Source organism: Clavelina lepadiformis, chromosome 3, assembly GCF_947623445.1.
Source record: "Clavelina lepadiformis chromosome 3, kaClaLepa1.1, whole genome shotgun sequence".
NCBI classification, from domain to species: Eukaryota; Metazoa; Chordata; class Ascidiacea; order Aplousobranchia; family Clavelinidae; genus Clavelina; species Clavelina lepadiformis.
Window position 1 is genome coordinate 341,241 of NC_135242.1, and position 556,327 is coordinate 897,567.

A 556,327-nucleotide genomic window follows, 5' to 3' on the forward strand; every position below is an offset into this window, starting at 1 on the left:
TGTTCCAGCCTCCATGTTGAATAGATACAGTGCGACACTTCCACTGCATTTTGAGTGTTGCATGACTTGTATCCGAGATATCGGCTTCTCTGTAGAAAATTTTAAGTTGTCAAATTTTTTGCTATTTCAGTCGCTTTCTAATGACAGCACCGATGATGACTCTGCAGAAGATGTCTATGGGATTGTCACTTGTTATTCGTTGACTCGTCCACAAGATGACGTCACAAAGTCATTGTTCGACTACCTCTTGTCGAAATGCAAAGGCAGCAAGATGGCTGATGAAAACAGACGATATTTTGAAAAGGTGCATACGACGTGCAATAGTCGATGTTGTTTGTCAGGTCGCTGATGTCATCATGACGTGTGTTTAGGTGCTTGATGCTGGTGCGGCAGGTGCCAGTGGCGCTTGCCTCGGCTTCATAATCAACGAGAGGTTCGTCAACGTCCCGCCCCAGGTACAACCTCGTATATACTCTGCTGATTGCGTCATGTTGGTCGTCTGCCAGATGGCGAGTGTGACGGGAATATTTTCTCCTGCTAACTTGCTTGTAACTTCGCTTTGTCAGGTATCGCGGCCGATGTTCGAGAAATTGACGGAGGAAATATTGACTGCCACCTCGCGCCGACACAAATCGAGCTTCGATTTCTCGCATTACGTTATGATATGCAAAGTGTATGCTGAGTCACCTTCCAAAAGTGGCCAGGTGAGTCAGCATATCCGCCACCATGAATCTTGTGAAGGAATCATTGATGAAGTGCTTGAGTTGACGCTTCATATTCAAACGTTGTTACCTTGTTGGCTTTTCACGTAATTGATGACGTAACATTGTGCTGACGTAATATTCCAGAGCGGCGGGGACTTGTACGTGAACGCGGAGGAGGAATTATTTTCCGAACAATCTCTTGTCTCCTTCGATTATAAGATATCTGTCGATGATGACGTCACTAAAACAAGACGCGTCCTCCTGCTTTCGCGGGAAGGTTTCCAGAAAGCGATTATAACAATCAATGAGTGCTTGTGACGTCATTATGCGTGTGGTTTCCCACTTTTCATGAGCATCTACTTTATCGTAGCTGGGTGAGGTTTCTTGTGCTTTTGGAGTTGGCCGCTGGGTGTCGCTTTTAAGCATAAATGGACTTTTTGAGTTTCAGCGCCAGGTTATATGACGTCATCGACAAATAAAGCAGTGATTGGACGGTTTTTGTGCGAAGTTTTGCAGCTTTCTAGAGACGCCAAATCTTTTTAAACTCGTCGCCCAACATCTCAAGACTCGTTTAATCCCAGCGTCGACTTGAAAAATAATTTCCTTCCTATTTGGGCCTCTTATTTTAAGCTGATGTCGCTCGCCCAGTCTGACTTTAAAGCTTGTAGCCGTCGGGGAATCTAATCAAATCGGACCAAATCTCTTGCTGGCCTAGCACGGGTCCCCTTCCTAAAGTTCCACCAGTGATTTTGTGCAATTTTATTCACAAGTCCAACCACGATAAAAGATATACATTGCAGATGACGTAATTAACGTTTTTCGAAATGGACGTCACGCATCGCCCGATCTCTTATGCCCGAGGTTGGGTTGAAACGTTGACGCATCGTGATCGTGCGTGCGCGTGCGTCAGATATGGTTGGTACGTCGACGTCAGTTGAACGGGAAAGTCTGCTTCCTTCCAGCATTCTAGAAAACAATTTTGCGATTGTGACGCATCGGTACATGAACGCCAATCAGGTTGACGCTCGATTTGGTGAATCTAATTCAACGATTCGGTCTCAACGCAATCAACAATTTCACATAATTTACCGACTTGACGTAAGATTTTGCAAAAACAAAAGTTGGTACGAAACAAGATGAGTGCAAAGCAAACTCTCATGCATGATAAGCCACAAATAATTCACAGCAAAACAAAACGAAAACACTCACTGCAAGGCAAATAGCTAACAAATTTATGACGTCACAAAAAGCATAATGATCACGTTTTCCCGATTATATCAGAGGGGAATTTCCCTCCCTGAAAAACATAGAAACTTGCTTCTGGGGGCCCACGATAGGTGGCGCGCGTGAGATCATCTGGTTGTGGGAACTTCCGGTTTGATTTCTTTTCAAATCAGAAAAATTAATAAAAACAGAAAATGCAAATCAAGCGGCAAACAACAGCGTCGCAAGCGGACTTACACTCCAGGCAACCCCGAGAATCTCTCCTCGGCCTTGACCGGGATCACGAAGAACTTTTCCCGCCCGACCAACCCCGTCTTGTCCCGGTACGAGTTCCTGTGCCCGCAACTCATCTAGCAATAACAATTACGTCATCTGTGATTTTTTTATGTATTATTGCGTCAGAGCGCACTTACGCCGTCGAAGCTTTGAAGTTCCTTTGTTCTGTCATAATCGACGTTGTAGCGACTCCAAGTGGGGGTAGTTCTGTACTTCTCGCGCGTCCGGGTTCGATTCCCGATCACGAGAGGCGGGTCGTGGGTGTAAATAGTTGGGAACTGCGCATCGTTACGTAATTGTTACATTCTGAAGTCTGTAAGTTCCTTTATGACATCTTTATTACGTCACTCTCAACTTACCTGGCCACCTTTGGCGCTGTAGGGTGACTTGCTGGTGTTCAGTGTTTCCGAGCGAAAATCTTGGAAATATTTGAGAGTAGCGTTGCCATAGGTGTCGCCATATTTGTACATTAGGTTGGGGATGTAGCCCTTGTACCTGCCACGAAAGTAACCTTATATTACATGGATTTATTGCACGGGTCGGCAATAATTGCGTCACAATGACGTACGTATTAGTTCATCATGAGGTTATTTATGTATGCTCACCCAGGCATGACGGCGGGCGGTATGTAAGTTGCATTGTGGGTAGTGACCAGAGTGCCAGCGCTCCTAGAAGCCATTTTTAACTCAAAACTTTTCTGGAATAAAACGGAATTAGAATCACAAACCTTTACCAGAACTTTGCACTGAAGTTATTACTCGGAGTGATCTGCTTTTGGCTGAGGGATGTCCGGCACGACCTCGAACAGATCGGCCGAACACCACCCTCAAACAATAGGGGTCCTAAAACTTTTAATTTTTCTACTGGAGACGTCACTGCAGACATCTGAGTAGCAACCAGGCGACCGATTCACATAATTGTCTGTGCTCGGCTGCAGACTTCTTCGGAACTTGACCTTGACCGACCACAAACATTAACACTGCTGCTGCCAAACCTACACTAGCGTCGTTGCCAACGCTACCGCCTACTCAACAGGTTATTGCCTTTGTCAAACATTAACCTATGACGTCACAATATCTTTAAAGCGCTGAAGCGTTAAGTTCAGGATAGCGCTAACAGCACTTATACTGGAGAGTTGGCTTGGAACGGCGCGAAATAAAATATTCTCGAATATTTTCACCCTGTAATAATATGCCTCTGTCCTTAACAATAGCATAAAGCGCAGTCACCCTGCTATTCATGGCAGAGGTGTCGCTTACATTTTGACAAATTAAACCAACACGAATCCGGCCCACCTAAGCATACGTAACAATGGGAACCAATTGTGACGTCACGGCACCTATTGTGCTCGTAATTCAAAGCTTTTGTTCGAGTTAATGCGCAATATTCACACCGGTTCAACGTAAAGGAAGGAAATTTATCATCAGTCTCGGTATAAAGGCATAAAAGGTCTCTAGTTCAATCTTGTACGTCTGTCACCTCAAAGTCGGGAGACCGCGATTAATAAAATTAGTTTTGAAAAATTCGATAAAAATTTAAGCAAAAATTATTCAAAAATTTTGAATTGTTTATTGAAGTTACCTTTAAATAAAAAATAATTCGAACACTAGTGTGCAGCAAAGAGATACTGGCGCTTACCTGTCCACGAATCTGCAACTGCTAAGTGGCGTCGGCCGTCAGTGGGGTGGCCTGGTTCCTGCTGAAATTTTACAATCAAATTTTAATGGCGGCAAACCCTTTGTCCACAATTTTCTTTTTATGCAAAGTATTTTCAAGAAATCCCCACATTCCACGAGCTTGAAATATCAAATTTACTATTTGTTTTCTCCGCTCTGTGAGTCCATAAATAACTATAATGACGTCACATACAAAGCATAATACTTTGAATATCGTTTGTTTGTTTTCTGTCATTCACTGCAGGAACGAAAATAAAATGCGAACCGACATGGTTCGGATTAAAAATGGCCTCAAGCAGCAGAACGACGGTACAGCCCTGGGGCAACCTGCGAGATATTGAAGCGGACGCTGATACCTCATTGACGGCGCGTCTCACAAACTCACAATAACATCATTTTTGTATGAAAATTTGAATCGGAACTTTAAGCTGCTTGGCACAAATTTCTTAATTTATGAAAACTTGGTTTTGTTTTAACGAAGTTTTCCTCGGAAAAGTAGCGATCGACCGTTTTCAGCCAAAGCACAAAAGCATCAAAGTTAGATTTTTTACAAGATGATGAAATTGTAGTTAACCCTTGACGCGTCAGCGCCTTTTGCTTTTATAATTTAATTCATTTCGCAGTTGAATTTAAACCAAGACAACAAACGACCGATTATTACGCAACAAAAGAAATAATCTTCTTAACTTAGAGTTGACTCAAGCGCAAGAAGCAGGTTTTGCAGCGTTTTTTTTTTATATAAAACGAGCTGATGTCAGCAAACAAATGAAATTATAAATTTCAGACGTTAAAACTGGAACGCTACAAGAACAGCGCTTGATCAACGATGTGAAATTAACACAGACTCAGGTGGTAAGTCACTGGCAGGCAAGTCACCATGGCTGCCGGAATGAATCATCGTTAACTTGATAAAGTCGCTTAATCAGTTCTTGCAACAAACTAAACCAATATCTCTGGTTAGACGAGTTTCCATCCAGTGATAAATTTGAGGAAATATCTACAACAACATGCATGGGAGATTTAATTTGGCTGGATGAAGAAGGAAACTAAAAATATTTAGATAAAACCAGAATAAATGCGGATGACCAATACTTCATATAACCGTTTATTCTCCTCCATGATGCAGTTTGTTCCCTTTGCCCCGCAACACACACACACGCACATGCGCTACCACGCATGGTTGCACACGCACACACCTTGCTGAATCACGTTAATAATTATCCTGCCATGTCGACACATTCTTCGAAACTTTCCTTGAAATGTTGAACTCGATTGAACCTAAACAAACCAGGTCGTGAATCAGGAATTTGAATGATTCGTTATTGACCAATGGTAAGCTTTGAAATTTTTCTCTTATGACGTAGTTGGATATGGGACCAATGAGGTCTTTGTGGTCTTTATTTTTAAGATAATGGTCGTAATGGTTAATAGGTAGAAGTCAGGTCAAAGACGAAATTGCCGCCGCGAAAGCGCAGGGTTTAAACCGATGCCGCAATTTTCAATCTTTTGCTTTTCAGAATCAAACCTGCGGCATCACCGCTCTGTAATTTTAACAGATAAAAATTTAATATGTTTTAATTTCGTTTCGTCGCCAGCACTTACCGTCGCACGCGAGCAGGTGAAAGAATCCTCCTCCCTGACCTCAAACTGACACCGACTCGTAATTAAAATCTTGACAAGGCTCTTTCTATTAACGGCAGCAGCCACACAATGCTGGTGGTTTCAAGAACGGAGCCAGGCACCAGCATGTGGCGGTTGTAAACATTCCAACTACGTTGTGTTATTCGCGGTCGCGGATCTAGCGCTTGGACATGACCGCGACATTTTTGCAAGTTTTTGCTTCGTAGGATAAGTCGCGCTTTTGCTAAAAGTTACAAAAATACACTGAAGCTGTTTACAGGAAAGTCTTCATGCCCTTGTGACATCACTCACACCTCGCGCTCACGATGTCGATATTGTGACGACACAATGCGAATTCTGAGGCTCGAATGCAGCATAGAATATTAAAGAACTAAGCCTGCACATTTGCGGGTCACCATTTCGTATTAAACGACGAGCAACATGAATGCCTCTTTGTGGTAGCGTCTCTCTCTCCAACTGCTTCTGGGCGCTCTTATAAAGAGTTCAACCTGACTCCTGTCATGTTCATCGTCGAAACCTGCCAGATCGCTACAAGGTGTAGCAGCTTTAATACGATTTAAATTGTCGCTTCAACGATCGAAGCGATCTGCCTCGCAGGTTGAACTTGTGCGATGGAACCGCGCGCGCCTCAAGAAGTTTTCTGTGAATATTCGCGGATCCATCTTTAATTTTGTCGGAAATATTTGCTTGAAGCGGCCTTGGCTGGTGGAGACGAAATTAAGTCGACAAAATCAAAGAACTTTTTAATTCTTGTTCAAAGTAAAACTTTACGCCAACTTATGACGTCAGACGTTGTGCGCCAATGATGGCTGCTTCCATGGATTTGTGCGCCAAACCAGTTCTACCGGTTCGCGTTGACATATTTCCTAGAATTCTTTATAAGTTACGAAGTTTGCAAATTCTCGCATTAACGCAAAGCGGCTTGTGCGGAAATATGCGGAACTCGCTGTCGGTCAAAATAAATAACGATCCATGTCAGGACAAATAAACGTGGTCGCCGCAAATAAGCGGAGACATCTCCGACGCACCCGCCTGCTCGTGTTATGTCCTGGGCAAGTTTGCGCATCGGTCCGACGTGCTCCTGTGATCACCGGGTGTTGGTTCTTGGCTGTTTACCAGGTTGTAATTTTATGATAAATCTCAGTCGGACCGACGTCGCCAATCAACGCTTTGCTCTTTGCTGCGAGAAGAGTTTTGTTTTGAAACTTGTTTGTTCTGGAATTCAAATATGAGATCATTACGACCAGTTATTACGTCATAAGAAGAGAAGAATTCTTTGTAGTTAAGGCGGTGGAAGTCCGAGGATTTAGATCGTTGTTGCAGAGAAATATTTGAAAGATTTTCTTCCTGAATCATTTCCTGTTGCTTTAGCGAGTGGAAGGCTTCAACCAATAAACTGATGATTTGAATAATCTTTGGAAGTGTTGCGAAACAACATCGCGCCATTGTTCGTTTCATCGCGAAAACATCGGACAGAGCTGCAATGCGAGGGAAGTGCTAGATTTATTTATTAAAAGATTTAAATAATCGGTTTTGTGGAAATTTTTTGCCAAAACCTGCTGTAAAAATAGATTATAGCGGGGAGTTCATCGCTGTTGCGAATAATCACAAATATGTTGTCTATTATTTAATTGCCTTTTTACAGTTTTTTGGTAATTAGGAATTATAATGCTTCTATGAATTAAAAGCCATAAAAAATTTCTTAGAAACAATTCCATATGTTTGTGACGTCGTAACCAGATCAATAACATTCGCGCGATTGCAACAAAGGTCAAAGGTCAAAGGTGAAGCTAAAACAGAAATTCTCGGTCGCTTTTGCAAATTACCTGGTCGACTTTGTTTCCACAAATATTTATCCATAGAAATCATAACATTCTGGGAACCGATGTCGATCTTTGTTTTCAAGGATCCGCTCTTCTGCGTTCGACAGCGCGCGCTATAGCGTGACTCTGATGATTCATCCGCCTCCTGCGGTTGCTTGTTCCGATGCTAATCGCGAGCTCATGTCTTTATTTTTAAACAAACTAAATAAAAAGACGCGAAATGGAGCGATATTTGCAGGAAAGATCGCTCATGGCCTCACAAGTGCGATTGTGACGTGAATTTTTTCTCGTCCTGTTTAGATAAACTCGCCTCGAGAAATAGCTGAGATTTTGAGATTTTGTGTCGGCTACTTCACCGCAAGTGCGTGTTGAGGTTTGAGTCGGAATTGGAAGTCGCTGTTTCATTCTTTCCATTTTCGCTCAGGCATAATCGGGTTTAAATATTTCTTCATCATTTTTGTCAGCTTGAAGTTTAGCATCGTAACTTTGACCTTGAACGCTTGTTTGCAAAATGACTTGTAAAATTGCAAACGCAAACGCAAGAATTGCTTTGTTGCGCGCGCGTGACCTCGTAATGGTTTATACGACACGATTTTAACCTGACCTTGTGATTTGTTTGTGAGCAAACAATGACAAATCTTTCTTCAACAAGACAGCTTATTGCGGACCACTTAATAAATTTCTTGAAGAATCGCAATTGTGATTCATAGTCACGCAACAGAATAGTGCAAATCAAAATCACTTGTTACGTAACATATGATGACGTTATAACTTCGAGGCTAAAACACCCTCTAGCTTGCAATCATGGAACGGTTGCAGTTGAAACGCTAGTAGATTGCTCTTATGGTGTTGTCGGACACCGCGTTTCTTTTCGAGTTTTAGTTTTTCCAGTTTTGCTGAATTTAGAACTTTTCAACCACCTAGAGTTCAACCAGTCGCCTTGTAATGGTTTTCTTGAACGTTCTTTGATTGGTTAGAATTTAGATTACTTGACGCTGTTTTTCTTGTGATCAAACGAACTATTGTGATTGGACAAACGCTGACTTCTTTCCTCTGGCGTTGCAGTGGTAAATAGTTCATTCATTATTTTATCATAATGTCATTGTTGTTGGTCGGTCGACTCGTGAAAGATCTTTATGACGTTTTGTTTTTGTTTCTTTGACCTAATAAAGACATCTAGGACGTGGCGGGCATCACAGATGCGACCAATTAACGCCCATTTCGCGACCCTGTGCGTCTGTGCACCCTCTGACGTAGTGTATCAGCTATCTGTGACGTAAACAATTGAGTTTATCGCAACCTTAGCTCGAAAATACGTCACAATAGATTCTATTTCTTGCTTTGTTATCAGCGTGGAGCTTCTTCAAGCTCGATCTCGTGGATCAAGATAAGATTCCGCGTGCGTAGTTTGCCAAAGTTTAAATCGCGCGCCAATGATTCGGTCGATTCGATAAAATCGGATTATTCCATTATAGCTGGACAGTGATCTAATTATGATCTCACAAAGTCAACAACTGGCCCCGGCTATTATTGGACTCTACATCGAAATATGTAATAAGTGACTCATTATGACGCTATTTGCAACATTTTAAGTTTAATCTGATAAAACAAAATTAACCAAAATATTTCAACATAGTTTCGTGCTTTTCTCTACAACTACGATATATTCCCGCTTCAGTGCGACCATTGTGACGAAATATTGGCTTATGTAAATATTAATTGACTTCGGCTGGCAAAGGCCGCCTATGTCGTCATCCACCGAGCCGACCAATCCCGGAATCTTGAAAATTGTGATGAAAAAAACTCGGTTGTTGTAAATATTTTTGCAAAATTTCCCGTGAAGTCCCGTACACTGGGAATGTTGTTCGTGACCCAAATACGTAACAATGTTGACCAATTGTTTTGCAACAATGGCCATAACTTTGTTGATGAGACTATTTATGTCATGAAAGCGACAATTTTAGAAAGTGACCTTCACTCCCCAAAATTAGAGGTTGATGTCGAGATGCAAGCATTGCCGACGTCATCAGCTGTAATTTCCACCGCCATTCCAGCTCTGTTGTTGTTTTCACTTGAACTTATTGTCGTCCTCGAAGTCGAATTGTTTTCGGTAAAGTCTCCTCCATTTTTCTCACCGGCGATGAATCACCAGAATCAACTTTTGTGCAAAAATAAAAACTGACATTTTTCCCTCAAACAAACAAATTACTCAGATCAAGCTTCGAATAAAAGCGAGATTGTTCCGTAAAAGAACGGCGGGTTATAAATAGCGGAGATTCAGAACGCGGATGAAGGTTTCCTCAACTCTTTCCCAGAGATGGTTCAAAGAAGATGCCGCGACGCTTGGAATGAAACTTGGGGGATCTCCCGTTTACGTCCCGAGATTTCCAGCACGATGATGATGACGCGGTGTCGCGACATATATTTTGTCTTCCATCTGAGCATTTTATGCAGAATGATGACGTCATTTTAACTCGTATAATATTTTCCGGACATTTGTGCCACGTGACCATTTTCAGGGGCACGTGACTTCTTCCTGACCCCGGTGACCTCTTTGCTACAAAGGTCGAGCACGGTTGGGCTCCTCCCCACTCCTTAAGTCCTCCTTCCGCGATTCTCAGTGATTCCGCGATTCCGCGATTCTCAGTGACTCATCCGATTTCTTGCAATGATGTCCCGCTCGATTTCAAAGAAGTGTGCATTGTGAGTCACAATGAGAATTTGCATTACAATTGTTCGCTCATTATGGGATTTTCACTCCATTGTTTGACCTGAGTAAGATATTAGACCTACTCTTATCTCCTAATCATCGGATGGTAAATCATCCCAACATCTTCTGTTTGTAGATAAAGCGCATTCAAGGAAGAAACTTTTTGGTTGACTTCGTTGCCGATGAGACTCGTCAAGTCCCGGCTGTGGAGAAACATCAGGATTGAGTCACGTGATCGAGTTAGTGAGTTTGTTAAATTTAAGTTTTGTAAAAATGTTCGATGTTGTTAAGTTGATCTGATCCTAATTTCTAACCCTGCTCAATTTATCACAAACGCCCAAATCGTTGTGCGCATGCGCGGTAGTACAGCCTCAATTTGAAACCACTGCAGCGATGTTTCGCTCAACTCAAGAACGAACTTGGCCCGGTTATTAAAAACTTCTGTGGTCACTTCTTTGGTTTCCGCGCGCGCCACGACGCGTTTTCCCGCTTTAAATTTCTCGTTTTTTTCTTTCAAAATTATTTTCAGTTTTGCAAAACTTTCCTTGCTTCCTTATATGGTATGATCAGTGCAGACCGCAGAGACATCTTATATGCCAAGAAATTATTTAAGAAGCTTGTTCGCCAACAATTAAGTCGCAGCAGAACATGACAGCAGGACCGGTGCAGACTCAATCCACGACATTCCCAGCCTGATTAGTTACAACTCCAGAAATAACATCTCGTTCCACGAGTGATAGAAGCAGTGATTCTGCCCCAAAGATAATAATCTCGTTCCAATAATATCAAAATGCACTCTCAGACAGGTACCTGTGTACGTGACGTCATCCTATCCAAAAATTTTTAATTAAAAACAGGTTTTATGGAATTTTATAAAGTTTTAGAAAACTACCGCTAACATTTTGCTAAGAGACGTGGAGGTTCATTGTCTTGCGCCGCCAATTTGTGTCAGCTCCGCCCGAACTAGTTAATTCTGACAAATTTGAATCCTGATGCGGACGAGATGAAACGATTTTACCAGAAATAGAACTTTAATTATTGACACGAGTTGGACTTTCGCCGCAGATGATAAATTTCCTTCTTCTCGCGGCTTTTGCTTCGTTCCAACCCCGTCCATAAGTCTGCTGCAAGCAAAGAAATGCAGCTGAGTTGTTTTCTAAACAGAGTTGCGAAGTCACGTGATCGCGTGTCGGTGATTGGACAGAGTGCAGCTCTTATGACGTCATGAACCTTCGCGCTGGAGTTCCAGATTTTGAAAATGGAAAATTTTGTTTCCGATGTAAAACTTCTCGATGATTGTGATGTCATAATTGTGAGAAACCTCGAGATTAATTTGAATTTCTTTGAACTTTCACAAACTTCGATCAGTGATGTTTTGTCTTTTCTTATTACGGAATAATACGCAATTGACACACACACACACACACACAATTCGCACTTTGTGAGGTCATAAAAAGAAACAACTGTACAAAAGGATGAACGAAGTGAAATTAATTGCGACGTCATACTGAGGTTCAGACTAAATTTAAAAGTTCCACCAATCACACGAGGTTGGTGTTTGCGAGGGCGATGACGTGCCCAAGGCGAGGCAAGCACCCGAGAGTAGAAAGAAATTGGGACGATAAGGCAACAATTTGTTTAATGAAGTGGTTGAGATTGTCTGGATTAGATCAGCCGAGAGCGTTCAACCCATTTGCAGCTTCCTTCCAACACAATGATCCAGGGTTTACGTCACTTGCACTGCTCTTACGGAAAAATCGCCGCCAAAAGCTTTGTTCGGTGAATTTCGCATGAAATGTCTTTGACATAAAAATGACAACCGAGAACTCAAGAAATGTTTTAACGCTGAATTCTGTCAATCTTATTTTATAATGACGCCATATTGGAAGCCATAATTAATCGAAGTATCTTGATTGGTCAGTGGTTTTGCTGTTGTGGTTGTTGATTGCATCGTCATCACATTTACTCAAACTTAAAATAACAACGCACATCATGACTCAGCATAACGTAGAATATTTCAAAATTTCATAAATAAAACGTCACAAAGGTCGTGATTGTTTCGACATTTCCTGCATGACTCCGGTGTGAAATGAAAAGTTGAGCAGTCGCCAGCGTCGACTTTACTCGAGGAATTGTTTTGTTGTTGAGATTCTTGAGCTATGACGGGATTCGCTTCGTTGGTCGAAGTTTCATATTTGGCCACAATTACTCCATGTTCGAGAATTACTTGACCGATCCTATCTTCTATATTTGGAATTTGTTGTTCCAATCTCAAGGAAACTAATGGAATCGGGCGCTCCTTGCTTACTGCGAATTCTTACTCACAGGTCTTAATATGTTTCGACCGACGACTGTAAATAGATCGCGCGATTGTGTATCATCGAATGCAACATTTGTGACGATATTTCCAAATTCAACCGCCGTCAATTTTATTTAAAATAAAACTCAACGTGGTTCGCATGGAATCGACTTCGCCGGATCTCTTTGAGTTTTAACTCAATTTTAAACAAACCAGTCTGAGCAGGGATTAAGCTCTAGATCAGTATCAGCCCACGCGCAACTGACTTTTAAGCTGAAACCGCGGTGTAAAATCTTGCACGAATTTCGATCCAGGACCGGTTTGGTTGGTCATGTATGATGTCTCCCGCACATAGCACTTCATTTTAGACGAAGATTCTGCGCTTAATTGTTCATTTATTCTGTCACAGTCACGTTTGCACGTGCCAGCTGGAACAACATTCACGGCGACGTCTTGAAGCTTCGATTCGCCGCAAAATCTTCCGTCTTGCCTCGATCGGTCACGAAAAGTTGAAAGATTAAATTACGCGACAATATCTCGGCGATTCCACTTACGAAAAATCGTGAGGAATGGCGCGCGTGCCGAAATCGTTCCTCACTTGTAACTACAACCGCCTTTGTGACGTCCAAAGCTATAATTAAACTCTTTGGACGATGCACCTGATACGAGCTTTCAATCAAATCAATTGCCATGGCGACAACAATGTGCGCGCGTGATTTTTCGACTCCGATTATTCGTGGTTTGGTAAAAAATGTTTTTGGTCTTTGGACTTGGCCATGAAACGGTTTTAAGTTGAAATTTTCTCCGAAGAATCTTCCCAAATATTTTCTTGGTTTTTCGCCTTGTGAGGAGACAAACCAACAATTATGACGTAATGTTTGTTCGAATTATTGCTTCGTTGTTCACTCGTAAGGATTTTTCGCGATGACCATATATGGTGGAAGCGATTGAACGAAATGGAGTTGAGGCCGGATCCGGATTAGACCTTCATAGAAATGTTGTTTGGGATCAATTAGTCGCCATATTTGTGTAGAAATGGCCCTAATTGAGCTAATTAAGGAATTGCGCGTTATTATTGTCGAACTCTTTTGAACTTTTGTGAACCCCATTAGGCGGAAGCTTTTAGCGCGAGATGGAATTAATGTTTTTACGATGTCTCTCTTCGACTTGTTTATATTAGACCCCCCTCCTCCCCAAACACACACACTTCCTTCAAGACATCATCAAATGATGGTTTCATGACGTCATGAAGCTAATTTCATTGTTTTGTCTCAAGTTCAACAAAGTCAGGTGAGTTGGTGCAAGTTCAAGTTCAAAGTTCTCATCCGCGCAACTCTTCACACGCCCCGGGCTCGATCGCTCGATGCATCATAATCTTCATTCTGTCTTCGATGCATTGAACAACCAAAAGATTTTCTGCAACTGTGACGTAACAACCACATACTTTGGAGATCTTCCTTTACACTCGATCACGTGAAGGGGAAGTCCATGGAACGGGAAACTTCGTTCAAATACTTTCTCATAGAAACAAAAGATTTGTCTCGTCGTTGCCATGGCAACAGGCATCTCTGTTTTGTTCGAGTCAAAATCTCACGTCGCGGCTTAAATCGGTTTCAAACGACAGCAACTATTTCCGATCCTTGAGAGGTTTCCATGAAACATTTTTGACACAATTCTTATTTTTAAGATTCGCAAAAGTTTCTTATTATTTAAACATTTTCGGGACTTTTCCGCGCAAGGTCTCAAGAAACGCGATTAAAATTTAAATTGATAAACAATGATCCCGCTTCGCCGGCTTAATCCAAGCTGTTGTTGTTTTCGCCTCATGGGATATCAACGACACCTTTGCTATGCAACAAACACTTAAATGACGTCACATAGGATTTCTTGTAGTATATATTGAAAGATGTCGATTTCATTGTAATACTTCTGTTCATTCTGCTATTTCTGTTGTGAATAATAGTCAGCAATTAATTGGTAATAATAAGAGGAGTTGATAAAACGCCGCAGATGTAGCGGACCCGATGCATAGTGTCACCTCCGACACATCGGTTGTTCTATTTCTGCTTTGAAGTTTTCAATTATTACGTCATTTTCTAAACAAACGAAATTCTCTGTTCGACTGATCTTGTTCTAAATTTGAGAATGAATCCGCGAACCTTTGTCGTTTTCTGCAAACGCGTGGGATGACGTCATACTTTGCTTAATGCCCATTGTCAAATATAGCGAAACCACCGGTCCAGCCAGTCATAACATTGTGATGTAATAGAGGCCGTTGTGTGACCGGTTGAGAAGTTGCCTCCATGAGCCCAGGGTGAGGTTCGAGTTTTCTCCTCAGGGATTAAGGTTTGGTTCATTCGAGAATATTTCTCAAAATAATCATTTGTCTGAGTCGATATCGCGCGACTGTGATCTACTCCCCATCCACGCCCAATCAACGTAATGACCATATATGGAAGATGTTAACACGGCGGCGATTCAATCAGTACAATTCACGTCATAAGTTCTAGGACTGTGCTGGACATTGTAGCGCAATTTTGTGAAAGTCATCATCAGACAGTTGTTGATTTGAATTTTTCTTAAAGCTTTCGCTTTCATCTGCTCAATCGCTTCAAGAACTTTCGAATTCTTTAGTCACAATACCGTTGATGACATAAAAATGACGCAAGAATGAGTCGAAATTTGAACTTGGAATGTGACTTTGAACCTCGGCGACATTAACGAAATAAGTAATTGAGTGTTGCCAAAGCAGCCCGGCCTAGTTTTTGTTAAAAGCTTTTATTTTTGTTTCGTCACAAACATGTCCAGGTCAAATAAGCTTCGAAATATTTCTTCAATTTAAAAGCTTCTCCCGATTTTATTTCTGTCAAATTCCAGAACATTCAAAACATCTCAACCGACCGAATATAGCGCGAGTTATATTAAAACTCTCCGCTTTTATTTAGAACCCGATGTGGATTGCGTCTCGTCGCGAAAATGCTCCAACGATAAAGAAGTTTTGAGCGCCCGCGGCCATCGCGGTGCGGATATAAACGCGAGCTGCTTCCGAGATCGCTCAGATCACAACAAGATTCGACAGAGGTTGAACGCGAAAAAAGTTCAAGTTTTTAGACATTTAAAAGTTTTTGAAGAATAAATTATGAAGATCATCATCGTTTGTGTCGTCATCTGCTTGGCATCGAACATCGAAGGTATTTCTTCTTTTATTTGAAAAACTTTTAATTTATTTGTAAGAAGTGAAAAATTCGGAAATTTTCATGTAAGATTTCATTTATTTATCCCGATGACTGCAGCAATTAATTAAACATTTGTAGAACGAGTAGTTGATAGATTGAGTGATAGCATTTTATTGCATTGGTTCGATTCCTTCCACGCTCCCCGTACTGTGCTACTACTTAAACATTGTTTATGTCGACATAATCATGTTTATTACGTCTTGTTATGCAATAATGCCGCAGTTATCATTTCTGTCCAATCATGGTAAATGTTTTGAAATTATCTTTAATTTTTTCACCTGATCACCAGCAAACCTGGTGCTTAGACGCGGGAAGTCGAAATCGCGCTCATCGCGAATTGTCACCGATTTTCTCTCGCGCGATTTTTGGCGAAAACAGAGGACGATTACAGCAGGGTGTCATTATAACGTAATAAACCTCTCATTGTGACGCGTAACATGATCTTCTTAACTGCAGGTGCTGCCATCTCGCGGATTCCATGTCTGTCTCGACTGCGAGAAGTTCGCGAAGAAAAACAATTGTACGGTGACATCGTCACAGAACCCCATTATTACCCGGAATGTGAGAACGACGGCGTTTATTGGAAGGTGAGGTCACGTGCAATTAATCGCGGATCGTCGCGCAGTGTCGCTGCGGGCGTTTACTTTGGCAACAAAATGTCGCTCGTCTGCTTTTGTTTGTTTTCGCCCAAACACGAGCGACCTTTTAAATAATGCGCATTGTGACGCAGCCAACGCAGTGCGATCATCACGACCAGGGATTCTGCTTCTGCGTTAACGTGGAGACGGGGGTTCCCCGCGAGGAGACGAAATCTCATTTCCACAGCAAAGAAATGCTCAATTGTGGTGAGTTCATTGTTTCATCAAAGTCAACCCGCTTTCGCTTTATCATCTGCTTGCAAACCATGACGTCATAATAGAGACCCGCTTGCTCCTAAAATTTCTTGCTTTTTGCAGTTTATATCTTTTTTGCATGGAATTGGTGTGTAAAGCTTTGCCAGATTCTCGAGCTTGCTTCATTATGATGTAACAATGCTTGGCGCTGCAAAATTTGCTAAAAAGGCAGAAGAGCTGAAGTAACATTTCAAGGAAAATCTTTGCAAAGTTTTGGCGCCTTTTCCGTGATTTAATCGAGTAATTATTTAACCGCAAGATGGCGCAGATGTTGCGGATGGTGAGGTGAAGTTGTGCGAGCGGCAGAAGAACAAGACGCTGGAGGAGCGAAGAGAGTGGGGGGTGAAGATCAACTTCCTCCCAGTTTGCACCCAGGATGGAGTCTCATTCAAAGTGGGTCAAGCTCCTCCCAATTCTATTGCTACGTCACTAATGATCAATTGTAACATGATTATTCGCTCACAGGCGCTGCAGGGTGATGACGTAGGTGTGTTCTGCGTGGACACGGCGAAGGGGGAGAAGATCCCGGGCACGATCGAGTACCACCACTCCCCGGTGAGGAGGCCCATCAGCGAGGCGGTCTGCCAGGCTTACTCCGACCAATGTAAGTTGCGTCACAATCGGCATAATGCGTCACGATGGGCTTGCTGCTGGATGGTTTTGATTGACGTCTGTGTCGTTGCAGGGCAAGCTTACATGGATTACATCAGAAGCACTTTGAAGGTGGAAGAAGATCACAACGAAGACGAAGAAGTCACCGAAGAATCGTGTTTGTAAGTCAAACTTCGATTATTACGTCATAAAAGTGACAAGAATTGCTGCAGATTTCGCGAGCAAGTGCAGCTGCAGTCGCGTCCATATTTCCTACGAAGTTAATTTTATTTCTTCTCATCCAGACCCGGGTTCGAGTTCCAAGAATGCGGCTGTTCCAGCTCTTGTGTGCCGGGCAACCACATGCAGCTGAACCCGATGGTTTGCAAGCACTGCAGGCCTGTGTGCGTGTGTCCTGGAGGAACTTACGAGTGGGAAGGGAGCTGCATCACCGTCGAGGAGTGCTTGGACCAGACACCAGCGGAGGAGAACCACGAAATCCTGGATATCAAAGGAGAATTATGTGAGTTCAAGTGCAAAATTATTTTCTGTGTTGTTATTGCGGATGTGACGTGTGTTATTACGGATGTGACGTTATGTTGTTGCGGACGGAAGTTCAATTGCGGTCACTTTGCAGGGAACGAATATCTAGAGCACAATCCTCATCCAATCATATCCCAGTACGCCAGTGGGGGATTCCAGGAGTTTTCTGCCTCAATCGAGTACGACCCCCACCAAAATGAAGAATCACCCCAAGAACCCCCCGTTGAAGGGTCTGACCCCATCGCTCTCGAGTATCAACCCCAGGTGATTCCCCATGAGCCCCACCATGAAATATTTGAAGGAAATTACGTCGATTCCTATGAATATCCGGAGCCGGAAGTGGAAGAATTTGCTCCGGAAGAGCCTTTCGAGTTCGTAGACGAGGAGATTCTGGAAGAAGAGTATAACTACGGCCCAGAGCTGGAAAACAGCTGGGAGACCGATCCGTTTGTTCCGGAAGAACCTCTTTTTCCGGAGGAGGAAATTGAAGTTGAAGAAGAACCTTTCATCGAAGAAGAGGAATTCCCGGCTGAACCTCAGGAAGAGATCATCCCAGAAGAAGAGGAAATGATTAATGAGGAAGAGAAACATCTTCCAATCGAGGAAGAGTCAATCTCAACATCCATCCCCATTGATGAAGAGGAAATCTCTCCTTCCACGCCCACAATCGATCCTTCTGAATCCGGACTCAACCTCGAAGCTCTCAGAGAATACATTGAAGCGGAATTATCGAATGTGGGACAAACCCCACTGAAGAAGTCGAACTCATGACTCCCCCAAACTTCTTTTGTTGCGCAATAATTTCCACTGTGACGTCGTTACTTTTATTATTTTATTCTTAATCATATTTCCAACATCACGTGATCAACAAAGTCTATTTAAACAAGTAATCACGTGACTTTATTGCTCGTTCTAAAGGAAATCAACCTCCTGTTCGATGACGTCATGTTCATGAGCTGTATCCTTTGTTGTCCTTCAATTCGTTCTTGTTGTCCCTGTTTGTATTATGACGAAATAAACCTTTTAAAAATCACAAACAAAAGTTGACTTCGTGTCAGCTTTCCATCCCAGCAGCCGCGATTGTAATATTCAGGCAAAATTCATTAAGATTTTGATAAGTTGGTTTCAGACTTGTCCCGTTGCTCAAAAGTATCCAAGTTGGACACGGCGCCACCTTGTGTGCCTCCAAGAGCTATCAGGCACAGGTCGGACATTTATTATCCATCTACTTGGAAAGCAGGAGAAGTAGAAAGTCTCGAGTTACTCCCGGAGCCACCGTGTTCTATTGGGAGCACAGTTCTTCAAGGATCCTCACAAGTGGTGTCTGCTATCTTCATCCGCTCACTGAGAAAAGTTTATGCGCAACTAATATTCCGACTTGTGCGTTTCTTGCTACGTTTGCCGGCATTTTGACTTAAAAATGATAATGTCGCTATTTCATCAAAAATATACGCTTCAACATTTGTTCAGGAAAATGTTTCAAGCTTTAGAACGAGATAAGGCCATAGTGCGTGTTGTGATCCAAGTAATCAGCTTCTTCAAATGTGTTCGTATTCTCCCGCCTGCCAGTTTCTCAGTCAATAAAACTTTTAAGATTCAGAAAATGACTTCTCGCAGCAGAATTGTCAGCTCTCCATCCTATTAGTCGGGCAGCGCTCTTCTTGCTTTATGAGATCTCTATGTACAGAATTTCCTTGAAGCCAAATATCCAACCATATAGTTCAACCCCGTTCAGCGAAGAAGCTCCACAGCTCGGAGTTCTCCTTAATTGAAAAAACAAAATATTTCTACGTCGTCGATCTCATGGAATGAACCGACAGAAGTGGTTTGACAAAGACATGATCTTGGAATCTCGTGTTTGTTTGGTCAAGTCGGCTTTAACTTTTGTGCACGTGATACCGGCAAAATTTTGGAGAATATTGTTTGGGACGCCCTATGTCTATATTGTTACGTCACAATGTTTCAAGCGTTTATTCTTTATTTGTGTAAAGCATTTAAGCTCGATAGAAAGCAGCAAAACAAACAAAGGGACGACTACAGTGGAAGGTTTTATTTTTCACACCGATCGAGGTTTCAGTTGAAAACATCATGAGTGCTGATGACGTCACTCATAAAAGCTAATTGTGACCATTTGCATTATCATCTTCTGTCAAATCGCGTCGCGCGTTTTACCATCCGGGTGTTAATTGTTTTGGAATCTTTAACAACCGCAGACGCCTTTCCTTGTCATTTGTTAAGTGTAACGTCAGGCAAAGCGTTGTGAAGTAACAAAGCTGCATTGTGATGTCAGAATAAGGTTTTGAAACTGTTTCTGAGAATATTTAGAATTATTACGAGAGCGTTCAAATGATTATGAGGGAAAAATTTGTTAAAACCACGTGGTTTGTTCTCCTGCTGCTTTCATCACTCACCTCCGCTTATGTAACAGGTGACCTTTATGACGTGACAAATATCATTCGAAGAATTCTAAAAGTTCCCTCTTTATTTGATTTTTAAATTCTTCAGATTCCATTAAAGGTGATTTCAGGTTCTCGCGCTGCAAATTGCAATTACAGGGTATAGTGACGTCAGACGTCTGGAATGAAATTGTAGGTTCCTGGCTCAGCAATTTATGTCAATGCAGAAGTGTGACGATCAAATATAGAACGCCAGCTTATTGCTAATAATAGTCTAATTATGTCATCACAATGGTAATGGCTGGAAGTGGAAAATCCCTTTCGACTGTGATGTGAAGATGACGGCTTCATAAAGGAGTGTTTGACCATTTATGGCGATGTGTTCATTTATCTTTTGAATTCTGTCAGCAATTAATTAGAATGTGGTTTGGCTGCTTTCATGCGCGGAAGGGATCGCTTAAAATCGCGGGAATAGCGCAGAAGATTACATCGTTTTCTATCGGCGCGATTCTAACCCAAACTTTAATGCAAATAAAAAAAGATTTCAAGCTAATCTTTAGTGAGGTCACAAAATGTCAACTTCCGTAAAGCTTAAATCTAATAAATTTGTTTTTTTTCAGACGAGTTTGTTCGATTCCTTCAAGAACAATCGGCTTTGAACAGGAATGAAACGTCACAATCACCCTATACTGGCACTCTACGTGTGACATCACAAGAAGTACCTAGGTACAAATAAAATTTAATTTTCACCTGAGGGAGTTTTCAATTTGAGCATAGATTGTTGCTAAACAATGTCATCCGATATTCTAGCAATAAACAATCCCTCTGTGCAGTAGACTATGTGTGACGTCATAATGTTGCTTATTGTAACTACTTCACATAAAATTGTTTAATGTACGAAACAATTTTGGCAAATAATTCGGCAAAGTCGCTCAAACCAGGATTGCTAAAAATCATATGTTAAAGCCCAAAATTTTATAACCGCGATATTTAAGATTTAAACCGATTATAATTCTTTAAGTTGTGTGACGTCACAAATAAAATTCAAAAGCTTCTTCAAAATTTTTGATATTTTTCAGTGAAGCTTCATCGTCTGGCTCAAGGTTAAATGGTGAGCTGCGTGTTCGTTTTTTATCTTGTAAACGTCATAAACACCATTGTTGCTTAATTTTTGAAAGCATTATGCCGTCATCAAAGACTCGACCTTTTATTTGTGCTGGACGGCTCAAAAAGTGTCAAGGCACAAAATTTTCAAAAAATGCTAGAATTTACCTCGGAAATGGCGGGAAGCTTCGCGATTGGACGAGATTCGACCCAGGTTTGTTCAAATCGCTTCTGTTTAAAACTATTTTCAATAAAATATCTCAACCCTCTCTCATCGTGACGTCAGGTAGCCGTGATGCAGTACAGCGGCTGCATTCGTCCGCACATCTACCTCAACGACCAAACTAGTGTCAGAGAGCTCCAAAGCGTTATCTTGGGGATAAAATATGAAGCGAAAGGAACCGCTACAGGGCGCGCTTTACGATTCGCATCTCACAAGATGTAGGTGTGATGTCGAATTAAGTTTAATCGTCAATTTTGAAGCAGGTTCCACGGAACTTCTTGGATGTTCTTTCCCAGGTTCTCCAGGAGGAAAGGAGCTCGAGATGTTGGAGGTGGAACCAGGAGGACCATGATCTTCATCACGGATGGAAAGTGGGCGGTCAAAGAAGAAATTTCTGACGCAGTGCGCCAGCTTGAGGACAAACACGTGGAAAGGTTTGCAATCGGGGTAGGTAGGTGTGGCCCATAAGTGCCAATGTGGCCCACACGAGCCCTTATTCCATTGTTGGATGTTGTTTAGATTGGTAAAACAGCACGAAGTGCAGATCTTTCATCGATTGCATCCAATCCAGTTGCGACACATCATCGTTACATCACTGATTACGTCAGTCTTACGCAAGTTCGTCAAGATTTCTTGCAAGAAATCTGTCGGGAGGAGCAGCCCTGTCAAGACGGCAACATCGACGTCATCAACGCAACAGGTGCCAGACCAATATACGTCACAGGAATTTCCCTGCTTTACAACCTAACGCATAATACGTTCAAGGATATGACGTGCTTAGAACGGTTGGCATGGAAACCAAAGTCGGTGTGAATCGGGCGCAAGGAAGTAACGACGACGCCACAGCCTATGGCGTCAGGCCACAGACAGGAGTGATTGTTTTACCGGCGAGGTTCGATTATTGTGAGCATATCTCTTGTATAAGTATTTGCAGTGACGTCAATAACAGCCACAGATCTCTGCAAACATTTGTTTGAAAACTTTATTCGTCTGAATGGCTTCGCAGATCGTTATTCAAGCAGCGGCTTCCGCGCAAATTCGCCATAATTTCAATTTTTCGAATGTTGGCGGCCACCCCCCATATAAGCTGGAACCTTCTCGAGTTCGTTCATCGCAATGGTAACGTCACAAGTGCATTGAAAATTGCTGGAGAGGAAGAGGAAGTTCATTACGTGATGCATGACATCATTGGAGGAAAACATACGGTTAAATTTCAAAGTATGTTGGTAAAGTATAGAGGTGTGCGAGCGTAGAACCCGCGCAACCACATTGTTTGGCAAAAACATTCGACTTGGAACCAGGAGGAAACTTCGAAGCAATCTTCTGGCAGCGGTATTCACCCGTTTTCTCTTTCCTATTATTTGTGAAAGATGCGGGGACGATAATACATAGAACCTACAGCACCGAAGTTATGTGTTCTTAGCTGCTGACGTAATAGATGCTGCTCTATGATTTGTCACAAATCTCCCAACTTGGTTAAAAGCATGACCAGATAGAGTTTGTTGCAACATAAAGAAAAGACAAGATACTGATTATTACGTTGATAATGAACGATCAATTCTTGACAATTTTTCAGCTATAGCGAGGTTTTCATCGCCACTTGCGCATCGTGCTCATGCGCATAACACATGATTAATAATAATTGGCCGATTGTCTGGTACTTGCATTTACAGAGTCCAATAATTTGACCCTTCGCGTAAAACTCTCGCAAACGTCAGAGCATAAAGTTTCAACTCAGCATCTCAGTTGTAATAACTTCGTCTGATTTCCTTTTAGAAGTTTCCAAACTCTTCCGCCCCGGCTACCACAAGGTGGCGCTCTACGTTTCCCATATCCAGGCTTCACTGTACATTGATTGTTCGAGCCCGGAACATCGCCCCCTTTCAGCCCTCCCTGACAGGAACCTGCCTGATGGAGACATTGCAGTAGCGAGAGACGTTGTGACAAGGGACTCTGTGGCGGTTGGTACTGGGGCACATTGGGGAGCGGCTGCATTTGGGGAAGTACCGGTGTGCTAAGCTTGGCTTTTTTTCACACAGGTTGATATTCAGCAATTGTGGATTGTGTGCAGCGCCACCTATCAAAGCCACTCTGACGTATTTGACTGCTGTGACGTGATAAGTCTTCCAGGAGGTCAAGTTCGCTTCCCTCAGCACCACGTGATTGCCTCTACGAGGAGCCAACCAATCGAAGAAACCCCAAGGCTAGGTGACGTCACTGGTGAATTTGATACGTGTGCTGGTACTGTAAAAAATTGAAGTCCCTACCGGGGAGTTACCCATTCATAAAATCAAAAGACATCTGTTGCCCCGTTTAGATAGAGACCGGACAGTACAAGGCTCGGTCGATCTCGACCTCAAACAATCTCCAGCACCAGCACGATTGGACCGGTCTAGACAGTGCTTGCCGGGGTGGCCTGGGTTAAGAGGACCCAAGGTGAGTGGACAGCAAATATATTTATCCTCATCCCTTTATAGTAGAACTTAACTCCAGCTGACGTCATTAGGGGCACCATGGCGACGGAGGAGAAGTGGGTAAAAGGGGAATGCCTGGTAGACCTGTGAGTATCCCAAGTAATTTTAGCCAATCTTGTTTGAAAAGAAAATCTTTTATGTTCCTAACCACTCGTCGTTTCAGGGCCAGCAAGGCAACCCTGGAGCATCCGGGCCCCGTGGATCGCAAGGAACAAGGGTCAGTATGATGAGGAGCCTAGAAGTACAAGGTGCTCATATTTGTTGCTTTTAAGTCTGTCGTTGTTTTGCATGCTAGGGACCTCCGGGCCAGCAAGGTTTCAAAGGAGAGAAGGGACCACCTGGAACAAAGGTACTTAAAGGTTTTCAGGGACATTTTTGGCAGATTTTAACTAACATATCATGTTTAGGGAGACATAGGACGAATCGGTGCACCTGGCATAACCGGACACATGGGACCACCAGGGACACCAGGGTACCCTGGGCGCATGGGAACACCTGGTGCGTCAGGACCTAAGGTATCTTAGCTGAGTAATATATTTCACTTTGTGCTTCACCTCCGCAACTTTAACGATAGATTCCTTAATTCAAGGGGGAGCGAGGTGCTTCGGGGAACGTCGGAAGACCAGGACCACCTGGAAAAGAGGTGGATTGAGCTGAACGTGAACTGGAGAGCGTTTGATTGGTTCAGTTCGTTTTATTTTTTTGTGTAGGGCTTAAGGGGCAGGGACGGGGCTGGTCGGGGACGTCCCGGGGAGAAGGGCAAAAAGGTAAGCCAGGTTGATTCGTTTCATACCCAACTGTCGCCATCTTTCAATGTTTTGGGTGTTATCAGGGGTCACACGGAATGCCGGGAGCTAGAGGAGCGAAAGGAGAAATCGGCTTCAGGGTGAGTTAACAGTTTGTGGGTTTCAAAACTTATACCTCACAATGCGTCACAATACTTATACATCACAATAGCTGTCATAATAATGATAGTCATGTAACAGGGGTTGCCTGGACTACGGGGTGAAGACGGGATGAAAGGAGTTGAGGTAATTTTATGGCTAAGGTTGTTCACAAAGTAGAAGCTATGACGTCATTATGCGATTTCAGGGAGCACCTGGTAATGATGGGAAATCCGGAAGGAAGGGGGAAGAAGGATTTCCGGTATGACGTAATTGTAGTGCAGTTATTGGCGGTGAAGTAACTTCAGTGACGTCTCGGTTTCTTTTCCAGGGAATCCCCGGTATCATGGGTCCGACCGGAGCGAAAGGAAACATGGGTCCAAGGGTGAGTTCATTGAACAAAATTTTCCTCCTATTCTTGTTGTCGACGATTGTTTTCCTTCTTAGGGGGAAAAAGGTTCATCCGGAGTATCAGGACCCCGTGGAGATCCTGGAAAACCGGTAAGTGCCCCAAATTAGTTTCTTTCGTTACCGAACCTCATTGTGACGTCGTTGCAGGGTCAGAAAGGCCAACGGGGAATCCCCGGAGTGGCAGGATTTCCCGGGGCACCGGGTTATGTTGGACCCAAGGTGAGGGTAGAGCTATGACATCATCATAGAGTCTGCGTGTGGTGTATTGTGACGTCGGTTATGTCTTGTTTAGGGACACAAAGGCATGGAAGGAGCTGTCGGGAAAATCGTAAGAGTTTGCGCTTTGTCATTATTCAACCCATTGCCTGATTATTTTGTCAACAATTACTTCCTTATGATGTATAATGACGTCAAGCATAGCGGTTGTAAGAAACCAAGAGCGTTATTAAGTTCTAGAATGTAACTTGTGACAAGATATTTGCAGGGAAAGATTGGCAGGCCTGGCTCCCCTGGTGTCGTTGGAAAGAAGGTTTGTCAGATTTTTCAGTTCATCTTAATGAGTATTCTTTTGAGTTTAGCAAAGAAATATTTTCTCATTCAGGGCGAGCCGGGACCTAGAGGACCACAGGGGAAGGTGAATCCAACTCCAGCTATTGTCTTTTTAGCTCTTTCCTGCAATGACGATTTTTATTGTTTAGGAGGGGCTTATGGGGCCACCTGGTGCTAGAGGCCCGCAAGGTCCACCAGGTGCAATAGGGCTTCCGGGATTTAAAAGTTCCACCGGAAGAACAGGTCCGCAAGGAAAAAATGGCTTGGCAGGCGAGAGAGGTCCACAAGGTCCTCAGGTGCAAATAGGTTCAATGATGTGTAATAAAAACTCTCAAAATGGATGATTAGCGCCTCCTGATGGTCGTTAAACTTTCATACATTCCCAGGGTCCTGCCAGGAGCCTTGAAGAGATCGAAGTTCTGATTCGAAGAACACTTTCCGAGATGATCCCGGTGTAAGTCGTCTGACATCATCACCGCAGCCATTTATCTGAAATAAACTGGATTGTTTGCAGCTACACAAACGTATTACGTCATCAGCGTCAACGGTGTCTTCCGCCCTCGAGCATAATCGCAAAACCGGGTCCCCCTGGTGAGAACGGACCACCTGGTCAACCGGGCCAGCCCGGTATAAAGGGGAATCAAGGACCAACTGGGGTGCCAGGGATTCAGGGGTCAAGAGGTCAAAATGGGGCCAGAGGTGAATTGAATTATTTTAAAACTCAACTTTTAGTTTAGCGAGTTGAAATGGGCCTGCTTGGTTTTCAGGAGCAAAGGGAGACAAAGGCGACATAGGAGCGCGTGGACGTTCACTGCAGGGACCGCAAGGACTTCCTGGACGTATAGGTCTGTTTTATTAAGAATAAGTGTTGGCTGTTGGATAACATCGATTTAAAGCGATTTATGCAACTGCAAATTTCCAAACACATTCGAAAGAGACAACAGGAGCCCAAGGTCATGTAGGACCAGTGAGTTAGATGAACGTGGACGTCATCACGACGCCTTTAGACAACTCGTTCATTGCCGGACATGGCCGGACATGGCCGGATATGGCCGGACATAGCCGGACATGGCCGGACATTGCGTACAAAGTGGTTCTCCATCCACCGCATTACGTCACAGCATGATGCGCTAAAACTGATCATATGTTCTTGCAACGCTAGGTCGCCCGGGTTCACCTGGGAGAAGTGACCGGGGAATGAACGGGGAGAAAGGTACGCAAGGTGTCGTCGGTCCCAGGGGTTATCCAGGTCGACAGGGTCTTGATGGTACGCCTGGTGTCTGTAATCCCTCCAGATGTGGGGCTTTCCCGGCTCACCAGCAGATTCAAGAAAGAGTGAGTCGGGTCGGGGTCAATCGTGTTCATGTATTGCTTTTAATGACATTTCTATTTTATCGAAGATTTACTCGAACAACAAAGGACCACCGAGTAGTCCGGCAAGCGTACCGCCCGGTGGCACTACACTCGTAACGAAAGGCAGACAAGAACCACCACCAGGTAGCGCTGCTCATGTTCCAGAGCACGTTCGAATCCAGGGCGTGGGGCCGCGCGTGCTGCAGCATTTGAAAGGTGACAACCCTCGCAACAGCAAGGAAGTGACTTCTGTTAAAATAGAAATCTTAAGTCATTTACTTATTGCAGGACCACGTGGCGTTCCTTCAGTGAACATAGGAAGGAATTGATTACATCGTCATAAAAGGCTTTATTTTCTAACAATGTGTGATGTGACGAAATGATCTCTTGTGCAACATTCTCAATAAAGTTTCAAGTCCAACAACTTTCAAAAGATAGTTGGTGATTTTTCCTTTAAAAACTAAACTGGTGCCTGAGCTGCCCGAGCTAAGATCTCAACCTAATTGTATTGTAACGACACACCCGGCCTATGGGCCCATGTCACGCTTTGGCCTTTGACTATACAATAAAGTAATTGCATCCACACCATGAAGTCTGTGTCTTTAACCTTCGCTTACTGTCGCGATGATTATAACAATGCATTTTGTTTTTGAACAAAAAGACACCTACAACGTAATCGCAGTCAATCGCAACACAATATTTGGCAAAATTGCCTGCTTGGTGAAAGACTTACCACTTATGTTTAGTCTTTTTATTACGCTGTTAAAGGAATTTGAACTGATCTATGCATTTGTTCACTATAATAAACATTCACATCATCTGCTTTATTTGCAAAGAATCACGACCACGATTGGCAAGTGCACTCATGCGGAAAGGTGAAAGCGCGATGGCGTAACCGCGATTGAGAAATGTCTCGATGCGTTGTTTATTTACGACGATTTATGGAAGAACGCGAGTGGGTAACATCGGCTAGATAATGATTTTATGTGGTCAGAGGAAAATTCATTCATTTCCTGTATGTTAAGAAAAAGGGTTTAAAACTACATTAAAATAAGCGGCTGTGGGAGTTCATTGAAATGGAGTCAACGCATTTCTTGGGTAGTTTCTTTTACATCCATCAGGACGCCAAAGTATTCCAGAACCTACGTGTTGAGTTACTTCAAACAGTTCATCCGGTAGTTTAATGATTAACCACACAGCGGGCCATTTAAAGCAAGTTAAAAAGTTACGAGATGTTAAACGCTCGCTGGCAAATGTTGAATTTTACGACTCAAGAGTTTTACGTGCGTTTGCGTGCGCTATGATATTCACAAAAAACTTGCAACGTATCTTAAGTAACTGTTTTGACGTAAAGTTAACTCGCACATAAACATCGGTATATTTTTCGTGTTAACTAGTTTGAGTTGACGGTTTGGGCGAACTTGCGTCCATCGAGACCTTCTGGATGGAAATTCATCTGCAATTTTTCATCGTTCGCAGTAGGACCGCTTGGTGCCAGCAGCGACTTGTTGTACGACCTGAAGATTGTAGAAAAGAGGAAGTGAAACTCAAATTGGGAACTGAAATTCAAATTGTTCAACCGCGGAAACCACTCAAGTAAGATTATGGCCTTTTTCTGGCAACACAACATTCGCAGCGATCAAACCTCATAATTGCTGCGGCGCCATACACCAGGCAAGCATTGTTAAGCGGAACATTGTTTCATTAATCATTAAGCGGAACAAGAGAATCTTTCTTTGTGTTTGAGAATAATAAATCTGCTCGTTCAAGAAGAAAGTGAATAAGTTTGAAAGGAACCAGCACGCGCAGGTTTAAACTCGAACTGTTGCATTCAAGTTAACTTAGGAAAGCAAAAGCAATGTTTTCATCATCAGCATTGAGCTCATCATCATCAGCATTGAGTTCATCATCATCAGCATTGAGCTCTTCTTCATCTGCATTGAGCTCCTCATCATCTGCATTGAGTTCCTTTTCATCAGCATTGAGATCTTTTTCATCCGCATTACTTTCTTTAACATTCGTGTTATTGTTATTATTGTTGGTTGGTTGTTGGCTGTTTATCCCCAAGTGGTTTGGCTTTGCAGTCATCGGCTTCACATTTGGCGTCTTAGTAACAATCGTGTATCAGCAACGAAGCAGCAGATTAGTAGAAAAGAAGAAATAATCAAGAGAGAAACCAGTCAAGAGATGGAAATTCTGTTCTTAACAAGTCCGATGAATGAAGTTGGTTTGAACGAACTCAGTGGCAAGAATAATGACGTCTATCTTCTTATTACCTGGAAACGCGATAAACGGTCGTGAAATTTTTACATTTTTCAACGATGTTGCTTTGACTTGTTTTTATTCCGAAAATAAACTTTTCTTGTCGAATTAACCGTGAAGGTGCTTCTTGCTGGAAAGAAATGTTTACCGTTGATTAGGGAAGAACACGAGTTGGTCACATCGACTAGATGATGATTTTATGCGGTTAGAGGAAAATGTTTTTAGGTAACATTTTATACTCGGCCTATAAGCCCACTGCTGATTATTGACATGATTTGGACACGCTAAAAAGTTGACATATACGGTTTATTCTATAATAAGAACTTTAATGGGCTTTTTGTTTATTGTAAAACTTAAACGTAAATTACAGTATTCATTTGCTGTATAATACGAAAAAGGATTTAAAACTACATTAAAATAAGCGAACTTGAACAACAGGAAAAAGATGGTGGCATTCGGTTGTGAGAGTTCCTCAAAAAGGAGTCGACGCATTTCTTGGGTAGTTTCTTTTACATCCATCAGGACCCCAAAGTATTCCAGTACCTACGTGTTGAGTTACTTCAAACAGTTCATCCGGTAGTTTAATGATTAACCACACAGCGGGCCATTTAAAGCAAGTTAAAAAGTTACGAGATGTTAAACGCTCGCTGGCAAATGTTGAATTTTACGACTCAAGAGTTTTACGTGCGTTTGCGTGCGCTATGATATTCACAAAAAACTTGCAACGTATCTTAAGTAACTGTTTTGACGTAAAGTTAACTCGCACATAAACATCGGTATATTTTTCGTGTTAACTAGTTTGAGTTGACGGTTTGGGCGAACTTGCGTCCATCGAGACCTTCTGGATGGAAATTCATCTGCAATTTTTCATCGTTCGCAGTAGGACCGCTTGGTGCCAGCAGCGACTTGTTGTACGACCTGAAGATTGTAGAAAAGAGGAAGTGAAACTCAAATTGGGAACTGAAATTCAAATTGTTCAACCGCAGAAACCACTCAAGCAAGATTATGACCTTTTTCTGGCAAGCACAACATTCGCAGCGATCGAAGCTCATAAATGCCGCGGCGCCATACACCAGGTAAGCATTGTTAAGCGGAACGTTGTTTCATTAATCATTAAGCGGAACAAGAGAATCTTTCTTTGTGTTTGAGAATAATAAATCTGCTCGTCCAAGACGAAAGTAAATGAGAATGTTCTTAACAAGTCCGATGAATGAAGTTGGTTTGAACGAGCTCAGCGGCAAGAATAATGACGTCTGTCTGAAACGTTCATGACATTTTTAGACTTTTCAACAATGCCGCTTTAGATTTCGAATTAAAGGCAGACAATATTTTGCTGAATAATAATGAAGTACCAACTGTAAATGTAACCAAACTTTCTTTTACCAGGTAAGCTCCCCGCTTAACGGCTAGTCGACTAGCCAGGCTGTCTCATTTTTACCAGTCCTTCTTAGATAAAAACAAACGTCTTCCTTTATTAAAACCAAACGTAGACTGATTTAACAATTCTCCTACAAACCACAGCGCAATCAATTAATCATCATTAGCATGCGAGGATGGAAACTGCGGGCAGCGTAACATACCTTGGGGGGAGTTGCGGGGCGTAAAACGTATGTGTGTGTAGAAAACTTACAAACAATAAAAGGAATCACAAGTGAAATATGGTTGAGTTACTAATACTAGGTAAAAACGCAGTCACACATTATGGCCACAACAATACGGGTGAAATACATCTTAATATAAATCTAAAAACACATCGTGGAATATACAACTAAAACGTATCAATGTGCGGTGCTACATAATAAAACAAGTGTGTAAAGATATTCTCGTGACATCCCCCCCAGACCAGTTCTTTTCCGGCCCCGGAAAAGTTGTTCAACATCCGGGTAAACGACCATCTCTAATCGTTTGGCGCTCCGTTGTTGATGAGCACCCCGCAACCCAAACCGACCGTCCAGCTTGGTGAACATCCGTACCCTGGTGTTGCTGACGACTCCACTGCACAAAAATCACTCGATTGGCTCACTTTGTGATCGTACGGAGACAAACTTACGCCCCATATGAGCTGCTTGCTGGCTGGAGCAGACTCAGCGGCCTGTTCTTCGGGAGCTGGAGTTTCAGCCTCTTGTTCTGCTGGAGCTGACTCAGCGGCCTGCTCTTCGGAAGCGGGAGTTTCGGTAGCTTCTTCAGCTGGAGCAGACTCACCGGCCTGCTCTTCGGGAGCTGGAGTTTCAGCAGCTTGTTCTGCTGGAGCTGACTCAGCGGCCTGTTCTTTGGGAGCTAGAGTTTCAGCAGCTTGTTCTGGTGGAGCGGACTCAGCGGCCTGCTCTTCGGGAGCGGGAGTTTCAGCAGCTTCTTCAGCTGGAGTGGACTGCTCTTCGGAAGTGGGAGTTTCAGCAGCTTCTACCGCACATATACGTTTTCGTACAGCGAAAGCCAACGAAGATATTGCTCTGTCGGCATCGAATTGAGTCCCCCTTAATACTCGACATTTGTTACTTTCCGTAGAACAAATGGGTGGCCTCGCTTCGGTACCTCTTTTCACCAACTCATCGTACTCCACAAGTCGAAAAGCGACAAGTCTCTGCCTCGTACATCCCAGCTTAAATCTTCATCCAAACTGTGAATTAGAAGATGTTTTTTTAGAGCGGGATTTGCTTCAACCATCGTACAAAAAGCGTCGAAGCGGTTGAAGAAGCTTAGGAAATCTTCGTTGGGCTCATATTTTGGCGGCGGAATAGCAAAGTAGATGCTGGACATCGTGAAACTTCCAAACGTTTATTGGAATACTTTCGTTGACTGCGGGATCCTGGCGTGCTCGCCAATTGTAACCAAACTTTCTTTTACCAGGTAAGCTCCCCGCTTAACGGCTAGTCGACTAGCCAGGCTGTCTCATTTTTACCAGTCCTTCTTAGATAAAAACAAACGTCTTCCTTTATTAAAACCAAACGTAGACTGATTTAACAATTCTCCTACAAACCACAGCGCAATCAATTAATCATCATTAGCATGCGAGGATGGAAACTGCGGGCAGCGTAACATACCTTGGGGGGAGTTGCGGGGCGTAAAACGTATGTGTGTGTAGAAAACTTACAAACAATAAAAGGAATCACAAGTGAAATATGGTTGAGTTACTAATACTAGGTAAAAACGCAGTCACACATTATGGCCACAACAATACGGGTGAAATACATCTTAATATAAATCTAAAAACACATCGTGGAATATACAACTAACACGTATCAATGTGCGGTGCTACATAATAAAACAAGTGTGTAAAGATATTCTGGTGACATAAATACTTCCGATATTCAATCGTCGATATCACACACCTGAGCCTACCGGAAGGCCGAAGATTTTCATCGATGAATGAGCATCAAAAAAGTTGAGCATTGTCGAATAGTTATCTTGATGCTTGTGAATATAAATGTTGTGTCTTTGCATAGGATTACTCGTTGGCTTTGGTGTCTTTCAATGTTGGTAATTTTCGTCAGTGAGTAATTTAAAAGTTTAAGAGAAATTCAGCAAATTTACAAATTGTGTTTTCTACAAACTCTGCGAAAGTCATTAGCTTAGGTATCAGCGGTCTGCAATGTTTTTAGGTTGTTGGCAGTCATGGCAAAACCAACATGATGACAGATGTATACAAGATGCATGATGACAGGCGATGACCCGCCAAAGGCCATAATATTACATCCGAGCATTCAATGTGTGTGTCCTCTTTTCGCTAATTTTAAACTAATTTTCTCAAAACTTTCAAGTTGACAGAGACAAAGACTTTGCTTTTTTTGCTTCGTTGCGAATATCAGCGACTTAACTTGAATCGAGTCATTTCCACCAAAAGACGAGACGTCGTAATTATGATTTGTTTGGCACTACTTCACCACCTAGCGGATATGTGCTTTAACAAAGATTATTGTCATCGACGTCAGAAATGTGTTTTTGTTGAATTTCAGCTAAAAGCAGTTGCGTTTTCACAATTTGAAAAAAATTTTACTGCTTCAACCATTTTTAAACATATTAAATGCATGGACGCATCGCCCGTGTGTTGTGACGTATTGACGTCGATGTAGTGGATGATAAATAATAATAATTATAGACAGTGACAAAAGTTCTGGTACTTCAACAACTGAATAATAAATCCGAAGGCCAATTACAATCTGCTTGAAAAACAATTTGCGTTTTCGTCTCATCCAGTGGCTTTGTAAAAAAAAATGAATTATTGTTGCCAATATTTACAATTTCGAACGAGATGTTACACTTACATGTTTTTACTTGGAATTCAACTTGGAGCAAATTCTGTGCTTCTCTAATCAGCTCTGGTATTGGCGCGCGATTCTCGAACCTTCGTTGCCAGTGTTCGTCCATTCATTCATAGGACTTGTGTAGTTAAAGTGGTTGGTTGGTAGTTAAGAGTAAGTGAAGAATAATGAAGGTGACTTACAATTTATTAAGCAGGGTGAACTTCAGTTTAGTGATGCGTTTACCAGGTATCTCGATGCAATATACTTAAATACAGTACAGTGGAGATTTTATTGGAAAATATATTGAAAAATAAGCCACGAAACACTATTACTTTAGGGTTAACTTACTGTATTGACAACTTTCATTCTACTTTATCAGGTCTAAATAAGCAGCCAAGAATATTTCAGGTCCGTTAATTGCTGGATGAATGTAAACCGTTATTTCCTCATTTATGTTTGATTAAAACTATTGTTACTTTGAAGTAAACTTTACAATTTAGTTTAAAGTGATTACTAATTATTATAATTACATTTCTTGCTTGTAGATTCTTCTGCGTATGTGTGGTGATAAAATAGTTAAAATTTTGTGGACTGATTATGCACATCAATTGATTTACTGAACACCTGAGGCATAATCTCAAGGCATATTGTTGAGTGACAGCTCGATTGAGAAGTTCTCTGCAGAAAAAATGATCTGGTTGCCTTGAGTGGGTAGTTTATTGATTCATTGAGTTATTATGAGACTCTTATCAGGTCTGAAAGTTATGGTTCATTTTATGTTGAAACATAGTACACTCGTCTCTTGAGGTTGGATTTAAGTTTGTATTAGTTGTGTGGTTATTGTTGGCGTCTTTTGCGCTTTGTATGACTTTGAATGTTTGTTGTTACTCCAACTTTGTTCCTATTGTATCGCTGTTGAGCTTCTGTATTGATTCTATGTCGTTGTTGCTTTTCGTTCTGCGCTTTGGCGTTTGTTGTGTTGTTGGAGTTGTTGTGCTGGTTTTATTTTGGTTGATTTGTCATTCCATTTATTTTGTTCTGGAGATAGGGACCTTCCTTCTGGTAATCATGGACGTTTTGTTTGAATCTGTTGCAGTCAGTTTTCTCTGGATCCTGTTTTCAGAACTTGCGTGATAGACCCTGCATCTGACAAATTTGTTTTCAGATAGATTTCTCCTGATCTGATATCTGCCAATCTGCAACCTCTCGCTGTGGACTGAATATGGCAAAGCTGCAGAGGCGTAAGAACCTGGTTCGTTTTTTTTTTGTTCATTGATATTGGCTTCAAAGAATTTAATTTCATATCACAAACTTTTTCGGATAAATTTACTTCTGTGACGACATAGATGGGAAGCACCAAGCAAGATGCGCAGCGGAAGACACAGCTGATGAAGAAAGAGAGTGTGATGAGGAAAAGGAGGTCGGAGTAATTCTGGGATTCTACCTAAAGTGCCGGAGGTTGGAAGATTGAGAAACCAAACACGAGTCGGGTGACGTCAGCTACGGTTCCATTTCATCCCATTCAATAGCGCTCCTGGTAAGTTGCAGTTTATTGGGATCCATTTGTCTTAATAAAATCTTTAACATTGGTCATTTTCCTGCTTCAGGTCCTTCCGTTTCCGCGATCAGTTTATATTAAAATTGCAAAGTCAACCCAATATGTCACATTGCATTTCCTACTTACCTACGACCTACCGCCAATATACAATACTAAGTACAGTGGTTAGCAGTGAAAGTTAAATACGACCATCTGATATAAATGGTAAACTTTTTGCAGATTGCTTTTGTTGTCTCAGGTTTAATGGAAACTTTGTTCTGCAGATTTCTGCCAAAACCAAATTAACGAATCGCCTTCGCTTCCAGCTTTATACCTTGTTACGGGCAGGTCGCAATTTAGGAACTAGTTTCCTGGTGTTCCATGCTAACATAGGACCACGTTGGATTCTGATCAATCCATTAATAAGCTGTGAGTAGTCCGCAGTATAATAGACTTAACTCTCTTGCTTTTCAGGATATCACGGGAGTCAAGCAACTACAATTCAAAACAAAGTCACAACATTAATTCAAAGCTGTAGCATGCTAAGTGGCAGATGATTAGAATGTTTGGAGCGCGCTGGTACCCAACGAGGGAGCGGCGATGAGATGTGATGACGACACAAAGGAGAAAGAAAGCTTCCGGCGCCATGTTGCTGGCGCGCCAGTTCATGCATCGTAGGTTTTCGGTTTTGGCGTCATTACCATCGCACATTGCGCCCCTGGTGTAGAAATGTTAAATCGCGTATAGAGCAGAAATATGCCACCATGTTGGCTTGTAGATGACTTGGTTTAAACCAAAGGGATATTTGATGTCGGAATAACACAGCTTCTGTAAGAGTATTGATTCCATCCTGCTAATTCTGTATGCTTGTGCGATTTTTTTCTTTTATAATACTTTCCTTTCTTCTTCTATATACTTTGTTGTCGGTAGAGGGCGTCAATATAAATGCGATAATATTGCGACATCGATAAATCGATATAATAATGCAGGTATCGATGGTATAAGTTTGGTTTAAAATTCTTTTTTGGAAAATTCGGCCACGTCCAAAAAGTATGTGGCGGCAAGAAATCGGGATTTTTAAGCCTCAAAACCATTTCGTATCGAAATGAAATATCACATTCATAGATATAATATAACATATCACATCATATTCATTTTTTTTCTTTTATACTTTTATATTCTTTCATACAATGACAATGTAGCAAATAATTTATTTCATTCCTCTCATCTGTTACATTTAAAAAAATATTTCTAATTAAATTTAAAACTGTAATTCATTAAGGATTTATATAAATACATTTTCATAATAATTCTTTGCAGTTTATCCAAAACCAGTAACAAATTTGCTGATATTACTTTATAAACAACAACATAGAATAGAAGGGGATGGAGTTAATGGCATAATGGCTTCCTCTAACTCTTGATATTGGCTGCGATTGTAATTTTTATTTTATCGCATGTTTTTTTCTCTCGTACAAGAGTTTGATCATAGTTGGGACAAATGTTTTCTTTTCTATGTTTTTCTTATTGTTGTGTTTTTGCTGTGTTTTCTCGTCGGGAGGGTGCAGGACCCGATGCAGCACAGGGTTCGCCAATCCCAAAGGGACGGAGTGTCCCCGGGCCAATAAACCAACTTTCTGCACCCTCATAACCCCTTCGTATGGGGGACAAAGTGTCATCTTAAGAGTAGGGATCTCCGACATTTCGCGCCACCCCTAGATGGCGGCAACCAATTAACCAATTAAGTCCGACGGGGCATTAGACCAGGCAAAAATTCGACCCTAGTGGAGTTTATTTTATTTAGTTTATAAAGAAAGCTATAGATTGACTGCATTTCGATCTTGTTGACTGGGTTTTCATTCAAATAAATCTGAACCAATTGAAAAGGCCACAACATCTGCCTTCTCTTGTATAAAATGCCCACAACACACCACAACACGCGATGCCGGCCAGTCCCCTCAACCTTATCATAGGTGAGGTAGGGTCACGAGTTGTCTTGTCGTTATCTTTTCTTTTAGATAAAGTTTTAAAACATATCTTTTTGGGTCCTCAAACGTTTGTCCGCCCAACCTCGTTGTTTCATTTTTGCGCGATTGCGACGGTTATTTACAGGTTACAGGTAATTATATGAAATGAAACGACGGTCAACGGTTGGGCAGAATCCCCCTGGCTTTAAGAGAAGGCGGTCGCATAGCAACCTACCAAGTCCTTTACTTGAATATAAATTGGAACCTACAAAGCGGTCTTTATCCTGCTTCTCTATGCATCAGTAGCGAAGTGGGGCATTCTCCCCGTTCCCAAAGAACCGTTCCAATGACTGCCACCTTGACGCGGTGGAACGGCTTCGAAAACGAAGAGCAGTCGATCACCATTATCACCAAATGCAAATTTTAAACGCTCGCTCGCAAATATTGAATTATACGACTCATAAGTTTTATGTGTGTTTCTGTGCGTCATAATTTTCACAAAAACTTGCAACATATCTTAAGTAATAGTTTTGACGTAAAGTCACCTTGGACACAAACATTTGTGGATTTTTCGTGTTAACTTGTTTGAGTTGAGGGTTTGGGCGAACTTGTGACCATCGAGACCTTCTGGATGGAAATTCATTTGCAAGTTTTCAGCGCTCGCAGTAGGACCGCTAGGTGTCAGCAGCGACTTGTTGTACGACTATGAAGATTGAGGAAAAGAGGAACTGAAAATAACAGACTTTAGGCATTGTTAAGCGAAACAAGAGAACCTGTCTTTGTGTTTGAGAACATTATATCTGCTCGTTCAAGACGAAAGTGAATAAGTTTGAAAGGAGCCAGCACGCTCAGGTTTAAGTTTGAGCTGTTGCATTCAATTTAACTTAAGAAAGCAAAAGCAATGTTCTGGTACAGATACTACATTGGCGGCATTAAGAAGAGAATCGCTCGCGCGGATCGGTTCCAAATCGGTTGGTACAAGAAAAGCGGTGTTATTGGCCACACAGGAATCTACATAAAGATTGATGATGACGTCAAAATATCAATAGACTATGGAGAAGCACCGAAGGAAAGGCCTCCCCATGCAGGCTCGTCTTCTGACGTAATAGAGCTGCCTGGTGCGATCAGCATCAACATCTATCTTGACGTTGACCAACAAAAGTCGATCGACAGCGAAGTTGAACAAATTTTGATCAAAATGGAGAGCAGCTTGGAGGGCGGTAGAGAGCCGATGTTTCCTTTCCAACTGATCAACGATATGTTGGAGGTTGGCAAAAATATGGGGGAATACCATGTCGTCGGCAACAACTGTCGCGATTATGTTGGACGCGCGATGGATAAGGTCAGCGCATATATGGAGCGGAAGGACTGGGATAAATTTTGCAAAAGCTTAAATAATACTCGAATCGATGACGCGGTGAAGCTGACTGCGGGTCAAACAACGGCAATTGCAGCGACGGCCACTGCGGGGTTGATCTGCCCCCAAGTTGGCCTTGGCCTTGGTGTTTACACGTTGGTGGGAACATCGTATATGTTGTGTGGACTCTCTAGCTCATCAAGATCGCCAGAAAGTTCTTTATCATCGTCAGCATTAAGCTCATCATCATGGAAATTCTGTTCTTAACAAGTCCGATGAATGAAGTTGGTTTGAACGAACTCATTGGGCAAGAATAATGACGTCTGTCTGAAACGATCATGACATTTTTAGACTTTTCAACAATGCTGCTTTAGATTTCGAATTAAAGGCAGACACTTTTTGCTGAAAAATAATCAAGTAGCAACTGTAGCCTACGTACTTCAATAAATTAATGGAGATTTTTGAGTTGACTTTGTGCTGATGGTGTATTCCTGGATTTGTAAAGCGGCGTGTTTTATTTCATGTACTTCCATTGATCGATGTTGTTGTGTTCATCCTGATTTGTAATATAATATTGTTTGTTGAGATGGCCATTGAGACAAATGGAGAGTAGTGCGATATTATTCCAACGCTGACATATCACTGAAAATGAAACATAAGATACTCTGCAAGCTCCTCCTGAAAATCATGAAAAATGGCGGACGGAGCTCAATTGATCATCTTCAGTAGAGAGCAGGAGACGCCACTGGCTCCCAGAGACGCCATTGACTCTCACTCCATATGCGGGTTTTTGTTATTGAAGTAAACACGAATAACCAAAACAGATATTCTGGTTGTTGTTTCATTTGCATTTTCGCGAGATTATAAAGGTAGCGAGCACAAGCTTTGGACATAAATTCTAAACTTGTTTTCTTTGCTTCAAACGACAAAGACATCTATCAGCGGTTCAACACAGTTTTTACGTAAGATTCGTCAAAATGTGAAGATCAACCGCCTGAACCTGCTATGATTGACATCCGTGACAGCGATAACCAATCGTCGATATCACCTGAACCTATGGAAGGGTTTGATCGATGAACGAACATCAAAAACTTGAGTAATATCGAGTAGTGGATGCTCGTGAATTTGTGCTCAACTTGTGCTTTCTACTAACTTTGGGAAATTCATTCAAATTTACTTAGGCATCAGCGGTCTGCAATGTTTTTGGGCTTCTGGCCGCGGAGTCAACATGATGACCGTCGGCGACCCGCCAAAGGCAATAATATAACATCCGAGCATGCGATGAATCCTCTTCTCGCTTTTTTTTCGCTAATTTTAAACTAATTTTATCAAAACTTTCAAGTTGACAGAGACAAAGACTTTGCTTTTTTTGCTTCGTTGCGAATATCAGCGACTTAACTTGAATCGAGTCATTTCCACCAAAAGACGAGACGTCGTAATTATGATTTGTTTGGCACTACTTCACCACCTAGCGGATATGTGCTTTAACAAAGATTATTGTCATCGGCGTCAGAAATGTGTTTTTGTTGAATTTCAGCTAAAAGCAGTTGCGTTTTCACAATTAAAAAAATTTGCTCCGCTTCAACCATTTTCAAACATATTCAATGCATGGACGCATCGCCCCTGTGCTGTGACGTATTGACGTCGATGTAATGGATGATAAATAATAATAATTATAGACAGTGACAAAAGTTCTGGTACTTCAACAACTGAATAATAAATCCGAAGGCCAATTACAATCTGCTTGAAAAACAATTTGCGTTTTCGTATCATCCAGTGGCATTGTAAAACAATGAATTATTGTTGCCAATATTTACAATTTTGAGCGAGATGTTGGCACTTACATGTTTTTACTTGGAATTCAACTTGGAGCAAATTCTGTGCTTCTCTAATCAGCTCTGGAATTTGCGCGCGATTCTCGAACCTTCGTTGCCAGTGTTCTTCCTTCTTTCATATGACTTGTGTAGTTAAAGTGGTTGATTGGTTGGTTAAGAGTAAGTGAAGAATAATTTAATTAAGGTGACTTACAATTTATAAAGCAAGGTTAACTTCAGTTTAGTGATTCATGTTATGGACCAGGTATATTCATGCAATATACTTAAAAATACTGTCCAGTTGAGATGTTATTGGAAAATATATTGAATATTAATAAGCCACGTGATATTATTACTTTAGGGTTAACTTACTGTATTGACAACTTTCATTCTACTTTATCAGGTCTAAATAAGCAGCCAAAAATATTTCAGGTCCGTTAATTGCTGGATGAGTGAAAACCGTTATTTCCTCATTTATGTTTGATTAAAACTATTGTTACTTTGAAGTAAACTTTACAATTCAGTTTAAAATAATTACTAATTATTATAATTATATTTCTTGCTTGTAGATTCTTCTGCATATGTGTGGTGATAAATTTGTTAAAATTTTGTGGACTGATTGTGCACATCAATTGATTTACTGAAGACATGTGGCCTAATCTCAAGGCATATTGAGTGACAGCTCGTTTGAGAAGTTCTCTGCAGAAAAAATAATCTGGTTGCCTTGAGTGGGTAGTTCACTGATTCATTGAGTTATTATGAGACTCTTATCAGGTCTGAAAGTTATGGTTCATTTTATGTTCAATCATAGTTCACGCGTCTCTTGAGGTTGGATTTAAGCTTGCGTTAGGTTTGTGGTTGTTGTTGGCGTCTTTTGCGCGTTTCCAGGTCTTTGAAAATGTGTTGTTACTCCAACTTTGTTCTTTACAGGTCTCATTTTAGGAACTAGTTTCCTGGCGTTCCATGCTAACATAGGACCACGTTTGATTCTGTTCATTGATCAAAGTCATGTAATAAGCTGTGAGTAGTCCGCAGTATAATAGACTTAACTCTTATAATAGACTTATCACGGGAGTCCAACAACTACAATTCAAAGACACAACAATAATTCAAGGCAGTAGCAGGCTAAGTGGCAGATAATTAAAATGTTTGGAGCGCGCTGGTACCCAACGAGGGAGCGGCGATGTGATGACGACACAAAGGAGAAAGAAAGCTTCTGACGACATGTTGCTGGCGCGCCAGTGCAGCGTAGGTTTTCGATTTTGGCGTCATTACCATCGCACATTGCGCCCCTGGTGTAAAAATGTTAAATCGCGTATAGAGCAGAAATATGCCACCATGTTGGCTTGTAGATGACTTGGTTTAAACCAAAGGGATATTTGATGTCGGGATAACACAGCTTCTGTAAGAGTATTCATTCCATCCTGCTAATTCTGTATGCTTGTGCGATTTTTTTCTTTTATAATACTTTCCTTTCTTCTTCTATATACTTTGTTGTCGGTAGAGGGCGTCAATATAAATGCGATAATATTGCGACATCGATAATGCGACATCGATAATGCGGCATAATAATGCGGGTATCGATGGTATAAGTTTGGTTTAAAATTCTTTTTTGGAAAATTCGGCCACGTCCAAAAAGTATGTAGCGGCAAGAAATTGGGATTTTTAAGCCTCAAAACCATTTCGTATCGAAATGAAATATCAGATTCATAGATATAATATAACATATCACATCATATCATCAATAACATATCTACACCTGCTTCATGAAGATATTTCGTATTTTTTCAGTGAAAAAGCAAACATCTGTTGACCTTCTACACAAGACACTCGATCAAGCTCACTCGGTCAGATGGAAATTATATTAGGTAACGTTTTATAGTCGGCCCAGTGCTCATTTTTGAGATGACTTGGACACTCTAAATAGTTGGCCTATACGCTGTCATATCCAGTAATTCTATCATAATATTTTTAATGGGCTTTTTGTTCATCTAGGAGTTTAAACTTAAGTTACAGTATTTGACCGACCACTTTATTTTATTGATATGCGATGTAAAATAATAAAAAGGGTTTAAAACTACGTTAAAATAAGCGAACTTAAGCAACAGGAAAAAGATGGTGGCATTCGGCTTTGAGAGTTCATTGAAATGGAGTCAACGCATTTTTTGGGTAGTTTCTGTTAAATCCATCAGGACGCCAAAGTATTCCAGTACCTACGTGTTGAGTTACTTCAAACAGTTCATCCGGTAGTTTAATGATTAACCACACAGCGGGCCATTTAAAAGCAAGTTAAAAAGTTACGAGATGTTAAACGCTCGCTGGAAAATGTTGAATTTTACGACTGATGAGTTTTACGTGTGTTTGTGTGCGCCAGGATATTCACAAAAAAACTTGCAAAGTATCTTAAGTAACTGTTTTGACGTAAAGTTAACTCGGACACAAACATTTGTATATTTTCGTGTTAACTTGTTTGAGTTGAGGGTTTGGGCGAACTTGCGACCATCGAGACCTTCTGGATGGAAATTCATTTGCAATTTTTCATCGTTCGCAGTAGAACCGCTTGGTGCCAGCTGCGACTTGTTCTACGACCTGAAGATTGTAGAAAAGAGGAAGTGAAACTCAACTTGTTCAACCGCAGAAACCACTCAAACAAGATTATGGCCTTTTTCTGGCAAGCACAACATTGGCAACGACCGAATCTCATAATTGTCGCGGCGTCATACACCAGGCAACCGTTGTTAAGCGGAACATTGTTTCATTAATCATCAGGCAAAACAAACGAATCTTTCTTTGTGTTTGAGAATAATAAATCTGCTCGTCCAACACGAAAGTGAGTGAGTTTGAAAGGAGCCAGCACGCGCAGGTTTAAACTCGAACTGTTGCATTCAAGTTAACTTAAGAAAGAAAAAGCAATGTTTTCATCATCAGCATTGAGTTCTTCATCTTCAGCATTGAGCTCATCTTCATCAGCATTGAGCTCCTCAGCATCCGCATTGAGTTCCTTTTCATCCGCACTGAGATCTTTTTCATCCGCAATACTTTCTTTAACACTCGTGTTATTGTTATTATTGTTGGTTGGTTGTTGGCTGTTTGTCCCCAAGTGGCTTGGCGTTGCAATCGTCGGCTTCACGTTTGGCGTCTTAGTAACAATCGTGTATTAGCAACGAAGCAGCAGATTAGTAGAAAAGAAGAAATAATCAAGAGAGAAACCAGTCAAGAGATGGAAATTCTGTTCTTAACAAGTCCGATGAATGAAGTTGGTTTGAACGAGCTCAGTGGACAAGAAAAATGACGTCTGTCTTCTTATTGCCTGAAAACACGATAAATGGACATGGAATTTTCACATTTTTTAACGATGTTGCTTTAACTTGTATATATTCCGAAAATAAATTTTTCTTGTCGAATTAACCGTGAAGGTGCTTCTTGCTGGAAAGAAATGTTTACCGTTGATTAGGGAAGAACACGAGTTGGTCACATCGACTAGATGATGATTTTATGCGGTTAGAGGAAAATGTTTTTAGGTAACATTTTATACTCGGCCTATAAGCCCACTGCTGATTATTGACATGATTTGGACACGCTAAGAAGTTGACATATACGGTTTATTCTATAATAACAACTTTAATGGGGGCTTTTTGTTTATTGTAAAACTTAAACGTAAATTACAGTACTCATTTGCTGTATGTTAAGAAAAAGGATTTAAAACTACATTAAAATAAGCGAACTTGAACAACAGGAAAAAGATGGTGGCATTCGGTTGTGAGAGTTCCTCAAAAAGGAGTCGACGCATTTCTTGGGTAGTTTCTGTTACATCCATCAGGACCCCAAAGTATTCCAGTACCTACGTGTTGAGTTACTTCAAACAGTTCATCCGGTAGTTTAATGATTAACCCCACAGCGGGCCATTTAAAGCAAGTTAAAAAGTTACGAGGTGTTAAACGCTCGCTGGCAAATGTTGAATTTTACGACTCAAGATTTTACGTGTGTTTGTGTGAGCCAAGATATTCACAAAAAAACTTGCAACGTGTCTAAAGTAATAGTTTTGACGTAAAGTTAACTCGCACATAAGCATCTGTATATTTCTCGTGTGAACTTGTATGAGTTGAGGGTTTGGGCGAACTTGCGTGTATCCAGACTTTCTGGATTGAAATTCATCTGCAAGTTTTCATCGTTCGCAGTAGGACCGCTTGGCGCCAGCTGCGACTTGTTCTACGACCTGAAGATTGTAGAAAAGAGGAAGTGAAACTCAAAGTGGGAACTGAAATTCAATTGGTTCAACCGCAGAAACCACTCAAGCAAGGTTTTGGCCTTTTTCTGGCACTGGCAAGTACAACATTGGCAGCGATCGAATCTCATAATTGTCGCGGCGTCATACACCAGGCAAGCATTGTTAAGCGCAACGTTGTTTGATTAATCATTAAGCGGAACAAGAGAATCTTTCTTTGTGTTTGAGAATAATAAATCTGCTCGTCCAACACGAAAGTGAATGAGTTTGAAAGGAGCCAGCACGCGCAGGTTTAAGCTTGAGCTGTTGCATTCAAGTTAACTTAAGAAAGCAAAAGCAATGTTCTGGTACAGATATGACATTGGCGGTCTTAGGGAGAGAATCGCTTGCGCGGATCGGTTCCACATTGGCTGGTACAAGAAAAGCGGTGTTATTGGCCACACAGGAATCTACATAAAGATTGATGATGACGTCAAAATATCAATAGACTATGGAGAAGCACCGAAGGAAATGCCTCCCCATCCAGGCTCGTCTTCTGACGTAATAAAGCTGCCTGGTACGATCGGCATCAACGTCTACGTTAACCAACAGACGTCGATCGACAGCGAAGTTGAACAAATGTTGATCAAAATGAAGAGCAGCTTGGAGGGCGGTAGAGAGCTGATGTTTCCTTTCCAACTGATCAACGATATGTTGGAGGTTGGCAGAAATATGGGGGAATACCATTTCGTCGGCAACAACTGTCGCGATTACGTTAGACGCGCGATGCATAAGGTCAGCACATATATTGAGCAGGAGCACTGGGATATATTTTGCAAAAAATTAAAGAATATTCGAATCGATGACGCGATGAAGATAACTGCGGGTCAAACTACGGCAATTGCAGCGACGGCCACTGCCGGGTTAGTCTGCCCCCCAGCTGGCCTTGTCCTTGGTCTTACCACGTTGGCGGGACAATTGTCTGTGTTGTCTGGCCTCTCCGGCTCATCAAGATCGTCAGGAAGTTCTTCTTCATCTAAATCGAAATGCCTTTCCTCATCATCAGCTGTATTGAGATCATCATCAGCTGTATTGAGATCATCATCTTCTGTATTGAGATCATCATCTTCTGTATTGAGATCATCATCAGTTGTATTGAGATCATCATCAGTTGTATTGAGATCATCATCAGTTGTATTGAGATCATCATCAGTTGTATTGAGATCATCATCTTCTGGAGTGGGACCCCCTTCAACAGCATCTAACTCTTTTCCATTAGCATTAGCTTCTTTATCATTCGTATTATTCTTGGCTGGTTTTTGGCTGCTTATCCCCAATGAGCTTGGGTTGATAATGGCGTCTGTCGTCGTGTTTGGCATCTTTGTGGCATTCGTGTGTCTGTTAGCAGAAGGAGAAGAGAGAAGACAGAAGACAGAAGAGAAACCAGTCAAGAGATGGAAATTCTGTTCTTAACAAGTCCGATGAATGAAGTTGGTTTGAACGAGCTCAGTGGCAAGAATAATGACGTCTGTCTGAAACGTTCATGACATTTTTAGACTTTTCAACAATGCTGCTTTAGATTTCGAATTAAAGGCAGACAATATTTTGCTGAATAATAATGAAGTACCAACTGTAAATACTTCCGATATTCAATCGTCGATATCACACACCTCAGCCTACCGGAAGGCCGAAGATTTTCATCGATGAATGAGCATCAAAAAAGTTGAGCATTGTCGAATAGTTATCTTGATGCTTGTGAATATAAATGTTGTGTCTTTGCATAGGATTGCTCGTTAGCTTTGGTGTCTTTCAATGTTGGTAATTTTCGTCAGTGAGTATTTTAAAAGTTTAAGAGAAATTCAGCAAATTTACAACTTGTGTTTTCTACAAACTCTGCGAAAGTCATTAGCTTAGGTATCAGCGGTCTGCAATGTTTTTAGGTTGTTGGCAGTCATGGCAAAACCAACATGATGACAGATGCATACAAGATGCATGATGACAGGCGATGACCCGCCAAAGGCTATAATATTACATCCGAGCATTCAATGTGTGTGTCCTCTTTTCGCTAATTTTAAACTAATTTTCTCAAAACTTTCAAGTTGACAGAGACAAAGAATTTTCTTTTTTTGCTTCGTTGCGAATATCAGCGACTTAACTTGACTCGAGTCATTTCCACCAAAAGACGAGACGTCGTAAGTATGATTTGTTTGGCACTACTTCACCACCTAGCGGATATGTGCTTTAACAAAGATTATTGTCATCAGCGTCAGAAATCTGTTTTTGTTGAATTTCAGCTAAAAGCAGTTACGTTTTCACCATTTGAAAAAAATTTTACTGCTTCAACCATTTTTAAACATATTAAATGCATGGACGCATCGCCCGTGTGTTGTGACGTCGATGTAATGGCATTAAAATAGACGGCCAGTAACAAAAGTGCTGGTACTTCAATAACTGAATAATAATTTCAAAGGTTAAATACGACCAGCTTGAAAAACAATGCGTTTTTGTATCGTCCAGTGGCTTTGTTAAACAATAAATTATTGTGGCCGATATTTACAATTTCGAGCGAGACGCTGGTACTTACACGTTTTTACTTGGAATTCAACTTGGAGCAAATTCTGTGCTTTTCTAATCAGCTCTGGAATTTGCGCGCGATTCTCGAAAATTCGTTGCCAGTGTTCGTCCTTCATTCATTTATTTGCCTTGTGTTTTAGTTAAAGTGGTTGGTTGGTTGTTAAGAGTAAGTGAAGAATAATGAAGGTGACTTACAATTTATAAAACAGGGTTAACTTCAGTTTAGTGATGCATGTATATTGACCAGGTATATTGATGCAATATTCTTAAAAATACTGTCAAGTTGAGATTTTATTGGAAAATATATTGAATAATAAGCCACGAGATACTATTACTTTAGGGTTAACTTTACTGTTCTTTTACCACGAACAAGTATTGACAACTTTCATTCTACTTGATCAGGTCTAAATAAGCAGCCAAGAATATTTCAGGTCCGTTAATTACTGGATGATTCATAGAAGTATTGTGAGAGTATTGTCAGGTCTGCAAGTTTCGGTTCATTTAATGTTGAAACATAGTTCACGCGTCTCTTGAGGTTGGATTTAAGTTTGTATTAGTTACGTGGTTGTTGTTGGCGTATTTTGCGCTTTACATGACTTTGAATGTTTGTTCTTATTATATCGCTGTTGAGCTTCTGCGTTGATTCTATGTCGTTGTTGCTTTTCTACGCTTTGGCGTTTGTTACGCTGTTGCGTTGTTGTGGTGCTGGTTTTATTTTGGTTGATTTCTCATTCCATTTATTTTGTTCTGGAGATAGCGACCTTCCTTCTGGTAATCAGGGACGTTTTGTTTGAATTTGTTGCTGTCAAGTTTTCTCTGGATCCTGTTTTCAGAACTTGCGTATAATGCATACGATACCCTGCATCTGACAGATTTGTTTTCAGAAAGATTTTTTCTGGTCTGATATCTGCCAATCAGCAACCTCTCGCTGTGGACTGAATATGGCAAAACCTGCTGAGGCGTAAGAGCCTGCTTTTGTTCATTAAAATTGGCTTCAAGGAATTTGAATTTCATATCACAAACTTTTTCGGTTAAATTAACTTTTGTGACGACAAGTAGATGGGAAGCACCACGTAATATGCGCAGCGGAAGACCCAGCTGATGAAGAGAAAGAGAGTGAGGAGGAATAGGTCGGAGTAATTCTGGGATTCTACGTAAAGTGCCGGAGGTTGGAAGATTGAGAAACCAAACACGAGTTTGGTGACGTCAGCTACGGTTCCAGTTTTCCTTTTCATCCCATTCAGTTGCGCTCCTGGTAAGTTGCAGTTAAGCGAGTAAAGTAACATTGTTAAGCGGAACAAGAGAATCTTTTATTGTGTTTGAGAATAATAAATCTGCTCGTCCAAGACGAAAGTGAATGAGTTTGAAAGGAGCCAGCACGCGCAGGTTTTAAGCTTGAACTGTTGCATTCGAGTTAACGTAAGAAAGCAAAAGCAATGTATTGGTACAGATACGACATTCGCGATCTTAAGGAGAGAATCGCTCGCGCGGATCGGTTCCAAATCGGTTGGTACAAGAACAGCGATTTTATTGGTCACACAGGAATCTACATAAAGATTGATAATGACGTCAAAATATCAATAGACTATGGGGAAGCACCGAAGCAAATGCCTCCCCAGCCAGACTCATCTTCTGACGTAATAATGCTGCCTGGTACGATCGGCATCAACATCTACCTTGGCCAGCAAACGTCGATCGACAGCAAAGTTCAACAAATCTTGATCAAAATGGAGAGCAGCTGGGAGGGCGGTAGAGAGCTGATGTTTCCTTTCCAACTGATCAACGATATGTTGGAGGAGGGCAGAAATATGGGGGAATACCATTTCGTCCGTAACAACTGTCGCGATTTTGTTAGACGCGCGATTGGAAAGGTCAGTGCATATATTGAGCAGGAGAACTGGGATAGATTTTGCAAAAGATTAAAGAATACTCGAAAAGATGATAGGGCCAAGCTGAATGTGGGTCAAGCTACGGCACTGCAGGGTTAATCTGCCCCCCAGTTGGCATTGGCCTGGGTCTTAGTACGTTGGTGGGACAATTGTATTTGTTGTCTGGCCTCTCTGGCTCATCAAGATCGTCAGGAAGTTCTTCTCCGTCTAAATCGAAATCCCTTTCCTCATCATCAGCATTAAGTTCCTCATCATCAGAATTGAGTCCTTCATCATCTGCATCCAGCTTCTCATCATCCACATTGAGCTCCTCATCATCAGCATTGAGTCCTTCATCATCTGCATCCAGCTCCTCATCATCAGCATTGAGTTCATCATCATCCGGTCTAGAAGAGAAAAAGAAGAAAGCAGAAATAGTAAAAAAGACAGAAGAGAAATCAGTCAAGAGATGGAAATTCTGTTCTTAAAGAGTCCAATGAATGAAGTTGGTTTGAACGAGCTCAGTGTGCAAGAATAATGACGTCTGTCTGAAACGATCATGAAATTTTTAGACTTTTCAACAATGCGGCTTTAGATTTCGAATTAAAGGCAGACACTCTTTGCTGGAAAATAATCAAACAGCAACTGTAGCCTACATAGGCCTACTTCAATAAATCGTTGGAGATTTTTGAGTGGTCTTTGTGCTAATGTTGTTTTCCTGGATTTGTAAAGTGTCGTGTTTTATTTCATGTACTTCCATTTATCGATGTTGTTGTGTTCATCCAGAATTGTAATATAATATTGCTTATTGAGATAGCCATTGAGACAAATGGAGAGTAGTGCGATATGCTTCCAACGTTGACATATCATTGAAAATGAAACATAAGATTCTCTGCAAGCTCCTTCTGAACACCATGAAAAATGGCGGACGGAGCTCAAATGATCAACTTCAGTAGCGAGCAGGAGACGCCACTGGCTCGGAGGAATCTCCTGCTCCAAATGCGGGTTCTTGTTCTTGAAGTAGATCTCATGGTTGTTATTTCATTTGCATTTTCGCGAGATTATAAACATAGCGAGGACAGCACGAAGAGCACAAGCTTTGGACATAAATTCTAAACTTTTTTGCTCTGCTTCAAACGACAAAGACATTTGTCAGCGGTTCAGTGCAGTTTCTACGTAAGATTCGTCAAAATGTGAAGATCAACCGCCTGAACCTGCTATGATTGACAACCGTGACAGCGATAACCAATCGTCGATATCACACACCTGAGCCTATTGAAGGTTTTCATCGATGAACGAGCATCAAAAACTTGAGTAATGTCGAGTAGTGGATGCTTGTGAATATAAATGTTGTGTCTTTGCATAGGATTGCTCGTTGGCTTTGGTGTCTTTCAATGTTGGTAATTTTCGTCAGTTAGTAATTTAAAAGTTTAAGAAAAATTCAGCAAATTTACAACTTGTGCTCTCTACTAACTTTGGGAAATTCATTAGCTTAGGCATCAACGGTCTACAATGTTTTTAGGTTGTTGGCGGCAAAGCCAACATGATGACAGGCGGCGAACCGCCAATGGAAATAATATTACATCCGAGCATGCAATGCGTCCTCTTTTCGCTTTTGTATATAAACTAATTTTCTCAAAACTTTCAGGTTGGCAGAGACAAAGTCTTTGCTTTTTGTTTTGCTTCGTTGCGAATATCAGCGACTTAACTTGACTCGAATCATTTCCACCAAAAGACGAGATGTAGCAAGTATGATTTGTTTGGCTCTACTTCACCACCTAGCGGATATGTTCTTTAACAAAGATGGTGCATATTGTCATCGGCGTCATAAATCTGTTTTTGTTGAATTTCAGCTAAAAGCAGTTACGTTTTCACAATTTAAAACAAAAATGTTCCGCTTCAACCATTTTTAAACACATTCAATGCGTGAACACATCGCCCCTGTGTTGTGACGTATTGACGTCGATGTAATGGATGATAAATAACAATAGACGGCCAGTAACAAAAGTGCTGGTGACGTAGTTCAATAACTGAATAATAATACCAAAGGCCAATTACGACCTTCTTGAAAAACAATGCGTTTTTGCATCGTGCAGCGGCATTGTTAAACAATGAATTATTGTGGCCAATCTTTACAATTGCGAGCGAGATGTTGGCACGTTTTCGCTTGGAATTCAACTTGGAGCAAATTCTGTGCTTCTCTAATCAGCTCTGGAATTTTCGCGCGATTCTTGAACCTTCGTTGCCAGTGTTCGTCCTTCATTCATTCATTTGCCTTTTGTAGTTAAAGTGGTTGGTTGGTTGTTAAGAGCAAGTGAAGAATAATGAAGGTAACTTACAATTTATAAAACTGGGTTAACTTTAGTTTAGTGATGCATTAACCAGGTACATCGATGCAATATACTTAAAAATACTGTCAAGTTAAGATTTTATTGGAAAATATATTGAATAATAAGCCACGAAATACTATTACTTTAGAATTAACTTACTGTTCTTTTACCGCGCGCGAGTATTGACAACCTTCATTTTACTTTATCAAGTCTAAATAAGCAGCCAAGAATATTTCAGGTCCGTTAATTGCTGGATGAGTTAAAACCGTTATGGCATCATTTATGTTTGATTAAAACTATTGTTAACTTGAAGTTAACTTTACAATTTAGTTTAAATTAATTACTAATTATCATAATTACATTTATACATAATTACATTTTTTGCTTGTAGATTCTTCTGCGTAGGTGTGGTGATAAATTTATTGAAATTTTGTGGACTGATTGTGTACATCAATTGATTTACTGAAGACATGTAGCCTAATCTCAAGGCATATTGTTGAGTGACAGCTGGTTTGAAAAGCTCTCTGCAGAAAAAATGATCTGGGTGCCTTGGCTGGCTAGTTCACTGATTCATTGAGTTATTATGGAAGTCTTGTCAGGTCTGCAAGTTATGGTTCATTTTATGCTAAACATAGTTCACGCGGCTCTTCTTGAGGTTGGATTTAAGTTTGTATTTGTTCTGTGGTTCTTGTTGGCGTCTTTTGCGCGTTTCCATGTCTTTGAATGTCTGTCGTTACTCGAACTTTATTCCTATTATATCGCTGTTGAGCTTCTGGGCGCGCTTCTGCGTTGATTCTATGTCGTTGTTGCTTTTCTGCGCTTTCGCGATTGTTGCGTTGTTGGAGTTGTTGTGGTGCTGGTTTTATTTTGGTATTTGATTTGTCATTCATTTATTTTGTCCTGGAGATAGTGACCTTCCTTCTGGAAATCAGGGACGTTTTGTTTGAATCTGTTGCAGTCAGTTTTCTCTGGATCCTGTTTTCAGAATTTGCATACGATTCCCTGCATCTGACAAATTTGTTTTCAGAAAGATTTTTTCTGACCTGATATCTTCCAATCTGCAACTACTCGCTGTGGACTGTGTCATAACCTTGAAACTCAAACACTAAATCCGAGCAACTTAGGCTTTATTAAAAACAGAATTGAACAGACCTAAAACAAATAGAATCAGTTAGGCGAAACGTGACAGCTATATAACATTTATATATGTGAACTCATACTATTAAGCAGCCGACCCACCGACACTGCGCTTGCTACTGAAATGAAGTTCTACAGTTCTATTTAAGGCGGCGAAGCAATTAAGGCGTGAGGCAAGGCGTAAACAATTAAGGCGTGAGGCAAGGCGTAAACAAAGGAATGTTAATACAATGGAATGTCACCACATTCACCCCCGGTTAAATAATTATTAAGTATTAATAATAATAAGTAATTACAATGTTTGAAAAAACTACAAGGTCCATTCGCCATATCTTTGTGGCGGTCTTCTCTCTCTCGTGGAGCGCCGCGGGGTTTGTGAATCAGTCTCCATGGAAGACGTTTCCTGGTCTCCATCGTTTCGAATGTCAGTTTCTGTCCGCACACCGTCACCAGTGCCTGTAGGCAAACGTAATTCCGGTTGACGTAACGGTGGAGTGACATCCGATGCTGTGGCTTCCTCAATGTCATCGTCAGCCGGGTTTGCTTGTGGGCAAGGTGCAAGGTCGGAAGTCGACACCGTACTCTCCCTTCCATTTGGATATTTAACTCGTGCGAAGGTGGGGTTCACCATCATTAATTCGACAGGATCGCAGACTGGATCGCCTTTGTTTCGCACAAATCGACGCAGCAGCACGGTTCCTTGATTCAGCAACCACGTAGGCATCGAGCTTCCTAGAGTCGCCCGTCTTGGAAAAGGAAACATTCTTTCATGTGGGGTTTCGTTAGTGGCCGTACACAACAACGACCTAATTCCGTGTAGAGCTTGAGGGAGAACACGTTCCCAATGTTCTTCTGAGGTTTTGTAGGAGGACAAGAGGAGTTTTATAGTTCTCCAAATCGTTTGATTTGCTCTTTCGCATTGCGAATTCCCTTGCGGATGATACGGAGTAGAATAACTTGTCGCAATTCCTCGAGCCATTAAGAAATCTTTGAGTTCCCGACTCATGAAGCTGGATCCTCGATCACTATGTATGTATGCCGGAAAACCAAACAAGCAGAAGAGGTCGGAGAGACAATCGATAACTGTGTCTGAAGACATATTCTTGCAAGGATAAACAAAAGGATAACGACTATATTCATCAAGAATTACTAATAGATATGGCTTCGTTCCTTTAACAGGTCCTTTGAAGTCCATACTCAAACGTTCCCACGGGTGAGTAGCTTTGATGAGTGTCTCAGGCGGTCTTTTAAAAAAGCGGGGTTTAACCTCGGCGCAAACACGACAGGACTTACAAGCGGTTCTTGCTTCCTCGCTCGTGTACGGAAGGTTTCGAACACGGATGAAATGATAGAGTCGAGCGTAGCCTGGATGTCCGAGGGAATCATGAAGCGATGACAAGTCTTTTAGGCAATCCACTGTGGCACAAACTCTTGAAAGGGCGTCGGGGACAACATTTTCCTTCCCTGGCCTGTGGCGAATTTCATAGTGAAAAGGACTCAGTTCTAGACGCCACATCAGTATTTTGTTGTTTTTGATTTTTCCTTTGTTGGTTTTACTGAACATAAAGGAAACCGATCGTTGGTCCGTTACCAATGTAAACGTTCTCCCTTTTAGGTAATGGGCCCATTTACGGACCGCTTCTATGATAGCAGTAGCTTCTTTCTCAATAGAAGGGTAACGTCGTTCACATTTACTGAGCGTCCGAGACATAAACGCCACTGGGCGCCCTCCTTGTGACAAAGTGGCTGCAACGGCGTAGTCGGATGCATCGCACTCAACCTCGAACGGCATATCTTCAGAGATACTACTGAGACTAGCTTTAACAATTTCTTGTTTTAACTCGGCAAAAGCATTTGACGCCTTAGCGTTCAAAGGGAAATCGGTAGCTTTAAAAAGGGGGCCAGCTTTTCCGGAAAAATTCTCGATCCATTTGGAATAGTATGCAAACATGCCACAAATTCTTTTAAGTTCCCGGGGGGATTTCGGTGGAGGCATGTCAAGTAGCGGGCGGAGTCTTTCGGGGTCCGGCTTCACTTGATTGTGGGATATCTGGTACCCAAGCAGGTTTATGGTTTGCTGACGCAGTTTTGACTTCTCTTCGTTGAAAGTTAATCCAGTAAGCTTCGCGGCATTTAGTAAAGCTTCTAAATTTTGATCATGTTCTTCTATTGTCGCGCCAGTAACTGTTACGTCGTCCAAATATGCAAATACCTTTTTTAGCTTATGACGTCGGATGAAATCGTCAATCACTCTTTGAAAGGCGGCCACACCGTTTGTAACACCAAAGGGAAGTCTTTTGTATTGATACAGGCGACCCATAGCTTCAAACGCAGTGAATGGGCGTTCCTCCGCTCGAATCGGTACCTGGTGGTAGGCCGACCGTAGATCGAGTGAGCTATAGTATCTGTCCTTTCCAACCTTGTTGACAATGTCCTCGATGCGTGGAAGCGGGTAAGCATCGAGCAAAGTGAAGCGATTGACAGTTTGCGAGTAGTCGACCACCAAACGACATTTTTCTCGATTTCGCACCACTAGTAATTGAGCTCTCCAAGGCGATTTCGACGGCTCAACGATGTCTTCGGAAATTAATCTTTTAATTTCGGCTTTTATGAAGGCGGAGTCTTCCCTTGAGTAGGAACGAGTGCGAGAAGCGACAGGGTAGTAATCCTTTTGCATAAATTCGAACAAGTTGGGTGGGTCAACATCGGCTGCCGCTACCGCGAAAACCTTTTCCGAAGCAGCGGACACTACAAGAGGATTTTCAGCTCCACCAAATTCGAAAGTAACAGCCTCATGTCTTTGTAGAAATTTTTGCCCCAAGATGATATCGTCACAAGAGTTATGCATTACGTCCAGCACAACGTTAGAGTAGCTCCGGCCGAGCAGTTGAATGGCTGTTTTAACATGACCTTGTGTTTCCAACTGCAGTTCAGTGGAAGCCAAGGTTATATCACTCACTTTTCCTTCCGGTTTTAAATTGATGTTTTCAGCTAAAGAGCTATCGATAAAATTTTCTGAAGCGCCGGAGTCTAACAAGGCTTTAACGAGTCGGCCTTCAATGACAGCGTTGACGACTGTACGCTGGAGGCAGCCGGGAGCACCTGCCAGAAATGAGGTCCCAGATGTTTTAGCGGCGATGGCAGAATACCGTTCTGATAGTTCACTTGATCCCTTGGATTGCTTAGCAGTTTGTAGAAAAGAGCGATTACTGCGGCAGACATTTGAGAAATGGCCTCTTTTTCCGCAATTGCGACATTCTCGATCACGGGCGGGACAATAATTACGACTATGTAGCGCACCGCCACAGTAGAAGCAAGTCTTTTGAGTCCTCAATTCACGTACTTTCGGAGCGACAGCTAGTGATCCTCCAGTTTGTAGTGTGCTTTCTCTCGGTGGCAAAGCGGGCAACGTTGGTTGGGCCGAAGCCACCAGGCGAGGGCCGGTACTGACAGAGCCCATTGAGCTCGATTGCAATTGAGCTCTCTCTAAGTTATCGGCTAAATCGGCTGCTCGCTGTAGGTTGATATCATCTATCTCCAACAGGCGTTGACGTACGAGCGAAGAACTCACCCCATTAATGAAAGCGTCCCGTATAAGTTCGTCGCGGTACTTACTCGCTGTGACTGCTTCAAAAGTACAATCCTTAGCAAGTATCTTAAGGGCACGAAGGTACTCCAGGACATTTTCCCCGTGGTTTTGCTGCCGACTGACCAGTAGATGTCGTGCGTAGACATTATTTCTTGGTCGGATGTACAACTCTTTCAGAAGAGTTACAATACCCTCGTAGCTATCAGCTTCCTCTACGTAGCAGAAAACTTCGGGCGAAAGACAGCTTCGAACAACTCTTGTTTTGTTTATATCGGGCGATTGCGTAGGGCGTAGCTCTTCCAGTGTAGCAATGTAGTCTTCGACCGTCTGTAACCAATACTTGAAGACTTTAGGAGCGTCGACGGTATCCGGGCTAATCGTGAGATCTTTCGGTCGAAGTAAGAGCTTGTCCATCACCTGTTCGTCTTATACTGTTTTTAATATGGCAAATCTGCAGAGGCCTAGGAGCATGCTTCGGTTTTCTGTTCATTAAAATTGGCTTCAAGGGATTTCAATTTCATATCACAAACTTTTTCGGATAAATTTATTTTTGTGGCGACATGTAGATGGGAAGCACCACGTAAGATGCGCAGCGGAAGACACATAGCTTGCTGATGAGAGTGATGAGGAAAAGGATTCCGAAGTAATTCTGGGATTCTATATAAAGTGCCGGAGGTTGGAAGATGTTGAAACAAACACGAGTCGGGTGACGTCAGCTACGATTCCAGTTTTCCTTTTCATCCCGTTCAGTTGCGCGCTCCTGGTAAGTTGCAGTTTGAAATCTATTTTATTGGGATCCATTTGTGTTATAAAATGTTTCGCATAGGACATTCTCCTGCTTCAGGTCCTTCAATTTCCGCAATCAATTTATCTAAGCCTTAAATTGCAAAGTCAACTTAATTTAAATTATCAAGACGATCATGTCAAGAACACTACGATGGAAGCCCAACATTTTAAATGCTCTTTCATTACAAGAACGACCTACAGCTGACATCATCTTCCTCCTGCAGCTTTCTTCAGAGTAGAATACTTGCCGCATTCAAAAGCAATCAACGTCACACAACAGGTGGATTTTGGTCGCATCTGTATTTGTTGGCATACGTCACACAGTTAATAAAGTCAAAGGCAAGCTTACAAGAGTGTTATAAGATGTTTTTATTTACTGTACATAACATTACATTTCCTACTTACCTACAACCTACCGTCAATATACAATACTAAGTACTGTGGTTAACAGTGAAAGTTAAATACGACCATCTAATATAAGTGGTATACTTTTTACAGATTGCTTTTGTTGACTCAGGTTTAATGGAAACTTTGTTGTGCAGATACCTGCCAAAATCAAATCAATGAATCGCCTTCGCTTCCAGCTTTCCAGCTTGTTACGGGCAGGTCTCATTTTAGGAACTCGTTTCCTGGCGTTCCATGCTAACATAGGACTACGTTGGATTCTGATCAAAGCCATGTAATACGCTGTAAGTAGTCCGCAGTATAATAGACTTAACACTCTCTTGCTTTTCAGGATCTCACGGGAGTCCGGCAACTACAATTCAAAACAAATACACAACAATAATTCAAGGAAGTAGCAGGCTGAGTGGCAGATGTTTAGAATGTTACGAGTGCGCTGGTACCCAACGAGGTAGCGGCGATGAGATGTGACGACACAAAAGAGAAAGAAAGCTTCCGATGACATGTTGCTTTCGCGCCAGTGCATCGTAGGTTTTCGGTTTTGGCACCATTGCCATCGCACATTGCGTCCCTGGTGTAGAAATGTTAAATCGTTTATAGAGCAGAAATATGCCACCATGATGGATTGTAGATGACTTGGTTTAAACCAAAGAGATATTTGGTGTCGGTCTAATATAGCTTCTGTAAGAGTATTAATTCCATCTTGCTAATTCTGTATTTTTCTGCGATTTTTTTTCTTTCATACTTCCTTCCTTTGCTCTTTTATATATTTTGTCGCCGGTAGCGAGCGTCAATGAAAATGCGATGGTAATTTTGTTTCAGATACCCCGGGTAAATATGACTTATACCTGATGAAGTAAAGTTTGGAAGATCCGATGTGAATTATCAAATAGCGGAAGTTTGTGTTCGAGTAAATAGTTCGTCCTATGATATTAATGACAATGTAGCAAATAATTTAGCTCGTGCGTCTCATCTGTTACATTTTAAGAAATATTTCTAATTAAATTTAGAAATTTAATCAATTAAGAATTTATATTATATTAATAGATTCTCACAATAATTCTTTGCAGTTTATCCAAAACCAGCAGCAAATTTGCTGCTATTACGTCACATACAGCTACATAGAATATAAGGTGATGGAGTTGATGGCATGATGGGTTCCTCTAACTCTTGAAGTGTGTTGATTGACTGTTGAACTGTTGATTGACTGTTGTTGAACTCGATTGTATTTTTATTGTATCGCATGTTTTTTTCTCTCTCTTACATAGTTTGGACAGAGGGGTTCTCTTTTCTATGTTATTCTTATTGTTGTGTTTTTACTGTGTTTTATCGTCGGGAGGGTGTAGGACCTGATGAACTAGCCTGCACCCTCATAACCCTATCATAAGGGACAAAGTGTCGGCTAAATTAGGGTAGGGACCTCATACATTTTGCGCCACCCCTAGATGGCGGCCTAGATAGTCCGACGGGGCATTAGACCAAAGACAACAATTCGACCCTTATGGACTTTAGTTTATTTAGTTTATAAACGAAGCTATAGGTTGACTGCATTTCGGTCTTGTTGACTGCATTTTCAATCAAATAAAATTGAAACAACGACAATTGACCACAACATCTAACCTCTAACGCGACCATCTGCCTTCCCTTGTATAAAATGCCTACAAGACACCACACCACGCGATATCGGCTCAAACGTTTCCTAGGTGAGGTAGGGTCATGAGTTGTCTTGTCGTTATCTTTTCTTTTAGATAAAGTTTTAAAACATATCTTTTTGGGTCCTCAAATGCTTGTCCACCCAACCTCGTTGTTTCATTTTGGCGAGATCGCAGCGGTTATTTACAGGTTACAGGTAATTTTATGAAATGAAACGACGATCAACGGTTGGCCCCTGGCTTTACGAGAAGGCGGTCGCATAGCAACCTACCAAGTCCTTTACTTGATTATAATTGAGAATAGAGTTTGGTTTGTTACCACGGTCTTTATCCTGCTTCTCTATGCGGGAGTAGCGAAGTGAGGGATTCTCCCCGTTCCCAAACAACCGTTCCAACGACTGCCACCTTGACGCAGCGGAACGGCTTCAAAAACAAAGATCAGTCGATCACCATTATCACCAAATGCAGTTTTTACCAGCAGTATAAGTTTAGATTTTTAAGTTTGGTTTAAAATTCCTGTTTGGAAAATTTGGCCACTCCCAAAAAGTCTGTAGCGGCAAGAAATCGGGATTTTTAAGCCTCAAAACCCTTTCGTATCGAAATGAAATCTCACATTCATACATATAATAGCACATCACATCATCAATAGCTTATCTACACCAGCTTCATGAAGATATTTCGTATTTTTTCAGTGAAAAGGCAAACACCTGTTGACCTTCTACACAAGGCACTTGATCAAGCTTCTTCAATGGACAGCAACATGCTTTTGTATAGGAGTGAACTAAATTGTCTTGATTTCTGATTCTATACCGCTGGTGTAGCTATCACATCATGTCACTGCATTGCACGTCATATTGCATGTTGCGTCACAAATCATTTATTTTAAATATAATTGTGACATGTAACAGAAATTATAGCGATGTGTGTTACATTAAGTGATGTTGTTGTAACCGATATAGATAAAATGCCACACAGTAACTTTTGCTACGAGCTCGATCAAATATGGTAATTATATCAATAATGAAACATGCAACTGTATGCAGTCACTAGTGGGCACATGCACCAGCTGGGAATCGAACCCACTATCAGTATGCCAGTAGGCAAATTTTATTCCATGCTGCTATGGTAGGATTTTCATATTCATTAATTTTCAAATATATATTCTTCAAAAAAGGAAACAAAAATTAAAATTATTTTCCTGCCAACGTCTCAGTTCCTTACTCAGACCTCAGTTCCAGGCTTTTTAGGGGATTCCCAGCTTCCTATGCTGCGTTCTACTCCGACAAGCCCGGGATCGAACCTGGAACCTATCGCACCGAGTGCAATGCCGCAGCAGACGAGCCACGAAGTGACACATGTACATGATGTGGTGTAACAAGTATAAGAAACGACGGTGCATCAGTTGTTAAATTTCGAAAAGTGAAAGAAGCTACGATATGGCTGCACGAGGAGCTGAACCCATACCTTTTGCTAGGAATTCCGTGAGACATAACACATGCTACATGAAGTCTAGCGCAATGATTATATATCCTTACACACATACCTTCACCGGGTAAAAAAATTTGAAGAAATTAAGTTGATATTTGTGAAGAATCGATGTCAATGAGACGCGATCGTTTCTGTGAGCTCAGCAAGCAACGAGCGAGCATGGCCTTGTATCTGCTGTGCACAACACTTTGTTCGACAGCGGTCAAGCCCGGATGAGTGAACTGTGTTTGAGCACGCCTAAGACAACTCAACCCAAGTACCCAAGATGCTGGTTAGTGCGTCCAAGGCCAGAATCAACTTGGATCAACACTGATGAAAAAGATAAAGTGACCAAGACGTGATCTGAACCCACAATCTTCTGCTCTGGAGTCAGAGGCGCTACCGTTGCGACACGGAGTCTACAAATTTACAAACGTTGTGCAACGATTAATCATGACGTTAAAAGTATACATGGAAGAAAAACATGTGATATTTCCTTGTCGTAGTTCATGCTAAGTACATTTCCAGATGTATTTATGTCGGCATAGACGACCAAAGTAAGGAAGCTGACCACTCTATAGACAGTATGACGATCATAGGCAGGCGGCGCTTTTGTACATTCACTGAAAAGTGTTTTACGATCGTGGACTAGATTTGATGTCGTTCTAGTCTCCTGATAGTCGGGAATCGAACCTGGAACTTGTCGCAACCGGTGCAGTGACGAAGGACACGAGCTATGAAGTGACACTTGTGGGCGCTGTGACGAATATGAGCAACGACGATGCATCACTTCTTAAGTTTTATAAAGAAAGCAGATGAATTCATATGGCTGCAGGGGGATCTGAACCCACAGCTCTTGTGATAAGTATCTCGAGCCACGACTTGTCCAACCTCACGGCCATCCATCATAATATGTTTAGCAGCCTTACAACACACATGTTAAATTATCAATAGATAAAGATAATTTCTTTCGACATAGGACGAGTGAAACTGAAAAGTCATCCTGGCTTGAATCGTCCAGATTGCCATGACACTTAAAATTGAGAAGAAGTGACCCCGACGAGATTTGAACACGCAACCTTCTGATCTATAAACCGACGCGCTACCGTTTCGCTACTGGGTCGCCGGGTTGTAGTCGTCGGTTAAAACGTTCAACAACGATAAATGATGACGTTAAAAAATACACGTAATAATCGTCGGAAACGTTAATGATAGGAATTGCGATAAAATGCGAAAAAAACAAACAATCATGGCGTACTTTGTACCAATGCGCAGTCGTATCATTACATTGACAGGAATTTGCGCCACGACTTTACTCGTTGATAATTCTTTTGCTATGATTGTCCACTAGTTTGTGTATCGCCCACTTGCGGTTTTTATTTTTATCTTAGATGTATTTAGTTTGCTATTCAACTCACGGCTGGAGCTGCATGTTGTGTGTCACGTGCACTTAGTCATTCAGGCATATCCTCCCCGAAGTGAGAGACGACGTTCGCATCAGCTGGATCGTAATCTCTGCAACTGGTTGTGTGATGCTGAGTGCGAAGATTATTCTGTGCTGGCGCTGGAGCAGAACTGTTCGTTGCATTTGAGACCGTGCCTAGAACCTGGATAATGTCATGCGTCAACTATTTCAAGCACGTTCAAGCAGTTTTATATTAAATTGTTTTCATTCACAATTTGTTTAGTAAGAGATGGAAAACCTGAACCTACAGGGGTTGAACGCGGCACTTCCCGTTAAGTTGCGCGGGAACAAATGAAGGCAACACTCGAGGATGGAAACGGCAACAAGTATCTGGAAATAACGACATAACAGCGCAGATCTGAGTGAAACGATCTCAGTTGCATTGATGACGCGTCCCCGGTGAAATTGGCCTGTTACACATCGATGATCATAATGTGTGGTGTGGTTACTTTTTTAACTGGTTCAGCAGTAAACGTTGTCTTATAAAACTGATTGCTTGTGTTTTATCAGAATTAAAAGTCGTCCAAGTGAGTAAACTTATGAATGAATGAGTGAGTAGTATGCAAATTATGGATGGACGCAGTTTCACACCGTTCAATCTGTTACATCATAAAGCAACCAGTCACGTGCCATTGTAATTGTGGCACAAAAACTTGGCATTATGACTTAATATTGTGCCATTCTTAACTTTGCCACACTTGCTTTTATAACATAACAATGGAGATCACGATAGATCGTGTTGACACAATCTGCTGTGTTTTGATGACCAACTACGTCATCAACCTCGCTGAAGAATTATTTCAATTATTCGATTTCCCACACGACAAAATAAAAACGCCCAGAAGCGAATCAAACAAAACTTGGAAGATGCGCGAGTTCAGTGGAACGCATGGACACAGCGGAGCTCATCGGTAACGACTTTATGACGTCATTTCGCCTAGAAACGCCCTGCATGCATCAAAGTCCGCCCACAACAGCACATTTTCTTGTGCCAGGACTTATTTTTCTATTTATTAAACATAGCAGCACCTTTCAGGTTTTGCTTCGTCTTTCCACGTAACTGGAATATGCCAGATGTTTAACAATGTCGGAGCCATTTGTAGAGGACGCGGGAGCGAACCATGCCGGTTGTGACGTCATAATTAACTGTGATACGCCATAATACGGGTCTAAGTGCAAGCAATGTTCGACCTATATCTCGATCAGCGACCTCAAGCGGTGCAGAAAGTAGACGATTGCTCCAACATTTGATAAATTTTATTGTTCATCAAAGCTCATGTAGAAATTATTCCATCTATTGCATCATAAAGGAACCAGACAAGTGCTCACGATTCAACATGAAACTTGAAACTAAAATTGCAAAACATAAAACACTGCAAATGGTCGTCTGTACCACGACAAATATCAGGTAAATGTCCAGCAGAGGGCGCACTTCAACTCGTAACAATAACAAAGTACAATATTTAAGTATGACGTCACAATGAAGCAGTAATCACAATTGCTCCTGATATAACGTAATTGCGGTTTAAAAAATCAAAGACAAGAAATGGTAGCAAGTGAAATGCACATGCAAAGTAGGTACAATCGCATAATAATATATAATAAATTAATAATAGCAGTATAGTAATAGTACATCATGCTGCGAACAGTCGTCAATATGTGTTCAAGTACGAAGCAGGTTGTGTAGAAACACCAGGAATATAATCTCCTGTTTAATTCATAGAAGTTGCTCACGTATGGCTTGGTACAAAAACACCGTGGCGTCTTGTGACGTCATTGGTATCTTCTGAATAGAGGTCACGCTTCACTGCATTTCGGAGATTTACAAAAACATCAACTTCAAAAGAATGGCGCCAACAGTGGTGAAAATACCTAAAAATAACAAAAGCATCGGTGAAATCACAGAATCCCCAAAGTTTGGCGTCAAACTACTCAACGGCGCCACGCCAGCAACACCACGTGACGACTCACATAGAAATAAGTTCGCTTTCACGCTGGCGGCCCCACCCCCCTGCTTTGTCGTAGCATCCGGGGATCTCCCATTAGGTTGGGTTGCAGACAGCGTACTTGTTGTCTTGTCTGTTGATGAAACCTGTCTCTTTGTTGAAGTTGGTGTTTCATCAACAGGCTGGGTGGAAGATGATGTCATCGATGACGTGGTTGTTGTTACCATGGCAGATGATGTCATTGTTGTTGTTGTTGTCATGGAAACACCTGAAAAAGACGTCACTGTAGTAACTAAACTTTTTGTTTTGATTCAAATGATGGAAATTAATAACTTACATGGGCTTTGATCAATTGTGATGTCATCAATTGCAATGTCCATGGCTGGTCCAGTGACTCGGATTGCGACTTGAATGTTGTTGACTGGCGGCAATGACTCTTCATGACTCTGCCAACCCGACTCACCCCCCAGTTCCAAGTCCATGTTGACTTCGCTGCAGCGCGAGTTAAAGTTTGATTTTTGTTCAACGACAACGATAATTAATTGATGAACATAGAAATCATAACTTACGTTCCGTTGGGAAAGTCAATTACAACTTGAAAATCCCCACTTGTCCCCGGTGGTATAAAACTGTAGTAGAAGCTCAAGCACGCCCCCGGTGGTTCGATGGTGAGTGCTGGTGACGTCAGAGTTGCGTCACCAGATGATCGATGAAGCACGTAACCTGAAGAATTAGGTCATCAATGACAGCATTGTGACTTAATAGGAACAAACAATCAAGTCATTTGAATTTACTTCTGCCACTCAAACCATCCCTCCGAAACTCTCTACTCCACCCAGTGTTCGAATAACCACAAGTTGGCTGGCGAAAGTCTTCAAAGTCACAGTCATAGTCAACTACAAACATGAAAATAATGTTAGTTGAAACGTGCATCCACACAAAGAATTAGTTCAGAGTTTCAGAAAACATTGAGACGCGGACAAGATTGAATACTTGTTAATTCGAACTTAAAATCACAAGAGTCAATCAATTATTTAAGAGCCGCAATTGCAATAAGAATTTGCACAACAGTGAACTTGATATTTTGCCAGAACTTGCTACCCAAAACACTGCCTTACCCAGGCACTGGGGGGGATCTCCCCAGGTCCCATTCTCATCGCAGGTTCTATGAATGGGTGATGCTTCGTTGGATTTGAACCCATTATCGCAGAAGTATTCAATCCTTGCCCCATATTCATATGCGACCCCGTTATCTTCAAATCTTCCATTGGCAATGTTGGGAGGATTGGGACATGGGACACCTGTCAATCACGAAAGTTTTGTCATTTCTTTAAAGTAACCAACAAAGTAAAAGCAAAGCGACTTATGTTGTCTATTGCTCGCACAATTATTATTGATGTGCAAATATGACGTTTGAAGCCTGAGCACACAAATATAAGAAAATTTGGCTTATTCACACAATGAGTCTGTTTAAGCAGAAATCAGAAATCTCAAAATGATAACAAATAAAATTCAATGAGAATTTCATATTGTGATGTCACAAAGTGCCTTATGGTGAGTTGATTGTGCAAATAAAGATCGAATTACGACAACACAAGTGGTCGCTGGATGACGAGGCAAAACCAACAACAAAGCAGACAATGAGCTACGAAGTTAAAAGCAAACACAAACCATACCACAGAGACAACAAAAGATTTTCTGTATGACTTTTCGTGAAAGATTTTACAAACAACAGAATTTTCTCCATTACTCTGTGTCACAACAATATCGGGCAATTGCCGTGAAATGGTGATTTGAAATGATTTAAACAAAATTGCGGATTTAAATAATTCCTTATTTATACCATTGAACAACAAACTTCTATTGCAAATGTACACAAACATATAGATAAAGAAGTTAATATCATACATATTAGGAACAAATTTACTTGATGTTTTCAAACACCAGTTCACATACAACAGCAAATGAGCAAAGAATTTGTTACGTACTTTAGTTGCATTTCTATGTAAAACTATTTTTTTTCCACTCACGACTGCAGGTCGGGGCGGTTGCTACTGACCACTCAACTGTCGGTGGATCGGAACCAATCACAGGTACGCAATTACTTCGAACGCTCGATGCTCCGGTGGATAATTCAAATCCTGTTGAAGAATGAATGTTGGTAAAATGATTTGAACACATCATCAGAAAAATGATTATTTTGTTAACATTTATACTCAGTTAACAAAGTTTGAACAAAGACATTACTCTCAATTCTTTAAACATCTAAACCTGAAAATTGACTGAAAATATCAAATCTAGTAAATCGATTTCAGCAATCAATGGTGCCACAACAATCACAACATATCAAGCAAAGGTTTGAAAAGGTGACAACAACTGCTAAAGCTCAACATACACAGAAATTATGCTAAAAAAATTTACCTGTGTTACAGAAGTATTCAATGGTGCTGCCAAAAGTGTAAGTATCGCCAAGAATGTGCCCATTGCTGGGTGTATCTGGGAACCCACAAGATTGTAGCTCACACACAAACCCTACAGATGACCAGGTTAGGTCAGCCTGGCATGTCCGATTTAAACTTGTGTAACCGCTCTGTAGTTGGTGGCCTGCAAGAAATATTGAAAATTTTCATGAAATTGCATAATGCTCATTTTAATTCCAGGAAACATTACTTGACCTATCCATGTAACTGACTCGGTTGTGTAATGTTGAGATGTTTGAATCACAATTATGTGATCAGTGATTACAAAAAAATTTCAAAGCATTGTCATTGTAGGCACAATGCTCTTGGGCAAGGCACTATCAATCTTTGCTTTTATTTTAACAGTGGTTACTTATATAATGATGACAGTGATACAATGTCAAAGTTGAGCAGCATCACGAAAAATGACACAACATATCAAAAACTGCTGCCATTGGAGAATGTACATTCCGTAACAAATCTGAGAAAAACTATTAATTTATTTTGGACTTTTCAAAAAATTAAGACCTCGCACAATCTGTAACGATAGAAAGTTCCTTTGTAGAGTCTTGCTAATTTAATCTGCTCACCGGTTCGACAACTATAAGTCACGGACTCTCCAACAGCAAATTCGTTTTGAAACGGTCTGTAAACTGCCTCATCCACAAGCGGCCTGCCACATGTGCCTGTAAAATATATGACATGTTGTCTAAGGTGGTAAAATTAATAACTGGCAAATGATAATAACTGAAATGTCAGGTTTCAAATTGCTGACCAATAAGCAACAACATATATATGGGAAGCTTGACATTTTTTCTAGTAAACAAGGCCATCGTCATCAGTGATGTCACTGCTGTTTAAACGAGGCTAAATCAATGCTGAGCAAGTTTACAAAATTCTTGACATTTTAAAACTTTAGTGAAATTTTGTAAGTACAGTAGATATGTTTACACCAAGCCCAGGTCTGTGGCAAGGTGTATGGGCCATGGAAAAGTGGTAAGTTTGCAAAATTCGCACGGAATATACGGTATTTAAAACAGATCTAGAAGCATAGAAGTTATAAACTAACATTACCACGATCAATAGATGTCAAAATACTCTGTAACTTAAGCTTTTTAGCTTTAACTGATTTCCGACGAAACTGATACTTGATACAACACGAACCATTCATACAACCATACAACTTTTTGCCCAACAACTTACCTTGGGCGGTCACGGTAGAAAGAAGAAAGACAGCGGTGATGGCGACAATAAGTTGTAAGCTTGACAGGAATGTTCGCATGCTTGGGACGGATTATTTAACAATTTCAACAAAAACACTTTTACCAACTTGGCTGCGTAATAAGCAAAAAATAATTCAATGGCTGCAGGTTATAGGCCCGGTCTAGGCTAACAAGCTTCAACCGGAACATGACAAAACAAAGCAGCCCTGCACCTAACTCAAACATCAAGCGACTTCTCAAAGAACTAAAGCACTGAGTGACACTGACGTCGCCAACTAATTTCGCAAATCGCGTCTCAACTTAGATATAAAGCTCATCTTGATATCTCGTGATAAACAAATCGCGTCATTGCCATTATGACGTATGTGTTTATGACACGCACAACTTGGGTTGAGCAAAACCCTCTGACCATAGAAATCTCATCATCAGGTACGAACAGTGTCCACTTCAATATGAACAGGGCGGAAGCTACAAACTATATCGAGATGTTATTTACTGACCTTCGCGAAGAATGTTCACGTCACAAAATCAGGATCATTTAAGAACTAAACGTTATTGTTACAAAACAATGTAATATAGTTCTTCAAAAATCACAATAGCTTCGTCAAATTTTATTTCTCCTGCTTTATTCGAAATTTTGATCAATAGATATCACGGTGTGATGATGACGTCATTATATGAAACACAACATAGATGGAACATTAAGCAATGAAATACTGTAAAGGAAGTACAAGGCAACAAGCGATGTGTAGAGCAAAAAGTAAAAAACAAAACAATACAAAATGACAGCAATTTGATTGCAGATATAGGTACAAGCCACACACATCGCCCAACTCTACTGCACCCGATGAATAGCAGCGCTGGTGGAACTTCCATGTGAGTTGTCGCTCCCTCTATTAAGGTCACATTGAAGTCCAAGTTCATAATTTCCCACAACCACAGGTGTGACGACATGAAATGCGTTGCTATAGCGACGACATTGGAACGCCGGGAATTCCCTTCTTCTCCCTCTGTTTCTTAGAGTGACAAAAGTAGACGACGAAACTGAGAATTAGAACGACGGCAACAGCACCAACCGCTATTCCAATAATTGCTGGGACGGCTGCACAAAAATAACAGGGAAGTTGAATTACTGCTGATGGTGCAAGAACAGCACAAACTGCATGGATAGAAATGACTTGGCACAAAAATACAAAAATAACAGGGAAGTTGAATTACTGCTGATGGTGCAAGAACAGCACAAACTGCACGGATAGAAATGACTTGGCACAAAAATACAAAAATAACAGGGAAGTCTGATTGCAGCATTTTGCATGTACAACAGATGTTAAGGCCAAGTCAAGTCAAGACGTGACCCTGCTGCGGGGACGTCATCGCCTGATAATATAATTGATGCTTTGCACAAAACCAAATTTACTTTCGTCTACCACTTACACAGAGGTGGGCTTGTAGGAGGTGCAACAGTGTCCGTATCCTCCGTGTCAGATTTTGGTCCTTCATCTACAGGTATGACGGGTGTTGTTTGAACACTAGGTGGCGCAGCGGTAGTAGGGACAGAACCTGACGACAAACACAACGTACCCTTATAAGTTGAAAGTATCGCACAAGAAAAGTTTATGAAAGATGGTCGATGTATCACAATCGTCAATAGACACAGCACTGGGGGGAGATTGCCGCTCAGTTACATGGAGACAGGGTCAATGTGAGGTCACTTACATGGAGACAGGGTCAATGTGAGGTCACTTACATGGAGACAGGGTCAATGTGAGGTCACTTACATGGAGATAGGTTCAATGTGAGGTCACTCACATGAAAACAGGGTCAACGTGAGGTCACTTACATGGAGACAGGGTCAATGTGAGGTCACTTACATGGAGATAGGGTCAACGTGAGGTCACTCACATGAAAACAGGGTCAACGTGAGGTCACTTACATGGAGATAGGGTCAATGTGAGGTCACTTACATGGGGACAGGGTCAAAGTGAGGTCACTTACATGGAGACAGGGTCAATGTGAGGTCACTTACATGGAGATAGGTTTAATGTGAGGTCACTCACATGGAGACAGGGTCAATGTGAGGTCACTCACATGAAAACAGGGTCAACGTGAGGTCACTTACATGGAGATAGGGTCAATGTGAGGTCACTTACATGGGGACAGGGTCAAAGTGAGGTCACTTACATGGAGATAGGGTCAATGTGAGGTCACTTACATGGAGATAGGGTCAACGTGAGGTCACTTACATGGAGATAGGGTCAACGTGAGGTCACTTACATGCAGATAGGGTCAACGTGAGGTCGTCGATTTCAACATCTGCCGGATCTCCTGACACTTTGACATTGAACTCGACGTTGTTCGATGGAGTCAGATCAATCTTCGCTTCCTGCCAATCCGACTCCGATTTTCCCCCAGACAGAGAAGTATCGCTGCAAACAGAGCAACCCCTCGCTTAAGTACAACTTCTGGACAAGTACCCAAGAATTTGGATTAAAAATAACTCTAATTCAGGGGTTCCCAACCAGTGGTACGCGTACCACTAGTGGTACGCGGGAGCTTTTCAGGTGGTACGCGAGCAGCTCTCCGTTGCATGCGATATACTGTATAGTAGTATAACAATTTAATTTTGAGTTGCTAAAATATGCGAACAACACTTTTATTTCTTTCCGTACTAAATTCTCTGCACTCAGTAAGCTACTTTTGTCGATCTTGCTCCCTGCTGTCATTGTTATTAATACAATGCTGCTGTGCGAATATTGGATCAAATTAGTTGTTTTGAAAATAGTGGTACGTGTTGACAATCCGTGGTGGCTAAGTGGTACGAGAACATAAAAAGGTTGGGAACCCCTGCTCTAATTACTGCAATGATCACAATAAGATTTCTATGACATTGTTTATTCACCTTGTTCCAGGAGTCGTCTGACTCACTTCGAGTCGAGTGCCACTCAAAGTCCCTCGATAATAGAAGCTCAAGCACGCCCCCGGTGGTTCGACGGTGAGTGCTGGTGATGTCAGAGTTGCATCATCAGATGATCGATGAAGCACGTAACCTGAAGAATTAGGTCATCAATGACAGCATTGTGACTTAATAGGAACAAACAATCAAGTCATTTGAATTTACTTCTGCCACTCAAACCATCCCTCCGAAACTCTCTACTCCACCCAGTGTTCGAATAACCACAAGTCGGCTGGCGAAAGTCTTCAAAGTCACAGTCATAGTCAACTACAAACATGAAAATAATGTTAGTTGAAACGTGCATCCACACAAAGAATTAGCTCAGAGTTTCAGAAAATATTGAGGCACATCCCAGATTGACTACTTGTTAAACCCAACTTAAAATACAATGGACATGACCACAACCACACATTTCTTTATAAAGTACACTGGGAAACACTTTTCATAGATGTGGATATGTGCTATGCCACTTGGAGCACCATTGCGTAATATTCCAGGAATGTGCCCATATGCTTCAAAGCATGTGACACACTGCAGCACCTCTACAGCAATTTCATTTTAGGTAAACAAATCAATCATTTTATTTTTCGGCGGTGGGGACGAAAATTCAAGCCAGTTGTTACTAACACGCGTCAATGAACAGGAGAAAGTGACAAAGCCGAAAAGGCTTAAAACGTGCTCAAGAACAAAAATGTAGATATTTGCTGGTAACAACCAGCCAGGCTCCTAAACCTATAATTAAATCTATAAAACATAAGTTGAAAAAGGGAAATTTACAAACGAGCAGGTGGTGTGTTCAAGCAACTGATGAATGAAAATTGCTTCAGTGCTGTACATCAATGGATGGGAAACCCACCGTAAAAGAAACCCCATCCTGGGCAAGAGTCGGGATTTTGGTGACCATAGCACTAAGGAAGGTCGTTGCTGATAAGCCCGAGTTTGTATGATGTAACATCAATGAAATGCGAGAAGTGTGCGAGTATAAAGAAACAACGTGTGGCTTCTTTTGACATGCAGCTGTTTTAAAACCTTCATCACCTTTGCACTGAAATGACTGAATTTTAATTTGTCAAATTTCAAAAATAGACAAATGTGCACTTTATCAAGGTGGGAACCTGCCAGGCAGAAAAAGTTAAAAAAGTTCAGCTGTTCGTGGCTACAAGCCAGCTAAATTTTTTCAGCCCTACACCACAACATCAAGAAAGCGCACAATCAAGTCATAGAAAACGACATCACCCTCTCAACAACCAGATTTTCTCATTTTGCAAATTCTATTGGCGAGGTGTTTTATTAAATTTACATAATGGTGAGATTTTCTTTCATTGAGTGACTGCACGCCTTTGAAGAACCACGTAGCTTTCAACTTTGAGCTTTGAGCTTTCAACTTCACCACAAGCTTTTTAACTACAATGTGATGTCGATGTAAAGCACTGTAGAACGATTCGAACATGGGGAAGGCTAACCCTGAGAATTAGAATAACTTATCTGCAGCTGCCACAGTTTCATGGCATTGTCAAGCACATAGGCCTCTGTATAGACATAAATCCAAGCTTTAATTAGACTCGCAAACTGTCCATTTTTTCTTAAAAGTAGCCATTACTGTGCTTATAAGCAGTCATTTAAAACAGAGGGTGTTCCAAAGACATGTGAAAAGAAAAATTTAAACAGGCTGACTAAACAACTGTTTATGTCTTGTTGCCTTTCAAAAGTGGTAGCTAATATAGTCAACCATTATACTATTAATGCGATAAGCACAGTAAATGTTTATGTTATGTATGCTGTGTATACTATATAACAAGTGTGCTCTTTCCTGCCATATCTTATCAGCAACTACATCGGCAATCTTACATTTCACTCCAACAGACAACTGAAAAAAGATAACTTGCTGCTTTCATTGACAACTCTTTTTGAATTGGTTGATAAAAGGAGCACAAAGGTTTTGTGTTTAACAGCATCAACATTTGTGAGAATCAAAATGTTGGAATTACTTTCTTTGATAGTTCTGATTGATTTTTGAAGTGAAATAAACCAGACATATTCACATCAAAGTACATGTTGACAGTGAAACAAAAATTTTGTTTTCTTCAAATCAAATTGTCGAATTATTATCAACATTTCCTAATTCAAGACATATCACAAAATGGTTGCCATTGTAAAGTCAATCGCAACGATCAAAACTAGTTGCAATCCATGAACAAGAACAACTGACCATGACCCCAGCTACTTACCCAGGCATTGGGGGGGATCTCCCCAGGTCCCATTCTCATCGCAGGTTCTATGAATGGGTGATGCTTCGTTGGATTTGAACCCATTATCGCAGAAGTATTCAATCCTTGCCCCATATTCATATGCGACCCCGCTGTCTTCAAATCTTCCGTTGGCAATGTTGGGAGGACTGGGACATGGGACACCTGTCAATCAAGTTTATGCATGATGAGTCTCACATTCATCAATACATCGTGATATGATGCTGATATGATGTTCTGTGTTGTGGTGCAAGGCAAAAGTAGTAACAGCTATGATTTACTTTCTAAGAAACCGAACAAAATCAAGTTGAACGGATCCTTTCTACTCACGACTGCAGGTCGGGGCGGTTGCTACTGACCACGCAACTGTCGGTGGATCGGAACCAACCACAGGTACGCAATTACTTCGAACGCTAGATGCTCCGGTGGATAATTCAAATCCTGCTCAATGTTTAACAAAGATGCATCCATTTGCCACAAACACTAACATTACAGCAGTTATATTGTGGGAGGTGTAAGTAAAATTCTTCCACCTTTGTTACAGATGTATTCAATGGTGCTGCCAAAAGTGTAAGTATCGCCAACAATGTGCCCATTGCTGGGTGCATCTGGGAACCCACAAGATTGTCGTTCACACACAAACCCTACAGATGACCAGGTTAGGTCAGCCTGGCATGTCCGATTTAAACTTGTGTAACCACTCTGTAGTTGGTGACCTGCAAGAAATATCGAAAAAAAAACAACATTAATGAGATCAAGATGATGCTGTTTAAATTAAAAGCTTGTTTAAATATATTTTGAACTTTTACACAAATTTAGAGCAATCTAAATCTATTGGAGCATAAATCCACAGTCACTGCCATTAAACATGACCAACGATCGTCATAATAGTCGTAAGCCATCAACATCTTACATTGTGCACGAGTCTTGCTATTTTAATCTGCTCACCGGTTCGACAACTATAAGTCACGGACTCTCCAACAGCAAATTCGTTTTGAAACGGTCTGTAAACTGCCTCATCCACAAGCGGCCTGCCACATGTGCCTGTAAAATATATGACATGTTGTCTAAGGTGGTAAAATTAATATTTTCATTAAGAAATAATAACTGGAATATCGTATTTGTAAACGGGCAGTTTTATTTTGCTTTCCAGTAGATAATGATGTCATCACTGCCTAACTAAGAGGTTCTTAACTGCGAGTAGATTTAACCCATCATAGGGTCTAGTTAGCCTGGGGCAGAATTTAAGACAAATTTCATCAATCAATATGTTTCACTGCTAAGTTTTCTTCAGACTTTCTCACCGATAATATTACCATTAACGCCAAAGTACTTGTGCATTGTTTTAGCTTCTATATGCATGCAACCTCGTAAAAATCTGCAACTGATGACGAACTTTTAGTTTTTAAAACTGATATAAAATGGATAAGAACAAAAAGAATTAAGTGCCTAGTAAGTTATATAATAACTAGTAAGTTATATAATAACTAGTAAGTTATATAATAGCTAAACCAACTCTGAAGGTTGCTGATCACGCCAAGAAAGAAAACTTTTATAAAACTTTACACAACAAACCTTGAGACAATGCTATTGGAGTTGACGCCAAGCAGATGAGGATAATGAAGAGAATTTTACTCTTCATCATCGAGAGGAAAGAAGATGAACGATTCCAGTAATTCCAAGCAGGTTGGCTTGCTTTAGTGAGAGATTGAAAAGTATTTCTTCCAAAGTATTTGCACAGATAACAGTATTTGCACACTTCTGCTTTCTTACTTACTTACAATTAACCTAGAATCAAATTTGATTCAAAGCACCTATGCAAATTATTCTTGTTGAAAATGAGCATCGATGGGGCAAAACAGATTACAAATGAGGAAACAAGTTGCGAATCAACTCACCCAATCAACTTGTAATCTGCAGATGCACGAAACTATCTAGTGCGCTATGTTACAATATCTTTTGGCATATTTATGTTACCTATTCCTTATTATTAGTTTACCAAGTGCACTTTTACCATATAATCTGTTAATACCCAAGCCTGGGCTACTGCAACTACCTAATACAAATAGAGCTATACATAGTGTGTTATAAGTGTAATCTGTGTTGCATTTTTAAATCAGCTTTTTTCACTAAACCTTTAAAAAATCAAATCAATAATATTGCGGATCGTTGCAAGAAAACATAAAAAAGACAACACAGCCTAGCATCAATACTATGCCAACACCCATCAGGCAGATCATGGGAGTAAGACTAACATACTGGCCTGTCAGAGTCTTAAGTGCTCTATGGTATGATATTCTTGCTTGGGTCTAGTGCAATAGTGCACAAACAAGTGACGTCACAATTTGAGTAGTTGGGGTCTGGTATGCAAAGGCATCCTATGGTTGTGCGCTTTTGCATCATACCCAAGAATACCACACAACTTCTGCACTAGGCCTACCCAAGAATACCACACAACTTCTGCACTAGGCCTAGCCAAGAATACCACACAACTTCTGCACTAGGCGTATAGTAAACTCTTAAACTTCTGACCCTTGGGTCTTCAACTTTTATTCCGGACAACTCAACTCAACTCAACTCAACTCACAAAGTGACTTCACAACAACAGCACCACCAGATACTCGTCCTTCTATCACATCATATCATGTACATAGTTGCTGAGTAGCCTGCAGACCAAAGCTTGTCAACCTGCCATTATCATTACTGCAATATGCCGTCTACATACGTCTCCTTGTAGTCATAGCAAAAATACTGCACTGTTTCTCTTGCCATGATGATCGATCCCCAAAATTAAACCACCATCAGCATCAGCAGTCAGTTATTGAAATCACATTAACAACCGCTTCACCATTCCATCAAATAGCAGTTCTTGGATAATTTTGTTGTTTATCAAAGCTGTTCACGCTTGATTAATCATACGGAACAAAGCTATCGTCAAGCATGTGACGTAATGTGCTTGGTTTCGGTTGCGTCATGAATTGACAAATATGGACAAACTGTCCCGTCAATTCCATATTGGTGGAAAATAGAAAGAAGTACTGTCATGTTTTTTACAGCTAACACACCGTTGTAGTAAAAAATCGCCTAGACACTTATTAGGCATCAAACCCTTCGTCGATATCAAGTGGTTAAACCAGCGGGAGTTTATCGCTATCCACGGGTCCTACCTTAATCCCAACGCCGTATAAGATGATTGCAGAATTTTAATTGAACATTATTGGCGAAATCCTAACTTTACCCAATACTATGTCTATAAGTTGCTCAAACTCTAAAATGACTTCAGACAGGCCATGACGTCAATATTGCATGCGAGACCTTGGGTATGGCACGGTTTTCGCGATTCTGTTGTTTATAAAGACTAAGCATTGTTACGCAACACCCTTAATGAATGGTGTACACATACAGTATACACGAATAATTGTTACATAGACGAAATAAATCTTTGACAAACGCTTCTTTAAATGCGGCGGTTAACATTTCACTTTGCCTGATAAGCGCAATTATTCCCCTGATTGAAATTTCATTTAAGTTTGCCTTTTATGACGCCATTATTGCACTGAGATCACAATGAGAACTGTTGAAAGATATAGAGTTGACACTGTAGGTTCATTCACAGCTAATGCCACGCACACGCACACACAAACAATGGTTAGACCGGTGTACCGCTGCCGCTGTGGCCTTGGTTGCATCCAATGTCGAGTAACTATGTAACCTGAACATACGATTTCTGTAATCATCGAAAAAAATTTCAAAATGTCGAAAGAACAATTACAAATGAATTTTATATCGTTTTCTGAACAAAGACAGATTTCTATGAAATGAATAATTCAAACGACTGTGGAAAATGAGACACAGCCATTGTAACTTGATATCTAGAGTTGATCTGGTTAAAATCGACAAAGAATACAACGTTGTCTGAAGAAACTTTATACTTTGTCTTGCCACGGTTGTACGATGGAGAGTTGATAAAATTTACAGTTTAACTTAATTTAAGTTTAACAAGACTCTACTGAATGATTTTCAGAAATTTTACATATCAAGTAAATGTGGCAAGTTTTCAGGACAGTCGTGTTGGGTTTAACAATTCTTAGGTAAAACGCGTGACGCTACTTGTGACCGGTACAATCACATTATTTAGGGAGGAACGAGTAGTTCCAGTTCCAGGTAGAGCCAAAGTTTTTACCAACTCATTTTCAATAAGATTCGGAGAAGTGCAGAAATGATGCAAGAGACGGGAGAACCCCTACAGGAGACGATGACATCACAGAACTAGAAAATTAACAAAAGTCTGAAAAATGAAAGAAATCTTTCGAGATAATGTTGTCTGTTTTACATCAGGTCGTTGCCAAGGTGATATAGGTAGAAATCTCTTGATTGGAAGATGGCGGAAGAGAAATTGAGTGAGGAGGAGCAGGTCGCCTTCCGCGAATCCTTCAAGAAGTTTGCAATCGACGGAGGTGACGTCATAAAGACTGATGACATGGCAGCCGTTCTGAGGGCGTCGGGACAGGCCCCGACTGAAACAGAGTTGGAAGATTTTAAAAAGGTGACGTTTCTATGACGTATAACAATTGTTGCTGTAGTATACTAAAGCATACTAAAGTATATATACATAGTATACTAAAGCAGTAAGTATACTTATCACGTAATCACGCATGACGTAACGTAAGTTTGAATTAAAGTGTGACGTCATAGGAGCTGGACGCTCGCGACACAGGAGAGGTTGAATATAAAGATATTCTGGAACTTTATTCAAGAATCATGAAGTCAACGTTGGAGATGGACGATGAACTCACCAACGCGTTCAGGTGAGTTTACTCGAATCAGAGAAGACAGTTTTTTATATGATGTCTTCAATTATGATACAAAAAACGTCATAAACAGCAACATCAAATAAAGCACGTGACGCCTAATTTCGTCGCCAGGGTCTTCGACAAGAACTTGGACGGGTTCATAACAGCGGCAGATCTGAGAAGACACATGACCACCCTCGGTGAGAAGCTGACTGATGAGGAAGTCGATGAGATGATTAAGGATGCGGACACAAACGGAGATGGGAAGATCAATTATAACGAGTTCAGCTTCGCTATCATACACGACAACACGTAGCGATCGGATTGTGACGTCATAGTTTATAAATGAGTGATTTGAATTATTTAACATGGTGTTTTACATGGTTCTGCTTATTTTTATTTATGAAGCATTTACGCAACTACACTGACACAGTAAATACAAACACAGCAAGACTTTAAATAACTTTACAATTTGCCATGAACCTAATCGCTGTCGACTTTCTTCGACGCGAACTTGAAGTCAATGACGTCATCCATTGTGATGCTGTCGTCAGAATCTGAGGAAGAGTAGACGACGGGGGTTTCCCCCTTGTCTTCAATGATGGTCTCCAGCGCCGGATCAATAGGGTGGGTGTAGCGGATAGAATCCTCGGAGTGGGTTAGATCTTCCCCAACATCTATGTCCTGATGAGGATGGGATGCCGCGTCATCCGGATGATCTTCCTCCTGAATTACATTTCTGTCTTGCTCCTGGATGTTGGCAATCTCTTCATCTTGCGGCTCATCGTCTTGAAATGCACAAGACAAATCCGCTCCATCATTATTGTGGGAAACCTCCACATGATCACTTTCCGTATCCTCTTCCCCCTGCGCCTCCAATTCTTTCTCTATTCTATTCTCCTGATCTATTATTTCGTCATCAGATGACAAGGACGATTCCGAGTGCAGGCTGCTATCTCTTTCAAGTATCTCTGTTACGTCACAGTGACCATTCAGCGAAGAGTTGGGAAGAATGGGTCGCGTGATTTTGATCTCAGTGGTGGATCTCCTGGTGGGGAGAGGGATCTGTTTGGGCAAGAAGAAAACAAAGAAATAAATCCTAAATCGGGAATTTTCAAGGATGCTTTCGCGGGAAGAAAAGTTCATTGAAAGCAGGAGGCGCGACAAATCAGGTCAGGTCGAACCAAAGCAACATCGTGTTGTTTATTTTTCTTCCTTAACTGCAGGAAAAATATGTCCCAACAAAAAAATGCTCACAAACAGCTAACGAGTAGGAAAAAATGGCAAAACCCGCTTAAAACACGCAAGATGGTAATTAATAGAATCGCGCTATAAGACGGTGGGTGCGTGGTCACCAAACCCCGACCAAGGCAAAGAAAAACTCTAAAACCCAGTGTTCCAAACAGTGTCAAAATAGCCAAAAATGCAAGTTTTTCAAAACCATTATTTTCCAACACATCTTCTGTTCAGCTCAGTTGCTTATGATGTAAGGATTACGTCATATATTGCAACCATCTCACCTTGTACGTCATCGGTTGTCCTTTCTCTTTATGCAACCGGAAGTGAAGGGAGGGAACCCCGTTTATCTGGCATCCCAGGTGACGTAGTGACTTCCACCGGTCCCCCCCTTCCACGCAGTAGCCTGAGAAGGTGGGGGGTTGGTTCGAGGTGGGTGATAGTGGGGTCAAGGGACCGGATTCACCCATCCATGGGGCCAGAAGCAGGGTGCCTGTGTTTCGCAAAAATGTTGGTTAAAGTGAAGACTGCGATGAATTTATGTCGAGACTCACCGGGCAAATCTACTTTGATGTCGAACTCGAAGTCATAAAGTTCAAAGTCGAATTCTGGAATGTCGTCACTCTCGCGCTCTCTGGGCCGGGATATTTTCACCTGGGTTCACACACAAATTCATGAATCTGTGTGATTACATCATTGAATATTTTCCATAGACATCGCTCACCTTAAGGCTGGTGCCCTGTGGCACCGCTTGTGGCGGAATGACAATGTCGGATTTATCCGGGAGGTGAATGACTCCGTCTCCTCCGTAACCCCGCCATTGCTGCAGGTCATCCGCCCTATATAAGAACCCCCGCGTGCATTAAATCACTTTAATAAACAGCAACAACATTTGGTCTTGATCTCACCAGAAATACGTTTCTGGATTATTCGGAGACATTCCCCCATTGTGAGAGTAGTAATTGTTGACGTTATTGTGAACGTCATAAATAGTGGAACGGCGCGGTGAATCCATTTGTGACGTACCGCGTGGGGAAATCGATTCTACGCGAACTGTTCTTTCTGAAAAAAAGGAACAAGATATTTTAATACGAGCAATCTGACGTCTTGGTAAGTCAGCGAGGTATCAGTACAAACTTACTTCAGTTTCAAAACCCGAAGCTATAGCGCCATTTCTGGCAAAGTTTCATGCTACTATACAGCCGGTAGATGACGGTAGTGCGTAAAAGTATGAGCAGACCAACCTAGCAGGCATTCCTCCTCATGAAGAAGGATCTCTCTGATGTCATCGGTGGCAGCCAATTCCGACGCTTTCTTCCCCTCTTTATCGCGCAGACGCACCTTCGAGTGTTACGACATAGTCGATATTATTAAGGCAGAGTAGTAACTACTTCGCATTGTGAGGTCATAAATACCTTTGCATGAAACTTAAGCAGAAGTAAGACGGCCTTGCTCCCGTGTTTTGCCGCCACATGAAGCGCTGTTTGCCCTGCAATTATAAATTATGGTGGAATGTGTCAAAGTTTCGCAAGAACTCCGACATGACGCTGACAGAGGAAAAATATCATTTGAACGGAGCATCGCCATGATTTGGTGTCAACTGCTTTGTCATAAACAAAGTTATGGGCAGCTTGAACCGGTATATAGCGACACCACGTGGTAGATTAAACTACGACCTCCTGTGCCACGCCCACCACACACCCACCTTCCTCGTTCTTTAGGTTGGGATTGGCCCCGAACCGGAGCAACATTCCGGTGATTATTGCGTCATAACCACGCATCGACGCACACACGTGCAGTGGGGTATTCCCCTTGTAATCCGGGACATTGGGATCGGAATCAGCCAATAAAAGAAGCTCAATCACCTTCCAATCGCTCCCATTGGACACCGCGCTATATGTCGAAAACATCGATGCATTGCTCTATACAAGTTCCTGTAAAGAGTCACATTTCCACGCATGAAATTTCTACCCAACCTGTGCAATGCCGTCTCCTCCTGGTTGTTCTGGATCTGACAATTCGGTTTGGCGTGAAGCAGAGTCTGAACCACGGCCGAGTTGTTGTAATAACCTGCCGCTAGATGGAGCGCCGTATTGCCATCGTCGTCGGTTGCATCTGACGTAATAAAGCATATGAAGATGATAACAATGACGATAGGCGTCTCCAAAACAAGCTGATTAGAAAGGTTAGAGGTTTATTTAAATCGAAGAAAATCAGCGATTGCGCGTTTAAATGGTTTCTAACGATTCTTGTAAAAATGTAAATTACTTCGGTTTCATTCTTTGAAATAAAATTCGAACCAAGATCATCTCACCGACATCTTTTATATAGTTGAGAAGTTTTGTCAAAACATCGACGTTATTTTTCGTCTTCGCCGCGCGATGCAGCGACGTTCTATGACGTCTTTCCCCGTCAGCCAACCTTTTGTTGGGATCAGCCCCCTTTTTAAGGAGTTCCCCCACCTCCTTGACCTGCCCCTTCTCGGCCGCGATGCTCAGATTTGTGTCGCGCTGTTCCGCTGTTACAGTGTTTCCCATTTCAATTTTCTAAATATCACTAAATATGATTTACCCTGCAACATAATCATAGCTCGGCAGAGGCATTTTAGCGTAAATAAAAGAACCACTTGCGTCATTCAAGCCTGAAGCTTTTGGGGGGGGGGGGGGGGCTATGACGTCAGATTCAAGAAACCTCCTTTGAAAGTTTGTATTGCGACCCTGAGAACATACGTGGACCAACAAACTTCATTTCAGGCTGAATGTTAATTGTTTGGGGGAAAGAAGAAAATAAATCGTTTTATCTCAATATTGAGTCTCATCAACAAATCTTTTCAAAAACTGACTCGAATCGTGACGACTCTGGTACATATCATAAATAGATTTTAAGACAAACTAGTTTCAACCCTTCCACGCGCATCTCATTCAACTCACTTCACCAAGTCCTAGTTGCACCTGCGACAACATTATCGAAAGCCACCCAACCTTGCTGTCACGGTTGATTTTCTAAGCATTGATGATTTTCTGAACCGAACCTGTTCGCATCAGCGTCACAATCTAGCGAGATTCGCCAACAACCACACAAGCTGACTGGTGGTATGATTGACGTTTCCCACTTTTAACAGGAAATCATCCGTCAAGTGAATGTGAAATCCATGTTTATGACGCAATAACAAAATCATTCACGGCGTGATTGTGACCATGACAACAGTTCAAACGTTATCTTTATTAAAAGATCTTATTATGAGACAAAGCCACCAATGAATTTGCTGCCCTGTCTTGTTGTCTGAAGTAATTTTCAGCCAATCACCAGTTAACACAAACAGTTGGCTGCTTTGGTTGTCGCTCTGCTAATGCCTTAGCCCTCGTCAACATTTGAAAAGCTTTCAGTCAAACTTGAAATCACAAAAAATCTTGAACAATGTTCAGCTTAAATCGAATGCAGTTCCGCTCAAATAGATTTGGCTGTAGTGCACAACCACGTGATGCAGTGGTATTCTAGATCTCTGCTACTCGTAGTATGACGTCATTAGGTTTGGCACTAAACCGACAACATCAACCAATGAACTTAACAATTTAGTTTAAATTGCTATGTGGTAATAATACACAGACATCTTATAATATCCTTCATAACATTCCAGTGGTCGTTTTGTTTACCAACTGGGCGACCTCAGCAAACACTGTGCTTTCGTTCAATCGCTTTCACTTGTAACTTAAGCTTCTATGAATTATCCGAGTCAGTTCTCGAAGATTCACCGATTTTAATTCATACAAATTTATGTTGCTAGAAGTAATGTTCCACGAAATAACAGCGTCGAATTTTCAAAAGCAAATTATTGAGCTGAACAAAATGTCCCCGACTTCAAATACTCGAGCAGGGGTTGGGCCAAATGCTAACAACACGATCTATCTACGCGCCCACAAAAGCGAAGAACTTTAAAACTTTATTTCCTTCCAACATCTGCGACTTGCCCATTTTGTAAATAAAATTCCGACCGCGAGCAAACACGGACCTTATTTGCTGGTTGGTTGTGATTAAGCTGTGATGGGAAAGACTCGATGGTTTGTGGGCGACCTTGTATAGATCAGGCGAATAACAAACATCTCTTCACTCGTAACCTACCTCGTAAATCAGAGACAAAGTTTTCCTCGTTAATTCGTGAACAGGAAGCATATTAGTCGCGCATTGTGACTTAATAATACAACAATAAGTTAGCACGCGCTACGTCACAAGACTCAAAACGACCAATCTATCATTAATTCAAAAAACCGGTTTATACCTCATCTAAGGAACTGACGTAAGACCTCGTCAACATGTGAAAAGCTCTAGCTGAAACTGGAATCTTCACTGCAGAATCAGACGAAAAGGCAGGTTCATGACATCACAAGCACAGCGGTGACAACAAACTTTCTATTTAGTTGAAAATCTTAAATGTCACATCCCAGCCCGCAATATTCTTCTTGCTACGTAAATCCGTGACAACTCGGCGGCACAACGAGACGCCACATCCGCGTGGTGGCAAAATTAAAAAGGATCTGACACGATTTGCGGCGAAAACATGCGACAGAACTTTGGCAAATTTGAACAATTTGTTGTAATTAGAGCGCTCCATCCAACACACTGATGGTCTACAAAGTGATTTGCAAAGTTCATTTCGTCATCATGCGCAATGACGTGGCAGTGTTGAAAAATGTAAAACGTCATAAAAAATGTGGCAACTATTCACACACACAACATGCGCCGTCAAACGTCTTTGTTACGCAGCAATGAGTCGGCGGATTCGGTCAAGTCATCCGTGACCTTTCCCTCTTCTTGGGAATCCCCGATTTGGGTCCATTCACGCTGGGAAGCATTGGCCAATAACTGTCTGGCGAGGTCGCATAGAATGATAGCTGGTGACCGGTTATCGGCTTGTTCGTCTCTCTCACGCTCTCTAGTGGTGGGGGATAACCCGTCCACTTCACCTCGTGAGGGCGTTTTCACATAAGGACTAGTTTTGCCGATTTCTGGGGTTTGAACAGGGGTTTCCCCATCAGATTCGGGGGTGATTTTATTGGCTTTGAAACCCGAACCCAGCAGCGGGGTGGAGATTCTCGGGGAGTTCTTCGAAGCATAAAGTGGGGTTTTAAACTCGCTAGAGTTGATGTCGCTAGAATTTCCTGATGACATCACAGTCAGTGCTGACATCACTCCTTTGGCAGCCAATACAGATCGAGCAAATCTGTGAACGAGAAATGTTTAACCATTGTTAAATCACAAACAGCAGGATTGCAAGTCAAGCATCGATGCTGGTTCACATAGATATCATAGAGCTAAGATTTGTGAATTCATGAACTTGAATTTCAAACAAATTTGAAACAATTTAATTGTTACTTAATAATCATCTCTCTGTCTTCATCGTCCACTTCATCGACTCTGTTGTCGTCGTCACGATTGCTTGTGACATCACAATCCAGAATATCTGATGCAATAGAGAGGAGACAGGACACAGACACCTCACTGGATGACATTGAACTTGCGTCGTTGTAGTCGACCTTGGGGTGCGACGTGGACCACTCATAGCAGAGCGATGAGAGTTGTGACATCACAGAACGACGAAGGTGGGCTGTAAAGAAGCAAGCGACAAGTTCAAGGTAAAGATACTTCTTTAATTTAACGTCGAGGGAAATGAGTCAGTTGTCATACGTTCAACACAATCTGCTCCATTCAATCCACAAAACAGAGAAATTTATAAACACGGCTAAAAGCAAAAAACTCACCAAACACGACTCTGCCTCCGGTGGACTGCGAGATTGTGTGGAGCGCGTGGAGGGTGTGGCTGAGGTCGTGCAAGCTCTCCGATCGTGAATCCTTCATCTGTTGTTCGACCGCCTCCAGCATAGCTCCTTCACACATTGCGAATATGTTGTGAGCGTTTGAGATGATAAGACGGGTTTGAACTCGCACCAAATCTCACCAACAAACTCTAGAGTGCATGAGGTGACTATGACATCACAATCTTCTTCATAGATAAGATCCAACATCTCCGAGAGCGATGAGAGAAGTTTTGCTGGAAAGGTGATAATTTGGTGAAAACTTCTCTTACATCTTTGCACCACGTTCAAACGCTTAAATTTGCAAGATATACCAAAGATTTGGAACAAAGGCTAGAAATTACTGATGAAGTGGACATAGCGAGCAACAAACAGGTCTTTCGTTGAATGGCGACATTGGTTAACTTCATTTTCACCATAAACAACCGGCACTACGTTTATAGAATAATAACTTTTGTGTTTCTTGTTCAGGTTCGTGGCCTGGGTATCTTACTGTGAGCCAATTAAAATTAAATTAAATACTTTTAAAAGGAAAGGTCTCCTGAACATGAAAATAGTAACAATAAATAATAATTCACCATTCGTGGAGCTGCTCAAGATAAACTGACAGTTTTGAATGAAATCTTCCAAGTCCTGCTTTATAGATTGAATCCAAAATTGACGACAGGATTCGTTGGAGAGCGACATCCGAAGCAAACGGACGCTCTCCGTCAGTGTCTGAAGATCTGAGGATGCCAACAACGCCAACACAACTGACCTGAGTATGCAACAGTACATATAAATCTTAAAAAATGCAACAGTAATAAGCAAAAAATATCACTTCACAACCAAATTGGTCTGTTACCTTAAATGTTTAAGTTTGCTTATTTCATCGCAAGCTTTCTCACTGCATGCCATGTTGCCCAGAATCCCAACCGAAATTTCCTGCAGACAAAATATTCCTAAACTTTATCCACTTGAAGATACACAAAATGGGACAGGTGTGGAAGCATAGTTGGTGTCAACTTCTATATCTGAATGAAATATATCGCATCAACACAAGATAGTTGCGTTTTACCGTCAGCCTCGGAGACTTGCTCTTAAGAATGACTCCGTACAGGATCTCGATGATGTCGAAATCGAGCAAAAACACGGCAACTTCCTAAACAACCAACATTATCGTTGAAAACCTGAACACAAAGAAAGCAAGTCGAAAGTTTTCCGATTTTTTACAACGTATGAATGCTATTGCTGACTTTGACTGATTACACTGGCCAACAAAAAAAACATTTTTTTTGAGTGCCAAAGATATTTTGATGGTTTCTGGGTAATTTTGGGCTGCTGAGTCCGAAAATAACATTCGTTTCTTTGAATTGGCTCTAGTTTTTGAGATATCGATGTTTTTTATTTTTGACAAGAGAAAAATCGTTAACTTTAGTATCTGCCAATTGTGAACACAAGCATCAGTAAAATGCATATTGGAAATGTCTCTTAGGCAGTATGCATTACTTATTTTGGACCAGATACTCCACTATGTCTATTTGTGATTGTAGCATCCCATTACTTCAGAAACAAGGCATTGAAAACACTCCATTTTCGGCATCATTCTGATAAGCTACAGTTTCTTTGTATTGTTCACCACATGTACAGTGTAGAGTACTCCCTTCAGTTATCACATCATATCAATATCTCATTTTATAGCTATATTGTTGTAGACTAAAGATGTTGTAATCAGAGTTTAATAGTTCGGTAGCCAGAGAAAGGAATACCACGAGTCAAGTTCAAGCTATTGCTCACATAACTAAGTTTGGAAAACGTGGAGGTTTTTTGTAATTCAAGTGAGAATTGAGTTCATTAGTGGAAGTTTGACAATATGCTTAGGCCTTGTCACTGGGAGGATGCATTTTCCTGTGACTGAATTGACAACCTGTCACATTTTCGTTCAGTATATATATGCTCTGCAAGTGAGAGCAGTGGAAGTGTGTTCGAAAGCAGTCCATTCATTCCAGAGCCATTCAAGCAGGAGCTGAGCGATCTTATCAGGGATCTCAACTTATCCAAAGAAGCAGCAGAAATTTTGGCATCCTGACTCAAAGACAAAAACTGCCTTGGAACCGGAGCTTCAATAACATTCTACCGTACAAGAGAGAAAGAATTACTTCCGTATTTTAGCCAACAAGATGAACTTGTTTACTGCAAAGACATCGAAGGGCTTCTGCTGAAAATGGGAGTGCCACAATATAGACCTCAAGAGTGGCGCTTATTCATAGACAGTTCGAAAAGGAGTTTGAAATGTGTATTGCTACATAATGGTAACAGATATGCATCTTTCCCAATTGGCCACTCAACAAAACTAAAAGAAGAGTACAACAACATTAAAACGGTATTACAGAAACTGGATTATGACTCTCACCAATGGTTAATCTGTGTAGACTTGAAGATGGTAAATTTTTTGCTTGGCCAGCAAAGCGGCTATACAAAATACCCATGTTTTATCTGCTTGTGGGATAGCCGAGCGCGCACTGATCACTGGGTGAAGAAAGGGTGGCCACTTAGAGATTCCATGAGAGTAGGTGAAGGTAACATCATAAATGAACCTTTAGTTGCTAGTGAGAAGATCATCATTCCACCGCTGCACATAAAACTTGGTTTGATGAAGCAATTTGTGAAAGCCTTGCCTGCAACTGGGGATTGCTTCAACTATATTTGCAGAACATTTCCTGCTTTGACCATCGAAAAGCTTAAAGCAGGCATTTTTGATGGCACTCAGATCCGCAAACTCATAAAGGATGTGTGTTTTGTGCAGTCCATGACAGACACAGAGTCTGCTGCTTGGCAATCGTTTGTTTTAGTCACACAGAACTTTCTTGGTAACCGAAAAGCTGAAAATTACCAAGAATTGGTGGAAGATATGCTTTCCAAGTTGAAAGATTTGGGTGTGAAGATGAGTATCAAGGTTCACTATCTCTTCAGCCACTTAGATCGTTTTCCTGCAAACCTTGGTGATCTAAGTGAAGAGCAGGGAGAAAGGTTCCACCAGGACATTAAGGTCATGGAAGAGAGGTATCAGGGCAGGTGGGATGCCCATATGATGGCCGACTACTGTTGGAGTCTCCAACGTGACTGCTTGGCTGCATCACATTCCAGAAAGTCGTACAAAAGAAAATTTACAAGCATCGACTAATTTTTTTGTATTACAGTACCGATATATGATTGATTACCGTGCTTTGACAGCTTACTAAATGTACTTTGAGCGTTTCTAAAAGTAGTGTTTGTGCTTTGACGTCGCCTGTTTTTGCGTTACAAAAATCTGTTGTTTACTGCTAACATCGCCTAAGTTTTATAATTTTTGCTTGATTTTCACATGAAACATGATTCGCGTAAAGAAGGCTCTCTGTGTTAACGATTGCGTCTTTAACAATATCGCATCAGAAATAGAAGAATACTGTATGCACATGATTGAAAAGACAGATGTAGACTCATCAAAGTTGTAGTATAAAGAGAATTTTACCTATGTCAAAATTTGCGTATTTTTAGCACTTTTTGAAACAAAAATATGGAATATCTCAAAAACTAGAGCCAATTCGGAAAAACTAATGCCATTTTTGGATTCAGCGACATAAAAATACCCTAAAACCGTTGAAACTTTCTTGGCACCAAAATGTGTGTTGACCAGTGTTATTATCAAATGAAACAATAAGATCCCGATCACTTTTCATAACCTTCAGGTTATTTATAAAGCCATCACCTAATCAAGAACCTACGTTGAAACCTTATTTTACCCCACTCCCACCTGATCAACACAGACATCCCATAATTTACAGGCTGCATCCTGCAGATCATCCGATACTTCCACGGGGTAATCCCCTGCTTTCTTGGAATGGTCGTCGACCTCCTGGGAAGGAAAAACAATGTTAAGATGCCGTATAAATTGTGGCAGATTTGTTCAATGGGAGATGAAACCGATCAAGTGAGGGATGAGCAAAGTGAAGTTTAGATGAGCTATTATTGGAATCATTTAAATCTCATACAAGTGGTTGAAACAACTTTTGTTTAAAATTGTTTATTGTGAAATTTTATTGACTCTTAAGCTCTGAGATTTACGATTCCTCTTAAGTAGAAAGTTGAAGAAATAAAAAGTTACATCTTACAAGCTCGTCCAGTTTCAGGTCACAAAGAACTGTCGCATGAATTTGCAGATCAAGCTTTTATACATGTCCATCAATTGTTATTATTGACGGATCTCTACAACTTCATATTTCAGGCAAATTTAGTTGTTTGACATGTAATGCTAAGTGTGGCATCCGCACAAATGGAACTCATTAACATTTATGCCCAGTGTTTTTTTAAGGTGTTTTGGGGGACCGAAACGGTCGCCCAAATTTCTCCAGCGGTTTCCCAAAATTTGGACTTGCTACTCTGGTCTTGCTAATTTGGTCTCTTAAAACTACTTAGCAGTCACCCAAACCAAACCTTAAAAAAAAACCTGTTTATGCCAAACTTTTTCATCTTCTGAAGTTGAAGCACTGAAGCCTTAGCCTAAGTCTTTGTTTGTTTGTTATAAACTGGCATTCAAACAACCCGCTTTTCTTTGTTTGTTTATTATAATTCGGCGGAAATATAAAAAATCGGCGTGCACGTAGATGAATCCCGTCTAGGTATACCTGTAGGCTAAGAGTTTATGAATGAAGCTGAAGCAATTATGCCATCACACTTACATTTATGATGTCCATCAGCGTAGTAAGCACCCATTGTTTGCTGATAGCGGTCCCTCCTACGATGTCTGGACGGTAAACGTCGCTTTCATCTTCAAACTCAGGCGGTGGTGATGGATTACGATCGTCCATGCAGAGATACTGACCTTCTTATTATTATTGCATCTTTTTATCAATTTTTCACTTTGTTTAAGAAGAAGCCGGCAGCCCTCCTGCGGGTAACGGGTTGTTTTATTTGAACGGTACCGGTACGCGGTACCTATAACTTAGAAGAGAAGCTAAACCAATACAAACAACGCCAAAACATGATTTCTGGAACAGAGTTTCCCTCTTAAAACACTTGAAATGGGGGAAATTTTTTCAAGAACTTCAAGAATGAATTTCGATAAGTGCCTCATGCAGGAAATAGCTTTGGCATAATTTGTGAGCAGCAGAATCTTGACTCATGGAAAAACTATTTTCGCTTTTCAGTGATCTGAGACAACTGCAATTTTAAGAAGTTTGTTAGAAGAAAAATTGAGTTAATAATATTTCATTTTTAATAATGATTATCCGCTTCACTGAGCTCTTAATAGTGTGCAAAATAATGTTTTAATTACTTGAAATTAAATTCAAAAAATTCTAGACTTGTTTTGAAATTTATGAAAATTGGCACAGAATACAGACCGTGAAAGGTAATACAATGACGGGCTATAGGCCTAAATATTTGACAAAATTTTAATGAACTGTAATTCAGTGACAGATAACCGCAATGTACAAAAATGAATCGATAAAAAATTTGTGCTACACACAGTATTTATGTCCCAAGTATTATCACTTGCTGCATGAAATACTAAGGGTTGTGTAAGAATGTTATGTGACTTTCACGTTGATTTGGACGTAGTAAAAATAGATGACCAGAAACGATAGTTTTCAAGCGAGGTCTGGCAAATTAATAAAAACTTTCCTTAAGCAGGGGAAACACCACTAGTGGAGCCGCATTCGCAAAAGAACAAGCTTAACTCTAGGTCTAGGAAGTTCGCAAATATAGCGAAGCACCCGAATATTACAGCAGGTAGTTCAGTGTCACAACGACTATGATTTCCTAAGTCACAGGAATTCCAAAACGGGAAGTCATTTGCAGCTATGTATTTGCAAAAGCGGAAAAACTATTCCAACAATAATACTTATCTATAGCAAAGTTTTATTTGATGAAAAACATCCAGTGTTATCATTTGTGCCCCTGCATCTGCCTATACCAAAACGAAATTTATCTTTTGCAGTCACACAGACAATTTCCATTTCAGAGATCTGGTCAAAAGCAATCTCTTTTATCATAATTACCCGGAATTATCAAACCTACATTAGAAGCAGAATGTTTTAACACTTTCACCAGACATTTTCAAAGATTATTACAATGAAACAAGTTTAATTGGAGGTTTCAGCTGCACACCAAACCTTTTCAAATATCCCATCGCACACAAAATAGATGTGTCGAGTATACTAGGGTTACCATATTTTCGTGGCCTAAAATCCGGACACTCTTTAGTGCCCACTAGCGGTTTTTAAAAATGAGGTATGAACACATTTTCTGTCAATATGACGTCAGAGTAGCAATGCTTTGCCTATCCATTGTATACCGGAGTGGATTTTTGAACATAGTGTCGTGAATTCACTAGGCTATTGGGCTATTTCTGATTTGACCTCTGGTGATCTCTAGGCTAGGGTTAGGCTATGGTGATCTCTAGGCTAGGGTCTAGGTCAGACACGTCGCGTGCCACGTGTTGGACACCTCTGATTTACAGGATTATTCCCGCAATTCTAATTCCCCCAAAACGCCCATCATAAAATTCCGGACATTTGAGCATTTTTTTAAATTCCTCCCGGACGCCAAATTTAACCCTACATTCCGGACATGTCCGGAATTTTCCGGACGGTATGGCAACCCTATAGTATAACCCTTTGCATGACAAAACTTACGTTTGTGGTATTTATCAGCTAAAACAAATATTTGGAATGCTGCTAATTAACACCCATTACACAAGATTGTTGCCGGGGCAACTTGAAGTGAATAATCCCACATCACCTTCTCAACCGCATAATCCAAACTCACGAAATTACCACAAAATGTGGAAATTAATGAGAGAAATTAATTGCTGCTGAAGTTCGTTTTGTGAGATTGTTGTGGTGGTGACGTTGACGCGTTTCTGTAATGTTATAGGCAGTCGCAACTCTTATCTCCTTAAAAATGTTTGAAACTTTCTACATTTTTGACTGGATTTTTTAAATATGCATTTGAAAAAAGGATTCGCACAATCGAAGCTTGTGTACTGTGTTTGTGTGGTATAGAATAGGTTATACCTAAGTTGATAAGAAATAGGGTTTCCTTCCTAAAAAACTTCTTATTGTGTCTGTTGTCTTGGTATTCTCCGGGAACAGGACGAGTGTTTCGTCATTATTTGAAGTAACTGCTTTGTGATGAGATGCGGTCAATGACGTTATTCATTAAAAGATTTGGTCCTAATTTATTAAATTTCTCGGCAATATCGAATTTAAATTCAGCGAATTTCTGGAACAAGTAGCTGTTATAGACACATTTCCATTTAAGTGATTTTGCAAAATACTTGATATGCGTCCATCATCCTCCTTTATTTCCATCTAATGTAAAACAGGTAACTTATACTACTTCTAACCCGCAAAAAAAAACAAGATTAGATTAACAAGCTACAAGAATATAAGCCACCGTGGCCAACATACTCACACACACATTCGTGGTGCGGATATAGTTCAACAGGAATTAAAGTTATGGCAGTTACTATAACTGTAAATGATACGTAAGCGAGTAATATCACTTAGGCCTACACCGAAGTAATAGTATAGATCTGTTCAGAAAGTTTAAACCTCAATATTACGTATGAATGTGAACCTGGTGATAAAACTGATATAAATTTCAAAATTTGAGTTGTATTGTAAGAGGTGTCATCTCAGACAGAACGCGACGCGATGTTTTATCCGTTGATGAAACCATTTTCGCGGTAGAATCGAGCTCTCGTCATCACGTCGTTGGAATAGTCGTTGCTGGTTGTTCCTATATCTAAGTTTTCCCACGTTCGGACGTTTCCGGGACCGTAGTTGTAAGCGGCGATCGAGACTTGCAGCTGTTGTTCGGGCGACCAATCTGTGTGCTTTGCTTTCACTCTTTCCAGATTGTCCGCTAGATTTTTGCGGCCTGCTTGATGTGCGCCAGTGAAAAAGAACCACCAATTGTCGGATGAGATCTTTTATCAATCTGATAAAATTATAAGTTCATGGCTTGAAATTCAACAGCAAGTGTTCACAAGGGTTTAACCCGGAAGCCGCCCTAAACTGACATCACATAAGTGATTGACAAGTACCTGTGATTGATAAGCCCAAAGCCGTTCCCTTGATGCCCTGCTCCAGTCGGACTCAAAGGCTTACCCCCTCAACTTTCCCTGCTCATCACAGCTGCAGAATCAAAATAAAACTTTTTACTTAAGTCGAGATACCACCAGTAAATAGCTTGAGTGTAATAAAATAACCCTTCCATAATAGTAACAAATATCAACATTTCAAACCGTACCGGCTAGTACAGCAGCATCCATTTCATATTCCTTAGCGGATATTTTTATGTCGGGATCATATTTTTTAATCCGGTTGAGGTCATTCTTTGCTATTTGACGAGACGCTCTCACACCTAACACGTCATGCAATGAACATAAACCTTGTAAATACGGAAGCGTTAGCAGACCTCAAGCCTTCATAGTACAGCAGACCATATATTTATGGTTTCCCGAGCAAGTCAAATCATCGGATTTGGCTGTGGATGCACTGGCTCCAGTCGGATTAACTTTTCCAATGTTGCCGAAATTGTTTGGCTTCATTCTTCGCGCTGAACTCGGTATCAAACGTCTAGGTGGGCTTGGAATAGGATTTGTAGCCGGCTAGCTTCTAACTGGTAACGGAATTCTTCGCGGCCTTATTCGAAAGGGTCTTCCAGAAACACGAAGCGAAAATGCAAAATTGAAACCCGTTGGTGTTGATCTCGAGTGAGAACAACAGCAACCTGCAAAAATATCTGAACTTAAACACATGCTCCGTGTCATTCTCGGTTAACCGGCAAAATCCTAGCTATCATTTTTGCAATTGTTGTAACATTGGACAAGTGGATGCTCGATGGTAACTTATTTTACCTTCTGCTTTCCAGGTCGACAAACTTAGTAGGACAAATACAAGAGCAACAACAGGCGGGCGGCGGCGGCGCGCGCGATTGTTTTTCATTCTTATCTCGTACAACATTCTTTAAGAATTCTAAATTCAAACTGCTAAGAATAATGTATAACTTATTAGGTTGTCGTCAAAAACGGAATAAAGACTGGCAAAACTTTGTTACTTTTAAACCCCATTCTATGATAGCAAATATTCGAGATTAAAACCCAAATCGATCCGATCTAAACTTAAAATAAAAAGAGTCAAAACCAAATTTTGTAATTTTCCGAATATTAAAAACGTTTTTTCTTGAGTAAAAGTTTTTATTGACATGAGCGATGAATTTTTTATTTTTTGTTTCACATAATATTGGAATTTTGAGTGCTTGTCATTGTTACGTATTGCACAGCGTTACGTCAATCAAACAATTTTCATTTCTACTTAAAAAAATGATGTGGTTGCCACGTTGAAAATTCATTCCGAACACCAAGACCAAGAGTGTTTTTTAACTATCACAACTATTTTGGATTAAGGTTTGAAACAAACTGGTTTAAACCAGTGCAGCTCATGCATAGCATTACAAGCTCGATGAACGGGCACCGCTTGAACGACTGCTTTTGAAAGGAATGGAAGGCTGCTGTAAATAGGTTGTTGTTGTTGTTGTCTTGATGGTTATTTTCAAATGATTAAGCATCACTATTTTCCTAAACTCAATCGATAATGGGATTTTAGATGTAGCAACAATGTAGCTCTTCATGACCACGAACTACATATTATTATTAACAAATGTTTGCAAAGTTCCTGAGCTGTCCGCACGTCATGTCTTATGCATTTATAAATACATTTTATAACATTATTAAAATTATTAACATTTTTTCCATGTAAAAACTTTTAAAAATCAAAATGATGACAACATCGTATAACAACAATCAACTTGTAATGAAATGGTTGTGTATTGTACCTTAACCTGTAAGGTTGATCACTTCACTACAATGTTTGTTAATAGAATTGTTTATTGCGCTCGATGATATATGAGTTTTAAAGGTCGTTGTATGCTTTTCTAAATCTTGGACTTAATTGTTCACCTTAACGCTAATTTTCTTGAAGATGATGACAAATTTGTCTATCTAGATACTGAAGTTCTTCAAGTTGTATGCAACATTTGGTTGCACAGAAATAACAACTGCATATTCTGATTATATTGAAGCTTCTTTAAACGATTACATTTAGCCGGAACATTGGCACATCAACAGCATAAGCTGCTGATTCAGCCATGTTGCAGCTATTAACTTAAAACACGAATTGATTGAATAATTGCGACTGACTCACGTAACATAGCCAGGCACAACAATTATGTCACGACTTTAAAACAATGAACACGAAGTAATGACTACACTAGGCGATACAATTTTCAATCAAAAACAAAAATAATGAGCAGGTTTGCAAAACCTGAAGCTCGTCAGCATTTTTATATCTCGTTTAATGAAAGCGATTTCCATAAACAACACAGTATAATATCTTCTTATCGTCACGAACTATATAAATCAGAACAAAATTTAATTTTTTGGTACATTATGAGATGTTCATGATGATTATACAGCTTGAAATACTTTTATTCGAAAGAATGCCATAGCAACTACAGGACTGGGCAACTTAAGCCTACCTTAACTCGCATCGCAGAGAAAATATAGGTATTGAAACCTTGTTACTGGAGATATACTAAAACATCGACGTTAAAACAATGTCGTACAGTGCAACCGCTATTTCAAAAGTGCAGTCTGTGCTTTCACAATGGGACAAGGGTACTGCTATTGTTCGAAGCGAAATTCTGCAAGATTTCTTGAGAAACAATGTTGGCAAAACAGGCCCAGACTTAGAACAGGAGTTTGGTCAAGCAGCCAGCCTATTTCTGACAAGACTGACCGCCTGGATTCGTCTCACTTATATGACGGGGACGTGCATTGGATTGCAGCTGAAAGCCATCCACGTGTTTCTTACTGCAACGAGCGGGCATCATTTCATGGCTGAGTTCTTGGAAGTTGGTGGGATCTTGACACTTTTGGAAATAATCGGCCTCAAACAGTCCAAGGAACTTGACAAAGCTGATTCCTTAAAACTTCTGATCGTGATCGCGAGTGCCGGTCGCCAATACAAAGAACTAATCTGTGAAAGTTACGGTATTCGAGCGGTGGCGGAATGTTTAGCAAAATCAAAGCACGAAGACACGCAGGAAAACGCGAGAATTTTGCTTCAACTGCTGGCCCAAGGCAACCCAAAATACGAGATGCAGGTTTACAAGGGTCTCATCGCTTTGCTGCCTTCATCGTCGCCTAAAGCCCAGCAGATGGCGCTGCAGAACTTGAGAGTTGTTCAAAAAATCGTGAAAGTCGCGAACCCGAGTCTCACCGAACCTTTGCTCAATCTTCTGTCCACCGCCCACCTGGAAGTCCAGTACGAAGCGATCGAGTTCGTCAGGGAGCTGATGACGTATGACATAAAAGACCAGATTCTGGAAGGTCTAGTGAGGTCGCTTCACCCCACTCGAGAAGAAATCCTGAAAACGCAACAGAGCCTCGCCAAAGCCCTGGCCAGTGCCCCCGAACTCGCCAAACCGCTGCCGTCGTTCGTCAAACAAGCGACCGCCGCAAAAACGATCGGCGTCTTATCACGTGACTCATCCGGCACTGCAGATCGGTTGCTAAGACTCGGGTGCGCCCAGCAGCTGTTGTACGCGATGGGAAACGTCGATTACGCGGACAGCCAAAGACAAGCAGCACTGTCGCTGGAGTATCTGGTTCGGGTATTCCCCCCAGTAAACGAGGCGGTGAAAGAAGCGATGGGCGAAGAACTTTACGATTTGTTCATGACGAGCCCTGAGAATCTTTACATAAACCTCAACGCGGTTCAAGCAGACGTTCTAGTCTCAAACAAAATCCCCTCAGTCGTGTCTGGATAGTTTGTGTTAAATCGTTTTTTTATTTTCCTGCAATAAACAAACAGACAAAGTCATTATTACGTCATTGATATCATAAGCAGCCAAGCAGACTTCCAGGAAGGTCCAATGCAGGCAACATTAAAAAATGGCAGCATAAGATTTGAAATTGTGCGCTGAAGCGAGACAACTCGGGCAGTGTAGGAAATGGCAATGGTGACGTCACGTGGCGCTGACATCATAAGTACGCAATCAGAGTCCAGCAATAACGTCATCAATCGGTTTCTTGTTTCTTCTTGTTCAAGAGCTCTTCGAGGGCGTCAGCGTCTTCTGAGGTTTTCACTCGAATCAGCATCGGCACCACCTAAAGCATGACGTCATTGATGACTTCACACGAGCAGGAAGAAGTCACAAATCGCTTAACCTTGAGACAAACCTCGTTGGGATTCTTCTCGTCGATGGGGGGGTTGGGAACGCAGGTGATCGCGACACTGTTCTTCCCTTGTTTCTTCATCGGCATCACGGGATCAAGGACGATGTTGAGGAGCAGGTTGCCCAGTGACGTGTCGGCTCGAACAATCAACTGAGTCTTGGAGCTGGAGGCGACCGGTTTGAGATGAAGGAATCCGACCCCCTTCTCCTTGAACGATCCGTCTTTCAAATAAAACAACTTGCACCTGGACACGCAAGGAAACAGGTGTTAGCGCGACTTATAACACTGCTACATGCGGATGCTCAACTCTAACATAATATCAAAATTATACGTCGCTTGTCAATCATTTATTAGTGCACAATGGAAGCATTATGAGGTCATAGATAACAAACGATTACTTCTTAGTGTAGAAAGCGTCTTCTTCCTCGACCATCTCGCTTTCTACTTTCGGGGGAACGTATTCCTCCTCTCCATCTCCCTGCATTATGACGTAAAACCATAGACACATTAATAAATATTACGGAAGCAAATGATTGTTTGCTTGACGCACAGTATGTGGAAGCTGAAGCTATATCTTAGGTTTTTGCACTTTCAACATTGTGCCGAGTCATGAACTATTTAAGTGCCATGAGCAACACAACCGCATATGAATTTATTAGACTAATTAGCTTCCGACATATTTTTGTTCTTCGCCAGAGCAATGTTTAACTAAGTATTGTAAAAAGAACGAAAACGCTTCCTTATAAAGCCATGAACTACCTCTTAAACCTGTACCAGCATTATGTGCAGTGTTCAGTGCAATGTTGGCAACGAGCAATGTCTCACCTTGACAGGTTGTTTGGCTTCGCTCTGTGCTGATGTGCTCGCCCCAGCCACCATGTTCGAGCTAAATTGAAAGCCAGTAAAGCCACTAGATGATGATGAGGAGCTCTGAAAAGATCCGAACCCTTTAAACGGGGACGCAGTTGTCGGTTTTGTCATTAAACTGGACAGGGGGTTCTTAGGGGGGGTGGATGGGGGCTTGGACACTTCACTCGTGGAAGATTGTCCAGGTTCTTTCTTCACTTGATCATCGCTTGCTTCTTCCTCTTCCTTTGGCAAAGAACTTTGTCTAAACACGTAGGATAAAAATCAAATTGACAAATTTAAAAACAATTTTTTCAAAATGATTTTTCTTGCTATGGTCGCAATTAACTACTTTTTCCACAAAATTTATCGAATGATTAAACATCTGGTTGAAATATTACTCAACTCCACTAACAAACAAACAAAGCTACTTTAAATAGTAGTTGCGATAAATAAAATTCACTTACGTGCCATCAGGGGATGTTTCCGCACCAAATTTTTCATCAAGATCTTCGAGGTGCTTCTGGTAATCTCTGAATATAGGTGAAAGGTCACACAATGGGTTTCTCTCCACGTGGTCCTGAAAGGACAAAGAAGTAATTATGATTTTAAATATTTTGAAACTTCATGACAATGAAAAGATTCACAATGACTCATAAAAAGGTCCTGTACCATGAAAGCATATGAGCTAGACCTATACATGAAAGGTGAAATGTCGGGTACTGACACATCGTGGTCCACCATCATGACAACTCAGTAATTTATCGGCCAACTCACAGTTATCCACTGACTAACGCTCCTGTTGAGAGCTGCAAGATGGCGATCGTATTCCAAACTCTTCTTCTCATCAGTTTCATCCTTAGCGGGTGCTGGTGTTTTGCTTGTCATAATTGCCTACAGTGATGTAACAATAGAGATGACATCATACATCTTGGTGAAGACAATTTGTCGTGAAATATTGTTTAAAATGCTTCCGTTAGATCAACAAGAAACTATCAAAAATTTAATAAGTTTCTCACTTTAATTCGCGCTGAAGAACTGGACTTTCCCGCTGTTGTATCTAAAAGTAATCAATCATGTGACTGGCAAGTTTATTCATGTGTTTGTTTGACTTCATAGTTATATATCATAAAAGAAAGAATTAAATAATAAATAAATTCAATAAAAAAATCACCAGTTTCGGGCTGAAATGAGAATGGCTTTGAACTACCAGCAGAGGGCGGCAGTGAGAACCCCTTGAATCCATTCGAAGTTGTAGCAGGTTTGCCCGATGAGGCCAAACCACCGAAACCAGCAAATGCCCCAGAGCCCTAATTAATGCAAGACGTAACCATCTGTCTTCAAGATAATCTGCAAATGATATGAGCACAATAACAATTTGCTCGAGCTTACGGCACTGGCTTGTGGAACCATTCGGCGCTTTGCTTTCTTAAAAGTTCTGTTCTTCAGGATGCCTTCATCAGCAGGTTGGAATCTTCCGGCATCTTCGGGTTCATCTTCCTCCTCCCAATTCTGATCCGTCAAATACTTCTCCGCTCCTCTCTTAGACATCGCAGCTCCTATGATCCTCCTCCTATAATCTGTTCATTCAGTTTACTACAAACTCAACGATTCAGGCAATTTCCTGAAACTCAACAAATGTTTTCAAAAATGAAGTTATTACCATGACTACGCAGATACAAAGGACAAACAAAAGCGATGTTTCGTGCAAGGGATTTAGGACAGAAAAGAAGAAGATTTAAGTGATCTGATGGCCAGTTCATGTGATGGGATTCATCTTCAGTTGAGTGCAACACTAATTTGCACAATGTTGGAAAGTTTATACTGAAATTTTTACATTTTACAGACCTTCTGAGTGATTGCGACGCATTCAAGACAAAAAATTTTCCACAAACACAAAAGACAAAAAATTCAACTTGGAATACGATAATCAAAGGATAGAAATAATAAGACCAAGATTGATTGAAGTACGGGAAGGAATCGAAAACTTATTGTTTTGATGGAATTTTAGCTCACAGGTCACCTTAAATTAATTCTGGGAATTAATAAAGTTACAACCCAGACCGGAAACCTTCCTGTTTCTGGGAGGGAAATTCCCCGTGGAACAATCTCAGAAAATACTGATTATTTATTCGTGCAAGTCGTTCAGTAAAAGCACGTCTGCAGAACTCCAGGGTTCGTTCAACTTGAGTTTCACCAAAGATCTTCGGAGTGAGCTATATAATCAAGCGGCGTAAACTCGGTTTAACCGCGGCGTGACACGAAACCAATTTATGTCTTGGCGCTACCATAGCAACTGACGTCTTTCTCAAATCATTTTCTCTTGTTTAGACGAAAAAAAGCAGTGTCTCTTTTTATAAAAATCCCAGTTGGAATATTCGTAACGTTACATGCCAAAATGACCGTTGATTTATACATCACTTGGAATGCACTCTGTGCGCAACTGAAGTTTATTTTGCAGAAAACGTCGTTCAAGTAGAACTTTTTAATGTCAGATGCTTTGAAAGCATTATGCCAGATTAATTTTGAAACTTTAGAGAAAAAATGTCCCGAATTTGGGAACATATTTCCAAGGAATCCACCCCAAATTTGGATTTATATGCGCAAAGCAATTTGCATGTTTTTCATCTTCCAGCAGCAAAATTTCCATCTAGGTGACAACAACATGCAGTTCTTGATCTAACCTGACCCCGGTACGGTAGGTTGGTAATTAGGTAGGCCACAGCGCTAGCCTACACCCATAGAGATTATAAGATGACAGGATCAATAGATGAGCAGGTTGCTTCTATCTCGTAGCAATTGGCCAGTAAACTTATACCGCTAAATTTTTAGGCGACAACTTTTTAATTTTTTAAACTTGTTTCAGTTTTTTTCGGGTAAACTGCAAAAGTCGGCAATCACCTGATCTATTTAGGTAGGTCTGTGACAGTGCATATAGGAGAGGACTGCTGCTCAATCCTGACGTCACGATGTCCTGCAAACACCTTCAGATTTCTATCTACGTGATTGCGCTCACGCAATTTAACTGAACAAACCACACAATTTCAGCACTTACCGCAATGACGCAATACTAGGCCTACTAGGTTCGAACGATTAGGAATCATCGCTAGGTTCACATCGTGCAAAGACTTTCCTCATTGTAAGGATAAAGAATACAATAACATGTAATACTTTACCCTGTACCTGTAGGCTGGGAAACAACATAGGCCTAGTATGTCGAAAATCCTAAGATACCTATCTGTAGCATGTTACAACCAGTGTTGCCAAGTAAACATTCAAGAAGCTTGGTGCTACAAAACTAATTCTTTGGAAGTTATCAGAAGCATATAGCCTACAAGTATTAATTTTACATTCGAAGCGCAACTAGGCTACATAATTTAACAAGTTCATGTAGCTTGTTGGACTTGGTGGCAAGTAACAAGTACTCGATTTGTAGGTAATCGATAACTTTAGTATATTTATGGATAATAAAATCTATGGAAAAAATTTATCAATTCCTTTTTAATAAATTGCGCATTACTACTTTATGACTAATGAAATTCTTTTACGTAGCATTAAAAATTGCAAAGGTATTAAAAACTTTGGTTAGGCGACTGTTCATGTATTGTAGTTTAAGCTTACTATTTGATAAACTTATCTGAAAAGATTAACATGTGATAAAAAATCACTATAAAACTAACAAAAAGTGACCAGCAAATGTAAGCACTTTCAAAACAATCAAGTAAACCTGAGTATTGAGAAATGATCGCTCAAGTATTTCTGAGATCCAAAAAAATTGTACTCAAGTAGTATTTGGGTAAAGCAGCTTTTGGGAACGATTAGTTTGTAGTCATGTTTGAACCAAGGAAGGAAACAAAACGATAGAAAAAATTTATTAGCATAAACTGCGTTCCTGATCATAACGCACGATCGTTTATTCATCAATGCGTAAAAAACGAATTATTTAACAACAAACAACGCCGCAAACGCGAATCCAAAAATCTTTCATAGTCGTCGTATATCAGGGGAACCACCTATCTACTGCTCAGGTTTCTTTGACAAGGTTTTTTAATGATTGAAATTAAAATTGTTTAATTTAAGCGCAATGTACAAGTCCAGTTATTTGGTAAGCTATTAGGAAAACCACTTGATATCAAAATATTATTCCATGGAGGCCCCAGATAACGTCACAGCTGTAAGCTAGCTTTTTATCTAAGATGAGAGCAATGTCTAGTTTTCAACAAATAAGTTATATGAAAATCAACAGGCTCCATTCCAGTAATGTTCCCGTCCATAAAACAAACATTGTTCTTAATAACTTTCCATTGACAAATGTGAAAGTCAATTTTCAATTTAACATTAGCATAGGGAGGAGGTGGACAAGGAGGGGCATCTGTCCCCGGGGACGCCAAATAAGGTCAGATGTCCCAGAGTTACCATTACGATAGAAAGTTAGCATAGTCAGTTAATATAGCTCGCATCTTTAGTGTTTGCACTTTCATTTATTTTGGAAAATGGGGGCACAAAAACTGTCCCTGCCCCTGCCCCCCGGGCACCAATGCGCGGGGCAACGTGGCCAAGCTATAAAGGCTTAAAACGTGCAAGAAAATAATAATGGTGATATAATTTGCTGATGACTTCCAGCATTGCCAGAAAACCAACTTAAGGCAACGCTCAATGTGGCGTCAGGAAAAGTTTTAAAGTTTAAAGCATTGACCAGGCATGACTCAAATCGCAATTTAAATTGACTCAACTTGAATCGACTCTTAAAAAGATGACTTGGTCATAACTCTGACTCTGACAAACTCATTGAAGAGCTGGTTGACTAAAAGTCAGGTGAATGGTTCAGCTTTTTACGCCGAATAAAATTATATTTAAGTAAGAAATGTCTGGACAGACTAGCCTTTTTCACTGCGGTCTAACACTGTCAGAGTTGCAATGAAGTATTAATAAGTCATAAATAATTTCGGTTGGCGGCAAGAACCGTGTTAACCTTATTAGTTAATTAATAAAAGCAGTCTTAAGGCTAACTTTAATTAAAATACGTTTTTTATAAATAATTTTGTTTTATGGTTAATTTTTTTTTTGTTCTGATGGTTTTGCTGTTTATTTGCTCCATATCTGTTTGTCATTATTGTTGTTATATCTGGGAAGTCAGTGTGGCCCAGTACAACTGAGCTAAATTTTTGAATCTTATTTTGCTGAATTAAGCGCAACTGCTTGAATACGGATAGAGGCAATATTCAACGAACTTTCTACGTCATCGTGTGTGTCTCACTTGAAATCACTCAAGCGAAACGAAGAAAACGCCTTTTTATGTCAGGTGGCTCGTGGTAGAAAAGGCGGTCATATGTTTTTCATAGAAATCCCTTCAACTCACCATTCCAACGACTATCCTGAAGTTGGTCTTGTTAGTGTGGTTGATTTTATTGGATGTTCGACGAATTTCTTCATAATTTGAAAGTCGTCTCGTTTCTGAATCCAATGTCCAGCAGCAGGAACTGCGCATTTATTGTACAATGATGAACTTATGCTCGCTGTTACAAAATGTTCTTATTTTATTTGCCTATGATCTACTTCTGAAATAACTTAACCACATATCATATGGAACACATCGCAATCACGAACGATTGAAACGTGACGTCAATTTGTACTTGCTTTTAGGTTTATTGTCTGTTATTTTATTGAAGGTATAAAAAATATTACAGGTTATGTCCCGTACACAGGCTACTGACATTAGGAAGGTTTATAGCCTAACATGTGTTTTTCTTTCTGTTCGTGATATAGTTTGTATTATAAAATTAAACAAAGCACTTCTCTTTTTGCGCCCTGGAAATACGGTGAGCTTACTAACATATGTTGACAAGAAATGTATTGCGGAAACTTGGATTGCGGCCTCTGTCTGGCTTGCCAGTTTTGAAGTAAATAAAGTGAAGGCGTACTTGTACGCAATAACCATGAAGTTTTGTTAGCCGTAAGTTCGTAACAATGGGTATAATGACGTTACAATCATAAAACCAATAACCTAAAATCAAACACGTCGCGAAAGCATATTACACTAATTTTGAACACAGTTCCATGTTGATTGGTAAAACTGTCTCAAAATTGAAGTTTGGTTTGATGATTTTTGCTGCATGACACGAAAAGAATTCTCAGCGTCGGAAAGCGCTGGCCACACACTGGGTAATCAAAAAAGTTTTGAAACTTTTGTTTTTTTGTCTTAAAACGTCGCCAACTTTAGGCCCAGCTGCCTTTTTTAGTAAACACACCTCTATTAGTATAGCTACGCGGAAAGTAAGTAAATCCTAATCAAAAAATATTTATTGTTTTAGTGAACTTTATTTTAATAATGTTTTACAATTTATGAGTAATAACAATAATTAGAATAAATTTTTGGTTTTAAAATTTTATTTTGGTTGTTTTTGAGCATCAAAAGAGGCGGCGGATGAATACCGACAACATAGAGTTTTATCTCATTCAGCACAGTCTGGCTTATTAGGGCCTATAGGTCAATTATTATTTTTCAGTTTACCGTACACTGCTGTCATTGAACTGGAGTTTAAAGCTTTCGTGGCCATGGATTATAAGGAATTACAGCAGAAATTGAAGGCTAGCATCGCCCAGCACCAGGTTAGCATTACTACCTTTTATTTAACTACTCGTGTTGTAGTCATCGTAAATAAAGTGGCAACCACACGTATTAGGTCTAGCAATTCCCAAAATAACTTTGCTGGGTTAGTTTGGTGCAAAATGTGCTGTATTTTATCGCCCAGACTTATGTTTTAGGCATTATTTCTATATTGTAGTCAAATCAAGTTTTTTAGAATTATTGGCGGCGTTATATGATACCATAACGCTTATTGCTGAAATAACGCAATATTATACTGTTTATACCGGCTGCCCTTCAATTTGTTGGTGAAAGCGGCGCTTTAATTTGTAAATGTGGCAAATTGTATTGTTTGACTTATTTTAGCTTGGAAAAAAGCATTATACCGCCGGATTTGTTTGTTGGCAGTTTGTAGGTAATTTTAACCATCTACTTTTCTGCTTAGCAATATAGACCACTCGGTCTCAACGCTTCATCAGTCACGATGACGTCACACCGAAAACCGTGTGCAAGTCTCTCTGTTTAGTCACGTGGTCTTGAATACTCTTGTGCGGCGTGTTCGCTTTTTTTCTTCGTGAACAAATGCGATTTAAAATTTATTCCGTTATATTTTGCGATTTGTAGAGTCGCGTGCATTCACCTAATCCATATAGCGGTCACATAAATTACCTTTGTGACAATTCCCTTCTTGTGGTAATATTGATAATCTACATATAACGAAGCAACACGTAGCCACCATATAACGACTGATAAAAACTTGATAATGGTGGGAATAAAATTTAGCAGGTCACTAAAGTTCTTACGATGGACGCGAAAACACCCTGTGCGTCGCCACCAAACCTCACATCCAACATTTCTGTCGACTTCTGTAAACAATTTTGAAAAATATTCAACCTTGGTCGGATATTAGTGAAGAATGACTAAAAGTTACCATTCTCCGGTGCTAATATTTTGCTGTAATCAGACTGTTTCACATTTCGTCAAATGCTTGCGCTGTGTGTTTTAACTTCGAAAGTAGATCGTTACAAAACATCGCCTTGCAATCTAAGTCAGCGGTTCTTTTCGTGCCTGCGTTAAAAATAAGAGAATGCTTTACGGGCCGGCAGCGTAAAATGTGCATATTGCCTCCGATACAACCACAACATAAAGCCGAGCGTTGCTGCCACTGCGTGGTTTAAAATTGGAAACTCTGAGCAGATTGCACTGAGTCGGATTTTGAATTTTCGTGCATTATTTCGTCATAATCCGAGAAATCCACAAACAGATAAACGACCGCATTTTATTGCGATTGATGCATCAGCAGCAGCGTGTTGTTGCGCGCCCGTGGTCGTACTCAAGCGACGTTACACCAGGATTCTCAACAAGTTAATCTTGTCTCCGCGCTAGGTCATAGCGATTTTTAACAGATGGAAAGCTTTGGGTTTTGCTTCCCATGTTTCCAGGAAAATACATTTGATGAAACTGTAACGTCATTACTTTGCATCGTATTTAACCTGGTGCAACCTTTTCAATCTCGGTCACAACGTCACAATAAAACAAGCTTAATATTTTAGATTCACGTCACTATAAATACATTGTGAAGTCATAATAGAAACCCAAGTAGCTTTGATACATTGGTGTTTGATTTTATGCTATTTGCAAGATGCCAGAACTTAAACCCATTGCATTGGAACGTTGACATTTGCTTTGTTACATCATAAGGCTGTGAAACCGAGAAAGAAAAAGTAGGCGCAATATTTTGGTGGTCTGGCTAAAAATAAACGCAGACCGATGGCGGAGAAGCACTAAACAGTGTTCACCATCCACCTATTGTTTGGTGCATTTCCTCCACAAGTCGTTTTGTGTCAAAAATTAGACTATTTGCATTTTTGCCTCTGCTGCAATCAACTAACAATGCCTTTGTTTTGCCGATGTTGAAAAGACAACGGTTGTCATTTATCTTCCAATTGGAGCTGGTATTTGTTTAAACACCTGGTTTATGGTGTTTTCTTACAAATGCACACAATCTGACCACCATGACATGCTGAAGTCTTGGAAATGACTTGCATATTTATATCAATTAAATTATTAATATTTTTACAGGTAATTATGGGAAATCTAAAGAACAATCCAAAGGTATTTTCTTAATTTACATCAATTTTAATTCTTTTAGAACTGTGACTAGCATCAAGCAGTTTTTTGTCAAATTGATATTTTAATGATTTGTGATGTCAATTGTGATTTTTTAATGATATTTAATTCAATGATGATATTTATTTAGGATGAAATTTTGCAAAGAAATCTAAAAGAAGTTGAGAGTCAAATTGCTCAGCTCGGATTTCGTCAGAAAAAAGTTGTAAAAAGTGGAAAACTTCGTTTAACTACACCGGAGTCCTCCCAACCTCCTCCGGAAAGTTCCGGGAAGAAAGAATTCCCTACCGGTAGGTTACCATGGTAATGGTCATACAAAGTGGAATACTTACAACGTACATAATGGGTAGATAGAGGTACAACAGGTAGATTTACATGTTTATTTGCTTGAGTTGCTGCATCCATTGCAGGAGATACTGGCATAGAAGTCGCCTCTTTCACAAGTATCAATCCCAGCTTTGTATTGTTTTGACATATTTGCAGGAAATTCCGTCACTGGTGACCAAAATGGAGATAAATTGAAAACAACATCAGGTTTTGTGAGGCTTGCCCCTCTTCATAATGACAGTGGAGCTTCCTTCACGATCCGGATATTGGAGAACGATAAAATTCCACCTGCTTCGAGTCAAACTGAAAACGGAAGCGATATCGAACAAAACAAAGTTGTGAAACATAACACCAAAAGTGTGTCTGTGACATCACAATCATCACAATTTTCTGCTGATGCAACAAAAGGGGAACCTGTGGCTGTGAAGGCATCAGAGGAGGTCAAGGAGAAGAAAGACGTCAAATCTGAGCCACTCAACCTCTCCCACATTGTGAATAAAAAAGTTATGATCAGCACAAATCAAGTGGTGACATCCGCAAAGATTCCGACCAGTTTTCAAGTCACAAACACTTCTGCTGTACCCACACTGGCGCCATCTGCTGGAAAGATTATAGTTAATTCTCCGATGAAGATCCGAGTAAGAAATTTACTCTGTTATAAATATTTTAGTCAATCTTTTGTCTTTTCACCGTTCGTCTTGAAAAGGTTCCCGTCAGCAGCAACGGCCACATCGTCCTTCTCCCCACTGCTAAAATGAAGCCAAGATTCACCACTCCAATTTTGAGGTAAAATTTTCAAAATTTGACCCAAGTCAGCATTGTTTTACATAATATCTGTTTGAAATCAATGACATCATATTGTCAACAGCTATCTGCCGAATATAAATAATTAACCTGATGCATCCTTTTATAAATATATGCAATACAGTCAAGGTTACATTTCCAGATTTGCTGCTTGTCAGCCGAGCTTACTAAAGTCATCAGAAAAAGGTTTGAAGTGATGACAAGTTCGTGACAATTTAAGCTTGTTATAAATTTTATAAAATAGTCGTTATCATGTCAATATTACAACGTGAAAATAGTTGATGTAATTATTTGGCTTTCGGAATTTTTTTTTATATTTTAGCGCATTTATGGCCAAACCTTGCTGGGGCCAACAACGCACAGAACCAACACAAGTTCATCCCCGCATCTCTGAGGGGTGGGCCACAAAATGAAACCATTGGCACTTTTCAAAAGTTTAGGATCATATGTGGGAAAACCCCTATCCTGAAACCGAGAATCCCCAACACCATAACTTCAGTTGTAGGTGGGGATGATGGCAAGCTACGTTGCAATTAAATTTTAAAATTGGAATTCTTTGTATATCAGATAACTATTTAATTTGGTTTGATAATGAAAATGAGAACACTCTGAAAGTTCTTAGAATGTAAAATATAGTGGAAGGTTTTCGGATTTATAAAAATCTGTGAAATGTCGGAGGATTTTGAAAATTCTTCTCATTCTTTCAGCAACGTCGAGCCCGCGTCCTTGCTCCACCCAGCTCCAAGCGGTCCTCCTCCAATCCCAGACTCCCGCCATTAAAGACCAAGGTAACCATCATATATAATCGAAGCTTGTTCAATTAGCGAAGGTCAATGTTAAATCTCAGAATCGGCGTCAACATCGACCGTGACACCGGTTCCTACCTCGCCTCATGACGTCAAACCCACGTCACTTTTACCGATAAAAGAAGAAGATTGTGACGTGCCATCGACGTCAGCAGAGATCAAGAAAGAACTTTCATCAGAAGGAGTTTGCCCAAGCCAGCCGAAAGTTGAAAGTGAAGCCACGAGTTTATCGAACGACGTAAGATTTCGATTTTGTTTCCGTCATGATTACCTGGTTGATGACGTAATCTCCTTTGCGCAGAAAATCAACTTCCTGGACAGACTTGAACTTGTTCCGCGCGAGAAAGCGGAGAAAATGCGGAATAGGAGGTATGGTCGCCGTCGTGTCTCGGCCCATCCCGTCTACAGCGGCGGCATGTACGTGTCGACCACCGCCGCCGACTCGACAAAGCGAGTCCTTCCGACCGAACTTATCGGATTTGAGGAAATCCCCATCAAGAGACCTCGGGGTAAGCCCCTTCCCCGATGTTGGGTTAATTTATAAAATGTCCCCGCCTTTAAATATTTTCTCCACGAAAGGGCGCCCTCGTAACTCGACCAAGCCAGGGGTGTTCCCTGCCATGCCACTAGGTGGCGAAGAAGACGAGGTGATAAAAATTTTGGAGAATACCAGACCAAATAAGATGACCTCGAATGAACCCTCTACGTCAGAACGACCTGGGGTTAAGACGAGAAAAAGCAAGAAACAGGTTCCTAGAAACTTTGAAACGGCGTATGATAGATGATGTGATGTAATACAGTGTTGTTATGACGTCATAGAACGCCCAAGACGAGGATTTATGCGCGGTATGCGGGAAAGCGGGTGAGGTGCTCATGTGCGACACCTGCTCCAGCGTCACCCACCTGACGTGTCTCCAACCCCAACTCAGTGAAATACCGACCGGCATGTGGTTCTGTGACGTATGTAAATCAAAGGTACTTTCCCTTATATTACGTGGAAAGACGCTATGAGGTCAATTTTGTAGATTTGTGATATTGGGACGCGTTTTTATGTCAGTTACAGAATAGTTTGATCATCGGGCTAAGTTCAAAATATTTCCAGTTTCTTTTCCAAACTCAACGTCTTGTTGTTTTATTCTTTTCATGAAATTAACATCGGTCCCCACCATGTTAGCACGTTCGCTCATAACCGCTTTCATCTACAGTTCAACGATCGTGCTACCGCCCCCGCCTGGCCAGGTTTGATGTCTATTGTCCACTCATACTTTGCATATGACGTCAAAAGGGACGAATCCCTCGCAAGAGCTCGCGTCAAGAATCGGATGGAAAAGGCGCGAAAAATTAGACTGGAACAACAGATGAAGTCATTGACCAGCATTCTGAAAGTAATTGTGACGTAACAATGTTGTATGTCTAATAAAAAGTCGTGTTCGCTTACATAAACATCTTATTTGCAGGAAAAAGTATCCTTGAAAAATAAACACAAGGTGTCGCTGCAAGAAAACATGAAAACGTGTGAACATTTGACCACTCTGCTGGAACGGATCCGATGCGCCATCAACAACAACTTGGACGCGTCATAATGACGTAACACTCATGAGCAATTACTGCCTTAGTGTCGTTTTTGCTTTCACCATCACTTTTTTCTCTCAACATTTTCAGTTGATGTTTTATGATGACGTCATTTGTTGAAAACGCTGCTGTCACGTGAATAAAATCATTTTTCGAAGTCCGTTACCTCATGACCTGATCCGTCTCAAGCAACAACATTATATTCTTGCCATTGTTTTCTGACGTCATGTCGCGATGCGTCAATTCGGGAAATTGAAGCCCAGATTCTCTCATGGGGTGAAATTATTGTGACGTCAAAATGATCGATTGGCTTGTTGTTTGTCCTGCCAAATTATATTCCAGAAGCCGATAATTTATTGTTGATTGTGGAAAGTTGAACAAATGACCTTGTTTGACCCGAGCGTCGGGTCATCAGGGTTCGACCAATTTCATCGAATTACATCAGAGTGTACAGTAACCAATGGCAACCCTCGTTGTGAAGTAGGTTTGCAGGAGAATTAACACCGCCTGTGAGGTAATTTCCAATTAATCAACAAAGTTTTGTGATAGATAATTACGCTTTAAATAAATCGTTCAAATAAACGATCTGTGCCAGAGAAGAGCGACGAATGCGCCCCTGCTGCGAATTGCGTCACAATTTCATCGCCATGTCCTTATATGGGAATGAACTCGGAATGACCGCAGATTTTTTCTTCAAAATTTCTGAAAACCTTCGAACTTCGTGGAGCAAACTAACATTGATGATATTTCCAGTTGCTCTAAACTTGGCTCAGGCGCAGTTGAGTGCGAGGTTCATTTTGGCAGAGACATAAATCTTTCGTTATTTTTAGCCAGAGCTGCAGTCTTATCGCAAAAATTCAAGTTTTGACATTTTTCTACTTTTTCAAAGCACAGTTTTTGACAAAAATTACATTAATATAAAAGTTTCCATGAAAATTCAGTTCCTTCTGCTCGCGATTCTATGGCGAATTAGGTGAGTTGCCGGTTTTAGTTGGCATTAGGCTGTTTTCCATCGATTGTTTTAGATATTTAATTTCTGTTTAATCAACAGCTGTGGTTACGCAACAAAGCGGTGGTGCCGACGTAATGAAACAACAATCAGTTCTATTGTGACGCAATCGCGCCAAGAAGAAGAAATTAATTGTCTTGATTTCTACAAGTATGCGCAGATAGGATGGAAGTATGATGACGTCCGGATGAAGGTTTGAACAAGCGTTTCATTTGGACCGGTGTTAAGCCAACTTCTTACTCCTCCTTATGAATCATTTGGCCGTGTTCTTAAACTTTGTGTTGAGACGATTGAGGCAAATGAAATCTCTGCATAATATGATAGCTACTTTCTTTATGGAGTTCATTTTCCTGAGACTTAAATATTTCTTTTAAGTTTAAGTTTCTGAATTTTTATTTTAAAGTCGCCCAATCCTTGAATTTTTGTTATAACGAATATTTGCATTTTCCGCATTTCACTGATTTCTGTTTCTTTTGAATAAAATATTTTTTGTAGGAGCAACACGGTCAGACAGGAGGTGTGACGTCATACTTTCAAACTCTTATAAACAAAGCTCTTTGTTACATATACAAACCAGAACAAAGAAAAGAAATGAACGTAACAAAGACGATTTTGGGATGTTGTGATGGTTGGAGCGGAAGTCATTGCCTTCATCGTATGTTTATTACGTCATAATATAACTTAGATATTAATTTACGAAATTGAACATCTTAAACATTAATTTTGTACAAGGAAAAGCGCTATTGGGGACTTGTTACTACGACAACCGCTGCAGATTACCTTCGTATATGACGTCAGCCGTGCCTTATGACGTCACAAATAGAAGTTCAACAGAACGCAAATTTTCCAGAGAGGTTTGTTGCGGTTTGCTGGGCAGTGTGGCGTGGATTTCAGAAAACAGCGACGACAGCGGAAAATGTGTGCAGTGCAAAACAACACAAGGTGTCAGTATGGAGCCATCAGGTAAGATATCTCTAATTGGGGGAATAACCACCGTAAAGCCAAGAACCGGCAATCAGTCTGTTGGCAAAAGTTGTTCTCAGCTCATCATCAACACCATCTCAGCTGTCTACAGCACCTGTTGTACTCACAGCTTAACTGGTGACAAAACATGAACCGATGTCGTCTGAGTAAATTAATGAACTCTCAACTTTCGAACACTATTCAATAATTGTTTTAAAACCCCATCCACTGTACTACTACTATTCATCTATTTGCACGATATCAATTCGTTAACAATAAGCTAACAACCACGATGATAGTTCCCTGGTCTCATGTCACTGCTGTGGTTATTCCCCTAACCTCGAACTCTTTCAACTTTCTGAGAATTTGAAATTTTGCTTCATAAAATTTTGTGACTTTTTTAACTTGCGAAGTGTTTTTCTGATCATCAGACAAAGCCACATGCGTCATTCTGAACGGAGATTACGTCATTAGCTTTAACAATCACGTCCTGAAAATGCGTAATGATTGCGCGTTTCAACTGCTTGGCGACCTCGACCAGGATTGGTTGGTTTCAATAACGTCGACGATTTTGTTGTGATGACGTAAATTTTTGAGTTATTACAATGTTAGCTTTTTTTCAGGACAATTGATGTCCAAAATGACGCATGCGATGACCCCACTCACTGCTCGAAAAAGCTTCGAATCTCGCTCCGTGATGACGTCATCCTTTCTTTATCATCGAATTCTAGTTTCATTAATGACGCAACAATAACGACACCTGATGAATTCTACAAGCACGGTGAGATTACGTTGTAAGAGTTTCAAATCCAACCAGCTTGCTTATTTGACGTCACGTCGCAGGGATCACATTCACTCGGACCGAGAAATTCTTTAGCATCGAAACTTCATTCGGTGTGAGGTTAAGCTGGGATGGGGGGTCCGTTATTTTCATAACGATTGATAAAGGTTTAGAAGGGAAAGTCATCGGTCTCTGTGGAGGTAAAGCATCCGCTAGATGGCGACGTGGAGGTGAGTGTTTTATTGTATCTGGATGCAGGGAAGAGAATTCAACATTGACTCCTCCTGCAGACATCAAGACTTCTTCCGACACAATTCAATCCAAGGTTGAAGCATCAATCGATTATGGATGTCATAATACTGTGATTAATGACATCACGTGTGACGACACGCATAGTGACGTGTATGCGAGAAATGTCTGCGGGTTTCTCTTCGAGGAGGAAGCGTTTGACGAATGCCGGCAAAGTCTTGACCCAACTCCCTTCTATGAGGTAATAATGGTCCATTATTCGGCAATTGTAATCAAAGATGGTTTTTATTTTTCACTACGTAATCAGGTTTGTCGGATGGCGGTGTGCGAGCGAATGTCGTCATTCAATAATCAGAGTGACGTCATACTATGTCAAAGTGCAATGACGTACATGCTCCAGTGCGCCGCAAGTGGAGTGGGGGTGGGCCAGTGGATGAAGAAGAGAGGTTGTCAGTGGGGTTGCCCGCAAGGGATGGAATTCACACAATGCGCCACCAAGTGTCCTGCCACCTGTAACTCGCCGCAAATTGACACGTCATTATATTGCCATGACAACTGCCTTCCAGGGTGCCAGGTGATTGGTCAGAAGCTTTCAAAGTTGAATAAAACGCTTCGAAAATTTTCTTTCTTTAAATTTTACAAAATTTTTTCCAGTGTCAAGAAGGTGCAGTTTTACAAGTAGGAGCTTCTACTGGATTTGATGGCGTGGTAGAGGTCAAATGTCACTCTCCTGACCTTTGCCCGTGCATTCATAGAGGTCAAACTTATAAACGTCACGAATCTTTGACAAAAGATTGTAACACGTGCGTGTGCGGAACCAATGGAGCGTGGAATTGTTCGACCAATCGCTGTCATGCTATTTGTCACGTGATTAGTGCAGTTAACGTCGTCACATTTGATGATTCGAGGTGGAATTTAAAACATTTTATTTAATTTGAATCAAAATTTTTATGTTGCCGTAAAGTCATTGAACTTAGACCAAATATTTCTTCTAGACTCCGCTTAAAAAGAAGCAATTGCTTACGTTATATCCTGGTTAAAAGCAACACAGATAGTGACGTATTCTTACAAGTCGAAGCAAACATTATTACGTCACAAATAGATGAGGTTTTGCCTGAAATCCGATTGGTCCGTATCAGTCATGGCGAGGACCTCATAAAAGTTGAAAGAAACCTGGATGTTTTTGTGAACGCATCAGAGGTCCATCTCCCATACCGGTGACTTGGTGCTCTTATTATTTTCCTGCAAACGTATTCTGGTTTAAGTCGTATTTTTGTTTTTTTCTAATACCGCAGTTTAGTCAAAAAAATTTCCCTTTCCAGAAACAATCGCTTCTCTATTCGCTACGCTTCAACGCATTCTCTTATTTTTACGTCACTGGGATTTTCCCTGATTTGGATTCCGATGGCTGACAGTTTAGATGTCGTATTGGAACCCATGTTTGCCAATAAAGTAAGATAAGTAGTCATGATTACGTCATAATGCATGTAAATATCAAATTCAAACGAGTTTTCGTCCGAGGTTCTTGGAATTTGTGGAACATTTTCCTGGAATTCAAAGGACGATTTTATGACACCAGAGGGCGATATTGAGGCAATACCCGAATTATTTGTGAAAAGTTTTCTTCTCAAAGGTAAACTCTTATCCCTGTGAAATATAAAACAAGATGGAGGCTGGCACTCTGAAGGTCAACGTCATTTTTCATTCTTCTGATCGTCTTATCACTGTCGAACCCATTTAAGAAGTCGACTTTGAATTAATAATTGTATCTGTTTTAAGACAAAAGCGATGAATGCTCGTCCAGTGACGTGACGTGGTTTGCGGCAGATCCTTGTTCCACGCACACCCAACGACGTGATTACGCAAAGAAGGTGTGCGACGTTCTTCATGACGTAATTTTTGAGGTGAGCAAGGTATATTGTGATGCAACTATTAGGTAAATTACGTCATCAATTACTTTTACATGCCCAAAGGAGTGTCATTCTGTGGTGGACGTCGCCGACTACGAAACGATTTGTATTCATGACGTATGCCGCGTGTATGACGTCCATCCCAAATTTGCTTGTCGCTCATTGACGTCATACGCTTTCAAGTGTCTTCAATCTGGAGCGAAATCGACGTCACAGTTGTTGTCATGGCGACAGCATCCAGAGTTGAACGGGGAATGCGGTGAGTAGATTGCTGAGATGACTTCTGAACTTTCGTCATAATCAGCCCATTGTAGACGTCACGTGCTCATCCGGACTTCAATTTGCCGAATGTCAACCAATCGCGTTTACCTCATGTGATGACGTCAGCAGGCCACTGCCAAGCTACAGTGACGTAGGCAACAAGTTGATTTGCGTTCCCGGATGCAGATGCCCGAACGATGGCAAAGTTACGCCGATGAGAGAATTGCTCGAGTATGACGACGAAGAGGGCATTGTTACACAAGGCACGTCACAATAGAGACGTATGACAGCATGGCATCAACATCATATGTTGACTATACTTGTGGACTAAGTTGAATAATTTCTCTATCTCAGGTTATGGCAGTTTGAAACATTTGCAAGATGGCTTACGCTGTGTTCGAGCAAACGAATGTCCTTGCTACAACCGGGGCCGCATCTTTCCTCCGGGACACCTCCTCAGGTCTGGATGCACTGACTGGTGAGATAATAATACCTGGCCCTTATTTAAAACATCGCTGGATTCAGCCTGTCTGTGTTAAGTTGGATACAACCTTTGCTGCACGTACCCCACCAAGATAGGTTGTCTCATTCCGACATATTCAGCCGCTTTCATCAAAAATTCTTTGTTTGTTCTCGAAATATTGCCTTCATGACGTCACTTTTTATCTTTTAGTGTCTGTTCTGTTGGAAGGTGGAATTGTTCGTCCGAAAAGTGCGGCGCCACCGTACGGTGTCCCAATAATATGATTTTTAGTCACAAGGTGACGCCGTGCGACTTGTTGACGTGCCACGATAAACAGTGGATTGCATTATTACATCATAAAGGAGATTGTGATGACGAAATAAGTTACGAAGGGTGCATGTGTCCAAGAGGGATGGTTCTCAAGGTAACGATATGTCATAATAATTTCTATTTATGAATAAAGCTGACCGGGGTGAGAAAAACTCTGCTTCATAGGCTGCATGACAGTGTAATGTGCATAAAAGCTCTATTACATAAAAGCGTTTATGGTGTTAAGCGATCAGCTGACTGGCGGAATTCCAATATATGAATACAAACATAATGACGTAAGAAGCACAAGTGTACAAAACTGGCGCTAAATGTAAGGTCGTGATAACGCAACAGAGCTCTGATTATGACGTAATAAGTGATTTCCTTTCGCAAATAAACAGAGCACACAATAAGATTTCTACGAGGCAAGTTGTGTCGAATATTTCTAAATGATTTATGACTTCACAGTTCCCGCCCAATCCGTCGCTATGGTAACATAACAACATTCCGTGAGATGACGTCAAAGACGTTCAAACAAAACTGCGGGGAACCAGCGACGGAAAGTATAATTTGTGGCTTCAATTATTTAAGAAAGTGAGACACAGAAGCAATTAGTCTTGCCAATCATTGTCCCCTCTTTGTTTTGTCGTAACAAACTTGTTTATGACGTCATCTCAAGTTCTATTGTGATTTCATTGCTGGTTAGATTGATGGGTTGCTCAGAACCGGTTGAATCCGGTTTAAACTTGATCCCGTCCATGCTTGCCAGGTCTTGCCAGTCTATGGTGAGCTTATGGTTGTTGCCATCTCTGCTCACTTTGAACTTGAACTCAAACGACTTGGTTTCGTCATCACGAGTGACGTCAATCAGGTAAATACCCTCAATGCTTCCATCTTGATTTTCCAACTTCACCAACTTGCTGTCCTGGGGCGCAACTTCAGATGGAAATATTGTTTCCCCCGCGCTTTGCAGTTTCCATGGAAACGACGTATTATTGCGTAACCGGAAGCATTTCGAAACTTTCTCAGGAGACTTGCTTTCATCTGCGCAAGAAAAAATAAACATGTCATATTCAATAAGCAATTGTGTCGTCATCACCTTATACATTACATCGCCTGGAGCTGTAGATGACGAAATAAATCGCTTCTTAGAGCGAGGACACAAGAGCAAAGCCATAGAAATCACATTTATTGTGATGACGTGTCGGTCGTAACATAGGTCAAGAGGTTGAATAATTAACATGTTTCTACAATCTTGAATACATCTTGCTGTGTTCTTTATACGTAATAATCGCTCTTTGATGTGTGCTCTAAGGATTATGACGTAGGCAATATGTGCGTCATACCGGATTGATCAACATCTCGAGCATAAAACCCGCACACTTTGTAGTTATGACGTCATAACCAAGGTGACTTACCTTTACTTTGGAGGGAGTAGCTTGGTGGGGGATCAGTTTTGTGAAAATGTTCCTTCGATTTTTCGCTTTTCTTCTCCTTCGAGCTTCCGCCCATTTTATACTTTGCAGATTTAAAGAAATTCATCTTTCAGCTTTTAACACAACAACCTACCATGGGTACAACAACGAATGACTTGAAACTCATGAAAATGGCGACCTTGACATGCGACGCGATTTAAAGCGTTCTCTCTTGTTTAAGTCTTGTTCGTTCTTTCAACTGCATTAAGTATGCTGTGCATAAACTGTCGTGTAAAACCTATCATTCGCTGCATCGCAATCTGACGCAAAAACATTCGAACAATCCAAAACCGACCTGACTAGAAAGCTTTTTCTTAAACCGCTGCGAACGCGATTGCGCTAGAATCAAACTGACTCCGCTGTTTGTTGCGTTTCAGCAGAATGCCTCAGGGCGCTGCGCGGTATAACCGGTCTCGATACATCGAACGCAATAATAAACTTATTATGACGCAATAAGGAGAATCGAACTCGGTCTCTGCGAAACGCTTTTTGTTTATTTCGGAGAAATCTGTTTTATTCTGTGCAGCGCGCTTTCCATGCTGGGCTTTGATTTACTTTTATGCTGCTGATGAACCTGCGCAAGATGGAAGTCCACTGGCAAAATTTAACTTTTCATGGTTTGAACATTATTTGCAGATTTATGAATCCTGTTCCCTCTCTGCCAGTTACGACGATTAACTTCTTTTAAACTTTCCAGCTGACTCACGTCCATATAAGGAGCTTTCTCATCTCACTATTCTCCTGGGACCCGCCCACAATCCCACGCAATAAAGCCATAAATACGTCACAATGACTTATTGTAATGCACTTCTCTGATTTGTGGTGTCCCATGAATTATACCGACGTCGTCCGCCGTAAAATTTCATCCCTGGCAGAAGGAGGCACGGTCTTACAGAAAGTGACGTTAACTACGTTGTGTTTGACATAAATAGAAGATCTTTACGTAGAAGGCGGCCGAGCCAAGTACACAAGACTCTGTTGACAGAGAGTTTGTCGAGAACGTCCAATGTTTGCCGTTGATTCTTTAATTTCCTCGCCACGGCTATAATCGCCTTTAATTTAATTGATTTCGCCGCCATACACGTTTAGAAACATGTCTCGGGCCTGAGCAAATAGCTCTGGAAAAGCTACCGAATAATGCCTCTATTATGAGGTCATAGAAACAAAATTTTAAATTATGAAATATTTGTCATGTCAAAATATTTCATGCTAACATAATAATGACTCTTTGTCAACTGTTATATCCAGGACAATCAATGCATTGATCGTGACGACTGCCCTTGTCACCACGCCGGAAAGTTCTATGATAGGGGAAGCACCTTGGCCAGGGAATGCAACACTTGGTAGAAATTTAGTCTTCAATGCAGTGTTTTATTCAAAGCAATCCACTGAATAATATCCTATATTCTGTTTATACTTATTACGTGATGTAGACGTCATAAAGTCGAACGTGAAAAGTAATGGAAAACTTATATCATAGACATCTTAATTATCCACAGCATCTGCGCGAAAGGGAAATGGAATTGTTCAAAACTCGAATGTTCTGCAAACTGCGTTGTCACGGGAGACGCCCATTACGTCACATTCGATGGCGCGTTTTATTCATTCCAAGTGAGTTATTACGCGATTTCAAACCATCACCCTGCATAGGTCTATGCCCTATGGCGTCATAATTGTCAATGTTGGTCATGAAATAAAGTGAGTAAGAACAGTAGTGACTATGATAAATAGGGCCGGTGTTCCTACGTCATCGTCCGTGAGAATTCCGGTTTGTTCCAAGTCACTGCTGAAAATATCCCATGCGGCACTTCCGGGGTCGTCTGCACCAAGTCCATCTACGTCACAATAGGTACAGAAGACGAATAATTCATCGCGTGTGGAAATTTTGAAAGACGATTAAACTAATTTGCAGGTCACGTGACCGTGCATCTTTTGCGCGGTAAGAGAGTAACAGTGAACGGGGCCAGGGTCGGCAAGCTGCCACGTCACTATGGAAGTGACGTCATAGGCGATGATACGACGTACATGGATCTGTACCAGGCGGGGTTGTTCCTGATCGTCAATTGGCCAAAGCTTGGATTTACCATTTACTGGGATGGAGGTGACGTCACGTTACATCGCAATTTTGTCGAAATTTTGCGACTTTTTTCAAACAAATATTTTTTCAAAGGGACCCGGGTTCAAATCCGGTTGACGCCACAATACATGGGCAAAGTGTCAGGACTTTGCGGAAATTATGACATGACAATAAGGAATGATTTCACGACCCGTCTCGGTTCTCTGGAGACCTCGATGGCCATCTTCACTCAAGCGTGGAAAACTTCGCCTGTCTGCTTCGAGACTACACATTTTCATCGTGGATTCAACATGAACCCGTGTGAGGTTGGTTGACGCGGCGGAAATCGCTCATTTTATGGCGACGTCATCGTCATTTAGCGATGTACATTTTAGTTTCATCATTAAAGTGGTATGACGTCATCAATGACATACACAGTTCTCATTTGCAGAGTAACGAGCATCGCGTGGCCTGGGCTCGACACAAATGTTCGATCATCACAAGCGGAGAAATATTTGAAGAATGCCGGAATGTTGTTCCGCCACCTATTTACTACAACTGGTGTGTGCACGACGCATGCGCATGTAATGCGGGCGGCGATTGTGAGTGTGCGTGCACGGCTGTAAGTAGCTTGACAAAGTTGTAAAAGATCTAAACTCTATAGAATCCGGATTATTCTAAGAGCTCTCACCGCTCTACGCAGATAGCTGCCTACGCGCGAGCCTGTAGCGATCAACATGTATACGTAAGGTGGCGCTCGCAAGCCCTGTGTCCAATACAATGCGAAGGGAACAAGGTGTACATGGAATGCGGACCGGCGTGCCAGGAGAGCTGTACCAGCAATGGTGTGTTGGTCCGACTATGGCTAATTTGTCACTTGCAGGTTAACCAAGGTTGTCATGGTTACAGATACGTCATCGCGGTGCAAAGAGCTTCCGTGCGTTGAAGGATGTTTTTGCGCACCTGGTTTTGTCACGCGTGGTCGGCGATGCGTGAAGCGCTCAGAATGTCCGTGCGCGTGGGAAAATGGCGAATACGAACCCGGAACTACAGTCTTGGCGGATTGTCAGAACTGTACATGTCACAATGGGGAATGGACGTGTCAGGTAGGGCCACGCGTGTGTGCGTACACTTATGCATGTATTTTCGCGTGTGTGTATTTTGCGCACTTTTTTAAATTTTTCTCAAGGGAGAGAAATGTGATTCTTTGCTGCCATCTTGCGACGACGATAAATTGCTCTGCGAAGACAAAATTTCTTGCGTGCCGTTGCTATGGAGATGCGATTTCGAAGCAGACTGCATGGACGGTTCTGACGAAAGCGACTGTGATTGGTCGGAAGAAGAATGTCGTCATGCCGGTGGTCACGTGTGCGGAAGTGGTCAATGCGTTCTTCCTGCAGCAAAGTGGGTAGTTTCCATAACAAACATTTAGCGACATTGTACTCTGTGACATCACAATGTTAATTTTAAGGTGCAACGGCGTTAGTGATTGCCTCGACGCATCTGATGAATTCGATTGTGACGTTACAAACTTCACCTGTGATGGGTTCTTGTGCAACAATGGGAAGTGCATCAAAGAATCATTGGTGTGTGACGGAAGATTAAGTTGCGGATTCGGGGATTTTTCAGATGAATTAAGTTGCAAAGAAGTACGTGGTCGCGCCTCATCCCGAATTGCGCACATTTTGTGGTTCAATGAGTTTAAGACAAAATAAAAATTTTTAACTTCTCTGTTGAAGACAGACATCGGTTTCTCTGCTCTGGAACAAAACCAACTTTAATAAAACCTTCCTTTGTAGAATTGCTCATTATTACGTCATTTTACTTGCAATAATGGGGATTGTATCAGTCGGAGAGCTTACTGTGACGGAAGACCTGATTGTGATGACGATAGTGATGAAATCAATTGCGTATGTCCTACGTCATACTTTACATGTGCTGACGAAGAATGTGTGGAAAGAGAAAAACTTTGTGACTCAATAGAAGACTGTGCTGAGGGTAGTGATGACGTTTGAGGGTAAACTTAAAAGATTGCCATAATTTCCAATTATTGCGTAATACAGGGGAAGACGAACTGGAATGCATTCACATGTTAATTACGCCAACTACGTCAACAACAACCACATTACCTACAACGTCATTAGAAGACAATACAACAGGTTTTTAGCTTAAATTTTGATTGACGTTTGACGTCTTCACAATGTTACGCGCATTAACTTCACCAGAATGCCCGGAGTTCCATTGCAATTATGACGTAAGCAAATGTGTACAATGGGGCAAAGTGTGCGACAACAATTTCGATTGTCTTGACCATTCTGACGAAACAGAGGAATGCTGGAGCGAGTGTGCTGAGGTGAGCGCACAAATACGAAGCTTTTTATAGAACCTTAACAGGAGAAATACATCAAGGATCACATGGAACAATTTTTCTTCACTGATGCTGTGACAAAAACTTTGTCACTTCTGTTAATCGCGTTCACGTTCACGTTAAGTGTCTCATTCAACTAGATTATTGGTCGTTGTAGGTTATAGAGCCGTCGTATTCATCCAGAGTTGTATTTTAACATTTAGGTTTTCCGGTGTATACGGCACATTGACCACACTTTTGACATATCGTACAAGTTAACAAACCACGTTTGCTTTCTTATCACTTTCTTTACCAATCCCTGGGTATTTTAGCGCGATTGTGTGCACGCGCGGTTGATTAAGAGCTGCGCCTCGCAAATTGAGTTTATTTCAACTTCGTTTAAACAATCAGTGTCAGTAAGTTAATAAGCGGTCTGGTCGTTATCCAAGGGAAAGTACATGGCAGTTAAAGTGGCAAATAAACGTCATCTCGGAAGAATACCCGACTTATGCTCATTGAGGTTTTTTGTCATCTAGAAAAAGTTGCTAAATCTCGTTACCTAACGTATCCTCGTATGATGTAACAGACGGAATTAAGTTGCGATGGAGGGCTACGATGCTTAGATGTCAGGTTCTTGTGTGACGGATTCAATCAGTGTGAAGATGCCTCTGACGAAGAGCATTGTGACGTCACAACAAGCTCGCCAAGCGCTGTTTGCATTGGGTGAGCACAACTTTTGTATGACGTATTAGTAACAGCAGATGATCTGTACAAGTATTCGTTGATCAGAGAGTTTCGCTGTAGCGACGGGGTCTGTATCAATGGATCGATGATCTGTGACGCAATAATTGATTGCGAGACTGGAGATGACGAAATCGGATGTAACCGCGCCGCTACCATGACAACAACGACATCGGGTATGACTGTTTCGGGCGGAAGCGACGAAAGTGATTAGAGCAACTTTCAATCAAGTTTTACTGCAAATAACATTATTATTACGCCATAGACGAGGAAATCGCACCAACAGTTGCGTCATGCAAGGGATACATGTGCAGGGACGGGAGGTGCATCCACCTGGAGCAGGTGAGCTTCATCTTAAACTTCCTTCTCTTCCTCCTCCACAATCTTCTCCTTGCAGGTCTGCGATGACGTCAGTGATTGCCAAGATCACTTGGACGATGAGTTGATGACGTCATCAGATAGCCCTAGCAACGTGACTTCCTCAGATGAAGTTGGATGTGCCATGTGGGGCGCTTGGGATCAGTGGGGTAAGAAATTGTTACGTCACGTTAACGTCAGAGAATATAACCAGAAATGAGTTTCCAGGTGACTGTAGCCATTCATGCGGATCGGGCGTGCAATTACGTAACAGAACATGCCCATCCATGCATGAAGAGGACAGGCACGTGACCAAGAAAGACCCCCTAAGGGGTGAATGCAAAGGAAAAGTCGCTTCAAGTCGACCTTGTTTCATCGACGATTGTCCAAGTATGATGACATAATCATTGCGACATTAATTATTATGACGTGTGCTAATGCGATTGTTACATAGGCAAAGGAAACGAACTCACTGATTGGTCTGACTGGTCACTCTGTAGCGCCACATGTGGCGGTGGTATTACTTCTAGGTGGCGTTCTTGTTCTGACGGGACGCAAAATTGCACTCTAGCGCTACATCGTGGCCGTTACAGACAAGGGGTTCCGCTTCTCGAAATGCAATCTTGCGCGGAAAAAATATGCCCAGACCAAGAATGCGTCGGTGAATGATATACCAAGTCATTGTAACGTAATAATACCCATTGTCACATAAGCTTATATTGACGAGCAGGTAACAAAGCTTATTATGACTGTGGAAGCGACAATAAAAGCGTGTCCAGTTATTGCCCTTTGACCTGTCGTGACCTCATAAGAGGAGGGAAGGCGACCTGCGTTACAAACAAAGCCAACAAAGGGTGCCAACAAGGGTGCCATTGTCCTCCTGGTTACGTCACAATCAATGAAAGCAGCACGCAATGTGTAACAATTGGGGATTGTCCCTGCTATGAGAATGGGAAGGTAAGTTGCCATGAAATGATGGAGCTGGCAGGCAAAGCAGTTGGACGTCCAAGTCACAAATAGTCAGTTGTCATATATTTATGGCAGACTTACGAACGTGGTGACGAAGTTAGAAGAAAAGACACTTGCCAAATTTGTCGATGTTCCGGCGGTGGTCGATTGCGTGATTGTAGGGATGATCCCTCTTGTGACGTTACAAAACTGTGCGGTTGGAGTGAGTGGTCGGACTGGGGCCCTTGTTTTGGGCCGTGTGGAGTAAACGGGGTACAATGGGCTTTCAGGTCCCCATTCCACCCCAGCAGGTAGCCGAGTTGTGCGGGAATAACCCCTAAATAGAGAAGCGACCTTAAATTTCCATGTGTGCCAGGTACGGTCAAAAACGTCAGTGCCAGGGAAGCTACCGGAAGTCCAGAAGATGCCCCTCAGCACAGTGTAAAACATGTGACGTCAATAATACATCACGCAAAGTTGGAGAACAATGGAAGATTTCGTCATGTAGGTTGTGCAAGTGCAAAGATGACCGATCAGTTGATTGTGTGAGGTAACAAAGCTCCACAAAGCTGCGATATGAAAACTTGAACTAGTTGTCATAAATTCAATTGTTAAATTTCTGCAACAACTTCAGGTTTTGCAAATTCGCTACAATTGGTTGCCCTGGAAACCAAACACTCGTCGAACCAATCGAAGAAGAGAATTGTTGCTATTGCCAGGATACAAGTAAGTGTGACGTCATGAACTATGACTAGATTATATCAGGTGACGATTACCTCATTAAATTTGAAAAGACCTCATACAGATAAAAGCGAGCTCTGGTATCCTCCGCAAAGCAACCGAGAGAAATCAGAAGAGTTTACGGTAAAAAGTGAAAATATTTTAATTATAAAATTTTATTTGTTTTATATTTGTTATGTCGTCTTGAGCAGAGGAATTCTTTGATTGCCGGCGATGGAGATAGTTTAAGATTCAAATCATCGTTTAGCCGCAGTTACACAGATTATAATTAACGAAATTAATAACTTTGGAAAGTACCAGTTAGTACATAGTTCTATTTCGTAGCAATTCTGTTGACTTATCGCGCCACCTGTAGTTACAATAAACTTCCTTCATTTTCAATCTGAACAGAATAAAACCGCATTCCCTGGTTCCACGTATACAGGAAGCGCAACACTGCCATCGTGCGGCGTGACTCAACACCGCTGCAAGCAATCACACGAATGTCTTCCCAGGTCTGATCTCGTGCACATTGCGTCATAATTTTATTTCCTTTGTGATAATCTTGTCTCTTTTGGCATTCAGGAGTTTCCTTTGTGATGACGTCACGCATTGCATCGATGGATCCGACGAAGACGAGGAACTATGTCGTCATCCAGCTGACATGAATGAAGATCACGACTGCAGATTTTCTGATTGGTCAAAATGGACGCCTTGCTCCCACACGTGCGGAATGGGGCAAGAGTTTCGTCACAGAGGATTTCGTTCTACGATGACGTCATCACTAGAGAACACATGCGTGGGGCCTGTCCAGGCCTTCAGGTAGATATTCGTGTGTCGTCATCACATGAAGATGTCATCGCGGTTTGATAAGTTCAAATATTCCACAGACCCTGCTTCTTAAAATCCTGTCCACGTCACGGAAGCTGGTCGCCATGGCAACGTTGGTCTCGGTGCAGCCGCACTTGCGGAGGGGGAATCCAAGCTCGGAAAAGATTTTGCGACTCACCGGCGCCACTAAACAGCGGTATAGAGTGTCCGGGGGTTAACTTGGAGACAAGGTTGTGCAACCCCGGCCCCTGTGTGCCCTGGTTATGCTCCGGGGGCAAGATACTCCTGAACGGTACCGAATGCCCCGGGTTCGAGCTCTGCTCCCAATCTTGTGCTGACTTAAGCTCTGACGTCAGATGTAAGTCAGAATGTTTGCTACGTAACAATGAGGGAGGATGTTTTTGTCCGACTGGAAAGTATTTTCAGGACGGAAATTGCGTCACTCAGGAAAAATGCAGGTAAGACATAGCTGATGACGTCATTACAACGTTGAAGTGCTACTACCTCCTTTTTACGACAGATGCTCGATAAATCGCGTCGAACATGATCCCGGATCGCGCGTTTTCATGAATGGGTGTGAATGTATCTGCACCAATGGGGTGGCGCAATGCTCCATGGAATGCAATCTTGACTGTGGTTGGTCGGCTTGGACCACGTGGTCTCATTGTGATCGGTGAGTGGAGCCGATTAGAACCAATCACCTTTCTTCATTTTCAACGATTATCTGATAATTCTAGAACATGCGGGGTCGCAGGGTGGCGCCATCGATTTCGATCCCCCAATAACCCCAGCACGGTGGGCACTAGAGGTAAAAAATGCTCCGGAGGAGGGCACGAGACGAAAACGTGCTCCTACACCCCGTGCCCCCCGACGTGGGGTGAATGGGGCTACTGGGGGCAGTGCTCAAGTTCATGCGGGGTCGGGCGACAAATCAGGAGGCGACAGTGCGAGGGTGGGTCCATAGACATCGAATAACAATGTTCAAGTGTGGATTTAGCGCAGGACAAGACTCAGCTGGTTAACCTTTGGCGCCATTTAGTGGTCGAGCTGGTTCATTGACTTCATTTCTACGAATCTTTTTTTCAGTTGACGGTCAAAAGGCATCCACGTCGTTCTGCACTCTCGGAGGAAATGATGTCACTTATCGACAGAGCAAGATATGCACCAACGTTGATGACGTCACTGAGTGCAAAACATGTCTATCCAACATGGTATACAAATGCGTCAAGTGTCCACGAACATGCGATGACGTAAGCACTAACGTCACAAAAAGATGTTTGCAGAAGTGCGCGTGGACGTGCGCCTGTGAGGAAGGAAAATATCTGCAGGTGGGTGAACGTCACAAAGCATGATTCGCACATAACAATGACATAACAATATGATCTGACCAGAGATTTCCGCTTGCAGGGGAAAGAATGTCTCCCCCTCTCCAACTGCTCTTGTCACGTCATCGATCACGTAAAAAGCTCGACAGCCAATGAGAAACTGCAGCCAGGAGAAAGCTTCCAATCAGATTGCAACACGTGTACTTGTGTCAATGGAAGTGTAATTTGCACCAATGAGAGTTGTTCTAGTCTCACAGTTGCATCTTGGGAATGGTCTCCATGGAGCCGGTGGTCTCGGTGCAGTCGTACTTGCGTCGACATGTGAGCATCCTGACTGTTTGTAAAGTTTAGTCTGTATATTTTTACTCTTTGAAACCCTAATTGAACAAATGGCTCCTTGAAAGAGCTTCAAAAAAGTGTCTTCATTCAGCTCCAACATAATCTCCACTTCTCTGGGCGTGAAAACAAGATACAGGCAGTGTCTACCGAAACATGACGTCAGTACACATGACGTCACTTCCGGATTATGCGCAGGACCTCGAGAACAGTCGAGCCAATGTGGGCTGACTCTTTGCCTGCCCCAGTCCTCGTGGATGCCGTGGTCCGCTTGGTCCGACTGCGACAGGTGAGTCATAATCGCCATTAACTTCGTCATAATGACACTCATTATCATGTACGCAGGACATGTGGGGGTGGGGTTCAAAGGTCAAGCAGGAAGTGCAGAGATAGGAGCGAGTTGGGCAGAGTTACATGTGAAGGGAGTGACGTCAAGGTGGGATGACGTCAAGAACCCGATCAGGCAGTAGATCAGTGAATTAATCGGCAAAATATTTTATCCAGGCGAGGGCGTGCAATCTGCGTCCTTGTAGGAATGAGAAGTGTCCTGCAGGATCAATCTTTGTAACGGAATGTCAGCCGCCGTGTGGTATCGGTGCGTTATCGATCACGGGGCATTACGTCACTTCTAATTTTAAAGTTGGATGTTATTACAGAAAACACTTGCCAACGAATGATAGAAGATACGTCATCAGAGAAGTATTGCAACCATGGTAACAGAAGCATTTGTGACGTGGGTTACTGTAAATGCATTAACGACCTCATGTGGCAGGACGGTGAATGCGTCCCACATTATCAATGCAATTGTAACGTCATGAAGAAAGTATATAAGTAGGTTGTGGTTAAACCAGAAGTTTCATTGTTTTCGTTTTAATGGCGCACAAGGCAACGTGACGTAATAATCCAATTCCAGGTCTAACTCCACATTCTCCATCGGCTCCTGCACCACGTGTCAATGCCGCAATGGCGCCCTCGTTTGTCGACCCAAAACTTCGTCGAACGGTTCTTCTGTTTGTGATGTCAACCAACCGTGCTATGATGACGCAAGCAGTGGCGTCACCTGGACGAGTTGGACGTCATGTAGCAAGTCGTGTGACGTAGGAGTGAGGAGACGTTTCAGGTTGGGCCCAGTAAGTGATGTCGATGTTTGATTATGACGTCACAACTGGCTTCTCTGTTTCCAGCGTCCCCCCCAACAATGGAATGACCAATCATATTGGGTCTTGGTGTCGTCATTCAAGTGAGCAACAAGAAGACTGTAATGTGATGTCATGCACACGTCATAATGCCGACTGCGGAGGTAGCTCATGGTTCATGGTTAACAAACTGTCTTATATTTTATTCAAGCCGCAGCGATATGTCTTTACATTTGATTGGTTTACTTGTCTAGGCGACTGTTACGTCCCTTCCGGCAACACCTCCGACCACAACTTTACCACTGGATGGGGCTGGTGGTCATCGTGGGGGGCTTGTAGTACAACGTGCGTGAGAAAATCAGAAGATTCGTGGCGTCATAGATACCGGAAGTGCTACACTGCCAACAACAGGTGATTTGTCTGCAAGAGCTTTGCTATTTTAAGCTATCTTTGTTCACGTAATAATATATTCTTCTGTGACGTCACAATTAGCTATGGTTGCGTCGGATCTGATTCACAAACTTCACTCTGTGATGTCTCTTTACTGCCATCATGTGACCATGATGAAATATGGAAGCAGTGGTCTGATTGGTCGGCGTGCTCAGTCACGTGTTCCGGGAAGGGCGCCTTATACCAGACACGGATAAGAGTGTGCAAAGGTACCCCTCCGATTCCGGCCCGGTCAAGTGCAATGGATGAAAATCTTTTATTTTTTTACTGACAGGGTCAGACTGTGTTGGATCTGGCTTGGAGCGAAAGTTGTGTCCCTGGCAGGGAAATTTAAACAACTGTTACAACGGCACTCTGCCGCCCACCAGTGACCAAGAATGCGCCAATCAGATTAATGGGAGTCGATTTGAACGTTGTGGGCCTGAATGCGCCACCACGTGTTCAGGAACACAGGTTGTGGCAAATATTCTGGATGGTAGAGACAGCATCAAAATATTTATGTGCTTGAAACATTCACAAACTGATTTCGATTTAGATTTGTTCCAAAACTTGTCAACCTGGATGTCACTGCCCCCCTGGGAAAGTTTTAAATTTTGGCGGGAAATCTTGCGTCGAACTGTCCCGGTGCAAGTGCTTTAGCGCCCTCACTCGAAAATACTACCAACCAAGAGAGGTGTGAGCATATATAAGATGTCGTTGTAGTAACCGATGACGTTTCAACAGCAATCGTCTTTGTGTCTTGTGCAGAGGTTCATTTTAGATGGATCCTTTCCACGTAACTGCAGCTGTGATGACGGCATAATACAGTGTGAGGACTATCGCACTACGTCACAATTATATCATTGGTCGCACTGGACTGCTTGTAGCAGGTTAGATTTCAACTTGAACTTGCGAATTACTTACAGCGACGTTCTAATCCGCCTCATATCCCTAGGTTATGTGGAAAGCAGGAGAGGTTCAGGTATCGCTCCTGTCCAATCAACGCCTCGCATTCCTATAACACAAGTGACGTCATCGGAAGAATATTAATTGGACCGCCATCTGCCGGCATCCAAGTGGAAAAGAGTCAGTGCCGAATCTATCCAAACTGCACCGAATTCTGGGCGAAACCATCACCGTGGGGGGAGTGGGGAGCATGGACGGAATGTACGTGCATGACGTCACACATGACAAGAAGAAGAGCCTGCAACAACATGACGTCATGCAAAGGACCGCGGATCCAGACGAAGCCGTGTCGGTAAGATCAAATGACGCAGTGGTCTGTTGCATTGTGGGATAATTCGCTACTTGTCATAGGTACCACGTGTCAAAGTGTGACGGCAGATGCCCTTCCGGGTTAACCCTTGACCCATGCCCTAGGTCAAACTGCGTCACATCCTGTTTTCAGCTGTCGTCAGAAGCACAATGCGTGGATTATAACGTCACAACAACAGGATCAGGTTTGTCAGACAGTGATAATCTTGCAGCTATGGTCAAAGTTAAACATCTGCATCACAGATGAATGTAAACAAGTGATTCTTACGTAACAATAAGATCGGCAGCGTCGTTGGGATAGATGTGTCCCACAGTGCACTTGTCCAGATGATCTTCTCATAAATCCAACCAACCAGGAAGGAGTATTTGAGTGCGTACCACCGGAACAATGTTCTTGTTTTCTTTTTGACGACATAATTACTCTCGGTAAGTTTCCAGTCTTTAAATGGGTCATTAATTTGCACCCCGAGAATGAAATTGTGAATTTGTTCAGATGGAACAAACAAAATGAATGACGTCGTTTTACGAATCGGTGTGAATAAAACATTCCAAAACTCCTGCAAGAACTGCACTTGTCATCACAATGCTGATCTAAATTGTGATGTCATCAAATCGTCATCAAATGGTATCTTTTTTTGCATTAGACATCCGACTAATATTGATATTTAAGAGAATTTACAAAAATTTATCACCATCTTTGCTGCAGATTCGGCTTGCACATTAAAAGAAGAAAACAGGAAATGGAAACCCTGGTCCGGATGGAGTGAATGCTCTCAGTCCTGTAATAGCGGCATCCAGTTTCGGGTTAGAGTCTGCGAACATCCACCGTGTGCTGGCGCTAACGAGCAGGTGGGCACAAGAATGAGCATTTTACGAAATAATTTAAAATCAAGAAGTAAAAATGATCTTCACTCCAGACCCAAAACTGCAACAATGACGTATCATGCAGTATGACGTCATGGGAAGCATGGAGCGCGTGTTCGAAGTCGTGCGGTTATGGGGTCAAATCCCGGTCAAGACAGTGCAGGGCAGGGCACCGGTGCGGGGAGGACAAGCTGCTGCAATTAAGCAAATGTTATGCTGAGTGGGTGACGTCAGGTTTATGTATTCACGGTGACAGTTAATATCCACGTCAAAAGATTAATGACGAAATAACTTTGCAGCAAATCGTGTCCACCATCATATACAAATTGGTCGCCGTGGTCCTCGTGTGACGTTTCATGCGGATTAGGTCATCAATTACGTCACAAGGAGTGCCGGAATTCAACCGACAGGCGAGACCTTGTGCAAATGATAATCCTTGAAGAAATATTATTGAAGGGATGACTAATTCTGGAATTTCTTTCAGCCTTCCGCAATATCTTTGTGAAGAAGGTTTACGTCATTCTGACGTCAACTCAACAAGTAGCAGGGAAATGAGACAATGCTTTGGGAAAGCGTGCAGTGATGTCAGAAATACGTCATACGGTTGGACGGAATGGTCTTCTTGGTCTCTGTGTGAAGGAGGTTGTGGGAAGGGAATTCAAAGAAAGTCACGCCGCTGTATTTCACACCGATCCGTGCCTAATAACACAGACGTGGAATCCAATCGCTGTACAGGTATTGACGTCAATAATTATTATTACATGGTGGTGACATCACATATCATGAGATGTTGTACATTTGTAATCATGTTGAAGAGTGCGATGATTTTATCAAGTCAATGTAACAATTATGAAAACGTGTCGTGGTAAATCTCTCAATGATAATTGGTTAATCTAATCAGGTGACCCAGTAACTCGCCGAAGATGTTCCTCACTGCCCTGTCCCGACCACTCAACTTCCGCCCTCTGCCCCCCCGGAATGACGTCAGAACGTTTATGTGACAATTGCTTACGTAACGATGATGGAATGTACTACCGCCAACCGTTGTCGTGCGTGGAAATGACCTCTGGTAAACCTCTTAACTGACCTTGACCTCGAGTTCAAACCACAAGTCGACAGTTAACGTCATAATTTCTTCGTTCAGGCTCAATTCTTCCTTGCAACGCCACCCAGTGTCGGGAGGTGTGTGTTTGTAGTGGGGGGAAGATCCTCCAGACGAACGCGGAGGAGTCGGCCCAGTGCGTCGCCCCCGCCCACTGCGAATGTCGCGATCAAGACCATCGGGCCTTTCCACCCGGCGCAAGGTGGATTGTGACGTCACCAAACCAAGCAGGAAACGTGTGCACGTGAGTAGTAATACGTCATAATTAGTGTATTACGTCAGAGGTTACATCGAAACTCAATGTTATTTCGTCATCAGCGCCAATTGCTCTTGCTCTGCGGGCCGAGTCATTTGCGTGCAAAACCATTGTACATCACGTGATCTGTGTTCTTGGAGCGAGTGGGGCGCATGGACATCTTGTAACTCAAGTTGCTATGGTAATCAATGATTTCATAGTAACAAATTTTGACGTGTCAAAATTTTACAAGCGAACCCTTTGTAGATCATACGTCACCGACGGCTCGATTCCGCTTCAGAGCCTCCAATGCGTCATCAAACGCTGATGGTGTTTGTGGTGATGACGCAATGCAAGCAGAACATTGTAACGACATAATTCCGTGCCCAATCGAAAACGCGACGTACAACGTCACGAATACGTCATGCAGTGAGGACTGCCCGGAAATTACGTGTAGAGATAGCGAGGTTAAAAGTAGGAAGGAAGGAGATTGTTGTATGACGTGTCAGGCAGAGATTGGTGAGTTTATTTCACACCAATTCAATAAGAAGCAAGTTAGATATTTTCATTCCATTTCATTCCTTTATAAAGATGAAGGAAGTTTCCACGCATGCGCAGCTCGCAGCGAAATTAAAAACTTCTCATTGGACGGATGTGAATCACGTGATATTAACATCACATATTGCGCTGGATATTGCCATTCCTCTGTCCACGTGATTCCTTACGTAAGTGCCTTTTTATCTATTATTACGTCATAATACATAAACGCACAGATAAAACATCGTCTTCTTCAGGCGCCATACTTTCACCAATCATGTGATTGTTGTTCATATCACGTGGACAATGAGCACCCTCATATCACGGTCACGCTTGAATGCGCCGATAAAGATGACGTGAAAATGAATCTCCCGAACATATCACGATGTTCTTGCGACTCATGCACTGGTGAGTGAAACCTCATGCTTTCTTCTCGTCATTATCACGTAATAAAAGATGGGATCACGAGAAGTGACCGTGAACAAACTCACCGGCGACAACTGGTAGTGGACAACTGACCGGCAACAAATTGGCCGGCGATCAAATTAACCGTGACGTAAATTGGCCGGCGATGAAATTAACCGTCGATAAATTGGCCGGCGATCAAATTAACCGGCGACAAATTGGCCGTCAAAAGGTCAAAATTCTAATTCACTATCTAGTCACTATCTAGTCACTATCCAATTTAGTATGTGTATTGCAGTCAAGGTTGCCACTCGTAGAGTTTTTTGGCCCTTTGTAGGGTGTAGGGTGACCCTACGGGTTTTTCACCTTTATTCATAGATTTCCTATTGTTACATGCATTTTCCCGGTCTAGACGAGTTGTTTGATGAGATTATGAAACAATGCGTTGTAGCCTATCTCATGTTGTAACAATGGACTCATTGCAATAACAATGGACACTTTAGTTAAGTAAATTGTCAGATTGAAGCTGTACGTCAGGACTCCCACGGTCAATTTACCTCCCGGTCAATTTTCATTCCGGTAAGTCTGTTCCCGGTTACTTTGTTCGCGGTCAATTTACATCACAGTCAGTTTGTTCGCGGTCAATTTACGTCACGTTCAGTTGTCCCCGGTGAGTTTGTTCGCGGTCATATGTCGTGGAACCATAAAAGATGACGTTTGTGCAGAAGCGAGTAACCTGATGAAGCTTTCCGAGCCTTAGACGTCTCCTTGTAATGTCGCGATCCTCTTCATGACCTGAGCGTTGCCTTACTGGAATCTTTTTTTTTTTATTTTATTATGACGTAGTAAATGTAATCGATTTGTGACGTCTTCAATAAACGGGTTTGTGAAATCTCCACTTTTTCCTCCAACAATGCTGACTTCCAGCAATGCAGTGCTCTTTGATTTAAGATCAATTAACTTGCTATTGGACTTCCAACTCAGCGGGTAAGCGACTCTGTGGCGCCACGTTGTGGGGAATGCAAATTAATGGCTCAGTAAGAAAAATATCAATACCACCAATCAGCCAATCACGGACAAGAAGGTAAAACTTTATTCTCAAAAAACGTCAAAACTTTCGCACAAACGCCTCAAACAGTGACTGTTTGACAACAATGCCAGGTGTTGCGTCACAATGGAGAGAAGGGTTCCATGGGTCACAACATATTGAGGAACTGGGTTGTATCTGGAAACAGAATCATCACGAACATCAGTTGTTGTAAACATTGCGAGCCCAAACCAAAATAAAAACGTAAGTTGTCGAACAATTCTATCGCAAAAGTCTCCTCACATCGAAATCCGAGCAACTCGGATGTTCTAGGATTCAGGTCAAGGGTCTTGAATATCAGAGCCGAGACAGAACCGCGCGATCCGCTTTCCATGTTCCGAGCGATCTGACGTAATAAACGAGGTTTATGTCAACCACGTTGCCATAGGCAACACTACTCACTATGCGAAGTCAGTGTTTTTTTAAGGTGTTTTGGGGGACCGAAACGGTCCCCCAAATTTCTCCAGCGGTTTCCCAAAATTTGGACTTGCAACTACAGGCTATTTTTTGGTATTTAAATGAAACACTTGCGGTCTCTTAAAACTACTTAGTGGTCACCCAAACCAAACCTTAAAAAAAAACCAGTGCGAAGTAATCATAGAAATCTCTTGCTACCAACCACAACATTCGCTTGGAAATCCCCGAACATCCGAAATGACATGCAGAGTCCTGCCTGGACTGGTTCAAAATATTCAGTAATTTTCACTTCATCCACTCTGAAGCCACTTTTGGTTACTGCGTCTAACATCTGGAAATGAAACTTTGAATGACAGCAAAAAAATCAGTGAACACGTCATCGTTGATAAGACGATAAAGAAATCAAAACGAACGAACCAAATCCTCGAAGGGCTTCGCAAGTTTTCTTGACTTCGCATGATCAGGGTCACGAAGATAATCTCCTCTGCACAAAATATTCACATCTGTCACAGTTGCATCGAAGGGTAATTTCAAATTAAGCAAAAATCAAATATAGCCACAGGAGATATCAATAAATCATGTGATTCCAAAATACTTCCACCAGATGCGTTCCGGAAAACTTGACTCGCTGGCACCAGGAAACTTAATATCTTCCAATCTGATGAAAATCACAAACATGCCCGCTTCTGCATAATTAGTGTCTCCCTCTCCAGAAGTGGATCCTCCTCCTGAAGTGGAGCCTCCTGCCGTTCCAGAAGTGGAGTTTCCTCCTCCTGAAGTGGAGCCTCCTCCCTCTCCAGAAGTGGAACCTCCTCCTCCAGAAGAGGAGCCTCCTCCCTCTCCAGAAGTGGAGTTTCCTCCTCCCGAAGATGATCCTCCTCCTTCTCCAGAAATGGAACCTCCTCCTCCAGAAGTGGAACCTCCTCCTCCAGAAGTGGAACCTCCTCCCTCTCCAGAAGTAGATCCTCCTCCTCCAGCCGAAGTAGGGGCTGATTCAGTCGGGGCAGCGGTTGTGGTGTTCAGTGGAGGCAGAGTGGGTTTCACAATTGGGCCGATAGCTGTAAAAGTTCATCAAATAGAACAACTCATGCCGCAGAATACGAAGAAAAAAACCATCGCCTACTTTTCACTTTATAGGCCAACTCCCTCCAAATGGCGGTGCGTGGAACAATCCCGTATTTGACCGATCCACCCAAGATTCTATCCAGCTTACCAATTTTGATCACTTCAAATTTACCACCATGTTCCTGTGGTTATTGCAAGTGTTAGCTGTTGACATGGTGAAAGTGGACCTCAGCAATGCTATGTATCGCATGCACTGTGTAGGGTTAAACATAAGGGAACCACTTACATCCATCACATCAGCGTAGTACGCCGACTTGCACAAGTTACTGAGCACCCCAAAAATGTTGTTCCTTCCACCAAATACATTGCCTTTACGAATCAGGCAACTTGATGAGCAGTCGCACACATATGAGGACGCCTCTTCGAAATGTCCGTTGAGTTCACAAGTACATTTGACTACAAGAAAATAATAAAGTGACATCTAGCCCACTTCATTTAAAACTACTTCACAGCACCTGCACTGAACTAATCGGTTAAATCTCTCCGGATACTTTGCTGGTGGTAAATCGTGTCAATTTGTTTAAACAGGTAAATTAACTGTATTCTTAACACGTTATAAAATTGTTAAAAGTTTCTTTCCCTATCTGCGAAAGCATATTCTAGTTTCTTAACACTGAGAAGAAAAACGAGAACCCTGGAGCAAAGTATTAGCGTGGAATTCTGAGCATGAATAAAACAGATGGAACATCACTGGTAGTAACCATAGCAACAGCTGACCTTCTGTTTGAGTCTTGAAATATTTTCAATGCCATAGAAAACAGAGTAATTAATGTGTCTTAATGATGAAATAGCTCTGACATCACAATTACACAAGGGCGGCTACAAACACGCACGAAAAATACTTGCTGTGGATATTCTTGAGCCGTATTAATTATTCAAGCTCAAACAAAGATTGGACTCGCACCTGTTTTAAGCTTTACTGGTTCAGGCTTTTTCACGGTCTCCGGCGCTTCTTCGATTTGCAGCGCAACGGCTTTCTCAAAGTTTGGATTCGCTGCAACGAGATCAATTTAATCAGAAAGTTTAACTTGTAGGAGTTGAACAAAAACCCGATTCTACGCTGGTCGTAAGCAAATAATTAATAGATGGTGACGGTGAACAAATAATAGATGGTCGTGAGCAAATAATAGATGGGGGTAAGAAAATAATAGATGGTCGTGAGCAAATAATAGATGGTCGTGAGCAAATAATAGATGGCGGTGAACTTGTGCAAAATCTCATCGTTCCATTGATTCAGAGGAAGTTTGTTGACTTCACTCACAATTTCATATTATTCAAGGTAAGTTCACTGCTTCAGGAAAATTGTCTACACATGTCTACATATATGTCAATACAAGCTCCAGTTGTAATTATTTCAACGTTTTCATTTATATTCATTGTTAACAAAGTCAACGTTCCCTCTTAATAAGCAACTCATCATGTCATAACAAAGCAAAGACGCAAACCTCGCATTTTTTTCATTGAAGCTTTCACACCCTTGGAAGCCATCCTACTTGACAGAGACCGAGCAACCTTTGGCCACTGGTTCGGTTGTATGCTGCCGAACACTGCTGCATTGTCAGAAGGTTTGGCCAAGGTCTCATAATCAGCTGTTATGGTTTGCACCCCAAGATACTGGAGAAGTTAAGTAGAGATAAACTGCCTTGCTATATCATAACATAGGACAAAGCACAGAGAGCAGTGAACATATTGGAAATTCACAAGTTTTATTGGCCACAGACGTTACTCAGCTCGAGTATTCTGCATCACAATCACAAACGTTGATCTGTAAATTCACCGTTTTCTCGACGTAAGCAACTTCTTCTGTTCTCCCTTCAACCACTGAACGGCCACTTGTTATCTTTTCATTTCTCCTGACAATCTTCGGCTCGCTTGGCGTCAACTTGTTGAACACAATCGCGTCTACGACGACTCCTTCTTCTCGAAAAGCCGATATTATCTGAGTTTTTAAACAAAAATTTGACCTCGCTGTGATAACATCATTAATGTTTTTACCTTTACCTGAATATCAAGCTGCATTGAATAACTAACTATCACAATCTCATGTCGTATTTACTTCAATATCTTTGCACATTAATGTCTACAGGAACTTAGTTGCGTCTCATATCAGCGTAGGCTGAGAAACGAATGAGATATGTCCAGAACATGTAAGTTTAAATGGAAAAATAATTTGTGTGTTTGCCCCCTTCGCAATATCTAGAAATAACTAAAACTCATCTCAACCCAACAATGGCGTCTCAACAATGCATTGAGCTCAGCATCTAGCTGACCTTTGGTTCCACTGAACTGATCAACTTCTGAGAATTTCCCGAATAAACACTGTTCATGTCTGAAGACCACTTCACAAATTCTCCATCTAACTCCTCAAACTGCACCTCCCCATTGAACTGACTTTGAACAACTTCATAATCAGGTAATTTTTCTAATCCAAACACTGAGTCACAAAAAAAATGTCAAGACACGAGTTAAGTCGTCACATCTGTCAGTGAGTTAGATGCAAATAAAGCATTTAAGCTTCTTTCACTTAAAGTATCACAAAAAATTAGTTTAACAAAGTTGTTTAAATGTAAGTTCAATGATTTTGTTACCAAGCTGCTCAACTTTATTGAAAAAAAGAAACAAGCATACTACACCTGCTTGTGATGTCATAAAACAACCTACCTATCACAAGAACAACTCCTATAAGGATTATGGCAGTAAGTCCACCAAAGAAAAATATAAGCCTGTCACGAGAACAGGAATTCTTTTGTCGAGCAGTTGCTACTTTTTGTGGTTGTTTCGCACTTGTACCTGTGATTGATCATATGTCGACCAATCAAATGATTGTTTCATAAACTTTGTTGTGATTTCTATAAATTGATGGCAGTTGCTCCCAATAGTGGTTGCATGTGATAAACATATTATGCACGTAATGAAGACAATAATTTAGAATTTGTACAAGTGAGCTGAAGCAAACACTTAAACCACGTCAAGGTAATTCATGAGCCGGTGATTAGTGAATTTCACAGAAATTCAAGAATCATCAGTTCATAACAAATTCACGACTATTTCTTACGTTCATTAAACTAAATAGTTCGACTACTTCCATATCAGGCACTTTCATACCAGCACTGACGATGTTCTTCTTCCTTAACTGTGGTGATTTTGCTGCATCCCGAAATCTTTTCTTAGCTGATGTTGATGGTTCATCTTGGGGCCCACTAGATGGCACAGGCGGTGCGTCATAGTCTGTGTCCATCTTCTATCAATAAAATGGACAAACCTACAAATCACTACCTTGCCTCTGCAAACAAGGTTGAAACATAAAAGCACCAAAAGACAAGCAGAAAGAAGATAATTTTGTTTCATTATTTTTCTTACTTGAAAGCAATGAATGTCAATTAAGCCAGTTTGGAAATTTTGCTGTTCTTGAGTGAGAAATCCTCGTGCAATCACGTTTAATCAATAGCCACTATAGGCACAATTAGCTTTTATCCTCCGTGCGCTTAGCAAGATTTTTAGTATATATTATTTACCATATATTTTAATAGAAACATATTTATTTTTAGATACTTTGTACACAGATCCTACCCAGGTCTAGTATACAACTACAACCAGATGACGTCACAATTTGAGTAGCTAAGGTGAAGTATACAAAAGCATCTTGTGGTTGTGCACTTGTATACTACACCCTGTCTAGACTTACTGCCTATGTCGCTTCACAAGTCAAAACAAAATGGCGACCTATCAGCCCTGACAACAATCTCAGGTTCTTCGCGCCAAACTGTACCAGTGCACCCCATAGATATCTTATCTATAACTACTACGGTATATAAAAATATAATACACCACAATATTACTGTAGGTACATATACGATATCTATGGTGCACCCATGCTCAAATCGGACGAAAGATTGATCTCATACAAAAGTCATGATCTTCATCCTCGAACTGAGCTAAATCTTTGTACCACTTAAACCCGGTGATGATTCCTCATCGCTCGAGTCCGGGCTACTGAGCTAGACTTTGTGCGAGCTTCGATTGTCAAATACTTTTTCATTTCAGAACAATTTTCATTTCATTGCATTAAGCTACCGGGCCTACAATTAAAGGGCGCTTTAAAACTAATAAATCCTTGACGTTTTATTTTCTTTATTTGATTTGAATAAATCGTAAAATTTTTTATCATTGAACAATTTTGAAAAAGCTAAACTTTAAGGGACAAAGTTATCGTGACAACAACTCGAATAAACTCGAAACTCAAGATTAACTTGCTACCACGGTTGAAATTTTGCTGTTTATTTTATTGTTACATTGGGGCCTACACTGCCAACAACAGGTGATTGGTCAGCAGGCGCCATACTTTCACCAATCATGTGATTGTTGTTCATATCACGTGGACAATGAGCACCCTCATATCACGGTCACGCTTGAATGCGCCGATAAAGATGACGTGAAATGAATCTCCCGAACATATCACGATGTTCTTGCGACTCATGCACTGGTGAGTGAAACCTCATGCTTTCTACTCGTCATTATCACGTAATAAAAGATGACGTTTGTGCAGAAGCGAGTAACCTGATGAAGCTTTCCGAGCCTTAGACGTCTCATTGTGACGTCGCGATCCTCTTCATGACCTGAGCGTTGCCTTACTGGGATCTTTTCTTTTTTATTTTATTATGACGTAGTAAATGTAATCGATTTGTGACGTGTTCAATAAACGGGTTTGTGAAATCTCCACTTTTTCCTCCAACAATGCTGACTTCCAGCAATGCAGTGCTCTTTGATTTAAGATCAATTAACTTGCTATTGGACTTCCAACTCAGCGGGTAAGCGACTCTGTGGCGCCACGTTGTGGGGAATGCAAATTAATGGCTCAGTAAGAAAAATATCAATACCACCAATCAGCCAATCACGGACAAGAAGGTAAAACTTTATTCTCAAAAAACGTCAAAACTTTCGCACAAACGCCTCAAACAGTGACTGTTTGACAACAATGCCAGGTGTTGCGTCACAATGGAGAGAAGGGTTCCATGGGTCACAACATATTGAGGAACTGGGTTGTATCTGGAAACAGAATCATCACGAACATCAGTTGTTGTAAACATTGCGAGCCCAAACCAAAATAAAAACGTAAGTTGTCGAACAATTCTATCGCAAAAGTCTCCTCACATCGAAATCCGAGCAACTCGGATGTTCTAGGATTCAGGTCAAGGGTCTTGAATATCAGAGCCGAGACAGAACCGCGCGATCCGCTTTCCATGTTCCGAGCGATCTGACGTAATAAACGAGGTTTATGTCAACCACGTTGCCATAGGCAACACTACTCACTATGCGAAGTCAGTGTTTTTTTAAGGTGTTTTGGGGGACCGAAACGGTCCCCCAAATTTCTCCAGCGGTTTCCCAAAATTTGGACTTGCAACTACAGGCTATTTTTTGGTATTTAAATGAAACACTTGCGGTCTCTTAAAACTACTTAGTGGTCACCCAAACCAAACCTTAAAAAAAAACCAGTGCGAAGTAATCATAGAAATCTCTTGCTACCAACCACAACATTCGCTTGGAAATCCCCGAACATCCGAAATGACATGCAGAGTCCTGCCTGGACTGGTTCAAAATATTCAGTAATTTTCACTTCATCCACTCTGAAGCCACTTTTGGTTACTGCGTCTAACATCTGGAAATGAAACTTTGAATGACAGCAAAAAAATCAGTGAACACGTCATCGTTGATAAGACGATAAAGAAATCAAAACGAACGAACCAAATCCTCGAAGGGCTTCGCAAGTTTTCTTGACTTCGCATGATCAGGGTCACGAAGATAATCTCCTCTGCACAAAATATTCACATCTGTCACAGTTGCATCGAAGGGTAATTTCAAATTAAGCAAAAATCAAATATAGCCACAGGAGATATCAATAAATCATGTGATTCCAAAATACTTCCACCAGATGCGTTCCGGAAAACTTGACTCGCTGGCACCAGGAAACTTAATATCTTCCAATCTGATGAAAATCACAAACATGCCCGCTTCTGCATAATTAGTGTCTCCCTCTCCAGAAGTGGATCCTCCTCCTGAAGTGGAGCCTCCTGCCGTTCCAGAAGTGGAGTTTCCTCCTCCTGAAGTGGAGCCTCCTCCCTCTCCAGAAGTGGAACCTCCTCCTCCAGAAGAGGAGCCTCCTCCCTCTCCAGAAGTGGAGTTTCCTCCTCCCGAAGATGATCCTCCTCCTTCTCCAGAAATGGAACCTCCTCCTCCAGAAGTGGAACCTCCTCCTCCAGAAGTGGAACCTCCTCCCTCTCCAGAAGTAGATCCTCCTCCTCCAGCCGAAGTAGGGGCTGATTCAGTCGGGGCAGCGGTTGTGGTGTTCAGTGGAGGCAGAGTGGGTTTCACAATTGGGCCGATAGCTGTAAAAGTTCATCAAATAGAACAACTCATGCCGCAGAATACGAAGAAAAAAACCATCGCCTACTTTTCACTTTATAGGCCAACTCCCTCCAAATGGCGGTGCGTGGAACAATCCCGTATTTGACCGATCCACCCAAGATTCTATCCAGCTTACCAATTTTGATCACTTCAAATTTACCACCATGTTCCTGTGGTTATTGCAAGTGTTAGCTGTTGACATGGTGAAAGTGGACCTCAGCAATGCTATGTATCGCATGCACTGTGTAGGGTTAAACATAAGGGAACCACTTACATCCATCACATCAGCGTAGTACGCCGACTTGCACAAGTTACTGAGCACCCCAAAAATGTTGTTCCTTCCACCAAATACATTGCCTTTACGAATCAGGCAACTTGATGAGCAGTCGCACACATATGAGGACGCCTCTTCGAAATGTCCGTTGAGTTCACAAGTACATTTGACTACAAGAAAATAATAAAGTGACATCTAGCCCACTTCATTTAAAACTACTTCACAGCACCTGCACTGAACTAATCGGTTAAATCTCTCCGGATACTTTGCTGGTGGTAAATCGTGTCAATTTGTTTAAACAGGTAAATTAACTGTATTCTTAACACGTTATAAAATTGTTAAAAGTTTCTTTCCCTATCTGCGAAAGCATATTCTAGTTTCTTAACACTGAGAAGAAAAACGAGAACCCTGGAGCAAAGTATTAGCGTGGAATTCTGAGCATGAATAAAACAGATGGAACATCACTGGTAGTAACCATAGCAACAGCTGACCTTCTGTTTGAGTCTTGAAATATTTTCAATGCCATAGAAAACAGAGTAATTAATGTGTCTTAATGATGAAATAGCTCTGACATCACAATTACACAAGGGCGGCTACAAACACGCACGAAAAATACTTGCTGTGGATATTCTTGAGCCGTATTAATTATTCAAGCTCAAACAAAGATTGGACTCGCACCTGTTTTAAGCTTTACTGGTTCAGGCTTTTTCACGGTCTCCGGCGCTTCTTCGATTTGCAGCGCAACGGCTTTCTCAAAGTTTGGATTCGCTGCAACGAGATCAATTTAATCAGAAAGTTTAACTTGTAGGAGTTGAACAAAAACCCGATTCTACGCTGGTCGTAAGCAAATAATTAATAGATGGTGACGGTGAACAAATAATAGATGGTCGTGAGCAAATAATAGATGGGGGTAAGAAAATAATAGATGGTCGTGAGCAAATAATAGATGGTCGTGAGCAAATAATAGATGGCGGTGAACTTGTGCAAAATCTCATCGTTCCATTGATTCAGAGGAAGTTTGTTGACTTCACTCACAATTTCATATTATTCAAGGTAAGTTCACTGCTTCAGGAAAATTGTCTACACATGTCTACATATATGTCAATACAAGCTCCAGTTGTAATTATTTCAACGTTTTCATTTATATTCATTGTTAACAAAGTCAACGTTCCCTCTTAATAAGCAACTCATCATGTCATAACAAAGCAAAGACGCAAACCTCGCATTTTTTTCATTGAAGCTTTCACACCCTTGGAAGCCATCCTACTTGACAGAGACCGAGCAACCTTTGGCCACTGGTTCGGTTGTATGCTGCCGAACACTGCTGCATTGTCAGAAGGTTTGGCCAAGGTCTCATAATCAGCTGTTATGGTTTGCACCCCAAGATACTGGAGAAGTTAAGTAGAGATAAACTGCCTTGCTATATCATAACATAGGACAAAGCACAGAGAGCAGTGAACATATTGGAAATTCACAAGTTTTATTGGCCACAGACGTTACTCAGCTCGAGTATTCTGCATCACAATCACAAACGTTGATCTGTAAATTCACCGTTTTCTCGACGTAAGCAACTTCTTCTGTTCTCCCTTCAACCACTGAACGGCCACTTGTTATCTTTTCATTTCTCCTGACAATCTTCGGCTCGCTTGGCGTCAACTTGTTGAACACAATCGCGTCTACGACGACTCCTTCTTCTCGAAAAGCCGATATTATCTGAGTTTTTAAACAAAAATTTGACCTCGCTGTGATAACATCATTAATGTTTTTACCTTTACCTGAATATCAAGCTGCATTGAATAACTAACTATCACAATCTCATGTCGTATTTACTTCAATATCTTTGCACATTAATGTCTACAGGAACTTAGTTGCGTCTCATATCAGCGTAGGCTGAGAAACGAATGAGATATGTCCAGAACATGTAAGTTTAAATGGAAAAATAATTTGTGTGTTTGCCCCCTTCGCAATATCTAGAAATAACTAAAACTCATCTCAACCCAACAATGGCGTCTCAACAATGCATTGAGCTCAGCATCTAGCTGACCTTTGGTTCCACTGAACTGATCAACTTCTGAGAATTTCCCGAATAAACACTGTTCATGTCTGAAGACCACTTCACAAATTCTCCATCTAACTCCTCAAACTGCACCTCCCCATTGAACTGACTTTGAACAACTTCATAATCAGGTAATTTTTCTAATCCAAACACTGAGTCACAAAAAAAAAGTCAAGACACGAGTTAAGTCGTCACATCTGTCAGTGAGTTGGATGCAAATAAAGCATTTAAGCTTCTTTCACTTAAAGTATCACAAAAAATTAGTTTAACAAAGTTGTTTAAATGTAAGTTCAATGATTTTGTTACCAAGCTGCTCAACTTTATTGAAAAAAAAACAAACAAACATACTACACCTGCTTGTGATGTCATAAAACAACCTACCTATCACAAGAACAACTCCTATAAGGATTATGGCAGTAAGTCCGCCAAAGAAAAATATAAGCCTGTCACGAGAACAGGAATTCTTTTGTCGAGCAGTTGCTGCTTTTTGTGGTTGTTTCGCACTTGTACCTGTGATTGATCATATGTCGACCAATCAAATGATTGTTTCATAAACTTTGTTGTGATTTCTATAAATTGATGGCAGTTGCTCCCAATAGTGGTTGCATGTGATAAACATATTATGCACGTGATGAAGATTTTAAGCACGTGATAAAGATTTTATGCACGTGATGAAGATAATAATTTAGAATTTGTACAAGTGATAAAGATTTTATGCACGTAATGAAGATAATAATTTAGAATTTGTACAAGTGAGCTGAAGCAAACACTTAAACCATGTCAAGGTAATTCATGTGCCGGTGATTAGTGAATTTCACGGAAATGCAAGAATCATCAGTTCATAACAAATTCAAGACTCTTTCTTACGTTCATTAAACTAAATACTTCGACTACTTCCGTATCAGGCACTTTCATACCAGCACTGACGATGTTCTTCTTCCTTAACTGTGGTGATTTTGCGGCATCCCGAAATCTTTTCTTAGCTGATGTTGATGGCTCATCTTGGAGCCCACTAGATGGCACAGGCGGTGCGTCACAGTCTGTGTCCATATTCTATCAATAAAATGGACAAACCTACAAATCACTACCTCGCCTCTGCAAACAAGATTGAAACATAAAAGTACCAAAAGACAAGCAGAGAGAAGATAATTTTGTTTCATTATTTTTCTTACTTGAAAGCAATGAATGTCAATTAAGCCAGTTTGGAAATTTTGCTGTTCTTGAGTGAGAAATCCTCGTGCAATCAAGTTTAATCAATAGCCACTACAGGCAAATTTAGTTTTTATCCTTCGTGCACTTAGCAAGATTTTTAGTACATATTATTTAGTACATATTTTAATAGAAACATGATTATTTTTAGATACTTTGTACACATATCCTGCTACAAGTGTAACTTTTGTTGATATTTTGGCCCCGCTAAAGGTTATTTCAGATCAAAAAATATCAAACTTACTCTATGCAACTTTATTGGATTCAGCCAATACTTTTAGAAAAAAGTACCCACGGTATCGAAACTGCAAAAGTACAGCGGTACAGTAATTCGGTGCTGTAGTACTGAGGTACGGTACTGCCCATCTAAGTGCGCACTTTCATTGCGTATGGACATTTCTGCACCTGTGGTATTTGGCGCACTAAAGATCTTGCTGGAAATTACTCTGCATCCGTCTCGATTTAGGTTACAATATTTTGTTTTGGTCAGGCCTAGCCTATAGCTTAGCCTATTTATCGTTAGCTGCTGCTGCTGCAAAAGATGGCTGGTAACAACTAGCACGGACACTAAGTTGAAAATAAGTTGAAAAAGCGAAAAATTAAGCAGACGAGCAGGTGGTGTGCTCAAGCATGTGATGATTCAAAATTGTTTCAATGCTGTATATCAGTATCGATAAACTGTATGTGACATGCCTGCCAAGATCTAGTATACAACTGCGCAACCAGATGACGTCACAATTTGAGTAGCTAGGGTCTACCATACAAAAGCATCCTGGGGTTGTGCGCTTGTATACTACACCCTGTCTACTCTAGACTTACTGCCTATGTCGTTCCACAAGTCAAATCAAAATGGCGACCTAACAGTGCTGACAACAATCTCCTGTTGTTTGCGCCAAACTGTACCAGTGTACCCCATAGATATCTTATATATAACTACAACAGTATATAATGCACTACAATATAACTGTAGTTATATATAATATATCTATGGTGCACCCATGCTCAAATCCGACGAAAGATTGATCGTATGCAAATCATGCAAAAATCATGATCTTCATCCTCGAACTGAGCAAAGTCTTTGCACCACTTAAACCAGGTGATGATTCCTCATCGCTCGAGTCCGGGCTACTGAGCTAGCCTTTGTGCGAGCTTCGATTGTCGCACACTTTTTCATTTCAGAATTCCACGGGACAGAGCAAGTTTCGTTAATGCTCATATAACAACGATATGGCGTCACTGGGTATCGAACACAGAACCTGAGCCGCATTTATTGCGAGGACAGCACTCGAAGCAATAAGCTACCGAGCCTAAAATTAAGGGCGCTTTAAAATGACTAAATCTTATTTTATTCTGACGTCTTATTTTGTTTATTTGATTTGAATAACTCGTAAAACTTTTATTCATTGAACAATTTTGAAAAAGCTAAACTTTAAGAGACAGATTTATCGTGACAACAACTCGAATAAACGGGAAATTCAAGATTAACTTGCTACCACGGTTGAAAATTTTGCTGTTTATTCTATTGTTACATTGGGGCCTAAGATCCATATTGAATAAACGGTAAAATTTTTTCCCAATGGACAAATTTCAAAAATGTTCAAAACTCAATTTCTGTTCAACTTCAAAACTTGCTAGATGGCAATAACGAGCGTTATTGGACATTCTCGCAACACCGAGACAAATAGCACAAACAAATTCCTGAAACGACTTTTATTGACAAACGTTATGATCCGCCTTAAAACTGGAGATTTCTTGCATGTGTGGGTTTTGCTTTTGTTTGACTGAGTCAGCTCGCCCTCACCGTTATGTTAAGCAAATGCAAAATCCTCTGATGAAATATCTCTGCGTGGAAACAACCCTAACAGTTGAAAAGTTTGCTGTTTGATTTTTTGCATTGGACAAATAAGCGTTTCTCTGCCTTTAACATTTTCTAACTCATTATCAAGTTTATTAATGTTTCATTTTTATGACCGTTTTATTCTTTTACTTTGTTTTGAAGAAATACGCTCATACGCTAGTGCAACAAGATTTTTACTTTGTTCTGTTTGATTTTATGAATAACGTACTAATTGGAAATAGTCCAAATAAACAAGTCTTATTAAAAGTTCTTTCTTAAGAAAAAGGATAACACAAAAACTCAATACAATGAGCTCATACAATTAACCTCGCCATAAACTTGTTATTAAATCCTTATTAGCTTTTAACTTTCTTCCCTGGCGAGTGGCAACTTCGCTGAATAACAACCTTTTGGGAGCATCCGCAGCGGCGTATTAATTTGACAAATGCACAAAGAAATGTTGTTACCTGATATGGAGTAGGTTTATGACAGGCGCGATAATGTATGTAGGTATCTATGGAACTTTTGTTTCGTCGCACTGGTAATGGAGAGTCCAATGAAAACAAACCAAATGGACTCACACCTAATGAGAAGCCGCTTTTTTATTAATATTTTCCTACTTGCTTGTACAAGGGATTGGCAAAAGTGAACTGAATGAAGGCAACAGGACAAGCGCCAGTCATTTTCACAGCAAAATACTGGGAAATGCGAGTTATGCAACATAATACGACTGAAGCCGATCTTACACGCAGTGAGATCGTTATAACAAGAAATCTTAAGTCTAACGCCTGCGCTCATAGAAACTTCAAAAGAACTGACAGAAGCGCCAGTAGAGCGTGAAAAGAAGGCGAACCTATAAATATCAGTATTTAAACGGGAGTTGCGCCGATATCGCGATAATCATGAGAAAATATCCAGCTCGTAGGAATGGCGCGAAGGTAGGAGGTAGGTGAGCGTTATGGGCGATACAAAGCAAATAAATCGAGAATGAATGCAAATTGTCAGCGTGTGCTCAGCAAGCCGGATACGCTTGGGAAGTTTTACGAAGAAAAATAAATTACTTGGCCAAGTTTTTGCGATGAACAGAAAGCAAGTCAAAGCTGTCAAGTCTATATTACAAGCTGACGCAATCCGCTCTGCTTAGTCTATTCATTAGTGACGTCATACCATCGATCCCCGGTCGCTATCGTCACGCTCTGAGCCGAGGTGTCGCGAGAATCCGAGCTTTCAACGTGTAAAATCTTTTAATTACTTAACCAAATATAAAGAATAGATACGCTTGTGACACAACAGAAGAAGCGCTTTTGAAACAAATTGTTAAATATTTTTAAGTCGTTCTCGAGAAACGTTTTTTTTTAAGCCTGGAAACTGCAACGAAAGAAAGTTATGTCTCAAATAGTTTGAAAAGTTAACAGGAGATCAAACACGATGAAGATGGAGATCAAACAAGCATTTTCATGAAAGTTAACTCAATTAAACAAAGTTAAATTGTTTTTGAACTGACGTCATCAACTTCAAACCTCTCTTTAAACATCATAAACGCTGTTGACCGAGATCGTTTGTTTAATCACAATCGGAAAAACGTAATCAACCAATTAACTGCGATTGTAACTTTCTGTCCTGATGTTAACCTTTAAAACGTTATCGTCGTTTTCGGGAATTAGTTATCGTCTACTCTAAACAAAAGCTTCTCGTCACCAACTTCATTTGTTTTCGCCCGACTATGTTCATTAATTCTCCCCCGCCTTTGCCGGAAGGGCTTTGTCACGTCACAATGAAATCTTCTATTGTCTTAACTGTTAACTTTTTGTGATTTCGTTGTGATTCAAACCAAGGGATCTCGATGAAAAATTTTTGCATCGACATCAAGTAATTACTTCTACCGACTTTAATCTTGAAAACTTTTTCCCCAAAGCGACAAAGTTTAAATAAACCTTGAAATCTCACGCGTTGTTATTTGCAATAAAATTATAATTGCTGACGTAACAAACAACAACGTTTTTAGAGCATGACAGCACAATGACCGAATAATAGAAGCTTACAATGGAAATTGAAGGATCGGTTTTTCTAAATAAGATTGTTATTTCGTCGCTTCCAGTCAAATAAAACCGTCTTCTCTCCATTCTAGAACGCGGCCGTCGATCGCTTCAAACGCGATAGGAAGGCGGTCGCTATTATGACGGGATCAAACGACAGCGCGACGTCGATTCTAGGCTGACAATCGTCGATAAACAAACATCGATATGTCAGCCCAATTCAGCATACGGCTCTATCGGGAGCGACAAGTGACGACACAATTGCTGTAGTGTTCGGTGTCTTTAAATGATTTGAGGGGGAGGGTTGTGACCAAATGGTGCATTGTGGGATCGTTGGAAGCAATAGCGATATGTTACGTTTAAAAAAATTATCATTGAATTAAAAAGACGTCTATCGTCCTGTGATGTTAAAATATGTTTGCAAAGAAAGTTTAATGCGAACAAGAGCTGACAACTACCGAGGAGGTCAAACAAAAGACTATGACGTAATAATGAGATTATGGGAGGCTTGTCGACAATATTCTAGAATGACGCGAAGGAATTCTGGCGGAGGCGACGTTAAAATTTCTCGAGTGTTCTCAAGCGCAAAAAAAGTCGCGGATTAAAATAAAGCGGTTTGAGGCGAAAGTAATTGGCGGCACCAACCTCGTGTTGCGTTGATGCGATAAAGATCTTGAAATACGGAGGCGTTCAAACTTCATTGTCATTGGAATTGTTCCAAATTTTATTTCGCATTCGACTTAATTTCTTCGCGATTTTAAATTTCTGAAACATTCTCATTTGACGAAACGTTCTGGAATTTATCCTCACCAAGTTTTGTAAACAAACCAGCCGCTGTTCAGGTCTCGACGCAACGTCGATTCTAAATCTTATCGCAGCAGTTTACGAAGCTAGTGAAGGTCAAGTTCACGCCGCGTGGTATGCGCTCAGCTTTCAAGTTCAACTTCAATGGAACATTCTCGTGCAAAGAAATTTTATTCGAGAAAATTTCAACCTAGTCATTGAAGGCCTTTGTGACGAAACAAGGCTGCTCGCTTGATGGTCGGATTACAAAAATTCAAAACCGCCTTTTACCGTCAAATTATACCCAAAAAGTTTAACATTAGCGCTTGAAATCGCGATTGAAAATTTTTCATTTTCATACCTGCGACTTATTTATTATTGCGTCATATACGTTTGCAAAATGTCTACAATTTATCGGCCTTGTAAGTTTAAGTCTTCTGCAAAATATTTCGGCCTCTGGCAAAATCGCGCTATGCTTCGCTCCATCGCGATTATCAGCGAGTTGCATGAAATTGATAAAACAACTCGCGCGTTTGTGGAATCTGGTCGTTGTTTCGCGTCTGAAGAGAAAATCTTTAAACTTTAAAAGTAGCCCGACAGGAAGCAGACCACGTGATGAATATCGAAGCGAAAAACATCGCGCTTTGATGACATCACAATTACATAATTTTCGCGCAAGACAAAGACGACACCAACTTGGACACAAACAACTTTCTCGATGACCCCTCCCCACTTCCCATCGACCCGTCCGAAAGCATTGTAACGTCATAATTGTAGGAATCGCGCGAAAGGCGATATTTCGGTCGTAATAGGAGAGGTGAACACGCGATACGAAATTAGCGGGTAGATTGTCAGAATGGGCATAATCTGAATCGCAAAACGCGTCGCGACAAAGACGAGAAGAAGAAGGTTGAGAGAATAAAAGAAACAAACGCAAAGAGAGCGATTCGTTTCCAGTTCTAGAATGGCGTGCTTGGGCTGTTCAAGCTTGGGTCGGCTTTCAGAGAACGTTTCACTTTTATTGACTGAAAGATGTTTTATTGCAAATCCGGCGTAGATCGTCTTATGACGTCATAAGGCTTACAAAGAGGTCCGCTTAATTGTTAGAGTGTGACTAAGCAAAGCATCATTATGCGTTGACGAGTTGTTTCTTAGTTTGAAGAAAGATAATTGGAACAGGTCACAAACAAGGAATTCAGCAAAGGCGAGTAAGTTGTCGCGTTTTTCAGCTGTTTTGAGTCGTTTAAAATGATTTTTTTGCTCTGATATAATTTGAGCTAAAACTTGCAATAATCATCGAAGTTTAGAAAGATGAAAAGAAAGTTTGAAAAGATTATACCTAGTTCTAATAAACGTCATACTTCGCAGTTAAAGTAGATCGAGACGATTTTCGAGCGTGGCCGATGTGAGCAACTTCTTTGTAAGGCAGGTTTTGTTTTTGAGTCGATGTGATTTGGTAGACGCGCACCATTACCTGGCGAGCACGTTTGTTCGATACAAGTCCCACAAATTGCATCATTACGATTGCAATAGCTTTATACTGTAATTGTAATATTATTTGCTTGGTCGACGTAACCGCTAACGTCACCTTTGTGTAACTTTGTGATTAAAGAAATTCGTTTTGAACACATTTGAAAAATTTGCCGGGTTCCTGTTTGCACGTTAATATGATATTTCGCAAAACCAATGTTAAATAATATATTAGCAGCTAATTTGTTATCAGTAACTGCTTTCTGTAATTGAACATCTGTCGTGCTATCGGGTGCGTTATCGCTGGTTGACCGGGATTCAGTGCTTAAAGTCAGGCGCATGTTGCAGTCTCGTCACGTTCCTTAATGAATATCGCTGGCTCATTGATATGTGAATTAGATTTTGTAAACGTTCCAGATTAGTTATCAAGCGTTACTAATTCCCAAAAACCAAACTTAGTTTCGAAAATATTGAAACCATGTTTTGATTGAAGACGACGTCACGTTGATTATCGCAGTATAATTGCATTGTGACGAATAAATGGGCTTTATCTGATTCATTAGAGCCTTTGTGTTGAGGGCTGATAACGGTAGAGATATGGAAGCTGATTACTGCCTTGGCAAGACAGAGATAGCCTATTTCGTGTGTGTTCAACTACCTGTACCCACTGTCACTATCAGCCTATGTGCTGATTAACGCCGGGAAATATCTCCTTGGTTATGCTTCAAGATATTTTACCCTATTAATTATTATTTTGTGTAGTTTGAAGGTTGGCTAGGTGCTTAGTATTGAAATAGACTGAAATATATCTTACAGGTTGTGCAAATTTAGATATTTTTCGTGGTCAGTTGCCATAATACAAGGAAATGGCATCGGACTCAGTTGTTTCGTCACAGCAGCAAGTAAGTTCTCCTTCGAATGCGCTGATTTTTGCGAACTCGTCTAATGAACAAAACACGTCTGGTGGCAATCACGTGGTTGATGCGAAAAGCGATTCCGGATCCGAAAAAATTTCGCGCAACTCAAGTTCAGGCGACGAAGATTGGTCCGGTGGAAAGTTGGTAATCGATCTCGACAACGATAATGACGTCGAAAAATCAAGCAAAGAAATGAAACCATTTGTTACGTCACAAAGCAACAACAATGATCGGGAAACATTTGTGAGAAATAACAACAACAATAACAGCAGCAATGCCGAGAGTCCTGGGTCGAGCAAACATACGCTTGGTGCTGATAAAGGCGCCAAAAATGCTTCTGCTGCTGTCTCCAAAGCACCGAGCAGCTGTGGCCACAACTCCAGCACGTCGCATTCAAGTAAGACTCTGAAATCAAAGTCGAAAAAATCGAGTAAGTCAAGCAAGCAACAACCGTCATCGAGTAGCTCAAATACTTCAGGAAGATTACCATCGCCGCGCTGCGTGTCGCCCGCGGTCACTTTTAACAGTTCGTCCGATCTCACTCCAATTTCGAGTAAACAAATCCAAGGCTATGACACTAAAACGTCGTTAGCACGCGCATCGAATTCCCCAGACGAAGTTTTTGGAAAGAAGAGCAAGAGCAAGTCGAAAAGTCACCATAAAAAACACGGTAAACACGGTGAAAAATCAAGCAACTCTCATAATTCTAGCTCAAAATCTGAATTTATGGGAGAAAAGACAAAAAGTAAATGGAAAAACAGCAACACAACACAAGGCGGCGCCGCAGACACCAATATCGCAACTTTTACGGTTTCAAGCGGAGCCCACAATCTGCCGGCGCATATCTCCAGCAGTTCGCCGTCGTTGGCAATTCCGAATAAAAACAATTCGGGCCATCGTCGAAGTGCGTCGCCAAGCCTAATGGCCCTTTCCGCTAACAACCAGCAGGCTCGAATACCTATGGCGGCTCAGCACCCTGCACGTACGGCTGCTCGCTCAGCCTTGGCGACTGGTAATGGGGCTAAAACCAGTCATGCGTGCAATGGAAGAGATTCGACCCTCCCTGACCTCAATCCTGCCATAAACCCAAACCATCATTCCATAGGTGGACATGGTCAACATAGTCGTAAAAAACAACGAAAAATACAAAGTAGTGTTCCGGTTTCCAGCACTTCATCGGCGGCTGGCCATTGTGATTCGGAAAGCGAGCAATTGTACGGGCACCAGGCTGCTGGGAAAAGAGAAGCGAACAAATGTCAAGGCTTCAACGTCAGTGCGAGTGAGCTGTTGTCTGGTCAAAAGAAGCTTAAACTTGAGGCGGTAAGGATTTTATTTGTGGCAGTTTATTGTGATAGTTAAGTGATAGTCTCATAAAGTTATAATGCTTGTGCTCAAGTACGTGTTATAGTTTACCTGATTAAAAGTATGCAACAGCTACAATGCGCTGAAATAACGCCAACATTGGTGTTGTAACAGCTAGCCAATGTTAAAGATTAAAATTGAAATTTTGGACATTTTCTTTTCGTGTTTATTCATCTATTTAGAGGCTAACAGTGGCCTCATTAAATGCAGTGCATGGCAGCGGATTGTACTAAGAAGCGCTTTCAGTTGTCGTCGGGTTAGATTATTGTGTAACATCGCCTAGTGCTGGTATAACCACGGCGTTGACAAAGGAAATCGCCGCGCAATCGCCTTGCCATGCGGTGTGCTTTAACTGAGCAGTCTAAAATATTCGCGCTGACTGCGGCTTCTCGTATACTCCACACAGCGCTTTTTCGAGCGAGCGCAATTGTGTAGGTGGCCGCTTTAATGCTTTTTTATCGTCTGCTCCTGTCGTCCGTGCTCTTTCGCGATCGATTGAATTGATTTTGTTTAAACGTTGTTCAGCGTCGCTGTGTTGCACAAAATATGCGCTAAATAACCACTTAGCGCTCGTGAACACCCATCGAAGGTTAAACTTGTCTCTTATTTTGCGACCTGTTTTTATTCTTGTCTGTGGAAGCTGTTATGGAATTTATTTTGCCCCCCGGTGTGTGGAAACACTTCGTAACAATTGTGCCTTGTTTTCAAGTCAAAAGCACAGGGTGTTGTGACCCTGAATGCATGCAAGCTTGCTTGAATTAATGAAGCAATCGTGTCTGTTTGCGCATTCAGTTGCGGTGTTTACCTATTTTAAGTGTTAGTTATTGTAACTGGTCACACGAAACAGCGTTGAGACCTCTCAGTCACGCAAGCGCTTCATAGCTGTATAAACTCGAGTTTAAAAGCTACAGCCTTGAAAACTGCTTCGTTTTCTTGGCTGTGGGAGACAGCAGGTTTATGTTTACGATTGTTGTCGTTATGTTGTAACACGAGATGATTCGAATTGGAAAATGTCGTTTGTGCTTTCCCGTCGCTCTCATCATGTCTTTTTGTCGGCTGTAATTACCTCTCTCGCCACTCCCCGATTTTCTTATTCTCCTCTTTTATCTTCTGTGCGTGTTTATTTTCCGTTCACTTTAATCCATTAGTCGGTGGACTTTATTTAACAACGGGTTTGCGTTGTGTATATAATGTAATTACCAACCCAGCCAAAACCACTGACGGTCGGGAAACGTGAAATTGCGGTAAGTGTCTGGTTCGTGTTTGCAACTCTGCATCGCTACATCGGCTAGATTGGTTATAAACTAGATGATTTACACGTAGTGGATTGTGACGTCGACTTGGACCCGTGTGCGTTTGTAACTAAAAATAAAATCCCCTATTCATCCGGAAACAGTTGCCAAATGAGGAAGTGACGACAGCGTCTACCGAGTGAATCACGATTGTTCGTTGCATTGACAACAGCACTATGCCTCGTGTCTTGGGTTACAACCGCTGCTACCAACCAGCAATTTCGCTTTAAGCACGTGACATTTCTTCACTTGCATGCGCGCTAGTTCATTGGCCTCTTTGTGACGTCATGCTGTGAAGCACCTCGCCAGTGATCAATGATCGGGAAATGTTGCAAGTCAGCGTTTTGACCGGCAACCACAGCTACCAGCGTTATACCGAGTTACCTTCGAGCTTAATTGTCGATCTGGCGGTCGTCGATAAGCTGAGTGTCGTGCCAAGCCGCGACAAATTTTCATGTCGTGCGGAAAATCTTCTAAACTTCATGATTTTAATTACTACCGACCATGCCGTGTTTGGTACTGGGTGAATTTGTTGTTGTGCGTGATCCTGTTTTGTTCCCTCAAAGAAGTTCAGATGCTTTCTTTCATCCTTTGCTGTTACTATTCGCTCATAATCTCTTTCTATTGGTTGAAGACCAGGTAGTAAAACGTAATTGTGGCGTCACAATTTCTTCGTAAAATATGTCGTCGCGAATAAATTGCACTGCGCGGTCACTTGAAGGGATTAATTATTATTAGATGTGGACGCATTTTGAAGAAGCCTTCTGCAGCGTCCCAGAATAGTTTGCTTCTTATTTATAACAAATGAATAAAAATCTTTTTCACGTGACATGTTCTTGTGCGTGCTCAGTTCTTGCCACTTCAAAATCCGTTTTCATGGCAGTTTATTTTGTCCTACCACGATAACGCGCTCCTCGATCTTTATTTCCTTTATTCTCCCACTCGTTGATCTGTTTCCAATTCAAACCTGACCCGTATTTCACAACGATTCACTCGAATTGAAGGAAATGCTATGGCCCTGGCGGCAACTTTACCAATTGGCCAGCACGTGTCTGTGTGAATGTTGTTTAAGTCATAGTAGCAATGTGTGACGACATAATCACTGAAAAGAGAGAAAGAATCCGGTTTGTTTGCTCGTAGCCGATGAGTACGGAGGTGGCGAGGATATTGGGGGGTTATTAATGGCCTGAAAACGTCGCTTGAAATATAGACTGTCGTAATTGCTTATGACGTGATAATTCCTTCCGACGATGCCATAATAGGAATTCTTTTCCACAATATTGCCAGATGCGGCTGTAAAGGAAATAAATATTCACTCGGCAAGTCACCTAAAACTGTAAAAATAATTATGTAACAATAATTGCCGACACATTCGAGACGTACTTCATTGCCATGGCAACGTTACGTCAACAATGGTTTCGATTCGCTTGTTTGATCACAATCGATGTCCGGCACGTTTGTTCAAACCTCGCCGCAGAATATTCCAGTTTTCTGGTCGTTGTCAAAGCTGGTTGAAGATCACTCAAGCATGACAGGAATTTGGCGCTAATTTTCTGCCCTTTACCGATCGCTCGATTATGGAGAAACGCTGCGTGATTCACGATCGTTCCTTGTGACATTATAATCGTGTTTTATCACCAAACATTTGAACTGTCAACACATTACTTATTAAACTTTGGTAGCTGTCGATGTAAGGTTGCTAACGTCTAAAAGAAGAATCTAAAGCAGAATAATCGCGTAAATGCACAGCCGCTGTTATCTCGCTTATCCGCTATTTCTGCGGTTTGTATCCGTGATTGTGAGGCAATAAAGCTCCCTCTATGAGAACATGAATCGATCGTTGTTACGTGCTCTTGCGATCGACCACCACGTGGAGAACCAGTTCAAACCGGTCGGTGCCACATACTTACCAAAATGTTGGTTGTAGCTTCTTGCTTGCAGATAAAGTTATGACGTTATAATAATGTTTTATTACGAGATAAAACGAGGTGGTAGTCGCTCATACGAACCTTATGCGATATGTTCATGTGAAGAAAAGTTTGAAATTTCGGCATTGGTTTGCTGTTGTGAAAAACTTTGTTTTAAATTTAAAGTGTGTCGTTGTTTTGACATCTTTGAATGTATTTAGTAGGATGTAAACGTAAAGATGCGGTTTTGACTATTTTTGGATTGTTTTTTAAGGATATGGAAGTAGAAGAAGTCATTTCTGGGACCGGAAAGCAAAGTACGCAACATCCGATTGATCTGAACCATAATCCTGTTCATTTGCGAACCGACACCGGGGAGTTGAGGCCCTCTCTGCCCGCACCCAAGCCTCTCGTTCCCGGCCAAACTACAGTTTCACCGCCGGTCTTCGCCCCTTCGAGTTATTTTGTGCAGAATATGCCACGATATACAGCTTCAGATGCCGCCGCCGTCAGCGAAACTACTCCACATACGTCGGCGGTCTGGTCGAGCGGGGTCCATTGTGGAGAGGAAAAGGTGCAAAGTAACCCCGATTTAGGACCCCCGATTGTAAATTCACACCGATCTGTGGGGACAGTGACATCGACATCAGATATTGGTGTTATGACGGAAACGGATGCGCTTGGACCGTGTGAACCCGGAACTAGCGTGCATCTGGATGGAATAGTTTGGCATGAGACCGACACAGGTTACTTACCTACATTGTGACGTAATTATCGTATAAATTATAATGAATGGATTTCCGTTAGTCTTATATATATATGATGACCCTTGACCTTTATATAACCTCACAGGTGTCCTTGTTGTTAATGTAACGTGGCGGAACCGAACCTACGTCGGGACCCTTCTAGACGCCACCAAGCACGACTGGGCCCCTCCCAGGTACCTATCATCCCTTGCTTTTGTGCCGTAATAAAGCTTGCTGTTACATTGACGAAGAACATTGTTTAAAGAACGTATCATGGAATAAGCGATAATTGATTATTACGTCACAATGAATTTCGTGTGAGCGTAGTCGCCTTATTCTGCTCTAACAAAGATTGACTTATTTCGTCATAATAGTCGTCACGATCCAAAGATCATTGCTTGATCAGTTGCTCTGATCATGATTTGGCTTGAACGCCGCTGACTTGCGGGAACATCACTCACTTCATCTGTTCGCAGGCTTTCTGATTCCGACCTCGATATGGATCTTCGTGGCAAGAACGGGAGGCCAAAGAGGGTACGTGGCGGCGCCAATGACAACGCCATGACGTCACGTAAAGGTCGTAGTCGTGGCAATCAGTCAGTTGGTGATGACATCAAAGGGAGTCCTTCTACTGCCGCAAAGCGACGTAACAAGGTATGGTGTGACGTCATAATATATGTGTTTTCTTCCATATACTTACATTTGAGTGAATATTGTGACATCAACAAAAGACGACCTTGCAGTGAGAAGACGCGAGTTTTGATTGATTTGGTTGTTGTTCGTTGAACGATGAGGTTCACTTGAAGTATTTAACCGAGCAAAGTTGTTTATTTTTCGCTGGCCGACCATTTCGTGTTATTGGAATGAGTAATTTATAATTTTAAGTCCAGCGATTTATGGAATTTCCCTTCCATACCTTCTGGCATATTTGACAATTATGTTGTAATCAGCCACTGCTCTGTTACGTCATTGTCACATGTTTGTTTTCAATTTCACATTAAATTTCGCGTCAAAATCGGTACTTCCCCTTCATTGTCAACTGAACTTTGCAGAATTCGGAATCAGAAGCCGGGACTGTTGAAAGTGATAGAGCGTCGTCGAAACGCGCTCGTATGGCGACATCTCGCGGATCGTCTCAGCTCATCCAGAGCGAGAGGAATGTCTGGAACGGCGGTGAGTGATATTTGCTCCACTGCGATTGTCAGCTTTGTCAGACCACGGTTTTAAACCACGACAACAATAATAACTTCACGCGCACTTAGTGAATATCCTCTGGTGCGCCTGTGGTGCAATGTTGTAGTGCGAGGAAATAGAAATGTAAGAACCACGTTGGTCATGCCCGGCTAGTTTCACTATCATTGTCATTGTTATTTGATATTTCCTCTCGTGGCAGGAAGCGAGTCCTCGACCTGTTCGTCCCCCGTCTTCATCGAATGCCCCCATCCCAACTGCAGCAAGAGATACAAGTAAGTCCGACGATGTGATCCCAGAGCGATGTATTTTCTTATTTTCCTCATCTTTGCAGACACATCAACGGGCTCAAGTACCATCAGGCTCATGCTCACCTCGACTTTGACGAGATCGATGCCAAGGAAGGTCCAGATGCTAAAGAGGAGGAGGAAACTGACCACATCAACTCTCCTCCGGATGGTGATGCGGATGCGAAGATGTCCGACCTGGAAGTGACTCCACTTGATGAGGGGAAGAAAGATTCTCGTGAAGTTGCAGTATCCACTGACGTTCCGGAAAAAGCTCCCGTCATCGGTGATGAAACAAAGCTTACTCCTGTTGCGTCACAAAGTGACCCCGAAAATGTTCCGTTATCACAACTGTCTTCATCTTATTCGATTGTGACACCACAAAGAGAGGTTCGCGATCCATCATTTGTTGCAATCCCTTCATATGTAACCCCGTCTGAACCCAATGTGGTCACACGTACCCATGACGTCATAAGTGCAGGTAAGTTTTTCCTGATTGTTATTGTTATGCAAATAATACCTGTGCGATTTGTCACCATGGCAACAAGTTATGTTTTGGTTGTTTCAGGATTGCCCGAAGCACCCCGAGTCACCACACCGGCACCACCTACTGTCTCAGAGGCAAGTGTGGCCGACAGCGAGAGTGCGATGGCGGTGCAGACGTTGCTGCAGCTGCAGGACAGCGAGAACTCCTCCCTGCCTGGCCTGTCCACTTCGTACCGGCGAGAATCGCCCCACCCCACCTTAACCCTGATGTCAAGGGGTGAGAAGAACCCATCCGCTGGCTCTACGTCTTCTACAACCCAGACGCACTCTACCGCCCCCTATCGAGCACCACCCATGTTGTCAGACCACACGAGGCACTCAAGGTCAGCTTCTGACGTCACCCCACGAACTTCAACAAGGCTTGGTGATGACGAACGTCAAACCTCAGTTGTGTCACAATTACCCACATCCACCCCTACCCACCCTCCTGTCAGTGTTGGGACGAATGTCGCGATGGTTGCCCCGATACCCCGCCTTGAATATGCCGGTCATATCCAGCATTATGGGATGCATGAAACCCCACCACCGGACAAATATATTGCATCTTTGGGTAATCCCCTAACCCAGGGTCCCAGTGGGGTGAAGACAGCAAAGGGCAAGATGGTTCCCATCCCAGTTGATCCCAACCATGGTTTGGCTCCGGGTTCAACTTATGCGGCGGCAGCGTCCCCGGCCAATTTATTGGGGGCCGTCAAGAAGCAGAAGAAGAAAAAAAAAGTGGAGGGTCAAGGGGGGAGTTTTGACGGGGAACAGACTCGGAGCGACGTTGTTTACCCAATGAAGCCTGAAGCTCCGCCACAGAATGAAAGCGGCCCACCCATGAGCTCACCCTTCTCAGTGAAACCAGGGGCAGCCCCTAATAGCACCCCCTTACCCTACCAGGGTCCGAGTAAGACCCAGAACATTGTGTTGAAGCACAACACCGACCACACGACAATAATCACGAGCAATGCTGTGCAGGTGAAAACCGAACCTGGCCTGAGGCTCCCCCCACAAAATTTAGGGGGCAGAAAAGTCCCAGGCATCGTCCTGCACGCATCGAGTACCCAGCCTCAACCCACAAACAATGTCACTGTAAAGGGAACTTTTCACCCACATCCAGACCCACATAAGCCCCAGACCGCCGTTTCTGCCCAGGCTCAAGACCGGTTGAAGGTGGGTCAAGGGACCCCCACCTCCCAGAGCAGTGTGAAAAATAAGAACAACAATAACAAACTGGTTGGCTCCCAGAATCCTCCCCGCCCTGCTCAGGACCATCCAAAACCTCGGACGTTGCTCCTGCAACCCAACCAATCACAACCCGCCATGCCAGCTCACCACGAGCAAACCCCAGAAAGCAGCCTTCAGCCTCGATCTCGTTACCCTGACCCCAAGCCCCGCCCGACAGGGATAATAAACCCCCACGAGTCGGTGTCAATGCATAAAATGCAGGAGGCTGTTGAGAGCACAATAGTGAGCACATATGCCCCGAAGCAACCCCGCTCCAAGGCCCCAACCCCACTGCCAGAGTTGCCACGGCAACTGGACCAAAGCAGAAGATCACCGGCAGTCGAAGCGAGACAGCTGAGGCAACCAGCCGAACTTCGAGAAGGTCGAAGTCGATCCCGAGATGAATCAAACGACCCGCCACGAACTGAAGCTGAATCTCGAGGAGAGAGTTCAATACCAACCACGAAAGACCCCATGGAACCCCCTTTTCCAAACCCTCAGATGGGATTTCCCCAGATGCAGCAATTGTTTGGGTACCAGCTCTCCCCATACGGGTACATTCCCATGGACCCAGCATACTCTCGCACTCTGCTGATGGACCCTAGAGTCAGGTACGTGACATCATCATCTTATATCGTACGATCCATGCATGTTACTTACATAGAAATCTCATCAGCAGGCAGTCGTACGAGCAATACATGCAAGATGTGCAGAAGCAGCAATTTTTACAGCAGCAGTCGGACAAGAAAGTTCGCAAACCTGACGTCCCCGGCAAAGAAACCTCCAAACCAGAACAACCCCCTAAGATACAATCGAGATCACCGGTTGACTCTGATAAGCCACCATGGCCCCAACAACAACACAAACGACTTTCGTCACCCTCCCCTTACCCAGCCATGGTGAGAGTGGGAAGTTAATTGTATCGCGGATTTAACAAATGCCTGGACCAGCATTGATGTCTATGTCCCGTAATTGTGTCGGCGTCGATTCTTTAATATTAAACAAGATTATAATTTTCAGAGCTCAAAGGACAAGAGTTCTTCGGGAATTCCCCCGCCTCATCACCCCTCCCCACTGGGTCACCCGAGTGCATACAAGTCCTCTCAGGTCGGCACCCCAGTGCTGACCCCGGTTCCTTCGAGAAACCACTTGGCTGTTGCCAGTAGGTCATCAGTGCCACCCAGTGGCTCTCCTCACCTGAGGCCGGAGACAACAGACCGAGGTCGCCCTCCTGTGATAGATGAGGTGCGCCCCCAAGTGAGGAAGGTAGCATCTCCAGCAGTGAGGAATGAGAGAAGTCCGGAGAAGGTACGACTCGGTTCCGATGAAACTTTTCATGAGGTGATTCCCCACAACACTCGTCACAAAGTATTTCTTCTTATTCTAGAACAAGGAGCAAGACGGACCGGGGTTCAAACCGTCCCCTGCCAGCCCCGGCAGCCTGCAGTATTACCCCGCTGGCTACGCCATGTATGACCCTGCCCACTCCACATACAGGGGGGTCCCCCAATATGTACCCGGATACTCAGGTAAATGGATTGGGCCGTCGCTGTATGTTATTTCATTCAAAGAATTTTCCATCAATTCTTGTTCTTTGTAGTTCTTCCATATCCACCGTCTGGCCCCACTTTGTACCCGGCCCATTGGCCCCCTAATTCGCAAGCCCCAGCAGCTGGAAAGCAGACCTCGACCCCCAAACCCACAAAAGATGAGACCACGACCAGACCACGGTAAGTTAAGATAAATCTTCATAACTTAAATCCCTAATATTCAAGGCCTTTGTTACGTCATTAGATCGCCGGTGAGGGAAGATCCTCCACGAGTTCGTCCAGAGGTCAAGGGTCAGGGCCAGGTTCATTACGTCACTTCAAAAGAGCGGATGTCAAGAGAAGGTGAGTGGGTTGAGACATTTGTCAAGACTCGAGTCCTTGTGAGTTAACGTTCTCTTATTGGTCGATAGTTCCACCAATGATGACTCGAAAGATAAGTCGAAGCCCTGACCCCAAGGCAGTGGTCCCCATTTCTGTGCCCCCGCGAAATCAGACCCCAGGAGCAGCCCCATCTGTGGACCACCGGGCACCGTCCCCCCCAACGCAACGACACCTGCACACCCATCACCACATCCACGAAGGGGTCCAGTTTCTAACCCCACAGCACTACGCCTACCCCGGTAAGTGACCCCGGTAAAACTGCAAGAAAATCGTGACGTTGAAGATGATTCTTCGATTGCAAAAATTTTATCAAATTGATTTCGTGCAATATTTTCTATTTTATTATCAAGTGATTTATGTATTTCAGCCACTGCTGTCATAGCAACCGGGTCAGACCCCGCAACAGGCTTCCCCGCCCCATTCCCTCCGAAAAGGTAAGACACTGTCAAGATACAAAATAATCTGATTTCTATGTGCTGCAAGTAATGTCTTTGGTTCATCATAGTTCCCATTCCAGGCTACTCACCTCCACCTCATGAAATTACCGCTTTTCTTTTTCAGGGACTAATTTTGCCGAGAACTTAAGATTTCTGTGGTTACACTTTTTGACGAATTATTCCTACGTCCATATCAATACTTACATCGTCAAGACAGAATCAACATTGTGCTGTTGAACTTGTATCTCGCCGTGACAAGCTGCTAACCAAAGATTATATCGATCTTTTTAATGTTTCTATGTGTATTACTACGACAATCGAATGTAGCAAATTTTCATTTTCTTGGTGTTCGTTCTTTCAATCACACTGTGTGTGCTTTTCAAGGCCAGTATCAAAAATAAAAGTAAAATTTTTAATTACGCTGAGTGCTTGTGGTAGGTCATCGCCATGACAACTTCCCCAATGTCTTTAGAAAGTCACCTCAGAGTAACTCCCATGTCAGATTAAAACACTCCCATGGTTTGCTAAGAAATCAAACCATTTAGCTGCTCTTTCAACTCTGTTTTAACTGGAAACAAGTCTCTGCAATATATTTTCTTTTATAAAAGCGTTGCGATTCAGTAAGAAATACAAAAAATTACAATATAGACAAAAATGGAAAGAAAATCAAAGGTCACTTTGAAATCTCAACACAAATTACGAGAATACATAATCACAATCTGTACAAATTTTCCTGGACATGATTGTACGCAGAGATAGCGGCAAAATTCTGTGAAACATGATTTTGATGGCATATTCTCAAAATTGCATTTTCCAACGAGTCCTGATTTGTGGAAATTTTAATCAATCCAATCATAAAAATAAACTTTCTGCCACTCCGGCAAGTATTTGCTGAACGGCTCAAGAATATATCGAGCAAGAGGAACGTTGTCGGAGAGGAAATTGAGAGTTTTGAGAAGTTTTGGTCTGAAGAGTAAAAAGATGACGATAAATCTCAACGAACAACATCTGACTAAAGACGGATGTTTTTGACAATATCATCAAATCTAAGAGTTAGAAGAATTCTATCCGAGGTGTTGGATTATGATAAAACTCACCCAGTGAATTTATCGTATACCGGGGATCTCAGCAAGTAAAGCATCAGGTTTGCATAACGTCGCTGCAACTCTCTTGTCTCTTCAGGATTATATGACAGCCTTTTTTTACTTGAAGTTGATTGGATTGTGCGCTGAAGCAGAACATGTGACGAACTGTCTGTCACAAGAGCACTCAACCATGGAATGAAAGATTTCGTTCCAAACACACCGACTGCCATAACTACAAATCAATATCATAAAGTTAGTGACGTTTGAATCATATTTCCGCAGTTCAACAGTGACAAGGTACGAAGAGGAAACCAACCATGCACAAGAGGTCGAATTGCATGGAGACATTCCCCGATCTTTTCACTGCCGGTCAGACGGGTGGTGTGGAGGGCTGATAACACGCTTGTCGAGCTGCCGGAACCTGGGACATCCCCTAAACGTGATGTGGATGACGCCAGGGTGCGCATCTTGTGGCCGCTGCGGCGTCCAACATAAATTATCTCGGACTCTTAATGAAAGCAAAAGTCCTTGTTTCAAACATTGAACAAATACGCAGAGCATCGAACCCGATCGCAAACCACCAGCAACCACCTTCCGCTGCTTGATCCGTGCTGGACAACTTTGCCATCAGCGTTGAAGTGTTCGTCAATGAACATAAGGAGCTTGTCTGGATCCCGGAGTCAAAGAGGAAGAGAAGAATACAACGAAGTAAAACCTGCAGGAAGGTGAGATATCATCGTGTTGAAATGTTTGACTTCGGACACAACAAAGACGATGATTTCCATTGTTATACAACACAGCCGTGACATGAAAAATTTACCTTTATCAAGCAAATGATTGTGATGACTGCCCACCTTGCCCCCGGACCACCGACTCGTGAAGCTGTAATCTCAACAAACGCCTGAAAAAAGTCTTTGTTAAGTAATAATGCACATTATGCTGTGATCAGACAAAATCTAGATATTCGACCTGTGAGAACTCCACAACCGTCAAGGTCTGCTTAATCTTTTCGGCCAAATTATTTGCTTCGGAATTTGAAAAGAATTTCTTTGTGTTTAATAAATGTGAATTGGCATACGCAAATAAATTGCAACTGAAAGAAACTGAAAGCACAAAAATAGAAATCTGTCATTTTCAGGAAACTTTTGCTGTTGTCTGTTAAAAAACTTGAAACTATTGAACTAAAGAAAATGAAAAGTTTCATGTTTTCACCGATCTCAGCGATGAAAATTGAGGTTTCATAATTTTTTGATAATGCTTCGAAGAGATATGATGAAGCCTTCAGTGATTTTTCAACCTAAAAAAAAGTTTTAAATAAATGCACAAATAATTCAACAACTTTGGTCACATGTCATAGTTGACAAACAAGTGGTTGGCTGAGCTGAATTTTTTCTAAGAACCGCGCGACAACAATAGAAACAACACGAGTTAATAAATTATATACAACACAAGAGAAAGTTTTAAGCTTTAGACCCAATTATATTTTACAATCTTAAATCTTCGAAGAGGTTGCTGTTTGTTGCAGGGCCATTCAACAAACCTGAGTTAAACTTGCAAACAGTCTATGCTGAACACCGTAGGAGCTTTACAGAAGTGAAGTGGGCGAACAAAAATTTTTAAAATACTCGAACTTTTTTTAATAAACCGAAAAACGCAAAACACAAAAATCAAAGGATTTAAAATGACAAAATAGTGCAGAAAATACTGTTCAGCCTTGCATGAATACTTATGAATAATAATTAATCATTGCACAATTTGTTTTATCAACTAACAATATATTCACTCTACATTGTATTCAGTCACATTCACCCAGACAACACAAGAAGTGACATAGTTAAGAACTAATTAACCACAAACCGGACTGGAAAGTACGACATATTATCATCAACGAGAAATTGTGTGTTTAAAGACACAAATTATGGTGTGATTGCGTGCACTGAAGGCTCAATTTTCTGCTTTTAATTGGAGTTTACACTGTGACGGTTATGTCACGAATCATGGGTTGTTTTATAAATGCTGAAATTTGATTTTGGGATCTTGTGATACAAATGTTGACCAAGCTTTGATTCTCGTTAATGACGTACAGATAAATTACGCAACCTTGAGCTGGTGTGACTGCTATATATATATACTGATGTAATGTTTACGATCCTTCTCTTCCACTGGTTACTACGGCGCAATGTAATGATAAGTAAGCTTTGCCGGAAGGCAAAAGCCTTCGTGTCTGATAACAAACAAAAATGGGAACTTAATCATTATGTAATTTGTATAGACAGAATTAAGCAAATAACAGCATACTCACGCTGATTGAGGAATGAGAACTCATATCATCGTAGCAGAAGCAAAACAAGTTATCAATTTTCAATTGTACCTCGCTTATTTTGTAACAATAACCAACCAGAAGATGGCGGATTTTTGTGACGAAGATGTTTGTTGTGTAATACTTCACAAGTAATACTTCACAAGTAATACAGCAACAAACTTTTTATTTGTCATAACACAACCAGCTTTACTTTGTTTGTTTGTTTATTATAAATCGGCGTGAAAAGGAAAAAGTTTGATGTACACGTTGATAAACTTCGTGCGTGCTTGTGCCGCACTTTCCACTATTGACTAAAATTATAATGAATAACAATTGTGTTTTGAGCAGTTTACCATTATATCATGCAAATTTAATCTGTTAAACTCTGTATAAACTGCACCTGTTCAATAAGCGCAGGATTTCCAGTCACAAAAGTAACGTAAGCCGATTTCAATTCTTCGAGTTTCCTTTGGAATTTGGCAGAACCAAGCTTAAAAAGATTTGACATTTTTCAATTTTTGCAGCATTTAGAGCAACAGCCTTAGCCAATAAGATGTCTTCTGGCCTGGCAGCCCGGAGCTGTAAAATTTTTTTACAATTAGAAATCAACTTTATAAATGTGTGATAAATATATCAATTAATGTAATATAAAATTGTGTACGACATAGAATTCTCGTCTATCGAATCAGCGAAGCATAACACTTTGTGACGTAATCGATGCTTCCCCTGTGCGTGCATTTTGATTTATTCAGTCCTTTTGGCTTTTACGCTCAACGCCGCAACATGTCTTCGTGCTGTTGCTGTCACAATGTTCTATCTTGATGTATTCGTTCAAGGAAGCTTCAAATATAATCAGATTATACAGTAGTCATTCCTGTGTTATTATTGCTGAAGTCTATCAAAGTTTACTGTTAAGATATACACAAGTGAACAGACTTTGTAGTGTAGTGGGTAAACCTTACAGGCTAAGGTACCATTATACCACTTTTCATTACAAATGATACTAGGCCTAACTATAAGGGGCATATACAGTAAGGGCAGCCCTGAGCTTATAATTATTTTCAAAGTTTTAAAAAGATATTGCAAAATGTAACTGTACAAAAATAATGACAACTTCACCATAACCATGCAAGATACATTATAGATAAGACAGTACGGCTATAGTGGTCCATTCAACACTTTCTGGCTAAAATCTAAAAAATACTGGGCTACTGAGCAGATGAAAAGACGATATAAGATTATGTAGGTTTCTATGTTATAATATTAAAGTTTGGTTAACAATGGCCTTGAAAAAATATATTGCAATATACAATTTTTTCCCGACATACATTACTGCCAGCCACAAAGCGTTTTAAAACGTCAAACGCAAATACAATTTTCCTGATTGCCGAACCCGCTCAAAGTGCAATGCGCAAACATTGCTATTAGCAAAGGCACCGCCTAAATGGCGGAGTCACGGACGTTTGAGGAAATGAAATGGATTCCTATGAAATGGTCTCACAATCTTTATGCTTGGGCTGAAAAAAAGTCTTTGCTCGGCTTAAAACCGGCGATGATTCCTCATCACTCGTACCCCGGTCACCGAAATTGTCGCTTGTGTAAGTTCCGTTAGATACACATCTTTTATTTGTTTATTTTTTGTTTACTTTTTTGTTATCTTTACCAAGTTAAAAACTGTTTATCCGATCACCGAACAGGAGCAAATGTTGTTCCTTCCTTGCTCGAGGGCATTAAAACGGTAACGAAATTGGGAATCGAACCCAGATTTGAATTTGTTTTATGCCAATGTCAACGCTGCATTTTTTCCACTTGATTTAAACTTCTCGTCAATTTCTATTTTCTCTGATTGTTTTAAACCAGTTTTTAACTTTCTAACGATTATAAATGGTTAATACGGGGATTAGTTGCCATCAGCCAGGCGCAAGCACTTCAAAGACTGTCGCAGTCTAAATGGGATTTGTTTTCAATTGTTTGTTGTTGTCAAAGATGTCACTGTTTCAAATGCAGTGAAAGTTTTCCAACTAAAATTACGGCAAGGTCAGAATAACTGAAGGACTCTTTGTAAGAAGCATATTTAAATACATTCAAAAATCTCACGCTAACCCGAAACTCGATATCTCTGTAATTCGATGTTTCAGCTGTCAGCAAACTTGAAACTAGAAATTAATTTGTTGGATGCCGTGTGCATAAACAATCTTCCATCGTTAAGTTTTTATATTGAACTTAGTCGAAAACATGCCCATAATGACAAAACAAAACGACTACAGCCGCCGTTACTTGCATACAAGGCGATTTCAGGTTTCGTAGATGCCATCGTGTTTAGAAAAGTCGGCATTTATTGCTCTATTTTGTTTCCTGGCTGTTTTCGCCAATTTCAGAAAACTCGATAATTTGAGAACTTCTTAGCAAAAAGATGTTTTCGTTCAGCAGAAGTTAACAAAGTTGAACTGTACAATTCAACTTTTGTTACCACACGCAACATACTAACTAATCAATCGAAGATTATGACTGAAAACATGTTTGTTTGTTACATGAGAATAACTTCCAAGTCTACACACGATACCAGCGTCATAACAACTTTTGTTACATCATTATTAAACATAATATGACGTCACATTGGCTTTTTAATGAACATGGATCCAATTATTTTTTGGAATAAATACAAATTGGAACAAGTTAATCTGTGGAAGCCTGGAAGTCCTGTGCATTATAAACCAACGTAGATGAGCAACTCAACGTAAAATACAACATGAGGTGAGTGTTGGATTGTGCCGCTGACATGCAAAGTTTTAAGTAAAACTACATCGATACTGGTGTTTTGTTTTTTGTTTTTGCTGCCTCGATACAGTCAAACCCGCTTAAATGCATTCTGGATAATCGCATAATCCGTTTTATCGCATAAAGAGCGCAAATCCCAAACCATAGTCTATCATTTGTAAAGATAATACTTCGGTTTATCGCATAATCCGCTTAATTGCATAATCCGCTTAATTTAATGAAAATGAAGGTGATTTATTCGATTATTCAAAAGTTTTTAAAAGATAAAATAGAAAACAACGCGCACTGAGAGCGCACACGCAATGCGTAAGCCTTGTGACTTGTACTGCGCTTTGTTACAAAACCATCAAACAGACAATGCCGAATCTAAGCATTAACAGGTGGCTGTCAATACGCAGACATTAACATTCGCACTGTTTTAGTTTCATTTAAGCGTTGCGTAAAGAAAGCGTTGCGTTAAGATGATACCGTAATATGTGAAGACGTTTTACGAAACAAACAAGTTGTAAAAGACGACAACAATAAAGAAAGCTCTGGTGACGCTGTGACAACACCGAAAAATAAAGAAGTACTGCATGCACTTCATACAATTCGCCGACGACTACACAGTTTGAAGGGGCGGACATGGCCACATTTGTTCGTTTAAACACACAAATGCAAGAAAGCATGTTTTCATCTTTTGCGTGCTTGAATGAATGAATGATCGCTATACACAATAAACGTTAGTGTTTTGCGTATTGACGCCTTTACACGTGACCAGCGTCACACATCAAGTAAGAAAATAAGTGGAATTTGCACTTTTGCATAAACGCATAATTCGTTTAATCGCATAAAAAGGCTTGGCAAATTACAATGCAATTAACCGGATTCGACTGTATATGATATTTTGCTGGTAATGAGCATTGCTGAACATTTTCGTATGAAAATCTCAACAAAAAATTGAATTTAAAAAATTCATTCTGTCCTGTCATGGTTGCGTTTATTTTTCTTAGTTGAAGGGGCCAATAATTTTATGAATTTTTTTATTTCAGTTTTCCCGGCCCTTCTATGGAAAAGATTCCCGACCCATTCTGCCTACCTGATAGCCCTGTAGTTGTAGGGTACGAAAAAGTTGCGGATGCGGAAAAAAGGATCAAAAGCGGAATTGTTAGGACTCCGTGCACAGTAAGTTCCTAGATTACTAGCAAGGTGTCTAATTTAATAAAACCCTTTATTACATGTGTGCTTGTGACGTCACTTTAAAATAGAAAACGAGGCTCTCCGACAAACTGGGCTTCGATTTGTATTTCAAGAAAGAATACACGCAATTTACAGGAAGGTTAGCTGATGTCTATTGCTCTTTCGATGCTAGGAAATTGTATTTCTCGCACTCAGTGTTACGGGTTCTAACAACACGCATTATTACGTCATAGCTTTAAGGATCGCGGCGCTTTGTACGCCCTTCTCAATCTGACCAATGAGGAACGAGCAAAAGGTGTCGTCACAACTTCGGCGGGAAACCACGCTCAATCCCTTTCTCACCAGGGAGCGCTATTGGGCGTACAGGTCACCGTGGTCATGCCTCGACATGCTCCACTGGTCAAGGTGAGGGAAGCTACTTGTGCGCTCATATATGATTGTTTATGACATCACAATATCGATTGATATTACAATAAAGGTAAACAGCTGCAAAGACTTGAAAGCGAACATTATCCTGCACGGAGAGAGATTTGACGAGGCCATGTTATTCGCAATGAACTATGGGAAACAGCACAAGCTGCTTTACATCAACGGGTCAGTGAAATTGGGTACATTGTGGCAAATTGTGGAAATTGGGTACATTTGGTACTGTATTGTACATCAGTTCGAGCGGACCTACAAACTACGTCAATCCCACGATAAAATGGATTGTATAAAATACATAAAATACTACAGCATTCACTTTTTGATTTGATACAAATGCCGTCAACTTTCGCTTAAATATTCGAAAATCTTCAAACCCAAATATTTTCTAAAACGTCACTTGCTGAATTGCGCAATATTTGCCGAAGCCAGGTTGAATTCAAAGCGGATTCGCCAACACGTTTAAATCCCTTAACTGGCTTTTCAGAGTTGTGACGTAAGTAAGTCTGTTTGTTTCCATCCGCGCAGAGTCATCACGTGACCTTTTTTATTTTCCAGCTATGACCATCCTGACGTCATTGCCGGGCAGGGAACAACCGGGATCGAAATAATCGAAGACGTCCCCGATGTTGATTACGTCATAGTACCAGTGGGGGGAGGTGGCCTGGCGGCGGGGGTGTGTGTCGCGGTCAAGCATCACAGACCGAACGTGAAAATCATCGTCAGTCGATCTTATGTGACGTCATTTTTAAAGAAAATTACAATATTTCTATTAATCTTATAAGTTATAACGTCATAATGCAGGCTGTTGAATCAGAAAGATGCCCATCGTGGACGACCGCGGTAAACAATGGCCGACCTATTCCTTGTGAAATATCGCGTCTAGGAGCGAAAGACTCCGTAGCTGACGGACTAAGTGTCATTGAGGTTATTTGGGTTCAAGATGTCAAATGTTTTTGAACTTGAACTTCTCAAAACTTTCGCCTTTGATCTCAGGTTGGACACAATGCTTTCGCTACAGCGAATTCACTTATCGACAAAGTTGTTCGCGTCAGCGAGGACTTCATCACGGTCGCCATCTTGAAATTACTCGAATCCGAGAAGGCCGTGGTTGAAGGGGCGGGCGCCGCCGGGTTTGCGGCCATTTTGTCCGGCCAATTGCCAGAGTTGAACGGGAAGAAGTAAGTTGTCTGTGCATAGCAGTGAGCGCTGTAGGAGGTGTGTAGCAGACCAGGCTTCACGCTTCCAGTCAGGTCACGATCATGATTGTTTTGCGTTTTCATTTTGTTTGCAGGGTCGCCTGTATTTTGTGTGGCGGAAATATCGACGTGAACGTTCTTGGTCGCGTCATAGATCGCGCGCTGATGATGGAAGGTCGATTATGTCGTTTCAATTGCGTCATAAGCGACAATATCGGGGGATTGTCTCAGCTGCTTTCTACATTGGCCGAGAGTGGAGCCAGGTGAGAAATTGATGCGATGAAGAAATCTCGTTTCTTACAAATCAAACATCAGTGTAGCGAAACGTTTTTAACTGTTTTACGACGTGACAGTGTGAAAGATATTGTGCACGATCGAATGTCGTTGCCGTCCTACGTCTACAAAACTTGCGTGCGCCTCACAGTGGAGACAAGGGACGCGACGCACGCCGTTGAGATGAGGAGAAGAATGCTGGAAATCTACGGAAAAGATCTTCACTGGAAAACCGACTAGCACCTTCGGTTCTGTTTCATTTATGTTCGAACTGGAATGCTCTAAACGCGCTTTTCGTGATTAGTTATGTGTAAAAATTCAAAGGCAATATTAAATATTATATTACATTGATCACACGATTGCTTGGGTTAATGCAATTTGAATAACTATAGGATGTCTTTCGCCTTTACCATGGTTACTAATAAGTGTGGAAGTCACTGGCGATACTTTATTAGTAATAACTTATTAAACACGTTGCAAGTTACGAATTGGGATGATCAACATGGTACCTGGCAAGTGCGTAATGTGATATATCGGATGTCTATGGTCTAGTCAGACTCTCAGTCCTGGTAGCGTCTACTTTTAGTCTTTTACACAAATCTCAAAAACATGTTTATTGTTTATGCTCGTGCCATTTTACTGGGCAAGCATGGAGGAGATTCACCCCATCTCGAACGAAAATACCCTCTCTGTCTCGTCCTGAATGGTTGGGTGCAAGGCTTGGGTCTCTTATACTTTTGCATTCCGACTTAAAGGCTTGAATGAAAAGGAGTTATGAGTTAATACAGAACAAATAATGACGTAATGATTCCTCGATACCTAATCGATCCGGATATGGCTGTGGCGGTGTGCAAAAGTAAAAGAGACCACAAGACTTTACCCTCCCCCCCAGGCAGTGTTTTTGGAAGCAGAAACAGTCTCTTAAAATTTGTTTTCCGACAACTAGCCTACAGCAGCAGTTGTAGTCTTTAAAAGTGGAAAATGCATTAGCGGTCGCCGAAATCACATCTTTCATAAGTGTCGTGTGTTCCATATTGTTGGTTCGTTGTGACTTGTTTCCATCACTGGTTGTTAAGGCACTTAAACCTTCATGGCTTTGTGACATCATAATCGCAAGGCTTTGTAACGGATGGCTGGTGTTGGCGAGCAAAGTGTTCGTTTGCTTGAACGTCCAGACTCATGCAAAGACTTCTCCTCAGTGTAATTAATATAAAAGATTTTGATGTTTTACTATTATTAAGGACTGATTGAGAATGAATTATGACATTGTAATTGCGCAATTTTATGTAGGTCTACTCAATTTTGATTCATGACTTTGAGTTGTGTAAGTGATGTAGATGAGCAGCATGTTATGATAACATGAACTCATTATGATGTCATAAATACAACACTGTAGTGATGGTGAAGTAAAAGGCTCGTCTTTGACTTAATTACTGGCGTCATTCATCATTGTTCCACTCAACAATGAAGAGCAAAATTTTCTTATTGTTCTTCATCTGTTCTTCATTAACTCCACGAGCATCTTCTCAAGGTATATCGTGTGAAGTATTATATAATGTTTTAAGGTTGTTCATTTCTCAGCAATTTGAAATCTGACATTCCATTTCTATTTGCTCATATTTATTTTAACAACTTAGACAACATGTCATATATTTTTCAGGCACATGTGGCAGGCCGCTTGTGGATGAGGCAGTTTACAGACCGTTTCAAAACGAATTTGCTGTTGGAGAGTCCGTGACTTATAGTTGTCGAACTGGTGAGCAGATTAAATTAGCAAGACTTGCGCCCAATGTAAGATGTTGATGGCTTACGATGTTTGTGATGATTGTTGGTCGAACTGGAGAGCAGATATTTTAGCACCAATACGTTGATGGTTAACCAGGAATCTTCTCAGTAATAATCTAGCGCTGTATGATCCTTGTCTGAGTCTTTAATAGTGGAAATCCACCAAACATCTTTAAAAAAATAATGGTATCTTTTTTGTATACATTTACATAAAAGCATTATGTTCATCAAACAAAAGTTTAAAAGTCATTTGTGTCATTTTCCGAAGCAATAATGAGAATAACTTCTCGTGTAAATCCTGAGTTCAATTAATTTCTAGACAGAAGCGAGAGTGGTGTGATTGCCCGAACAAAACATAAACAAGCATGAACAATGCAGCATCATGTGAATCTCATGAATACTAATGAAGTTGCTGATATGTTTTGCAGGTCACCAACTACAGAGTGGTTACACAAGTTTAAGTCGGACATGTCAGGCCGACCTAACCTGGTCATCTGTAGAGTTTGTGTGTGAACGACAATCTTGTGGGTTCCCAGATACACCCAGCAATGGGCACATTGTTGGCGATACTTACACTTTTGGCAACACCATTGAATACTTTTGTAACACAGGTGAAAGAATTTTACTTCCCCCTCCCACAATATAACTGCTGTAATGTTAGTGTTTGTGGCAAATGGATGCATCTTTGTTAAACATTGAACAGGATTTGAATTATCTACCGGAGCATCGAGCGTTCGAAGTAATTGCGTACCTGTGGTTGGTTCCGATCCACCGACAGTTGAGTGGTCAGTAGCAACCGCCCCGACCTGCAGTCGTGAGTAGAAAGGATCCGTTCAACTTGATTTTGTTCGGTTTCTTACAAAGTAAATCATAGCTGTTAATACTTTTGCCTTGCACCACACAACACATGACATCATATCAGCATCATATCACAATACCTTGATGAATATGAGACTCATCATGCATTAACTTGATTGACAGGTGTCCCATGTCCCAATCCTCCCAACATTGCCAACGGAAGATTTGAAGATAGCGGGGTCGCATATGAATATGGGGCAAGGATTGAATACTTCTGCGATAATGGGTTCAAATCCAACGAAGCATCACCCATTCATAGAACCTGCGATGAGAATGGGACCTGGGGAGATCCCCCCCAATGCCTGGGTAAGTAGCTGGAGTCATGGTCGGTTGTTCTTGTTCATGGATTGCAACTATTTTTGATGTTTGCAATTGACTTTACAATGGCAACCATTTTATGATATGTCTTGAATTAGGAAATGTTGATAATAATTTGGTTTGAAGAAAACAAAATTTCTGTTGTACTGTCAACATGTACTTTGATGTGAACTCGTGTCTGGATTATTTCACAAGCAGCAAAATGTTGACCAATAACCGATGAGATTTTGTGAAATCCATGAACTTTTTATCTCCACTAAACTTTCTTTGATGTACTTGTCTATTGACTTGAGTCAATTATTATATGATTGTTGATTCTTGAATTTAAGTTATCTTAAAAGGACAAACGTCTCCAAGACATATGATATTTTTCTTATATGTTTGGTCAATCAAGTAATCGGTGATCTGTGCAAGCTAAATTAAACCTAAATTAAATCTTAAGCTAAATATTAAAGTGATCGCTACTTTAACTTTTTCATGTTTGTAGCTGACTATGAAGAAATGTGTGGTTGTGGTCATGTCCATTGTATTTTGCTTTAAGTTGGGTTATGAAGTGGACAATCTTGGTCATGCCTCAATAATTCTGAAACTCTGAGCTAATTCTTTGTGTGGATGCACGTTTCAACTAATATTATTTTCATGTTTCTAGTTGACTATGACTGTGACTTTGAAAACTTTCACCAGCCGACTTGTGGTTATTCGAACACTCGATGGAGTAGAGAGTTTCGGAGGGATGGTTTGAGTGGCAGAAGTAAATTCAAATGGCTTGATTGTTTGTTCCTATTAAGTCACAATGCTGTCATTGATGACCTAATTCTTCAGGTTACGTGCTTCATCGATCATCTGATGACGCAACTCTGACATCAGCAGCACTCACCATCGAACCACCGGGGGCGTGCTTGAGCTTCTATTATCGAGGGACTTTGGGTGGCACTCGACTCGAAGTGAGTCAGACGACTCCTGGAACAAGGTGAATAAACAATGTCATAGAAATCTTATTGTGATCATTGCAGTAATTAGAGTTATTTTTAATCCAAATCCTTGCGTACTTGTCCAGAAGTTGTACTTAAGCGAGGGGTTGCTCTGTTTGCAGCGATACTTCTCTGTCTGGGGGAATATCAGAGTCGGATTGGCAGGAAGCGAAGATTGATCTGACTCCATCGAACAACGTCGAGTTCAATGTCAAAGTGTCAGGAGATCCAGCAGATGTTGAAATCGACGACCTCACCTTGAACCTATCTCCATGTAAGTGACCTCACCTTGACCCCAACTCCATGTAAGTGACCTCACGTTGACCCTATCTCCATGTAAGTGACCTCACCTTGACCCTATCTCCATGTAAGTGAGCGACTATCTTCCCTCAGTGCTGTATCTATTGACCATCATCATACATCGAGTCATCGACCATCTTTCATAACCTTTTCTTGTGCGATTCTTTCGACTTATAAGGACTCGTTGTGTTTGTCGTCAGGTCCTATCTCTGCTACCACTGGGCTCCCTAATGTTCAAACCACAACGACACCTAGTGTTCAAACTACAATGACACCTAGCGTTCAAGCCACAACGACACCTAGCGTTCAAGTCACAACGACACCTAGTATTCAAGCAACAACCATATTTAAAACTGTGCAACCCGCAGGTGGAGTGAGGACCTGAAATACATGCACGACATCATATCAGCATTTTGTACAATACCTTGATGTATGTGAGACTCATAATGTATTAACTTGATTGACAGGTGTCCCATGTCCCAATCCTCCCAACATTGCCAACGGGAGATTTGAAGATAGCGGGGTCGCATATGAATATGGGGCAAGGATTGAATACTTCTGCGATAATGGGTTCAAATCCAACGAAGCATCACCCATTCATAGAACCTGCGATGAGAATGGGACCTGGGGAGACCCCCCCCAATGCCTGGGTAAGTAGCTGGAGTCATGGTCGGTTGTTTATGAGCAGGTTTGTGATAACTTGAGTCATCGAATAAAATAATCCCACTTGAATCTTGTTGGTCTAATTTCTGGGTTTCGTTTATAATGTGGCAACTATTTGCTTATTTTGTTCGATAAGTGATGTAATTGTTGCATCATTTGTTCTTACTCCTGCCTCATAATGACAACTGTCAACTGTGAAAGATGCAGAGGTTTCAATAAAGTAAATTTTATCTCATATATGGGCTAGTACACTGAGCTTTTTGTTTTGGAAATAATTCGAGGTTCTGGTTATATTCGTGGCCAGAACCTTTCCCTATGACCACTGCACCACCTAGTGTTCAAACATCAACAACAAGAAGGATGTCGACCACAACGACAATGACAACAGTCCAACCCACAGGTGATGTGGCATCAAATACCACCGCCAGCCGACATTGTCAGCTAATAATTTGTTTGATTGCTGTCTTTTTTACTGTTGTACATTGTTTAAATTCATGTGTATCTTTCATAACTCCTTCTTATAATTTCTGTGTTTGAAATTTTTGTGGTATTTGTCATCAGGTGCTGTCCCCACCACTACTGCGCCACCTAGTGTTTCCACAACATTTGCAAGCATCCAACTCACGGTCGACGGACGTAGAGTGGTTGAGCCTAAAGTGATTCTGCCAAAAAGTGGCAACGAAGCGTCCACCGAGGATACGAACACTCTTGCTCCCCCTACAGGCCGACCTCTATGTGAGTGATCAGATCAACTATTATTGGATCCATCTTTAAAGTTTGCTTCTGTAGCTGTCCAAGTCATTTCTATCCATGCAGTTTGCGCTGCACATCACCATCAGCCGTAATTCAACTTACCTGTTATTTTGTGCAGCCGTCCCAGCAATTGTTGGAATAGCGGTTGGTGCTGTTGCCGTCGTTCTAATTCTCAGTTTCATCGTCTACTTTTGTCACGCCAAGAAGAAGGGGATTCCCGGTGTTCCAATGTCGCTATAGCAACGCCATTCATGTCGTTACAATTTTCTCGTCTGTGATTGTGGGAAATTATGAACTTAGACTTCAATGCGACGGTAATGGAGGGAGCGACAAATCACATGGAAGTTCCACCAGCCTTGCTATTCATAGGGAGTTGTAGAGTTGGGCGATGTGTTTGGCTTGCACCTATATCTGCAATCAAATTGCTGTCATTTTGTTTTGTTTTTTACTTTTTGTTCATTGCTTGTTTTTAGTTGGTTCTGCTGCTCAGTGTTACTTTTAAGAACGCCATGAACTTGCGCGTATCCATGCTATGATTCAGCATCGACTGAAACTTTCTTTACAAATGCTTCAGATTGCAAGAAATGCTTTGATCCTTGTCCTTATATTTTCTTCAACTGCCTGTCCATTAGAAACGAGCTTAACACGTAAAAAGAACTTGAGATTATTAATGATGCTTTTTTCATGAACTTGCCGCTGCTTAATGCTTGCTTGTCCTATAGAAATAAGGTCCACTGTGAAAACAGATTTTGTCGTTGAGATTAAATTAGATTTTCCATCAATATTGGCTTTATTATTCTAATTTTGTCATCGACTACAACAATCATTGCAACAACAAGAGAAAGGGTGTCGTCACAACTTCTTATGGAATTTGGCGCGAAAATCAGAAATGCACTGATGAGTGGAACTTGTCTAGAATTGACACGAACATATAAACAGGTGATGACGTATAAAAGGATTGATTTCATTGTTCCAAGGTTGCTGAATGATTGCATAATATCACTGAGCAATCTAAAAAACACTCCATAACATACGAATGAAAACGTGCAAGTGAATATAAATCAGGTAAGACATATGAATAAGTGCAACATAAATTTGCAGCAGTAAGAACATAATACTTCAGGGGGAATCGTAATTGCAACAATATAAAACTCAGTATAAAAGATATGATATTAAGAGTTTAATCAATAAAATTTACTGCAATACGTATTAAAAGCAGCCTTCATAATATAGTAAACAATGCGTTTAGAAACTTAAACCACGCGGATAATTTCATTCCGTTCAGGCATAGATGTCATGTGATGTGAACTGACCAATGGGAGCACATTTCTCCACAAACTCCCGACGATCTGGAATTTTAATCTTTATCCTCTTTGTGATGTCAGCAACATGCTGAGCGATGATTGATTGATCCTTCCTCAACAGAGCTCCGACGAACTTATCACGAACTTCCATGATGGATGGTCTGTCCTCCGGATGCTGACTCCAGCATCTCACCATCTCCTCCTGCATAAGACTGATGATGTTGACATCCTCTTCATCATTCAGACTCTGTTTGAGCTCCTCCACTCCTTCTAAGCTGGGTCGGTTGCCGAGATGAGCGACGTGACTTATCAGATCCTGGCGTGACATCCGGACATCGAATGGAGGCTTCCTGGTCACAACCTCGTGGATGATCATTGAGGTGCTGTACACATCCATCTTCTTGCTGGTGCGAAGTCCAGGATTCAACAAGCGCTCCGGCGAAGCATACACAGCCGTGAATTCACTTCTTTGGTTCCCAAGAGCTGGGTCAGCATTTGTGGATGTTGCAAAGCTGGCTCCACCAAAGTCACTCACCTTCAAAAAATGAGGAGAATGGAATAACAAAGCACTTCAAGTATTCTGGTGTTCACCTTCACCCACCTTGCATCTTAGGTCAGTTGTCAGCAAAACATTTTGACTCTTTAGATCACCGTGAGTCAATCTTTGATCAGAGAAGAATCCGAAATGAAGAAAAGTGATGCCACTTGTCACATCAGCGCAGAATCGAAGCCGGATGACAGCAGGGATGCTTGGGATCTCGTATCCATGCCTACCACGACCGGTCAGGAAAGTGTGCAAGTCACCACCGGGCATATACTCCACTACAATAGCTGCGGCACCAGGCCAGTGAGTGTATCCTTCCACACGAACCACGTTGATGTTGCTTGATAACTTGGTGTGTCTTATCTCCTCCATTATTCTGAGAGTTGAAACAATGACATCATCACAACTTCTAAATGTTTGTTCTTTTCTCGTATGAGCTGATAATCACATACTTACAATCACAGCAGAAGTATAAAAGTTTGTCACAATGAGCAATTCATCACTTTGCCGTGATCAACGACTGTTAGAATGTTTTCTCCACACATTTCTACACTAGCTGTTATACATAGACACTACTCACAATATATTGGTACAAACAATAATATCGTGAACTATATCTACAGCAACCAACCTGTCATGAGTTTGTTTGATTGAGTCTCTGGACCCAACTACTGTGATGCATTTGATGGCAACAGGACCATGAGGATCAGTGAATCCAAGACGGACACATCCAAATCCTCCTCTTCCAAGGAAGCCTTCCTCACCTTTGACTGCAAAGATCTTGTCACTCGGTATGAATGTCGAGATCTGTGGAAGTTTAGGTCATAAATAATGAAGCACATATCATGGTATAAGCCAATTGTCATAAGTAATCACATCTACAGCTGATGCTTTATTAATTGTGAGCACATTGTGCTATCTTAATACAGATTTCCCACACAATGACTTGGAAAAGTTGAAAAACATTTGCAAAACCACATTTTTGTAGAAAATAAATAAATTACCAAGATTTTATTTTTTTCATCCTGCTTCATTTGAGAAATTTCATCCTTTAAATTTTGATTTTCAGCTTTTGTCTGACTCAATTCCTGGAACAAACCAACGTCGAGTGTAAGAAAGAGACAGATAATTGTTAAGTTATTGCTATTGTTAAGATTATTGACAAATTATATTATTTTCAAAGAAAAAGAAAACTTTGAAAAACAAATGAAACATTTTATTCAAGAAATAGAACAATTTTCAGAAGCTGCAAAGTGACAATCACTTAAAGCTAGAATGGGACGATTGAAAAAACATAATTGAATGTCATAATCCTCACCTCAGTAATCTGCTGGTTTTCATCTTCAAGTTGTTTGATCTTTCTATTTCTTTGAATCACTTCTTCATTAAAATTGATCAATTGCTTTAAACATTCGAAGCTTTTATCAGTTGAATATAAGCGGATCATTAAACAATTATAAAAACATATGAAGAGTGAACAATTGGCTTGCCATAGACTTCAGAATACTGAAGTATCCGATGTAAAAAGTTGGCGATTACAAAACTCACCTCATCTTTTGCTTTGTTTTTGTCTTCCAAGTCTAGAACCTTCTTCGTACAATCTGCCAACTCCTTGTCAAGGGATTGGATTTTTGTCTGATAGATAATTAATAGATCATTCACTTGTAATACAAACACAGGTTATGTAAAACAATTTTGAATTTCAATTCAATTTCAATTTTGAAAATCCAAAACTTTGAATTCCATTTTACAACAACTTAAAATCCCATAATTTTAAAATTATGAGTGAGGTGTTAAAATGCAAAGTAAGCTCAACAAAATACTCCAAAAAGAAAAAAACTAAATGGTTTAAGGAGCCGTCAAACACCTAAAACTAAGATCTCTATGAATTTATTGTACTCCAACGTAGGGCTTTAAAAAACCTATTTAGACTAATCAGGAAGCAGTATGGTTGGTGTTGTTTTCAAGCCTGGGAATTACCCTAACAGTTGGCGTGCTTCACTGTTCCAGGTCGCGTGCAGAATTAGGCTAAACATTGGCATGAAAGTAGCTAAAATTGGGTTTTGTATCCCCAAAATTATAGTGTTTATTTTGCGTCTCTGTAAAAAAAGTTTGAATCATTGGTTTTTGATGGCATTTTATGGAATGGTAGTCCAAAGCATACTAAATTGCCATGCAAAATTTCAGAGAGCCCCATGGAGGATTTTTCGAGTAATCTGTCTTTTAGTAAATTCACTGTATAATAAAACAAAGAAAGATTTTATGGCATTTTTTGGTGTTTGACGGCTCCTTAAATCAGTTCAAGATCAACTGTGTCACAATCACTCATTGTTGACACAACACCACATTACAATGGCAAGTGGGTGCATTCATTGAGGGCTGGATGCTTTAATGCAAACTGAAGAAGTAAGTAGTTACACATGTCACGTGACAGCAAAGTAACAGCATTTATAACAGAACATCAGTTACTTGGAACATTCAACAAAAAAATTAACAAAATTTGTGTGTTGCTTCTCACCATCAATGCTTTCATTTGTTGTGCTTTGGACTCGTCAAATTTCTTCATTTTTGCTTCAAGTTTTCCGTTATATTCAGCAACAAGAGAAATATTTGCACCAATTTTTTTGAAATGTTCATTCGCATTGTTCCTTGCACACTCACTGTTCCTTGCACTCTCACTGTCTTCCTGTGAAAATAAATACTTTGACGAAAGATATCTAGTACATAAAAATTTTGATGATTGGGAATAAGAAAGCTGGAGAAATGAATATTTCTGAATCAACAAGAACAAAAAACTTAAACTTATGCTTAACCAGTCATCGCAAGTAGTTGTTATACTTGAAACATTCGATCCACATAGAAAGATGAGAAGAATAAAAATAATACAAAGCACATGACCATGCACATAACCCAACATAATTGCAGTTATAAAATATAATAAATCACTGATTCAACAAAGATTCAAGTTCTCAATTATTTACCTCCCAGTTTTGTTTGTAACTCTTGAAAGATTTTGAAACTTGATTTTCAAGATTTCTTCGAATTTCAATCTATAAAAAATATTTTCACTCAAATCTGCAGAAACATCACTAATTTGATCCCAAACACAACAATCTTCACAACACAACAATTGACAAAACAATCTTCACGGAGCACGAACCTCCAAACTAAACCTCTTCTGCTCAAGCTCCAGGTAATTTCTGTCAACTTCCACCTCCAATCCCTCCACCAACTCATCGGCTAATGCTGGACAATGAAGCAAAAGAATCTCGAGGGAAGTTGAAAATTTTTCTAAAATTCCCGACTTTTCCTGCTCGTGCTTTGACTTCAGTTCCGATGATGTCAAGTTTTGCTTCGTAGGATCCTTCAAAGAAAAAATAAAAGCTTTTTAAATTTGTTCAATTTCCTGAGAATTGAACTGAACTATGGACTCACAAGGAATATAAATGTGCTTTAATACATTTTCATTTAGTTCAGGACAAACTAAAAGTTTCAACAATTTAACATTATTGCCTTCTTTTGGCAATTCCTGCATTGCAAAAATCATATCACAGGAGTTAAACCATTGTGCTGTAGTGTGCTTTGGGGAAAGAATGAATGTTTGGAATAAACATCATATTATTAAACACTTACCATCTTGTCCATGTAGTTCTTTATTACTGTTGTATACTGCTGTTGACAAGATAGAATCTATGCAAGCAGATAACGAAACATCATGAATTTTGATTCTTAATTGTAAATGGCCGACGTTATCGGCATAAAACCACCAAAGTTACAAACCTTCTTTGCTGATCCAGAATGAAGTGTTTTCTTTCGAAGAAATTCAAAAAGGAATTTAGTTAATTCCATTAAATGTTTCCCCGTCAATATTTTGTTGCCAAGTTCCATGGCAGAACATTTCTCGAACAAATGATACCAGATATCTGACATAAGTAAACACTGACAGAAAATATTGCCATTAAATAATGGCAACGTTGTTGTTATGGTTACAATTCCATAAAAGATGTGAACGAGCCAAACACCAACCTTGGTCAAATCCCCTTCTAAGACCGTCCAAAGCTTGTTGAAAATTCTCCCAAAAAGTGTCATCGTCAGAATTGTCTTCCGGAGAGCCGAGATAATCCATTACTTGGCAGGAACATTCATAGATTGTGTATGTGCCTTCAGTCAACATATGGAACATCTGCAAACAACAGAGCAACTATGCATATGGCGTGTCACTGAAAAGCAACAATATTTAATATTGGCTCTTCTTAAATCATAATACTTAATATTGGACAAACATGAACAAGTAAACATGTTTGCTCAAAAGCACTTTGCATAGAAGAATGATTGGAAATTGTGAGGCCCGAAGATAATTAAGACAGAAGGATGCAGTTTGTCGCTTAGAATACAAATACAATATATTTGTTGTCTATGACATCATGCCATGGACAATTAACATTTTATGACTTAACCTACCTCTGACAATGAAACACTTTTGCTTGATTTCTCGTAAGCTTGCATCCATTTTCTTAATGCCTGGAAACAATATAAAACAAGTCACATGTTGCAAGTAAAAAGTGAAACAAGAGACACTAACATTTGTTGTCTGACTTTGTCCAACATGCCACTCTTCATAGACAAAGAGTTGAAGTGAAGTTAATGAGCAATTAAACACAGACAGGTCGAGGTCATTGCCAAAATCATCTTCTTCGGTTTCCATAACCAGAACAACCATCTAGATAATTGTGCAACCAAATTTCAAAATGCTTTCATGTTGTAACTAGAGCTACATTATTCTTGGATCTTGCAACAATAAATACCTTTCTTCCATCAGGTTCCTTAACGACACAAAATTTTTTCCAAAACCAAACAACTGGTTCTAGGCCGGTTCCATATTCAGGTGATTCTGAGAATGAGAACTCGTGCAATGAGCACTTCTCTTCTACTGGTCTCTTAATCTGTAGATCAAAGAAAAAAATTAAGTCTGCAAAGAACGGAAGAGCATCATCTAACAATGTGATATTTAAACGCTTTTAAGATTATTTAAGACTATTTGCGGGTGACCACAAACAAAACTAAAAAGGGCCCTGGTTACCAAGCTAACCTTTATGTATGTTTCGTTTGTCATACATTTTTAATTTTGTTTTTGTGTATTTTTTATACTACTGCCTGAATTTAGATTTGTCCAACAGGTACACTGAACAGTAGCAAGTGTCGGTATTGCCTTGCCCAAGGGCATTGCACACAGAAAACAAGTCACGTTTGTTGTGAGGTCAGCACTCGAACCACTCGGCTACAGAACGGACGACAGTTTTTATTTCTGGCTCACCTTTTCGGTAGAAGATTCAAAGTTAAAGAAATTATACAAAGTTTCAAATTCTCTCCGACTCCGATCAAATATTGAGATGATTGCGATTGAATTATCAGCCACATCTGGATGCTCTGTGATGATTTCAAGATTTTCTTCGTTTAGCTGAAAACTTTCATCTTTTCTCTTCTCTATAATCGCCAGCAGGCATTTAGAAATCCTCTCTTAAAACATAATAACAGAAATGATTAGATGCTCATTTTAATAACGGAATATATTTAACAACATTTCTCATATAATATCATTCAGTTTTAAAGCTCACTTGTACAACTGATAGCACTATGGCGAAGGCTAACGTCTAGTGAGTTGTTGTTGTTGTCACGATGCTGCGTTGTTGATCTGATGCTGACTCCTGTTTCAGAAGGCTGCTACTCAGTTGTTTGTTACCTTCGCTCATATATTAAAGGAAAAACAAGTACGACCTTCTTACTTCAAGTCTTTTATCGAACTGATGTCCTGCGCTCAGACAGTGCAAAACGGAAAAGAGGCAGTAAAACGAACTAACAGTGCTTAAATAAACATGTGCTGGGAGCACCGCGAGGGCGACAGCCAGCGACAAACAAACAAAACACCCAACGGCCGCTACATACATCTTTCCTTCCCGGCAAGAAAATAAGAGGGCGGAAAGCGATGAGGATAACACATAATGCGAACTAATAAAACAAAACTGAGATCTAACAAGCACAACTCACATTTTACAAATTTGGGATTATCTCAGCGCCACTGTGTCAACCTATCGTGCAAAAAGAACAATTGTGAGTATGGCAGTAGCGCCAGCAGCGGGAAGGACGTCACCTTCCCAAAAACAGCCACTATGTGTACAGTGTACACCATAACAAAAGAATGCAAAGGAATAATTCTCCACGACAGGAGTTCGCCGTCAGAGAGCATGGCAATTAATGCCGGTAAAATCATGGCAATTAGTGCCGTTAAAAGCATGGCAATTAGGGCCATTAAGATTAGTGTGATAACACAATCGGCAATAGAACGCTATTATACGTAACACCAGATCGTGTGGATTTTTATCAAAGGTTATAATAAGCCCTTGATAAGCACGACAAAATGACAGCTGGGCAATAATCTTTGGTGTAATATTCAAGTTACCCTTGGTAGGCGTAAAAAAAATACACAACAAATGGAAACGCTTATAAATAAACAAAACGCAAACACACATTCACCACTGAGTGTTGGAACACCGCGCAGGCCTCTCGAATGACCTTCCACGCGTCGTGCACTGTTCAGCATGCTGGTTCTCCGCCACCCTCGCATCCGGGGTCAAACAAAGTTTCAACAACACCATCGTTCCGCGGTGGCTTGCAATTAAAAGCTCGATGAACAAACCTTGCATGGGTTGTAGACATGTCTTCAGAGTTGTAGTCGGAGGTCACCAGAATATATGGCGAAGGTAGGGCTTGTACGTTGCTGTTGCGATGCTGCGTTGTTACGATGCTGACTCCTTTGCTCAAAAGGTTGCTACTCAGTTGTTTGTTACCTTCGCTCATATATTAAAGGAAAAACAAGTACGACCTTCTTACTTCAAGTCTTTTATCGAACTGATGTCCTGCGCTCAGACAGTGCAAAACGGAAAAGAGGCAGTAAAACGAACTAACAGTGCTTAAATAAACATGTGCTGGGAGCACCGCGAGGGCGACAGCCAGCGACAAACAAACAAAACACCCAACGGCCGCTACAGCACAACCCGGCATATTAGTATTCTAAGAGATCAATACAGCATTACTATCAAACTACATTAAAACAATGCATACACGATTATACACGCCCAGCCAGCAGCTGCTTGAAAGTGTTGTAACAACTCCTATGAACTGGTATACCTACGTAGTGAATGACCAGAATAGGCCTAAAATCAAGCGTACGGGTAAAGTTTTGATTTTCAAATCTCACCTGAACGATTTTGGCCTAACACAGTTGATTCTGAAGACAACAAATTCCCGCTTTCGGTAGTTGCAGAGCCAGAACTTTCAATAGACACACGAGGTGGAGGTGGAGGTAAAGGAAGGTCAGTCCCAAGTGATGATATATTTTTCGGACTAGTTATATGCCTGATACTTTCTCGTGTAATCACCGGTCTCTTGCTTTTCTTTTTAGATCTTGAAAACATTTTCTATCGTCCTGTGACATGGGCACCCGGTATCAAAAACTTTCCGAGGCTGCCCAAGCTAGCAGACACTTTCCGGTAAACAACTGTCTGCTGCCTTGACTAAGTGAAGTTTTATTTTTACACATTCATTTTAAATGTACATAGTAGCATACTCCCGAGGGAGTATGTTCTGGACTTGGCCTACCATATTACGTCAAAAGCCTTTTGCACAAATTGGAAATTCAATTTGTTTTACTATGACTTCATACATCCACACTACGTCGCCCATGGTTGTACTGACTTAGGCTATTGGAAGCTTAATACAAAACCTTGGCACAAAAACATTTGAAAACACTTATTAAGTGTGGCTGTTGGAGCCAAGTTACATTTAATTAAAGTCAAGAAATGATGACGTCACACAATTATCACTTCCCCCGTTTATGGTGTTGGCGGGAAGCTGCGAAGACAAGTGGCCACGTGGAAACGATTCATTCCTAATTTGACTGAGCTGCAGTGGGGACCAGATTTATGACACTCTGCTAAGTTAGGGTTATCAGGTTGTTTTTTTCTCAGCTTCGACTCGTGGGTCGAGGATACAACGAGATATTCGCGGGTGTTGACTGTTTAGCGAAGCATAGCCTGCTGCTTGCTACTTTTCATAAGATGCAGCTTGACTTTGTGTTGTCGGGAAAGTGGGAAGAACACGTGCTTTTTTGAAGTTCTGGATTCGGATTGTTTAGCACACAACCCAATTTGGATGACCCCGAAATTGTTGTCATGAATTGTTTTGTCAGTTTTTTTGAGATATATTGAATTGGTCTTTGGAACAAGTGACAATCAACCGCACATAGGTTGTGTCCAACTGGATAAGTCTTTTGTGAAACACTTGTCACTGAATATTTTTCTTTGATCAAGGTTTATTTTGTCAATTGTGACCAAACAGACATTGGAGTGTTTTGATCAACTTTATTTGCGCGCTCATTACAACACCGGCTTGCTGATGGAAGTGCTTGTTTCTTTCTTCCGTGGTCAAAAACAAATCAATTGAGTCAATCAGTGAAGGCAAACTGCCGCTGGAATGGTTTAGATGAGTAGGCTACTTTTTCAAAACCTTCCACAACACACCGTTGCCTAGGCATGACTGGAGAAAAGATCGCACAACAATCCCCTGTTAGGCTACCGCCGCTACCCGTATCATTTTTCTTGGTTGTTTTACTCCGTACATCACTGTCAATGTACCAGAGAAATTTGCAACGAGCAGTATTGTCATCACATCTTCCAAAGATTGTCATTGGTTTGCATTCTTGCTGTATAAACACGGGCTAACCAACAACGCCCTTCTTTAGTGTTATGGAAACCGGGTTCCTGACCGGGATGGGTTTACTTTTACCATCCATTGATGTACAGCACTGAAGCAATTTTCAATCATCAGTTGCTTGAACACAAAACCTGCTTTTCAACTTTAAGTTTAGTTGCCGTGCTGGTTGTTCCCAGCAATTATTAAGGTTTTTTTTCTAGAGCACGTTTTAAGCCTTTTCGGCTTTGTCCCTTCCTGTTCATTGGCGCATGTTATTAATAACTGGCTTGATTTTTCGTTCCCCCCCGCGCTTTTCACGAAAAATAAATAAATTACAACAAGTGGACAGTTTTTATCGTCACTGATTGTTTCGTAAGCTCTGAACTCTAATACAACCCGGTCCAGTCATAACCATTATCCGTTTCGGACCGAAGATAAAACAATGTCTCACGATCCGATGTGTTCGCTGACAAAATCATATGCAGACTTACAGTGATCAGGACATCTTCCTGCGATGTTGTATAGCAAGTGACTAATTTTTTAAGTCGACTTAGAGCATTCCAACGTTGTTCTTATTTCAACTGGTACATCTAGTTTTAAATTTTATGATTTGACTGCGATGGTTTTGCCGGTGTCGACTGTGCAGCTTCGCTGGGTGTTTGAAAAGTGGAAAGAACACATCTTTTATTGATGACCCCGAAAAATGCTCATTTTCATTCAATTAGTCTCATATGTATATCATTAAAATGACTGTTGGTATGCACAAGGGACACCTGACCGCACACAAGTTGTGTCCAACACTGCACATATTTGTAATCATGGCCTATTTTGTTTTTCGATCAAACGTGCATTGCATGACTACACAATTTGAGTCACAGGGTGACCAGGACATTTTTCTTACAGTAACTGGGTTCTCATTGTTGAGTAATATCTGATAACCCGCCGCTTTTAAAAGGCTAACCTACTTAATGTGCTGATGTTTTTACAATTGCCTCTCCTAAGACTTCAGTAGGCCGACAGTATTCCTGCAAAGCACAAAAAGGGATGTGGATCTCGCAACCTTAAAAAATGGAATTATAGTGAACTATGTATGAATGGAGTGAGTGCATGATAACAACAAAAGCGTAGCTTCTGGTAGACAACATATCATACAATTAGACCTAGTCAAATGCATACTTTATTACGTCAGAAGACAGATTCTTCATCACTGTAACTAAGCATCCGAGACCCTCAAATAGCTTAGTATTGCTTAAGATTAGAACATGTCCTGTTTATCTTATGCACTTTGTAAGCAATCATCCACTTAATTGTAAAACATCACACAAGGAATATGTGGAAATTTTTAATCTTTTGAGGTTCGAAAATTTATAAAAAAAAAAATCTTTTCCAAACCACCCTGTCATTATTTCCCTGTTCTCATAAGAAGTTTCTAGAGCTGCCCAAAATTAAGACAACGAGCGTAACATAAAATTGCTGTTAGCCATTTCTAGTAAGTAGTTAAGGAAGTAATGGATGCCTGGTGCCTACATGGTTGTAACTGACTTGCCTTTTTCTGATAACGAATGAAATTGAAATGATTTAGAAGCAACACTCCCCTCGGTGTCTGCATCTTTCAGTTTACACTCCACGTTTTCCAAAGTTATTTGTTCGTTGTCTTTAATCAAGGTAAACTGCCCAGTAATCAATGGCTTATCTTTGAAGATTTGAATGCTTCGAATTTTGTCTGGGCTGGTTCAGATTCTGCACCAGGACATATCATCTCCACGAAAAGGGATGTGGATCTCACAACCTTGAATGAGTGTGGAATAAGTGCATGATATTGTGATATTAGTGGCGGCTGTGCTGCTTGTTCATGCTGTTCCACACAAAATCTTAAATGGATGAAAAATACTGGTTTTCAATGAAATGTTTCGTCATTTCACTTTTGACAAATCATTATAGCCTATGGTTATCATTCAATCGGTTGAAGAAACACCAACACTAGTTGTGATGAGTCTCTTCGGTGAGGAGACACTTGTACTTTGCTTGCTACTTTCACAACAGTATCCTATTAGGCTGACCGGGACATTTTTCTTAGTTGTTTTGTGGTGACCGATTGTTTCGTAAAATCTGATGTCCGTACTTTTTAGAAGATGTATTCCTCCAATGCACAAAGGGATTAATTTAATGACTATTTGATTTAGCTATTAATTACGCAAATTGCTGACTTGGCTTATGTCATGTTTTTTATTTTCCATCTTAGCTCTCGGTAGTCTGCCCGCATTAGCATTAAACTAAGAATCAATCTCATTGGCACTGAGTCTTGAGAATATTTCATTTAAATAACTTGCACCTTTATCTACCTTGATTAACAGAAGAAAGTGTTCGCGCTCTGCATAGTCTATAAGGATTATACGTCATGCTTCAGCAAGACTGGGCATGCCCGAACCTCCATAAGACGGATGACCTGTGTAACTGGCATATTGAAGCCAGTAAGAAACTAAGCACTGTCACCAATAAAACTGTTATTTAGAAAAGCTGAAATTCAACTTAGTACACGTTCTTAAAAAAGAATGTTTTCTTGAAGTTTGTGGGATAACAAAATAAAATGTAGTGGTAGCCTGTACCTGCACTGGGAGGATTTTGCCAGCGTTGACGGTCTCCTGTTGCATGTTGTGTTTTAGTGCATAGATGCAGCTATGAAAAGAACACACGAAATCCTTGTTTTGTTCTCTCGGTTGGTTGGTGGCAAATGACACCTAACTACACGCAAGTTGTGTTCAAGTGGATGAGTATTGTCTTGTCACTTGTCAATACGCCTATATTTGTAATCATAGCCTACTTTGTTAATTAACTTTGGAGGACTGTTTTTCTGATTGTGTATCGTAAGATCTTAATGACATCTTTGAATGGAATGAGTGCATGATAGATAGGCCTATTAGTGGTTGGCTTACTTGAGCTTGCTGGTCTGGGGACAAATTTCCTTTTGTGTGGTAAATGAAAACTAAGAATCCAACTCAAAAACGAGACAATGATCGCTAAATGCTTTGTAGCTGCTTCATGGCCATTTATTTGTTTATTCCCTACTTTTTCTCCGAAAACTTGGCCATTATGCTTTCTGTGCTGAAATCGAGAAGCGCAATAATGGTGTCGTCGATGGTGGAAAACAGCGAACGCCACGAGCTTTGCTTGACTGCCTTGCACTTCCAGGATGTTCCCCCTGTTGGCTGTTTAGCCAAGTGCAGACAACAGGCCCCCTAAATTTGTGCAATTTCAGTCAACCAGTGAAAGCAAACTTCCGCTAAAGTGTATTGTTGGTAGATGAGTAGGCTACATATTCAAAAAACTTCCACAACACCGTAGGGTAGGAATGATATCATGATGATGTATGATTTTATATTTACATAAAATAAATAATCTTCATAATAAGTGAACACAATGATGTGCGAAAGAGCAGTTTTGGTTTGTTTGCCAGTGATTTGTGGTATCCTTCCGTGAAAAGCTTTATTACGTCTGAGACAAGAATCGCTCCTCCATCTACGGCAGTGATCAGTTTTTCTCCATTCGCTGGATCTACAATGACATCACCTCTGATTCAATGCGTGCAACAAGACCATTACAAACAGTGCCAGTGAGCCAGGGTTACTATACATTTTTACCTACAAGTGCTACAAACTATACTCGCCTGTTGCTCCGTGACTTTGGTGTGGTGAGTAGTTTTCTTCGAAAACTCTTCTAACTTAGACGACATTTCCTAAACAAAATCCGGTTTTTGTAGAAAATTGTTGGATAATTTTTCTACACTATCAACTGCATCGTATCACTTATAGCGATACGTATGGGCATAGGTTTTAGTCTGCTTAATGGCCACGTTGTACGGTGTGCTCATGTTTTGTTCTCACCACTCCATTAATATGTTATTAAGCAAACTTACTTCTAATGTTGTGTCAACTTCGCAGTACAAGTGATTTTGAAATAAGTTGTACTTGGTTGTTTGGTATCGTTCGTCCCATCATACATGGAATTGCTCAAGTTGAGAACCAAGTTTTCTTTGCTACGCACTGGACAAATCTTAACAAAAAAATAGCTTAGACATTGCCATAAAATAACACGAAAGTATCTTTGCGTGAAGTAGAACAGAAAGAACAAAAATTCTTTGTTTAAAAACGTTGACTTCATCTGCTGCGTTGCGGTGATTGCCGCCTGTCCCGTGATCACCTCCGTCGTGATTTGTGATCGGGTGCGACGGTCACTGCCCCCTCCATCAGCGGTTGTTTCTGTGGTGGAGTTGACGAAACAATAGCCGACGACTCTGGAGGAGGACTTTGAAGGCCTGTGCAATCTTGAGGAGGTCGTACTCCGTGACTAAAGAGGTCACGCCCAGGCCATCCTGCTTCGGGAATCGAACGGAAGATCTCCCGGCACGCGCGCTTTGGTAGTCGGACAGTGTTGTCAAAGTCCTGAAATGACTCGCGAGTGAACGACCGCAGTCTCAACTCAACAACCACGGAAGTACGATTCCGTCCGTCACCAATAAAACATAAGGCACCGGGTCCCGACGACATTTACTCGGAGCTCATATTTCCTTCTTGTTCTGTCAAAGTTTTAGCTGCGTAGCTTCCTGAAAAGAAATGGTCGGTAATCTGCCAGCTGCTGGATGTCTTTGTTACTTTCCTGTGTCGATCAGCTTGGCATTAACTTAACAATCAAGTTTCATGACCTGTGTAATGTCGACCCAGGCTTCATTTTTGACGCCTGTCTTTGCATTGTGGGTTGCAATAGTGGCCTGTTGATTATGTGACCTGTAAGTTGTGGGACCTATTGGAAGTGGGTTGGCTCCTATGGCACGTGACCTTGAAAAAGCCCTCACAAATTCATCTGGGTAACAAAGTAATGGGGGTTTGCTTCGTGATTACATTGTAGTTTGCCGTTGTATTTACCATATACTTAGCTTATAGCCAGTTATGCTGATTGATGTTCAAGCAATGTCGAAGCGATAATTATTGGCGGGGGAGAAGTGTTACGTTGTTTTCTGCTCGGTTTGACGTGCCTTTGTATTTTCTGCCTTCGGCCAGAAGCACCGATAATTTTGATTACCCCTTGCCCGTTATCGAACGAGTGACCATTCTACCGACACTGTGCAGACGTGCCGTTTTGAAATACAATCTTATTGCTAACTGCAGGTCTCGAGCTAGCGCCAGAAAAAGGCAGGTAACAACAGTACATCCAGGCTGGAGAAGGATTTTTCCTGGAGCCGTGAAGCTAGCAGTTCTGAAACCTGTTTAGAAAGATTTAAGTCACGGATTAAATCGTTCAGTTCCGACTGATTGAACAATAAGAACTGCTCAGAAGGAGCTCGAGGTTTGAAAATCTAACTCCGAAACTTCTTCATCAGCTTGTGGAGAATCAGAGAATAATCCAAGCTCTTAAGCTATTATCGGGCAGATCAGCAAAGTACGGCACTCATATTTTCTCACTGTGTACAATTGGACGCAAAGCAGAAGCAAGATTTGGATATTGCAGCTTGTTCCTCTTGTCATAACCTTTCACACTGACAAGAAAAAAGTAGCAATCATCGAGATGATTTTTTTTGTTCTCTACAGATCATTGGTATAATGATGTCTGTCCTTGCCCTGAGACCAATACCTCAAAATCTTTACACAAATTCTGCTTTATTTGAACTTTATGAGGAGCCCAACTTATCAACAACACGTCCTAGTATATGTATTTATTTTTACCTTCACGCACATTCATTACAAAAGCTCCAATCAATTTGAGTCAAACTGGATCGATTAGGCTGCGTATTCCTTAACTCCAAGTTTGGACTGCGAGTTGTTTTACTCATGACGATTGGATGGTTTTATGGTGACTGTTTAATTATTATTCAATGTTTTGACTTGGTGCACATTTTCACGTTGATGAAAAGTATTTGAAGAGCATTTGAAGCACAAATATAGACATCGCAATATGTTGTATATCATCTGAGTGACATAGAAATAAAAATTAAATACAAATATAGAAATAATTTCATCGAGTGCATTGTCAACTGAAAACGTTAATTGCATAGAAATAACATTACAAGCAAATTGGAAGGCAAAGAAGGTTTTTGTATTAAAGAGCAAGATTACAAGTTATTTTCTTAGTAAGTACAAAAGTGCAATTGAAATTTGAAACAATGTTAGCTTAACTTTTGCTTCTGACAATAATGCTGCACGGCCTACATATTTAATTTGTAATGGAATGATTGGTTATTGTAGTTGAACTTGACTGTACCAGTCATTCCAATACAATCTTTGATTGTCTAAATCAGGGGTGTGCAACCTTTTGTACAAGAGGGCCAGATCCCAACAACTGGCTGAAACCGCGGGCCACACCTTTAATCAATAACAGTTTCTTTCGTTATTGGTCTTGTGACTTTATTAGGGGTTATCTCCTTGCAGAAATATAAGTTAAGACGCAGGAATTTCTAAAGAAAACTGCAATTTATTAACAGCGTCTACATTTTCCTTGAAATGCTAACTGCTCAGCAATTGACATCTTTGTGAATTGCGTTCTTGCTTTGCACAAGCTAGCCGTTAGGCCCTAATCGTCTGTGTGTGACGCAACAATACCCTAAGTGTTAGGGTATTGTTGCGTCACACACATTCAGCCAAGGTTTGATTCAGCACTGCAAGGGGATTGGAATTGATTGCACATAGCAGACTAAACTAAATTAAAACTCGTTTCGCGGGCCGCATAATTTTCCTTTGCGGGCCGCATTTGGCCCGCGGGTTGCACACCCCTGGTCTAAATGTTTATTGTCTTCGATATAATGAGCCTCAAGGTCGTTGTTTGCTTATTCAATCCTAGACTCGTTTGTTCAGCTAAAAGCTGATTGTCTTGTAAAGCCGACAAGCAGAGTTGTCCGACCTGACACTGAGGTTGTCTTAAGTTGTACTGTTCAGTAGTTTGCACAAATTTGTTGATTGTATAAACTGGTTATATTATTTCTTCGTTATACGATTACAAATTGATAGAACATTGGTACATCAACAGTACTTCATTCAACAGTCAATGTGATAGCATTTTGGCTTAGCTATATTCAACTGCATTAAATTGCTGATTGCTGATTATTCCCAGACTTGTTACTTCGTACTGCTTTTCGCTAACAAACTTATTTTCGACAAACTGAACGCGTGCAAGAAAGGCACAAATATTACGTCACAACAATAATACAGGAAATGATTGTGGCTCGTGTTACTCCTTGCTAAAACAACACATAAGTATTAGAATTGTAAATCCTACATAATCTGTATATTAATTTTGGTTATTATCACAAATTCATGAAGAAAATTTTCAAAAATTAGAAAATTATATAAAATTAAGCAGATTTCCGTAGAGAGCAATCAATCAACATGAGATAACTAAAAAGTTAAAAGAAGAAATGCAAGATGAGAACTCAACGCAAACATCTACATTTAATGCAATTCGTCATGTAAAATTACTCACTACCCCTGCTTATGAATACCAAGCAATTACCATAATGCGACCATTCTGGTGGTCTTGGTGGGCAACTCTCGGTTCAAAAATATCAAACGAAAAACACTTAATAAAAATCTGTGAAGAAATTAAAAAGAACATGCATACGCATAAGTAAGTGCAAGAATGTGAAGAAAACAATTGTAAATTGTAATTGCAAACGATGATAAAATCCTGTTTTTAATGTGCATGATACGTTTTTAAAGACGATAAAATGAAAATAAAAATGAAAATGCTGGATGTCTTTGTTTCTTTCCTTTGTTTGATCAATCTTGATACTGAGCCATCAGCATACTTCCATTTTGTAACAATTTTGTATACAAGATTGTAATTCTATTGTTATTTGGGAGCGGCCGGTCTTTTATCGGAGTTCCCTCAGTGGTAGATCAATCTTCTCCCTAGTCTGTAAGTTCGGATTCGGATGAAAATACCAGGCGATATTGGGTGGATTCGTTGTTGGACGTCTCTGGTTTACTCAGTTTTAATTTCGCGTGTTCCTGGTTTGATTTTTTACAGGGCAGTGTCTTCCTTTGTGGTTCTGTTCTGAACAATACTCGCAAATAGATGGTTGTTTTTCCTAATTTTGAATGTCAAATGGTCACAAATCGAGGGATGGAATTGCTTTTAGATCGTCTGGATGGAAGAGAAAGAGTCCTTTCCCATTGCACATACCGTTTTCATCTTTGAAAATATTGTTGCCGAGTACGTTGCCTACTTTATCTTTTAAGGATTTTCCGCGCTTGATCGAAATTTGGCGGAACATGTTCGAACAATAGACTTTGGTGTATGGTTGTACGGAGAGTTTGATATTTCGTATTAAGGGTTGATCTTCTTTGTAGGCGTTGATTTATTTCTATGTCTATATTACATTAGGGGTCTTAGTCTAGCGGGCCGCTGTGGGGTTTGGAGCCGACCGAAGAAAACTCGACGAGTAGCAATGGTGCTTAAAACAGGGGGCGGCAATCCGTTATTCCCAGAGTAGCCATTGATTTGCCTAAAGGATCTGCTGTTTTTGCAACCGACTGTGGTTGGATGATAAAAGAGGCTTTTTATTACTGGCTCGAGAATGTGTTTATTTCGTCTTTACCCCCTGCAGCGGAAAGATGCTCGGTCGTTTTGCTTTTAGACGGCCATTCGTCTCAAAGATTATAAATCCAGTTTGCTTTGTGGAGACCAAAAAGACGTGCAATTTGCCTTTCCACCTCATACGTCACATGTCATGCAACCGCTGGATAAATGCTTCTTCGGCCCTTCCAAATCCAATTGGAAGATTGCATGCAATGAATTTGTTTACGTTTGGCAGAGTTTTTAAGCAAGCTTACGATAAAACCAGTTCACCCGAATTAGCCATAAAATGTTTTGATGCCTGCGGCTTGTGGCCAGTTCATGAAAATGCGGTTAATTATGCAAAAATGCAACCAGCTGCAATATTTTCCGCTTCCGATGATTCAACCGACACTTCGTCAAGTACGAAAGCTGATAACGTCCGAGATTGCTCTCCCAGTCATTCACAGTGCACAGATCCCGCAACTTTTGGTGATCCTTGTGACTTAAGTTTGCCCAATGTTGACGTCTCATTTCCATCAACGTCCATTGATGTGGATAATCATTTCTTCTCCAGTCTCAACAGCTGGATGATCTTGATTTATTTGTCAATGATAATAATCAATCATTTCCAATGAATTCATTTTTTTACAATCTCTACCAACATCAATCAACAAAATCTCCTCCACCACTGACACTATTATTGACACAAGTTCCAACCCTGTTTCCACGATAGCTGGCTCATCTCAATCGGCATCACAGGCTTTGAGCAAGCTTTCTCCTGTGAGATCAATAAAGGTGACTGTGTTAGAAGCGATTGAAAGCACACTTTCAGCAGATGAAAAAGCAGAAATTTGAAGAAAAATGTGAAGAAGGTGATGAGGTTTATCAAGCTTGGCTTTGTGTGAAGAAAGGAACAGTAAAAGACGAGAAAAAAAGGAGAGATAATATAAGAGAGTACTGCCAGGCACAAACATCTTCAAAAATGGCTCGTCGGGAGCTCTTTAAAGTTCCTTGCGTTAAAAAAATTTCAAAGTCAACCAACAAAACGCAAAAAAAGAACCTCCCTGTTAATTTATCGCCAGATGATGCTTTAGAACAGTTGGAACAGATAGTTCAAAAGAAAGGTAAAATAAAAAGGAAGAAAAAGACAAAAAAGCATCTGCAAACTTAGTAAAGAGAAAAAGAAATCTTCCAAACTACAAAAATAGCCAGATAAAAATACTTGCCAGAATTGTTTGCAAAAGTGGAAAGGAGGTCCGGCTGAGCCGTCATGGGTAGCCTGTGATGGCTGTGATTTCTGGTACCATACCAAATGCACGAACCTCAATCTCGAGGTGAATGAAATTGAAAACTTGCAGTGGTATTGTGATATGTGTGTGTGAAATGGTGCTGATACAATGTTTTTCTGTTCTTTTTTCATTAGCATCGTTTTTCAAGTGGTATTTTCTTTAATTGTTTCTTGTTGCATAATGTAAACAAATACATTAACGCAAGAAAACATGTTGTATCACGAATTGTTATAACATGCACGAGTATAAGATTGTAAGCTGCCCTATTCTTTTGAAATATACTTGTACTCGATACAGGCTAAGCGTAATGACTCCTTTTAGTTTTGCTTTTGTATTGGAATGTATTGGAATATTTTTTTAAATTTAGATAAACATAAAATCTGAATAAAGCTAAGCAATAATGCCAAAGAGGAACACTATGTTTTCTGATGAACTGCGGCAGAAGTATCCTTGTTTCAGAAAAGGATATAATGATTTTGAAGCCGAATGCATTACTTGTGCATATGCGTATAATTATCCAAAAACATGTGATAAATTTTTTAAACGTAAAACTTTATTTGCATTGTACTTGCTGGAGAAATCGTCCTCTTTTTTGGCGATGAAAATATGGTAGGCCTAATGTTACAGCGATCTTCTTAGCCCGCAAAAGAAAGAAACGTAATAAACTATAAACTCACGTAATATAAATATAGATAGACACGAAATTTTATAGCACAAGTTATAACGGGATATCATCACAAATCAATGAATAAAAAAAAATTATTTTGCATTGCTATCAAGTCCAATGTTCTTTTTCAGTCTTGCACACAACAAACCGATATACTGTAAAAGACTAAATTCTTGATAAAAATGCGTCCGCAAAAGCAGGGAAATGCGGACGCATTTATGGGGATGTGTGTCCGCAATAACCCGTAAAAAGTAGTCTTGGAAGAAATCGTTTTGCTTCATCTTTGCATCAGTTGAAAATAATATAAAATTACATTAAAAAAGTAGAATAAATTCTGCACAATATGGTGAAAATTTTTTTCTTTAGCACCAGGCAAACGTATTTAACATGAGCTTTAAATCGCAAAGAAAAAATGTGGCCGCAATACTTCCGATTGACCCGTGTTTATATTACTTCTATGCGTGAAACCATCTGTTAGGGCTAGGCTAAATATGTTTTCCTAAATGATTTAACTGTTATCTACGGTACGTCCGTATCGTATTTCCTTATGTAGTACAGTACTTGTTTCTTGCAGTTCCAAATTGCGTATGGGCGCAATGCCGCGGTCACCAATGCAGTAATGTGACAAAAATCTTACCAAACATATTTTTCCAAGACGTAGGTGTTGCAATATTGTATTGTGCATTTGTTTGTTTGTCTTGTTAAAGCAACTGGTTGTAAGTTTGTGGATGTGAAGTTGTTGCAGATGGATCTGTCAAAGAAAATTGGTTAGTTGAAATTTTTATTGCCAATTACCTTACAGTGTAGAGCTGCTAAACTCTGCACCAATTAACGGACACAACCCTACAAAATTTACTTTGATTAGTAAACGCAAAACGAGGTAATAGCTCCGCAATTTTTAGAAACTTTCCAATAACATGTTTGTTTGTGCGTCAACTTACAACAAGTTTGGCTGGAAGGTGGTCACTAACTACACGTTATAACAATCAGGGTTTTAAGTAACAACGACTACTTAGTATGTAATTTGCATCTGCGGATTATTTGACCTCAAAAAAAGATAGAAAAATCGGATCTCCCTAAAAGACTGAAGGCCTAAAAAATGCTGAAAATACACTATAGTTGGGAAAAACTGTTTTCAATTTCAGCCTTTTATTGTATCCTAAAACATCCACCGATGTGGGTAAAGTATCCGGGGTAAGTAGGCCTATGGCGTTGGCTAAGGAGATTAAAAAAATTCCGGAAATTAATTTCTCACTCAGACAAATCTGAAATTGTTCTTGTTTATTTCCATACAATGTTGCAGGGAATGCATTGGAACTTGGCCATGTCCTTTTCACATTTCGCTCGAGAATGCGTTGAATGACATATTTAATTATAGGCCTGCACACATGTGCATTGGCCATGACCTCTAATTATCTCGGTCAATAATGCAGTGCAGTGCTTGATTGACAAGTGATAATAAGTTTTTTTTAGAAGTATATGAACTGTATAAATTTCCATTGACTGATGAAATAAAATTGTATTAAACAAAATAAAATTAGTAATAAAATTGAAATAAATTGTATTGATTATGTCATTGCCATTCTAATTCATTGCTTAGTGTTGTTGTGTGTCCACTTGGATCGCTTTTTGCAAAAGTAAAACTAGATATGATACTAGATATACTACAAGGGTACGTAGTACTGGATCTTAAAAACATCCAAGGAAATAAGTAAAACTTTAGTTATGCGAAGAATCTGGAACCATGCTTTTCTTGGTATTATTGGACGACATTCACATTTTTTTGACCAGAAACCGGAAATTAGCTGAAAGTCATCCTCTGGCTATAGCTTCTTACGATACAGTTTAAGATTTAAAAAATTTGCATGAGGCCAAAGACTAAGATCTTCGTAGATGGCATAAAACTTGTTCAAATTTTTTGTAACCTGACCAAACTCTTTCGACAAAAAAGTGAGATTGCGTGCAATGAACTAATATTTTTGGTGTGGTTAGACCACGGGTGGGCAACGTATGGCCCTCGGGTCACATCCGGCCCGACAAACGATATTGTACAGCTCGCGCAGAGGTTCTGTAAAGCACGGCATAATGCTCAAGGTATAAATTTTTGAACACTATCAAAAATCAAACTAGTTCATTCAAAAAATACCGCTAAAATATTAGTAGTGCAGACTATAATAGACTATACTGACTATATGGCAGTGGTGCATACTATACTGCCGTATAGTAAACAATCAGTTTCTGTTTGGAGTTCACAAAGTGACTGAAAGAACGTGAAAGTGAAAGAAATGTGTAGACGAAATACCCCATTTGACTATTTATAAAAATTTTAATAGAATGATTTGATAATAAGGATTTTTAATATTTTTATGTGTTTACTTAAATTGTTTTTTATTTCTGTATCTTTTGTAGCATTATTCATACTTAATTAATACTATTTTAAGAGGATCAACATGCACCATAAATTTCTTTTCGTGTTTTATGTATTTGATCTGTGTAGACTCTGGTGTTTTGCAGGAATGTGTTTTGTTTCGAATTTTTGCGATAATTGGCAAACTGACAGTATACATTTCTGATTAGGATTTAAAACTGTATGCCAATATGTACACAACTCCAATATAATTGGTGTTATATTAATACAGCAATTGTGACCTTTGATTATGATGCTAAAGACGAGGATGAATTGACCCTTCGACTTGGTGATGTTTTGACAAACCTTAAACCTGATGAAGAAGGCTGGTGTATGGGATCACTAAATGAACGTACTGGAGTTTTTCCTGACAACTTTGTTAAGGTACTTCATTAGCTAAGTTTTGCCATTGTGTATGTTATTCAGACATGAATAGATGCTTCTCGTTGTTGGTTGATTATAAAATTACTGTAAAACCAACACCAAGTCCAAATTTGTGAATTACTGTAGCTGAGTAATGTCACAAGTTATTCCTTGATTTACAGTATCAAGTTCCAATATCAAAAAATTTGCATTTTTTTCGAAAGCAGTCAATAGATGTTTCCCAGAATCTTTTTTCACAAAACGCTTTTCCTTTTATTTGTATTTTATTTTATAAACACAAGTTAAAATGTATATATCTATAGGTTATTTACTATAATTGCTGTTAATTGGTCTTATTTCCTGACAAACATTCCCCCAAACTAAATTTGCTAATAAATAAGTAATAGCATAGTGTATAGTAATATCTTTATTGATATAGTGCACAACCTATTGGCTTTGTGCTTTAGCATTGAAAAAAATAGACTAACTATTGCTCGTTTTGAAAACTAGCATTTCTTATTTTGATTCTTATCCCCTTTGTTGTTCCCCAAACACAGCTGGTCTTAACTTTATTTTGTTTGGGTAACAACATAATTCGGCGGTTGGCTTTCTTGAAATCAAATTTCACCATTGTTTTATGTCACAAGGCATCCAATAATAAGCGATGATTCTACCTAAAGGTAACACTTTATAAAACATGACGAGATTGTGAAATTGCCAAAATGAAATACAACACTAAAAGTGGCAAAATTTTGATACCACATCATAGTGATGACTTAATCTCGTTTTATATAGTTAAAAATATTCGTGTGCCCAAACGTTATAAGCACAGAGCCAAGCGCTTTTCTGTCATCAACGAATAGAATTGAGTTTATTAAAAATATAAAGTTTGTTAACTTTTTTTTTGTTAAAACAGAGAATTTCCAAACACTATTCAGCATCGTTTCAAATAATGAGTTATCATAGTTTTTGATCTTATATTTCCAAACCCAAAGAAGCAAAAGAAAGCTTACTTTAATAAGTTATTATTTGAAGATGCCATCGTATTTTGCTTTTGTAATACCATTGAGGTTAATATTATTCTGCCACCTGCAACTTTTCATGTCTGTTTGAAATGACTTTTACATGATTCTGAGAAATGGTTTTATGCATTGTTTATATTCCATTAAACTTTGCTGCCAACTTTTAGCAGACGCTGTTATTTTGTGATGTCCAACTTGCTAATGAAGAATATACAGAGACCGATATTTCGTGTGCGACCATTTTGACTGGGAATAACGTGAAGTGTGGCGTGCTCGCAATGTTGCTATAACATAACTTTTCCTGCAACTGTTCCTCACCGGTTATGAATTTTTATTATGCATCAAAATAAAATTTTTGTCGTTCGATGTGACTCAACCGAACCAAACTTAATTAAGCACCTGCAAAAAACTGTAAATTTATGACTTGCTTTCACTTTACTGCAAGTGTGCATGGCTACAAGAATAAAAGCTTGTAACAAAAAGCAAAGAAGATTTTTCTCTTCCTATGAAGCAATAATATTGTAAGCATTCATTGATCAGCTTCATAGGGCCAATTAGCCAATTACTTATTATGACCACTTCTGGACGTCAGTTGATGAATTGAGAATACGGCACAATTGTCACTGTCGCCTAATTTACTCAGAAATCAAGAGAAAATTTTGAAAAACAGAAAAAGTGGTCGTAATATCCGATGACCAGTAATAGTAAACGGAGAGTTTCGTATGACGAAATTTGGGACCGTACCAAGATGATCATATCATGCGGGTGGTCATAATATTTGTGGCCATAATGAGCAGGTGTTTTGCTAATATTCACCGATAACGTTTGTGTTCATGATGATGCATCTCTACTTTGTACTTAATCGAGTTGTTGATTTAATACTGCTTTTTACAATTTATTTGACTAGGGCACTCCGAAGGTTTCAAACTGATTAATACAGTATTTGAGAACCACTGAGCTATAGATCTAATAACCTTTGTTTCCTCTAAGTTAAGCGATAGTGCTAAGCCCGGCCTACCTAATATTATTTTTTTGAATGAAGGTAGTTGATGATTTTCCAGCTTCTGTGAATCCAGTTGAAAGTACAAGGAAAAAAGGTTAGTTTCTTAAGTTGTATCTTGCGCTATTCTCTGTTAGGCCAAATTAGTTGTAACTGCATTGACCAAGTAGTTTATAGATGTAGAAAAGTGCATAGAGTCATGACAACTGAAATGACCATTGATATCTTTTCCGTTACTAGTTTTGAATTCTTTACGCTTCCCAGCAATTGTTATACATATTACATAGTTGGGTGTGTAATATGGCCAACCTGTCTACAGATGGAATTAACTTTGAAAATGTTTACCAACTTGTGATCGGCTGCTGCTAAAAATAGTTTCTGCTATTTAAAACCTTTGTTTGCACGTATATATAGTTAGGTATAACTTTTCACACAAGTATGACTCGTTGCAAGCATATGACTTTGGTGAACATAACAAGTTGTTTAGTCTTACAGTTTTCACTTCTGAGAGCCAATCTTTTTTCAGAAATGTTGCTGTAAAACTTTTACAAGTTGTTATTTCGGTGAACTTCTTTAATAATTGCATAAAAGTGGTCAATCTTCTAAACTACTCGCTATAAAATCTCTCTCTACACATATCTGTGTTTTTAATTAAAAACCTAATTTGCAAATCGCATGTAACGTGGGCCTATATACCTTGTCCTCGAAAAAGGTGCACAGTACTGTAATTTGGTTCCTTACAATATATGTAGTAATACTACAATCTATTGGTTGCTTTGGCATGAATTACTTAGCTAATGTTCTTCATAAATGTTATGGTAACTTTGACAGTTATGTAATGTGATGAAAATCTATGTTTTCTTTAACGGGATGTAGGAATAACACGTCGAATGAAAGTGACCTTTTCCTATAAACGGAAAGATGACGATGAATTGGACCTGGTAGTTGGAGATATCATCGACGTCTTGACAGATGTAAGTTATGCCACTTAAGTGTAGGAATTTACAAAATACTTAACTATTCTAGAATGTTTTAACACTCTAGAGCAGGGGTGTCAAACTCAATCGCAACAGGGGCCAAAAGTCAAAACTTATTTAACGCCGCTGGCCGTAAGGATAAAACTTGATTGAACGTTTTGTGACACAAGTACATGAATTGGAACAGGCAGCGAAACAAGACCAAATTTTTGATGTTTTTGACTGGGCTATTTTTGATTATTCTTCTCTTACATCATTATGTTTCATTCATCTCCTTGCAAAAGTATTAAAGAATTAACAAACAAAAAAAAGCAGCCCAAATTACAAGCGTTAGAATAAATCGATTTACTCTATCCGTCTATCGTATGATGGGGCAACTGCTGTGTTGCTGTATTGTGCGATTTGTTATAATCTTGTTTCTTGCTTGAAAAAGTTAAGTTGTACTGTACAATGATCTCGCGGGCCGGAAATAGTTCAATGTATAAAATAACATTGCGGGCCAAGTTTTATTGTAAAGCGGGACGGGAGTTTGACACGTATGCTCTAGAGCAGTGCTTTTCAACCTTTTTGAGAACCATCCGCACATTTTTTTTCGCAAAAATTTCATCCGCACTTTAAACCAACCGAAAATTATTACACAAAAGAAAATGAAGAGACTTAACACTTTTTCATTCAAATGAAGAGACTTAACAACTTTTATCAATGACTCGGTTGCTGCTGAATGTTTCTGGCAATTTCAGACCAGTTAGGCACAACTTCTTGCTCCAAAGCTCCCCGCATTAGGTCATCAAGCGTCTCATCATGAAGACAATTCCTTTTCTTCGTTTTGATGTCAACCAGTGCACTAAAGCCCTTTTCGGCCAAATAAGTTGTGGGGTTTTGTACAAGAACTTCTAGTGCTTGGATGGCCAGCTCTTTATAAGAACTATCCAGAACTCCTATCCAAAATGCAGCGTGTTTTCCGCGATTGAAAAAGGCTTGCTGGCAGAAATCGGTATTGAGAGTATGACCCAAAGGTCCTGGAGGCTCCTGTTCACCGAAGGGGTTCAAAACCCACAGCTTTGCTTTTAATGCTTCTGCCTGATGGCTTGGAAAATAAGATTCAAGACTATCAAGCAGAGTGGGCAAGTGAGAGCTCGCCACCTTCATGATACGCTGCTCCAACTTGTGCTCTGTTTTTTTCCCACTTACATGTGGACATGAAGGTCTGTAGAGTCTTCAAACTTTTAAGACTGTTACTGCAGATTTCGTCGTTCAAAATTTGAATTTTTTGATTGAATGAAGTGATTTTTGAGGTCGCTTCGAATATGTCAATACCCTTTCCTTGTAGAGTGGCGTTGAACTCATTAAGAAGACCGAATATGTCAACAATATAAGCTAGCCTGGCAAGCCAAAACAAGTCTTGAATCAAATGAGCTTTATGATCATCTCGCTCATTAAACCACACAACAAGTTCCCCTTGCAACTTCCAAACCTTCTCCATTACTTTTCCGCGAGAGAGCCACCTCACTTCGGAGTGATAAACAAGACGCTCACCATCTCCCATTTCTTTGACAAGTTCATGAAACGCACGATTTGACTTTGAGCTTTTCAGTATTTCAGTAACAATTTTAATGACGTCAGAAATCACGTCAGCGAGTTGGCAGTTGATTGCTTCATTGACATGTTTTTTGGCAATCAATGCTTCGCGGTGCAAAATGCAGTGAATACTTACAACCTCCGGTGAGGCTTGCTTTATGAGGGCAACAACCCCGTTACGAACTCCGACCATAGCCCTGGCACCGTCAGTGGACACAGTCTTACATTTCGACCACATCAATCTGCAGAGGATGCTGCTTGTCTTAACTTACACTATTCGGTCTTAGTTTACCTGCCGAATTAATGATCTGACTCCGTGGTTGCGTGCGGTTAGAAATCTCTAACCTTAACGTGTTACTACTGTTACTAGCCGAAAGCTATTACGATTAACAGATACAGTTTATCAGAAACAATCCTTTATTGTAGGAACTGTACAGGTTCCGATTATTATGACACAAGCACAAACTTAGCATTCACCAATTAAAACAAGTCTAACAAATCACATTCTAACACGACTGACGTAATACGTTCGTACGATTCGGTATCTCTCTGTCTGGGCGCTACACGCACAGAAGTTTAAGCTTATAACAGCGTAGAGCGCTTGTGAACGGAAATATTCAACACAAAATACACGCATATTTCAGAATGTGTGAACGATAAAAGCAAAGCGTTGGAAAATGGGAATTATTTACAGTTAAAACTCGGATGTTATGAATCACCTGGTAACGTACTAAACGGCGCTTTCACATAAAGTTATTTAGTGCAAGTTTCCAAATATTGCATAACGATTGCAGTTTGTAAAGTTGTGACTGCAGCCGAATTGCATCTGCATTGCAAATATTAAATGCTAGCTGTAGGTTTATCAATGAACAATGTTTAAATGGCGCATATGTTTCCACAATTGGTATAATGGTATTGGATGTGGCTCCCAAGCCACTACAAATCCATGTTGTGAAAAGTAATTGTGCACTTTCGTAAATATGCTCAATGCAGTGGTGTCTTTGCCAACGGGAAGACAAAACAGATAGTGATCTACAATTTCGTTACGTTCCGTGTCTGGAAAGCGAACATAAACAATCAATTGAGCTTTACTTGTGATATCAGTCGTTTCATCCAATTGAAGCCCAAAGCAAGGCGCATGACGAAGCTTGGCCAGAACAATGTCTTTTAGTGATGCAGCAATCATGGAAGATCTCCTCTGCATTGTATTGTCGGACAAGGCTAGCTTTTGCACTTTGGTCACAGCCATAGCTCCTCCGTGAATTTCTTTTGCTGCTATCTCCAGACACGGTTTTATGACACTTTCTGCCAAGGTAAATGGCTTTCTTTGAGACATAAGGATATGAGCTATTTTTAGTGATGCTATAACAAGAGGTTGATCGGAGCGTGGCATCATTAATTGTTCGAATTGTTGCTGTTGCTCAGCGAAATCTCGTGTTTGCTGTTTGAAGAACGATACCGACTTGTTTTTATGTTCAGAATGTTTAGTGTCTCTGTGTCTTTTTAGCTTATGCTTTTCCATTGATGAATTGTGGTATATGACATGGCAAAAGACACAGCGAGCCGAAGGGTAGTTTTCATCTGAAGAGTCTATGATAAATCCAAGCGCAGTAAAAGAATCGTTCCATTTCCGCTTTTTGATCGATTGCAGCTTTTTCGTTTTAACTTTTTCTTCTTGTGTCGACGGTTCATTGTTTTTCAATATTTCGTTTTGTACTGTTGCATCTTTCTTATTAGAGGCAAAGCCGTAATTCACAAGAGACATTATTTTAAATTCAGCCTAATCAAAATTGTAAATAATAGCCGTTGGCCTAGTACCAGTTATGCTGGAGCCTAATATGAACAATATAAATTTACAGGCACGAAACTGCCGACTCCGACTAAACAAGCTAAGCTCAAGTCCACAGTCCGTCTGCAAAAAAGCTTCAGTAAATTATCCAGTGCTAATTACAGTGCGCCAGCCCTGGTAGTGTATGTAGATTAAATTGCTGTATAACCTAGCATTTAAATTAATACTTCAATGTACGTTATTATTTTGGGAATACAACCCAGACAAGAGGTAAGAAAGTAAGTAGGCTAGATAAATTCGGCCAGATATATATTTTTTCACAACTAACGAGGTCTTCACGTAAAATTTAACAACTTTCAAAACCTTTTCTCAATCTGCTTAACCAGCCTTGCAAACCTATGCTGCCACCCACTGCCAGCATTAGGCTAAGGCTAGGCCTACCTCACCTTGGAGTAAATTTGTCCACTTCACTTCACACGCATATTTCTGAGTTAAGAAGAAAAAATTAAGCCGTGCAGCTATTAAAAATCAATGAACCTACCACATGTTATTAAAATTAGGCTAAGGCTAGGCCAGAGTAAATTTGTCCACTTCACACGCAAACTGCTACCTACCACATGTAACTTAAAAATCACTTGTCAAGGTTTGACATTCACAAAGGCTCAAAAACATTACTAAAAGAGCTGTTCTATACAAATCTGTAAGTATTTGCAACCTTGCTAGTAGCCTAGCCTGCAGCTTGTTCTACGTAGTGCAGATCAACATCAATCCTGTAATTGAAAAGTCGAGAACAAATTTTACCAATTGTTTTATTGTGACAGAACAATGAACCAAATTAACAATGCTTGGTTGTGACAAAAGCACAAGTCCCACAGAACAATACTTCATTAAGATAGATATAAATACTATAGCTTGTGTGTGCATTAGAACAACAAGATAGATTCTGCAAGAAAAAAATCACAATGAATAAGTTTGTTTGAATAATTCCAAGTCAGAAAAAGTAAAAAATATGCACAATTTTCATCCGCACTCATCCGCACCGCGTTTGTCATCCGCACTGCAATTTTTTTCAAACGCACAAGTGCGTACCGTCCCACAGGTTGAAAAGCACTGCTCTAGAGTTTAAAAGCAAAGTCTTGGAAACCGCAAGTTATTCAAAGAATAAATGCAAGAACCAGGAAACTGTTAGACAAGAATATTTATACTTACAGAGTAATATTGGAAAAAGCAAAAAAGACATGGTTTACGTAAAAGCACAGAGAAAATAGATAATGATAAGATATAAGTTTTCATGTCTTTGATAGAAACGTCCAGTCTTTGCTTCCATTATTTTAATCTTCATTTTGGGTTTTACTCTGCTTACTTTAGCAATACCGAATAAACAATACCTTAGCATACTGCTAATACCGGATACCGACCTCCATACTGAATGGACATAAGTCACTCCATTCAAATAAAAAAGGAGCTAAGTTAAAGTCAAGCTAAGCTAAAAAGTTTAGCTAAGTTAAGTTAACGTCTTTTATCGATTTCAATCCTATTTGAGATTAAATCAAATTTCTTCTTCCAGTTTGTATTTGGCATTTATGTTTTGCTGTTATATCTATGTAAGTTGTTTGGTTGTATATTTTGGTAGGATGTCATTGTTTTCACGTCATGGTTATCATACTTGTTTGGTTTACGTATTTCTTTTATCTTATGGCTTGTTTTATGACATGATTAATTTGAAACAATACCAACTGTTGTACTTCTACATATACTGTAGTGGGTGGCTACATATACTAGTAGTAAAAAAAAATCTTAAATTTTTTTTATTTCAATAGGTTGAAGAAGGCTGGGCCATAGGTTGTTTGAAAGGACGCAAGGGAGTATTTCCCATTAACTTTGCTGAACTCTATACTGAAGGCAAATCTTCTAACATTAATCATGACCGGACTGATATCCATGACCAAAATGAGGACCCTGCCAAGACAATTGAGCATAAAAAGTTAAACGTATGTCGTAAATCATACATTATTGTATATGTATGGATGATTGATGACTTGATTATTGTTTTAAATTGAATTTCCATAAATATTTACGGAGAAGGGGTTTGGTATACTTCCAGAGTTATGGGTGGTATGTATGTTGTTGCATTTGAGCTGTTATGATTGTATATTTATGTGTTGTATTAGTGATCGACCGATTACTGATTTGGGGGTTTCGTTAATTTTAGAACCAACTGTACTACTTACTTATGTACTGTAGAGTACATACGGTTTTATCACAAGCTTAATAATAATGTGAAAACAGCGTTAAGAAACATAATAGAAAAAATTCAAAGTTAGTGACCTGATCCGGCTTGACAGTAAGGTTTTTAGAATCAGATTAACGGAATAACAATAAATATATGTGATCTTTGGTTTCTTTGTTTTCATTATTGTCAGTCACTGAATGGAGGAAAGGAGGAAGATCTAGTTCTGTTCCAGATATTGAGAAAAAAAAACGCCGAGATCCAAAACTTGAAGGATGAAAGTTTAAAAATAAAGCCAGATAATAAAAGCAAGTTTGATGTTTTCTTGCAAAGATAAATGAAAATTTTGATTTTTTTTTTTCATTATTTTATTTTGATAAAAGGAAAAGTCAAATTATGGCATGTGCTGATATTCTAAAAGTGACTGATAAAAGTCATGAATGTTTAAAGAAATTGGATAATTTCACAAAAGAAGTAAATAAAGGAAAAAAATCAAACAATTAGAGGATAAAACCCAGACTATTACAGAATGTGAATCAAGCGTTTGAGAAATTACAGGATTTTGTTTGTCTTGGGTTTCTTAAATGTGGTTTGATTTCCTTTTCATATCATTATAGATGCCTGTCAGTTATTTACAGCCTTTGAAGCTCTTCTCTTTCAACTGGATTAAATGTTTAATTTTTTATTCCAAATTTTTCATGCTCTGCGGCAATTCTGATTTCAAAATATTATATGGATGCATTTTTTATTTTTTTTATCTGTTTTGCTTTTCATGATGTAATTTGTTAATCGTTGAGAACCAAAAATTACATCATGATGAAACTTTGCAAAATAAAACAGCATGAAAAAGATAAAATTTTGATAATAGTTGTGTTTTTTCTAAAATATAACCCGCTGTTGCACAATTATTCTCAGCTTTTCTTGGTGCTTCTGTGAAATCTGCTTTTTTAAAATAGAACAACATTTTTTTATTATTTATTAATGAAGTAACTATAACTGTAACAGATGTGATTCACTTAATGTGCCATGACATATAGGTTAGTTATATTATGCATTTGTTTACATGTTATTATAAAGCAACAGCAATAGATGTAATTACTTGATGACAATTGGCATATGCCATGATTTTCAAAAATAGTAATATTCTTAAACAATTAACCGTTTTGTAATGTACATCTCTAATTGTTTTACAGAACCTGTGTTTGTATTACAATTGAACGATCTCTTATTTTTCTATCAGATAAAAATCCAATCCCTTGACAGGGAGTTGGTAAATTATAAGAAGAAGATCAAAGACTTGGAAGACAAAAACAAAGCAAAAGATGAGGTGAGTTTTGCAATCATCATCTTTTTACCTCTGATTTTACATTGTAAATTGTTCTATTACTGGAATAAAATGTTTTATTTGTTTTTCAAGGCTTTCTTTCTATTTAATTTGCCAATAAAAGTAATTTTTTTCTAATCTATCAATGTTTTTCTTACACTGAACCTTGTTTTGTTCCAGGAATTGAGGCAGAAAAACACTGAAAATCAAAATTTAAAGAATGAAATTTCACAAATGAAGCAAGATGAAAAAAATAAAATTTTGGTAATTTATTTATTTTCTACAAAAATATTATAATTGTGCTTTTGCAAAAGTTTTTCAACTTTTCCCAGATATTGTTTGGGAAATCTTCATTAAGATAGCACAATGTGCTCAGAATTAATAAAGCATCAGCTATCGATGTGATTACTTATGACAATGGGCATATACCATGATATGTGCTTTAATATTTATGACTCAAACTTCCACAGATCTCGACATTTATACCAAGTCACAGGATCTTTGCAGTGAAAGGTGAGGAAGGCTTCCTTGGAAGAGGAAGATTTGGATGTGTTCGTCTTGGATTCACTGATCCTCATGGTCCTGTTGCCATCAAATGCATCCCAGTAGTTGGGTCCAGAGCCTCAATCAAACAAACTCATGACAGGTTGGTTGGTGTAGACATAGTTCACGATATTGTCGTTTGTACCAATATGTTGCGGGTAGTGTCTATGTATAACAGCTAGTGTAGAAATGTGTGGAGAAAAACATTCTAACAGTCGTTGATCACGGCAAAGTGATTAATTTCTCATTGTGACAAACTTTTATACTTCTGCTGTGATTGTAAGTATGTAATTGTCAGCTCATATAAGAAAAGAACAAACATTTAGAAGTTGTGATGATGTCATTGTTTCAATTCTCAGAATAATGGAGGAGATAAGACACACGAAGTTATCAAGCAACATCAACGTGGTTCGTGTGGAAGGATACACTCACTGGCCTGGTGCAGCAGCCATTGTAGTGGAGTATATGCCCGGTGGTGACTTGCACACTTTCCTGACCGGTCGTGGTACGCATGGATACGAGATTCCCAGCATCCCTGCTGTCATACGGCTTCGATTCTGCGCTGATGTGACAAGTGGCATCACTTTTCTTCATTTTGGATTCTTCTCCGATCAAAGATTGACTCACGGTGATCTAAAGAGTCAAAATGTTTTGCTGTCAACTGACCTAAGATGCAAGGTGGGTGAAGGTGAACACCAGAATACTTGAAGTGCTTCGTTATTCCATTTTCCTCATTTTTGAAGGTGAGTGACTTTGGTGGAGCCAGCTTTGCAACATCCACAAATGCTGACCCAGCTCCTGGGAAAGGAAAGGAATTCACGGCTGTGTATGCTTCGCCGGAGCGCTTGTTGAATCCTGGACTTCGCACCAGCAAGAAGATGGATGTGTACAGCACCTCCATGATCATCCACGAGGTTGTGACCAGGAAGCCTCCATTCGATGTCCGGATGTCACGCCAGGATCTGATAAGTCACGTCGCTCATCTCGGCAACCGACCCAGCTTAGGAGTGGAGGAGCTCAAACAGAGTCTGGATGATGAAGAGGATGTCAACATCATCAGTCTTATGCAGGAGGAGATGGTGAGATGCTGGAGTCAGCATCCGGAGGACAGACCATCCATCATGGAAGTTCGTGATAAGTTCGTCGGAGCTCTGTTGAGGAAGGATCAACCAATCATCGCTCAGCATGTTGCTGACATCACAAAGGAGATGGAGATCGAAATTCCAGATCGTCGAGAGTTTGAGGGGAAATGTGCTCCCATTGGTCTAATCACATCACATGATCTTATGCTAAGGTAATCTTTAGCATTTTAAGAAATAAGTTTTCAATTAATTTAGCATTTTTTTATTCCGTTTTAAACTGCAATAAAGATAATATGTGATTTGTTGCATCTGTAGCATTTTTTGCGGATTTGTTTTGCTTAAAGACTGGAAATTTAGCACTTTCACAAAATAAGTGTAAAACCTTTTGCTTTGTTTGTCAATTCCCATCACATTGCCCTAAATATAACAATATTGTTCGTAGCATTCCCCATTTTAAGCTTCTAAACAAATTGTTTAGGGTTTTGCAATAAATTAAATATCTTTTGTGTTGAATATTTTCCACTTTCATTTTTGTTTGTGATCAATCTTTTATATGGTTTCATTTATATACAAAGCATAATTTTGCTCAAAGTTTCTTTGAACTTTACTTGTTTTTTAAATTAAATTGCTTGCTCTTCGTATTATGCAGTAATTTATCCGCCGTAAATCAGCTATCAACTTTGTTTACTGTGTTGTATTCGTATTTAATCCTATCGCTACACGTTTTTCCTAATCTTTAGTGAAACCAACCCATGATTCTAGAATTTTAGTTTTTACGGAGGTTGGATGATATTGGTTGGTTCCACACCGGTAAGACTGCACACCACTTTGAATCGCGATTAGACAAACAGTGGAACGCTAATAAATTGCGATGGCGGCAACCAAATAGTGGATTGCTTTAAATTTTATTGTAAATGTGATGATGATCCTCGAATAGTTAAAGCTTTCCTAAAACGTGATTAAACGCGTCTCTCAAAATAAGTAGATGACGAAAATGGCGCGTTCCTCCGATTGAAAATTTAAATTTTCTAATCGTATTGTTTTAACCTAACACTTTGTCCGTATTGTTGCCACCCGGTGTATTATCGCTAAATCCATTGTATGTCAGCAATTAATTGTATGTCGTGTGTTTTATGTTTGCTGACATGCCATTGTTCTGCGAAGGTACCTGTTAATTCGAAGCCAATTACTGTAGTGTTTGTCTGTAATATGTTAAACATTTTACCCATCTATGTTTTCTTATAATTATGTGCTTGAATAGCTAAGCTAAGCTTTCGTACCAAGACCTTGTACCTTATTGGGCTATAACTACAACGGTTAGCAATTTTCGCTCTGAACAGTTTATGGCGAAAAATAAACAATACCATACGAGTTACATTAAAGTCAAAAGTTCTGGTTCTCACGAGCCCGACCTCTTTTCATACGTCTACATCCACACTACGTAGCCTATGGTTGTATTGATCCAGGCAATTACAAGCCTAATGTTACAACCTTTGCACAAAAACACTTATTACGTGTCTGTGTTCGAGCCAAGTTACATTAAAGTTAAGAACCGCAATAGTGACGTCAATCAATCAATCATTTTATTTTTTGTCAAAAGATTTTTAATTTTGGTTTCGTGTATTTTTTATACTACCTGAATTTAGATTTGTCCCACAGGTCCACTGAACAGTAGCAAAAGTCGGTATTGCCTTGCTCAAGGGCATTGCACACAGAAAACAAGTCACGTTTGTTGTGAGGTCAGCAAAGCACTCGAACCAGTCGGCTACAGATCCGACGACAGTTTTTACTTCTGGCTCACCTTTCCAGTAGAAGGTTCAAAGTTAAAAAATTTATACAAAGTTTCAAATTCTCTCTGACTCCGATCAAATATTGAGATGATTGCGATTGAATTATCAGCAACATCCGGATGTTCTGCGATGATTTCGAGATTTTTTTCATTTAGCTGAAAACTTCCATCTTTTCTCTTCTCTATAATCACCAGCAGGCATCCAGAAATCCTCTCTTAAAACATAATAACAGAAATGATTGGATGGTCATTTTAATAACGGAATATATTTGACAACAATTCTCATGTAATATTATTCAGCTTTAAAGCTCACATGTACAACTGATAGCCGGCATGTTAGTATTTTAAGGGGCCAATACAGCATCACTATCAACCAACATTAAAACAATGCACACACGATTATACACGCCCAGCTAGCAGCTCCCGAAAGTGTTGTAATGACTCCTATGAACTGGCATACCTGTGTGGTGAATGACCAGTATAGGTCTAAAATCATGTTTACGGGTAAAGTTTTGATTTTCAGAACTCACCTGAACGATTTTGACAAGACAAGAAACTCCCGGTAGTTGCAGAGTTAAAAAGTTCGTCATACACAGGAAGCGTTGGTGGAGGTAAAGGAAGGTCGGTCCCAAGTGATGATATATTTTTCGGACCAGTTATATGCCTGATACTTTCTCGTGATATCACCTGTCTCTTCTTTTTCTTTTTTGATCTTGAAAACATTTTCTATCGTCCTGTGACATCGGCACCCGGTATTACATACTTTCCTAGGCTGCCCAAGCTAGCAGACACTTTCTGGCAAACAACTGTCTGCTGCCTTGACTAGTTGAAGTTTTATTTTCAAACATTCATTTTAAATGTACATAAGCTGCCGGGGGCGTATGCTCTGGACTTGGCCTACAATGTAACGGCAAAAGCCTTTTGCACAAATTTAAAATTAAATTTGTTTTACAATGACGTCATACATCCACATTACGTAGCCTATGGTTGTACTGATTCAGGCAATTACAAGCCTAATGTAGCCTACAACCTTCGCAAGAAAAACATTTGAAAACACCTATTACGTGTCTGTGGCTGTTGGAACCAAGTTACATTAAAGTATGGTTGCCATTCGTCAGGATTTTCCCGGACATATCCGGGATTTTCGTGTTCAAATCTACGTCAGGAATAAATGTTAAAAAATGCTTAAATGTCCAATGGATGAAAATGGACAAAATGGATGCATATTTTGAAATTTAACGGGCAATATTTTCACAGTAAGAATTTGTTTAGTGTCAAAGATTAAACTTTGTTATTGTTTTACTGTTGAAAATGGCTAATCGAAAATTTAAATTTACTAACGAGATGCAGACAAGCTCTGAAGAGACCTCTTTGACTTATGAGGGTATCTTAACTTAATTTACCTGTGGAATTATCTGACCCTATTGTTGCGTGCGGTTAGAATACTCTGAGCTTTTGACTGCCAGAAGCTTTTGAAATAGTTTACAAGAAAAGGTTTTTTATTATAGATTCTGTACAATTTTTCAGTATTACGAATAACGAAAAATAAAGTAATAGTACTGCTTATAAGATGTCTATTAAACAGAAAGTTGTTGGACTAAGCAAATGTGGCAATTATGTCCTTTTTTTGCCTTCAGTGACAGTAATGCTGTCTTGCAGAAAACGTAAGCGTTTGGATTGGTAGAATGTAAGAACACTGTACAGTGCCGTGTAGCGCCCGTTTGGTGTCGCGAAAGTTGGTCATTGAGACCGTCAGAAATTTTGCTTTTTCTGATATGGCAACTCTACATTAAAGTCAAAATCCGCAATAGTGACGTCACACAATTGTCGCTTCCCGCGTTGGCGGGAAACCAACAAAACCACTGGCCACGAGGAAACAATTCATTCCTGATTTGACTGAGCTGTTGTGCCGACCACATTTATGGCACTTTGCTAAGTAGGGGTTATCCAGCTCGCTTTTTCTCAGCTTTGACTCATGGGTCGAGAATACAAGATATTCGCGGGTGTTGACTGTATAGCAAAGTATAGCCTGTTGCTTGCTATATTTCGTTATACAGTACAGTATAAGATGGAGCTTAACTTTGTGTTGTCGGGAAAGTGGAAAGAACACGTAATATTGGTGTTTTGGTCACACAAAGCCGACCTCAAAAAAAGCAGGGATTTTCATTGAATTGTTTGGAAGAATGCCATATTGGCACAAGTGACACCCAACCGCACACAAGTTGTGTCCAAACGGTTTTCAAACACTTCGACAACACACGGTAGCCTAGGCATGACTGGAGAAAAGATCGCACAACAATCTTCTGTTAGGCTACGTATCCGTATTATTTTTATTGGTTCTAACGTTTTACTCCGTACATCACTGTCCATGTAACAAAGAAGTTTCCATCTTGTTACGAGCAGTATTGTCATCACATCTTCCGAAGATTATTTGTCATTGGTGTGCTTTTCGGCTTTGTCGTCACTTTTTCCTGTTCAATGGCGCGTGTTAGTAACAACCGGCTTGATTTTTCGTCCCCACCGCGCTTTTGACTAAAAAAAATTGAATGAATTACAGCAAGTGGACAGTTTTAATGCTCACTGATTGTTTCGTAAGATCTGAACTCACACAACCCGGTCCAGCTATTTCCATTATTCGTTTCAGACTGAAGAACGTTTTTTCCTTAGCCTGAAGCATTAAGAAACCTAACAATGTCTCACGATGCACTGTGTTCACTGACAAAATCAGAAGTACACTTACCGTGACAATGACATCTTTAGGGTGACTGAATTTTTAAAACTCGACTTTGAGCATTCCAACGTTGTTCGTGTTTGTACTGGTACATCTAGTTTTCAATTTTATGATTTGATTGCGATGGTTTTGCCGGTGTCGACTCTGCAGCTTAATGCGTGCTGTGTTTTAGTGCATGGATGCAGCTTCACTGGGTGTTTGAAAAGTGGAAAGAACACACGAAATCCTAAATGGATGAACCCGAAAAATGCTGATTTTCTCATGCATGTATATCATTAAAATGACTGTTGGTAGCAATGGTAGGCAAAAGGCACCCGACCGCACACAAGTTGTGTCCAACACTACACATATTTCAAATCATAATCATAGCCTATTTTGTTTTTTTTGATCAAACATAGGCCTACATTGACTACACAATTTGAGTCACAGGCTGACCAGGACATTTTTTTGATGTTTTACTTACAGTAACTGGGCGCTCATGGTGACTGATTGTTGAATAAGATCTAATAACCCGCCCCATTTAAAAAGCTAACCTACTTCAAGCCAGAAGTTTTACAGCAAATATGATGATGTTTTACAATTGTCTCCCCTACGACTTGAGTAGGCCGACAGTAAAAGGGATCTGGATCTTACAACCTTAAAATGGAATTATAGTGAACTATAAATGGAATGAGTGAGTGCACGATAACAAAAACAGCGTAGCTTCTGGAAATAGAATCAACAACAGTTACTGGTAGGCCAGTAATATATCATACAATTATACCAAGTCAAGTGCATCGTTTATTACTTTATTACGTCAGCAGAAAGATTCTTCATCACTGTAACTGAGCATCCGAGACCCTCAAATAGTTTCTTCATCAGTTTGTGTTCTTTTTTCCCTTCTACACCTCTTGAAAGCGATTTGTGTTTCGCTTTGAAAGGGCCTTCCACTTCGGAAACTTGGTATTGCTTAAGATTAGAACGTGTCCTTTTGGCAAAACGTAAAATATCTTAAAGGATTACATTAAAACAATAACGTTGCACTTTGTAAGCTATTGCAAACAGCATACAAGGAATCTGTGTAAATTTTAAATCTTTTGAGGTTGAAAATTTATAAAAAAATATCTTTTTCAAACCACCCCCGTCATTAGTCTATTTCCTTTGTAGGACATACACATCATATTTAGCTTTGTTCTCAAAAGAAGTTTCTCGAGCTGCACAAAAATAAGACCACGAGCATAACATATAAAATTGATGTTAAAGACTTTTAATGAGAAAAGCTTTAAATTGAAGGATGTATTTAAGCTGTAGGCCTACATAGTAGAGGTGGATGCTTGGTGCCTACATGTTTGTAACTGACTTGCCTTTTTCTGATAACGAATGAAACTGAAATGATTTAGAAGCAACACTCCCCTCGGTATCTGCATCCTTCAGTTTACACTCCACGTTTTCCAAATCAATTTGACAAAGGCAAACTGCCCAGTAATCAATGGCTTATCTTTGAAGATTTGAATGCTTCGAATTTTTGTCTGGGCTGGTTAAGATTCTGCACCAGGGCATTTCATTTCCAGTATCACTAAGAGGATGTGGATCTCACAAACTTGAATGACTGTGGAATGAGTGCATGATATTGTGATGTTAGTGGCGGCTGTGCTGCTTGTTCACTAGCAGCTGGCATGTTCTTATTAACACACGAATGGATGACCCCGAAAAATACTGATTTTCAATCAACTGTTTCGTCATTTCACTTTTGACAAATCATCATGTATCTATTTATCATTAAATTGGTTGAAGAAACACCAACACTAGTTGTGATGCGACTATTCAGTGAGACACTTGTCGTTACTTTGCTTGCTACTTTCACAACAGTATCCTATTGTGACCGATTGTTTCGTAAAATCTGATGTCCGTACTTTTTAGAAGATGTATTCCTCCAATGCACAAAGGGATTAATTTAATGACTATTTGATTTAGCTATTAATTACACAAATTGCTGACTTGGCTTATGTCATGTTTTTTATTTTCCATCTTAGCTCTCGGTAGTCTGCCAGCATTAGCATTAAACTAAGAATCAGTCTCATTTTACTGAGTCATGAGAATATTTCATTTAAATAACTTGCATCTTTATCTACCTTGATTAACATATCCAGAAGATGTTCGCGCTCTGCATCGTCTATAAAGATTATACGTCATGCTTCAGCAAGACTGAGCATGCCCGAACCTCCATAAGACGGATGACCTGTGTAACTGGCATATTGAAGCCAGTAAGAAACTAAGCACTGTCACCAATAAAACGGTTATTTAGAAAAGCTGAAATTCAACTTAGTACACGTTCTTAAAAAAGAATGTTTTCTTGAAGTTTGTGGGATAACAAAATAAAATGTAGTAGTAGCCTGTACCTGCACTGGGAGGATTTTGCCAGCGTCGACTGTCTCCTGTTGCATGCTGTGTTTTAGTGCATAGATGCAGCTTTGAAAAGTGGAAAGAACACACGAAATCCTTGTTTTTTCTCTCGGTTGGTTGGTTGGCACAAATGACACCTAACTACACGCAAGTCATGTCCAAGTGGATGAGTATTGTCTTGTCACTGCACATATTTGTAATCATAGCCTACTTTGTTTTTAAGCTTTGGAGGGCTGTTTTTATGGTGACTGATTGTAAGATCTAAAACAAATTTTTGAGATGTTAATGACATCTCTGTGGAATGAGTGCATGACATTGTAATATTAGTTGATTGGCTTAGTGGCTGTGCTACTTTGGTCTGGGGACAAATTTCCTTTTGTGTGGTAGAGAAAAACTAAGAATCCAGCTGAAATACGAGACAATAATAGCTAAAAATGCTTTGCAGCTGCTTCATGGCCACTTGTTTATTCACTACTTTTTCTCGGAAAACTTGGCCATTCTTCATGCTGAAATCGAGAAGCGCAATAATGGTGTCGTCGATGGTTGGAAACAGCGATTGCACTTCCACGATTTTCCCCCTGTTGGCTGTTTAGCCAAGTGCAAACAACACGCCCGAAATCTGTGCTGCAATTTGAGTCAACCGGTGAAGGCAAACTTCCGCTGGAGTGTATTGTTAGATGAGTAGGCTACATATTCAAAAAACTTCCACAACACCGTAGCCATGATATAGATGCATGATTTTATATTTACATAAAATAAATGATCTTCATAATAAGTGAAAACAATGATGTGCGATGCCAGAATCTTATACGAGTTCTGCAGCAATCGATAAAGAGCAGTTTTGGTTTGTTTGCCAGAGATTCGTAGTATCCTTCGGTAAAAAGCTTTATCACGTCTCCTCCATCTACGGCAGTGATCAGTTCTTCTCCATTCGCTGGATCTACAATGACATCATCTTTGATACAATGCGTGCAACAAGAGCATTAGAAACAGTACCCACGAGCCAGGCTATACTTTTTACCTGCAAGTGCTACAACCCCTATACTTGCCTTTTGCTCCGTGACTTAAAATAAAAACAGCACAAAAGTCTTTTCTTCAAAAACTCTTCTAACTTAGACGACATTTGCTAAACAAAATCCGATTTTTGTAGAAAATTGTTGGATAATGTTTTTACATCAATTCATGTCAAAGTCAAACAAATATAATATACTCTATATACCAACCACTATAGGACCACGTAACGATTAATCTGCCTTTGCTAGCAACTGCATCGTATCACTTGTAGCGATACGTATGGGCATAAAGTTTAAATTTAGTCTGCTTAATACTTTAACCAAACTTACCTGTAATGTTGTGTTGGGGATAAGGTCAACTTTACAGTACAAGCGATTTTGAAATAAGTTGAATATGGTCGTTTGGTCTTTTTTGTGAGAATCCAGGTTTTTTTGTGAACTTTCCATCAAACATGGAATTGCTCAAGACGAGAACCAAGTTTTCTTTGCTACGCACTGGATAAATCTTAACAAAAAAATAGCTTAAACATTGCCATAAAATAACACGAAAGTATCTTTGCTTGAAGTAGAACAGAAAAATTCAAGGTACAAAAATTCTTTGATTAAAAATGCTGACTTCATCTGCTGCGTTGCGGTGATTGTTGCCTGTTTTGAGATTTTCGTCATCCCAGCTTTCATCTGGTCCAAGAATATCAGTTGCGATGAGAAACGTTCCAATTGGGTATGAAATTTTATGTTCATACATATTGTATTACCGTATATAACCTGTTTCTTAATATAATCTATCTAGGCCAATTTCCCTTCGATCCTTTGGTTGAAATAAAATTTTGGCTGCCCGACCCATCATGAAATAACATGGGTGTGTCATAACCAGTGGTAGTGTGGCACTTCGTGCACGTATTTTATTTAGATGGCTTGATGATGTTTTTGTGTTTAGCTATTCAAGCAAAAACCTTGAATTATATAGTTTTACGATCAACGCAGGATAACTTTGACTCATAATTGCTGCAAGGAACTGCTATCAGCACCCATTTTAATCAGTTGAAATCTATGTCGGCAACAATACGTCAGATTCAACAACAACGTCTTGGAAATGGTCGAGCAGCAAAGAATTGCCACTTTCTACACATCCACATAACGTAGCCTATGGTTGTACTGATTCAGGCAATTACCAGCCTAATACACAAAAACATCTGAAACACACTTACTACGTGTCTTTAATAACCGCAACATTGACGTCAATCAAACAATCATTTTATTTTTTGTCAAAAGCGCGGAGGGGAAGAAAAAGCAATCGTCACACAATTGCCGATTCCCACGTTTACAGTGTTGGCGGAAAGCCATTGGCCATGAGGAAACAATTCATTCCTGATTTGATTGAGCTGCAGTGCAGACCAGATTTATGGCACTTTGCTAAGTTAAGGTTATCAGGTCGTTTTTTTCTCAGCTTTGACTCGTGGGTCGAGAATAGAACGAGATATTCGCGGGTGTTGACCGTTCAGCTAATTAGGCTACAGCTTGCTGCTTACTATATTTCATTAAGTAAGATGCGGCTTAACTTTGTGTTGTCAAAGTGGGAAGAACACTGGTTTTTTTCTTTCTTCTTGGATTCAGATTTTTAAAACCAACAAAGATAACCATGGCAAGTTTTTTTTGAGATATATTGAATTGGTTGTTGGAACAACGTCATATTGGTACAAGTGACAATCAACCGCACATAAGTTGTGTCCAAATGGATGAGTCTTTCAAGGTTTATACTTTGTCAATTGTGACCAAACACACATTGGACTGTTTTGATTAACTTTATTTGCGCGCTTATTACAACACCGGCTTGCTGAAGGTAGTTATTGTTTCTTTCTTTGGTGGTCGAGAACAAATCAGTTGAATCAACCAGTGAAAGCAAATTACCGCTGGAATATATTGTTTAGATGAGAACGCAGTGACATCGGCCTAAAGGGGTCGGCTGTGATTGGCAATAATCTGCATTGAGATGGAGAGACTTGAAAATTGGGGCAAAATAAAAAACAAACAAAATCCTACGGAGGTATCTTGCAAGACTGAAAAGATGAATTTTGTTTGTAATTGAATCATTGCAAACATAACCCTGGAAAAATCAGTTCCTCACCAACCACGAACAGCAGGTCATTGGATGCAACAGGAAATGTATTGACAACAAGCTGATAGAAACAAACTGGTTAAGGACGGCAATTATGACAGTATTTTATAAATATAGTCAGTTTTAGATCTAATCGCAATTTTTTCAATTTATAATTTCCAAACACTTTGTAAAAGGATTCATTACCACCTGTCAATCAAGCACTACACTATGCTTTAGCAACTAAAATAATTGGAGGTCATGACTCTGCGCCAAAGCAGATGTGCGCTGGTACTTAAATTAGCCCCGCTCACACCGCAGTAGCTAGAAGGAGCTGAACTCTTACGCAATCATGATCTGGGTTTGTTACTCTATAGAGTTTAGCTTGTTATAATATTATCAATAAATGTAATATAAGATTGTATAAGACATAGAATTCTCATCTATCGAATCAGTGAAGCAAAACACTGCGTGACGTAATCGATTGCTTCCCTGTTACTGTGCGTGCAGTACGAGTTATCACTAGGGCAACCAGTTTTTTGACCTAAAAATTTTAAATTTTGACCTCATTTTGACCTAAAACGTTTAAATTTTGACCTCATTTTGACCTAAAACGTTTAAATTTTGACCTCATTTTGAAAAACGCTATACTGATAGTCTCTACAATGTCTACAGCAACTTTCTAATCTAAAGCTGCATTTAAAATTGACAAAATGCTTTTCTAGTGTTGACTTTTTTTTCGTTTCTGCGTATTAAGATTGACAACTTGCAGTTTCAAATGCAATGCCGTCACATCGTGACGTCACCAAACGCGCTGAAAAGCCTTCCCTCTCTTTGTGGCTTTGGTTCTAAGTAAAATTTGCGGGACTGGAATTGTTTGCGGTACAAGAAAAGAGAAAAACGGAAGAATAATATTACAAAATGGTTACAAAATTACAATTTTAATAGATTTTGACCTAAAAAAAAGACCTAACGAAACAATTTGACCGTATTTTGACCTAACGTAACATTTTGACTTTATCTGACCTAATAACTTCTATACCACACGTCGTACAAAGCTGAAATTTGTTTTGTGCTTGTTTCATAGCATTCTGAGCAGGTAAAAAAAAAATTGACCATATTGACTTTTGGTTGCCCTAGTTATCACTTATGAGTCTCTTCTTGTTATTACGTTCAACGCCGCAACATGTCTTTATGCTGTTGCTGTGACAATGTTTTATCTTGATGTATTCGTTCAAAGAAGCTTCAATATAATCAGAATATATAGTTGTCGAGGTGTACAATTAATTCTAAGATTAAGAAAAACAGACAACGACCTTGAGACTCATTTACATCGAGGACATTAAACAATTCAACAGAGAAACTTTGTAATTGAAGTGGTCGCCCTTACAGGATAAGGAACGATAAACAATCACTTCATTACAAGCTATTTCGTATATTCATCGAATTCAACGCATGTTCGGCCGAGGAGTGAAAAGGACATGGCCCAGTGCCAATGTTGTTCCTGCAACATCACATGGAAGTAAGCAAGAAAAGATTTAGCAGAGTGACAACGTAATTGCCTGAACTCATCAGTTGTCAGGTATAGCGATGAAGGAATTAAGTTGATCATATTTACTTGCGCACCGTGTATGCTGTTTATTAAGGGGCTGTAGGTCCATCCGAAGGCCTATCTTAAACAATGCGAAGTAACATTTTTCAATTTGCATTTGCTACTAAACAAGCCGGTCATCTAGCTGAGTTTTTGTATCCACCGAGATGTAGGATAAAAGGACTTAATGCAATAAATATTTTGAGCAAATTCTCGCATCTGAAATTCTCACACCAAATGCTTCAACTTCTTTCCTTGCATTTTTCCAAACGGCAGCCGAAAAGCCTTAATTTTGAATCAACAATAAATGTCAACTTTAGCCTGGACCTACACTCAGCAAAATCCATATCAACAACAAACCATCACAAATTAACCTCACATGCTCACTGGACCGGAACCATTTATACTTTTTCTATAGTGACGTCTTGGATAAGACCTTCGTCACAATCGCCGTGTTGCTGTTTTAAAACTGCTCAAAATGGTACTACAGGCCCTTAAGCACCTGCACAGTGAAGCGAATGGCTTTTGCTAGCAGCCTAGCCTAGCGGTTAGTCGATACTTGCCAATTATATCAGTCCAACACCAAAATCTCTTTCCAGTTTAATAAACTATTCACAAAACTACTCTCATAAATCACAGTGCACGGTTTGAGATGCGACACGTAAGATTGCATAAACACATACAGCGCATGAAACAATTACGTCAAGTGCTTATGGCCGTTATCGATGCTTGCATTTGGATAGAAAACGTCAATTGCAAATAAACCACATTACAGGTTGCAGGTATAATAATAATGTTTTTGTATTATATTATTAATGATTACAAGTTATTTTCTTAAGTGCAAGGAAAAATTGGACAGTAAACAATAATGTTAGCTCTAAAATCCTGCTTCTGACAAATAATACTGCACGGCTTACGTTTACTTCATTCATACAAACGCAGTGCAGCAAATCAATTTCAATAGAGAGCATTCAATCAACACAAGATAACTAAAAAATTCAAAAACAATCAAATCAATGTTAATAAAAAATATATCGCTTTTGAAAAGTGCATTTCAGCAACAAAAGCACAAAATTCTACAATATCAACAGGTTAACTACCACACTGGCTATTCAACCAATATTCAACATTGTTCAAACGATTGGCCTAAAACTGAATCTCTATCATTGAATGCACGGGTTCATTCCATGTGCAATATTCCAGGATACAAATATAACTTTTTCCTTAAGGAGAACCAAGTGTCTGTGAGTTGCATGCTGCCATCGGACCATCTTCTACTTTGATGCGAAACCTCATTATTGACCTGCAGTGGTCAGAGTAAAAATTTGCAAAGTTTTACGTTCAGTCCGAGATACGTTTACCAGTCGTTACAAGACAAAAAAATTATGCTGAAGTTTGCCGAATGTTGATAAACATCAACAATCATTGACTTACCTTTGTCATCAAGTCAAGCAGATGCTCGTCTTTAGCTTCTTTCGAAAATATACGAACAATGCTGCTCATGTATAATCCACGCTTCGACTTAAAACCTGACGAAAAACATTTCCTCATGTATAATTTATAAGTTTACAACTTATCGAACATGATCCTGCTCAGGAAACTGTAAGTTGCGATTTGAAAAGCGAATTTTATGGCTTGTATTTTTTTTCCTATTTTTCATAATTTGTGTTGATATAATAAACGCACCCTCTAACGTAGAGAATCCAACGAAGAGGTCAGGCTGGCTTACAATTTTGCTCTCAGTGCACAAGACGCTTTTAAAGTTCTGGAGAAGTTCTGCAAAGAGAGTAAAGTAATTAAGCATGCGAGGCATTGGTGAAAGCAGACCCATTTGCTTCGTTGTACGTGCTGTTGCAACTGCGTAAAGAAAAGTTCACACGCGTACCGTAAAATGGACGTTGCAACGTTTTATTTGCAACTGAATTTTATTAACTGAAAGCAAAATACAAAAAACTTAAGCAAAGTTTGAAAATCACGTGTTGGTGTTGAAGAATCTTGTGGAACATATTTGGATTCGTTTTCATCGGACTCGTTCCCTCCATCTACAATATTAGAAGACGGCGTTGGAGGCAGATCAACAAATGAAAAAGTGCGTTAAACTTCAATGAAATGTTTGGCACAAACATAGGTTATCAAACGGTCTCCAAATAAAAACAATCATCGTACATCCTCTGCAGCATTGAAAGAAAAATACTTTTGGTTTCCCATCCAAGCTTTGGCTATCCTCGCTTTTACAGAACTTTTCAACAATTTCTGGTACTGAGACTGGAACGCAGTCCGATCCAAATACCAATGTTCCCCGTTTGACATCTAAAACATATAAAGCATGAGACGATAAAGTCTACAAATGACATACAAGACCTTAACCACGAAAACATCACCACATTTTCCATGGCTCATCATGCATAGTATGGAGAAGTTTGTGTGATCGGACCATTGTGAAAATTTCTCAGCAGAACAACGTAGCTTCTGGAAATATAATCAACAGCAGTTACTGGTAGGCCAGTAACATATCATACAATTATACCAAGTCAAGTGCATCGTTTATTACGTCAGCAGACAGATTCTTCATCACTGTAACTGAGCATCCGAGACCCTCAAATAGTTTCTTCATTAGTATATGTTCTTTTTTCCCTTCTACACCTCTTGAAAGCGATTTGTGTTGAGTTTTCTTGAACTGCCTGCCACTTGAAAGGGCCTTCCATTTCGGAAACTTAGTATTGCTTAAAATTAGAACGTGTCCTTTTGGTTTTTCTTTAACCTGGTATACCTGGCACAACGTAAAATAACTTAATTACAGTAAAACAATAACGTTGCACATTTGCACTTCATGAGCAATAATCCACTTAGTAAGCTATTGCAAACAGCATACAAGGAATCTGTGTAAATTTTAAATCTTTTGAGGTTCGAAAATTTATAAGCTTACAAAAATATCTTCTCAAAACCACCTACATGCTTATTTCCTTTATGTTTGTTGAAAAATGCTGTCGTTGTGTGTAAGACATCCACATCATATTTAGCTTTGTTAGACGATTCTATCACATTTTCCTCAAAATTTTCTGGAGCTGCCCAAAATTAAGACCACGAGCATAACATATAACATTGCTGTTAAAGACTTTCAATGATAAACGCTTTAAATTGTTGTAGCCATTGCTAGTAAGTAGTTAAGGATGTATTTAAGGTATACACAGTAGAGATGGTTGCCTAGTGCCTGCATGGTTGTAACTGACTTGCCTTTTTCTGACAACGAATGAAACTGAAATGATTTAGAAGCAACACTCTCCTCGGTGTCTGCATCCTTCAGTTTACATTTCACGTTTTCCAAATCAATCTGTCCTTCATCTTTGATAAAAGCAAACTGCCCGGAAATCAATGGCTTGTCTTTGAAGATTTGAATGCTTCGAATTTTTGTCTGGGCTGGTTCAGATTCTGCACCAGGGCATATCATCTCCAGTATCAGGTTTTGTTTCTTTCTGAACACAGCAATGAGCTACTGGTTTGAAAACAACTTAACAACCAAATAAACAAACTGTTTCAAAACACTCACCGCACTTCCACAGAAAATGTCCACGCACTTTCAATATCATGAACATCTGGAAGATTTTCTACCATTTTCCACTTAATAACGGGATCACTCGATTCTTCCAAAGATTTTTCACAAATAAACATCATTTTTTTGACATTAAAGTTGGCTTTTGTGCCCTGGATTCTTTTTCTGTTAATTGATATCAAGTTAGTTTGACAGTGACACGGGAGCATTACATTCATACTCACTTACTTGCAAAATGAGGTCGTACTAAAAAAGATTGAATAATCATCCTGCACTTTCACTGGTTCCAGCTTTTTCCAGCCACATCCATCATTTGTTTCAGGCTGAAGATAAAACAAGTTTTTTGCTTAAAAATTACAATGTCAAAATTCAGTTAATTTCAGTTTGATAAAAAAATGCAAAATATTAGGGGCCAAGTTTGACACAAGAAAGATATTTCAGTAAGTGAGTAAGTAGTGAGTATGATATGTATGATGCGTCGTACTATGTACAAGATATGTTTTACTGAGCTTTAAAGACCTTAGAAAATTGGATGCACTGTTTCGCACTGATGACAAAATCAAGTGTAGCCTACACTTACATCACACTTACCGCGACCAGGACATCCTTCTGCGTTGTTCTATAGCAAGTGGGCATTTTTATGGAGACTGGTCTTTTAAATGTCTGACTTGGTGAGCATTTCAACGTTGGTGTTAAAACAATGTTTTCTGAGGTCTGTTGGATTAACAAAGTGTACATTGTTTTCTTGCAGCACATACCCCTAATTTTTTGAAATTTCGCCGTCCACTTTCCTTCAATCATAATTTTAAGGTCACTTTACCAATGCCAGTGCAGTGCAGGCAAAGCAACAAACGGATTCTTTTCTTAAGGTTAATCACATAAATTTACCTCTGCAATGGAGGGTTTGTGCTTCAGAGCAAATTTGAAGAAAATATACTCCTCCAATGCTCCAGGAGGAATGTTGATCTCACAACCTCCGAATTTAATGACATCTCCATCCTCGCCAACTATCTGTGGCAACATAATCTGTTAAACTATCTGTTTTGTAACATAAAATAAAGCACCAAAAACTTTTATGACGTAGTGATCCTCCACGTGACCGCTGCAATTGGATACTCACTGCCGATGTACAGAGTGTAATGTAAGTGCTTGAAGTTTCTTTGCTGCTCAAAATTTCACCGCCGGTACCTTCACCAACAAAACAAAACATTACGGTGTTAAATCAGTGTCTCTGCATCATTAGGTAGAAGTCTAACTCTAGCAGCTTTGTATTTGCGCTTTAACTTTTCTCGACTCAAAAGTTCTCTTACCTGCGTTCTTTGTTTCATGACAAGGGTCCTTTGGTGATTGTCGGTGCTGGTTCTGAGAACGTAAATAAAGCATAGAATTATAATACCGTCTAATTGTGAAATAAGCTATGCAATTTTTGATGATTATTTCCAGTGTAAATACAGTAATAGCCAAAATTAAGAATTAACTATACAGTATATTACAAAATTGCATAGTTGTTTTTAGCTCTTTCGTCTGTTCTGTCTGCATGAATCAACCTTTTAACTCTAAGCATCGAATTACCATCAATTTCATCCTTTTCTACTTTACCTCAGCCTCTCCTTCTAAGGATGTTGAGCAGACACTTAAAGCCATTTGAGAAGTTGTTTGCTGCTGTTCACTTTTAACAGGAACTTCTGTTAAGTGCTGGACCGTGGAAATGTCGCGTAAGGCCACAAATGCTTTAAAATGATACAAAGCTTCCCTCTCTTTTCCTGTCGCCATAGATTGTTTGCCAGAAACATACATAACTGTTGCCATGGCATTTGCTATGGACTGCCTTAATGTCATAAGAACAGGGTTTTTTTCAATGATGTTTTGACATGTAGGCATCAACTTTTCAATTTCAGAAAATCTTTTCTTTGCAAATAAGCTGTCAATCATATGTCCAGAAGTTGCTAAGACGTGAACATCATCGGAGTCTGTATCTTTAGATATTTTCTTTTGAATTTCCAAAGCACTGTTAAAACTTTCCAACGCCTCATCATGTCTATTTAACTTTTGCAAGCAAACACCGGCGTTGAAAAAATAGGCGGCAGCATTTTCATCTCTGGCCAAATCAATGGATGCTTCCTTTTGTATTTCTATCGCTGATAGATGTTTAGATAAAGCTTCGTCAAGTTTATCAAGGTGAAATAAGCACTTGCCAATCTGATTAAGAAAAAGTGCCACGTGTTCGTTCCTTTTTATTTCAGGGGATGTTTTTTCTCGAATTGCTAAACCGTTTTCGAAAAACGTGAGAGCTTCTTGAGGAGCATTTGTTTGCACAAGACATTCGCCAACTACATACGAATAGGTGGCAATATCTTCATCTACTTCAGGGTTTACTGAAATACGTTTCTGCACATCTAATGCTTCCTGAAATTTTTCTATTGCTTCGTTTTGTCTTCCTAGCCCAATTAAACACAAACCAACCTGAAGAAGTAAATTTGCATCACTTTTATCTTTACTTTCCATTAAGCATTGAAGCCGAGCTGTGATTTTGATCGTGTCATCATCAGCTATAGCTTTGCGTTGAAGTCCCAAAGCGGAACGAAATTGTTGCAAGGCTTGTTCATGACGTTTTAACTGTGCATAGCAAATTCCAATGTTGGTGTGATACTTGGCTGTGATGGAATGATGTTGATCATTCTGGGGAAGCTGTTGTTGGATCGAGAGACCTTCCTCCAGACATTTCAACGCTTTTTCTGGCAAGTGCATGTTTCCATAGCAAACCCCTAAAGTAAGCAGAGTACCTGCGATGTCTTCGTTAAGTTTTTCTTCGGTGTTTATTTCTCTTAGAACATCCAAACAAGATGTTAAGTAATTTGCAGCTTCTTTATAGTTGTTTTTGTCCATTAACATTGACCCAATTTGCTGGTAACGTCTGGCCAATGCGTTTTTGTCCGATACTGATTTCAGTAAAATATGTGAGGATTTTTCCCAAACTGTAAATGCATCATCCATTTTGTCAAGTTTTGCGAAGCAAATTCCTTTATTAAACAGGCAATCGCTGACAAATGTCTGCCTATCTTCATCTGATGGGGAGCTATCCATGAATTCCAATGCTAATGAAAAGTTATCTGAAGCTTTGTCGAACTGGTTCAGATGATAATAACACAAACCAATCTGATTGAAATAGTTGGCAATGAGTGGTTTATTCTGCTTATCCGAAGCAAGATTTTTTTGAATTACAAGACCGTCTTTGAAATATTTCACACTTTCTTGGTGGTTGTCCAGGTTTTTGTGACTTATTCCCATGTTAAAAAGTATGGCGGCAATTCCTTTATCTTTATTTTTGTCTTCAGTGATGGTTCGGCGAATTTTTAGCGATTCTTTTAAATATTCTAGAGCCTGTTTAGAGTTTTTTAATCGATCGAAGCAGATCCCGATTTGATTAAAAGTGTCTGCTATATCTTTATCCCTGCTTTCGCCTGATGACAACTCTTTTCTAATCTCTAATTCTTCTTGAAACAATTTGAGAGCAGCGTCATAGCTGCCCTCTACGCGAAGGGAAACTGCTCTGTTGAAAAGTGCATTTGCTTTATTTCTTCTTCTATCACTGACCATGAACGGAAACTTAATTTTTTCTGGCGTCAGGAACTGATCCTTGGCATCCTGCGAGAGTGGTCCACTAGAGAGGAGATAATCGAAAAGCGGATCCCATTCTGGTTGCAGAGTAGGCGGGAGCTGTTTCCCAGATTTTTCAGAAGACAAATAATTGTCTGACAAACGTTGCGAAAACTGGGTACTCATATCAGAATTGACGTAGCGTAAGCTTATTCAATTTAATTGCATATTTTTCATTTTTATATTTTTTTTCATATTTTTTTTCATATTTGTTCACATTCTTACTATATAGTCTTGTGTTTCTGACAAAAGAATGTTTGTTATTTTTGTGGATTATCAAAAAAAGTTACTGATAACCGACCCAAGAACAGTATATTAACCTGTATGTTACAATACAATTGCTTGAAATCTGTTTTCTCTTAGAAAAAAAAAGAATAAACGAAGATGAACAAAAGTCGTCCTTGTGAGCTGTGCAATGCTCATTGTTATACACTGTACATTGTTTTGTCGTAACTTGATCGTATTGTTTCGTTTGTCCTTTCAGCAAGCAACATATAATAGTACAGAGGTTGGTATAAGAATTTAAACCGAACATTTTAAGGTTTCAAAGAAAGTTTTAACCCTTCAAATTACAATCTATTTTAAGATTGCAATACACGAACTAACTTAAGGTTACAGGTTACGGTTACAAATACAAACATGTACAAACAAATACAAAATTATGAATAAAACATTAACATTATCATTTATTCAAAATATTCTACTATTTTAATGGTGACTTTTTGTTGTCAGCAATATATACAGCTTCTCGTTAGCATAAAAAGGCACATGCCATCTTATCAAACTTCCACAGCCTTGCTAACTTGTTTTTTGATAAATTCCTGAATTTTATTTAATACATTGCTAGCGCCCGTTATAAGCCGAACTTTTAAAGTCGTAACAAAAATCAAAGAACTGTTTAAATAAAATAATGACTTAAGTACAAAAATATGGAAGTGATAAAATGAAATACGATTAAACGCAAAATAAAAAGATTACTTTAAAGCACAATAAAATAACTGTTAATATAAGGTGAGTATACAACAGGTCATATAATAACAATACACACAGGCAACAGCGCAAAATTTTTAAAGTCAATTTTACAATTTACTGTTTTAATCGATTTAAAAAACTGACTGAAAATGACTAAAATTAATGACTTAAACGTTTCAATCAATTCTGTAGCAGGTGCAGTAATCGCTTTGAAATTCTGTCATCTACTCCAAAGAAAGAGGATTTTAGTTTCGTTTTTAAAACATAATTATAAACTAGTACAATGAAATATTCTCTCATTTACAAAAACAGAAAACTATACATACAAGCTAGATCTACTTGAATCTACACACTTCCACTCTTCAAGTATTATGCTAATTGTGAAGAACTCAGAACTAAGCAAACTCATGGTGGTAACTAACTAATTAGCCTAATCACTAAAAATATTAACTAACTAAAAATTACTAAACTAACAACAACAAGCTAAGAACATGAGAAGCTGATCCCACAGATATCAATCATATTAACTCCCAGCTTTAAAGTGTAATAAAAGTTCTAACTCTCCTTAAATTATTTCTTTATTCAGGAATTTGGAACCAATTAAGTTATTGTGCAACATAAAAATCCTACTAAAGACGTATTTTTACATCAAGAACAAAATAAACTCATCACTAAATTTAAAATGACCTGAACAATTCTATCAAAGCAATATGTTCTCGCATCGTTTCCATACTTGCATCAACTTCTCCTGTCTAACTCTCAATTGTCAATTTAACAGTTACATACTTTCAGTTACCAAATTTAATAAAAGTCTGTTTGATAACTTTTATGCGAGGTCGTCAAAGTATTATCAATAGTATCATAATATTAACTGAAAAAATATTTATTTAACTTAGAAACAATATTTTTTCCTTGGTTCCGTTTTGCGATATGATATTATATGATTGCTGGTAACAAAGAAAGTTTTAAGAAATATTGAAACTTTATATCTTTCATTGTTGTTGTTGTTGCACAAGGGACGCTATTGGGGGTCGGTATGGAAACTTTTCCACGTATCAGTTTACTTGACTCAGCACCAGTATATCAGGTTGAGTTGTAAGTTGTCCACGATAGAAACTTGGTGGAATTGCTACCGCGTCACTATAAAAAATATACAAAGAAATAGAAGAAATGTATCTCCTAAAAATACTAAAAAGCTATGACAACAATGTCTATTGTCTACAGGCGATTAAACACAATGATGTAGCAACCATGGGTCGGGACGGAAGCCAGGCGTGGGATGGACGGGCAGAGACGAATATCATGAGAAGCATAGCATAACAATAGCATGAGACGCTGTGTAAATCAAAAAGCTGTGGGAATGAGGAACACGAAATCGATCGAAAAACAATTAACCTGAGGTCCCGCTGACGATACAAGCCGATGATAAATGAAATGTGTTTCAGCAAATTTAAGAAAGTTTATTAACTCCGCTTATTATGACCATCTTGGGACCAGACTATTTTGATCATAATGACCACAATATCCGAATGATTCGAATGACCACAATAACCGGAACTGCTACAGCGCTTTTTAACCACGTCAGGATTGATACAGTTTGGCTCAAAATGACAAAAAACATCAAATTCATCATTTATTTCATTAACATCAAAGTGAACGTAATTAGATGAACTGAGAACACACGAGGCACAATTGTCACAGCCAAGTTGCATAACTGATATAAATAATTGATAAAAAAAAACCTATAAAAGTGGTCAAAATATCCGAAGACTGGTTATTGTAAACGGAGAATTTTATACGCCAAAATTCGGGACCGTACCAAAATGGTCATATAAAGCGGGTGGTCGTGTTATCCGCGGTTATATTAAGCGAATTTTACTGCATAAAGGCACAAGTAGTTTAACGGTGATACAGCGGCACAAAAGTTTTGTAGAAAACGTGACAACGACGTCCTGTAGAAGTCAAATGTATTTGTAAGATTTTTAATTCATCGCAATTCTGAGATTTCTATTTTCTTTTCCGTGAGTATTCTCAACAAGTATGACGTAGCACTATCCGTGAAGAACGTCGATGGTATTATGACGTAATAACCGGGATTTAGTTCCCCAAATAAACAAACTTCTCGTTGCTGTTTATAAACCGGTGTCTGTGACGTCACGTTTCTGGCCGCTCCCAAAAACCGAGTTTCGAGCGAACCCGAATATATGAAGGTCGACACGAACGAATCCCGAATCTATTCGTATTAGAACAAAAACAATAAATGAATTTCTTCCAAAAGTTGTCAAGTCTTGCTTCTAAAATAACGTATTCGATAAACAAATCGCTTTCTTTCGAAAAATAGTGATTAAAAAACGTTTTAAAAAGCAAAATCATTAAGAAAACAACCTTCATTGTAAGTACTGCTGACTCTAGTTTAGCATTGTCGGGAAACTAGATCATCATTTTTTGCGAAAGTCAGTAAATTTATAAGTAATATTGTATTCGGGTTCGCCATTGTTGGTATTCGTGTTCGCCCGATTCTTTCATAAAGGCGATATTCGGCGAATCTATTCGGATTTGGGTTCGTATCGGCCCATCCTTAGCATATAAACATTTCCAATCTTCAAGTATTATGCTAATTGTTAAGAACTTAAGAATTAAGCAAACTCATGGCGGTAACTAACTAATTAGCCTAATCAATAAAAATATAAAATAATAAGAACAAGCTAAAAACATGCGAAGCTGATCCCATATCAATCATATTAACTCCCAGCTTCGAAGTGTAACATTTTTGTTCCTGTTTCATTTAATCAAATTCCCTTTATGACGCAATACGTGTCAAAAGAGGTCAAGCGTCAATATAGACATTGCCCTATCGACAATGTCACAGTTTGGAGTCAGTCCAAAGAAAATTCCAAAGTGTTGCGTTTGTATTGTTCAAGAAATCACTTCGTTGTATTCCATTTGTTTGAAGTAGAAAAAACGAGAGAAATACACAGTATTCATTTCCAACAAGTACTGTTGTTTCATCGTTATTTTTGGTTCTTTAAAACTTAACAAAGAACAGAAGTTTCGTCATAAAGGACAAATTTTAATAGTAAGTGACATTGTAAAAATCCTTGATCAAAACAAGTCTACGAAAAAGGTGATATTGTTCATTGTTGTTTCGTTGAAAATACAATCGCTTACAAGGACGGCAGCACAAAGAACGGTTACGTAACATGTGCCGTAACATGTAAAAACACTGTAAAATTTACTAATAATGTTTTTAAATTATTTTTGAAAGATTATAAGCTATTTGCTTGAGATGGAGAATGTCGAATTGATTAATTATTAACAGAAGTCAAGTAACGACAAGTAATTCTTGACGTAAGCGTTTATATGAATATTAGAGTATTATATTATTTTTAGAGCAAAAATACGTTAATAAAAATTCCAAAAATCTAAGTTTGTAAAATACGAGCACTGCCATACTGTCAGTTTAACAGTTACATGTTTTCAGTTACCGAGTGTAATAAAAGTCTGTTTGACGATGACGTATGCGATGGTGTCAAATTACGCTCCATGGCGACACAAAAACATCCAGATTGTGTTAAATCAGATATTTTTGTCGTTTTAAAATGTCCATTTTGTGAAACTGAATCATAATATTGTCTAAAATAATATCTATTTAACTTAAAAACAATTTTTTTCCATGGTTCCAATTTGCGATATGATATGAAATCGTTGCTCTGTTAACAAAGAAAGTTATGTTAAATATTGGAATTGTATCGTGCACAAGGGACGCTATAGGCCATAAGGCATAGGGCGTCCATATCGATCCTTTTTAAGTATCAGTTTACTTCACTCCACACCAGCATATCAGGTTGAGTTGTAAGTTGTCCACGATAAAGACTTGGTGGGGTTGCTACCGCGTCACTGTAGAAAAAGAAACAAAGAAATAGAAGAAATGTATCTCCTAAAAGCTATGACAACAACGTCTATTGTCTACAGGCGACTACACACAATGATGCAGCGACCATGGGTCGAGTCGAAAGGCGTGGGATGGACGAGCAGAGACGAATGGCACGAGGGGCTGTGAAAATCAAAAAGCCGTCGAGAAACACGAAGTCGACCGCAAAACAATTAACCCGAGGTCACCGCTGACGAGGTTGGATACAAGCCCATGATAAATGAAATGTGTTTCAGCAAATTTAAGAAAGTTTATTAACTCCGCTTATTATGACCATCTTGGGACCAGACTATTTTGATCATAATGACCACAATATCCGAATGATTCGAATGACCACAATAACCGGAACTGCTACAGCGCTTTTTAACCACATCAGGATTGATACAGTTTGGCTCAAAATGACAAAAAACATCAAATTCTTATTTCATTAACATCAAAATGAACATAACTAAATGAACTGAGAACACACGAGGTACAATTGCCACAGCCAAGTTGCATAACTAACACAAATAATTGATAAAAAGCCTCAAAATATCCGAAGACTGGTAAACGGAAAATATTACATGGCAAAATTAGGGACCGTATCAAACTGGTCATATAAAGCGGGTGGTCTTGTTATCTGCGATTATATTAAGGTTTATTCTTATAAAGAACTATTTCTGAACAACGTAACAACGTGACAACGACGTCCTGTAGAAGTCAAATGTATTTGCAAGATTTTTAATTCATCGCAATTCTGAGATATCTATTTTCTTTTCCGTGAGTATTCTCAACAAGTATGACGTAGCATTGTCCGGGAAAAATGTCGATGGTATTATGACGTAATAACCGGGATTTAGTTCCGCAAATAAACAAACTTCTCGTTGCTGTTTATAAACCGGTGTGTGTGACGTCACGTTTCTGGCCGCTCCCAAAAATCGAATTTCCAGTTTCTTTGAAATTTTGTTTCTGATCTAAAAATAGAACAGAACAATTTCCAATTGTTGTGCAATAAAGGAAAAGTCGATTAAATCAATTTCTTCGATACAATTTAATACAAGGCTTACAAAATCCCATTTTGACCAGCAAGCCACAACATACCTTGTAAATCCTGATTCCAAGTCCATGAGTTTGCAGTTCCTTGCTCTCATCCAATTTTCTGTGCTCCTGCATCAGGGCGATTTGTATCGAGCATTTTCTCGCGGAGAATCGATTCAAAATCGGATCAAAGTCATCTTTACAAAGAGAAATTTTACGTGGTTTGCTCAGTGCGCTGTATACTCAAGTCGAGACATCTTGTGACTAGCTTAAACCTGTTTTACTGGCGCAAGATGGCGCACTAAGATCATTTAACCTCACCTGGCTCAATCAACCTTAACAAATATTGTGGGTTTGTTGCGTATTTGATGATGTCATTTCCGGATCCGCCCGCGTTGATTCCGAGTTCCCAGGAACCTTGAATGGTTGAAAGAAGCCAACTGTTGATGACGTCAAATTGATGAAGAAGATCAAAGAACAACAAATATATAATTATGTTGCATGATTCCAGAATTTAACTTCATTTGTTAATTTCGAAAGTTTATGATTAAAATAATCGTGATTATTCGTGAATCATCGTGAATAATTGTCGTGAATCACATGATTGGATAATTGTCTAACTTGTGCAAAACTTATACCAACATTATAAAATCCTTATGACATATTAATTATCTTATTTTGTCGTAATTAACCTTTGTTTGTTAAAAATCCCATTGTCTATATTTGAATGTAACCCCAAGGAGCATATCGTCAGTCGATTGAAGTGACGTAAAAGATCTTCATACGTCATCCACCACTCTCCGTCATCAGCGATCTTGTGACGTAACCGTTTTTGTGCCTTCATGCTTAATCTTTTCCAAATACCAGACCTACACACAAATTTCGCCGTGAAGATTCATTCATGATGTCACACACAAAACAATATGACATCACAGTGACCTGTCACTCCATCGATGTTTCCATTCTGTCGAGTTAGCCCAGGGGTTCCGAACCCGAACCAGATTCTCCGATTCTCCGGACTTCAACCGAATCTGGACATAATATCGTCGTCATGGTAACGTGTTAATTGGACTTTGCTTTGTAACTTACCTGTACGACGTCAGTGATTGTATACGCATGCGCAATCACCAGTCCCGTAATCTCATCAACCCCTTCGTAAGTTATTGGGTTTGGACTCTCTTCTATTCCGCAACAAACGAGGCTATTATGACGTATTGACCTGTCAAAAAAGGGTCAAAATAACACTGACATGACGATTCCAGGTTCAACAGTGAATAACCGCGCCAACTTTCTCAGTTGCTTGAAAATTTCGCGACTTTGTTTTGTCGTTATCCGCTGGAGGTCGCATTCATTCACCATACCGCCAGTGAGGTCAACCAAAACGTCAGACGTATATCCTCCAACCATTGCGTCATAAGAACCATGCAACCTGACAACATACTCCGTTATATAAGGACAACTCGTAATTGTGACGTAATAATACCAACTTGGCATAAGCTTTTTCAAACAAAGAAATCCAGAATTCGTTTGAGTCGCTGCTTCTGCTGTAATATGGGGATTCCCCGTCGATAGTGGGCAGCCAATCATCGACGATCACTTCCCGCCATTTTCCGAACCGCCAAAATCTGAATCTGACCAATCCGTCGTATGCAGGATCCCGCTTGTCCAATGTCTGCCCTGGAGGAATCACCTGACCGATCGTGATTGGTTAATAACGATGATGTAACAATATAAACCAGGGGTGGCCAAACTGCGGCTCTCGAGCCGCATGCGGCTCTTTAAGCCTTTAATTGCGGCTCTTTAATGAATTAGCATTGTTGAATTAGACATGCGTTTTCCCGGTCTAGACAAGTTGTAACAATGGACTCATAGTTAGTAATAATCAAATTACACTCCAAAAAGGACATTATTGTACAGAAGTGTGCTAACTTGTACACTGTAGTTAAGTAAACTGTCAGTTTGAAGCTGTACCTCAGGGCTGACCTAGTTTTAATTCTCAGTTACGGTTACACTAATAATTGCAAAAAGAGTTGGTGAAGCCCAGGTGGAGACTCATAGTATCACCACGCAGCACTAATGTTTATCAATAGCTACACTTCGTTGTGAGTGAATAAATTCGTGTTTTTTATTGTGTTTGTGTTGTGGCTCTTTTAAAGCTGGAATTTGTAATATGCGGCTCGAGCATGAAGCAGGTCTGGCCACCCCTGATATAACTAAACCTTTTCCATAAGTTTTGGTTGCCTAGCAACGGCAGCACACGACGAAAGAAAATAGCAATCGCCCACTTCCCCTTGTATGACGTCATTACTCGAGAAACCGTCTTGTACAAGCCTTGGATTTGAAGACATTTGCTGAATTCAAAGAAAATGCATTTGCATATACGGAAGGTTAACTCCCGCCAGTAATTAGCATAAAAGGCAAGCTGCTGCGTCATTCAATGTATTAGGTGTATTACGATACACCACATATCATAGGTTACTTGGTATGTGAGCTATGTGGCCTATATGTGTGTGGAACATGGAAATGATTTTACCGCACAAATAATTGAAACGGTACCAAACCTCTTCAAATTAAATTTATGTCGATACTTCCGACAAAGTCGAGTAATTTTGTGGATTTGAGAAGAAAAATAATAATTATCTTGAAACAAATGAAAACTTTTGCTGAATATTCAGCTTTTCACTAATTTTTAATTTCATGTTGACCGCCATTATATTCATAGCAGAGTGAGTAATATGGAGCTAACTAAGGAGGAAGATACGAACATGTGGACGCCGCCAGAAGATGTGGTTGTGGGGATGACTCTTCACAAGGATCCTGGAGTCAGGCGGGAAGGTGGGATCAGTGAAGATGTACTCCGGGATCATCTTCCGTCGATCTTCCACAAAACTCCTCATCTGCTGGTCGTTCTGCGCAGGAAGTGCCAATGAGTTAAGGAGTGGTCTGACACCTACATGAGCTATCAATACTCATGTGCTTATTACGTCAGAATCCCTCATTATTAAGTCACTTTAGTACAAAGCTACCAACTAATTTTGAATTAATGAACAACTGGATTAAGGCTACTGAGAAAAAATTTGCGGTTTAAACTAAAATCTACTTCACCGTTTCCAAGCCCAGTATGAATGCGTCATCGGTCAAAGGTCGAGACAGGTTTGTGACGATTTCGACAAAATTTGTGCCCTCTAGCGGACAAGGGGCTGCTGCGAGTCTATCTTCTATCCAAGACATTCTGAAGGGAAACTGCAATTTTCTGGAAAATTCCGATAAATTTAGTTGTAAATGCTTCCATTCAATGAAATTGTTACTCAATAAGCCTGGTTGTTATTGCTCTGTGAGGTCATAATCGTTGTGAGATAAAGTCTTCACAAACCTTTGAAAGGTGATATCCTAAACACATACGTCATAATAAAATAAATCGGATAAAAGCGATCAAACTACAGGAGACATTTTCACACAGGTTGATATTATACACAAAGGACCTTTATGCCGTAGCTTGTTTCAACAAAAGAATCTTCATGACACCGCATGAACCGATGTCGTCACAATGGAGTAATTCTCCAATAAACTCAAATCTTTTAAACAACATTCTTTGACAAACCGCAACCGCTTAAATTTACATGTATTTTGACGTCATAAACAAGTTATGTTAAAAAATTTGTGGAAGAAGACTGACCTGTTACGTCACAGTAACATCATTGTGTGACCAAATAATAGAATAACTTGCACAGTAATATAAAGCTGGATCTCTAGTTGTTATTACTTTTGCAGCAAATTAAATGTTTGAAATTGGACAAATAACCTTATTAGTTATACGAGTGAGGAGTGATGACGTCGTGACCACCGTTACGTCATTTTTGCTTAACGACGCTAATCACGTGACATTATTTTTCATGCTTAAGTTCAAAGTGACCATCTCACCGTATGTAGGTCACGCAGCCTGTTGTTTAAGATAGGCGATTAGGAGAATGGGTATGTAAAAAGTTGATTTTAGCTATATAAGGGTTTATTTGAATTATTTAACGTTTTATTGGAGTTAGATTAAGATTAGACGGTAGATTTATGTTAAGTTTATGTTAATATGTTATAATACTCAAGTTAGATTAACAAGAAACCGTGAAAAATAGCTTCGGACGCACAATTAATAGTGAAATAGTGGTGACCTACAGTATTTGAGCAGATAGAGCAGACATAGAAGCAGTTAATGGAACCAGCGACACAACTACAACAGAATAATCCCACCACGCGAGAGATGGCAGGTTGAAATAAGAACTTGGCAATAATTTAAAAATTTTCAGAGTTGGAGTTATTCTAAAAGTTAGTTATCAATAGGCCAAAATTTTTTATTAAGATTCTTGGATTGGATGAGTCTGAGTTTGAATCGTTCCAGCGCTTAATTAAGCTCGTTTACGAGATTTAGCTGGCATATTAAAATGCGTTCGCAAGCAAGGTAGGAAATGTTTAAAACTTGCAAAACTAAAGACATATTTTGAACGTATGGTTTCATAAGAATAGTAAAGGGTAGCAATGACGTAATAATTGACAGAAAAATAACAATTATTATCAACGTTAAGCTTTAAATTCAAATCCTTGCAATCAAGGTTTATAAGCTGTTGTCTCCAGTTTCCGCCAACTTATTTCTCTGTGACGTAATAATAACTTGTCTTACGTCACAGGGATCAGGTTTCAGAGTCAACTGCTGAGAAGCCGCAAATATTTCAACTCACCTTTAAATTGCCAGGGGAGTTCGAGCACTCATTGTGACGCAATAAAGCATGTTATCGCCGATGAACCGAATCATGCTGTTATTTGCCACCAACAGCAGAGGAAAGGATATTTTGCAGAAAATATTGGCTTGAAAACCATAAAAATGCATTTTTATTAGCATTTGAAAAAGCATTCTAAGAATTAATACAAACTGGTCACATTGTGACCAATGTTCCCTCTAAGCTGCGCGCGTGCGCAAATGCGCACTGCTGACACGGTCTCCGCGCACAGAAAATCTGTGCTGCGCACAAGAAAAAAATCCAACATGAATTGAAAATAGAATAAACGCATAATAATGGCCACAGTGCGCACGTCTGATGTTGCTCACAGTGATCCAAGGGACCGCTCAGGTAGTTAGTGTGTTTGCTCAGACTCGTGAAAAATTAGAGGGAACATTGATTGTGACGTGATAATGCAGTGAGGTAAAAGCATCTTTGAATTATTTTCCTTGAGGCTATTTTCAAAGTTGAGTTAAAATTGAATCCATCTGCTGGCAGACGAACGAAGCCACACGGCAACAGGTGTTATAGATATAATGTTTGTTATTTGAACAACAAAGCTTAGAGTTTCGCAGAAGACAATTCCTCATTTGTGACAGTTTCTGCCTTAAAACCAGGTGAATGACGTCATAGGCAGCTTTGAAAATAATTTGACCGAGAAACTGGAGCATTTGTTGAAAGGAGAGAAATGCTGAAGATGATTTGAAGTGTTTGGGCAACTTGACATGACATAATAATAGCGACTTGTACGGTCTTGAAATCATATTTTTCTTATCCTCCCACTTAATCTCATAAAGTTTTGTTCTACATTATATAACAACCGGGTCGCCAGTTCTTTAACGCGGCAAAGAATTATTACAAGTTTTCATTTAGAAATATTTTAGCTTCCAATAGAACACCTGCATAGCATGACCCCATTGTTCTGTTTAAACGTTAACTGATGTGGGTCGCTTATTGCATTATGACATCGATCGCACGTAATAATAAGCGCTGTCATGCATAATTCAAACTTGATACCTCAACTTGAAAAGAGTTTTCATAGAATCTAAATATGACGTAGGAATAGGATAATTACTTTGCATAGTGATGAGACGTCGACTGCCAATATACAGCGACATTTCCGCTATTTTTCGCGGAAATGAGTTGACCAATCACTTGTAAAGTAAGAAGCTAATGTAACAAGGCGACACGATTTCACTCAAACCAAATGCACCGATCGATGAAGACATTCGCAGCTGAGCAAAGCGCGCTCGAGGTTCGGTGATTAACCAGCAACTGCATCGCACGTAGCTTGCAACCACGTTGTAGCTTGACTTAGCGAGCTAGTTCATAGAACGTGGGATAATTTGCAGCAGCTGCGTTGATTAGACGGTAACTGCAGGTCGCGAGGTCAGAGCAAGGAAGAACTGTAGAGGCATAAATCACTGATTGGTTGAAGTTTGATTGAATTGGTTTATAAAGTTAAATGAAGCTGCAATATATTGTACAGTGAAGTGACAACAGCAATCAAGAATTTGAATGTAATATTCCAGAATTGAATTTCTACAGACTTCATCGAATCACTGCTCAGAAAAGATTGTTAAATCATTCTGTGGTTCTCCTTTTAATTAAACCTGGGCGCTTAGGAATCGATGTCATAGTTCGGCGGTTCTCAAACTTTTTTGAGCTTTCTATCAAGTACCTATGACCCTACGCTACAGACAGACACAGACAAGCAGTGGTAATCTGATTCACTCACTATGGAACAATGTATTTTATTACAAACATAGGTTTGCATCGTCTTGGTGCGACCCATTTTTTGGCTCTTCGCGACCCTTGTTGGGAGCCACTGCGGCGTAGTTATATAGGCGAAAAATTTTCAGGCAGATTAAATGACAAGCGGCAATTCATCAACAACCTGAGCTTTCATTATGAAAAACACAAATAAGATTTTGATGGGATCAAATGTAAATCGAGAACGCACGAAGTTTGTGACGTCACAAAGCATTAACTTTACGTAGCAACAAAGTGGAAATTTTAATGAAAACTTGAGCAAAAAGGCGATTAAAAAGTTGTGAAAATACGTCAATAATTTATATTGTTTGGGTGTGTTTAGACAAACACTAAATATTTTTGTTTTGGGTAAAATTTTCCGAATAATACAACTCACGATATCGTTACGTCTGTGAAAGCCACAGCAAAGCAGTTTATCCATATTTGTAGGTAAATATGTAAATACGTCATGTAGCAAGCACATTGAGCTTTTCTAGCAAATATTTAAATCGAATCGTTGTCAATTTTACCAGATCTCACGTTTGAAGACGTTTTCTTGCACCGTGACGTCACTAAACAATCCTGAGTATTCCTCGATAATTTCATCTCCAGCCTTTCAATGTTCACTTTCAAACTTCTGGTAGGGTACACACAGTTTATGGTGAGTTCGACTAATTTTTATTGAATTTTAACAATTTCAAAACCGCTCTTTTTAAGAAAAATGCATTTCCTTTATTACGTCATAAACGCCGTTGCAGGTCTTCGTCATAATAAGGTTGATTATAACTGGATCAATCGCGGGTAGATTGTTCGCTGATGACATAAACAAAATCAATTGTTCGTTCATAGAAGAAAGAAATGACAAGTAAGTGTTTAGATGGCATTGTGACGTCAAAGATGACGCTAAATATGGTTCGAATCGAAGTGAATATTCTGCACAAGCCAGGAAGAAACTTTCGCGACATTTTTCAATCTCCGTTTTTTTCACAGAAACTTCGCCAAACTTGAGATGAACGAAACGATTAGTAGCCCAGATGCTAATTCTTACGTCATAAAGAAAGATTGTCTCAGGTAAGTATTATCACGTGACAAAAAGTATAAAATAATATAAAAGGTTTACCGGATATTTGTTATGACGTAATAAACATGTTCCCAGAACCTTGTATTACGACACAATATCCCCTTTAACTGCGTGGGCGCTGACCATACTCAGCGCGGTGTTGCCATGGTTACTGACGTTGCCATGGATACCGTGCGAATGGAACCGGAAGTTGTCCAAATGCCCCAAGTTCAAGCGGAAGTGGCCCTGCCCCAGTTACTTACAAGTCTGCTTCTTGAGAGCGTCTATGAGGTAGGATGACGTCATAATAAGTGACGTACGTTATGAAATAAGCGATGAGAATAAAGAGGATGTTTCCACCTCACCAACCAGTTAGATGCATCGACAGGTTGTCCCTGGAGCTGGTCTTCTTCATCTGGGTCATCGCCACTTACAGGATGTACATACCTCCTCGTGTCACGTGCTATAAGGGAAGTGTGACGTGTGAAACGGAAGGGTCGGGGGAAAAAACGACCTTCCTATGGATTCTGACAGTCGTCAACTTGGTAAGTGATCTTGCACGACACGGCTGGTGCGTATATTGATTATGACGTCACAACAGGGTTGCGCGGGGCTGTCTGCGTGGGAGCTCGCCTTCATGTCCACGCATAAAAACTTCTACTACAAGAACGACTCCACTATGAGCAGGTAAATAAGCATAGGAACAGCGATATAGGCCAAATAACATGACGTCACACTTTCCAGGCGCAGCACTTTAAACGATGACGTCACAAATGATAAAGCGGCTTACCGTGATGACGAACAAACGAACCAATTTCAGGTCACCTTTACGTCTGACGTCAAAAAAATATCAGAGTCGACAGACGAAAACAACAAAACACTTCTGGTCAATGACGTCAACGATGACGTATTTGTATAAAAGTGACGCTTTGATGATGCCATTTTGTATTAAGGCAACGCGCAATAAATTTTCGCAACAAATTAAAAAAATATTTTCTCCACTTTCCATTCCCCCGGGAAAGCATCACGTGCCGACGTCATCAATCGGAGACCAGATAACAGTGTTGCTCCGCTGCGTCATCTAGCGGTTCATGTTGGGGGCCAGGATAAGAGCAGCTGCGGATGCAGGGAGGAAGGAATCCAGTCCATGACGGCATCCCTGAGGACTGATCACAAATAGAGAATCAACTTATCGTCTTGTTATTGTGTGACAGGGGTGGGCACTGGGCAGTCGGTCGCCAACGGAACTGGTGATTGGCAGAACATGTACCGGTAATTTTCGTGTAAAGGATCCTACCGCAATAGCAATTTGAACCTTGCTGCAGGTTACTATAGGTCAAAATAAAAGCGACCTCGTTTCTTACAGCTTTGATAGACATTTGCAGACAACAAACGCTAAGAGTTGGCATTTGAGGTTTCATTAAAATAAATGTTTGAAAAACAACCTTCTCAAAATAATTGCTTGAAAAGTATCAGGAACCCCTAAAATTTCTTGGGATAGGTACCGCGGTACCCCCCAACAATGCAGTTGACGAAATTATCAGGATTGAACTTACACGATGAATCCTCCCTCCAAGCTCCAAGCAGCTTCTCCCTGGAGTCCACCTGCCGCCTCATTAAGTCCTGGAGGAGTTTCTCAGTGCGAGGTTGTAAGCTAAACATACTGGCAGGTTACTTAAAATGATGACGTCAAACTGTTGATGTGTTCTAAATTTATTTCACCAGTCACTCACTTTGACCACGATTTCGTCATGACCGCCGGTCGAGATAATAGTGATGTCACAAAGCTTTTCAATGACATCATGATAAGACCTTCTAATAAGAAACGCCCGAACCACCGATACCTTATTTGGAAATGCATGAAAGCCACGGTTGAATAACTATGTCAGAATCCCGAAAAGTGTTTTATTACGTCACAAAGCTTACCTGTCGATTCCGGCCGGAAAATCGATTTCTACGGCACCAAGCGACCAAGAAAGTCGCCCGTACGACGCCGTGACGTGACACTTAACCTGGTCGGTTGTAACGTCATAACGAGGTTCTGGAAGGTCAAGGGGTTTGGAGAAGTGACAGTAATGGGGACAGAAGTGGGCAAGCCACTCAGGCTCGATTGAAGATATGTCTGTGGAAGTGGGAATAATAATTCGGGTTAAAGCTTCTCTTTATGTTGTTTAAAGTCCTGTAATCATCACAACGCCCTCCCCGTTCAATTTTCTTACTTGCGCTTAAAGGACAATCTAGTTTGCTCATTTAAGCTCGAGTGTGACATCTAGCGGTTTATAAATTGGTTCACTTTGTGACGTTTCAAGTGTAAATAGCTAAGTCAATTGTTATGTCATAATCAAGATACCGTACATCGCTTGTACTTCGGGGACTAATCGGGCTTAACGCAATTACCGCCCTCATGTGGCTGACTCACCTCTGATATAAGATTTCTTTCCACTCGATGCTTCCATCAGGTCCTGGAAGATGACGTAAGTTGGAAGCGGGTCACGTGACAGTACGGATTCAGGATGAATGAAGACGGGTTCATCGAGGAGCAAACTAGAACAAGATGCTTCGAGTATGAGTCGACAATTGGAAGCGATTTTGAAATTAAAAATGAAAAATACGTCATCGTTGCTGATACAATGTCGACAGTTCAGTGAAGATTTGTACATTCTAAGTCATATTTTAGCCAAGACGTGATGAGCTTTTAGTGATATTTGAACAGAACCCGGCAAAATGAGCACATTACTAGTCGTCATGGCAAACCTCTGATAAGCTCCTCTCCATTCCTTCCTCCGCTCGCTCGGGATCTCTTCCATAGAAATCTTCCTCGCTACGTGGTCACCCAACCCTGACAACACGATCTTTCGAAGAAGTCTCACCTGAGGAGAACATTTAAAATTATTTGATTTCTGTGATTGGTCGAAAATTCAACTTCACGACAAATTTATTTCAACCTGCGCTCATCCATTTTATAAAGACACGAAATTTTGAAACAAAAAATTTTTATCTAAAAGTTATTCCTGCGACGTCATAAAGCACGGACCTGTTCATCGGACGGAGGCTCCATCTTTGGATCAATTATGACATCATCAAGCCCAAGCGATGACCTCACAATGCCGGTGAGCTGAGCTCGCAGTTTACGGACTTCAATAATTGCTTTCGGCCTGCAAGGAACGCGATAACATTGATTATTACGTCATAAATATCTCCGAAGCCAAATATACCACAGTGTTAGTGGAGGCCACTGCTTGCAGGTCAGAGCCAAGTAACGAAGAAGCAACTTTCCCATAGAAATGTCAGGACATGCACCGCAAGTGCAATTGTACAAAGTCTTATGTCAGGTTCAAGCAAACGACGGTAGGACCATAGCTGCCGTTGCTAACTTTTACCACTGGGATAAGAATGAGTTACTCGTATAACCACATATTTGCAAAGTGACGAATCAAACATTAAGTCAACGGTAATGCTCAAATATCGACTATTTTAGTTATTGTCCCAAGATAATTGTGATCTCGCGAAACAAATCAACTTGTCATTGGGCAATAAAACAGAAAATCCAAACAAACGTCTGTTACTCCTTGTACGGTGCCCTGGATGTTACGCAATGAGGTGACTTATCTGGGCAATACCTGGGCTGGTACATTGCATAGTATTTGCTCATCGCTCACCTTAGACAGTTGCTGACGCAGAAACTAGGTGTCGCCCCAGAGTACTCGGCAGATCCAATTGCTCCGAGCAGCACCATGAGATCACCGAGGAGTTTTCGTTCCGGTCCACCGCCCACACTGCTCCATAGCGACTTTAAGTGGCTTAAACGAGCTCGAAGTTGGCGATTTTGCTCCTGGCAAAGAATTAAATGTAGCAGGTTCCAACACGACTTAATCACAGAAGTTTAAGTTCAAGTAAGTTCAAGTTTAAGTTCAAAGTTGAACTCTCACCTCATTTGCATCATTGTCAGGGTCATGTGATGGCGTGAAGAAAATTTCCTTCAAAATAAAGGTGATGTCATCAGATGATGATGTCATAGCAAACGTCATAATTGTGAAGTGACTAACTCACAAACTAGCTAAAGCACACACCCCAGTGCAAGATGTTACAGCCCCAGTCAGAGCAGATTGGCGTCATGAAACGAGACCATTTTGATTGGACGATAAACTGAACATTACATAACTAAAACCAATAAAACTCACCCGGACAGTTAAACCCGCAACAACTGTGATGACGTAAGGCATGATGTCAATATGCTTAGTTGCCATGGTGATCATCTTTCCAAACCTCGGGTGAATGGGGAAAGCCGAGATCATGTGACCAAGATCGGTGATTGTTCCGCTGAACTGAGCTGAAATAGACAAAAAGTGACAAAATCTGGTGTTTTTCGGAAAAAATTGTAGAAATGGGATTTTAAGTCATAATCTGCACAAAATGGGAAAAACGGGAAATCTAAAGTTAATTCCCCAAAAATCATAAAATTCAACTCAACCTTTAAACGCTACAAGCAAATTTAAAAGCAAGATTCACAAAATGCAAAGTTGTTCATCAACATATGGCACCAACCTTGCTTCATTTCCTTCAATGTGCCTCTGTTCAACAGGACCCTGATCGCGCCGAGTGAAATGAGGAGCTTCTCTGCGCTCTCTAGTGCCTCATGTGGTGGTGGTGTAGGGAACGGGAAGTTGATAACACGATCGATCTTCATCGATTTCATCTGAAAATAAAGTTAAATGAGAGATTGTGGCGAGAGTAAATTTATTGTTTATCTCTTTGTCGAGCAGCAAGGAGTGACGGAACCATGTAAACTACAAAACTTTGAGTTGATTGAGTTGGGCAATGATGAAACTCCTCACAACAAAATTTCATAGAAATCACATCGACACTAAAAAACACGAATCAGAAACGTTTCTTGAACCTGCAGTACGAGACCAGCCACTGGTTTAGTTTCAATCTCAGGTTTGTCAAATTCGTCAAAATCTTGAAAAACTGCTGAGGAATACAAACGATACGCATGACCGGGTTCCGTACGACCCGCTCTACCTGCCCTCTGATTGGCTGACGCTTTCGATATCCAGGTGACACGAAACGAAGAGACCCCGGTTATCTACAAATGCATTATTAGATCATAATATTAGAGCAACTGCCATATGAGTTATGACAAAGACACACAATCACAGAGGTGTGTTAATATTTGACGTGGGTTATGAATATATCATGTATCGTATTTATGGGGTTTGCTTTGTATCAAAAAATATCTCAACCGATAGAGCTGTGAATGACATCAGACCAAAGTATAAATAATATAAACATAAGCTTAAGAGTTGGAACAAAAACTTTTACCTTATCATAGAGTTTCCTTTTCACCTTCCCGGTATCAACAACGTATTTTATCCCGGGGATTGTCAACGATGTTTCGGCAACATTTGTGGCAACAACACACAACCTGTTGATAAATTACACACAAATAATATAAAACACAGCCAGTCAGACAACCCATCTCAAATTATATTAAAGTATAAAATACATATTAAATATACTTCAAAAGCATTTGTTCCCTTGGTATTGCACCACGTAAAATTGACATATTCACTTCTAACTTTGATTGATTTTAGAAATCATAACCAGCTTTGTGAGATCACAGAAAGTATTGTCACATTCTGACGGCGACATTAACATGTCAGCCAGGCTATGCACAAGGATTATGACATCACCAATTTACCTGGTCCCCTCCGGCACAGGAGCAAACACCTGTCGCTGTTTCTCGGATGACAGGAGCGAGTAGAGAGGCAGGACATGGAGAGGGATGGAGGAGTCCATCTCAGATGTCAATGCATCATCTTCCTGGAGGAGCAAGATAAAGACCACATCAGTTTGTATTGGAATGAAATAAAGAATGTATAATCATTACCAGATGTGGACATGAATAAATAAGATGCAGAGCAAAATGATAAAACTTCAATGACACGAAAGGTGGGAGTGAAAAATTATTGCCAAGTTGTGTAAATTGTGGCCAACACAACAGACCACTATGATTGTGTTTTTTACAACGCATGTTAAAGGTTGACGAAGGCGACAAACTTAACACAAAATCGGCCTGTTGTTGGTTGTGTCAACCACATCTGGTGAGAATTAGCATCCTTACCATCATCAACTCATCTCCTGAGCTTCCATCTTCATCTTCAGAGAGATCCAACCTCCGCGTCCTGTCATCCTTTTTAAGATCATCACGAGGCTTGGCTTCGTAATTATCCAGGCTTAACACCTGCATCTCTAAGAAAAACAAGTTACTGTGATGTAACAAACAGCTTTCGAACTTGTGCAAAGCAGGAAGTGAGCTCACTGGATTTCTCTTGATTTCTTGCCTCGTTGTTCTTCTTCGGAAACTTGGAGTTTAGTTTCCGCATCAGCGCATGCACTTCCTGTCGACCTGTCACAAATACGAGAATACCACCAGAGGGCAGTGTTCTATGGATCTTACAAATCTAAGAATAAAAAGGCAAATTACAACGGAGACTGATATCCAAAATCTACAAACAACATATAGCACCCGAGTGTGAATTTCCAGGCAAATTGATGTCTATGTACGACTCTACAACACTATGCATACTTTTCTGTACGCTTCGTCCAAATAAGGGCATGTGATGTCATCATCAGATATGGGAGTTTTTTTGTTGAAATGAACGGTGACAGGAAACTGACGAACGTCGATCTGGAAGTGTTTGGTTGTAATAAGATTTCTATTATGGTCAGTTCACAAAAAAGTAGACAGAACAGGTGAAGAGCAATTACGGCCATGTAAGTTTTCAAACAAACTTGTCACCGGGTGAGATAAAAAATGATTCAATATTTCCGTGCTCAGTTTCCTTACTAAGATTAAACCTGGAACTTAATCTGAAACAAAAAAGATTCTTTTTAACTCACCTTCACCACAGGAGGTGAAGTTTTAAAAAGTCGTTCGTTCTTCGTGAAATCTTCGATCCTCAACGTGGCAGACATGATGATGAGCTTCAGAGGTTTTCCTTTCTGTGGCAACAAAACTTGATAATTCTGCATTTAACTTGAATCTAATAGAATGTGGGTCTTCACCAAAAATAATTCAACAAACCAATAAAAGACATAAAAAGACAAACCTTGTAAAAGACAAACGGCATTGAATTAAACATACGCTACATTAGCAGAGACAGCTAATATACTGCTAATAGTGGACGCAGCCTGATCAATGCATACAATCTAGAAGAAGATGATGAGGATGCGATTTTACCTTCTTCCTGAGAGGGACAATCCTTGAAAGGAGCCCGATGAGAACGTCTGTGTTGGAAGTTCGCTCGTGAGCTTCATCCAGGATGATCACAGAGTACTTCGAGAGGAGAAAGTCCTCTTTAAGTTCGCGGGTGAGGACCCCGTCGGTCATGAACTTGATGCTGGTTTCACTCGTCACATTATTCTCATATCTATGTCGTCAAGGTTTCTCAATTTATTTTAAAATTTCTCCGATACGAAAATGCTGTGATATTCACCCAAGAAAAAAACCCTGACGTACTGGGTCTCATCCCCCCAGTATCGATGTCATAAATGAAGTAATCAAAACAAACCAATCACCTTATTTGGTATGAAACAATATTGGTGGATAAATTCATCTCCGTGGCAACTCGTTTTGACATGCTGACAGCAGCTACTCTTCGTGGTTCAGTGATTCCAATTATTCCGTCTCTGAAAAGAAATTTTTTGTCACATATCTCAACTCCGAGGAACAAGGAAAGATGAGAACGGAGCTACTTTGCAAATCCGGCTTCAAAGAGGAATTGTGGGACTTGAGTTGTTTTTCCTGATCCGGTCTGCCCACAGACGATGATGATCAGATGCTCTTTCACTGCCTCCATGATCTCCTGCTCCTCCGCGAGGATTGGGAGCAAGAGCCGAGATTCCTTCAAATGTGAATCAGTTATTATGACATCACATTAGACAATATTATTTTGTGGTAGAATAAATACAGTAAAAAAGTTTTCATGATATTTCCTTCAAGGTTCACTAAATCATAGCCACGAGATTATCTTGTGGCACATTATTGTTACATAACAATCATATCCCGTGAAACCTGAATTTCTGGAGTTCTCTCAACATGAACGTAGGTGGCCGGTTCAACTTCAAGTTTTTCCTTTGACGACGTACAATCTGCTTCAAAAAGCAGAAAGTTTTTAAAAGCAACAAGCAGCAGCAAAACAAGTTAAAGAGGAACTCACTTGTCTTCTTGCAATCGCTTTCAAGAGCAGGTTCCTCTGGTTTCTTATCTTCAGTAGAGTTTGCGTTCACTTCACAAGCTTTTGTGGTTTCACTTTCCTCTGCTCAATTTAAGAAGACATAAAAAACGAGGCTGAAAATTCCACACAATTTTGAAATTTCAACTCAGAAGCTTCTGCATCAAATTTCTGCCAACACACTCAATGCTACCAGTGCATGAATTGTCAGATTTTCAACTTCCTACATCGTATGTAGCCTCCAATTAAATCACCACGTTACGTACCGAGTTCCTTATCTTCTACATCTTCATCACAAGGAGAGATCTCATCTTCCTGATCATCAGAAGAATTTTCCTCCGAATCACTGCTGCTCGGAGGTGGAGACTTTTCTTTAAGTGGAGATTTCTCCCTCTAGAAAATTGTTTCACTGATGACATCATCAATTTTGTAGATATTACAACGCAATTTGAGCAAATACAATGAATGGGACTTTTGATAATAAATTTGACATTGTAACTGACAACTGAAAAAGAAACATACAAAGTAATCACTACCTTGGTCAATTTTCTTCTTTTCCTTCTCGCCTGCCAACCTTTCAGATCGACCGATTCATTACTTTGATTCTCGATCGCAATTTTCTGTTCTTCTGTTAACGGACGTTTCGACAATCGACTAAGTTTTGAGTTTTTTGTCCCCATGTGGGCAACGCTGTCCAACATGGCAAGCTCAGCCGAGTCAACTTGCACGTTTGACAACAATTCCAACAACTCAGCCCTCTATTGAGTATTCACAAAGTCAGGTTAATCACATAACTTCTAAACTGTCAATCATGAACTCTAGTCCTGAAAACCTTTTCTTTTTTCTTTTTCTGATCAATAACTTTTTCCAATTTTTTTCTTTGCTTCTTGCTGAGTTTTTTTGGAACATTTTGCTGCTGAGGAATCTTCCTCCTCGAATCATCCCTTCTACTCGGCAGCACGAGTGCATTGCTGGGGTCGATGCCTGCGTGGAAGTGAAATCTTAAATATGGCAGGTTTCGGTGTAACGCATTTAACAGAAATCCTTCGTGTAAAAAGAAATATTTTAATGTGTCTGTATCTAGGCTAGTGCACGTCGTCAGGTTAGAACTTGTGTCTTAGCACGCACTATTTTGTGTTTCTTACGCAAAAACAGCAAACTTTTTAATTTGAGTAACAAGAAACTGAAAAGTCCAGCTCGTTGATGTGTCTTTAACACGCGTGTGCCTTTCTACTGTTGTCTAGTTTGCATAAAAAAGCGACTGGACTTACCTTTCAAGTCTTCGCCATCAAAGTCTGTTTTCACTTTCTTCATTTCTTCAAGGTCAGGTCTTGCACCAACTCTTCCTGGCGCGTATTTTTGGCGAGCGCGTCCCATTTTTAATGAAACTCTCGATAAAATCAATCACAATCCCAGTCACAAGGATTTTAAGTCCACAAACTCACAGAATTCTAGGCTAATCCATTCACAAATTCACAACAACAACACACGTGAGTTGAGAAACCTAAGGAGGCCTGCTGTGTTATGCTAGGAACTTCAACTTTTAAGAACAGTGTACCGCTAGGCATCTTGGCTAAGAAATGAATTTTTAACAATAAACAAGTTTGTGTAGTCTTGATATTTTGTATTTTTTACTGCAACTTTGATTAAATGTGGAATGCTTAGTTGGATTGTGTTTGTTTACGTGAGTAAACGTGTGACTATCTGTAGGGCACGAGGTTTGGCATGTGTGTGGCATGGCATAAATCTGGCTCCAAATAAATGTGATGTTGCTCGTTCGTCTCTTTTCTCCCGCATAGCACACCACCAGCAGAACGAACAACAGGAAAATCCCTATTACTGTAGAACCCCTATCCCTATCATATCCGTCCATACATCTATATAAATCCATATCAGCAAAAACAATGAGTTAATATGGTCGTACTGATCATCATTGTACTGATCGTGCTTACCATGGATAGCAAGCAAGACTGTTGAAAAACTATTTGCTAATAACTTTACCCAAAGCACTTACCACCTTCTAATTAGACTACAGATGAAGCTCTTTAACTCGGCATTGAAAGGTTTTGATGAATTACTACGAGTTAAAAAATTTGAAATAACTGATTTTGCAACGTTTGTAGCCTATTTTGTTGAGATCTCACCACTAACCTTGAGTTAACTTATCCTTGTCCAAAATTAAACCCAATTTGAAAAATCAAATTGCCGCTATGAGGCGTAGCTGAAACGTCATATGCTTATATGACGTATAAGACGACAACGGTAAAATACGTCAAATTCAAGGTCAAAAGAAAAGTCAACCTTTTTAAAAATACGTTTTCCCGCTCGCCGTAACTTATAACAATGGAAGGTTGTCGAGCCAGGACTGGGCGAAGAAGCAAGTTGCTTGCATTCGTTATTGTCAATGTTGAAAGCGTTATAGATTCATAAAGCAGAGGATGTGACCTTTGCTTTGCTACGTTTTAAACATATATTCTCTTGTGTTAAGTTGAGCTGTCTCATATGTAGTAGGATGCATGGTGCGGGCTTTATATCTCATACATCCGCCTTAGACCAATAATTGGCACAGTAGCTATTTGTTTATTACGCACAAGACCGACTAATGCATGCGTCAATTATTACGTCAAAATCAATGTCAAAATAACGTAAATGAAATGCAACAAAACAATGAGAAAAGTCGGATCAACCCGCACGGCCACAAAATGGGAATTGAATGTATTTAATGGTTTAACGCCAGCAATAAAATTTATGTGGACAATTCCCTTTAATAGCTTTTGCGGATATTTCAGAGCTTGGCCCTTTAATAACCTTCATTCAATTCATGAGCAACGTAACGAAGCATTGTGCGGCAGGTTAATAATAAACCAAGCGACGTCCATAGAAATAAAAAATATTCAAATTCGTGTTCCTGGTTTATGGTGAAGTTCCTGGAATATGTAGAGGAGCAAGAATTGACGAGAAGGGAAACCAAGAACCAAACCAACTTCTCTTCATCTCTGTGTAGACACTGATGATATTATTGTTTAATTAATTATTTTAAATTACAAATGTTAATGACGTCATAGTAAGTAGAATCAATAAACACTTGAAATTAACACAAAGTTGTTGCGGGAGTTCTTGGAAAAAAAGTTGTTTATTCCGACTCTTGTTCCTTCACAATGCCCTTTGTCCTTCTACTTGTTTGATTTGCACTTGACGTTGTTGATCGACCCCAAACGTAAATGACAGGATGTGTTAGAAACATCCAGCATGTGCAAAAATATGTTCAACTTAGATCACGTAAAGTTACAATGGAAACTTATGACGTACTTGTTTGTGGCATTTTATACAATTTTTAAATTTTAATTAAATTTGGAAAGAATCTAACTTGTTCACGAGCCTAATGCGGACGATACCAGCTGTAGGTTGCCGGCAAACTTAATTTCTTCTTGCTCAGTTTGCCAGCACCGGTTTGCGGTCGAACCTGGTGACGTCATTTGTTCCTAGTATTTCCCAGCTTGATCGTTGCCACTTTAAACCCAATATAAATCTAAATATAGACAAGAGTAGCCGGAATAGAAAGTTATGACTACATAATAATGACTAAGTTTGGTGATTGCGTTCATGAGTCAACACAAAGTCTCAAAAGTCAAACATGGTGATAAAATTAATTCGGGTTTTGTATCTGGTATCAGAAAATGTAAATATATTCTATAAAATTAAATTAAATATAATCATATTCTTACGCCACAATGCACATTTTTATTACCTTTTTCTGGCAAAATTACTTTTGGATAACATGTCTATGTTAAACAACTGACGTATTTATCAAACAAAAACAACAGCATAACTGCACAAAAGATTTCTATCTTGCTTATCAAACTGTCAAAGCTTTATATTAATTCCCCTACCGACGCATTCTATTCATTTTACGGGGCTCTGGTTCCTCCAATGCTGTTTGCATTTAATTTCACAACGAGGCAAAATTCTATAGGAACGTATTTAGTATGTTGTCTATGGCTTCTTCACTCCTGTTGACAACGAAAAGCGACATTTCACAAGAAATTTGGCAAGTGACACATTCCAGGTTGAAGCATTGTGCATGCGACACTTTAGCTGATGACGTGCTTTTGCAATTGTTTACGTCATCAACCAATTTTACTAAACCAAATTCGATTGTTTTCAATTTTAACGTTCATTCATTTGTGGTTAACTTATTTGAATAAGGAGACTTTTGTCTACGAAGATCCAACAAACAGCGTTGCAATGAATCATATTCGAGAGTTGCGGGGTCTTAAAGCAGCTTTAAAGGAAACTAATTTTGAAGAAAATCTTTTGAAAGTTTGGGAAGTTAGATAGCTTTTGCCACTAGTTGGCGCAAAAGAAACATTTATTATGGTAGGGCCTTTTTATCAACGGTAAGAGCAAAAGAGAGAAAACGGTTATGCTCGAGTGATTTTGAACCTATCTGGCAAGCTGGGTGAAACTTTTTTCCACAATGCGGAAGAAGAGACTCTCCCTCTCTCTCTCTCTCTCTTATTCTAAACAAACTCTCTCTCTTATTCTAAATGCTGATAAAATAGCTTTAACATTTATTACCCTTTGTTAGGAAACAAATTATTTTATCAATGATTTCATGCTTGCCCATTGCGGGGCATTATGACGTGCCATAGGTCACGTTCACACAAAATCCACGATTAATTAACCAGGTCGTCTTTGTAAGTATAACTTGTTTGCCTTTACTTGGAAATATGTTGCGACATAGGTTTCGGTGCTTTTCAATTATTATTGGAAGCATAAACCAATTCCATATATGGTCATGTGCTCATTATCAAACTCACATTCGACATTGATAGCTTGAATATTTAAGACAGTTTCAGCGAATTTAAAATTTATTACTTTGTTATCCAATATCCGTATGGTCTGAACGTGACCTTGAGAAATCGCTTCACCGACGAGTGTAGTTCTTATTGTTTTGTAACAATCACTGCCCTTCCGCCCCCTTAAAATTATTTATCAAGCTACAATTTCAATTGTTTTGGAACAAACAGCATTAAAATGACAAAATGAAACATTCTTAAAGTATAAAATATTTAGACATCATCGCGTGGGCGACGGTGGGAGAAAATCTTCATAACTTTCAATGAATTAAAATTTTCCCTGAACGCTCGTAATCAGGGAAAATTGTTGCGAGTGTAGTTGTTGTCGTTCAACCTTTGTCTTAGCAACGAGACGTCCCGGTCACAACCGAGCAACCGGCGACGATCTTTTCAATTCTCATCAAAAACAACCTGATAGTTTCGTTCTATCGTTGACAATATTTATGAATATTTCAATCGAAAAGAAATCGTCAAAAAGCGAGTCTGCGTTTTGTGTCGAGCTTTGTGGCCAGGAATAGAATGTTAATGAGAACTCAACTATTTCGCTTCACGTGTTGCCGGCTGGGTCATATTTGATTATGACAAATAACCGCGTTTGTTTGACAAACAATGGCGGCTCAAGCGACCAGAGGGAAATTCAAAGTTTCAAAATGGCGATTTCGATTTTAGAATCTTTGTCAGTCAAAATGAAGTTAGCGACAGAAAATCACTCAACTCTTGTTTTATGACGACAAGTGAGCAAATAAATAAATAAACCAACTCATTGACGTGTTTATGACTCAACTGTGTTAAGTGTATCATGACGTAATATGCAGATGTCAGTTTTCTGAGACTGAAGTTTTGAATTTTGACAAAACACAATTACACAAACAAAGCAATATCCAACTGAAACAAAAGAAAATTAGTAACCAGAAATAGTTAATTATGTGTTGGTTAATCTTCAAGTTTTGATTTTCAAATCATTTTTACACAAAATATCTCCTGCTAACTTACCAGCTAATTTCTTGAACTTTGCTTTCTCCATTGTTAGCTGAAAGGTGCATTATGACGTTTGAAACCCTCCATTATAACACACAATGACAAGTTTTCAACAGAAAGCTCATTGTTCCAGTCATTCATGAAACGTCGTATCTAGAAATATTTTATTGTTGCGATGATTGATCGCTTCACAAAATTCGCACCCATCAATCATCGCTTTTTGCTATGATTGATGTATAATGCGCATCAGGGCCACCTAGCGGCCAGCTTTTTTGAAATTAAAAAGTTATTTGAAAGAATTCTTTTTTACCTGCGTCATACACTTGATACACTACTAACGGCCTTTTTGTTCTAGAAAGTTCAGGCTTGAGAGAAAAAGAACTTTCTTTCGGTTTAATTTGCGCAGTGAAAATATTCGAAATCTTTTTGTTGGAAAAACGTCATTAAATAAAAGCTGAAGTTTGCATTAAATTGTTAAGAACTACTGAAATTACCGCTGTGTGTTGGCGCGTTGGCGGCGATGACGAGATGATGACGACGATGCCGCCGTGTTATTCTGAGACGCAGTTGTCGGTCCAATTTCCGAAATAGAGCTCCAAGATTTGATGCTTTCAAACTTTCGACCTCTTACGCGCGCTTCAGCTTGTCTGCGGTCTGGTGTTTGCGTCATCCATTTGCACAACCACAAAATCTATGCAATAACTTTTATGAGAGGGAAACTTACTTTTATTCTTTGTATAATATTTCAGGAGTTATCGGTTATTCTATTTATGTATTACTATATATGGAAGCAATGTGTGACGGGTAAATAAAAAAACAAGCGATTTCTATGGATTTGAAAGACTGTTTGGTCGAATTCTGGTTCCCGCATTAGTTCGACGTTCCAGGAATATTGACATAGGGAGGCGTAAGAACTGATCGAACGTGCAAAGAAAATCAATCAAATTCGACTTTTTTGACTTTCTCTGTCGCCGCCAATGTTGGTGGTGACTTTAGTTTTTTTTGTAACTTGGAAACTTTTCAAAATCAAAAACATTTTTAAGGCCACAGCGAAGAGAATCAATAAACACTTGAAATTAACACAAAGTTGTTGCGGGAGTTCTTGGAAAAAAAGTTGTTTATTCCGACTTTTGTCACTTCACAATGCCCTTTGTCCAACTATTTGTTTGATTTGCACTTAACGCGGTTAAGCGGACGACCTAGAATGACGTAGTATAGTACGGCATGGCCGCTTACAACAACAATCATGCTAAACTCTTTTCAACATCGATCATGAATTTACACGTCACAATCGATGTTCAGTCGTTTTTCTCAATTTCTGACAAACTGAGCAGTAGGTGGCGCAGTATAAAGTGAATTATAAGAACAGTTCAATTAAAATGTATCCAAGAAAAATCTTTGTCTGTTTATCGAAAAGAAAGTCGTTTTGCAAAATTCTTTGTAAATGATAGTTGCCACAACGCTTCAGAAATAGCGATTAAACCGGATGAGCTTGCGGAATGTCAAGCTTTCCACCTTAATCTCAACCAATATTTCTAACTTAACATAATCGTGAAGTCAATTAGATTTTATTCAATAACATTCCCAGACTAAACATAAGATTTTAAATTTATGTTGTTGTCAAATTTTAGTGCTTCTCTCATTATCCCTGGCGTAGCGGTAAATGTTATTGATAAAATGACTGATCACACACGCGGACGGTACCAGCTGTAGGTTGCCGGCAAGTTTAATTTCTTCTTGCTCAGCTTGCCAACGCCGGTTTGCGGTCGAACCTGGTGACGTCAGGTGTTCCTAGTATTTTCTCGGCTTGATCGTTGCCACTTTAAACCCAATATAAATCTAAATATAGGCGGGAGTAGCCGCAATAAAAAGTTATGACGACAATTCTAACTAACTCGGTGATTGCGGACCTAAGTCAACAGCAGAAAAGCAAGGCTTGAAAAAAGCGAGCAGCTAATAAGATGAAGCCGGGTTTTGTAATTTGGTATCAGACAGGATAACAAAATATTAACTTAAATTTGCACAACACGTTATACTTACTACGCAAAACATTTTGAACAAATATTTTTGAATAACATGTCTCTGTTACACAACTGTCGTATTTATTAAGCAACAAAGGACAACACAAATATACAAAAAGATTTCGATCTTGCTTATCATGCTACTGTATTTATTCTAAGCAAACAAGCTTTTTAGCAATGCGCTTGCCGACCTATTCTATTTATTTTACAGGGTTCTAGCTTCTCCAATGTTGTTTGCATTCAATTTCACAACGAAGCAAATTTCTATAGGAACGTACTTAATATGTTGTCTATGGCTTCTATATGCTCCTGTTGGCAACAAATAGCCAGAGAAGAATACCAATGTTATATAAGATGTCAGCTACAACCAACTTAAGGCCGATGACAAGATTATTTTATCACACAAAAGACAAGTCACAACAACTCAACAATATCACAAACACCGTGGAACGTGGAATGGATGGATTTGATCAATTTTACATCTGCCGTGCTTTGTGGTTTGGTGGTTGCAAAAGAAATTTTGCAAAACATTACATTCCGAAACATTGACGTCATCATTTTGTTTTTTCAAAAAATGATGTCACCGATAATTTGTTGACGCAAAGTTGTTTCTTGACAATTTAAACAAAAACTTTTCATTTTTGTTATAACGAGGACATGAAATAATCACAACCTGTTCGCCCTTGCACTTACGACTTTCGTCAGCAAACTTTTTGTTAGTTCTCAGCTTGACTTGTTTGTTTTAAACCAACAACAAACTTTTAAACGGTCATAAACCAAAGGGTAAAATAATTTTGAAGAAAGGAATTTTAGAAGCAAGGAGGTCGGTCTTTTGTCACTAGCTAGCGCAAAAGAGACATTGATTATTATTTATCGCCTTTGTGATAAAACAAAATGTTTCAGCGAATAATTCTTTATTTATTCATCGTGGAGCATTATGACGTGTTTAAGTCACGTTTACGCCCTTACTTGGCAATATAGTTCCAATACTTATGATGGTCGCGACATCGGTTTCGGTGCTTTCCAATTATTGGCAGCATTAACCAGTTCCATATATGGTCATGTGCAGATAGCATGATTTATTTTTCACCATTGATTGTGGGAGCGAAAAACAGCGATGACCTTGTTACAGCAAATATAACAGATAATATGATCACAACAATGAAAGAGCGGACAACGCGAAAGCGACATAGCCTGGAAAATGTTAACTCTATACAGTGATGACCATGGAAGGTTACCATGACTACCAAACCCGGAATGCGTTTACGATGAAAGTTATCACAAGAGAAAAACAAATAATAATTAGAATAGCAAAAGGCGCAGAAAACACAAAAATATTTTATTGCTTAGGTCAAAAACTATTTGAAAAGGCGTAAAAAACGCATAAATAATTAAAATAAAATTCACCCAACCCAGTATCTGCGGTCAGGCTGAGAGCATTGTGTCGAGGTTCGCACAAAGTATTCCAACGAATGAGATGTTTTTAAACAGCTTAATATTTAAACGAACCCGAAAACAAATCATTTACAGGAATATTTTCAAAACAACAGAATGCGTTGTCTATATCCAGTACATGGATTAATTTTTAACCTAAACAAATTACTCTGTTAGTTTAATTGGACATTTCGTAAATTGTCCGAAATAAACAAATTTATCTCGAAATGTAAATAATAAACTTAAATTCGACGTTGATCTAACTCGAACGTTTATTACATTTCCACCGATTTTTATGTGGACGACTTTAGCGTCCAATCTCTGCACATAAATGAGCAACATGTCGTGATTTCAAGACACGAAGCGTCAAATCGCAGGTGACTTGTTCTGCAACGTCACAGGCGGTACTGAAGGTAAAGATTCAGCCATGCGGAACTTAACTGGAATTGGCCTGTTCAATTGTTGCGTAGGCGATGACGTGTCGATAACAGCTGACAAATAAAGATACATAAAGCCAAAGTCAAGTTCACATTTTCTCATGAAAACAACAAAACCAGGAGAATTAAATTTTTACCTGCGAGGAGAAAAGTCTCCTCTTGTTTATTTATTGTTCGAAAACAATCACCACCCGCTCTCCGCCATTGTTTGGCAGATAGCGATAAAATGAAATAAAACGAAACTTTTATGAAATTAAAAATAAGCAATTTTGTCAATTCTTTTTTAAAATTCATACAAACTTTATGCATGGTCGGTTGCTATTAACAACGAGACAAGTAATATAACTCTGACGTCAATGTAATGCTTTCGTATAGCAGCAGTGGACCTAAACATTGTGACGTCATGTTGTAACATAGGCAGTTTATTGCGATATGTTATGACGTCACAACAACCGTTTTTATTGAAACTAATTTCGTAATTTTCAACGTTGCTTAACATGTATACGCCAAAGTTTAATATATACGTCACAATAAACAATTATGATTCAACTGCCGATGCCGCTATCGAAATTTTACCTTTTTCTTTTCGTCCCGGCCCCGAATTCCCCTATGTCGATGGTCCCCGGCCCTGGTATATAAATCAGTGCCTGCCCCTTTGTTCGCAATCTTGGATCTTTTGGATTTACCTGAGAACGAAATCATGTTGAAAGGTTATTTTAGTGCGAGGTGGAACGTTTGTTAAATTGTGGCTTGAGTCGAAAATTGAAACTAAGTTTACGAAATAGAAGTTTTATGAAACCAAATTTATTTTAAAAATAGGATTTGTGTTACATTAAAATAAATATAATAAGATCGTATATCAAATTTTTTGTTATCAAATTCATTGTTTTGAATTTTTGTTTAGAATATAACTATGTAACAAATATACCCCAATTTTTAAAAAAATTGTAAAAATTTCTTGCAAAGTATTTGAAGAAATGGTAAAAAGTTTAATCAAACTTAAAACTTAGCATTCAAATGTCTCGTTTTTTTCAGAGGATTATGTTATTGAAGTTTATTTTGGAGAAATCGCGATCAATTAAAATTAAAGAAAAATGTTGAAATTTATTTTTGTTTTCATCCTGAATCTCTCCTTCGTCCAAAATGAAAGTGAGTTCTCTGATAGTTCTCTGAAATTTAAAATAAATTTTTTTGCATCATTTTCAATTATTTTTGAAAACCTTTGCTTTATTAAAAAAAGCAGCGGGTTATTGCGATACCAACTTGAGATTTTAAATCGAAATTATTTTTAACGCAGATGGCGGTAAGGAATATCCTCCATACGACGGTTGGTTCAACAACAGAGACAACCCTTCATCGGGAGTAATTGGTGAGTTAGATCAAATTTCGTTCTTTCGAAAAAACAAAATTTTTTAATACAATCAAAGTTTAAAACGACTTATGCAATTATGTCGTAACAATGTTTAAACGATTTAATCGTTTTTATTCCGACAATTAGGAAAGATGTCTTTCTGTAAACAAAGCGGATTTTATTTAACCAATAACCAGAAACGACGTCGCGTTTGGTCGAGTTGGTCTTGTCACAAAAGAGACAATTCACATTGTTTTCGTTCAAGCTTTGTCTTAGCAACGAGACATCCCGGTTACAACCGAGCAACCGGCGATGATTTTTCAATTCTCATCAAAAACAACCTGATAGTTTCGCTCTATCGTTGACAATATTTATGAATATTTTAATCGAAAAGAAATCGCCGGTTTGTTCATATTTGATTATGACAAATAACCGCGTTTGTTTGACAAACAATGGCGGCTCAAGCGACCAGAGGGAAATTCAAAGTTTCAAAATGGCGATTTCGATTTTAGAATGTTCGTCAATCAAAATGAACTTAACGACAGAAAATCACTCAACTCTTGTTTTATGACGACAAGTGAGCAAATAAACCGTTGAAACATTTATGACGCAACATTTTTGCTGTATAATGACGTAATAAGCAGTTATCAACCATGCAAGAGTGAAGTTTCAAATTTATTTGATTAAGATTGTTCCAATATAAACGACGACAGCGAATAGGTTCCACCGTAAGACGATATCGCGGTGAATGGAAGGATTTTACGAAACGGAGAGGTTCATGAACAGACAGGATTGCTGATCTAGACAAAGATTGGATTCAATCAACTCAGTAAATTTCAGTCAAATTTTCAACTTTAGCCTGAGTCGATTTTTTCCGTCGCTCAAATTCTAACTCAATGTTACATCACCACGAAGGCTGACTCTGATTGGTTGACACAAAATTTCGCAAACTTAAACTTGCCTTGCCAGGTCCCCTTATAATGAACTCATTAAATACAACTGCTGCAGGGTGGAATCTTTTAAAATGTATCTTTTACTTCATAAAGCTGTCTCCACGCCTTCAATTATTACGTAATAAATACTATTTATGACCGAAAGTCGTTTCCAGCTTGAGTCTCTCAAACCAATAAAACAATCCACTTCTCGCTCTGTCTGGAAACATCTCGCGTAGGAGCGACTCCCCTACCCTCTATTTGTTCGCTGATTATGACGTCATATATATTCTAGATTCGACGCTTTGCAGAAGACTTCCAACGCATTATGAGGATGGCGTGAGTGCGCCATCTGGTGCCAAGAGACCCAATCCTCGGCTTGTGAGCAACGTCATAATGGCGGGGGAGAGCGGCAAAGCTTCGTACAACAACAAGACAGCGCTCTTCGCTTTCTTTAGTGAGTTAACTTTTGATTTCGGGACTTTACAGTTAAAATTCCTGATGAAAAGTTGCAGCGAATATTCATTTGTAATCTAAAAGTTCATAAAGAAGAAAAAGAAATTCGAGCGAAAATATACTTTTAAGTGATCTCTGACCTTGATCCTTTTCAAACACTTTCACCATCATCAGGTCAACACGTTCTAAGCGAGATTGTGAACGTTCAAAGCAACCAATGTCCGCCCGAGCCCTTCAACATTCCTCTGCTGGAAAATGACTCTTTAAACCCGCAAAAAAAGAAATTTTTTCTGATGCCATACGAAAGATCGCGTTACGACACTTCCAACTACGGGTCTTCCCCCAACCATCCAAGGAACCAATTAAATGACGTCACATCTTTTTTGGACGGCGGAAGTATATATGGGTCACAGAAGTCCTGGGCCAATCAGCTTCGGCTTTTCAATTCGACCTGTCCAATGAGAACACGAACTTCGAACTTGTTTGCAAGTCAGGTATGACGTCATGTATGTCATAGTTATGATATCACTACAACTATTGTGAGCTCATGTGTCGTAAATTTACTCTAAGATCTGAACAAATACGTCATTAGGTTTCGGTTTTGACGTCAAACTTATTGCGTTTTAGAAAAATCCGACTGACTGCCGAGGAGAGTTGAAGTCGTTGAACGACGAAGGGAGATTCCCCGGTCAAAATGACGTAGGACTTTTTTACGAAAATCACTTTGATCCAAGAGACCACAAGATCAAGAAAACGGAAAGTTTTTACCGTAAGTTTGTTATTTCTTGATCGTTTTCTCACATTTAGATTTTTATAGTCGGCGACATTCTATTTAAACCCGTCGCGAGTTTACCGACTCCGTATTTGATCGAATTAATTATTACGTCATAGAGATACAAAGTAGGCGCCAGAATTTTGAATTCTGAGAATTGGAAAGAACTCGCAGCAAAGATTAAATAAGGAGCTAGTTTAGGTCGTTGACCTTGTCTCGAACACAATAATACTTCTATGGCGTAAAAGTTCAAACAACAACATTGCTGTTTTGAATTTAAAGGAAAACAAGTGAACATCTCGCACGTGCGAGTGCTCTGTTGGCTTGTTCAGGAATAAACTAAAACCCGACAAATAATTGTGACGCAAGACAAGGAGCCGGAACTATTATGAGCAAACAAACGATATTTACTCAACGTAACGATCAAACCGGCCCACGTGGTTTAATCTTTGATTGTTACGTGCTCACGTCTACCGGCTTTATTATGACGTCAAAAAAGCGTTTTCAGTGTTTAGTGCATAATTCTGTTTAATGACCCAAACAGCCGAGATTTTCAACCAAAAATAATTTCTTTTCAGTTCTTGGCAACAAACAAGGCGAGGAAAATCCCTTTCTCCTCAGTCTGGAGATAATGTGGTTTCGTCATCACAACTGGCTTGCCATGAAACTTCGTGATGACGTAGCTCACTCTGATTGGACGGACGAGCAAGTGTTCAATGAAGCGAGAATTCGAAATATCGCGGTGCACCAGGTAACAATGGCCGCCGTGTTCTTCCGCTCACCTGTGGTCCGATGTCTCTTCGTTTTTCTGAAGTGATTTCCAAGACATCACAAACAATCTGTCATCTGTAAAATTTGCTATAGTAAGACAATCTTGGACACAATTGGCAAAAAAAATTTATTCTAGGGCTCATCTGGCTTTCTCAGCGCTTTCGTTTGACTTTCACCCACTCAGACTCCAAAAACAACGTGTCATAGGTCACAAGTTTACGTCATAATTGAAACTCTCTTCCTCAGAGGCGCATCAAAATATTTATGCAAAAGTTTTAATTCAAGTTCAAGTTTTATCTTTTTTGTGCAGAAAATCGTCATGCACGAATGGCTTCCTATATTGTTGGGTCACAATTGTAACACAAGCAAACCAGTTGATTGTGACGTCATAACTCCTTATAAAGGTATTTGCTTAAACTTTTATTTTGACAAACAAGACGATTTTTCTGTCATAAATTTTCGAAAACGTTCGATTCTTACGTCATAAGATGCAGCCCAAAATCGCGTTACTTCTGCTCATGTATAAGGGATAAATCTTTTCGAAATGTAGCGATTCATCAAAAGCCCTTCTGTGCTGATTATTTACGTCAAACGTGTCAGTATGTCGCTTTCGGCGCTCGTTTAAGATTTACAGCCACAGGTGAACTTTGCCCTAGAAACGTGCAGAGCGGAAACCTGACCCACACAAAACACGGAGCTCATCTGCTGTCCAATTAGACTCAAACACGAAATGTCACCATAAAAGTAGTGTGACGTCAGGCTATTGTGGAGACCTGCACTTGGCACTGCCTGGCCTGTGATAGTTTTAGCCATAAAGTCGTCAAAACGCATTTAGCACAAACCCGCACTAAATTATCCACAATTAGCACATATTTGTATCATGGCAATGTTTTTTTCCCGCATTATTTAAACCAACATGAGTGTTATTTGAAACCAAACTTTTTTGCAGGATACAATCCAGGGAGTCCGGTAGGTGTCACTAATGTGTTCCAAAGCGCCGCCATGCGATATATTGACACTTTAACGCCACCTGGTGTGTTCGTTCGAGGAAATTACGACAGGTTTGCAACCACTTCGTTTTCATCGCGTGCAGCATAACTCAGTCTTGATTTATGACGCAATAATCAAATTGTCCGCACACCACAGCTCAACCAATGACTGCGTGTTCTACAACATGACGCGGGAAACAGCGGGAGATGACGAGAATTTCGAACAGCAGCACATCGGGAAACCGGCTCTTCGGCTCCTCAACACTTTCTGGAACTCTCACGTGAGTAACAAGATATTTGACTAAACCATTATAATGAAATATTACGTCACAGATTTTGATTGTTATGTCACAGGAGGCGATAAATGAATTCGACATCGACAAGTTGTTGATGGGGATGTCGAGCCAGATCGCCGAGAAAGAGGACAACGTCATCACTCCGGACATCCGGGAAGGTTACTACGGGTCCCGAAGATTCTCCAGAGTAGACGCGGTTGCCATGACGATACAGGTATCTCCATCCGGCGTGATTGTCGTATTGTGACACAGTAATGACGTATACTTTTGCGTACGTCAGCAAGGGAGAGATCACGGGCTTCCGGATTACAACACAGCACGCAGGGAGCTGGGAATGGCGGAGAAGCGGAATTTTGAGGAGATAAATCCGCAAATTTTCCAGGAGGATCAGGATGAAGGAGGAAAAGTGAGATTTGGAGAAAAATCTTCTTTTATTTAAAATGCGCCACCTGACGGGAGATGCAAAGTTACTAATGTTTAAAAACTTCGTAAACAAATTTTTTGTCATAAACTCCGTTACAAAATTATTAAAGTAAATTATTTTATTTTATTTTTTACCAGTTGCTCGAAAACTTGAAAAGTGTTCACCGCGGTTCAATTCAATTGCTCGATATTTTCACTGGAGGATTGTTGGAAACAAGAAATGGAAACCCTGGAGAACTTTTCCGTTTCCTGATCAAGGAACAGTTTGAAAAGATTCGAGATGGAGACAGATTCTGGTTCGAAAATGATAAGAACGGGTAAGATAGAAGTCCTGCATCCAACATCATCACTCTGAGATCGTATCAGGTCTTCATCATTCAACTTTTATCTTCATCTTGCAGGTTGTTCACGACGAACGAAATTGAAGAAATTCACAACGTTTCAATACGAGATGTGATCTTAAGAACAAACCCATCCATGAATCCGAGTGAAGATTTGCAAGAAAATCCATTTCTCTGGGACATGACAGGTATCCATCAACCGGATATGACATAAGGTCTTAAACAAGATCTTGCGGATATGACGTAAGAACAATATCTTTGAAAGCAAAATGATTTCGTTTCAGATGGAAAAGCGCCAGCGTGCGGTCAACCCTTCCAGCTTAAAGACTCAGACATGGAAGGTTGCACAGAGCTCGAAACTTACGACTACTTCGAAAATGACCAGGTCTCATTTGCGGTTGTATTCACCGGGCTTGGAGTCTTCGTGTTCGGTAAGCTTGAACGCTGCTTTGTTTTTGAAACATTCAGAGAAATCTTTTAAGACTTACGAGGCTTTGTGCAGTAAAAGTTACGTAACAAATGCTGTCTTATTACGCGCAGTCGCCATTGCATCAATGTATTTGGTTGGGGAAAGTACCAAGATGTTGCGGGAACGAAAAAGGAATAGAGCGACACCTGCCGACGAGGAAAACGTGGCGAGGAAAGCGATGGAAATTCTGGGAAGGAACAATAAATGCAAGGAAGTTCAGGTACATGGTTGACGTCACTTTGCACTCAGCACGTCTCCGACTGGATAACAATGTACCGATTATGAGGTGATAACAGTCTAAGTCGTTTTTCTAGATTCAGAAAACTGCAGATAACTCGATCGTTTTAAAATCTGGCAAAAACCGAAGACTTTTAGAATTTAAGGGACATGTCGAGATTTACGTCAGCAAAGACAAAGGCAGACGAAGCATGTTCGTGAGGACAAGTCGCGCAACATACGACCTGGTAAGTGGTTATCACTGATACACTGAAGCTCGCAAATTTAGACCTGATGAGTTTTCATGATTCTTTAGCGATGACATTTTTCTGTTTTTTATTGGATTGTGTGGTGACCTGGGCACCATGTTTGCTTTCATTGGTGGCCGAAGATATTGGCAGACTTTTTTGTCTGTTTTTGTTTTTACTTTCGACTTTCCCATCACAGCGCCTCTAGTGATCTCTGACAATTACTCTTCAATGTCGTCATCTTTGCCCAGGTTTTGAAATTTGAAACTTCGCGCGAATGCGAAGATTTCATCGAAGTTTTAAGAAATTCCTTCCACGCTTCCGGTGTCTCTTTTTCGACGTTGGCGCTGAGCGAGAAAGAGCTCTTCCGAGAAGCAAAGATGAAGGATGCACGAGATGAAGAGCTGAAGAATTTCTTCCGGACTGCCCTGGGAAAAGTAGGAGGAGTTTTGATGAAAATGTTTCCGTCTAATTAATAAGATATCTATATAAATGCGATATAAAATTGGGTAGAAACTTGGTAAAGCTGCAATATACAGGATTCGATTAAACCTAAAGTAATGAAAGTAAGAAGAAATGAACGAGATAGAAAGGAAAACAACCACCATAAAAATAAAATAAACATAAACTTGACGTAATTCTGAGAGAAATAACAGAAGTTTTAAAAGAGCATGATCCGGTGAAATGTTAAAGTAAGATGAATTTTTCTTCTTTAGTCGATGAATCTGGATTTGGATGAAAACAGGAACGTCCCGGATCCATCAAGATCTCATGAGCTCATCACCACCAGGTTGTCCCAGGATGAATTTGCCGAATACTTGAACTTGAAAGCAAACAGCGGTTTCGTTCGTCAGATGTTCCAAATTGCAGGCAGCGACGAGAACGACTTCATCACCATTCGAGAGTTCCTCAATATCATTGTGCTCTTTGAGAAAGGTGAGTTGTTACGTTGAAAGAATTCCTGGATTCCTGGTTTAAAAAACTTTTCATTCTTGGAAACCTTTTTTTACCTTGAATTATTCTTCCTCTCGCCAGCACTAACTTTCCTTTATTTCGAACGCAACAGGCAACACGCCGGAGGGCAAACTGAAGCTGATGTTTGACATGTACGACCTCGATAAAACCGGAAGATTGTCTGCGGATGACTTCAAGAACATGCTAAAGTGACTACAAATTTTACCACTTATTTATACGTCTAAATATTTGTAAGGTTGTTTTATGCTTTTCCTCATGTTCTCTACATGACCATTTAAAAAAAAATTGCTCAAACAATTTTGTGCAAACGATTTCTATGATTTAACATCAGGTCAATGTTGGAAGCCATCAACACAAAGATTGACCTCGACAATCTTGACCAGCATGTCAATGAAATTATGACATCTAGCGGCTGTTTTTCACGAACCGGACTGACGTTTGATGACTTCAAGAGCTTGGTAGAGGATCATGAAACCCACTTGTGCGCCTGCAAACTAAATATCCCAGGTTCATATTGTTGCGTAACTATACACGTGACCAACGAAGAATTCACTTTCATATATTTCTGTGGAAAGTTTCGTTCTGTATCGTACAAAAATTTATAGTTTTTCGATTAAAATTTTTCTGCTTATTTTTGAAGATGAATCAACCAAAACGAAGAGAAAAACAAAACTTGAAAGATTTCGAGAATCATTTAAAGGAGTCGAAGATATGTAAGCAGCTTTTAACAAAAGCGTGATAGTTAAAAATGCAGACAGGATGCAATGTTAGAAAACAAAAATTGAATAAAACGGCCTTAAAAGTATTCTTAATCTTCCAGCGGTTTCTCCTCAAAGAATAATCTTGACGATCGCATTTCCAGCGTCCGGATCCAGCAGCATCCAGGGAAGTTGAAGAAGATGAAAGTGGTGGTGGAGAAATACGTCGAACATTACAGATTATGCATCTTCTGGGTCGGTCTCTACACCTGGGTCACTATCGGAGTCTTCTTGTACGCATTCAGTGAGTTGATTATTTCGATACATCTAGTTCAGAGAACGCCAAAAAAATTTTAAGAAGAAAATTCGATTCTATAAATTTGATCATAGATTAGTGAAGATTATGTAATAGATTAGATTAACTTTAAAGAATTTGAAAGATTAGAATTAGGTAAGTTATTTTATCAAGCATTCTAGCAAGTATTCTAAATTAAATATTGATGCTGTGACTGCTGTTTTTTTGCTCTATATTTGAACAAACTGATTGGATTTTAGTGTCCATGGTTATGATGTCTATGAGATGTTGTTAAGTTGATGAAAATACTTTTCTTTACATCTTATTCCATTTCAGACGCAGCGTCATCAAATAAACAATCCGGTCTCGGTTTCATTACCGGCTATGCTGTGCCGCTCGCTAGAGGCGCTGCTGGTGCACTAATGTTCAATTTCTCGACAATCCTCCTCACAATGTGCCGGAATACGATCACATTTCTCCGCGAGACCTTTGTCCATAGATATGTCCCGTTCGATTATGCCGTCACAATGCATAAAATTATCGCCTGGATGGGAATGTTTTTTTCAGGTAAGTCGCACCACTGGGTACCGAGTTAAACAGTTAAAATCACTTGAAAATAACCGAATAAACCCAAAAAATGAACGATTGTTTCTCCTTAAACTTAGTTGTCCATGTGGTGGCGCACGGAATCAACTTTTACTCCATTGTGACGCAATCGCCTTCCGATCTTCTTTGCTACTTCCGCGATTATTGGTATTCGAGCGATTTCACGCCCAGCTTTTTGTTCTGGTGTTTGCAAACCATCACGGGGGTGGCCGGAGTCGCGCTCTCAATGACCCTGATCATCATGTAAGTGACCCTGACCCTGTAAGTGGCGATGACCATAATTGGTTTCACGTCTGACACATCTCAACTAATCTCAATAATTACGCTTCTTCCAATCTTCATGAATTTTTTGTCCCCTGAAGCGAAAAGTATCAAATTTTAACGCAATCTGGTCAGCGACCAATCGACCTATTAATTGATACCAGTTAACCGATTAAGTGTTAACTTGAAACCAATCCAACCTGTAACATACCCCAGGTACGTGTACGCTTGCGACTACGCGCGTCGATTCATCTACAACGTCTTCCATTGGACCCATTTCTTCGGCTACATCCTTGTCTATTTCTTCACTTTCATGCACGGCAGCGCTATGATGGTGCAGGTATTTGCATAGAAATCTTATATTATATTTTCAAACAGGTAATTTTCCCGAATTTGACTCAATTTCCATTCCTTCAATGCAGATGCCGAGTTTTTATTTGTACTTCCTTGGACCTGGTATCTTATATACACTGGACAAACTTTACAGCCTCAGTAGAAGGCACCAAGCGGTGCCAGTGGTGAACGCTAGGCATCTGCCTTCCGAGGTTTTGCACTTGGAGTTCATCAGACCTCCACATTTTCATTACAAGGCAGGACAATGGGTAGGTTTGCAACGTTTAAATAATTGATTGTGACGTAACTATATCAAGCGAGTGTTGATTCATTGTAAACAAACATTATTTTTGCGTCAGGTTCGAATCGCTTCCCTCGACCAATCACATAACGAGTACCACCCCTTCACTCTGACGTCAGCACCGTGTGAAGCGAACCTGAAGCTTCACATCCGGGCTGTCGGGCCCTGGACCCGGAACCTGAGGAGCTCATACGCCCCCGAGAACCTGGACGGGAAACCTTACCCCAAGGTAAGTCAGACTGTCGGTGCTTTGTGCTTATCTGGGCCCTGTTTTCTTTGTTCCTTGTCCAGTAACTGATGAGTAATTAAGCAATTAACCTTACTCAGCTCTACTTGGAGGGTCCCTTCGGGGAGGGGCACCAAGATTGGGACAAGTATGACGTATCTGTGCTGATAGGGGGCGGAATAGGGGTCACGCCTTTTGCTTCCATCTTAAAAGAACTTTCAGATCCCCATCACAAGCACGGGATCAGTTGCAAGAAGGTGAGCGCGCCATCTAACGGTGAGGTGAAATGACTTGATTTGAATGCAACGGATGTTGTATGGATGGATGTCGTTGGAAAAATTTCGGCACACTTAAGTTGAGCGCTTTCCTCACTTTTATCATTTAATCCGTCTCAGGTCTATTTCATATGGGTGGCACGTGACCAGCGTCAGTTCGAGTGGTTGTCGGAGATAATAGAGAAAGCGGAGCAAACAAGCGGCATGTTGTCGGCTCATGTCTTCATCACACAGATTCCTCATAAGTTCGACCTCAGAACCACAATGCTGGTGAGATTGTGACCGAATAATTGCCAGATTGTGGTCAAACAATTGACTTGTTGATGCTTACGCTGGTATAATCATCGGCTGACGTTTTGTGTAAGTTGCCGAAGCGCCGCCGTTTTAGATTTTAAGATAAACTTTTGCTTTCCCAGTATATTTGTGAGAAACACTTCCACAAGGTGGCGGGTCGCTCCATGTTCACTGGGTTGAAGGCGCAGACACATTTCGGGCGACCAAATTTTGAAGAGTTCTTTGAATTTCTCGCGATTGAACACTCTGTGGTAATTTTTTTCAGTTATTTGTTTGTTGACTTAAAGTTGTCGTCACAATGGCCGCTTATCACGTAGATTTATGTGAAGGACTTAAATTCATTTTTGTTGTTGTTTGTGTTCAAGAATCAATTAAATATCTTTCCTTGTCTGCTTAGTTGCCTGAACCTAGCCTAATCCTGACCTTAATGAAATCTTGTATTGGAAATTTACCTCAAACCATTCTTAGCATATATCTCTGCGTGGCCGACAACGCCCTATGCGTGGCTTAAATTTGTTTTCTCAGCATGTTTCATGATAAATTTGTGCAGATTAAACAAATGCTCAATATGACACAATATACGCGTCAGGCGTGCTAGCACACACACTGACCACACGCACCGTCAGTGCAATGGTCAATACCAGTGTAAACTTTATTGCAATGTTAAATACAATGTCACGTTCCAGGAGAAATCGCGGTTGAAACGATCCCAGTCCTTCGGTGTTTTCAGCTGCGGACCGCCTGGGATGACAAAGAGCATCGAAGAAAGTTGCGTGAAGTTGAACAGCAGGAAAGGGCCATTATTTTGTCACCATTTCGAGAACTTTTAAAGCCACATATTTTTTTTCGTTTCCTATTCTGCATTTTACTGACATTCGTGAGGAACTTTTTACACCTACTTTTTCTTACTTAACAGCATCTTTGTACTGTATGTAAAACTATGTGAGCAATATTGTCTATGTTTTAATATATTTTTGAAAAACTTTTACGTTTGCCTTTATTATAAATCGTTATAATAAAAACTTCTATGATGAAATTGACCACTTTTTTTCATCATAAAAAGTTACTTACGAAAACATATGAGCGTTGAGTGCGCCAGCTACTTCGAAGTGAGAGCAACCTATCATGAACGAGCGCCAGCACAGGTTGAGCTCACATTGAAGTAGGCGGCCGTCAGGTAGAACTAGAGAGTAGTTGCTGACCATATGCAAACGAACGCAGCTCATCCCGAATCCACAAGAGCAGTTGCAGAATTAGCTGTGATATGACAAATCTTTCAATACTTTGCAGCAATCATTATAAATGTGCCAGCAAACTAGTTAATTCTCGCAACATAAACCAGTCACGATGGTGCTGTGGAGTTTATGCAGCAAATTTACTCGTCAGCTTCTGTCTTTCTTGTTGCTGACGACCAACCACGCTTATATATGAGCTCCACCGGCCTCATTACGTCAAAAACTCACACAAACAAATCCTTTTCACGTCAACACTGGATGGTTATGACATAACAATACTTAAAATAAGCTTAAAAACATCTGGATTTGAAAGCGATGTGTCCTGATCGATTCATGAACTGAACTTCGCGCGAGAGATGTCCTCGATTTTTATTGGCTGGAAATGACAAGCTCCCATAGTTCCCACAAACCCAAATCAAGACACATCTGTCGCCAAGAATTGAAAACGACAATCTACGTCTGACTGAGACAGATAAACACATAATTAATTGGCCATTATGATGCCATTACGGCACATAGCAGGCTATAGCTTTCACAGAGCAATCACCATCCCAAGATTTTACCCTACTTTACGTCATGACATAATAATTGGTCCAAATTATTTTGAAATGACAGCGGAAATACTTTTTTTTTGTTTTTTCTAAAATTTATGAAATACCACATTTTCTGATACTGAACCTCATAAAGGAATTATTAGAATCATTGGTTGTAGGATGACTTTAAAATCCTTGTTTTTAACCGAAAATAAACTGTCGTCCAAGCTGAAAAAACCAAAAACAGCCCGTCGTCATGGATACATAATACTGTAGGTTGAAAGCAAACAAATATTTATTTGTGAATGGATTTGCATTTCCGTTTCGAAGTTTGAGTTAAATTTAAAGCCGCAAAGTAAAATTATAAATGATTATGAGCCGCACCCAACCATCAGACCCTCTATTGAAGAAAAAATTTAACCGCAAGCATCGGGTTAAATTCCAGACGATGTCCAAATAACCTTTTGCTAAATAATTGTGCAATAAAAACATCTGCTACTACAAAAAATGTGCAGTCATCATTTGAGATTGTTACGTCACAATACGCATTGATTATCGCATAAAACAACACAATAATGACCTTAAGCCGAAATTTTTCAGAAGTTATTGTACACGTAGAAACCAAATTTACAAGCATAAGCCTGGAGAGTTTGGCAATTTGCGACTTAGACGCGTCTCTCCATGTAAATTTTAGATAGATTTTAGAAACCATCGTTTTGATATTTGCCGATGAACTCCATCTAAATTTGATGGGTTTAATTTCTGACTTTCAATTTACCCAAAATCAGCAGCCCTACGTCAGAGGGTTTTCAAAATGGGAGATGTCTGGGAAAAACTGCTCAAAGAGCGAGGCTACAAAATCCAGCACACCCTCGGTGAAGGCGCTTACTCAAAGGTAGAGTCAGGAATTTATTTAAGAAAGCATCTTCCTCAGTGCTATGTCCTCCGATAGAAACGATGACCATCACATAAAATCAAGCTGTAAAAAATTAAGTGTATTAGCGTTGGTTTTAAGTTACTGCTGTACTTATAACTAACTAACTAACAATTTATGTAATATTATGAAAATAATAGCCTTGTGATTTGTGTTCGTTTCACCTGAAGGTAAAATCCGCTTTTTCGTCCCGACTGGGGAAGGACGTTGCGATAAAATGCATCAATTCCAGATTAGCGCCAACCGACTTCGTCGAAAAATTCCTCCCCAGGGAACTCGAAACCCTGCCATTGTTACGTCATCATAACATCGTGCGAGTTTACGAGATTTTGGAGGTAATTGATTGGATGATTGTGTTTGTGCGCTAGATTAAATTGTCTGACTATTGGGAGTGAAAATTTGACCGAACTTGCGACTGCTCAGGCAAGCGACGGGCTGGTTTACATCGTCATGGAGGCAGCTGAGAACGGTGACATGCTCAGATTCGTGCAGAAGAGAGGGGCTCTCCCCGAACCGGAACTGAAGCGTTACTTCTGGCAGCTGTGCCAGGCCATAAAGTACTGCCACTCACAAAATATATGCCACAGGTGGGGAATACTGCTGGTGATTTTCTGAAAGAGTGTTGAAGGGGTTGGCTGTTTGTTTTGAATGTGACGTTTTATGATATAAAATTTTATGGTTATAACTCAACCGATAACTTTGCAATAATCTCTAATCGTGTTGTTTTCCCAACTGTTTTGGAAAAACATTAGTTAAAAGCAAGTTCTTATCTTATCCCCTTATCCAAACTCATAACTCGCGGTAAACTACCATAAAAATGATGCGCTTATTTAAGAAACTAAACACCAGTTTACTAAAAACTCTAATAAAAATTACTTATGAACAACAAACTAATCTTTTTGAAGCTTGTTCATGCGTTGGCTCCTACCTTCAACAATTAACACCGTCACTAAAGCGTATGAGACAGATAAATGCTTTACATCAAGTCAAGTAATAAATAGTTCCATTTTAATATTCCCAGGGACCTCAAATGTGAGAATCTGCTCCTAGACAAAGATCACAAACTTCTATTGACTGACTTCGGATTCTCGAAGCCGATGCTATTCGACACTAGAGGTCACGTCTCTCTGAGTCAAACATTCTGTGGATCGGCCGCCTATGCAGCCCCCGAGATAATCCAAGGTAAATTTTGAGCTTGGCCACGAACTTAGATCTATAGGGAACTTACATGTGTTGACATGAAGGCAGACCGTACGATCCCCGCATGCACGACATGTGGAGCCTTGGAGTCATCCTTTACATCATGTCTTGCGGTCACATGCCCTTCGACGACTCCAACGTGAAGAAAATGCTCAAAGTGCAGCTCCGAAACCAGCTCAGGTTTCCATCCAGAGTTAGCGATCATCTGTCCGACCACTTGAAGGTGAGATCACAATGGGCATTGTTCTTAGAATTAGAACCCGCTTACGCAATTATGACTTGACAGAACCTGATTCGGTCCCTCATTCAACCGGACCTGACGAAACGAGCGACAATGGAAAAAGTGATGTCACATCCTTTCTTTGACGGATATCACCCATCAGCCGAGGCAAGGTAATGACGTCATTAAGCGTTTACGCAAAGATCGCGACTGTTTCTCAGTATTACATTTCAGACCCTCTAGCGCCCTCAACCCAACGACGAGCGTCGCCCAACAAATCTTTGAGTTTTTCACCGGTGGAGGGCGCCCGCACACGTCTAGGGGCACCGGAAATCGCGACGGCGATCAAAGCGACTCCAACAAACGACATTCTAGACACCACCACAGTGAGGCAACATCGCGTCCTTGCGATGAACGACGCCAGGAATGCTGTTCGAGGGACCCGTACGAATTACGAAATTCGTCGCCATGCGCGAAACGATGTCGTCACCACAGGAGAAAGCGAGAGACCGGAGAAAAGTGATTCTGGAGGAAATGTCCGCTTTTGAGGAACTTCTTTACATTTATTACGTTTTATAACAAAAATCTTACTACATAAATCATTGGGATAGAACTCGAGCGCCATCCACTTAACTGCATTAACACGTTCGAAAATCTTATATTTTATGAAACCGATCTGATCACTAATTGCCATCCACGGGGTGGTGATGTTGAGCACGTTTTCAACTGCATTCGCATAATTGTAAATTTGTAACAAACCAGCGCAACAGCAGAAACATGAAAAGTAACTTTGCTTAAATTGCAATACGCCAGGGGCAGTGATATACAAGGCAGCATGACACTAACATACACCAACTTCAACTGTATATACTGTAATTTTATAACCTTCAACAGACTACACTAGAAACTGACATGATTTGAAACTAAGGCCATATTCTGTGTATGCATTATAGCAGCGTTTTAATTGCAATCAGCTGAACTCTTAAGTTTGATTGACAAAAATTTCTGCACGTGTCAAGCCCCAGCATCAACTGATATTTTAAAGACAACAAGTTCGCTGGATGTCAGCACGTACATTCGTTCATTCGACGCAACAAAGCCTAGAATGTTGTCGTTGCTGTCCAGGGTTGCCACCTGTTGCACGGCCACTTTACCAATGACCTGTCCGGACGATCGATTCCGCAGAGATGTTGTCAGCGGCGATGGCTGTCGGTAGATGAAGATCCGGCGCTGACATTCGCACAACGCTACGTACGACACATCAGGGGCACAAGCACAGAATTTAAGGTTAGTCTTGGAGGCGTGCACGTACCCAAGTGCATTAAAGGTAGCGCGATGCTTCCACAAGCGCCTGTTTGTGCCATCGCTGGTTACCTGCGGCTGCCACACGAAAGCATCAACATCATGTCGAAATACAACACCAAGTGGTTCGTTAGCATCAAGAACGCAATTAAACAACCACCGTAAACTGCTGACATCAGCATGATGCGTGAAAGTTTCACTCACGCTATCGAATTTTGCGAATGAAGCTGAAGAGTCATAATACGAGTCACATTCCTCCAATTCTCCAGGTCGAAAGACTCCCTCGCCAGGATTCTCTGTACTCAATGTCTCGGATGTCAGATGCTCCAGCTGCTTGTGAACTCTGGCGACCTCTTCCGAGTCAAGTTCAAGTTCACCTCGGTCATCATCTTCGACAACAGAGAACCAGGTGTGACCTTCGACGGACTTCTGGATGGTCACCTCCAAGCGACCATCAATGATGGACCAGTTGCTCTCTTCTGGAACAGCATCATGACAAAGACAGCCGTCGAGGAGGATGTTTGGTTCTGCATCTTTGTCAGGACGAATTCCCACTTTGATCTTTCTTGAACTTAAACTGTAAACAACAGACTGTTTATTGGCTGCAGGAGGCAGATCAATAAATACCAACACATCTTCCTTTGTCTGCTTCCATTTATACGGTGCTGGAGGTTTTGTGTTTTTATCATTTTCATCAACGCCTGACTGAACAATGTCGTTTATTTCTGGATCTGCTTCGGAATTCCAACCTGGGCTATATTTAAATGGTGAGCTTGAAGCGATGTGCAGCTCTGTGGAGTCTTTGGCCAGCGCACAATAATTAGGAACATTTTTGCCGCGGAAGAGCTTTGACGCAGAAAGTTGGTAATCTTCATCGTTGGTTGATTTCTCCAAAGTTATCCATTCCAGTAAAACTTCGGTGACTGTTTCTGCTCCTTTCTCTGGCTCAGGTGAAGATATTTCCTCAAATTTAATAAAAAGGCATTCCAAAAAGTCTCTCTTTACATCGTCAGCTCCATCACTTCGTGCAGCAGAGTTAATAATCAGCGAAGGACTTTTCTTAACTTCATCGAAGTAAACAATCCTCCACACATCGGTCGTCCAGCTTGCTCTGCATCCCGTTTCGAGAACGTACATCGCTCCGAACCCATCGCATGACACGCACAGTGTCGGTGATGGAAAATAAACACTAGGTGGCAGTCTATCAGTATCAACTGCAATCTCTGAGCCAAAACTGAAGACAACCTTTGACGGTTCGATGTGAGTCTCTAGAGGAATGTGAAACCTCCGAAGGCAGAAAGTAGAATCCACAAAATAAACATTTTCCTTGTTCCAAGGATCAAGAATCAGATAATTGTGTAAAGTGAAGCATTTTATTTTTTCATAAGAAAATTCCTCATCGCCCGCATTGACTTGATATACACCGTCGGGAATTGCAGCTTTGTATGATGGCAGCGGGTTTAATGACAACTTGTAAGATTCAAATTTTGAATCGATTAATTTACGATCTGGTCGAAGTTCCACCAACGCCGGCTTCTTCACCTTATCAGCCATTTCCTAAATTTAGAATCAATCTGTAACACATTTGCTCAAATTTTAGTGAAAGCAACAAAATATTGCAGTGTAGGTCGTCTTTATTTTTGCATTCTGTCTTGAGAAATACCAAAAAACGGAATCATGAATTGAAAATGACAAATTATGGAATTACATGGACCCACTGAGCAAGAGCAGATGGAAGAAGCAATTGCGGCCAGCGGTGCCAAAACGACACTCGACAGACCCGCAGGTCAAGGTGGTTCTAAAATGATAAGATTTAGCGACATAAATATGGTTTTGGTTGCGTTTCTTCATGTCACCCCATCGTGTGGCAGGCATTCAAGTTTCGAATGAACCAGAAGGTCACACTGCAGGACTCTTGGTGGGTGGTTATTGACATCACATAACACAATTTCCCAACAAAAATACTTCTCATGCAATGCACTACACGTGCACTTATAAAGTACAAGTTAAGTTCCTGGCCCTTTTCAACCAAGGTAGATAAACCACACAAAAATAAAGAAATATGGTAATTCACATCGCTATTATTCATTCAGTTAAACTCAAACTTAGGTAAAGAGGCAACATTCTTAGATCAAGCAAGCATGTTAATGACGTCATTATTACTAATACAGGCGTATACTGATATTAGCATGGTATCTGCAGTTATAAATAAGTTATGTTAAATTGATAATTGCACACCACAACAGAAAGCATGGAACTGCCCTCAACGCTTTTCAAGACTCTGCTTGGTGCAGAAAAATGTCTCTTTTTTTACCACCAACAAGAGGTTTAGGTTAGTTCTCGTTGCAGACTGCAACATGCACATTTATGCAGTACATTTATTTTACACCCGGCACACCTCCAACAAGACATCTAATCAAATCGAGAAGTGCCTCCCATCAATCAATCAAACCATCCAGCCTGGGTGTAAAATCCGATATAATTTGCACACCTTATACCTGAAACTGTTGAAAGTAAAAGATCTTGAGAGAAGAAATTTTGTGTAAAGAAACAAAACTATTGGCATGCATTTTGCGACTGCACAGTCCAGACTGCAAAGTTTGGCATAAGGTGCACTCAATACCTGAATAACCTGCTTTTCATGAGTTTCAGTCAGTCAGTGCATTATTTCGCATCTAATGACTTGGACAGAATTTCTGTGAACTTAACTTTTAACTGATTTAAAGACTGAATTAGTCAACGTGTGTACATTTCTGTGTAACTGCGCACCTAAGTGTTCAATTTCATTGCATCTAAGCTTTTTTGGTTGTTTAGCGCACCTAAGATCTTGCTGATTATAAAACGATCATACTCCACAGTCCTTAGTGGAAAGATTGGCGCCTGCATGCCTGATTTCGAGAAGAAAACTGTCGCACTTTTAAAATTTCCAAATTCGGTAACAGTCGGTATAATAGACGCTGCCTATCAAATTTATTCAAATTAATCTCGTTCAGTCTTTCTAGTTTTAATATAAAAAGTTATTCAGTCTTTCTAGTTAGACTATTAACATCAAAATATGCTCAAGTAGACAAGCCTTAAGCACTTAAACTAGCCTTAGGCCTAAGCATAAAAAACTTATTTCACTTGTGATACCAAAATGTACCACATGTGCCATTGTGTGGAAACATTCCTATACCCACTATAGGCCTATACCTGCTTCGCAAAATAGTAACACAGTAAGAAAAGACTCTTCCAGTGTATACCGTAGTAATTACTGATGCTACTGTGACAACGTGAATAAATTTGCTGCATTTGACAGTAAATTATAAGATCAAAGTCAATAATTTTAAAAGCAATTAAAAATATAACAAACGCAATTTCTGACATAAAAAAACTTTTTTGTCTGAAAATAATTTCCAATGAAGTTATTCCTTCTATGAATGAGAACTACCTCAATAATTCATAGAAATCATATTCTTTCACAATTTAACAATTGCTTCCTTCCATGCAAACAATCAAAAGATGATGAAATATATTTATTGGAATAGTGCACCTTTAATTAAAATATGTGCGGATATTTTATGAAATGAAAATACAGCCGAAAACCATTTCATGAATCATGATGACACTTTACAAAAAATAACTAAGCAAAAATATTATTTAAGATTCCGTAATAGGCTTGAGAACATCACTGAGATGACAATTTATGGCACTTGCAACTTCCAACTAAAGATTTGCTGTTTACCATAAATGCAAAAGTTAAAGTTATCATTTCTTAGGTTTAGCAACAGTTGCTGGTTTTAGTTAGTTGAAGAGAAAAAATCACAGATACACAGCTATGGGAAAACGCCCAATAAAAATTTATGTTATATAATGAAATTACACATATGTCCTATTTACACCTCAAGAAACTTTAAATAATTGCAATATAATAACTGCATGTGCATAGCATGTAAAAAATTACAAAACTAGTATTGGAACAAAGCAAATTAAAAATTATCAGGCAGCATTTTATAGGGATTTAAGATTCCTTTTGGATCAAAGAGCTGCTTTATTTTCTTCATCATCATAATCTCTTCCTTGGACTTGGTATAAGCCATGTACTGCCTCTTTTTGAATCTGAAACATTGCAATGTGTCTGGATAACTTCAGTTTGTTTCATGCAAATTGACAACAAATTTCAGGATATGAATAAAGATTCCGGAAATAGAAAGAGCAAATACCCGAGCCCATGCTCAGCACTGACACTGCCTTTATGCCTGGACGTCCATTCATAGACAAACGGTTCAACGGCAGAGTGAATGTCACGGCTGTATTTCTCACAGGTTATGTTTAAATGCAGGTTGCCGTCGCCTGTTGTTGTTAAAACTTACATGAACACTAAGTTGTGTAAAATATCTTAAAGTGTAGCATGTGCAAGGCTGTTAGATGGAGAAATTAGACACATAGTTGAACATGTGATATGGTGAAATTATCCACTTTTGCAACAGAACTAAAAGTTCATAGATTTAGTTCTAAATCGATAAAGCCAGGTACTATGTCACCTAAATGTCCATAACCAACAACACTTTTGCAAATTCCTTTCAAGTGTTCCCTTGATGCTCGCACCAGATCGTACATTTTATCTGTTGGCAGCGAGAAATCATATTTAAAATTGTAACCGTCATGCAACATCGCTTCTGCCATCCTCTCTCGTAAGCCCCATATTGCCTACGACATTGACAATTGATATGAGTATGGTATACATGCAATTCTAAAAAATCCTATTACATCACTCCGTTGTTTTACATATGTTTGATCAAAGGCTCTAAACAAGAGGACAATGCTTCACACAGACACAATATAACCTCCATCTTCGTATAATCTGTGGCAAGTGTTCCATCATCAGCTATCCCTGCATCCATCACCTCCTCCAGGAACCGGCCCAACTTCTCCTCATCATGGGAAGCATTTGATCCTGGATGAAAGAAATTGTTGGAAAATAAACTCCCTGGTCGACACAAATGGCAAAAACACATTGTGGTGCATTTATTGGAAGGCATCAATCGACGAAAAAGATGTGTTGGTTTGATATAACAATCTTTATCCTCGGTCTATGCATGAATGAAACCAAGCGATGAATCCTCATTGCTTGAGCACTGGTTATCAAGTTAATCTTTGCGCAAGTTCCGATTGTCACATATTTTATTTTTGATTTTTTAAATTTATTTTATATTGTCCGAGCTGACCACCAGATCCACTGAACAGGAACAAGTGTCGTTAATAAGCTCAAGGGAATTACAATGACATAACGTCACTGGGTATCGAACTCAAAACACGAGCCACACATTTTGTGAGTCCAGCACTCTAAACACTCCAGTCGTGTTAATAGAAATGCAGGTACAAGTGGTTTACAACAATTATTGAGACAGATTATGACATCACTATTTACATTGTGGTGCTTAAAACTGAATTTACCTGATGTTTCGATGAGAATATAAAACGGACAATCAGCAATTGGGTTGGTCATGTTAAGGTGGTGAGTAACATTCCGCATACATTCCGAGTCCATGAACTCAACAGCCGATAAAATCTCACCTAAGTCTTTACGAGCACATTGCTGAATTTTTAAAACTTTCTCGAATGATTCCACCCCTATAAATTGCACAAAGTAGAATAACTTTGATGGTAAAGTTACATCTTAAGCTCTTTTTAAAATAAGAATAATTAAATGAACTTAAAATGCAATAAAGCACAAATCAAAGACCAGATGTGTTTATTTGTACCAGTGGTAACCAACCTTCCCTATGTGCAGACACCTAGCAGTACAAATCTTTCCTTTACAGACCCCAACATTAAAGTTGCTTATGGTGTTACATATTAAAGTAAAGTGAGAAATTAAAGTATAACTCGCAGACCCTATTTCCACCTTCGCAGACCCCCAGGCTGGAAACCACTGACGTATATATTAGCAGTCAAAGTGTACCGAGAAAAGCGACATTCACAGATGCAGGCTTCTGAGGGCAGAGGATGGAGAGAGCGGTGACCACCCCGAGTGTTCCTTCCGACCCGATCATCAACTGCTTCAGGTCATACCCGGTGTTGTCCTTGCGTAACGTCGACAGACAATCAAGCACCTTGCCGTCTGATAACACCTGAACAAATATTGAAATATAAAAAAAACCTTCAATTGTTTTGAATGTAACATTAATAGGATGGTTTAAGCCAGACACAAGAATCTTAATTCACTGGCGTACAATTCATTAGTAAAATAATTATAAATGCCCAAGTCAAATGGTTTAAGTTACCTTAGTTAAAAACTTAATACTTTTAGTAGAATTACATCACTATGAATGCTAAGTGGCATACTGTCAGCTTCTCAGATCACATTTGACAAAACAGTTTTTGAAAAAATAAATTACGATGCAATTGTGCGTATTTTTGTTGAAATGAATGAATGCAAATGTTGATGTAATTCGGAGCTTTCAAACAACTCACTACATGACCAAGAATGAAAACAAAACACAGAGTTGTGCATTCGGCAATATTTCATTCATTTTTCATCATTTTACAGCAAAAAAACATTTCAACAGGTGGCGCTATAGCTGTGTTTTATTACACAATCGCATTTAACAGAGGCCTACTAACAAAATGAAATGACAGCGTAACCGTGCACAAAAAGACATTTCCATGCAAATCGCTTGAAATATGCAGCTGGTTTAAAGCAAAAAAAAGATCAACAAAAGTAACATCACAAATAAACTAGTCATACGTAGGAATTACATAACTAGTAATATAAAGTGTTGGTAAGTAAGGAATTAATTAATTATTGATTAATTATATAAATATATATAATTCTAATATATAATCATAAAATAATCAATTAGTGACTCATATAATTACTGCTTCAACTCCTAGTACAGTGCCACGTAGCGATCCATATCTCAATAATCTGAGTCCCCCGGCATTGGTGGAAATATTTCCCCCCAGGTGGCAACTTCCTTTCGCACCAAGGTCCAGTGGAGCAATCAGACCATGACCTGCAAGCTCCTTATTGGCTGTTTCCAAAATGCAGCCGGCCTGGCACACCAATACACCTGACAGAATGAAGCTCAATGACAGAATGAACGGCAAAATCGAGAGATTACGTTTTTAAGCAGTTTGCAACGATATCTGTGGATTTTCACCTGAAATTGGATCAATTGAAATTATTTTGTTCATTCTTTGTGTCGAGAGAATCACTTCGTCAAACACAGGAACACTTCCACCCACAAGCCCAGTGTTTCCACCCTTAAAATGATTGAATTTAAAACAATACGGGCAACAATTACTGAAAAACTTGAAGTCTTAAAAAGTTGACGCAAGTGAAACTCCGACAAACCTGTGGACAGACAGCCAGGTTTCTTTCATTACAATGTTTCAATATTTCCGACACTTCTTTGGTGGACTTTGGCTTCACCATGAGCTTTATGGCCATGTTAATTTTTCAAGAACATAAATAATAACAAACAAATGGAAAAAATGCTTTCGCTGTATATAGATAATGATTTAAACACCAAAAAATCTGTATTTGAAGCAAAATTGCATTATTGGAGGTAAGCAGTTGTGTTCGTTGAAAAAATAAGATGCTTAAATAAAGTAAGGCGATAGATTATATAGTTACACATCGGTGTAGCAAATGGCTTTGACTGATGACTATGACTTCTGCAAAACTAAAATAATCTTGCATTTCTACATGAAAAATTGAATGCAAAAAATTTATGTTGGGATAAATCCTTAAAACTCAATTCTGATATGAAAATAAGAGACCCACGACTTTAAGATTAAGAAGAAAGAAGATGACTAATATTGCAAAACATATCTAAACATTTTACAAAATATTCCGTAAAATTTTGCTGTAAAATAATCGAAATCAAAATAATCGCTTGTATTAAATTAAGAGTTTTGTTTGCACAACTCATTGAAAGTTTAAGTGCCACTAAAAGTTAAATTAAATTCTGCAATCTACACAAGAAATCATTAATTCTTACCTTACTTTGCCCTCGAACAGTTTTCAACCAGTCAATATTATTTCCCTCCAAATCGCTTGGATCAGCAACAACGTGTGAACATCCGACGATGTCACTAAATATGCTGATGTCTTCCGAGGCAATTTCTCCATAGTTTCCCCTGGAATAGTCAAAAATAGTAAAAAACTTAAGAAAAAATTGCAATGCTGCGGCATCATATCTTATCATAGTTGACAGTTGCGGAAAAAATTAAAAATTTTAATTTGTTAAAATAATTGATTTTGTTTTTCCAAAAAACTTAATCAAGTTGATAAAGAAGAAAAAAAAACAAAAGTTTCCAATTTCCAAGCAAATCATAATCTACATGGCTGCAGGCCTATTACGGTACGAGCTTAGAAAATGACCTTTCAACTTTGTAAGTGTCCGACGTCAGTGGTGTTTGACTGAAGGCGGCTCGGACATTTCTGATTAAACTTTTACTTGCAGCAAACTTACTTAAAGCTTGAAGGAGACGCATTACTGGACGCACGCATAGAAGCCTCTGCAAAATCTAATTCTACTTGGAGTAAGCTTTACTCCGTCACAAACACCGGCACGCTTGTCCACTTTATGCGACTGCAGAACTCCGGTGCATTAAAATATAACAATTGATGACGGGAGTGTTTGCTTTGTGGGGAGTTACCCTGTGGCGATACAATCAAATAACACTTCAAAATTATTTTGTAGCTTTAAGGAGCGAAGTCCCAGTTTAATATCGACATGGGATGAAAGTTCATTCAGTGCCAGTGCCATTCTACAAGCTGAATGCGGGGGAAAAGGAAACAGTACGAGTCAACTGATGCTGAATATATCTATATTAACAGTATATTTGACAAGTTGTCCCCAGGTTTCTCAGCTGGAGGTCTCAATGTTATTCGATAACGTAACCTGCTCCATGGAACTGGACACGGGCTCTCAAGGAAGTTTTTTATCTGCGTCCATATGGGAGCAGTTGGCCAGTCCTAAACTGAGGAGACCAGACTTCAGCTACCACTTAGCTTCGTCTCACCCAATGCCTGTAAAAGGATGTTTAACTGCAACAACGGTGTCACCAACATCGGCTACGGAAGCAGATGTAACCTTCACGGTTTCAGCAATTCCCGGGCTCAACCTTCTCGACCGGGACGCAGCTAAAGAAATGGAATTTTCCTTAGCCCGCATGCTCTATCCCGTTGCAGTGTGATGCCGACTCAACATAGTCACCGGTATCGAGATGCCCGAACAAGGTGGACTGAGCGGATACGAGCTGGAAGTGCAGTTTTAGGCCGATACCAAACCTATGTTCTGCAAACCAACATCAGTTCTGATAGTTTAGCAAGAGAACATCAACAAAGCATGAAACGTCGGGATTGCAAAGGGCACCTGGACACGAGCTATGTTCAACTGTTGGGGCAGCCCGATAGTTCCTGTACGTAGAGCCTTGCTGCAAGGAGAATCCAAAGCTACAATTAAAGTTTTTGGAGGTTATTTCATCTCAGTCACTGGCCAGCTGGAAGCTCATCGCCATCTCCTACCACTTCCGGAAGAGTTACTGCGAAAGCTTGATAGATTCTGTTTTTCAAAGATTAACCTGGCTGACGTTCACCATCAGATTGGACAAATATCTGGAGAGTGACAAGCGACTGGCTTTCAATAATTATCGAAGAGTTCTGCTGCAGAACTGCTTAACGTTCAGCATTTCTTCAGCCCATGAAGATTTTCATGCACAATATAGATGGTGGGTGACTTTAGTTGAGGTAAGATACAAGGGTAGATAATTTTTAACAAAGAATTTGTAACCAGGTTTATTTCTGAGATATCTGGCAGAAATATCCAAAATCCCAATCCCAAAATTTATCTTCAATTTTTGTTCTCTCAATAATGAGAACTCAGATAAACATGTGTTGAGGTTAAACAAAAGAATGTTGCTTATTAAGAATTTTATGCTGATTTGTGTTACAGAAAACAAAAATGTTTGGTTGTAAACAAGAACTTGTATATGAAAACAGTAATTCGTTGCACTACTTGTTACGCTGATAAAAATCTAGAATTTTAAGATTGTAAACAAAAGCACTATCTGTCAGTTAAACATTCTGGCCAACATTACAGCGATCCGTCTTTTACTGTAGAAGTCTTTGTTCTGGTTCGTGCACTATCCTGGCACGTTGACCTTTGTGGCGTCATTAGAGGACTTGTGAGCTTAAACTGTGATTGTGACTTAAACGTGATGCTTGGATCACCAGGACAACCATAACCAGCAATTCAACCATTGCAGACTTATGGACTTAAAGTTATACGTGGCTCCAACCGCCACTGGGTCATGCGGGATATTGTCATTTATGAAAATTGGTTTTCGGGAAACCGTTGTGTAAACCCATCCAAATACTAGTGACGTTCTGCACACAGATTTCACATTGACACGTCATTAAAATGACTTGGATACAATTCTGTATGACACAGATTCTGCTCAGTAACTGTTGGTGATAAAAAGAAACAAAACTTCAGCTAATTTTTGTTGTTGTGTTGAGCGTTGATTTCAAGATAGGCTACATCGGTAGTTATCTAATAACATGATTCTCACAGTTTTTGTTGGCGATCGCAATAATAATGGATGGAATTTATATATTCATGGAGATTTCGCATTTTTGTCAATGACAAGGAAAAGACAAACAAATAAATGATCATCAATCAATCATTTTATTTTTTGTCAAAAGCGCGGGGGGACGAAAAAAATCAAACCGGTTGTTACTGGCATATGCCAATGAACGGGAAAAGAAACAAAGCTTAAAAAAATAAGGTAATAGTTGTTGATAAGAACTAGCACAGCCACTAAACCTATAAAGTATGTTTTTATTTTATTCCAATCTTCCTTGTGATTTTATTCATTAATTGTTCGTGATCATGTGTTTTATTGTGATATAACTACAACGGTGAGCATCCTAAGTTTCGCTCCGCACAGTCAATGGCGATAAATAAACGGTACGATAATCTTGGGCGACTCTACGCGACGCCATTTCGCTCAAAGTGTCTATTTTTACTTTCCGCTAATCGATTAGGCGCTGTTGGTTTTTGTGCAGTAGGTTGGAATTTCTCGATGATTCCGTGTCCAGTTTCAGGTGTGTCGCGTTTGCTTTAAGGTTCGCTTGGTTGTCTTAAAAATAGCCCATGCCTCGTCATCATATTTTTCTTACCGGTGTACCGGGTGTGGGGAAAACCACTTTAATTAAGAAAATTGTAAAAGCCCTCCAGGACAAAGGACGCATCTTGAACGGATTTTACACCGAAGAGTTGCGGGAAAACGGTTCCAGAACCGGGTTCGACGTTGTGAGCTTAGATGGATCGCGTTCCCCTCTGGCAAGAATACGGAAAGATGCAACTTATAAGAAACAACCCACGGTTGGAAAATATGCTGTTAAATTGGATGAATTTGAAAGAACAGCGATCCCATTGTTAAAACACGAAGTAAGAGCTGACCGAAATGTCGTGGTTGTTATTGATGAAGTTGGAAAAATGGAACTATTTAGTAAAGTTTTCCAGAGCAAAGTTTCCCAATTATTAAATTGCAGTGAAGTTGTTGTTCTGGGGACAATACCAGTCAAGAAAAGTTTTCCCATACAATTTGTTGAAGAAATAAGACAAAGGGCTGATGTTAGAGTTTTTGAAATAACTTTTCAGAATAGAAATAACATTTTTGAAGAAATAATAAATTCGCTTCTTGTTTAATGAAAATGACTCCATTTTTTGATGCTTTGGCGTCGCTCTCGTTTATGGTTGAATGCATTTCTAGGTCTATACAGGTCTATAGTTCAATACTTTCTACTCAGCCAATAAATCTTGTGCTAGCCTACAGTTTGTTGGCTTAGGTTTTACCTATAAATACAACTTAACTCCCCTGTAATATATTTTGCACATTTATATACATTTAGTGGTGAACTGTGCAATTAGATTACAGGTTAGGTCAACTGATTAGGCCTATTTAGGCTATTTAGTTTCGTGACTACTGGGATCACATGTTATATAAATATTTCTCTTTATAAAGTTATTAATGTTTATTAGTTGCTTTCAATTTTAGTGCTGATAGATTATGTGAGAATTTACTTTTCAAAATTATGACAACATTATCGAGCATGCTTCGGCGAACTCCAACACTCGATGCCGACAAAGAAGCATTCGAAAAGGTTCAGGTAAATGAAAATTTTTCGTGATAAATCAATTTTACAATTATAGTTTTCTAACTGGACAGAACGTTTTAAGAAATCCAATTAATTTTCAAAAGTAACTTCAAACTTTCACCAACTTCAAACTAACAACAATAATGTCAACTAAGCATTTGGTGATTTCATTTATACTTTTAGTATTTTATCTAAATATCAGAAACTACCATTTGGAAATTGTCATTTTGAAGTAATTTCTTCCGATAATATGTTGGTGTTTATGAGGTTATGTTCATCTCAACTCAGCATCCCATCTTTTAATAAAACAACAATTAGTCATACATGGCTCATAATTCAATCAGTCTGTTGTTAGAAACTTTCTACCTCCATATTTTAAACTTCAATTAACGTATTTCAGAGCTAGCTTTAACCATTTTCTAAGCAACTTCAGTATGTGTTACCACTTGCAATGTTTCCATAACAACGCGTCTGATGCAGCAATTAGCGTAATCGTCCCAAAAAGTGGTGACGCATTTCCTGGCAGCTTCCTGAGTCACGTCACTTGTATTGAGTTGATCATAGGCAGCTTGTGGTAAGAAAATGAACATCTTTCTTAGCTGTAGCTGATTGGCAGAACTAGCAAACATATAGATATTTACATATGTATCAAGTTTAAAGTTTGGCCATGAGACACAATCAGTCAATCATACATATTTAGATCATAAATGCAAGATTTAGGATAATTGAGTAATGTGTGTAGTATATCCATTTGTACATGCAATGATAGCATCGTGTGTATAGTAGGTGGATTACTGGCACTTCTGCTGTGCACAAAGTACCGAAATATTTCTTTGCAGTCAGATAATGAAGAATAAGACATTAAAATGGTGTTCAGTAAAGTTCAGTTTTAGGACTCCTTGTATATATGTAATTAATAATTTAGCACACAATCTCAGTTGCGTAGTCTGGTTACAGCTCTTGCTTATTTAGTTTTTTGATGTTATTTTTATCGAAGTTACTGTATCGGTGTAGCAACTAGTGCTGCTGCAGATCTCATAATGAAGAAAGCAGCATCTTTGGATGAGCTTCGTGATAGAAAGCCTGCAAATACCCTTCAAATAAGAAGAGAAGATGTTGTAAGAATTTATTGATCAATCTTTGAGCCTTCAATTGCTGATAAGCCACTCTTTGTCCTTTTCAATAAAATTGTTATATATAGGATAGTTTCACACAATATTTCTGCTACCAGTGAAAACATTTTATTCTGTGTCCAGCATGTTTATATGCTCCATTGTGAAATGATTAATTCTGCTCAATGACCAAATAATTAAACCTACTCATGTTTTATGGCCACATAGTAATTCTTTGTTAGTTCAAGCATTGTATTTATATCTATATGTATATATATATAGAGAGAGGGTATATAATTACCGATGTTTTAATATTTGCAGACGATAAGCATCCAAAAAGCGATAAATGCCGTTGAATGTGCTGCCAAAGAAAAACACGTGCGAAGTAAGATTGTCAAAATGCAGCATTATACATAATGTATGGGTTTGATCCTTTCATGCGTTACGTGCATAATGTGCTTCACTGCTTTTTTAGCTTGTAACTTCAACATTGGTTCACATGTGGTGAGATATTGGCGTGTCCCAATTATGACAAGATGATTAATTATCGTTCTCTCTTTTCATTATTTGTTCTACAAACTCTGTTTGCTTTTAATGGCTCTTGCTTTGAAAAAGCTACGTTCAGACAAACACACAACCACACACCAGCCCTGGTAATCAATATCTTATATGACCCTAAGGAGCCTCAAGAGCAATATTGAACCGAAAAACTCATAATCTTTGTGATGTTTGATATTGGTAGCATTTATTGATCAGCAACATAATGAGACAAAGACAACATTATGCTGTATTCTAAGCAATTAATACATATCTGATGACGACGGCTATCACATTCTACTTTCTCATTGCTCTCACTTGATTTTATTCAGATGCGATTCTGGGAACTTACCAGGACAAGGGAGCTCAGATGTTCTGGCATGTGGTCAGGCGGTTGCCGTTGTCCACCCAGTCCATCATTGCTTGGAAGTTCTGCCACGTGCTGCATAAAGTGCTGAGAGACGGACACGCGAACGTGAGCCTTTTTGCACTTTTGAAGCTGATTATATTCAACTTACTATGCTCGTTTTGTTGTACAGTTACGATATTTTTTGTTTTCAGGTTTTACGAGATTCCTTGAAATACAGACAGCAGCTGAAAGATTTGGGAAAGAATTGGGTGAATTATTTTGATGTTTTTACTTCTTTGTAGAGCTGTCAATTAGCACTAGAACAAGTTACAGGGATTTAAAATTCAAACAATGTTGTGTAGTAGTTGCCATAATCTGCATAAGCCATTTCAAAATGCACGAACGCAGACTGCAGTGTTCTGCATAATCTCACAATCGAACACTTTAAAGACTATCGTTGTTGTTCTATCTGCAGTCTCACATGCAGCGTGGATATGGAAGGTTGATTGGGTCTTACCTTTCGTGCCTCACGCAACGGATGGAATTTCATAAGAAAGTAAGACGCTGTTGACACATTGTCGTTGAAATGTTTAATTTCACACTCTGTCCAGTATATTACTGGGAGATATGCACTGTGTAAATTTCGTGATTATAATTAGTTAGAGACATTAATTAGTTAGTTAGAGGCATTAATAGTTAGAAATTAGTTTCCTTATTTGCATATCCTTGTTGTTGGGGCAGAGTGTGCTTTATAAACTATTTATAAATCAATGGTCAATTTCTTGCCTTATTTTTGTTGATTTAACTCAGTATTGTTCTTACTGTGATTTCATTTCAATGTGACCTAATGGTATTATGACATCATTGTTGTTATTGTGATGTAGTATGAGGAGTTCCCGGGCAACCTTTCAATTGCAGATGAGACCCTGGAGAAGATAGGACATAACGACATCAACGCATAGTAAGTTGTCTATGGCTGTCATAGCTTCAGACTACATCCTTGTAAAACAAACATACGCGACAAGGCCTCCATTTTACCTAACATGGAAACATCATGTGCACGGCAACCAAGCTCTTTGCGAAGCTTGTTGTCTGGTTTTTGATAGTTGACCCAGGATGTTTACTTTAATGGCCTCAATGCCGTACAACACTCTGTAACTACCAGTGTATAACTCTAGACTCTGCTTTTTCCAATGTTTTTGTTCTGCAGTATCCGACGTCCGATTTGCTGCCATAAAAAGTCGGTTAAACACACGCTTCCTCTGCAACACTTATGTCATAATCCATATTTAGTGATGCGCTAGTTATAACGATGATGTCATGGCTTAAAATAGATGAAATGAAATGAACAGGCTTCTCGTTGTAGAGTTTCATGCTAAGATTGAGTTAAAAACAGCTGAAATTAAGTTAACAAAAGGTGTGGCTGATGACAGCGTCCTTGTAACTTAAGTTTTATTCAAGCATCATTCAAAATGTCTTGCCCCATTCTTACTGTGTCATGATGGCTTGTTGGTATTGTGCTTGAAGCGATACTTGCTGTTTTGTAGAAAAACAACCGTATTTTATTTTATTTAATTGCTTTTAGTTGTTACTATTTGCTATTGCTACTACTTATACATACATATAGATATGATTATTATATTTTATTATGATTATTACTAACCGGTACTTTAGCTTTGTTGTGTGTCAAATTTGTAGTTTATAATATACCTTGGTGGTGATGATAACATTCAGTATTATTATGTCATTGCTATCACCATTAAAATTCCAGTTTTGAATTGTGCGTCGATATTCTCGATTGTCTTGATTGTCTCATGGACCTACAGCAGAAAGGTGACATCATCACTAACTGTACATTGCCTAAGAAAGTGTCCGTACAATTTGACGTACTTGATTCACAATATTGATATTATATTGCAAAGCTTATATTTATGTGTATCGGGAATGTACAATCATGTTTTTCAGTCTTCAGCACACTGGACATGTCTCGTGCTATTTCCTTGACCGGTCCCGGCCAGTGTCGACTCGCTCCGTTAATTCCAGTCATCCTCGACTCGAGTCAACTATACGACTATGCAGTGAAACTTTTATTTAAACTCCACGCTTGTACGTATCTTTTGCATGCACGTCTAGGTCCTCGTTTTAAAGTTAGTCTTGTATCTTGTTTTCCAACAATCGGCAATACTTAGTATGTTGCTTGTAGTTGCAATTATTAAACTGTGTTGTTGTGTCTATGGCAGCTCTACCTGCAGACACTCTTAGTGGCCATCGACAGCGATTCCAGGAAAATTATAAAAGATTGAAGAAGTTTTACAACGTTTGCAGCAATCTTCAATATTTCAAGCGACTGATACAAGTGCCGCAGATGCCAGATGTGAGTGAGATGTGTTGAGCTTGACCTTGACCTGACTAGATTAACTAATACCATATCTCATATTATTCTGGCTGGGATTTATCAAATTTTATTTCTTGGTAGAAGTGTTGAAAACTTAAATCTCATTATTTTTACGACTCTTGCTTTTGCGTCTAAACAAGTTCATTACAGTGTTTGACTCTTCTTTTTTCTCAGACTCCTCCAGACTTTTTGTTGAACTCGGATGGGAGTCATGAGCTGGGTCCAGTTCGAGTCATGCAAGAGGAAGATGCCCCAGATCACGATCGATCCCCATCTCCAGAACCGGAGGTGAGCTTCCTTCCTTCTTGTTATTGTCAATTCCGAAAGAGTTTTTGTACAAATTTTGTTTTTCATAATCCAGCCAACGGTTGGCCAGCTCGTCGACACGAACTTCGACGAGATGTTCGGTGGAATGGAGGAAAGCTTCCCATTTAACGGAGTCACAAATCAACCGGATCCGAGAGATGAAGAAATTGAGAGACTCCGAGCTGAGATTGCGAAGTTGAAGGCGGAAATTGAGATGATGCAGACAGAGGTGATGGCAAATCTCCCTACTCCCATCAAACATTACTCTCTTTGATTGTTATTAGCAGAAGATTTTAAACCTTGTTGTCCCCAGCTAGTTATTACATCATAATATCTCGTAACCTTTCTTCTATTTTGAAGATATTGAAATATTTTTCAAAATACTTTCATTATTTTATTTTGTTCCTCAGCATTCCGACGAAGTGAGGAGATTGCTTCAGGAGATTGACGAATTGAAGCGAGACATCGAAGCGAATCAGATCATTGCTCACGACTTGAACGATGAGAATATTAAGTTGAAGAAGGACTCGGAGCGACTCCAGGCACAAGCTGATGCTGCAGCAAAAGTCCAGAGTCTGCTCCCGGACATTGAAAGTATTTTGCACTTCTCCATTTTGTGACTTTCTTCAAAGCCTTCCTTCTTCATTGCCTTATACAGGGCTAGTGTCTAATTACTGCTTTGTCGTAATTTTGCACAGAGAGAGCTCACGGAAGCGAAGAGATGTATAAGAAGTTGAAGGAGAAGCATCTTGCCCTCGTTAAAGATCACGCCGACCTGCTGAGAAAAGTAGCTTCCTGTTTGGAATTTAGTAATTTCACGCTTGTTGTTTGCCTTCACCTTGCTCTGATTTATGCTCATGTAGAATGCCGATAACAAGAAAGTTGCAGAATCTCTCCACCAGAGTGCAGGCGAGAGTGAAAATGAAAGAAATAAACTTCGGGATGAAAACGCTGATTTACGGCGCCAACTTGAACTCGCAAAATCATCAGCAAATAAGAAAGATCGCTTACGAGACGAAGAACAACAGAGACTGCTAGGTATGGACTGACCATATATCATCAGGGTAGCTGGTGAACTTGAATAAAACTTGTTGTTGTGTCAATCGTACCTGTGGCACAAGTGACGTACCTTCCATGTGCCAGTTGCCGTGTTTATAGCGTTCACTGACTTTGGCAAGATTACTCTGAGTGTCAGTGATGGGCCGGACAAAATAATTTCAAATTTGTCTTCAGTTGCTGCCGTGGACGAGGCCCGGGACATGGTGAGATTTGCTCTTGCCTCGCTCGATGAGGAGAACCAGAGTCGGACGTGCAGTGCGCAATCTTTGATCCTCGTTGTGGAGCAAACCGCTGCATGCCTCGATAATCTCAACCAACAGTCATCTCAATACAAGGAAACTAAAGGTGACTTGGTTTTGAAATTTGTAACCAGTTACGCAAATGATGGTGAAATCATATTTGAAAGATGCGACATGTTCGCTTGATCTCAACCAAGAACTGATCTTGCAGAAATATCTGGATTAATTCAAACTATATCTTCATTTGGCCACTGGGTGGCAGAGACGATCGAAAACGGTGGTGCAACATGCAACATGGCTCCAGACAACCAGGGAGATCGTAAGTTTAAGAACATCAGTGTTAAGCATCAAGCATAAGCCAACATGTAGTTTGTATCATAAACCACATGTGTGCCTTCACCACACACACTGACATGTGATGCTTGCGTAGCGTTAAGTCCAACCAAGAGAAGTTGCTACGTGTCCGACCTGGTCATGGGTAAGTGAGCATCAGCCCATAACCTGCATGTCCGCATTGTTGATTAATATCCCATCTATCAAAAGTTTTGTTGGAATTAAACCTATTAAACTACTCACTGGTGTGAGAGAACGCCATCAAGTTTTCAATTTAATTTTCTTGTGAAATCTTACAAATTGTTTCTGAAGGCGATAAAAAAATGAAAGGAACAATTTTATTTGATTGCATTTCTGAAATATTTCTCGTGTTATCTTCTGACAATCCATGCATGACTTTATTACAGAAATAATATTTTGATGTTGCCATAACAACCTGCCGATGGTGTAACTGCTTGATGTCTTAATCGCCTGCAATGTTGCTGTTTGATTGGTTGCTATGTCACAATGTTTCTTAAATTAAAAATTAACGGTTTTATGAGAAGTTGTTGTTCAGCCTGCGTCGGATGAAATGCTTAAAGTTTTTATACATTCACTGATTGGTCAATGTTGGTTCTTAAACTATGTATTTTGAGACAATTTTCTCATTGATTCTTGAGGACATGTTGGACATGACACGTGCCATAACTCGTTGGCAATAATTCACCAAACTTCAGACTGTTTTGAGTCTATAGTTTTAACGCAAACAAATCTTACACTTGTTTTCTAAAACTTCTCATGATTTTACGCTCAACTGAAACATCTTCAAGGTTTGTGAAAAACTTCGAAATTTTGCCCAAATAATCTTATTTTTGGTTGCGCAGGGTTAGAAACAGCTTGTCGGGGTTGTGGGGAGGATTCCTTCGCACTCCTCGATCAATTGAAGGAGGAGAGAGGATCGACGTCATGTGATGGAGTCAAGAGAAGACTTGAGGAAATTCTAAACAACGCTAAAGTAAAAATTAAAAATATTTTGACTCGTTTGTGCAAAATAATTGATCTGCTGTAAAAGCGCCATCTGGTGTACCACAATGCACGCTTCATCCAAGCTGCTGTTTTCCTGCAGGATTTGCTTCCGAAGATATCGGATGAACGAGGCAGCGACCTCCACGATCTGGTCGAGCAGGAAATGGCTTCAACCACTCAAGCAGTCGAACAGGCGGCCGAGCGTATTGAAGCGTTACTCAATGAAGCGCGACAACGTGACAGCGGAGTAAACCTGGAAGTAAACGAAAGGTATGTCGCCTCGCTTACTCCCCCAGTGGCGATAGTTCAGGTTTACTCACATCATCACACGATTGTTCGTTTAGAATTCTAGATTCTTGCACGGAGCTGATGAAGTGCATCCGTGTCCTCATCGCGACATCCAAGGAGCTTCAGAGAGAGATCGTAGCACAGGGAAGGGTGAGAGCACTTCCTCCTCCCTGTTGGTGGCGTCAAGCTGCCTGGTAACTTGCATCTTTTTTTCATCCAGGGAGCTTCATCGTCGAAGGAGTTCTACATGAAGAACTCGAGATGGACCGAGGGCTTGATATCGGCCGCCAAGGCAGTGGGCTGGGGCGCCACCATGCTCACGTGAGCATTGAATTTATCGTTCATTCGATATCGTTAAGAATATCACAATCACTTGTTAATAATTTACTCATCAGGGACTCTGCGGACCTGGTTGTCCAGGGCAACGGGAAGTTCGAGGAGTTGATGGTCTGGTCTCACGAGATCTCGGCAAGTACAGCACAGCTTGTCGCTGCATCACGGGTTAGTTTGATGTCTATGTCTTGTTCAAAGTTACATGTAACGTAGAGATTTATAAGAACTCTACATTGAGTTTTTCAGAATTAAAATTATATGTTTTTGCTCGAATTTATTTTCAGGTGAAAGCATCAAAGGAAAGTGAAAAACTTGGCCGCTTGCAATCGGCATCACGTAACGTGAATGGCGCCACTGCTCGTGTAGTGGCATCGACAAATGCAGGAAGGCGACAGCTAGATGACGCTAGTGAGTCAATGGCAGACATAGCAGCAACTGTGACTCAGACGCAGGTTAAACGAAAAGAAATGGACTCACAGGTTTGTTTCAGAAATAATCCCCACAATCGACGAACACTGATAAAAATGGTCTTCTTTGTGACGTAGGACTTTATCTAAAATGTGTTATGTGATGTCAATGTTCAGGTTAGAGTGCTGGAATTGGAGCAGTCGCTACAGCAGGAGAGGATAAGGCTGGGAACTTTGAGGAAAAAGCGTTATGAGCTTGACGGAGTCAAAGATGAGGAAGAAAACGAAGCGGACTCTCCTCAGGAAGAGGTGAGATCAGTTCATTGTGAATATGAAGAATCCACAAATGTTTTGTGAAGTCTCAACCAATAGAGTTCATGTCATATTGCTTCATGGTCCGTTGCTTTTTTGAAAACGACAACTGCAACCAATTCATCGCTGAAATTTCATTAGTTTCGTCACAAACCACGTTTATGATGTGTCGTGTTTGTCTCAATCTTGTTCAAACAAAAAAACTTCTGCTTCTGATAAATTTCTTCCTCATTTAAATTTCATGAAACCTCAAACTCTGATCATTTATTGCAGGTCCAAGTGGCATCAAACGCCAGTGCTCCTGTGAAGCCAGCTGTTCCACAGAAGCCAGTTGTTCCACCGAAACCTGTAGAACAATGATGTGCCACTAGGAACAGGGTGGCGCCGTACTTTAACGGCTCTCACACGCCACATCACACACTTTTTGTCCGAACCACATGGTCCAGCTCTTAGAACTCGCGTGTGCTTCTCTGCTGTCTGCTTGCTATACACAACACTGTTCAGTCATTCCATTAGTTGTTCCTCTCTTTATAAACTGCACAGAACCGACCAGCTATTGGCAGGTCATCTTCATACACAACTGCTGTCGGTCATTCTTAACTGAATTCGTTTCGTGTGATCGTAGGCATTGTTGCCTTCATTAATCCATGATGGATGGCGACAACTTGTTTCCAACACAATCCATTGGTGTAATGCTTTCAATTTACCTGCAGTTGTTTACGTTGAAAGTTTCGCAGCCTCCGGTTGTATTATCCAGCCCGAGCTTTGATCATGGTCCTATAGTGTTGTAACTGCCTTCTCACGTGCCATAATGAAATCTCGCCGTGTAACATCGTCATTTATTACCATAACTTCACTTTTGTGAGAAATCATGTCTGAAAAAGATTTTTGTCTTTATTATAACGTCACAAATGTTGTGGTTCTCTGCACTTAAACTGTTATTGTGTACCTGTACAAAATAGAGTTGTTTGCATATAATCTCGACTTTTCAAGTTTATGACGTGGTTTGATTGACACCGGCCAGTGTTCGTGACATGAGACCGGATTATTCAGTTTGTCCGAAGTTGAGTTTCTTGACGTTCCTCAAGTCGCACCACCGCATGGTGTCGTTGGTGAGCTTCTCGCTTCTGTTGACGTCACGTTCTCCATGCCCGTGTTGGCAATTACTATGATCGGTACTGTTGCCTAATCAAGGTTAAACTTCTGTTAACACCAAGTTAACACACAAATTGAAATAAGAAAACGGCGATTTTGTTTACACTTTTAGCATAAATACCAGCTCTGAGCTATTCTATCAGCGACGTTGCATTTGCAAGTAGTTGCCTAGCAAGCCACATTGCACGGTCCAGTACCTTTTGACGAAGGGTTACGTCTGTATCCGCGCCAGATGTAACTTTCAATGACCTCTTTAGGAACTTCCCACAGGGTTTCAGATCAACTGAAGCAACCAGGTGTCGTACTCATTTCTGTAAAAGAAGGCCATTGTGTAACCAGTTGTAATGAGGTTATGCCAATCCATCGGCCCAGGTCAAAGTAAGACGAATTTTAGATGCCGTACTTCGCGAAACAATAACTTCTTGGCAACTCAGTTTAGCAGTTAGATAAATGCCTCTGTGTAAGAACTAAGAATAATATAGATTTTATTTGTACGGTGGAATCCTATATAAGCATTGTATTGTGACTTCACAAAATATTCCTTGGAGTAAGATTTCTATGTCGTTGATTAACTTGACCTGGGGTTAAAGAGAGTTGGAAGCCATTCACTCCTTTTTTCAGGTTGTTTCCATTTTCCACGCCTCCCCCTGTTGAACTTGGGAGTTTATGGCGTGTCATGTCATAATAGGTTGGCAGGCTTTCAAAGCCGCTGGTGGCTTGTATGGAAAGTTAACGTTGTCATCTGATGATCCGTCAGTTGCCCAGGACAAGTTTAGGCTACGTTTTCGTAGACACTGTAGCTCGACCAAGAGAATCAGTTGTCCTGGCTGTAACCATTAACTGACTAACGAAGTGAAGCATTAACTTATGAATGTAAAATGTTCAGATGTTCGTGGCTTGGCCTAGCTTAAACGCGTCTAATTGTTGAAAGCGTTAGACTCTTTAACCTTTGCACTCCCTCATAAACACCTGAATCGAAAGAAAAATAATCAGTCTATGAAACACAAAGTTATGATTATGACGTAGGCTTATAATTCCTCAACATGCGATCCTTATATGCTGAGAGGGCAGAAGTGTAGAGACCGTAATTCTTTCGGAAGGTGAAAACGAATACAGATTTTTGTCATGTTATTGAGAAGTTGTGTTTAGTTGTCAGTTAGTTTAACGCTGAAGATGGCTCTTTAGGCTACGGTACCTCACCTATTCCACAAAGCATAAGAAAGAAGCTTGTTTGAGGAACGTCACATGTTCAATGACCGTCGTCATCGCTCGAGGCCCAACTGGAGAGTTTGTATAATCACAGAGTTGGCGCCGATTTATCAGCGCGTAATTGTTGTTTTGCTGCATAGGCCTTTACTAACTATATTATCAAGAAAGCTACATATTAAATTTTGGCATTAGATTTATTAAAGAAGGCGCATGAAATACAAAGGGGGTTTCAACAGTCAATGCAAGTCGTTGAAAGACGTTTTCTGGTCCTTATAGTTAAGGATCAAGACAGCCATTATACTACCAGCCTATGGTAATACTTACAGCTGATGGATGTCCTGCAGTTGCTTGTGGATTGTGAGTTCATAATTGATGTCTTCCAATCAGCAAGTCCAGCTGTCTGTCCAACCTGCCATTGTTGCAGAGCACCTGAGATATACTCAGTAAAACTGAGAAAGTTAAAGTTTACTGTTGAGGATTTTTTTCTCATTGACAGAGAAGTCTTAGGTTGTATGATTAATTACAATTATGATATCACAAAGATTATCAATTACTTTATTGCGAGCTGTATTTTCTGTTTCAATTTTACATTTGATATGTTAGTGTTTGCCACTCTAAGCAAATGTAAAATTGTATTAACCTGATGTATTAGCACAGTAATATGTGTTTGGAATAACTTTATGTAAACTTAACCGAAAGATTGGTATCTGTAATTGTAACCGTCAAGCATTATCATGGGTACTGTTGCAGTTGGTAGACTTGAGAAAGCTTTGGTTTTTGAAGTGTGGAAGGTTTTACATTGTTTTGTCATATTCGAGTCTATTTTTAACTGTTAGCTTTATCCTGTTTATTGAGAAGGTTTCTTGGAAAAATTTTACTTGAGCCCCATCTACTGATTTGTATAATTTGTCTGACTGAAATACAGAAACATTGTCCGCACAAATTGGTAATGGGAAGCATAAAAACTTGGTTCTACATGCTACATATTACAAGGGACTTGTTTAGTGTTGAGTTTATCATTGTTTTTATTGTCCTTATTCGTGCAGTGTTATTATTCAATGCATGATTCAGTGATTCATTAAAATAAGCACCAGGCTTTTACTCATCACATTAAAATGCATCCACACTAAGTTGACAGTTTCCATTAAGTGAATGCTGTGTTAAGTATAGGTCTGAGTCTCTGTAGGTCTTAACTGTGTCTGGGATTGGACAGCAAGTTTTAAATCCGATCATATTAAGAATAAAATGCAACAATGTATCGACAATAACTTTAATATAGTCAGCAATTTTGCTTAAGAAGTATTAAGACAGTATTAAGTTTTACGATTAAATTGTGCTCTCAAATACTTTTTTATTTAATTACCAGCGAGTGATTGTTAGACAATGGAAATGAAATGAAATTATTCCTTTTCGAGAAAAGAATTTTTTTGGTGCAATTTATTGTTAAGTAAAACATCTTCGCACTGGCCATAGAGTCTCTGCAAGTTATTCCAGATCAGTTAAAATCCAGTGTATAGAATTTAAGTTGAATATCAAGCAGGTCTTCTTAGCGGGGACCTGTCTTGCTGGTAATAACAACATAACTGCATTGAAAGAATGTTATTAATTGCCATATAAGCACTTGATTGTGATGCATGGGCTGGATTCGGTGGGAAATATCAGCTGGTCTGTCCGCTTATTGGCTATTGTAGATACCTTGTGACCAGAGCAGCTGTACATATGCACCATAGTTAAAACTTAGTCAACTATTTTCCGCTCTGAATGTAATTTTGGAAACATAATGAATGCATCACCCGCTGAGTTGCGCCCATTTGGTAACGTCAGGCCGAAATTGGGCCATTCAACCATTACAAATTGCCTCTTCCAAGTAGATAAACAGCAGATTTCCCAGTTTATTTAAGTTCGCTGGGTTTCAGTTATGGCAGACAACGCGGAAGACACAACGAGTTGCAAAGCGATACTTTTAAGTTTTAACACAACAGATGTCGTTATTGTGACGTAACGAAAACGGCCGTTACCGTTATGAAGGAAATTGTTGAAAGGTTAGAAATGAAGCGAGCGCATTCTATATCACCCATACATCTTAAGTCATGTTCGATATAGAGGAATGACGCAATTAGTGACGTAGATAGTTCGTTATGTTAACCCGGAAATTTGTATCATCCGCTGCAGGTGAATACGAACGGTTCGTTTGTTTCTCGTTGTTCTCGTAGACTTCTGGTGAAGGGTGGTGATGACGTTGGCTGCTCGCAGGGTTCATGACTTTGTTCAGAAGCTTTGCTGCTTACGAGGTGGAAATCCAAGTGTCGCACAGACAACATTTTGTCTTTGTTTTGCTGGAACGCGCCGGTGTCTCTATTCTATTGGATGCCCGTTATTTATATAGGTCGCGGCATATGGTTGTCGGCGTTGTGACGTCACTATAGCAACTGCTGCGGTATGGGGCCAATATTTCGTTGTCTTTGCTGTGAGTGCTGGTTTTAAGAGGATTTTGCAGGCGCGCAAGTAAGTTGCTTTGTTTGATTAAATAGTGATCTTGGAGATTCTAGGCCAAAGATACAGCAGCCTAAATGTGCAGCGTTTATTATTGGAGCATAACTACAAGCGAATCGTGTATTAACAGTGTCATGACGCGATATGATGTAAGCCTATTGCAGCCATGCTGTCATCTGTTTGCTATGTGCGTTCGGTTTCCTTTTGAATTAATAATTCGCGGTCGTTTAAACCCATTCGCGTTTCCTGGTTTGTTGTTGCGCGTCTTTATTTCCGCGTTATTGTCTTACGATAACCTGGTTATCTAGTTCATTGGTTTGAGGCAATTTCTTTAACTGTCAAGTTGTGGACGGAAGTTGCAGCAGATTTTCTTTGGCAAGTTTGTACTTAATCCGCTAGAGGCAGTCATGCATGAAATACGTCTTCTCGCTTCCTTTTTTTTTAATCGAATTCCCCGCCAAGCAGCTTTTTATCGTGTTTATGTGGAGTTTTTTTGTCCAATTGAAATTGTCCTGCTATTTTGGGTGACTTTTGTTGTTGTTGAGCGAAAATGATTTTATTACTCGCCAATTTCGTGCATTGCTTTAATGTGCGTGATTTTTATTGGTGGTTTATTATCATCGTTTGAATTGTGTTATGAGGTCATAATGGTATCACACGTGTGAATTATGCTCGCGGCGTTCACGAAGTGATTCCAGTTTTGCATTATGTCGTCATCATTGAATTTCTAACGGCGATGTAAACATGACTGCCATGGAGGATCTATTGCTTTGGAGTGACGTCGATAATCGACGCCTTTGTTTTTGTAACAGTCGATCGATGAACTTGTATATAAACGTTAGATATTCTGCGATTGATTTCAAGGCTCCTAGTAAATTGTCAAAATAGGCGGCTTAGTTTATTTGAATGCTTAGCGTTAACGACGTCATAAATGTAATAATGGATTCTGCCTTACAAATTATAACATTTATGACGTCATAAATAGTGTGCACCAGAGGTCGAGGACATTCAGGCGAGTGGATGTGATGTCATAGTTTGCTGCAGATGAGGTTGATGACTTTAATAATTTCTATTCTAAGCAAAAAAGATCTCACCTTATTATGATTCTTTTCGATGGTTCTGATTTAATCTTTCGCGTGAACTTTTGTGATTATGACGTAACAATGGTCAGAAAAATCTTTTACAGTCAGGTGGTCGAAGTTGTCATAATCGTGTGGTCACGCTTGACTGCCTACGATATGCATATTATTTGCGATTGTTTTGTGACGTAGCGATTTAGGGCGGCGATATCTTCGCTTGTGACTTACGAAATAAGTTGTTAGGGCCGCACCCGGAAGTATTACTCTCAAACACAGATTATGCCGTACCATCACGTGACTAATTGGATCGGGTTCGTTGAACTTGTGAGGTATGACGTCACCCCGACCGCTTCAGGTTCGGAATTGTTTTGTCACTGTGACAAGTTGAGAGCATGAAACTTTATAGCCTAAGTTTCCACCAGATTGCAAATACTTGTTTTGTGATTTGTCAATTGTTTATGAAAGATGTTTGGCATTGTGACGAAACAATGTAACAACAGCGTAAGATCCCAGCGTGTATTTATATGAACTGGGGATTTTTTATGAATTTGCTGCCACAGTTTGAAGCCATTGGTCATCGTACCAGCGCGTCAATTGACATTTTCTAGAAAATCTTTCTAGAATGCTGCCAGCTTAAAGTAAACTCTCTCTCAAGGCTGTTTGCACTCCCGCCCCATATTATAACGATGCATGACGTCACTTGTTAGGTTTGACGAAATGTTTGCCGTCACGCTTCATCGATCGTCGGTTGTGAGTTCATAATTCTGTTTATGACAACAGGTCATGTGCAGACTGTCGAAGCTGGACCCTGGTCGTTGTACATTGCCGACATCGTTAAAATAGAAAGTGAGGCCTGCTGTAGGTTTATTTTGGGAAAACTGAAGCTTTTAAGCCGCCGGTGACGTCTTTGAAATATGAGGCGCAAGTCCTTATTGTTTGATCATTTGCCAAATATCGCTGTGTGGTGCTTAGCAGTGTACAAGGCGGTTTATGAGCGCTGGAATGCCAAAAGCATATGACAAGGTTTGACTGGTTCGTGGGATTGGGGCAAATATGATATCTACGTGTTTGGCTGAATGATGTATTTTGTTTTATTTATTTTTCGAAGCGATTAGATCATGTGACTTTGCTAATCAGGTGTCCACCGGAAACAAATTTTTTGCGACTTAAATAGTTGTCGTTCAAACAGCCAGTGCGTATTGAAGTTATGACCTCATAAGGCCCATCGTGTCGTGGGTGTTTATCCAATGACATACAGATTGGAAGTCCAATAAATTCCGCTTTGCCCACAACCTATCCGCGCATGTGTATGCATATGAAGCAATTTTACAACCCATGTCCATTTTTGATCAAGGGGTATTTAACAGTTAGCTTGATAGGCTCACGTCATTACTGTTTGTGTGAAGGCTTACCAGAGAGAGATATAGAGACATATGGACAGAGAGACCTAAGATATAGGAAATATAGAGACAGAGTGGAATACTGTACATTCTATAGCGCTCCACTGAACAATGCCACTTTGAAACAAAGGTAAAGAGCATACGTAAATTTCTGAGAGTTTTAACCAATCAGCTCTTATGGTCTGAGGTTATGTGAGGTATAGCTTGTCTTGTATCTACTTTGTTGTATGATCTACCTGTCATCTATGATCTACCTTGTTTAACAGAAGGTATTTTTTGCAGTTTAGCTGTTTTATAAAAATGACTAATCACACTGTGACTTTTTAACTCTTTAACATTCGGTGCTGATCATGGACGAGCAGAGGGAAGTTTTTCTCACTCAGTGGAAAGAAAAATTTCCTGGGGTACCCACTCCGAACACAACATTTAGTGGAACCGACGAAATCGAAGAAAGTTTAGGTTTGTGCAAAAATGCCATAAAAGGATTAGAAGACAGGTTAAGTCAAGAGAAGTTTCATCTCATATTTCTGCAGGTATTTTGCTACGAGCAATGCACTGTATCAACCTCTTGGCTTAAGTATAAAAATTTGTTTGTTTGTTTACTTAAACACGACATTAAACACTTTTTTGTGATGTGCTGCAGCTTAAACCTTGTATCATCTTACACATGAACAGCACTCAGCATAAAACATAAGAAGAATAATGATGTAACAATAATCACGATGATGAGGTAATAAAGTTGCAGGAATAACAAGTAATCACTTTCAGACTCACCTAGCTGCCAAGAAGAAGAGTTACTCACGGGAGAGGTGGGGCTACAACCGTGCAGGATCCTCATCCTTTGAATCGGACAAAGAACCTGCGACAGAGATTGATGAAAACGCAATTTTCCTCGCAGCAGGAAACGAGAATGATCATCTGGAACCTGATGGTGACGCGGTGCCTCCTTCGAATAAGCCCGTTGTTCTACTCCGAGAAAACAATGATGAAAGGGGTCAGAGTTCAAACAGAGTATCTAAAGTTCTGGAGAACGTTAAACTTTTCGAATCAAGAGCAGACAGTAAAGAAGGAGGAGGTGGCGAAAATGCAACAAACTCTGGATTAGTTCCTCGATCAAGTGTAAGGAAGAGAACCGCTTACCTGGAAGTAAGTCGATTGTCTTCTTTTTCATCATCCTTCCTCCACGAAGTGCAGTTTTGCCATTTGGGCTCTACTCACATAATGTCCCACCCCTGATGCTTTCACAGTGATGCTGTCTGTGTTTACTCTGACTATTTTGACAAATATTTTAGATGCAAGCAAATTATTATTTCGGTTAAACCTACAACTTGTGCATGATTAACTTATGGCCAGTATGGCCTATTGCAAAACATTGCTTCAGACCCACACAAAAATTATTTCCTGTCTTCGTTATGTGCTTTGCTTTCTTCCAGAGTGATTAGTTTATTAAATTAGATAGTAGGTTTAAATGTTATCGACGTTCCTGGTAAAAAGCGTGACTCACAAGAGCTGCATGCTACGTCTTATTTATAGTCAGTGTTCCTTTTATGAGTGTGTAGTTAACAGGAAGTGGCTTACTAAGAGATTTGTGTCGCAGTCGACAAAAATTAACCAGAACGTTTACACGGCATTAGCCAACGAGTGAGCCTCTTAATTAATGGCTGCTCCTCACTTTAAGGTCTGGGAATGCAAAACTGGCGCTGATAAAGACGAGAAAACTGCAGAAGTTATCGAGCAAACAGATGAAAATTTAGAAGCTGCAATTGCGATGGCAACCGGCCTAAAGTCACAACCGAGCCAAAGACGAGAAGATTATGTGGAAGTCTGGCGGTGTAACACCGGTGACCAGGTAGCCAGGATCAACTCGATTAATTCTTTGTGTTTGTTTTCTATTGGTGTACATATCATTAGGCTTACTTTTAAGTGCTGAGAGTGAGCATATTGTATGATTCTGATCTGGTAAACATCTGAGAATTATGTGTGTCAAATGTGAGCTAAAATTAATGAACAACATATACTTGGTATTGTATAGTTGGTGTAGTATCAAGTTTCTCTTTAATTTCATCGGACTTCACAACAAGATCGTAGAATTACAAAACATATAATTAAATTTAGGTGAGTGTTGGTGTGGTCTACGATGACCAAGATGAATTTGCACAACACCATCTCAAACCTCTTCAAGAGGAAGTTGACGGAAATGAGGTGAACTTTGACCTTTTGATGTTTTTATTTTGCTCCCAATCATTTGTTATATTGTCTGTGTCTGTGTCAGTATCTCAATCACATCGCTTTATGGCAAGTATAATAATATACAATACAATAGAAAAGTGAGCAACATGCATATGTTAGATGAATCATGTTGTGTTGTCTTTAGATGTCCATGACACACACGCTTCCGAAATAAAGTATCGTTTGCTTGTAGGAAAGAAAGATTATTTGCTTGTTAGAAAATGAATGTCCATGTCAAATATTTTCATACAGCTTAACCCTGCATACATTATCATATTAAATCTCATCACAGTGTTGTGAGCAGATGACTTTGAATATTCAAATGAATGTTATTGCAGGATTATGACATCACTGATATTGACATGAAGGACGGTTATGGGAAGCGACATTACACTATGGCAGGTTCCGATGTTAAACTTTTAAGAAACGAATCACGATCTGACCCTTCCAGGCTCACCTGGCCGGCTTCTGCTCGAGCGCAAGTAAGTCCCATAGACATCCCATAGACACTGTTACATACTGCACTCTCTACATTTAAACTAATGGCCTAAATGTTTTTAGTAATTTGTTGGTCGTAATATGCAATAATACACCATGTGCTATTCAAAGATTTTATTTCTGTTTTTCTGGCCTCTCTTTGGCACCTTGTCAATATAAACTTTCCCAACTGTTTGCCAATTTTCCAAGGCAATCTGCAAACTTTCCATCAACAAACAAAATTAGAAAAGCAGTATTTTATTTTTAGAAATTTTAATATTCCAGTGAATAATTTCTAAGAATCCATCTTCTGACGTCACAATGCATGCGTTGCAGTCAGAAAATGGATGACGCACAGTGGTTTTAATTTCCAGTAAATAACGGCTTTGTTATCTCAAGGTACTCATGCCGATAAAGCAAATTAAACCATTTTCCTCTTATCATTAATTATGTCTTCACACCACGCCTATAATATGCTTTGTTTTGAGAAGCTGTTATTATATTACTTGGTTAAGTCATAACAAGGCTTGAGTTGGATTGTTGTTGTCTGCATGCCATTATGAGGTAAAAATCAAGATATGAACTGCAAAGGTAGGAAAAGATTTAACAAAATAAAAATGGAACTCATATAAATTTATGAAGCAGAGTGGATTAAAGTTTGTATGAAGGACAGAATTAAACCGACAATATGTTTAACTGCAGGTTAAAGTGTCCTTTTTCTAGTTTAGCTAGCTGTCCATGAATAATGCATAGAGCACTTCAAAAATTGTGAAGTGTTTATTATCCAGTTCACGCCTTAAGCCTAGAACTGGCTTGTATGGAAAAGAATCAACGTAACTTAATATCGGAAATTTTGTACTTAAGTTGACTTTATACTTGACAAGTTAAATGTATTGAAGTGCACTGGGAAGGTTTCCTGCATCATCGTTTGCTTAACTATCATTGAATGGACCGGATGAGCTTAAAAAGTAGTCAGGGACAATTACTTATAAGCTAGAAATTAGTCCTTCATGTGATTATGACATGTTTTCTTGGTATGAATCACATTGTATTGTCATATCAAGCAGCTGATACAGTGATATGAGGGCATGGAAGCTTGTAAGACCTGCGATTGTGTTGTTCCTCTTATATCGTTCTCGACTCATCAGTTGGATTGCCTGATTGCGATGTAAGAAGGACTTTCCGCTTAAAATCGAAACGCATGATTTGTCTGTTGATTAATTTACTAGGAAATGTGCCATATATGGAACAGAACTCGATTTGTTTTCTTTCCTCGAAGTCGTGCTGAGAATTTCCGCTGCTACTGCTTCAAATGTCAGATTGGGACTTTATAGTAAAAACTTCTTTATTTCCGGGCTAAATATAAGCGCAAGAATAACTTTTTATTTAAGATAAGTGCAGGATTGTTTGTTACTCGTTCTCATACTGTCAAACTGACAAGTAGTGTTTGTATTTATTGACAGCATCAAGAACCAAGATAAAAGCAACTGTGTGTTTGTGTTTGTCCTCCTGCTAAATGGTTACCCTGTACTTTAGGTTGGAAGAAATAGTTGTAGTGATATGCAAGAACTAATGTGGAAGTGATACAGGATGTTCATCTTCATATTTGAACGTTGTTGGCTGCAGGCTCATGTTTAACTTCAGTTTCTGCGACGTAACGAATGTGTTGCCACATACTGTATTTAGTCTATTTTCTCACATAGTTGAGGTCTTAATGATGTGTTGTATCACATCCTTATAGACAAACTAGGTAAAGTTATTAAATTACACCGTAGTTGTGCGTCAAGCTACATTGCTTTTATAATTGTCAAGCGTTGCCTGAGGACTTTAATTCACACATACCCGCTAAGTTTGCGCAGAACCAACCCAATTTCCTGTGTAAACATTCAATTGTAAGTGTGGCCATTCAGGAAAGGTTGTGCCTAATCAGTCATGTATGAAGATAGACTATTCCAGTGGTTGCGTTATACAGGAATCTGGTCACTCAATCAGTTTGAGACAAGTGTAGTCATGTAGTGGAAGTGTGTAGGTGGGTGTATCTTTCAAAACATATAAGATTCAAAGCATTAGCTGCCTTTGTAGGCTATTTATACATGACACAGTGAGAGTAGGTAATCTTGCTTAAAATAACTGAAAGAAAAGCAATGAGTCAGAATTCTAAATCATATCTATTTTAAGTTTTTGTGTCTCTTATTTTTGCTCTCCCTTATATTGTTGCTTTGATGGTTTGTCTACATATAGCACAGTTTTATGTCACATTGTTTCATCAGGGGAAATTTTTGTTTGCAAAACTCGTGTCGTACTTGTGTGCCATGAACTATGGTTTATTGTTTAAAAATATTTATTATATACATAGGCTTTGTGTTGTTCACTTGTGACCCATTTTGTTGTGATTAGACTTTAATCTTCAATCATAAGATATAAGCTGAATATATGCCATTTATTACATCATAATGATTCCATTGTATCCCTCCCTGCCAGTGCCCATTATGATTGCAAACAGCATTGGTGTAGCTGCAGCAACTGCATCAGTTAGTAACTATGAAGTTTTCCGCTTCTAATTTTCTGTCGTAGTTTGTAGATGAGCTGGTTTGTGCTACGTTGTCATAACAATAACAAACTATATATTTGCATATTGTAGATGATATGATTGGGGTCTTGTTTTTATTTTAATAACAGATCGGTTTTATTAATAGAATTATTTAAGGTGGCCAATTGATTTCATCAAAAGCCTGAACCCACATTGTCTTCTCTATGATTAATTCAGTATTTTGTTTGTCTTCATTTCGTCACTAGCAGTTCTAAACATAAACATAAACATAAACAGTCCAACATAAACAATTCTGTCCCAGTGATTATGTTAAAGTGATCATGACCATTGTTAAAGTGGATCATGTTAATTTACATTGTTGACACCTAAATCAGTTAAAATGGATTCAACTTTTGCCCAGGATGGAGACGCGGATGAAAACTCTGACAATCTCGATGATAACGGGGATGCGTATTCGGGACTCGATCTCAGTGACCTTGACGACGATGACTCGCATCATTTCTCCGACTCTCCGCAGAGTGGAAGTAGTCGTCATGACAGTGTGGACTCTGCACCCGAGCCAACCGCCACGAGCAATGTAAGTGACGGAAAATATGCGGAAAAATTTCCAATTTTCAATGATGCCATGTCGTTTATAGTGAGACTGACTCACTGATGATGCCTGACTGTAGGCATCGGCGAAATATGTTTCTGTTTGAAATTGTGAAAACCGGCAATTGGCAAATTGTTTATTCATTTTTAAAATTTTTGTTTTCAGGGCAAAGCGAGCAACCACTTAGAAATATCGCCGCTGCACAAACTCCGTCGAGCTCGTACCACGAACGAGAGGATGAGTGTCGCATTTTCTGCGTTTCAGACCACCGAGTGGTCAGACGAGGACCACATTGATTCTTCCGGACCGGATAGATCTTCGTTGATCTCGGTCCAATCCACGGATGTCCAGTCATCCGATGAGGACGGTGAGTTCCAGAAATATGCTTGTTCCGACTCTTTGCTTGTTACAGGACTCATCTAGCTGCAGTCAAACTAGTTTGTTGCGGTTTTTGTAACTTCATGAGTTATAGGAATAGTTGCAAAAGTGTTAACAAGTTTTCCGATGTTTTTACAAACACAGGTCACATGACAAATGACACGTCGTTGTCGTCCTACCCGGCCACTGCCCCCATCAAGTCGGACAGCCCAACCCCGATATTTGTCTTTTCAAGGTGAACAAATTGTGTATTACTTTTTCAATGTGGTAGCGCGTTTTTTCTGACTTAGTATTTTCCATCCAGACCGAAAAGTGTTCACTCTGATGATAGTCTGATGACAGATGCCGGCAAACCGGTCATCTCAATGGTGGAAGGACAAGTCCCTGAATACGGCTCACCAAAGGTCACAAGCTCCCAGATAAACCTTTCAACCTTACTGTCTGTTTACAAGCATTTAAGCTTTGACCAAAGCCATAGCAGCACTACAGTATATTTGTATACTTGGTAATAGAAGTAGTTAGTGGTTTAGTGCTGCGTAATGGAGCCAAAAGGGTTGTAATTTGCAACAGTTGAACTTAAAACGGCCGCAACCCGTTCAGTCCAACACAATACAACCTGGTTAATAGCTCAGTGGTGTTACAGAGCGACGCGGTGTCAGACATGGTCGACTACCAGAAAGTTCGAAGCATCGCAGAGGCAGAAAAGTTGCGGATGAGGAGATGGGTCCTGTCATCTCTGCTTGAAACTGAACAAGCCTACCTTCAATACCTTAACACTTTATTGCTGGTGACTATGCTTTGCTTTTTTGTCCAATTTTTGTGTCACCTAAATATTCCCCAATAATAATGCTTACATAAATTACCACTACATTGAGTCAATGTATTGTCGCACTTATCAACATTCCTGTCAACCTCTCCTCATTAGTACATGAAGCCGCTGAAAGCAACGATCGGGACTTCCCAGCCTGTCATGTCTGCGCAGGACTTTGACACTTTGTTCTACCGCGTTCCCGAGCTCCACAACCTGCACGGGAGCTTCTATGACAAGCTGAAACCAAAACTTGATGACTGGAGCGCAGACACCAGCGTTGGAGACCTTTTTAGAAGACTGGTATCTATTTGATTGTCAAGTCATGTCTATTATTATGTCATAAGGATGTTAGTGTATCATAATTATCGCTTATTTGTTGGCATTTCTTGATTAAGAAAAGCACCTGTGTTTTTCATTACTAATGTTGAAATTACTTCAATTTCCTCACAAGCATTTTCTTGTCTTAGTTGAGCAAATTGAGCTTGTATGCTGACTATTTGAACAACTACAAGCGAGCTCAACACACTGTCGAGAAATGTGCCAAAGAGAATGCTCAGTTTGCCCAAATTATTGAGGTTGGTTTTCAAATTTTTGCTTCATTATAAGTTATGTGAGCCTCAGCGTCATCGTCAGCTTATTAACGAAACAGCGGAAACATTTTCTACTTTCTTCTGCAGAGCTTGAAAGTCCAGTCGAGAGGAAGCAAGGACGCAGAGTCTATAAGTCTCATCGGTTGGTGTTTCCTTAGATAGCTTCATAGTTGTAACGATGTCATAGAAACACATTTTAAGCTTCACTACGTTATACAGAGGTGCTTTACAAACCGGTGGAGCGTGTCATGCGAACAACCCTGGTACTACAAGATATACTCAAGCACACTCCACATAGACATCCGGATTATCAGATCTTAAGACAGGTTGGTGATTCATGCATCTTTATTCATTGTTGTGGTGACTAAGACCCATGCGCTAAAATGGCAACACCCATGTTTGTCATGTCAGTTTCCAACCCCACCATGTCATGCAGATGTACCTTGTTATTATAATGTTCTGTTGAATTTGTTGCCACTTCATGCCTTAATGTATGTAAGCATTGTTGCCAATGTTACAAAAACAACCATAACTCTTTGTGATCATGGTGATGACATAGAAATCACACGTTGAATGAGCCGACATTCTCAGAACAATAAGTTTTAACCCTGGTGTGGGTTTATCCGCTTCTCTGGTTCTCTGTACCCAACTTGTTAGGCAAGATAAGATGAATCTTCATCAATTCCATCCTGCAGGTCTTGAAGCAATCCCAGCAGTTCCTGGGGAGGATCAACTCCACATCTTCGTCTTCCTTTAAGCCGCGCCGTGTCCCATCATCTGCAGCAGCAGCCGCGCGATCCGCTGATCGTGAGCTCATAAAGGAAGGATTCTTGGTCGAGGTGAGTTGCTCTGATTCAACAATCACTACATTATGACCCTTGCTGATGTCATAAAGCAGAAAGATATCAAGGCATGTGACTACACCAGGGATAACTTGATTGGTTGAACACAATTCGAGTGAACTAAGTATTCAACGAAGCTGGATATTTTGAGATTTCTATATTAATATTTTAATATTAGATGTCACTCACGTGCTCAACACCACGTGACTTGTGGCGTCCTGAATCGATTTCAGTGCGATTAAGTCCCATAACAAGCACCTTCTATATATAGTCGTGGGGTGGTGAGTAAGCGCCAGGTTAAACATTGGGGTTTGGCTTAGAATCACACTTCACGCTTGAGCGCACGAGGACACACAGAAGTGCTTTTCTCCCAACCCCTGTCTTATCATTAAAGTTCTATTTTCGCAGGTTGCCAGCGATGGAAGTAGGAAGTTGCGACATTGCTTTCTCTTCAGCGACCTCCTGCTATGCGCCAAGCAAAAGAACGCGGCTGGGTTTGTTTATTCAGTCATTGCTTTAGTTGTTGGCTCGGGTTTGGCTTAAACTTGTTGACTTCAGAACTCTCAGCTTCAGTGTGTGTTTGTCTATAGCCTAGTTCGTTATTTGTTTGGATTCAAATAAAACACCTTCAGCTTGTTAATTTGTGACCTCAATTTTACTCTAATGATTACAATTCGTCTCCCTACAGCTCGGATGCGAAGCTCAATAATTTTTTTGTTGTCTCATAAACATCTGCATTATGACTTAAGAAAATCTCTTAGTGACATCACAACTTGCTTTTTTTCCAGAATGTTCCATTCGAAGGATAGCTACGAGTGCAAATGGTACATCCCCCTCGCCGACCTGTCTTTCCAGCCCAGGGAGGATTCTGAAGGTTTGTGACGTGTTGTTAAGAGTTTTATTGTGGCTCAACTTGTTACAACACGGTTTATAAAAATATTCTTTATTTTTAAATTATTTACCAGAATTTCATCGTGAACGTCAATTGATAAAATGTGAATTCAGGAGCAAAGTGCTTGTGGTTACGATTCATGTCGAAAACTAATATAAGACCCAACACAGTAGAAAACTAACAATATCGTCAAATAAATCTTCATTCTACAAGTGTTTATATTTCTTCTCATCATTCCACGTTCTTTTTCTTTTCAGCTGTTCCTGACGTGCCCCCGACCAGCGAGGACGAGCTCCGTACGTTGAGCAACAAGGCGCAGCAGCTCAAGCGCGACATCTCACGGGAGCACAAGCGACACACGAAGGAGCAAGGAAAAGCATCAGAAAGCTCCCCTGCGAAGAGCAGGAGGGAGGAGAGATTGAGGAAGAAGTTGGCGGAGATTGAAGCGAGGATCGTTCTCGCCGCCCCCGACCTCGCGCTCAGGATTTACCACATGCAGGGCAAGGTTTGTTCTCTCTTATCACGTCATTGTGACGTCATAATGTTTGTCCAGTTATAATCAAGTGGTAATATTTTTCTCTCGCTCTTTGCACGGTAGGAAGAACGTCGTAAGGTAGGAAAGGTGTTTGCCTACTCGGTGAATGCATGTTGCAGTAGACATCATATAACGTTCATCCATTTGATGCAAAAGTCGACAAGTGTTTATGTTGTTTCTGTGGATGCAGCATCACGTCGCATCATCATAGTTTGATGACGCGTTGAACTAACACGTTGTCGTTGCTTGTTGGTGGCTTCAATGCCCTCTATAACATATGTAATATGTCAATGCTTGCTGACTGATGTAACGACTGGTTAGCGATGGAACTAAATTACTTGGCACGAAATATGTGTTTGTGCAAGCATCAATATCATTTGACTGCTCGCTTAGAATAAAACATTCTAAACTCATTTAATATTGAGACAAATGATGTTCCAGTGCTACATGTTCCTCATGTCGTCCGACTACGAAAGAATCGAATGGACAGAGGCGATTATGAAGCAACAAGAGTCCTGTTTCAAGTCATTCTCCCTCACCTCGTTTGAAGTCAACCTTCTGCTTGCAACATGCGTCAGGCAACGCAAGGTACCCGCTGCATGTACCTAGTCGCACACATACAAAACCTCATAACAACTTGTTCCTTTGTGTAACATCTATACTTGGACCGGGCTTGAGTATATTTGTAGGTACTGATGGCCAGACTCTTTGACTGATGACTATATAATTATAATTAACTGATGCTCTTACAGCAGATCAGACATTTTTTTATCCCACAAATAACATGATCTGCTTCTTAATTGACATATTTGTATGAAGATGAACACAGCTGGGTCGATGTTCATGAAGGAGGAGGAAGATTTATTGTCTGGATACCTCAACGTCACAATACACTCAGGGCAAGGCTTTCTACGAGCATGCAGTAAGTTGAAGCTCGTTGCCTAATCGCGACATAGTTGACGTCATCGTTGATTTGCGCAGTTCACTTCCTTGTTTTAACGTCATTGCATCTGCTGCGTTCGTTTCAACTTTGACCTTCCTCGTGTCAGACCCCTACTGCACGCTCGAGGTCGACTCGTACGGTCAGTTCCAGACCAAAGCGAAAACACGTCCCTGCCACGACACAAAGGACCCGGTCTGGGACGAAGAATTCGAGATTGACGTCGATGGCGCCATGACCTTGAGAATCCTCTGCTACGACCGCGCGCGAGAGGCGTCAGCCGGTGCCTCCTATGACGACGATGTGCTTATCGCTAAAGGAAAAGTTGGAGTGAGTTGTTGCCGTGGAAAGTTAAGACGAGTGATTGAAGCAGATAGATTGCAACTATAAGTAGCTGTTTAAGTTTATTTCATACACTCGGTGGCGCTTCAGTGTTCTTCCGTTAGTTTGTTAGGTTTTAACTTTGACGACCGCTTAGAAATTTTTAGAGATTGTGACTTTTAAAGACCAACTGCTAATTTTCTACTGTAACTACAGAAGCTTTAAGCTTTAAGGGACCGTTTCGGTCGCGCAGAAAAATCTTCCAAAATCCACAGTTTCCATAAAACATGAAACCAATCCACGTAATAGCTCGGGTTAATTTCAAGACAGAGACATGATATAGTTATAGTAGAACTCATCAAATGCAATCAAGCATGGATTTGACACTTCATTCTCCCTATGCTTAGTTGATCCAAGAATCGCTCCGGGATAAAGGGGAGTGGAAGGAGGAGAGCGTCCTCATGAACGAACTTGCCATCCGTGTTTCGGTCAAGTTCACGCCGAGAGAGCACAGTCTTCAAAGGTTGCCCTCCAAGAAGCAAAATGGTGCCTTTGGAGTCAAGATTGAAACCGTGGCCAAGTATGTCTCCTATGCTGCCTAGTTCCACCAATATAAGGCTATAACTGAAAAATGTGTTTGATAAACGTGGGGTCGCCAAACTCTTGCAACTTCCATGCAAGCCATGGAGGAGGTGTTCCTCATTCTACTCCACTCGTCATCGTTAAAATCTTCTTTTTTGAAGGCGAGATAGCTCCGGGATCCCGAGCATAGTCCGGAAGTGCGTTGCGGAGGTTGAGAGGCGAGGGATGAACGAGGTTGGAATTTATCGCGTGTCCGGAGTAGCATCCGAGATCCAAGCTCTGAAAGCATCTTTCGACACGAGTAAGTATTGTATTGTTATAATATTATGAAGTCATAATTCAGGTCCTGTTTGTTTATTATGACGTCACTTTCCCGCAGACCGCAAGGACGTTGCAGTTCTACTCAACGAGGTTGACGTCAACGCTGTGGCCGGAGTTTTAAAACTTTACTTCCGCGAATTGCCGGAACCTTTGTTCACAGACGCCAGATACGGGTGATTATGGTTTATTAACTTTTATGCCAATCATATCGGGTCCACATTATTACGTCATAATGCGTTACGTTTATGTCGTTTCTTTTTTCACTATTTTCAGGGATTTTGTTGAAGCTTCTTCCCTAACAGACCCCGACACGAAGCAGCGCACAATCTCACGTCTCCTAGCGGACCTACCAGCACCCAATTACAAAACCCTGCACTTTCTACGCAAGCACCTCATCAAGTGCGTCATAATTCATATTTAATGATGTCATAAAGTGAATAATGATGTCACAACAGAGTCTTTATAACCCAGGGTGGCGAACAACGAGTCGATGAACAAAATGAGTCCTCACAACCTGGCCACTGTATTCGGACCGACCCTGCTGCGTCCTGCTGAGGACAAATCGTTGAGCGGGAAAACCTCGACCACACAGAGCGCGCTCGCTCTTAACGCGCTCAGACTCGACGTTCATTATCAGGTGACTCTTTTATTTCAAACTGAGTCACTTTAAATCCGCGCAATATGTTATCGTTGTCCTTTTGCCCCACCCACTTGTCGTTACAAATGATCGCCTATGACGTAATAAGGTAGTCATTGTTGAACGTGCTCCACAGATGGATGTGCTCCTCTACTGCCTGGAGCTGGATGAGATGTTGGACTACGACAGCATGAAGAGCAACAACAGTAGTCCGGAGAAAAGTCTCTCTAGGAGCTTCGAGAATCTTTCCACGAAGACGAGCGATGCTGGGGCGGAAAAAGCCCCAACTTTTTCGAGATCGGTGACTGATGGCAATTTAGGGGGCGGGGGGAAGCCCGTGATCATCCCTAAAAATGACGTTTCTTCAAACACTCTGGTGCCCCCGCCGCCATCCAGCCAACCCCGGTATCACCCCTATGAGGAGATTTTCATCCCCCCGCGCACCCAGCAACCCCCCAAACCCCCGGTAAGTCGAAAACCGAGTGTCGAGACCCGACCAAAACCCAAACCCGCCCCACGACGAAGCCAGGCCCCGAAGCAGACGATTGTGACCGATCTGTGATGATTATGACGTAACGTGACGTGCTAAACCGCCTCCTATTTATATACTTTCTGATTTCGCTTCTGTATTGAGTGTATTCATTCGATTGAATTCCACCTTTCTATTGTCTTTATTTCGTCATAATTGTTCTTAGTATTCATCGTTGCAGTTTATGTTTGTGACGTCATGGTTCGTGGTCGTTTGGAGATCACGATCATATGTGATATTGCGGTACCATCACGTGGTACCGTTCGTTCCCATGATAACTTTTCACGGCTTTCAAATCGCCGTGAGCGGCAGTATCTTTGTATTTGAAAAGAAATTTGTCATTTCATGCGCATGCAATAAGCGTGATGCTTCTGTGAACCTGCCATTGTATCTGCCCCTTTATTTCAAGGTCAACTTATTCTTTCATGATTCACAGCTTTGCCTAGTTTGGTTCCATTCCTCAAAATATTTCCAATTCGTTCAACTTTGTCGGACTTTTAATTCCGAAATTCCTTAAAGTTTTTATTCGGAATCTGATTTAGAAATATTTTCTCAACATTTTAAGTTGATCCAAGTTTGTTGATGACACTTTCACGACAAAAATGTCCAAAGAATTGATCTTTTCCCGCTGTAGTCGCTTTTATTCGCGTGCAATAGATGAAAGCTGCCATTGGTCGAGCCGCTGTACATAGACTGGTACGCTCCGTGTCGTCCACTTATATTTGCCACTGGTATTATTATGATGTAATAAATAATTTTCTCGAATTTATTTGCTCTCCATATATGGTCATAGCCATGTTTGTTTTTTCTGACGGAATTTGTTTCTGACAATTTACGATCGATGCCACGCCAACGTCATACATAAGTCATACATACGTCATTAGCACAGAACCGCGTGGGGTAAAAGTTTGAAATTTAAAACAACTCCACCTTTCCCGAATTTATTTTTCCCGGTTGTTTCCACCATGACGTAATATGCTAGTCATATACCTTCAAATGATGACGTCGTTTATGTTGACAGAAATTAATTGCTATGCAACGATCCCCGAGATTTCACGCGCATCAGTTACAGCGGTGATTGTGAAATTAAAACTGTATATTATATGAGCATCGGTGAAATTTTGGTTATTAACGTAGTTACAAAACAAAAACGAAACAAGGATATAACAAATTCGCAGCAACTGGAAACGTATATTGCACTGCCTAACACTGTTTATTATCACCTAGTTGTGATGTCACTTTCATACACTCCAATAATAAAACATTAACAAATAGTGACGTCATAATCATAACCTTAAAGCGGATATGACCTTCTCACTCAAAGTTGGCATTGTGGTGTCACGTGATAACGTGATTATCAATGTTGAAAGTTTAATTTTCCAGCTGTTCTCAATGCAAGGGTCAAGTTTAAATTCAAAAATCTGCTCAAACCTACCCACGCTTTGTGTGCCTTGGTGCAATTGCCTGTACAGGACACCACAGACACCCACTTTTGCCACGTCAGGTGCTTTCATAATGGCTTTGCGACCGCTAGGAGTGTCGTTTGTGTTGAAACAAAATTCATCTTGCTTGGTTATGTTTTCCAGAGCTTGGCGAGTCTCCTCAGGCCCTGAGCAGGTGGTCGTTGAGCTTTCTTCGTTTTCGTTGTTGCGGAAGACACAGGAAAATTTGCACCCCGGCAGGAAGATGTCGCTCTTCCATTCTCTCGAAGAAACTTCACTGTTAAGTGAGTTGAGCATCGGATAGAACCAACTAACGAATTCCGCTGAAATGTCTCGGCTCCCATCTGGCATTACGTCACTAACTAAAAACGCCGAATCTCTATCAGCTTCCCTCCCTTCTGTTGAAGTAGATGCCTGTACGTAACAAAGCCAGTAAGCATAGAGATCCTATATTATTCAAAGAAACATGGCGAACCACCAAAAACCACAAACACATTGCTCATCGCAACAAAGCACGCCGATGCATTTACTATACTAGAGAGACTAGAGAGTACATAAACGTAAACCGAGAAAGGAAACGATTGAACATGCTGAATTTTGTGATAAACGTTGGTTTAGTTTTGTCGTTAGTTTCAGGACATGAACGAAATCATCGCAAACGTAAAATTATATCTTTGTATAAGAAGATTGAAATGATAAAGATTGTTTCTTGATGCGATCAATCTGTTGGCGCAAGAGAAATGTTGCCGGATTCATTTAAGGATAAATTCTGGGAAAATGCTCAAATAAGATAAGGATATGGACAAAGATAAGATTATTACAAAACTAGCATTGATACGAATCAGAAATAAACGAAGGAAATCATAGCAGGCAGCTTACGTCATGATCATTTCCCGTTTCTTGCCGGCGTCTTATATAATCACTAAAACGCCGAATCAACTTCGCTTTCGTTTCTTGAAATGTAAAACTTCGATATCCCTAAAATTACAGGCATCGGAAGTTAACCCAACAAAAATAATTTCCCGAGGTAACAAAAAATTAGAAAATAATATAACAAAGACAAAGGTTAGATTTTGCCGAAGCACACATTTTGTTTTCTGGCTTGCTACCCTTTGGTATAAAAATTTGACAATGACATTTTTGTGGATTCTTTTCCTCTCCAACAAAGTCTTCACATTTTCTGCGTAATCCAAAATAATTGAAATAGATTCTGTAAAATATAAAGCGCAGGGTTCTCAAACTCATATTGCTCTGAAGGTCAAATGAAGACTTCTAATTTAACCGGAGAGTCGCAATACAACCATATACATATGCATATTTACAGCCACTAACATATGCAAAACACACACAAATTACACAATACACATTAAGAATAACATTATATATTCTAATTAAAGGTAACACAATAAGATCGCTTTAAAAATGTTTTATTGCAATTTTTTATTGTAAGACTTCTTAATTTTATAAACAACTTTGCGGCGCTTAAAGAGTAAATTGTTTATTATTTGAAAATTCCAAAATAAGCAACAACGCCGGTCGGGTGTTTGAGACCCTTGACGTCATAAAGCAAGTTACGTGTTTTACAACCTAAACTCAATGTAAAAATCAGCTCCTGGTATGATGGACCACCAATTGCGTAAAAGCAACATTATATTTAAAAAAACGGGCTACTCAGACCGTACCCTCTCTTGTTCCTGCAACGATGCTGTTGTTAGTTGTGGTCTCTACTAACAGATTTAAAACCGAGTCGTCAAGTTGGTTTAAAAGTCGCTCGCACACCAGCCTTGCAACGCCTTCAATCATGATTCACTTTCGTTATTACCTATTGTTGCGCCTTGACACCGGAAAATCAGATTATGAAGATTTAAATTTGTCTCTACATAACAATTTAAGCCAACACATGATTGGCTTGGGAAGGTCACCAACACACGAATTAATAAAAAACTCATTTAGATATCACAGTGACAAGAGTTTTGCTTTTTGATTCATAAGAACCAGATCGTAAACAAATCCTGTGATGAATTTTCCTTCACTTTCTGCCACTGCAACAATGTCTTTACATCTTTTGAGCTGTTCAAAACAATTCAAATGGCTTCTGATACCCAAAAAACAAAAATCCTTCCTTACAGGCTCTGAGACTCTCACTGTGAGAGTTGGGGCCACTATCAAGCTTATATAGTCTCTGATGGTGAGTGTTGTCGCGATAGCCTGAATACCTTTGTTACGACTCCTCTCTTTTGATTATTTCGTCGTTTGATGTCATCATTAGTTTGCCAGCTTGAGCAAATATACCCAGCCTGGGAATTGTGTTTACAGAGAGCTGATTCCTAAGTGGGATGCTGGTAGGTTATTTATTTACAAGTCATCGTAAATATGATAATAGGTGCAGCGAGGTTAGGTCACCTGTCATTTACTTGTATTGTTTTATCGCTTCTATGATGTGATAATTGTTTGTGCACGTCACACTCAGTACGTTTAAATGCTGATTGTTTCATTGTGTTTAATTCTAATTATTTGTCCGTTTAAATTATCTCATGTTTCTCACCTTTCGTTTTCTTATCTTCAACTTCATCCTTGTTGTGTAACTTGCGTGCTGTAGAAACCTTAATTGAAAGATTTGAGATGTTCAGTTGGGTTTGGTCGCATGAGAAGAAATAAAATTACTCTTTATATCCCGTTACTTTGATCATACCCGGTCTCGCTGCTACAACGATGCTGTTGTTAGTTGAGATACCGTAAAACCTCTATTTGAGCGCCACCTCTAATAGAACACCACTTTTAGCGGCGGAATTGTATTAGCAGGTCTCTTGATTTTAACCAGTGAATTTGTGATTACTTACCAGTAATCACCCTGTATTGGTATATTTTCTAATTACCTGTATATACCGGTAAATGTGTTTGGTGTTTTTTCTTTTCATTAATAAACTTTATTTCAAAATTCTGACCAGCTAGTCGAAAAATAGAGCGCCAACCTCTAATTGAAAGTCACCTCTAATAGAACGCCACTTTTAAACAAGAGTTGAAAAATAGAGCGCCATGGCGGTGAAATAGAGGTTTTACGGCATCTGCTAAGAGCCTTAAAACCGAGTCATCAAGTTGGTTTAAAAGTTGCTCGCACACCAGCCTTGCAACGCCTTCAATCATATCTCACTTTCGTTATTACCTATTGTTGCGCCTTGACACCGGAAAATCAGATTATGAAGATTTAAATTTGTTTCTTTCTTCTTTTCTTTTTCTTTTTACTTGCAGCAACAGAATCCTATCTACACTATGTGTCCCGACCCTGCACACAGTCATAGCAAAACGTGGCGTACAGTTGCACTGATTGCTGTAGAAACTTGAAATTTGGTGACTCTTTCTAAAAAATGTTTAGCTATCTGTCTATGTTTGTTTTATAAAGTTTGATTTTGTAATTTTTGAGATATTGTCATAATTTTCATAATTTTGCTCTCTATCCGCATTGAAGCGTATCGTTTTCGTTTACTCAATTACGCACCACTAACTCGACTAACTATTCTCTTGCGTTCTCTTCTCGCGGTCAGCTGGTTTTCCGCACAGCGGGGGCGCGGCGTAAAAAGAAAAACTTCTAGAAATGTATTACTTGTAGAAACACTTAATTTACACTAAATGCACTTTCTTTAGTTTTACAATTATGATGTATACAGGAAACCAGATGTTTTTGCTACTAACCTGTAAAAATCCGATCAGTTTACGACGTATAGTTTTCGAGTAATTAACGATTGAAAATTTGTGTGCAGTGTCGGCCACACCTAGTTAAAGTAGTAATGTCGCGCACCCGGTTTAGATAAGGTTAAATAAGTTATTGAAGATTAATTAAATATATTGAATAAGATACAGTGAGACCTCGTTAATCCGAACCCCGAACAACCGGATTCCCCGTTATCCGACACAAAACTGCCGGGAACGGATTTCTTCCTATGCATTTTACCCCTTTACTCCAGAAACCCCGCTGTCCGACTCCGACACAAAAGTTTTGGAACAATTTTGCAAATCAATAGCAATAAAATCCGATAAACCGGTCTATTAAGAGTGAAGCGAAAATGATTCACGATTGTCCTAGATACAGTAGTTTGTTGACGAAAACATTAGTCGATTATTTACGCATAATAATGTTGCAGTTTCATTCTTTAAACTCCTACGCATACTTTGAATTGGAGTAAGGTGCATACTGCTTTTTGAACACGGTGCTACATTTGCAAGATTGATTGATTTTTCACTTTCCAATAATCCAGATACCCCGCTAAACCTACATTTTATGACGAAACAAAGTGGTCCGGATTAACGAGGTCTGACTGTATATTAAATCGTGGAGTGTATTAGTTACTATTTAACCAACAGCCTCTAGCTTGTGTATGTTTGCTCAAGGACGCCAGCGACGAGGTTGGAATGCAAAACAATCAAAAGTGAAGTATCGTGTCAGGATCGCCCTTCGCCGTTTTTGATTCTTTCTCCCTGCAATGTCGGTTAGAAAAGACTTTTGTCTCCGAACAGTTTCATTCCCTGGAATGTTTGGCAATAATGTATAATAACTTGATAGTGATTTATATCGTTGTTCAGCTGCCGCGAGTAGAAAGGGAAGGAAAAGAAGAATGAGACCGGTTTAAAGCTTCATAAGTTGTTTTTCCAGTGTCAAGGCGCAACAATAGGTAATAACTAGGGCGATTATTTTTTGACTTGTCAAAAAAAGTCAAAAATTTGTCGAATTTACAGCGTTAGGTCAAAAATGGTCAAACTTGTTTAAAAAGTCAAAATTTTTTACCAAGTTAAAATTGTTTACAAACTGCATTGTCGTGGTGTCATAGAGGTTGCACTAGTAGGTGAACTTGTCATTTTACATTGTACACCTTGCAGCTTATTTTATACTGTTATATATGGCCCATTGTCTACTTATTGTGAATCAGCTCTTGCTTCGGTTTTGCTTTAGATACTTCATGTATCTTTAGTTTAGACAAATGTATTGAACAGTTTTTGTTGTGTCTTATTTGCAGTTTTTTTGGCAGTGATTCGTAATTAGCTCATTTCCCTTTTCAGAATAGGCTAGGTCTGTGTTCAGATTTTTGCTCTTCTTTACTACAATAAATTTTAACTTTTTGTATAATAATGCCTAATTTAACTACTTGATTTCTTCATAGGCTTACGTCAAAATTTGTCAAAAAAAAGTTTTTTTATCTCAAAATTTGTCGAAATTTTCAATTTTTAGGTCGAAAACTTTCGTTTTTTAGGTCAAAAAATAACCGCCCTAATAATAATAACCAAAGTGAATCATGATTGAAGGCGTTGCAAGGCTGGTGTGCGAGCAACTTTTAAACCAACTTGATGACTCGGTTTTAAGGATCTTGGCAGATATCTCAACTAACAACAGCATCGTTGTGGCATCAAGACCGGGTATGATCAAAGTAGCGAGATATTAACTTAATGTTGCTTTTATTCAATTGATGTTCTTTTATACCAAGAAGTGTTTCCATTTTTGGTTTTAGTGTTAAAGTGAGTCTTGCTTTGTGCTCTACAGAGGCCATTTCAATTATTTTGGACTATTCAGAGGAGGTGAAGACTTTGCTGGAACGACAGAAAATGCAGAGGAATTATCTCACACAATTTTTTCACACGCAGGTTGCGCATCAGAAAACAAATCCGTTTGTTTGTTTCTTTAAAATCTCAACGTGCTTCGTTGTCGATGTATTTTGTTTTGTGTTAGCTCCAAAGTAGCTCCTTGTGTAAAATTGTTGTGTAGCATTGCGTTGTGACGTAACCAAGTCCGATTGCTACAATTTTAGGGCGTTCGAAATTTGTCTAAAGAAACGAAACCGAAGTTGATTGAGCGTTTCCTGGATTACATCAGACGCCAGCAGGGAACTGTAAGTCATTATGACGTAGGTTGTGTCTGTGTTTGCTGCAATTTTCCCTTGACCTGGTTTTGAAATCTTAATCTCATTCATTTTTATTCATAATCATGATTTTTTTTACATCTTTTTCAGCATTCATCGACAAGTGAACCCAGAAATGTCCCCCTTGCACTACCAAATGCACCGGCCCCCATGGTAGGAAATAATCCTAATCTCATATTTACGTGCTAGTTACAATTTGTTTAATCGTTCGTAATATTAAGTTGAAGTTCAATCGTCAAGTTAATATTTAACTTAGAGCTTCGGTGCTACTTCCATGACATTCGCACAACCTGTCGAAGGATTTGAAGACAGTCATAAGGTGAATATTTTTTAAATTTAAATATTTCAACTTCAAATGACAACGACTGTAAACTATAGACTTCGTTCGTTATACGTGTAGTTCATGTGTAAACAATTTTCTGTTTATCGGTGCAACGATATGTTCTGTTATGAATAACAGTGTCGTTCTGATTTTGAGTGATTAAAGCCATGTTTATCTAATTACTAAGATGTTTATGTTTCGTCACGGGCAGGCGTCTACGTCAAAAAAGAAACATTCTCGGTCGACAAGTGAAAACAGATTTGCATTCTTTGCAAACGTTGCTGACGTAACACCAGAGAAGGATGACGTCATGTCAGGGGAATTCGTTAGTTGGTTCTATCCGATGCTTAACTCACTTAACGGGGGAGATGCCTCGAGAGAATGGAAGAGCGACATCTTCCTGCCGGGATGCAAGTTTTCCTGTGTCTTCCGTAACAATGGAAAGGAAGACGGAAGTTCAACGACGACCATCTGCTCAGGACCTGCCGCCACTCGAAAAGCTTTCGAAGACATAATGAGGCAAAATAACTTGTGTTTCAACGCAAATAACACTCCTAACGGTCGCAAAGCTATTATGAAAGCACATGATGTGGCAAAAGTGGGTGTGTGCGGTTTGTTGCGCCAGAGCTCGCAACTAGGCACACTAAGTGTTGGTGCATTTGAGCAGATTTTTCAACTTAAATTCAGCCCTCACATGCACACCTGGAAAATCAAGTTATCAGAACTGACAATGACGTCATCGAGTAAAAACAGCATGCCTACCTTGAGTGAAAACGCCCTGCTCGCTCTGAGATCATAATCATTACGTCATCATTTGGAAGGTTTTTTTTATTGCGTCATCGTAATATCCCACTAGCGGTTACAACCTTCAGTTGGCAGTGTAGTCAATCAACAAAATTTTAGAGTCTTATTTCGTACAGAAGTGCACCACCAAGTCAAAGTGGTATCACTCGTTGATAAGTCTGCTTTTAAGCCTACAACCGTGTTGTACAGTATACTCTTATTATGAATGTTGTCGCGATAGCCTGAATACCTTTGTTACGACTCCTCTCTTTTAATTATTTCGTCGTTTGATGTCATCATTGGTTTGCCAGCTTGAGCAAATATACCCAGCCTGGGAATTGTGTTTACAGAGAGCTGACTCCTGAGTGGGATGCTGGTAGGTTGATTATTTACAAGTCATCGTAAATATGATAATAGGTGCCGCTTAGTTACGTCACTTGTCATTTCCTTCCATTGTTTTACGCTTGTATGCCGTGATAATTGTTTGTGCATGTTACAGTCAGTACGTTTAAATGCTGATTGTTTCATTGTGTTTAATTTTAATTATTTGTCTATTTAAATTATCTCACGTCTGGCACTTTTTTCACCTTTTCACGTTTCACGTCTATCATTTCATCCTTGTTGTGTGCTGTAGAAACCTTAGTTGAATGATTCCGAATGATTAGTGTTCGGTCGGGTTCGGTCGCATGAGATGAAATAAAATTACTCTTTCAATGTTCACCGCGCATGTGGGAAAAGTATAACCAAGATTTAATGCTAGGATCTCTGAACTGTATAGACAAAGGTGGTTCGCGATTTCTATGCGGATATTCTTACAGAAAAATTCAATCAAGTTCACGAGACTTATCAGAAAGTTCTATTTTTCAAAAATAACTGCTTTGTCTTGAAAAGACACCGCCGGTTCCGTTGCGAGAAGCAATCTCGCGCACTTAGTCAGTGACTTACAAATAAAGTTGTAATGAAATGGTGGTTTAACGTTCCTTAGCCTGTAAGGACGACCACTTCAATTACAATGTTTGTCTGTAGAATTGCTTAATGTCCTCGAAGTGAAATGAGTCTCAGGTCGTTGTTTCGCTTTTCTAAATCTTAGAATTAATTGTACACCTCGACAACTGTATATTCTGATTATATTGAAGCTTCATTGAACGAATAAATCAAGATAAAACATTGTGACAGCAACAGCACAAAGACATGTGGCGGCGTTGAACGTAAAAGCCAAAAAAGGACTGAATAAATCAAAATGCACGCACAGGGGAAGCAGTTGATTACGTCACGCAGTGTTATGCTTCACTGATTCCATAGATGAGAATTCTATGTAGTACACAATTTTATATTACATTAATTGATATATTTATCACAAAGTATTTATCATGCAAAAAAATTGTTGCTGCCAAATGTGTCAATAAATCCAATAACAAAAAAATCTTAATTCAACACCACACTACACTAGCAGTATGTTGCTCTTCCATATTATTTCTCTCTTTAGTTTATCCTATGCGTACGCACTTTCTCTTTCCCTGGTCGGCCGCTAGTTTGTGGAAAAGTTTTTTCCGATCATTGAATGCATATTGTTTAAGCGTACAATGTTTGATAGTAAGCATCTTTATCGCCTCTCCAAATCAATGAAAAAAATGGCAATAATTAAAAACAATTTAAAAAATAAAGTAACTTTTCTGTCTTAGGTGGAAGTTTTCAGCATTTTATTGACGACTTTTTCCGGACAACATGAGCCACCTTGTGTCAGGTTTCAATCAAACTTAGATGCAAATTAGTCGTTGTCTTTGGCATCAGGCGACCGGTAGTTTTGTTTTTGCCTGCCCAGGTCGCTTGTCACGCAGCTTTAACATCCGTTTGCAGCAATGCTGCTTCACAAAGCTTTGTATAAATGTTGTATTTCAGAACTGTGGATTTCTGCAGCTTATTTGATTATCTACTTTTTATGGCAAAATTGGCGATATTGTAGTAACCTCAGGGGTTTTATCTGTTATATTGATAATTTGGCCGTGTTTGCTACATCACAGATTTGACCTTAGTCCATAGTTTACAGTCTTAAGCATAGTGTGGCGTACATCTGTAGGCCTATATATAAGCAGAGGTGGACAGTCGGTACCGGTACTTGGCGAAAAATGTACGGATGGTTCCGGTATTCGGTACTATTTCAAACAAGTAGTTCGGCACCTCGTCGGTACTCGGTATAGGTACTTTTTGTGTAAAAGATTCTGCTGCAAATGCAATGTTTGCTGCGCTATTATGCCCCCTGTAAAGGTTACTCCAGGTCATAATATATGTAACGTTAATCGCTTGCAAATTTGCTTGACATTTCTAGATTAATAAACATCAACACATGCTAAAATTGGTATAAAGGATTAATTAACATGTATTATTGAAAACATAATTGTCAAAATTTTGAAATTATCACGTGAAAAATGTGGAGTACCGGGACCAACCGAAATTTCTTGACAAATATAATTCAGTACAGTAATTCGGTACTATAGTGCCGTAGTACTGCCCACCTATGCATGTAAGTCATTGAATTTAATTTGTACCTTAATTGAGGTTTGTTCGCAATACGCACGAGGTAAATCAACGTGTACGCCAAATTTTTTTTATCTTCATGATGAATTATAATAAACAAACAAAGAATTAAAGCTTGAGTGCACGCCATCGTACCAAAATTATTGTTTTTGCACACACGAATTCAAATCGAAAACTGCCATACTTTCCAGTCAAGGCAACTAGAAATTGAATGTAATAGGTAAAGCAGCTTGTTTAATGTCAGAACCAGGAACAGAAACGCGTGATTATACGTGCAATTAGAAACATTCACAATCATAATGTGAGTTATATTAATTGGCACACCTGTCAATGACGGTGGCATAGCACAAAAGTACCTTTTATTGAAGATGACGTCTCATTTTTTAACGCCAGGCTTTTTAGGTTTTGCTTGAACACAAAGTTTGATTATATTAGCTGTTATGGCAAAATCAAGCAAACTCACTGATGCGGAAAGGCACAAACTTATTGAGAAACTTAACAAAGAAACTGAGGAATTTATCAAGGAAAGGCAGGAAAAAAATAAGGATTACGTCTACAAGGACGGATTCACAGATGAAAACATTGATGAAATATTAGCAACACATCCCGCGTTTATGAAATCGCAGCCAACTGCAGAAGAAATTGAAAATAATCCTCTCCTTAAAGGTCTCCAAATGATACAGTATGACCCGGATGACACCCCCTACGAGAAGGCAATGGCTCATAAGAAAGACGGCAATTTTCAGTTCAAATGCAAACAATACAAGAGAGCTTGCTTGGCTTATACAGAAGCTATTAAAGCGAAATGTGACGACAATGACTTGATGGCAGTCCTGTACACGAATCGCGCCGCGGCAAACTTTCGTCTTCAAAACTATCGATCGTCGTTGCTGGATGCAACTTATGCGGTGAAGCTCTCACCGGAACGAGTTAAGTCATTACTCCGTTGCGCTCATTGCTGTGAGGCGATGAAACGGTACGATGACGCGATGGACTGGTGCAAGATTGTTCTCAGCCTGGATGAGGAAAACAAGGAAGCGGCAGAAAGTTTAGAAAATTGCTCCAAGCTGAAGAAAGTATCTGATCGGGATAAACGTAAAGAAGAGTTATCAAAAGAGAAGACGAGAAAACAAAATGTTCTTTTGCTGGATACGATTAAATCCCACGGTGTGCAATTAGATGTCTGTGAAATTGCAGATGATGATGATGAAGTATCCACGGTGATTTCTATGTTTCAATCGCACGGAGAAAATAACGTCAAAGTTCACCTCAATGTGGACAATGAGCTTGTGTGGCCGGTGTTCTTTGCTTATCCTGAGTTTCAAATCACCGATTTTATTGAACAATTCAATGAAAGTTCCACTTTTTTCGACCATCTTTGGATGATGTTTGATAAACCAGCTGATTGGGATGTCAAAGGTCATTACACATCTGAGCATCTTGTTGCTTTCTATGAAAATGTAGGAAGTAAAACCTTGTGTAAAGCTCCTTTGTACTCCACCCTACGTGACGTTCTCTCTCGCAAAACTTATGTTGTGCATTATGGAACGCCTAATTTCTTCATATTGTCAACGAAATCAGAGTTTTACAAAAGTTTTGTATCCAAATGGAATTCTGTTGAATATGCATGAGCACTTATTGATTGTGCTGCCATTAAAATGCAGGCTATGTAATTTAAATGAAATCTTGCTGCCAAAGTTGCTATACATTGTATTTCCACTTTGTGCGCATGTTTGTGGTTAGTGTAGTGTTTAGGCCTTTGTGAGAGATGTTTTCGTGAAAATATGTATTTTAGATCGCTACGATTAGTAACGTTGTGGCACAAATTGTAGATTTTCCCAGAAATTTGTTGGCGGTGAACCACAGCTGAATTTTTAATCAAGACTTTTGTGTCTTTCTCTACAATTGCTGCTTCTGTTAACTTTATCTGTTTGTGCATGAACAGGCTTTTAAAATTAAAATATGGATGAATTGTCGTGTCCAAGATGTCGAATGACAAAATACAGGAACCCGTCACTGCGCTTGCTGATAAACGCGTGTGGACATGCACTGTGTGAGGCGTGCGTTGAACTCGTCTTTACGAGAGAGTCAGCACCTTGCCCCGACTGTGGTCGCTCTCTCAGGAGAAACGACTTCAGAATGCAGTTGTTCGAAGATACAAGTTGGTTTTCTGACGTATTTCTATCATAAAATCTTTGCATAAAGATGTGTTGATTGTGCTTTAAAAGCATTTTTTGTGTTGAATGCTATAATATAATTGTTCTATTATTAATCATTATTTCTGATACAAATGTAACTCAATTGATTTTATTGTGACTGGTTTCAGGAGTTGACAAAGAAGTTGACATAAGGAAAAGTGTTCTGAAGATTTACAACAAGCAAGAGACAGATTTCAACTCACTTAACGAATACAACGACTACCTAGAAGTAATTGAGGAAATTGTTTGGAATCTTGAGAGCGGGAAAAATGAAAAAGAAACCAAAGAGCGAATTGCTTTGTACAAGTAAGACTCGAAGAACTACGTATGTTGTTTCTATGGGACGGATAACAAAATTTAAATAAATAAATAAAATAATATAGAAAATAACAAAAATTTTAAGCCCCGTAGATAAGTAACGTGACAGCGAGGCTAATAAAATACATGGATCACGTTATGGCGAGCAAGGAACTCTAACTGCTCCGTCACCAAGACAACAAATTACTTTACTCATATTGCAAACCTGGTTTCATACCTAATACATGGTTTCATTCCAATCTAATCAGGCAATTATTTTATCTGGAAATATGTCTTCGCGCAAACCAATTGCTGTATTCAAATGATTTTTTAAAACTCTAAAGAGTATCGACAATATCCGCCTGGTTTCATCTTTCTATCAGGCAGTGGTATTCTTAAGCGTGGCCTTAGTACTGTCTAATGCTCTATAGCAGTTTCTCAAACTAATATTAACATAATTTCAATGAGCATGGCAGGTTGCTATTAGGACTGAATGGAAACCAGATGGAATTTTTTTTCTTTGTATAGTAGAAGGTGTAATTTGAGCTTTGAAATTGCTGGAGAGGAACTGATTAAAACTGTGTTAAAAATTGTAAAAACAAATTTTGTAAAAGAAGTAAAAATGAATTTACCACTTGTGACTTGTGCAATGAACCACAACATAGAAATAAGTTCAGTGCACAAATGCATCTTGCAAAATTGTGATAACACTTTATAGTTTTGACTTAAATTGCTGATAATTAATAAATCGTTGAAAATTTAAACATATTGCAGTTTTATGTGAAAACTGTGAACGCAATCATCATCGAACCAAGATCACAAACGTGAAATAAATTTTTTTATAGAATATGAGAGAGAATATCTTTTGTAATCTTTCCAGACAGGAGAACGAGCCTCAGATCCGTCGGAACCAGGTCCGCATCACCCAGGAGAGGAGCTACTTCAAGGAGCAGGTTGCTCAGGAGGCAAAGGAGCGGGAGTTGCGTGCTCAGATGCTCCGTCAGATTGATAAAGAGGCGGATGCTGCAAGGAGGTTGGGAGAAGAGAAGTTGTTGAATGACCTCGCAAAAAACTCTTCCTTGTCATCAGCTGAAGTGCTGGAACGACACCGCAAGTTAAAACTGGAGGAGGAAAAAACGAGGAATATTTCCTCCCTGGAAGAGCGCATGTCCATCGGAGGCTTCAACAATGAAGCGGACGACGTAATCCTTTCAAATCGCGCAATTCCAGAATCCGAGAAGACATTCAAGCACACACCCATGGTGGTGGACATAACAGGGCCCAGTATGCCGAACAGAAACGCCATATTTGAATCCGGTTATCTCCGGCACGTGCGTGAGGCCAGACTGCAAGACTTGGGCGGCGGATACACCAGTGTCCTGGCTTGTGAGAGAGCACTATATGACGCGTTCGGTGGATTATACTTCAGCCCTGCAAGCACAGCGCACGGGGTCATGTGATGTGAGTGATGTAGTCTGTGGAAGTCTTCAAGACAATGTTTTAGCGTGTTGAAATAAAACTTGAAATAAATATTGTGACTGATACTTGTATTGTCGTATTATTTCCAATCGTTTGACTGGAATTTGTTTTATTTTGAGGTGGAATTCTCACTGGAAAATCCCTAACACTCACTGCTAGGAGAAATCCAATTATGTTTATGAACTTTGAGGAATTTTTCCTTAGTCTGCGGATAAGGATTCCTTCCTGGTCACCGTCCATGTAAATATTACAGCTGATACATAGCCTAATATAGCTGGTAGACGTTTTGCTCACACTTCGTGGGTGTCTAGGGCGTGCGACAAATGTTAGGTTGACCTGGTCCCGGACGAAGAACGAAGCTTTCTTGGCCAGCGCTGTACAGGCTCATAACCAGCCTGCTTATACAGGTGGAGCTCAACAAATTCTAGGTTCACACTGAACTTAGAAAATCATTTTTTACAAGCAAAATTTTTGATAAGTTATTGACAATGATAAATTTTTATCATATTCGTATTATGACGTATTGACATGATATAACTGGTGCTAACTAGACGGCCAATAACAGAAGTACGGGAACCCGTGCTCTAATAAACAGATAATAATATCAGTGGCCTGTTAGGGAAACTCCCATCTGCCAGCTGCTATAGACAAGTTATATGATTTCAGATTGATCATTGAACTAAATGAAAAATAAAGCGCAAATTCCCATCACTGTTGACGCAATGGGCTGGGGTTTTTCCAGGAGGGATTGAGCCCCACCTGGCCCCCTGCTGGCTACGGGCCTGGAACTAATCGGCCAACAATTAATCGCACGAACGTAATGATATTCATGAAGATTCAAAAAGTAAGAGTTAATAAGAGAAAAGCAACTAAAGAAAAAATGTCAATTAAGCGAGAAAAAGAAAACTTCGAAAACATGTGGCGTGGCGCTTGCCGCCGCGTGTATGTTGTGCGATAGAACTACCTCGTCATGCACGTTTGAAATTGTTTATGTATGAAATAGTTCTTGCGGTTTCATCGGCAACACAAGTTACACAACGTGTGTTGAAACACGGTCGTACCTTGGTGCGGACAACGTCTCAATACATCGTCAAACGAACAATAAAACACAAAATAGCTGGAAACCTTTTCTCTGTCAGTAGGTTTGAAGTGCTCTATCGCTATCTAACGGTCAGAGTGGTGAGCGTTACATGCCACATGTGGCGTGGTTAGCACTTGCCCAGCAGTGGCCGAAACCGATCAACAGGGTGTCGTTCATTTTTCGCCATTTGCTGTGGAAGAAGAAAACGAAGTACAACTAACCGTCACAGGCATCTTACAAGCGGTAAACGGATAGCGAGCATGGTTTTGCTTGGAGGGCCACGCATGGACCGCATTGACGGTGATAATGAGATTTCAAAACATTTGTCATTTGCTAATTTAATTTGTGTGCTTGTCATCGTAAATATCCAACGCTGTGAGTTAAATTATCGCAGCAACACTACAAATTTCAGCAAAAACCTTTCAATTAGGCCTGGTCAATCTTATAGGCCTATTCGCATAAATTATTATGGTCGATGTTTTATATTTAGGCTGAAACACCCATCCCTGTAGCTTTGCTTCTGACAAACGTCACGCTTGTCAGAACAGATAAAAAGACATTCTAGAACCTAGCCCTGAAATTCTCGCTCAAATGCGTCGGCATTATTTAAAACGGGGCTTACCCGACGAATTCCGCCCCATGCCGCTAACTTCCCGAAGAGACCCGCGCTAAAGCAAAGTGATTCATTGAAATTGGGATATCTATGTAGTGGTAACGATCGTCGCAAGTGAAGAAATGCGAGCTTGAATATTTAATAGTAAGTGCAAATATTTTTGATTGATAGTTCACTGTGACGTAAGCTTGCTTAACTGAAGGTGGTACTGTATTTATGTGTTATAGCTGATTGTATTTCTTTGTGTAGTTGTGTATTAATTACATGCTGTGTTAGTGTGCAATACATTCAAGGATGTGTGATAAACAGAATTTAAATTTCTGGTTAAGTTTTTTTTCCACTTCGCTTTACCATAGACCACGCGAGCGATATTTAAATAATCTTCGTCATAACCTGGCTTTTGTTCAATCGTAACAACAGCATAAAGACCAGAGACACATGACTTGTTTTAAAAAGAACTAAACTTACTGAGGTGGAAAATAAATTCGACCTAGGCGTGACGACTTGTAGCAAAGATGGCAAGTCCTGGTCAAGTTGGAGAAACCTTGCCGACATATTACCTGATTACTTTTCCGTGTTGTTTAACCCGTCAGGACTTACTTAACCGTGAAAACTTTAACAGTAATTGTCGCGTTACTGTCTTCGCTGTACCCAGCTCTGCTACTTCGAACAAAACGTAACTTGAAACTGTCCTTTCCTTCTATTGAGCTTAACTGCTTTTGAAATGGAAGTAGGTTCACACGATTCTGTTCGTATAATGCCGCTCAACAGTTATTTGTAATGGTAGGGACACATTCTCATAGCTGTTGCCCAGTAGGCTTCTTAAACTATCAAGTTAGTTACTGTAAAGTTACTTTTAAATAAAATGGGTGTGATTAAAAAATGCTTGTAGTCGCCTTGTGCGTTTCTACCTCGTGTGTTTCATGAGTTAACTTGAGTGGTTCGTTTGACTTCAATGACTTCTTTGAAATATTTTATGGCCTTTGACCAGTCGCATTCTGCTCTTAATGTTTGCTTTCGCATCGATTTTGTCGAGGCCAAACATTACGTACTTGCCCACCACGACGATTGGATTTTACGGCCGTTAATCTGATCATCATGTTTTATAAGTTGTATGAAACTTTTCTTTGTTGCATAAATTCATTTATTAACGAAAGGTTCTTTGGTCTTTCATCGCTTGCTTTGTCCTGTTGGATGTTTGTGTATGCTGGTAGCATTAGTTCGTAAGAGGAAGATATGATAACGGGTTCGCTCTCTGTACTTTGGACATTGTGTTTGGTTTACCAAACCGCTTTTTCACGAACAAACACACTTCCGTCTAAATCGAACAATGTATGAATATTATTGTCTCGGAGCGTACCAACTGGTTAAGATGAACTAAATTTAGCCATCGGTTGAATGTAGCTTGCTTGATTGTTGTTTTATTTCCATCAAACAAAAAAAACATTCTTTTATTTGCTGTCGACCGTTAAAACAATTATGGGCTTTGTTACCTTCCACTCAACTTTCCTGGTTCTCTGGCATCAGATTTCGGTGAGTGACGCTTCTGACAATGGGCGCTGGCACAAAACCAGTTTGTGGTTTGTGGTTTTCTGTTGTACCTAAACACTTCCCAACCTCCCAGCCTGAACTCGCATCGAGTTTTATTGGTCCGGTTCAAGCCAGGTCGAGCTAAACCTCCGTCAATAGCAGGCTCTCTGCAACCATGTCTATAGCTCGTGTTGACTGCCTGGTGACCTTTGGCCTCAGTTTCGGGTGACGTGTTTAATCTTAAAATCGACAAAACGCGAAATATCGTCACCTGATCGAGAAATGTCAGCAAAGCAGGAAGCTTCGGGGCGACTTTGTTTGTCAAAATTACGCAACGGTTTAATTTTTATGACGCAGATCGCGAAAGACCGCTGAGTTGCTGCTGCTCACTTCAGGACATCAGTCATATTTGCAGTTGTGTCAAGTTCTTTTGTGACGTCACTTTAAGGAATTGTTGTGCACTTGTGACGTAATCGTGATGGGTACGTGTTGTTATAGACCTCATGAGGTCGCAATAGAGCCGAAACAGGAAACTTACCACGTTGAAATAGAAAAGAAAAAAATCTAAAATATGTCTAAAATATTCTGGAAGTTAACGCCAAAACAAAACCCTTTTATTCATAACTTTGCTATTTAAAAGAACAAGTTGATGTAATATCGGCAGAACGTTTCGTGGTAGAGCAATCAGGATGGAGTTAAGGCGCGTAGCAAAAGCGCAAGCATGCGTGACCGAATTTAAGCGGAGTCTGCGTCACCGTTGAAAACCAAGCAGGAAAGATTAGTTTTGAGGCAAAACTCTAGGAAAAATAGAGAATTTGAAACAAACGGTTGAGTTTATTTTGATCTTATTCTTTTTTATCTTTATAACAACGTGATATGATCGGGTTGCGCTACACAGGAAGTCACTAGCCTTACTGTTGCGTCACACACAAGGATCAATAACCCGATCACGTGATAGCTATGTTTAGATTGCAAAATGAATTTAGCTTGGCGGGTTAGGTCAATTCCTATCTCAGCTTAAATATTATGACACAATAAGTGGAATGTGACGTGGCGATAACCTTTGTTTATTGGCATCGTGATACTTATAACCACATAGGCCGCTAAAAACCATGTTGACTGCTGCTGCCGGACCTGGAGCGAGGTCGATTTGATTCAGCTTCACATTTTCGTTTCGTAAATTCTCGATTTTATTTCAGATTATTTTACTGGGTTCATTGGTGTGTGACGTAATCATGATTTATTATTTACAGGTGTGTTAAAACAATGACGTAATCTTATCTGCAAACGTCACAGTAGGAGTAGTGCATTATGGGAAGGAAGGGAGTGTTGATTGAGGAATCGCCTGTTCACTCCGGATTGGCCGACGCAATGGTACCTTGCACATACGTCAGAATAAAGGACAACTCGCGCGTTCCGTGCTTCAGTAAAGTGGGACGAGGATGGATGGTCCCGGTAGCGATGCTGCAGCAGGTAAGGCGCGTTCTCACTCGTCTTGACGCCCTCTACGTCATATCAATCCGCGAGCGTCATCGAAAATGCGCAGAGATTTGTTTCGCGCAAACCGCCGCCAACTTCCTATCACCTTGGTCAGTCTGCTCACTGGGACCGGAGTCGTTCTTTTCCTGTTCCAAGGAACCATCGCTTTAAAGTGTTTGTTTATTTTTCCTACAGCTGCTACTGTTTTTTTTGTGCATTTGTCTGTTTGGAAATAGAAAGAGTTGACAGCGATAAGAGAAAGTCATAAAAATACTTGACGCCTATTTAATTGAAACACGACTCTTCGGAAAACTTTTTAATTTTCATGCCATCACCGTCGAACCGTAAAACACTCGGCGATGTCTTGTGGTTTAATATTCACTTAACGTGCAGGGGGGCCTAAATGTGGGCGATAACTTCTGCAATTAAGACCATGCTGTCGGTTATCCAACGATATGAGCGCTTACTCTGGAAAGGTTTAGCGCTTGCCGTAGCAGTCGTTTCAAATGGGTGGCTGCTACTCCAGGAAATGCATAGTTCCATTATTCTGCGGGTGCCGTGTGCCAGAGGGTTGGTGTCGATGAATTGCGCTTAAAGATAGAACGACGTCAGTTTCCTTCCCTATATTGGTGTTCGCGTTTAATATCCGCTGCAGGCTAATAGCGGAAACACAGTGGATTTTACAATGGGAAGCATTAAGCATCAGCATGCATTAAAGTAGCAACAGCCAGCAACAGTCTGGCGTTTTCTGTTCTTTGACACTAATTTATTCTTAGCAGTACGACTGGCGGTCAGAATTAAAATATAATTTGAATGAGGCGGCTAGACACAGGCACGGCACTTTAGCTGTATCAGCAAGTTGCGTCGTTGCGTGTCACCAGGTCTCCTATTACATGCAAGCTTGGTGGTAATATGCAGGATGTCGGTTAATATGTAAATGTAAGCAGCTATTGTGTGGCTAAATTTGATTAACCAAAGTAGGGAAACGAACCGGTCCGCCTCCAGCACCAAGCCTGAAGCGCACATGAAATTTAAGCTGTTATTGTTCAGTTTCAGTCAGTCAGCTCGTGGCTTCGCTTGCTTTCAGTTGCTGGCGACTTCCGGAAACTTTGTGAGAAGCCGTTGGTTTGTTCTTGGTCATTGGTCTATTTTCAGAACCAATAACAGACATCCGGGGAAATTTGCGTCACGAAACGATTTCGTGTTCGGTTTAGACTCAATTTCAGAAAAATTTCACTTGAGACGCCCATCAGAGGTCTTTACCCATTCATCTGCATAAACTGATGTTAGACATTGAAGCAACGTCAGATTGATTCATATCTGCACGAGTGTGACAGCTTGCGATTTACCGCCGTGTGCCTCTGTGCGTCGTTGAATGGCTGAATGATTTTCGATATGAATGCTGTCAGACGAGGCGAAACTCTAGAATATTCTTATCTTAAATAGATATTGAGGAAATCAACGGCGCGGACGTTTTTCTTTCTACTTCAAGAACTCTCAGTTTTTAATGATATTTGCAATAAACATTGAGAATATTTTCAGCAGAAAACAAAAATTCTGCGATAATTTTCTCCCAAGTCTTCATTAACAATGAAATAATAAACGACAAACGATCCTCTCAATCGGAATCGGCGCAAACACGAGCTCGGTAACCGAGTCTCGAGCGATGAGGAATCATCGTCGTCTTTAAGCGGTGCAAAGACTTTCCTTGGTCCCAGTATAGAGATTATGTGCTAGCAGGTTCCACGACCGTTGTGTAGCGATGTCAATATTGGCTGAATTTAATATTTGATCTGTACTTCAATGTTATCTAATCGCGCGTGATAAAATATTGATAAGGTCCAGTGTAACAATGGTCTCCTTGTTTCTGTAGGTTCATTTTCCCAGACAAAAGCTAGCAAAGGTTGAGAGAGTGATCCATAGAGTTACCGACGGAGCTACTCGAATGACAAATCTAGAAATCCAAGTTATGAAACGTTGGGTGAAGAATTTCCCCGAAGTAAGAAATTTTGCCCCCCTCACGGAGAACGAGATGGCCTGCGCGCTCGAGAGCGTTGAGGTAGGTTTCGTTTTGTAGAATGAATCGAAAATTTATTTGACCTTAAAATTAAATATTGATAAGAATAGTCCGAAATATGATAGTTGTTGACATTATAGATAAATATAGAATATCCTTTCTGATACGTTGTTTTGTAAACAGTCTTCTTAACGTTAAGCTAATTATTAACCTTTCAATAAATTATTTTGAGTTATTTCTGTTGAATTAATTATTTAAACGCTTTGTGACCTATACCGTATTATATGAAATCACATTTTCCGATTTGTGGGTTGCTGTTTTATCTGTAGATAAATATTTCTAAAAATAATGATTAGGTTTTCATTGGTCGGAAATATTTCCTTCCCACGGTAGTAGTGCGTTATGTTGCTTGTTAGAGTTTAATCATTGCAACTGCGCAATGTTTGCTGACGTAAGCTAGCTTCTATTCTCAGCAATTAGAACAAACATTGCTGTAAGGCTACGATATATGTAATCTATTCTTCTGCAATTAGTTCCATGTTGGTAGAAATCACAATAATCATAAAAGTGAATTCTGATGGTTTCGCTATTTTACCTTTATTTAAACCGAGCTCTGACGAAAAGTTATATTCAAACTTTCTGAATGGATAAAAGACAATGTTTGTTTTAAATAATAATTTAGGAAGCCGTCACAGTGACGCAATAAACAAAAGCATAATTGGTTGGAGTAGTTCGAATGAGATTGAGATTGTATGGGAATAGGACGTCTAATAAGTAATAACCCGTTTTGGAATAAGTGAAAATTTCTTTTGAATGAATTGTTTGAGTGATTTGAACTTACTTAAGGCCACAATTAACGTACAAATATTCTTCATCCTTCTTTTCTTTTTGCATGACATGGATGTCTCAATTTCCTAATTTTCTTATTGGTTTTTCTCTATTTATTATTTTCAATCACTAAAAATGTTTTTAGAAATCATACAAATGACAACAAAATTTGAACACTTCGAGCTCGAGTAAAACCCTCCCGGTTTCAATTTGTTGAGAATGTTAAATATTAGCTGACGATTGTTTTGTTCCATTAAACGTTATTGGACACGATGATTGTGGTTATTCAGCTTGTTCTCATTGTTACCTTAATCCCAAACAACCCGAACAAAACATCTTTATCGAAATCCTCGATGTTATGCATCACCGACACCCAACTTTCAAAATGATGCAAAAATGTTGAAAACATTCACTAGTTTTTATTTAAACCAGAGTTGAAAATTATGGAATTAGCTTTGCTATTCAATCATAAATGGTACAAGATATTCCGTGATAACTTTTATTTCAGTTAAAGCGTTATGATATCTATGTGCTTGCATAGAACATTTGATGTTTATTGCAGGATGCTTTGTAGGTTACAAGCGATAATATGTTTCGAAAAAAAATTTCTTGGTCTTTAAAAATACTTAAAGTAAAATAAAATACGAAAAACAGCCCCTTACAGAGAAAACTTTCTACAAAAATATATTACATTCATTTGCATAACTATAAAAGTATTCTTTAGTCCCACATGTTCACGCGTCCTATACTTGGTAACTGTATGTTGTTAAGTTTCTTTAATAATAATTTATAAAATCATTATTAGTTGCAAAACCCCATAAAATAAATTAATAGGAAATTAAAAGTGCCTCAGGCCACATGTGCTGTCAAGTAGGTGAGATATAAACGCAAAATCCATTTGTTCATTTCCAAATTCCAGACCAGATAGAATCTAAAACCGATCGTATTTTGTAAAATCATTCGCTCAAGAACATTTTAGAACAGGTTTAAATTTCTAGGAACCAAGCAAAACTATTTTTGTTGGCCAGTGTTGTTGAAACGTTGATTTATAAAAACATGTTTTCCAATTCATGATTTTTCCTGGTTCTTTGTACGCGAAAAAAACACGTAAATTTTGCACAAAACTGGACGAGTTGTGGGTTACGAAAAACCGAAACTTCCTGCAAAGCGAACTTTATAAATTCAACATTTTTTTCGTTTAATGATTCTTGATGTTCAATGTTAATTTGTAGGATTTTGTAAAATGTAGAATTTGTGCAGCGCTAAACAACCCAACAGATAAATATTATTGCGTATATAGCGCTTGTAATAGTACAAAGGATGAGTGCTGACGTAATAATTGGAGGAAATTATGTCCATATCTGAATGAAATGGTTGAATCATCTTCATTGTGTACAACAATTTATGTGGCATTATAAATACCCATTATACGTGTCAGCAGGTATATGAATGGAGGTCTTTCTTCCATCATAGTGCTTAGATTATTTCAAACGTTTTCATAAAACAATGCAACAATCTGTTGTTAAAAAAATGTCGAAATTGTCTGATGAAATACCGTTTATTATTTTTTTTTATTATTTAGGTAATTTAAAATCTAAATCATTTTCATAGGGTTTACGTGAAAGATTTCTTGAAAATGCTTTATTTTTCATTTCAAGCTGATGCCCAAATGAGTTCATTGTTACGTAATAATGGACTTCTTATACATATTTATTTGTGCGAAAAACTTTGTTTTGTGAAAAATTCAACTTAGTTGTTTGGCAATCTTTCATACAATATCTGAGATCACCCAAATAAAGGTTCACATAGAATTTCATGTAAACAGTGTTTTTGCCAACGCGAATCTTTTGCGATAGAAAAAGGTTGCAAACAAATTTACATTGTTCAGTTGATTTCATTCACTCAGACCAAGAATTTAATTGCAGAAAAATTACGAGAAAATTCTTGAAATGTTGTTCAACACATCAAAGCTGTCGCAGCGTCATTCCGGAAGACCAAAGTCAAATCGAACGTCACAAAGGAAGACCAGGTCCCCCCAGCTTCGTGGCGCTGGTTCTTTTGAAAAATATCTGAGTCCTTACTTTAGAAAGAACCTTGGTTTGAAAGATGATACAATTGGGGTGAAAAACGATCCAACAGCGGTTCCATTATCGCCAGATAAAGTAGGCTGCACCACAGGATCTACCTTTGACAATCTGAGGCACGAATACAACTCTGATACTGAAGATAATATGACCGCGTCACCACTTCTTGATGACGCCACACCACAAGTAGCATGTGAATCAATTTCTTCGCCCAAGTCTACTTCATTCGGTTCTTCCACCAACATTCGACAAGATGACGACACCATCCCGACAACCAATAAGAATAAACCTAGTGATTCTACAACCATAATTCCGTCATCAAAGAATAAAGGTAAAGTCACAAAAGCATCAAGCAACGTCATTTCAAGTACTGATTGTGTCGTCACAAAGACTAAAAAGAACAAACGCAATAAGACTCGCTCGGAAAAAGTCTGCATAAAGAAAGACTGGGTTTCAACAAATTCTGTTGAATTGATCACAACTTGTCAGGAAACTACGTCTGAGGTCACCACTGAAACCGTCTCCTTGGCAACCAAACCAACCAGCAAGTCGTCCCCAGTTGAGCAAATCTCAGCTGCGAACAAAGGAATCAAAACAAGATCCAGCAGCAACGTTATAACAAAGAAACATTCAAGTACGTCAGTGTTCGATGCCAAAACGACATATTCACAAACTACTGTAAAGAAGAAAAGCCCAACTCTAAAAGCGCCCTCAAACGTGGGAAAATGCGGCGCAAAGCAGCGTGAGAAGTCACGTGATCATGACGTTGCGATACAAAGCCGACTACCTAACAAATCCTTCGATCTACCGCCCAAAGACATGTCTAATAATCAAGTTGCAAATGGATACAACCTCTATGCTGATCCGGGAAAGCAAAACGCATTGAGTACTTTTACCCCTAACATTGCGTTCTACAGCGCGCCCCCCAACGGACAAGTTAACCATGGCGGCAAGGATTCGCGGAACATATTTGACGCGCTGACAATGGCGCCTTTTTATAGCAATTATGACGCACACACTAGTCTCGTGCAGCCATACACTTTGAGCTGGTACTGGGCACCTCCTGTAGTGCAGGCGCCAGTTGTTCCTATGTTCCCGCTAAACTGTGACGACACCAAGCCTTCGAAGTCCCAGGTCACGTCAAATGGCCAAAAAGAATCCCACGTTGACGTCAATTCTTCCATTATTGTTACGTCACAAATAAAAAATACTAAAGAAAGAAAACGTCGACACCGGAGGTGTGATGATAAGAGGAGAAGCTCGTCTCATGAGAAGAAGAGCGGTCGCCATCATAAGCCTGACTCTCGCAGAACGTCGCGCGATCCCGAACCAGGTTCCTGTCACAAAACATCTTCAAAGCTCAAGAACTCATCGAAAGCGAAAAAGAGCGATCATCGCGAAACTACTCCGGTTGGAAAACGTTTCAATGACAAGAAAATCAACAAAAAATATGACTTTTATCCGCACTATCCACGCTATAGGACGCAGTGGAGCGATACTTACAACAGACGTCGCTCTCCCCGTGTCCCGTTGCGCGGAAGCTTTTATCGCGTCTCTCCCATACGTTGCTCCTCGAACGTTCCTGTTGAAAGCTCTCGTGAGAAGCCGAATTCGGAAGAATCTTTGGATGACCATGGACCTAATAAAACCCAACCTAGGGAGAAGAAATCTTCTGAGCAATCGTCGAACATGGAATTTACGGCCAGAAGCTCATCACTTGACGTTAAAAATTCTAAGCGGGTCGCCCAGTCGGTACGAAGCGAATTTCCACTCGCCAACGAGGTGTCGAAGTTGATCAACTTAATTCATAAAAATGCCAACAGACCAAACTCACTCGTGACAGAGTCGAAGAGACCGATTGCTCGAGCAGGATCCCCGCAAGTACAGAGGAAAAAGAAGCGACCAAATCATCCTCCAGATTCTATCACCAGTCAAGAGACAACAGTCCCCGGTCCTGAAGTAGAGCAAGGGGACATGTCAAAGGAAGTTGAAAAAATGAATTCTAGTCCTTCAGCCATGATAGCAAAGCGCGCCACCGATATTGATGGAAATGGTTCAACGAAGGATGAAGCACAGGCGGAATGGTTACTCGCAGCGCCCTCTGCTTTCTGGATGGACGACCCATTTGCCGATTTCGACGTTGCTGTCTCTTCTTTCGCTTCGGAGGAAGAAAGAAAGACGAAAGCTTTAGACGAGAAACCAAATCAAGTCTTTAACCCAAACGTGCAAGTGGAGAGCAGCGTTGATGCGAGAACGCGAAGAGAGAGATTGCAATCCTGCGATTTGAGCGGTCAATGCGACGCGGAGTTAGAATCAAGGAACACTTATCCCCGACAATGGAAGAAGTTGATGGTGGAGAAAGCGCAGCAGGAAAAATCGAAACCTAACGCGACAGAGGACCATCCGTCAACCGATCTGACCGTCCTTGCTCCGCTGGGTGCCTTGTCTGAGTCAACAAGCCTGAAAAAAACATCCAACGCCGAAGAAGAATCTGATGTTGAAAGTGAAGACATCCAACTTCGAATCTTTTCGGTTGTGAGTGAGAAAGCTGTCCAAGAAACTCCTGTAGCTGAAGAGCCATTCAGCATCACAAATATTCCCGTCCTTGTTCCAAAACTTGAGCCCTTTGTTACGCGTTTGATGAGCGAACAAGGTCCTCCACCAGTTCATTCACTCAAAACTTTTGACATACCAGCTCTCGACCTTTCCTCGTGCAACGAAAAATTTGATGACTCTGCTACAAATGTTTCATCTCCGGCTGTAGAGATAGTGTCCGGGATAGAAGTCAAGGACAAAAGTGTGCAGCAGGCAGACTTATCTCATTCTCGGGAAGACAAGACCGGTCTTGAGCAAAAACAAGATCCTACAATTGATGAAGAAGCTGGTGAGCCCTTACTGGCCCCCTCGGATGAAAGCTCCTGTCGATCTGGAGGGAGAGCAGCCAACCCCACATGTATAGTATCAGCTGCGCATGATGGGCGTCTGAATAGAGACAACATCTTGAAAGGCAATGCCGAACTGAAACAACCTGTTGTCGAAGAGATAAATACTTCCCTGAAGTCGCAAGGTTTGGTACCAGTGTTAGGAGATAAAGAATCTTTGCACCAAGATAAAACCGACCACAGTAATCCAACCAACCTCATAGATGACAAACCAACGAAAGCATTCATCGATATCGTGAACTCTGCTCAAACTGTTGCGACTGTTACCGTCAAACTGGTTGAAACCAAGTCAAGAAAGGTTGCACGAGGGAAGGAAACTTGCAGGGAGCCTGTATCAGCTCACCACGAGCAAATTCAACCAACCACGAGCGCTGAAGACGACGTAACCCAGTCCGCAAAGAATATGGCGTGTTTAGGAAGTGACTCTACGAAGCCTACAAGGGCTGTCACCAAGAAAAAGCCGCCTACAAAAAGAAGAACACGACGAAAGAAAAGAAACACTTTGCTGAGGACTAAACGACGACGCCGCCTTCCGTCGATTTCATCCGACGACGAAACGCTTGCCAACATCGCCAGAAGTCTTTCCGCTAGAGAGCGTGAAACGCGCGAAGCAAATGAGACAGATGACGACGATGACGCAGCTCTGATGTCATGCGAGGCATTTCTGTCAAATGTAGATAGATTGACAGACAAGATTGGCAGGAAGAATGAGAATAAACCGGACGACGGCATCGACATTTCTCCTGCATCGGCCGCGAGTTCTGTTAATCAACAGACGACTTCTACTCCTCTAAGCAGCCCACATAAGCAGCTCAAAACGCAAAGTCATCCATTTGGGAAGGAACTTCAATCTGAGCTATTGGTGACCCCGCAATTAAGTCAGTTTGATGAAGATTTACCGGAACTTGTTGTTGAGGTAATTGGTTATCCATATTATGATAATTTACTTGAATATATTTATGGTTTGTAGCAACTATTGTTTTACTTTGCAAGCAAGCAGTGTTTTAAGAATATCTTATTACTTTTTTGTAGTACGTCGGTGAAAGGTGCGGGCAGCAGTCAACAAGTGAACCAAATGAAAAGTTTATTCAGCCATTCGCTTCAGCAATATGCAGCACTTCTACCCTGCCTAAGGATACGTGCTCTTCTTCTCAGGAGGAAGTAGTTAATTCGTCTTCATCGTCGACTGTTACTGGAAGCTACAGAGAAGAAATCAGCACAGACACAGCTTCAGAAGACAACTCCAGATCATTTTCGACAAGTGCTGGGAATTGCCAAGTCGAGAACACAGACACCGCGTCGGAAAATAACTCGTCCTCATCGTCGACAGATACTGGAAGTTATCGGGAAGAAATCAGCACAGACACAGCTTCAGAAAATAACTCAAGATCACCATCAACAGGTGCTGGAAACTACACAATGGAGATCACGGACACTGTGACTGAAAACATCGAGTCTGTTGTAGAAACATCTGATGGTACTGAGCAAAATAAAAATAGTTTTTGTCGAGTAGTTGAACAATTCGAGAAGAATTCTGTGTCCTCAATTCCAGCCGAAATTCCAAGTCAACCTCATCCTGAAACGAACTTTCTATCGCTTTCGAACGATGACAACGTTGGAAAATCTACTGAGCAGAACTCTGATTGTTTCCTGACGTCAGCAGAAAAAACGTCACCATGCCATTTCAGTTCTGATCAAAACGCAGGAGAAACACCACAGGAGGCCACTCCTGGAAGCAGCACTGTCCATCAGGCAACGAATTATGATGATCGTTGCCGATCAAACCTAGTTCCAGTTGCTGTAAGTTCTTGCCAATTGGAATCCAAAGAAAATTTTACGACCAATCCAGGTACAGTAGATTAGACATAGATATATATAGACTAGATGGAGCAGATATAACCAACCTGGATGAGTTGATTAAATTGTTTTTTGTTGTTGTAGAAAAAAACCTCATAACTCCAACCACAGCGAACAACAACGAAACTCTTGATGATTCTTGTCACTTGACGCAAGAAGAAAGTAAAAGTAGAGAATTTACCATTAATCCAGGTACATGAAAATGTCCATTTGACCACTCAATTATTTTTGCAAGTTTAAATGTAAATGTTTGTTTCATTATATGTAAGATTTTATCTGGTGTTGGCTTTAAACGCCTTCAAAATCAGGACAGACACAGTGCGTGTTAAAAACAATGCTTCAAAAACAAATATATTTGTTATGCAATAGTTTTGTGACGTATAAACATTCCCAGACCAGAATAATTTCACGACACAAAAGATAGCAAGACGCAAAAATCAACATTTGTCAATAATTCCCACAATTTTAGATAATTTTGTGAATCTGGGGTAGTTTGGGTATTAAAGTATTCAATAAAATTAAAAACTGCTTAAAAAATGTTTACTTAGGGTTATTATTATTTAAGCAGGAAGCTAGTTTATGATCGCAACAAAAATCATGCCGACTGTCAATCGACTACACATTGTTTCCAACAATCAAAAGATGGAAATTTGCTGAAGTTTCCACAATCTCTTCGATTATTTATTTAAGCAGTTTTCTCTCTTTCTTATTCTCGGCCAATATATACAAACTCAATTTGTAGATGACAATCTACTTGAACAAATCCATATGTTAAGTAATATTTAAATTATCATATATATGACGTCAATTATATCTGACGGAAATAAAGTCGCCAGTTTACTGCTGTAGACCATTGCAGGAGACATTTTATTTTTTACTGGAAACCTCTTTCAATGATTATGCCATGTTTTGGTGGATTCTATTTCTGGCCCTCATCAGCCAAACTATAATTCACCAAAATATAGGTGGTGGTTTAACAGCGGAAAGCGCACCACAACACAAACAACTGACCTAAACTGAGACAAAGTCTTGTTCTTGCAGAACAAGATGCTTCTGATCGACCAGTTGAAAATATCAAGAATATGCAAGAACGCGCCAACAAAGGTAACAGATGGATATTCGCATCCCTGCTTGTTGGGCGCTTCAATCTCCAACTTTGAACGATCCAACTTTGAACTTTGAACTTCGTGCTCCGCTTTTTCAATATCTTGTTTTAATTTTTGTGTCATCGTTGTTATCATTATTGTTATTTCTTTAACAGACCAGCCAAGCTTAGTCCAACATCAACCCATTGCCAAGGATGCGTCTTTCGTTCAGTCGCCGAAGGCTCCCCAACATTTGCCGCACAATATCAGTCAGTTGCTGACCATTGCCAAAAGCTCTGAGCACTGCGCGGAACCTAAGCAATATCCTTCACCGACATTGAGCCAACTTTCTACTTCGGTATCGAGCGTACCACCAATAGCGCCACCGCCTGGGGTGGTTCTCTCTAATTCTCAGGATTCCCACAGTAGGCAACAGGTCAAATACGATAAAACTTCCGGTAATATCAGAGCTGGACAACTTAGACCGCAAGAGTTTGTTTTTCCCACGTTGGAAGTTCATCCTGACGCCAAGTCATCCAATCTTCGACTACTTGACCGGGTTAACGGGGCGCCTTTCATCCAAACATCGGGCACTGTGCCTCTCCTAGTACCAGGACCAGTTTCAAGTATCAGGCAGAAATCTCTAGCAAGGCTCGTCCAAGTAAGAGCAGACCCGACCCAACCTCTCCAGTATCAGCATGGCATTATGGAGATTGAGTTCAGAGCGCCCGTGTCCTTGCTCGAGTGCACCCGACCGTTACCTCAGAATACGTCTGCTACCCCCTTCCTTCGTCGCCGCGTGCCATACATTCAAGCCAGGTGGAGAACCAAACTCCTGGGAACCAAACCCCACGAATTGCCCACAGATACAGACTTTCTCCTCATCAGACTTCGCGACGTCGCTCTGATGTTACGCGCTCGTTCCTGTGACGTTATCAACAGCGTTTCACGTCACGATATTCGACTATTCCGACCAGGTTTCTACTCAGAGCGAGTGTTTAGGGAAATTTACTACAACAACAACGGTTTGTTTCATTCACTCGACCAGACGATGGCGCCAGAGCACGAGTTTCTACTCCGTCTTCAAGATTATTCCGAGATACTTCTGCCGGTAGATAGAGCACTTTTTTAAGTTACAGTTATAAAATTATGTCAAACAAACGTGAATTTATTTATAATATATTTTAAACCATTTCATTCAAGTTGTAAATTTTCAGGAGTATTATTTGAAAGCCTTCAAAATTCCCAAAGAAATCGTCGCCAAGTACGTCTCCATAGTAACATATCAACCAACTGACCGCATAAATCGAGACATTATAAAGGTATGACGAGCTTGTTCTTGTAATCTTATTAACTGCAATGTAAAGTCAAATTATCAGCTATTAATCGGCATCTTGTGGAAAGTGCAGCCCAACTGGCTTGCCCTCGAAAGAGATTGACTTAATCTGTTCCACGATCCTCAGGTAAATTACTATTTTGCTGATAGATGTTCTCCGAGTGTTGTTCGCATAATCTCGCCATGGCCAAGGATGATCTGAAGTTCGTTGATATAAACGAAAACACCCAAAGGAAAGAGAAAGGCCGATCCGCGCCGAAAAGAAGCAAACGCGGCTCACAGGAGAAGACGTTAATCGCTCCGAAACGAAAACGATCACGTGATAATTCTGCGTCCAGTACGCCGTGGAAAGCTTTGTCTTTCACGCCCGCTGCTCCTCGAAACGATGTCGCTAACTTTCCAGAATCTCATGCGGTCCAATCACAAGCTGACCACGGGACCGAATACAGCTCAACCGTGCCAGTGCAGCTGTTACATTCTGATCGATACACTCCCGGCCCCGCCCCGCTATTTCCGGCTATACCACACGCCCTTCAAAGTCCGCCCAATCCCGTCCCTCCGTGTTACCGCGCTTTTAACGTTCCCACACCCGTGATTAATCCCCTGAATCCTTGCTATCATTCTTTAAACCGGTTCCTAAATGCGCACGCCCCGAGTACCTCGATGGCAGCGAGCCTAGCGCACCTTACTCCTCACCCTAGCGTTCATTCGGATCATTTCAGACAATTAAGTCAGAGAAGACAGACACTGCCCGACATATCCGGCTTCTTAACCACCCCCTCCGGATCTCGAGGTTCTCACAAAGGTCACGTGAACCAACAGCAAACGAACTGCGAACAGGGTCAAATTAATTACGGAAATCCGCACTCTGTCGGATATTTCAGGGAAAATCCGCGGAACGAGATGATTACTCTCGGGGCGATGTTCGTCCGCGACGGAAAGGTTACGAAGCCGAACGTCGAGAAATCCCAAGTTGAAAGTCACCTGATGGAAATCCTTCGAAGTATTTCCAAGCAGGAGACGTCTGGGTCTTCGCAGACGTCACTCGCTTCAACTTTAAAAGCTGACAGCACCGGCAACGACGTCATCACGACCGATTACAAGTGCAAGATGGCGGTCAAAACAGACGGGAAGTCCCCCAAAGCGACGTCCTGTGTTGGACACTCTACCTCCAAACAAGTTTGCAAAGTTGCTGGTGAGTTATGATATTTCTATGCTTTGTTCTTTATTTTTCTTGGGGCTTCCCCTTCATAGCTTTACCTTCCATTTTAAAAAATATTTGTCTGGTAATTTATTTCGACTGTGGTTGTATAAATTTTTACCGCTCCACTGCGCGTATATATATAGATTATATATATATTATTATCGGTTGACAGTTGGAGAACATGTTAGATCAAGTATACATTAAACATAACTTGAGTATCAAAGTTGCAGAGTAATTAGCATAATCCAGCCTCTGTTTCCAAAGTTCACGTGACAAACGTGCTGTAGTTTTAGCCAAATTTAATGGCCCAGTACGTTGTCGATTCTTCTCTGTGGCATATTCCAACATCGTTATGTGTGGATATCTCTCTGGTCAGTGGAGTCCTGCTTTTTATAGAACCCACTTTTGTCGATTCCATTCTCTTTGGTAACAATGCTGTTGCTATTAATACCTGGCTTGACGTCATTAGCACAATGTCAAATAGGTTTTTTCTTGTCGTATATTTTTGCACGTTCACCGCAATAACCTCCTTTGACGTCATTCGGATGCTGTGGTTGAATTGTGTCACTATTTTAATATATTTTGATTTTGCTTTATATTTAGAGATGCACATACGTCTTCCTTTCAATATTTTTAGAAACGATTTACATAAAAGTCTAACGTTACACTAACAGTAACGATAGATAGTATTCATTCTATAGATAGTTAATTTACTTCAAGATCTTTCGCTCATCTTATCCCCATCTTTTATGATTTCTTACAGTTCCGTCGATGATGAACGTTGTTCTCTCAAAAGACAAGATGGCCGCCAGTACCGTCCAAGTTTTGTGAATCCGAACACGGCCAATTATTTGCTTTTATTATCGTACTAATTTGTGTTTTTACTCTTTTCGGTTTTACATTTCATTTAAAGCTTGTTTGTATTTAATTGCAGCGGTTATTGTTTTGATTTATGACGACAGTGCCGAGTTGTTTGTAAACTTTTTGTTACGTCATAGAAGTACTTACTGCGAATGAAGTAATTTTGTAATTATTCTTCAGTCTCACATCTTTTATAATTTAAATGTGCAGAAGTTTTTAGAATTTGGTGCAACTGTCGGTGCATCACTTTGACGATTTGTTCCATTGCATAAATTCATAATTCCATCGCGTGCCTTCAAGCGCAATCGCTTAAAAATAAAGTATGCGAGATTTTTTGTTATTGATGTAAAAACGCGTTTCTGTTGCAAATCTAAGCACGTATTCTGAACCAAGTTTTTTTTCACTTCTATACGAAGGAAATCTTCGTTTTAGACAACTTTCAATCAATCGCAACCGAACAACCTTCACTTTCTGTGAATTTCGGGCAACGACGATGATTCGCGGTGATATTTTTGCATTGAACGTTTTGGGCACTTTCTAATATTTTAGCGCTAAGGGCCGCTGATGATCAGTTCCAGATACTGTTATGTGGCTTAAGCTGTTTTACTTATGGGGTTGGGGTTAGAGGGGTGGGTGTAGAGTTTCAAGGGTTTAGACTGTGACCCAAGGCCGAGGGATAGAACACAGAGCGGCTGAAAGCCGTGGATTGTTTTAGAGCGGTTTATGGCCTTAATATGAGGTAGAGTGGCTTACGTCCGGGTATTAAGCTAATAAATGTGGCTTATGGCCGTGAACTGGAAGAGAGTGGCTTATAGCCGGGAATCGAACCTGCAACCTATCGCACCGAGTGCTGTATCGAGGGACTTCAGTTCTTGAAAAACGGAAAGGTAACATGTAAGGATTCGAACCCGGTACCCATTGCGCCAAATGAATTTTGGCTGTGCTCGAGCTACGTAATGATATCATCCAACGTCAGAATTACTTGCCGCTGACGTAGATAATGAACCCCGGTGCTTGGAGCGATCGAGACAAGATCATATGAAGGGAATCTATGACTGCAACTTATGGAGCTTTATTGTTGATGTTCGGGGATTGTGTTACAATAAGTATAATTCAAAAACCGGCTCTATGTAATGGTTGGCTTCTAATATATACCTTTTTTCTTGCAGAAAACTAACTTCTTCATGTGAGCAGGTTTTAATGTCTATGCAAATATATGCGCCTTATAACATGACGCCAATACTGATGACGATGTCTTCTATATTGTTTATTGTCATCTTAACAATGCACATTGGTTCAGATATAAACGCTAATTTTTCAAAAAAAACAAATTTCAGACACAAGAAGAACAGAAAGTGTAGTTGAAGGGCACGTGACTCTAGCAGTCTAGCAGGAATCGAATAAGTTCATGAAATAACACGATCTCAAACACGTGATTTGAAGTGCACGAAAAACACAAACAATGAAGCTCTCTGGGTGGTTGGATTCGTTTTATTTCTAAAGGCACCAGGGGATGTTCTCCTTCCCTCCCCCGGCGGCACGTCCATGCAGACCACCAACGGAAGTATAAATCATTTTCGGCTACGATGACGGCATGTGGTTGAAATACTGTATGTATGGAACGACAACGACTTGACGGTTTTGAGGAATTTTTTCACAAGATATTTTAGTTGAATAATGTCAAAAGAAAACTTTGCTGTAGATCCCTTAAAAGTTGAAAACATAAAATAAAAATCTAGAAATTTTGGAATCATGTTATACAGAGAATCATGTTATACACTTATTAAATTTCTTCCAACCATCTGTCCCATAAATAACATTGCCCAGATTTGTAAAGTGGATATTAATTTATAAGAAAGAATGTTAAGAGAATTAACATTTCATTTGCGGACAATAGACGAATAAGGAAGTATGACGACAGCACCACAACAATTCAATATCATTCATTACGTAACTTGTCCATCAAAGCACTTTTCCACTGTTTTAACTACACAAAACACGGAACAAAGTATGTAATCTATTACCTTGTAACAGAACAAAACTTGGGGCAGAGTTCACATCACGAGCCTGGCTTCATCATAAAGTGAAGGGCCATATTGGACAGAAATAACAGCCGGATAGAAATGAATACAAAGCTACCTAGCCTATGTGTTTGTTCTGAGGCATCCATGTCATTGTTCAAACAGAATAAAGATTCGACTTACACGCTAAGTAACGCTTGGCTACAGCTCCGCTTTACAAAAGATATTCTTGAGTGTAGCGTTTAATGTAAGGAGTATTTCCATAAGCCAGATTTAAAACCAAACATTAGAGTTTCTTAATTTTTATCAACCACGCAAAATATTCATCAGTGATATAACAATACAGGAAAAAATTGCATCCTGACGGCAGTGATTTTAGAATACAACTCAGATGCAATAAAGACGATAACATTTGTCTATCCTCCTTTAGTACACGAGGTTGCACTGGCCCCGCTTTTCAAGCGTGACGAATCAGTCAAAAATATTTAGTGGAGAAACCCATAGTGACGTAACAAACAGTGTAAGTTGAAACCTAAGGTTAGGTTAGAAAAGGCAAAAAGACGGGCTCAGCCAAAGGCTTATTTTTAGGGTTTTTGAGGTAAAAGTTGAGAGTGAATACCTTCATGTTAGCTATAGGTCTCCAGGCTAGATGCGCCACTCTGCATAAAAGGAACTTTCAAAGTTGTTCCGCTTCGTTTTAAACCGGATATCTTGTGATGGTGAAAGGCCACGATGCATGCAAGTAACTGCCCAATCAAGCAGTTTAGCCTGTTGACATGCTAAATAGGCCTAGCTAAGCAAGATAGCCAGGGTACATGCAATAAGGCTACACATGGGCGTCATTTCGCTTTTTATTGTAAAGTAGGGTAGAAGCTAAATCAAAGGCCAGCCAATAGCCATTGTATACCAGTAAGCATGCGCTCGTGTTACACAAGTTGGAAGCTTGGAAGGAACAAAAAATGTCTTTAGGCCAGGCTTAACTCATGTGTTAATTGTGTGTCTAGCTGTCTGCTACATTAGCCGTTGTTATCTATTGTTATAAAGTATACTTTGGCGCTGCCTGTTCTTCTTGTACGGTAAATTTTTGACTAGTTAAAGTCTAAACTTTCTAAAATTTAGCTAAAGTTTCCGTAGCACTGTACAGTTTTTACATAGCCCGAAGATTGTGCTGCGTTTAGTACAAGACAACATTGTTCTGTTACGCAAAACTAATTATCTATTGCGTCACAATAGGTTTTATTACTATTGATTGTTTCATGCGTTTGTCGTATTATTTGGCACTAATTGGATCACAAATCCGAGTGAAATTAATAATTAATATAGATCCTAACATCGGCGAGCTGTGCTGCCAGCCATGCAGGCAAAAGGTATCATTGGGAAAATGGCAAAGAAATATTACAAGCTTTAGGCGTAAGACTTTTCATGCTTCGTTGCTTCTCTTTGTTCGGAGAAGCGCACAAGTTATTCGCGTCATGCTCGGTTTGTGCGTCGCTTTATTTCGTCACTATTTGGAGGAACGAAAAGTAAAATGTTAACCATTTGGTCTATGGCGGGATGAAATAATAAATTCGCGAACGAAGAACGAGCCGAGCCGAACGATGTACAGCATTGAAGCAATTTTCAATCATCAGTTGCGTGAACACACCACCTGCTCGTTTGCTTAATTTCCCTTTTTCAACTTGTGTTTTATGGGTTTAACTAATTATAGGTTTAGTTGCCGTGCTAGTTGTTACCAGCAAATATCAACGTTATTTCTCTTGAGCACGTTTTAAGCCTTTTCGGCTTCATCACTTTTTCCCGTTCATTGACGCGTGTTAGTAACAACTGGCTTGATTTTTCGTCCCCGCCGCGCTTTTGACGAAAAATAATTGAATAAATTAGGTTGAGAGTTGTTTTTCTTCATGTACACCTGAACAGTATTTCACAGCTATAGAAAAGGCTGAGACGAAAGCGTGGCGGTGAGGGTGCTTACATTTAGCTTACAGGTCGCCGCTTCCTGTTCGTTGTTATTGCGGAAGTTACGTAGTTTTGTTTCGCTTTACTGAGTTATATTGACCAAGTTAGTTTTACAGACTACTGTTGTGCAAATTAATGATTACTTTTTGAAGCGCCGGATAGTTACTATACACTAAGTGTCTGTGGAGTGTTATTATGAACAATTCGAGCGCTAGCCTGGACAGTAAATTAGTTGCTGAGCTAGTTCAAGTTTGTTGCATCGAAATCCGAGAAGACCATGCTGTGCCATGCTATAAAAGAACCGCTTCTGATTGGATGGTTCCCATCACCATGCTACAAACGGTAAGCTGATTTGGTCACTTGTTTTGATGGAGTTGTTTCAGGTCCACTCATCCGCTCATGGCAGTCGGTGTCTTGGATTTGCGTGAGAGTTTGCCCGATGACAGTGAAAATCTTCTAACGACAAACAAGGCTAATTTCGTTGATTTTTAATTGAAATCGAAAATTGATTATCCTATTAATTTCAGCTATAGCTACGATTGCAATGTAACTGCATAAAAGATTGCGCATGTGAAAATAAGTGAAGAAAACTTAGGCATAGTTTGGCTTCAGTAAACACAAATGATATATTTCGAAAAACATTAGACCAATTTGAAAGAAATTAGGTTTGTTTTTCATGAAAAATTTGCGCTTTTGTCGTTTGAAGCATCGCAGAAATCTGAGTTAATGGGAGGTAATTTTAAGATTATCATTGGGCGAGTTCACGTTTGATGACCGTCTCATACTATTATTGCCCATGCACAGATTTATTCAATCTACTTGTGTTTTCATTTAAGTCCTAATGGAATAAAAAAATAGTGAAAATGGTTTCCCTTTTCTCCCGTTCCAGGTTCATTTTCCAGATTGCAAGTTGAGTGAGTTGGAAAAAATTGTCCAAAATGAAACCGGTTGCCTGGTTAAAATGAACAACATTGAAATAAAGATGATGAAGAACTGGCTGAGACGAGAATTCGAGCCAACAACCAACCCATTTCCCCACTTGACAAAATCAGAAGTGTCTTGTCCCTTGAAGCTAGTGAAGGTGATTAAATTAGCCCTAAAGGTATTTCATGCGATGTTGCAATACTAAGCTGGGAAGTCGAAAAGGCACACACATTTCGTGCGTTTAAGCACGGAGTACTGTACTGTACTTGTATTGACTCAAGGCCTGAGCGTACATAAGACTGTTTGCGCAATCTAACAGTCAATGTGCCACCCTGTAAGCCTCTCTGACGTCATTTTATCATTTAATACTACATTGATTCACCTGCGCTATGAAACCAAGATTTGTGTGCGTAGATACGTCGGCTGCTATTTTAACGAGACTTTAGTGGTGTCTTGTTTATGGCAAATACGTTCACTTTGAATTGATTATATTTAATAAAAATATATTTAAATTACTTTTGTATGATCATAACTTATGTAACTAAATTGCTCTAGTTCTAAATATAGCTTTTGCATAAAGTATTCATTGATTGGTTGTTGTTTGATCTATGCAGTAGTTATTTATGAAGTCATAAATATCTTTCTTGCCAGGACAATTACAGCAAGTTTTTGAAAGTTGTGGTGGGTGCAATGAAAATTCAAAGAAAGGTTGAACAGAAATTGGTTGTGAAAAAGAAGAGCAAAATTAAAACTACTTCGAAACGTAAGAAACGAATTGCCGGTAATTCCTTGCCTGAAATTACTAACAAAAAGGACGCAAAAGAAAATCAGAATAACGAAAAAACCGATCCTTGCGTTCCAAGTAAAAATAATGCCAATGTCGGCACTAATACTGCAGAGAAGAAAAAGCCGTTACCTAGTGATGCAAAACCGGTCGGAAACTGCGACGAGAATGTCAAAGTTCATGTCAATAAAAAGCCTGATCAGAAAGTTTGGAAGAAGGTGGCCACCAATAATGGGACCCAATGTTCTGTTGACAATTTGCCAAACTCTGGCGGTGCAGCTTCCAAAAGGACAAAAGCGTTAGAAGATATTTCTGGAACAAGACAAACTCCAAAAATGAATTTAGTTTCAAACCATGCGATCAGCAACGGACCCTGTGATACGTCCAACAAGGGCAAAAATCCCAAAATAACGTCGTCTTCGAATTGTGTTGATTCTCAATCGGCAAAGAAATTCGAAGAAACGGATAAAGCTAAAGAAAAGAATTTGCAAAACGGAACTTATTTCGTGCCGGCGGAACCTCTTTACTACATTAACTGGCCACCTGTTAACTACGTATGGCCCAGTCCTATATACAACTCTGTAATCCCGGTCGATGTTGGCTACCAGATGGTTCCAACGGTCAACAGCAATGACGTCTCAAGCACCAGAGCTGTAAATGGTAGGACGGGGTCAAGGTTGTTGGACGGGAAGGAATCTTGTTTAAAAGACGTTGTGAAAACAGAAAGGTCTTCATCTTTATCCCCTGCAAGGATGACTTCTTCAAGGGTCAATAGCGATATTGGACAGAATACGAAGCATTCTTCCACTTCATCCAGTAAGATAAGAGCAAAGATTGACATTAAAAAGTTTGCAACCAAGGCAAAGGAACCTCGCCGGCCAACTCCTGATTCGAGGAATGATGATAGTGACGTCACTCAGGATTCAGAGCGTGAAAAGAAGAGTCCTGAAAAGCGCCAGACCAGCACGTTTTACAACAGAAACCTCCGTCAAATCAGTTCCCACGAAGATTTTGAGCGTAGACCTGCCCCTCGTTATCCTACTTATGATGACGTGGAGTTCCCGAGAAGGAACAAACGACGTTTGACCCCTTCCCCGGTTATGGAAAAATATTTTCCCAGCCATCACTCTCCAGACCCCAACTGTGGCGATTCTTCTCCGCCTGGACGGTGGAACTATGAGCAGGAGGAGTTTGACAGAGAAGGCCGTTTTACTTCAAGAGGTAACGCTCCTCCCCGTTCCAGAGAATTCCCTGATGCAAGAAGAGTAGCTTATCATCAGCAACGTCAACATGTTGGCATGCACCAGAGAAGACGAAACAATGAATTCACGGAAGATTTTCACGACGACCCTGAACGTGGCTTTGACGGAGACGACACAATTCGCGACTATGACCATTTCCGGCCAGTACGTCAGAGAATCTCAAATAGCAGTGGTTTTGAAAACGGAAGTAGACCTCACCCAGCACATCCCCAAGATAACAATGCGCCCGCATTTAACAGGCAACGGTTTGACAACAGAGCCAGGCATGGTTCTCCATTTTCTCGCAAAACTGGTTTGACAAATACAAATCGATCCAGGGATAGTTTGCCTCAAAAAAGACGATTTCCAACAAACAGAGACAACAACCTACATCGTCCAGTTGGCGTTGGAACGGCCTCTTCCCCTGAAAAAACTGAAGTAGAAAAGGTTCAAAAGAAAGAAGAGCCAAAGCTAGCAGGCCACAAAGAAATTATTCGACGAACTCAGACGAAGCATTCCACTGGAAATCTTGTGAAGAATAAGCAACCAGAGTCTGATGCTAACCACAGTCAACCTGAAATCGGCGACTCAACCAAACCAACGCGACCTGCTGGGTTAATAAAAAGAGCAGTTGAAAAAAATTTGAATTGTTCCACGTCTTACGTCTCTTCGTCCCTGTCCAGTGCCAAATCTGTTGTGGTTAGGAGGAAAGTCTCGCTCAAGAAACGTCTTCCTAGTCAGCAAACCATGCAGACGAGATTACAAAGGTTTTCCAAGTCCGGAAAAGCAAATGTTGGAAACTGCAAGAAAACACCGATAAAGAAAATTAACAAATCTGAGGTTCTTGCTAACGGCGTTAAAATTGGCCCCGTTGCGATAAAGAAAAAACAGAGTAGGCCTGAACCTTGCAACTTTACAGATAACTCTGCCAGCAAATCGTCTACAGAACTTCGCTCTAAAGATAACTTAAAAGAAAATTTAAAAAGTCAGGTCAACCAAGCAGAGAACCAGAAATCCATTTTAAAGTCGAGTTCTGGGATGACAGATCCGCATTTGGGTTCACACCGCTCTGACTTTTTTGCAATGAACAATGATACTGAAGACAAAGCATCACAGAATGTTGCCTTAGATTGGCCTTTTATTACGTCATCAGTTTCGTGGGACTGCGGTGTGTTTGACGAATTTCATGTCAGTTTGTCAGGCCAAGAGCAAGTTGACAGTCAATTAAAAGAAAAAGAGTTGGTCAACGAAGACCACGTTATTGCCGCAACTTTAGTAGAAAACGCCACACGCGATGGTGATTATGACGTTGATAAGCGCACGGCACAAAGCCCTGACAATAGTGTTGAAAGAATCGATTCCGATAAAGTCGAAACAGGACAGGAAATAGAACCTGCAAAATCGTCAGAGGAAAATGATGGCAACCAACCAAAGCAATGGAAAAAGATCATGCTGGAAAAAGCCAAACTGGATTCGAATTTCACTTCAAAATCGCCCGATCTCTTCATAGATCCTGCAAGCAAGAAAATTATCGACACTATGACTTTACTTCCCGAAGGATCCCCTGATCTTGATGGTACTGAGGACATTAGCGGTTTCCACCACGACACCATTGCAGATGAAAGCGACCAGAGCGATCCTTCCTTGCCAGGACCAAGTCAAAGTTTCCCCGAGATCGAAAATTCTGATGCTGAATTCGATGAAATAGAGACCAAAGCTCCTTCTTCCAATGTAGATGCGTCGTTATTTGAGAACACTGATTTGATACACGCATGTGACAATAGTATATGTGATGTTGGTAACACCACAGATGATACCAGCGCCCAGAAACAGATTCAAAGTGAGAAAACATCATCATCGTCTGATGTTTTGCCGACTAACGATGCGGAGGATTCAAATCATCAGCCGGCCTCCGAGGAGCTGTTTAGAGAAATGAAAAAACGAAGATGTAAAATTTATCTCAATCAGCTTCCTCAAAAATTAGAGGAACAAATCCGATTTCTTCAAATTTCTCATCCAAGTCGAAACAATACCGAACCAAAGACACAAGGTTCTAATGAAGAAACTTTCTTTAAAAATAATTTCATATCGGGGCAAGGTGAAAGCTCAAAGTTATTTCAAGAAAATCTGAACCGTGAAGTTCGTCGGGACAGTGGCAGGAAGAACACCGCTAGAAAATCCATTTTTCAGCGCAAGGAAGTCTCAAAGCAACTAACCGCAACTCTGGGTCTATCTGTTGGTGAACCTCTTTCCAAAAATGATAAATCAGATCGGACTAATTCGGCTTCTATCGCTTCTCGTTTGCTGCGAAGAAAGCGCCACCTTCCGACCTTCAATGATAAGAAGTCAGAGTGGAATAATCCAAACAACAGTGACCGAGATTTAGCAAAAAAATTAAAAACATCGCCAGTATCTGCAACTTCCGATCAACCCGATTTATTGTTTCCCGAAAATGCCATACTACAGACAACGATAGAGAAGCCAGACAACCTTCAGACAGCAGATAACATCAAAGAAACTGACTTGACTTGCGTCCAGCTAAATGATCTGAACGATAGCGAAATAGAATCCCGTTTAGATGTGGGGAACGAGGAACTAAAAGTACCAGACACACCTGACCAAGTTTCGTCGATGAACCAAACGTCAACCCTTTACGATGTGGTCTTCGACGTCTCGGAAAATACCACCGTTGAGAATTTGAATGAAAATAACAACAAACCTGTGGCTGTAACTTCGAAGGTAGTTGTTTCAGCATTTGTTTTGATATACTTTACGCTTATTTTTAATTTTTCACATTTAACCATAAGTTAAGTGGAATAATAACGCATATAAGATGTTGAGATAAGATTTACTGCACCAATTCCCGATGAAGAATTTGTAGCAAAAGGCAATCGCTAATTAATTGTTCTGAAAGATACCCAAAATAAAATTAAAATTGTTTTGATTAAACTTTGGCCTTCTTTTTAACCATAAAGTTAATACGTCGTTTTGATATTGCATTTTAAAGTAGTTACAAAATAAATTTTTATAAAAAGCAATCTTTAATTATTATCAATTCACACACTTTTGTCGCAATTTGCAATCATTCATTCAAATGCTTTGGCGTTCCTATTGCCACATATTTCTATAAATTTAACCAACAAATAACATTTATAACCAATTCGCACTTTTTCAGATTAATGCCACTGGAAAAATAAGTGGCGACGAACAGATGAGCACGCTGGACTGTAATGTTAACGCCGAACCAAAAAAGATTCAACTCAAGAGGGCTAACTCCAATAGCAACAACAGCAATGACCTGAAGTTGGTCGATGATATCGCCAGCACCAAACCCACCACAGGTTTATTTCTTATTGTTAAAGAAAATTAAGACGAAAATAATATAAAAATATTGATACAGTATATAATATACAATATATAACGTTGTTGTGACATAATCTGCGGTGCAGCTTTAAAGTTATTATTGCCACGTAAATGTTTAAAACAAGATATTTTTAACTTCAAATAATTAATTGACTGATGTTTTCTCCTTGCAAATTATCTTTTTATAACCTGAAAATTCAGATGAATTTCAATATTTTCAAGGGTTGGATATAAACTTTATTTTTTATTGTGTACAATTTTGTTTCTTTTCGTACCATGGTGAATGTTTTTAAAGTGATAATTTCAGAATGGTTCTACACAAGTAATTTCAAGAAATCTTTCCGCTTCACACACATATTATAAACAGATTACCCTGTAACTTGCTTAAGTATCCGCATAATCACTCTATTTTATGTTCACTTGAACCGCGTTAACTTAACTATGCTTAAATCGAAATTGCTGGTAACCTAAACTACTAAACCGGTCTCGAAAAATACTTTATTTAGTATACTTAAACAACTAACACTCATCAACTCGAAGTTTCTTTTAACACAAAATGTTTTGTTTGCTCTGGGCTGTGAATGTCACTTATTATTTTAAAATGTTACAAAAATCACTTGTCCTGTCATAAAGACTGTTGTCGTGTCGCGCAACTAAGCTCTCTGTGCTTAATTAGTGCAGCATCATTAACGTGAAAATAAAGAAGTGAACGCACCAAAATACACCCTGGTGTACTTCACAACCTCCCGAGATACTCCCCTAGGTGGAAAGATGGGCAAACATGAAAAATTTATATTTCTATATTTTTTGCAACTGCGAGAGTTCTGGGTTGAAATATGCATGAATATATTAACTATCTATGGAATAATTTATCGTACGATGAACCTACTTTAGAGCTTGAACTTGGTCTCGAAATAGTTTATTGGGTTCCTTCAACATGAAGTTCTTAACTTCAACGTCACTTCCACTGCATTTTTCCAATTAACGAGCTTCCACTGCATCTGTGACGTCATGCTAGCAATAGCTTGTAATAGTCTTGAACTGTATAAATCCATTGTTATTTTAAATGGTAACTTTCTATTTTACCAACTAACTCATCTACTGACAGAAACTTTTTGTTTATTTATGGATTCGTGCAACATTTGAGTCGGTAAATGTCGTCCAGTCTAACATGAGGGGCGAGCGCCAAGACGAGTTATCCTCATGCTAAAGAATAGTTGTCCAAAAGTGTACCAGATAAAAATGTTGTATATAATATTCAGCGATTAAGCAATGATGCACAAATGTATCGCTAACTTTCAACTTATTATAACACGATTGGCGACGATTACGAAGCCATGGTGTGAAATTAACACGCGTGACACTTAGTGTTTGATGTAGGTGTGGTTATAGGTGTAGGCTGGCTAATAGAATGAAACCACGCAGATAAGTGAGTAGTTGCAGGTGACGTTTGTTTTCAGCATAGAAATATCTCACAGTGCAACAAATGCATCTACTAGTGAAGCTTTCAGGTAATTACTGGACCGGGACAGCGTCAAAATCCAAGACTAAGAAGCTCATTAAGCTGTAGCTTAGCATCTGCATTGACTTGATCAACGCACGGTATAATTATTGCGCACTTTTGCCAATAAAATAAACCTGTTTTTTGTCGCCTATACGCGGAACGTTCAATTCATATTCGGTTAAACCACACGCGTCAGGCACATAATTTTCACATTGTGACGTCATAGCTGCTACAACTCGCAACATGATTAGCAAATAATTTGCAATGATGCAGTTATTGCAATAGTTGCTTAACCACCAAATGTTATTTACTGAAACAAATTTTGTCCCTTATATCAGGCAACTTTTCTTCGGTTTAATGTTAACTGGTCTTAGCTTTAAATTGATGAGCTCGTCTCGTATGTGCCAATGGCAAATAGGCTAATAGGTCCGGTTTCTTTTAATGTGGTTACTTTTGTTTTATTCCACATAGATTTTTCCAAAGACACAACTTTTGGCTGTAAGTCTGACGGAACTGGATATCCAGCAAGTTGTGAAGTTGATGCCAAAACTGCGTCCCCGAATGTTATTTCACAAATTCTGATCGATATTGCGGAAGAAAGTCATCACGAAACAAAATCATCAGTATCTGAAAAAATTAATCTTCCAACTTCAGTTAATCCTATTGCCACTGCATCTTGTGGCTCTGAAAAAAGAGGCCAGGTCACAACTGTTATCACTTCCGCTTCGTCCACTAACCGCGACTCTCATAACGATCCTTATCGAGTTTCAATCTCTGCTGACGTACCTATGACATCAAATGTTCCGAATTCCTTCATCGAAGCAAAGAAAATCTTAATGACGTCACGACACGACTTCCTCAAAACTTCCCAAGCCCACAACACTGCGACCAACTCCTCGGGTGAGTCCAACATCACCAACGTCATGAAAAAGTCGACACGATCGCAGCCATCACCACGATTGCAGGATACGGTTCCATTGTCGACTCAGCGTGTCTCTAGGGTCAGTTCCGGGCACGACAGCGGGAACAAATCCTCCTCAATCCCGCCTAAACCTCAGTCAAGTCCGATCCTTGAACCTACCTCCCACGGAATCATGGAGGTGGAGATGATGGCTCCATCCGAGCTCTTGCACATCCCCGGCAGCAACCCCGGGAGGAGCTTCTTTATGCGGAGACGGATCCCCTACGTCCAGGCCAGATCCATCACTTCTGGAGGTACTACGACATCTCACCAAACTGAAAGTGACGTTTCATCGAGTCAAAGTTCGATCGGGGTCAATCTTGCGCAATGTGAGGTCAACTTGGTGCGGATCCGAGACGTCGCGTTCATTCTTCGCACAAATTCCTCGGACGTCATAAAATGCGTTGAACGCCACAACCTGATGCGCCTTCCACAGAACAAGTTCGTCAAACATGTTTATGACGCCATATACAACCACTTATTGGAGGTCCCATCGGACGTCTTCCGCGCTTTCAAACCCTGGCTGCTTACGTCACCACTTGGACTTACCGACGTTGATGACTTGATAAAGTTGCAGGATGTCCTTAGAATACTCATACCGGTAGGTGTCTCACGTCTTCGACTCCAAAGGTAGCAACTGTAGCATGTTACAGTGCGCAGTAGGCGGCTTTTACAATGAGTGAGAGTTTGATAAGTATTTGCATATTAGATGGCGAAACGCATACTCAAGTATTACTTCCTTGTTATAGCTTTTCTCATCAATTTCATACGGATTTTTGATGACTTTGTTTCTTCTAAGACGCATCTTTTTGTTCAGGTTTTCTACGACGCCACATTTGGAATCGCGTCCAAGCATTTGAGGGAATATGTTTGCGTCAAAACCTATCAAACTACCAGTGACGTCAATGCACACGTCATCCAGGTAATTTACCTTCTACGCTTAACCTTATTATGCCCAACTGGGTTGCGTTTTAGTCACCAGCTTCAAATTGAGTAATTGCACCGCATTCATCAAAGGTAGAAACCCGAATACTTTGGCTTCTTCAAAGATTCAACTTGCCGCCAGGTGTTATAAAAACTATTTTTGCAAATAGCCAAACTCCACATTCAATGCACTGTGGAGAAAAAACACTAGAAGAGTCGAGAAAGCGAAACATAGCAACAGGACGGCCACGTTTAATTGCATCGTCGGCTTCGTGCTCGCTCGCGATCTTAGAACAAAATGCGTCGTTTCGCTTTTATCATTGTCAGTTGCTCGTTTGATCAGTTATATCTGTGACGTCAACAAGTATTGAATTACTTAGATCGCGAGGTCGATTGACCTATTTGAAAAGCGGCGATGACAAAAAAATTGTGAAATTCTACCCTGTAGAAGTCGATAAAACCGACGTTCGCACAATCTACTGCGAATAGAAATTTATCTTACATCAATTAACTAAATAGTCTGAAAGAATCTTGAAAAATATATCACTGGTTAGTCAATTGCACATGACAGGCAAAGAAAGACGACCCAGACTCCTAGACCTTTATTCACTTGAAATTTCCAAGAAAATCTTTTTCACTGAAAACTGAGCATTCGTAACGTCTTTGAGAAAAGCGTTGTTAAGGACTGGGTGGCTTCAACCTTCATGGCATCCGAATGGCAATGGCGCGAGCTTAATGCCACAATTAAGTAAGAAAGACGGTCGGGCGCACAATAAGTTGACGAAATAAGCGCACAAATACAATGAACAGAAAGGCCAGAGCGAAAGAAATTTTATTAGAAGTTCAGGTTGATGTTGTGCCTAAAGAATGCGTTAAACTATCAGCGAAATACGTCTTCAAACGGTCAATTAAAACCAATAAACTCATTTTGATGGAATGACGACTAACAACGGATGTTTTCCAAAGGAATGTGGCTATTTCGCTGATGCAACGTAACAATGTTTCATGTGGCAGAATACAGAATATCGTAAAGGTTTTGCAGATTTAAGAAAATAAAACTCTGTTGCTTCAGGTTCACGATTGTCGTCTTGTTCGACAACTTGGTTCTATTTGCAACATCGAGACTCAGCTCGCGGAACATCGAATGCGTGCGGTTTTAAAGCCTTAAAATAACAGATCGCGCCAGAATGGTCCACAGATATCTTAAAACAGTGATTAAAAGAATAGAAAGATAAAGATACGAAGCTTCAGTCATATGAGCCGACACGTGACTTCCTTGTTAACCTTTGACACATCGACCCCTATTCAATGCATTCTTTGGAAGAAAATGAAGTTATAACGACGGGCCGGCAATTTGTAAGCTCAAGACGATATTCAACTGCGGTGCGATCATGAGCTTAGTAACACGTGACATCTCGAGTAAATATCTTCTTATCTACGAATTGTGCAGGGCTGGAGATTACATCCTCGTCTATTGTCAGTATGTGCGCACAGTTTGTCTGCGGCCTCGGTATTTCATTGTTTTGTCAATTTATTGATTGATTATTTTATCAAATAAAACACGTGTTGTGAGTTGGGCGAGGATGAAAATAATATTTGTATTCAATTGTTTTTGTTAACTTTTACTTAGACGAATATTTTGTGGATTCAAAACACTGTCACCGCGATTTAGAGCAAAGCCTCGGTTCATTTTTTTCAGTTATTCTCTGATTCCTTCCTCTACAACCTCAAACTCATGGACGAAGATATTCAACTAAAATCGAACGTCACCGACGGATTATCCAAGCAAGGCGCTGATAAGCAGACCGCGATCGCCGCGAAAAAGCGGAAAACATTGCAAGAAAAAGCAAGCAGTGAGACGAAACAACGACTTAGCTCTGCTGATGGTTCCGCTCCAATGAATTCGTTTACCTGGCCGAACAACGTCACTTCCGCTCCCCCAGCCTGGGTCGATCTTCCCCCCCATTTACTTTCGAAATCTCCTTTAAACCTGGTAAGGCCCCCGACTGTCGTATATAAGGAGTGTGCTGTAACAACGTCATCAGCAAATTCCTCGACGCAAGTGGGCGCCTTCACCCCCCGAATTATACTGCCCCCGTCCAAACCAGCGTTTGCCGCGAGCACGTCTCTAACAAAGGAAACAATTCCAAAGCCGGAGTTGAAAGTGTTTGAGAAAAGCGGAATGTTCTCGAACCCACCGTCTTCGCGTCCAGAAAAAAGTGCGCTTATAAAGGTTTCTGCGAGTGACAAACCCATTCAAAAATTAACCCCATCATCTCATGCAATTTCGAAACACCGTTCTAAGCCCTCATGCGGAATAAGTAACCCACCGGCATCATTTCTTCCTACCATGGCCACTTCTATCGATCAAGCATCGTTGCCTTCTACGCTAATGTCAGCTGGCGCCAATGCCACGTCACGTGTTTCCCAAGAAAACGAGTTGAAGGAGACAGATGACGAAAAAGAAAGCTTAAAAAGAGTTCAATCAAATCAGGTTGGGGTTATCCCCTCCAAGAAACCTTCCATCATCACAGTGGTAAGCACGATGTGTCTTTAGGGAAGTCTGGGACTTAATTTTTGGTCACTGATGAGTGATGACACAAGTCATTCCAAGATTAGTTAAACTCAGTTTTTGATCGGGAGAAAGAAAAATAAGAATATAATATTATTATATAAAATTTTATAAGAAAAATAATTTTGCAAAAGTTGAGATATTTGAGTGCTGCCTTTGTCCCCACACTTCGATGAAATTTTACTCGTGTACGGCTTAACCTGACCCGGTTCTCTTGCAGCGTTTTCCCACACCACCTGCTGACGACGTGAAATCAGAACCACGTCATGATGACGTCACTTCCTACCCGACTGCATACGGCCGTAATGAAATGGACCCTAGCGTGGACACCAAAGAGTTTCAAGAAACATTCGATGACGTTGACCTGAAAGTCGATGACGTATTTTCGCTTGCTGGAAAGGAAGGAAGTCTTAAGACGTCAGAGTTTTTTGATGACGTACTAAATAGATCGACAGATGACGTGGAAGACGATGACGAGCCAGGTTTGTGAGTCGTTTATTATGATGTCATCACACGACAAAAATAGTATTTCCAATGCGTGTTTGGCGAGTGCAGGCACAAAGGACCAGCTGAAATAAAACTCCCCACTAAATCCCGGTCCCGAGGACGAAGTAAATCCTTTCTTGCTCGTTATGGAACCTGGCCCGTAGCTAGTTTGAGCCACCACAGGGCGTTATGGGTGTTTGGACAGGCCAAGCCGATGTTACTACAAATGTTCGAGTCTTAAACGATGCCAGACTCATATTCTCCAGGAGAGCGGTCGATTTATTTTTAGTAGTGGCCAAGTTCCCTGGGTTGGCGCACTGTAGAATGTAACCTGATACAACATTTTGGATTGAAGGAAAGGATCAGTTTCGCCGTGCTGCCAACGCTTTACCGCGGTGAATAATTAATTAATCGAACCGATCTTGTTGTTTTAGATTCGTCAAGCATCGCGGGACGACTCCGACAACTGACGAAGCCACTAGGCAAGTTTGTCTGTGACGTGCATTTTAGTATTATTCGGTTTTTATAAGATCGTCGAAGCGTTTGAGGTTGCTCCTTCCCATGTCTCAACCGAAGTCATTTTAAACAAGGGCTTCCTACTTAAACTTCTGATATTTTTAGGAGTGACCTTACCTGACCCCGGACAGCCCTCAACGGTTGATGACGTCATTGATACTGTTGTTAAAACTTGCCGTATGGGGTCGCGCAAAAAGGGTGAGCGATAGGTTCTGACGTCGTAGTTTAATGTTTTGGCGAAAAAGTTGTTGCCGCCATTAAATTTGCGGAAGCGACGGATTATATAAGATTTCTATTTAATAGTCCTGAGAAGGGGGAGGACTTTTTCAAACGATGTTCTGACCAAACTCCGGACCCGTCTCAACCAGGATAAGTTGTTGGTCGCAAAAAAGCTGAAGTGAAAATGTTTGATCCCAACCGACCAGCAATAAACATTTTTACTCCGATCCTTCTATTTGTTTTGGGTTCATCTTTAAGTGTAATTACTGTATGTTTATGATTTTATCAGGTGTTTGGTGTCTTTTGTTGTTCCTAATTCTTTATTATGTGTAAATTTTGTTTTGCCAATTTTGCTGTTGCATTGCTTTGACATTTTCGTTTGTTTATTTTTCTGTTTTTTTTTTGTTTGTATTAAACTTGATAAATTTGTGCCTAAACAACTCACGTGACTCGCCAAAATGGCTTCGATTCTGTATAAAACTTGATTGTTGCAAAATAAAGTAAAATTATAATATTAGGGCTGGTTGGCTGATTGCTGTTTAATAAATGTTACCAGTGTTTCTCCGTCGCTTTTGAAAAAAACTGTGTAATAAAAAGTGCCCTCAAAGATTTCGCACGAACAACACATCGCGCGTCAGACATACTGACACTTGTGTAACATGCAGAGTCTAGAGGAGTTTGGCCGTCATCTGTTTCAAGATGGAACCTCCGTGGCATGAAAGTGCTCATAGCAGCCAACAGTGAGGCAAAACTTTTCATCAGTAAATTCCTCCTTCTTTATCATCAAGTGTGTCCTCTTCTTCATCCAGGTAGGACTCTCCATTGTCAAAGTAGGAGGAGATATAATCATTTCCCTCCTCCTCGTCTTCCTCACGTGCCACCACATCCTCCTCTAGTTCATCGTTCTCTGATTCATCTTCGTCCTGTCACGTCATAATTAGCTTAGGTTGAGGTTAACCGGTGAGTTGTTATATAAGCACCAAGTAGTTACAAATGTGATGATTAATACAGGAAGGTTTATGTGTGAGACAGAGAAAGCCGGTACGTTCACGAGTAATACGAACGTTTTCTACTGTACAGTGGTTTCTAACTAGCAACGTCGTTCTTCAAGATAGCGGCATAAATAAATGTGAAACAACCATATAGAAAAGTACGGGCAGTGTTTAAGCAGACATTATAGAAGGAAGCGTGAGATTGACTCAAAAAGTTACGCAAAATGGGTATTCCAGTTTCCAGCTGTTAAATTTTGACAGATCCGACAACAATTACACATAGAATCACCATGAATATAAGTAACTTGCATTCTGCACTGACACCAGTTGCCTACACTCAACACATAGCGAGGGCATCAGCGATTATGGCAGTAGTTCAAAGAGGACGTTAACATCCTCTACACTTTCAACTTAAAATATATATGACATCAGCCACTCACCTTATTGCTTGCTCTATCTGCATTTTCAGTGTCTTTTTTCTCAAGAACTTCAAGCTTTTTGCTGATATCGGTTTCATCTTAAATGAACAACTTGGTCTCGTCAGCCCAATATGATACATTAGTTGGTTTAGAAAAAACACATATATCGAAGAAATTTAACTTCAACAATTAAAATCACATAAAAAGAATAGGAACTACATAATTATGTGATCCTATTCCCGATATTCTTAAAAATAACTTGAATTTTATCAACGTACAACAGCCTTTACCTTTATTTTTCGTACTTTTGGCAGCGGGTAAATTCGATACCATTGATCTAGCACTGGCCTTTCTCTTCTTTCTGCAAACGAAAAATTTTTTACGAAAACAATCTCTTTCAATTGGCCAGAACAACTGAAGTGTCAAATATAAAAATACAACTTTTTGCATAAATTTATTTATACCTGACGGCAATTTTTAGCTCCTTTGGAAAACGACGCCAATCTGGTTCCCATTCTATTGTGTTGTCGGTGTTTCGACTCGCTCGGTATTTATCCGAGTATCTATCGACATCTTCACATAACGATATATTTTGAAAAAAAAACAAAAATGCTAAACTCATTTAGTATTGTCATTCATTCACCTCTGCAGCCATCACAAGAGTCATATACAGCCACATATCATGAGTCATAAATGAGTCATACACGAGTCATACATGTGTCATACTGCACACAGTACTCACCAGTCTTTTCTTGCTCAGCTTTGATGAAGTATGGCGAAGCCTGCATAGTTTGAAGAAACTCTTTTTTGAGGGCCAGCAAGTACTTCGCTTCATCACCGCCCACTAGAGGCAGTGGTGGCTGACGTGAAGGCTGCAAACATAATCTGAATAAGTACTAGGGTCAGGGTGAAAAACTGTTCAGTTAAGTCTTGAAAAAAATTACACTTTGTCGTTAAAGCTGCATAAAAATCAAAACATCTAGATGACAGGGTGTTTTCTATGCACACAAAGGAAAGTGAAAAAACATTTCTGACATTGTCAGAAATTCAGCATTGCTATACCACAGCTCATTTGCACAATTTATCATGAAAGTTTTTGATGCAAATCAACGACGACAAATCTAGATAGTGTGGCACACGCGTGCATGTAAGTCTTCAAGGTGCACAGGAAAATTTACATGTTCGCACCAATTTAAAATAAATAAACCATGGATGCAAAGTTTATTGTTTGAGCGCCAAGTTAAAAAGAAAAAACAAATTGAGGCTTCAGTAGTTCAATGTTTGCTGTCACACCACAATTTGAGGTTTTGCATACACGTTTTCTTGTCGAAAATTGCCACATATATACTTTTCATTTGGGCTTGGTTACCGGGGTGGTTATTTTGCAAATTTTAATTAACATTCACATTTTTACGAAGGTTTTTATTTTTCATGTTGCTTTACTCGAATTTGAAACTCTTTCCAACCACTGAACAGGAGCAAGCATCATTAATAAATTGCTCAAAAGCATTGCAACGATAGCGCAACTGGATATGAAGCACAGGCCGCAATAATTAGAGACCAATGCTCAGATCACTCAGCTACGAAAGCCATGTGCTGATAAATGTTTTAATTATTGTAATTAGTCTAGTAACAAAACCGAATGGATAAATTATCAATTTAATTTCAGCTTTTTTTATGGAATCAAGCAATCAGATAATTTACAACAAATTTCACACAGTATTTTTTGTTCCACATTTTCACTACTTCGCACTTAAAGTCAACATTACCTTTTCCTAAACTACAGCCTATTAATAAACTCACCGGGAACTTTGGTGGAGGTTGGAGAATTGGAGCTGGAAGAGCATCGCCTCTTCCGAAGCCAATTGCTTCCATATTAAAAGAGACATTGCCACGTCCTCTTCCTCTACCTCTGCCTCCTCTCGACATAGGCTAAGTTACTTTTATAATAACGTCACAAACTTAGGAAATCACTAATTTGAAAGTTTAACTTTATCGTCCTGAGTCCAAGTTAGATTTTGTTTTTGGAAATGCTTTGATTACATTTGTGCTTTGACCAGGACTATTTTCGCTCGCTAAACTTGGATGAATCACTAATCAACAGCGAAAAGTTTAACCTTGGACCTGTAGGTCTGTCTTAGACTGGGCCTATAACTGCAAGAGTTGAAAAATTTAGCCTAACTTTTTCCTGACACATTTGTTTCTATTCATGGTAATTCCCCATGCCCAACATTAACAAAACATTAAATTTATTGCTCATGCAAATCAAAAACAATTTTCAAAGCGCTTTTTTCTGGAATATCTAAATATTTTATTGTTTTTCATATAATTTTACCAAAAACCAAAAATCTTTGAAGTCAAGAACAGACATTTTTGTCTGTATATTTAAGTAATATTTTAAGCTACTCAATGCTTTGATTATATCGTTCAATTTTTTATGAAAATTAACCAGATTTAATTTTTTATTTATATGCGGCTTCTTTTGTTAATTCATTTTTTTTTGCTTTAAAATTTCTGGAAAAACTTTATTTGGCGTGATGGTAGCCCTCCCGCTGAGTAAAAAGTATGCACTCTTCAGTTTATTGAAGTTGCCAGTTGCCACGCATTCATCTGGTGGTTTTGGTCGCAAGTCTTGCTCAGATCACTTTTGACGTAGACTAGAAATGGAGAAAGTTTCGCATTTTTTACCATTTGCCTGTTCCAAAAACAGAAGTAAAACTATTTTTTGCGATGATTTATTTAGAGCTCCGGCGTAACTGACTCTCAAATAACTGAAATGCCGTTTTCGACTAAGGATTGTGGGTTAGACAATAAACTGATGCTCAGCATAAAATTTATGTTATGGATTGTGTGTGTTGTTGAAGGGTCTGCAGGTTGGTTATCAAAATGTCACGAATATAAAATTGATCTCTCTAAAAGACACAAAATTAAGCGTAAGATGCGTATGAGTTTCAAAAAAGAGTCAATTTCTTGGTTTATTTCTTTAGGCTAGGCCTATATGTAGTAAAGTTATTGAAAATAAAATATGCCCTTTCTGAGTTATTGTCTGGATGGCAAGATTTTTATCGCCTATACTTAACAATGGAAGTTGTTGACCCAGTTTGACTCTTTGTTAAATTACAGACTAAAGATTTCGCTCAGGTGAATAGCATGTGAATTCCTTCATGCAATAAAAAAGAAAAAATTTGAAAATATGTTGCCTAGGTCTTATTTTACAGCGGTTTGAACCGCACTGAACCTGTTTGATACAAAGTCACGTTACATGGTCAACGAATCATACGATGTGAAATATGTGAGAGTTTGTGTAGCATTTAACTATTTAACACGCAAATTACTAATTCTCAGACTAAAACACAACACCAACCATGCTGCCCTCTGATTAGTCTAAACAGGATTTTTAAAGCCCTACCTACATAAGAGTTTGACGTAATCAAAGAAATCTTGATTTTTCAGGCATAGCCTACACCTCCTTTTTGTTAGACCAAGGTGCAGGCAACTGGCCATAATGGCCATGAATAGATACCGGTAGCACGCCTAAACAATCAAAAAGCCCATAATTGTAATGCATTCATGTTAAGTGCATCCACTGATAACAAAACTTACAACTTTATGGAACTGACAAAATTGAGGTAACAATTTATCATGAAAGTGTGTGAGATGTTTGGCATATGGTTGGTAAAGTTTTCATTTTTTGAAACTTGTAAAGTTTTCGTAATAAGCATGCTGATTTTTTATAAAAAATTATTCATGTATGACAAATTATTTGCTGTGATAACTAACGCTAACATTGGGTTGGGAACCCGTGGAAATTAGGCCTAATCAGCATATGCTTGCAACAGCATTGTGTAAACTTGTACCCATCGTGTAACCTCTTCAACTGTGGAAATGAGGGAATGCACAGCTGCAAAAAAGACTTAAATAGAAATAAGAAAAACATTTTCCATGCAGTCATGTGTATTTTCACAGGAGTTCTTGTATTTTTAATTGCCTAACGTTTTTCACAAAGTTCCTAAGTTAATTTTATATTTTTGTGGGACGGTTTGTCATGTGTATTTGTAGCTAACAGTTTTCGGTATGTGAAAAATGGTTTTACCACAAACTGTTAAGTTTGTTTATTCTCAGGACAACTTTACGGTTAACGTCTTAATATATAGAAGTTGATAAAGAAACCTTGTGATTCCACCAGGACTACGATCAAAATGTCAAGTCAAGGTTATGAAGAAGACAAATATGAACATTATAATTACGAAGACATGGACAAGTTGACTGGACATGGCGGCAAAGGTAAGAATTTGCAACTTTGTGCTGCAAGACGTTTTATAGAAGCTGTTTTTTTCTCACTGTAATATGCGTTTGTCAAGAAAATAAAGAATGTGATTTGCCAAATGTCATAATGATTATAACACAAATGCACTTATAGGCGTGCTCTCATCCCTTGTAAATATTTTGCATCTTTATGACAAATAAGTATGAGTGTTTATATTTCATTGTGTTATCAGTTATCACTACAGTACTTGTAGCTGTATTGTGATGTCATTTTGTGATGATCTGCATCAAGGATCCGGCTGAAAACATTGAAGGCATTTGAAATTAAGTTGTCAATTTTCTCATCCCAGGTCGCAGCAAGAAGGAGTCGGCACAGCACCACGTGAAAGACGCAAGTCACAAAGCGCCTCAAGTAATTGCTAATGCAGAAGAAAAACGGAAAAAAGAATCTGTGGAAAAGTCCAGCAAATCATAAAGCGAACTGTGTACACGCCTCTTGATTCTTATTGTATTGTAATTATGCTGGTTTTGGATAGGTGCGACTGCAAACAGTTTATTGTTTCAACAATTTGTGCAAATTAATTGAAAGTATCCATCCAATCTAATTAAGGTTATTAATTTTCATTAATAGTGTAGCAAAAAGCGCTTTTTTATCTGTTTTATTTCAAATGCTTACATGATATATTCACAGATTAACTGACATACTATTAATATATCTGCAAGCTAAGACCAAAACATATAGAATGTTCCTTTTTTTGACTTACTTGAAGTTTTTTATTGGCCACACTGACATGTAAGGCAGCGTGTCTTGTTATGATTCATGTCAGTTCGTAGGACGTATTGTCCAAGAATGATTCTTTGATTCAAGTTTTAGTTCCACAAATATCATAATTTTAAAATGAGTCTGGTACAGTTTACTTGTGTTATTTACAAACATGCATCTAATTCTTTATAAATGTGTTGTGCGCATGTGTGTTTGGTTTATTGTTAACAATCCTGATAATGTAGCAACATGAATAGCTGTTAAAAGTTGTCTATGCTCTCGTCGTCATCGGCATCTGTTATATTTCTATTGCATGGCTTCATGGGTTATAATGCATGCAAGCTTTGTGGCAAACTAGGCTGTGGAGTTCATGTCAAGAACTTTCGACTCCAACTCTGATTCCCGTTTTTTGGTGCCACGGCTCTTCTATTTGCAATAATCACTTGAGTTCCTTTACGAGTGGCAAAGCACTTACAGAGTTAATCAAGTATGGAAACGTCGAAATAATTTTAGTGTTGAATCATTGGCACCAGTTATTATTTTGTGTTCAGAGTGAGTTGGTGTCAAAATTGTAAAGCAATCGAAAATCAGTCCATGTTGGCACAATTTCACAAACTTTGACTGCGCAGAAGTAGAATTATTTTGACTCCGCAACCTCACAGCCCTAGTGGTGAAGCATATTACTGGATCTACATTGTGCTGCTGTTCTTGGCGTTATGATTTAATTAACATTTAGTAACAATCACATGTTGCATTATGTATGAGATTCATTACAGTGCAATTTTATTTTGCAAGTCGAATAAACTATTGCAAGGCAGCATACATAAAGAAAATGATCATTATTACCACAAAAAGTTGCTGACTAGTCCCATACTTCCATCAAAAGAAAAAATTGTGCGTTTATGACATGCTCTGACAATTGCATAAGAGATAAAGTTTTTTTCAAACAGATAGTGCACAGGTATAAGGATGGTTGCATATTACAATATACTGTATGTATTGCAGGAAGAAACGGAAAAAGTTTAAAAAACTTTGCCCTGGTATAACATTGTGTCATTTCACCACACCAGGATTACACAACCATTTAATCCCCACCGTTCCAGAAAGAAGTTGAGTAACTTCCACACAATTAACTTGTCACAGCATTGAGACAAAGCTACTCCAGTTGTGTTTTATAAAAACACCCAAAAATAATCACTGGGCACCGGGTACGATGAAAGAAATATTGATCTGTTAACTTTTCAAGGCCAGCATAAAGTCACTTTGTAAAAAATCAACAACATTATTTACAGTTTGTGAAAATCACTGACGTTGGCAAGGCTTTTATTAAATTTACTGCTGTTCTTAAGAGAACATTTGAAAATACTGTCAGAGACAAATCTCATAATCGTCAATCTTATTGAAACGATCTGAGTCTAGTACTTCAAACAGACGGTTTTTTTCTCCGTGAAGAAATCCCTGGAGTCCTCAGCACTTTCACGTCCAACTCCCGACATCTTCATTCCACCGAATGGCATGTGAAGATCTCGGACTAACCAGCAGTTTATCCAAACTGTGCCAACCTTCAGCTTTCTTGCCACTCGGTGCGCCCGCGTAACATCTTGTGTCCAGAGGGTGGCGCAAAGACCATAACGAGCATCATTAGCGAATGCTATCCCCTCAGCTTCGTTGTCGAATGGAACAACGCAAGTGACTGGGCCAAATATTTCATCTTGTAAACACCGTGATTCTGTTGTAAGACCAGTGACAACAGTGGGTAACACAAAGAAACCGTTTTGACAATGCGCTGGTAAGTTTAGTTTATCCACTCCCTCCCCGCATTCTATCTTACCATCATCCTCCCTCGCTAATTTGATATAGCTCATCACTTTATCCTTGTGCTGCTGGCTTATCAGCGCCCCCATAGTTGTCTTTGGGTCTTTTGGGTCACCGACCTTAATTTCACGGACCATACGAACAAATCGTTCCACAAATGAGGAATAGATGTTGCGCTGTACAAAGATTCGGCTGGTGCAGAGACACACTTCACCCTGATTGGCAAAACTTGACCTAACGGTGGTGGCGAGGCAGTTTTCGATATCAGCATCGTCAAATATAATCGCCGCATTTTTACCACCGAGTTCCAAAGACAACTTCTTGCAGAACGGTGCAGACACAGCCGATATGTGCTGGCCAATAGCCGTGCTCCCAGTGAAGGAGATGAGAGGAATGTCAGGATGAGCAACAATTGCCTCCCCCGCTGAAGCTCCAAATCCAAACACAAGGTTGACAACTCCAGGTGGTAGTTCAGATTGTTGGAGGAACTGGGCTAGTTTCCAGGCAGTTAAACTTGTCATTTCCGACGGCTTTGCAACACAGGTATTACCGAATGCTATGGCCGGACAAATCTTCCATGTTAAGAGATAGAGGGGTAAATTCCAAGGACTGATTAACCCAGCAACACCAACAGGCATTCGCTCAACATAATTCATTGCACGGGATGGACCTTGAAGCTGGGTGACGTTATCAACTTCATGTAAAATGCAAGTGGCGAAAAATCTAAAGTTGTAAATTGCTCTCGGTATATCGACACGTCTTGCAAGAGACACTGGTTTCCCCTGATCAGCCGATTCCAACTGAGCCAACTCTTCTGCGTTTGCCTCGATCATGTCAGCGATCTGGAGCATGACCTTTGACCTAAATTGTGGGCTCGTCTCGGACCATTCAGTAAATGCTTTTCTAGCGAATTTCACAGCTTGGTCAACATCATCCTTTGTGCTGGACGGTATCTTTGCAAGGACTCCACCTGTGGATGGGTTGACGCTCTCCATGTACTCCTTGGATGTAGGAGCAACAAATGTTCCGTTGATAAAGTTTTGCACAACATGCACTTCAGCTTTAACATTATCCATGATCAATATATATTTCAAAACAGTTGAGATTTGTTGAAAATATCTGGAAATAATTATCATGTTAAACAAAGCAACATATGACAGAGTAAAACTATACAACTGTGATGTTCAAAATATCCAACTGTCCTGTGTAGAAAGTTTGTATGATACGCCAGAGATCTCCGGTGTGGCGGTGTGTTGATGGAGCAAACATCGTTACGCCACTGGCATAAATATCAGCTTCAGTCTTTCTAGTGTGGCATCACAATAATCATGTCACATAAAACAGTCATACAAAGATTGCAAATGCAGTGAAATTCTTTTTGGTTTCATCTTTTGCCGGTTGTAACTTGACAGTGACAACTGACAAGCATAAACAGGGCGAAGCCAATGGCTTTTGAATTATTTATTCTAATATGAATTATTCTCCATTTATTTAAATCTGAATTAGTTGCGGCGGAAAATAATTTGAGTTTTAATACTGGCGTGGTATAAAACGTAAACTCTAATTTTTTCAGTGTACCGGTAATCTCCCTAAAATTCAAGTCTTTCGTGCACCCTACAGGCCAACTTTCCATTCTGCCATTTCATCAGCCAAATGCATTATTTAAGACATTAAGCAGATGGGTTTGCAAATATGTTGATCAACCTCGTCGATTTGATATGTTAACCTGGCTGGAAAGCACGGCAGTTTTCAACGAGAAATTGTGTGTGCAAGACGCAAACTTTGGCGTGCACTGAAACCGCAATTGTTTGTAATTGGCGTTCAAACAACCAACTTTTTTTGTTTATTTATTATAAATCGGCGTTAAGATAAAAAAGTTCGGCGTGCGTGTTAATAAATATCCTTTGTGCAGTAGCTGCCACACTTTCCACAAGTTATGACCACGGTTGGATCACGGTTTGCTAAAGTTTTAGTTGATATAAGCTACAGTATCGACTTACGAGATTGAGGTTGCTAAGCTACTCGTGTAGGTTAGTATGAGACTTACAAGAGACTTATCAGTCTGGGTAAAGAGGCAGACGCAGCCATTAATGACACAAATATATCCTAGGTATGAGTATTATGACAAATATGAGTTCCATTGTAGTATTACTCGTATGAAGTATTACACAACAAACATCTTCGCCGTAAAAACCGACTTCTCTGGTGGTTATTGTTACAATATGAGCGAAGACAACTGACGATTGATAACTTGTTTTACTTTTACTTCTGACTGATGGTATGAGTTCCCATTCCTCAAACGGCGTGACTATGCTGTTTGTTATGATGTTTGTTGTGATGTTAGTTATGTATAAGATATCTATGCTACAAACACACACAACACACGCCACATTCATTTGGCTCATGGAACTTAACATCAAAAGACATTAACGCGTGTGGCAGAAAAAAATAGTTCGTTTATATAAAGTTAGATTAATTTAGTAATACTACAGAATCATATGGATTAATGGTCGTCATCATCATCAGCTAGAGTTAAAAACTTAAAAGCTAAACTGAAAATATACAAGCTTTTTAGTAGACTGTCTTTTTGACTTTTTAGTCAAAATACGCATAAAGTTATAACTTATAATTTGCCAATACAATAAAATTACAAGAGTGGTAACCAAAACTTCATAATGAACCATGAATAAATATAACTTATATCTCAATTATCAGCCTGTGTTTTCAAAACACTTGTTTTTTCTAAACATACAGATAACGGTTGGCTGTAGGTGTAGGTGTAGGCAATCAATCAATCAATCAATCATTTAATTTTCATCAAAAACGTGGCGGGGACGAAAAATCAAGCCAATTGTTACTAACAAGCGCCAATGATAAGGAAACAGTTGCAGAGCCAGAGTTTGGCAACAACAAACTTGGTGGCAGGTAGTAGAGGAAAGCTTTAACTATTTTGAAGTGAAAAGAAAGATACAGCAAGTGAATGCGTTTTAAAAATTCAGTGAAATCTCGTCAATATAATTACAATGCAACTGAAGTAAGATTTACTATTGTGGAGGCATTTGGATGAACTTTAGGAAAGGTTTTTCCTAAAGGACAAATTTTTCGGTGAAACAGCGTCCATTAGCCGTGCAGGAAAGAAATTATGTTAATCCACCGCCTGTCTCGTTCTAGCATATTTTAGTGCGCCACACAACGAAAATTCCACATTTGAATTTTGCCAAATTGTTATCCCTTTTATTTAACAATTTAAAGAATTTTAGTAATAACATTATTATTGCTACATTGCTAATAAAAAAAATTTTGGTCGATAAATTCTCGACAACAATAGCCCAATTGTCATTATGATGTTTCATTACAAATGCTCGCGCCCCTTAATTTATGATTTCTATGTCGTAATCAACTTGGAATTAGTGAATAATTAAAAAAAGAAAAAGTTGAAAGTTCACTCAGTCGGTCGAAACCGCGAATAGTGATTGATGATTAATTAATAACAATTAGCATCCCGTTCTTGTACAGACAATCATGTAATGATCTGTCCAGACCTACATACCACATACCGTAGCTTTTTACAACTGGGTTTAACTATTAAGCACGACTGAGGTTTAAAAGAAAATTTTTCAAGTGCTCGATAATATCGACTGAGAGTGGCAAGTTGATGACGTCACGAACGATAAGTTTAACAGTTCACTGAGCTCAGAAACCCGACCCAGTACAAAGCAGCCTGAGCAGCATTACGTCGTTAAAAACAGCAAGTTGGCTGTTGTACAATACTCAATCAGCCACAGGCAAATAGAAGGTGAGGTTACCAACCGCGCTTATTTAGCTGTTCCAGACGAAACTCGATACATTGTTGGTGCTGAGGTAAATAGAAGCATTTGCGTCCAAAGGTCGACTTTAACTGACTTTACACGCGCACTTTAGAGCGAACAGTATTTGCGCTTTTCATCACTTAACAACAAAGAGTCAAGTCATTGTAAAGGTTTTATTAACGAACTTACGTGTGAAATATTACGTAACAAAGCTCATTGTGTCAACGAAAAGCGATATTTATTTGGCGGGAGAGGTTTAGTGAAAGTATCTGATCGTAATAATTTAACTTTTGTTTGAACTCCTGTTTCTGACAGGTTTGTCCAAACATGATGCCGAAAGACGTTGCATAATTTAGCGCAGATGTTCAAATGGTGTAACACTGTGATATAGAGATCCAGTGTACGCTAGAAATATTACGTCCAGTATCGTGGTACGTACAGGATATTTCTGTCGAACCTACTGTAGTTATAGGAAATGGATTTTGATCAGGGCTTTATTCATTGTTGTGCAGCACATTCCCTAAGCTCATTATGATAGAGGCGCCTTCAGCTCGTATCTGTGACATCACAATCCAAGGCAAAGATTCGGCCTCTCTAAAATCAGCACCGGTAATTTCGACCGAATGGATAAGGTAAGCGGCTTATTTTACAAGGAAAACTGCTGTTGACTGCGTAGTGGTGTACCGTATCGACTTTGTTACGTGCTGCTATTCCTATAAGACACTGGTCTAGCATACAAGTGGACAACCACATGACGTCATAATTTGAGTAGCTGGGGTCTAGTAAGCACACAAGTGTATCCTGTGGTAGTGCAATTCTGCGCTAGACCCCAGCTATTCAAATTGTGGCGTTATCTGGATGTGCACTTGTGTACTAGACCCTAAGACACCACCGTTAATGTTATCTGATGCACTGACGACTTATTAATTGTCAACCTTGCAGTGTTGTGTTTACTGTTCAATGAATAATTAATTAGGTGGCCTGTGCACGTGTGTTTGCAAAAGTAGCGAACCCTTTGATGAACTTATCTTGTAATTGTGAAGTATTTCATCTAAAAGCACCGGTTAGATCAAATGAACACGGTGTGACGTATTTATGTTTCTATTTTACAGGCAACCTTTCACTTCCTGGCTTCATTCTTTCGGTTTGAATTCAGTCGCGGAAACGCCAGAATGCTGCCACGAACGATATATCAGTCACGGATATCGACCCAGCCCGTCAACTTGGCTGTATTGCTTGCAGAGGTTCGTTCCCACACAGACCTTTCAGTTTGTTTAAGTGAAAGCTTGTTAGTCGTACTTTTTTTTTGTTTGTTTTTATACAAAATTCATAGATTTCTCCTTATTATCAATTACGTCTGATTACAGCGCCTTCCATCCGACCAATGAGACGCTCAATGTTTGGACTCACGCCATTCCTTGCTTGCTCATGCTACGTCACTACTGGAATTTTTCCAATTTATACCTGGATGACGTCACCAACCCAATACTTTACCCCTACTGGTTTTTCGCCGCAGGTAGGTCACTAAGGGTTCTATGATGTTTTCTCAAACAACAGTTTTCGTAATTGACGATTTTCCGCGTGACGTAACTCCGAAAATATATCTCCCGCAACATTCTGGAATGTTTGCAGTGAAAGCTGTCTGTCATGCACGAAGATATATTTGTGGGATTTGGTGGATGCAGGTTCTTAAAAAACGATTCGTAAATTGCTGTTTATTTTGAAATCACGTCGACGTCGCTCTTTTAATTTCATCCACAATTGCGATAGAAAAGCTGTTTATTTTGATGACAGATAATTAATCAGCTTTGTGAGATAATAATCACAAATGAACCAGTTAAAAAGAAGTTACTATACTATATACGAATGTACGTCCATGGGTACAATTCCATGATAAACTGATGGCATTAAGTCAGTTTTAAACAGCATAGGGAGGTCCCGGCATCACGTCCGCTCATTCACTTTCACAAATTTGCCTGGTCACGTGATCCAATACAATATGCGAAATCGAAGGAAGTGTCCACCCGGGGAGGGGCGATAGGGATTAATTTCTTTAATGTTGCCTGTAATCTTGCCGCATTGATTTCGCCGACAAAACGTCAATTTTAGTCGTCCATGCTTCTACAGTCTACAAAGATTAACGGTCGACGACATGATATTGTGGATGTGACCTTCAAACCATCTTTACTCAACTCAGAGTTTCGTGGATTATTCTCTGCAGGTGTCATCGTTGTTCTACTCGGGAGCTCATGCGCACATCTCTTCAATTGTTTATCGTACGGAGCGCGCGAAGTTTGTTTCTGCTGCGATTATGGCGTCATAGCTCTGCAGGCCATCGGTCTCACATGCAGCTTCACTTTCTACTTGTGTCCATATTCCTGCATTAAACAGTGGCCAGGTAATCATGACGTCACATTTCTTACTTGCTTTAGCAAATGAGTTGTTTTCCTTTAGTTTGACGTCACAATACAATTCTTGTCGACGTGAATGACGCAATTACAGGATATCCGATTTTACTTCAGTTGCCGAGTTAGGTAAAACATAACCATAACGTATTACGAGTTTATAATCAGCCTATTGTGACGTAACAGGCATCTTCCATGTATCTTACGTCACGATCATGGTGGGCAATGTTTCAACCGTCGCCATATCTTGCCTCACTCGATATCCCGCCATTCCACATAGAAATCTTTTAAGGGTCCTATCCTACGTCATCATGTACATTGCCCTCAACATCCCGTGCGTATATAGGTGAGCATTATGATGATGTGATTATGATGTCACGGGTCACGCACCGGTATTTATGCGAATTTTTGAGAAGTTTTCAAATTTTTGATCTGATTATTTATGGACTACGGATGAACTTAAACGAAATTCTATCAGCGATCTTTACTCCTGAATTTTCATAGATATTCGTCAGTATCTTCTATCGCGCAACCGAACAACTTGACCTTCGTTGACCTCAATCTTCTCTCGCTTCCCTGCAACTTGGCTACGTCATCAACGTCAGCAAACTATTTCAACGAAACTTGCTTAGTCATGCTTCTAGGTGCAATAATTCAGGCGCTGAAGATACCAGAGCGATGGTTGCCAGGTAACCGCCATTTTTTGCCGCTTGCTCGCGACGATTCGTCGTTTCCATCAAATTAGAAAGGACTGTCTTAGGTTTAATGTGGATGAATGCATTTGAGGGCGTTATCGGAATTACCGTCGTTGTCGGGATTCGAACCCGCTCCTCCTGTCTTGTTTCACGAATTTACTTTCAGGTTTTTTCGACATTGTTGGCCACTCGCACCAATTATTCCACCTTTTGACAGCTTGTGGGCTTTACTATCAATCGTTGCTCATAGAACCGGCCCTGCTGGAAGCTCTTCAGCTGAACAGAGCAGGGTACATTCTCCGCGCTCGTCTCTGTGGAAGATTATTGCTGTCAAACTTCGATTTTATCTTGTGGCTTTTTACAGGTTTCTTCAACCGGAAGACCTTCAGATCACGTGGTTTACTTCCGTTTTAGTTCCCACGACCTGCGCAGTTCTCTCTTGCGCAGCTGCGATTTACTACAGTGTCGATTTGCACAAATCTCACTCGAAAGTGAAATCGTGCTAAAAATTCGATATTGTTTGCCGATCAGTGTTCGCTGTTGTATTGTACTCATTTGTGACACAACTGTGAGGGTCATGACTTTCATTTATACACTGTGACGTATTAATGCTGGTGATATATTCGGTTTTGTTCCTGCATTAGTTAGTACTTTTTGCTTTGTTTAAGAGGGCGTGTTTTTCTATTTATAACTTATCGATTTCGTAACTGGAAGAATTTCAAACTAAATTATTATACTGTGTCAGCTCTTAATCTTGTTTCGTCGATGGATTTAATACGGGTGCGTGCTTAGGAAGCCTTAGAGGCATCACCGATGGAAGAAACTTTATTTGCATTCAAAAAACAAATCCAACACAACGGAATGGATTCACAATTACAGTAGCACAAAACACTAATTACAACTCGCAACATGTTTAAAGGTAAAAACGAGAGCAACAAAACAGCTGTAAAAACAGAAGGACGCCACAGAAGTTATGCGCAGTGGTTAGGATACAATGACAAGTTGAAGGCGCCGAAGTTTGCTTGATGGTTATCGTTGGAAATAAAGTGGTAACAAATTGCCTGGACCTTAGCTCCATGAAAATATTGCACAAGAAAAAACTGCACTCTAGCGCCATTTTGCGGACTATATGTCACAAGATTTTCAGAAATTGAGGTTGAGTTGTTTCTTGTGGTGGAAATAAGACTCGATGCGGGCGAGGGCGTATTCCTGGAAACAGTAACAACAAGTGTTATGTCCAGGATATCTCGTTTAAACATTCAGGTAGATTGATATCAATTTCTTACCAAGTAGCCGAATCCAATGTCGGATATTTGAGCCTGCACAATCGACCAGAGCGCCCAGAATATGTGAGACAGCAACACCAGCCTGGATAAAGAAAAATTTATGACAGAGTTACTTTCAAAATCACTGTCAAAGAAACTTACCACTGATGCAAGCCAAATTATATAGAGAGCGCTTGGCCACTAAAAGCAAATCAATCAATCAATAAATAGCGAGTGCAGGTTCCCTGGTGACTTATTCAACACCGATAAATATCTATACTCGAGAATAATTAGATGAATAAGTAACATGTAGGATGTAACCAACTTCGTCTGCAAACCAGTAACTGAATAGGAAAGCACGAGACAGTTAATTAAATTCATGTCTTGAATAAGTAACTAGGGAACCGGTAAGCTGCTTCACGCAGGCAATGGTTACAATGAATGACATTTACTCTATGAGAGAAAAATTTTGTATTCTGTGAAAAATTAGTAATCACCAAATCGGTTTCAAACATCTTGCTAGCACATACTCTAAGTACTGTACTCTAGCACTTATATCGTGACGTGCGGTCGACGCTTGAGGAGTTGCATGACCGGGGATCCCCCAGCAGTCCTTCACCTATGGAAGAAACTTCATAGCCTGATGCCACTAAATATCGCTACCTCACGCCACACCGAGATTACATTGAAATGTACGGTACATAGCTGGACGTTCCGCTCAACGGGAACCGTGTCACAGCACACAGGGCGGTGGCGCAAGAACACAGAGGTAGGCATGCATTGGACTTACCACATGTACGAAAGATTGAGACAAAACTTGAAGAGAAAAAACGCCTTTAACTTACCTATCCGCTTCTTTTAAAACAAATTCACGTGACCACCGCGAGTCATTCTTGCGTGACGGTACAGCCTTGTACATTGATTCCAGGTAAGAATCGACGAATATCAACTGAAATCAGACAACTCAGGTTAACCAACACTGACACAGTGACACTTTGTAAATCATGATAGAACACTTTGATGCCACGCCACTTTGGAGTGGCGTGGTAATTTAAAGGATAAAATTCAGCCACAATATTCTTAAACGTCATGAGCAAACGATTCGTTTCATTCCAGAAATATTGTCAATGCTGACAGGGCATATGATAGAATATAAGAGAACACAATTATCAAAGTTTTCCCAACCTGTTGTTCCCTGGTGGGGAAGTTTTCTGGCTTGTAGGAATAGAAGGGCCAGCTAGGGTGGCTGTAGTCGTACATCCATTCACAGAAATGGTTTCCGATGTCAAATCCCCTAAATGTGACAATTATAAAATAAAAAGTTTGCTTCTTTAAATGATGACGATTACAAATTAGAAGCAAGATATTTTATTTGGCAGATTATTATGTCTTATTTGCAACGAAAAAAACTTCAGGGGAATCACCTGTAGTTGTAGCTGCTGTACTCGAAATCAATCATTTGTACTGGGTTCTGTCTGTTGTTATCATCAGCGCACAAAAGGTTGCCTACCAATTGCACCACAATTTATCACAGGTTGTATAGGTTTAAGGTGCCAAATATCAAAAGAATGCTATACAGCACATCCTAATGTTTTCATTTGGTGGTAAGGTATCAAGCATCATAACACGATGTGACTTAACCAGTACTAAAACATAAACTCGTTCCATCGAAATTTGATCAGGATTTGACAAGCAATACACAATTTTATACCTTCCTGGGCGTCGTTATGACAGAAGACGACAACAGGTTGCATCTGTAGCACCATGCGCCTGCAAATAAATATGAGCAAGTTTGTAATTATAGTGACTTCATTCTTCCAATCCCAAACTAAGCCACCCAACAACTGCTAAGTATATTGATGACCTCCACCGCCCATTTATGGCAACCATCAGCAATGTAGCATGCGTCATGCGATTAGCTTGAGTCACGAGTCAGCACGTTGTACATGTGACCAGTGACATCATTTATACCCAACCAGACTTACTTGACGAATTGCACTTCTTCACTGACATCATGTTGCATGAATTGAAGGTACAACGACTCTTTGTACGAGTCAGAAAAATGGACATTTTTTGATTTCTCCAAGTATCTAAAACATCATAGAAATAAGGTTATCATATAGCTCAGGATATAAAACAGCCAATCACACAACATACTGCTTGTCACGTGACTCATGAGTGTGACTCATGGCAGTCACAATGTTCACATGATGCAAATATGATGAATCACGATGTTCATATGATGAGTTAATAGTTAGCAGCAAACTTACTTGAACATTTTCGACATAATGAAGGTTGGGTCTTTCTTCACGGGCATCACGAGTCGATGATATTCCGACAACCGCTCTCCGATGTGTCGTGATAGAACCAGGTCATTCAAGTCACTTGTTTTTAAAGTTCGACTCTGAAAGGATTAAGTCATTTTTAACAAGCATTCGTATTCTAACTCACATGTTATGCAAAATGTAAACAAAAGAAATCAAAACATAAATAATACCTAAAATAAGCCGACGATTTAATTTCTAAGCCTTGGAACTTTTAACACTAAAATTTTAAGTCTTTTTGTAGGTTTAAAAGGTCTAAATTTTAATCTCTAGCTCGACAGTCGTAAAACGGTGACATGTTTAGCTTTGACAAAACATTCCCATTGTCATTGCACACTTGAACTGAAAATCAAATCACCGGTAAATATTCCTCAAGGCGTCCACCAGGGAAGACGGCGTACAGACGCGGACCAACTCCCCTCTCTGCAAGGATCGAGAAGACAACGCTTTCCTGGATTTGTGCTTTGAAGTCCTAAGTACATCGATGTACAATAAGCATACATACAAATTAACATATGACCTGGACACCGGACATTGAGATTTGTAATATATACTTGCGGCATTTGGTAAATACTAAAGATTTTGAAGTCCTGAAGTATACTAACACATGAACACACATACATACAAGCTGGAAATTTGACAGTGAGGCAAGTAAGATAAGCTGCAAGTGTGGTATTTGGTAAATGCAACAGTTTTTTGGACTTGCCTGCAAAATAAGTCCGTAAATGCGCAACAAGACTGTGTTTGGACAATTTCTTTCGTTATCATTGCTTCTATGCTCGGTGGGAAGATTGCACACGTAGAGCTTATTGGTGAGGCCACCACTGCAACATGAGAACCAAATTAAACGTGACAATACATGCACAACATTACGTATGTGTGAAGTGCTTTTAATGACCCGTACCACCCTAGAATTTGTTTGATTGAAGGGATTACATACTTACCCTAATGGGGTAATTTCAAATTCATTTAAACTAATTTCTGCCCATGGTCCCTGAAGATATTCTTTGCATAGAAGGTAAGCTCTGTTCACCACATCCAACCTGAAAAATGCAGCGGGTTATAATTAAATACTTCTCTGCTTATCACGCCACTTAAAACTCCCCTGTCAGTTTTAAACATCAGAAAAGCATAGGTTCAAGCCAAAAATCTTTTATATACACATAGAGTAAACGTGCATGTGTAAAATACATAATCCGTGGAAATTCAGTTTTGAAAAAATTATCTTTGCTGCATCTTTGTTCAATTACCTTTGTATTTCCATGTCTACCTTATCGTGGCCAGGCTGACGTTTTAACAAAGGCATGGAGGCCATTTTATTGAGCTTAAATAACAAGACAGATGAGCAGGTCCTTAGTACAAAGGTCATCAAGGTAAATAATTAATAAAGATTAGCAAAGTGCACTGTGCACTAAAAATAGACAGTTTTGCTGCCAGCTGTCCATTTTAACGATACGAAAATCTGCCTGAAATTTCCTCATGAATAACTTTTACCAGCAAATGTCTGTTCTGATCGGTTGAATTCAACCTGGCAGCATATTTTCAAGCAGCTTTCCGGATGAGCCACCAGTTAGATTTTAACTTCTACAAGTCAACAAAATATCTGATGGACTTTGAACCAGACCAAACAAATGCTCACACAAAGAGGTCTCTTATGCAAAGAAAACAAAACACATGGTATATATTGTCCAAAGGTTGAAAATGTGGCAGAATCTATGTTGTTGCGAGCGTAAATACAACTTTCATTTACTTCAAGCTACATATATTACAAATTAAGTTTTTCTAAATACGTAATTTCTTATCTCGGACTAACTCTGAACAACAGTTTACAATTTTTACATGATAAAACATCAATTCTTTTAACATCTTATATAGGCTTTATACATACTTTTTGTCCAAAAATTTGAAGCTATCTATTATAATACATTATACTATAAACCTATTAAAGCATTCCCACAATCACAAGCAGGCAATGGACGTGGTTAACTTTCCTGCTTCAATACAACGTTTTTAGTCAAAATAATACAACTTTTGTGTTTAGTTAACACAATTAGCAACAATATCTCATCACACGTCATACAACGTCATAAACTGCAACCAGGCAAAACCTTGCGATATGGAAATTTACCAAACTAAAAGCCAACAACGCAACGAGCTTTCAAAGTCCAAAGTCGAACTTTACCCTTTGCTGCTAAACAGATTACCCAAGTCGCTCGGTTGAAAAGTAATCAACATGGCGTACGTCACCGTTTACCTCAACACACGTCGACATGACATCGTTGGAAGCATGACACAAACTTAAGCGATTAAATTCTGTTTTATTCGGAAAATAGTGAAATACAGGTAGTATGTAGGCCTATAGAGCTGTACAGCCAGAAAAATAACTGCGGCGATATGTGTAACTTATTAGCTGTTACAGTTGACTAGACATACTTGCAATATACTTACTGGCTGACGTTATATAAAACCAACACACTTCCGAAAAATCCTAATATTTGCAACGATAAGCTTGAAGTACCTCAAAAACCGCTTTAAAGAAACGAAAATGGCGGATTTCCTGTCATAGACGTCGCGACATTTTACTTCGCTCTACTCCCGTGTTTACTTCACACAGCTGGACGTCACGTGCAACGCGTCACGAAGAACTACGTTCATACTCACTCAAGCGTTAAATGGGAAAATCACTTCCGAAAGACAGTTTCGCTCAAAGCGATATAATAGAACGGTTTTATTATTCGTTCGTGCCACCTACCAACATTGTGAGGCGGCCATTGAAATTTTTCGCTTTCGTTGTACACGTTTGTCAGAGCAAAGGAGCTACTAACATAAATAAACATAAATTCCACTTGCGAAAAACTTACGAGCAAGCCTGGCTTAAAAGGAATGTCTGTATGTTTTAGGTCCCAAATTTAAGCAAACATCTAGAAATCACCTAAAACTTTTTGCCAAAGGTTTTTCGGGCCTAATAAACAAGTGCACAACCAGATGGAGTTACAATTTGAGTAGCTGGGGTCTGGTATACAAAGGTATCCTGTGGTTGTATACTTTAATGGTAACTCACATCAGAAAATTACATTGCAATTTTACAGTTTTGCTCAAGCACAGCTTTGCCCCGTTTTTTCTTTCCCCCTCCACGTAAGCTCAACTTCGGTTGATGGCCAAGCCATCTTCTGATAAAATTCACGGGAAACTTTCACCGGAATAACTGCGCTCAAACTAAAGAAACTACTGGTTGTAGTTGGCCAACTACAAGCTCAAACTGAAAGTTTTTTTCCTAAGAAAATGAGTACCTCTTATTTTAAAAGTTTTGAAAATGATACAAAACTAACTGTTACTTATCATAACAATGCTTACTACAGCCGGCAAAAACAGCAACCCGTGCAAATACCAAAGTAAAAAAATTCGAAAGAGCTTATAATTTTCACTCACCCCAGTCTTTCGTTGTTTTGTGAGTTGTCATGACAACATGAAATGACTTCTTCGGTATCGGTGTTATACAGCGTCATAATATCCATTGTGACGGTGTCAATATTATGCGAGTTAAGAAAATAAACAGTTGCAACAAAAACAACCCTGAAGAAAGATGAAATGTACCGGTTTAAAGAACCATTTTATCAGCGGTGAAAATTCAAAACCCACAACAACACTTTAACAATATTCGAAAGCAAGTGACCATTTCACCATGTATAGGTCACGCAGGCTGTTGTCAAAGATAGGCGATTAGCTCAAGATAATGGCTATGCAAATAAATGATTTTAGCTATTTAAGGATTTAATTGAAGTTAAACTTTACATTTAAGCTGGTTCACAAGAAACCTGTGAATAAAAGCTAAAAGCGCACTAGTTATTCCGGTGTAATGGTGGCAGCTAAACTTCATAACAGTACTTAGCAAGCAACAAGATACTTCGAAACACTTCAATATTCAAAAACACATCGGGTATAAGTAGAAAAATCCCTTGCTCTAGGAATAGCTCAAAAACTAATCAACTAGACAAATTGTTGGCTGTTATACCGCACTGGCCTACAGAGAACCCGTAAATCGTGATATTACAGTGAATACACAGCAAAACTGAATCTTACTAAATATTTCAGAGAATCATTTTACACTGCTCGTCACGTAGAAATATCACGCGACTGAACTATTTCAAGTAAAACACGTCGACTATTATGACAACTCATGTTTCCGGGAATAAACGCGGGACTTATAATTTAATGCTTAATAATTTCAAGCATCCACGAAGCTCAGTTAAGCTTACAGTTCTACTACATCTGCTCCAGTGTTCTTCCATGAAACTCTGACACAACCAACTAATTTCTAACACAACTAACCAACCAACATGAATTTGCTACAAAGAGGCCAAAGTTGTTTTCCAAGGTCTGCTGGAGGGTCACTCACCGTGTTGCCCATGAACGAAGGTCTCACTGTTATTGACTGTTCAGGCGCTTATGGCTGAATCCAGCCGACGAAGCTCGTTGATTGCAGCCAGGAAACTACCTACAGCTAAAACCGCAGTTTAGCTGACTGCGGAGATTGAGAACTTATGTGAACTTTGAAGCACTTCTGCTTGTTTTTCTCTCCTGATTTCATAACTTTTTTTCTTTAACAGTTTCAACCATTTAAGTTGTGATCTCTCAGCCTGAATTGTCACGATGTGTTTTTATGACGTCAAGAAAGCCTCAGTTCAACCGCAAGCAAAACTTCAGAAGTTTCACAAAGTTCTTTAAATTGTCAACAATCCAGTTCTAAGTCTGAACACGTGGACACGGTCCAGTGAATACGAAACAAATATTTATTGCTTCGGGGTCATGTGACTTCGACTTTGCGCAGTGGAAAAAACTTTGACAATAAATGACCTCTTTTTTCTGAACTTGACCTTAAAACTCAAATAATCTCTTTCGTTGAGATGTTTGTAATATTGTTATACCTCACAGCGCTCAATAATAAACGTTTATGGCGTCATAATTGCATGATTCATACCGCAGTATTACGTCATGTCGTAAATTGACCAGTAGAACGACGACACCGAACAAGAGCCCAAAGTACATAAAAAATGACGTCACTTACCTATTTGGTCATAAATCAGATGAATAACAAGACGTCATAAATTATTTCGTCAAAGTTTAAGCGAACGCGAGTGCATGATGATTATTACGTCACATTTTATTCAAAATATACTTTAGCGTCACAGAAGTCGATTTAACGTTTATTAAGAAAACAACAAAACTTCGAAACAAACGAGCGCAGTCGTCCCCTTCGCAGAGTCAGCGCGGAATGTTGGCAGATAGGCCGCCGCTCCTCCCTAAATACAACTTGTCTTGCTCCCATTGGCCAACTTTGTTAGTTAACCATGAAAAGGGTGTGCGATGGGCGCTGTCACGCCCACAACCGACCAATCAGCTTTCAAGCACATTCTCACCGAAATAAGGGAACCTGGTAAACAAGTTCTACGTCATATGAAAGTTTGGTCTAACTCTAAACATTGATTTCTATGCCGGTTGACCAAAAAAAATTTATTCTGAAGTGAGGTAAAACGACGTACTAGGAGCCGAAGAGTTGGAAATTTCCGCTTGACACCGACTCCTACCGTCACTTGAGACAACACGGAAAAACAACAGAAACCAAGTACATGGGTCGAGTCGGTCGACCAATAAAAATCCGAGAGAAATGTAGCGTAGAAACGGTAACTTTGGTTTTTGAAACTTGCAACAAGGAAGATGACGTCGGCAAAGCGATGCCGAGAAAGTTATTTAAATAAACCACTCTCTGCGTGGTGTGGTCTTAATGTGGCCGCTGCTAATGACAAATAAGTTACCCGTAAAACCTCTATTTGAACGCCACCTCTAATAGAACGCCACTTTTAAAGAAGGGTTGAAAAATAGAGCGCCTCCCTCTAATTGAACGCCACCTCTAATAGAACACCATTTTTAGCGGCGGAATTGTATTAGCAGGTATTGTATTAATTGTATTTAAAGAAGGGTTGAAAAATAGAGCGCCAACCTCTAATTGAACGTCACCTCTAATAGAACGCCACTTTTAAACAAGAGTTGAAAAATAGAGCGCCATGGCGGTGAAATAGAGGTTTTACGGTAACCAATTGCTTACTCATTCATTCCAAAATTGCAGAAAGTCTTCGTAATTAACGACTTTTTGTTTCATTTTTGGTTTTTCTCCTGTATATTAGTCTTAACTTTGAACTATACGCCCAAGTGCAATGGTGGCCTACACTAGCAGTCAAGAGAGGCTGTTATTATGAGCTAACACTTAAAATCGCCGTAACAAAAACAGCATAGACATCAAAAAAAAGTCCTTAACTTAAAGCAGGTTGCAGATATCTCAGACAGGACCCATGGGTGAGGTGAGTACATACCGCTAGAAAAGAGTTTATGAGCGCATAATACGTCATACTTGGTCGCCGGAAGCAAAACATACGTAACAACATGCGATTATGTTTGTAATTTGGTTGACAAATGGAAGCACCGTACAGTCTATGGGTAATAAAATAAAGCATAATGAGCTATTTTGTTAAACGTAACCACAAAAACAAACGCAAGGCACATGTATGACTTGTATGACTTGTCTTAACAATTAAAAGCCTTGAATCTTTGTGATAAAAGTAATAACTAATAAGCTAACTAGTTGTCAAGTTAAGGAAAGCCGTTGATTGGTTGGCCAGCATTTCTATCAACCAATCAAATTTTTAAAATTGTTTGTTCTTATTTTAAATACACGCGCGGAAGATCGCGATCGACAAAAATTTAACAAGTAGTCATTTTCAGCCAATCAGAATCAAGAGTTGGTAAACAATAAAGCAAAGAAAACAAACGTTGGACATCTCACAAATATTTGTCGTTTGGTCGATGAAAGTTAAGTCTCTAGTCAGCCGCCTAATTACCCATATTTTAAAGCCGTCAAACTCCAACAAGTGTTTTAGTAATGGTGACGTTTACAACTGTGCAAGCCGCTATTATATAACTGGTGTTGTATGATATAATTAGGGTTAAACAAGTTTCTCGGTTATTTCAGTCAAGTGTCGTACAGTTTGGGGAATTTATAGAGTTATAGACCCTTACAACGCAGCACTTGCATAGAATGGTGAAATCTGGCAATAATAACGGTGAAGTGTGGCGTAATGAAAGGTGCACATACCAGAAAAACCACCAACCAGAACTAGATCAAGATAGCGGTAAACTCCAATTCAGCTAACCGTGCCCCTACCCTTGTACCGGTTGCCGAAGCTCAGTTAGATGTGAACCAAATTTAATAACACGTTGTATTGTTTTTCCGCGAAAAAACGTTTCAGCATATTTAGATGTTAAGGCAGGGCCGCCGAATGTCCTTTATTCAGCTTAATCTGAAGCCCTATCATCGTATGAAATGTTCGTTGCTTGAAAATCTTTTGGCCCGTTCTTTCTAGTTCAATGTTCAATTGCTTGAGTGCTTTGTCCTCGGAATGTGAACGTCAACAAACAAAACTGATGGTGATTGACATCACACACGCCCACGCAATACGACTTATCTTCTCATCATTTTTGTTACGTTTCCACAACAACAAGTCGCCACACATCATATGCTACAACTTACATCGTATCATTTCAAGCTTCATAATGCGAATTGTTTAGAATTAGACAACACGTTATGCGCGTTAAAATAGGCTGGTGGTGCCCGCCTATATTGGTAGGCAAGCAGGTAGTGCAAACACCACGGCATTTTGTTTCATATGTTGGTAGATGACCTAACGCAGAGGCTGAGGAACCTTTCCTAGTCGACGGTAGCTTGCTTACACAAACAAAATTTCACATAGCTTGTTTATCGAGAGCATCCAATGGTCACAATAAGATTTTCTATCATGAGCGACAAAAATTATTGGTTCTGGCATCGGTAATTTTGGATTAATCGGTCCTACATGTAAAACTTCGTAAACGCAGGTAAATGGTTGACTTAAACAGCCGCATTAACTACTTAAGAAAGCCACGTGAGACTTGATTCCCCACTTAAACCCGACCCTGACCTAACACATTGACGCGAACTGCGTCTGGAAGGAAAATGTCGTTTATTTTGCTTCTTCTAAACGCCGAACCAGTGAAAACTGTAGGAACACTTTTAAAACCGTACGTGGGTGGGTCAACAACTCAACAACAACAACTCTCGTAGAACTCTGGTTGGTTGGAAGCCGTACTCGGCTTTAAAGCTTGGATTCTGCGCGCGGTTTTCTTGAAAGCGCTTTTTTGTCTTTCAAGTTACATTTACTGAACCAAGGAAAGGTGACGTCGAGGATTTGGTATTATTCAATCATCCACGCACGCTGTGGCGTGACCTCCACGTTCCCTTGTGTGCATGTTAATATAAGTATTGACACTGGCATCTGTTTTTTGTAGTTAGCTTTTGCTGTCAACAACGGTTCCATGGTGATTGCGCCTTCAGAAGTGCCCCCCCCACACGGGATCTTGTGGGTGCAATCCCGTGTGGGTTCAATTCCGTGTGGGTGCAATCCCGTGTGGGTGCAATGCCGCGGCCACAGTCTACAACGAGGTCAATACCACACTCTTCGCTGCCCACTGTCAACGGCAACACAATAGAATTTTAAATGGCCCATCAGAGCAGCATTATTTTAACATTGAAACTTGCGTTCGCAGCGCGCCTGATATTTCAAGCTAAAAAAAGTACATTTAAAATTATTGTTGTTATATTATCGGCCCACCCACTCACAAATACCTCTCCGGACAGAGGGTTTGGTTAATGCTTATTGCATGGTCCAAGTATGTTTGGCGGATCGGTCACGCCATTTGCAAGCCAAGCCACTGAACTCGGTGGCTGTTGTTTATGGGCAAACAGAGGAATTTGTTAGTTGGCTGAAACGCAACAGAGGCTGCATTAACTCGAATCTGAACCGAACCGCTGGGTCTACTTTGTTCAAATTCAAACCTTGTTTGTTGATAGAAACTTCTTAGAGGACGGCTTGGCGATAACTCAAAATAGTTTGCTGTGTGCACTGAATGGAATCCATCATTCATCACAAGGCAGCATTGTGACTCATAACCACATACCTGGAGCTCATTACACAACGGCATTGGTCACGCTTGAATGGTCCTGCTGTTGAAAAGAACGTGAAAAGTTGCAGTTAAAGTTGCACAAATTAGATATTTATGGAACATTTAATCAACGTTACAACATATATTTTTAGCATTTTATTAAAATAGCCAGTAATAAAATCTAATTCAAACACAAAAGATTTACGTCTGGCCTATACGTGTGTGATGAAATGAAACACTCCAGACACTGTAGGCTTGTGATGTAACCTTACCGCAATTAAGCAAAAGCGATGCATTTTGCCAGTATATGAACACCCCTAAGCGCTTTTCGCTGCCGCCTTTTCCTGTTCGTTGATTGTTTGTGAACGCATTATATTCTTGATTTGCCATTTTACAGCGAGTTGGCGTCATACTTGGGTTTGCTCTGCACAGTCAATAGCGAAAAATAAGCGGTGCAATATAATGCAACGCTAAACTTTATCGGTGGCACGAACAGTTTCAAAACCCTCCCGATGATATGTTGGTAAATCTGTAGCGAATGACGTTGCTTAAAAGAATTTTGTTTAATCAACAACAACTTAATCAATAGATTTTTAGGAGGTGATTGTGTTAATTAGAACTGCAAACATCAATTTCACAAATTTTAAATTTATATAAATTTCATTAATATCTGTGATCGAACGCAATTTATGCCATGTTCTTTATGACGTAATACAAGGTCACAGAATGCATTGTGTCATCACGATACAATGCTTATTGTAAGGTATCATTCGCTAAAAACCTTACCTGTATTGATCTTCTCCTCAAAATAGACGCTTTGAAGGGTTGGAATATACACAAGGGCAACAAGCTATTGGATTTGAGAGTGCATGATACGTCAGCAGACTATTTAGAATTAAAATCTAGGCTTTTATAAGCAGCTGGGAAAAGGCGATGTTAGCTAACCTTGTTGTGAAACGCAAAAAACTTGACAAAAACTTGTATCAACCAGAAAGATTTTGTGATAGCCTATTCTTGTGCAACAATCAAGCATTGTGACGAAATTAAAATAGAAACAAGTTATGAAAGCTGAACAGATGCAGCAAGCTATATACCGCTTCCAAAGTTGACGTCAGCTTCAAAGATTACATGAAGGAATTTTCACGGTAAACAATATGCAACGCTTCAATTATTGTGTCGCCATAGTCACACTATTGTTATTCCTCGTTATAATCTTATTAAAGTTATTATCATAAGCTTATGCTACTTCCTGCTGAATTTGAGGGCGGCGTGATTTTATAAGAGTGGGATGTGGCATATGCACAAGATTATGCTGAAGTTGTGAGCTCAGAATGAAACGAAACCCGGCAAGCGGTTACATCAGCGCCATGGAAGCATAAACTAGGCTGGTGAAGTGCGAATGACGCGTTTTAATTGACAGGCAATATACAGGATATGGCAAAGCGACCACAGTTGCTGTGAACGAGCCGTTGGTTTGTATAAGCGGAGAGCTTCATGTATATTCTGGTTTTATTTGAAGTCTGCGCTTGTTTAGGAGAGAAACATAGCATAGACCTGCAACCGGCGCATGGGACTGTTGCTACATAAATCTGCTTTAAGCTGAACATATTAAGGAGTGCAGAGCTCGAAATTAGAGGCTGTTTACTCGCCAAACTCTGTAGATTATTAAATTTGGACTTGTAAATATATTTGTAAATTTGTACGAAAGCAAGGGAAGTATGTTTCCATACTTAATCTTTTTACTCCTTGTACTAGACTATGACCGCTATGAGTCAGGGCTAGGGCGGATATTTTTAGGTTAATTACCTTACCTTGGTTTTGGCGTTCTGGACTTATTTTCTTTTAAACGTTAGTGACGTCACTATGAGTATTACTTATGAACAAACAGAGAAGATTAAATGCGTTGTTGTTGGAGATGGTGGGAGTGGAAAAACGTCCCTACTCGTTGTGTATGTGAAAGGGGAATTCCCAGAGGTGAGACGATTGAACTTACTAGATTATTTCAATATTGAGTTCATGTTTTCTGAATCGTGTTAACCAGATTTTAAAGTAAAATCAAAAACAGGATATAGTTTGCGTTAACTTTATATCTTCAATATTGAGATGATTATTGATTTTGTCGTTTCTGATGCCCCCCCCCCCCCGATGGCTTTAAAATGTTTTAATAAAGATCGCGTTTCCTCAATTGAAGTGCTTTTCACGGGCTTTTATTATCAAACTTTCAACTTATTTAACTGGAAATGGGCTCTCATGAACCATTTTGTCAAAGCTTGTCGTTTGATTATGACGTCACTTAGTAAATTGAGAATATGTTTTGCAGCAATACTGTCCTACAGTGTTCGATAATTATTCAGCCGAGGTCGATATAGGAGAAAAGAAAGCGACCCTGATGCTGTTTGACACCGCTGGCCAAGAAGATTATGACCGCTTAAGGCCGCTTTTCTATGATCAAGTTGACGTCATAATCATGTGTTATGACGTCAACACTCACGCCAGCTTCGAGAATGTTGAAATTCGTTGGATTCCAGAAACAAGGCATTTCTGCCCGGACGCTCTGGTAGTATTAGTCGCATGCAAGACAGACCTCAGAAGGGCGCTCGTGGAAAATGACGTCACTAGTAATGACGTAGACTTGATACGTCTGAATAAACAGAGAAATATTTTGAACCACAACAGAGTTATTACAACCGAAGAGGTAACCCAGAAAGGTATATAATTGGTAAAATGCTTACGGTATTTCCTATCTTTGTGCTCTGTTTGTAGGGTCACGAACTAGCCGAGAGAATCAAAGCTACCGCGTTCATTGAATGCTCGGCAAAGGAAAATGAAAACGTGAACAATGTCTTTCTCACATCTGTGCAAAAATTTCTGTTGGAAGCACAGAAACGAAAGCAAAGTGATTGCTGCAGATTTTTGTGATCCATGTCTGCTAACAGATTTGTATATTTTTGTTCATACTCACATTCATGGTCACGTCATTTCCTAGTGTACTTTGGCCAATCATTTTTTGTTATTTATTTGCTTTATTTTCTGCTTAATATTGTTGAACACACGAATTTTACACACACACACACACACAACTTTTAAACCTTGGTTTGTTGTTTGAAATGTTTGTAATTTTGAGATAGCATTTTGGGTCTCCAGTTGTTAAATCATATATTCTGCTTGTTTACGGTTTTATTGGTTCGTTGCAGTAAAACCAACCTGACTTTTGATGTTTCGTTTCATAATTAGTGGGGTTTTTCTTCTTCCATCCAGACACACAGGTCGGTTCCATATCTTGACAGTGACACCACGCTTATGTCCTGAAAAACTATCAGCGTAACTTATGTTTTATATTAAATGTGTTTAAATTACTTGTTTTTGTGTTAAATTATGTTTTAATAATGTGTTTATAATTTGGGTTTGGTGGCCGTGCTGACGCTAATAACTTTTTTTCATTCTCTGATTGGTCCATAACGCACGTTTTTGCCCTCGAGGCCTTGTCACATTTTTCCCGCCCGTCCAAGTTGTAGAAAATGTCGACAACTTTTCATATGTTTGCGACCACCTGCGTCAGCACAATTTTTTATTTCCCACATTGAAGACGAAAAATAAAATGAATGAATGAATGAATAATCGTACAAATCAGTCTTCGTTGCTTCCTGAACTGCCCGAAGTAGTTTGGTATCTACTTAGATGGTCAAGAAATGAATCTTTTCTGATGAATGAAAGTAAGCAAAGAGCGTAAGTTGTATTTGTAAAGGAAAGTTATTACTGTATTATCAATTTGAACTTGCTATTGAAGCTTTATGGAGGCTTTTACTTGTGTTGCAAATTTGCAGCAATTTTTACCTTAATTATTTTTGAGCAAATTTTTAGCCTTTTCGGCTTTGTCATCTTTTCGCGTTCATTAGCACTTGACAGTAACAACTGGGTTGGTTTCTTCGTTCTCAACGCGCTTTTGACAAAAAATAAAGTGGTTACCGGTAACTAATTGATCGTAGTTGTGTTAAATGATGTTTATAAAGTCACAAGAAAATGATAATAAGTAGTATATAAATATGTTATTATGCTGAGGCTAGGCCTTGATCTTGCGAATGGCTTGTAATGAAATGGTTGTTTATTCTACCTTAACCTGTAAGGTTGACCACTTCACTACAATGTTTGTCCGTTGAATTGTTTATTGCGCTCGATGGTAAATGAGTCTCAAAGGTCGTTGTTCTGCTTTTCTTAATCTTAGCATTAATTGTTCACCTTGACAACTGTATATTCTGATTATATTGAAGCTTCTTTGAACGAATACATCTAGATAAAACATTGGTACAGCAACTACAGCATAAAGACATGTTGCGGCGTTGATCGTACTAACAAGATTGAATAACTCAAAATGCACACACAATAACCAGGAAGTAATCGATTACGTCACGCAGTGTTATGCTTCGCTGATTCGACACTTAAAAAACTAAATTTCCAAATGATATTTAATTCCGTATGTTACATTAGTCATCATATTATCACAGGCTTTTCAAATCTTGAAAAACATTGAAAAAATAAAACTGAAATTTAGGTTGAAGATGTTCAACTAAGACGTGTTTTGGCTAAAGTTTTCCACAAGCATTAAACATCTTAGAACGCTGGATTCATTCTATTATATGATTTCTTTACCGCTGGTAGCTGACTGTTTTCTCACGCGGTTTCCGATTCGTTGCTGGATAACCTGACCCGGAGCTGGATTTGTGGTGGAAGGAACTGGTTTATTTTGATCTTCGAAGATATTTGGTTTATCTGTTGGAGCCGAGAAAGTCAGCGCGAATTCTCCATTTGATTTTAGCCAACCAACCACTGTTTACCAGGGCGGAACGATATTATTAAGCGTAACATCATCAAGTTTAAGCTAGCCTACTTTTTTACCGAGAGCGTTGCAGAAAGAAATCGTAAGAAATGTCGGTTGATGTGGAGCAATTATACAAAAGCTTTGGTGTACTGGCTGACGCAAAAGATAAGGCTAAAGAGGTAAGTTTAGCCAAGAAGTTCTTTTCAATAACTTTTTTGCTCAATGAATGAAAGTTATGCAAATGAAATTGCTGCATTTTACTCTTTTATTAATTAACTAAAAACATCACCGATTTTGAAAGCAAAAGCATGGTTTAGCTGCGTGGTTGTCTGCGATGGTTGCGAGATAAAGATACTTTAAATGACGTATGTCTGACTCCGCCGGTTGAAGGTTGAAAAATGTGTGATAATCGGAACTTGCACAAAGGCTAGCTCGGTAACTGGGACTCAAACGATAAGGAATCATCGCCGGTTTTAAGTTATGCAAAGACTTTCCTCAGACCGAGGATAAACAATATCATACCAACGCTTATATGAAGGAAGTTAATCAACGAAACAATATAAATTAAACTAGAAAGTAAAAATTTGTCTAGTGGGGTGGCCTGGTCCCCACAGCTGTATCAAGGCTGTGCCAGTAGCGTGATATTGGTAACAATTTGCAGATATAGCGATAGTGAAATCACAATGCTGCAATGACTATTATCAGTGGCGCATTGTACACTGCGTATTATAAATTTCAGCTTCACATACACAAGCACACACCATTTGTGAAAGGATCCAGTAATGTTGAATATCCGTGTTTGAATATAAATAACCTTTATCAATATCTGATCAAATTTTGTTTCTTCAGCACCCAGAAGTGTATAAGACCATTTTGAAAGGTGTTGAAGGTACGACGGCAGCTAAGAGGCTTTCTGCGCAATTTATATCACGATTTTTTAAACATTTTTCGGACCAAGCTGAAGCAGCAATCAACGCACTGTTGGACCTATGTGAAGATGAAGACCCAGGGGTGAGATTTTGTTGTCTTTGATCTTTGCCTAGTTTTATTTAGTTCCAACATAACGCATTTTTTGTTTGATGCCAACCTTCCATCGTTGTAGCACGTTGAACTTACACCTTGTATTTCTACACATTTCTTGTTTCACCAATCTACAAAGATGTTGGCACAGTATTGTTTGCTTTCCACGGTCAATGGCAGAAAATAAATGATACAATATGACACCATCAACTGTGATGATGCCAGTGGCAGATCTAAGGGTGGTGTCAAGGTGTCCAGTCACTCCCCTTTGTATCCTGGTTATTTTTTTGTTTACATTGAGTCTGACAAATGGTGATCTGCAGCTTACTTAAAACAACGCTTTTAAGAAAGACTAAAATCACTACAATAATAGTTGCGTGCCAAAATATCACCAAAGTCACTTTTAGAAATTTTGTCCTTACTGCATATCGAAAAACATCATTCCCTTTCACATGGTGGACCCAACTTGCGATTCACTTATGAACGGTGGACCCTGGTGGTCCTGTTACAGAACGCACTGATTTTCAATCTGACAATAACGCCAAGTTCCCTGTTCCTACCTAGTTTTTCTCTTTATTCTTTCCATTATGAGCGCTAGTCGTCATGACGACGCCGTGCATCATCACGATGCACTTGAAATTAACACTTGCTCTTCTGCGCTTTGTTGCTGAGTTGGATTTGCGTTTCATTTTGTCACCGGGAGAATTCATGTTTTGATACCTTTAGATTCGCAAAGCAGCTATCAAGGAAATTCCGAACCTGTGCAAAGCCAACAAAGAGCATTTGGGCAGATTGTCGGATGTCCTTGTGCAGTTATTGGTGTCTGATGATTCATCTGAGTTGAGTGTCGTAAACATCGCACTAAATGCATTGTTTGCCATCGACAGTAAAGGTGGGTTTGGATAAGATTTATCACATTGGAATTCTGTAAAACAAGTGGTTTTATCTTCCTGCTGTAGAATACATACTCATTTTTTTATCGTTTAAGTGGAAAATGCATTGCAAAGCAATTAAATGTTTGTACTCACTGCAATTGCTATTAGTTGCTAAAATAAAATCAACTAAATCAATTCTTCCAGGAACGTTGTCGGGGATATTTTCCCAAATACTCAACGGAGATGAGGAAATTCGTGAGAAAGCGCTCAAATTCTTGTGCTCTCGCCTTAAGTCCTCTTCCGAGAGTGACATGAGTAAAGAGGCAGAGGAATATGTTCTGGAGGAGTGCAAAAAGATCTTGGAAGATGTTACCGGAGATGAGTTTTTCTCTATAATGGAGGTGCGTTCGTTTTTTGCGTTTTTTGATTTCATACAAAATTAAGGTGGTGCAAGCACATATTGTTGCTGTGATGACTTGTACCTTAAATTGATGGCTCACACATGTGTGTAAATTGTGTACTGCTGTTACCTGCTCATTGTGTCCAATGGTTTTTGCTGCTTTACACTCTTCATGAAGTTAAACCAAGATATTTGTTTTCTGATGGCCACATGCTTTTTAATTGATGCAAATCAATTATAAAGCACAACTACATTTTATCCAGTTCAATTTTACCAAAACATTTTGATAGGCGTGGCCGCGTGTGAAAGGCAGTTTAAAAATACCCAATTGCATCAAGATGTTATTTTTAATGACATTACAATTTTATTGAAAAGGATGCAGCATGCTACTGCTTTGGCATGGTGAGCATAGCAACCTACACTATCACTCACGAAGGTTAATCTGCTTGTATGTTCGGCGTGTTGGGCTTTACTTTCTGAGGCAATACTAGCTCATAGAAACACGATAAATGTTTGCAAACGTCCACTTGTACATTGCACATATACTGTTGCTGTGGAAATGAAGCTTGGTGATATTTTCACTAAAAAAGAAAAATTTTACTTAATTTCAGGGGCTTTCGTCTCTTCACCACCTTCAGACCTTCCAAGGGCGACAACAACTTGTCAACATCATCGCGGAGCAGATGCACTTGGACCAGGAGTTTGATGCAACTGACGCAGACTCAGTGAACCGTGTCAGTCAGTGCGTCTCGATGGCCCAACCACTGTGTTCGGTGAGTTCTTTTTTGCTTGATTTTTTCCGATTTTTATCAATTTTAATGCATTTTTGATTTCTTTACTTTATATTTTTTAGAAAAATGTCCATGCTTCTCGATTTGTTAATTATATGTGTCAAAAAGTTGTCTCGTCACTCTCAAAAATTACAACGGAAACACTGAACGGAAATTCAGACGACAAGGAGGTAAATTTTTATGTGATTATTAAGTCATAACTATGCACAGCGTTAGATTGAAGACTAGTGATACGTGATAATAAAGACAGCCACTTGTGTTAACATCACAAAAATTACATCCGATATTCTAAGGACAATAATGTGCATAGTTGAATGATAAAATCTTTCACATTTTCATTTTGCCCACAGACAAAGCAGACCGACGTGAAGTTAGATTTATTGAAGCAACTCGCTGAGATGTCTGCGTTTTGTGGAACCGGCTCCGAAGTTGTTGAAAGCGTAGAACCACTTTTCAATGGACTTCTTGTGAGTTTAGTTTCAACTCTGACTGGGCTAACCTGAAAAGTTATTTCACTCGCAAATGCCCTCGCTATATAACATTGCTGCCTGATATTGCTATTTCAACAGCATCAAATAGCAATAATTCTATACAAATTTACTTGTCATCGTAATTTTATCGTATTTCTCAGGAGTGCATGCCACTGCCACCAGAGGGCAATGGAGAGGCAGCAAATGCAGATGCCAACCCGAAACTCCAGTTCTCGTACGTTGAGTGTTTGATGTTCGCCTTCCACCAGATCGGTCGATTTAAAGAAGATTTCTTCACATCCGACGACGCGGCTGCAAGACTCAAGGACTTCAGAATCAGGTTGAAAAATATTCACAACAACTGGTTCCTATTTTTTTCACAAATCAATCTTTTCAAAGCTGCGTTTAAGTGAGCCTGGAAACTTTACAAAATAATAATGGAAACATTCTTTTTTGTTCTTCTGTTCGTTTTTTTAAAAATTTACTCATTTAAACTTATGTTCTACAATCTGCTGCATTGTTACATCACAGACTTCAATATTTTGCACGTGGGCTTCAAGTTTACATAAAACAACTGAAAGCTTCCCTCGAAGGGAAAACCCCTACCCAGCTTCGATCCGAACCTGAGAATCGGATAAAAGTTATTGCATTGAAGACTTGCAACAACGTCAACACACTGCTTAGAGTGAGTTACATTTGTTACGGCGTGTTCAGATTTCATGTGATACTTATTAGTAATAAGTTATTACTTAACTGACAACTCTGTTCCTAGCATACATGCATTTTACTCACAACCTAATGAATAGCAATAGAGTCTGATGCAGTGGTATGCAAGCTTATGGTAAATACCTTAGCAACAGAAAAAAATACTGGCCCTATCTCTTGGATAAACATACACGACAAAACAAAAATTTTATGGCATAGTCTTTGCCTTTATTTTAAAAAGAGCAAGGTTGGGAAGCACTGACCTATTATAATCCAACCACCGCAGCATAATTGTCAGAACCTTCGTAGCTCATCTCTTAGTCATAAGTCACAGGAGCCCTGTGGTTTGTTTAAGTCGTATTTTTAACTCCGCTTTCTCGTAATATTTGTCGGTGTCAAACTGAATTATTTTTAGGACTTGTTTCACAACCCGCCTGCTTACAAGTCATCTGTTCAAGTCTCGTGGAAGAAGCAATCAACTGTAAGATTCAAATCAAATTGCAGTTTTCTAAAACATGTCATTTCGTACGCCTAATCACACGTGATATTTGCCAACATATCCTTACATATGATTGTGGAATATTTTTGCTTTTATGTGCAACAGCCTATTGTTGACAAGGGTGTAATTTCTTCCTGTACAGTGAACTTGAACTTATAACTTTTTATGTTTAGGGCAACAAGCCTATGCCAGCCAAGTAAGTAAAATTAGTGATTTTCATTAAAATTAGGAGAGTGTCAATTTTCTCTGATTTTCGTGATGACATCTTGAAAGCCGTCTGACTTGGGTTCATCTTGCCGGGACAGCTTTGTTCATAATTTCATATTTTCAGCTAAATTTCTGTAAAAGTTTAACATTTGGTAAATTGATGATTTTTATGACAAAACTATGTCGGCAAGAAATTGAATCAATGATCACGAAAGCTGAAGCGAATGAAACTGAAAAATCGAGTAAATTAACGAAATATTATCGACGGAAAAATGATTTTAAAATCAAAGTTAATGAACTTATCCACAATTTAACGATGCAGGCCGCAAAAAAGATCCAGCACCGGAGGCGACAGTGAAGTGAAGAAGAAATCTGAAAGGACTTTGTACCGGGCACCAGAGGGGAAATACAGCTCCAACATTAGTCGTGAGTGAGACCAATATTCTGGGTTTTGTAGCTGTGCTAGACAACCATCTTATAATACAGCACAATGGTATCATCACTCTCTTGTATGTTTTAAGCCCTCTTGGACCTTGCTAATTTTTTCTGTTTCTTGTTTTTGTTTTTTTTACTTTGCTAAGGCCGCTACATATGTGCTATAAATATAACGTTTAGCATCGTGATGTTCACTCCGTACAGTGAAAAGGTGATAAATCAAACGACACGATATTCCACGTTACTCGCCTAATGACGAGTGAAATTGCGTTTTATGCGTTGTCTAAAAATCACTATTTTTTGTTTTAGAACGCGGCCAAGGTGGATACAAACGTGGTTTTCGCGGTGGAAGAAAATGGGGCGCCTCCCGTGGCAAACGATATTAAATATTTCCACCACCATGATGTAGCGCTAGAGAGTAGATGGTATTTTCTCAACAATGAACTGGGTGCTAGAAACTTCTCCAAATTTGTTAACAACGGTCCATTGTGACGCAATCGTCATATTTTAGCAAACCGACATATAGACGTTTTTCGTTTATCCCAACCATTTCCGAATAGAACCTAGACCTGATGAAATTGTGAACAAGGTCAATATACGGACATGACCTTTCCACGCTCAATGAAGCCTCTTCACCCAGAAATCATATAAACAACTTTCTTGTCCATGATGTCGTCGTCTGCTCCTTCATAAGTTCATTTCGAGACATAAATTTTACTTTCATCCGCCTCTTGTCGTCTCCATCCACAAACTGTAAAATCCTGATATTTGCTTCAGAACAACGATAATTGGCCCTCTCTCTACAAACCTCTGTGTCCTTGAAACACTTGAAATGAACTTGTGAACCTGGATTCGTGATTAATGTCTTGCTGGTTTTTAAGCATTTTGCTTGCTCTTGTATTGTCGAGTTTAATTTTCTGTTTCATCGTTCAACCCGTCAAGTAAACATGGCGCCCGCTAATGACACGAAACTCGAGTGAAAATGGAAGATCCCGCCGGATTTTAGAAACTGATTGCAGGTAGGCGATATGACTTTTAACCGATGTTTGTGTTGTAGATTTAACAAGATGGACGGACTTCTCTGGTATTTGAAGGTCACTGCGGGTAAGTCAACGACATTTTTGTATTTTTTAGCAGAGATCGAAGCAAAGAAGATGGAGTTAAGGGTTTTTTAACGAGCGGGTGGCCATGTTTACTTTACATGGAAGTGATTTGCTTTAATTTTCTGAAATAAAAACATTTTTCGGACGACTGATGCTTGATAGTTTTCTCCGATTTCGATCGAAATGGAGATTGACTCAATCTCTTAATACTTGCTGCAGTAATTTCAAAAAACTCAATGAAGACAATAGGCAAAGGTATAAATGGAACATTTCTAAGACATTACACAGTTTTCTACTTTTCTTAATCTGTTTTTATAAAATTACAAAACTCACTTTCAGGTATTTGATCGCTTTATTTCTTTTACTTTATTAAGTATTGTTATGTCATAATGTAAATGAATGCTGGTTATGAACATTGTTCACGCATTGATAATGATTTGTGCTGATTAATAAGAGGCCACGTTACACTCTTGTTTACTTATAATCTAGTAATTGGCAGTAGTACTGCTATGAGCCACACAAACAACAAATGCATGTGATGAATATCTCATTCCTTAGGGTTGACTTCATCCCAAACTATTCAAGTGAAAATTATGACGTGAACAAGAAGTATTATGTTGAATTATATGATCCAGACATTGCTATCATAGTTGCGTCATTAATTATCCAGCTGCAATTACCCAATTGCTACAAGCTTCCACGAGCAGGGCTACATGTTTCCGTACAATCAGGCTTGGACCAACGAATAATACCTGATAGAGAAGGATTTCTTCCAGCCTCAGGTGTTTACAACAAACAACAAATTTTTTTGTGTCGAATGAATTCAGTTAAAAATGAAAAGACGTAGAAATAAATGCGACCGGATGACATAAACCATTTGCGACCAGAGCAACGACTTTTATTATGTTGTTATGCTCCTGTAATGAAATGAATGTATATGGTTGCTGAACTTGACAGTTTGACTCACTTCACTACAATATTTGCTTGTTGAATTGTTTATTGTGGGTTTAGAACTCTAGATATGTGAGTCTCATGAAGTCGTTATCAGCTTTTCTCAACCTCAGATTTAATTGTTCACCTTAACAAATTATTGTCTTGTAAAGATGACAACAACGTTGTCTAACTTAACACTGAACTTCTTCAAATTGAATTCAACAATGGTTACACAGGAATGACAACTGCATGTACTGATTATATTGAATCAAAAATTTCATGTTACCACTATATTCTTGGTAAACGAAAAAATGAATGAATAACTCATAATGCACGTAGGACAGCCAACCACAATCAGGACTTAAAACGCTAAGCAGGAAGTAATCGATTTCGTAACGCAGTGTTATGCTTCGCTAATTCGATACTTGAAGACGAGAATTCTGTATTGTATAAGTTCTGTGTATTAACATCATCACACTCCCTTTGTTACAGGAAATATCCCTGGTGACAAACATAGTATTTTAACGACTTTTATGTTAAGACCACAAAATAGCTTTGCAATAGCAGCGGACCCAAGTTAAAAAACGAAAACCGATTAAATAAAATGACGTTAGTAATTACTTATACATTTCTTATCTTCATTTCCATAGAACCAGTTTCTTAAAGAATGAACGATTCTTGGTTTCTTAGGATGACCATATAAGGGAATCTCTGAGTATTTTTCTTCAAAGTTTTCATCATATTTGTTGTCGACGTTGATTCCGTGCAAAATCCGACAAAGCTGACACAATCCCACCGCCCTACCGTGATATGGCATCTCCTCAGTGTCGTGTGTACGCCAGGCGAGGTACTCCCTGTATGCTGTGTCGTTCCCGTCCAAGTAGCGGAGATACTCGACAAGTTTCTCTGCGTTTTCAAAGTCATCCGCATAAATAAAAGAATGATTCGGGGACACGGCCTCATAGTCCGACTTCTTCGCTCCCAAGACGACAGGAACCAGTCCGCGGGTGAGGGAGTTCTGAAAAAACTTCTCTGTTATGTAATCGTTGCATGAGAAAGCGTTCTCAAATGCCATGTAGAACTTGTACGGCCTTAAAAAATCGATCCAAGTGTCGGTGATCCGTTTGTATTTTGGCAAGATTTTTGGCGCATTGGGAAAACACCCTCCTCTTCGATCTAAGTCGAGCCCGGCTTTCACCAGTTGCTCCGAGTATTTCATCCTCGCCCGAGCTCCTGGCGTGCTCCCACAGTTTCCTACGACCCACAGCGCCACCTTGCGCTTGCCCTTGATTAATTCATCCAGGTGTTTGTGGGGATTCCCCCAATCTTGGTTGTGAATTGTTTGTGAAATACTTCTGGTCGTTTCATAAGGGAAGTAGAGGTCAGAGTCCCGCCTAATAAAGAATATTTCATGGTGCAAGCTGTATCTTTGTGTGTAATGCAAGAACATCGTAAGTTTTTGTAACTATTACATCACACCTGTACGTCATAGTGAGGTTAAAAACGTCATCAAACTCTTTCAAAGTTAAACCACGAAGCGTTCCCAACGTGACTGGCGATTCCCAAGTGAACCAGATGTAATATTGGTCTGTTCGTCTGTGAATATGTCCACGTAATAAGCAAAATACAAGTAACATGTCGCTTCTGTCTGACATAAAATGTTAAATTTACAAGAAAACAACAAACCTCTGTTTTGGCATTCTAGAGATTCGAGCCTCGTTGAAATGGAAGATGACCGCTTTCGTTGAAAGATCATTTATCTAGAAATGACAAGGAAATTTTTAAGTTAAGTTGATTTCTTGTCTTTCATATTGTTACTCAGACCAAACTGACCTTACTTCTGTCGTAAGAAAACTGGCAGTTGCCACATTTTGAAGTTATTATGTTGTTTGGTATCCACTTTGAGCCGAACGGTGCATCCCAGACTATGATGTCATACTAAAAATAAATAGCAAACTACCTGCTGATGCCAAAATTCTTGTTGTAAAGTGAATGTGTTCAGATTTGTTTAAAACCATTTTATTTCTATTAATTTTACCCTTTCTGTTGCTTTCTCCAATGCCGCCTTTAGTCGACTTTCCTCGGCAACTTTATCATCGTTCGTGTGATCTGAGATTTTTGATTTGATAAAATTTGAGCTTGTGGCATTCTCGACAAAGATCTGGTGAGTTGCTGGAATGTGTTTTAAAGTTGTGCCTTCCCAAAAGATGCTAGATTGTTTTTTCACAGGAGGAGATTTTGCTGGTAATGGATAAAAATTCTTTTGTCCAATGGCATTGAGTGTTAGATGCTGGCTGAGATAGAACAGGCTGACGAACATGACGTACACAACTAATGCGAACGTCACAATAATCATACCTTTCATTAAACAGGACATGATCAAGTACAAAGATTACCTTAAGTCTAACAATGATTAGGTGGAAAACTTACAACTGTTTCAAATTATACTGGTCATATAAAACGTTGACAAGTTAGGGCTATTGTTATTGTTCCAGCTACTGTAGTCTACATAATCCTAGGCAGAGGCGGGCAGTACCGTAGCCACACATCGGCCTGTAGCAACATCCTTTACTCAAAAAGTACAGGTACCGACTAAGTATACCGAACTACTTTTTAAACGGTATCGAACACTGGTACCGTCGGTACATTTTTGCCATATATCGTACCGTAACCGACGGTAGACCTATATAGGCTATATAACCAATTCAATACTTTCTGCAACATGTCTTCCTCGGCTAATTCATTACGAGCCAACCTGTAGCAAAGGTTGATCAAGCCACACATCACAGGTTAAATCTTTCCAGCACTATCAGTTATCGGCTGGATCGTAAACATTTCCTATACATTTGAAACCGAATTGAACAACTCTCACTCCACATAAGAATATTTGAAATTACAGTCTGGTCATGATATTCTGTGGTAAAATTAAACAACAATGGGTTTGCGTAACAATTGCACTTGATAAGATTATTATCGATGACGATCAAAAGTTTAGGATGTCACAAGAAAAGTGAATGGTCATCCGAGGACGCTCCAAAATGCCCAAATGTTCTCTTTTTTCGCATTTCGAGTTTGTTGCTTATACTTTCAACAAGACTTTTAGGCGAGACGTTGTATTTATTTCCAAAAAATTACTGTAGCCATGAAACATGCTGAATTGCTGATTTAAAAAAGGTTTTCCAAGAAATTGCCCTTCCAGCCCTACCTTCTTGATTGTTATTGCAAACATTGTTCGACGTTCTCTGTAAAATATGGGCCTTTTTACGTGCGTGGATCTGTCATTATTTTTCTGGCGCAAGTTCGAACTTAACAGGCCGTAACGAAAGTCGTCTCGACAAGTTCGTGGTTTTACAAAAAGCTACTCTTGTGCTCGCACCAAGATTGAAGCTATCGTAAATAATGTACTTGATCCCACGTCTGTTCAGTATGTTCTAAATGATATAGAACAGCGATTCCCAAGCTGGGGTCCGCGGACCAGCTGAGGTCCGTAAAGCAGTTTCAGAAGGTCCGCAATGAGAATTAGTCTTTAAGCTTTAAAGCAGTTTCAGAGGGTGGATGTAGTACACGACATGAGAGTTGCGCTATCCAAAACCAAACCAAACATCGGTGAGTTAATTGCAGCAAAACAAGTGCACCCATCCCATTAAACGCCGTATTTGATAGTTTTTGCTTTTTCTTTCATTGGTGTGGTTTTTGTATTTTTTCCTATAGCATTCTTTGATTTTTATAGGGCAGCGAAATATCAAAATAATTGCAAAGGGTCCGCCAGGCAAAATTTTTAGAAAAGTTTGCGAACCGCTGATATAGAAGAACATGAAATCAAGTATCTCGGAGTAGCCACTGATGGCAGTAATCACAAATCTACCAATATATAGTTATACAATATTTTGACTGGAAAAATGGAGGTCTGCAGTCTAAATTACTTGATGTCAGAAGCACTAAAAATGGAACTTCCTTGACTGTTGCAAATGAAATTAAAGAAACACTGAAGAAAACAAAACTGTTTAATAAATGTATTTCGTTTGCTGGTGACAACTGCAACATCAATTTTGGAGGTCTGCGCCGAAGTAAAGGTAACGACGTTTTTACTCGTATGAAAAATGACGTACCTGCTTTAATTGGTGTTGGCTGCCCAGCATACATTTTGAATAACTGTTTACACCATGGTGCAAATCAGATCAGTCTTGATGTTAAAAGTATTATCTACAAAACCTACCAACATTTTTCTATTTATATTGTTCGGACAGAAGATTTGAAAGATTTCTGTCTATTTGTTGATATAGAGTACAAGAAACTTCTTTCCCACAGCGTAACCAGATGGTTTTCACTTTATGCTAGCCTGTCTAGAATGCTCCAAATGTATCCAGCTTTAAAGTCGTATTTCTTATCCATTGACAAGCCACCTATTGTTCTAAAACATTTTTTTGAAAATTCATTGGGTGAACATTATTTGAGACACATGCAATCCTTTGTGGCTGTTTTTCATGAACAAGTTCAAAACATCGAGAAATCAAAGATATCTCTTGTTGAAGTTGTAGCTAGTCTCAACTCTGTAAAGACAACTATTCTACAAAGTAAAAGACAAATGTTCGTATCGATTCAAGTTAAATCAACACTGACAAAATTCAGAGAAAAGGGAAAAGATCGGGAATGTGATTTGTTCATGTCAGATGTATCTTCATTGTACGATTCTTGTGTTGCCTGCTTGGATGAATGGACCACTTCATTTGCTGAATTCAAATGTTTTGATAGGATGCTTCTGTCCAACGCCAAACAATGGGCTAACGTTGAGCCATGTGTAAATTATCTGGCAGAGAAAAACGTTGACATTGATGATGCTATACTGTTCGACCAGTACCAAGGCTTGTGCAAATTTGTGCAAAGGCGGCATGAAACTGATGCAACTGCATTTTCGAAAATGATGGCACATGAAAAATGGACAGAATATTTCCAGCATTCCAGAACCGAAGAAATGTTCAGTGGACTGTTAAGAATTGCGCAATTTTACTTTAGCATTATGGCCCATAATGCAAATGTTGAACGCATTTTTTCTTTGATGCAGCAACAATGGTGGAAAGAAAGAGACAACCTATTAGTTGGATCAGTTTCGAGCATCTTGACGGTTGTATATTATTTCAATGATATTTCGTGTAAACAATTTCACAATCTCGTTAAAAATGATCATTCCTTATTGGCAAAAGTTAAGGGAACCGCAAAGTATTCATGGGCTGAATCTGAAAAATAAATTTGATTTGTTGGTTTTGTGTTTGTTTTTGTAACTTTTGCTTTGCTTTGTTTTTGTAAATTTTGCGTGCAACTACCAAGGAAATGTAAAAAATCATCAAACTCAAACGTAATAATTCTACTTTCGTTTTTCTTGCTGGCAAAAAAGTGTCCTCTTTTTGGGTGCTGAAAATATGGTAGGACTAATGTAGTGTTACTAACACAGTTTTATGAAACGACTTTTCCCTATTGTAACACTGTGCACCGGTACATAGTTGGGCAACCGCGGTACTACAGTACGGAATTACTGTACCGCAGTACTTTTGAAAAAATGTACCGAATCTCTGTACCGGATTACTTTTTTCAAAAATTTCTATCGGTCCCGGTACTCGGTTCTTTTCAGGTAATTATTTCAAAATTTTAACAGTTATGTTTGCAAAAATCCATGTTAATTAATCCTTAATACTAATTTTTGCATCTGTTGATTTTTTTAAATTTAGAAATGTCAAATAAAATTGCAAGGGCTTAACGTCACATATGTTTTGACCTGGAGTAACCTTTACCGGGGGCGCAATACCGAACAAACATTGCATTTGCAGCAGTATATTTTACACAAAAAGTACCGGTACCGAGTACCGACAAAGAACCGAACTACTTTTTAAAAATAATACCGAATACCGGAACCTTCGGTACATTTTTCGCCAAGTACCGGTACCGTTACCGACGGCACTTTCAAAGTACTGATTGCCCACCACTGGGTTATTTACAGCACAACTTATGCTGATAGCGTAACATCGGGCATAATCCCAAATCACAGACACACAATGTAGAATAGACCAGGGTTTGATGATTGTGAAGCAATTGTCAATCGCGATCTTATTTTACCATTTCAAACTACTTTTTTCTGCCAAATAGGTGGTGGTCGACTTCTTTGCTCCCTGGTGGAGAGTCGTGTAAGGTGAAATCGAATCGGGAAGCGCTGGTATCGGAGCTGACAGCTTGCTGCAAGCAACAAGGCAAAATTTACTATAGAACCATTCCTTCTCCTTGCTTCGTGATTTACTTTACGCGGTTTCAACTTCATAGAAAGCGCAACTCATCGATTTAAATCCAACGTAGTAACTAAAACAACTGGAAAAAGAGATTCGACTTATCGTTATAAACATTGAGTGCGAGCGCTTGCAGATTGCCGAAATGTTCCGTGCCAGTATGCGAAACGACTTATCGAGAGTTCTGTCGTTTTTCTTTTCGTTTTCACGATTGTTTGGATAATACAGCTTGAAAGAAATCTCTTTCCTTAATTTTTTTTGTCATTTGATGTGTTTTTTATGCGTCTTAATTATACGTGAGTTATTAGACATTCTCTTATGCAGCACCTCAACAAAAATTAGAACAGAACTATAATGTATTTATTACGCCAAATATTTAGGTGAAAGCTTCAATATTATTCATGTGCGTTGGACGTGACATGGGAAGATGATGATTAAACAACCACTCGTTATTTAATGATTAAATAACACTTGCTTCGGTTTTGCTTTAGATACATCATGTATCTTTAGTTTAGACAAATGCATTGAACAGTTTTTGTTGTGTCTTAGTTGCAGTTTTTTTGGCAGTGATTTGTAATTAGCTCATTTCCCTTTTCAGAATAGGCTAGGTCTGTGTTCAGATTTTTGCTCTTCTTTACTACAATAAATTTTAACTTTTTGTACAATAATGCGTAATTTAACTACTTGAGTTCTTCATACGTCAAAATGTGTCAAAAAAAATTTTTTTAATGTCTAAATTTTCAATTTTTAGGTCAAAAACTTTCGTTTTTAGGTCAAAAAATAATCGCCCTAGATAAAACGATGTAATGAGTAGCCTAATACGAATTCGACAAAGAAGCAACAAAGTTTATTTTGAGATTTTCTAATAAGACGCGAATGATGTGACGTCAAACTCGCGAGTGAGCGCCAAACAACTGACAAAAACTACGTCATAAGAGCAACGATGAACTTTCCGAAGATATTGCATCTGCCTTCTGAGCATTAGAGGTAGTTCTATGTGTGACGTAATGTAGATTCAATCAGCAAGTGAAGGCAGGGCAAATAGAAATAAAAATAATCGACAACAAAAGAAGAGAATTAAATCATTGACAATAGTGGCAAAGTGCGATAGTGAAAGCATCAACGGGAAGTTGTACATTGGTCAATCTTGTGCAACACTTCATACTATGGTATAAAATGGCAGAAAACGACCAACACTTGCACATTTTATAGCTAACTAGGCCTACCAGAGCAGTTTGACCTTATTTAAAGTTGCAATTTTATCCTTTGCATTATTTAAACTTTCCAGCAGTGTTATTCCTATAGCATAAATCAGGTAATGTAATAGCCTAATAGTATAATTAGGCCAATAATTACATACTCTGCTACACTGAGTACAATCAATCTAAGTACATTTAATGGCTCAGCAGCCGAGTGGCCCATTGTGGTAAGTGTTGCGCGAACAAGTTTCATCAATTTGTACCCGGAACTATTTCTATTTTCATGTCATTTATAATTAATTACACAAAGAATTGAGAGTCATTTCATTATAATAGGAACAAAAATTTCTTTAGAACTTCTGGAGCCACCCTATTTTTTATCGGCTTAAACGTTACCATTCAATTTTCTAAGATGAAAGATAGAAATTTTAAAATTTGACGAAAATCAGATTAGCGATTTTTGAATTATGGGCAAAGATATTTCCGATCATTAGGTGGCTTCAAATGAAGGAGCAACAAACAAACTTTAGTATCTCGATATCCGCTCATTGTATAACTTATAGATAGTTTTTTGATCATAGATTGATTGATTATAGATTGTTTTTGTGGGCTTTCTACTTGTCAACATGAAAATGAGCTACAGTCGTTACTTTTCAAGATAATCATTTTTAACTCCCTAACTTTAAATGACAATAAAATAATCATTCTGCACTTTTTTTGAAAACAGTTTTTTGCTTAAAAAGGAGAAAGGTAGATAAAAATCTTGCCACAAACAGTGTATTGTGATACTCACAACTTTCCACATGATAGTTATTGCAAACTACCATAGTCAATTTTTCTAATTTTAAGTGTCGTCTATTGTAGCAAGAAATTGTGTTACATGATTTTATCGTTACGAATCAACTTCTTTTCACACATCACTCGCATTACGTTAAACAGAACACGTCATCATCCAAAAGTTGATTTAATGAAGCTCCATACGGACATCGCTTCGATAATTTTGACGTCACTTGCTTTCAGCAACAGCTGATAACATCATCGCCACCTGACACTTTCAGTTTTAATTTTTAAGCACGGGCCTATACGAGCTACATTTCGTAGAATTGCATCCAGGGTCATTTCATGCAATAAATTCACCTTTGAGGCATCAGTGCATTTGCACGCACAATTTTCCGTCGAAAACAGCGCTAAGTTTACTTTCCTATTGTGTCAATCTACAGCAGCACGTTCTTTGATTTGTCGGTTCGGTAGCTGCCAGATTGTCAAGTTTGATGTTTTTGGAGAAAAAAGCCTGGTCTAGTATACAAGTGCACAAACAGATAACGTCACAATTTGAGTAGCTAGGGTCTAGTACACAAAGGCATACTGTAGTAAGTGTAGTTGTATACTAGGCCTCTAGTCTAATAGCCAATATACGCGCACTTAACAAACTTTTCTATCTGGGGTAGCAAAGTAATGAGAGCGCAGTTAAGCAGTTCATCTCCACAGTCGAGGATAGTTGCACCATATCATGCGTGAAGGCTTCAACGTCCGCAATTCAGGTTATTCATGCATTTGCAAGGTCAAACGTGCACGTGTCAAACATAATACATCAATAAAAGAAATTTTGTAAATTGAAAAAAGAATTGGTTATTATTCAATTTTTCATAAGTATAAGCAAATGACATTTTTAAACTTTAAATAAACATAAAGGGCTTTTGATTGAAAACCAGCGGTATCCCTGCATTTAAGCAATACTGGGGTAGGTTTAGGGGAACCACCCACTAAAAGAGCAAACTTCTTCTAAAACATTTTTCTACATGCGATGTCGATGGAACGTTTGATTCACTTGTCAAGTGACAAGTCAGGTACAACCGTCCATGGGCTCGTGGAGAGCGAGTGCCCGACTATAGATATCTTAAGTATAACCACTAGATATCCAGCTACCTTGCGCTTATGGGGATGATGGTGGTGGTGGTAGTAGCTTTAGGGTTGGCCTAAGCCAAGTCTGACTGTTTGACTCCGCTAATGATTGTCTTTGACTCCGTTGCGTTTACTGTCTCTATATTGCTTCTTAAATCAACACCACTTCATAAGTTCTAATTGTTATATTGTCCGAATAAGTTGTCACATCGAAACCAATTAATCACCATTCCACATTTTGAATAGAACTATCACTTGAACTCAATACTGAATAAGCCAAAACGTAAAACAGATCCAAAACTAAAAACCGAGAGAAGTACTAGCAAGTCCTGAAGGGACAAGCCCTTGCAGAGACTCGCCAGCCCAGATTTTAACCAAGCGTAAGCTTTTATATCATTATCTCAGCCAATCAGCAAATGACATGTCGTTATTACATTGCTACCATTAAACCACGTATCGCATACATTCTACGTCATCTAAACGTTTCATCAAGTACACTCAAACTTTACGCCGTGAAAACAATGCTACTTGAAATACTTATATCTGCGTCCAATATGTCAGTTAGAAATACAATTTGTTTGAATAACAGAATTTACCAAGTGTAGCACAGCTGTCTAAATATTCAATTTTATCTAACTGGAGAAAATGCAAAAACTTATGCAAATGCCAATTTATATAACTAATTGCCAATTCTATCATGATCCCCACACGCTCGTGCTTTAAGAAATGAAGCCTTTTCAGCGTCTTAGACATCTAGTAGTTTTATATAAGATGTCTATGTGCGAGGCAATAGCGGGCTATGAACGACGCTTGCTTCTGTTCAGTGATCTTCGTCCACAGTTCCAAGTCCTGGCAATAAAACATGTAATCAAGGAATTATCGTCAGTCTAAGAATAAAAATACAATATCGATTACATTTATTGCTTTCAATATAAAAATATTGCCTTATAAATCTATTGATTGAACTATTGATCAACTTATGATTGACGTTTCCGTTCATTATTATTACAAAACGCCATCCGTCTTCAGCTCAACTCAAGCGCGACTGGGCCTAAACAAAACGTCATTGTTACGTTTATTTTCAAAAGAACCAGTCATGTTCATCTTTCGTCATCATCAAATGTAATTAAATACGTCACGCTTTCACTTGCTGTGTGTGTTGTGCTGGTCAATCTGTTCTACTTCGGTCCTCAACTGACATCAGTCATAGAACGACCTCGTCCTCCTACGACAAAGCAACTTTTATTTCTCTTACGGTGTCGTGCGAAAACCTGTACTCCCACTGTGACGTCTTTTGCATGAGATTTGATGATAATCATAATGTATAAAGTACCGTATATGTACAGTAGACCTCCGCCTGCTGTTCTCTACCACATGTGCGATATGTAATTGTTATAGCGCAAAGGCACTACAAGCAAGGTGTATGCTTGACGTAAAGTTGGAAAGTGTAGAGCACTAACACAACAACTGATAAAAAACAGCCAATTTGATAACAAATTTCCAAATCGATCGATTACCAGGTCTGACAATTAGGAAGGAAACTCGAATAAATTGCAATCAACAGGATCACTCTTTACTTTGTTTATCCAGTCAATATTCTCGCTGCAGGTTGTTATCGATGATTTGATGTTATGCTGATTCAGATTTTGCGCCAGTGGCAGATTATCGCCAACAGCTTATTTACTTATAGTTGCTCGGTTCATGCTGAAGTATTGTATAACGTATTGTATATACGGCCTCTTTCATATTTATGAGGTCTCCAAATTTTCATCTTGTGTGACCCAAAAAAAAGTTTATGGACTGTATTACATTAATTTAAAGCGCCATAATGTAAATTTACTTGATCTGAAAATAAAGAAAGGCATTGGCAAAGCTAACAGTGAAAAAATTCTGAACAACTTCAATTGCTTTTCTTATTAAATGCTTTTATTTAGTTGATGACTTGTTTCCAATATTGCACCTACAAAGGATTGCACTCAGTGGTGGTATTCAGTCGGTTCAACCGGAAATTGGAATCTTAATGACCTCCGCAAATCGGTTGTTAACAAGCGGATGTGTAGGCCTATATGTATATCGGCCCGGGTCAATATGGCATGCTGCTAGTGAGAGAAGCGGATGTTAAAATATTTGAATCTCACCACTCCGTATCCCGCAATTCCGTGTGATTGCACCCAGAAGGAATTGCGCCCACTAGCGATTAAAGCAATATTGCTTTAGTTCGTATTTACGAAATCCCCCACACATGAGATTGCATCCACATGGAATCGGAGGCGCACCTACGGTTTTAGTGCCCTGGAGCAGAGGCAACATTTGCTTCTCCACTTGTCAAAATAAATAAGCGATACGATAACTGAAGGAGCGAGCTATAACGGAATTTGCTTAATTTCCACGTCCAACCACCCCGTCGCCTGTCCACAAAGTGCGAAGCGCAAATAGAGAATTTGAAATCTAACATTTTTTTGTACAATTTATTCTGGCTGGCTACAATTTATTTTATTGGCCTTTTATAAAGTACAATTTTGAAACGCCGTATAGAATGACTTCTGATGTCGTGTAACCATAGACATAGTAAATACACGATTTAAAAACGACATAGTATTTACATCATACATAGCCTATATGCGTGAAACCACCTGTTAGGCTAAATTTGTTTTCCTTAATCATTTAACTGTTATCTACGGTACGTATGTAACGTATTTCCTTATCTGTTACAGTACTTGTTTCTTGCAGTCCTAAAGCCCGGACGTGTGCAATTGTGGGTGCAATCACTATGAAACCCTATGTATTTGAAATAGAGAACAGCATTAAACAAATAGCACCTAAGATGAAACATGATTAAAAGGATAGATGTTTATTTAGACGTGTACACGATTACGGGTGATGATGCCTGCAGTAGAAAATACAAGACTAGGCCTATACACACAGGGAAGCATGACCAACTGCAAGGTCAGCGCTTTGAGGAAGGACTTCGGTTGTTTTGTAATGAAATGATTGTTTGTCGTTCCTTAGTCTGTAAGGGCGACCACTTCAATTACAAAGTTTGTCTGTTGAATTGTTGTCCTCGATGACAAATGAGTCTCGGGTCGTTGTTTCGCTTTTCTTAATCTTAGAATTAATTGTACACCATGACAACTGTATAAACTGATTATATTGTTTCTTGTTTAAACGATTACATTAAATAATACATTGTGACAGCTACATAATAAAGTCGACCACTTTCTAGGGTTAACTTCGTAGACTGTGACGCAATGAATAGCTATAAATGAAAGAATAACTCACGTCACGATTTATAACGATACACAGGAAGTCATGCATAGGCGACACATAACGCAATGCTTTGCTTTGCCGATTTCCGTATTCTATGCGGCATTCGATTTGCAAGCAATTTTATAAAATCATCACAGTTTCATGTAAGCCCACACCATCTGGAGATTCGTAGAACACCCGATCCCGAACATGACAAGAACCAAAGTAACCCTGGGAAGAAATAAAGTACTTTGACGGATATTTTGGCTTCACTCGTAAAGGGGGTTGCAAAATGTTTGAGTGCTCGGTTGTGCAGCATTTGGACCACAACCACACTCGGAACCAAACACAACTTACTGTACGACAAGAGGCATGCCTGTTATAGTGGGAGGCTTCCTTTGATGCGCAGAGCAGAATTCGAAGCCTGACGACGAATTGTCGAAAGAATCTGGGAAAAGTATGTTTGTGATCTGACAACTGATATGTACATCAGAAATTTCAAGAAAAAAGTTTAACAAAATTAAGCTTTTACGTAACTGAGGGTTTCACGCATGAGTGAATGGACAAAATTCTCTTATTCAAAGCTAAAAGCAACGTGCTTATATAAGAACTTTGATCGAGATCACCGATAGTTACCGGCAAAACATTTAATCCGCCTCAGAGTTAACTTTGCGCAAACAAACACAAGGTTCGCAACTGACCAAGGATTAAGAAAATGTCATTTTGTGAAGAAATGCCACATTTCTTACCGTTTCTGCGTTCTCACCACAAAAACAGAGGGCCGTAGTTTTTGTGTATTGGTCATCTTTCGTTGAGAATTGCTGGAGATATAAATTTAAACGAACATTATTTTTAAATTTTTATTTTGAACTGTGGCGTTTGCAAGATGCCTCGTAATTGGAATTCCTTTTTTTTCCTGATAATTTTTTTGGCCTTCAATGAACCACCTTGTCAGGTGGTTACATTTCAGTCCCATTTTGAAGGGGTTAAGGATAGTGTAAGGTGTAGATATTTTTGGCAGGATAAAGACTATTAACTATTTTCAACGGACCCTTTCCGAGTTACCGCCGCCTTTTTTAGGGTTTGCAAAATTTTTTCAATCACCCAATGAAATTTGTTAACCCACTTTTATTCTTTTTAAATTATAAGCATTCTGTGCATTGGAGTGTAAAGAATTCGTTTAGGATAGTTGCATATGAATTCCTTGAGGTGAAGCTACTGTACACTGGGAATGTAAGCCCGATCACATTTTAACCAGCCTCGCAACCGAGCCAACAAAGGAAGACTCAGACAAACTCAACACTTAATGAAACAATCATCAAACTTCAAAGCAACACCCGGTTTAACATTCTGTGACTTGTTTCTCCTCTTTAAAATTTATCTATATGTGTAACTACTCTATAGAAATTGTCTAAAATAGTTTTAACTGAGCTTTGATTCGTGATTATGACTCCAAAAAAGAAGCAGATATCTTCAGTAAGAAATTCTTATGATTACTTTTTATTTGAATTCAAACTTTCATTAATTATTCACTGTTTGGTGAACTGAGCAAGTTTTACTTTTATAAGGTGTTCTAAAACCAGCTTTGGTTGATAGACCTAAAATAATGTCATTGGTTTGGTGATATTAAAAGCAGCAAAAACAATTGTTTTTAGCAGTACTGTACTTAAAACTAGTTTCTAAGATGTCTGTGGAAAATGTATGGCTAGATGATTTACCTGAATGTGAACAGAAACTGGTCATGTGCGTGGTGCAGCTCATTTCAAAGGAAATGCACTTGTTGCACGACAGTCTGCGGCAAGACATCAGCAATTTGCACAGCAATTTTTATTCCTATCTGCAAAAGGAACCGAACATCAACAAATGTGAAGCCGACCCCAAGAACTCCTGCATCGATGAAGTGGTTATTTCTGATGAAGATGACCAACCGGAGGAAGTCAACATCCAAACACCGAAAGAAAGCTTTCCAGTCATTTCTGCATTCGATAAAAGCATCTCCGAGGCAGGGATTGTAGATGTTGGTGATGAGCTAAAACCTAGAAGTGTAGTTGCTAAGGCAAAGAAAGTGATCAATAACTTGGATGAGCGTAAGATTTGTTCCGTGTCACCTGTAAAGAACTCGGAAAAGAAACAAAACGACCGAGAAGCTAAAAGAAGAGAAATCGCAAAATCCATCATGACCAAAAGAAAAGGTGTCAAGCGACCTGTTACACCTGAAACTCCAAAGTCTCCGATTAAACCTACACATATTTCTTCAAAGAAAGTTTGTAAAGCTTTTTCAGTTTCACCACTTGGTGGTGTGCTTCGAGATGATTATGTCAGTTTTGTTTGCGAATATTGCGGAAATGTGCTCCCGACAAAGGGACTACTCGCCATACACTTGCAACACCACTTGGGTAACAAATCTTACCAATGTCAAAAATGTGGAAAGACTTTCGACCAATCACAGATGCTGCGAGAACATGAAGTGAAACACAAAAGCAAGAAACAGTTTATTTGTAAACTCTGCAAAAAATCGTTTTTAGATAAACCAAGCTTGGTGGGACACCTTGCTATACACCAGAAGAAAATGAGTGAGAGCAATAAATGAAATCAACAGAAAACATTGAAAGCCAGATTTTAATTTTTACTTTGTATTTATTTCCTGGCAAAGTCACAATTTTTACAAATAACCATATGAAGAACTGTAAACTTTATGCATTGTTTTATCGACCTGACAACTTTGATAATATGCCTTACCACTGTTTACTTTCGTAACCCTTTGATTGATTAAATATACCTGCTTGCTTATTAGAGATGCTTTGTCCTGCTGCTGCTTTTTATGGTTCGATATTTCAGGAAAGTTTGATTGCTTATACCTTTACTGTGCTTATACCAGTGCAAAATGTACCTATACAATATACGCTTTTTTAATAACTTTTGCTTCGTTGCGTAATGTTGGACGTGGCTTGTAATTTATGTTGACTGATTTCGATTTGTCAAAATTTGTCAGTTCCATGGCGTTATCTATGGATACGTTGTTGAGATAAGTTATGTTTATAACTCTCTGTGTTCTCTGGTTCCTACAATCATAATTTAGAATACCGCCAGATAAAAACGAAACGTCTGCTGCAAATTTGTACGAAATGTTTTTGCTTAGTCTGTCTATTCTTCCATTTATGCTGCTTGTGAAATAATTCTTGAGTTTTCATAACACATATTCCCGTACATGTAAGTGGCCTAAATCATAATACTCATAGTATTTTTATTGCTTTTGGTCAAGGTTTTATCTGCTTCTTGACAGTCAGTTGTATGAAATATATCATAGATAATATTTAGTAACCTCATTTACTGTGCTGGCAAGTTTTCTCCCAATTTTTTTAGGTTCGATTACAATTGCAATATATTGTATTTATGTGCTGAATTTTACCGATGCCTTTGTAATGCAGTTCATTGTTTTGCTTCTTTATTGCGTTCAATCTCGTCTGTTTTTCAGCGATTGCCTCATAAAGCTATATTACGTTTTTCATTATTTTAAAATGTTACTAATTTATTGCAGACTGTTTGTATAGAGATAAGCTGTTAGGAATCTGCTCCAACTGCCAAGTTAAGAGCTCCCTGGCTTTGTTGTGATATGGCGTGACATCAGCCAGTTACATGGCGTGACTGAAAGTCATCAGCTAGAAAGAATTTCTGGAAAAATTAAATTTGTATCAATTTTCTGCAAAAAGTGACGTCATGTTCAAAATTGTCAACATTGTCTAAATTGGTCTCATCAAATATGTCTATGTTTTGACTCGATAATATAATTTTATCCTCATACCCATGATAATGGAACCGTCTTCGAACCTCTTAGAACCGATTCGTTAATGCTTTGCTTCAAATGTGCGAGCTATTTTAACAATGATATATTTCATAGATATTGACGTAAATCTAAACACAGTTTAAGGTTTCATGTTTGTTGAAATTTTGGGACTATTCGCTTAAATCATAATGACAAGCCGAGGAGATGAAGAGAACTTGGCAGATCATGAGCAGAAGTTGGCTCATTTCATTGTCGGCAAGATCACAAGAGAGCTGAAGATGCTGCGCATAGATTTAAAAGAAGACATTACCAAACTCTGGCAGAAAGTGAACACTTTTCCTCATAAGCGGAAGGCCCCGGATATCACCGAGGGAAGCAAGAATTTTGTTGATGAAGTTATAGTTGATGTTGATGATAACACCGATATTGCATCGTGGGAAGATGAAGCAGGAAGTTCCCTTTTATCGTTGGAAATATCGCAAGATTACAGCGCCACAAATGTTGCCGTGGAAGACAACTTACTGCTTCCTAAATCGACCAATCAGAGTAAAGAAAAGTTTATCAACAATAAATGGACATCTAGTTGTGATAAACAAATTACTGGGACTACAACACCACATGGAGAGAGAAATTCTTCGTCTAAAGCCGTGGAAAAATCAAAGATATGCTTCGCACCAAAATCGTTTATTTATCTACCACAACCTGGCTTAAAAAAGAAAATTTCTGGTACAAAAACAACGAAATCAAATAGTGAGTCTATCGACTTAGCAAGTCAAAATGCCTTCCTTGGTGAAGTGAGATTTGTTTGCGAAGTTTGTGGTAAACTCTATCAGTCTAAAAGTCGACTGACTGACCACGTGAAAAGCCATTACCTAGTTGACTTTCACTTCGAGTGTGAAGTGTGCGGCCGGTCGTTCAAGTATCGCAACAGCCTCCAGGAACATTTGGTGACGCACACAAGGGAAAAACCGCATAAATGTGATGTTTGTGACCGTGCATTTGGTGATAAAAGCAGTTTCCTGCGCCATATGAAATCTCATAAAAACGAACGTAAATACCCCTGTCATGTGTGCCCCAAGCGTTTTAATAACAGAGGGAATTTGAATAAACATCTTATAACACACACTGGGGAGCGGCCATACAAATGCAAAGGATGTGGGAAGGCTTTTAACAATAGAAGTGCGTTGAGATCACACCAAAAAAATATGCACAAGGAAAGCATTGTTTATACGTTTTGAAGCCAGTTTTAGCAGATGTTTTCCACACTTTTCACCTCATGAATCTCACGATTGTGAAATATTGTATACCTCATTACTTTGATTCCGAGACACGTTTTTATGTCACTAGTTCTCTGTCAGATTCTTCGTACAGGTTCACTTCACCTTTTATATGTCGCTCTACCCCTGGATATCTTTTGCAAAAATATCAAGTTGCATTCTCCCGGAAAATGCAATATTTAGAGACCAATATACAGATAATACCGTGCTTATTTTAAGTCAAAACATATTGTTTTTTAATCCCACATGTATGTCATCAGGTGGTTTAAACGAAAGTTTTTGGCGACATGACAAAAATATCATCCAGAAAATGCTTCAAGTATCAAGTTTAATGCAAATACAAACTGATCGTTTTGAGAAATGTGCTGAAAGTTTGTAATTGTAAATACCAGGCTATACTTTAAATCAACTTTTCTTGCATCGTTGTCCCAGAACTATCTAACATTAACTCACTGCCTTTCGACAGCTCAAATTTTCAGTAAGTATCTGTAAGTAGCCATGGAAGGATTCTTTCGCCTACCTTGCTTAAGTGTCGATGAAATTACCGACATGATTGACAAGGAGGTTAAATTGTTGCGTTTCGAGTTACGAGAAGAAATGAGATTGACGGAAGAGAAATTGGACAAACTTCTTTTTATGAGTAAAACCCTACAAAGTCCGTTGCTAAAAGCAAACTGGCAGAAAACAAACGACCAAAAAGACCCACTTTTCACATCATCTTCTAACTCGGAACAAGGCTTTGAGATAAAAGTCCCTGATAGCTCAGAAAATGCAGAACCCACAACTGAAGTTTTCATCAAAGAAGAATCTTCAAGTGCAGACATGGACTGTTCTCAGACACATGAACCACATGAGTTTGGAGCTGATGTTGATGATCTGAGGGAGGAGAACAACAAACTAACAGAAAAAAAGAATGAAGTAACTGGGAAAAAGGTTGGTGACAGTAAACGTTTCGTGCAAGTTGTAATCCCTGGGATGCTGTCTCTGCTTTCAAAAAAGCATCAGGGCACCACAGTTGAAATTGAAATTACGGACGACAAATCTAATTCCCTCCCAGAGCAAGCCGCATCGTCAGAGAAACAAGGAACTAAACCGAAGCGACAAAAAACTACTTTTTCCTGTCAGGAGTGTGGTCGATCATTTGGAAGGAGGAGGAATTTTGTTTTTCACATGAGGACACACACTGGTGAGAGGCCTTGTGTTTGCCCTCACTGTAATAAAGCTTTCCGCCGTGAAGATTCTCTCAAGCACCACATCGGGATGCATAATAATGAAAGACGCCACGTATGTGACCTGTGTGGAAAGCGGTTTCGATCCAAGGCCAGTTTAAAACAGCATCACACCATCCACACAGGTGAGAAACCGTTCACTTGCAAACTGTGCGAGAAATCATTCCGTCACAGCAGAACGTTGATGAAGCATCAGTCTGTGCATGCTGAGAAAAAAACTCTTCAGTGTGTGTATTGTGGCGGGCTATTTGCACGAAAAGAATCGCTTCACAGACACTACGCTACTCATAAGGACCTTGTTCGACTCAAGAAATAGGTTTGACAATTTGTTATAGGCAGAAAGACGGAGATCTACAAGCATAATAATAGATTTTATCTTTGGCAACTCTTCTTGTGGACTGGTGAAAGAATATTGATTTGTTGTAGTTGTAGCCCATTTCATTCTGTAATGTCTTTGACACTTACCCTTATTTATTCCAAACTACAACAAATTTACAAAGTAATCTTTTGGCAAAACACTTAGCAATTGATTTTAATAAACTTTGTACAAATGAGGTGTAATCTCATCTATCACAATACAGTTAGCTCACAGTGTTTGGATTCGTAGGCAACTAGTCAGTGGAGTGTGGCACTTATCAATGGAATAATCTCAATGTAGCATTTACATAGCACAGCATACATCAAAGGGCAAGAGGTGAACAATCTCACTGAGGTTTAAAATAAACATTTAAAGTTGTAGCAGAAGACAGAAATGTCACAAGGTGGCAAACGGTCCAATGTCGTGTCTCTTTGAGCGTCTCTGCACACACATGGTGAACGCGGGATGGCTGCGTTTTGCCACGTTCAACGAAGACTGCAGCGAATATACATTCGGTGCGGGAACATTCGCTGCAAGGTTTAAAACAAAACTTCAACAATGAACACTTAGTTGAAACTGAATATTACAAAATGCAGCATTTCCGCTTCATTGTAAACTCACGCGTCTTGACCCAGGTTTTATTGGGCAATTTGCAGCCCATCGAGAAAGCCGGGGCCCTTGACATGACTTGTCGTTTGGCCAAATCCGGCTCGTACTGGTTTGCAGCTGGCATCTCCGCCTTTCTGGCGATCATAGACTGGAAGTTACGTCTTACACCTGTATTGATATAATATAATGTACACTTGTCACAAGGAAATTTATTTTCATTGAAGATAACCAGGGAGTTCTGGCTGAATTTAACTGACTACACACGTCATAAAAACATTTTCTATTAATGTTGGTTAACTTTACTTGCCGATACTGTGACTTGGAAATTCTGGTTTCGATGCCTGCTTCGGTCCGAGGGTTGATTTTTGCTCATACTGCGAACCGGAAGGCCACCTCAACTCGTATTCTGTTTTTTGGGTGAATGGGGTGTGTGAGCGGATCCACAGTTTCGACCACGCTTTGCGGCCACCACCCGCTACAAAGTAAATGAACAAAAACTCTTAAATTATATTGACGGAGGGTGGTGGTTTCCTGAAAAGATTATCGCAACCACATCATTGAATGAAACATCCAGGATGTGCTCACCTTTCTCTGCATCCTTTCTGCCAAAGGAATATGCCGGCGCGTTTGTCTCGTAGAGAGGTTTGTTGCGCGGTGAGTAAGTGGTTGCTGTGGGACCAGACATGTCGATTTGCAGAGGTGGTCTACTTTCCATGGCCACATGATAAGCTGTAACAGTTAAAATGGAAATTGGTTCACTCACAGCTGAATGCGACCAAGCAAATTAGTTTAAGTTGCCTGAAATTTTGAATGAAACAGCAACCACTGTTGATAAAATACGAACTCGTGAAAGAGATGATTCTACTCACTTATAAGCTTCACAGGCATCCGAAGAGTTCCATCGCTGAGTAGTGAGTTTGGTCGTCTTGCTCGCATCTGCTGTCTGTGGAAAATGTGTAATTTTATAATTTGCTCATAATAAAAAAAATGAGAAAATCATAAGAGTGAAAACAAAAATCAAGTCAATGTATACCAATGTTGTAATGACTATAGTCATACTTTCTCATGACTCGAGTCAAAGGTTCTAAATGACTCGAGTGACTTTATGACAGTCGTGAAGATAAAAGTAGAGCTTTAGATCAAAAAAAAATAATGATGTGATTTTTTCGGTGATATTTTCTTAAAAATTACACCTGAGCTGTAAAAAATATCAGCCAAAATAATTTACAGCCATGGCAGCATAGTAACTAAGTTAATAGGCTACAACACATAGTGTGACCTTAAAATGCTTATAAGTTAAAGGCATTGCCTTCACACAATTTTTTTCTCACTCGAGTCAATTAAAGTTATAACTTGAGTCAGAAAAAACATGATTCGGTATTTACCTCGCTGAAGCTGTTGCAAGCCTCATGAATTTTTCCCGAACACTTTGATCCGACGATTGCCTAAACAGCAAAGACAAGAAAAAGTTTTAATACAATCATCATGACAAAAATATAACCTTTAATTCCTACATACCTTCCAGTATGAGGTGGTAGCAATCTGAGGTAGCTGGTATCAGGATTAAAGTAGGGTATCTTGGGTTTGTATTCCGAACCCTGGGTTTAATGAGTTTCATTAAAAACAGAATTGAAACTTTGATAATATCAAAAGACAAGTTCAATATTTGATATAATGTTACTGAATTCAACCAACTGTAAATGATTTATTTAACTATATGAAGTATCTGTTTGATATATTCACTGAGCCTACATCTTGCACTGCCGTAGAATAGGCCTACCATATTCTCATCGCCAAAAAAGAGGACAATTTCTCCAGCAAGTACAATGCAAAAAAAGTTTTACGTTTAAAGGACTTATCACATGTTTTTGGATAATTACACGCAAAATGCACAAGTAATGCATTCAGCTTCAAAATCATTATGTCTTTTTCTGAAACAAGGATACTTCTGCCGCAGTTCATCAGAAAACACAGTGTTCGTCTTTGGCATTATTGCTTAGCTTTATTTAGATTTTATGTTTGTCTAAATTAAAACAATGATAATAAAAATGATTAGACCTCATGCTGTCGCTGAAAAGTCATTTAACTTGACTTAGGCCTTATGCCGAAAAGTCACATAAACATATAATTCTGTTGAAGATATAAGCCAGAAAGCGCAAAATGCAAAAAAGGAGGACATTTGGGCGTTTTTCAGTGTCCTCGGAGGACAATTCATTTTTCTTTAGAAAAGAGGACATTTGGTAGCCCTAGCCTAACCCTAAAATATAACGAGACAGCCTGCCTAACCTTGTGAGCCCTAGTTCCAGTGACACATGTTTTGTTTGTATTCACCTACCGTAGATGACCCTGACACTTCATGTTCTACCTCAGGGGTTGGCATATGCACTGATGCCGCCCGTTGCTTTGCCGTAGCCAGTGTCTCATGTTTGACATCAATACCTAAACACACATCTCATGATTGTTTAATGTAAGCAACCTCTTTTGAAGCATCAAATAGGAATGCAGAAACTTTATTTATTTACAGGTCGATCTGGTATGTTTCAGACATAAACATTTTTCCCGCTTCAGAGAAAACATAAAAGAATTAATGGTGCAATGAATATACTTAGGACAAATGTTTATGTTCAAAACATGCCAGGCTAACTTGCAAATAATTATAACCCCTGCGCTTGGTGCTTTCATTGCAACGACACCAATGGTTGGGTCTAGTATACAAGTGCACAACCAGATGACATCACTATTTGAGCAGCTGGGGTCTAGTATATAAAGGCATATTGTTGTGCACTTGTATAATAGGCCCCCAATTTCAAAATCGACTTCCACTCTTCCTGCATTTTATCATTTTACATTATAATTTTGAGTTAGCATGAAAACTATGGTAAAAATGTAAAGACTTAGGTTCAATATCGAAAGAAAATGCAAAATGTAAAAGACAAATTGTTTGCAAACCACTATCTGCGCCATCATGTGACGGAGGCCTATCTTCATGTCCAAGAACTCGGTCGACCTTTTGTACGACTGAAGTGAAGCTGGGAAGGCCTCCTTGTTCTATTGCTGCAAGAATCATACGATTTTCCTCCGAAAAAATATCAACATCCTCAGGGGGAGAATCCATACTTATTTTTTTAATTATATTTTACTCGTATCTTCATCTACATTCAGGCATTGTGATAATGCTCCTGGCAGCCTGGGTTAAATAAAATACCATGGTAATATTAATAAGAATTTCCACTTGTTGATATGATGGCAGCAACAAGTCGTACAATATTTGAACGCATTGGCAGTGGGTTAAAAAATAAGCAGGTTTAATTCAAAGTGGAAAATGTGGCACACGCACGAAAGTTATCACTTATCAACCTGAACAGGTGAACATCGAGTTTTTACAAATTTACGACGAATCTATAGAACAACTTAGCTCATTCGGGCAGCACCAGAAATAGCTGAAACGTTCCCTCTAATTGCTCGCCATCAGACTCTACCTATGCTGTACTGTGTTTGTTGCCAATCATGTTTACCACAAGCGCCGGATAAACAATAGTTTACAAATTGTTTAACCAATGGACGCTGATTGTGTTTCCATGGACCAATTTGTATACATTTGTCGCCACTCAAGTGTGACCGGTATTACATCATATAATTGTAATTAATTTAAAGAAGAAATCGTGAATTCAAAAATCTAACCTTTCTCGTCAATTTGTTAAATGTATTTTATAATATCTGTTTACAGTGAGATATTGTTATTTGTTTAGTTTAGTGCCATATTCTGGAATTAGAACAAAATAATATTCTGATATTATCATTTCAGTGCGCGCTTTACATCAAACATTGTTACATCATACAATACTTTAAGATTGATTGACGACAGTTAATGACAAAATGAACTTTTAAGTAGAATATCTACAAAAAAGTAAAATCGTTGATAACGAAACTTCGCCTACTTGTGTATGAAGGTAATAAAAATCTTTAGAAATTTTTATTTATGTAAAACATAGACGTGGTAACCTTCTATCGGTGTAGAACCACTGTAATTCACAAATTGCACGTTTTAAGCCCTTGTGACGGTTACGTCACGAATCACGAGTTGTTTTTCGAAGCATTGAATTTTATTTTGAGATGATGCAATTCAGTTGTTGACCAGACTTAAATTCTCCTTAATGACGTCAAATAATTTCCTCAATTGAACTGGAGTTTCACATATATATACCGATGTAATGTGTGCAATCTTTCCTTTTAGCCTTTTAACGTGATTGATTTCACTTGTTACTGAGCGCAATGTAACATGCAGTAAGCTTTGCCCGAAGGTGAAAACCTTTGTGTCTGATAATAAATAAAAATGGAACTTTATTATTTAGCAATTTGTATAGACAGAATTTAAACTACTAACAGCATAATCACGCCGTTTGAGAAATGAGAACTCATATCATCGAAGCAGAAGTAAAACAAGTCATCAACCATCAATCGTCCTCGCTCATATTCTAACAATAACTGCCAGCACACGCGGTTTTTATGACAGATATGTTTGTTGTGTAATACTTCACACAAGTAATACAGCAATGAATATTAATTTGTCATACCCTCAGGGTTTTGCCGCTTTTTTCCTGTTCGTTAGTTGTCTATGAACAATCCTTGTTTGACGATTCTGCAACGAAGTTAGCAACTAGTTAGCAATTAGTTAGCTACGAAGTTAGTTAATATTTTTCGCTCCCACTATCAATGGCGAAAAATAAAAGTAAACCAAAAGTTTCATTTTAGCAAATATTTATTTTTTAACATTAAAACCCGTTTTAAACTCGTCACGCTTCATCGCTTTGGCGTGTTTGCCACTCCCCAGAAAGTGGTGTTTGCTTTTAATTTCGATGCCAGTAAGTGTGGTGTTGAAAAGCGTGTTGTTGTTTTTTAATTAGGCTATGTGGATGGAAATTTTTGGCACCTTAACTTGCCAAGAAATTGATCTCAATGAATGGTCTGATCTGAAAGAAATTCAAGGATTGCAGTTAGTTCAATTTTTTATTTTCAGATCGCAATATTGTGGCGTTTGGATATAATCAAATTAAACAAGTTCTATAATTGGCATTTGTTAAGCAATTTTTGTTTCTCCAGTTAAATTCTAAACAAATTTGAAATGTATTGTTCCTAGTTTAATCCTTACTCAATCTTAGTTACAAATCGACATGTGACGTAGTTAAGTGTGTCAAGTGGTTTTCTGTACCCGATGTAAATCGATTTTAATTCTTTGTGATAAAAGCTTAGAATGTAACATGGACAAGTAGATACGTGTCATTGTATGGCTAGTTTGGCACTCGCCCATTGGTCAAAATACGGGAGTATAAAACCTAATGTTTGGTCTAAATCTCTCTCTTCTCTCTGAGTGATTTCTTCTGTTCTGCTGAATTGAAGTTATTGCGGAATTATTCGGAATTGGAATGATTACTGAATTCGAGTTATAGCCTGGTTAAAAGCAATCTACACCACCATCATCCCCATAATATAATAAAACACTTCGTAATACACATTAACAGTGTATTTTTCACATGCATGAGATAGTTGATGAGACTCGTTTGTGCAAGTACCGAAGTTCCCACTGTGACCTCTAACATACTTCTGAAAGAATCAAGAGTTTATCTTTCATTGGTTTGACCATAGGCTGAATATTTTACTAGAAATTTGTATTAATTTAAAATAAATGCGTTCTGGATAAGTTTAACAAAATATAACAACAAAATCATCCTCTTGATCTAAGCGATGTGGCGGCTGGTATTTTATTATCTAAACAATCTTTGGGATAACAATATGGTGTCATTGCGTCAACAGTTTGCAATACAGCAGAATCCGCTTAATATAACCACGGATAACATGATCACCCGCTTTATAAGACCAGTTTGGTACGGTCCCGAATTTTGCCACATAAAATTCTCCGTTTACTACGCAAAAAATGTAGGCCTATGAAACTTCAAAAAACTTTAGCCCCTTCGACTAAGTTAGATTCTCAATACGCCGGTGGGTCCGCCCGCTTCAAAAATGCTTCTTCCATCACTGGTCAACAATAGCAGCCTGTCAATGACTGAGCAGTAAGCAATAACAGGGCGCTTTTTGAAAATAGCAGGCTGCTGTATAACAATAACAGTCGTTCTTTTGCAACAAAATCGTGCTTCAGCAACCACGTGACGTCACCAATTGCAAGGTGCTTTTAAAAAACAGCCAGCTGCAATTGGTGACGTCACAAGTAAATTTTAACAGTCTCTCAGTCAAAGCTGGTTTTGTCAAAATACTCTGTTTCGCATATAGACAGAGTCTAATGGACCAGCACATTAGACGGAGTTGCATGCTGCAAACTGTTTTCGCCATACTCACTCTACCTACAGCTGCAGATCCAGCTCTGCAGTGTTGGAATGACAACATTTCTACAGAAAGTTTAGGTCATTGGCGAGATATAGGGAGTTGATCCAAGAACTACCGCCTCAAACATAAAAATATCATTATTGTCAAACCAAGAGTCAGAGTCCATACTTTTTTAAGTGTAACATGTTAAAATCTGCTTCCATCTAAAAACTTCGATGACGTCGATGAAAAGGATCACAGCAGGCTACTTATGCAAAAATTTAAGACTCATGAAGCGCTGGGTTTTACAAAGGTCATCATCTTGCACAACGTATTGCTATAACCATTCTGCATTCATGCCACTTTGCATCGAACTGGTATGTGTTTAACCCTATCCTAACCAGGCTTGCGAGTTTACTAAAAAACTAGGTGTGGCCGACCCCGCACACACATTTTCAATCGTTAATTACTAGAAAACTATACGTCGTAAACTGATCGGATTTTGACAGGTTAGTAGAAAAATCATCTGGCTTCCTGTATACATCATAATTGTAAAACTAAAGAAAGTGAATTTTGTGTAAATTAAGTATTTCTAAAAGTGACACATTTCTAGAAATTCTTCTTGTTACGCCGCGTCCCCGCTGTGCGGAAAACCAGCTGACCGCGAGAAGAGAAGGAAAGAGACTAGTTAGTCGAGTTATTGGTGCGTAAATGAGTAATACGCTTCAATGCGGAGAGCAGAGCAAAGCAGAGAAAAATTATGAAAATATCGCAATAACTTCAAAATTACAAAATCCAACTTTATCAAACAAACATTGACAGATAGCTGAACATTTTTTAGGAAAAGTCACCAAATTTCAAGTTTCTACAGCAATCAATGCAACTGTACGCCACGTTTTGCTATGACAGTGTGCGGGAGAAGCCAAGCCTAGTTAGAATAGGGTTAAACAACGTTCTACGGCGATGACGTCACATGTACACACTTCACAGCCTTAAGAAGCCTTCATCAACATCTTGTAACAAATAAAGTTAAAAACACTTTGTTTCCATTTTCGGAAGCGGCGAATTTTTATATTTCTTAGAAAATAGGCTAAAAATAACTTCAGTTCGTTTTGAAGCAAATTCTACAAAATTGTACAAGATGGTTAAAGTTTGAAATCATCAAAAATCTGCCAAGAATTTTAGCCTGGCACTGTCAATTGTGAAGCGTTTGACTCAAAAAACCACCTAACACATAGGCTTACCATATTTTTGTGATTGAAAAGCGGGACGCTTCAGAACAACGAGCCCTATCAGACAAATGTGGTTCATATTTTACTAGAAGTATGAGACTATTTTGGATTCCTATCGTCAGGGACAACTGAAGTAGTAAGACACCAAGAAAAACTAAAATAATGGATTTTACTAGGAAACAAAACAATGTTCAAGCATTTGTAAATTTACATAATCGTCCAATCATACTTTTCTGTAGACAATACTTTCTTCCAGAAGTCTATATTCAACTTTATTTTCTCATAAAAATCACAGCAGGAAAAGTCAGTTTTAATTTTGCAGGTGATAAGGGCTTTCACATTCAAATGGTTTTTGCAGAAGAAAATGCAAACAAGTAACGGTACCGTACGAAATAAGTTCTTTCAATAACCTAACTGCAAAAAGATCATCTCCTCCTCCTAGCCTACTATTACTGAACAAGCGAATGCGCTAACAATCAACTCACTACTGGACCAATTACCCGCTACAATGACGTAACAATTATTTCACATTTAACACAACGAAACAAGAACACGCATCGTGTATTGCTTTTCAGCAAGTTGGCTAAACAGACCAATCACATCATGCTAATATCCGTGTAGTGTAGGGCAATGCGCCAATGCTGGCTCAGTAAATACGAGGCGGGGAAGTGATCCATTTATGACTTGCAAGCCAGGCATGAAATTCAGAAGCCTGGGTCGAGATTACAGAGGTCATGGCTCGTATAAAATTAAGCCTGGGTCGAGATTACAGCAGTCATGGCTCGTATAAATCGAAGCCTGGGTCGAGATTATAGAGGTCATGGGTTCTGTAGATTGAAGCCTGGGTCGAGTTTGGAAGGGTCATGGCTCGTATAAAATGAAGCCTGGGTCGAAGTTACAGAGGTCATGGGTTCTGTAGATTGAAGCCTGGGTCTAGTTTGGAAGGGTCATGGCTCGTATATAATGAAGCCTGGGTCGAGATTATAGAGGTCATGGGTTCTGTAGATTGAAGCCTGGGTCGAGTTTGGAAGGGTCTTGGCTCGTATAAAATGAAGCCTGGGTCGACATTACAGAAGTCATGGCTGGTATAAATTGAAGCCTGAGTCTAGATTGGAAGGGTCATGGCTCGTATGAATCTGTAATGGAATGATTGGTTATTGTAGTTGAACTTGACTGTACCAGTCACTCCAATACAATCTTTGATTGTCTGAATGTTTATTGTCATCGATATAATGAGCCTCAAGGTCGTTGTTTGCTTAATCAATCCTAGACTCGATTGTTCAGCTAAAAGCTGATTGTCTTGTGAAGCCGACAAGCAGAGTTGTCTGACTTAACACTGAGCTTATCTTAGGTTGCACTGTTCAGTAGTTTGCACAAATTTGTTGATTGTATAAACTGGTTATATTGTTTCTTCGTTATACGATTACAAATTGACAGAACATTGGCACATCAACAGCACTTCATTCAACAGTCAATGTAATAGCATTATGGCTTAGCTATATTCAACTGCATTAAATTGCTGATTGCTGATTATTCCCAGACTTGTTACATCGTACTGTATCGCGCTAACAAACTTATTTTCGACAAACTGAACGCATACGAGAAAGGCAAAATATTACGTCACAACAATGGTACAGGAAATGATTGCGGGTCGTGTTACTCTTTGCTAAAACGACGCATAAGTATTAGAATTGTAAATCTCACATAATCTGTATATTAGTTTTGGTTATAATCACAATATTATCACAAATCGAAGCCTGGGTCGAGATTACAGAGTTCATGGGTTCTGTAGATTGAAGCCTGGTTCGAGATTGGAAGGGTCATGGCTCATATAAAATGAAGCCTGGGTCGACATTACAGAAGTCATGGGTTAGGCTATGTAGCCTATGACTGGAAAGTTCACAGCTTTTTTTACTAAAGGTTTGATCGACAATAAAGAGGTCATGCCTAAAAGGCTGGTTTGAAATGAAATAGATCATGTTTTTTAATTAAATCCTGTATCACTAAGTTTGCGTTGTGCAGTAAATTATCATACATTACCTATATTACGGAAATTAAGCCCCACAAATTACACACGAAGTTAAATTGAGTGCCACAGGAATGTTGAGTTATGCAAAACCACAAATACATTATGCAAGTACATGATAAAATTATTGTTGAACCACTTATTTGTGGTGTTTCTGATAAAATGCCTGCTACCAATTACTTTTTTTCTCCTCACATGTTGATTACCCTATTGTCTTTTGTTGTACTTTACAGGTATATAGTGATTTGCTTAGCTATTGAAGAACATAAAAATGGAGTGGTTTGACCATACATTATTACTGCATGTTAGGATTAAGAAAGGCTGATTCCGTAAATCAGTCATTTTTTCAGTATGGCCTATAACTACTAATAAAGTAGCTAACCTATCACCCAAATAATACCCGGCTACCAGGTTACGGTAGTCAATGAAAACATTATGTCAGTATGCGACTTTGGGACCACATACCAGTATGTACCGGTATCCTACTATAAGCTACAACCTATAATATTCGTTTCAGATTGCCTAATAATAAATTTCGCCTCATACAGGCCTAGCCTAACTTTCAATGCAATCAAAACCCATGGCTTGAAATATTTCAATAGTGAAATTTCAATATTCAATGCCTACACACTGACACAGTAATTTCTTTAACAATAATAATACAGCGTCAGCAGTCTGCCAGTCCTAAAAAAAACAGCAAAAGAGCTCGACTAACCCTCCTGCTTTCTGGTTCAACATATTTAACTTCAGACTCCAGGTCTCAATTCTATTCGAATTCATCATTTTCTTATATCGACCCAGGCTTCAATTTAAACGAGCCATGCCCCTTCCAAACTCGACCCAGGCTTCAATTTAAACGAGCCAAGACCCTTCCAAACTCGACCCAGGCTTCAATCTACAGAACCCATGACCTCTGTAACCTCGACCCAGGCTTCATTATATACGAGCCATGACCTTTCCAATCTCGACCCAGGCTTCAATTTATACGAGCCAAGACCCTTCCAAACTCGACCCAGGCTTCAATCTACAGAACCCATGACCTCTATAATCTCGACCCAGGCTTCATTATATACGAGCCATGACCTTTCCAATCTCGACCCAGGCTTCAATTTATACGAGCCAAGACCCTTCCAAACTCGACCCAGGCTTCAATCTACAGAACCCATGACCTCTATAATCTCGACCCAGGCTTGATTATATACGAGCCATGACCTTTCCAATCTCGACCCAGGCTTCAATTTATACGAGCCATGACCCTTCCAAACTCGACCCAGGCTTCAATCTACAGAACCCATGACCTCTATAATCTCGACCCAGGCTTGATTATATACGAGCCATGACCTTTCCAATCTCGACCCAGGCTTCAATCTACAGAACCCATGACCTCTATAATCTCGACCCAGGCTTCATTTGTGACGCCTGTCTTTTCATTGTGGGTTGAAATAGTGGCCTGTAGAAGATGTGACCTGTAAGTTGTGGGTTGTATTGGCAGTGGGTTGGCTCCTATGAAACGTGACCTTAGAATAGTGGCGTCTTTTCAAATTTTCATGACCTGGGTTCGAAGTCATTAAATAATCACTTCCCCTATTGGTAAATACCAAAGCGGGACTTTAGTTGACTGACCGGGACGCCGGGACAAAGCCTTTAAAAGCGGGACTGTCCCGGCTAAAACGGGACGTATGGTAAGCCTGTAGAGGTTGGGGTCGTTTTAGGATGTAGAGGTTGATGCCGACAGATGCAGATACAGAGTTTATCGGTCTTAGCTTACGTTACGTTATTGACTTAGTTAACCTACTACATTAGTATCTGACTCTATTGTTGCGTGCGGTTAGAATTCTCTAACCTTTCTGACAGCCGAACGTTCGTATTATATTATAACAAATACCGTTTGCCAGAAAAGGCTTTTATTGTAGGTGCTGTACACTTTCTCAACATTACAAATAACCAAGAACACAAGTCATGCGACTGTTTGCACGATGTCTACTGATTCACGTCTGCGTCACCGTTTGTGTCTGAGGCTCTCCGGAGTCTCGCACAGAAGTTCAAGCTTATAATACGTGCTGCGATGTGGCGGAAATATATGACAAAAAAGGCATGAACATTTCAAGGCGTGTGGACGTGAAAAACGGTGCGTTTGCAATGCAAATTACATTCGGTTTAGTTGGAAACAGTTTCTTGGAAGCGACTTGGTAACGTACAAATAAGGAGCTTTCACACGAAATTATTCGTAGCAAGTTTACAAATATACCAACGGTAGTTTGCAGTGTTTTGAAAAGCAAGATTATAAACTCCAATTACTAGCTGGAAAACTCCTTCCTAAGAATGATGTGGCGGAACTGAAAGTTTAAAAACTCCAATTGTTCTGGAAAACACATTTCTAAGAATGTCGTAATGATTTTACAAAAGCGAGCCAAGCCGCCACAAGCCTACCTAACACGCTTTCTCTTGTTTAGTGTTAGCGGTAAACTGTAGTAAAAGTGAGTGAAGCACAGAAACCAACGTAAAATCACTTCCTACCAAAAGCACAAAAGCGTTGAGGAATAGGCCTAATCGTTGATTTCAAATCTTCCAAAAACTTTATTTAGTCCCATGTTAACTACCATATGAAAACGCACTGTACTGAAACAAATGATGATAAACAACTAATTCAGCAATTTCAGTGAAGTACGCTGCGAGTAGCTACGTGCATTGCACTTTGATTAGTGACATCATAGCTTACTATAAGTCTTAAGGGGTCACTTCCCAATAGAAAGACAATTTTGAGCCGGCAACCCAGTGGTCGTTGCGTGTTCGCACTCAATGAGTCATATTAAAAAAAGTAAGAAATTTTCCGGTCCAATGCGCATGTGACGTCGATGCGGAGTAAATTGTTGTTGTTTTGGCGACAGCTGGTTCCAGGTCTAGGCTAAGTTGTAAATTTTGTGTGGGTTTGAATTTTTGGTATTTTGGAGTATTTGTCCAAAAATTTTAAGCTAAAAACTTGTTGTAAAGTTTAAGCAGTTGTTATAGAAAACTGAGTACATGGATTTTGTCCAAATTAAGACTGTAGGCAGTCATAACCTAGATCTCGATCGTTGCAAGCCAAAATTCAGGGTAGGTTTATGATGTAGTTTTGCGTTGGTAGCTTCTTGATTTAATGTTCTAATTTAATAATTTAAGATTCTTGAATTGGGATATGACTCCTTAAGGTATTCTATGGTTACACAAGATTTCATCTTTCGTATATTAGTAATTTGATTTCCATGTCGAAAGATAAAAATTTTATGTTTGCTACCATAACAGATTATTTTATGTCATTCAACTTTAATGTTATCCAACAATCGTTTACAATCCGTTTATAATTTCCCTACCGTACTTGAACGTGATGACTGTAATTAATATGTATGTAGATGTACGTATGCAGATTTTTTAACCGCGTGATGACGCCATCACTACGTAACCATGAACCAGTTCACCTTTCAGCGGCCAGCCAAGTGGAATTAGGCCAAAGTGTTCATTCATTATTTTTCATCAAAAGCGCGGTGGAGGGTATAGTCTTGTAGCTTAGGTATAGGCTTACTAGTTGACGACCAAGCCTCCAGTAAGATGTAATCTACATTTGTAAAGGTTTAACTTGGGTCTGTTGTTAAATAATTAATTTAGGCATTAAAAGAAAAATACGATATTTGAAAGCTCATGTAGACCTACTATGAGTGTGCAGTACTGATGAACTCTGCTTTGTTAGTTCGTGACTCATTGAAACGATTTCGATTTATTTTTCTTGCTGAAGTCAATCAATTTCAAATAATGTTATATTTCTTTAGATCTAGGTGAAGAGTAAGGCAACTGCAACGTGATGTTTTGAAATCAAGAAAATGAATAAGATACTTGTCCGTTGTAAGCCATTTGTGGCGAATTATTTTGTAAAAGAAACAGTGTTATGTTACTTTCCTGCAAAACTATGTGTTGAATCAATCACAGCAACGTTTGACACTCGGCATTATGCTTCAATGTTTGCTCCCAAAACAAAGCAACTGAAGCATTCTGATCGAAAATGTGTTGCCGTACCCATGGATGTCATGTACAAAGTTGTAGCCGATGTAGATTCCTATAAGCACTTCATCCCGTGGTGCACTGAAAGCATTGTTACATCAAGAAGTGATAAATCTGCCAGAGCAAAGCTTACTGTCGGCTTTGGCCCTATACAGGAGCACTATGTGTCCACACTTGTGTTTAACAAGCCTCAGTATGTGAAAGCCATTAGCAGTGAAGGAAGATTATTTCATTTGATGGACTGCACGTGGAGATTTACACCTGGTCCTTCCCCTTCAATGTGCTTCATTAACTTTGATGTGATTTTTGAATTTCGCTCTCGAATGTATACAAAATTGGCGAACATGTTTTTCAATGAAGTTGTGAAGAAAATGGTTTCAGCTTTCGAAAAACGAGCAATTCAAGAACACAGGCATATGATGATAAAAGGGAAAACTTAATGGTGACAGGTCACAGATAAATTCTGCCTCATATTTTATTGATTTTATTTCCAATTTAGAAAAGTTTTACAGATTCTATTAGTATTATGTTGTGGTGTAGGAAATGTAATTTTTAAACAGCTTTTTTGTGTATTTGCTGAAATTTTTTGCGAATTGACCCCAAACAAATGAATATCTTGAAAGCATAATTTTTCCATCAAACCATTAAACATGTTAATGTATTTATTAAATATTGCAAAGTAATAAATTTGCTTATGCTCATGAATAAAATGCAGTGACGTCTTCGTAAATCCAAATAATGACAGAAAGAAATTTACTGCATGTGGTTCTGGACCACAGACTTTAGAGATTTGCCGTGCACTGTGCGATGTCATACTTTTATCAAGCAATCTTCCTCACTGCTGCAAGTGGTCATTTTTATTTCAAAGTTTATTTACCGGTGTATGACTTTGTAAGCAATTCTTTGGGAAAATTTGGGGTTGTGTAAGTCGATTGTACAAAGCTAGAAACACTTATTAAAGGTGCAACTGAACCCAGGTGACACAGTAGGCGCAAACAACACTAATCCCCATCAATGGGATGACCTTGTTATGTTGTCTTCAACATTACAAGTTCAACAAAGTTCTTTTCAGCATAAGCAACAATGATAACGTAATCTATGAGTTAGAAATGTTTTGAAAACTCAATATAGATGTGTTGATCATGTCTAATGTTTCCAGTACATTGTTTCAACCTATTGGTTGAGAAAGGTATCCCATAAATTTAACTTATTTTGTTGTCGATATTTGTAACAGCATGCAAGGCTGGTGCGTATCTTTATAATGCAATATATTTTGGTGCACTTCACAGGCACATGCCATGATATATATTGTACCATGTATGGTGCTGGTGATGACATTTTTATGTTTGCAGCTAATGCCACGTGGTTGTTAATGTGATGTATTGTTTAGTGATTGTATATCATGTCTATCTGGCAATAGTACCGGTGGTGGTCATGTGCTTTGAATGTTGCATAGACTGCCTTGAACCATTTATATGGCATAGATGGAATATTTTCTGTGGGAGTCTTTTTCTTTATAAATCCACGACCATTATTCTCATTAATCAATACTTTGAATGTAACATTTCATTTTCATGACATGGAACTTCTTTAGTAAAAATACTTAACCTGCCTTTTGTTTGCAAAAGTTTATTTCTAGTATTTTCATTACTCAAATATAAAATTCTTATTAAACTAATTTCTGCTACGTAGTGTATGCAGTGCTAGGCAATTTATTTAATATTTAAAATGGCGATGAACATAAGAGCTGACTTGACTGTAATTGGCCAAGCTGCCTCCAGTTCGCACAAAGATTTGACGGAAAGGTATCAAGAAATATTAGACAGGTGTTTCAGGTTGGATGTTGTGGAAAAGATCAACGCTTTAAAAGCTTTCTTGGATGCGATGATGAACGAAAACGTGAGCCAGATGGTTTCAAGACAGCTTTTGAGTGACTTTTGCACACGATTGTCGCAGCTTGACAACGAGGCGTGCAAAACCATCTCTCTTTTTGCTCTTAATCGTGTCCAACCAAGGGTGATATCATTTGAAGAGCAGGTTGCGCAGATAAGGCAGCATCTGGCCACCATATTTGAGAAGGAGGAAAACTGGAAAGATGCTGCCCTCATGCTGGTCGGCATCCCGATAGAGTCGGGTCAGAAGCAGTATAGTCTCGATTATAAACTTGAAACCTATCTCACCATCGCCCGACTCTATCTTGAAGATGAAGACCCAGTTCAGGCGGAGGCGTACATAAATCGAGCTTCATTGCTTCAAAGTGAGACAAACAACATGGAACTGCAAATTCACTACAAGGTCTGCTACGCCAGGGTGTTGGATTACAGACGAAAGTTTCTGGAAGCCGCCCAACGTTACAACGAACTATCCTACAAGACTGCAATTCATGAAACCGAGCGCACAAAAGCCCTAGAAAAGGCCTTAAATTGTGCGATTTTGGCTCCGGCTGGTCGACAACGTTCCAGAATGCTCGCAACTTTATTCAAGGATGAGCGCTGCCAACTTCTTCCGTCTTATGGAATATTAGAAAAGATGTTCCTGGATAGAATCATTCGATCTCAGGAAATGAACGAGTTCGGTCGACAGTTGATGCCACATCAGAAGGCGGTTACTGCCGACGGTTCAAACATTCTCAGTCGAGCCGTGACGGAACATAACCTGCTGTCAGCGAGCAAACTCTACAACAACATCCACTTCAGCGAGCTTGGATCTCTTCTTGAAGTTCCTTACCAGATGGCGGAGAAAATTGCATCACAGATGATTTGTGAAGAACGCATGCTAGGTTACATCGATCAGATTGAGGGAATAGTTTATTTTGAAAATCGCGAACCGCTACCCACCTGGGACATGCACATCCAGTCAGTCTGTCTTGAAGTGAATTCAATTGTCGACAAAATATCAGCTGCTCATCCTGAGTGGGCAGCTTCTGCCATGGACAGAATCGTCTCAAATTGATATGATGAAATGAAATATCTTTCATTTTAAACTTTTTGACAGCGAAAATTGATAGCATCGGAAATGTGATAGATAACAATTTGTTGATAATATTTTATGTTCATTATTCCGGGTAATTCTATAGTCGTTTACATGATTTGGGAGCAACCTTTCATCTATTGCTGCTATAAAATTTTCTTTTGATTGTGAGTCTATTTTGCAATATCTTTGTGTTCTATGTTCTTCTACAGGTCACAGATATGATTAGTTATTGAACTATGTTAGACTAGGATGGATGGAAGAGTATTCACTGCGGTCCCTTCATCTCGCAGGCGAAACACCGATGTCACATTTCATCGCGTTTTCAGCAGTGACAGACCATTCATATTCGGAAACGGCGTTCCCAGACCGCTTACAACATCACGTGAGAAACCAAATGCTTTTGATTGTTACCGATCCCATCTTCTTCATCAATGAGAAGATGATAAACCAAGGAATTCTTAGTCATTTTCAGCCGACACAAACGTAGATCGGAAGTTGTGAGTTGGCAATAAAAGCTTCTTAATATTCTTTCAGCCTCAGCGCGTCGTTCCACGGCTGAGTCGCCGCCTAATTTCTCCTGGGTTGATAAAGGTTGGCTTGCTGGCTGTGCAATGCCGACAAATTCAAGTAAGCTTTGCATTTTTTTGGGGTTTAACGGTTGCTGAAGATTTGTAATTTTTGTGGTTGCAGGTCATTATCGATTTTTATTTGAAAGTGGGGTACGGCACGTCATATCGCTGATGAAGCAACGTCCACAAGGGGCCCTAGAGAGCATTCAACTCCCAAAGTTGAATCGTCTAAAAATTCGAATCGATGATTTTTGTGCCCCGTCACTGAATCAGATCAAGCAGTTTGTACGAATTGTCGAGGATGCTAATGACAGAAAAGAGGTAGTGATGTAACCAGTCACTCTCTAGTGAATATTTTGTTGCACGGCATTGAATTTCATACGAGTCATAACAATGTTAATAAGAGATAATTGGGAAATGTTTGTCAATCAAAGCTAATTTTGGTTCAAATTAAACCAAAGACAATTCTATTCGACCAAGGTTATATAAAACAAAGCAAACAGAACAAAGGTTATAACAGCATCCCACCCTTTGCCTTACCTGCACAAATGAGGTGCGACAGGGTTATTTTGCTGGTCAGTTTAATGGGTAAATGTGCATCGTATGTGCAGGGACGCACATTCTACTTATGTTGTACATTCCTACTTATGTGTTGTGAAATACTGTAACGAAAACGTATTTTATGAGGAATAATCTTCAAATTTAAACTTATCAGTAAGTCGGCTTTTCAAGCAAGTTCCTCTCTGTCCAGGCTGTTGCAGTTCATTGTGAAAACGGCAACGGGCGTTCAGGAACGATGCTGGCTTGCTACTTGGCCAAGACTCGGAGGATATCCGGGAGTGATGCGCTCCGTGAGATCCGGAAGCTTCGACCTGGATCCGTTGAGTCCCTGGAGCAGGAGAAAGCGATTGAGCAGTATCATCATCATTTAAGGAGCGAGAATCAAAGATAAAGCGTTGCCACCGACTGGGACACGCCCTAATTTTTTTTCCTTTTCTGGTGTATCACAACAGTTTTGAGATTTATTGTAGTCTGTGATGTAATTGTTTGTTGTGACCATTTAAATGGATTCAACACGCCTCATGAACGAGACTTATCTTTGTGCCATAAAACTATTTATCTCTAACAAACAAAAAATGCATATTTATTTTGTTTATTCTTGCCGGAAGATTAGTTATTATGCCTATGTGTGAGATTCATTGACTTTATGCAAAACGACGTAACATTTGCATTTTCACTGTGACTTGCTGTTTTGCGTTTCTATAAAAGTTTTAATATTTGCCCTTGCTATAGGCATTGTTGTCAGAAAATAGGTTTTTGCAAGGTCTACGCCTAACCCTGAAATAAGACGAGGCAACCCGCCCAATAATTTTTCTTCCACACCGAGCTTGTGAGGCGTAATTCCACTGAAACATGGTTTCTTTGTATTCAGCATCAATTTCTGCTTCTTATATTTAAGATCAACTTAAACTTGTTTCGTTTTTATCCGGCTCATGACCGAGCTGATACGTCATGTTAATGTTTGACGGATACGAGACGCCGAATAATGATATATTTTACTTTCCGCAACAGAAGACTGACTTAGTTGTTAATACAGGGTTGTTCAAACCATGGCATGTGGCAACATCTTCGGCAGACCACATTTCCAGTGCAAGGTCCGCAGGTGTTGGAATAAATTTTTTATTTAAATCCATTACCACATGCCGACGGCACATCAGTTAGGCTAAAGTCAACACGTGACTATCATAGAGTTATGCTTTCCATGACATTATTGGCCGCCAGTCACGATAAATCTTCAACAGCAAAAAATTAGGTGTAAATGGAGTTTCAATTTATTGTAGACTTTTAAATTTCAATGTGAGGTTCACTGCAAGGAACAACCAACTCACTACGCAGATGACAGCAGCGAAATAACTGGATTGTTAGCTCGATGCCCACAACAAGTTCAAATTCGTTCAACAATGGCTAACGAAAAAGAGCATCTTTCGCTTTTCCGTTATGTGATTGAAGAATTGTGAGGTTGCTTCACATCTACGGTTCTGCGTTGGCGTTCCTGAACAGAACTGAGCAGCATTCGTGGAGCGAAGAAAATTTAATAAATACTTTGCGCGCGGAAGACATCATATAATTGATCAAAACTTCAATAAAAAATTTACCATGTCATGATTAAAGGGTAAAAAATTAAGTAAAAGTTTTGTAGAAAATCGTAGTACAAATTGTTATATGACATAAAGTACAAACCATGATTGCTTCATAGTGCATGGTAGAAAATACATGATGGTGGAAAGGCAAATTAACAGCTTCTTTGCGAAATAACTCACTTGATTGCCGGGAAACGAAGAAGGAACACAGAATAAAATAAAGATCAGTTGATCGTAAGAAGAAATTTCTCTTCACACAATTTTATTTTCAATCGATCCGAGAACTTTCCTCCGATCCTCATTAAAACTCTTCATCCCATCGACTCGCATGCGATAATTCTCATCCATCACACCATCCATGTCTTCCTCCAGAGCTTCAACGCTCTTCTTCATCAACTTTTGCTTCTCGGATTTGAATTTCAGCTTCTTCCTGGCATGACCGTCACCGAACCCAACGATACCATCCTTGTACAGAAGTTCGACCCGATCGACACAGTCGCTTTCTACTGGTCCCATATCTTGTTTAACACTTGGTGGCGCAGCATGTGATTCCAGGTTATCGTAAGCTGATTTGGTGTGGTTCATATCTCCGCCGACTCGATGAATTTTGCCGGCCTCCTGCACTCTCTCAAGAAGCGGGTTCAATTTCTTGAGTTCAACGGGAGGAGGTTCATCAATGCGACATTTGATAGAATTAACATTTTGCTTCAAAGTCACCACAACGCTTTCCACCGAGTTCGTGACCTCCTTTTTACGAACATCACTTCTTGCTCTCTTGCGTCTAGCCACTTTACCACGGTGGCCTCTTCTTTCATTGAAATCGTCCAAGTCGATGACGTGGAAGCCGAATGCTTCACGGAACGAGTTTCTCGTCGTGTTCTTCTGTTTATTGTGAAATGACGTCGGTCTTCTTTCCCTGTCTCTCTTGCTGAATGACTTCATGCGAAGACGATGCTGCCGACCGCTCGGCTCCACATCGACCACAACATGCTCGAACATCTTCACCGATCCAGCAGGTGAATCAACATCAAGGGAGGACGATGGGGCAAAGCAACCCTCTTTCTTTTCATACATTTCTTGATTCCTCCTCACCCAATTTTTGATGAGGGTGTTTGGGGACCCAGGCCTGTGAGATTTCGGAGTCGGACATATCTTCTTCAGATCAGGAGGAGAGTCAAGAACCTGGACTTTCTGTAAATCAACTTCTTTAAAGTTTTCATCCTCTTTCTCCAAAGAGGGAAAGTTTGTCTTTAATTCTTCGCCTGGAGTGGAAGTTGCCCTTGGCCGTGGCATAGACATCTTCCTCAACAAGCTCTCACGAAGCGGACGATGTGATTTCACTTTAAAACCGCTCCGAGCATTACCGACTACAACAAAACTACTTTTTTCTGGAATTGTCTCCATCGCAGCACTCTCAGTAAAATTGGCAGAGTTTCTGGTGGAGACTGATGTTTGAGACTCCACTTTTCCAACATCTTCGTCTCTATGATCCGCAGCATGATTATGATGAGGATGCCTCTGGTGTTTGATGCAGACTCTTTCCTGCATTCGAGTCACGTCTTCGAATGTAGTCGGTGTCTCGTAACTGCATCTCAGCTCAGTGAAGTCTCGACGGTCCAACTCTTCCGACGAGGACAAAGTAGAGTCAAAATCGTCACTCCCGGACGTGTCTCGACCTTTCTTATACGGTGTGACGTCGTGAGTGTTGTGAGGATGTTGGCAGTGGCACAAATACCTCAAGCGATGCCACGCCGTGCAACAATGACATCGCTTCTCACTGGCAGGATGGAAGTATTGATAATAAAGCGCCATGCAAGATAAACCTGAACAAAATATCGTCAATCAGCAAAATTTCATGCAATATATCTCACAGTGACTCGAGTGAAAATATGTCGTCGTGCAAGTTGCCGACAAATTAAAACAAATAAAAAACCAACTTTTGGTTCTCACCTACAACAAATCCACCCCACACTGCAACCAGGGCAGGAACATTATACCAGACGTCTGGTGTTCTTTCAGGCCACCAGAGCATTATCATTATGCTATTTTCAACCAACACAACCTGCATGAAAGCATAATTATAAGCATGAGATAAGAAAATATAAGGAAGATAAGATTTAAGTAAATAAGAGAAATAAGAGACTGTAAAAAGAACATACAGTGGGACTTTGTCAAAGCCACTTCGCTTACATCGGAATAACTTAACATGTCCAACAAAATGCCGAAATATTTACATGAGGACACATAGTCGGGATAACCCAAAATACTCAAACTGGCCAACCAAGCCTTGAGCTTTTATTCTACAAAGTTGATTTAACTCACAACATTAAGCACCAACTCAAGCAAGAAAGCTGACACTCACAGCATAGTAAAAGGCGACTCTCCCTCTTGACCTCCCTTCCTTCATATTGAAGAAGCAAAACACGTAAATAACTCCGATGATGACATTAAACAACCTCTCCTCCCACCAAGTGTTACAAAAGTCTGTGTCCTGGGCAACCACCCAGCCAGTCATGAGCAGCCAGTGGAGACCTTCAAAGAGATGAGGCTTATTATGGGTTGTCAGGCGCTCCAAGTGTGACTCATAGAAATAAAAAACACAAAAGCATTCAAAGCACCCCCATGGAACACAATCGAATAACTCTACCAAGCAACAAAAGGCTCCATTCTTGATAAATAGTCGCAAATAGAACAATGGCCGTGATCCTGCCAAGCACCATGCCAACCCTCCATATTGTTTGAAGGGTAATCCCCGGCCAGGAAACTTTCCGTCTTCTACTTACGGCTGCTCGTAATGCTTTCGTGTAAGCCACAATGGTCCATGATAACGACAATAAACTGAAGCAAGCTGAAATACCTGGAAAAAAGTGTTTGTAAAATGGCAATAATACCTGGTTGTAAGTCGTGTTAAATATAAAACGATCATTTCAAAATCACAGCCTACTTCTCATTGGATTGTAAAAGTCTAAGTTACCAATCACTTTTAGAGGACATCATGCAGGCATTTGCATTCTGTCATTAGACCACCACGCTTAAACATAAGGCATATGCAGAACTTGGCAAGCAAGAATTATTTGCAGCACTATCTTGGACGTCGAAGGGGAATACCCTAAGTCATGACCCAATTTCTTTAACTACTGTGGTTTATAGTTGTCCAGTAAAATACCAACAAGTAGTTTTAATACATTATAATGTTTCAAGTCCTCTAACGATATAACGTTTTTCTGTCGTTTCTGAATGAAGCAGTAATCTTACTGTAAATTCTGAATCACGTGGTACGGCCATTCTGACACCAGGTATTAGAAAAGAGATTTGTAAATCTTAAACAGTTTGACATGCCAGTCAGAAAGAGCGGAAAAACATTCATATACTTATACTTTCAGCACATAAAGGACACGCAAACATACCGGTCAAAATGTGGTCTCCTTCCTCAACCCGTATCATGATGTAAAGTTGTAGAACGAGTTGCGGAGCAGATTCGAGAAAACATTCAAAAAGTCGAAGCATGCTTACGTCGCTGAGCTCAGCATACATAAGCTTGTACATAGACATCAAACATGTTGGACATGAGCAACATCGAAAGCTTTAAAATATGCTTGAAGATAATTACCTGATAGTCCTCGATTTTTTTAGTTCTGCGAGCGCGAAGTCCGAAATAGAGGACCGAGATATATCGCCTTATTGGTCCCATTAAAATCAGGTGGACAACGACCATAGAAACACTGATCTTTCGGCCGTCAGCAATATACCACCTTGCGCTGAAAATCTGAAGGAAAAATGTTTTTGTGGTTTTCTCTATTGTGATTATTGTTTCTTAGCTCAAACCAGTAGTTGGGCGTTACCTGCATAATAACGGCCGGCACAATCAGGAAAGTTAGTGTCAATGCAGCCCAGGAAACTTCATCAATTTTCCAATACACGAGCATCACAAGAACATCTACAAAACGAAAATCAAGAAGTTTGGAATATCAGTGTATTATATATAGACCTATACAAAATAGAATGCAAATGTGCTAGACAAAAAAGCAGACTTGCCAAGTAAGAGCACAAGCAGTTATTATCCTGAATGAAAATTTTTCACAATCTAGAAAAAATTTCCAGCATGGTACAAGCCAGACTGGACAATAAACCATGGCAGTTTGACAAGAAATCATGCAGAAAGAGGCATAAATTTGGGATCTTATATGGGTGTGTGCTCAGGACGCATTCCATGTGAGTTATGTTGAAGATCTTTGACGCCAAACAACGTAAACTCGGTTTGACCTTGGAGTGGCACGGAAGTTGGGACAAATCGCATCTTGACGCAACTGTATTGAAACAATGGCAACGGCAAATTCAATCCTCTTCCGTTTTTCTGTTGTTCAGACAAAAATGAGTGCAGTGTCTCTTTTTAAAAATTGCAGTCGGCACAGTACATCTTTGGCCAACTCGTGATACACGCATTACAAGGAATTCACGCTGTCAATGTTAGCCCTGTATTTCATGTCAAGATTTGCCGAGATCTCGAGTTTGCAGACCCACTAACTCAGGTGTGCAGCGGCCAGCTAGTTGTGCACCTACGGGTAATCAATTTTTCCCCAATGCTGTTTTACACTAACACTTGTAAAGTAGCAGTACAGATTTATGCCTATGAGGTCGTGTTGTGCAGAAGTGCACAACCACAGAATCTTTTGCACACTAGACCACAAATACTCAAATTGTAACGTTATCTGGTTGTGCACTTCTACACTAGATCCGATTTTTCTAATACCCTATCAAAAAAACTTTGGGTCTGATAAATTTTCATGGATTCTGATTTCGTCTTCTGAGTGTCAATTTACAACAAATGATCAAAGAATTAACCTAAGGTGCATTATTGCACGTAGCAACGCTAAATTTTGTGTCTTGGTGCGCACTGATGCACGATTTCTTATCTTGTGGAAACTGCTGTACCAGTCTGGCCGATACTAGGCCTATACCAAAACAAACCTGTTACAATATCAGCAATGTAGGTTCCCATTGATATCAACACAACGAAAATATCAAGCCACGTGAATGAAAAATCAGGCAGTTGGCAACTTTTCTCAGCTTTTATGGGAGAAAAAGCCAACATGGATTCTTTAGACTTAGAAGACCGCACAACATCAGTGCGGTCAACGGCCGTTTTATCTTTGGAAGCCATCGCATAATCAGCTGTCGATAAGCATGGACGGTAATTACAGCAGCAAATGAGCTAATTCAACCATAAATACCGCAAAAATCCAACGAGACACACCTACGCACCTTTCAATGCTTAACCAAACCGCGTAGTCAGCGTAAACAATGTTTTTACGATTTTAAACCTGGCGCCTTCACAAATGTGATGTTATTTTACGTTATGAGATTTCTATACAACCAGGATAAAATACCAAAGTTTTTACTTTGAAATGTTATTATCAAAGACAGTTGACGCCACAAATGTTGGATTTGCAATTGACTGTTTTGGAGAATTCGTTTGAAAATTTATTCACGTGCATTTAAAACAGCACTTCCTCAACGTGTTCTAGTGCGTATTTCTAAGTAAATACTAGTGGTGGGTCGGGCGTGTGTTATCTTTTTAACTTCAATCTTCTTCGTCTGTCATTTCTAACTAAAACCAAAAATACACCGTGATAACACAATTACATGTAACAAAGCTTTCTCTTTTTGATGCAATACCTGATGTTTAAAATATAATCTATGTAATAACTAACACAATTCGTAACTTTCAAAACCATTCTCTGCTACAACTAAAAACCTTAGTTCAGGCGATCAAAGCTGACCGTGCAACAAGCTAATAAATAATTAATTATTAGTAACATGATTACTTTTTATATTACACTCAACGAAATATTTACTATTTTAATATAAGTGTGGCGCATTGCGTAGCTGAATGATGACTTCTTTTAAGCTGTCTCTTACTCCTGTAGTCAGTTGCTGACTTAACTTAATCTTTAACGTTAGACACAAAAAACTTAAAACGACCTTCTCGGTAACACGTACACAGACTAATGAACACGAAAGGCCACACAGAAGTTTAAAGTTAAAGGTACAGGTCCAATTTTATCTGTTAAAAACAAATAAATTTAGGTTTGGGATGATTATGTGGCACTGAGCCGAACAAACGCAATAAGCTTTTAAATCCATAGTGCGCGCAAATAAAATTTAATTTTGATGACGGAAAATGTTGTCCAATTTCGTAGCTGAATGTTGCAGTTTTTGCTTTATATTTCCCTATTTGCCATTAAGCTGAAAGTCTGTCGCTGAGAGCATTCGAAAATAGGTATCTAATGGCAACGTACAATGCCAAGAAAAACTTTCTACCGTTGCAAGAAACGCCAGCACAATAACAACAAAGTGAGATTATCGTAAGTTTTACCAACGTTTAATTTCATGGTTTTGTCATCGTACAGTAGCTAGCGTGATTATCTATTAACATTAATACAATTTATTTTCACTACTATGGATAAGAATAATGAATAGAAATCTTGAGGGCACTCGACTAGCATTGTTAAGATCTTATTTGCAATCGCAGTAGAAGCAAAATGGAACCATGAACAGATGATTATTCCTTATAGAGTTACTGGCATAGCTGTTAGCGGTTAGAAGTGAAATATCGTTTCAACGTGGTAAGTTCGTTCTTTTTCAAACTACAAACAATTACACATATACCAGCACCACCTACTTCATGCTGCGTGAGCTGCACATCGTTTAGCTAGTGTAGAGTTTTATTGAAGTAGCAAATCTAACTCAAATAATACATAGCCCGTTGATAAAACGGAACTGTTAAAAGTAACGATTAGTCGCCATTGCACTGTGCGGATGGACCAAAGCATCATTGAATATATTCAAAGCATAGAACCAGCAACTCGCGTACATAAAAATAAGAATGATCTAAGTCTGTCATATTCCCAAGTGTGATGATAAATTCGAATTATTGCAAAGCCGGAATGTAAAAGCAGCAAACGGAATGGCAGCTGTCCACGTTATCGGCACGTCACAATGCACGTACGTTGGAAGAAATCGTTGTTCTAAAACGTCACCACAAACTGGATGATATGACGTCATAACTGAAGACTCAAAATATCTTGGCTCGGAATGTCGATCTGGGCGATGACGTCATAAGGTTATGCGACATCACGTCTAACGTAAGAATCTCAGGTGGAACCAGCGGTGGTGATGACGGCGGGCTGGTGCGGGGTCACCAATAAGCTGGATGCTTCGTCGGAAAATTTCCTCTTCCTATCGTTGCTCACCCCCGGGAGTTCGTCATCATCGTCCTCGCTCTGCGACGAATCGGAATCTGCGTCCGCATCACCGTGGATCTCCATCATCTCTTGGTCTGCGACAAGGCGCTCGTTTACACGACGTAACAATAGGGTCTATTACATCATAAGACGTCATAATACCGGTTATGCTGGGCTTCCTGACAAGGGCGGCGGAGGTGCGAGAGAGAATGGCGGTTTTCAGCTTCAACTTGGTCGAGTCCGATACAAAGGATCCGGTCCTGTAGAGGGACCGGTGATGGGGCGGAGTATTTTCCTCACCTTCTGGGTAAGATACGGGGACGGATGTCGAACGGATCAATTTCTTCCCTAGATCGTTGTTGCCTGGGAACGAATATGACGTCCAAATGTGATTATGACGTGAAAAATGACTTCCGAACTACGACACTGACCTTGCAGCTTCAAGTGTTGAAGTCGCGGGTCGAGTCGGGGCCGCTTTCCTTCATCTTTGGTGGGGCGGAACGCACTGCCGGGAGATGGCGCAAAAGGTCTCTGGTTGTCCATGGCGGAAGGTGGCCCGATGCGAGTGTACGTCCTGCCCCCCCTTTCCACTATGGTCACCTGCCAATATTTACTTGTTAACACCATCACGATCAGACACAATACACATTCATATATTAATAATACACTCACACACACATAAATACAACGTAATACATGCACTCAGGATATTGTGTAGACTGAAGAGCAACGCTTGTGAACCTTTGTATTTGCTCGAAATCTCTTAAACCCTAATCATGGTAGCTGGACAGGACTCGGTTGAAAGTTAGAGATTTTAAAACAAAATTTTCGCATGAAAAGGCGAAAAAAACCAGCAGGGGGTTTATTCTTTCAATAATGAGAGCTGTCAAAACAGCTTCATCAAGGTACAACCTGATAAAACTTTCAACATTGGACAAAGCCAGGAGCACACCGGTGCTCTCCGGTGAAGATGCAACCCTACTAGAACTCTGGCACATTTGGGGTTCAAGTACAAGTGGCAGCCAAGCACTGCATCAGATTTATAAATCGTCAACTTCTTCTCACCTTGCCCGATGTTGCTTTCTCGGCAACTGATGACGTGGATACTTCGGATTCGTTCGTCTTCTTTCCGACGCAATTTTTCGACGAATCGGGTTTCGCAACGTCATCGATGCGTAAGCCCTTCACTTCGTCTGCAGTTGAATGAGCGCCATCTAACGAGGAATTTGAAACCGGCCTGAAACCGCTGCCGGAAGGAAGCTTGGTGGTTGACGTCACCTTCGTTGTAGATGATGCAGCGGTCGCTTTCTTACACAACGCTTGCTGTTGACAGAATCGAAGAGCTTCATCCAGAAGTGATTGACAGTTTGGCGATGACGGCTTGTTGCTTCTCTGCGGGATTTATTTCAAAATTATTTCAAAATTATTTGACTCGCCGTTAGAAGTCGCCAGATAGAGACCTTAATCAAACCGTCATTACGTTGAAAACGCTATTGCAGTAACTAGTGACAGTCTACCGCACCTTGACGTTACTTAAAATACCATACAACGCATTCTCACCGCGACAAGACACGTGTACTTGTGGAATGCGTCCGCTAGTAGTCGCTGTTGAGTGGCATCGTCTGGGTCAGCTTCATTATCAAGCATGGTGGTGGAGTCAGGATGTTTGTGGCTGTCCTGGTACACTTTATAGGCGTCCATCAACCGGTTTAGGCATTCCTCAGTGCTGGAGTTCATTTTAATACTCTTATATGCGTCCTAACAACATGTTACAATCAGTTAAAGAGCCATTAAAACATTACAATAACAAAAAGGAGTTCAATCCATCAACCATTCAATCAATCAATCAAGCCAAACTAATGTTTCTTGGCCACGATTCTTGAAAGTAAAAGTAATTTAGCTCAACGCGACTTTCAGCCGAAGCCGTAACACCCTTTCCGGGAAATCCTGCGGTAACAAAATTAACGGAAACATAAAAATTCACCACACACAGAGTTCTGCTGGGGGCAAAGTAAGCTGGTAGGAAGTCTCACGTGAGAGTTGTACGCGGTGAGTGGCGACATCCCCTAATTTGTGCAGAAACCACTTCACAGAAGCGGCGTGGGACTATCCACAGTGTGTGGCTCCGATGTAACATTTTCAACAACCGACCATTCTTAACCACCGTCTCATTGTTGCGATGGTGGGTAAATGATGGGGATGAACGGGGGTATGGGGTTAACACAACCTGCCATCGGCAGAAGGTTCCAGCAAACGCGTAATTATGAAACGCGCTGGAAGCGATTGGAAATGTGGCATTTCCGAGCAAACTATTCAGTCACGACTTCAATGTACTGCCAAGAAATGCACAAAACTGTATCGACGCCAACAATTTCTACTGAAACATCAAACAAGAACAACCCGCACAATGAATATGGTTGCTCATGTTCTTGTCATTCAAAAAATAAGATATCACCGGAGGTGAAAACAAATGGAATGTGGCGCAGGCTTACAGCAGTTTGCACTGTTTATTTGTCCACACCGCGGCAATGGCGAAAAAGATAACAATTGTTTGAGCAAATTAAGTCAAGCACAGAGAAAATTACTCCCAATGATGGAACTATTTAAGTCGTCGTTAACTAATCCAGGCGATGATATTATTCTGCTATTGCTATAAAAACGAGTACTCATAAAATTTTGACAAAATTTCTATCAAGCGTTCAACATCATTCAAGTATCATCAGCGCAATACACAAGCAACGTGCTGCCAACCTGGCTATATGCACCCACGTGACAATCGAATGGTTACAACTGTCATAAAATTTCCGGTTTCCTGCGCCAGGGGGGAGGCAAATTGTATCAACGAACTCGTTGTAATAACGCTGACAGCCCACGCTGAAGGAAACAAGCAGACAAGATAATGGTCTCACTTCTGTTTTAAGCTTACTGGCTGCAGTAACTACAATGCAAACTACGTGCGGCGCCCGGGAATTTACATACAGGCATCTCAGACTGCATTAACTGTCAGTATTTTAAAACATACGAAACTGGGAACCACAAATTTTGAAACAAAAAGTAAAAATGAAACGAAAACAAAGTTGCGAAACAACCTCGCAAATGTCTTTGGCCTGACATTGGACGAGGAAACCTCGACCAAAAGTCCCACCCGAGTCACATACGGTGAAGAGCTAATTATGGGATAAAATAGGGGGGAATATCGACACAGAGTAAAAATATAACAATTTTGTTCCGGAAAATACTGAAAGGCTTGAAATAAACGACCGAGTTAAATAGTCATTCAGCCGAACTTTAAAAAATTGCCTGAGACAGATGAGGACACATAAATCTTGTTCGTAATTCGACTCCACAAAAACCAAACTAGGGCTAAACCAGTTGCATTTAAACGCAGAATCCCCTAATACGCAGCTAAGAGCAATAACGAAAAAAGTCGTCCCCATACGTTTATGCTGTATTATGATGTAACAATTACAAGTTAGTATCTTTTAAGTGGGGACTGGAACGCGATAGGATTGTTGGAAAGATAACCTGAACTATACGCGCGATGACACGTCGAATTTCACACAACCCAGTGTTTGACAAACAAGTAAGGCATCGTGTAAAATTTACTAAGTGAATCACCATACCTATAATTAGACGTCGCGCAAGGCACGATTCATTCAACCCCACCCTAAAGATGTTGTCTATGAAACGCAAGATTCCATGAAAAACAGACCGTTAAATTGCGCACATCTATATAGGAAGGATGTTATAGTTTCTGAGCACGCAACCAGTTACATGGCTTTAAACAAGCTAACAGACTACCCAGGACTAGCAGGCGGGCCGTGTAGCTGGCTGGTCCTGTTGAATCACTTGTATAAGCATGAAAGCAAGTTATGCGATTATCCCATCACAATCATTCATCAGCGCATCGCTGTCAACAACGCGCTGTAGCACATCTGAGGTGAAATCTGGTTGGAAATACCCAGTCCAAATTAATGGATGTCACTAGCAACACAGCGCACACACATTCAGTGAGTTTAGAGCGTCACTAATTACACCGGATGTAGTATTTTTAGTTATTTCTGTTTCGGCAGTAGTTTAAGCGGTTGCCGTTTGTTGTAAAGATTAAGTGTAGATCTGCTGTTGGCTAACTACTACCTACATTCCACAGAAATGTGGAACGTAGCTGGCAAACAATATCGTCTGGTTACACATATACCTGAGTAACCCGGCACACTACAACATTTCACCTAAAATTCAACTTACTTTAGCCCTACGTGTAACAGAAAGTAGACTATCACGCCTATGGTATCACAAACGAATATGCAACGTCACAAACAAGTTAACAATACGACCGGCAGCACAAAAGAACAAAGCCAATTACATCATTGTGCTATGCAGCCCCAATATTTGAGCTACAATACCAGCACCTACCACTAAACTGCCTGTGTCAACAGTAACAACAACCTGAGGCACTTTGATTCGCTCCTGACATAGCGTTGTTGACTATAACACTGCCTTGTTATTTTGAATATACAGCTGGCAGCTTATCACAAGCTAATACAGATATACTGTCCATATTAGATTCCCATAAAGTAAATTTTTTCATGAACAAGCTCTCCTTTGCAAATCGATGTTCCAGCCAAATGCTCTAAATATACACAGACAGTGGAATGGGCCTGCTTAGGCTGCTAGCTGGAAGCAATAAACCAAATCTAATCTCACTAACGCTTTGGTTTTTCTGAGATCTTTCACACAAATACCTACCTTCTACCCCCCATGTCAAATCGTTCAATCACTCCGTTTAGCTTTTTCACATGCACCAGCAATGCGAACTGCGTGTGTGTGCGCACGATACATTCTACTTAAGTAGATTGGCTTCGACGGAAACAGTAATTCTATTTTTAGATGCCTCCGCGCAAAATATGACGAACGAAAAAGTCTTTTTAACACGCGCGCTACAACGGCCAGTTAAATCGAGCGAGCGTTAACAATTGCGATCCCTTTGTAACAATCAACCTAACTGGCACTGATAACCACGTCCCACAATTTGATAAGACGCTCATAAAGGAAAAGGGGTAAATAGCAGATAAGGTGTACAATGGGCCATGAAAGCAACGTAACTGCTTCTAATGTCGACATCAAATTCCTTATTTTTTCCACACATTATGCCCCCGACCTCATACCAGTTACCTCGCTTTCCAGATGTCGTCACGTAGCTATAGCAACAACAGCATGAAAATTGCTCATTCGCAAAATCTTCAACGGTCATTTACATATTCGTCACAAAGGCTGTTTATGTCGTCATTAAGCTTTGATGTTTTAAAACCGAGTTTGTTGTTGGCCGAGTTGAAGTAGTCAATATTGTCGGACATTTTTCTGCTTTAGATCTGTGTTGAAGCAACCAAACCACGTTTTAAAATAGATTTACTCAAATTCCTGAAACTGCGGTTGATTGTCTGAAACAATTTTTGCCAAGTGCAAAGATAGAAATCATATTGACACGACTACGGTTGTAGGAATTTAAAGTGTTTGCCTCGACAAGATGAAGGTATTAACAAAACCGGTGAGCGCACTTTTTAATGACCACCTCTGGGCAAGTTAAACAACATACAATAATAACTAAAATTTAACTCAACAACAACTAACTTAGAAGCTATTAATACAAATAATTCTGCTCCTTAGTTCCGATAAAAGTGAAATATTTTCTGATATTCGTGGTAATTGAGCCTATAAGGAGCTCGTGCGCACATGTCTAGTACTAAAGTGAAACGGCAAACACGCACAATAAGCACGTGTGGTAATTCTACCCAAGATATCAATTAACGAAGCTGCTAACACAATTTTGAGAAGGTCCAATCTGGTTTCCGGGTTTCAAAAAACCAACTACTCCCCGCACTTACATAAAACCCGGATGTAATTAGTGAAGGTTGCGTGATAGGTGGTAGGTGGGTTGAACCACGTTGAGTAGGTCTGCTACAGTGGGCAGAAAACGTGCGGAGGGTATCGTGCAAAATACGGTCAGTTTAAAAACAATCAAGAAACATTTCATGTAGCAAGCCAGCTAATACGCAAACTATTCTCAAAAGATGTCGCATAATCATGGGGCGCGCCGACGCAAGTTAATGCTCCAATTTAAAGAAGTTAAATGGTTAGGACTTCCTGTGCCAGCGCCAAAGCTGGTCGTGTGACTCAAATTTAAGAAATTTATTGATTTTTCAGAGAAAATACCAAAATCATCATCAACCATCAGGTTCAACCGAGGTCAGTGAGAAATTGCTACGTCATGGGAAAAATACGATTTCTGTGTTTAGCAAATCGCGTGACCATAGGCACTACGACATTCCAAAACGCACGATAAAGGTTAAATTAATTATCTACGTCATAAGCTATTGACTAACTTACCTCGGTATCTGTTAAACTTCTGATATTATCTACACCTGTAAAAATAATGAACATTGTTAGTCTAATTCCATACTTGGGTTGTGACACAAGTTTCCTTCAGTTAAACAGAGCGATGACGTCACTTTTCCACAAACTATGACGTCAGTCATTCGTACTAAGACAACAGGGGAGTACATACCGGTAAAACGGTCCAGATTAGGGCAGCTGGACTCGGATGTTCTCAAAGCTTTGATCTTCCTGTGAAGGACAGCTCTGCAGTAGACCAGCGATATCCTGGACAGACCTACCCTGTCAACCTCACGAAGATACTTCCTATGATGTAACAAAAGACCAATTTGTAAATGCTGTGTGTATATACTACGTCTGTAGCAGGGTGCTCGACTTCATAATAGTCGATTGTTTTCCTCACAATTGGCAATTGTACGCTCATAGAAGTAGTTAAAAGTGTGAAAAGCATGGTTAAGTGGACGCTAAAGGGAAAGCTGAAGAGATGTCTAGTTTTACAACTACTTCGCAAATTCTAACGAAAAATAAAACAAATGCTTTCTGAACTAATGGATTTTCTACAATACTGATCGAATAAATTCATCTGCACCCGTGTTATTAAACGGCAATGTGCATCGACATCTCATAAGTTATGTGGAAGGCAGGCAGCAATGCTGGTGCAACAGACAGTGTGCAATTAATTACTATCTGCTGAAGCGAAAAACCACAAAACCGTAAGTCCTGCTTCAATCTGAAATAATCTGTGGGTATAGAAGTCAGCGGATCAGCTCAATCCGTTGCAACGGGCGCTCTGAACAATTGTGGTTAAAGCTGAGTATTCGGAACACCAAGCTGCTGCTTCAACAATTTAACAACAACTTTTGCATTGTTCGGTCATAATATACCGGATTGTGAAGCCACACGTAAGTCACGACTTTCTACCTTAATTTATAGTTGGAATCAGGATGTGACGTAAAATCCACTCAACCGTCCACAATCATTAAGACAAAGCTTTATTACATAACAAAAGCTATTGTGTGTTAGCTGCATAGCATGCGCCTATTAGGGTTTAACGCATTCCTGTGCAGTAACCTGTGGAATTGTGACGTCATTTCAAGTAAATAGTAGGAATTTTTGCAAGATTTGGGCGGTGCATGTATAGCATGGCCGCAAACTCGTTAAAAGTTGACATTTGGATAAAAATTACTCAGTTCGACGTCTATATCGGCTCCGTACAAGCACTTTCTGCAAAATGGGCATGAAAAAATAACAATAAGGTGTTTTACGGTCCCACACGTTAACAATAGGACCAAACGTTAAAAACATACTGAGTACCATTCAAACGTCACAGATAATAACAGTGTGAACGAACAATCAGCACCAGACAAACCATTATTACATAACAAAGCAGTAGTTGTTGTGTTGAAGTATATGAGATTCTTATCAATAATCTGATAATCTAGTACGGACATGTTTCAAAATTAACAGCTTGAAAAACAGCAATTCACTGAAGCGCAAAACACGACTAGACGACGCAATAGATATTAGATAACCTCCGTAAAATAGACCATAACCTGTCTGCAGTAACTGTCGCATACAGCACAAACACTTGATGCATTGGTTTATAAGCGCAGATACAACTCAACTATGTCTGCAGCTAGCTATGCTAAACAGTAGAAGATCACTTCGCAAACCTGCTACCACCTAAGGCGCCAGCTACAGCAGCAACTGAGTGGTTACTGGTTAGCCGCACATACGTGGAGTCACCTTACAGAAGCACAAAGAGAGAGAACTTGCGGGTGAGAGAGAGACAAAGAAGAAAAGAGAGAGTAATAGCGAGCGAATAACAACAACAACAATACAAATTTCCACAGCAATATGATCAATAGCAGTTTTAACTGAGCACATGTTAAGAATTTCTCGCGCTATTCCCGCCCTCACAAACCGATCTTTATACATATTCTTTTCTAAAAAAACAATGGGTATCATTCCTGGAAAATATCTATATCGGCCGCTCACTCTACTGAAAAACTAAACTCCTATTGCCTACGTCACCAACAGCAGCCTGTCAGCCAATGAGCAGCAAGCAATAGCAGGGTGCTACGTTAGAAAACAGCAGGTTGCAGCACCCGCTCTTCTGTTTACGTCCCGGTCTCGAAATAGCAGCGAAGCGGCGGAGATAGAAATTAATGAGCCTGGTCCATATTAGACGTCACAGCAACCTTTTATGAATTATTGACTGTCCGACTCCACACCGCGGCTCAGTTCCTCAATTAACAACATGGGAAAGGTTTAATGGGATTACGACAGGAGTCAAACCATGTTGGAATTAACAATCTCTTTCAGAAATGCTGCGCGCATAAACCAACGAGTTTAGAGCCTCCCAGCAAGCAATAAATATGCTATAATAAAATAATCGATTTTAGCTGATCTATTCCAACGAACCAATCCGTCAGCATTTTTCGCAGAATTAACCGACCAGTTTACTCGCTAACTGAGTCCAATTTAAAGAAATGTTCAATTGTTCGGCGACATCTGTCACAGTCGTACCGCCGTGGGCAGCAGCCAGCTCCGTTATATTTAGACTTTAAAAGTCACGAAACGAATAGATCTGGTTCCACTGCGCATCCGCGTTCCGCATCACTGAGCACCAGGCTACAACGTGCTTCAAGCATTTCAAGGAATGTGGAAGAAGTTTAAAACAAACGTTCAAGCGATAAACGAACACAAATTATCGTGAAAATTTGGAACCATGTAACATTGTTAACATTGTTACGCGATCGATGATTACGTCATAGACAAGTTTAAGCGAAAACAAAATAAGCTCTCAGTATTATATCCATGAGAGAAATTATGCCCCAACAGTTGGACAACATTTTGACGTCATAAAGAGATCGCGAAGCCGCCAATCATTGTGCAAATAAGATCGATCGACGTCAGCGTCTATGTGACATCACAATGGCGCAAGTAAGTGAACAGATATAGAAATCGAAAATAAATGTCGGCATTTTGGGATTTAAAATTAGAATCCCTAAAATATGAGAAAACAGAGACATTTACCGCAAGTAGGCGTGACAATTTTTTGTTTAAAAGCGACTTGGACACGTCACAAAAGTTATATCGCGCTATTGGAACGAAAATAACCAAAAACTGGCAGAAAATTCTCACGAACGCCATCGAATTGAGACGAATTGTGAAGATATTTAAAGATTGACCAAAGCATTATAACAAGTTTGCTGCCAGGAATCTCTAATTGAAATCAATGAAAGCTTCTGGCACGACAAATTGAGGATTAAATTGCAACCATAAACAGTCGCAGTTCAATTCTTAATCAAGCCGCTTCAAGCTTGTTACGAGGCGTCCAACTATGATTTAAGAGAAAACTTCACTTGAAGTTACAAAAGAGTTTCTTGGAAATAGCACGCAAGCATGCTTCCTGCATATAATAACAACCACAATGTGCTTTGATTGGAGATTTTCCATAAATAGCGCATTCTTCCAAGGACGCCCTTGCAAACCAAAGGCAATTGTAAGAAATTGACGGATGACGTAATAATACGAGATGATTGTTACGCAGTTGCAGGTAGCAGTGACATATGGGGCCCTAATCTTAATCGCAACGACGAAATCGTACCTACCACGTGACACCGATTGTAAATACACAATTACCAAACAATCACATTATCCAGAAATACATTTTACGACGCTATCTTAAGGGTAGTGCGGCTATTTCGCTGGAAATACATTTAATGGTTATGGAAAGATGAACTTCTCTATCCCGTCCGAGTGTTTATAACCTTGATCTTTCAAATCATTTATTAGAAGAAAGTCAAGGCAGTACCGGATAATGTCAATGCAGACGTCATAAAGGGCCAATTTTTAATAATATTCCATTGTTTCTTACTCTGCTTGCTTTTTATTAGATTTCGTGGCGTCAAGAAGTAATAAAGCCACAGACTGACAATTGACGCGGGAGCATAAATTGACCATCAGCGTTAAACGATTTCAAACCACGGAATGAAGAAAATCTCCGGCGCTTATGTCATGGAAAAATACCAACAAGTCCTTTTAAAAATACGACTTCAACAAAAATATAAGTTTGCTTGTCTGGACACTTTTCCTGAACAAAGAGCGATTGCAACCATGGACGTGCAGCACCGGACCGAGCTTATATAATGTACCAGGTCCGGTCAAATAGTCCGGGTCTGGGCGGATATTCACGATAAACAACATTTCATGACTTTCCATGCGACCTCGTTTACGTGAAGAAAAAGTTATAAAAATTGGATCGTTTTCAAAATGATTATAAACCGCAACAGTATTATGAGTAGGGCAATTACTTTTCGACCCAAAAAACGAAAAATGTTGACCTAAAAAGTGAAATTTTTGACAAATTATAATCTAAAAAACTATTTCTTGACAAATTGCCCGTTACCGGTACACTATTAGGCTAGGCCTAGCGCAATTGTAGAAAATTTTGACCAAAACATAAATTTTGACTTTTTTTGACAAGTCGAAAAATAATTGCCCTAATTATCAGTATATCGAGCTACTTACTTGCCATATTCTGGAATTCGATTCAACAAATTATGTATGTGTAACAATGCCTCATTGTGACGTAGTTTACGCAAAACCTCAATCAACAGCGACACACAGCGGTAGAGATGAGCAGCAAAGCTTCCAGGCCTGAAAAAAATGATGTTTTAGAGTTTAAGCAAAAATAACCTTCGTCCTCAATATACAGCCTCACAAACACGTGATCTGTATGTTGCTTCGTGATCGAGTTTCCCGATGTTTAAGTAAATTACAAAGCTAGGAGGGGCGAGTTTTAAAAATAAAGCCAGGAAACGTAAAACTAAACTCAAGAATTTATCCCGCCTCGATTTAACCCAACGGAGGGGCAAGGGGCATTTTGTTAACCGAACCAAACCCGGGTTCATGAGAGGAAAGATCTAAGCGACCTGTCAATGTCGTCCACAGGGATCCTCCAAACTCCGTTGAAGAGGTTCGTCTTGTTCCGGTCCGACAGCAAGCCCGGTGCCGGCATGTGACGTAACTGTTGCCACGGAGACGACGAACCGTAAAGCAAATCACGTGACCACACCAGATGCTGCAAAGGGAATCGATATTTTGAGAAAAATCGCGTGGAAAAGATTGGAGCGGTAAAGAAATGAAATCTATAACCGACCTATTCAAACTAAGCGAAGCAGCAACACAAATTTTTCCATAGCACTTAAGACAAAAATTCAGCAAGACAGTTAAGATACCTCCCTTCCTTCGTGGTGCGCGTACAGATGGGCCAGCCAGTAGATTGCCTTGTAGTGTTGCGGGAACCTTCTCACGCACACGCGCAATGCGTTCTCACAACCTTCTATTATCGCCTCACAATTCGCTTTATGACGTTCTTCCGCACTTTTTCGCAACGATTCGCTCAAAAGTGTGACGTCACCTACCACGCAAATCGTTTAAGTTTTCCAAAGTAAGAATTTGAAAGAATGCTTAAATTTTGGCAATCTGGTTAACTTACCTTGCTTGTTGCTAGGAGAAGTTTGAATTGCAGACTGGTTGCCAGGAACACTCAAGTTTGACTGCTCTCTAGAGTCCGATGCTACCACTGATGGTTCGCCGCTAGCTGGCATTGGTGAGTGTGCCGAGGATTGAGTGTCTTCATCTAAAGTGAAGAATACTCAAGTGTATGCTCAAAAGTCATTGTGATGTCATAAAAGGTGTTCTACAAACCTGTCTTCGACTCTTCAATGTTGAGAGCTTGCATGATATTGTCCGGTAATAATGAACCCATTGTGAGGTCGCTTGATTGTGACGTCACAGCCAACTTAGAAGATTGTCCGATCTGAGTGAAAATGGAGGGAAACATCATTGAGACAAAAATAGACTCAAACAAAACTATTTTCCACTCACTAAGAATGTTGCGATCTCAAGTAAAGTCCCTATCGAATTTAATACCTTTTCCGGGTCGTGTGACGTCACAATACTTGGCTTCAATTCGCGTCGAAGTGCGAAAGGCGAGTTGGACATTTCTTCAACTAAATCTGGAAAGAAAACTTGCAAGTGAACTTCATAGCTCTAGACTACGCGTCATACGTACACGCAACTATGTTGTTGGGAAGGTCATGCAGACAACCTTTGCTATATGCCACGTCATCAGAGGATGCGTCAGGATGACGTAATATGTACTTCATGATGGACGTATGAATGCGAAAGTGGATCTCTAGCGCCTCTATCGAGAGTTCATTGACACTTCCATATTTGGCTTGGATCTTCTTCGGGTATCTGTCAAGGAAAAAATAATTTCAAGTGTCATGGGCTGGATTCGAACCCGCAACCTTCGACTTATGACCTATGCTTTACGTCATCATATTTGTTACGTCCCTACAAGTTAGTTCACCTTCCAATGGGATTCGCTTGAAGACTTTGCGTAATAAAATCGGTGGCGACATAAATGTCTAATTAAGCGAGTTGTAGCAACGATTTTCTAAATAATTAAATCACACAAACAATGAACATTGTTATTTCATACTTGGCGTGTCTCAAGTGAAGTTGTTGGGCGGCAGTTTGATAAAATCTCAGATAAACCTGGATCGGTTTTCCCTCTTTTTCCGCTATCTTGCCCAGCATATAGTTGAGGAACCATTCTTCCTCTAACACCTCTTCTCCCTTATTTGAAAACAATTGTCAACCAAAGCCTTTATGACATAACAAACAAAATGACAATAGACGCCAACGCCAAGTTGCGACAACTGCTTTCGGCGTTGTACGTCACAATGACTGTTTAATACCTCACATTCAAGAACACGTTCGAATCCCATCCGGGATATTTTCAGCATTTCTTGACGTTTCTTGTCGTCCTCGACCGAGAAAATTCTTCTCCGCTTCTGTTTCCTGCCACCAACATCGAGTTTTGATTAAAAATTTTGCGAAATCGGACAAATTATTTTCGAAATTTCATAAATCGTTGTCCTTGCGTTGTGTGGAACAGACAATCACAAAGATAAAAATAAAAATGGCAACACTGGTTCATGAAGAGAATGTGACTTGCCTCGAGTACATGGAATGCATCCAGTAGGCGAGGGAGGCGTATTCTATCCACAACTTCTCGCTGTTGGTCGACAAACTCAAAGCTCTCTTGAAGCAAGCCATCGCCGCCACTCCCCTTCTCTCGGTGCCACTCTCCTTCATCTGCGAGACACAAAGAACATAACCTTAGACGGCGCGGGTTCAAGTCTCACTGGAGGCAGTCACTAAAAAACCGCCACAGACAATTGACAATGACAGAGCTTGATTGCTAGCAGCGAGTCAGTCTTTAGCAGTTTCCTGTGTTAAATGTCACCGGCACCAAGCTACGTCATCACCTTATGCTGAGGTTTCTTCGATTCACACAACCGTAGTCGCTCGTCGGTCTGACTTGACCTTGACAGAGCCAAACCGGCCCAGGAATCGAACCTGAAACACGAACAACCCCATTACAATCAACGATGATGATGTCATTAGAAGCATCGTGACGTCATACAACCTAGTTACCTGTCAGGATTTATTCTGATATCGTGCAGGTAGTATTTGACCCCCTTGTTCATTTCGTTATTTTTGAAGTAATAATCTGCCAACAGGTAATACGCGTTGCCCAGGAAATGCAAGTCGCGACTTTCTGGCGATGGCTGCAACGTCATGCTTACGTCACAACCGCCTTCTATGTAAGCGTTGACGTCAGCTTCAGAGTTTGGTATCAAAAGCTGAAAAGTTTCGATGAGTTTTTATTCGACAATAAGAATTATTATCAACAAACAATTCGTGTTTGACGCAAATTGACAAATGAGAAGGTTTTATGAACGAAGCTACTTCCTCACAGCATTGCATTGCGCTGATAGGGAGTTATAGAGATGAGAAATGTGGCTCGAACAAAAGAATTTAGTTTTAAATGAACGCGCTTACATTTGGGGCAGACGTGTAACCAGTTAAGAAAAATATTCGACCACTTAAAAGTTTACAGTCAATGAAGAAAATTGGTGAAAACATTCAAAGTTTGCGCTGAAGTGAGCTCCACGTACCTGCACGTTGTTGGGAGTTAGTTGCACGATCCGCAGCAGAAGTTGAGTGAGTTCAAGGGATACTGTGCTCGCCTTGAAGCTGTCAAACTCCGGCAACACCTCGGGTTGAAAATATTTGATCAAAGCAACACCGTCCGCCCAAGTCAAAGGTAATTGTCTGTGATGTCATAGAGAGTATAGGGATAAAACAGACGCAAAGTCAGCGGTAATGAAAAGAGTTATGATATGATGTCTATGGCGTGCTTAAAATTCGGGAATTTGACAAACAAGACCTTGAAGAAAAATATAACATGCGGGAAAACACATGAAATAAAGATAAATACATGAACATATGCTGTAACAAAGAATGAGCAAATGGTATGAGAGTGGAAAAGCACAATTAAGTCTAGTGAAAAGCATAGCCAAGTAGATACTGACTTCACACCGTGATCTTGTATCTTCTTCATCTTATTCTTGACAGGGAATCCGAACATACAAGCGAAGCATTGCTCCTGGAAGATCTTCAATTCCTCTTTAACACCAGGAGCTTCAACCCTGGTAAATTATATTCAGATTTTTAATTCAGAAGAAATGACAATTACAAACTGCAAAACGTTCGAAATGAAATTTAACTCCGTCAACACAAAACACTCAACAAACCGACGATGTGACCTGAAGTATTACGTTTGTATATCGCTCTTATCAGCGATCGTATTATGGAATCATCATTTCGTTGCGGAAAATATTCAGACAAGAATCAAACATTCAACTTTTTCAACAAAAAAAATCAGCAAACCGAGGAAATCTTTCTTTGACTTCGGACACGGAGAACCTCAGTAGTGCACCACCCAGCGAACAGCACAAACCTGCGTAAAAGTGACGCATTACTATCTATGACGTCGTACGTACATAACAGATATCTCACCTCTCTCCCCCATCCACTCGTGGGCGGTATGGAGCATGTGGAAGGAATCCGGTAAACCGGAGGTCAAAAGGTCAAGTTGGCGTTCTTCGTATTTAAGGATTCTGTCAGAAAATAATTTAGGTCATGGCCATCGACCAATCGATAAAACTACGAAGTCAACAACACATCCATCGTGTCAAGCAGAGCGGAATATCGTGACAATGCAGCCCGTGGTCCGAGTAAACTTTTCACCGAGGCAAATACGTCAAGTAATTCCGCGGTTAAGCGCGTTGTTAAATGTAGATTTGCACTAGAATGTTTCGAGCTAGAATTTCGGGAAATTTATAGAAGCAAACCTCATATGCGTCAATGTAGCTACGGCGTGGCACTACACACTGAGCAAGGCTGTGAATAAACATATCACGCTCATGCTGTCGGACGCAGATGTTACTACTCACTTGTATAATATTATCCACACAAGCGGCGTATCGGAGAAGCTATAGCCTTCGTCGAGACGGCTGAATACGTAATGCATGACGTCACACATGCGTTGCGTCATCAGCGTCCTTTCGTCATCAGTCAGGTCAGCCAATGACTCCGATTTGGCGTTCAAGGTCTTCTCCAAGACTAGAAACACAACAAAAACTTCGTCACTTCTACGTAATCAAAAAACTGGTGATGTCAATGTTAGTGACGTCATGTAAGGGTAAGCACTTTGTAATAGGACGTGTAATGTAGCATTCCATTGCTTCAATGCGTCATATCCTGGTTTCGTTTTGGGAGAAACTTCGTTTTCAGGAACTTTCTTCTTCACCTGCAAGCAGACTCGATTGAATTATGATGTCATAGATATTCTTAATAATGACGTCACAATCACCTTATTGCGTGCAGCGTCCATCGTACTGGCGATAACTTCTTGCAGTAAATAGCACGATGACGTGACAACGCCGCTGTGATCACGAAGCTGCTGGTACGAGACTAGTAGCTGACGTATTTGCCTGGGACGATTGTGATTGGTCGAGGGGATGCGAATTGTCGTCTTCTGAATGGTCGGTTGGAGAAGTAGGATGACCTGTTTGTAAGATTCCTGCTCAAAGCATTTGTTCGTGTCTACCAGCACTTGCGCTCTGGAAACAAAATGGACTCGCAAATAACTTCATTTTAGTAGTTTGAAGGGCACAGATCACTACGAAATCACATAACATAGTGAAATAATTCGTGCGTGACGCCTTTGTCGCAACACAACGACAAGTCAAGACAAAGTCGACACTTCCTAGTTACCACGTGGTTGAGCAATCTGCCTTCAAACCGCACAGCTTAGACGTAAACACTTATCAGATTAAAACCAAGCTGAAACCAACCTCTCAAGCGATTTAATTCTCTCGTTGATCGCAGCCAATGATATGGCTGAGTGGGATCGGTGATTGGGGAGGTTTATGACGTAAAAATCAGCAGGTTCTATGACGTAGGGTTCATCAGACAATGGGTTAGTTCGAACTTGGTTTAAGACATCTAAAAGTTACGTAAGTTATGAACATACTTGAACGCAATTCTAATCACCTCAGTAAGGTTAGTTTAAGAAGTCTATATAATAGTGACGTCAATCGAGGTGGATTGGACGCAACAAATTCCAAGTAAGACAAAGGGTCGGTAAGTATATCGCAAGTGACGTCACGTGCCTCTGCACAGCTCAACATCGAAAAGTGTGGCCTGAGTCTGGTCCAGACTGTTTCGATACTTTGACCTCGCCCATAGAAATCTCACTGCAAAACTCTTCCAGTCTCGGTTTAGGGACGCGTCACTTCGGCTTTGACCTCCAAGATGTTTTATTCTAAATATATTTTCATCGCTGGCGGCAGCAGAGAGATACTCCAGGTGACTCTCAAGCTCGTTGTGGCCACATTCTGGAAACACCGCGCAGTAATTTGATTATAAATTGTTGAGATGGCAAATTTTATAGGTTATGCAGAAATCAGCGAATACTCTCACCGTCCCTCAACTGCTTTGACCTGCAGTTGCAATCGATCTGGCATTCTACGCAACAGAGAAGCGTGAAAAGATCGACCCTGAATGACCTGCAAAAATTTCAAATTTTTTTTTAATTTTAGTTTTTATTTTGAGTTCAATTTTATGTTTAACGCACAAAACTTTAAATATCTTGAGAGAAATAACAAGAGATAGGTGAAGGCATTAAGGTAGGTAATTAAGGTAAGGTAGGTACAACCAGGCCCCGAACACAAAGAATTAAATATGTTAATTCACAAATATATAATGTCGATGAAAAGTCGGCTTACTCGTTGTTCGTGACGTCATCAAGACAGGGCAGAATAATGTGAGGTTGGCTTCGCGTGAAAACTTTCAACAAGACCTCACTGGTCCCCTCCCGCCACTTGAGGTCAGTCTGGAGCAAATACAAGTGTTAAATCGTGATTTTTTTATCGCAAAATATTCCGTGAGTTTCTCATCGAAGTCAGCTCATTCCAGTAAAATCAAAATCTACAAACAGAAAGAATTTTGAGCCGATTAAAAATGAATTTACCTTGAGTGCCAAAAGTCGACAAAAACGTTTCATCAAATTGATCAGAAGATTTCCGTCTTCTGCTTCGATAAACGACATGACGTCATCGCTTTCGTCAGCGTAAAACTTCCCGTCACTCGTGATGTTTTCTTGCTTTGATTCTGCGAAATCGTCAGACATTGAACGAAATTGTTGAAGCTAAGTTGGTCAAGTTAGTGACAGAAAGACCCAAAACCAGCCATTAAACGTCAAACTCTTGCACTCAACTACCACCCACTTGTACCCAAAGGGGTGAGCGAGTAGTTTGGCAACTTGTGACGAGTTTATTGTAGCTGATTTGACCTCACTTTTCAACATCGGAATAGGCCAGATTTCATAATTACAAGTCTGACTGAAAATTGTCGCCAAATTCTTCAATTTTATTCAATACAAACTCTCAACTTTAAACAAACTAACCAAAAAGTGTCGGAATCATTGACAAATTTTCAAATTTGACGACCTTTGACCGCGTCAGTCAAACAAACAAGACACGATCGACAGGATCACCATGGCAACTCCTCACCTGTCGTCTGCGTCTTCTCCTCTCCGGCATCCAGGTTCGGAACTCTTTGAAGATGCTCCGGAAGAATCTGGATGATCTTCTCCTTGTAGCTGGTCGTCGTCGGATCCGGAGTGCGCGGATGCGGCGTCTGAAAGAGATTCTAGAATGAACGCTGATTTGTCGGATTTGCGCATCAAATCAAGCATTATGACGTACCTGTTCGTTTTTCTTCTTTGTCCAAGTCTTCACTCGGCTTGAACGTCTCTTCATGTTTTCGTCACTAACCATGTTTGAAACAGTGTGAAAAGAATCGACCAATCATGTTAGCGATAGGATTACAACTAGAAGACTCACATGATGCTGTCAAATAAGAACTTTCTCTTCTTTGCTTTCTTCGACTTCTCTTGTTCAAACGAGCTCAGCTCTGCGGGTTCAAAACATCAAGAATTTAAAACGGCCGCGCAGAATAATAATTCTCTTCTACAGCGCGTCAAGCCTTGCTTTTGCAAATACTGCTTTGTAAGTCAACCATATTACGTCACAAAACGTTTCGTCATCGTTACGTACCTTCCTTGAATTCAATGTCGTCATCAGGGACGAGTGGAGCGCATTCGCTTTCAACGTTATCCAGCATTTCCCGCATTAAGTCGCCTATTATTACGCCGTCATTAATGACGTCACTGGTCACTGTTGTTGCTTTGTGTTCGTCAAGGATACTCGACACCACGCAATGTTTGATGTCGTCATCAAACGTCGAGCAAACGGCATGCAAAATGCTTTCCATGACGTCATGAATTGCGTCACAGTCTTGCAGAAGGTTGTCTACAACGCCACGAACGATGTCAGCATCACGATTCAGTGTGACTTCTACAGTTGCAGATATTACGTCATCAGCAACGACATCACGGACTTTCACATCAAACCCAGATCGACTTGGACTTGACACTTCCTGGGCATCTGCCAAGATTAGATGAAAATATTAGAATGTAAAAGAATGCCATGGGTTGATGCCACTTTCTCACATCTTGGATAAAACTAAAATAGAAGCTCAAAATTAAAATTAGAGAGACCAAGGTAAAATATAACCTTGGATGAAAGGCGATGTATATACCTAAAGGCCAACCTAAACTACAAATCTTCCACCAGACTAAACAATTTCCGTTTTGATAAAGCGCATTGCGCCTCAAGATGGAACTCTGTTTCTTTAATGCCCTCCCTCAGTGTATTTATGCACGTCGCATGCTGAGATTTGACACTGAGTTTTGTTGAGCTTGAGTTGTTCCAAAAAATAATGTTTAAAACACGATCGCAAAAGCAAAATCGTTAGGAAAACGACTTTCATTGAAAGATGCTCTGTTATAGTAATTTGAAGGAGCATGCTTGCAATCCATAGATGAATTATTATTAATCAGTATGCTTTGCCATTTTGCTTTAAAATTTAAGCTTCTCATTATTCACACTGATAATGACAATATCAATATATGCTCATATCTATTATAACTGCTCTTGTAATGTGTATGCGATTAAAGAACCACTTGAAAAGTTTTTAGAAGTAGTTGTTTCTGGACTGGATCAGATGTTTGTTCTGTGCAAGAGGATTTGGTAATGTAGATTGTCAAAACAGATTTAGACAAACAAACAACAGAGATAAACTCAACTTAATATGTGCGCAAACTATCCGCGGAAGTACACGTGACATAATTTTACTGATTGTATTCTTAGTATTTGGACTGCATAGCGGCAAAAAAATTAACAAAGTTGGCCGGTTGTGTCACTTTTATGCGTCTTGCTTCAACAGTCACACATCATTACATACTTCAAATTCATAAAGGAAAGGGCCAAATAAATCTTTGGATAAAACGCAATCAATTTAACGGTTCTTCAGTTTGGTGCAACCACCAGCAGTGAAGACATTTCATTGTTGAATGTCAACAGGGGTCTTGAAAGAGAAGATTTCTGATGACTAGATCAGTTCAAACCAATCAGAAACAAATGGAAATGTCTGAAGAGCAGCAAAATTTTGACTATGATCATATTTTCTCATTCTAAAACGATTTCGTGCATGGACTGTAAGAACTTATTTCATATTATTCAAAAGAACAGCTTCACAAAATTTGTTTTTTACAACCTAACAGACAGAAGAAGATATTTCTTGAGACAACATATCAAAGCTCACGACACACAAGGTGTAAAAAAAACCTATGAAGCTCTTGTTAAACGGGTGAAGCACAACAGAGCATGGACTCACATATAGACAAGTATCGATGCCAGCATTAATGAAGGGCTGCATTCTCCGCCCTGGGATTTAAATTTTTCCTAATGATAATAATTAACCAATGGCTTTTCATCACAACCTATTGTCTTTTTGTTATTGTCATCTCGTATTTTTTTGTGACATTTGTGTCGGGGCAAGGGGGCAAGCAACAAAGTTTGACGTCACGTGGTATATGAGCGGTTGGAACGGATGATTCTATGACTCGCTGGCCGACACTTATCATCAAACTTGTAGTCACGCATGAATAACCACGCCCTGGCCGGTGCGTCACGTGAATGATCACACTCTGGCCATGCATGAGAAGCGAGAGGTTTTCGTGTCACGAGAACGTCGTTGCTGCTATCTATGCGCTCGCTGGCATGATACTAAAGTAATTCATTAGCTGAAATGATTAACCTTTTTAATTGTTTAGACTCATATCTGAGACAAACTTCCACAAATAAAAATCAAAGCTAAATGAGGTCATGGGGTCATCTGCAGCTTCCGTCTCAAGGTTTTGTCGATTATCGAAATAAGAGTTAAGTTATGTTGCCAGCTGTAAAGCGACCAACCCACCGCGTTGCAGGAACCGTTTCTCCACATACTATTGCATTGTTTGCACTGGAAACACTACCTTTGTTACTTCACAATGCCGCTTTCATTACAACGCAACAGGATGCGTGAGGCGTCGTGGGCGAATCTTGCGCCAAAAGAAAAAACTTGTCTAGGTAGTTTCAGTGCAGAGCTCGAAATTAAACCCCATGTTTCGTGTTTATCTTTTCGTGCCCATGTCTTGTCGTCTTTCAAGCAGTGCTGTTAAAACTTAAAAGTCACGCAATGAATTTCTTGCGTTTAATGCGTAACCATAACGACAACAATTGAAGTGTAATCGTTATTGTTACGTAAAAGTAACAACTGAAATTTGAAAACTAACCAACCATCTACTTTACTTGCCTTGCCTTCTACTTTAAAAACCACAAAACACTTAATTTTATGTTATAAATGTAAACTGTAAACGCGACTCTTGAAAATTTACGGCCAGGTCAGATCAGGTCACGTGTTAGAAACTTTGATTCCATTCCGTTACCTCTTACCGCCGTTTTCAAATTGATTCTAAATTTGAGATAAACCCTATGTATCAATCAAATCACCAATTTATGTAAAGACCCGTCCTGGAATTTAGAAAGTTAGGTACCTATGGACTATTGCACCAGTATCCAAGGGAGACAATGCAAAGTAGAGTAATTAGAGACATGCTTGAAACGTCATCAAAATAACTTTAGCAAACGAAAAAACAGAAGACCAATGTCACTAAAGGTTGAAACCAAACCTAGACCAAAATGATGATAGATTCCGAACTGTTTTAACGACAACACACTAATTCTGGAAGACAAGAAATACGCTGTTTTGAAAAATAGGGATGTACCGAACACGAACCTAAATATATTCAGCGTATATTAGCATATTAGCGGAGTTCATGTTTGAATAAATAATATGCGCCATTTGTTTGCGAAAATGATTTATAATAATTATATTACTGTGACGGTTTGAATGAAGTTAAACAATCAGGGGTACTGCAGCGGGTGCGTTATTCCCGCCCCACACAAATTTCTCACAACAATGTTACTCATACGATTTATGATCATTAAGTCACATTTCAAAACGGTCGTACACGAAATATTGTCTCTATACGACTATAAACTATAAAACAAAAAGTCTTTTTTAACCAGGTACGCATAATCAGATAGAACGGACAGTTACTTCAGTAAAATGGTTAGCATCGTCACTGGCAGACAAACGAGCTTTCTAGCCGAGATGAAGTTGTTTCGGTCGATAAAAATAATAAAGAACGACGCTGGCGACGCGCTCAGAATTACAGATTAAAGTTTCGTGCGAATCCGATTCCACCAACTTTATTTGTCGTCATTAACTGGGCGGAGTACAAAATATGATGTTACCATTGCAGCACAACAATGACCAGGAAAAAGTGACAAAAGGGCTTAAAACATGGAATTCTTGAAATGAAAGAATTTGTGATAAATATATCACTTAATGTTATATAAAATTGTGTACTACATAGAATTCTCATCTATGGAATCAGTGAAGCATAACGTGACGTAATCGATTGTTCCCTTGTGCGTGCATTTTGTTTTACTCAGTCCTTTTCAGTCGTACGTTCAACGCCGCAACATGTCTCTGTGCTGTTGCTGTTATAATGTTCTATCTTGATGTATTCATTCAAAGAAGCTTCAAATATAATCAGATTATACAGTAGTCATTCCTGTGTCATTATCGCTGAAGTCTATCAAAGTTCACTGTTAAGTAATACACAAGGAAACAGACTTTGTAGTGTAGGTGGGTAAACCTTCCAGGCTAAGGTAAAATACACCCCCTTTCATTACAAATTCTTGTCAAAAATAATTATTCAATGCCTTTATGGCGAACAGGCGAAGTGATGACAACCAGCCTTGCTCTCTCTTCAGCTCTTTTGACCTACTTTCCAGATTCACTCATGCGTGTCGAGTGTCATTTCTTTGTTTTCAAATGACCAGATTGCAGCACGTGGCTGCTGGCAACCAGAAAGAATTAGGATTTGAAGTTTGAAGGGGTTGAACAGATTAGTCGAAGAATATTGATAGCATCAGTATTAACAGTAATGAATGGGTTATTTGTGGAAGTAATTTCTCTGCTTGTTTTTATTTGATCAGAAAAAGGAAAAATTCGCTGCATCCTGTATTTACAAATTCTACATGAATAAGGAACAGACTTTCAGACTTGTAAACAGTTCATTAACTTGAAGCTAAAACTTCTGGTCTGATCGTTTTACTACGTTCTTTGGGCAAATTGAACCGCCGCCCACTGCATTGACAAAAGTTTATTCGCATTTAATTATATTAATTTCTACATTTATGTATTATAGTTATAATAATAATTTACACCATTTTCCATCGTTTGGGTATATTTGTCATGACATATATAATCTGTTAACGAGAACTTAGCTTATGCACCTGAGTCAACCTACACAAAGCCTCCAAGTGCACGTAAAGCGGCTTGACATTGCATTTAGTGGCATGTGTTACACTTTTATGCCTTTCGTTGAATACTTTTTACAGTTAGCACCTTGCACGTTTTAAGCCTTTGGGGTTTTGCCACTATTTCCTGCTCATTGATCGTGTATGAGCAAATGTTCGTTCGATTATGCTGTAGCAATTAAGAGGTTAGCAATTATTGCTCCCACAGTGAATGGGGAAAACTAGATACAATACTGAGAGTTAATTTTAGTTAGTTTGTAGACAGACTTGGATTAGTGTAAAATCTTTCATCGTCCCACGTCAAGCAATCATTGATTTTCTTTAATTTTGATGAATGTTTTAATTTTAAAAATATGTCAAATAAATTCTCTCTTTCTCCCTCTTACTTAGTTGAGAACTAAATCATACACAGATCGTTTTTTTTGTGCCAAGGAAATGAGCGCAAGTAGGTGGATAATAATTTGAGCACGCTATCAAGCGTGCTGTGTTTTGACAAAAGTGCACCACTTGCAAAAGAAACGAACGTGCTTCCGAGCGTGTGATGAATTGATTGCCGTCGTAACTAGCTCGAAATTTAAGTTTATATTTTTTTAGGACAGAGTAATAACACATAAAAAAATATATAAATTTAATTCAAAGTTTAATGCTCTATAAACAGCAACTGTTGCAATGGATGAAGTAATTCCAGTCTCTGCAACATTTCACGGAAATCACAATCGTAATATTCTGGAAATATTCAACAAACAAAGAGACGACCCTTCATTTCATGAAGTAACTGTTAAAATCAATGAGAGAGAGTTCTATGGACACAGAGCTCTTCTCTGTGCACTTTCACCTTATTTTAATGGAGCTCTTAACGTTGATATGAAGGAGAAGTGGAATTCTGAAATTGAATTATCTCCAAACTATGTTACACCAACAGCAATGCAGCTCATCATGGATTACATCTACACAGCTGCGGTTAAGATCGACCATGAAAATGCAGGAGGCTTATTGAGTGCAGCAAACTACCTTCAAATGGATGAAATCAAAACTTACTGCCAAGAATTTCTCTCCAACCATCTAAGTCCTGAAAACAGCCTAACAACATTGGCAAGTGCTTTAATGTCTGACAGTGATGAACTAACGGATAATGCTGAGCTTGTGATCAAACAACATTTTGAAACTGTGCTAGAACAGGAAGAATTTTTGGAGTTGGAGAAGGATTTTGTGATCAAAATTTTTAATTTAATTGACCAAGACACACAAAGTGCAAGTGAAATCTATGAAGCCCTTGTTAGTTGGGTGAAGCACAACAGAGAAGAAAGACAAGAAGATTTTCCTGAATTGTTGAAGAAAATTAAACTTTGTTTACTTCCAACCCAGTTCCTTAAACAGGTTGTCAGCATGGAAGAATTGGTTCAAAGTTCAACTGAAAGCAAAGACTACCTCCAGCAAGAAACATACAAAAGTCTGGAGATGCCTGCAATATGTAAAGAAAAACTTATCTTCCGTAACCAAAGAAAGATTGACTCCAACAAGTATTTTGTTATGGTTGGCGAGAAAACACGTCTGTATGATGTTGAAAAAAAAAGTTGGACAGACTTGCCATCATTTGTGAAAAGGATGGTTACAAAATATACCTACTGTGTCCATCGAAAGTGTTTGTACGCAATAGGCACCGACTGGCTGATAATGGAACTAGACATATTTAACCCTGTCCAAGGGTGGCGCTATGCAGGCGAAACACAGTTGCGTAGATTCTATCCATCAGTTCTCTCACTTAATGGTGTGATTGTTATTATCGGTGGAGATGGACATAAGTCTGTTGAAACATTTGATCCACGAAACAAGACACAGTTTATGCTTAGGCCGATGTTTGAAAGGAGCGACAGGCATACAATGGCTGAACGGTTAGAAAATTTTCTATGCATAAGTGGGTACAAAAGGGATAAGACAATCAGCTCCACTATAAACGACTTCAAAGCCAAGTGGCTTGTATCGGTTAGTTTGCCAGACACATCAACCCATCACAAGTATTCCAAAGGAGTGTTGTTAAGAGAAAAACTCTTTGCGATGGATGACTATTTCCAAATTCAGTGCTACGAGCGAGAACACGAACACTGGTCAATATTTGAAGGAACGATGATTTCTGATACGTCACAATGTGTAAGCGACTACAAAAAGGCCGTTATTACTATAAAAGACACTTTACTTCTGGCATTTTATGCAAATGAGACAAACATTCTTCCTTTACATTCCTACGATACATACGCTAATGAATTGAGCAAGTTTGATAAAGATTTTAACTTGGATTTTTCTTGCGATGATATTCTTGCATTTTGAGACAATATGAAGTGGATTGTTTAAACGTTAAGAAATCAGATTCTTTTTTGTATTATTAAAATCACCCAAAACTTGCATTTCTATTTAGGACGAGGATTTTTGCAAGTAGATTAGGTTGTTTCACATATGCTTCTAAGTTATTTATAGATGTTGGTATCCTTAAACTAACAACTGTATATAACGACACGATCACAAATGGTATAACACTTCTGTCACAATTTGTTTCATTAAACTTACACTTCTCTTGTTCCACTTGCTGTTTCAATGGAGTCTCCATGTTTTTCTTGTTGCTAAATCTAATCGGTGATGCAAAAGAGACGTCTTTGTTCTTCATTATGACGTCATAAGCAGCCACCAGGCTTTCACCAAGATCAAGCTGAAATGGAAGAGAAATTGTGTTGAAATGAATGACAAAAAGTTTATTGCTATTTTGATTTATCAATGATTGGTTTGTATTGTTTACACAAAGGGGCCTATAGGAGCTATGATGTGACCAGCCAAGGCCATATAGTACTGTTACTACTGTATGTAAATGTATGTAAACTGTCTGTGTATATCTCTGCCATAAATATATTACGTTGATAACAATGATGTGAATAATAGCAATGGGGATATATAACTACATTGTGTGTAATTTGACGTACATATAACTAAAGCTACACGGACATGTGTTTGTAATCGTGAGTGTTGTATTGCAAGGAAGGGCAGGAGGGTACAAGGTTAATGAATTAAACTCGATCCAGATCCAACTTGCAACCATTAATCGTATCTCAACACTTTTCGTTTGCAGTGCAACTGAGAATAGAAATCAAAAGTAACAATCACATTCATCGTACCCAAGACAATTTCATTGTTGGAATGACATATTCCTGGGCTGGTTTTGGAACGCAAAGTTTTCGATGACGTTGTCGTAGCTGCAATGCTTCACTAATGATCTGCAAACATGGAAGCATCATTAACAAACATAATAACGAACATCATATGAAATGTATTATGACATAACAATTCGACGTACATCTGAGGCTTCTTCTTCATTGATCTCAGCATCGTTTATAGAAAGCGGACTAAAAAAAAATTAAAAAATTTCAATAAATTGTATTTAGTTGATGTAAAGCAAAGTAGTTTAGTTTATATACATTATATTATACTGGTGTTACAAAACTTGGGAAACCAAATATGGTAATTTGCTGATACCAGCGTCTAAAAAGTGCCTCTGAGTCTCTTCTCAAATGAGGGCACTCTTCGTACATCTTCTCCCGAAGAACAAGACCCTTCAAATACTCCGAATCTTTCTCCAAGCCTTTGGAGATCCAGTACAAGCAACCTAGAATGGATTCTTATTATAAAGCTTTAGAGTATATTCCTCAGCAAAACAAGGCGTGGTGTAGCCCGACTCCTCGATAATTAATACTTCTGACTCTTTAGAAATTAATAAGCTCATGAAAACTTTAGTCGCAGTAAACTTGGTAGAGATTTCCGCCATGTTAGAAATTGCAACTCCGTGACGTCTTACTTTCATAATCCAGCAGAGCATAGAGCACAGTGATTGCTGAATCAAGGCAGGGCCAGTGATTCTCGTTACAGGAAAGTCCGCTGGTGAAAGCATGTCGTGCAAGAGCAAGTCGGCCAAGCGTGATGGCGTGGGTTCCGATCCTTTGCCACAAAGTGACATCAGTTGTATCTAGCATCACCGCCTGCGTTTAAATGATACTTAGAAGTAACATAGACATCATAGAGTCATCTTTGGAACCAAAGTCAAAGTTGGCTCAGCAGCCAATGTCTCAAAAGCTGGACTCGCAATAATGCCACTTGTGTCCCGTGTTTCATACCCAGTGTGATACCAGTGAGCAAGGAGTTAATGACACTCGCTCCAGATCAGTGGACCTGGTGGACAGTTCTAAAATTCGAGCAATACCGTATAAAAAATCAAAAACTAAATTAAAAAGTGTGCGACAATCGAAACTTGCGCAAAGGCTGGCTCAGTAGGCAGGGCACAGGTGATGAGTAGGGCTAGTTTTGTCATTTACTGCAACTTTTGTTAAAATTAAGTGCAACTTTCTCACGATTTTAGTGCAACAAAAACTTGCCCTAGTGATGAGGAATCGTCGCCAACTTTAAGACTTTGCTCAGTCCGAGAATAAAGATTATGACATCATTATAAGCAAGTTACATTTGATTGTCTGCTCGAAAGCAGAAACTACCATGATAGGAATGCAATTACTTGCCTGGACTATACATTAAACTTTAGCAATATTACGTGCAGTATATTTCCCTCTAATAAACAATTGATTAGTAACCCATAACAGAATTTGAATAAACACACAAATACATTGAAAATCTCCCAGTCTCATCACCTCAAGATAATGTTCCATCGCTGTGTTTATGTCTCCCCTCTCTGCGGCCATACTCGCCATGTTCTTATGGGTGGAGTACTTCAATATTAGGCCGGGATCTTTTAGGGGTCGCTGTTTTGCTTCTCCATTTTCATCAATTAACGTCGTTGCAGCCTTTAAGAAAATAGTTAGGTTTGTTTAAAACATCGATTTCAAATAATGCCAAGAGTGTAATAAACAATGACAAATAGATCATATACAAAATATATAATACAACGTGACATATCTCAAAATATGTGTTCGTTTATGACAATAAAAAGTAAAACTCTTTTTTTATCTTGAATTTATTTAACAAAATGACTTTTGTAAAGGCAACTGGATTACGCAAGACAAGCACTTGGGTAAGGAGAAAAGGCCCTGGCACCCCAGATGTTAATTTTCAATTAAAACAGTTTAACGTTGGTTAAAACTGATTTGACTTGTCACTTTCATGCCAGTCGAGTAGTTACTTACAATATCTAAATTGTTCTCAAACTTACATGGGTGACAAGAGAGGTCTGCAAGAGATCTTCATAAACACAAATCGCTTCGTTGTGCCTCTGATCTCGCTGAAGTTGCAAAGCATCGTTGTACAAATCGAACGCACGAGCTTCCTAAAATTATGATAAACACATAATCCTGTTGTTAGAAGACTGAAATATCTTGCACATGCACAAAATAAGCAAATTGAGAAAGTCACATTTCATCCTTGCATTCACTTTGACCCAGATTTAACTTCAGTGAAATAATATTTCAAATTCACCTCCAATTTCCACAGACATCACAACAATAGTATGTCACTGGTGTATAGTTTGGTCATATCACAACAAATCAAATCACAAAAACATAGGCTACTGGTAAATGTACAAGCTTGGTCTTGGAACAGTCCTTTAGAACAGATATTTTTAAAGAGCAATGCAGTAATCTTGAATCAACTAAATATTTAAATCCTGCTGATCAGGAAAAGAAATTGAGTATACCCCCACTTGAAGGGGAAGAAGTTATGATGTAATAGAAAAAATTATGACATAATAAGTACTCAATACTCCATCCTGATACTGAAGTAAGTAAAAGTGACCCAAGAAAAACCGGGTATAGTATACAAGTGCACAACCACAGGATGCCTTTTTATCCTAGACCTCAGCTACTCAAATTGTGACGTAATCTGGTTGTGCAAATTTAAAAATACAAAATATACCTGAGCTTCTTTCGTCCCGCGGGTGGGCTGTTCCTCATTTGAAGATTCTTCACTCGTGTGTTCGTTTAATGCGGTCAGACGAAACTAAAAAGAAACAGTCACTTACTGAGATGGCTGTTTTTGCTTATATTGCAACCATGTGGACAATAATATTAGGCCTAATTTCAATTTCATTCACATAAATACAATGAAACTGCAAGGAGTATTATTAGAGTATAAGGAGTAGAAACTGTTTTCACATAGGCAAGCAAATGCATTAAAATGATCTTTGTATAAAAGTCTTGAAATTTTAGTCAAAAACATGTATTCATGACCCATAAATCAATCACCACGTCACAAGTAAAATAGCATCACCATATGTTTTAATTGACTGATAACAATTTAACGCGATTAACAAGTTAACATATGTGCGTTTTTCATACCATCTCAGAGCAAAATATACACTTTTCGTTTTGCTCTGTGGAGAATCAACAGCTGGGTGCTAGAACCTCAAGACTAGACATACAGTATTTGCTTATTTTCACGTGTTTCAGATTTGTAAATACCAATGCTGGAGCCTGCTGCAATTTACTACCTACCCTGTGCAAACAGCGTCACTGCGCGGACAAGTATAAAGACAAAATTCGCTACTACGCGGCGCTAACACAATGAACAAAATAATTTCATAAAGTTGTTTTGAAGTAACTGATGAAATTAAATTAAGTTCTCACGAACCTTTAATTTAAAAGATCTTCACATTACGCTAATGTTATAACACTAATTCATCAAAAATAGCAACGAATAAATTCAGCAAATTACAAAATCTTAAAACTGGTACAATAGTCTGCACTTTTATGCTCTTATAACAAGGTTTCTTTTGTCCAAGTATAAAATCGACAAAAAATTAACTTGAAACGGAAGTAATTATCGGAGAGAGCTCATAAAGAAAAATGAAAAATTGAAGTGAATAGAGAAATGTTATTGAGGAAATGATGTGGTTTCAACAGCAAACTCTGATGGCTTCTCTTCATCAACAATGGAATTTTATTGCCTTTTCGTTCAAGCTGACACAAGGCAAAACGAATTTTATCGAGTTAACTGCAACTGTAAGCGTAAACGAAAGACAATATCTACTAGAACGAAACTGATAATAAATTACCTCGGATTGGATTATATTAAGTTGATGAGTCTCGAACAATGGTTAGGGTGAAAAATATTTGTACGATTGTAAATGGGTAAAAATCGATTTTTTTCCAAAAACCGAGGCAGGATAGTTATATTGGTTTAGTAAGTTAAGAGTTATTTAACGTTTAAACTGAGCAGAGATTTAGAGGTTAAAAGCGAAGTAGGATTAAAAACTTTTTTTAAATGCTTTCATATTAGCCTATTAAAATATAACTTAATCCAAGAAAAATTTCTATCAAAAAAACTTATTGTTTTTCAAAAAATGAACATTTTTCTCTTCTTGTTTCCTTGTATGCTGTTCATTGGCGGTAAGTGATGACGTGGAATTTTATCAGTAGGTTACGTTCGATCAACTTTATATTATGCGCCAGCTATAGGCTGCACATCACAATATGTTTAATGATTTGAAATGATTTATCACCTTATAATTAAGACAGCAAAATGTTCTTCTTGAAACGACGTCAAAAAGTTTTGTGACGCAATTATCGAATCATTTTCGCACTAATTAAAAAATATATGATTTTTCTTCAGTATGTCAAGGCAGACCGTTCAATTTCGACATCGACGATACGGAAGTTCACACGCTTGTGAAAAGAGAAGCCGGAAGTGGGGATGACAATGGCGAGGGAAGTACTGGGATGAAAATGGTCTCCTCCGGAAGCGGGGAGGAATCCGGGGACCGTGGTAAGCACTAAAATTCCATAGACATCAGAGCGAAACGTAAAATAAAAAGCTGACCGGATCAGTCTAATCCAAAGTCGGGAACAGGTAGTAAGAGGTCAAATAAATCGTAAAACAAAACGGAAAATTTCAAGTTTTAACTTATGATGAAAACATTAGAATTAAATTTACGTCACAATGTTTCGAAAATGAATACGGAGAAAAAGCAGAAGTAGCGAGAATCAGTTCTTGACTCTTGGCTTATACGTGTCTGCGTAGCTTGGAGCTTGGTTTTGACGCTGGGTATGTGTTCTTTTTTGAATAACATACTTTCAACAGGTGCCAAATAAAGCGGTCACGCGGGCTGCCGGTTCCCTACCCATGCTCTAAGCAGCTAAAACTTGACTTTATGCAACATGACTTGCAAGATGTCATGCAACCGACCCAGTTTACAAATGACCCGTGTTTAGTTTTCACTTTATGCTCTCCTTATTATACTGACAACGCTGCATAAACTAAAAGTGTCTTCTTATACTGAACTTCACCATTTACTTTTAGATGTAAGAGGGAAACCCCCAAAGCTCCCGCTACCAGGATGCAACGTTGACGATGAAGACTGTGGCGGTACATCCATGATTCATCCGCCAATCACGTCATTTTTATGACGCTGCTGTAGTGAGCAATTTGAACAATCTTTAAATGAAATTTGCTTTTAGTTACAGTTGAAATTAGCGGAAGTGGAAGTGGAAGTGGAAGCGGAAGCGGAAGTGGAAGTGGATACGGAAATGTGGGTGGAACAACTATCGGATGTTCGGAAGATGATGAAGATTGTGGAGGTGAAATAGCATCAAATCATTACAGTATAGTGACGTAATCAATACGTAATAATATAGTAACAATAATATAGTAACGTAATGAATACAGCCAACAGCGTAAGTCTGATCGAGATATATTCTTTGCAGTGGACATGAACTTCAGTGGCGGTAAAGGTACGTCATGTCACGCATGAGTAATTTTAGAGCTGATTTCATCAGTGATCTTTTGAATCAAATTTTATTTCTATCAAACCAGCGTTTATCTCAAGTCTTTTTAAATTTTGAATAACTTAACTTTTTTTTGAAATTTGAAATATTAAAAAGATATCAAAATATTTTTAAATCTAAAATTATACTTTCAGCGTCTGAGTAAGGCAGCGGCCATGAAAACAGATCCAGGAAATAAGGTAGCTTTGTGATGTAGGCCTAATACGCGTTTCTATTACGCAATGTTCTTGTAGTGGACATACTGCACAGTATTAACACATTGACACAACACTATAGTTACATCTTAACTAACCAATATTTGTAAACATAACAAGTCTGATGTGTAAATTGTCACAAATAATCCTGAAATTTATTTTCCTGTAGAAATCTTTCTCAATTTTGCTACAGCTATGGAAGGAATTTCTCAAATATGACACCACCTCAACATTTAATTTTAACTTGCTGGGTTTTCCCCGATCAATAAAATCAATTGAATCAACGTCATTTATATTTTCTTATAAAACAATTTGTTTTGTGTCGTAGAACTGTAAGAAGAAAATTAGTATGACGTGATACTTATAATGAACTTTGAACCTTCTAAAAAGCTTGATAAACAAGTCTAGAACCGACAAATGCATCTTATGTCGATACCACTGGCATATATCACCATTACATCACTTGAAATAAATTGTTTATAAGTGTCAGTATCGCATATTTTATCTGTGTAAAGTGTAGAGTATTTATCCGTGCATTATTCCGTTGTTCAGTATTATGACGTAGGTAGCAATAGAATTTGTAAATCAGTTGCTAGTTTTTGATCTTACCAAAGCATATCATTGCATCCTGGTGTTTTCTTATTGGTCAATTACTTCCGTTCCGCTTTCGTTGTTGCCTCTACCTGGCAACAACAGGACTCTCTCGAACTGAACACTTGCTGGTATCCCTTAGGTTGAGATTCAGCATAAAACAAAGCCTTTAACAAACCTTTTTAGATTTCAAGTAAAGATTTTACTTTCAGAACACACTAATGTGTTTGTAGCAGCCTGACTGGTTAGATCAACACGTCCTATGCTTCTCTTACTGATCATTGTAATAAAATCTTCGTTGCGGCTTTATATGGACCATACATTGTTACAGCACATTTGCTATCTGTGAACGTGAAAAACGATCTCGGACTGGGTTGAACGCTGATGACGACATTGGGCGACAAATATTCAAATCGCTATTTCATATAAGACGTTAAAAAACTTTACACAGCAAAGTTTTGCATGGTTTCGTAAAACTTGCTTAGTAGCCGTAAAACGCGTTTTATACTTAAGAAGCAACTTGCAAAGAGTTTTCTTTAACTGGTTATTTTTTCCGCAGTTCGTTAAAGCAACCGGTGCCAGCTGTACAACACCACGTTCATAACACTACGTAACAAAATTTTAAAAAATTTTTGTTTGGCTACATTTATTAAGTGTGTCTGTATGATTTTCAAGCGCTGATTCCAAAAATGCTATCAGTTTGTCTGTCAGCATTATTATGTTGTAAATGGGCGTCCTATTTACTTGAGCAAGTGAATGGGAGTGGGAGTGTAAAATGCAGACGAATGTGCTTTTATTTCTTATCTCAGTTTTCATTTTATCACAGCCTGTTAAATTCAGTATAGTCTCATTAGAAAGTCGCGTTTAATGTTTACAGAGGGAAGTATGCCATATGATTACATTTTGTACAGTTAAGTCTTGTGTAAATCTTATGGGAATTTTGCTTGGTCTGCAAGGTGGTTACACAAAATACTCTTGCTCTCTGTGTTTGTGGAACAGTAGAGCTGGTGGTGAGCACTATGAGAAAATTCATTGGCCGACACGGGAAAAACTAAACCCAGGAATGTACAACGTTATTAGGGAACCTCTTGTAAGCCGGGAAATAGTTGTACTGCCTCCACTTCATATCAAATTAGGTCTGGTAAAACAGTTTGTCAAAGCTTTCGATTTTCAAGAACAAGTTTTTCAAGAAATCCGTTCAATGTTTCCCAGACTATCACTTGCCAAAATAAAAGGAGGAATATTTGTTGGTCCTCAGATAAACACAATGTTAAAGTGTAAAAGCTTGGATTTTTATGTTCGCATCTGGATTTTTTTCAAGAAAATCTAGGTGACTTCAGTGAGGAGCATGGTGAGAGATTTCATCAGGATATTGAGCCAATGGAAAGACAATATAAAGGCCGCTGGGATAGTGCAATGATGAGAGACTACATTTCGTCTTCGGTAAGGCAAGACAGGAGTGGTCATAAAAGAAAAGCTCTCTCAAAAGTACATTTTTGAACGACTCTTACTGTTTGACAAAAATATGTTACATTTATCTTCAAGCCTTCCTTAATAACGTTTTTAAACTGGTTTTTGCGTTTAATAAACCAAACAGAACCTTGATGTGGAGTTAAAGTCTACTGCAAGAGTAGAACACAATTTGCTACTTACAGCTTTATCAAAGTTTGAATATCTCAAAAAGTAACGATAGTACGAAAAAACTAACTGGATTTTTGAACTCAGCACCCAAAAATACATAAAGGGGCATTAAAAAAAGTAGCCAAACAAAAGTTGTGTTACGTAGTGTAATACTATGACAAATTAAATTTCGTTTGTGTATTACTCGTGTGAAGTATTACACAACAAACTCATCTGTAATAATGACCGCGTAAGCTGGCGGCTATTGTTAGAATATGAGCGAGGACGATTGATGGTTGTCAGTTCTCATACGGTTTGATAATGCTGTTTGTTTCATTTCTGTCTATGCAGTATGCACATTACTGAATGATAAGTTCCCATTTTATTTATTATCAGACACAAAGGCTTTCACCTTCGGGCAAAGCTTACTGAATGTTACATTAGCGCTGTAGTAACCAGTGAAATCAATCACGTAAAAACGAAAGATTGTAAACATTGCATCGATTTATATGTGGCACACCAGTTCAAGCGAGGTAATTTATCTGACATCATTAAGGAGAATTCAAGTCCAGTCAACGTGACGTAATCGTGATAGCCTACTATGATGCCGCCTCTCAGAGTGGTAACTAAGCCCAAGCCACAATACCAATGCAAGCCAGTGTGGTACGCCAGCCATGAGTATGATTATAACAAGGTGGGACAACCGGTGTCCACAATACTTATTCATATACTTCTGTTTAACGATGTAGGCTAATTACATCACAATGAAAAACCGTGTAATAAAATGGACTCAAAATTCGATCTTTTTGACAGTATGGGGCTTGGGTCCAAGGCCATGAATAGAAGATGTTTGACTCAGCTCTTCGTCCAGGAACGGATTTCGACTTATGGTTTAAAACCAACAGAAACATCTGACGCCATCAGTATAAATGAACTTGTATTGAAAGCGATGACACATTAGTTAAAGCACAAAATCAAAAAAATATAAACGTGTAGCCGTCAGAGGGAGCTAGATGTTCAAATTCAGCGAACAGACTTTACTGTCAGCTGAGTTATTGCTTGGCAGACAGAAGTGTCGAGTAAGAGATTAAGCTTCCAACATTTCTTTATTTGCAAAGTATAAAGCTATTATGGTCTTGCTTGTTATGGAACAATCGTTAAAGATATCAGGCGGGAGAGCTGGAAAATCTCAAACCAATTGCACAGTAAGTTTTCAGACGATCTTCGTTCATCTTAGCAAGTCATATTTTATTAACAAATGGTTGATTGCGATTCTACTCGTGTAAATGCAGTCGTTGATGCTGACGCCCCAGTAAGACGACCCGGCCAGTGAAATGGGAAGACCATTGGCTTCGATGTAATCCTCAATGTCTTCAACCTGATCTGTGTGGCCGACCCTAGCAAAGCAGAAGAGATGTGTCCCAACCGCTGTGAACTAGTTTTTTAATGCAGTCTCTTTCGCCAAATTTAACTCACTTATACATCGGGATGCATTTTCTGCAGAGAGTAGTGGTCACTTGAAGTGGGTCTTTGGTGATTTTAAGTTGCTCAGCGATGCTTTCCAGAGCAGCCTGCTCCAGAGTTTCCGTCTTCACTGTTTGCGGATCACCAAATAATTCACGAAACCAGGATCCCCCGAGCATGCAAGTCAGCCTTGTGGTCGGCCTACCCACTCTGCAGAACATGATGTCATAATGTTATATAATAATTATGGGTCTTTTCACAAAAACTGTCACTCCAGCGACAACTCAAATCTCACCGATCATGACGTGGGAACGCGCAAGAGTCATAAATAATCCCAAGGACTTTAGACGGCTCCACTGATGGGACAAGATGACCGAAAGCCAACTTTGGCAGGTTCTCTGAAGGTCTTCCTTCAAATTCGACGTTGACAACAGCGACATCTACAGAGCGAATGTGACTAAGCATCACTCCCAGCGTGCTGAGGATTTTCTTGTCGACGGTCGGACTCCCGACAGTGTTGGCGCTTCGAAGCACCTTTGCGAAAGAATGGGACGGCAACGCTGAGACAAGATGGTCGATGTTCTCAATCTCGTTCATCCCTGGCAGATCGTTGCTCGTACCTGGGGCAAGGAATACGAAAGATCTTACATTGATGTTTCTATTACGTCTTGTATTTTTTATCTTATTGTGACTCAGGGTTGTGACCAAGTCGTTTCTTCTGACTCAAGTTAAGTCATTGAAAAATGCAGATCGAGTCACGTCAATGACTTGAGACATTACAATAGAGTAGTAATTATCATTATCTTCTCAAGCAATAAGTGTAGGGAAAGAGAGAAACCTTAACAATGGATTTAAACGGACAAATCTGCAGTAGGTGTTGTAACTAGCAGCAGAACAATGCATGAATTTTTAAAAGGACTTTTAAATTAAAACTATTTATTCAAAATGAAACTACCAGTAGACAGACGAAAAAATATTCTCACCAATTTTAGAATACTTCAGTGAAAGTTTTCCATTTTCCTGCAGCCTTATGCCCTCCACTTCTGAATTGCGCATTATCTCCACGTTGAACTTCTCATTCAAATGCTTGGCCAGTGATTCTGTCAAATAACTGAAACCTTTTGTCATCCCCCATTGAGTCCACTTCTCCTGTTTTGCTCGCTTGACCAGCGGGTAGGTCATCAACATCTTATTATATATTTCGGCACTGCTTAGGTCTGGTCTTCTCGGCAAAGTTCCCTGGAAGGCATAGCATTGAGCTTAACAAAAGTAGTTGACATTGTTGAAGACTGATATAAACAGGCGCAATACTACGCACACTTTTCGGCTTCAGTTTCTTCCACATCACAGGAAATGCGGCTTTCATACTCAGGTGCCTGGCATCTGCAGCAAAGACTCCTCTTGTAAAAGAATCGACGAGGTAATTCGCAACTTCGTCACCAAATCGAGCAGAACACACTTCATGCATCGATTCAAAGCTTGAAGGGATCTGAAACCAATTTTTTTTGTTAATCTAATGCAGCCAATGAATGCGTGATTAATAATTGTGACCAAACTATGTTTTAATAATCCTAGGAAATAAACTTGGTAATAATCAAACTTACGGCACACCTTTTTAACAAGTCCAGGTACGATACTGCGAACAAGCGACTTAGTCAGTGGTGGTTGTGTTTGAAACATTGAGGACAGACTATTTGGAAGCGCGTGAAGAGTTTTGTTCACATAAATCAGTCTGTTCTTTGCAACTACATCAGAAGACTTTACCTAAATAAATAGACAAGCTTACTAAAATGTCAAGCTTGGCAATCAAGGCATTAGCAATGAAGAATCATCACTAAAATTACGTTGCACAAAGGCTTTCCTCAGTGTGAGGATAAATGTTTCGACACTAATGTACAGTGATTAGAAAAGTATCTTTTGCTCCCATCATAAAATTGAACAATTACCGGAATGATATCATCTTCTAACCCCAGGGCTGTCATCAATTGCAAAGTATTATTCCCGGCAATCCCGGCAACTCGCACACTTCTGGGTCCAAGCTCATTAATAGGCCCATCATACACTGCAACACATAATTCATAAATTATTGCTTCTTGCCGGTGGTTGGCATTAGAGTCTGTATCAAAATAGGAAGGAGGCAGGAGGAAAACTCAGTCAGTTTTGCACCATTTTAACTCATGTTGCTGCCTTTGCTTGAGGCCAGTGTCACATTTAGGTTGGCACTGAGCGGGGCACCAAACTGTTTTAAAGCTTAGTCTAAACCTATCACATTTGCTCGCTACGCTCTTGCTTTATTCACTTCAAAAACTGCTTGAAAATGCCGTCAAATGAAATGAACTTTCACACATTTGGTGGAGTAATTTCATAAAATCACTCTCCTCTGGAAAACTGAAATCAAAGCGAATAGAAAATCGCGTTGACATTTGTCATGTTGATTTACCACAATGCTCACTCTTCTTGCCATTACATCAAGGTGGAGAGGTAAAAAAACATACGCTCATCATTTTCATAACGGCTTACCCATTTATACTGAAAAATAAATTAATCCAGTGTTTGTTAAATTAACTTAATAAACTTGGCAACCCATCCTGCCTTATAGCGTTTCAAACAATTGATTATAGTACGTTTAAAGTTGTTTTCACATTTTTTGTGGATTAGTGCAATCAAACCACAACTTTTTTATTTAAATATAATAGTGAAAAAGGCTGGAAATTTAACCGAAATGCACATAAACCGCAGCATGTACTGCAAGGAGCAATCAAGTTCTTTGATAAATAAAGTTTGTATTGCGTACAGGGGCCATAACCGAACTTGTGTCGTACAAGTTTGCTATCACAACTCAATTAAACAAGAAACATCTCCATAACAGCAACCGCACTGTGCAATTTGCTTTGTTGGAAATAAACCATTAAATTTTTTCCATTGGGAGGTCCTCCTCCTAAAGTGCTTGCCCATACTGGAAAGGGTGGGGCCGGCATGCACGAGGTTTATCAACGTGTATGCAGAAATGTCTTATCCTCACGCTAATTTGTAATAAATAAACAAAGAATTGATCATCAGTGCACGCTGTCACTAGAAAGTTTGCATCTTGCAATTTCTCGTTGAAAACTGTGCACTCTCCAGTTGGGGTGCTTGCAACATTAGGTGCCGTAGTCAGCGGTTACACGCCACCAAGGTTTCATCTTGGAACTCTGATGGCAGACTTCTATCAAAAAAGATCCGCCAGGCTCCTGGTTTTTGCAACAAAATGAAAATTGTTGGATCTATAGCAGGTCTTCGATTGATGTTAAGGTTTTAGTGAAGTGAAATGGGGACTTTTACCTTTGCACTCCAATATCAGGATGGACCATTCAGGAATAATCAGGTCACATTTTTTTACCTCATAACTCCTTCCCATTCAAGTCGGAGTGTAAGAGACCCGTAAAATGTACGTCATATATAAACTAGTTGATTTCTGTGTTGGTGTTTTGATCTTGGCCATGAATTTCTATTTTATATCCAACATTAACACTATATATCATTTTATAGCATTCATAGCATAGCATTATTATGACACTATCAGCTTGGTTAAGAGTTGAAATCCGGATTATTTCAGGAAACAAAATACCTTTTCTGTCGCCATTCTTAATGTTTGTCTGCATCCAACCACCGACATTGCTTGACCTTTCCACCACAATTATCTTAAAGTGCTTTGAAGTGAACCTAGACAAGGCCTTGCTCGCATAGTAAGCTGCGGTCAAGCCGCTAATGCCTCCGCCGCAAACAACGATCCTCATGGTTTCAGTTCGCTATAGCTGACGTTAACTAACTAACCTACTGAGCCTTGGGGATGGAAGTACGGTAACTTTTTTCTTCGCTAGCTCATTAAATTATTTCCTATGAAATCAAAGATAATATTCTAAATAGATCGATCCATAGCTAGAGCGCAAAGTAACACTTTTGCTCGGTTTGGAACATTTTGTTGAATGCCAACAGTTTTCCCACCAGTTGCATCCTGTATTGGGTGATTTCCCCAAACCATAGGTCAGGAATTTATTGGTCCATCATCCCTGCTTTACGATTTCAGAAATCTGATATCTTATCTAGATTCTAGACATACTTTATTAGCCACATACCATTATATGTGTTTTATTAATTTACTTAAGGAAAATAATAACCAACAAAACAAAATAACTGCATAAATTTGCAAACCTATGTTTGCGTTTTTTAAAATACAGTACTCCACTTAGATTAACATTTGTGTGAGATGTCAATGTTTTCCTAGCGTAGTCCGTGCACCTAACCAAACCGTTTGTTTAGCTACGTTAGGATACAGACATCAACAGGTTTCTTGCATATTCTTGTCTACTCATTCAAGGGAGAATAGACAATATAGTATTGTGTATCTCATGTTTTTTAACGACACACGCTCGAATTTCATTAACGTTGTCAAGAGTTAAGATATTGGAATTGCTTCAGGCGACGATTGGAAGAGATAACATTGTTGCATAAGTGATGTCTGCAGACGAACAAAGAAAAGCGAAAGACTCGACTCCAAAATCTTATGGCTCGTTCTTCCTGGAATACTCGTTGATGGCTGAGTACAACCTGCTGCAGAAGCAGAATCTGCCCGGGGTGTACGTGATACCGTCGGCGAGAACTCCCTTGCTGTGGTTCGGGGTGATCTTTGTGCGGCAGGGTTTGTACCAGTCAGGTATTTTCAAGTTTTGCGTGACGATTCCTCATAATTATCCCGACGGCGATTGTCCGCAAGTCCTCTTCGATCATCCTCCCTTCCATCCTCTCATTGATCCCAAAACTGGAAAACTCGACGTCCATCGCGGTTTTCCCTCGTGGAAGAGAAACGTGAACCATATTTGGAACGTTCTGCTGTACACCCGCCGTATTTTTTACAAAATCGACACGCAAGTACCGTTGAATCCGGAAGCGGCCGTTTTATATGAAAAAGAGTTGACCCAATACAAGAGCAAAGTGATGCAGAGCATAGAGTTGAATAAGTCTCATCTTTTCGATAATCCTCGGACGAATGATCCGCACGAGATAAGGTTTATAATGGAGAGTGACGACGCCACTCAACAGAGGAAACACAAAATGGTGCATTCGTTGAAGCGTGACAACCATACAAATACCGTCGGGCTTTCTTGGGTTGCACATGGAACATCTCAGCCATTCAGCAAAAGCTTTCCTATCGCTTGATTGTTCGCTCTTTGTTTAATTTTCTTTGTTATATATAATTATTGTTGTACCTTGAAGATTTAATGTACTGCTTTATGTGCATATAAATGTGTACTTTGTATCATTATGATGTTAATTTGCAAATGATTTATTTCATGTTAAAAATATCAAGACCACTGAGGTAGAAAGATGTTTGTGCATATTGAACAGACTTAACCATGAAACCAGTTTTTGTTTTTTACCTTTAAAACTGTAAAAAGTATTGAAGGGTTGTTCTAGAGATTCGTCATTTTGAGTTTTGAAATGGCTGTGATCTGTTATGATTTTAAAGTTTTTTCAATGAATTTATTATAATGTACGTAACCGACACATGTAGTCACTAATACTGTATTGATTGGGCTGCAAAATGTTATGTATCAAGCTGTTTCTATCAATCTAATTTTGGTCTCTGTCTTTGAGCCTGGTTAGGGTGACACAATGTGTAATTTTACCAACCATGCTCTGCTTGAACTTTCCCAAGTGCAGAAATATGTCAAACTTTTTGTCCATTACCTGACGCAATTTATAAAATTTTAACCAACTGCATAAATTTGTCACCAATATCTTGCCATCCAATTGTGCAATGAAAAATATTTCCAACGAATGGTCATTATTCGCAGAAAGTACGGAGTGCCACCAGTTTTCTTGTCTTAGGCTTCCATATGTTCTATCGCTACCGAACTGCTTCCCTGGATTCTGTTAACATGGTTTAGCGGTTAGTATCGTATGTGTGCTGGCCGTATTTCATGTGTGGGTCTCAGTACATTAGTAGTTGTGATATTTACCCATGGTACACTTTTAATTTTTATAACTTTTATTTAACGTTTGTGAGGTTGAAATAAAGTGATTTCTTCTGATTGCAAAAATCTATGAACTGACTTTTAATTTTACGACTTGCTTGTTAAGTTCAGTTATTTTCACCAAGCAAAGGTTCTAATAACTCTGATCTTACTTAGCTATAAATTTACTGTTCGAGACCAATTGCTTATTGTTAACTCACAGCAACGCATTCATAACCATCTACCGTACTGTCTCCTCGCAATGAAACCTTGAAGGAATGTAAAAAATAGATATCATGCTAATTTATTTGCTAGTGCCAAGCGAACAGGCAGAAGTACGCCTGATTGAAGAACCTTCGCACCATGCATTGCACCAGACTGAAGTAATTGCACCAAACCATCTTCCTTAAATACAACTAACGCTGGAGCATCTACACAACTAGAATAAATTAAACTGTGCACATCAAGGAAAATGAAGAAACATTTTGTGATTAGAAAAATCGTATAGAGTTTGTTGATTTCTATCTCGCCTTTCCTGACAATGTCCCAAACATGTTATTTGGATTGTTCCAAGGGAATAAGTTGCTACGGCAACCAGGTACGGTTGTGGAACTGGTCGTAAAAAATCTTGAGTTTGAACACGAACTTTTTACTCGAAAACTTTCTCCCTTTTTTTCATGCTTTGTAGGATTCTTATTTGTTTTCATGTCGGCTTGTTTCTTGTTTCCGAGTTCAGAAGTCCAAATTCCTGTGTCCGACGTGGCCTGGGGCAATCGGCCGGCGTTCAACTTCATTGACTTTCGAACTTTGCCTCCGTACTTCATTTTCCTCTTATGCAGCGGACTGAGAGAGGACTTCAGGGATTTTTTGTTCAACATGGAAGGAGATGTGCTCCCGGATGTTGAGCTAATCCTTCTTCCATTTATGGAGGGACGATCCGGTTCAGGATGAATGTTGGGCTCCACGTATGTCCTCGTGATCCTCAGGTCCTCGATTGCATCCAAATGATTTCTGTTTTGAAGACAAAGTGGATTAAATATTGAAGCTTGTTAGCTGGATGGTGTTGGTTGTTCAGCTCCAAAAATTCTTACTTCTGTTTGGGAACTTTTGCCTTCACGAATCCATTCGAAGCCTGAGATTTCTGATGTAAGAGCAATTGATGAATTTGTCTCTCGCTCTCTTCCAATCTTCTGACCATCCTAAAATTTCACTCGTATTAATTCTGTGCTGTTGCCGCGCATTTTAGTTGTTCGTGATGACATCACCTGATCTGTCGCACGCCAAAACATGAGACGCAGAGAACGACCAGCACTATGCCCTCTATCGCCATCAAGCATAGATGTCGTGCGATCATGTAACGGTTCACTTGATCGAGCGACCCTGTGACGTCAGCCAACTGCAAGACACCGAAATATAACAACACCAGTTACAAAGAAAACCAATAATGTGTGCAAGACACTGTACAGCTTTGTGTAATTCATCATCTGCTTTATGTCGGTTGTAGTAAAACTTTTTGCCACAGAGAGCCATTTGTCTTGTAGTGTACAGTATCTTGGACTAGCGGTGAACATTTTATGAACATGGCTTAAAAGCACATAACAACTTTTTTTATTAGTTGTCAATCAATATCTAGTCTCAGTAAGGTGGGGAAAATGTTTCTCTTTTATAAAGAGTGTGAAAACAAGATGGCTGGATTTCTATGCAGCAAAAAGTTTTATGACAACGCTATGTCACTAAGTAAGCGTAGTTGCAAATAACTCACCTCAATTTTTAAAGTCTCCATTTTAACTTTTAAAGCAGCAACTGCCTCCGTTTGCTTCAAGTTATTTTCGTCGCTCACGGACGACGCTTCTCTCAACCTGACTTGTGTGAGGTTGAAAGCTCGTTGCATCTCGTCCATCTGCCGCTTGTATCTGTGCAAGTTCGCTCAAATTCAACAAGTTTTAATCAAATTACAGCAGAATCCGCTTCGTATGAACATTTTGGCAAGTTTCCAAATTTTGCTGCAAAAAATTCTCCGTTTACTATGACCAGTCTTCGGATATTAAGACCATTTTCTTCGTCTTTTGAAAATTTTTCTCAGTTTTCCGTGTCAGTTATACAGCGTGACGTGACAAACGTGCCGTATGTATCCTTAATTCGCCCGCAGACATTGCATTTGATGTCGCTGTTTAACGTTAATGAAATAAATGATGAATTTGATGTTTTTGTCAATTTGAGCCAAACTGTATCTATCCGGATGTGATTAACCGATACAGTAGCAGCTTCGGATATTATCATTTTCAAAATGGTCAGGCCCAAATGTAGTCATAATAAGCGGAGTCTACTGACAAATACTAAATATACAAATTAATAACTGTTTAAAGTTGAATTTGAACAATCAAATTAAACAAAATTCTAATCAACAACAACAATTTAATTAAAAAGAGACAAAAATGTAATGGAGATTTCGATCTCACCTTTTGCTGAGGTCTTCAAGGTAAGTGCTGCTCAATGACATGTTCTGCTCCAGGGATCGGATCCTGTTGCTCAGGCGCATCAAAACCGACTCTTTCTGGTTTGTGCCGGGATTTATCACGACTTCGTTCTGCATCGAACACAAGATAGAGGTTAAATGCGGAAACTAGAAAACAGGCATCAAATAAACGAGTCCCATAAACAACTAAATTGATGGAACCTCAACGTGATCATTCTCCATTTTCTCTTCATCTTCTTTTTTCAATGGTGGTATTGCACTAGGGGCTTCCCCTACATTCACAATGTCATTTGAAGAGTCAGACTCATCGTTAACCTAAACATGATAGTCAGTAAACGTCAAAACTGATGATACCGACATGTGCATGGTTACGTCGCATAAACATCTTATACATATCGTACTTGTTTATTTTCTTCTACTTTCTCTTTGTCGACTAGAATCCCTTCGTCGTGTTGAAAATTGTCATCTTTCTTTCCTGAAGAACTTTGATCAACCTCTTCCAGTCTGGTTCCATCTGCAGCCTCTTTCTCAACATCCGATGACTCCACAGAGGATTCGTCAGATTCCGCATCGGAAGTTTTCACAGCATGCCCACCTGGTGGCGCTAGATCATCATTTGCAGATTTACACTGTTCGGGATTCTTTGATTCTCCTTTAAAGACTTCACTGATGTCATCGTTGATGTGGGCATGATCAGGAGGTGGGATTTCACCATCTACAAATCTTCCTTCCTCTTCTTGAGGTGGATTCTCAGCATCCGGAATAATTTTTACTGAGGTCTTATCCTCCTCTGCACTCACAGTGCTACTTTCAATCTTGTCTTCAACCACGTCTTCACTTTGATCCTGGATGGATTCATCTTTAGTCTCTGTAGGAGTTTCCTTCACAACTCTTTCCTCCTCCGACTCCTCCAATAAAGATCCGGTGTCCGGTGGTTGAAGAGGCTTTTCTACTTCGCTTGTATCGTTTCCGAGATACTCAGGAGCTATGCCATCGATGGACGACGTGTGGTTTCCATGAGGTTGCACGATGCAGGATAGAATGGAGACCCTGACATTGCGTTGAGCAGATGACGTCAATTTTTAAGAAAAATAACCGAGCATTGGAACAGAGCTACGAGTTGCACTGAGTTGTCACCTGTACACAAACTCCAGCAACCAACAGAGCTTCGTGCTGAATTGCTTCGGCGAAAAATCTGTGAGGAACGTCATCGGGTAAAGTGGAGTGGATTCCCCGAACACGACCTCCTGCCCATCGCCAGTTTCAATCAGCGTGACGATAGGCTGCTTCTTCGACGAGTGAGCCAACTTCTCAACCTCAGAGCTAGAAATAAAATGACGATAAACAAGAAAAAGTTTCACAAAACCCAACCAACCTACTTGTTTGTGATAAGGGTCACTGGGGATTCCCAGGTGGGGTCTATCTCGTCCCTCGCTGTGTCATTTTTTAACGCCGAGTCCTTAGTTGATCTGTTGGTACAAGCACGAGGGCATGAAATGAAGCGTCATATGAAAAAAGGTTCACAAAGATCACGGGACAAACTAACAAAGTCTTGTTTGAGTTTTCAACTTCTCCATTCCCAAGCAGATTGTCAACAGCATTCTTCATCAACTTATACATCTTCTTTATAGAGCTGTCTTCTTGTTTGTTGCCTGCTGTGTCTTTCCCCTACACGGAGAAAATTTGACAGCAAATTGTAAGCAAACACAATTCACGTTGACTAGTTATTGAGAAATGAACAAGTTTGAGCAAACCTCAATATTTTTCGCATTCACTTCGTTCAATTCTGACAAGACGCTCCTGTCATTTGTTTCCTTCAGATCCTTGTCCTCATTCACCTGCTCGTATTCTTCAACCATGGATACTCCGAACACACGCAGCAGCGTCAGTGGACAGAAATGCTCGTTGCCGAAGTGACTTTTCATCTCAAACTGGAAAGAAATCAGAAACTGAAGATGCCGCCACTGCAGGGCGAAATATATATTTTTCAATAAACAACAGTTTTGAAAACTAGAGGTAGATTTGAAAACCTTCGCTGAATTTTATTCAATTACACCAGGATGAGGTTCAACAGATTTACCATCCTGGACCTCATGATTTTATTGCATTTAATATTGGAAAGATACTAGAAAGATTTTGACTAAATCATTTTATATAAATTGATGAGTCAGGAAATGTTGTCGTGCGCTTGGGGCTTGTATTTTCAATTTTTGAAAGCCTTGCCCAAAGGCCACGTTACTACTTTATCACTTGGCCTGGGCACTTGAACAAATTTCAAGCACTCATCATTGATTATAAAAATCAATAATATTCCATGGAAATATCAACCAAAGCGGGGATTAGCTCGTCAACATTTTCCTATTGATTTTGATTTCCACAAGCCTTTTATATCATGGCCGGCATGACGATGAAGGATACCTTCAAATACTTGGTGAACATCAATTCTTCTCGATTTGGTGCAAATGTCTGCACGGTCCGTTCATTCCTTGCCTCGAAAGTCCCAAGCGGTTTCCACTCCCGTGCGGGAAATCTCTCACTTATGGAGAGATCGTATACACGAGGAGATGAAGAAAATAATTCAAGATTGGCAAGTTGGATTTGTCGAACCTGATAAAAGAAACATCGGTTTAACACCAGACCACCGCAATGATCTAGCTCAAGGTCAACTACACCAACCACATAGAATGGACGTCATTCGTGTCAGAAATTTTTAGATTAAATCAGCAGAATGTATCAAGAAGAACATTGATGCGTACCTGAATTGGTTCACATAGTTCGATGACGAACCATATGTTGGTTGAACACGGATTTAGCATGTACATGTCTTTGTTCTCATCCAGGATGGCGCTAACATGCTGAGAAAATGGTGTACACGAAATGTGTAATATAATGCAGATATAGAATTGTTCAATGAAAACCAACATATGGCGTTTGTTTATGTCTGATATAAGCTGGAGGCAAGCCTGCAGGGCATCCATGCTACGTGCTTGTCTGCAGGAATAGTAAGTCAGTGTAATACCTTCGCCTCTGGGTTGTTGCTCAACACTTTAGCCCCACAGTCCTGTGAGGCGTAGTTCACTTGGCTTTTTTTGGTTCTTATCACTCGCTGCGATGGTGAGCCGTTTTCAGTGCCGGCCACCTCCTGAATATCCACGGAATTATTGAGGAACAAGACAAGAAATTAAGCTGACTTCGAATATCAATGCACAATATATCTTGTTATTTGGTGCGATGTAAAAACTTAAGTTTAGAGTTATGTTGCTAGATGTTTGTAGAAGCCATGAAGCATGAACCTGTCTTAAATACTTGCCTTGTTTTGAATTTGTTTCTTCTTCCATTCCTCGAACGATTGAATGTCGTCAACCTCGAGCTTAACGGCCGGCTTCTCTTCTGGCAAACAATAAACATAGAAATCTTAATGAGAAAAACATCAACAAAGAACACCAACCAAAGACCCATGACGACAGCCACGAAAATATCACAAGCATTAAAAATGTGAATGCCCAGGATTAAAAGATATTTGTGGTTTAAAGAAGAGTAATTGAGACCAGACAGAGTTAATCAGGAAATGACTGGAACCGAAATTCGATGAAGCGTGACAATAGAATGAGGTCAATGATAATAACCAGCTATGATGGCCAGTTTCCTTGAATGTGATCGGGGATGAAATTACCAGTTTGCCTGAAATAGGCAATTGTCTGATTGTCATTGGTTCATAACAACAGGACGTAATATAACATATATTGGAGATTTTTGATTTTTTCCAAATATGGGTTATTTCTGTACAAATGCTCCTTAGAATACAATAACGTGCCAAGGCATAAAACTTCACATAGTCCATGGACCCACAACAGAAACCTCAATGGAGATTGTTGCAATTCATTTAATTTTGCTTTGTTAAAAGTTATTTGGTCTTCCAAATGAATGGAGAGCTTTGTGACTTCCCAGTTCTATTCTACAGTGTATAGTAATATAGTATAGTTCTATTCACATTATTGGCCTCAACTACATGAGAAATTGAGCATATCTGCTGAATTAGTGAAACGCTGTTAAGTGTGTTGTGTGCACGCAATGATTAATCATCGTTGAAAAATATGTTGGTTGACAAGAATTAACGAGATTAAAAATATCATCAGACATTGGCTGCTCATCCCAGTTCAATGCAACGACTCAGGAGACAATGAACTAAGATTTAAAACTTAAAAATTTACAACATCGTTTAAAAGGCCACAAGAAACATGTTTGAAACTTGAACCTAAATTACACAATTAACACAGACATCAACACGGTTACAGAACAAAATTAGTGATGATGTTTTATAAAATTTTCAGTAGCATACCGGCAGGTTTTGTTGTTTGTGCATCGCTATCAGCATTTGTTTGTCCACCAGATGGCGTTACGTCATCTTTTGTGGTTTCGTTTTCGTTACTTTGATGTTTGCTTTTGTTTGGCAACCCTGGCTCTGGTTCTTTTTCTTAACAAAAACCAAACCAGTGAGTTTGTAAGTTGTCAAGTTTGGTGAGATAAACAAAAATTAGAAAACTAATCACACAAGTGACATCACATAAAGTTAAGTTACCATTAAGTTTGTCTTCTGGTTTTGCTTTGTTTTCTGTTTGAACGACATTTGGTGTTTCCGATTCATCCTGAGGGGGATAAATTGTCAAAATCATGGTTGTTGTTGCAATTATTATCGACTATTCAATGATTTTGAATTCACGCAAGTCAACGCACCTCCAGTGCGAGTTCTTTCACAGAATCTTCTGCCTTCTTTAAACTTTCCTCTGGATCTTTCACATCGATTTGAATCGATTCTGATGTTTTTGTTTCTTCCACTTCTGCCACAACTTCACTCTGTGACAGGTTAAAATGACAATTAAGACCGACAAATAATTATGAACACAAAATTGAGGCAATTGAAGGATTGCTTTAAAATTTTACCCTACCGCAAAATTTAACGTTTCATCAGCGACATCCTCGTCTTCATGAGTGGACTCAACCATGATGCCGGCGGAGGTTGAATCACTCAATTTTTCCTCCTTAAAATAAAAGTGGTTTAGTCTTTGCAGAGAACATTACATCAACGTTCATTAAATAGAAAAAAATAGTCCATACCATTTAGCCTAAGAATTAAATAACATTAAAATTGTTCTTTTTGCGTTACTTCAAGTAAGCCACAGAGATACAAGCAATAAGGCACATAGGCCTTATGTTACTAGCACAATAGTGTATTGGCTGGGATGGCTGTTTTGAAATTGAAGGCTTGTACAAACAAAGAGAAGCCACACAAGTCATGCATGACTGACCAAGCGTAACTAACATTCTTAAAATAACAGACGGAGCACCTGCTTTCACAGATCACTGATCTCAATACATTACTATACAAATGAGCTACATCTGCTATCCTTAACACCACCTGCTGTGAAATGGAGGTGGCAAGGAAACCAAGTAGAAGAATGAGCTTCATCCACATTTTGCTTTCTTCTTCAATTAAATGATAACTCCTACATGTCATTCCATGACTAAGAATGTTAATTGTTAACCACACCGCCAACTAACTTAATCTCACTTCTAAACTAAGTGATTTCCCCTGGCTGCACACAACAAGCATGCCTCATATTGCACAAAGTACGCAAATTATGCTGCAGGAAGCATAGAACGGTATGAATTGAAACGACAACAATTGCTCAGATCACTGAGCAATGACACAACGCGTTTTTTTTTGTCAAGTGTTTCCACGAATCGCATCATCTGTGACTGTGCAAGCATTCTGGTTAAAAATCGATCAACGCAAATGTCAAGGAAGGAAGCGAAGAATAAATCTTCAACGATGCGCAGAACAGAAGGAAGCTTTTGGCCTAAAATGTGGAAACTTTTCATCAATGCCACACAACATACCCTCAAACTCATACAAACAAACCAGGCTAATATACTCAAAGTGGGCCGCATTAATATCTCCTCATATAGCTCTGATTTTTTTTGCTTTTTTAAGTATAGTTTCCAGCAGCAGCAGTAGAACAAAACATACCATGACCACATTTACACCGTGCTTATGCATGAATGACAATAACACGCTGGTGAAAGCTCCTTATAAATGTCCTAGTGTCTCAGCTTCCTATTGGTGCATTATGTGAACCACGACATAGGAAACTGTCATACGACACCAAGGCAGGAAAAAGCAAAACAATCCCAAGGGTTTCTTGCCTTGCATCTATTCCATGCTTTTACAAATTAGACATCATATAACTTTCTACATTCACAATTATGCTAAAACTGATTGATAATTAATCGGCATGAAGTGAAATTATTTAGTCACTTCACCAAGGTAAGGCTTTTCTTCAATTGCAAATATTATGACCATCTAGAAGGGCCCGGGCATATTTACTATGGCCATAAATTATACAAACGTCATAATACTGTCGGTTGAAAGGAATGCTTAAATAATGGTTAATGTTTAACCAGTGAAAGTTGCGTAAATCACTGAACTGTTCTTTGGACCTAAAGCTTTGATTAAATATATTGTGAAGGTGCTGTATTAATGGTTACAGTCAAATGAACTAAGCTAATCTGAAAATGTGTTACATATATATATGGTGCGTAATATGGCAGCCAGTAACACTGCTCTAATGTTGCAAGTGTGTGGTGGATCATATCATTTATACTTAACAATATATAAAAGCATTATTTCAAAAGATCCACATTGATCATGACGATTCAACTTAGCACATATATCTGCCATAAGGTTTATCCCATACCTTGGCACCTGATGCATTCTCCTCTGAAACTTCGATCAGGACAGTCTGGTCTGAACCGGGTATTACAACAGGTTCTTTTTCTTTGATTTTAAGGAAATTTTCTTCCTTATCGTCTTTCCTCTCCACATTTTTCTTTGAATTTTGGTCTTGAATTGTTCCAGATGAAATGTCAGGATCATCTGAATTCTCAGAGGTTTTTTCGATTTCTTCTTCCTGCGACTGTTCGATGATTTTTACAATTTTCTCCTTTGCTCCTTCATATTCAAGCTTATCCTGAACCTCGGGATTAATTTCATCTTCGTCAACAGAAATGACAGTTTCCTTGGAGACTGTTGAAGTTGATGCCACATCATCCAGCTCTTTGGCTCTTGACTCTTCATGGGTTCTAAGAGCAAAATACAAATTGTGGTAATAAAAGACAACAAATGTTTTTCTAACGCAAACCAATCAATTTTGTATGTGTATATGTAAAATAATGAAATAGTTATAATAGTAACTAGTTACCGTAAATTTAATTTGTAGGTGCCTTTAACGAGAAAATATGCATTAAACTAAACATAATGCTGTAATAAAACTCAAAGTACCACGGCTGTACAAGTCACACTGGAAAGTGTGACATTTGATGACAAGTTGTTGCAAAAGTTGAAACAATGACTCTTAGGTGTTCAACAATGCGTGATTTTCCATACACATAGTTTATAGAATTGTTATATAAGTGTTCAAAAAGTCTTTACACAATTTAAACATATTATTGAAATTTTTGAATTGTCTAAAGACTATACGGGCACCTTGTATATTGGTATGATATCACTGAAACTGGCTTTGAAATCGTTATGTACAAAAAAACTCAGCATTTGTTAAAATTTAATACCAAATTTGGGCAACACTTCAAACAAACTTTGAATAAAATATTCAGAAGATAATGCACATGCAGTAAAGTCAAGTAACTAGAGCTCAAGCAGCAAAAAGTCACTGCCAAGTTAAAGCCAGTCTCAGACCCTGCTGAAAGGTTTGCTTTCCGCATGCTGGACAAATACAGCACTGGGAATATCAATGTAACAAAACACAAAATATGCAGCATTGTGACAACTTTGCCATATGAATTGACGAATGCAACAAACTTTGCAGTAAAGTTTCCAGTTATTTTAACACCATGCCATCAAATCAAGTAATTGTAAAGTGTGAGTCACATTTTCACTGTAGCATAGAAAAAACATCAGTTTGCAAACCTGCTCTGTGATGTCAGGCATATCAACAGAAGGAAAATTTTTCCACGATCTCCAAAAATGCCCATGTTTGTGAGGAGTTGTTGCTTTAAGTTTTCAGTATTCTAGGATAAATGTTGGATAATTTTCTTTAAGTTTTCCACTTTGTTACTCCACTCATACAACCATGGCATGCTCAAAAGTGCAAAAAGATATATTGTTAGGTGGTCAGCACATGGTAATCCTTACAAATAATTCCTACGACAAATTTACAAAAAGAGCCGAGTTATACGTAAACCAACTCACTTCCCTGCACAGCAAAACATATTTAGCATTTGCGTTAGAAAATTGAAGCATGTAGTATGAAGCAGTTTTCCATCATAATATATCATATAGGCTAATACCACATACGTTGCTAGATTAGTTGTTCAAAAACTTTCAACAATAATCGTATAGACGAGTGTTAAATACGTTGCCAACCAGTAACCGTTTATGACAGAAAGATGTGGTCAAAAAACAACGAAACAGACTGTCATTTCCCAAACATAAGGCACCTTAAAAAGACCTTCTACTCTAGCACGGCTCTGGCGAGATTGGAATCCAAAGCGAAATAGCAACCGGTAATCACTGGTATTACTTAAATGGCGAAAAATAAATTCTCTCTCGCTGGCCCATTGACCTATTAGTCTGAATAGCTTACTGCCCTAGCATGCCAAATAGCATAATAGCATGCCTCATGCCTGAAAGCTCAAGTCCCGTAAACCCACTCAGATTTTCACTCAGTTGTAATCTGAAACCTCGCACAAACTGTACCCACAAAAAAATGTTCTCGATCTCTTGGATTTTACGACTAATTTTCGGTCATGAATCAATGATCTACCGGTATGTACTAAGAACACTCTTGATAATTATGAGTTAATAAGAAAATTTTCAAAACGTCGTAAGCTTTCAGGCAACCGCACTGTTAGCAAGGATGTAATTATGACGTCAAAACTTACACAAAACAGCTGATTTCAAATTATACGATTTCTATGAAACTGCAAAAGTTTTGATAAGTTTTTAACCAAATTTTAAACGTCAAAACTTTTTGGTCATTTCATGTACCACTTACATTTTCAAAAATAATTCAAAGATAATCCTTTGCATTGCAACCTTCATTCTCTTATTTGAAAATGACTAAGCCAAGTCGGTATTGACTCAAACTTTGGTTCAAAAGAAACATCATGTTATGAAATATCGTGTTGTAAGCTAAAGAACCAATTCACCAATTTACAAAAACTCTGTAAGAGATTTTGAAATAATAATTGCTCTAAAACTTAATATACTGTGAGGGCTGTCTTACTAAAAATTTTAACCCAACCTTTCTTATAAAAATATGTAAGTGGATATGTTTAGCCAATGCCACATTCCTAATCTTTATACTTATACCAAGGATGTTTTACTTTTTTGACATCAATCAATCGTTTTATTTTTCATCAAAAGTGCGTTGGGGAAGAAAAATCAAGTCAGTTTCTACCAGTACGCGCCAACGAACGGGAAAAGGGACAAAGTCGAGAAGGCTTAAAACGTGCTCAAGAGAGATAACGTTGATATTTGCTGCTAACAACTAGCACGGCCACTAAACCCATAATTAGTTAAATTAACAAACATCAGTTGAAAAACAGCGAAATTAAGCAGACAAGCAGGTGGTGTGTTCAAGCAACTAATCATTGAAAATTTCTTCAATGCTGTACATCAGTGGATGGGAAAAGAAACCCACCGTAAAAGAAAACTCTATCACATTCAGGAGCCTAGTTTCTGGTGGCCGTGGCACTAAAGAAGGGCGTTGTTGAATAGCTCGAGTTTGTACAGCAAGAAAGTATACCAATGATAAATAATCTTTTGAAGATGTGATGACAATACTGCTCGTTGCAAGATGGAAATTTCTCTGGTGCATCGACAGTGATGTACGGAGAAAGATGTCAATGCTGTCCAATAGATGATATTGCTGAAAGGAATAATCGTCCCTCTTGAAAACATTCTGGGACCCCGTTCCCGGGGATGGTGTTTCTTTTGATAGTGTCTTATTTTAACCATCCTTGTACACATAATGAAGCATGACGTCGAATTTTCCTTGTGTGTTTATTAATATAAGTATTAACATTGGCATCTTTTTTTCTTTGTCATTTTTGATCTTAGTTTTATTTTTTCTTTAACTTAACATGTTTAGGTTTAGTGGCCGCGCTAACCTTCCATCGTTGTAACACCACTGTAAATTACTTATTGCAAATGAAGTGCAAAAAAGGTTTCTATCTTATTTGTAAAAAGTAGCATCTTGTAGCATGCATGGATGAACAACAACAGTAAATAGTCTACCTTTCTAGCTTTGTTAATGCAATGTTTCAGGGAAACCCGACAACGTATAATATTACTGCAAATAGAACGACACAGGAAAGAACAAACAAACCTACACATTTACAGAAAATACAATCCAGAAGTTCAGTTCTCACATGATAAGGTGTGGTCAAGTTGAACAAAAATTGAAATTTAATTAACGCTAGATGGCGCTTAAGAGTTAGCTTACTTTGGATGTGTAAGTCAAAGGTCGCAATTCATTGTGAATGGACAAGGAATTCTCTCTATTAATGGTTTATTTTTTGAAATCAATTTCTTAGAACCGGAGTTATTTGGGGTTTGTGGCTTTCAAATTATCTGATCTAGCATTTCCTGACTAAGTTAAGACGCCTCCGGTCTATCGCATATTTAGCCCGAGATAGGCATCAGCTGATTGCAGACTTTTCCAATTAAATTGAAAAAATGAGAACTCAACGTCAGACTTGGGAATGCGCAAATTGATGAATATTGTTCGCTAAACGTTCAGCGTCAAAATGAAGGCCAGTTGCCGAATTTCCGCCCCCCTAGTGTCTATTTTGAAAATTCGTCTTTTCAAGTGTCATTGTCACAAAATGCGGATTAAACAGCGGTAAAAATCAGCTGAACGTTTTTATTTTTCCCGTTAAATTATTTTATGTTTCAGAAAGATTCACCGCATGCTTTTTACATCTGTGTTTATTCTCGCCGTTGGCAAGTTACAACAACTAGAAAGATGTGACAGATTCACAACTCAGAAGTTGAATACGGTACAGCGGCTCGTTTTACAACATAGGTCCTCATCATCTACAGCCCATGAGACTAAAGTCTCGTTTACGCCAAGTTGAGGTCGCAAAATAATGTGCGTTTCGACACCAGTTTTACACCAGTTTTATCAGTTTTAGTTTTTTATCAGTTTTATCAGACACCAGTTTTATCGGGTTCAATGATCAAAGCGTTCTATGATTATTATTTTGATTTTAATTGAGGTTACTGCAATAAATTTTTGTGAACTCCTTTGTTATGTCACAATGAAGCTTGTCGTGTCACCTATTTTGACAGCAAGTAAACTGGTTCGCTCAGATTGATTTCAACTGCAATTTGGTGCATTCATAAACTGCAATTATTATGATTGGTGGAATACATAGCTAAGCTTCAAGGGGTTTGATTTTTAAGACTTTAATGGGTTTTAAAGCGCTCTTTTATCCACCATGCGGTAGTTAAAAATTATGTTGTTAACACGATTGATCGATGCCTCGTTTTATTCGAAATTTAGCAACTCTTTCTTGGGTGCGGCCGCTACCACTAGACATTTTCATTTTGTGGCCAGCCATCGAAAACATTTTCGAACCCTAGTTTATGAAGTCACAATCACAATGGGTTTTTGGCGAAAATGTGAAAAAATTAAAATCGTGGGTCTTATTTGGGAAAGGTGACTTAGGTTCTGTTTGTTCGTATCAATCTAAGCTGTAGCAACAACTATTGCGCTAGGATATAAAAGCGAACTGAGATGAAATGACAACATTGCCAAAGCCAGGTTGAACCTCTCTGAGCATCGTGTTTAGCTTGGTGGTAACTATTAAACGTGTGTTAACTAAGTTAATATTAATTAAGTAACTATCACTATTAAACGTGTGTTTTTATCCAGGAATTTTATTCAGTCTTTGCTCTGGGATTCCGGTCTTAAAAAATTTGAGACAAATGATTTTTATTAAACTATTAAGAAGATTAGAAGCGCGCTAGAGTCGTTCGCGAATTTTAGAAACCTCTCCATGAGGAATACTTCGAGTTATTGCCTTTATGACACAATAAAGCAAAGAAATAAATGGACGTTCTCTGATCTTTGCCGCTCTGTTAAGTGACCTACATAAGCTGCTTTTTACTGTCGGTGGCGATTTTAACTAAGTGTTACTATTCTGGTTTCATGAAGCCTTGCATATTTCAACTTAGCAAATCATTTCCCCGACAGACACTGGCCAATGTACAGGTTTTTACAAAGTTTTATTTTAGGCTTCGGCGAAAAAATATGTTGCACAATGTAGTCTCTAACCAGCAGAGAACGGAACAAAATAATATTTACAAAAGAATGAAGAAAAAAACAAAAACAAATCCGAGTAAGCAAGAGCGGAGAAAACAAAAGTCAAACGTTTCTGAAACCTGCAACAACGTCATCAACAAGCAGAAAAGATAGTTATGATGTCACAATGGCTCATACTTTCGATCTAAGAAAACTGTGAAAGGCGAGTACTAATTCATACAATTGATATTCACAAAAATAGTCAATAGCAACTCGGTGTCAAAAGCACAACAACGAAGCAATCGCAGCATTGTTCACGTTATGTACAAACTGTACAAAGCTGGAAGAGAATTTGTCCGTGATTTGGTCTTGGATTCAAAGTCTGGTGTTGCATAAAAATCGAATAACCGCTACACATTGTTTAGCACTGACTCAATTATGATGTGACTGTTACTTTGATAACAATGACACACATGAAGCCAAGTTGTACCAATTAAAATTAAATAAAACGGAGAAATTAGAGGTATTTTGGGAACCAACGAACGCTAAAACTTTCAACAAATAAATATTGCAATATCACAAGTCCAGTCACCGCAAGATGTCGTCGTGGAGCCAAGAAAGGGTGCTGTCTTCAATTAATCGTTGAATCTCGTCTGAATTGTGATCAGGAAATTCAAAGTGGGATTCGCATCGACAAGGGTCCGCCATTGTGATGCCTCCCCCCAGGATTATCTGGTTCAAGTCGAGGCTGAAGTCATTCTAGAAGAAAATTCAAAGATTTTAATAGATCTGCTGTGACGGCTACCTCTAATTTCTAGCCCTGACTTTAATTTCCAAACCGGCAATTTTAGCGCTGAAAAACTTATTAATAGAATTCTCGCGCTTTTCTACAATAATTTAGTCGTTCAACCGATAAAGGCATATTCACGGTGCATTATTAGGTCACAACGAAAACTATAATCGTTTTAGACTCCGGTCATCCGCGAAATCGCGCAAAGATTATAAAACGCCGATTGGCCATTTTTTTGAAGACCTTCGAGTGGTCAAATGTCCAGTTGCGGTGCGCGCGACAGGAAACCAACATGACAGCATGTGAAGTTAAGGAGACTGGAAATAGGCGACCATTCATCTGCATTATGCGCTCATAGGAGGCAGACTGCATAGAACACACCCAACAGTCTGTTACTGCTTGTTCGTGACGAAGCGCGACCCCAGTTTCCGGAGTTTTCAACAAAACTCCTAACCTTCAAGTTAGGGAAACGAGCTCTATGACAAAACAATGGTCGGTGTGTCGTAACAATCAACACGTGGTTGAGCTTGCGTTAAAAATTTTGAAGAAACTGTCGCCAAATTCAACAAACCTGAAAAGTTTCATTTGAGATTAGCGACAGAATCATTGAACCAAATCGCGATAGTTCGAGGCGTGGCCGCAAAAATAACAGGTTGTGAGGCCGCGTCAACGGCAAGGGCGTTACCGATTGAATGTTGTTTACAGCGGTATACAGCATATTCACAATCCGCCGCTCATCATTATTTATGCAAAGTTTGAAAACGCGAAAACTGCAGAAGAACCTTCTCTGTAAAGTAATCAATAATTAATTGATTCAGCTGAATAACACTGCGCAGTAGAGATGTGCGCAGCCTGCACTCCATCTGCCCATTATGACGTTTTTCTCTTTCCGTGCTGTTATTGCTCCATTTCCTGGATCGAGTGACGTTTGAATAGGAGCCAGCTACAACCGCTGATCCACTAACAACCATTTTCAAACGATCATCAAAATTAAAGGCGATTTTGCTTATGACGTAACACGACACTGTCTATGAATGCACAATAAATGTGCCGCGTTTAGGAACATAATCCCGGCTCTGGCAACAAGCGGAAATATACGTCACAGAGAACAGCATCGCGTTTAGAAGGAACGATTATATTGTCGATGAAACAGGTAGTTTGATGAAACTGGAATGAATTAAAACGACAGTTTCGCGGCAGACCGCGCCCTTTCCACTTCTATCACGTGATCTTATGGCTTCCTCCCAAAAACCGCGCGACATCGGCCGGAATAATCACGTGACGCGCTGATGATAAAGTGATTTTCGATAAATTGAGCAAAACCAGACAAAATCCACGACAGGACGAAAATCAACGGGCTTGGGATGCTCGCGCGTTTGAAGTCGCAGCAAATTCGACATCGATGAACAGCATCAAAGCGGCCGGATTGACAGGAGTGGAAAATCCTGTTGTGAACTCAGAGGACACAAAAGCTTCCATAGAAGCGGGTTGTAAACTCCTCAAACAAGCGCCAAAGCAAGTCTTGTTAATAAAGTTTACTGCCAGTGGACGATTTCTACCGACAGTGGGGACGGCGCTTGGTCTGGTCAGCCTCATAAACAGGCAATTTCCTGGACAATCAACACAGGGGGTACGATAAGCTTTCGTAATTAAATCAAGATTTGACTTGTACCCTGAGTTGGGGCGACCCGCACCAAATTCCCACGACACAGCGCAGTTTAAATCTCATTCCACTCGCTCTCGATTGGCCTCTTTAAACAAACAGCATTGTGACATCACAATCACACGGTGTCATGCGGTAAAATAACAAGTAATTTTCAAAGCAATTTAATTTAGAATACAAAAGTATATCGTTTTATCAAAACAATGAATAATTTATTGTTTACGCTTAAAATTTGTCATGTTTTCGTTACAAGCGGAAACGTGTGTTAACGCAACAAAGGCGGCTTTCTGAGAATTGTTTATACTTGAATCACGTGATTTGCATCAAGAGGAAATTGACAACATTGCCTAGACAACGCAAACCATAGATATTTTGTAAACAATATGAGCAAATAAGTCAGTGGTCGCATGTTACTGCGTAATAGGCGACACAGAATTAGCAAGAACTTGGTCACACGATAACTAGTCAAATTGGGCGTGGTGCTAATACAACGTCATAATCTTTCGCTGTGTTACGTAACAAACTTCAATTTCAATGCAATGATTGCAGCAGAATTGGCTGGTCAGCTGTTTTTTGTTTAGATTGATCGCTTCAGCTCTCTTTAAACGCTTAGCTCCAGAAAAGAGCGTTCTTTTGCTCTCTTTATCGCGTTAAAAAGTGAAGCGAGAAGCGATCGAGTGCTCGTTTGATTAGTCACAAAAAAGAAAAACATCTAAGATGGCGAGCGGGTTGTGAAAATGCACATTTTTTAAAGCACGAGTACACACTCAAACTAACAAATCCAGTCTAACTGGATCGCAGCCGATTTTCATGGATGGTCGATTTTCACGGCGACGTCTCTCGCTGGACACCAAGGAAACCAAAACCCACTTGGACCCTTAATTTGTCTGCGACGTTAAATAATCGAAAATGTGATTATGTGGTCCACGTTTCGGTGTTTATGTGAACTGTGAGCAAGTGTTGCAAAGCCTGGCTCATGTATACCCAGGGTATCTCCATGTTTTACATCTTATTTCACCCGCAGTCAGCTAAAACCCACAACCAAAGAACCTTCGACAGAAATGGAAATTGTTGCGCCATGGGAGGAAATTGCCACGCATGGCTGCACACCTCAGGCAAGTTCAGGCTTGCTCGGGTCTGGCTCAATTTGCCATTTTCTCCAGTTTAAGAACTGATATTTGCGAGGAACAAAATAACAGACCTCTTCAGGTTTGCTGACGTTCTAGCTACACTGACGTCACAATGGCGACGTTTTGCGTCGCCGTGACAAGTTATCAGATAACATGTGTCCAATGAATGCACGACACGTCAACAAATATCAAGAAAAACTGCCAAAGTTGATGCATACACATTAGCACTGGTTTGGTTGCCACACCAGCTTATAGGCCAAATTGAGAATTCTAATTTCCATTCCTTGACCCCTCTGTGAGTTTAAGTGCGCAGGGTTCGAAATCAAAAGCAAACGAACTCAGCCGAGACACGATAACTGGCACGAATACCTCTCATCGTTGACGTAATAATGGTTATTTTACGACGTAACAAACATGAACACTAGCGAGAACTCACAAAGGCGTTCACGGCTTTGCATACAAAGCAACAAATCGCGCAATACTGGAGTTTTATAAATAACAGGAGCGAACGAAATGAGGTGGTTCAGGTTCCGCGCTAAGCCGCGTCCATCGATTCTAGAGCGTGATAAAACCCGTTGCTATGACAACGGTTCTGTGTCGGTATTAGGACCGCCCTTCGCGTGAGTCATCGGGCAAATAATAAGAGTGTCGTAACTCGCGATCAAGCGAAACTTGTTTGAGGGAATATTGCAAATCTAGGCCGCCGCTGTTAAGCGCGATTTGACTCCTGGTTATAAGTATTTCGTAAAACATAAGAACTCAATTTAACTCGTGGCAACAAAAAGTTTTAAGTCGCGCGGTGGATTCGTCGAAGCTCGGCGACAGATGGCGAATGGGACGACAGACGCCACAAAGCAAAGAAGACGACTTCGTCAGCCATCTGGTGCCGATAAAATCTTTTATTTTACAGGCGGGTTCAATCATCTGGCAATAACAGATTTCTTCTGGAATTTGAAACCGCGAATCCGCGCAACATTAATTATCGCGAATTATCGCTGTACTTGGCAGATGCCTCGTCACATGACCCGACAGCCAACCAAGCCACGTTACCGGGTCAAAGGTAATGCCTTAATGAGTCTCAAAGACCGGATTTTGTTAAGACAAGCAAAAAGGAGCAACGAAGTAAACTGATACGTCATAGAAGCGAGGCTGGAATTGACCAAGATCGGCTTGACGGCGTTAAATGTCGTTTCGTCATCTACACGTCATAATCACATCCGATTTACGCCATAATCGTATATTTCTGCTATTCTAATTAACGCCATTTCCTGCTAACATGAACTCTTATGTACAACATTTTTTGACGTCACAATCGATCGAGTTCAAGTGAGGTTAGAAGCGAGGTGATTCATCCTTGAGATGCTGATTCGTTCTTGCGTCAGTCGAAAAATGTGGGCTGGGGCCAGATTCTTTGGATTTCATTTTTAAAACCCCAGCTTCCTGTAACGGAAACCGCACAATGGTTGTCCGTTTTTCGCTTCATTATGATGTAACAGTCGCGCGGAACGACCACGTGCACAACAAAAAAGCGAATGATCGAAAAATAGGGAAGGGGGGAGGGGGTGGAGAAGTCAGTCGCGCACGCGATGGATAGTGGGAAAAATTCATGAATGTAAATTGCACCATTCGGGATTATTCATTTTAAAAGTCACCGCGTAAGCTGACATTAACCTATTATGACGTCAAAATCTTTTACAAGAATCTTCATCATTACGACTTCCGTGATTTGTTTGGTTAATAATGGAAATGATTCAGCATAAAGCTTATTCGTTCGTCTTCGTTCAAATATACCTGTTATATTAGTAACATGCATTCTAATAATAATACCCGATTACTACGCCTTAATGCTGTCATATAACGTCACAATTGTTATTACCGTGTCGCGCTTAGCTGATTGGTCGATCATGCAAACACGCCCACTGGTGCAATCAGATGATTGTGATTCGTGCAGTTCTATGACCGCACAGAGCTTAAAATTATGAAAATGTCACAAGAAACGAGAACAAACTAAGTCAGTTCTATAAAATAAGACTTGGAACGATTCTTCAAAACCATGAAGAATTCTATTAAGATGAGAAGAGGTTATTATGAAACCGGTCACGCAACTCCTACGCTCATGGTTGTTAAATACCTTTAAAAAAGTGAAGCAATCTCTAACATTCTGTGAAAATTGGGATCCAACGCTTTCTAATTTGCGCCGTTTAGATATTGTATTGTTACGTCATAATTACCACCACGTGTCGGGTTCTGGGCAACCGAAGATTAAGTGTTTTCCGCGCAGAAAGGTCATAGGTTAATCACCAAACTACAGAAAAACCTCACATTTTCGACCGATCTTTGCACGTACAGGTATGAACCTGGCGAACGCTTGAAGCACGAAGATGGGCGACCAAGCGACGCCAAATCGTCATAATTATCTGACAGCTACCACGTGATCACAAACTTCAAACAAACGGTTTCCAGATTTCGTCAAAATTCGTCGGTATCCAGCCAGTGCGTGGCACGCAGTCGTCGCATGAAGCGAAGTTCGGGGTGAGCTGGCTGACATAAAACACTTTTTCTTTTAAAAAGCAAAACATCTCGATTAGCGCATTCGATCGTCAGTTTCACTGTCTTTAAAGTTTTCCCACGACCCTCAATTAATTCAGTCATTGTGACGTAACACATGGTTTTACAAATTTACAGCACTCAAATTTCATTGGAAGTTGACTTTGAACGGTGATCGAATTGCGTTGATTATCTTTTTTCGCCAAAGCTCATAAGAACACAGCCGGCTCGAGTTGAAACGGAAACCTACGCTCCAGGCAAATCCGAGCACAATTAAAGCCAGATTGTGCGCTGTCCTTTGCCCAATCGACCAATCCCGTGCTTTCAATATCTGAAATTTCGTTTGTTACCCAATAAAAAAGAATTGTGTCAGCTTCTATGACCTAATAATAGCGGCGTGGTAGTTATAGCCTAGTTCAACTATGAATAAAAGCAGATGGCCAATTCATTAGAGGCCGAACGAAGATTGATCGGTTTAAAGAGGATGACTCAAGCGAAAGGTGAACCGCGAGGCTAGCTTCAAAAATCACAAGATTGTCAAACAAGAAGTGCGATTTGCACCAAACAAAGCGACAAAACCTCTGTGAATCTTCACAGCATCGCAAAGCAACATAGTCCTGTGTTTTGCTGGGCTTAATGTGACGAAATACAGTACACTTCAAAGTAATAACGCTGGCGGCCTACCAGACAATTTTCGCGAAACTACAGATGACCATTACCTAGGCACCTGCGTAGGTTTAATTGTGTTCAGTCATTGTTACGACATAATAGCCGTGTCGCTATTTTGGTCGGGGTTTTATCACAACCTTGAAGCGCATTCTAATTCATAGAAATAGCGCTCAAAGCGATATATTTAGCAAAACCGGAGTCTTAGATTAAAGAGCAAGTCACAGAAAAATGAGTCACCCTGCGAGGATGACTTGTGTATTGTTTTTACGACACTTTGTGCTTTGAAAAGACGTCAAGCCTTAACCAGCGCATCGTGATTCAAAGTAGACTCTAAAATTTTAGCAATAATTTGTGGGCAACGTTGAGTCACAGCCTCCTTTATCAGGTCTTAATTCCCCTTTTGTAACGTCACAATACACTCAAGTGCTACTTGATTATTATCGCACAAAAAGGGGATTTCGCTGCGAAAAAAACACTTTTATGAAGTTTTGTTCCAGTTGAAATACAAGGCTATGTGTGAGATGAGCGTGGTTGTACGGTTTACACTGAATGAGCAAACAATACGAATTGACGCCATTAACTTTCGTTTCAATGAAAAGCTGGTATCACTGGTGCCAGGTACCTTGGATAACTGGAAAACCTGAAACTAATAAAATTATCGTCGCCATGAAGCACTTTCGGCTTATCCGCACAAGAACAATAGATTGGAAAAAACCATCCTACCACTGAAATCCAGGTTTCTCTTTAACGAGTGTGACGTAATAATGCCGATTACCGGTTTTGCACGTCACAGCTTCCTGCTTTGTACTGAAGGAAGTGCTAGCTGTGAAAAAATCCCTAAAAAGCTAAATCCGGTTTGCTTGTAGTTTGCAAATCCGCGCAACCCTTGAACCATGAGAAGGCAAACATGTAATTATGACGTCAGATGAACAAAATTCGCTTTTCCCCTTGGCCAATAACGATGGACAATAGACAAATGTTTGTTTCAAGACGAATTTGTTATTTTGGTGGGACTATTGCCAGATGTAGAGTAAATGCAAGCATTATATGCTGTAAACGTGTCATATGTTTATTGTGGAAGGACTAAATCTGCCACAAAATGCTTACAACCGTTTAAACGAGTCGTTTCATTTACGACTAAGGCATTTGTGATGTCACTAAGGGCAGTATGATCGCTTGACAATTGCGTTTCTCTCTTAAGTGGTTTGTTTATCATCAAGTTCACAGTGGGAGTGATGCGCATCAAATAACAAACTGAAACAGCAAGCTGGCAGCAAAAATCTGCAAAAACTGCTGGCCAAGCCTTTAGCCACCACTCGAAGAATCTATTTATAGAAAGTGGGTCGTTATCTCAACTTTTCAACCAGCTGGAAGGAGCGACCTTTGCGCTGAAACGTGGAAATACACGACTTGAGCGAAAACAAAAACATCCAGAGACATCTTATGATGTAGGTCATGGAACGGCTAATTGCAAACTGCAGCGCAAAGAGAGGAAACCATCAATTATTGTCTATTTCCAACCTTAAATTACAGCGCATTACAAGGTTGTACAACTATAGGCTGATGTAAGTTATGTCCACAACGTGCCCAGCTCAAGCAAATATCTGGGTTAGCTTCCGTGACTCAATACCAAGGAATTGCCTTTGCAAAGCGCGAGCCGTTCCGACTTTGCAACGCACAAGGTCATTGAACCTATCGACTAATGTGACGTCACAATCACATGACAAAACACAGCAGTGAAAGCTCAAAATATATTTATCGCCAGTTTGTAGTAAATATTAGCAGCAGCTACATCATGCCAGCTTCACTTGTGATGTCATAAACATGATTACGCACAAATCGATGTTCTAGAATTGTTACTTCACTGATTCAACAAAACAAGTCACATCGACCAATCAGAAACGACGTCGTGAACTCGCGGCTTATATAAGTGGCGGAAATCGCCCGATGCAAATCGTCGTAAACAAGCGCGTAAAATCGACATCATAATTAAGAATTAATCTTGCTTATAGCCCATGTTGATTCATGCGAAGCCATGAATGAAATTGTCCCCAAAAAAATTACCATAACTTCAAGGGCTGCGTCCCGAAGAACGTCAACCTTCCCAGGTACGTTTCTGGTCCATCCATTACGGTGCCTAGAACGCAGGGATAAAGATTCGCCAAGTTTCCTAGAAAATTGCTTGGGGCAAAACTATCTGCTTAAAAAGCGCAAAAATAGCCTGATTATTTTCAAAACAACTGCCAACGTACCAGTAACCATCAAAAATCCCGGAAAACTATTTATTAAAGTCCCCAAAATGAACCCACAGCGTCCGTAAATCATCGCACGAATATGACGTCACAGATGTAAATGAATCAGCGCATTTGTAGTTCGTGGACGACCGCGGGTCTTATTAAAAATTTCACATCAATATAATGATACAGTTTATGGAAAAAATATTTCAATTATAGGAAAGTGGAATCAGCGTGTTTTACTGACATCAACTAAGCCCATTATTACGCATCAATTGGATTTTTAGAATCGAATTGGTTTCAAAAGGAGAAATCAAGTAATTTTCCATTGCTGCGCGTTAAACCACGGTTAAAAACAAGCGTAACAACAAAAACAGACGTAGTTCAAACATACCTCACCTAAAGCATGTTGTCTGCCACCACCGCACCACGCTTTCCACCAACTAACGACGGAAGTTATCACGATGACGTAGAAAAACAAACATTGAACCCACGTGAACTTGTTGTCTCACAAACATGGTTCGTCAGACATGCATTGTGACGGTTCAGTTGAATAATATGACGTCATAAAGGAGAAATACACAAGAGTAAAGGGGACTTGTCAACACACATATTCAGTTGCTGAACTGGTGTTGATTGTCAAAGTCGAAATCACAAACTACTGGCACAGATTGACTTCAATACCGTTTTGACAATATCGTTTATGTCGTCATAAAACATTGAATAATGACGAAAAAGCAAGAACAGTTTGGCTTCTTTCAAAATAACAACTAAATATAAGAAAACTTATCAATATAGCAACATCCCATTTTCTCGAATCTGGATTAACTACCAAATAGTGATAGTCGCTGTGTCATTATGACATCACAGTGTGTGAAATGTTTAACTAGTTATGACCGTTTCACGTTTCCTTATTTGACGCATTTACGAATTTATAATTACGTCACAGCGTTATATGCAAACCACGAACGAACATTGATTCAAAATAGGATCTAAATTAAGTTCAATAATTAATGTGCTTTCATTGTGCTATATTCCAGCACAGCCGAGACAAAATGATCTTCGCATGAAACAACTGATATGAAACACATGTAGCCTAGCTGTTGGGTTAGCTGTGAGCAAACGCCATAAAGTATGTCTCAAGCACCCAATAAGGGTCGCTCTGAGCTAGCAGAGCCCACGGTAGGCTAAACCGACCGAGAAGACGCCACTTGAAAGATCTTGAAGGCTATTTCGCAACTTTGTCTGACATGTGCAAGTTGTGATTAACCGCTACGACAACGGCACATTTACATAACAATGGGTGATTGATAACCTAACAGTTACATAGATAGGTTTAAGCACGACGAGACATTGATTAACAGATTTAAATTTTAACGTGTGACCTCAGTAGGCTTAAAGAATAAGAAGACATCGGAAAGTTTACTTCAACGAGACATAATAGACAGTCCGGTAACACGACACCAGCTTTAACCAGCACCAAACAAAATTTGATCTCGCTTCGTTCCACTTCCCTCCAGTTCGCTAATAATTAAGCTGCAGCCGAGCAATGCTAACGACGCTGCGTTTCAAAGAGCAACGATCATGCAAATCAACCCCAAACGTGCGTTTTGTTTGTCACTTATGTGCCACAGCTGTACGAACACGATATTTCAACGAAAGTGTCAGGATATCCAACACAAAACATATCAACGATTGACGGTCAACTGCTAGCAGACGTGGTAAGCTGTGTCAACTTTACTCGGGTGTATTTAGTTTTGCTGTAGGAGGACGCAAGGGATATTACATCGAGCGAAATTGTTAAACAAACAGATAGGTCGTGTCTACCTTGACGTATCGGGACCAGCTTTTAATAAAAACTTTTTGACCCGTGCTAAGTTAACCATTGTGACGTATCAAAACGCGATAATACACTCCACCAAAAACATTAATTTAAGGCTGGGTTCAACCGGTCATAATGCGTCTCAAAAACAGCACTTAGCTGAGACAGATTCAGCCACAAACTTGGGTTAGACAGGAATTGGGAGCGTCTATCTCAAGAAATAGCTTTTGACGTAGACGCACAACGTCAATTCATGTTAAGTTATGCGTCAATGCGTTGCGTCGATGCTCGAGGCTAAAAGTTCTAAAACGCTCTGTTTACAAACTACGTCATAAGAACTATAGTCACGTGATACTACATGAGTTTCGGTCAAGCGAGAAATCTAGTGGTCCAAAAATATCTCATCAAAACATGACCTATGACGCGTAAACAGCAATTAACTTTCCACGGAAATAGGACGGCACGGCCAGGATTTTAATGAAACTCCAAAACAAAGCCTTACATAACCGGTGTTTTGGTTTTCACAAGGAAACCTATTTTCAAGCAATAACCAGTTTTTTAATCATGAGCAGGCTTATGTAAGGCCAGACAATTACTCATCAATAATAATCACTTAAAAATTCTTATGAAACAACCCAGGAGTTGAATACAACTACAGACCCTCGTCGCTATACACCGCGTTCACTCGGGGGATTTCCTTCGCACGCACACCAAAAATCGCACTTTAATTTTCGCATTGTGACGTAATACTCAGCCACCGAGTGTCAGGTCATATCCTCAACTTTTTAGCTAATAGCTGGTTAATTAATAACAGCGCGGTACTCGCTTCAGAATGCACCCACTCATCAACAAATAGCTTTGTAACCGCGCATGCGCACTTCCGGCTTAATAACAACTCACCTTGGTCGAGTCTTGAAGGATTTCCACAAATTGATTGACAGGTCCATGCTTGGGGGGGTGGACGGCGGGCTGGGGGGTGTATCCAATTACCACCTGTCCGTTGAGTATGCTCACCTCCTGCTGCTGCTGGCCCCCGAATATCGGGACGAACCTTTGCGGGACGGGGGTAGAGATCGACGGGAAGGGAGACACCGAGGTAAACTCGGCGTTCCCCGATAGGAGAATGTACTGTCTCGACCCCTCCGTACTAGGGCCCTTAATAACGGTGGGGTACTGGTTCGTGCTGTTCGTGGGGTTATGAGCTTCCGACTTTACGACGCACGTCATCGCCGAACTATTCGCGTGGATCGGTTCAGGTTTCACAGTCTTGGTCACGCTGTTCGTCACAGACGTTGTTTGTGACGTCACAGCTAGTTGTATGGGATTGAAGGTGGTAATGATCTGTGGTTCCATCACAGGCAAGGCGGCCCCGTTGCCGGATTCTATCGTAATTTTCCGCTTTTTCGTCGGGCGTTTGTTCGACGGGTTGGTTTTCCTCTTACTGACGTCAGTGTCGTCGCTCTCCGGTATCGGGGATTTCCCGCTTTCGACAATGACGTGATACTCGCTCACTTCCTCCTTGACTTGCGGGTCGAGTTTCCCGATGTCCTGCTTCTTACTTATTTTGCCTTTTTTCTTCGGCTTGTACTTGTAGTCGGGGTGATCCCTCATGTGTTGGAGCCTCAACCGCTCCGCTTCTATGATGTACGGCCTCTTGGAGGATTCGGATTGCTCCCGCCAGATCTTCCCCAGGTTCCGGCTGATCTCAGCGTTGTGGAGATCCGGAGTCTTTTCCATGATCTTCCGGCGTTGGATCTGCGACCAAATCATAAAAGCGTTCATCGGGCGCTTGATGTAGCCGGGACGCGCTGCCAGTTTCTTCTGGCTGCTGATTGACGGCGGGGGGAGTTTGATCTCGGTATCCGGAAGACTTTTTAGCTCGGCCAGGATGCTGTCCATGTTGCTGCTTGATTCTGACACAGTTCGCGGCTTAGGTTGCTTAAACACGACCCCGTTGTCCAGTTTCGAGTCTTTCGGCTTATCCACGACGTCAAATACGTCAGAACCGTTCGAGTCCGAGCAGTTGATGCATTCTAGGGTGGGGGATGGCGACGCGGCGTGCAGGACATCGATTGACTTCCGTCCACTCGGTAAGGCGTTGATGTATTCATCGTCCAAGTCAATATCAGACCCAAGGCCTGATACAGCACTGTCAGGCGAGCCCGGCTGTTTCAACATGGTTTCGCCGGAATGTAAGCTCGAATATGCAGCCGACAAAGTTCCCAGTCGCGATGTTTCGTTTTGCAGTAGTAAAGCCATAAAAATAAGCTTGGTTCAAAATAATAGAACAACGGCTTGCACGGCGTGCGAGATAAATTTAATAACACATTAATTACAACACGTTAGACTTAACAAATTATCTGCAGATGAAACAATTTGTTGTCAACAGTACTAACAACACCTATTGCAAACAGGATGCTTTACGCTGCGTAGGTGGCAACTCAACAACGGCATACAGTGCACGATTGGACGCAATATCCTGTTCAGAACGTTATCACAGTTCCAACAAAAGCCAAACATCGCTTGCGGAAAGCTATCTACGCCCACTATCGCTACACATAGCTTAAATTGTTACTGCGAAACGCTTTCTTAAACTGGTAATCCACTACATGGTGATGGTACAGGTCTACGATTCCGTAACGAATTAGACACGGGAATATCGATTCCTATCTAAGAACTGACAGTACCAAGCAAGCAGCTCTGACCTTAAAAACACTCAGACGCAACCTTTCCCACTTTCTGGCAAGTGGCGTCACCATGCTCCTTATTATAAATGGCGCACGAAATCTCGATTTCTTTTTTCTCTTTTTGCTCTTCTCTCGCCTCCTACCTCTCTCGTTTCGCGGAAAGTAAACACAATCACTAATCAGCTGGTAAATGGTTGCCATGCGCTTGCCAGCTGATCTAGCACCGACACCGGTACCGTTTCCAACGCTAGCGAGGCCCATATGTCGTGGAAAGATGACGGCTGCGTTTTACTCACTCGATAGCGCGCATCAAGCTTCGCAAATAATATGCAAATTCTTATGATTACATTGCCAATTATACACAAGTGCTGCTTTACCGTAAGCCTATATATTTTTTGTTTATTGCTACGTCTTTCAGGACGAAATGACGAATTTTGATTTGCATTTAGCAAGGTTTTCGCAGTTCTTCGCTGAAAGCCTTTCAGTCAACGCGCCTTTAAAAGTGATATATCTTGAGCGGACGGTTGGCGAAAACTTGATCTTTTTGCTGGTGTTCAATGGCCTATGGGCAGTAGACAAGCTAATTCCGGTATTAGCTTCACTGACAATGGATTAATTGCTCTCTGACAGAAGCAGTCAGACAAAATCTTGCAAATCTCTTTGACAAATCTTTTCAACAAACACAACCGAATAAATGCAGTGTGTAACAGGCTGATTAAACTTGCATTCACATTCAATTCAAAATTTCAGTCGTCTCCGCTATGGAGGTAAAAACATCTTAAATTTGTCGCAAAATGAAAATAGAATGATTACGAGCCCATGTTGGTATTGTACGCCGAAGCAATAACAACTTTACAACGTAGAGTGCCATGTTTACAGCAAGAAGGCGCCAGTAGTAAAATATTATCTATTGTAACAACTGACTGACGCAGAGTTGTGCTCTGCTGGTCGACATTAAATTAGTAAAAGTAGGTCTAGAAAGCAGTAAAACGACAGCAAATTAATGTTATGGTGGAACACATAGGACTTCGTATGCCTGGGGTCAAATTTCAAGTGTTACACCACAGTTTTCGGTATAAGCGGGTGGGCTGTAAAGGCACTATTAGATAACGCTTAGCTACGCAATATTAAGCTGACAGTTCATTAACGTTAGGCTACGAACGCCGATTGGTGCACCGTACGCAGAGTGAGTTACTCTTACCAGTACAGCATGGCCTCGGGGGCATTGTACAAGGACAAATCTAATACTGGACCGCTGACTCATCCAGTATAAGAATATCCTTTTTCCAGCTATTCAGCAGTTCTGGGTCATGCTCTCAATAATTCACCTGCTAGTACCCGCCGCTTGTCATGAAAACAATCCCATATGGACGGGTTGTTATCGTCTTTATTAACTCATTATTTCTCTCTATGACGTGGAGCGTCGTTTAGTAAAAATTGATTTCCAGTATGTCGGCTCTAATGGACGGTCTAACCAGCAGGTGGCGCATAAATCGCGTAATAATGACGATTCAATGATGGCAACTGAAAGCATGTTTGCATCAGAATAGAAGGTGTCGTTTTTTTAATTAAAAATCAGTTATCATTGTATATGAGATAGTTAACAACTTAACAAAAGGCAAGCAATGCGTCAATGTAAAAAGTTTAAATCAGGTCATACGAAGTGCAAGCACATTATCGCAGGCAAACGCGAGATTTCCAGTTTGAGCAGTGTTTGTAAATTGCGTCGGTCAGCGATGATGGGTGATGGAATCTATCGACAGAAATTTCCTTTTTTAAATTTTCACCGCTAACCTTTAGCACCATCATGCGGACGTTCCAATAAAGTGAAATGCTGCATAATATGCGGGGATGAAAGTTCCAAGGTTTCCATTCTCTTAGTAATTAAGTTCTTATGGCGAAGATGAAGGGCTTTTAATTTTTTTTGCTCCGCAAAATTCACACGAGACCTCGGGGACTCTACCAGTTCCATTATTTTTGCCAGAAGAGCGATTATTCTTGAAACTAGGCCTAATGGACGAACACAGTGAAGTACAATTTTTCAGATCAAACTACGACTTTCTCCTCGTCATCTCAAAGCTGTCCGTCCTAGTCACAACAACTAGTCGTTTGTGAAAGATTTTATTCGACACGAAATGATAGATTCGAAAATTTTGAAAAGGAAAATATTTGAAAGAAGCATAAACAATGACGTCACAAGAGGTCTCGGGGCAGTCGGTTGCTTGAGGATAGATTTCTATGGAAGCAAAAAAATTTCATTGCGTAAGCTGCATTTTGGCTCACAGCTGTGTTAGACATCATTAAAAGCTTAAAACTGACAAGGGTCACCCGGGCATAGAAATAAACCAACAAGCGAGAATTAGCAGGGGAAGCTGGTTACTGGAACAAACTTTCTGATACCATCCAACACAAGAGAATAACTGATAAGACCTGAATTTATCCTTGAGCATTATGGCGCTTCGATTCTGGAATCGATATTGATCCAGGATCATCGCCCAACATCCCTTGCCGTACCTCCGGACTCCTTTGATCAAGTTCTCCTCCTCCCAGTCCGTCCAGGGCTGAACAAAACTTTGAGAAAATCTTATTTCCATGCTGCTCCGTTTAAAATTATAAGATTTCCACAAAAAACTTTTCGCTTACTTTCTTCGTGCGAGTTTTCGAACGACTCGAAGCGAACAGAGGAGTCGGATCTTCTTCGTCCCACTTCATGGCTTCCCCAGAACCATCCCATATTCTCCGTTTTCTCACTTGAAACAGAGGTGGTTAATAATTCTCATTGTTCTTTCATTGCACTTGCAGCGATTCAATATTCGTGCCTCACCAGTGGTCCAGGACCAATGGGCTGGACATGTATTCTACTAACACTGGCCATATGCGAAATAAATATAATTGTTTATTCGCTCGACTGATAACCACATGCCGGGACTTACCCTTCTTTCCCAATTTGACAGGACTCAAAGTTTTCCCCCCATTTACAGGACTCATGTCAGCTTCATTGTCAACGAGCAAGGTCTCCTTGGGTTCCGAATTATTTGACAAACTGTTGCCACTTTCACGAAGATCTTGCAAAAATGTTTTGACCAACTCAAAATTTGAATTATTCTCAGCACAATATCTCATTTACATTGACACTAACAAATGGCAATACCCTACCAGGTGGATTGTCTTCATTAAGGCTTGTATTTTCCTCTAATAATTTGTCGTTCCTGGGCAATAGACATCTTACATCACATCTCTTTTTTTAATAATATATTTAATAAGATACGCACTTTACAGAAATGTGTCAGTTTTATAGAAAATAGATAGAATAAGAAACCGACATACTTGTTGATATCTTTCAAGCAAATTGTAGGAGTGCCTAAATAACAATTAGAGAACATTGTGATTCAAGTAATGTGACAAGTTTTAAAAAGAAATCTGACTCACTTGACGTAGAAGCAAAGGTATCAGTGCCGTGGGATAAAGTAAATGATGAGCTGGATTGTTCCAGTCTATCGTCAAAATAGATGAAAATAACATCGCATTAATAAGGTTACGAAAATAATTTTTACCGAAACTTATGAAACCGCAAAAAATGGATAAATAAAAACTTGACTTTAACTTAGAATTAATCTCATAGCTCATAAATCATAACCTGCACCTTTCCAATGACTTTGACAGCTTTCCTGCACAGAAAGGAACACATGACACAGAATATAACAATTAGGCAGGAAAATACTTCACTGGCAATAAGATATTCATTGGTTCCAGGCCGATTCAACCCACAAACTATTAAACTAAGAATGAATTTAGGACGACCCAACCAACGACCATGGGTTGAAATGTCCTAATCATCACCAAACATACCTGATGCTTCCAATTTGTTGAAGGCATTTCTTTGCACTATCCCTTGAATCACAACTGATCCACCAGACACTAAAACATCGCCTTTTTCTTGAAGAGTTCTCCATCTAAACATATATACATAGCAACATGAGTATGCTCTATGTAAGTCAGGTACGATACCAGTGTTGTATTGACTTGAGTCATCTTTAGTCACATTCTCACTTGACTTCACTCGAGTCTGGTTGACATTCACGACGGCGAAAAATTTTAAGCAACAAAATCAAATATTCTACATTTTCAAATAAAAAATATTTTGTTACATTTTTAGGTAACAAAATACCTAAATAAGTTTAGGTAACAAATAGGTAATCAAATATTTTTCTAAGAAATTACTCTTCTCCAAAAAATCTCAACCAGAATAATTTGGAAACAGCCATGATGCTTTGATAACCGGTTTAACGCAAGGCATAGTATGAAGTCAGGAAAATCTTCAAGTCTTGAGTCACAACTTGAATAGACTCGATGACACTCAAGTCGTAAAGAAGACTTGGCCACAACACTGATGTACACTTCCACATCAGTTACACGCGTGATAATAAGTGCAACAATAATCATTGTAATGAGTGAATTGATGTTTAGCAAAAGCCACATCAACACCAAATTAAAAAAGTGCCGACTGGTAATTACAACTAAATAAACACAGAAAATTATTCCGCAACCGGGAAGTGCAATAAATGTGACCTGTCTTTGAGATGAGCTGGTTTCCGATACGGTGGGAAGTCGAGATGATCGAATATCTTCTTCCATTTGCCTCGACCAAACCTCTTCACTCCAGTGATGAGTTTTGCATCCGACGTTGGAGAAAACACCTGAACAAGAACAAATTAATGATAAGAAGCAGGTTGGTCACTTTCGTGTGCTTCCGTCTCCTCAACTCACATGTTTTTTTCTTTTCTTTGCTGCGACGTAAACCTTTGGACTCAATTTATCAGCGGGTCTGTATGAGAAATATTTGAATGACGTCACGTCACGTTGTACACAAAAATTCACTACAAGCAAATTACTTATCGTTCGTGTCATTGTCTATGTTCTCAGCGTCATCTTTCGACTCAGCGATTTCGTTTTCCTTGTGAGGCGACTTAGCACCGTCATCTTCATCTCGTGCTTTGTTTGATGATGTCACAATAGTTTGGTGATCTCTGTGATTAAACAAAAATGCTTCATTACGAAACTATAACAGAAAATCAATCTGTACAAGCGAGTAGCACGCGACGTGAATACTTTGTTATTTCTTTGTTGGAATCCTCAAGCACCGATGCGTGGCGATTGGTTGACTCTGCTTCTGACCGGACAGACCTGGGACTGCAAAAATCGGTGAGAATTTTTTTCTGTGGCCAAATAGAATTCGAACATAAAAGGCAGCACCCAGTGACTGGGGTTGCTCTGCATCCTCACGTCTCTTCCTCTTGCTTCCACGGCACACTGACCGTGGAAGTAGGACTGATTGAAGATTGCTCCTCATCAGTGATTGACTTGTTCCTCGTCGCTCGAGTAGCATCCGTTTCTGATGCAACATATTTCATGATTTCTATGTTATCTTGCTAATAACAACCAAAGCATTTTGAACAAACGATAAGATTTGGAATTTTGGATACCTTTAACTTCGATTCTTCTTTCATAATCTTCAACAATCTGAAAGCAAAGATACTCTTTAATATGCAGTGCAGCAATATATTACTAGGGCCATTTTTATTTTGACCTAAAAAAATTTTTTTTACTTTATTTTTATCAAATTTTGACTTTATTTTGACCTAACGAAATTGCTTATTTGTAGAGGACACAGTTCTTCCTCCAGTTACCCAAACATAATATTTTGTCGATTTCAGACCCAATCGTAATATTTTGTCGAAAATTCAAGGTGTTTTATGGATTATAAAAAGTGCGTCGTGTTTTTTGGCGATAGATTTAGGTAGCTTGTGTTATTTTGTCCTTGTGAAAAGGGCACTTTGCCTCGATTTTCTCCGCATGGTAAATTCTAATAAACAGAAAATTAAACAGGGAATGCTTGTTGTTGCTCCAATCTAGCTTGATGGTGTTTACTTTTCCTGTGGCCTTCAACAAAATACTTTTTATCGCACTTCACTATAGCCTCGCAAAAATGGCACCTTAAATCACCCCCGGGAGTTGCATTAAATTCATCAGAAAAATCTCGAAAAATCTGTCTAAGTTTTGCTGAAGACGATTTAACTTGCTTAGGCATTTTTGTATTACAGAATGTCAGTAGGCTATTCCTAAAATCCAAACTGTTGATCTTCGAAAATACCACGTTTATAAAGTGGAAGTGTTTTATAAGAATTATTTAAATACGTAACGATCAATAAACAATGGTCAATCTGCAATAAAAGTTACTGCTGATCCAAGTGGACATCGTGACTTATTTCCTGCTTTTATAGGTTATATCAGGGCTTCCCATACTGGGGGTCGCGTAACGAACTTCAGGGGTCGCTCAGCGTATACCAATTTTACACGAAGTACAAAATACAATCAAAACAAAATATCGTTCCAGCCTAATCAACATTGAAACCGCCTTGAGACCAGCATTAACAGATATTGAGCCACGGCTGGACTTGCTTTGTAGCAGAAAGCAGTCGCACCAATCACACTGAATAAATGTGTGTGCTGTTTTGTTTCCAGTAGCCTACATGTGTGTAAAGTAGTAAGTAGGCTTTGAGTTCTGGTTGCTTGAATTCAGTCTTTGCATGTCAATAAATGTCACTAATGAATGACTAATGTATATTTCGCATTGCTAATCAATTTAAACGTGAAGGGTCGCGGAAAACTTCAGAAGTTTGAAAGGGGTCGCGAACAAAAAAGTTTGGGGAGACCTGGGTTATATCACGGGCGCCGAACTTGGGTGGACAGGGTGGATTTTTCTAACAAGTAATAGCGATTTTATGTTCAAAAAGTTATACTGTCAAATCCGGTTAATTGCATTCTGCATAATCAAATAATTCGTTTTATCGCATAAAGGGCGCAAGTCCTAAACCGTAGGCGTAGTCTATCATTTGTAAAGACAATACTTCGGTTTATCGCATAATCCGCATAATTGAATAAAAATGAAGATAATTTATTCCATTATTGAAAAGTTTTTAAAAGATAAAATTGAAAACAAAGCGCACTGGGTGCGCACACGCAATGCGTAAGCTTTGTGACTTGTGGTGCGCTTTGTTACGAAACAATGAAACCAACAATGCTCAATTTAAGCATTAACACGTGGCTGTCAATACGCACACATTAACATTCGCACTGTTTTAGTTTCATTTAAGCGTTGCGTTAAGATGATGCCGTAATATGTGAAGAAATTTTACGAAACAAACAAGTTGAAAAAGACAACAACAATAAAGAAAGCTCTGCTGACGCAATCGTTGTGAAGACACCAAAAAATAAATAAGTTCTGCATGTACTTCATACAACTCGCCAACGACTACAGTTTGAAGGGGCGGACATGGCCACATTTGTGCGCTTAAAAACACAAATGCAAGAAAGCATGTTTTCATCTTTTGCGTGCTTGAATGAATGAATGATCGCTATACACAATAAACGTTAGTGTTTTGCGTGTTGACGTCTTTACACGTGACCAACGTCGCACGTCAAGTAAGAAAATAAGTGGAATTTGCACTTTCGCATAAACGCATAATTCGTTTAATCGCATAAAAAGGCTTGGCAAATTGACTATGCAATTAATCGGATTCGACTGATCTGCTTTTGTTGGAAGTGTTTTCCCATCTCTGCCTTTCTCTGGTGTTACGTGTGTACAGACAAACATAATGACCAAAAATAACCTTGGGACGACGCATGCGAAGAATTTAAAGAGAATACTGAGAGAAAAACTAGAAGAGGTGCAGAAAATCACGGACGATAAATACAATTGAGCTATAAGTGTTAGGTTAGCATAACCAACAAGTCTAGAATTTTTATATAAAACAAAAACTTGTAGCATGGTTGTTGTCGCAAATAACGTTGATTATGAGTATATTTTATCTTATTTTGTGGTTTTACAACAATCCTTGACACGGGAAATTCCCAAACATATGAACCCATTAAATTTTCCGCCCTACATTTTGTAAACTTCGGCGCCTATTAATATGGTTTAATTGTGTCGCAGTTCCTGATTTACAATGCTTCCACGAGGATTTTTACAAAAATATCTCTCAAGAAACACAAAAACTTTGTAAAAAGCCAAATTTTGACAAATTTTGACTTTATTGAAAATTTTGACTTTATTGTAAGTTTTGACATTATTTCGACCAATAAACTTCTTAGAAACAATCCGGTAGGTGCTGAAAACAACTTTATTCTTTGATTCGTGGTCAGACGAGGTCCTTAAAAAGTTTTGACTTTATTGACTTTTGCGGGCCCTAATCATTACTAATTACAACTGTTAAAAAGTTATTATTAATAAAATGGACTAACTCTGCTTATACAAGTTGGAGTGAGAGTTTCCTGGGCTTGTTCGACAAACTGCGCAGTCTCATTCATAAATCCCTCCACGATCACTCGAAATTTGCTTTTGCTTTCAATGATGCTATGAACAGCACATTGGTTTGTGTCGGCCAGCACCTACAAATAGAGACATGATCACGGAAAGATTGATATGAAATTAAACGATGGCACAATGCACCATAAATTGCATTTGCTACATAGAGTTAACAGATGGCTACTGAGTGTCACAATTTGCTAAATCGGATTAGTATTTGGCTACCCACACCATTGTCGAAAATGGTTAATTTTTAACACATTTAATGGGTGTTTGTGCTTTGCTATGAAATGAATTATCGTTTAAACTAAAGCTTTTAAAATTCGCATTCGTATTACTAAAATCTTTTATAGACACCTTATCAAAAGCAATAACATTTTAATTTGCGTTGTCATAACGTCAGGTTAAATAGGATGTGGCGTGACCTCCTATGTTTTACTTTGAAAGGGAAAATTTTTTATCAAGTTTTTGCCTCATTCGATATTAGTTGATTTTCATATATCATCTTACTTGCCAATGGCTTGTAACGATACATTTTCGGGTAAATATGAAATAATTAGCCGGGAAAGGAAAATAAACTGCATTACGCAACTGACGCAGCATTACGTTCGGCACAGGTATGTTATTTTACCCGCTGAGATATATACACCAAAGCACTGCAAGAAAAGTTGCCACGTCTAAACCTATGGAATGAAGTTTCGCCGGCCTACTCATAATAATTAGTCGTAACAACATGAAAAATTTCAAAATGCAGACTTATGTCCAAAGCCAGCTTACTTCAAAAGAGCCCAATGTCGCGTTTTCCGACAACGCTGGTCCATTTCCCGTGCCCACGAAGCTGTCATCGTCGCAATGTTCTTCCTTTTTATTTTCATCACCTTCTTGTTCCTCCTGCAGAGATACGATTAAACCGGTATGTTTTATTTTTGCCAGTAAAATTGACATTGCCTTTATTATTTTATCGATAAATGCAACCAACACGATGTTTCCTCAAACGGAGGTCAGACTGATTTTGGTCCTCTTCTTTATGATTCCTTCCCGCACAATTCTCTTCCCCTAGAAACGAATATCAAATTATTTAACACACGTACCTGGTTACATAAGTACGCACTCGGTTACACAAGCTAGTGTACAATACCTGATGTCACAAAGTCAACCATCTCGATGTCAGTCATTTGGTTCTTATTCAATGTCTTTAATTTGTTTACTGATATCACCTGTAGAAATTTACTAATACATTTTTTTGGCTTCTTTTTAGCGAATTGGGAAACATTATACTGTACTCTAACTGTTATTAAGCTCTATCTGATCAACGACTATGGCTGACTTGAAAATAGTTAAAAAACGATAAAACTTTCGGTCCAAGCCACATGTGTTCTTTAAGCGGGCTGCCAAACTGAACAGCAGTCCATAAATTTGGGTCTTGGTGAGGCAACTTGAACAGAAATCTTTGAAAAGCGCAGACATGTAAATAATGGGTTCGTTTATGCTCCAGTTAAGTCATTGTATAAAATTACGTTTATCATGACTTTTATTGATGATCAATAGTTGTGAGAAATGAGAATAATGACAACGATGGTTTGATTTATTGCTTTTGACTGAGTGAGGTCATACCCAGCTTTTGTTTCGTTATAGGACTTGGACATTTTGATTCAATTTAATTCGTCCAATTCATTTCAAAGGCCCTGACTCTCTGTGGGAAGCCTTTCCACTTGACTAAAGAGCTCACAATGTGGCAAAGTTCATTAGTTTAATCTAATTTTTATCTACCACCGGGTTCGATTTCCGCGGCGCAACGTAATTGTGCAAACGTAACTGTAACTAAATTACACCCATAAATCCGGTGTCTGTGACTTTTATTAAAACTCCCTTAGTCATATATTAATATTTTCTCCGACCTCGCTGTGTGAAAAATATTTCAATTAGGGCCAATTCTTTGTATTGGCCGATAAGTTTGCGAACGTTTGTTAATTTCGACAAGACCTATAGGCTTTTCACTGTGTGCTTTACCCTTGACAAGCATAAAAATTTCATTGCATTGTTCCATTAAGGCAACATGCGTTTGTGACATATTAGCCTGTGACTGTGTTGATTGACAGTTTTATTTTTTCAAACGATATTAAAATTCGAGCATAAAAGAAAAAAATACATTTTAGGGGTTATACATCGAAAAGAAGTGAAATTCGGTAGTTTTAAGTAAGCGATATTTGTTTCAGTGGTGTAGGCATTGTTAAATTAATCGTAATAGACAAAAATACCCAAATATTTATTTTGAATTATATGATGTTTACGTAAAGTTTAGGATTTAACCAGTTTTCAGATTTGGGGAATCCCAAAAGCCGGCAAAAGTGGTCTTCTGAAGTCAAAGGCAGTATATATATAAATTACGGTTCCATGACATTTGACCGCGGGAAATCGACCGCGAACAAACTCACCGGGGACAACTGAACGTGACGTAAATTGACCGCGAACAAACTATCCGGGAACAGACTGACCAGAATGAAAATTGACCGGGAGGTAAATTGACCGTGCAAGTGCTGAATTGTTTCATAATTTCATCAAACAACTCGTCTAGACCGGGAAAATGCATGTAACAATAGGAAATCTATGAATAAAGGTGAAAAACCCGTAGGGTCACCCTACACCCTACAAGGGGCCAACAAACCCTACGAGTGACAACCTTGACTGCAATACACATACTAAATTGGCTGGGATTAAAGCTGATGCGCGACTAGATAGTGAATTAGAAATTTGACCTTTTGACGGACAATTTGTCGCCGGTTAATTTGATCGCCGGCCAATTTGTTGCCGGTCAGTTGACCACTACCAGTTGTCGCCCGTGAATATGTTCACGGCCAATTCACGTGATCCCATAAATTACACATTTTATGAGTAAGTAGCCAAATTTAATCTGGAAGTAGCCCAATGTAATCTATAAATAGCAAAAGGTTACCGTAGGTAGCCTAATACTAATCATATTTAGCAAATTGTTACACTCAGTAGCCATCTGTTAACTCTGTGTGGCAAATGCAATTTATGGTGCATTGTGCCATCGTTTACATTGGGTACACTCAGTAGCCATTTGTTAACCCTATTTAGCAAATGGTTATTCTCAGTAGCCATCACCAGACGCGCTGAAAGGCCTTCTCTCTCTTTGCGGCTTTGGTTCTAAGTATAATTTTGGGCACTGGAATTTTAACCTAGATCGCCGGCCAATTTGTCGCCGGTTAATTTGATCGCCGGCCAATTTGTTGCCGGTCAGTTGATCACGACCAATTGAATTTGTTCACGGTCAATTGACGTGATCCCCCAAATAATAATCCTAATTAGCAAATTGTTACACTCAGTAGCCATCGGTTAACTCTGTGGCAACTTGTAATTGGAAATAGCAAAAGGTTACCATGGGTAGCCAAATAATAATCCGATTTAGCAAATTGTTACACTCAGTAGCCATCTGTTAACTCTATATAGCAAATGGTAACTGGAAGTATGGAAAATGTAAACCCTAAATAGCAAAAGATTACAATTGGTAGCCAAATGCTAATCCTTTCATTGCCGGCACAACAAATACACTTTGTATTGGTTTTCACGTCTTTGCTTTTAAAAATACAGAATTCGTTACAAGTTTAAATCTCCGGGTCGTGGTTAGTACTTTGTGATGCCAATTGCTAATTGTAAAGTATGTCCATAGTGAATTAACCATTCAAGTCAATGCAACTTGAAAATTATATAGTAACTTAACATACCTAATTCGCGCAATGAAATGGCCGATAATTAATTTTTGAGCCTGGATCAAATCAAGAGTTTGCAAGGTTGGTATTCCAGGTTGTGAAACGACTGGAGGTTGCATTAGAAGAGTCCCGTACTGCAGTTATTGAACCAGCGGTTGGTACAGTCTCAGGAGGAACAATAGCTAAAGCAGCATTACTGTTCTTTCTGATACAAAGGCGGTTATGTAAATCTTGCTTGCATAAAATATGTGGTTATTTACCCATGCCAGGGGGTGGCATCATTCCGTTCCTGTTCAGTGTCCCCCCATCAATACAATGTTCATTTCAGCTCCAAAACACTGGAAAACTTCTACGTATCTTTACCCCATAGGTTTTTTGTGACACCCTCCCTTGCTTACATCTAAACCAGCAATTCCAGCTTTCTCAGGAAAACAAAGTTGAATAAAAGCGTCTCTTGAAGGTCGACCCTACAATTACAAACAAACCTGGATATACCTGATGCAATTGCGAATACAACCCGGCGTGATAGGCTGCTGATACGCAGGTGATATCTGAGCATGGGACGACATTAACGTCTGCTGGTTGTTCGTTAAAATTAAAGGTACCGGTGTTGGAATAGTGGGAATAATTGGAATTGTCATGTGTCGACTAAGCTTTTTTACAATGACCAGCTTTTACCTGCCGGGGAAGCGTTGGTGACGTTTGCATCACTCGAAGAGGCACACCATGCTGTAGTGGAGAGAATTCGTAAACTGATGGGCAATTGATATGTAGAACTTTTGCTGTAACAAAATCATGGCTGAGAGGACTTACACAAATGTTGCTTAAAATATTAGCCAGTAATTGCTGTACGTAGGCTAAAACTAACCTGTTAACATTCGATATCCCGGTAGTCTACTGCAATGCCGTTTTACAATCGTTGTCTAGATGTACGTTAATTGCGCCATTTTACGTACGTGACAATGTTGCTGTTTCACCGTTTTCAATCAGAATTTTTTTACTTTATTTATTTACTCGTTTATATTCTTATTTAATCGCTGGTTTGCTTTTATGATGGTGCAGCACTATTCTGTTCCAATGGACGGTGTTTGTCTTCACTTTGCACAGGGTGAACAATGGTGGGTTTGTGGACATTTTTGCTTAATGGTTTTTTTAACAACTGCTCTGTTCAAGGGACTTTAATATACCGGTGGCGCGCTTATCGTAGACCTGTAATTAGTCTACACTTTTCGCTAACTAAATCATTTGTTTTATCATAAATTAATTCTGCATTGCATACAGTGTCAGTTTTTGTTCCGTTAGATTTAGATCTGCAATTATGTGTACATAGACGTTTTTATGTGCCTTACTACGCTTATCCTATTATAGTGTGATGTTACGTACGTACCACAGTTTTTTACAAACTCCTTACCATAAATTTCACAAATGTGTTGACATTTTATAACGACAGTTTCATTTGGGTGAAGACAACGCTTATGTCTCTAAAGTTTGAACCTTTTTCCAAATTCCTTACCGCAGATTTCACAGGTATACTGGCCTCTAGCAGTTTAAGACGAAAGATGCAAGAGTTTTGTGAACATGCCTTGTTCATGCAGACAACCTAAGTCACGGTGTTGTGGGGATGGTGGTGTGGATTGCTTTTAGGTTGGCCTAAAGCCAAAACTAACTGTCTTACTGTTAGACTGCTATAGACAATTGTCTTTGACTCCGTTGCGTTTGCTGTCTCTATAATGTTTCTTCAAATCAACACCAGCTTCATAAAGTCTAATACAGTAGTTATATTGTACGAATAGGTTGTATCAAATTAGAAACATTTACCCCATCTTTTCACATTTTAAACAAAGCCATAACTCGAATTCAGTAATGACTTCAATTACGTATAGTTCAGCAAACAGAATAATCCGAAAATCACGAAGGGAGAAGATAAAACCTAAGATAGCCATTTTTGATCAAACATTAGATTTTATACTCGCCTTATTTACCAATGGGCGCGTGCCATATGTTATTTATGTATGCTTACGTACAAACTATGTCACATCTAACAGTATTCTTGTGTCACCGAAGCTCTTGACCAAAGTACCATCAAAACGTTAAAAATACAATATGGTATTTGAAACATTTAAAACTCCTTTGTTTACATAACTGCTTAACCACGAATAATACATCTGATTAAACATTCAATTGCCTCTAACTGGAGGAACACACAATCCCCTTTTTAAAATGCCAATTACATAACTTGTTATAATTTGATTATGTCCAAACGCCACAGTTTCACGACAACATTTCCCAGTTACACCTTTTTGATTAATGGGCTGTTGAAAATTTGATAAAGCACTACTTGCACAAGGTTCTTTGTTTGTTGCGTTTTCAAAACTTTTCGATTCCTGCTCTGACAAAAACCCATCATTCACAGAAAAACAAAAATTCCTCTTTACTGTTTTCAAAATGAGCAAAAATTGATGAGCTTAAAAAATTGATCAATAAGACAACAATAACAGACACAGGGACATAATAATACAAAACATGAAAAATGTAAAGTCTCTGTCCACTAGGCTATTATAAAATAAAAAGTACACATTGTACACACGAAATCATCTGAAATGACATTACACACCAGTTTGACCTGAACTAACCCACACCTGCCACACACACAATAAACATTGCTGAAAACACTTCAGCATTGTTTAATTTAATGATGATTAATAACCTATCGAAATGCCTTGCTTGGTTGAGTTTTTAACCTGGTTAAACAATCATTTTAATATAAATTATGCCTCAGCGGGATGCGATAAAATTTCCTCAGACAAAATGCTTCTAGACATTGATAAAACATTGATAAAACATGCAAAAGTGGACAAATAAAACACAAACAAATGGATGCAGCATCTGGATGAATGGTTTGTAAATGTTTTTCGATGCTAAATTTTCTCCAAAAACTACTTCAAACTATTTAGATTTCCTCTATAGGAGGTTTAATATGTGTTTAATGCAACCGTCATTAAACATTGTCAATGTCGTTTTCCAGTGTGAATAGTTTCATGACTCCGCAAATGTTTCTTTTGAGAAAAGGAATGTTGACACACTTGGCAATAATAAGATCAAACTCCATTGTGGATTCTCATATGAGCTTTTAAACTGTGGCTTCGGGTAAATGACTTGAGACAAACTTGGCATTGATAAGGTCGTTCACCAGTGTGGCTTCTCATATGACGTTTCAAATTACAGCTTTGAGTAAATAACTTTTCACATAACTTGCAGTGATAATTACGCTCTCCAGTATGAGTTGTTACATGAGTTTTCAAATTGCTGCGTTGGGTAAATGACTTGTCGCACACATCGCATTGATAAGAGCACTCTCCAATGTGGCTTCTCATATGAGTTTGCAAAATACTGCTTCTGGTAAATGGCTTGTGACAAAATTGGCATTGATAAGGTCGTTCACCAGTGTGGCTTCTCATATGACGTTTCAAATTACTGCTTTGAGTAAATAACTTTTCACATAACTTGCAGTGATAATTACGCTCTCCAGTATGAGTTGTTACATGAGTTTTCAAATTGCTGCGTTGGGTAAATGACTTGTCGCACACATCGCATTGATAAGGTCGCTCACCTGTGTGAGTTCTTAAATGATCTTTCAAGTTGCTTTTGTATTTAAATGATTTATCACAAAATTTGCAGGAAAAATGCTTTTCTTGTCCTTCTTTGTTGAAAAATTCTTGTGAAATCCCATCACTAATTGCTTTTAACAAAACGTCAACTTGCATTCCAACTACTTGACGATCCATTGCGTTATTATTATACAACCTTATAACCTATTTTCTGAAAAGAACTTTAAATATTTTAAGATTTTATTGATAGGAGTAAACTCATATAATGTGTACCTGTTGTAATAAAAATAATTAATCAATCTCAATAATTGTTTTCAAAATTAATTACAAAGTAAAAAAAGCAGTGACTGTCACATATAAAAATGAATATCAAAAAGGTTCCCTGTAGCTTGCAAACTGCCAATTTGGATAAATGACTTGTGACAAACTTGGCATTGATAAGGTCGCTCTCCAGTTTGAGTTTTCATATGAGTTTGCAAACTGCCAATTTGGATAATAGACTTATGAGTTATGACAAACTTCTAAAGACTTCTGCGTAGTTTCAAGATGCAAAATATACGAAATCATTTTAATGAAATTACATACAATAAACCGTGCTCAGTTCACTTAAAAATCTTAGAGCAACACATTTAGCAAACTTTGAAAATTTGAACAATTCGAGCAGAGTGTAGTAACGGAGACTTATCAAAATGAATCACGCAATTATCGTGTGAAGAAAAAATTCACGTTTTACACTTGTCATGGCCAATGCAAAACTGGTTTTACAAGCAGCACTTTCTTGCGTTGTTAATTTCGGCTGGCTTCAGACTTGAATGGTATGATTCGAAACAAAGACGATGATGGCACACGTGAATTACGTGAAGTTTGCCGGTAAGCGGAATGGGCGAATGATTCACCAGTAGAATACTAGCAAGCCGGTGTGCTCTATATCGCCTACTGCCAAAGTTTTTGCATCCGTAGCCATCACCAGTTATCGCCTCAATCCAGCAAAGTCAACATGCGTTTTTCGAGCAAGCCGAACTCTATTACATCGTAAATTTCCAATTGCGTTTTCCACTACCTGCATCGTACATTAAAATAAAGAGTTACTTGTTTAAAAGTGTCTGGTTATTCGACGACGACGAGAGAACGAGAACCGTACTGGTGCGATCCCGACAGAAGTCTGCATTTGTGCATATCAAAACCTGGAAAGAAACATGGATGCAATGACCGCGAAACTGCTCTGCCGAGCAATCTTGTTTCATAACATAAGAGGTAGTAACACCAAACATCCAAAATCATACCTAATAATCTTAATCAGTGATATAAAAAAAAAACCTAATCTCAAACAATTTCTGTAATTAAAAAAGTTACTTTCCAGAAGTCAAACTTTTTTCAAATATCGATCAAATTTAACCACAAAATATGTACAATATAGGTTCATGACAACCAGCATGCTATTATTAAAAATCATATTCATAATATATTGCTTAACCTTAGTCTATTCTAGACACTGTATATTAAGCTGTAAAATAATTTGAATCAATAAAACTGCGTAATGATTTTACAATCCATTTTTCACGCAATCCTCGTGAAATCGATTGTCTCACTTAGCAGTTAATATCCGGTTAACCGGTTAGATAAATTCCAAATATACGGATATATCCGTTATATTTCCTTTCAAGAGTAAAGTTAATGTGAGTGGCAAATGCTGAAAATAACTCAGTCTCCGGTAAACTTACTGGCAACTTTTTAACTAAGGTCAACATGTACTATACTGTAGTTCTTTGCAACAAACTTTAAAAATAAAATGTTTCAGACATAACCTTCTTCCCTCAGAAAACACAATGACACAGTGACGCGGCTGGTTGCTGTATAATTGTATATGTTGGCAGAAAAGTAGAAAACAGACCTAAAACGATGCGATAAAACAATTAGATTGCGATAATTAAGTGACACCATTAACGTGAGAGTCAAGGGAAAACAGTTTGATGTAGATAAGATTGAAATCTGCTAATATTGAACAATGACAATCGATGTAAGCTGTAAGCTAATCCATTGACTTTTAATCGCTTGTTTTGGACTGGGTAAGCCATTTTTAAAGTTCACTCGCAAACAGAAGCTGCTTTCATGTAGTTGCTTACGGAGATCTGACTTTATGATATGTAGAACGTCTTGAATTTTGGTATCTCAATCATTTAAAGATGCACTTGATAATTTGAGGATAACTCGGTACGCCTCATAGGCAGCGTGATACGTGATTGAAACTTCTGAAAACAAGGTACTTAAAATCGCACATTTAGAGAGTTTTCGACACCTTAAGCAACCTTCGTAAACTTCTTATTGGTCCAAACAAAATATAATATTATTGGCAAAAAAATTCAATATTAACTTAAAACGAAATTTAAGAAATACCTTTGCTGTGTTTGTAAATGTAGATTAAGCGTTTTGTTTTGAAAGGGGAAAGGTTGAAGGGCTTTTACTTATTACATCCCAGCTAAAAATTTATCAGGGGAAGTCCTAGCGCAGAATTTCATCGTTCAAAATATTTTCAACGCTTTAGTATTTCGGAAAAAATCAATCATTGCAGGAGTCACGCTGCATTTTCATGGCTATTGTTTCTACTACAAGGAAAAAGGTCCTGATCCTTTCTGCATATGGCACCGCACCTGAGCCATTTGCTGCAGCTTTCAACATTTAACGCAGAAACTGGCAGATTATACACATTTATAATGAACGACAGAGATTATTCAATCAACATTTTTCATCATTTATTACTTCTTAAGAAATTAGCATCATATGCCCGGCTACAGTCGTTCCCTAGAAACCAGTATAATTCCAACCGCAATTTTTACCAATTTTTACCAATTTTAACGCAACTTTTACCCACGAAATAATAGCTTTATAGTGATCATACTTTGTACATTATGACTAAGCACCTGACAACTTTCCTCAAAGAAACCTTGAAACTGAAAAACTGTTGCCTCATTCAGCAAAAGCTATTTCGTTTGAGAGTAAAACTTGTAGCTATACAAGCATAATTTAAACACTTATTTCTGGTAAATTTTGTAATCTATGCACAGTAGTTCGGTTTAATTGAATCATTTTAAAATAATCTTTCACTTTAACTTGCTTGCCGACGTTTTCAAAAGTCTCAATTTAGTTAAATTTCGGCCATTTTTAAAAACCATGGTATTGACATAAACAATGTCTAACCGGGAATGCGCTTCAGCTTTCTCCGCGTAAGGCGTTACAACTGCTCGATCGTGAGATATATACAACATAACACTTCAGGTCAAGTAGCCAAGTCTAAATCAATGGAATCACATTGCGCGGTCCTACTCATATATAGGCTCCTCAAACTGACACAGCATTTTACACATGGTATTATTATCGTCAACCACAAAATAACTAATAAGTTATATGTTTGCTAAATTTATGTTTTTTCAGCAGACAGTCAGCTTTGGTCACAATATTATCTCAAATATCGAGCAAATTTAACCACAAAATATGTACAATATAGGCTCTTGACAAGCAGCATGCTATTATTAAAAATCAAAGCGTGCCTTTGATTCATGATATATTGCTTAACCTTAGTATATTCTAGACACTGAATATTAAGCTGTAAAATAAATTGTGGTATCTACAGTATTATGTGGTAAAGAAGTGACAACATTCATTCAACATTTTATGGCCTCAAAATCAGTTTTCTGGAAATTGACATGCTTATTTCTTACATTCTAAGAATGGATTATTTCACTGTAATTTTTTCTACTTCATTGATTCATGTGAAAAACATTATACAACAAACATATTATATCAAAGTTTAACAAAACAACCATTAACCTACATGCAGATAAGTTAGCTATAAAAGTTAGGCTGCAAAACCTGAATTTTTTGACGAACGTGGTTTTTCTTCCATTGTCAAAATATCAACAACAAAAGATGTAGACTTAAAATAATTCCTTTATGTATACATAATATATTATAATACCAGTTATACCTGCAACTTTCTAATAAAATGAATACCATATACAATTGCAATAAAGGTATAAAAATACAAAATAAATATTTTATGTTTAACACATTTGGTTCATATTCAAAGTCGTTAATTTCTTTACTGATATCACCTGTACAAATTAACTTATGCATTTACTTTGGCTTTTTTTTTAACCAATTGGGAAACATTATACTGTACTCTAACTGTTTTTGAGCTCTATCTGATCAACGACTATGGCTAACTTGAAAATAGTTAAAAAACGATAAAACTTTCGGTCCAAGCAACGTGTGTTCCTGTAGCTGCCTGGCAAGCTGATCATGTAACTGTTCTTCCAACAAAACGTGATGCGTTATATAGTCAGTTCCCATTTGACAATACACTGTGGGAAAAAAATGACGACAAATGAACCAATATCTAGAAATAGGTTACTCGGTTTGACAAAACCATACATTTTACAAAATAAATGAGAAAACTAGGGCGTAAAGTTAATTCACCGTGATAAGCGCCCTAGAAAGTTAATGATGCAATGCCTTATGCAACTGACCCAGCAGGAAAGCTTTGTTCTCACTAACTTTTAAAAAATGTTGAAAAACTGTAAAACTTTCGGTCCAACGTCCAAGCCACATGTGCTCTTTAAGCTGGATGCCAAACTGAACAGGAGTCCATAAATTTGGGTCTTGGTGAGGCAAGTTGAACAGAAATCTTTGAAAAGCGCAGACATGTAAATAATGGGTTCGTTTATGCTCCAGTTAAGTCATTGTATAAAATTACGTTTATCATGACTTTTATTGATGATCGATAGTTGTGAGAAATGAGAATAATGAGAACGATGGTTTGATTTATTGCTTTTGACTGAGTGAGGTCATACCCAGCTTTTGTTTCGTTATAGGACTTGGACATTTTGATTCATATTAATTCGTCCAATTCATTTCAAAGGCCCTGACTCGCTGTGGGAAGCCTTTCCACTTGACTAAAGAGCTCACAATGTGGCAAAGTTCATTAGTTTAATCTAATTTTTATCTACCACCGGGTTCGATTTCCGCGGCGCAACGCAATTGTGCAAACGTAACTGTAACTAAATTACACCCATAGATCCGGTGTCTGTGACTTTTATTAAAACTCCCTTAGTCATATATTAATATTTTCTCCGACCTCGCTGTGTGAAAAATATTTCAATTAGGGCCAATTCTTTGTATTGGCCGATAAGTTTGCGAACGTTTGTTAATTTCGACAAGACGTATAGGCTTTTCACTGTGTGCTTTACCCTTGACAAGCATAAAAATTTCATTGCTTTGTTCCAATAAGGCAACATGCGTTTGTGACATATTAGCCTGTGACTGTGTTGATTGACAGTTTTATTTTTTCAAACGATATTAAAATTCGAGCATAAGAGAAAAAAATACATTTTAATGGTTATACATCGAAAAGAAGTGAAATTCGGTAGTTTTAAGTAAGCGATATTTGTTTCAGTGGTGTAGGCATTGTTAAATTAATCGTAATAGACAAAAATACCCAAATATTTATTTTGAATTATATGATGTTTACGTAAAGTTTAGGATTTAACCAGTTTTCAGATTTGGGGAATCCCAAAAGCCGGCAAAAGTAGTCTTCTGAAGTCAAAGGCAGTATATATATAAATTACGGTTCCATGACATTTGACCGCGGGAAATCGACCGCGAACAAACACACCGGGGACAACAAAACGTGACGTAAATTGACCGCGAACAAACTATCCGGAAACAGACTGACCAGAATGAAAATTGACCGGGAGGTAAATTGACCGTGCAAGTGCTGAATTGTTTCATAATTTCATCAAACAACTCGTCTAGACCGGGAAAATGCATGTAACAATAGGAAATCTATGAATAAAGGTGAAAAACCCGTAGGGTCACTCTACACCCTACAAGGGGCCAACAAACCCTACGAGTGGAAACCTTGACTGCAATACACATACTAAATTGGCTGGGATTAAAGCTGATGCGCGACTAGACAGTGAATTAGAAATTTGACCTTTTGACGGACAATTTGTCGCCGGTTAATTTGATCGCCGGCCAATTTGTTGCCGGTCAGTTGACCACTACCAGTTGTCGCCGGTGAATATGTTCACGGCCAATTCACGTGATCCCATAAATTACACATTTTATGAGTAAGTAGCCAAATTTAATCTGGAAGTAGCCCAATGTAATCTATAAATAGCAAAAGGTTACCGTGGGTAGCCTAATACTAATCATATTTAGCAAATTGTTACACTCAGTAGCCATCTGTTAACTCTGTGTGGCAAATGCAATTTATGGTGCATTGTGCCATCGTTTACATTGGGTACACTCAGTAGCCATTTGTTAACCCTATTTAGCAAATGGTTATTCTCAGTAGCCATCACCAGACGCGCTGAAAGGCCTTCTCTCTCTTTGCGGCTTTGGTTCTAAGTATAATTTTGGGCACTGGAATTTTAACCTAGACCGCCGGCCAATTTGTCGCCGGTTAATTTGATCGCCGGCCAATTTGTTGCCGGTCAGTTGATCACAACCAATTGAATTTGTTCACGGTCAATTGACGTGATCCCCCAAATAATAATCCTAATTAGCAAATTGTTACACTCAGTAGCCATCGGTTAACTCTGTGGAAATTTGTAAATGGAAATAGCAAAAGGTTACCATGGGTAGCCAAATAATAATCCGATTTAGCAAATTGTTACACTCAGTAGCCATCTGTTAACTCTATATAGCAAATGCTAACTGGAAGTATGGAAAATGTAAACCCTAAATAGCAAAAGATTACAATTGGTAGCCAAATGCTAATCCTTTCATTGCCGACACAACAAATACACTTTGTATTGGTTTTCACGTCTTTGCTTTTAAAAATACAGAATTCGTTACAAGTTTAAATCTCCGGGTCGTGGTTAGTACTTTGTGATGCCAATTGCTAATTGTAAAGTATGTCCATAGTGAATTAACCATTCAAGTCAATGCAACTTGAAAATTATATAGTAACTTAACATACCTAATTCGCGCAATGAAATGGCCGATAATTAATTTTTGAGCCTGGATCAAATCAAGAGTTTGCAAGGTTGGTATTCCAGGTTGTGAAACGACTGGAGGTTGCATTAGAAGAGTCCCGTACTGCAGTTATTGAACCAGCGGTTGGTACAGTCTCAGGAGGAACAATAGCTAAAGCAGCATTACTGTTGTTTCTGATACAAAGGCGGTTATGTAAATCTTGCTTGCATAAAATATGTGGTTATTTACCCATGCCAGGGGGTGGCATCATTCCGTTCCTGTTCAGTGTCCCCCCATCAATACAATGTTCATTTCAGCTCCAAAACACTGGAAAACTTCTACGTATCTTTACCCCATATGTTTTTTGTGACACCCTCCCTTGCTTACATCTAAACCAGCAATTCCAGCTTTCTCAGGAAAACAAAGTTGAATAAAAGCGTCTCTTGAAGGTCGACCCTACAATTACAAACAAACCTGGATATACCTGATGCAATTGCGAATACAACCCGGCGTGATAGGCTGCTGATACGCAGGTGATATCTGAGCATGGGACGACATTAACGTCTGATGGTTGTTCGTTAAAATTAAAAGTACCGGTGTTGGAATAGTGGGAATAATTGGAGTTGTCATGTGTCGACTAAGCTTTTTTACAATGACCAGCTTTTACCTGCCGGGGAAGCGTTGGTGACGTTTGCATCACTCGAAGAGGCACACCATGGTGTAGTGGAGAGAAATCGTAAACTGATGGGCAATTGATATGTAGAACTTTTGCTGTAACAAAATCATGGCTGAGAGGACTTACACAAATGTTGCTTAAAATATTAGCCAGTAATTGCTGTACGTAGGCTAAAACTAAACTGTTAACATTCGATATCCCGGCGATATCCCGGTAGTCTACTGCAATGCCGTTTTACAATCGTTGTCTAGATGTACGTTAATTGCGCCATTTTACGTACGTGACAATGTTGCTGTTTCACCGTTTTCAATCAGAATTTTTTTACTTTATTTTTTTACTCGTTTATATTCTTATTCAATCGCTGGTTTGCTTTTATGATGGTGCAGCACTATTCTGTTCCAATGGACGGTGTTTGTCTTCACTTTGCACAGAGTGAACAATGGTGGGTTTGTGGACATTTTTGCTTAATGGTTCTTTTAACAACTGCTCTGTTCAAGGGACTTTAATATACCGGTGGCGCGCTTATCGTAGACCTGTAATTAGTCTACACTTTTCGCTAACTAAATCATTTGTTTTATCATAAATTAATTCTGCATTCCATACAGTGTCAGTTTTTGTTCCGTTAGATTTAGATCTGCAATTATGTGTACATAGACGTTTTTATGTGCCTTACTACGCTTATCCTATTATAGTGTGATGTTACGTACGTACCACAGTTTTTTACAAACTCCTTACCATAAATTTCACAAATGTGTTGACATTTTATAACGACAGTTTCATTTGGGTGAAGACAACGCTTATGTCTCTAAAGTTTGAACCTTTTTCCAAATTCCTTACCGCAGATTTCACAGGTATACTGGCCTCTAGCAGTTTAAGACGAAAGATGCAAGAGTTTTGTGAACATGCCTTGTTCATGCAGACAACCTAAGTCACGGTGTTGTGGGGATGGTGGTGTGGATTGCTTTTAGGTTGGCCTAAAGCCAAAACTAACTGTCTTACTGTTAGACTGCTATAGACAATTGTCTTTGACTCCGTTGCGTTTGCTGTCTCTATAATGTTTCTTCAAATCAACACCAGCTTCATAAAGTCTAATACAGTAGTTATATTGTACGAATAGGTTGTATCGAATTAGAAACATTTACCCCATCTTTTCACATTTTAAACAAAGCCATAACTCGAATTCAGTAATGATTTCAATTCTGTATAGTTCAGCAAGCAGAATAATCCGAAAATCACGAAGGGAGAATATAAAACCTAAGATAGCCATTTTTGATCAAACATTAGATTTTATACTCGTCGTATTTACCAATGGGCGCGTGCCATATGTTATTTATGTATGCTTACGTTTAAACTATGTCACATCTAACAGTATTCTATTGTCACCGAAGCTCTTGACCAAAGTACCATCAAAACGTTAAAAATACAATATGGTATTTGAAACATTTAAAACTCCTTTGTTTACATAACTGCTTAACCACAAGTAATACATCTGATTAAACATTCAATTGCCTCTAACTGGAGGAACACACAATCCCCTTTTTAAAATGCCAATTACATAACTTGTTATAATTTGATTATGTCCAAACGCCACAGTTTCACGACAACATTTCCCGGTTACACCTTTTTGATTAATGGGCTGTTGAAAATTTGATAAAGCACTACTTGCACAAGGTTCTTTGTTTGTTGCGTTTTCAAAACTTTTCGATTCCTGCTCTGACAAAAACCCATCATTCACAGAAAAACAAAAATTCCTCTTTACTGTTTTCAAAATGAGCAAAAATTGATGAGCTTAAAAAATTGATCAATAAGACAACAATAACAGACACAGGGACATAATAATACAAAACATGAAAAATGTAAAGTCTCTGTCCACTAGGCTATTATAAAATAAAAAGTACACATTGTACACACGAAATCATCTGAAATGACATTACACACCAGTTTGACCTGAACTAACCCACACCTGCCACACACACAATAAACATTGCTGAAACCACTTCAGCATTGTTTAATTTAATGATGATTAATAACCTATCGAAATGCCTTGCTTGGTTGAGTTTTTAACCTGGTTAAACAATCATTTTAATGTAAATTATGCCTCAGTGGGATGCGATAAAATTTCCTCACACAAAATGCTTCTAGACATTGATAAAACATTGAAAAAAACATGCAAAAGTGGACAAATAAAACACAAACAAATGGATGCAGCATCAGGATGAATGGTTTGTAAATGTTTTTCGATGCTAATTTTTCTCCAAAGACTACTTCAAACTATTTAGATTTCCTCTATAGGAGGTTTAATGCAACCGTCATTGAACATTGTCAATATCGCTTTCCAGTGTGGATAGTTTCATGACTTCGCAAATTTTTCTTTTGAGAA

At 39.6% G+C, this 556,327-nt stretch overlaps 64 protein-coding genes and 1 long non-coding RNA gene across 106 annotated transcripts in view; 35 read left to right on the forward strand and 30 right to left on the reverse strand.

Annotated features, from left to right (window-relative positions):
• Nucleotides 1-1,196, forward strand: part of LOC143450118 (protein BCCIP homolog) — a 2,379-nt gene extending 1,183 nt beyond the window's left edge. Inside the window, exons 5-8 of the mRNA XM_076950538.1 lie at nt 131-304; nt 372-455; nt 567-704; nt 849-1,196. Coding sequence (XP_076806653.1) covers nt 131-304; nt 372-455; nt 567-704; nt 849-1,022 — 570 coding nt within the window. The 3' untranslated portion in view covers nt 1,023-1,196. The remainder of the gene's footprint in view (nt 1-130; nt 305-371; nt 456-566; nt 705-848) is intronic.
• Nucleotides 1,197-1,448: 252 nt separating this feature from the next.
• LOC143450119 (ciliary microtubule inner protein 2C-like) lies at nt 1,449-4,055 on the reverse strand. 3 transcript variants are annotated; one of them, XR_013114650.1, is made up of 7 exons: nt 3,843-4,055; nt 2,810-2,901; nt 2,564-2,699; nt 2,342-2,482; nt 2,166-2,278; nt 1,914-2,088; nt 1,449-1,670 (listed from the first exon to the last, which is right to left on the reverse strand). XR_013114650.1 is itself a non-coding variant. In XM_076950540.1 (6 exons), the coding sequence occupies exons 2-6, from the start codon at nt 2,881-2,883 to the stop codon at nt 1,514-1,516; spliced, it is 621 nt and encodes a 206-aa protein (XP_076806655.1). In that variant the 5' UTR covers nt 2,884-2,901; nt 3,843-4,055; the 3' UTR covers nt 1,449-1,513. The 3 variants fall into 3 exon arrangements, 2 of the variants coding, with proteins under 2 accessions (XP_076806655.1, XP_076806656.1); XM_076950540.1 differs by lacking the exon at nt 1,914-2,088; XM_076950541.1 differs by having other exon boundaries at nt 1,449-2,088; nt 3,843-4,051.
• A 5,542-nt stretch (nt 4,056-9,597) lies between these two features.
• Nucleotides 9,598-18,658, forward strand: LOC143449938 (uncharacterized). Of its 4 annotated transcripts, none has more exons than XM_076950286.1 (10): nt 9,598-10,047; nt 10,191-10,293; nt 15,299-15,544; nt 16,046-16,176; nt 16,320-16,434; nt 16,751-16,875; nt 16,948-17,086; nt 17,168-17,255; nt 17,379-17,596; nt 17,711-18,658. In XM_076950286.1, the coding sequence occupies exons 3-10, from the start codon at nt 15,493-15,495 to the stop codon at nt 18,385-18,387; spliced, it is 1,545 nt and encodes a 514-aa protein (XP_076806401.1). In that variant the 5' UTR covers nt 9,598-10,047; nt 10,191-10,293; nt 15,299-15,492; the 3' UTR covers nt 18,388-18,658. The 4 variants fall into 4 exon arrangements, with proteins under 4 accessions (XP_076806401.1, XP_076806399.1, XP_076806398.1 ...); XM_076950284.1 differs by having other exon boundaries at nt 9,601-10,047; nt 10,191-10,297; nt 16,742-16,875; XM_076950283.1 differs by having other exon boundaries at nt 9,601-10,047; nt 16,742-16,875.
• A 1,201-nt stretch (nt 18,659-19,859) lies between these two features.
• Nucleotides 19,860-23,597, forward strand: LOC143448541 (collagen alpha-1(XXI) chain-like). Its single transcript, XM_076948340.1, has 11 exons — nt 19,860-20,044; nt 20,633-20,738; nt 21,092-21,123; nt 21,191-21,330; nt 21,403-21,557; nt 21,636-21,786; nt 21,859-22,039; nt 22,105-22,231; nt 22,346-22,557; nt 23,116-23,300; nt 23,379-23,597. Exons 1-11 carry the CDS (start codon nt 19,963-19,965, stop codon nt 23,595-23,597), a joined length of 1,590 nt encoding a protein of 529 aa, XP_076804455.1. The 5' UTR covers nt 19,860-19,962.
• A 68-nt stretch (nt 23,598-23,665) lies between these two features.
• LOC143449660 (uncharacterized) lies at nt 23,666-26,516 on the forward strand. The gene is made up of 20 exons (XM_076949938.1): nt 23,666-23,775; nt 23,846-23,899; nt 23,977-24,030; nt 24,109-24,162; nt 24,221-24,328; nt 24,403-24,456; nt 24,524-24,580; nt 24,646-24,699; nt 24,800-24,844; nt 24,906-24,959; nt 25,029-25,082; nt 25,145-25,198; nt 25,256-25,327; nt 25,401-25,436; nt 25,593-25,637; nt 25,710-25,742; nt 25,807-25,953; nt 26,044-26,111; nt 26,172-26,356; nt 26,425-26,516. The coding sequence occupies exons 2-20, from the start codon at nt 23,885-23,887 to the stop codon at nt 26,514-26,516; spliced, it is 1,281 nt and encodes a 426-aa protein (XP_076806053.1). The 5' UTR covers nt 23,666-23,775; nt 23,846-23,884.
• A 306-nt stretch (nt 26,517-26,822) lies between these two features.
• LOC143450220 (uncharacterized) lies at nt 26,823-27,836 on the forward strand. The gene is made up of 3 exons (XM_076950670.1): nt 26,823-26,992; nt 27,058-27,226; nt 27,299-27,836. Exons 1-3 carry the CDS (start codon nt 26,855-26,857, stop codon nt 27,337-27,339), a joined length of 348 nt encoding a protein of 115 aa, XP_076806785.1. The 5' UTR covers nt 26,823-26,854; the 3' UTR covers nt 27,340-27,836.
• Nucleotides 27,837-44,518: 16,682 nt separating this feature from the next.
• Nucleotides 44,519-46,260, forward strand: LOC143449734 (uncharacterized). The gene has a single exon (XM_076950045.1). The coding sequence runs from the start codon at nt 44,753-44,755 to the stop codon at nt 45,863-45,865; it is 1,113 nt and encodes a 370-aa protein (XP_076806160.1). The 5' UTR covers nt 44,519-44,752; the 3' UTR covers nt 45,866-46,260.
• Nucleotides 46,261-62,901: 16,641 nt separating this feature from the next.
• Nucleotides 62,902-67,422, reverse strand: LOC143450218 (uncharacterized). Its single transcript, XM_076950668.1, has 10 exons — nt 67,271-67,422; nt 66,658-66,753; nt 66,030-66,212; nt 65,639-65,749; nt 64,727-64,909; nt 64,403-64,504; nt 64,178-64,331; nt 63,946-64,100; nt 63,634-63,876; nt 62,902-63,534 (listed from the first exon to the last, which is right to left on the reverse strand). Exons 1-10 carry the CDS (start codon nt 67,347-67,349, stop codon nt 63,485-63,487), a joined length of 1,356 nt encoding a protein of 451 aa, XP_076806783.1. The 5' UTR covers nt 67,350-67,422; the 3' UTR covers nt 62,902-63,484.
• A 464-nt stretch (nt 67,423-67,886) lies between these two features.
• LOC143450219 (uncharacterized) lies at nt 67,887-74,299 on the reverse strand. The gene is made up of 10 exons (XM_076950669.1): nt 74,065-74,299; nt 73,438-73,533; nt 73,023-73,205; nt 72,820-72,930; nt 72,472-72,654; nt 70,409-70,510; nt 70,190-70,337; nt 69,565-69,716; nt 68,725-68,850; nt 67,887-68,392 (listed from the first exon to the last, which is right to left on the reverse strand). The coding sequence occupies exons 1-10, from the start codon at nt 74,132-74,134 to the stop codon at nt 68,256-68,258; spliced, it is 1,308 nt and encodes a 435-aa protein (XP_076806784.1). The 5' UTR covers nt 74,135-74,299; the 3' UTR covers nt 67,887-68,255.
• A 2,505-nt stretch (nt 74,300-76,804) lies between these two features.
• On the forward strand, nt 76,805-77,673 carry LOC143449376 (neo-calmodulin-like). The gene is made up of 3 exons (XM_076949548.1): nt 76,805-77,035; nt 77,185-77,297; nt 77,415-77,673. Exons 1-3 carry the CDS (start codon nt 76,871-76,873, stop codon nt 77,596-77,598), a joined length of 462 nt encoding a protein of 153 aa, XP_076805663.1. The 5' UTR covers nt 76,805-76,870; the 3' UTR covers nt 77,599-77,673.
• On the reverse strand, nt 77,633-81,112 carry LOC143449375 (uncharacterized). Its single transcript, XM_076949547.1, has 10 exons — nt 80,833-81,112; nt 80,495-80,633; nt 80,224-80,411; nt 79,934-80,007; nt 79,763-79,859; nt 79,427-79,580; nt 79,243-79,357; nt 79,073-79,172; nt 78,803-79,011; nt 77,633-78,347 (listed from the first exon to the last, which is right to left on the reverse strand). The coding sequence occupies exons 1-10, from the start codon at nt 81,053-81,055 to the stop codon at nt 77,766-77,768; spliced, it is 1,881 nt and encodes a 626-aa protein (XP_076805662.1). The 5' UTR covers nt 81,056-81,112; the 3' UTR covers nt 77,633-77,765.
• A 1,775-nt stretch (nt 81,113-82,887) lies between these two features.
• Nucleotides 82,888-89,313, reverse strand: LOC143449988 (protein saal1-like). The gene is made up of 9 exons (XM_076950355.1): nt 89,026-89,313; nt 88,101-88,202; nt 85,386-85,469; nt 85,173-85,252; nt 84,907-85,085; nt 84,472-84,564; nt 84,275-84,400; nt 83,889-84,120; nt 82,888-83,736 (listed from the first exon to the last, which is right to left on the reverse strand). The coding sequence occupies exons 1-9, from the start codon at nt 89,152-89,154 to the stop codon at nt 83,259-83,261; spliced, it is 1,503 nt and encodes a 500-aa protein (XP_076806470.1). The 5' UTR covers nt 89,155-89,313; the 3' UTR covers nt 82,888-83,258.
• Nucleotides 89,314-92,009: 2,696 nt separating this feature from the next.
• LOC143448543 (lysozyme g-like) lies at nt 92,010-92,903 on the reverse strand. The gene is made up of 3 exons (XM_076948342.1): nt 92,789-92,903; nt 92,598-92,743; nt 92,010-92,279 (listed from the first exon to the last, which is right to left on the reverse strand). The coding sequence occupies exons 1-3, from the start codon at nt 92,901-92,903 to the stop codon at nt 92,010-92,012; spliced, it is 531 nt and encodes a 176-aa protein (XP_076804457.1).
• A 1,972-nt stretch (nt 92,904-94,875) lies between these two features.
• Nucleotides 94,876-96,237, forward strand: LOC143450084 (armadillo-like helical domain containing protein 1). The gene has a single exon (XM_076950492.1). The coding sequence runs from the start codon at nt 94,970-94,972 to the stop codon at nt 96,182-96,184; it is 1,215 nt and encodes a 404-aa protein (XP_076806607.1). The 5' UTR covers nt 94,876-94,969; the 3' UTR covers nt 96,185-96,237.
• LOC143450083 (nuclear pore complex protein Nup50-like) lies at nt 96,185-99,329 on the reverse strand. Its single transcript, XM_076950491.1, has 9 exons — nt 98,832-99,329; nt 98,614-98,749; nt 98,459-98,499; nt 98,217-98,333; nt 97,907-98,019; nt 97,419-97,704; nt 96,992-97,071; nt 96,597-96,837; nt 96,185-96,524 (listed from the first exon to the last, which is right to left on the reverse strand). The coding sequence occupies exons 1-9, from the start codon at nt 98,988-98,990 to the stop codon at nt 96,435-96,437; spliced, it is 1,263 nt and encodes a 420-aa protein (XP_076806606.1). The 5' UTR covers nt 98,991-99,329; the 3' UTR covers nt 96,185-96,434.
• A 4,577-nt stretch (nt 99,330-103,906) lies between these two features.
• On the forward strand, nt 103,907-109,821 carry LOC143450505 (uncharacterized). The gene is made up of 14 exons (XM_076951074.1): nt 103,907-104,048; nt 106,108-106,140; nt 106,286-106,445; nt 106,639-107,120; nt 107,189-107,268; nt 107,429-107,472; nt 107,609-107,791; nt 107,994-108,074; nt 108,134-108,330; nt 108,394-108,601; nt 108,672-108,841; nt 108,912-109,067; nt 109,298-109,477; nt 109,550-109,821. Exons 1-14 carry the CDS (start codon nt 103,995-103,997, stop codon nt 109,673-109,675), a joined length of 2,154 nt encoding a protein of 717 aa, XP_076807189.1. The 5' UTR covers nt 103,907-103,994; the 3' UTR covers nt 109,676-109,821.
• A 699-nt stretch (nt 109,822-110,520) lies between these two features.
• Nucleotides 110,521-133,626, forward strand: LOC143449524 (SCO-spondin-like). Of its 2 annotated transcripts, XM_076949759.1 has the most exons (75): nt 110,521-110,637; nt 110,716-110,866; nt 111,169-111,328; nt 111,406-111,636; nt 112,068-112,182; nt 112,260-112,417; nt 112,480-112,647; nt 112,708-112,907; nt 112,974-113,240; nt 113,321-113,574; nt 113,662-113,883; nt 113,989-114,118; nt 114,188-114,299; nt 114,446-114,570; nt 114,640-114,835; nt 114,891-115,100; nt 115,192-115,315; nt 115,511-115,724; nt 118,333-118,427; nt 118,584-118,695; nt 118,816-118,933; nt 118,997-119,185; nt 119,255-119,466; nt 119,592-119,762; nt 119,844-119,985; nt 120,050-120,246; nt 120,330-120,544; nt 120,612-120,789; nt 120,940-121,138; nt 121,204-121,299; nt 121,366-121,493; nt 122,074-122,210; nt 122,277-122,404; nt 122,494-122,570; nt 122,626-122,755; nt 122,814-122,975; nt 123,040-123,246; nt 123,316-123,542; nt 123,630-123,844; nt 123,910-124,083; nt 124,168-124,259; nt 124,339-124,397; nt 124,665-124,768; nt 124,839-125,075; nt 125,144-125,542; nt 125,605-125,757; nt 125,822-126,036; nt 126,171-126,412; nt 126,492-126,730; nt 126,840-127,034; nt 127,091-127,181; nt 127,250-127,340; nt 127,402-127,576; nt 127,659-127,865; nt 127,930-128,045; nt 128,136-128,292; nt 128,374-128,540; nt 128,606-128,784; nt 128,867-129,004; nt 129,079-129,200; nt 129,266-129,568; nt 129,628-129,770; nt 129,865-130,011; nt 130,079-130,210; nt 130,292-130,434; nt 130,503-130,669; nt 130,749-130,859; nt 130,934-131,184; nt 131,351-131,518; nt 131,594-131,795; nt 131,870-131,988; nt 132,054-132,305; nt 132,378-132,511; nt 132,581-132,731; nt 133,454-133,626. In XM_076949759.1, the coding sequence occupies exons 1-75, from the start codon at nt 110,594-110,596 to the stop codon at nt 133,486-133,488; spliced, it is 12,426 nt and encodes a 4,141-aa protein (XP_076805874.1). In that variant the 5' UTR covers nt 110,521-110,593; the 3' UTR covers nt 133,489-133,626. The 2 variants fall into 2 exon arrangements, with proteins under 2 accessions (XP_076805874.1, XP_076805875.1); XM_076949760.1 differs by lacking the exons at nt 130,079-130,210; nt 130,292-130,434; nt 130,503-130,669; ... (7 more) ...; nt 132,581-132,731; nt 133,454-133,626 and having other exon boundaries at nt 129,829-129,967.
• On the reverse strand, nt 115,817-117,388 carry LOC143449525 (uncharacterized). Its single transcript, XM_076949761.1, has 2 exons — nt 117,028-117,388; nt 115,817-116,653 (listed from the first exon to the last, which is right to left on the reverse strand). The coding sequence occupies exons 1-2, from the start codon at nt 117,149-117,151 to the stop codon at nt 116,271-116,273; spliced, it is 507 nt and encodes a 168-aa protein (XP_076805876.1). The 5' UTR covers nt 117,152-117,388; the 3' UTR covers nt 115,817-116,270.
• Nucleotides 133,627-133,798: 172 nt separating the features above from the next.
• LOC143450710 (uncharacterized) lies at nt 133,799-138,931 on the reverse strand. Of its 3 annotated transcripts, none has more exons than XM_076951365.1 (14): nt 138,718-138,931; nt 138,463-138,598; nt 138,019-138,153; nt 137,628-137,791; nt 137,135-137,296; nt 136,803-136,971; nt 136,262-136,351; nt 135,584-135,753; nt 135,356-135,479; nt 134,828-135,290; nt 134,650-134,716; nt 134,435-134,563; nt 134,059-134,161; nt 133,799-133,953 (listed from the first exon to the last, which is right to left on the reverse strand). In XM_076951365.1, the coding sequence occupies exons 2-14, from the start codon at nt 138,593-138,595 to the stop codon at nt 133,925-133,927; spliced, it is 1,938 nt and encodes a 645-aa protein (XP_076807480.1). In that variant the 5' UTR covers nt 138,596-138,598; nt 138,718-138,931; the 3' UTR covers nt 133,799-133,924. The 3 variants fall into 3 exon arrangements, with proteins under 3 accessions (XP_076807480.1, XP_076807481.1, XP_076807479.1); XM_076951366.1 differs by having other exon boundaries at nt 138,019-138,147; nt 138,463-138,640; XM_076951364.1 differs by having other exon boundaries at nt 138,463-138,640; nt 138,718-138,930.
• Nucleotides 138,932-140,248: 1,317 nt separating this feature from the next.
• LOC143450701 (uncharacterized) lies at nt 140,249-145,405 on the reverse strand. 2 transcript variants are annotated; one of them, XM_076951354.1, is made up of 14 exons: nt 145,262-145,405; nt 145,007-145,142; nt 144,471-144,599; nt 144,078-144,241; nt 143,585-143,746; nt 143,253-143,421; nt 142,712-142,801; nt 142,034-142,203; nt 141,806-141,929; nt 141,278-141,740; nt 141,100-141,166; nt 140,885-141,013; nt 140,509-140,611; nt 140,249-140,403 (listed from the first exon to the last, which is right to left on the reverse strand). In XM_076951354.1, exons 2-14 carry the CDS (start codon nt 145,137-145,139, stop codon nt 140,375-140,377), a joined length of 1,932 nt encoding a protein of 643 aa, XP_076807469.1. In that variant the 5' UTR covers nt 145,140-145,142; nt 145,262-145,405; the 3' UTR covers nt 140,249-140,374. The 2 variants fall into 2 exon arrangements, with proteins under 2 accessions (XP_076807469.1, XP_076807470.1); XM_076951355.1 differs by having other exon boundaries at nt 145,007-145,184; nt 145,262-145,404.
• Nucleotides 145,406-152,190: 6,785 nt separating this feature from the next.
• On the forward strand, nt 152,191-163,665 carry LOC143448908 (uncharacterized). 2 transcript variants are annotated; one of them, XM_076948840.1, is made up of 16 exons: nt 152,191-153,661; nt 157,177-157,648; nt 157,755-157,842; nt 158,125-158,302; nt 158,701-158,821; nt 159,042-159,114; nt 159,174-159,607; nt 159,695-161,492; nt 161,558-161,780; nt 161,902-162,189; nt 162,269-162,410; nt 162,482-162,611; nt 162,676-162,773; nt 162,842-163,051; nt 163,180-163,246; nt 163,374-163,665. In XM_076948840.1, exons 1-16 carry the CDS (start codon nt 152,291-152,293, stop codon nt 163,378-163,380), a joined length of 5,700 nt encoding a protein of 1,899 aa, XP_076804955.1. In that variant the 5' UTR covers nt 152,191-152,290; the 3' UTR covers nt 163,381-163,665. The 2 variants fall into 2 exon arrangements, with proteins under 2 accessions (XP_076804955.1, XP_076804956.1); XM_076948841.1 differs by having other exon boundaries at nt 161,561-161,780.
• Nucleotides 163,666-163,832: 167 nt separating this feature from the next.
• LOC143450475 (peroxisomal membrane protein PEX16-like) lies at nt 163,833-167,533 on the reverse strand. The gene is made up of 8 exons (XM_076951038.1): nt 167,037-167,533; nt 165,547-165,631; nt 165,304-165,437; nt 165,155-165,235; nt 164,926-165,049; nt 164,651-164,842; nt 164,347-164,566; nt 163,833-164,215 (listed from the first exon to the last, which is right to left on the reverse strand). Exons 1-8 carry the CDS (start codon nt 167,142-167,144, stop codon nt 164,089-164,091), a joined length of 1,071 nt encoding a protein of 356 aa, XP_076807153.1. The 5' UTR covers nt 167,145-167,533; the 3' UTR covers nt 163,833-164,088.
• Nucleotides 167,534-170,449: 2,916 nt separating this feature from the next.
• Nucleotides 170,450-172,843, forward strand: LOC143448629 (L-threonine ammonia-lyase-like). The gene is made up of 9 exons (XM_076948444.1): nt 170,450-170,578; nt 170,662-170,732; nt 170,827-170,998; nt 171,072-171,187; nt 171,575-171,737; nt 171,821-171,943; nt 172,013-172,197; nt 172,311-172,478; nt 172,569-172,843. Exons 1-9 carry the CDS (start codon nt 170,462-170,464, stop codon nt 172,726-172,728), a joined length of 1,275 nt encoding a protein of 424 aa, XP_076804559.1. The 5' UTR covers nt 170,450-170,461; the 3' UTR covers nt 172,729-172,843.
• A 915-nt stretch (nt 172,844-173,758) lies between these two features.
• LOC143448628 (coagulation factor XIII B chain-like) lies at nt 173,759-178,825 on the forward strand. 3 transcript variants are annotated; one of them, XM_076948441.1, is made up of 13 exons: nt 173,759-174,019; nt 174,149-174,244; nt 174,702-174,884; nt 174,977-175,087; nt 175,255-175,437; nt 176,099-176,200; nt 176,272-176,419; nt 176,543-176,694; nt 176,921-177,088; nt 177,188-177,370; nt 177,688-177,783; nt 177,945-178,118; nt 178,255-178,825. In XM_076948441.1, the coding sequence occupies exons 1-13, from the start codon at nt 173,953-173,955 to the stop codon at nt 178,374-178,376; spliced, it is 1,785 nt and encodes a 594-aa protein (XP_076804556.1). In that variant the 5' UTR covers nt 173,759-173,952; the 3' UTR covers nt 178,377-178,825. The 3 variants fall into 3 exon arrangements, with proteins under 3 accessions (XP_076804556.1, XP_076804557.1, XP_076804558.1); XM_076948442.1 differs by lacking the exon at nt 177,688-177,783; XM_076948443.1 differs by lacking the exon at nt 176,921-177,088.
• Nucleotides 178,826-179,079: 254 nt separating this feature from the next.
• Nucleotides 179,080-187,801, reverse strand: LOC143448627 (uncharacterized). Of its 2 annotated transcripts, XM_076948439.1 has the most exons (18): nt 187,240-187,801; nt 185,600-185,689; nt 185,299-185,501; nt 184,790-184,927; nt 184,567-184,704; nt 184,446-184,505; nt 184,011-184,167; nt 183,765-183,907; nt 183,618-183,674; nt 183,145-183,348; nt 182,966-183,034; nt 182,503-182,670; nt 181,533-181,619; nt 181,303-181,386; nt 180,989-181,072; nt 180,616-180,791; nt 180,042-180,360; nt 179,080-179,975 (listed from the first exon to the last, which is right to left on the reverse strand). In XM_076948439.1, exons 1-18 carry the CDS (start codon nt 187,454-187,456, stop codon nt 179,418-179,420), a joined length of 2,952 nt encoding a protein of 983 aa, XP_076804554.1. In that variant the 5' UTR covers nt 187,457-187,801; the 3' UTR covers nt 179,080-179,417. The 2 variants fall into 2 exon arrangements, with proteins under 2 accessions (XP_076804554.1, XP_076804555.1); XM_076948440.1 differs by lacking the exon at nt 185,600-185,689.
• Nucleotides 187,802-199,884: 12,083 nt separating this feature from the next.
• LOC143450835 (receptor-interacting serine/threonine-protein kinase 1-like) lies at nt 199,885-214,917 on the forward strand. Its single transcript, XM_076951557.1, has 10 exons — nt 199,885-199,999; nt 201,872-202,023; nt 204,067-204,121; nt 204,901-204,998; nt 210,189-210,359; nt 211,839-211,925; nt 212,103-212,186; nt 212,393-212,568; nt 212,825-213,143; nt 213,209-214,917. The coding sequence occupies exons 1-10, from the start codon at nt 199,978-199,980 to the stop codon at nt 213,761-213,763; spliced, it is 1,719 nt and encodes a 572-aa protein (XP_076807672.1). The 5' UTR covers nt 199,885-199,977; the 3' UTR covers nt 213,764-214,917.
• Nucleotides 214,918-225,741: 10,824 nt separating this feature from the next.
• LOC143450796 (uncharacterized) lies at nt 225,742-232,618 on the reverse strand. The gene is made up of 16 exons (XM_076951497.1): nt 230,298-232,618; nt 230,009-230,060; nt 229,819-229,886; nt 229,587-229,709; nt 229,290-229,412; nt 228,927-229,021; nt 228,696-228,863; nt 228,383-228,621; nt 228,101-228,213; nt 227,700-227,918; nt 227,530-227,617; nt 227,315-227,458; nt 227,125-227,190; nt 226,835-226,924; nt 226,583-226,677; nt 225,742-226,451 (listed from the first exon to the last, which is right to left on the reverse strand). Exons 1-16 carry the CDS (start codon nt 232,479-232,481, stop codon nt 226,329-226,331), a joined length of 3,990 nt encoding a protein of 1,329 aa, XP_076807612.1. The 5' UTR covers nt 232,482-232,618; the 3' UTR covers nt 225,742-226,328.
• Nucleotides 232,619-237,488: 4,870 nt separating this feature from the next.
• On the reverse strand, nt 237,489-244,260 carry LOC143449039 (calpain-A-like). Of its 2 annotated transcripts, none has more exons than XM_076949067.1 (12): nt 244,117-244,260; nt 241,381-243,129; nt 241,041-241,184; nt 240,495-240,626; nt 239,763-239,965; nt 239,564-239,704; nt 239,365-239,494; nt 239,215-239,306; nt 238,968-239,144; nt 238,597-238,715; nt 238,339-238,472; nt 237,489-238,211 (listed from the first exon to the last, which is right to left on the reverse strand). In XM_076949067.1, exons 2-12 carry the CDS (start codon nt 241,504-241,506, stop codon nt 237,984-237,986), a joined length of 1,626 nt encoding a protein of 541 aa, XP_076805182.1. In that variant the 5' UTR covers nt 241,507-243,129; nt 244,117-244,260; the 3' UTR covers nt 237,489-237,983. The 2 variants fall into 2 exon arrangements, with proteins under 2 accessions (XP_076805182.1, XP_076805183.1); XM_076949068.1 differs by lacking the exon at nt 244,117-244,260 and having other exon boundaries at nt 241,381-241,528; nt 243,003-243,388.
• On the forward strand, nt 242,180-246,772 carry LOC143449040 (uncharacterized). Of its 6 annotated transcripts, none has more exons than XM_076949073.1 (8): nt 242,180-242,247; nt 245,327-245,454; nt 245,552-245,658; nt 245,784-245,864; nt 245,950-246,144; nt 246,230-246,398; nt 246,455-246,540; nt 246,598-246,772. In XM_076949073.1, exons 2-8 carry the CDS (start codon nt 245,413-245,415, stop codon nt 246,770-246,772), a joined length of 855 nt encoding a protein of 284 aa, XP_076805188.1. In that variant the 5' UTR covers nt 242,180-242,247; nt 245,327-245,412. The 6 variants fall into 6 exon arrangements, with proteins under 6 accessions (XP_076805188.1, XP_076805186.1, XP_076805185.1 ...); XM_076949071.1 differs by lacking the exon at nt 242,180-242,247 and adding an exon at nt 243,446-243,563; XM_076949070.1 differs by lacking the exon at nt 242,180-242,247 and adding an exon at nt 243,539-243,658.
• A 9-nt stretch (nt 246,773-246,781) lies between these two features.
• Nucleotides 246,782-255,589, reverse strand: LOC143449038 (putative ATP-dependent RNA helicase DHX37). 2 transcript variants are annotated; one of them, XM_076949066.1, is made up of 27 exons: nt 255,362-255,589; nt 254,923-255,074; nt 254,627-254,848; nt 254,357-254,483; nt 254,076-254,174; nt 253,931-254,007; nt 253,612-253,760; nt 253,435-253,545; nt 253,097-253,286; nt 252,757-252,858; nt 252,443-252,544; nt 252,176-252,317; nt 251,978-252,105; nt 251,555-251,676; nt 251,176-251,278; nt 250,751-250,939; nt 250,399-250,549; nt 250,035-250,183; nt 249,783-249,830; nt 249,513-249,685; nt 248,888-249,008; nt 248,608-248,723; nt 248,273-248,397; nt 247,780-247,975; nt 247,587-247,697; nt 247,410-247,507; nt 246,782-247,019 (listed from the first exon to the last, which is right to left on the reverse strand). In XM_076949066.1, the coding sequence occupies exons 1-27, from the start codon at nt 255,465-255,467 to the stop codon at nt 246,943-246,945; spliced, it is 3,486 nt and encodes a 1,161-aa protein (XP_076805181.1). In that variant the 5' UTR covers nt 255,468-255,589; the 3' UTR covers nt 246,782-246,942. The 2 variants fall into 2 exon arrangements, with proteins under 2 accessions (XP_076805181.1, XP_076805180.1); XM_076949065.1 differs by having other exon boundaries at nt 253,931-254,010.
• Nucleotides 255,590-256,654: 1,065 nt separating this feature from the next.
• Nucleotides 256,655-266,798, reverse strand: LOC143450064 (uncharacterized). 4 transcript variants are annotated; one of them, XR_013114640.1, is made up of 5 exons: nt 266,699-266,798; nt 264,396-264,505; nt 260,422-260,618; nt 259,943-260,080; nt 256,655-257,600 (listed from the first exon to the last, which is right to left on the reverse strand). XR_013114640.1 is itself a non-coding variant. In XM_076950468.1 (4 exons), the coding sequence occupies exons 1-4, from the start codon at nt 266,727-266,729 to the stop codon at nt 260,065-260,067; spliced, it is 354 nt and encodes a 117-aa protein (XP_076806583.1). In that variant the 5' UTR covers nt 266,730-266,798; the 3' UTR covers nt 256,655-260,064. The 4 variants fall into 4 exon arrangements, 1 of the variants encoding a protein (XP_076806583.1); XR_013114638.1 differs by having other exon boundaries at nt 256,655-257,619; XR_013114639.1 differs by having other exon boundaries at nt 256,655-257,619; nt 257,839-260,080.
• LOC143450063 (dual oxidase 2-like) lies at nt 264,853-276,387 on the forward strand. Its single transcript, XM_076950467.1, has 31 exons — nt 264,853-264,968; nt 265,117-265,188; nt 266,398-266,559; nt 266,733-267,052; nt 267,186-267,327; nt 267,909-268,081; nt 268,412-268,505; nt 269,051-269,162; nt 269,248-269,371; nt 269,445-269,600; nt 269,667-269,792; nt 269,948-270,126; nt 270,211-270,338; nt 270,435-270,581; nt 270,691-270,839; nt 270,934-271,083; nt 271,335-271,520; nt 271,800-272,019; nt 272,150-272,246; nt 272,390-272,565; nt 272,699-272,771; nt 272,879-273,060; nt 273,388-273,618; nt 273,717-273,900; nt 274,135-274,258; nt 274,341-274,520; nt 274,611-274,781; nt 274,880-275,035; nt 275,174-275,323; nt 275,470-275,598; nt 276,034-276,387. Exons 1-31 carry the CDS (start codon nt 264,914-264,916, stop codon nt 276,175-276,177), a joined length of 4,692 nt encoding a protein of 1,563 aa, XP_076806582.1. The 5' UTR covers nt 264,853-264,913; the 3' UTR covers nt 276,178-276,387.
• Nucleotides 276,388-277,732: 1,345 nt separating this feature from the next.
• Nucleotides 277,733-279,992, forward strand: LOC143450114 (testis-specific serine/threonine-protein kinase 1-like). 3 transcript variants are annotated; one of them, XM_076950526.1, is made up of 7 exons: nt 277,733-278,010; nt 278,220-278,384; nt 278,473-278,636; nt 279,071-279,231; nt 279,294-279,472; nt 279,536-279,642; nt 279,704-279,992. In XM_076950526.1, the coding sequence occupies exons 1-7, from the start codon at nt 277,930-277,932 to the stop codon at nt 279,990-279,992; spliced, it is 1,146 nt and encodes a 381-aa protein (XP_076806641.1). In that variant the 5' UTR covers nt 277,733-277,929. The 3 variants fall into 3 exon arrangements, with proteins under 3 accessions (XP_076806641.1, XP_076806643.1, XP_076806642.1); XM_076950528.1 differs by having other exon boundaries at nt 279,536-279,637; nt 279,704-279,838; XM_076950527.1 differs by having other exon boundaries at nt 279,691-279,820.
• A 14-nt stretch (nt 279,993-280,006) lies between these two features.
• Nucleotides 280,007-282,369, reverse strand: LOC143450112 (nudC domain-containing protein 1-like). The gene has a single exon (XM_076950525.1). The coding sequence runs from the start codon at nt 282,323-282,325 to the stop codon at nt 280,484-280,486; it is 1,842 nt and encodes a 613-aa protein (XP_076806640.1). The 5' UTR covers nt 282,326-282,369; the 3' UTR covers nt 280,007-280,483.
• A 1,902-nt stretch (nt 282,370-284,271) lies between these two features.
• LOC143450434 (D-2-hydroxyglutarate dehydrogenase, mitochondrial-like) lies at nt 284,272-289,358 on the reverse strand. The gene is made up of 11 exons (XM_076950984.1): nt 289,143-289,358; nt 288,760-288,898; nt 288,111-288,194; nt 287,917-288,019; nt 287,633-287,826; nt 286,716-286,884; nt 286,208-286,384; nt 285,598-285,707; nt 285,295-285,460; nt 284,974-285,103; nt 284,272-284,869 (listed from the first exon to the last, which is right to left on the reverse strand). Exons 1-11 carry the CDS (start codon nt 289,253-289,255, stop codon nt 284,740-284,742), a joined length of 1,515 nt encoding a protein of 504 aa, XP_076807099.1. The 5' UTR covers nt 289,256-289,358; the 3' UTR covers nt 284,272-284,739.
• Nucleotides 289,359-291,729: 2,371 nt separating this feature from the next.
• Nucleotides 291,730-292,828, forward strand: LOC143449267 (cancer-related nucleoside-triphosphatase homolog). The gene has a single exon (XM_076949385.1). It carries the CDS (start codon nt 291,922-291,924, stop codon nt 292,477-292,479), a length of 558 nt encoding a protein of 185 aa, XP_076805500.1. The 5' UTR covers nt 291,730-291,921; the 3' UTR covers nt 292,480-292,828.
• LOC143449266 (huntingtin-interacting protein 1-like) lies at nt 292,731-302,587 on the forward strand. Of its 3 annotated transcripts, none has more exons than XM_076949383.1 (25): nt 292,731-292,940; nt 294,362-294,425; nt 294,910-295,052; nt 295,139-295,195; nt 295,402-295,482; nt 295,811-295,887; nt 296,698-296,759; nt 296,892-297,032; nt 297,167-297,300; nt 297,496-297,609; nt 297,683-297,856; nt 298,038-298,221; nt 298,326-298,414; nt 298,491-298,665; nt 298,861-299,031; nt 299,137-299,244; nt 299,356-299,403; nt 300,122-300,252; nt 300,364-300,533; nt 300,608-300,701; nt 300,772-300,872; nt 300,947-301,052; nt 301,169-301,363; nt 301,469-301,600; nt 301,877-302,587. In XM_076949383.1, the coding sequence occupies exons 1-25, from the start codon at nt 292,866-292,868 to the stop codon at nt 301,961-301,963; spliced, it is 2,913 nt and encodes a 970-aa protein (XP_076805498.1). In that variant the 5' UTR covers nt 292,731-292,865; the 3' UTR covers nt 301,964-302,587. The 3 variants fall into 3 exon arrangements, with proteins under 3 accessions (XP_076805498.1, XP_076805497.1, XP_076805499.1); XM_076949382.1 differs by lacking the exon at nt 292,731-292,940 and adding an exon at nt 293,500-294,046; XM_076949384.1 differs by lacking the exons at nt 292,731-292,940; nt 299,356-299,403 and adding an exon at nt 293,501-294,046.
• A 6,612-nt stretch (nt 302,588-309,199) lies between these two features.
• On the forward strand, nt 309,200-322,931 carry LOC143448740 (active breakpoint cluster region-related protein-like). Of its 3 annotated transcripts, XM_076948592.1 has the most exons (28): nt 309,200-309,472; nt 309,708-310,085; nt 310,618-310,788; nt 311,055-311,141; nt 311,507-311,650; nt 314,597-314,773; nt 314,954-315,155; nt 315,311-315,401; nt 315,471-315,570; nt 315,810-315,953; nt 316,092-316,277; nt 316,445-316,552; nt 316,655-316,709; nt 316,787-316,893; nt 317,263-317,406; nt 317,818-317,903; nt 318,198-318,283; nt 318,559-318,806; nt 318,900-318,914; nt 319,278-319,424; nt 319,656-319,758; nt 319,886-320,106; nt 320,505-320,677; nt 320,841-320,980; nt 321,059-321,173; nt 321,274-321,399; nt 321,472-321,637; nt 321,774-322,931. In XM_076948592.1, the coding sequence occupies exons 1-28, from the start codon at nt 309,290-309,292 to the stop codon at nt 322,197-322,199; spliced, it is 4,329 nt and encodes a 1,442-aa protein (XP_076804707.1). In that variant the 5' UTR covers nt 309,200-309,289; the 3' UTR covers nt 322,200-322,931. The 3 variants fall into 3 exon arrangements, with proteins under 3 accessions (XP_076804707.1, XP_076804708.1, XP_076804709.1); XM_076948593.1 differs by lacking the exon at nt 318,900-318,914; XM_076948594.1 differs by lacking the exons at nt 309,200-309,472; nt 309,708-310,085; nt 310,618-310,788; nt 311,055-311,141; nt 311,507-311,650 and adding an exon at nt 314,015-314,176.
• A 132-nt stretch (nt 322,932-323,063) lies between these two features.
• LOC143448741 (uncharacterized protein C3orf38 homolog) lies at nt 323,064-325,731 on the reverse strand. 2 transcript variants are annotated; one of them, XM_076948597.1, is made up of 4 exons: nt 325,291-325,731; nt 324,745-324,818; nt 324,488-324,586; nt 323,064-324,022 (listed from the first exon to the last, which is right to left on the reverse strand). In XM_076948597.1, exons 1-4 carry the CDS (start codon nt 325,409-325,411, stop codon nt 323,453-323,455), a joined length of 864 nt encoding a protein of 287 aa, XP_076804712.1. In that variant the 5' UTR covers nt 325,412-325,731; the 3' UTR covers nt 323,064-323,452. The 2 variants fall into 2 exon arrangements, with proteins under 2 accessions (XP_076804712.1, XP_076804710.1); XM_076948595.1 differs by having other exon boundaries at nt 324,718-324,818.
• A 2,464-nt stretch (nt 325,732-328,195) lies between these two features.
• Nucleotides 328,196-331,311, forward strand: LOC143449428 (uncharacterized protein C3orf38 homolog). Of its 2 annotated transcripts, XM_076949637.1 has the most exons (7): nt 328,196-328,275; nt 328,852-329,014; nt 329,139-329,239; nt 329,404-329,484; nt 329,605-329,667; nt 329,771-329,833; nt 330,048-331,311. In XM_076949637.1, the coding sequence occupies exons 2-7, from the start codon at nt 328,894-328,896 to the stop codon at nt 330,633-330,635; spliced, it is 1,017 nt and encodes a 338-aa protein (XP_076805752.1). In that variant the 5' UTR covers nt 328,196-328,275; nt 328,852-328,893; the 3' UTR covers nt 330,636-331,311. The 2 variants fall into 2 exon arrangements, with proteins under 2 accessions (XP_076805752.1, XP_076805751.1); XM_076949636.1 differs by lacking the exon at nt 328,196-328,275 and having other exon boundaries at nt 328,834-329,014; nt 330,048-331,310.
• A 2,209-nt stretch (nt 331,312-333,520) lies between these two features.
• On the forward strand, nt 333,521-335,093 carry LOC143450636 (tetratricopeptide repeat protein 4-like). The gene has a single exon (XM_076951265.1). It carries the CDS (start codon nt 333,595-333,597, stop codon nt 334,783-334,785), a length of 1,191 nt encoding a protein of 396 aa, XP_076807380.1. The 5' UTR covers nt 333,521-333,594; the 3' UTR covers nt 334,786-335,093.
• Nucleotides 335,094-335,116: 23 nt separating this feature from the next.
• LOC143448544 (CDK-activating kinase assembly factor MAT1-like) lies at nt 335,117-337,109 on the forward strand. The gene is made up of 3 exons (XM_076948343.1): nt 335,117-335,315; nt 335,481-335,658; nt 336,530-337,109. Exons 1-3 carry the CDS (start codon nt 335,117-335,119, stop codon nt 337,107-337,109), a joined length of 957 nt encoding a protein of 318 aa, XP_076804458.1.
• A 151-nt stretch (nt 337,110-337,260) lies between these two features.
• On the forward strand, nt 337,261-356,385 carry LOC143450635 (uncharacterized). Of its 2 annotated transcripts, none has more exons than XM_076951264.1 (13): nt 337,261-337,368; nt 338,268-338,509; nt 338,700-338,966; nt 341,606-341,825; nt 343,705-343,890; nt 346,602-350,618; nt 350,735-351,551; nt 351,644-351,751; nt 352,601-352,663; nt 352,821-353,755; nt 353,862-353,966; nt 354,131-355,175; nt 355,948-356,385. In XM_076951264.1, exons 4-13 carry the CDS (start codon nt 341,664-341,666, stop codon nt 356,013-356,015), a joined length of 7,506 nt encoding a protein of 2,501 aa, XP_076807379.1. In that variant the 5' UTR covers nt 337,261-337,368; nt 338,268-338,509; nt 338,700-338,966; nt 341,606-341,663; the 3' UTR covers nt 356,016-356,385. The 2 variants fall into 2 exon arrangements, with proteins under 2 accessions (XP_076807379.1, XP_076807378.1); XM_076951263.1 differs by having other exon boundaries at nt 337,263-337,368; nt 337,440-338,509.
• A 3,275-nt stretch (nt 356,386-359,660) lies between these two features.
• LOC143450661 (uncharacterized) lies at nt 359,661-373,985 on the forward strand. The gene is made up of 11 exons (XM_076951296.1): nt 359,661-360,364; nt 360,912-361,103; nt 361,598-365,710; nt 366,147-366,312; nt 368,310-369,400; nt 369,617-369,721; nt 371,423-372,259; nt 372,516-372,777; nt 373,216-373,263; nt 373,403-373,495; nt 373,601-373,985. Exons 1-11 carry the CDS (start codon nt 360,218-360,220, stop codon nt 373,696-373,698), a joined length of 7,152 nt encoding a protein of 2,383 aa, XP_076807411.1. The 5' UTR covers nt 359,661-360,217; the 3' UTR covers nt 373,699-373,985.
• A 52-nt stretch (nt 373,986-374,037) lies between these two features.
• Nucleotides 374,038-377,133, reverse strand: LOC143450663 (DNA-directed RNA polymerase III subunit RPC7-like). The gene is made up of 6 exons (XM_076951298.1): nt 376,731-377,133; nt 375,670-375,799; nt 375,392-375,500; nt 375,218-375,288; nt 374,949-375,025; nt 374,038-374,439 (listed from the first exon to the last, which is right to left on the reverse strand). The coding sequence occupies exons 1-6, from the start codon at nt 376,854-376,856 to the stop codon at nt 374,275-374,277; spliced, it is 678 nt and encodes a 225-aa protein (XP_076807413.1). The 5' UTR covers nt 376,857-377,133; the 3' UTR covers nt 374,038-374,274.
• A 1,402-nt stretch (nt 377,134-378,535) lies between these two features.
• LOC143450664 (uncharacterized) lies at nt 378,536-380,789 on the forward strand. Its single transcript, XR_013114758.1, has 3 exons — nt 378,536-378,556; nt 379,050-379,211; nt 379,544-380,789. It is a non-coding gene; the product is annotated as an uncharacterized LOC143450664 (long non-coding RNA).
• Nucleotides 380,723-382,913, reverse strand: LOC143450662 (2-aminomuconic semialdehyde dehydrogenase-like). Its single transcript, XM_076951297.1, has one exon. The coding sequence runs from the start codon at nt 382,905-382,907 to the stop codon at nt 381,372-381,374; it is 1,536 nt and encodes a 511-aa protein (XP_076807412.1). The 5' UTR covers nt 382,908-382,913; the 3' UTR covers nt 380,723-381,371.
• Nucleotides 382,914-385,441: 2,528 nt separating this feature from the next.
• Nucleotides 385,442-389,432, forward strand: LOC143449009 (membrane progestin receptor gamma-like). The gene is made up of 9 exons (XM_076949028.1): nt 385,442-386,011; nt 386,093-386,212; nt 386,693-386,824; nt 386,948-387,096; nt 387,802-387,978; nt 388,172-388,331; nt 388,490-388,674; nt 388,847-388,970; nt 389,045-389,432. The coding sequence occupies exons 2-9, from the start codon at nt 386,112-386,114 to the stop codon at nt 389,184-389,186; spliced, it is 1,170 nt and encodes a 389-aa protein (XP_076805143.1). The 5' UTR covers nt 385,442-386,011; nt 386,093-386,111; the 3' UTR covers nt 389,187-389,432.
• Nucleotides 389,433-389,487: 55 nt separating this feature from the next.
• Nucleotides 389,488-395,860, reverse strand: LOC143449008 (choline/ethanolamine kinase-like). 4 transcript variants are annotated; one of them, XR_013114494.1, is made up of 13 exons: nt 393,520-393,787; nt 393,214-393,312; nt 392,976-393,093; nt 392,628-392,741; nt 392,216-392,349; nt 391,931-392,035; nt 391,657-391,715; nt 391,370-391,451; nt 391,131-391,239; nt 390,791-390,894; nt 390,443-390,564; nt 389,967-390,048; nt 389,830-389,889 (listed from the first exon to the last, which is right to left on the reverse strand). XR_013114494.1 is itself a non-coding variant. In XM_076949024.1 (12 exons), the coding sequence occupies exons 1-12, from the start codon at nt 395,782-395,784 to the stop codon at nt 389,824-389,826; spliced, it is 1,158 nt and encodes a 385-aa protein (XP_076805139.1). In that variant the 5' UTR covers nt 395,785-395,860; the 3' UTR covers nt 389,488-389,823. The 4 variants fall into 4 exon arrangements, 3 of the variants coding, with proteins under 3 accessions (XP_076805139.1, XP_076805138.1, XP_076805140.1); XM_076949024.1 differs by lacking the exons at nt 390,443-390,564; nt 393,520-393,787 and adding an exon at nt 395,699-395,860 and having other exon boundaries at nt 389,488-389,889; XM_076949023.1 differs by lacking the exon at nt 390,443-390,564 and having other exon boundaries at nt 389,488-389,889; nt 393,520-393,783.
• A 6,288-nt stretch (nt 395,861-402,148) lies between these two features.
• On the forward strand, nt 402,149-404,930 carry LOC143449042 (ras-like GTP-binding protein Rho1). The gene is made up of 4 exons (XM_076949076.1): nt 402,149-402,444; nt 402,563-403,273; nt 403,620-403,994; nt 404,063-404,930. Exons 2-4 carry the CDS (start codon nt 403,163-403,165, stop codon nt 404,216-404,218), a joined length of 642 nt encoding a protein of 213 aa, XP_076805191.1. The 5' UTR covers nt 402,149-402,444; nt 402,563-403,162; the 3' UTR covers nt 404,219-404,930.
• Nucleotides 404,931-405,973: 1,043 nt separating this feature from the next.
• LOC143449041 (apoptosis inhibitor 5-like) lies at nt 405,974-412,768 on the forward strand. The gene is made up of 13 exons (XM_076949075.1): nt 405,974-406,294; nt 406,965-407,126; nt 407,862-408,027; nt 408,215-408,411; nt 409,022-409,183; nt 409,264-409,371; nt 409,552-409,668; nt 409,833-410,011; nt 410,203-410,356; nt 410,792-410,857; nt 411,049-411,071; nt 411,405-411,508; nt 411,827-412,768. Exons 1-13 carry the CDS (start codon nt 406,223-406,225, stop codon nt 411,901-411,903), a joined length of 1,587 nt encoding a protein of 528 aa, XP_076805190.1. The 5' UTR covers nt 405,974-406,222; the 3' UTR covers nt 411,904-412,768.
• A 1,134-nt stretch (nt 412,769-413,902) lies between these two features.
• On the reverse strand, nt 413,903-415,973 carry LOC143449683 (4-galactosyl-N-acetylglucosaminide 3-alpha-L-fucosyltransferase FUT6-like). The gene is made up of 5 exons (XM_076949981.1): nt 415,592-415,973; nt 415,387-415,491; nt 415,240-415,313; nt 415,033-415,149; nt 413,903-414,947 (listed from the first exon to the last, which is right to left on the reverse strand). The coding sequence occupies exons 1-5, from the start codon at nt 415,928-415,930 to the stop codon at nt 414,164-414,166; spliced, it is 1,419 nt and encodes a 472-aa protein (XP_076806096.1). The 5' UTR covers nt 415,931-415,973; the 3' UTR covers nt 413,903-414,163.
• A 13,869-nt stretch (nt 415,974-429,842) lies between these two features.
• Nucleotides 429,843-432,932, forward strand: LOC143448545 (uncharacterized). The gene is made up of 3 exons (XM_076948344.1): nt 429,843-431,189; nt 431,494-431,604; nt 431,727-432,932. The coding sequence occupies exons 1-3, from the start codon at nt 430,145-430,147 to the stop codon at nt 432,776-432,778; spliced, it is 2,208 nt and encodes a 735-aa protein (XP_076804459.1). The 5' UTR covers nt 429,843-430,144; the 3' UTR covers nt 432,779-432,932.
• An 86-nt stretch (nt 432,933-433,018) lies between these two features.
• Nucleotides 433,019-436,640, reverse strand: LOC143449160 (protein STPG3-like). The gene is made up of 9 exons (XM_076949252.1): nt 436,379-436,640; nt 435,765-435,868; nt 434,948-435,027; nt 434,815-434,874; nt 434,299-434,372; nt 434,015-434,158; nt 433,737-433,904; nt 433,442-433,597; nt 433,019-433,350 (listed from the first exon to the last, which is right to left on the reverse strand). Exons 1-9 carry the CDS (start codon nt 436,542-436,544, stop codon nt 433,217-433,219), a joined length of 1,086 nt encoding a protein of 361 aa, XP_076805367.1. The 5' UTR covers nt 436,545-436,640; the 3' UTR covers nt 433,019-433,216.
• A 10,834-nt stretch (nt 436,641-447,474) lies between these two features.
• On the forward strand, nt 447,475-450,219 carry LOC143449405 (COP9 signalosome complex subunit 4-like). The gene has a single exon (XM_076949595.1). The coding sequence runs from the start codon at nt 448,766-448,768 to the stop codon at nt 449,987-449,989; it is 1,224 nt and encodes a 407-aa protein (XP_076805710.1). The 5' UTR covers nt 447,475-448,765; the 3' UTR covers nt 449,990-450,219.
• Nucleotides 450,220-450,256: 37 nt separating this feature from the next.
• LOC143449406 (dual specificity protein phosphatase 23-like) lies at nt 450,257-451,865 on the forward strand. Its single transcript, XM_076949596.1, has 4 exons — nt 450,257-450,392; nt 450,545-450,637; nt 450,701-450,900; nt 451,331-451,865. The coding sequence occupies exons 1-4, from the start codon at nt 450,260-450,262 to the stop codon at nt 451,529-451,531; spliced, it is 627 nt and encodes a 208-aa protein (XP_076805711.1). The 5' UTR covers nt 450,257-450,259; the 3' UTR covers nt 451,532-451,865.
• Nucleotides 451,866-452,395: 530 nt separating this feature from the next.
• Nucleotides 452,396-458,087, reverse strand: LOC143450267 (uncharacterized). Of its 2 annotated transcripts, none has more exons than XM_076950741.1 (9): nt 457,983-458,087; nt 457,689-457,892; nt 456,563-456,657; nt 456,331-456,486; nt 456,128-456,257; nt 455,368-455,577; nt 455,083-455,252; nt 454,671-454,782; nt 452,396-454,543 (listed from the first exon to the last, which is right to left on the reverse strand). In XM_076950741.1, exons 2-9 carry the CDS (start codon nt 457,879-457,881, stop codon nt 452,973-452,975), a joined length of 2,637 nt encoding a protein of 878 aa, XP_076806856.1. In that variant the 5' UTR covers nt 457,882-457,892; nt 457,983-458,087; the 3' UTR covers nt 452,396-452,972. The 2 variants fall into 2 exon arrangements, with proteins under 2 accessions (XP_076806856.1, XP_076806857.1); XM_076950742.1 differs by having other exon boundaries at nt 457,975-458,035.
• A 1,337-nt stretch (nt 458,088-459,424) lies between these two features.
• On the reverse strand, nt 459,425-490,067 carry LOC143450804 (calcineurin-binding protein cabin-1-like). Its single transcript, XM_076951510.1, has 44 exons — nt 489,942-490,067; nt 489,520-489,603; nt 488,822-488,935; nt 488,304-488,456; nt 487,463-487,643; nt 487,144-487,273; nt 486,965-487,013; nt 486,786-486,884; nt 486,187-486,325; nt 478,906-479,295; nt 478,693-478,762; nt 478,555-478,618; nt 478,360-478,486; nt 477,819-477,958; nt 477,574-477,680; nt 477,269-477,354; nt 476,959-477,183; nt 476,641-476,791; nt 476,157-476,406; nt 475,994-476,093; nt 475,738-475,906; nt 475,301-475,401; nt 475,172-475,241; nt 474,814-474,930; nt 474,397-474,553; nt 473,873-474,081; nt 473,704-473,794; nt 473,391-473,530; nt 473,131-473,233; nt 472,872-473,008; nt 472,476-472,624; nt 472,298-472,383; nt 472,073-472,184; nt 471,861-472,004; nt 471,601-471,782; nt 471,295-471,443; nt 470,891-471,019; nt 466,527-466,660; nt 466,349-466,383; nt 461,525-461,722; nt 461,030-461,356; nt 460,396-460,564; nt 460,127-460,327; nt 459,425-460,059 (listed from the first exon to the last, which is right to left on the reverse strand). Exons 1-44 carry the CDS (start codon nt 489,942-489,944, stop codon nt 459,875-459,877), a joined length of 6,156 nt encoding a protein of 2,051 aa, XP_076807625.1. The 5' UTR covers nt 489,945-490,067; the 3' UTR covers nt 459,425-459,874.
• On the forward strand, nt 484,193-486,192 carry LOC143450805 (kelch-like protein 12). Its single transcript, XM_076951511.1, has one exon. It carries the CDS (start codon nt 484,294-484,296, stop codon nt 485,947-485,949), a length of 1,656 nt encoding a protein of 551 aa, XP_076807626.1. The 5' UTR covers nt 484,193-484,293; the 3' UTR covers nt 485,950-486,192.
• Nucleotides 490,068-490,834: 767 nt separating the features above from the next.
• Nucleotides 490,835-493,168, forward strand: LOC143450596 (uncharacterized). Of its 2 annotated transcripts, none has more exons than XM_076951201.1 (7): nt 490,835-490,991; nt 491,215-491,367; nt 491,902-491,967; nt 492,060-492,179; nt 492,306-492,332; nt 492,521-492,565; nt 492,750-493,168. In XM_076951201.1, exons 1-6 carry the CDS (start codon nt 490,946-490,948, stop codon nt 492,529-492,531), a joined length of 423 nt encoding a protein of 140 aa, XP_076807316.1. In that variant the 5' UTR covers nt 490,835-490,945; the 3' UTR covers nt 492,532-492,565; nt 492,750-493,168. The 2 variants fall into 2 exon arrangements, with proteins under 2 accessions (XP_076807316.1, XP_076807317.1); XM_076951202.1 differs by having other exon boundaries at nt 492,066-492,179.
• A 2,710-nt stretch (nt 493,169-495,878) lies between these two features.
• Nucleotides 495,879-500,230, reverse strand: LOC143448512 (protoporphyrinogen oxidase-like). Its single transcript, XM_076948291.1, has 8 exons — nt 499,863-500,230; nt 498,202-498,317; nt 497,867-498,019; nt 497,574-497,744; nt 497,239-497,494; nt 496,551-496,875; nt 496,268-496,465; nt 495,879-496,188 (listed from the first exon to the last, which is right to left on the reverse strand). Exons 1-8 carry the CDS (start codon nt 500,029-500,031, stop codon nt 496,020-496,022), a joined length of 1,557 nt encoding a protein of 518 aa, XP_076804406.1. The 5' UTR covers nt 500,032-500,230; the 3' UTR covers nt 495,879-496,019.
• A 329-nt stretch (nt 500,231-500,559) lies between these two features.
• Nucleotides 500,560-502,337, forward strand: LOC143448513 (AKT-interacting protein-like). The gene has a single exon (XM_076948292.1). The coding sequence runs from the start codon at nt 500,750-500,752 to the stop codon at nt 501,449-501,451; it is 702 nt and encodes a 233-aa protein (XP_076804407.1). The 5' UTR covers nt 500,560-500,749; the 3' UTR covers nt 501,452-502,337.
• Nucleotides 502,338-502,536: 199 nt separating this feature from the next.
• LOC143448511 (SUN domain-containing ossification factor-like) lies at nt 502,537-513,007 on the reverse strand. Of its 3 annotated transcripts, XM_076948288.1 has the most exons (21): nt 512,709-513,007; nt 511,480-511,864; nt 509,671-509,763; nt 509,459-509,578; nt 509,304-509,370; nt 509,064-509,198; nt 508,035-508,114; nt 507,744-507,866; nt 507,481-507,579; nt 507,143-507,331; nt 506,479-506,655; nt 506,271-506,392; nt 506,104-506,193; nt 505,862-506,047; nt 505,126-505,774; nt 504,926-505,039; nt 504,708-504,835; nt 504,011-504,161; nt 503,514-503,644; nt 503,340-503,447; nt 502,537-503,259 (listed from the first exon to the last, which is right to left on the reverse strand). In XM_076948288.1, the coding sequence occupies exons 1-21, from the start codon at nt 512,771-512,773 to the stop codon at nt 502,770-502,772; spliced, it is 3,702 nt and encodes a 1,233-aa protein (XP_076804403.1). In that variant the 5' UTR covers nt 512,774-513,007; the 3' UTR covers nt 502,537-502,769. The 3 variants fall into 3 exon arrangements, with proteins under 3 accessions (XP_076804403.1, XP_076804404.1, XP_076804405.1); XM_076948289.1 differs by lacking the exons at nt 511,480-511,864; nt 512,709-513,007 and adding an exon at nt 510,141-510,966; XM_076948290.1 differs by lacking the exons at nt 502,537-503,259; nt 503,340-503,447; nt 503,514-503,644; nt 504,011-504,161 and adding an exon at nt 504,202-504,415.
• A 4,008-nt stretch (nt 513,008-517,015) lies between these two features.
• LOC143448254 (uncharacterized) lies at nt 517,016-530,285 on the reverse strand. 2 transcript variants are annotated; one of them, XM_076947895.1, is made up of 2 exons: nt 528,806-530,285; nt 517,016-517,809 (listed from the first exon to the last, which is right to left on the reverse strand). In XM_076947895.1, exons 1-2 carry the CDS (start codon nt 530,162-530,164, stop codon nt 517,639-517,641), a joined length of 1,530 nt encoding a protein of 509 aa, XP_076804010.1. In that variant the 5' UTR covers nt 530,165-530,285; the 3' UTR covers nt 517,016-517,638. The 2 variants fall into 2 exon arrangements, with proteins under 2 accessions (XP_076804010.1, XP_076804009.1); XM_076947894.1 differs by lacking the exon at nt 517,016-517,809 and adding an exon at nt 517,816-523,511.
• A 2,412-nt stretch (nt 530,286-532,697) lies between these two features.
• On the reverse strand, nt 532,698-540,155 carry LOC143450341 (uncharacterized). 2 transcript variants are annotated; one of them, XM_076950850.1, is made up of 19 exons: nt 540,096-540,155; nt 539,937-540,013; nt 539,735-539,848; nt 538,894-539,040; nt 536,076-536,112; nt 535,876-535,984; nt 535,702-535,782; nt 535,485-535,619; nt 535,360-535,417; nt 535,162-535,289; nt 534,442-534,545; nt 534,236-534,260; nt 534,022-534,086; nt 533,920-533,953; nt 533,749-533,801; nt 533,526-533,657; nt 533,236-533,342; nt 533,023-533,153; nt 532,698-532,828 (listed from the first exon to the last, which is right to left on the reverse strand). In XM_076950850.1, exons 1-19 carry the CDS (start codon nt 540,130-540,132, stop codon nt 532,786-532,788), a joined length of 1,617 nt encoding a protein of 538 aa, XP_076806965.1. In that variant the 5' UTR covers nt 540,133-540,155; the 3' UTR covers nt 532,698-532,785. The 2 variants fall into 2 exon arrangements, with proteins under 2 accessions (XP_076806965.1, XP_076806964.1); XM_076950849.1 differs by having other exon boundaries at nt 534,230-534,260.
• Between the last annotated feature and the right edge of the window lie 16,172 nt (nt 540,156-556,327).

Bases quoted from the DNA above. Each gene is read 5' to 3' on its own strand.
- LOC143448545 (XM_076948344.1), top strand. From the start codon at position 430,145: ATGACAAGCCGAGGAGATGAAGAGAACTTGGCAGATCATGAGCAGAAG. The intron at 431,190-431,493 runs TTTGAAGCCAGT...GTATGTCATCAG, and splicing joins GGAAAGCATTGTTTATACGT to GTGGTTTAAACGAAAGTTTT. The intron at 431,605-431,726 runs GTTTGTAATTGT...AGTATCTGTAAG, and splicing joins TTTTGAGAAATGTGCTGAAA to TAGCCATGGAAGGATTCTTT.
- LOC143450220 (XM_076950670.1), top strand. From the start codon at position 26,855: ATGAACGGGGAGAAAGGTACGCAAGGTGTCGTCGGTCCCAGGGGTTAT. The intron at 26,993-27,057 runs GTGAGTCGGGTC...ATTTTATCGAAG, and splicing joins ACCAGCAGATTCAAGAAAGA to ATTTACTCGAACAACAAAGG. The intron at 27,227-27,298 runs GTGACAACCCTC...TACTTATTGCAG, and splicing joins CGTGCTGCAGCATTTGAAAG to GACCACGTGGCGTTCCTTCA.
- LOC143450710 (XM_076951365.1), bottom strand. From the start codon at position 138,595: ATGGACACAGACTATGACGCACCGCCTGTGCCATCTAGTGGGCCCCAA. The intron at 134,717-134,827 runs GTATTTTGGAAT...TATTTTGTGCAG, and splicing joins CCGGAACGCATCTGGTGGAA to AGGAGATTATCTTCGTGACC. The intron at 133,954-134,058 runs GTGAGGAGACTT...TTCTGTTTCCAG, and splicing joins CGAGTTGCTCGGATTTCGAT to ATACAACCCAGTTCCTCAAT.
- LOC143450063 (XM_076950467.1), top strand. From the start codon at position 264,914: ATGTTGAAATTTATTTTTGTTTTCATCCTGAATCTCTCCTTCGTCCAA. The intron at 270,127-270,210 runs GTAAGATAGAAG...TTCATCTTGCAG, and splicing joins TTCGAAAATGATAAGAACGG to GTTGTTCACGACGAACGAAA. The intron at 270,840-270,933 runs GTACATGGTTGA...TCGTTTTTCTAG, and splicing joins ATAAATGCAAGGAAGTTCAG to ATTCAGAAAACTGCAGATAA.
- LOC143449524 (XM_076949759.1), top strand. From the start codon at position 110,594: ATGAAAATTCAGTTCCTTCTGCTCGCGATTCTATGGCGAATTAG. The intron at 123,247-123,315 runs GTGAATGATATA...ATTGACGAGCAG, and splicing joins CCCAGACCAAGAATGCGTCG to GTAACAAAGCTTATTATGAC. The intron at 130,211-130,291 runs GTATCTTTTTTT...TCTTTGCTGCAG, and splicing joins CATCAAATCGTCATCAAATG to ATTCGGCTTGCACATTAAAA.
- LOC143450119 (XM_076950540.1), bottom strand. From the start codon at position 2,883: ATGGCTTCTAGGAGCGCTGGCACTCTGGTCACTACCCACAATGCAACT. The intron at 2,279-2,341 runs GTAAGTGCGCTC...TGTTATTGCTAG, and splicing joins AACTTCAAAGCTTCGACGGC to ATGAGTTGCGGGCACAGGAA. The intron at 1,671-2,165 runs GTAAGTCCGCTT...ATTGTTTTCTAG, and splicing joins TTCTCGGGGTTGCCTGGAGT to AATGCTGGAAGGAAGCAGAC.
- LOC143450635 (XM_076951264.1), top strand. From the start codon at position 341,664: ATGGGAAGGAAGGGAGTGTTGATTGAGGAATCGCCTGTTCACTCCGGA. The intron at 343,891-346,601 runs GTAGGTTTCGTT...ATTTAATTGCAG, and splicing joins GCGCGCTCGAGAGCGTTGAG to AAAAATTACGAGAAAATTCT. The intron at 351,552-351,643 runs GTACAGTAGATT...TTGTTGTTGTAG, and splicing joins AAATTTTACGACCAATCCAG to AAAAAAACCTCATAACTCCA.
- LOC143449160 (XM_076949252.1), bottom strand. From the start codon at position 436,544: ATGGATTCTCCCCCTGAGGATGTTGATATTTTTTCGGAGGAAAATCGT. The intron at 434,373-434,814 runs GTAAATACCGAA...CATTTTCCACAG, and splicing joins CTTGCAACAGCTTCAGCGAG to ACAGCAGATGCGAGCAAGAC. The intron at 433,351-433,441 runs GTGAGTTTACAA...TAAACCTTGCAG, and splicing joins TAAAACCTGGGTCAAGACGC to CGAATGTTCCCGCACCGAAT.
- LOC143448512 (XM_076948291.1), bottom strand. From the start codon at position 500,031: ATGAGGATCGTTGTTTGCGGCGGAGGCATTAGCGGCTTGACCGCAGCT. The intron at 497,495-497,573 runs GTGCGTAGTATT...TATGCCTTCCAG, and splicing joins AGAAACTGAAGCCGAAAAGT to GGAACTTTGCCGAGAAGACC. The intron at 496,876-497,238 runs GTGAGAATATTT...TCCTTGCCCCAG, and splicing joins ACTGAAGTATTCTAAAATTG to GTACGAGCAACGATCTGCCA.
- LOC143450114 (XM_076950526.1), top strand. From the start codon at position 277,930: ATGGGAGATGTCTGGGAAAAACTGCTCAAAGAGCGAGGCTACAAAATC. The intron at 278,011-278,219 runs GTAGAGTCAGGA...TTTCACCTGAAG, and splicing joins GTGAAGGCGCTTACTCAAAG to GTAAAATCCGCTTTTTCGTC. The intron at 278,385-278,472 runs GTAATTGATTGG...GCGACTGCTCAG, and splicing joins GAGTTTACGAGATTTTGGAG to GCAAGCGACGGGCTGGTTTA.
- LOC143448511 (XM_076948288.1), bottom strand. From the start codon at position 512,773: ATGGGCATTTTTGGAGATCGTGGAAAAATTTTCCTTCTGTTGATATGC. The intron at 509,371-509,458 runs GTGCGTTGACTT...TATCCCCCTCAG, and splicing joins TGAAAGAACTCGCACTGGAG to GATGAATCGGAAACACCAAA. The intron at 506,048-506,103 runs GTAGGTTGGTTG...TTTTATTTCTAG, and splicing joins GTGACCCTTATCACAAACAA to CTCTGAGGTTGAGAAGTTGG.
- LOC143449406 (XM_076949596.1), top strand. From the start codon at position 450,260: ATGGATGGAAGAGTATTCACTGCGGTCCCTTCATCTCGCAGGCGAAAC. The intron at 450,393-450,544 runs GTGAGAAACCAA...ATATTCTTTCAG, and splicing joins CAGACCGCTTACAACATCAC to CCTCAGCGCGTCGTTCCACG. The intron at 450,901-451,330 runs GTAGTGATGTAA...CTCTCTGTCCAG, and splicing joins ATGCTAATGACAGAAAAGAG to GCTGTTGCAGTTCATTGTGA.
- LOC143449525 (XM_076949761.1), bottom strand. From the start codon at position 117,151: ATGAATTTCTTTAAATCTGCAAAGTATAAAATGGGCGGAAGCTCGAAG. The intron at 116,654-117,027 runs GTAAGTCACCTT...TTTCTTGCGCAG, and splicing joins CTACTCCCTCCAAAGTAAAG to ATGAAAGCAAGTCTCCTGAG.
- LOC143450083 (XM_076950491.1), bottom strand. From the start codon at position 98,990: ATGTCTAAGAGAGGAGCGGAGAAGTATTTGACGGATCAGAATTGGGAG. The intron at 98,020-98,216 runs GTGAGTTGGCCG...TTGTCCTTTCAG, and splicing joins GCGTTAGTCAGTGGATAACT to GACCACGTGGAGAGAAACCC. The intron at 96,838-96,991 runs GTAATCGTTTGT...TTGCGTGTCCAG, and splicing joins GACGCTTTCTACACTAAGAA to GTGCAAGTTGTTTTATTTGA.
- LOC143450796 (XM_076951497.1), bottom strand. From the start codon at position 232,481: ATGAGTACCCAGTTTTCGCAACGTTTGTCAGACAATTATTTGTCTTCT. The intron at 228,214-228,382 runs GCAAGTCAGTTA...AATTTTGGGCAG, and splicing joins TCATTCGTTGTCAGAAAAAG to CTCCAGAAAATTTTGAGGAA. The intron at 226,678-226,834 runs GTGCGTTTATTA...GTTTTTCGTCAG, and splicing joins TGGATTCTCTACGTTAGAGG to GTTTTAAGTCGAAGCGTGGA.
- LOC143449008 (XM_076949023.1), bottom strand. From the start codon at position 393,638: ATGACCTTTGTACTAAGGACCTGCTCATCTGTCTTGTTATTTAAGCTC. The intron at 392,036-392,215 runs GTAAGTTTGCTG...ATGATGTTTTAG, and splicing joins ATTATGTCGAAAATGTTCAA to ATACTTGGAGAAATCAAAAA. The intron at 390,895-391,130 runs GTTGGGAAAACT...GTCTGATTTCAG, and splicing joins TCCCCACCAGGGAACAACAG to TTGATATTCGTCGATTCTTA.
- LOC143448627 (XM_076948439.1), bottom strand. From the start codon at position 187,456: ATGTTTTCAAGATCTAAAAAGAAAAGCAAGAGACCGGTGATTACACGA. The intron at 181,073-181,302 runs GTGAGGATTATG...GGTTTGTTCCAG, and splicing joins AAAACCAGCAGATTACTGAG to GAATTGAGTCAGACAAAAGC. The intron at 180,361-180,615 runs GTTGGTTGCTGT...TTCAACTCTCAG, and splicing joins ATCAAACAAACTCATGACAG to AATAATGGAGGAGATAAGAC.
- LOC143450596 (XM_076951201.1), top strand. From the start codon at position 490,946: ATGAACATTTTTCTCTTCTTGTTTCCTTGTATGCTGTTCATTGGCG. The intron at 491,368-491,901 runs GTAAGCACTAAA...ATTTACTTTTAG, and splicing joins GGAGGAATCCGGGGACCGTG to ATGTAAGAGGGAAACCCCCA. The intron at 492,180-492,305 runs GTGAAATAGCAT...TATTCTTTGCAG, and splicing joins AGATGATGAAGATTGTGGAG to TGGACATGAACTTCAGTGGC.
- LOC143450341 (XM_076950849.1), bottom strand. From the start codon at position 540,132: ATGACTGACATCGAGATGGTTGACTTTGTGACATCAG. The intron at 535,290-535,359 runs GTGAGTTGAGGA...GTTCTTGTTCAG, and splicing joins CAAAGAAAAGAAAAAAACAT to GTGTTTTCTCCAACGTCGGA. The intron at 532,829-533,022 runs GTCTTATCAGTT...TTGCTTCCATAG, and splicing joins ATGCTCAAGGATAAATTCAG to AAATCTATCCTCAAGCAACC.
- LOC143449660 (XM_076949938.1), top strand. The intron at 24,700-24,799 runs GTGAGTTAACAG...GTCATGTAACAG, and splicing joins AAGGAGAAATCGGCTTCAGG to GGGTTGCCTGGACTACGGGG. The intron at 25,437-25,592 runs GTAAGAGTTTGC...AGATATTTGCAG, and splicing joins AAGGAGCTGTCGGGAAAATC to GGAAAGATTGGCAGGCCTGG.
- LOC143449428 (XM_076949637.1), top strand. From the start codon at position 328,894: ATGATTGAAGGCGTTGCAAGGCTGGTGTGCGAGCAACTTTTAAACCAA. The intron at 329,015-329,138 runs GTATGATCAAAG...TGTGCTCTACAG, and splicing joins CGTTGTGGCATCAAGACCGG to AGGCCATTTCAATTATTTTG. The intron at 329,834-330,047 runs GTGAATATTTTT...CGTCACGGGCAG, and splicing joins GATTTGAAGACAGTCATAAG to GCGTCTACGTCAAAAAAGAA.
- LOC143449009 (XM_076949028.1), top strand. From the start codon at position 386,112: ATGATAGAGGCGCCTTCAGCTCGTATCTGTGACATCACAATCCAAGGC. The intron at 388,332-388,489 runs GTGAGCATTATG...GAATTTTCATAG, and splicing joins AACATCCCGTGCGTATATAG to ATATTCGTCAGTATCTTCTA. The intron at 388,675-388,846 runs GTAACCGCCATT...ATTTACTTTCAG, and splicing joins ACCAGAGCGATGGTTGCCAG to GTTTTTTCGACATTGTTGGC.
- LOC143448740 (XM_076948592.1), top strand. From the start codon at position 309,290: ATGGACGAGCAGAGGGAAGTTTTTCTCACTCAGTGGAAAGAAAAATTT. The intron at 310,789-311,054 runs GTAGCCAGGATC...AATTAAATTTAG, and splicing joins GGTGTAACACCGGTGACCAG to GTGAGTGTTGGTGTGGTCTA. The intron at 317,904-318,197 runs GTTTGTTTATTC...CTTTTTTTCCAG, and splicing joins AAGCAAAAGAACGCGGCTGG to AATGTTCCATTCGAAGGATA.
- LOC143450219 (XM_076950669.1), bottom strand. From the start codon at position 74,134: ATGATGAAGAGTAAAATTCTCTTCATTATCCTCATCTGCTTGGCGTCA. The intron at 70,511-72,471 runs GTAAGTAGCTGG...TCATGTTTGTAG, and splicing joins AGATCCCCCCCAATGCCTGG to TTGACTATGACTGTGACTTT. The intron at 70,338-70,408 runs GTAAATTCAAAT...CTAATTCTTCAG, and splicing joins GGATGGTTTGAGTGGCAGAA to GTTACGTGCTTCATCGATCA.
- LOC143449405 (XM_076949595.1), top strand. From the start codon at position 448,766: ATGGCGATGAACATAAGAGCTGACTTGACTGTAATTGGCCAAGCTGCC.
- LOC143448741 (XM_076948595.1), bottom strand. From the start codon at position 325,411: ATGATTGAAGGCGTTGCAAGGCTGGTGTGCGAGCGACTTTTAAACCAA. The intron at 324,819-325,290 runs GTACGGTCTGAG...TATATTTTACAG, and splicing joins CGTTGCAGGAACAAGAGAGG to AATCTATTTCAATTATTTTG. The intron at 324,587-324,717 runs GTAGCAAGCCAG...CTGTAATTTTAG, and splicing joins TCAAATTTTTATACCAAAGG to GGATATCGAAGTTTTACATT.
- LOC143448908 (XM_076948840.1), top strand. From the start codon at position 152,291: ATGGCATCGGACTCAGTTGTTTCGTCACAGCAGCAAGTAAGTTCTCCT. The intron at 158,303-158,700 runs GTATGGTGTGAC...TGAACTTTGCAG, and splicing joins CCGCAAAGCGACGTAACAAG to AATTCGGAATCAGAAGCCGG. The intron at 162,190-162,268 runs GTACGACTCGGT...TTCTTATTCTAG, and splicing joins ATGAGAGAAGTCCGGAGAAG to AACAAGGAGCAAGACGGACC.
- LOC143449375 (XM_076949547.1), bottom strand. From the start codon at position 81,055: ATGGGAAACACTGTAACAGCGGAACAGCGCGACACAAATCTGAGCATC. The intron at 79,358-79,426 runs GTGAGATCAAGA...GTTCTTATATAG, and splicing joins AATCCAGAAACGTATTTCTG to GGCGGATGACCTGCAGCAAT. The intron at 79,012-79,072 runs GTGAGTCTCGAC...TGCGAAACACAG, and splicing joins CATCAAAGTAGATTTGCCCG to GCACCCTGCTTCTGGCCCCA.
- LOC143448543 (XM_076948342.1), bottom strand. From the start codon at position 92,903: ATGAAGCCAAACAATTTCGGCAACATTGGAAAAGTTAATCCGACTGGA. The intron at 92,744-92,788 runs GTACTATGAAGG...CGTATTTACAAG, and splicing joins CCATAAATATATGGTCTGCT to GTTTATGTTCATTGCATGAC. The intron at 92,280-92,597 runs GTTTGAAATGTT...GATTGATAAAAG, and splicing joins CTGCTGTACTAGCCGGTACG to ATCTCATCCGACAATTGGTG.
- LOC143450434 (XM_076950984.1), bottom strand. From the start codon at position 289,255: ATGCGTCTCCTTCAAGCTTTAAGTAAGTTTGCTGCAAGTAAAAGTTTA. The intron at 288,899-289,142 runs GTCATTTTCTAA...TGACTATTCCAG, and splicing joins GACACTTACAAAGTTGAAAG to GGGAAACTATGGAGAAATTG. The intron at 286,385-286,715 runs GTACACTTTGAC...TGCAATTTATAG, and splicing joins TGTGAATGTCGCTTTTCTCG to GGGTGGAATCATTCGAGAAA.
- LOC143450505 (XM_076951074.1), top strand. From the start codon at position 103,995: ATGGATTATAAGGAATTACAGCAGAAATTGAAGGCTAGCATCGCCCAG. The intron at 106,141-106,285 runs GTATTTTCTTAA...ATATTTATTTAG, and splicing joins ATCTAAAGAACAATCCAAAG to GATGAAATTTTGCAAAGAAA. The intron at 107,269-107,428 runs GTAAAATTTTCA...TTACATTTCCAG, and splicing joins TTCACCACTCCAATTTTGAG to ATTTGCTGCTTGTCAGCCGA.
- LOC143449376 (XM_076949548.1), top strand. From the start codon at position 76,871: ATGGCGGAAGAGAAATTGAGTGAGGAGGAGCAGGTCGCCTTCCGCGAA. The intron at 77,036-77,184 runs GTGACGTTTCTA...GTGACGTCATAG, and splicing joins AGTTGGAAGATTTTAAAAAG to GAGCTGGACGCTCGCGACAC. The intron at 77,298-77,414 runs GTGAGTTTACTC...TTTCGTCGCCAG, and splicing joins GAACTCACCAACGCGTTCAG to GGTCTTCGACAAGAACTTGG.
- LOC143449041 (XM_076949075.1), top strand. From the start codon at position 406,223: ATGTCGGTTGATGTGGAGCAATTATACAAAAGCTTTGGTGTACTGGCT. The intron at 409,184-409,263 runs GTGAGTTCTTTT...TATATTTTTTAG, and splicing joins TGGCCCAACCACTGTGTTCG to AAAAATGTCCATGCTTCTCG. The intron at 409,669-409,832 runs GTGAGTTTAGTT...CGTATTTCTCAG, and splicing joins CACTTTTCAATGGACTTCTT to GAGTGCATGCCACTGCCACC.
- LOC143448254 (XM_076947894.1), bottom strand. From the start codon at position 530,164: ATGGCTTTACTACTGCAAAACGAAACATCGCGACTGGGAACTTTGTCG. The intron at 523,512-528,805 runs GTGAGTTGTTAT...ACGAAATTTCAG, and splicing joins TCCTTCAAGACTCGACCAAG to ATATTGAAAGCACGGGATTG.
- LOC143450475 (XM_076951038.1), bottom strand. From the start codon at position 167,144: ATGTCAAATCTTTTTAAGCTTGGTTCTGCCAAATTCCAAAGGAAACTC. The intron at 165,632-167,036 runs GTGCAGTTTATA...ACTTTTTTTTAG, and splicing joins ATCCTGCGCTTATTGAACAG to GTTGAAAAATCACTGAAGGC. The intron at 164,843-164,925 runs GTGGTTGCTGGT...GCTTTCATTAAG, and splicing joins CACGGATCAAGCAGCGGAAG to AGTCCGAGATAATTTATGTT.
- LOC143449039 (XM_076949067.1), bottom strand. From the start codon at position 241,506: ATGTCTTGGATAGAAGATAGACTCGCAGCAGCCCCTTGTCCGCTAGAG. The intron at 239,495-239,563 runs GTTGGCGCGGTT...CTTTTTTGACAG, and splicing joins ATTTTCAAGCAACTGAGAAA to GTCAATACGTCATAATAGCC. The intron at 239,307-239,364 runs GTAAGTTACAAA...TATTATGTCCAG, and splicing joins CAATCACTGACGTCGTACAG to ATTCGGTTGAAGTCCGGAGA.
- LOC143450835 (XM_076951557.1), top strand. From the start codon at position 199,978: ATGGATCTGTCAAAGAAAATTG. The intron at 212,187-212,392 runs GTAATTTATTTA...AAACTTCCACAG, and splicing joins ATGAAAAAAATAAAATTTTG to ATCTCGACATTTATACCAAG. The intron at 213,144-213,208 runs GTGGGTGAAGGT...TCATTTTTGAAG, and splicing joins CAACTGACCTAAGATGCAAG to GTGAGTGACTTTGGTGGAGC.
- LOC143449734 (XM_076950045.1), top strand. From the start codon at position 44,753: ATGTTCTGGTACAGATATGACATTGGCGGTCTTAGGGAGAGAATCGCT.
- LOC143450064 (XM_076950468.1), bottom strand. From the start codon at position 266,729: ATGATGGTGAAAGTGTTTGAAAAGGATCAAG. The intron at 264,506-266,698 runs GTCAGAGATCAC...TTTCGTTCTCAG, and splicing joins AGTGTTTGAAAAGGATCAAG to GTAAATCCAAAAGATCCAAG. The intron at 260,619-264,395 runs GTAAAATTTCGA...GTTATTGCATAG, and splicing joins GCCGGGACGAAAAGAAAAAG to ATTTTGTGGTTGTGCAAATG.
- LOC143448628 (XM_076948441.1), top strand. From the start codon at position 173,953: ATGAAGAGCAAAATTTTCTTATTGTTCTTCATCTGTTCTTCATTAACT. The intron at 176,201-176,271 runs GTAAATTCAAAT...CTAATTCTTCAG, and splicing joins GGATGGTTTGAGTGGCAGAA to GTTACGTGCTTCATCGATCA. The intron at 178,119-178,254 runs GTGAGTGATCAG...TATTTTGTGCAG, and splicing joins CCCTACAGGCCGACCTCTAT to CCGTCCCAGCAATTGTTGGA.
- LOC143448541 (XM_076948340.1), top strand. From the start codon at position 19,963: ATGATTATGAGGGAAAAATTTGTTAAAACCACGTGGTTTGTTCTCCTG. The intron at 21,787-21,858 runs GTAGGTAGGTGT...GATGTTGTTTAG, and splicing joins TGGAAAGGTTTGCAATCGGG to ATTGGTAAAACAGCACGAAG. The intron at 22,232-22,345 runs GTTCGATTATTG...ATGGCTTCGCAG, and splicing joins GTGATTGTTTTACCGGCGAG to ATCGTTATTCAAGCAGCGGC.
- LOC143449040 (XM_076949073.1), top strand. From the start codon at position 245,413: ATGTTCACTTTCAAACTTCTGGTAGGGTACACACAGTTTATG. The intron at 246,399-246,454 runs GTAAGTGATCTT...ACGTCACAACAG, and splicing joins TTCTGACAGTCGTCAACTTG to GGTTGCGCGGGGCTGTCTGC. The intron at 246,541-246,597 runs GTAAATAAGCAT...CACACTTTCCAG, and splicing joins AACGACTCCACTATGAGCAG to GCGCAGCACTTTAAACGATG.
- LOC143449938 (XM_076950284.1), top strand. From the start codon at position 15,493: ATGAAGATCATCATCGTTTGTGTCGTCATCTGCTTGGCATCGAACATC. The intron at 16,435-16,741 runs GTGAGTTCATTG...TTTAACCGCAAG, and splicing joins CAAAGAAATGCTCAATTGTG to ATGGCGCAGATGTTGCGGAT. The intron at 17,597-17,710 runs GTGAGTTCAAGT...GTCACTTTGCAG, and splicing joins GGATATCAAAGGAGAATTAT to GGAACGAATATCTAGAGCAC.
- LOC143450663 (XM_076951298.1), bottom strand. From the start codon at position 376,856: ATGTCGAGAGGAGGCAGAGGTAGAGGAAGAGGACGTGGCAATGTCTCT. The intron at 375,501-375,669 runs GTGAGTACTGTG...CGTTATGTGAAG, and splicing joins AGCTGAGCAAGAAAAGACTG to ATGTCGATAGATACTCGGAT. The intron at 375,289-375,391 runs GTATAAATAAAT...TTTCGTTTGCAG, and splicing joins GAGCTAAAAATTGCCGTCAG to AAAGAAGAGAAAGGCCAGTG.
- LOC143449038 (XM_076949065.1), bottom strand. From the start codon at position 255,467: ATGGGACGCGCTCGCCAAAAATACGCGCCAGGAAGAGTTGGTGCAAGA. The intron at 252,318-252,442 runs GTATGCATAGTG...TTTTATTCTTAG, and splicing joins TGGACGAAGCGTACAGAAAA to ATTTGTAAGATCCATAGAAC. The intron at 249,686-249,782 runs GTGAGAGTTCAA...ATTCTTTGCCAG, and splicing joins CTGACAATGATGCAAATGAG to GAGCAAAATCGCCAACTTCG.
- LOC143450662 (XM_076951297.1), bottom strand. From the start codon at position 382,907: ATGATAATTATTTCCAGATATTTTCAACAAATCTCAACTGTTTTGAAA.
- LOC143450218 (XM_076950668.1), bottom strand. From the start codon at position 67,349: ATGCGAACATTCCTGTCAAGCTTACAACTTATTGTCGCCATCACCGCT. The intron at 65,750-66,029 runs GTAAATTTTTTT...ATTCTTCAACAG, and splicing joins TGAATACTTCTGTAACACAG to GATTTGAATTATCCACCGGA. The intron at 64,505-64,726 runs GTAAGGCAGTGT...TCATGTTTGTAG, and splicing joins AGATCCCCCCCAGTGCCTGG to TTGACTATGACTGTGACTTT.
- LOC143449042 (XM_076949076.1), top strand. From the start codon at position 403,163: ATGAGTATTACTTATGAACAAACAGAGAAGATTAAATGCGTTGTTGTT. The intron at 403,274-403,619 runs GTGAGACGATTG...TATGTTTTGCAG, and splicing joins TGAAAGGGGAATTCCCAGAG to CAATACTGTCCTACAGTGTT. The intron at 403,995-404,062 runs GTAACCCAGAAA...CTCTGTTTGTAG, and splicing joins GAGTTATTACAACCGAAGAG to GGTCACGAACTAGCCGAGAG.
- LOC143449683 (XM_076949981.1), bottom strand. From the start codon at position 415,930: ATGTCCTGTTTAATGAAAGGTATGATTATTGTGACGTTCGCATTAGTT. The intron at 415,314-415,386 runs GTCAGTTTGGTC...TGTCATTTCTAG, and splicing joins TTTCTTACGACAGAAGTAAG to ATAAATGATCTTTCAACGAA. The intron at 415,150-415,239 runs GTTTGTTGTTTT...ACATATTCACAG, and splicing joins TCTAGAATGCCAAAACAGAG to ACGAACAGACCAATATTACA.
- LOC143449266 (XM_076949382.1), top strand. From the start codon at position 293,969: ATGAAGAAAGCAGCATCTTTGGATGAGCTTCGTGATAGAAAGCCTGCA. The intron at 299,404-300,121 runs GTAAGTGAGCAT...TTGGTTGCGCAG, and splicing joins CGTGTCCGACCTGGTCATGG to GGTTAGAAACAGCTTGTCGG. The intron at 300,534-300,607 runs GTATGTCGCCTC...TTGTTCGTTTAG, and splicing joins AACCTGGAAGTAAACGAAAG to AATTCTAGATTCTTGCACGG.
- LOC143448513 (XM_076948292.1), top strand. From the start codon at position 500,750: ATGTCTGCAGACGAACAAAGAAAAGCGAAAGACTCGACTCCAAAATCT.
- LOC143448629 (XM_076948444.1), top strand. From the start codon at position 170,462: ATGGAAAAGATTCCCGACCCATTCTGCCTACCTGATAGCCCTGTAGTT. The intron at 170,999-171,071 runs GTGAGGGAAGCT...ATTACAATAAAG, and splicing joins GACATGCTCCACTGGTCAAG to GTAAACAGCTGCAAAGACTT. The intron at 172,198-172,310 runs GTAAGTTGTCTG...TTTTGTTTGCAG, and splicing joins CCAGAGTTGAACGGGAAGAA to GGTCGCCTGTATTTTGTGTG.
- LOC143450661 (XM_076951296.1), top strand. From the start codon at position 360,218: ATGAACAATTCGAGCGCTAGCCTGGACAGTAAATTAGTTGCTGAGCTA. The intron at 365,711-366,146 runs GTAGTTGTTTCA...GCACTTTTTCAG, and splicing joins CTGTGGCTGTAACTTCGAAG to ATTAATGCCACTGGAAAAAT. The intron at 369,401-369,616 runs GTAGGTGTCTCA...CTTTTTGTTCAG, and splicing joins TCCTTAGAATACTCATACCG to GTTTTCTACGACGCCACATT.
- LOC143449267 (XM_076949385.1), top strand. From the start codon at position 291,922: ATGCCTCGTCATCATATTTTTCTTACCGGTGTACCGGGTGTGGGGAAA.
- LOC143450804 (XM_076951510.1), bottom strand. The intron at 487,274-487,462 runs GTAAGACGTCAC...AATCCATTCTAG, and splicing joins TGCTCTGCTGGATTATGAAA to GTTGCTTGTACTGGATCTCC. The intron at 478,763-478,905 runs GTACGTAACGAT...TTGAACCCGCAG, and splicing joins CGACATTGAATTCAAGGAAG to AGCTGAGCTCGTTTGAACAA.
- LOC143450636 (XM_076951265.1), top strand. From the start codon at position 333,595: ATGGCAAAATCAAGCAAACTCACTGATGCGGAAAGGCACAAACTTATT.
- LOC143450701 (XM_076951354.1), bottom strand. From the start codon at position 145,139: ATGGACACAGACTGTGACGCACCGCCTGTGCCATCTAGTGGGCTCCAA. The intron at 144,600-145,006 runs GTATGAAAGTGC...GATCAATCACAG, and splicing joins GAAGAACATCGTCAGTGCTG to GTACAAGTGCGAAACAACCA. The intron at 140,404-140,508 runs GTGAGGAGACTT...TTCTGTTTCCAG, and splicing joins CGAGTTGCTCGGATTTCGAT to ATACAACCCAGTTCCTCAAT.
- LOC143450267 (XM_076950741.1), bottom strand. From the start codon at position 457,881: ATGGCTTCCAAAGATAAAACGGCCGTTGACCGCACTGATGTTGTGCGG. The intron at 456,658-457,688 runs GTTTGTTTTGGT...TTCGTTTTGTAG, and splicing joins CATTGCTGATATTGTAACAG to ATGTTCTTGTGATGCTCGTG. The intron at 454,544-454,670 runs GTGAGAACCAAA...TATTTTGTTCAG, and splicing joins GTGGGGTGGATTTGTTGTAG to GTTTATCTTGCATGGCGCTT.
- LOC143450084 (XM_076950492.1), top strand. From the start codon at position 94,970: ATGTCGTACAGTGCAACCGCTATTTCAAAAGTGCAGTCTGTGCTTTCA.
- LOC143449988 (XM_076950355.1), bottom strand. From the start codon at position 89,154: ATGGACGATCGTAATCCATCACCACCGCCTGAGTTTGAAGATGAAAGC. The intron at 85,086-85,172 runs GTAACAGACCAA...TTGCATACTCAG, and splicing joins AGCAAACTTAAACATTTAAG to GTCAGTTGTGTTGGCGTTGT. The intron at 84,401-84,471 runs GTGAGATTTGGT...CAATGTGTGAAG, and splicing joins ATGCACTCTAGAGTTTGTTG to GAGCTATGCTGGAGGCGGTC.
- LOC143450805 (XM_076951511.1), top strand. From the start codon at position 484,294: ATGGATGAAGTAATTCCAGTCTCTGCAACATTTCACGGAAATCACAAT.
- LOC143448544 (XM_076948343.1), top strand. From the start codon at position 335,117: ATGGATGAATTGTCGTGTCCAAGATGTCGAATGACAAAATACAGGAAC. The intron at 335,316-335,480 runs GTTGGTTTTCTG...GACTGGTTTCAG, and splicing joins GCAGTTGTTCGAAGATACAA to GAGTTGACAAAGAAGTTGAC. The intron at 335,659-336,529 runs GTAAGACTCGAA...TAATCTTTCCAG, and splicing joins GAGCGAATTGCTTTGTACAA to ACAGGAGAACGAGCCTCAGA.
- LOC143450112 (XM_076950525.1), bottom strand. From the start codon at position 282,325: ATGGCTGATAAGGTGAAGAAGCCGGCGTTGGTGGAACTTCGACCAGAT.